This window comes from Pseudophryne corroboree, chromosome 9 (genome assembly GCF_028390025.1).
Source record: "Pseudophryne corroboree isolate aPseCor3 chromosome 9, aPseCor3.hap2, whole genome shotgun sequence".
NCBI classification, from domain to species: domain Eukaryota; kingdom Metazoa; phylum Chordata; class Amphibia; order Anura; family Myobatrachidae; genus Pseudophryne; species Pseudophryne corroboree.
This window is the reverse complement of record NC_086452.1, coordinates 325,266,217-325,842,932: the sequence shown is the minus strand read 5'-3', so window position 1 is coordinate 325,842,932 and position 576,716 is coordinate 325,266,217. Positions and strand designations below refer to the sequence as shown.

General features: G+C 46.5%; 1 protein-coding gene across 1 annotated transcript; it reads right to left on the bottom strand.

Annotated features, from left to right (window-relative positions):
• Positions 1–163,540: 163,540 nt before the first annotated feature.
• On the bottom strand, positions 163,541–412,775 carry TAB1 (TGF-beta activated kinase 1 (MAP3K7) binding protein 1). The gene is made up of 11 exons (XM_063940500.1): positions 412,610–412,775; positions 407,743–407,876; positions 314,061–314,214; positions 285,835–285,921; positions 222,286–222,424; positions 214,979–215,092; positions 185,514–185,625; positions 167,542–167,686; positions 167,217–167,439; positions 166,986–167,136; positions 163,541–165,651 (listed from the first exon to the last, which is right to left on the bottom strand). The coding sequence occupies exons 1-11, from the start codon at positions 412,640–412,642 to the stop codon at positions 165,441–165,443; spliced, it is 1,503 nt and encodes a 500-aa protein (XP_063796570.1). The 5' UTR covers positions 412,643–412,775; the 3' UTR covers positions 163,541–165,440.
• Positions 412,776–576,716: the final 163,941 nt, after the last annotated feature.

The window sequence follows — 576,716 nt, the reverse complement described above, 5'->3', positions numbered from 1 at the left end:
ATCACAGAGACTTGCTGCAGATGCAATGGCATACCCTCCAACTGTACCTTTTTGGCAGGTACAGTACCTTTTTTTATGGTCTATAACGATTTTTGGCTCTCAAACTTCCACTGAAAGTATAGGAAAAGAGGCGTGGCCACGCCACTTTACCCATGGCCATGCCCCCTTTTTAAATTTGTACCGATTTTTATGTGTAAATTGTTGGAGGTTATGTTGCTGCAGATGCAGTAGGCCTATTTAGGGTGTGGACCTGAAGCTGCAGCTCCATCAGCCCATACTTGCCTACCTTTGAAAAAGCATTTCAGGGAGATTGTGAAAGTAACACCTATCAGCGCGAATGCCGACTGCTACATTTGAGAGGCATGTCATGAAATTGGCATACATCCAAATATGAATGAGCCCCAAAAGTAGTAAGATCTACCTTTTGAAGAAAAGACACTAAAACTTTGTAGGATTTGTTTATGTATTGTGTTTTACACGAGCTTCCATATACTGTAAGTGGCCCCAAGAAACCTTATTTAAAATGCATGTAGCCATAGGGATCATTTGTAAAGAACACTCATGATCAGTTTGTAGTGAATCGGATGTCACTTGAGAACTTTGAAGATGTATTAACCTGGAGAAGGCATAAGGGGGGTAATTCCAAGTTGATCGCAGCAGGATTTTTGATAGCAATTGGGCAAAACCATGTGCACTGCAAGGGAGGCAGATATAACATGTGCAGAAAGAGTTAGATTTGGGTGGGTTACTTATTTTGTTTCTGTGCAGGGTAAATACTGGCTACTTTATTTTTACACTGCAAATTAGATTGCAGATTGAACACACCCCACAAAAATCTAACTCTCTCTGCACATGTTATATCTGCCTCCCCTGCAGTGCACATGGGGGGTAATTCCAAGTTGATCGCAGCAGGAAAGTTTTTAGCAGTTGGGCAAAACCATGTGCACTGCAGGGGAGGCAGATTTAACATGTGCAGAGAGAGTTAGATCAGGCTTGCCTACCCTCCCGCATTCAGCGGGAGGCTCCCGATTTTTTAAGGAGCCTCCCGCTGCCCCGTAAATCTTGCCAGCCCTCCCGGATTCTAGCATTACCTCCATGAAAACGCTGGGGGCGGGGCCTGCACAGGAGACGTCGCAGCCGCTCTGCTGGGCGGTAGAGCCTAGTAGTCTGAGCGGAGGCAGTGTCGGGGGAATGCCCAGCGGTGCAGCCCATACAGTGAAGCACAATGAGCCAGCAGGCAGAGCTCTGCTTCACTGTGGCTGGCCCCGCCCACCACACTCTGAGTGCACAGCATGTAACGGCCCAGCCTCCCTCTTCCTGATCCTAGATGGATGTGGCTGCCCTGACCTGCCTTCCCACACTGACCACACTGTCCCGGGGCAACAAAGCTACAGTAAGTGGGGGCGTGTGTGTGTACTGGGGTTAATATAGGGAAGGGGGGGCTTTGTATTAAGTACTTTAATGTGGTGATGTGGGTCAAATGAGGGGGTGGGGGGGGGGTTGTGTATAATCAATATGTGGTGTATAATATAATATGGTGCAGCATGTACTAGGTATAATATGAGGGGAAGAGTGGTAGTGTATAATACAATATATATTGTTGTGTGTACTGGATATATTATGGGGGAGGGGGGCTTGTGTTATGTAATATGGTGCTGGGTGCACTGGGTATAATATGAGAGGGGGTTGTGTATAAAACAATATATATGGTGCTATGTGTACTGTGTCTGTTATGGGGGAGGGGGGCTGTATGTGGTAGTGTGCACTGGGTGTGTGTGTGTGTGTGTACTGGTGCAATATATATGGTGCTATGTGTACTGAGTGTATTTTGGGCTAGGGAGGTGGGCTGTATATTATGGAATATGTGGAATATATATATTCAGTAAACAAATACAGGTGCACTTGTAAATCCAGTCCACAGGACACCAGTCCGGGCTCAAGCACATATGCTTAAAAACAGCAGCAAATCACTCCTTAAATAACTCCGAACTCCAAGAGTAAAATCTTTCTAAAAACAAGGATGAAGAGATATATTTTCTAAGCACTCCCTGAAAACGGTCAGTTGCCACCCAGAAACGCCCACTTCATGTCAATCTTCTTGCGTTCGGCTGTGCGACGGGAATCTTCGTTAGACTCTGTGCAAACCCACGATGCTCATTGTACCCGTACGACACACCTGCGCATTGTGGTGCATACGCATGCGCAGAAATGCTGATTTTTAGCCTGATCACTGCGCTGCAAACAACGGCAGCTAGCGATCAACTCGGAATGACCCCCATAGTGCAGATCAATTTTTATTAAGTAAAACAATATGACAGGACAGGTCAGACAATGATGGTAAGACTTGTACCCTGATCACTCACACTTTGGGCTGGTTACTATATGGTAGAATGTACTCCACAAGGCTAATGCTGCATACCGCCGTCCGCTACCCGGGACCATACACCGCGCCGCCGGCTGTGGATAACGTGTTGGGGCGTTGCCTGCCAGACGCTGTATTCTCAATTTGAATTGTTCATTCCGAAAGGTCCCGTGGCACGGTGTCCTGAAGGGTCACGGCTGTTATTCACAGCCGGAGGTGCGGTGTATGGTCCCGGGTAGCGGACGGTGGTATGCAGCATTAGCCTTGTGGAGTACATTCTACCATGTAGTAACCAGCCCACAGTGTGAGTGATCAGGGTACAAGTCATACCATCATTGTCTGACCTGTCCTGTCATATTGTTTTACTTAATAAAAATTGATCTGCACTATGAGCGCAATCTCTCTTCATCCTTGTTTTTAGAAATATATATATATATATATATATATATATATATACTGTATATAATATAAATTTACCCACGGTGCACGGCCAGTGTTGAAGGTGAGTGCCTGCACCTGGTCCCACTCTCCCCTCTGTGGCCCCACTCTCCTCCTTGTGGTCTCACTCTGCTCCTTGTGTCCCCCACTCTTCCCCCTGTTGCCTCCCTCCCCACTGTGTCCTCTACTCTCCCCTCTGTGGCCTCACTCTCCCACCTATGTCCCCTACTCTCCCCTCTGTGGTCCCACTCTCCCCACTGTGTCCCCCACTCTCCCCTCTGTGGTCCCACTATCCCCCCTGTGTCCCCTACTCTCCCCCCTGTTTCCTCTACTCTCCCCCCTGTGTCCCCTACTCTTCCCCGTTTTCCCCACTCCCCCCGTTTCCCCCACTCTTCCCCCTTGTGGCCTCACTCTTCCCCCTGTGTCCCCCACTCTGCTTCCTTTGTCCCCCACTCTCCCCCCTGTGACCCCACACTCCCCACTGTGTCCCCTACTCTTCCCCCTGTGGCCCTACTCTCCCTACTATGTCCCCTACTCTACCCTCTGTGGCCCCACTCTGCCCCCTGTGTCCCCTACTCTACCCCCTGTGTCCCCTACTCTACCCCCTGTGTCCCCTACTCTACCCCCTTTGTCTCCTACTCTCCCCACTGTGGCCTCACTCTCCCCCCTCATGTTCACACACCCCAGTTTTCCGTGGCCACGCCCCTTGCGTGCACACTATACCACCAAGAGTTGTTTTCTGCTTGCACCACTGCCTTAGTGGCAATAAATACGCCCAAACGTGGAGCTAGACACGCTCTTCGGGCGGAGTGTGGCACACCCTCAACAGCGCGCCGCGCAAAGCATTCTGGTACCACCTGAAATCTCCCTGAAACAAGCTTTCAAAAGTAGGCAAGTATGAGTTAGATTTGGGTGGGTTATTTTATTTCTGTGCAGGGTAAATACTGGCTGCTTTATTTTTACACTGCAAATTAGATTGCAGATTGAACACACCCCACCCAAATCTATCTCTCTCTGCACATGTTAAATCTGCCTCCCCTTCAGTGCACATGGTTTTGCCCAATTGCTAACTAAATTCCTGCTGCGATCAACTTGGAATTACCCCCATGGTTTTGCCCAATTGCTAACAAAAATCCTGCTGCGATCAACTTGGAATTACCCCCAAGGAACCAGTGATAAGTGCAAAGTTATAAATGCACCAGCCAATCAGCTCCAATATGCAAATTGACAGCTAGGACCTGATTGGCTGGTGCCTTTATCACTTCCTTATCTTCTCCAGGTTAATACATCTGCCCCATTGTGCCTTATACCAATGCAGGGAAATGGCACCGATGAGCCCATTTTAATGTATATATCTCTGATATTTTTTTTTTCTTCCAAAGAATATAACAGCTGTATAATGGGGATAAAGTGCAATCAGGGAGATTGATAGACTATTCAGGGAGTCAGGGAGATTGCTACTATTTCAGGGAGTCTCCTGCAGAATGAGGGAGGATAGGCAACTATATATCAGCCCCAATGTTAATCCTGCCCTGGAAACAGCAGCCAAAGGGCAGAGCCTCCCATTGGATGTAACCTGTGTGGGAGGGCGTTTCTCGCCCAATCAACTGTGGACTGGGTGTGATAGACCTGCTGCTAACCCAGTGAGCGCTCCTAGCCACGCCCAGCGTTATACACACAGACACAGAGTCACAGATCTGGGCTATTATATCGGAGATACTATATATATATTCAGCTGTTTTTAACAAGTGATCACTTTATAATGTGGGACACATTCAGGGTCATATGTTACCGGAGGTCAGGACCGTACTTAGGTGTGTGCTAGTGGTGCGTTGCACACAGCACATCTGCACTGCGGGCACATCCGCTGGCACACACATGTGACACAGGGCCGCACAAATAGTGCAGTGCCTGGCAACCTTATTAGCGGTGTGTCACATAGATTGGTTGCCGGGCACTGCAGCTAGTCGGCTGCAGGCTCAGTGGTAGCTGCACAGGGCTTCAGCCTGCGTTTGCTGCCCCTGCAGCGACCAGGTCTGAATTAGGCCCTAAAGGCCCATATAGACGTGCCGATGCAGGAGGGATGTGTGCTGAGCGAACCGCTCAGCACACATCTCTCCCGCCGCTCAGCACAGCGCGATCTGTGCTGAGCGTGCGGGGGGAGACGGGGGGGGCGCTCACTTCACCCAGCATGCAGGCCAATCTAGCACCAGCGATAGCGATGCACGGGGCTGCGCATCGCTATCGCTGTTAGGGCTACACTCGGAGCGATCTTGCTGAAAATCTAAGCAATCTAGTCAGATTGCTTAGATTATCGCTCCGTGTGTACCCCCCCTTAAGAGAGGAAGAGAGGATGGAAAATGTGAAAAAGTGAGGAAAACAATGGACTAACTACTAGAGATGAGCGCCTGAAATTTTTCGGGTTTTGTGTTTTGGTTTTGGGTTCGGTTCCGCGGCCGTGTTTTGGGTTCGAACGCGTTTTGGCAAAACCTCACCGAATTTTTTTTGTCGGATTCGGGTGTGTTTTGGATTCGGGTGTTTTTTTCAAAAAACACTAAAAAACAGCTTAAATCATAGAATTTGGGGGTCATTTTGATCCCAAAGTATTATTAACCTCAAAAACCATAATTTACACTCATTTTCAGTCTATTCTGAATACCTCACACCTCACAATATTATTTTTAGTCCTAAAATTTGCACCGAGGTCGCTGTGTGAGTAAGATAAGCGACCCTAGTGGCCGACACAAACACCGGGCCCATCTAGGAGTGGCACTGCAGTGTCACGCAGGATGTCCCTTCCAAAAAACCCTCCCCAAACAGCACATGACGCAAAGAAAAAAAGAGGCGCAATGAGGTAGCTGTGTGAGTAAGATTAGCGACCCTAGTGGCCGACACAAACACCGGGCCCATCTAGGAGTGGCACTGCAGTGTCACGCAGGATGGCCCTTCCAAAAAACCCTCCCCAAACAGCACATGACGCAAAGAAAAAAAGAGGCGCAATGAGGTAGCTGTGTGAGTAAGATTAGCGACCCTAGTGGCCGACACAAACACCGGGCCCATCTAGGAGTGGCACTGCAGTGTCACGCAGGATGGCCCTTCCAAAAAACCCTCCCCAAACAGCACATGACGCAAAGAAAAAAAGAGGCGCAATGAGGTAGCTGTGTGAGTAAGATTAGCGACCCTAGTGGCCGACACAAACACCGGGCCCATCTAGGAGTGGCACTGCAGTGTCACGCAGGATGGCCCTTCCAAAAAACCCTCCCCAAACAGCACATGACGCAAAGAAAAAAAGAGGCGCAATGAGGTAGCTGTGTGAGTAAGATTAGCGACCCTAGTGGCCGACACAAACACCGGGCCCATCTAGGAGTGGCACTGCAGTGTCACGCAGGATGTCCCTTCCAAAAAACCCTCCCCAAACAGCACATGACGCAAAGAAAAAAAGAGGCGCAATGAGGTAGCTGTGTGAGTAAGATTAGCGACCCTAGTGGCCGACACAAACACCGGGCCCATCTAGGAGTGGCACTGCAGTGTCACGCAGGATGTCCCTTCCAAAAAACCCTCCCCAAACAGCACATGACGCAAAGAAAAAAAGAGGCGCAATGAGGTAGCTGACTGTGTGAGTAAGATTAGCGACCCTAGTGGCCGACACAAACACCGGGCCCATCTAGGAGTGGCACTGCAGTGTCACGCAGGATGTCCCTTCCAAAAAAACCCTCCCCAATCAGCACATGATGCAAAGAAAAAGAAAAGAAAAAAGAGGTGCAAGATGGAATTGTCCTTGGGCCCTCCCACCCACCCTTATGTTGTATAAACAAAACAGGACATGCACACTTTAACCAACCCATCATTTCAGTGACAGGGTCTGCCACACGACTGTGACTGATATGACGGGTTGGTTTGGACCCCCCCCAAAAAAGAAGCAATTAATCTCTCCTTGCACAAACTGGCTCTACAGAGGCAAGATGTCCACCTCATCTTCACCCTCCGATATATCACCGTGTACATCCCCCTCCTCACAGATTATCAATTCGTCCCCACTGGAATCCACCATCTCAGCTCCCTGTGTACTTTGTGGAGGCAATTGCTGCTGGTCAATGTCTCCGCGGAGGAATTGATTATAATTCATTTTAATGAACATCATCTTCTCCACATTTTCTGGATGTAACCTCGTACGCCGATTGCTGACAAGGTGAGCGGCGGCACTAAACACTCTTTCGGAGTACACACTTGTGGGAGGGCAACTTAGGTAGAATAAAGCCAGTTTGTGCAAGGGCCTCCAAATTGCCTCTTTTTCCTGCCAGTATAAGTACGGACTGTGTGACGTGCCTACTTGGATGCGGTCACTCATATAATCCTCCACCATTCTATCAATGTTGAGAGAATCATATGCAGTGACAGTAGACGACATGTCCGTAATCGTTGTCAGGTCCTTCAGTCCGGACCAGATGTCAGCATCAGCAGTTGCTCCAGACTGCCCTGCATCACCGCCAGCGGGTGGGCTCGGAATTCTGAGCCTTTTCCTCGCACCCCCAGTTGCGGGAGAATGTGAAGGAGGAGATGTTGACAGGTCGCGTTCCGCTTGACTTGACAATTTTGTCACCAGCAGGTCTTTCAACCCCAGCAGACCTGTGTCTGCCGGAAAGAGAGATCCAAGGTAGGCTTTAAATCTAGGATCGAGCACGGTGGCCAAAATGTAGTGCTCTGATTTCAACAGATTGACCACCCGTGAATCCTTGTTAAGCGAATTAAGGGCTGCATCCACAAGTCCCACATGCCTAGCGGAATCGCTCCCTTTTAGCTCCTTCTTCAATGCCTCCAGCTTCTTCTGCAAAAGCCTGATGAGGGGAATGACCTGACTCAGGCTGGCAGTGTCTGAACTGACTTCACGTGTGGCAAGTTCAAAGGGCATCAGAACCTTGCACAACGTTGAAATCATTCTCCACTGCACTTGAGACAGGTGCATTCCATCTCCTATATCGTGCTCAATTGTATAGGCTTGAATGGCCTTTTGCTGCTCCTCCAACCTCTGAAGCATATAGAGGGTTGAATTCCACCTCGTTACCACTTCTTGCTTCAGATGATGGCAGGGCAGGTTCAGTAGTTTTTGGTGGTGCTCCAGTCTTCTGTACGTGGTGCCTGTACGCCGAAAGTGTCCCGCAATTTTTCTGGCCACCGACAGCATCTCTTGCACGCCCCTGTCGTTTTTTAAAAAATTCTGCACCACCAAATTCAAGGTATGTGCAAAACATGGGACGTGCTGGAATTTGCCCATATTTAATGCACACACAATATTGCTGGCGTTGTCCGATGCCACAAATCCACAGGAGAGTCCAATTGGGGTAAGCCATTCCGCGATGATCTTCCTCAGTTGCCGTAAGAGGTTTTCAGCTGTGTGCGTATTCTGGAAAGCGGTGATACAAAGCGTAGCCTGCCTAGGAAAGAGTTGGCGTTTGCGAGATGCTGCTACTGGTGCCGCCGCTGCTGTTCTTGCGGCGGGAGTCCATACATCTACCCAGTGGGCTGTCACAGTCATATAGTCCTGACCCTGCCCTGCTCCACTTGTCCACATGTCCGTGGTTAAGTGGACATTGGGTACAACTGCATTTTTTAGGAGACTGGTGAGTCTTTTTCTGACGTCCGTGTACATTCTCGGTATCGCCTGCCTAGAGAAGTGGAACCTAGATGGTATTTGGTAACGGGGGCACACTGCCTCAATAAATTGTCTAGTTCCCTGTGAACTAACGGCGGATACCGGACGCACGTCTAACACCAACATAGTTGTCAAGGACTCAGTTATCCGCTTTGCAGTAGGATGACTGCTGTGATAGTTCATCTTCCTCGCAAAGGACTGTTGAACAGTCAATTGCTTACTGGAAGTAGTACAAGTGGGCTTACGACTTCCCCTCTGGGATGACCATCGACTCCCAGCGGCAACAACAGCAGCGCCAGCAGCAGTAGGCGTTACACGCAAGGATGCATCGGAGGAATCCCAGGCAGGAGAGGACTCGTCAGACTTGCCAGTGACATGGCCTGCAGGACTATTGGCATTCCTGGGGAAGGAGGAAATTGACACTGAGGGAGTTGGTGGGGTGGTTTGCGTGAGCTTGGTTACAAGAGGAAGGGATTTACTGGTCAGTGGACTGCTTCCGCTGTCACCCAAAGTTTTTGAACTTGTCACTGACTTATTATGAATGCGCTGCAGGTGACGTATAAGGGAGGATGTTCCGAGGTGGTTAACGTCCTTACCCCTACTTATTACAGCTTGACAAAGGGAACACACGGCTTGACACCTGTTGTCCGCATTTCTGTTGAAATACCTCCACACCGAAGAGCTGATTTTTTTGGTATTTTCACCTGGCATGTCAACGGCCATATTCCTCCCACGGACAACAGGTGTCTCCCCGGGTGCCTGACTTAAACAAACCACCTCACCATCAGAATCCTCCTGGTCAATTTCCTCCCCAGCGCCAGCAACACCCATATCCTCCTCATCCTGGTGTACTTCAACACTGACATCTTCAATCTGACTATCAGGAACTGGACTGCGGGTGCTCCTTCCAGCACTTGCAGGGGGCGTGCAAATGGTGGAAGGCGCATGCTCTTCACGTCCAGTGTTGGGAAGGTCAGGCATCGCAACCGACACAATTGGACTCTCCTTGTGGATTTGGGATTTCAAAGAACGCACAGTTCTTTGCGGTGCTTTTGCCAGCTTGAGTCTTTTCAGTTTTCTAGCGAGAGGCTGAGTGCTTCCATCCTCATGTGAAGCTGAACCACTAGCCATGAACATAGGCCAGGGCCTCAGCCGTTCCTTGCCACTCCGTGTGGTAAATGGCATATTGGCAAGTTTACGCTTCTCCTCCGACAATTTTATTTTAGGTTTTGGAGTCCTTTTTTTACTGATATTTGGTGTTTTGGTTTTGACATGCTCTGTACTATGCCATTGGGCATCGGCCTTGGCAGACGACGTTGCTGGCATTTCATCGTCTCGGCCATGACTAGTGGCAGCAGCTTCAGCACGAGGTGGAAGTGGATCTTGATCTTTCCCTAATTTTGGAACCTCAACATTTTTGTTCTCCATATTTTAATAGGCACAACTAAAAGGCACCTCAGGTAAACAATGGAGATGGATGGATTGGATACTAGTATACAATTATGGACGGGCTGCCGAGTGCCGACACAGAGGTAGCCACAGCCGTGAACTACCGCACTGTACTGTGTCTGCTGCTAATATATAGACTGGTTGATAAAGAGATAGTATACTCGTAACTAGTATGTATGTATAAAGAAAGAAAAAAAAACCACGGTTAGGTGGTATATACAATTATGGACGGGCTGCCGAGTGCCGACACAGAGGTAGCCACAGCCGTGAACTACCGCACTGTACTGTGTCTGCTGCTAATATATAGACTGGTTGATAAAGAGATAGTATACTCGTAACTAGTATGTATGTATAAAGAAAGAAAAAAAAACCACGGTTAGGTGGTATATACAATTATGGACGGGCTGCCGAGTGCCGACACAGAGGTAGCCACAGCCGTGAACTACCGCACTGTACTGTGTCTGCTGCTAATATATAGACTGGTTGATAAAGAGATAGTATACTCGTAACTAGTATGTATGTATAAAGAAAGAAAAAAAAACCACGGTTAGGTGGTATATACAATTATGGACGGGCTGCCGAGTGCCGACACAGAGGTAGCCACAGCCGTGAACTACCGCACTGTACTGTGTCTGCTGCTAATATATAGACTGGTTGATAAAGAGATAGTATACTCGTAACTAGTATGTATGTATAAAGAAAGAAAAAAAAACCACGGTTAGGTGGTATATACAATTATGGACGGGCTGCCGAGTGCCGACACAGAGGTAGCCACAGCCGTGAACTACCGCACTGTACTGTGTCTGCTGCTAATATATAGACTGGTTGATAAAGAGATAGTATACTCGTAACTAGTATGTATGTATAAAGAAAGAAAAAAAAACCACGGTTAGGTGGTATATACAATTATGGACGGGCTGCCGAGTGCCGACACAGAGGTAGCCACAGCCGTGAACTACTGCACTGTACTGTGTCTGCTGCTAATATATAGACTGGTTGATAAAGAGATAGTATACTCGTAACTAGTATGTATGTATAAAGAAAGAAAAAAAAACCACGGTTAGGTGGTATATACAATTATGGACGGGCTGCCGAGTGCCGACACAGAGGTAGCCACAGCCGTGAACTACCGCACTGTACTGTGTCTGCTGCTAATATATAGACTGGTTGATAAAGAGATAGTATACTCGTAACTAGTATGTATGTATAAAGAAAGAAAAAAAAACCACGGTTAGGTGGTATATACAATTATGGACGGGCTGCCGAGTGCCGACACAGAGGTAGCCACAGCCGTGAACTACCGCACTGTACTGTGTCTGCTGCTAATATATAGACTGGTTGATAAAGAGATAGTATACTCGTAACTAGTATGTATGTATAAAGAAAGAAAAAAAAACCACGGTTAGGTGGTATATACAATTATGGACGGGCTGCCGAGTGCCGACACAGAGGTAGCCACAGCCGTGAACTACCGCACTGTACTGTGTCTGCTGCTAATATATAGACTGGTTGATAAAGAGATAGTATACTCGTAACTAGTATGTATGTATGTATAAAGAAAGAAAAAAAAACCACGGTTAGGTGGTATATACAATTATGGACGGGCTGCCGAGTGCCGACACAGAGGTAGCCACAGCCGTGAACTACCGCACTGTACTGTGTCTGCTGCTAATATATAGACTGGTTGATAAAGAGATAGTATACTCGTAACTAGTATGTATGTATAAAGAAAGAAAAAAAAACCACGGTTAGGTGGTATATACAATTATGGACGGGCTGCCGAGTGCCGACACAGAGGTAGCCACAGCCGTGAACTACCGCACTGTACTGTGTCTGCTGCTAATATATAGACTGGTTGATAAAGAGATAGTATACTCGTAACTAGTATGTATGTATAAAGAAAGAAAAAAAAACCACGGTTAGGTGGTATATACAATTATGGACGGGCTGCCGAGTGCCGACACAGAGGTAGCCACAGCCGTGAACTACCGCACTGTACTGTGTCTGCTGCTAATATAGACTGGTTGATAAAGAGATAGTATACTCGTAACTAGTATGTATGTATAAAGAAAGAAAAAAAAACCACGGTTAGGTGGTATATACAATTATGGACGGGCTGCCGAGTGCCGACACAGAGGTAGCCACAGCCGTGAACTACCGCACTGTACTGTGTCTGCTGCTAATATATAGACTGGTTGATAAAGAGATAGTATACTCGTAACTAGTATGTATGTATAAAGAAAGAAAAAAAAACCACGGTTAGGTGGTATATACAATTATGGACGGGCTGCCGAGTGCCGACACAGAGGTAGCCACAGCCGTGAACTACCGCACTGTACTGTGTCTGCTGCTAATATAGACTGGTTGATAAAGAGATAGTATACTACTAATATTATATACTGGTGGTCAGGTCACTGGTCACTAGTCACACTGGCAGTGGCACTCCTGCAGCAAAAGTGTGCACTGTTTAATTTTAATATAATATTATGTACTCCTGGCTCCTGCTATAACCTATAACTGGCACTGCAGTAGTGCTCCCCAGTCTCCCCCACAATTATAAGCTGTGTGAGCTGAGCAGTCAGACAGATATATAATATATATAGATGATGCAGCACACTGGCCTGAGCCTGAGCAGTGCACACAGATATGGTATGTGACTGACTGAGTCACTGTGTGTATCGCTTTTTTCAGGCAGAGAACGGATATATTAAATAAACTGCACTGTGTGTCTGGTGGTCACTCACTATATAATATATTATGTACTCCTGGCTCCTGCTATAACCTATAACTGGCACTGCAGTAGTGCTCCCCAGTCTCCCCCACAATTATAAGCTGTGTGAGCTGAGCAGTCAGACAGATATATAACATTATATATAGATAATAGATGATGCAGCACACTGGCCTGAGCCTGAGCAGTGCACACAGATATGGTATGTGACTGAGTCACTGTGTGCTGTGTATCGCTTTTTTCAGGCAGAGAACGGATTATAAATAAAAGTGGTGGTCACTGGTCACTATCAGCAAAACTCTGCACTGTACACTACTGAGTACTCCTAATGCTCCCCAAAATTAGTAAATCAAGTGTCTAAACGGAGAGGACGCCAGCCACGTCCTCTCCCTATCAATCTCAATGCACGTGTGAAAATGGCGGCGACGCGCGGCTCCTTATATAGAATCCGAGTCTCGCGATAGAATCCGAGCCTCGCGAGAATCCGACAGCGTCATGATGACGTTCGGGCGCGCTCGGGTTAACCGAGCAAGGCGGGAAGATCCGAGTCGCTCGGACCCGTGAAAAAAAACATGAAGTTCTGGCGGGTTCGGATTCAGAGAAACCGAACCCGCTCATCTCTACTAACTACAAAGAATGGCATTATCAAGCTATCACAAAACAAATGTGATTGAAACAGTGTTAAAAATGTTTGTCATGCTTGTCATTTGCCCCAAATAAAGCTCAGTGGCTTTAATCTGTTTGCAGATGCTAATACATTTATTTGGATTACAGGTATTTTGCAAGGCAGGATAGCAAGAATAATACATTATCAGAACTTTTGAAAATAATGAAAAAAGTTACAGGTTTGAAAACAAAAACAACTTTCTTTCCTCTTATATCAAAGGGAAATTATAGAGACCTTTTCAAAACTAGTACAGATGGATTTTAATATGCACAAGGATGCATCTAATTAACATAATAATTTACTAATATCCCTTTTCCACCAACTAATAACCCAGGTTATTGCCAGGGCAACCAGGTTATTGATTGGTTTAAAGGGGTCCAGTTACCTGGGAAACTGACCCCGGTAGCCTGCGGTGTAAACAGATGATGCTAAAAACCTATAGAGAGCCAACTCACCAGCGCTTAGAGATGATGTCATCTCCAAGAGCCGGCAGAGGGAAGACTCACCAATAACCTGTGCTCAGCCTTAGGTGTGAATGGGGTTTCAAGCTGCTGTAACACGGCTGGAAACTGTGTTCAATTATCCAAGTCAAACCTGGGTTTTTGGTGGAAAAGGGTTATAAGGGAAGAAAAGAAAGCAACTCAGGTGTGAGTAATCAGGAGTAATCAGGAGGGGGAGGGGCTGATTGAAGCAGCTGGGTGAGCCTATATAAGCAGTGACTAAACTCTTTGAGCCTGCTCTGTGGGGCTGGTCTCTTCCAAGTGCTGCTGGGATTTCTAAATGTGAGTTGGAAACAGTAAAAAGGTGAACTCTTATTAATCTCTGTCTATCCATATAGAGATAGTAATTTTGTGAGAGAAAGTAATCTGATTCTGATTGATTGTTTGTATCTATACTGTTTCTTTTTGTTTTAATATATCTGTACTGGGTTTTTTTGTTTGTTTTTTTCCTTTTGGAGGGAAAAAAATAAAAAAAACAAATAAAGTGTGAGGTGATAGCCAGAGGGGTTAACTCAGGTGTGAGTAATCAGGAGTAATCAGGAGGGGGAGGGGCTGATTGAAGCAGCTGGGTGAGCCTATATAAGCAGTGACTAGACTCTTTGAGCCTGCTCTGTGGGGCTGGTCTCTTCCAAGTGCTGCTGGGATTTCTAAGTGTGAGTTGGAAACAGTAAAAAGGGGAACTCTTATTAATCTCTGTCTATCCATATAGAGATAGTAATTTTGTGAGAGAAAGTAATCTGATTCTGATTGATTGTTTGTATCTATACTGTTTCTTTTTGTTTTAATATATCTGTACTGGGTTTTTTTTGTTTTTTTTTTCCTTTTGGAGGGAAAAAAATAAAAAAAACAAATAAAGTGTGAGGTGATAGCCAGAGGGGTTAACTCAGGTGTGAGTAATCAGGAGTAATCAGGAGGGGGAGGGGCTGATTGAAGCAGCTGGGTGAGCCTATATAAGCAGTGACTAGACTCTTTGAGCCTGCTCTGTGGGGCTGGTCTCTTCCAAGTGCTGCTGGGATTTCTAAGTGTGAGTTGGAAACAGTAAAAAGGTGAACTCTTATTAATCTCTGTCTATCCATATAGAGATAGTAATTTTGTGAGAGAAAGTAATCTGATTCTGATTGACTGTTTGTATCTATACTGTTTCTTTTTGTTTTAATATATCTGTACTGGGTTTTTTTTTTTTTTTTTTTTCCTTTTGGAGGGAAAAAAATAAAAAAAACAAATAAAGTGTGAGGTGATAGCCAGAGGGGTTAACTCAGGTGTGAGTAATCAGGAGTAATCAGGAGGGGGAGGGGCTGATTGAAGCAGCTGGGTGAGCCTATATAAGCAGTGACTAGACTCTTTGAGCCTGCTCTGTGGGGCTGGTCTCTTCCAAGTGCTGCTGGGATTTCTAAGTGTGAGTTGGAAACAGTAAAAAGGTGAACTCTTATTAATCTCTGTCTATCCATATAGAGATAGTAATTTTGTGAGAGAAAGTAATCTGATTCTGATTGATTGTTTGTATCTATACTGTTTCTTTTTGTTTTAATATATCTGTACTGGGTTTTTTTTGTTTTTGTTTTTCCTTTTGGAGGGAAAAAAATAAAAAAAACAAATAAAGTGTGAGGTGATAGCCAGAGGGGTTAACTCAGGTGTGAGTAATCAGGAGTAATCAGGAGGGGGAGGGGCTGATTGAAGCAGCTGGGTGAGCCTATATAAGCAGTGACTAGACTCTTTGAGCCTGCTCTGTGGGGCTGGTCTCTTCCAAGTGCTGCTGGGATTTCTAAGTGTGAGTTGGAAACAGTAAAAAGGTGAACTCTTATTAATCTCTGTCTATCCATATAGAGATAGTAATTTTGTGAGAGAAAGTAATCTGATTCTGATTGATTGTTTGTATCTATACTGTTTCTTTTTGTTTTAATATATCTGTACTGGGTTTTTTTTGTTTTTTTTTTCCTTTTGGAGGGAAAAAAATAAAAAAAACAAATAAAGTGTGAGGTGATAGCCAGAGGGGTTAACTCAGGTGTGAGTAATCAGGAGTAATCAGGAGGGGGAGGGGCTGATTGAAGCAGCTGGGTGAGCCTATATAAGCAGTGACTAGACTCTTTGAGCCTGCTCTGTGGGGCTGGTCTCTTCCAAGTGCTGCTGGGATTTCTAAGTGTGAGTTGGAAACAGTAAAAAGGTGAGTTAGAATACAGAAAAAGGTGAGTTTTATAATACACAATCAGGAACACACATTTGCAGTACCAGTAAACTTCTGGTGAGGCTGCAAGGGGCTGACCTTGTGAGTGAGTGAGAGGGTCTCTTACTTGGAGTAGCAGAGGGGCTGTGATTGTGCGGGTGTGAGGGGCATTTTTTTTTTTTTTTCTTAGCAGGAGCTGGAAGCTGAGTGAAAAGGAGGAGCAGTGAGCTGGAACAACTGCAACTGCTAAGTGGAGTATAGGTGCCGCAGGAGAGAGTACTACGGCTGCATAAAAGTGAAGGTCCAAGAACCGCACAAAGATAGATAAGTATAAGCCAGCTTAATTATTGTATAAGTGATATTGCTTGTCTTCTATTTTTTATTTTTGCTGCTTTTTCTTTGAGTGTAACAGGGAGTTAGACCTTGCAAACAATATGGGAGGGGCTGTGATTGAGGACCTCACTCAGTGCATGTCGTGCAAGATGTATGCACACCTGGAGCTACCGGCCCAGTGTGAATACATCTGCACGAGGTGTGTGCGAACGGTTGCCCTGGAAGCCCAGGTAACTGATCTAGAGCAAACCGTTACGCGACTGAGGGAGATTCACAATCTCGAGCGTAGTTTAGACAGAACGGTGGAGGAGTTGCGGGAGGGGTCACTGGTAGAAGAGGATGATGATCAGGTAGCCAGTTGGGTCACAGTTAGAAGGAAGAAAAAGAGGGGGAGGCACGACATCTCCGAACTCAAACCCGAACAAATTTGCCCGATTGGACGAAGAATCGGAGGATGATAGTGAAGAAATGACGGTGCCGGAGGAGACTGCTCCCTCTAGCATCCAGAGGTGCGGTCCCTCTGGCGCGGTTGGGATAAAAGATAGAGAGGTACCTAGTCAAATGGTGGTGGTAGGGGATTCTATCATCAGGAAGGCAGATAGGGCAATCTGCTACCGGGACCGTGATCGCCGTACAGTCTGTTGTCTCCCGGGTGCTCGGGTACGGCACATCGCGGACCGGGTAGATAGATTGTTGGGAGGGGCTGGCAAAGACCCGGCGGTCTTGGTGCACGTTGGCACCAATGACAAAGTTAGCGGAAGGTGGGATGTCCTTAAGAAAGACTATAGGGACTTAGGAAAGAAACTGAAGGCAAGGACATCTAAGGTAATATTCTCGGAATTATTACCCGTGCCACGCGCTAGTCCAGGGAGGCAGAGGGAGATTAGGGAGGTAAATGTGTGGCTTAGGGATTGGTGCAGGAAAGAGGGGTTTGTGTTCCTGGAACACTGGGCGGACATCTCAGTCAGGCGCCATCTCTTTTGTCGTGACGGATAGCACCTGACTGAGGAGGGGGCAGCGGTGCTGGGGGGAAGGATGGTTAGAAGGTTGGAGGAGATTTTAAACTAGGAGCCTGGGGGGAGGGTTTAGCTAGAAACTACGGGTCATGCAGTGAGAATAGTGGGGACGGCGGTAGTAAACGAAATGGGGGAGAAGTTGGGGGGAGGGTAAGAGCAGGCAGTAAGGTTACTAACATGGGTACTAAAAGGGATTTTACCAAAGCACTAACCAATGACGATTACAGGTCATCCTTGCCACATAAGGTGAAAGATGTCCCTAACGCAAGGGAAAATACTTATCTTAGTTGTATGTATGTAAACGCCAGAAGCATTACTGGTAAAAAGGGTGAACTAGAAATACTTGCAGCAAGCAAACAGTATGATATTATAGGCATTACTGAAACTTGGTGGGATGAATCTCATGATTGGACAGTCAATCTAGAGGGCTATACACTGTTTAGGAGAGACAGACTAAATAAAAAGGGTGGAGGGGTGTGTCTGTACGTAAAGCCGTTTTTAAAACCTAATATATGGGAAGATCTTCAGGAGGGGACTGTAGACACTGTTGAGACATTATGGGTAGAAATTGCATGCGGGGAAAAAGGAACAAAAAAGTTAGTATTGGGTGTATGCTATAGGCCGCCTGGTATCAACGCATCTGATGATGAATTGTTACTAAAGCAAATTGAAAAAGCAGCAGGAGTAGGAGACATAGTAGTGATGGGAGATTTTAACTATCCAGAGATAAACTGGAAAAACGATTCATGTGATACTGCTAGGGGCAGTATGTTTTTAAACACACTAAATGATAACTACCTAGTCCAACTAATTGAGGAACCAACTAGGTACAATGCAATCTTAGACCTGGTATTAACAAACAATCAGGATTTGGTATCGGGTATTATAGTAGGGGAACCCATAGGAAACAGCGACCACAATATGGTCACATTCAATATCAGTTTCTACAAACAGCCCTATACTGGCTCAACTAGGACTTTAAACTTTAGCAAAGCCAACTTTGAAATGATGAGGGTATTTTTCAGGGATATTGAATGGGAAGGTTTGTTTTTAGGAAAAAATACTACGGAGAAATGGGAGGTACTAAAATTCCTGCTAGCTAAATATACACTCAAATATATTCCTATGAGTAGCAAAAAAGGGAATAAAAATCATAAACCGATGTGGCTTAACAAAAAGATTAAGGAACTTATGGGCAAGAAAAGGCGAGCATTTAAAAAATACAAATCTGACGGGGATGCAGAGTCATTTCAGCACTATAAGGAATGTAACAAAAATTGCAAAAAGGAAATAAGAGCGGCTAAAGTAGAAACTGAAAAACTAGTAGCAAAGGAAAGCAAAGCGAATCCCAAAAAATTCTTTAAATACATTAATAGCAAGAGATTAAAAAAGGAGAGTATAGGCCCTTTGAAAGACAAGTTGGGAGTCTTAAGCAAAAATGATAATGACATAGCGGACACACTAAATGAGTTTTTTTCAACAGTATTCACTAGAGAGGACCCAATTCAGGGACTGACACACAATCTCAATAATGACAATATCACACTAATACGTACTTATTTAAGCGAGGAAGTAGTCTGTGACCGATTAAAACATTTAAAGATTAATAAATCACCAGGGCCCGATGGTATTCATCCAAGGGTTCTAATGGAGCTTCACTCTGAACTGGCAAAACCGCTATCTTTGATCTTTGAGGATTCAGTTATATCAGGTATGGTTCCCAAAGACTGGCGTATAGCGGAAGTAGTGCCTATATTCAAAAAGGGAAGTAAAGCTGAACCAGGTAATTATAGACCAGTTAGTCTTACATCTATAGTGGGGAAAGTATTGGAAGGTATTCTAAGAGATAGTATTCAGAAGTTCCTTGAAACCAATAAGGTCATTAAAAGGAATCAACATGGGTTTATGAAGGACAGATCAGAAACAGTAAGCGCAAACCTAGATCAGGATAAAGACGTGGATGTAATCTTTTTAGACTTTGCCAAAGCGTTCGATACTGTACCACACATGAGACTTATATACAAGCTACAAGAATCAGGGCTAGGAAGCACAATATGCACTTGGGTCAAAAACTGGTTAGATAATAGGAAGCAGCGCGTTGTGGTTAATGGATCTTTTTCAACTTGGACTGAGTGCACGGCTCAGTATTAGGACCGCTATTGTTCAATATTTTCATTAACGACCTAACAGAAGGTCTAGAGAGCATGGTGTCAATTTTTGCAGATGATACCAAATTATGTAAGGCTATAAATACAGAGGAGGATGCCGAGTCTCTTCAGAACGACTTAGTTAAATTAGAAGCATGGGCAGCCAAATGGAGAATGCGCTTCAACACAGACAAGTGTAAGGTAATGCACTGTGGTAACAAGAACAAAAATTACACCTACCTACTAAATGGGGTAAAATTAGGGGATTCTGTACTGGAAAAGGACTTAGGTGTCCTCATAGATAGCAAGCTAAGAAGTAGTATCCAAAGTAGGACTGCAGCAAAGAAGGCTAATAAGATATTAGCATGCATAAAACGGGGTATTGATGCTAGGGACGAGAGTATTATACTCCCGTTATATAAATCACTAGTGAGGCCACACCTTGAATACTGTGTACAGTTCTGGGCACCGTACTACAAAAAGGATATCCTGGAGCTTGAAAAGGTACAGAGGAGGGCGACCAAACTAATTAAGGGCATGGAGACGATGGAATACAAGGAAAGGCTTGAAAGACTAGGCATGTTTACATTGCAAAAGCGGAGACTAAGAGGGGATATGATCAACATCTACAAATATATAAGGGGACAATACACAGAGCTTGCGCGGGACCTGTTTTTGGTTAGATCAACACAGAGGACTCGTGGACACTCGCTCAGGTTAGAGGAGAGGAGATTCCGCACAATATGGCGTAAAGGCTTTTTCACGGTAAGGACAATACGTGTTTGGAATTCCCTGCCCGAGGGAGTTGTAATGGCGGAATCTGTCAACACCTTTAAGAATGGGTTAGATAAATTCCTATTGGAAAAGGATATCCAGGGGTATGGTGCATAGTCATGCATTATAGTTACTATAAATAGGGATAAAATGCAATGGCTGACAGCAGCATCAGTCAGAAATTTTAGTCAAATCATCATGCATAGGACACCACAAATAGGTTGAACTCGATGGACAATTGTCTTTTTTCAACCTCAGATACTATGTTACTATGTTACTATGTAACAGAAAATTTGGAAGAGAATTGCAATACAATTTCCAAAAGTGTAGCCAAGAGAGGAGGGATAATAATTATGAACAGAGATAAATATCTAAAATTAGCATTGCAGCTTCTATTGGATGAAGGTACAGTACATATACAAAACAAAATACAGATCTAACCATAAAGGTGGTAAATGATATTATTCGTGCAGTACTATACCTATTCATAATCCCATACCTCCCAACTGTCCCAATTTTTGCAGGACAGTCACATTTTTGGGGGGACTGTCCCGCTGTCCCACCCACATTCCGCAGTGTCCCAAGTTGGGGGGACAGTTGGGAAGATCCCTGTCACTTGCAGCTCTGAGATGAATAGATGCTCTGCGCATGCCCCCATAGCGACGGAAATCAGGGGCATGGCTCATGATGATGGCATTCCTGTGAAGCCACACCCCTTTTCAGTAGTGCGCAGAAGGCGCATGAGAAGTACTGACTCTCTGTTTGAAGATGTTGGGAGGTATGTATTCCCATTAACACTATATTGGGAAACTGTATACCCAACCATGAAAATAAGTAAAAGTAGAGTTTACATCAGGCATGTCAAAGTCAAAATCCCAACTGGGCTGAATAACCAAGGTTTAAATGTTGAGTGGGCTGCAAGAAAAAGAAAGAGTCTTATATGCAATTTTATTATTATTATTATTATTATTATCCTTTATTTATATGGGGCCACAAGGATTCCGCAGTGCCCAATTACAGAGTACATAAACAAATAATCAAAACAGGAAAACAGAGCCACCCTAATTCGAAGTCGAGTTCGAGGAGGTCTTCAGCTCCCCTGCTTTCTAGCGTGCTATCATGCTATCCACCTTGCTAGGATTGTCGAGTTGTCTAGACCACATATTGTGAAACATTGGCCGTTTATTGTAGACCACTCTGCTCCTGCCCCAACGGGTGTCCTCCCATGGATGTCCAGATGTCCTCGTCTCGCTCACCCCACCCTGGGCCCTACACTTCAATGTTGGAAAAAATATAAGAATCTTCCAGATTTTAAATCAGGAATTTCTTTATCCACGCCCCTGTTTAATAACCCGGATTTCCCTCCAGGTATGCCCCCATTTAGATTGCCCTCATGGTTGATTGCGGGTATAACTCACATCGGTCACTTAGTCTCGAACTCTAGAATTTGTTCCTTTGAGGACATCCAGCGGAAGTATGACCTTCCAGCTAACTCCTTTTGGTTTTATTTACAGGTTAGGCACTTTATATACTCTTTTGGGAAACACGCCTTGTCCTATATCCCCACTAAATTTGAATCTTTATGCCTGGCTGCCAACCCCCTAGATATTTAATTTCACAGCTGTATCGTTTATGCCTTACTGATATGACTGCTGGTCCTCCCTCTTATGTCTCGGCATGGCAGGGTGAGCTACGCAGAGATTTGACGGAGGATCAGTGGACCTGTATTTTTACTCATACTTTTGCAACCTCCTCTTCCCTCCAAGTGCTAGCTACTCAGTATAAACTTTTGGCCTGTTGGTATAGATGCCCAGTACAAGTCCACCAGATGCACTCCAACATACCCTCTACCTGTTGGTGATGTAACCAGGAATTGGGCACCTCTCTCCACATATGGTGGGGATGTCCGGTCCTGACGAGGTTTTGGCCTAAAATACGCGAGATATGTTCAAAGATTACTGGCCTTACACTACCCAACACACCTGAGTTTTGGTTGTTTAACCTGATGGAGATACCTATCTCAGTTTATAAAACCTCACTTCTTCAACATTTGATGAACACTGCAAAAGCAAGTATACCCTGTTATTGGAGAACGACCTTATGCCCTCCCATTTCTCGCTGGTTTCAGAGGCTTCATCATTATATGTTAATGGGTGATCTGATGTCCTTTATGAAATCCCCCTCCTTAAATTCTACTGCTACTTGGAGCGACTGGCTGGCTTTTAAAAGTACACCTGATTACCAGGCCCAGCTAATCTCCTCCCCTATCTGATGTTCTGTAAACGTCATTGTGAACTCTCCATCCCTCTCTTTTTGTCTTATGTCCTTCTATTTTTATCTTTTCTGTCTTATGTTGTTTTAATTTACCTTTATCAGTATTCTTATATGGTTGCGTTGCTGATGTCAGATTATATTATGGTTTTTATACTGACAGCTGTATTTCTGATTGTATAGTTATGGTCAATGGAATACTGATTCATTTTGTATTCATTTGTTTGCAGCCTTGACTGCTTTTGACTGTTTATTTGTTTTTGCTATACTAATAAAAAACCAGATTGTACTAAAATAGGAAAACGGCAACTTACAGTTGATGACAATATAAGACAAGTGCAGGGTAAATAAACATAGCTACATCAGCAGATGACACTGGAATAAGTATCAGGTGGCAGAAGACTACTGGATTTGGTGCAGTTGAAGATTATTAAAATAAGAAAAGGATAAGCACATGAGGGAAGAGGGCCCTACTCATGTGAGCTTACATTCTAAAGGGGAGGGGTAGAAAGATACGAGTGACACAGATGGGGTACATAGAGAGCGTGGAACAGAGAGTTAGGATGAGATTTGGCTGGGTTTGGTGAAGAAGTGGGTCTTGAGAGCCCGTTTGAAGTTTTGTAGAGAGGTGGAGAGTCCGAGGGGGAGAGGTAGGGAATTCCAGAGAAATGGAGCAGCACATGAAATATCTAGGAGGTAGGAGTGGGGGGAAGTAATCAGTAGGCAGGAGAGTCGGAGTGCATTAGCAGAGCGAAGAGGACGGGTGGGAGTGTAAAGGGAGATAAGGTCAGAGATGTAGATAGGAGAGGAGTGGGTGAGGGCTTTGTAAGTGAGTGTAAGAAGCTTGAAATGGATTCTGAAAGGGAAGGGGAGCCAGTGAAGGTCTTGTAAGAGAGGAGAGGTGTATGTAGTGCATTTGGTGAGGAAAATGAGCCGGGCAGCAGCACTGAGGATAGATTGGAGTGGAGAGAGGTATTTATCAGGAATGCCAGTCAGGAGGAGATTACAGTAGTCCAGTCTGGTAATGACCAGTGAGTGGATAAGAGTCATAGGGGGACATTTACTAAGCAGTGACAAAAGCGGAGAAGTGAGCCAGTGGAGAAGTTTCCCCATCAACCAATCAGCAGCTCTGTGTAATTCTATAGTATGCAAATTATAGATGTTACTTCAGTGCTGATTGGTTGCCATTGGCAACTTCTCCACTGGCTCACTTCTCTGCTCTTATCACTGCTTAGTAAATGTCCCCCTTAGTAGCATCCTGGGTCAGAAAATGTCTGATCCTGGAAATATTTTTTAGATGAAAACCGCAGGTTTGTGAGAGGTGCTGAATGTGTGGTTTGAAGAAGAGGGAGGAGTCCAGGATTACTCCAAGACAGCGCACTTGGGGGCTAGAGGAGATAGTAGTGCCATCTATAGATAATGAGATTGTAGGAGGTGAGGTTATGCGGGAGGGAGGGAAGATAATCAGCTCGGTCTTAGACATGTTAAGTTTAAGGAAGCACTGGGACATCCAAACAGAGTTAGCAGAGAGACAGTTGGAGATACGAGTGAGGAGAGCAGAGGTCTGGAGAGGAAAGGTAGATTTGAGTGTCATCAGCATAGAGATTATATTGGAAACCAAAAGAACTAATGAGCTTACCTAGTGAGGACGTATAGAGAGAGAAAAGAAGAGGACCAAGGACAGAACCTTGGGGTACATGTGCGGTCCCCTCTCCCCTATTAAATAAGAATACCATATTTCAGTGTGTGCCAGGAGCTGTTATTCCCTCTCATATATCACCACCGGCAGTGCCAGATACACATAATTGACCCCAGCAGTGCCAGATACACATAATTGCCTCCACAGTGCCAGATAACATATATTCCCCATGGTGCCAGATAACAAATATGCCCCCACAGTAAAAGATATACATATGCCCACATGGTGCCAGATAACAAATATGACCCCGCAGTAAAAGATACACATATGTCCCCTCAGTGCAGAATAACAAATATGTCCCCACAGTGAAAGCTACACATATGCCCCCTCTATGCCAGATAACAAATATGCCACCACAGTGAAAGATACACATATGCCCCCTCTATGCCAGAAAACAAATATGCCACCACAGTGAAAGATACACATATGCCCCCTCTATGCCAGATAACATATATGCCCCCACAGTGAAATTTACACATATGCCCCCTCTATGGCATATATCAAATATCCTCCCCACAGTGAAATTTACACATATGCCCCTGCCGGTCTGCGAGCTCTGATCGGCTGAAGAACGGGTGCATGATTTGAAATAGAAGGCTGCCTACGGTGTCCGGCGCGCAGCTTGCGGGCCGAAAAAGTAGACGGTAGGGGCCGCATGCGGCCTGTGGGACGCGAGTTTGACACGTCTGGTTTACATGGTTGAAAAACACATTTTTATTAATATGAAATTATAATCAACTAGGTTTTGAATAACACAAACAGTTTTCTACATTAGTCTATTGACTATCAGGGCATAAACACACTTTATGAGAATTGCAAATAAATCAGGGACATTTTTTGAACTTCACTGTTATGTTGTTTTTTTTTTTTTTTTTGTCAAATTTCCTTGGGCATACACAACGTCCTGCTCTAGCCGTGTTTTCATTGGAGACAGTTTGTGGTGGGTTAATGCATAAAGGAAGGTAAGTCAAATTCATATTATCAGTACTATTTTTAAAGGACTATTATCATTATTATTATTATTATTATTTTTTACTAACACAATAATCTAAACACAGTGTTACATCACCATAAGGAGCTTTATACTAACAAAAAACAGAGAGAAACTTAAAGAAATATTTAAAATTCTTACAGTAACACTATTCTGGGGTATGTGGTTCCCCAACATTGCTGCTAATGAATAACACAACCACTTCAAACAAGTTCAGACCTGCTACTGGATAGGGCTTTGCCTGCCAGAAGATTACCAGAAGAATAAATAACAAAGTGCTGCCATCTCATAGAAATAGCTCAAATAAAAATGAGCTAGGGAATGCAGTACCCCACTATTGTATTCCAGGGAAAGGACTGAAGAGTGGAGCCATCTGATATGGCTCACATCCAGAAGCCATTCTAAAGTCTGCAGAACTGACAAAATGCCATGGCTTGTAGTCAAACAGTACCTGTAATACAGCTGCAACTGGTGATAGATATGTAATAGTGAAACAAAATATTCATGGCTAACTAGAGATGAGCGGGTTCGGTTTCTCTGAATCCGAACCCGCACGAACTTCATGTTTTTTTTCACGGGTCCGAGCGACTCGGATCTTCCCGCCTTGCTCGGTTAACCCGAGCGCGCCCGAACGTCATCATGACGCTGTCGGATTCTCGCGAGACTCGGATTCTATATAAGGAGCCGCGCGTCGCCGCCATTTTCACACGTGCATTGAGATTGATAGGGAGAGGACGTGGCTGGCGTCCTCTCCATTTAGATTAGGAGAGAGAGAGAGAGATTGACCTGAGGCTGATACTGTAGAAGAGAGTGCAGAGTTTAGTGACTGACCACAGTGACCACCAGCAGTGCAGTTGTTTTATTTAATATATCCGTTCTCTGCCTGAAAAAAACGGTACACACAGTGACTCAGTCACATACCATATCTGTGTGCACTGCTCAGCCCAGTGTGCTGCATGCCTGCATCATCTATGTATATATTATATATCTGACTGTGCTCAGCTCACACAGCTTATAATTGTGGGGGAGACTGGGGAGCACTGCAGTGCCAGTTATAGGTTATAGCAGGAGCCAGGAGTACAAGACAGTCACATACCATATCTGTGTGCACTGCTCAGCCCAGTGTGCTGCATCATCTATGTATATATTATATATCTGACTGTGCTCAGCTCACACAGCTTATAATTGTGGGGGAGACTGGGGAGCACTGCAGTGCCAGTTATAGGTTATAGCAGGAGCCAGGAGTACATATTATATTAAAATTAAACAGTGCACACTTTTGCTGCAGGAGTGCCACTGCCAGTGTGACTGACCAGTGACCTGACCACACTGACCACCAGTATAGTTAGTAGTATACTATATTGTGATTGCCTGAAAAAGTTAAACACTCGTCGTGTGACTTCACTTGTGTGGTGTTTTTTTTTTATTCTATAAAAAACTCATTCTGCTGACAGACAGTGTCCAGCAGGTCCGTCATTATATAATATATATACCTGTCCGGCTGCAGTAGTGATATATATATATTTTTTATATCATTATTTATCATCCAGTCGCAGCAGGCACAGTACGGTAGTTCACGGCTGTAGCTACCTCTGTGTCGGCACTCGGCAGTCCATCCATAATTGTATACCACCTACCCGTGGTTTTTTTTTCTTTCTTCTTTATACATACATACTACTACATCTCTTTATCAACCAGTCTATATTAGCAGCAGACACAGTACAGTACGGTAGTTCACGGCTGTGGCTACCTCTGTGTCGGCACTCGGCAGTCCGTCCATAATTGTATACCACCTAACCGTGTTTTTTTTTTCTTTCTTCTTTATACATACATACTACGACATCTCTTTATCAACCAGTCTATATTAGCAGCAGACACAGTACAGTACGGTAGTTCACGGCTGTGGCTACCTCTGTGTCGGCACTCGGCAGTCCGTCCATAATTGTATACCACCTAACCGTGGTTTTTTTTTCTTTCTTCTTCATACATACATACTACGACATCTCTTTATCAACCAGTCTATATTAGCAGCAGACACAGTACAGTACGGTAGTTCACGGCTGTGGCTACCTCTGTGTCGGCACTCGGCAGTCCGTCCATAATTGTATACCACCTAACCGTGGTTTTTTTTTCTTTCTTCTTTATACATACATACTACGACATCTCTTTATCAACCAGTCTATATTAGCAGCAGACACAGTACAGTACGGTAGTTCACGGCTGTGGCTACCTCTGTGTCGGCACTCGGCAGTCCGTCCATAATTGTATACCACCTACCCGTGGTTTTTTTTTCTTTCTTCTTTATACATACATACTACTACATCTCTTTATCAACCAGTCTATATTAGCAGCAGACACAGTACAGTACGGTAGTTCACGGCTGTGGCTACCTCTTTGTCGGCACTCGGCAGTCCATCCATAATTGTATACCACCTAACCGTGGTTTTTTTTTCTTTCTTCTTTATACATACATACTACGACATCTCTTTATCAACCAGTCTATATTAGCAGCAGACACAGTACAGTACGGTAGTTCACGGCTGTGGCTACCTCTGTGTTGGCACTCGGCAGTCCGTCCATAATTGTATACCACCTACCCGTGGTTTTTTTTCTTTCTTCTTCATACATACATACTACGACATCTCTTTATCAACCAGTCTATATTAGCAGCAGACACAGTACAGTACGGTAGTTCACGGCTGTGGCTACCTCTGTGTCGGCACTCGGCAGTCCGTCCATAATTGTATACCACCTAACCGTGGTTTTTTTTTCTTTCTTCTTCATACATACATACTACGACATCTCTTTATCAACCAGTCTATATTAGCAGCAGACACAGTACAGTACGGTAGTTCACGGCTGTGGCTACCTCTGTGTCGGCACTCGGCAGTCCGTCCATAATTGTATACTAGTATCCATCCATCTCCATTGTTTACCTGAGGTGCCTTTTAGTTGTGCCTATTAAAATATGGAGAACAAAAATGTTGAGGTTCCAAAATTAGGGAAAGATCAAGATCCACTTCCACCTCGTGCTGAAGCTGCTGCCACTAGTCATGGCCGAGACGATGAAATGCCAGCAACGTCGTCTGCCAAGGCCGATGCCCAATGTCATAGTACAGAGCATGTCAAATCCAAAACACCAAATATCAGTAAAAAAAGGACTCCAAAACCTAAAATAAAATTGTCGGAGGAGAAGCGTAAACTTGCCAATATGCCATTTACCACACGGAGTGGCAAGGAACGGCTGAGGCCCTGGCCTATGTTCATGGCTAGTGGTTCAGCTTCACATGAGGATGGAAGCACTCAGCCTCTCGCTAGAAAAATGAAAAGACTCAAGCTGGCAAAAGCACAGCAAAGAACTGTGCATTCTTCGAAATCCCAAATCCACAAGGAGAGTCCAATTGTGTCGGTTGCGATGCCCGACCTTCCCAACACTGGACGTGAAGAGCATGCGCCTTCCACCATTTGCACGCCCCCTGCAAGTGCTGGAAGGAGCACCCGCAGTCCAGTTCCTGATAGTCAGATTGAAGATGTCAGTGTTGAAGTACACCAGGATGAGGAGGATATGGGTGTTGCTGGCGCTGGGGAGGAAATTGACCAGGAGGATTCTGATGGTGAGGTGGTTTGTTTAAGTCAGGCACCCGGGGAGACACCTGTTGTCGGTGGGAGGAATATGGCCGTTGACATGCCAGGTGAAAATACCAAAAAAATCAGCTCTTCGGTGTGGAGGTATTTCAACAGAAATGCGGACAACAGGTGTCAAGCCGTGTGTTCCCTTTGTCAAGCTGTAATAAGTAGGGGTAAGGACGTTAACCACCTCGGAACATCCTCCCTTATACGTCACCTGCAGCGCATTCATAATAAGACAGTGACAAGTTCAAAAACTTTGGGTGACAGCGGAAGCAGTCCACTGACCAGTAAATCCCTTCCTCTTGTAACCAAGCTCACGCAAACCACCCCACCAACTCCCTCAGTGTCAATTTCCTCCTTCCCCAGGAATGCCAATAGTCCTGCAGGCCATGTCACTGGCAATTCTGACGATTCCTCTCCTGCCTGGGATTCCTCCGATGCATCCTTGCGTGTAACGCCTACTGCTGCTGGCGCTGCTGTTGTTGCTGCTGGGAGTCGATGGTCATCCCAGAGGGGAAGTCGTAAGACCACTTTTACTACTTCCACCAAGCAATTGACTGTCCAACAGTCCTTTGCGAGGAAGATGAAATATCACAGCAGTCATCCTACTGCAAAGCGGATAACTGAGGCCTTGGCATCCTGGGTGGTGAGAACCGTGGTTCCGGTATCCATCATTACTGCAGAGCCAACTAGAGACTTGTTGGAGGTACTGTGTCCCCGGTACCAAATACCATCTAGGTTCCATTTCTCTAGGCAGGCGATACCGAAAATTTACACAGACCTCAGAAAAATGCAGCTGTACCCAATGTCCACTTAACCACGGACATGTGGACAAGTGGAGCAGGGCAGGGTCAGGACTATATGACTGTGACAGCCCACTGGGTAGATGTATGGACTCCCGCCGCAAAAACAGCAGCGGCGGCACCAGTAGCAGCATCTCGCAAACGCCAACTCTTTCCTAGGCAGGCTACGCTTTGTATCACCGCTTTCCAGAATACGTCCCATGTTTTGCACATACCTTGAATTTGGTGGTGCAGAATTATTTAAAAAACGACAGGGGCGTGCAAGAGATGCTGTCGGTGGCCAGAAAAATTGCGGGACACTTTCGGCGTACAGGCACCACGTACAGAAGACTGGAGCACCACCAAAAACTACTGAACCTGCCCTGCCATCATCTGAAGCAAGAAGTGGTAACGAGGTGGAATTCAACCCTCTATATGCTTCAGAGGTTGGAGGAGCAGCAAAAGGCCATTCAAGCCTATACAATTGAGCACGATATAGGAGGTGGAATGCACCTGTCTCAAGCGCAGTGGAGAATGATTTCAACGTTGTGCAAGGTTCTGATGCCCTTTGAACTTGCCACACGTGAAGTCAGTTCAGACACTGCCAGCCTGAGTCAGGTCATTCCCCTCATCAGGCTTTTGCAGAAGAAGCTGGAGACATTGAAGGAGGAGCTAACACGGAGCGATTCCGTTAGGCATGTGGGACTTGTGGATGGAGCCCTTAATTCGCTTAACAAGGATTCACGGGTGGTCAATCTGTTGAAATCAGAGCACTACATTTTGGCCACCGTGCTCGATCCTAGATTTAAAGCCTACCTTGGATCTCTCTTTCCGGCAGACACAAGTCTGCTGGGGTTGAAAGACCTGCTGGTGAGAAAATTGTCAAGTCAAGCGGAACGCGACCTGTCAACATCTCCTCCTTCACATTCTCCCGCAACTGGGGGTGCGAGGAAAAGGCTCAGAATTCCGAGCCCACCCGCTGGCGGTGATGCAGGGCAGTCTGGAGCGACTGCTGATGCTGACATCTGGTCCGGACTGAAGGACCTGACAACGATTACGGACATGTCGTCTACTGTCACTGCATATGATTCTCTCACCATTGAAAGAATGGTGGAGGATTATATGAGTGACCGCATCCAAGTAGGCACGTCACACAGTCCATACTTATACTGGCAGGAAAAAGAGGCAATTTGGAGGCCATTGCACAAACTGGCTTTATTCTACCTAAGTTGCCCTCCCACAAGTGTGTACTCCGAAAGAGTGTTTAGTGCCGCCGCTCACCTTGTCAGCAATCGGCGTACGAGGTTACATCCAGAAAATGTGGAGAAGATGATGTTCATTAAAATGAATTATAATCAATTCCTCCGCGGAGACATTGACCAGCAGCAATTGCCTCCACAAAGTACACAGGGAGCTGAGATGGTGGATTCCAGTGGGGACGAATTGATAATCTGTGAGGAGGGGGATGTACACGGTGATATATCGGAGGGTGATGATGAGGTGGACATCTTGCCTCTGTAGAGCCAGTTTGTGCAAGGAGAGATTAATTGCTTCTTTTTTGGGGGGGGTCCAAACCAACCCGTCATATCAGTCACAGTCGTGTGGCAGACCCTGTCACTGAAATGATGGGTTGGTTAAAGTGTGCATGTCCTGTTTTGTTTATACAACATAAGGGTGGGTGGGAGGGCCCAAGGACAATTCCATCTTGCACCTCTTTTTTCTTTTATTTTTCTTTGCGTCATGTGCTGTTTGGGGAGGGTTTTTTGGAAGGGACATCCTGCGTGACACTGCAGTGCCACTCCTAAATGGGCCCGGTGTTTGTGTCGGCCACTAGGGTCGCTAATCTTACTCACACAGTCAGCTACCTCATTGCGCCTCTTTTTTTCTTTGCGTCATGTGCTGATTGGGGAGGGTTTTTTGGAAGGGACATCCTGCGTGACACTGCAGTGCCACTCCTAAATGGGCCCGGTGTTTGTGTCGGCCACTAGGGTCGCTTATCTTACTCACACAGTCAGCTACCTCATTGCGCCTCTTTTTTTCTTTGCGTCATGTGCTGATTGGGGAGGGTTTTTTGGAAGGGACATCCTGCGTGACACTGCAGTGCCACTCCTAGATGGGCCCGGTGTTTGTGTCGGCCACTAGGGTCGCTAATCTTACTCACACAGTCAGCTACCTCATTGCGCCTCTTTTTTTCTTTGCGTCATGTGCTGATTGGGGAGGGTTTTTTGGAAGGGACATCCTGCGTGACACTGCAGTGCCACTCCTAAATGGGCCCGGTGTTTGTGTCGGCCACTAGGGTCGCTAATCTTACTCACACAGTCAGCTACCTCATTGCGCCTCTTTTTTTCTTTGCGTCATGTGCTGATTGGGGAGGGTTTTTTGGAAGGGACATCCTGCGTGACACTGCAGTGCCACTCCTAAATGGGCCCGGTGTTTGTGTCGGCCACTAGGGTCGCTAATCTTACTCACACAGTCAGCTACCTCATTGCGCCTCTTTTTTTCTTTGCGTCATGTGCTGATTGGGGAGGGTTTTTTGGAAGGGACATCCTGCGTGACACTGCAGTGCCACTCCTAAATGGGCCCGGTGTTTGTGTCGGCCACTAGGGTCGCTAATCTTACTCACACAGTCAGCTACCTCATTGCGCCTCTTTTTTTCTTTGCGTCATGTGCTGATTGGGGAGGGTTTTTTGGAAGGGACATCCTGCGTGACACTGCAGTGCCACTCCTAAATGGGCCCGGTGTTTGTGTCGGCCACTAGGGTCGCTTATCTTACTCACACAGTCAGCTACCTCATTGCGCCTCTTTTTTTCTTTGCGTCATGTGCTGATTGGGGAGGGTTTTTTGGAAGGGACATCCTGCGTGACACTGCAGTGCCACTCCTAGATGGGCCCGGTGTTTGTGTCGGCCACTAGGGTCGCTAATCTTACTCACACAGTCAGCTACCTCATTGCGCCTCTTTTTTCTTTGCGTCATGTGCTGATTGGGGAGGGTTTTTTGGAAGGGACATCCTGCGTGACACTGCAGTGCCACTCCTAAATGGGCCCGGTGTTTGTGTCGGCCACTAGGGTCGCTAATCTTACTCACACAGTCAGCTACCTCATTGCGCCTCTTTTTTTCTTTGCGTCATGTGCTGATTGGGGAGGGTTTTTTGGAAGGGACATCCTGCGTGACACTGCAGTGCCACTCCTAAATGGGCCCGGTGTTTGTGTCGGCCACTAGGGTCGCTAATCTTACTCACACAGTCAGCTACCTCATTGCGCCTCTTTTTTTCTTTGCGTCATGTGCTGATTGGGGAGGGTTTTTTGGAAGGGACATCCTGCGTGACACTGCAGTGCCACTCCTAAATGGGCCCGGTGTTTGTGTCGGCCACTAGGGTCGCTAATCTTACTCACACAGTCAGCTACCTCATTGCGCCTCTTTTTTTCTTTGCGTCATGTGCTGATTGGGGAGGGTTTTTTGGAAGGGACATCCTGCGTGACACTGCAGTGCCACTCCTAAATGGGCCCGGTGTTTGTGTCGGCCACTAGGGTCGCTTATCTTACTCACACAGTCAGCTACCTCATTGCGCCTCTTTTTTTCTTTGCGTCATGTGCTGATTGGGGAGGGTTTTTTGGAAGGGACATCCTGCGTGACACTGCAGTGCCACTCCTAGATGGGCCAGGTGTTTGTGTCGGCCACTAGTGTCGCTTAGCTTAGTCATCCAGCGACCTTGGTGCAAATTTTAGGACTAAAAATAATATTGTGAGGTGTGAGGTATTCAGAATAGACTGAAAATGAGTGGAAATTATGGTTTTTGAGGTTAATAATAATATGGGATCAAAATGACCCCCAAATTCTATGATTTAAGCTGTTTTTTAGTGTTTTTAAAAAAAAACACCCGAATCCAAAACACACCCGAATCCGACAAAAAAAATTCGGTGAGGTTTTGCCAAAACGCGGTCGAACCCAAAATACGGCCGCGGAACCGAACACAAAACCAAAACACAAAACCCGAAAAATTTCAGGCGCTCATCTCTATGGCTAACATGACGTTTTATGACCAGGATTATTTAAAATGCAAAAAAAAAAAAAGTATAAATAAGGATATCATGGGGTTTGTAGTGCTCTAAGGTACAGATAAATGGTTTTGCACATGATGTGCTTAGATCCACATGAAAAACACAAAAATGCCCCTGGAAACTGCTTTAGAATGGGGGTAATTCCAAGTTGATCGCAGCAGGAAACTTTTTAGCAGTTGGGCAAAACCATGGGGGTAATTCCAAGTTGATCGCAGCAGGATTTTTGATAGCAACTGGGCAAAACCATGTGCACTGCAGGGGAGGCAGATATAACATGTGCAGAGACAGTTAGATTTGGGTGGGGTGTGTTCAATCTGCAATCTAAATTGCAGTGTAAAAATAAAGCAGCCTGTATTTACCCTGCACAGAAACAAAATAACCCACCCAAATCTAACTCTTTCTGCACATTATATCTGCCTCCCCTGTAGTGCACATGGTTTTGCCCAATTGCTATAAAAAATCCTGCTGCGATCAACTTGGAATTACCCCCCCATGTGCACTGCAGGGGGGCAGATATAACACGTGCAGAGAGAGATAGATTTGGGTGGGGTGTGTTCAATCTGCAATCTAAATTGCAGTGTAAAAATAAAGCAGCCAGTATTTACCCTGCACAGAAACAAAATAACCCACCCAAATCTAACTCTCTCTGCAAATGTTATATCTGTCCCCCCTGCAGTGCACATGGTTTTGCCCAACTGCTAAAAAATTTCCTGCTGCGATCAACTCAGAATTACCCCCAATGTTGGCAACTATGCTATTAATGAGATCAACATGTTCTATTGTGCTAATACAGGAAGCTGCACTCTACAACCCATCAATGTGATTGTGGTTAAGAAGACGAGTATTTCATGCATAGCTTAGTGAGTGGCAGAAACTAGCAGAGCTAAGGGGGTATTTCAGATCTGATCGCTGCTGTGAGTTTTCACACAGCGGGTGATCAGATCTGAACTGCACAAGCGTATGCACTGCACTGCACCGGCGCGTTGCACGGCTGCAACGGGCATCGGCGCCCTGCGACGGAATCGTGCGAAAAATCCATTTACACGGGCAATCGCAAGGAGATTGACAGGAAGAGTCCGTTTGTGGGTGGCAACTGACCATTTTCTGGGAGTGTCAGGGAAAATACCCCTAAATCAAGATTCTGTAGGAATTTATAGTCTCTGAATAGTTACACTGTTACATACTGTATCCGTTACCAGTTGCAGCGGTATCACAGGTATTACAGGTCTTTGACTACGAGCTGTGTTTGTCAGTTCTGCAGAATTTGGAATAGTTTGTCACCTATCAGTGGTGCCAAGGCGGTGTGTCAGTGACGTGCGGTGTGGGTGAGGCAGAGCCTTACCTGTCATACTAACGTTTGTGCCAGAGTTTTTTCTGTGTAAAGTATACGAACAATAAAATACATTTTATAGCCAAAACTTTGACGTAAAAAGTCTATGGCAGGGGAGGCAGTGCCTCATCTGCCTATCTTTTCCATACATCTCTGATTAAAACTCACCAAATTTCCAGGAGTTTTTACTGCTGCACTTAGGTATAATGCCCACATGGTCCCTTTGGCTCATTTATTGTGTGTAAATCTAGCTCTGGTAATAGCCAGTGCCTCCTGAGCAATTTACTTCATCGCACGTCCCTGGGGTGTGTATGTGTGTGTGTGTGTGTGTGTGTGTGTGTGTGTGTGTGTAGGGTGGTAGGGTACTAATTACCTACCCGGGCCAGGTCTGATGGAGGGGCCAGGGGCCCCTTTCCCCCCCCCACTCCCTCTTACCCGGCAGCAGCAGCAGCTGAAGATCTTCTCCTCAGTCCAGCACACGCTGCTGGGTGCTGGGCTGCAGTGTGGCCAGGGAAGGGCTTAAAGTACAATTTCTTCTTCCTCAGGGTCCATAGGAGATGCACAGGGAAACATCGGGGTCTAGGTGGTTGGAGAGGACTGGGCACCAAAACCATTAAGCTTTTGCTCTACCAGGATTCTCCAGTCGCTCCCCACTATCTCCCATCCCCAGCATAGGCTATTCAGTTTTGCTTTGGTGTTGGCAGAAGCCAGAATCATCACTTAACTGACAATCTTTTCCACCCAAAACCGCTCAGAATTTTTTTTCTTATGCATGAATTAGATGAAGACCATGAATTTAACCTTATCCAAAATGATTTTAGTTAAAAAAAAAAAAAAACATTTTTGGGGGAAATTTTAAAAAATAATTTTTCTCAAACATCGGTCAGGAAGATTGGTAACATCAAAACATCGGTAACATTGCAACGTTACTTTTTACACCCAAGACAGCTGCCAGGTACACAGGGTGGGCTTAGGGGGGGGGGGGGGTTCACACTGTCCCAGTGGCTGCCATTGTCTGCAGCCGCTGGGTGGGGAGTCCTGCAATGCTGACCAATCAACAGTGATCTGCAGCATGGCAACACTGAGGGGAGGGTGCAGGGAGGCAGAGGGACCTGAAAGCAGCAGTGGAGGGACGTTTCCCTTCCCTGCCGCTGCTAACACTGTTTATCTGACTGGTCGCATCCTGTTCGACCGGATCAGATAAAACACTTGCTGGTGTGGTCACATCTGATGCGACTATGCCAGGCAAGTGGTTAATAGTGGGGCTGCTTAACCCCAAGCTTTTATTATATGATTTCTTTTTTCTAAGAACAGAGTAAGCAGGGGTAGGCTATCCTGGGGATGCCAGTGCTGCTGCTCCTACAACTCCCCGCGCTGCACCACCAGTAACTTGTCTGGCGATTCCGGCGGGCACCTCAGAGTTACAGCTAGCAGGCTCACTGGCAGTGGTGTCGGAACATGGGGGGGGGGGGGCAAAGGGGCAGCATGCCCTCCCCAAACATGAAAAAGGCGCAGGCACTGGGGAGGGGGAGCGCTTACCTCCGGATCCCCGCTGAGACTCCTACTGTACTTTAAGTCTGCCATCGGCGCCGCTACGTGCTGCCCCCTGTCCTGTCCATTTCTTCTCCACTGATGCATTACTGGGTTGGAGGCGGGGATGTGCCAGCAGGCCAGCATGGCCAACCAGGACAGGACATGTGGCAGCAGGATGCGACGCCGGCGGCAGCCTATTTGCAATGGGAGTCTCTGCAGGGAGGCAGAAGTAAGCGCTCCCCGCACGGAGGAGGGGGGGGAGCGCCAAAATGTATATTTTACTGTGCCCCCCCAACCACAAAACATTCCTGCTCCCCTGCTCACTATGGACCCATAGGCTGCAGTCGGAGACCGGGGAGACAGGTAGGGTGGGTCCCCACAATGCTTCTACATTGCTGTGTTTCCTCCGGTCCCGGAGATAGACTGGAGATGCTGATGTGGGCACGGTCCAACTGTGACCCCACTAGCCCACCAGGGCAATGTTATACTGGGGCTGGGGCATTTTGTGAGGCCAGTGGCCCCTGGAGGTTAACGTTAGCTCAGAGCGGGTCTCCACTGTGGCTTCCTGCCTCTGAGCTGCTCTTCCCTCACCCTCCTCCCACTCAGAGATGCTCAGCGCCCATTTTCAGACCAAGTCTTATGCTGCAGGTCTCCGGGAACACTGGGTTCAGTCTCCCTGTATACCTCTCTCAAGGGCCAGGTTATACAGCGCTAAATTCTACCAGCCACTACGGTCTGAGTAGTTGATCTTAGCAGTGGCACATCGAGGGGGGGAAAGGGTACTCTTTACTGGGGCCCGAGTCTGTTGGAGGGGCCCAGGTCCCACCTTCCCTGTTGTAGACAGCAGCCACTTGGGTGCAGGGATAAAAGAGGACTCACAGCTGTTGCAGCAGCTTCTCTCTCCAGCACAGCACATGGCACATGCTGCACAGGAGCAATTCCTAGGGAGGGGGGCTGACTATGCCTCCCTGCATTGACCACCCCTCCCTCCCCTCTCTATACCTGGGTCTGGCATGGCTGTCGGTGCCTCTGGATTTTAGTGCCCATTGCAATTGTATATTTTTTATATGCATTGTGTGTGACTAGTGGTAGCGCTGCTGCCTGATTTCCTCTATCAGTTATAACTATCTCTGCTGTTCCTATTGGTTGATGCCGCGTTACCGTTCCCATGAGTGGGAATAGTCCCTTCTAGTCGGCATGACAACTGTCTGTATTGTGAGTGTTCAGGATTCAGAGGAAGTGGGAATAGTCCCTTCTAGTCAGCATGATGACTGTCTGTATTGTGAGTGTTCAGGATTCAGAGGAAGTGGGAATAGTCTCTTCTAGTCAGCATGACGACTGTCTGTACTGTTCGGGATGTAGAGGGAGGTTATATGACCATCGGTCACACAACTACATCCCATTCCTATAACCATGTATACCGGTGTATAAGGGTTCTTGTTACTTCACATTTACACAGTATTTGTGAAGGGTGTCACATTGCTATATTTGCTACACACTTATAATTGTACTATAGTGTGTTATACTGTTTATGTTATTATGTCTTCAAAGATGCGCCAGTGCTGGTCTCATGCAAGTCCTGTTCAGCAGATTATCCTCTCAGGACACTGTACAGGATGGTTTGTGTGCATTTTGCTATATTCCACCTAACCAGCTTAGCCCACCGGCCCCTGTGCAGAACCCTCCATAGGTGTCATCTTTTTCACAGGTTTTGTCACAGATAGCAGATACCACTTAGCAGCTCCTGCCTTGCCTCCCCCTATGGGCAGGGCCAGATTACAGGTGGGGTGTATGGGGCGGTCGTCCAGGGGCCCCCACACATTGAGGGCCCCACACTGTGGCAAATATTGCTCTGCCCGACCCACTCTGCCCCTACCAAGCCAGCCAGCAACCAGAGCAGCGATTTGCAGGTGCCAAGGGGGCGGGGCCTAATGCCATGAATTGCCTGCCCACCTCAGAGACATGTGCTGATGCCTAGCCAGGCAGTGTCTCTCCAGTCCCTTTCTCCCTACCCCTCTCTGTCTCTCATCTCTTGCACTGATGTCTCTCTCCCTTTCTATGACTCACGCTCTTTCTGTCCCTGATTTACACTCTCTCTCTCCCTGGTGCGCTCTCTCGACCTGGTGCACTGTGTTCCACACTACTAATTGTGCTCCCGGTATGTCACTCTTTTTGCTGCAGTATCTGATGGTGGCACTGTATGGCCATCTCTTCACTGAAAAGCTGCAAACTTTCCTGAGCTGGTTAATCCCAGCTACTACAGTGACTGTTTATTGGCAATAGTGATATAATGGGTTCTGCTTGAGGTGTCCCCTTAACTATGCATTGCATACTGACATTGGCAGTTGTCTGCTCTCTCCTATTGCAACTCTCCTGTTGCAACACTAATGTGAATTTTCTGGAAAGTGAGTCATTTTTCCCCTTTGGATTATTGACTGTGTAGTGTGTCCCATTGACCATTTATACCATCATTGCCTTTGGTCATTGCTGTAGCCCAAACTTTGAGGAACAGTTCAGTTGAGTAAGTTATAACCGTTGCTATGCATTTTTTTAGTGCTGCTGCACTCAAGATACAGCAGCACACTTATACCACTATTATTGTGAAAGTCATTGTTATTCTTCCTTTCTTAGGGCAGATGTGGACTCTGCTGTGGGTGTGTTCCCATTGCTGGATTTTTAGCTACTCTGTGTTCATATCCCACCACCCTGCTGTCCCCCAACTCACTGCTCCTTCCTTTGTTTGTTCCTACTGTTCGCTGTTTTTCCCTCTCTCTCTCCCTGACATTTTCTCTCTCTGTGACATCCTCTTTCTCTGTCTATCTTTCTCTTCTTTCCTTTTCCCTGATACGGTCTCTTTCTCTCTCGTTCTCCCCTCTCTCGCTACCTTGCTTCCCATTTTCTCTCTCTCTCTGACGCCCTCTTTGTCTCTCACTCCCCTCACTCTCTCTCCTGCGCCCCTAATGGACAAAGTAGTGTCAGTGATAGGGTGCAGAGTAAATGTTTTTGGTGAGGGCCCCACACATTTGTTGCCCTGGGGCCCCCACTAGCCTTAATCCGGCCCTGCCTATGGGATTCCCACAGCAGTTACAAACTGCTTCACCTTTCCCTTCTATGCCTCCTCCCTGGGTGGATGAACTGGCTCACTCAGTTCAGAATCTGTCTCAAACTTCTGCCTCTTTTCAGCAGAGGTTACAGAATGACAGTCCCTTAGCCACCAAAGCACATAGGCGTACAGTTCCATCCTCACAATCTACTCAGCTTTCAGATTCTGACATATCCTCTGGGGAGCCAGATTTGGTGAACGTCTTTCTCCCTGAGTCTTCTTCAGTAGAGAAGGAGCACCATCCTGCAGTTGATGTTAATGTACAGGTGTGGGCAGTCAAATCTTTTCTGGGAATAGAGGAGGAGGAGCCAGCTCCTAAGCCAAAATCCCTGTTTTCAAACACCAGAAGGTTACTAAGGCTTAATTTGCTCAATCAGAACAGCTCACTGACCTTATGCATTGTGATGTTAGTGTATTAGAATGCTTAATATTTGTAGACACTCTCTTACTAATCTGTGTAAGCCTGAATCTTCAGTGATGGTCCCTAGGACCAGGGGGATGCTGGGAAGTGGGTGGTCCAGTGTGCAGTGTGTCTGGAGTTGGTGATGGAATAAACAGCACAGCAGTGAACTCACATGTCTCTGTGTCCTGATGACTGGATTTACAAACATATGAACAAAACATGGTGTCAGAAGAAGTTTAACTTGAACTGCTAGTGCTCTCAGAATGTGAAAGAATCCTGCAGCAGTCTGTAAGGCTGTGATAGTGTCTGCAAAGCCTGCCATGTGCTCCTCTCTTCAAACAGTGAGTAACCATGGATAAACTGGCTCCTCCAACCGGCATGCTGATGTCTGGTAACTTGTCTGAAAACTGGAAAAGATTTAAGCAAAGGTTTAATATATATCTTGCTGCATGTGGAGCTGATACAGAGGCTGAAAAAACTAAGGCATCCATTTTCCTCCATGTGATAGGAGAGGATGTGCTGGACATTTATAATAGTTTTCAGTTTGATGAGGGGCAGAATATGGTGCTATCTTCTATAATGCAAAAGTTTGAAGATTACTTTGTGCCAAGGAAAAATGTGACATATGAAAGATATAAGTTTTTCACATGTGATCACAAGTCTGTAGATGGATTTGATCAGTATGTTACAGAGCTGCAATCACTCAGTAAAACCTGTGAGTTTGGTGATTTAAAGGATTCACTGATTAGAGATCGTATTGTCTGTGGAATACCTGATAATGGACTCAGAGAGAGATTGCTGAGAGAGCAAGACCTAACACTAGAAAAGGCAGTGACTATGTGCAGATCTGCATAAATAACTAGATTTCAAGCCAAAACGTTACACAAGGAAGTTGATGCTGCTGTCCATGTAGTGTAGAACACAGAGCCAAGCAAACCTCCATTCTCAAGAATGAAGCAGTCTAAGCCACAGTCTAATAAGGAAATGTGTAGTAGATGTGGAAATGCTCACAATCCTAAAATGTGCCCTGCTTATGGTAAAACCTGCATGAAATGTGGTAGTCTTAATCACTTTGCCAAATGCTGTAAAATGAAAAGGGACATAACCACAGTGCATGCTGTTAAACAAACAGAAGAATTCTTTGTGGATTGCATTGAACTTTGCAGTGCCGATAAGAAAGAATGGATTGTCCCTTTAACTGTGAACGAGATTGTCATTCCCTTTAAGCTTGATACTGGCGCGCAGGTGAATTTAATATCGTTTCAAGACTATAAGACTTTTAGAGTAAAACCTAAAATTCATCAGCCATAGTGAACATGGAACATCCTAACAACAAAGACGACATCAGAAGATTCCTAGGAATGATTACTTACTTAGGAAAGTTTATTTCTCAACTCTCTGAACGAACAGCCTCTCTTAGATGGTTGTTTGACAAAGATAACGAGTGGATGTGGTCACATGAACAAGAAGAAAGTTGGCAAAACTTGAAACAGATCCTTACAGAGCAACCAGTGCTAAAATTCTTTAATCCTGCGAAAAGAATAAGAATTTCAGCAGATGCTTCGCAATTTGGCCTAGGCTCAGTGCTGTTACAAGAACATGAGGATACATGGCAACCAGTAATCTATGCATCAAGAGCACTGACAAGTGCTGAAACAAGGTATGCTCAGATAGAAAAAGAACTTCTAGTGATCACATATGCATGTGAGCGATTTCATCAGTTTGTGTATGGTCAAACATTTACAGTGGAAACTGACCACAAGCCATTGGTAGCTATCATGACTAAATCATTACATGACTGTCCCATGAGAATTCAACGAATGCTTATCAGACTACAGAAATATGATGTACACTTGCTGTACTGTCTCGGCAAATACATGTACATTGCTGATACACTTTCTCGTGCTGTGGACAAAAGTGAAGGTTCCAAAAGTCTGATGGATGAAGAGATAGAAGCCTATGTTAATTTGATCGTAGCTTCTCTACCAGTGTCTCTTGCAAGACAAGAACAGATTAGGAAAGAAACTGAGACAGATGACACAATGAAAGTGTTGAAAGATATCATTCTGAAAGGTTGGCCAGCAGAAAAACATGCGTGCCCGCTGTCTATCCATGATTATTGGATGAACCGCAGTGACCTTATGGTTGTTGATGGTGTTATTTACAAAGGCAATAGGTTTGTCATACCTGCACGACTAAGAAAAACTATGCTGTGCAAGATACATGAAGGCCACTTAGGAGAAGAAAAATGTAAGCGGAGAGCGCGTGAAGTTATGTATTGGCCAAGACTACAGCTACATGGGAATTATGTCTTACGTATAGACCGAAACAACAAGTCGAGCCACTGAATCCTCACGCAGTGCCAGAGAGACCGTACCAGAAAGTTGTCGCAGATTTGTTTGATTGTAATGGGAAAACGTACATTGTCGTGACTGATTATTACTCTAACTACCCTGAGGTGAAGACACTACATACAACTACTAGTAAAGCCGTAATCAATTGCATGAAGTCAATCTTTGCAAGGCATGGTGTTCCCATGGAAGTGTTCACTGACAATCATGAACACTTCCATAGGAAGTGCTGAATTTAGACAATTTGCTGATGAGTGGGAATTTGTCCATACTACGTCAAGTCCCCACTATCCACGCTCAAATGGGTTGGTGGAAAGTTCAGTAAAAACTGTAAAGAGTCTCATGAAAAAAGCTCAAGAAGGTAAAGAAGATTTCTACAAAAGTCTTTTAATCTACCGCAGTACACCTTTACAGAATGGACTTTCTCCTGCACAAATGCTGATGGGAAGGAGGATTAGAGCAAATCTCCCGATACATGATGAACTGCTTAATACACATAACTCAGCGTTGGTCAGACTGAGTAAGGAACATCAACAGGCGAAACAGAAACTGTTCCATGACAGGCGAGCAAAAAGCTTATCTGATCTAAAATCGGGTGACCAAGTCCGTATCAGAGATCACAAGAAAGGTATTTGGGTGCAGAAAGGTATTGTGCAAGCACAAGTAGCACCAAGATCTTATACTATACGTACAGAGCGTGGAACAAAAGTAAGAAGAAATCGGGTGGATTTAAGATCTCAACCTAACCATAATGAAGACAACATGACTGAAGAATACCCTTCATCTGACATGTATGATGATCCTGATAATGGTGAACCAACCACGATTCTAGAAAGGTCCAACATGGTCGATGAAACACAGACTGTGTATGAAAGACCCAAAAGGGAAATACACAGACCTGAGAGACTCATTGAAACGTGTTAGATGATGTTCTTAATATGACGTTGTTAATTGTTGCATTGAAGCATATAGGGCTTATCTTTAAAGAAAAGAGGATGTGATGTTAGTGTATTAGAATGCTTATTATTTGTAGACACTCCCTTACAAATCTGTGTAAGCCTGAATCTTCAGTGATGGTCCCTAGGACCAGGAGGATGCTGGGAAGTGGGTGGTCCAGTGTGCAGTGTGTCTGGAGTTGGTGATGGAATAAACAGCACAGCAGTGAACTCACATGTCTCTGTGTCCTGATGACTGGATTTACAAACATATGAACAAAACATGCATGCACCATGGAGTACCCCTAGTTTCAGATAGCAAAATGCTTAGCTTCTTTTTACCCTCTCCCGTCTGGAGAATGTGCTAAGTGGGAGGTTCCCCCTACTGTGGATTCTCATGTGGCATGCCTGGTTCTCGGCTCTACTTTACCTATCCCATCTGCATCTTCCATGAATGAGGCTACAGATAGAAAATTTTAAACTCGTCTTAAGTCTGACCAGCTATGGCTTCAGCCTGGGTGGCTAAGGCTATTAAGAGCTAGGCATAGGCTCTTGAGGAATGCCTTCCCTCTGATGTTACCAGGGAACAGCTGTTCCACATCTCCAATATCAGGGAGGCAGCTTCCTACTTAGGTGAAGCCGCTTTGGGTATGGGTCTCCTAGCTTTTAAGGCATCAGCTACAGCAGTGGTCACCTGCAGGGTTATCTGGCTTTACTCATGGAAAGCAGACAATGACTCCAAGTAGGCCCTTGAATCCCTGCCCTAAATGAGGGGATATTCTGTTTGCAGCAGAATTGGACAATATAATGACTACTTTAGCATCCTCTAAATCTGCTTTCCTGTCCTCAGACACTACCCCGAAACCTTGGACTTCCTCCATTCAGTCCTTTCGTCCTCAAGGTAAACCTAAAGGATAGTCCTTCCCTCAACAATCTACTTTCACTAAGGCCTCCAAGCCCCATGCTAAACAGGCTTAGGCAACAGACGCCAAGCTACCAAGGCTGACGACAAACCCTCTGACTGATGCGGCAGACCTCCTCCTGGAGGAAAACACAAATCAGAAAGAATTCAATGACACATGTGCTTGTAAAGTTTTAAAAATCACAAATTCAATTTATTAAAATAATATCATCATATACCCGACAGTCGACTGGACAGAAAACATATTAAAAACCTGCAACATATAAAATGCTATATACAATGAGCTTTTATATAACACACCACTCCCCATGGTGCTAATTCAAGGGTTTGTCCATATAGCAGCAAATATTAATCACTTTAATGCTGATTATGATGGTTCACTTGCGACTACAGCGCTGCAGTTTTATAACTCTGTGCACAGAGAGAATATTCAAACTGAAAATCTCACCGCGTTCTGATAATAAAGGCTCTTTATCTTGCAGTGTCCATAGGTGCTACGCATGGGATCCGGTCTGAAGATCGACAGTGTCTAGGTCGACAATGTTTAGGTCGACCACTATAGGTCGACAGTCACTAGGTCGACATGGATGGAAGGTTGACAGGGTTTCTAGGTCGACATGTGCTAGGTCGACAGGTCTAAAGGTTGATATGACTTTTTCACATTTTTTTTTTTTTGGATTTTTTCATACTTAACGATCCACGTGGACTACGATTGGAACGGTAAAGTGTGTCGAGCGAAGCGGTAGCGGAGCGAAGGCACCATGCCCGAAGCATGGCGAGCGAAGCGAGCCATGTGAGGGGACGCGGTGCACTAATTTGGGATCCCGGTCACTCTACGAAGAAAACGACACCAAAAAAAAATAAAAACCCTCATGTCGACCTTTAGACCTGTCGACCTAGCACATGTCGACATAGAAACCCTGTCGACCTTCCATCCATGTCGACCTAGTGACTGTCGACCTATAGTGGTCGACCTAAACATTGTCGACCTAGATACTGTCGATTAAAACGAACCACACCCGCTACGCATATACCTCTCCTTATTAGGATGCTCCCGACTGCTGGTTGAAATCTTTAAGCACAGCTCTGGCTTGGGGCTCCAGATAGAAATGAAGGGCAGAGACTGTTTCCTGCACATGCAGGTCGGCTCTGTCAGTAGTCCAGACACTGTAGGGGCCGTAATGTACAAACCCTCCGACTGATGGGGCAGGCCTCCTCCTGGAGGATCCCAGAGTTGGAGGCCGACTTCTTCAGTTCGCAGAGTCCTGGTGTCATACCACCACAGACGCCTGGGTGCAAGAAGTGGTCTTTCACATGTACGCTCTCACATTCCTGAGGTGAACTGCCCTCAGCAGTTCTTTTGTACAAGCCATCCTACACAGGGCCGGTTCAAGACCTTGTGGCACCAAGGGCGAAAGTTTCCGTTGCCCCCCCCCCCCAATCCCATATAGATATACAAAAAAAAATGCGTGTGCGCTCCCGGTAAGGGGCGTGGTCTTGTTAAAATGGGCGTGGCCTCGTCTGAAAAGACTGCCTTACACCCCAGTTTTTGACCCTGCACCAACAGATCACGGCCACCACAGGGAAAAAATATATAATTACCATATTAAGCCCCACACAGTAATGCCCTTGATACATTAAATCCCCATTTTACACATTACAGCAGGCAAGTGTCCCCATTTTACACATTATGGCAGGCAAGAGTCCCCATTTTACACATTACGGCAGGCAAGAGTCCCTGTTTTACACATTACTGCAGGCAAGTGTCCCCATTTTACACATTACAGCAGGCAAGAGTCCCCATTTTACACATTACAGCAGGCAAGTGTCCCCATTTTACACATTATGGCAGACAAGAGTCCCCATTTTACACATTATGGCAGGCAAGAGTCCCCGTTTTACACATTACGGCAGGCAAGTGTCCCCATTTTACAAATTACAGCAGGCAAGAGTCCCCATTTTACACATTACAGCAGGCAAGTGTCCCCATTTTACACATTTATGGCAGACAAGAGTCCCCATTTTACACATTATGGCAGGCAAGAGTCCCCGTTTTACACATTACGGCAGGCAAGTGTCCCCATTTTACAAATTACAGCAGGCAAGAGTCCCCATTTTACACATTACAGCAGGCAAGTGTCCCCATTTTACACATTACGACAGGCAAGAGTCCCCATTTTAAACATTACGGCAGGCAAGTGTCCCCATTTTACACATTCGACAGGCAGAGTCCCCTTCTACAAAGAAAGAGAGAGTGAGACAAAGTTCTACTTACATTTGCAGTGGTCCTCTTCCATCCTGCTTCCCACTCTTCGCCCGCCTCTCCTTCCTCCTGCTAGCTTGCTGGCTTCCAGGGCGGCTCCCCCTCCTCCCCATCGTCAGTACTCCACTTGGGGGTGGAGTTTCGTATGACGACACATTTGCGTCGTGATGTCACAAAGCAAATATGTAATTGCACAAAACTCCGCCCCCGAGTGGAGTAGTAATGACGGGAAGGAGGGGGGAGCATACAAACTGAGCCGGGAGGAGGGGATCCAGGACTCAGGCGGGTAGGCAGTGCAGCGGCGCCCTTCAGGATGCGGCGCCCCGGGCGAGAATCCTGTTTGCCCGCGGCAAGAGCCGCTCCTGATCCTACAGACCCACTCAAAGCCCGGGCCATCCAGATGGCCATTAAATCCCTGCTGCATTCAGGGGAAATAATCCCTGTCTCTTCAACACAATGAAGGAGAGGTTTTACTCTACCCTTTTCTTGGTTCAAAAACCCAATGGGCCTCACCAACCTATTCTCAATCTCAAGTCACTGAACAAATTTATCCGAGTGCCCAGGATTTCATATGGAAACCCTCTGCTCTATTATCCTAGCTATGGAGCATGGGGACATTATGGTGTCCCTAGACATTCACGATGCCCACCTGCATGTGCCAATAGCAGCCTGTCATCAACGGTTTCTCCAGTTTGCTGTCCTCCAGCAACATTTCCAATTTTGGGCACTGCCCTTTGGCCTTTCTGCAGCTCCTCCTTTACCAATATCACAGCCTCATCATCAGGGGGTCAGAATACTCCCATACCTAGATGACTTGCTGATTCTGGCACACTCTCCAGAAGTCTTTCACCGCCATCTTCAGATGACCATTGTCTTCCTGCAAACACATATTTGGCTCATAAACTGAAAAAAGTCCTCCCTGACTCCTTTCAAATGGATGTTGCATCTGGGAGCTCTCTTTGATTCTCAGGTACAGAGGATTTCCCTGCCAGCAGACAAAATGTCAGCACTGCAAATGAGAGTACTTCAGGGTCATCAAGTGTCCATTCACTCAGCAATGTATGGTCACCACCTTCAACATGGTGGAATATGCCCAATTCCACTCCAGGCTCTTTCAACATCTGATCCTCACCAGGTGGAATGGATGAAATCATCTGATCAGGTCCCAGATGATGGTCCTCTCTCCAGAAGTTCGCCTGTCCCTCTCCTGGTGGCTACAGATCCCACTTGGACAAGGCTTGCCCCTTGTGGATCCCAGATTGGTTGCTCCTCACCATGGTGCCTCTATGGGTGGGGCGCAGTACTCTTTTCAAGGATGTTGGACTCCCGCCGAGCGTTGCTTGCCAATCAACATTGTGAAACTTCATTCTGTCTACAAAGCACTTACTCTGGCTCAGGATATTCTCCAGGGCAGGCCTGTCCAAGTCCAGTCTGACAATGCCACTGCAGTGGCCTTCCTCAATCATCAGGGGGGCACTCGCAGTTTGTTGGCAATGCAGGAAGTGGCGAACCTTCTCAGATGGTACGAACGTCATCTTACGGCCATCTTCACAGAGTTCATCATGGGGATCCTCAACTGGGAGGCGGACATCCTCAGCCATCACGACATCCACGCAGGAGAGTGGGCTTTACACATGGACGTCTTCCAAACTTGATGGACAAGTGGGGTCTACCGGCCATGGACCTCATGGCTTCACAGCACAACCACAAAGTTCTCATGTGTGGATCCAGGACAAGAGACCCCGAAACAGCTTTCATGGATGCTCTGGCAGTGAAGTGGACCTTCAATCTGCCGTACTTCTTCCCTCTTGTCTCCCACCTTCACAGGGTTCTTCGCAAATTCAAACAAGAAGAAGGCGCCGTCCTGTTGATAGCACCAGTCTGGCCCAAGCGCCACTTGTTCACCAATCTCCAGTGTCTCTCCATAGACACTCCCTTTCCACTTCCTCTGTGACCAGACCTGTTGTCTCATGGTCCCTGTCTGCACCCGGACCTAGCTCATCTGTGCTCTCCTGTCGCTCCCTCTTTCTGATCTTTGATCCAGACACAGCTTTTCTCCAGACCCCGACTGGCTACCTCCCCAAGGTGGTATCTAGGTTCCACCTTAATGAAGAAGTTGTGGTGCCGGCCTTCCAAAATTCGCAGACCTCTCAATGGGGAAAACTTCCTTGGATGTGGTCCATTCTCTTCAGTTTACGTGGAACGTTCTAACTCTCTCAGGAAAACATTCTCTCTTTGTCCTGTTTGGATACCACAAGAGGGGCTTGATGGCCAGCTAACAAACAGACTCTGGCCAGATGGCTTTGCATAACTTTCTCACAGGCTTACATATGCAGGCTGACCACCCTGTGCCGGATACAGTCTCTGCCCATTCTACTCACTCTGTGGGTCCGTTGTGGGAGTCCGCCTTGTCACATCTGCTGAACAACTGTGCAAAGCGGCCACATAGTCTTCAGTCCACACCTTTCTTAGGTTCTATGCCTTTGATACCTTTGCCTCTGAGGATGCTTCCTTCGGGCGCTGAATTCTTCTCTCTTCTCAGGAGCGTCCCCTCCATTAAGAAAACTGCTTTGGGATATCCCAGATGCTTCCCTGAGGATCTCCTTTGGACCCTGAAGAAGAAAATAAGAGTTATGATAAACTATCCTTATTTAACTCTTTTTCTTTGAAGTACATAGGATCCACAGGGAGCCTGATGCACCTGGGTTGGTCACTGGTTCCCTCCTCTGACGTTAGAGGAGGGGCATAGCCAGAACTTTGTGGGCCCCATAGCAACATTTTGTGGGCCCCATAATAGTGCTCTAGTTCATTTTCTGAACATAGTAGTGGTTTAATGAATGATATGCCCCATTGTAGTGCTTTAGTTTATTTTATGAATCATAGTAGTGCCCTAGTTCACGTTATGCCCCACATTATAGGGCCACCAGTACACATTACACAATACAGTACCCAATACACATTAGGACATGCAGTGCCCCTAGTTTATATTATGCCACACTATAGTGCCTCCACTGTGCCCCAGCTCATATTATGTAACATTAGAATACCCTCCTGTTAATTTTATACCACATTACATTGAGCAGGTCCAGGGGCATAACTAGATATACTGTAGGTACCATGGCGAAAGTTTGTAAGGACCCTTATGCACTACCCAATGGTGAAAAATGTATATAACATATGTAACTTTGACAAGGGAGATGGGCACCGCTCAGCACTGGGCCCCATAGCAGCTGCACTCCCTGCACCTATGATAGCTATGCCCTTGCGTGAGAGTATTTCTTGTGTGTACCAGTCTTCCTTCTCTCCTATCCTGCTCCTGCCTTGAGCTTGTGCACAAAACTATATGATTTGCTATATTACTGAATATATTGCTGACAATAAAGCAGTGAAGGTCTTCACATTAACATACATAGAAACTAATGTCTAGATAAAAAGAAAAACCTGTAAAGATTATTCCACAGAATCTCTCTTCACTAGGGTAACACACATTACAACAGGAAGCAGTCAAATTAGAGCCTGTCGGGATCCCGGTGGGCAGGATACCGACGCTAAAATCTCGACACCAGCTGAAATACCGGCAGTCATAGTCCCAATCGCCGGCTGGTTACCCCTCTTGGATGGTGGTCCACACCACCCGGGCCCATAGCATGGCGAGCGCAGTGAGCCCGTGAGGGTACATGCTGCACTCACCACTGGGCTCCCAGCTGTTGGGCTCCCGGTGGCGGTCTCCTGACCACCGGGATCTCGTACTGATCCCATTACAACTTCTCAGGGGCAGTTTAAGAGAAGAGGGGACCCATGTGCACATTCTGTGCGGGCCTCTCCTCTCTGTGCATGCATAGGTCTCCGGAAACATGGTGCCCGCCATATTTCTGGCAAATAATCTCTATTGCGCTTGCACAGATCCTGGTGACAAATCTCTAATGTGCATGCGCAAATCACTGGAAAATGGGCAACCACGCCATTTTCTGAGTGATTTCTGCCGCTGCAGAATTGCTGACACGTGAATCCAGAGAGGTAAGTAACTGAACATGGGTGCAGGGTGTGCATTGTGGGCCCCCCTTGACCCAGGGGCCTATATGCTCCGCACACACAGCACCCATTATAGATACGCCTATGCAACTTACTACACTCTATCATGTAATATGTGTTTTGCTGGTTTCTGTTTTAAATCTGGGCAGTACTCTTGTGTTATCTCCTACAGAGACGAAAAACTGGAAGTAGAATCTGTTTCCTTTCACAATGTTTAAAAGAGAACATACAGTAGAAACCGGTAGAAAATTGCAAGTTTGTACTTCCACACACATTAGGTTTGAATCTGATTTGTGAATAAAGCAAAAAAGAGATTTATGGTAAGCACTTACCCTTGTTAAATCTCTTTCTGCGAGGTACACTGGATTCCACAGGGAATAACATGGGAGTGTAGCGTAGGATCTTGATCCAAGGCACCAACAGGCTAAAAGCTTTGACTGTTACCAGGATGCATAGCGCCGTCTCCTCTATATCCCCGCCACCAGGCACTGGAGCTCAGTTTTGTTAACCAGTCCAATGCAGTAGCATGTAAAAGATGACAATAGTTAGTAGATACAGACATCACACTCTCACAACAGGAGAAGGTATCAGCGTATAATGCCATACCAACCCAAAGAAGCTAAGTGCATCAGGGCAGGTGCCCTGTGGAATCCAGTGTACCCCGCAGAAAGAGATTTAACAACGGCAAATTCTTACCGTAAATCGCATTTTCTGCAGCGGGGTACACTGGTATTCCAGAGGGAATAACATCGGGGATGTCCTAAAGCAGTTCTTCAAGGGAGGGGACGCACTGTAGTGGGCACAAGAACCCGGTGTTCAAAGGAAGCATCCTGGGAGGCGGAAGTATCGAAGGCATAGAACCTTATGAACGTGTTCACTGAGGACCATGTAGCTGCCTTGCACAATTGCTCAAGGGTCGCACCACGGCGGGCCGCCCTAGAAGGTCCAACAGACCGAGAAGAATGGGCTTTGATGGTAGCAGGAGCTGGAAGTCACCATTCTAATCCACCTGGCCAGGGTCTGCTTATTCGCAGGCCAGCCACGTTTGTGAAAACCAAAAGTACAAAGAGACAATCAGACTTCCTAATGGAGGCTGTCCTCTACACATAGATATGGAGAGCCCGTACTACATCCAAAGACCGCTCTTTGGAGGACAAATCAGGAGATATAAGGGCCGGAACCACAATCTCTTGGTTAAGGTAGAAAGAAGACACCACCTTAGGTAGATAACCAGGGCACGTTCTAAGAACTGCCCGGTCACGGTGAAAAATCTGAAAGGGAGCCCTACAGTATAAGGCACCCAAGTCTGAAACCCGTCTAGCAGAGGCAATAGCCAGTAAAAACAAGAAAAAGAGTAAGCCATTTGAGATCCACAGACTCAAGAGGTTCAAACGGAGACTCTTGTAGGGCATTCAGAACAAACAACAAATCCCAAGGAGCCACAGGAGGAACAAAGGGAGGCTGAATCTGAAGAACACCCTGAGTGAATGTGTGAACATCAGGAAGAGTTGCAATTTTTCTCTGAAACCAAACCGACAAGGCAGAAACATGAACCTTGAGGGAGTCCAGACAAAGGCCTAAGTCCAGGCCCTGTTGCAGAAAAGCCAAAAGATTGGCAGTACTGAACTTGAAAGCATCACAATTCTTAGCGGCACACCAGGTGTAGTAAGAATTCCAGACCCTATGATAAATCCGGACAGAAGCCGGCTTACGGGCCTTCAACATAATTTGAATGACCGCCTCAGAAAAACCTTTGGCTCTCAGGACTGAAGCTTCAAGAGCCATGCCATCAAAGCCAGCCGGGACAAATCCTGGTAGACACGGGGCCCTGAACAAGGAGTTCTGGTCATTGCGGAAGCAGAAGGGGACGCTTTAATGAGAGACCCTGTAGGTCTGGGAACCAATGCCATCCGGGCAACGCTGGAGCAATCAGACGTAGTATTCCTCCTTCTTGCTTGAACTTCCTTATTACTCTGGGCAGGAGTGACACCGGAGGGAACACGTATGGCAGCCGAAAGATCCATGGAATTGCCAGTGCATCCACAAACACTGTTTGAGGATCCCTTGTCCTTGCTCCGAAGACCGGAACCTTGTGATTGTGTCGAGACGCTATCAGGTCTACATCTGGTAGGCCCCACTTGTCCATTAGGAGTTGAAATACTTCCGGATGAAGGCTCCACTCTCCAGCGTGTATGTCCTGACGGCTGAGGAAGTCCGCTTCCGAATTGAGGACTCCCAGAATGAACACTGCCGATATGGCTGGCAGATGGCGTTCCGCCCAGCGAAGAATCTTTGACACTTCCAACATTGCCATGCGGCTTCGAGTGCCACCTTGATGATTTCTGTACGCCACCGTGGTGGCATTGTCTGACTGTACTTGAACAGGCCTGTTCCGTATCAGAGGCAGGGCTCGTGTCAGCGCATTGAACACTGCCCGTCCACCGTCCCAGGTCCACCAACCCAGAAGAGAGTGTTGCTCCAACACCGCTCCTCAACCCCTCAGACTGGCATCCGTCATCGGAAGGACCCAGTTGGAGATCTAGAAGGGACTGCCCCTGCTCAACTGCTGGTCCTGTAGCCACCACGTTAGCGACAAACGGACCTCCGGAGACAATGAGATCATGTGAGACCTGATCCGGTGAGGCAGGCCGTCCAACTTGGCCAGAATCAGTTTCTGGAGAGGGCGGGAATGAAAGTGAGCATACTCTACCATGTCAAAAGCTGACACCATGAGGCCTAGTTCTTGCATCGCCGAGTGTATCGACACACGCGGGCGAGACAGGAAGCATCTTATTCTGTCCTGAAGGTTCAGGACCTTCTCCTGGGGCTAGAGATGAGCGCCTGAAATTTTTCGGGTTTTGTGTTTTGGTTTTGGGTTCGGTTCCGCGGCCGTGTTTTGGGTTCGAACGCGTTTTGGCAAAACCTCACCGAATTATTTTTGTCGGATTCGGGTGTGTTTTGGATTCGGGTGTTTTTTTCCAAAAACACTAAAAAACAGCTTAAATCATAGAATTTGGGGGTCATTTTGATCCCAAAGTATTATTAACCTCAAAAACCATAATTTACACTCATTTTCAGTCTATTCTGAATACCTCACACCTCACAATATTATTTTTAGTCCTAAAATTTGCACCGAGGTCGCTGTGTGAGTAAGATAAGCGACCCTAGTGGCCGACACAAACACCGGGCCCATCTAGGAGTGGCACTGCAGTGTCACGCAGGATGTCCCTTCCAAAAAACCCTCCCCAAACAGCACATGACGCAAAGAAAAAAAGAGGCGCAATGAGGTAGCTGTGTGAGTAAGATTAGCCACCCTAGTGGCCGACACAAACACCGGGCCCATCTAGGAGAGGCACTGCAGTGTCACGCAGGATGTCCCTTCCAAAAAACCCTCCCCAAACAGCACATGACGCAAAGAAAAAAAGAGGCTTTTTACTGATATTTGGTGTTTTGGATTTGACATGCTCTGTACTATGACATTGGGCATCGGCCTTGGCAGACGACGTTGCTGGCATTTCATCGTCTCGGCCATGACTAGTGGCAGCAGCTTCAGCACGAGGTGGAAGTGGATCTTGATCTTTCCCTAATTTTGGAACCTCAACTTTTTTGTTCTCCATATTTTATAGGCAGAACTAAAAGGCACCTCAGGTAAACAATGGAGATGGATGGATTGGATACTAGTATACAATTATGGACGGACTGCCACGGTTAGGTGGTATAAAAAAACCACGGTTAGGTGGTATATATTATAATAATAATACAATTATGGATGGACGGACTGCCTGCCGACTGCCGACACAGAGGTAGCCACAGCCGTGAACTACCGCACTGTACACTGGTTGATAAAGAGATAGTAGTATACTCGTAACAACTAGTATGACACTATGACGACGGTATAAAGAATGAAAAAAAAACCACGGTTAGGTGGTATATATTATAATAATAATACAATTATGGATGGACGGACTGCCTGCCGACTGCCGACACAGAGGTAGCCACAGCCGTGAACTACCGCACTGTACACTGGTTGATAAAGAGATAGTAGTATACTCGTAACAACTAGTATGACACTATGACGACGGTATAAAGAATGAAAAAAAAACCACGGTTAGGTGGTATATATTATAATAATAATACAATTATGGATGGACGGACTGCCTGCCGACTGCCGACACAGAGGTAGCCACAGCCGTGAACTACCGCACTGTACACTGGTTGATAAAGAGATAGTAGTATACTCGTAACAACTAGTATGACACTATGACGACGGTATAAAGAATGAAAAAAAAACCACGGTTAGGTGGTATATATTATAATAATAATACAATTATGGATGGACGGACTGCCTGCCGACTGCCGACACAGAGGTAGCCACAGCCGTGAACTACCGCACTGTACACTGGTTGATAAAGAGATAGTAGTATACTCGTAACAACTAGTATGACACTATGACGACGGTATAAAGAATGAAAAAAAAACCACGGTTAGGTGGTATATATTATAATAATAATACAATTATGGATGGACGGACTGCCTGCCGACTGCCGACACAGAGGTAGCCACAGCCGTGAACTACCGCACTGTACACTGGTTGATAAAGAGATAGTAGTATACTCGTAACAACTAGTATGACACTATGACGACGGTATAAAGAATGAAAAAAAAACCACGGTTAGGTGGTATATATTATAATAATAATACAATTATGGATGGACGGACTGCCTGCCGACTGCCGACACAGAGGTAGCCACAGCCGTGAACTACCGCACTGTACACTGGTTGATAAAGAGATAGTAGTATACTCGTAACAATTAGGATGACACTATGACGGTATAAAGAATGAAAAAAAAACCACGGTTAGGTGGTAGGTATATAATAATAAATAATACAATTCTGGTCGGACGGACTGCCTGCCGTGTGCCGACACAGAGGTAGCCACAGCCGTGAACTACCGCACTGTACACTGGTTGATAAAGAGATAGTAGTATACTCGTAACAATTAGGATGACACTATGACGGTATAAAGAATGAAAAAAAAACCACGGTTAGGTGGTAGGTATATAATAATAAATAATACAATTCTGGTCGGACGGACTGCCTGCCGTGTGCCGACACAGAGGTAGCCACAGCCGTGAACTACCGCACTGTACACTGGTTGATAAAGAGATAGTAGTATACTCGTAACAATTAGGATGACACTATGACGGTATAAAGAATGAAAAAAAAACCACGGTTAGGTGGTAGGTATATAATAATAAATAATACAATTCTGGTCGGACGGACTGCCTGCCGTGTGCCGACACAGAGGTAGCCACAGCCGTGAACTACCGCACTGTACACTGGTTGATAAAGAGATAGTAGTATACTCGTAACAATTAGGATGACACTATGACGGTATAAAGAATGAAAAAAAAAACACGGTTAGGTGGTAGGTATATAATAATAAATAATACAATTCTGGTCGGACGGACTGCCTGCCGTGTGCCGACACAGAGGTAGCCACAGCCGTGAACTACCGCACTGTACACTGGTTGATAAAGAGATAGTAGTATACTCGTAACAATTAGGATGACACTATGACGGTATAAAGAATGAAAAAAAAACCACGGTTAGGTTGTCGAAGTCAGAAAAATGTCTTAATGCACACTGCCATATTTGCACCGCACACTGGTCCGTGCTGCGCATGCGTACGCTCTCCCGTGGAAGCGCATACCCGCAATAGCGTGCACTCGCACGCGCAGTATGCGCATTTACGGTAGAGTTTATGTGATCGTAGCGTGCGACTCATTCGTTACAAAAGTTCACAATTAATGTCGTTTATAGATCATGTTCCCCTCAATAGTTTCTGTAAGTTTGGTTTAGATAGGATGTCCCTGAGCGGAGGAATCCCTCTTTGTATTGCACGAAGGGTCTAACAGGAGTCATACAGCAGTGTTTGATACCCATCGGAAGAGTATTTAATTAGCAATATTCCGGTGTTGGTTTGGAGCGTATTAATCGCTCGTGCGAATAGTTATGGACATAAGAAGTTTATGTCCATTTCTATGATTTGCACATACTCAGGTATGCGGCGGGAAACCCAGTTTCCCACCCACCTGAGCTGTTGGAAATCGTCACAGCCCACCTGTATGAATCACCCTATGACCTTTGGTTACAGTACAGGGTCGAATTCCTGTGTCCAATAAACTGAAGGATTGTAGGGACTAGGAGATTGCATTGTGTGTGGGGCATAAATAGGCAGGCCGACCACATCCAGCTCTCACTCTCTCATCAACGGTTATCTGCTGATAATCGGGAGCTGGATATCGAGGCGCAGGCGATCATACCCTTTGTGCGTAAGTTCTCTCCGTAATCATTGTCTTTCTGCGAGCCAATATCTCTCTTTCTCTCTCTCTCTCTATCTCTCTCTCTCTCCTCTTTTCTCTTAAATACTTCGTAGTATTATAGTATTGTATTGTATTGTGTTAGACCAGGATAGCATTGTAGTTTATCCCTTAGTTAGGTGTTTGGTTAGGAAGTCTTTGTTATATTGTAGTGTATCATTTGTACTGTGTTACTCTTTTACAAGTATACTAGATATAATACAGATAATAGGCTTTGGAACCCTAAACCAGTATCAGTGTATTTACTATAGTGTTAAGTGTTCACTTGAGCGTCGGTGACGCTCAAACAGCTTTGTAGGTAGTCAGGTTACACAAGGTTGCATTTACACCCTGTACTCACATTAAGGTATTCTGTGTGTTTCATCGGTATAAGGTTTAATATCAAGGTATAGTGTTGTGAGCGTCTGCATCGCTGGTGACCTCCTCGTGGTCTCGAGCGTATGCTACGCCATAGCGAATCTTTCCCCTAGACATAACCAATAACGTGTCCTGTGATCGCTGGGCCGTGAGCGAACGTGACGCTTGAGCGTCTCGCCTACGGCTGAGCGATCGCTACGCAGATAGCGTACCATTACGGTATTTCTTAAGTAAACAGCGTACAGTGTTCTTAGCTTCATAAGGGTTGTTTATACGACATAGGAATTTAGGATTGTCAATTGCGGGCTCGCCCGGTCCTTTTCACATCTGCACTAGGTAGATCAGCAGACTTTATCCCCCAGCAAAAGGGTGGGAGGTTGTCTCGCAGTTGCTGACGGGATAAGCGTCTGCTTCGCTTAGGTAAAGAGTGCTGAAGGAACCCGGTAACCGGAAGTAAGAACAAAACGCTTGTGTCTTTTTAAAACTGTTTATTTTTTTCTTTTGTCTTGCATACGCACGCATATATACCTGCATTTCTTTTCACTTGTGTATTTCATTTTTCGTATATCACTATTCCTGTTTGCCACATTTTTATAGTTGATAGAAAGGGCTAAAAGGAGATTTGCTGGTATTTAATAATAGAGGTAATAGTTAAAGTATAGAACAACACACGGCTTGTCCGAGAGACGAGGCAGCCAGTGTGCAGTGTGGATTGCGGTAGATGATCAGGGATCATCTACATTGATAAAATATATATTGTGTTACGGTGGATCCTTTGCATTGCGTACACGTGTCGCTAACAAAGACTAGCGTACGCAATCCAAAAGGCAGACGCACGCAGCGTACATTACGCAACGTAGCGTCTGGTTACGCCCACGTAGCTCAAGTTGTGATAAAGTTGGATTTTAGCGCAAAGCGATAATTAACGCACAGCGATAAATAACGCGAAGCGGTAAATAACGCAAATCTATTTTTGGAAAATCTGAAATTTAGTTTAACAGATCCTGCTCCTAATTGGTAACACACTTGGCCTGAAGACAATTTCTGCGCAGAAATAGATATAGAAACAAAAGTGTACATGTGTTGAGTGAGTGTGTTTTGTATACAAAAGTTTATACAATTTTAAAGGTGGAACCAAAAGGAAAGTCGGGTACTCGTAAAGGGACATACGTGTAAGTGACATATACGGTGGCTAGGGAGGCATCCCTGGTTAAATAATATTTGAGCATTAGAGTATAGCGGACCATAAGGTAACAAGACCAGGAGGTCATAAGGTAAAAAGGTCCGCTATAAAAGTCCAGTGGCACAACGCCTGGGGTGTTGGTGCAGAACCCATATAGGCCATACAAGCTCTGGTTGAAGGAATCGCAGCCGGAAACATCGATTCCATTAATCTTTCAGTACATGACAAATAGTGCTCGCGTACTGAACGATTGGACCGCACGTAATTGTGTGCAGTAGTTAGTAATCTGACCTCATACCATTAGAGAAAAGTGGTCACAAACGCTACTTGTACATTCTGACGTGATTTGTGTAATTTTTTATTTTTGGAAGGGAAGTTCGCTGGTCACTCAGGAACTATCTAACAACCCCAACTTTACTGGAAAGAGTAAGTGTCCTGCGGGTAACCCTCATATGTTCCAGTAAACTGAAGGTTCCATAGGGGCCCTGTATCGAGTACGCCAGCACCATATCGGTGTGATCAGGTCGTATTGGTCGAGGTGGGCGAGTGAGTGGGGTACTCGGTAAACCGCCACCGCCGGCCTACTGTGGAGTAATTTGGTTGTCTGTAAAGGCTTGCTGAAAACCTTGATACAGAAAATCCAAGGAGGACTAAGCAACACCTACAGACGATGGGGGCCAGTTGCTCAGGTAGGGGGCGATCAACCCAGGTTCAGGTTGATTCGGAGAACCGACCAGTCGGGTCGGCAAGATACATTATGTGTGAAAAATACGGTAGTCACACAGAGGTTTTATGTGATGAATGGGAGAGAATGACTGTACAAGACAGGGACAAGTTCCCAAGAATAGGTAGCTTCAGTCCAGATGTGTTACAAAATTTAAGGAGGAGGATATGTCTCGTAAAATCATCAAAGAGACGAATTCAGCATCATGATTACTTGCAGTTATGGCACCAGGAAGGTGAGATACAGAGAGGTTTGGCTCTGGCGGCGGGAACTGGGGCGGTCAGGAAGCTGATTGCCACAGCTCCTCCTCCACCATACATTGCAGGAGAGAAGTTGATTGCGGAGAGAAACGCACTGGGTTGTAAAACACAAACTCTTAGTAACCCTGTAAATGTAAATGATGTTAACCGAATAACTCATGCAAGTATTAACCCGTGCAAGCTGTACCCTGTTTTGAACCTTCCTCAGGAGTGTGAACAAGAAGACGATTCGGCAACAATTTCAGCTCTCTCTCTTGCGGCCACCATATCAGAGACCACAGTAGGCACAGCGACACCCACGAGATTAGTGAAAGCCCCTAGCGGAGGGATAGGTGAGGTCGTGTCAACGGGTAAGTACGGCACCATGCACTACACTGAAACCATTGTACCACAAGTTGTAGAATCTACACAGGAAGATGCTGTTAGAATTGCTCCTGTAAGGGTAATAGCAGTTCCCAATGGAAAAACAGATGTGTCTGGAGCCACTCCCCTAAGGAACATTGCCATGTACGCCCCATTTTCCAGAATGGAAATAAGAGCAATAGTGTCCGAATTTCCTGACCCCAGGAAAGACTTAGTTGCTAGCCAAAAATACATCAGGGATTTAGGTAACACTGTAGAGCCCAACAACAAGGATTGGCAGGTACTGCTAAGAGCTTGTTTACCTTCCAATGTCGACGCAACTCAGTTTTTAGCTGACTGTCAATTGGATAAAGATGTACCGCTTACAGACGTATACAATAAGGATAATGTAAAAAGGATAAATTTACAACTAAAGGAGTATTTCCCAGCCGTTGTTAAATGGAATAAAATATTTTCCATTAAGCAAAAAGAGTCCGAAACGGCAGCAGAATATTTCCACCGGGCACTAACAGAAATAGCAAAGTACACTGGTATAGAGGACATAAAGACCAACCCAAACCATCGGGAAGTAGCAGTGTCTGTACTGATGGATGGTTTGAAAGAAACATTAAAGACTAGGGTTCAGACCACGCAGCCATGCTGGCGAGGTCTGTCAGTGTCCACATTGAGAGAGGCTGCTGTTGATCATGACAAAAACATCACTAGGCACAGGGAGTCGCAAAGTGATAAGTTGATGTCAGTAAGTATACAGGCGCTGACCACAAGGCAGCCTGCGTATGTACCACCGAATCCTGTGGGTAAGGCAAGTATAATAACATGTTTTTCTTGTAACAAACCAGGACACTTTGCACGAGACTGTAGAGTAAGAAATGTACAAAGATCTTTTCAACCCCCTAGACAACAACACAACACACGACATTGGGAGCAGGGTCCACAGAGGCGGAGTTTTGAGCCACATACAGGGGAAACAAAAAGATATCCCCCGAACAGAGATTGGCATGCCTCTGGTAGTTCCCAGCTAACCCCCTCACAAATAGTTGCTGCCAATGGGATTCAGGGAGGTCAGCATACCCAATAGGGGTGTGGCCATACCTGTAATCTGCAACCAGTTAAATTGATTGCCAGTCTTGGAAGCGAACCAGAGATTGCAATCAATGTAGCCGGTAAAACTTTAAACTTTCTTGTAGACACAGGGGCGGCCAAGTCAGTGATCAATTCGACAGTGGGCATGAGAACCACTGGTAGGACAATTCCAGCCATGGGAGTAACAGGAGTAGTCCAGCACTACCCTGTTAGCAAGCCAGCCGAGATTACAATAGGGCCTTTGCACACCAAGCATTCCTTTTTGCTGGCTGCATCTGCACCAACCAATCTCCTGGGTAGAGACTTACTATGTAAAATGGGTTGCGTCATTTATTGTACTCCTGAAGGTGTATTCTTGGACATACCTGAGAATCACGCTCAAGAAGTACGAGACATGTTAGACTCCCCATCAAAATTAATGTCACACACCGTTATAACAAATAGGAACCCATCCCAGGTAGAAGAGATGACATCTCAGATACCAGAGTCACTTTGGACAAAAGATGGACAGGACACTGGATTAATGGCAAATGTAGCTCCAGTAGTAGTACAAGTAAAAGATGGTAGGATAGCTCCAAAAATCCCACAGTATCCTCTGAAGCCAGAGGTGGAGTTAGGAGTTTTTCCCGTAATAGAGCGCTTGCTACAACAGGGCATTCTAGTAAGAACGTCCAGCACAGCAAATAGTCCCATCTTCCCTGTTAAAAAGAGTGGGGGGAGGGGTTACAGGCTAGTGCAGGATCTAAGGGGGATTAACAAAATAGTCGAGAGTCAGTTCCCCGTAGTGCCTAATCCAGCTGTCATTCTAATGCAAATTCCCCCCACTGCCAAATTTTTCACTGTTATTGACCTCTGCTCCGCTTTCTTTTCGGTACCTCTGCACCCTGACAGTCAATATTTGTTTGCATTCACATACAGAGGAGTCCAATACACGTGGACTCGATTACCCCAAGGTTTCATAGATAGTCCAAGTATATTTTCTCAGGCTTTGCATGATTGTTTACAGTCTTTCCAACCGGAAAGTGGATCAGTGTTGATACAGTACGTGGATGATCTACTACTGTGTTCTGATTCATTGGAAGCTTCCCTGAAAGATACGAAACAGCTCCTGTTTCACCTTTCAGACACAGGTCACAAGGTTTCCAAAGACAAGTTGCAATTATGCCAGACTAAGGTAAAATATTTGGGACACTGTCTAACACAAGGACTGAGACACCTGACCGCTGATAGAATCCAAGCCATTAGAGACATGACACTGCCACAAACCCAGCAACAGATAAGGACGTTTTTAGGAATGTGTGGGTATTGCCGTAATTGGATCCCAGGGTTTTCCATATTGGCGTTACCTTTGCAGGAAATGGTCTCTTCAAACAAACCTGATCGGATTTCGCATACAGACGAATCCGAAACAGCATTTGAAAGACTCAAGCAATGCCTAACGCAGGCACCAGCACTAGGTATGCCAGACTATGGGAAACCCTTTGAACTATACGGAACAGAAAGTGCTGGGTGCGCAGCAGGTGTACTAACACAAAAACACGGTGATGCCAGCAGGCCAATTGCATACTACAGCGCGCAGCTAGATACGGTAGCGCGGTCCCTCCCCACATGCTTGCGTAGCGTTGCGGCGATAGCATTGCTAGTGACGAAAAGCGAAGATGTCGTGCTAGGCCACAACCTCACAATCCATACACCACATGCAGTATCTGCCTTATTAAATTCTGCCCAAACCAGACATGTCTCATCAGCAAGGTTTACGAGATGGGAATTGGCATTAATGGCCCCAGTAAACATCACCATAAGGAGATGCAGCGCATTAAACCCTGCAACATTTCTCCCAGGTGTGCCTGGACAGGCACAAAGGGTGGGAGGTGAGAGTGATGGGGAAGGAGGATTTAATACAAAGGAAGATGCACATGATTGTATGGAATATTTGACCCAAAATTTTACCGCAAGGCCTGACATCAGTGACAATCCACTAGAAGATGCAGAACTCACGTTCTACACGGACGGTAGTTGTCACAGACAGTCAGACTCGGGAGACTTGTGTACTGGATACGCAGTCGTAGATGACCAAGACACCATAGAAGCGGAACCGCTAGGCCCACCTCACTCAGCCCAGGTTGCTGAACTGGTCGCCCTAACCAGAGCATGTGAATTGGCTAAGGGTAAGTCTGCCAATATCTACACCGATTCTAGATACGCGTTCGGGGTAGTACATGATTTCGGAGCGCTATGGCGGCTCAGAAATTTCATGACGGCAGCTGGCACACCGATAGCGCATGCAGCGTATATAAAAAGGCTTCTAACAGCGATACAGGAACCCGACAGAGTGGCTGTTATCAAATGTAAAGCACATACATATAGCCAAGACCCAGTATCCCTTGGTAACAGCCGAGCAGACGAAGCTGCAAAGCTTGCAGCTGCTACCCCCATACGGACAGACACCACACAGTTGATGGTATTTAATACCATCAACACACAGAAGTTGTGTGAGATGCAGAATTTGTGTTCCACTCAAGAGAGAGCAGTCTGGAAGGCAAAGGGATATGGCCAGGAGCCCTCAGGGCTCTGGACGGATGGACATGGTAAACCAGTGGCCCCCAGGGCATACCTTCCATGTCTGGCTGAAGCAGCTCACGGGCTGACTCATCTAGGCAAGGAGGGGATGTGCAAATTGGTAAGAGCATACTGGTGCGCCCCAGGATTCTCCTCTCATGCTAGTAAAAGAGCAATGTCATGCCTTACCTGTCTGAGAAAGAATATTGGAAAGGCAATACCTACAGAACCCTCCCATATCCCACCTGCCGGCGGCCCTTTCCAAGTAATACAAATTGACTTCATCCAATTACCCCCATGTAGAAATTTGAAGTATGTACTTGTTTGTATAGATGTTTTCTCGAATTGGGTCGAAGCTTTTCCAGCAGCTACAAACACTGCTATGTTTACAGCTAAGAAAATTGTGCAGGAATTTGTATGTAGATATGGTATCCCTAGAATCATTGAAAGTGATAGGGGTACCCATTTTACAGGTGATGTCTTCCAAGGAATGTGTAAGTTGATGGGTATTGATAGTAAGCTGCACACTCCGTACCGTCCACAGGCGAGCGCGAAGGTCGAAAGAGTGAACAGCACTATTAAAAATAAATTGAGTAAAGTAATGGCAGAGACAGGTTTGACGTGGCCAGAAGCTTTACCCATTGTTTTGTATAGCATCAGAACCACTCCCAGGTCCCCTCTTAATCTGTCTCCTTTTGAAATTCTGTTTGGTCGACAACCGCACGTCATGATTAACCCTCAGGATGATTTGAAATGTAACAATGAAGTAACTGTAAAGTACTTAATTAACATGAGTAAGCAGTTGAGGAGTCAAAATGATAATCTGAAGTTGGTGATTCCTGATTTACCAGATAGTAATTGTCATGACATTGAACCTGGGGATTATGTAATGATACGAAATTTTCTACGCTCAGGTTGTCTTATTGATAGATGGGAAGGACCATACCAGGTCTTATTGACTAGCACCACAGCATTGAAGGTTGCTGAGAGAGAGACTTGGGTCCATTCATCCCACTGCAAAAAGGTTGCTGACCCAGAGAAGTCCCGTGATAAGGAACAGACGGTAGAGGTTGTATCACTGGAGTGTCTGTTTCAGGAGGACTGAGGCGGCACCTGAGCCTTGAAGATCGAAAGCAGCTGTCGACTCCCCACTCCCTTTTATTGTTTTTCTCCACTTCCCATCCCTTCTCCCTTGATATTTCTTTTTCCCCTTTCTCATTCTTCTCCATTTCCTCCTCAAAGATGGACTTGCCCCAAGAGACTGTAATCCGGATTTTGATGTTGACCATGATGTTGACCAGAGCAGTCTGTTCCGGCGAGAGTACCATAGAGGTCGAGAGAGGTTCTGGAATGGGTTCCGATTATGATGATGGAGGTGTAGTTTTCCAAGATCAACCAATCCAACAAGCAAAGGCGAGTATCAGAAAACGATCCGATAGAAGAAATTGTGATGGATTGTTAGCTGAAGAAAATTGTATCTGTAGGCTTTGTGATAATCTGGTTGAAGATGGATGCATAAAGAAATGCCAATCTAGTTTTAATATCCATATGGACCGGCATCCATTGAGTGACTATCACTCTCTAGTGGGTAACGTATTAAACAAGACCGATTGTTGGGTATGCTCTCAAGTACCTCAGGGTCACAGCAAATCAGGGCTAGTACCATTTCCTTTAACGTTAGGGGAGGTACTTGAGCTAAGTGGTGGGAGACCGGTGGACCGGAGGTTTAACATCTCCAGCCCTCCTAGTTTGAAGCTCCACCAATACCATGTGGATAGGTCCCTCATATGTTTTAACATCTCCAATCCTAGAAAACCGGGAAATTGGGAAGTGTCATGGAGCAACCTTACCATGACCTTTTCACACAGAGCAGATAGAATGCCTACAGATACAGAACTCGTACGCCACATAGCCAGTAGAGGAAAATCTTTTCGGTATCGATATACCTTAGGAAATAGGATTACTAAAGTTGGAGAGGTATCACCAGGATACTGTGCACATATCGTACAAACTGATACGTGCATTAGAAAGATGGAAGAATTAGGGTCAGGAGATTTCACCTGGAAGGTTTGTAACATGGTCATGTCCTTCTCCGTCCCTTATGTTCTCCCCGATGATGCATATTTCATATGCGGGAGAAAGGCGTACAAGTGGCTTGCCCCAAACTCTGAAGGATTGTGTTATATTGGAAAAGTATTGCCTGAAGTGATGACTGTAACACATGACAAAATGAAGGACATACACCGTGGTGCCCAAGCTCCTTATACTCACACTCACTACGAGCACCTTGTTAAAAGACAACTGTCAGAAAGGTTAGAGCATCCGGCCTCTGATCTTATCCATGAATCCACCGGGATTCAGGTTCTGGTAGCGTTAGATTTCACTCGTACCGCTCGAGGTGTGATGAATTATAGATACATTTCCGCACTCGCCAATTTGTTAGATAATATCACTGAAATGTATGATGACACGTTTAGATACACCGGAAGAGAACTCCAAGCTTACAAAACAGAACTAGTTCAGCATAGGATGATTCTTAATTACCTTACAGCAGTAACAGGCGGATATTGTGTTACATTGGCAACACAGTACGGTATAAAGTGTTGCACGTATATCACAAATAGCACCGAGGATCCGGTAGAGGTCATAGACCAAAAGATGGACGATATTCTGCAATTAAAGTGGGAATTTCGTCGAAAACACAATCTCACCCTTGTTGCTGTAGGTAATGAGCTGACTGGTTGGGTGTCATGGTTGAACCCGCGAAATTGGTTCTCCGGTTTGGGAGAGTGGGCTCAAGGAGTCATAATGGATGTTGGAAAGTTTCTACTGTGTATCTTGGGTGTCGTTATATCGATTGGATTGATATTTAGATGCGGGCAGGCTTTGACGAAGTGTAAACAAAGTACGAAAGTGATGAGCTTGAGGAGTGAGGAAACTGTAATTAACCTGGATTTGATTTATGACCCAATGCTAGAAACCATGACGTAATGATGTAATGAGTATACGGTCCGTCTTTCACCCATTTCTATGTTTTCCTCCGAGGTACAAAGACCCACGTAGACGAAGGATTTGATGAGCCAAGGGGCCGACAACGGAAAGATGGAAAGAGGAAGAGCAGACGACCTGATATACAAGATTTTGATGGACAATGCCATGGGTACCCCAGTTTCCCTAGGAACTTTAAAATCACGCTAGCCCAACATTTTTTTGTAAATCCATGGACGTTGATTGCTTTACTCACGATTTATGAGCAAAAGCACAAAGAAGAAGACTCCAAGCAAATGACACCAATCAAGACCTCAATCGACGAATGTACATTTCCCTGACATAGAATATCATTGCATTTTCCATAAGTGTTCTTTATCTTCATCTCTACAACCCTCAGGTAATGACACACATAGTCGATAGGGAATACAGGCACAGATATCAGCAACCACATACCTCCCCCATTCATGTATCATCAACTAAAATGTGCATCCCCATTTTGTTGCAACCACAGCCGAAATGAGCTCGGTAGAGTTTGACAGCCCATCCACAGACCCTTAGTACGGGATAAGAAGGAATTCAAATGTATACTTCGCAATACCTCGAAGCTTGATTTACCACACGTACGGCACGATGATACATGACCCCCCCAAACATGGACTCATACACACATGCTTCTACTTTCTCACTAGGTCATACCCTCTTCACACCTTCTCCTCTCTCCTCCCCTACCCAACCATGGAAATCAATTAACCCCTGACTTACATTTTTCTCCTTAAATGTTTTGTGGCAGTTATTATTGACTGCCAAAGGGTGGACTGTCGAAGTCAGAAAAATGTCTTAATGCACACTGCCATATTTGCACCGCACACTGGTCCGTGCTGCGCATGCGTACGCTCTCCCGTGGAAGCGCATACCCGCAATAGCGTGCACTCGCACGCGCAGTATGCGCATTTACGGTAGAGTTTATGTGATCGTAGCGTGCGACTCATTCGTTACAAAAGTTCACAATTAATGTCGTTTATAGATCATGTTCCCCTCAATAGTTTCTGTAAGTTTGGTTTAGATAGGATGTCCCTGAGCGGAGGAATCCCTCTTTGTATTGCACGAAGGGTCTAACAGGAGTCATACAGCAGTGTTTGATACCCATCGGAAGAGTATTTAATTAGCAATATTCCGGTGTTGGTTTGGAGCGTATTAATCGCTCGTGCGAATAGTTATGGACATAAGAAGTTTATGTCCATTTCTATGATTTGCACATACTCAGGTATGCGGCGGGAAACCCAGTTTCCCACCCACCTGAGCTGTTGGAAATCGTCACAGCCCACCTGTATGAATCACCCTATGACCTTTGGTTACAGTACAGGGTCGAATTCCTGTGTCCAATAAACTGAAGGATTGTAGGGACTAGGAGATTGCATTGTGTGTGGGGCATAAATAGGCAGGCCGACCACATCCAGCTCTCACTCTCTCATCAACGGTTATCTGCTGATAATCGGGAGCTGGATATCGAGGCGCAGGCGATCATACCCTTTGTGCGTAAGTTCTCTCCGTAATCATTGTCTTTCTGCGAGCCAATATCTCTCTTTCTCTCTCTCTCTCTATCTCTCTCTCTCTCCTCTTTTCTCTTAAATACTTCGTAGTATTATAGTATTGTATTGTATTGTGTTAGACCAGGATAGCATTGTAGTTTATCCCTTAGTTAGGTGTTTGGTTAGGAAGTCTTTGTTATATTGTAGTGTATCATTTGTACTGTGTTACTCTTTTACAAGTATACTAGATATAATACAGATAATAGGCTTTGGAACCCTAAACCAGTATCAGTGTATTTACTATAGTGTTAAGTGTTCACTTGAGCGTCGGTGACGCTCAAACAGCTTTGTAGGTAGTCAGGTTACACAAGGTTGCATTTACACCCTGTACTCACATTAAGGTATTCTGTGTGTTTCATCGGTATAAGGTTTAATATCAAGGTATAGTGTTGTGAGCGTCTGCATCGCTGGTGACCTCCTCGTGGTCTCGAGCGTATGCTACGCCATAGCGAATCTTTCCCCTAGACATAACCAATAACGTGTCCTGTGATCGCTGGGCCGTGAGCGAACGTGACGCTTGAGCGTCTCGCCTACGGCTGAGCGATCGCTACGCAGATAGCGTACCATTACGGTATTTCTTAAGTAAACAGCGTACAGTGTTCTTAGCTTCATAAGGGTTGTTTATACGACATAGGAATTTAGGATTGTCAAGGTGGTAGGTATATAATAATAAATAATACAATTCTGGTCGGACGGACTGCCTGCCGTGTGCCGACACAGAGGTAGCCACAGCCGTGAACTACCGCACTGTACTGTGTCTGCTGCTAATATAGACTGGTTGATATTTAAAGAGATATTAGTAGTATACAACAATACTATACTGGTGGTCAGGCACTGGTCACCACTCCTGCAGCAAAAGTGTGCACTGTTAATTAATATAATTGTACTCCTGGCTCCTGCTAACAACCTGCAGTGCTCCCCAGTCTCCCCCACAATTAATTATAAGCTTTTAATTTATACATTGATGACTGTGCAGCACACTGGGCTGAGCTGAGTGCACACAGACTGAGTCACACTGTGTGACTGACTGTGCTGTGTATCGTTTTTTTTTTCAGGCAGAGAACGGATATAGCAGAGAGAAGTGAACGGATATATTATATTAAATAAAAGTTAACTAGCAACTGCACTGGTCACTGACTGTGGTAAACTAACTCTGTCTGCGACTCTGCACAATCTCTCTCTATCTAATCTATCTATCTCTATTCTAATGGAGAGGACGCCAGACACGTCCTCTCCCTATCAATCTCAATGCACGAGTGAAAATGGCGGCGACGCGCGGCTCCTTATATAGAATCCGAGTCTCGCGATAGAATCCGAGCCTCGCGAGAATCCGACAGCGTCATGATGACGTTCGGGCGCGCTCGGGTTAACCGAGCAAGGCGGGAAGATCCGAGTCGCTCGGACCCGTGGAAAAAAAAGTGAAGTTCGTGCGGGTTCGGATTCAAAGAAACCGAACCCGCTCATCTCTACCTGGGACAAGAACAACCGCTGGTTGTGAGTGTCCAACAGTGCCCCCAGGTGCACCATGCTCTGAGCAGGGACCAGGGATGATTTCTTCCAGTTGATGAACCACCCGTGGATTTGCAGAAACTGGACCGTCAGATCCAGATGACTGTCACGAACCGGTCTCTCACCTTTGCGGGTTCTGGGGTTCGTCCGTTGCCAGTGCGGTTGCTTGCGGTGCTGTGCGCCCGTGTGGGGACGCGGCGTGATCAGTGGCACAGGTATGCAGAGTCTGGGAACTGGGAGTGCGGGGACCAAATGGCCTAAGACACTGCGGTGTGTCTGCTGTATAGGAGGTGGCCATGTTGGAGACCAAATAGGTAATACAGAGCAATTGTGAAAACACCTGTGGGCAGGTGTAAGCCAATCCCGTGCTTGTGCTGCCTTTAAGTAGGCTGGGATTATGTTACTCTGGGCCAGTGCTTTGTTGTATCAACGCTGTGCTCTAGCTCTGAGCTCTCTCCGTGCATTCCTGTGTGATTCCCGTGGTCCAGATATCGCCTCCGTTCCCAGAGGTCCGTCTGTAGCCTTCACTGCTAAAGATCCACCGGCTCTCCGCTGTGCTGTCAGTTAATTGCACACCTACTGGAAATAGTTGGATTCCCAGAGTCCTGCATGAGGTTACCTTGTCTGCCTGCCATCAACCATACAAAGCTTGGAGGATTCCACTACTCTCAGCTGTTCGTTTGTTCTACTCTGCATTTAACCCGTTCATCACCTTGTCATCTACTACAGTTTTCACAGTGATCTCCGGAACCCGCAAGTAATCCAATTCAGTACTTTTATTTTCTATGTTATCATAACAAGGATAATTCTTCACAGTCTCTCAGTTAACTCTCAAAACTTCATTGCAAATCCTTACAGTTATTTCTTCATGTCTGCATTACCCAGTTAAACACATTCTGCAGTTCAGCATCAAAGCTTGTTTGTATTTGGACAATTCAACATTTATTCATCAGCTTGTTTTATATGCAGTTCCATGAACATTTCTTTATTTGTCTTTGAGATTTATCCTGCATATTATTTCTGCCATTCCTGCAATACTTCAGTATAATATGATGATTAACAACTTGTCATTCAACTCTTTACTGCATTGTTATTTTTAATAAATATATGAAACGGAACTTTCTTCGTCCTCCCTGCTTTCTTCATACCCCAGCACCTACACCTGTGGTTGGTTCCGTGTTAACGGATTCACAAAAACACCCGGACCTGACAGTAAGCACTGGCCACATGGATCCGTCAAGTGACCAATTCGCAGGAGGCGGTGCTACGTCAGATATCTTTTCCCGTCTGGAAAACCAGGAGTCTATACAGACACAAATAGTGCAGTTTATGCAAACTATGGCAGACCGTTTAGAGACTCTTCATACGGCTATTAAAACGTCTCAAGTCCAGATTCCGCCTCCGGTTGTCCCAGTTACCACTACAGCTTCTCCTGTGACGCTGCCTACGTCCCGCTTGCAGTTACCCTCTCCGAGTAAGTTTGACGGAACTCCAAAACTTTGCAGAGGATTCCTGAATCAATGCGAGATCCAGTTCGAACTGTTGTCTGCCAGTTTCCCATCAGCTCGTTCTAAGGTTGCATATATTATTGCCCTCCTCTCCAGTCAGGCACTGGAGTGGGCATCACCATTATGGGAAAGAGGTGATCCTATCCTCTCTAATTACAAGGAGTTCGTATCATCCTTCCGGAGAATCTTTGACGAACCAGGCAGGACCACCTCAGCATCTTTGGAGATTCTCCATCTACGTCAAAGTTTACGTCCTGTCAGTCAATATATTATTCAGTTTCGCACGTTGTCTTCAGAGTTAAACTGGATGAATTGATTTCTCTCTGTAACAAACTTGACCTACGCTACAGGGAGCGAAGTTTAGAGAAATCCAGGGCAGAGCGATCCAGTCCACGTTATCATCCTAGGCCTCGACAAGATTCTTCATCACAGTCTCCGGTAACGACAGAAGAACCTATGCAGATTGGGCGCTCTCGCCTCACAGAGGAGGAACGACTTCGTCGTCGACAGGGTAACCTCTGCATGTACTGTGGGTCCTCCGAACATTTAGTTAAATTCTGCAAACTCCGACCGGGAAACTCTCGCTCCTAGCTTATTCAAGAGAGGTTAAGCTAGGAGTTACTTTAGAATCACGTTCTGGGAAAGAGCCGACCTTGTCTATTCAATTAGAAGTTCCAAGTTCTACAGTGAAAGTTTCAGCTCTCCTAGATTCCGGGGCAGCCGAGAACTTCATCTCCTCAGCCTTTGTCTTACGGTCTAAAGTTCAAACCATGCCTCTGGAAGCAGCAGTTGCTGTTACAGCAGTGGATGGAAGTCGAATTCCAGATGGTATAATTACTCATCGAACCGTATGTCTCAAGATGAAAGTTGGTGTGCTCCATTCCGATCACGTCTCCTTCTACGTGATTCCCAAAGCCTCTCAAGATGTGATACTTGGTTTACCTTGGCTGCAGAAACATACTGTAATCCTCAACTTAATTGGCAAACCATGGAAGTCCTTTCGTGTGGTAAATCTTGTACCAAGGACTGTTTAGCCTCAATTGTACCTCTCCGGTCAATTAGCCTTCCCGACCTACCTCCGGTGTATCAATCCTTTGCGGATGTTTTCAGTAAACAAGCAGCAGACTCTCTACCTCCTCCTCGCGAATGGGACTGCCCAATCGTCCTGGTTCCGGGTAAAACCCCTCCTAGGGGACGAATTTATCCGCTATCCATCCCAGAGACGCAAGCTATGTCTGATTATATACAGGAAAATCTAACCAAAGGATTTATCAGACCATCTTCTTCACCTGCAGGAGCCGGATTCTTTTTCGTTAAGAAGAAGGACGGTGGGTTACGACCATGCATAGATTACCGTGGACTCAATGAGATCACTGTGAAAAACAAGTACCCATTACCCTTAATTCCAGAATTATTTGATCGGGTAAAGGGAGCTACTGTGTTTACAAAATTGGATTTCCGGTGGGCCTACAATTTAATCCGCATCCGGGCAGGGGACGAGTGGAAGACTGCTTTTAATACCCGGGATGGGCATTACGAATACCTTGTAATGCCTTTTGGTCTTTGTAATGCACCTGCAGTTTTTCAAAGCTATGTGAATGAACTTTTTCGTGATCTTCTCTACAAGTGTCTAGTAGTGTACCTGGATGATATCCTAATATTCTCTAAGGATCTAAAGTCTCACCGTCACCAAGTTAAAGAGGTACTGACACGTCTGAGGGAAAATCAACTTTATTGTAAGTTAGAGAAGTGCACCTTTGAAGTATCTTCCATACCGTTCCTTGGTTACATCATTTCTGGATCCAAGCTATGTATGGATCCCGGTAAGGTACAAGCTATCCGAGATTGGTCCACTCCTACAACTCTCAAGGGGATTCAGCGATTTCTTGGCTTTGCTAATTTCTATAGGAGATTCATTAAGAATTATTCTTCGTTAGCTGCTCCCATCACAGCCCTAACTCGCAAGGGAGCAAATCCTACGAACTGGTCTTCTGAAGCAATCAAAGCCTTCTCTGATTTAAAGCAAGCCTTTGGGTCAGCACCCATTCTTCGACAGCCTGATTTGAATCGTCCCTTTCTACTAGAGGTGGATGCATCTACAGACGCAGTAGGAGCTGTGTTGTCACAAGTCTTTGAAGATAAAAAGGTCCATCCCTGCGGATATTTCTCCCGTAAGTTCCTCCCGGCAGAACGTAATTATGCAATCGGTGAGCAAGAATTACTTGCCATCAAGTTGGCATTTGAGGAGTGGAGATACCTTCTAGAAGGAGCACAACATCACATTACAGTTTATACTGATCATAAGAATCTTCTATATCTGCAGTCAGCTCAGTGCTTAAATCCACGACAAGCTAGATGGGCGCTTTTCTTCACACGATTCAATTTCAAGCTCACCTATCGACCAGGGTCTCAGAACAAAAAGGCAGATGCCCTTTCTCGGTTCTTTGCTTCTTCTGAATCAAATGATGCTACCACGAATCAAGCCATTGTGAATCCTACGTCCTTTTTAATGACTCGAACCTCTCCAGTTCCTCCGCCTGGCAAAACCTTTGTCGCCACAAATCTTCGTAAACGGCTGCTTACCTGGGCTCACTCCTCTTCCTTCATGGGTCATCCTGGGGTTCTAAAGACTCTCAAATTTATTCAACAGTCTTATTGGTGGCCACGTCTCAAAGCCGATGTCCAAGAGTTTATAGCAGCATGTCCTAAATGTGCCCAACATAAGAGTCCAAGAAGTTCTCCACCAGGTTTATTACATCCATTATCCATACCCAAACAACCATGGACTCATATCTCAATGGATTTCGTGACCGATCTACCTCCATCAAAAGGGCGAAATACCATTTGGGTGATAGTGGATCGATTTTCGAAAATGGCACATTTCATTCCATTAACTGGGTTACCATCAGCCCCTTTACTAGCCAGATTGTTCATCTCTGAAATCTTCAAGTTGCATGGCCTTCCTCGAGAGATCATCTCTGATCGGGGAACACAGTTTGTGGCCAAGTTTTGGAGGTCGCTTTGTTCATCTTTAAATGTCAAGTTGAATTTTTCTTCTGCATATCATCCTCAGACAGATGGACAAACTGAGAGAGTCAACCAAGACCTTGAAACATTTCTCCGGCTATATATATCGTCCTCACAGGATGACTGGGTTGACTACCTTCCATTGGCAGAATTTGCTCATAATAATCTCTTCCATTCATCTTCAGAATCTACGCCCTTTTATATTAACTTCGGCTTTCATCCTCGTGTGCCAGAGTTCCATCCATTGCCAGCCCTAGAGGTTCCAGCAGCAGATCAAGAACTTCAATGTCTATCTAGAATCTGGAGTTGTGTGCGTAAGTCGTTGGTCAAAACTTCCGCTCGTTATAAATCTTTTGCAGATAGAAAACGTAAAGCTGTACCGAATTACAAGGTGGGGGACCAAGTTTGGATTTCTACGCGCAATCTCAGGTTCAAAGTTCCTTCTAAGAAATTTGCTCCCAAGTTTATTGGTCCATTTCCCATTGTAAAGGTACTCAATCCTGTGTCATACAAAGTCAAGTTGCCACCATCTTTGAGAATTCCTAACGCCTTTCATACATCTTTATTGAAGCCTTTGATTCTCAATAAGTTTCGTACTACCCAGTCCAAATCTCCTAAAGTTGACTCTGTGCAAGATGAGGAATTTGAAGTTAAAGAGATTGTAGACTCACGTTCTCGATATGGACGTTTACAGTTTTTGGTCGACTGGAAGGGTTACGGTCCGGAGGAGAGATCCTGGGTTTTCTCTGAAGATGTTCATGCTCCAAGACTGGTACAGAAATACTTCTCCAAAAATCCTGATAAGGTTCAAAGGTGTTCGGAGACCACCCGTAGAAGAGGGGGTACTGTCACGAACCGGTCTCTCACCTTTGCGGGTTCTGGGGTTCGTCCGTTGCCAGTGCGGTTGCTTGCGGTGCTGTGCGCCCGTGTGGGGACGCGGCGTGATCAGTGGCACAGGTATGCAGAGTCTGGGAACTGGGAGTGCGGGGACCAAATGGCCTAAGACACTGCGGTGTGTCTGCTGTATAGGAGGTGGCCATGTTGGAGACCAAATAGGTAATACAGAGCAATTGTGAAAACACCTGTGGGCAGGTGTAAGCCAATCCCGTGCTTGTGCTGCCTTTAAGTAGGCTGGGATTATGTTACTCTGGGCCAGTGCTTTGTTGTATCAACGCTGTGCTCTAGCTCTGAGCTCTCTCCGTGCATTCCTGTGTGATTCCCGTGGTCCAGATATCGCCTCCGTTCCCAGAGGTCCGTCTGCAGCCTTCACTGCTAAAGATCCACCGGCTCTCCGCTGTGCTGTCAGTTAATTGCACACCTACTGGAAATAGTTGGATTCCCAGAGTCCTGCATGAGGTTACCTTGTCTGCCTGCCATCAACCATACAAAGCTTGGAGGATTCCACTACTCTCAGCTGTTCGTTTGTTCTACTCTGCATTTAACCCGTTCATCACCTTGTCATCTACTACAGTTTTCACAGTGATCTCCGGAACCCGCAAGTAATCCAATTCAGTACTTTTATTTTCTATGTTATCATAACAAGGATAATTCTTCACAGTCTCTCAGTTAACTCTCAAAACTTCATTGCAAATCCTTACAGTTATTTCTTCATGTCTGCATTACCCAGTTAAACACATTCTGCAGTTCAGCATCAAAGCTTGTTTGTATTTGGACAATTCAACATTTATTCATCAGCTTGTTTTATATACAGTTCCATGAACATTTCTTTATTTGTCTTTGAGATTTATCCTGCATATTATTTCTGCCATTCCTGCAATACTTCAGTATAATATGATGATTAACAACTTGTCATTCAACTCTTTACTGCATTGTTATTTTTAATAAATATATGAAACTGAACTTTCTTCGTCCTCCCTGCTTTCTTCATACCCCAGCACCTACACCTGGGGTAGGTTCCGGGTTAACGGATTCACAAAAACACCCGGACCTGACAATGACGGAGGAGAACTTCTGGTGAATTGGCCAGGATCAGCAAGTCGTCCAGATACGGCAGGATCCTGATACCCCGACGGTGGAGTAGAGCCGTCATCACTGCCATGACTTTGGTGAAGATTCGCGTAGCTGTTGTCGGTCCAAAAGGCAAGACCCAGAATTGAAAATGTAGGTTACCAATAGCAAATCGCAAGTACTGCTGGTGCGACATGGCAATAGGAATATGTAGGTAAGCATCCTGTATATCCAGGGATACCATATAGCCCCCAGGCTACAAAGCCAGAACAATAGAGCGAAGAGTCTCCATACAGGACTTGGATACTCGCACTAATTTGTTCAAAGACTTGAGGTTGAGACTGGGCCGTGAGGACCCATTCGGTTTCGGGACTAAGAAGAGCGTTAAATAGTACCCCCCGCCTCTCTGAGTCAGAGGCACCGGCACTACCACTCCTGTGTCCAGGAGGGATCGTACCACCTCCTGTAGAGCGTTTGCTTTCACCGGATCCGTGTCACAACTGAGGGCTGGTGCTGACCATGGGGAAGCCTCAATTGTAGGGGCTGAGGTATATGTGTACCTGGGAGGCAGTACAGGGTTCTTAGACATGCCGGGAACCTTTAGAACAAATGCCCGAAGGCGTGACCAAGACAACTTTGTAAAAAGTATAAAGAGTTTATTAAACACAGTTCAGAGGAATACTGATGACTTGGTATTGGTAATAGGAAAACACAGTTCAGAGGAATACTGATGATAGAAAACCGATGGTGACTTGAGATCGATGATAGGACACCAATGGTGATTTGGGATCGATGACGGAGCACCGATTTTGGAAGGTAAATACTGATAAGGAATTACCTGGATCGTGACAGCACCCCCTCCTTTAGGAGTGGCCCCAGGACACTTCTTATAAGTTCTTTACCTGAACAAACGGAAGGATCTAGATTGAATCCTGATGAACTTGAACTGGCTGGAACCGGAGGAGACTGTACCGGACCTATGGACAAGACCAGATTGAGCCCGGACAAACTTGAACCGACTGAGACCGGCGGAGACTTTGGACTGACGGATAGGACCGGATTAGATCCGCAGGTGCTGGAATCGGCTGGAACCGAAGGAGGCTGATCCGGACAGACGGATGGGACCGGATTGGTTCTGGAAAAGCTTGAACCGGCTGGGACCGGAGGAGTCTTTGGATTGACATTCGAATCAGCTGGAACTGAAGGAGTCTTTGGACGTACGGATGGAACCGGATTGGGTCAAGAGATATCGGAATCGGCTAGAACTGAAGGAATCTTCAGACAGACGGATGGAACCGGACTGAGTCTGGAGACAGTGGAATCAGCTGTAACTGAAGGAGTCTTTGGACCTACGGATGGAACCGGATTGGGTCCAGAGATATTGGAATCGGCTGGAACTGAAGGAATCTTCAGACAGATACATGGAACTGGATTGAGTCTGGAGACAGTTGAATCAGCTGTAACCGAAGGAGTCTTTGGACCTACGGATGGAACCGGATTGGGTCCAGAGATATCAGAATCGGCTGGAACCAAAGGAATCTTCAGACAGACGGATGGAACCGGATTGAGTCTGGAGACAGTTGAATCAGCTGGAACCGAAGGAGTCTTTGGACCTACGGATGGAACCGGATTGGGTCCAGAGATATCGGAATTGGCTGGAACCGAAGGAATCTTCAGACAGACGGATGGAACCGGATTAAGTCTGGAGACCGTTGAATCAGTTGGAACTGAAAGAGTCAGAATCCGGTTAGAATCGGTATGAATGGTATCTGAGTGTTCAGTTAGACCATCCTGGACCTGGTCCATTCTGGATGCCAACAGGGTGGTGCTCTCTGAAGACGGCAAACAGGAGTTCATAACTGCATCTGTAGCACAAAAATTTCCATCTGGGAACTTGGCTCTGGATACTTCCCTTGGGGCTGAAATTTTGGTGACCCCTCCTGGGGTTGACGAATCAGACACCTCTCTCAGGGTTGTTTTCTCCAGCACCCCTCCTGGGGTTGACTGATCAGAAACTCCTTTTTGAGAAGACTCATATGCCCCTACTAGAGCTTGAACATTGGATACCCCTCCTTGGGCTGTAGACACAGACACCCCTTCTTGGGCTGTAGACACAGATGCCCCTTCTTGGGCTGGGAAGATGGTCAGTGCTTACTGTCACAACTGAGGGCTGGTGCTGACCAGGGGGAAGCCTCAGTTGTAGGGGCTGAGGTATATATGTACCTGGGAGGCAGTACAGGGTTCTTAGACATGCAGGGAACCTTTAGAACAAATGCCCAAAGGCGTGACCAAGACAACTTTGTAAAAAGTATAAAGAGTTTATTAAACACAGTTCAGAGGAATACTGATGACTTGGTATTGGTAATAGGAAAACACAGTTCAGAGGAATACTGATGATAGAAAACCGATGGTGACTTGTGATCGATGATAGGACACCAATGGTGATTTGGGATCGATGACGGAGCACCGATTTTGGAAGGTAAATACTGATAAGGAATTACCTGGATCGTGACAGCCCGAAGGGATGTTTGTTGAGCAAAACTGATGAGGGGGATGCTTCTGGAAGGAGATGGCGTATCCGTGAGTGACGACTTCCCATACCCAGGTATCTGAAGGGGTCTGTAACCATGCCTGAGCAAACCCTAGAAGTCGATCCCCCAGAGGGAGGTCCGCCCCATCATGCAGCAGGCTTGTCAGATTTTGAAGCAGGCTGACAGGCAGCCCAGGCACTTTTAGGCTTGGGCTTACTGGACTTGGGAGTGCGTTACTGTTTCGGGTACCCCTGACCCTTTGCTTTACCTGGAGGTCAAAAGGAATGAAAGGAAGTACTCTTAGCATTCGAAGCTGAAGGAGCAGTACCAGGCAGACATGCAGTCTTAGCAGAGGCAAGATCAGCAACAATTTTGTTGAGGTCTTCCCCAAAAAGAATATTCCCCTTAAAAGGGAGAACCTCCAGAGTTTTCTTAGAGTCCAGATCCACAGACCAGGACAGTAACCACAGGATCCGGCGAGCCAGAATGGACGTAGTAGCTGCTTTGGCAGCCAGAACACCAGCATCAGAATCCACCTCCTGAATGTATTGTGAAGCCATAACAATATACGAGACATTGTTTAGCATTATCAGGAAAGTTAAACGGCAGTTCCGCTTCCACCTCCTGAACCCAACCCGTGATGGCTTCAGCATCCCAAGAGGCCACAATAGTAGGTCTATGCACAGCTCCAGCGAGAGTATAAATAGACTTCAAGCAACCCTCCACACGCTTATCTGTCGGTTCTTTCAGAGAAGTGACAGTAGTGACAGGCAGAGCAGAAGAAACCACCAGCCGTGCGACTTGTGAGTCCACTGGAGGCGGTGTTTCCCAATTTTTACTTAGATCTGTGGCAAAAGGATAGCGAGCTAGCATCTTCTTATGAGGTGGAAACTTTTTCCCCAGGACACTCCCAGGGTTCCTGACGTATATGTCAACCAAATGGTCAGAATGAGATAAAACAAGTTTAGCAACCTACTGACGTTTGAACCTATCAGGTTTCTTAGAGGCCTCTTGATGTTCTGTGTCATCGATTTGGAGAATCAGCCTGATACCCTCCAAGAGATCAGGAACATCTACCTGTGAAACAGATTCCCATTAGAAGTATCTGCATCAGTGTTTGAGGGGTCAGTATACACACCCTCTTCATCAGAAGAGGTATCCAGAACATGAGTGGATTGCGAGAAAGTAATATCCTGTTAGAGGACCCCTTGGCCTTAGACGGGCAAGGGCCAGGTATCTTCTTAGCCATTGTCTGATGGAATTGCTGTAACTGAGTGGACAGAGTATCTGCCCATGGTGGACTAACCGCAGGGACAAATTGTGGCTGTAAAGGCACAGGTGGTCCCATAGGGGGCGTGAGTCTAGTTACAAGCGTATTCAACAATGTAGAGAAAGTAGCCCAAGGTGGGTCTGAATGTGCCCCCTTTGCTACAACCTGACTGGGAGGTAAAGAGCCCCCAGCACTTGAGCCCTCAGCTGCAATGTTATCCTCTAAGGGGTCCATGACGTCACCACCGTGACTGGTGGGATCAGTCACGGAACCATCGCCCCTTGTAGCCGAAATGATAGGAAGGCTAATCCAAGGGCAACGCAGTACAATAAATGCGAAAATTTACCCAAACAAGAACCCCCTGTACAGTGTAATGCACAAACAGAGGATTCAAGTGGCAAATGGTGACTGAAAAGCACAGGGAAAAATATCCTGTGAAATACACCTATATTAACCAAAAGCCCTGACACACTGAGCCCCCTTCAGGATAGAGAATATAGGGTTAGCACTTATGAGATAGATACACGGAGTCAGCGCCGTAACTACGTGTGTGCCAAGGGGGCTTGGCACACAGCGCAGTTGCCCTGAGGGCGCAACGGCCAGCGGCATGTAATGAGTCAAATTGACTCATTACATGCCGCCTCTGTGTGCGCCGTGCGCGGCTGGAGGGAGAGGAGACCAGCGCCGGGTTCAAGGAGGAGGAGGGAGGGGGAGCAGGGAGCCGCAGCAGCGCTATTTGATTGGTAGTAAGCGCCGCTGCAGCATCCCCCTCTCCTTCTGTATTGGCTGCCCGGCGCTGCTATGGATGCTGGGATGCGGTTCCTTCATCCCAGCATCCATAGCAGCGCCGGGCAGCCAATACAGAAGGAGAGGGGGATGCTGCAGTGGCGCTTACTACCAATCAAATAGCGCTGCTGCGGCTCCCTGCTCCCCCTCCCTCCTCCTCCTTCTCATCTCACTGCCTGCACCAAGAGGGAGATCGATGCCAGCACGAGGAGCCTGTCAGCGGGGAGAAGGTAAGTATATCCCTCTCTCTCTTTCTTTCTCTCTCTCTTTCTCTCTCTCTCTCTCAGGGGGACACCGTCTGTAAAAAGGGGTCCTGGCTGCCGCAATGTATAAAAAGGGGGTCTGGCTGCCGCAATGTGTAAAAAGGGGGGGGGGGTCCTGGCTGCCGCAATGTGTAAAATGGGGTCCTGGCTGCCGCAATGTGTAAAAAGGGGACTGGCTGCCGCAATGTGTAAAAAGGGGGACTGGCTGCCGCAATGTGTAAAAAGGGGGCCTGGCTGCCGCAATGTGTAAAAAGGGGGCCTGGCTGCCGCAATGTGTAAAGAGGGGGCCTGGCTGCCGCAATGTGTAAAAAGGGGTCCTGGCTGCCGCAATGTGTAAAAAGGGGGCCTGGCTGTCGCAATGTGTAAAAAGGGGGACTGGCTGCCGTAATGTGTAAAAAGGGGGACGCTGTCTGCTGTAATGTATAAAAGGGGCTCTACCTGGTGTAGTGGCGCTACTGTGCAGCGTAATTTGAATAATGTAGACTACTGTGCACCGTAGTATGAATTGCTATTATTTTGTGGCCACGCCCCTTCCCCGTGAAGCCACGCCCCTATAAATTTTTCGCGCGACTACGGAGCGCACTGCCCCTATCTTACATGGGGGGGCGCCACTGTCGTTTCTTGCACACAGCGCTAAAATGCCTAGTTACGGCACTGCACGGAGTAGATATCACACAGCAGCTATATGCACACACACAGTCAGATATACAATGCAGAAGTTATGACAAGCAATAAAACTGCACTGGACTAGCAATACTAAGTAGTACTGAGTAAAGCTATATATGTCACTAGATATAGCAATGCACAGTAAAGACTGGATGTATATCACAGGGAACTTGTACCAGATTGCCCTGTCACAATGCACTATTTCTTAACTAACACTGCCAAAAGACTTGTAGAATACTTAAGCGTCCTGCAAATGCACAGCGCTGATTACAGAGGCGGCTTTGCAGAGGAGGTTTGCCCATGCAGTCCCAGAGTAGTGTGATGGTGCCAAACACTGTAACAGGGAATGAGGGAGAAGATATATTCAGCTCCAGGACATGAACATTTATATAAAATGGCGCCTCGGGCCCTTGTAAAACGGGTTAAGACCCGACCTGTGCCCTTGCCCTGGTGGTCTAGTGGGGTCCCTGTACCAACACAGTGTCCACGCCAGTGCGTGTGGCCCGCCTCCCACAGGCCGAGCCGGATCGCGGTTTGCGGAGGGTCCCGCCTGGGGGACCCTCTTACCTGCTCACTGATGCATCCACGCGATTCTGGAGAGCAGCGGTGGATGTGTGTGCTATGCGCCGGGAACCGGAGCCATCCGCTGTAAGTACCCGCCAACCAGGGACACGGGAGTATACAGCGCCGCCAGGGGAGGTGATGGAGCCGCAGCATTTAATGTCAGACTAACATCCAGCACTTGTCAGTGCTATGCTGCGGCCCTTGAAGTCTTCAATCTTCAGAAAAAAAGCTCTTTTCAGGGCTGCTAGGAGCAGCCCACCTGTTAGTGATCCTACCTGCTAGGCACCAACTTACAAACTGAGCTCCAGTGCCTGGAGGCGGGGATATAGAGGAGGCGGTGTTATGCATCCTGGGAACAGTCAAAGCTTTTAGCCTGTTTGTGCCTCGGATCAAGATCCTACTCTACACCCCAATGTTATTCCCTGTGGAATACAAGTGTACCCCGCTGCAGAAAGCGCAGTAACTTTGTACGTTGGAGAAACCAAGGGCCTAATAAAGACCTGATCGCAGCAGCAAAATTGTTCTCTAATGGGCAATAACATGGGGGTCATTCCGCCCTGATCGCACGCTAGCTATTTTTTGCAGCGCTGCGATCAGGTCAAAACTCAGCAAAACTGCGCATGCGTATGCACCGCAAGGCGCAGGTGCGTAGTACGGGTACAAAGAGGATCGTTGCTGGGCAATGGATTTAACGAAGAATCCATTCGCACAGCCGATCACAAGGAGATTGACAGGTAGAAGCATACTTACCAACAATCTGGCTGCCACCTCCGGGAGAAGGCAGCCAGGTCGGAGCAGCGGGGGCGTGGCAAGGACGGATGACGATGTTTAGGGGCGGGATTGGGGGGCGTAACCGCACGTTCGCGTCACCTTGGTCCCGCCCCCTGACTAGCAACGCCGATAATATTGGCACTGCAAGGCTGGGGGCGGGGCCGGGATGACGCGAATCGCGTCATCTGACCCGCGGACCTCCAACTTTGACTGCGACATAGGGACTTTGTCAGGGGATTCAGGAGGGTTGCGGGCGACGATTTTCGGGAGCCTCCCGGCCATTCCGGGAGAGTAGGCAAGTATGGGTAGAAGGTGTTTATGGGTGTCAACTGACCATTTTCAGGGAGTGGTTGGAAAAACGCAGGCGTGTCCAAGCATTTGCAGGGCGGCTGTCTGACGTCAATTCCGGGACCGGACAGGCTGAAGTGATCGCAGCGGCTGAGTAAATTCAGACCTACTCAGAAACTGCACATAGGCGGCCACTATCTGACCGCTGCTCTGCAAAAAATAGCTAGCGTGCGATCAGGTCGGAATGACCCCCCATGTGCACTGCAGGGGTTGGGGGGGGGGGGGCTGCAGATATAACATGTGCAGAGAGAGTTAGATTTGGGTGGGTTATATTGTTTATGCCTCCCAACATGAACCTCTCCAGGAGGGATACAACGCTCTGCTTATGGACTTTTTTCTTTATTTACGTTTGTCTGCACCTGTGTTCAACAGGTTAATGGATAAGAAAGGTGTTTCAGCACAGGTGATGGCAATCATAAATTAAGAGGGAAGTCCAGGAGCAGAGCATTCTGTCACTCCTGGAGAGGGTCATGTTGGGAGGTATGTATTGTTTATGTCAGTGTTTCCCAACCACGGTCCTCAAGGCACACTAACAGTCCTGGTTTTAGTGATATCCAGGCTTGAACACAGGTGACTTAATTAGTACCTCAGTTATTTTGATTTAACCATCTGTGCTGAAGCCTGGATATCACTAAAACCTGTACTGTTGGTGTGCCTTGAGGACCGCGGTTGGGAATGCCTGGTTTATGTGCAGGGTCTGCTTTATTTTTACACTGCAATTTAGGTTTCAGTTTGAAATGAATACACTGCACCCAAATCTAACTCTCTCTAAAGTGCACATGGTTTAGAGAACACTTTTGCTGCTGCGATCAGGTCTGAATTAGGCCCCAGGTTCACTGCAGGTGGGGCAGATTTAAAATGTGCAGATAAATTATCTGTAAATCTAGTAATGTATGAGAGCAAATGACAATCTACCATTTGCTCCCAAACACAGTAAAATGGATGAATGTGATTGTTCAGACAAACTGGTTAAATCAGTTTTTATCTGCTTTCCAGTGTTTAGGAACGAATGGTCGATTGTCATTTGCTCCCAAAGATTACCAGATTATTGTTACAACCAGCTGGCTGGTTGGACAGATAATCATAAAATGTATGGCCAGCGTTAGAAATGAGAGGGGCATGTCCAAACTCTCATATACTGTAAGTTGCTGTGTAAAAATAAAGCTGCCCAGTATTTGTTGGCTACATGCAAAATTAGCCAATGTTTACCCTGCATGCTACATACAGCAATAAAGTATTTGCTCCCCTTGCAGCGTGGTTTTTATATTTACACATTTAGTTGCTTTTTATGTTTAGCTCACAAGTCAGAATCAGACTATTAACAGGCACAGTATCATGTGACTGCAGCCTGCTGAGCTAACTGTCATGGCCGAGAGCCAGAGAGTAGGATAGGTATAAACTGTAAACCTGGAGGCTGGCAGCAGGGAGGGCGTATGTTTAGCACAATAGGCTGCACGTCCCCTCTCTCCCCTGTGGTGGGCCCTCCTTCTCACTCACAACGTAATGGACGATATATCAGCTGTTCAATTGAACGGCTGATATATTACGGGTGCATACCAGCGATATGTCTGTGAACGACGACCTTCACATACATATCACATCTGCTGTGCAGCACACCCAATGGGCGATATAGCTGCAGATACAGTGGCGTCACAAGGGGGGTGCGGGGGGTGCGGCCCGCAACCGGGTGTCACCCGCCGAGGGGTGACACCAAAATGCCGGCTCCTGCTCAGTGACAGGAGCCGAGTGCTGCACTGCTACATTATGTGCAGCATTCGGCTCCTGTCACTAAGTAGGAGTCCCCACTGCCAAAACAGCACTCTGCGGTAGGAAGAACGCAAATCCCGAACCCCCCAAGTGACGGAAAACGGAGTCAGAACGTGAAGCCCCGCCCCTCCCACAAAGCCACAACCACTCCCGGGAAGCCATGCCCCCTTTTTTGCCGGCGCCGCACCGGGTGTTCACAAGGTAAGTGACGCCCCTGTGCAGATATATAGGCACATCATGCTGCATGTACGGGCAGACGGCTGAACACCCATACACTTGCTACGGAGGCGCTGGTGACTGACATCACAACTGGGCAGACACAGTTGTGACGTCAGACACGACACATCGGGCCGACAATTGGTATGTGTGTGTGTATGCACTTACCAATTGTCCGATAGGTCAGCAGATCAGCTCGATGGCTGGTCCGTCGTTCTAGTGGGAACCCAGCATAATTGAGTTGTGGCTACAACAAGAGGAACAGATAAAATTACCAACAGGTAAGTGGGGTTAAGAATAAGGTGGTAGGCATTTATGCCTTATTAGGGTTAATTAAGATGAATTTATTTTTTATTTTTATGAGAATGATGGAAGTAATTACTGTGGGGTTAATGATGTACATGTATGGAATTATTTGAAGATGTTGGGGCTAATTAATAATGGAAAACATGAAGGTATGATTATTAGGAGGTTGATTATATTAATTATATTGAATGGTGTTGTTACGATGATGCTGAATTAGTAGTTTTTGAGGAAGGGTAATTCTTGGTGAGGGATATAATTTGTAAGGCGATCAAAAAAATTAATCTGTATCATATGGCAGTTACTGATCTCTGTATTATATGATGGTCACTGACACTCTGTATACAGTATATGACGGTGACTGATGCTCTTTGTATTATATCGTGGTCACTGATAGTCTCTCTGCTTTATACATTGGTGCTATCTGTATTATTCGGCAGTCACTGATGCTCTTAATATTGTATGGCGGTCACTGGTGCTTTCTGTATTATATGGTGGTTACTGATGCACTCTGCATTATAAGACGGTCACTAATGTTCTCTGCATTATATGGTAGTTACTAATGCTCAAGGGAGAATTTAGGGGTCAGTCCACCCCTTGCCACAACATTATCGGTCACTCACCATCATGTCACTGCCCCCTTCATGTTGGGGCATCCTACTGACAAAGCAGCACCAACCTACCCCCCCCCCCCTACAATTTACTGACCAGTACCCCCTTCTCCCTCACCAGTTACAGAATCACATGGCCTCACCTGGCCATTGGCCTAGCAGGGCTCTCATGCAAGTGAGCATGCTGTGTCACTACCCACCCCCAGGCGAGGGTCATCACTAAGCATGTGCCTCACATTCCTAGTTGGGAGTCCACCACTGCTGATGCTCTCTGCATTATACAGTGGTCATTGATGATCTCTGCATTATATGCATCACATAAAGCTCTGACAGCCTGTCTGCAGCTCATATTGGATCATCTCCTGGTAGTTGGCAGCAGTTGGACATGATTGAGGGCTGCCCTTATGCGGCCTCTGAGGTTGCGTCGACATAGTCATTCACAGTATTGAATTGTCCTACATGTCATAGCTTAGCTCTACCGGAGCCCTGTGTGACCAACGTGTGAGAATGATATGGAGGTTCTGGGAGAGAAGTGCATTCTAACTTTGTTTGCTATAGGGAATGAACCTTGCCTTACTGCCACTGGAACTGAGCTTGGTAAGGGTAGTGAAGCTGCAGAGGATACAAGCTCATTTATTGTTACTGCAGACTCCAGCCTACACGAGGACAATGTGTTCCAGCTCCCAGCGGAGCTACAGATATCCTCCACCGTTATTCTGTCTGTCATTCCTTCTGCCACTACCCTTCCTCAGCTATTATCTTTGTCCCTACTTATAATACTACCCCCACTCAGCTTCTACCATCACTATGAGCTATCATATGTCCCTACTGCTAACCCCACCCAGCTGTCACCTGTGCCCCTACTTCTAATACTACCACTCCCAGCTGTTATATATCCCTAATACAAATACTATGCCCACCTATAATTTTGCGCCCCTACTACTATTACTTAGCTATCATGTGTTGCTACTATTCCTACCAGGCGATCATATGTCGCTACTACCAGCCAATGGTCACCTGTGTCCCTTTTTGTTCTTCAACCACTGACTACCACCACCCATAATCCTGCATCCCTACTACTAACAACACAGCCCACCTGTCATGTGTCTATTCTACTGGCACTGCTACATCTCACCACGGCAATAAAAGATAACAATCATTAAAAATATATTACTTAAAGTATTTTTTATATTTAAAGGTTTATTTAAAACATTTATATTCTTAACTTTTATTTATTTTAATGGAACTTAAAGCCCAAATCTGTGCTTCCAGTTCTACTATGTATGTGAAACAAACTACATTGCAGGGAGCAGGGTGTGATGGTATGTGTGAACGGTCATATTTCTTCTTATTTTCTATTTTAACAATAGAAGTAGTTAGGCAGTTGGTTAGGGTCTAGTAACAATAGAAGTAGTCAGGCAGTTGGTTAGGGTCCAGTAACAATAGAAGTAGTCAGGCAGTTGGTTAGGGTCTAGTAACAATAGAAGTAGTCAGGCAGTTGGTTAGGGTCTAGTAACAATAGAAGTAGTCAGGCAGTTGGTTAGGGTCCAGTAACAATAGAAGTAGTCAGGCAGTTGGTTAGGGTCTAGTAACAATAGAAGTAGTCAGGCAGTTGGTTAGGGTCTAGTAACAATAGAAGTAGTCAGGCAGTTGGTTAGGGTCTAGTAACAATAGAAGTAGTCAGGCAGTTGGTTAGGGTCTAGTAACAATAGAAGTAGTCAGGCAGTTGGTTAGGGTCTAGTAACAATAGAAGTAGTCAGGCAGTTGGTTAGGGTCTAGTAACAATAGAAGTAGTCATTGGTTAGGGTCCAGTAACAATAGAAGTAGTCAGGCAGTTGGTTAGGGTCCAGTAACAATAGAAGTAGTCAGGCAGTTGGTTAGGGTCTAGTAACAATAGAAGTAGTCAGGCAGTTGGTTAGGGTCTAGTAACAATAGAAGTAGTCAGGCAGTTGGTTAGGGTCTAGTAACAATAGAAGTAGTCAGGCAGTTGGTTAGGGTCTAGTAACAATAGAAGTAGTCAGGCAGTTGGTTAGGGTCCAGTAACAATAGAAGTAGTCAGGCAGTTGGTTAGGGTCCAGTAACAATAGAAGTAGTCAGGAGGTTGGTTAGGGTCCAGTAACAATAGAAGTAGTCAGGCAGTTGGTTAGGGTCTAGTAACAATAGAAGTAGTCAGGCAGTTGGTTAGGGTCTAGTAACAATAGAAGTAGTCAGGCAGTTGGTTAGGGTCTAGTAACAATAGAAGTAGTCAGGCAGTTGGTTAGGGTCCAGTAACAATAGAAGTAGTCAGGCAGTTGGTTAGGGTCTAGTAACAATAGAAGTAGTCAGGCAGTTGGTTAGGGTCTAGTAACAATAGAAGTATTCAGGCAGTTGGTTAGGGTCTAGTAACAATAGAAGTAGTCAGGCAGTTGGTTAGGGTCCAGTAACAATAGAAGTAGTCAGGCAGTTGGTTAGGGTCCAGTAACAATAGAAGTAGTCAGGCAGTTGGTTAGGGTCCAGTAACAATAGAAGTAGTCAGGCAGTTGGTTAGGGTCTAGTAACAATAGAAGTAGTCAGGCAGTTGGTTAGGGTCTAGTAACAATAGAAGTAGTCAGGCAGTTGGTTAGGGTCCAGTAACAATAGAAGTAGTCAGGCAGTTGGTTAGGGTCTAGTAACAATAGAAGTAGTCAGGCAGTTGGTTAGGGTCTAGTAACAATAGAAGTAGTCAGGCAGTTGGTTAGGGTCTAGTAACAATAGAAGTAGTCAGGCAGTTGGTTAGGGTCTAGTAACAATAAAAGTAGTCAGGCAGTTGGTTAGGGTCTAGTAACAATAGAAGTAGTCAGGCAGTTGGTTAGGGTCCAGTAACAATAGAAGTAGTCAGGCAGTTGGTTAGGGTCCAGTAACAATAGAAGTAGTCAGGCAGTTGGTTAGGGTCTAGTAACAATAGAAGTAGTCAGGCAGTTGGTTAGGGTCTAGTAACAATAGAAGTAGTCAGGCAGTTGGTTAGGGTCCAGTAACAATAGAAGTAGTCAGGCAGTTGGTTAGGGTCTAGTAACAATAGAAGTAGTCAGGCAGTTGGTTAGGGTCTAGTAACAATAGAAGTAGTCAGGCAGTAGGTTAGGGTCTAGTAACAATAGAAGTAGTCAGGCAGTTGGTTAGGGTCTAGTAACAATAGAAGTAGTCAGGCAGTTGGTTAGGGTCTAGTAACAATAGAAGTAGTCAGGCAGTTGGTTAGGGTCTAGTAACAATAGAAGTAGTCAGGCAGTTGGTTAGGGTCTAGTAACAATAGAAGTAGTCAGGCAGTTGGTTAGGGTCTAGTAACAATAGAAGTAGTCAGGCAGTTGGTAAGGGTCTAGTAACAATAGAAGTAGTCAGGCAGTTGGTTAGGGTCTAGTAACAATAGAAGTAGTCAGGCAGTTGGTTAGGGTCCAGTAACAATAGAAGTAGTCAGGCAGTTGGTTAGGGTCCAGTAACAATAGAAGTAGTCAGGCAGTTGGTTAGGGTCCAGTAACAATAGAAGTAGTCAGGCAGTTGGTTAGGGTCTAGTAACAATAGAAGTAGTCAGGCAGTTGGTTAGGGTCTAGTAACAATAGAAGTAGTCAGGCAGTTGGTTAGGGTCTAGTAACAATAGAAGTAGTCAGGCAGTTGGTTAGGGTCTAGTAACAATAGAAGTAGTCAGGCAGTTGGTTAGGGTCTAGTAGTGTATTACAATGAGCATAGGAAGTTGCAAACTAACCAATAACAATCAAGGTGTGTTCTAGCAAATGTAACTAAGGTAGACCTGGACACAGATGCATATGCTACCCTGACAGGGGCAGTTTATTTTGCCAGTGCTCAACCCCTGGTGCAATATATGCATTGATAAAGAAGATGGAGATGATCAGCAACTGCATCTGATGGGCTAATTGCATCTGGATTAGAGATGAGCGGGTTCGGTTTCTTTGAATCCGAACCCGCACGAACTTCACTTTTTTTTCCACGGGTCCGAGCGACTCGGATCTTCCCGCCTTGCTCGGTTAACCCGAGCGCGCCCGAACGTCATCATGACGCTGTCGGATTCTCGCGAGGCTCGGATTCTATCGCGAGACTCGGATTCTATATAAGGAGCCGCGCGTCGCCGCCATTTTCACTCGTGCATTGAGATTGATAGGGAGAGGACGTGTCTGGCGTCCTCTCCATTAGAATAGAGATAGATAGATTAGATAGAGAGAGATTGTGCAGAGTCGCAGACAGAGTTAGTTTACCACAGTCAGTGACCAGTGCAGCAGCTAGTTAACTTTTATTTAATATAATATATCCGTTCACTTCTCTCTGCTATATCCGTTCTCTGCCTGAAAAAAAAAACGATACACAGCACAGTCAGTCACACAGTGTGACTCAGTCTGTGTGCACTCAGCTCAGCCCAGTGTGCTGCACAGTCATCAATGTATAAATTAAAAGCTTATAATTAATTGTGGGGGAGACTGGGGAGCACTGCAGGTTGTTAGCAGGAGCCAGGAGTACAATTATATTAATTAACAGTGCACACTTTTGCTGCAGGAGTGGTGACCAGTGCCTGACCACCAGTATAGTATTGTTGTATACTACTAATATCTCTTTAAATATCAACCAGTCTATATTAGCAGCAGACACAGTACAGTGCGGTAGTTCACGGCTGTGGCTACCTCTGTGTCGGCACACGGCAGGCAGTCCGTCCGACCAGAATTGTATTATTTATTATTATATACCTACCACCTAACCGTGGTTTTTTTTTCATTCTTTATACCGTCATAGTGTCATCCTAATTGTTACGAGTATACTACTATCTCTTTATCAACCAGTGTACAGTGCGGTAGTTCACGGCTGTGGCTACCTCTGTGTCGGCACACGGCAGGCAGTCCGTCCGACCAGAATTGTATTATTTATTATTATATACCTACCACCTAACCGTGGTTTTTTTTTCATTCTTTATACCGTCATAGTGTCATCCTAATTGTTACGAGTATACTACTATCTCTTTATCAACCAGTGTACAGTGCGGTAGTTCACGGCTGTGGCTACCTCTGTGTCGGCACACGGCAGGCAGTCCGTCCGACCAGAATTGTATTATTTATTATTATATACTTACCACCTAACCGTGGTTTTTTTTTCATTCTTTATACCGTCATAGTGTCATCCTAATTGTTACGAGTATACTACTATCTCTTTATCAACCAGTGTACAGTGCGGTAGTTCACGGCTGTGGCTACCTCTGTGTCGGCACACGGCAGGCAGTCCGTCCGACCAGAATTGTATTATTTATTATTATATACCTACCACCTAACCGTGGTTTTTTTTTCATTCTTTATACCGTCATAGTGTCATCCTAATTGTTACGAGTATACTACTATCTCTTTATCAACCAGTGTACAGTGCGGTAGTTCACGGCTGTGGCTACCTCTGTGTCGGCACACGGCAGGCAGTCCGTCCGACCAGAATTGTATTATTTATTATTATATACCTACCACCTAACCGTGGTTTTTTTTTCATTCTTTATACCGTCATAGTGTCATCCTAATTGTTACGAGTATACTACTATCTCTTTATCAACCAGTGTACAGTGCGGTAGTTCACGGCTGTGGCTACCTCTGTGTCGGCAGTCGGCAGGCAGTCCGTCCATCCATAATTGTATTATTATTATAATATATACCACCTAACCGTGGTTTTTTTTTCATTCTTTATACCGTCATAGTGTCATACTAGTTGTTACGAGTATACTACTATCTCTTTATCAACCAGTGTACAGTGCGGTAGTTCACGGCTGTGGCTACCTCTGTGTCGGCAGTCGGCAGGCAGTCCGTCCATCCATAATTGTATTATTATTATAATATATACCACCTAACCGTGGTTTTTTTTTCATTCTTTATACCGTCGTCATAGTGTCATACTAGTTGTTACGAGTATACTACTATCTCTTTATCAACCAGTGTACAGTGCGGTAGTTCACGGCTGTGGCTACCTCTGTGTCGGCAGTCGGCAGGCAGTCCGTCCATCCATAATTGTATTATTATTATAATATATACCACCTAACCGTGGTTTTTTTTTCATTCTTTATACCGTCGTCATAGTGTCATACTAGTTGTTACGAGTATACTACTATCTCTTTATCAACCAGTGTACAGTGCGGTAGTTCACGGCTGTGGCTACCTCTGTGTCGGCAGTCGGCAGGCAGTCCGTCCATCCATAATTGTATTATTATTATAATATATACCACCTAACCGTGGTTTTTTTTTCATTCTTTATACCGTCGTCATAGTGTCATACTAGTTGTTACGAGTATACTACTATCTCTTTATCAACCAGTGTACAGTGCGGTAGTTCACGGCTGTGGCTACCTCTGTGTCGGCAGTCGGCAGGCAGTCCGTCCATCCATAATTGTATTATTATTATAATATATACCACCTAACCGTGGTTTTTTTTTCATTCTTTATACCGTCGTCATAGTGTCATACTAGTTGTTACGAGTATACTACTATCTCTTTATCAACCAGTGTACAGTGCGGTAGTTCACGGCTGTGGCTACCTCTGTGTCGGCAGTCGGCAGGCAGTCCGTCCATCCATAATTGTATTATTATTATAATATATACCACCTAACCGTGGTTTTTTTTTCATTCTTTATACCGTCGTCATAGTGTCATACTAGTTGTTACGAGTATACTACTATCTCTTTATCAACCAGTGTACAGTGCGGTAGTTCACGGCTGTGGCTACCTCTGTGTCGGCAGTCGGCAGGCAGTCCGTCCATCCATAATTGTATTATTATTATAATATATACCACCTAACCGTGGTTTTTTTTTCATTCTTTATACCGTCGTCATAGTGTCATACTAGTTGTTACGAGTATACTACTATCTCTTTATCAACCAGTGTACAGTGCGGTAGTTCACGGCTGTGGCTACCTCTGTGTCGGCAGTCGGCAGGCAGTCCGTCCATCCATAATTGTATTATTATTATAATATATACCACCTAACCGTGGTTTTTTTTTCATTCTTTATACCGTCGTCATAGTGTCATACTAGTTGTTACGAGTATACTACTATCTCTTTATCAACCAGTGTACAGTGCGGTAGTTCACGGCTGTGGCTACCTCTGTGTCGGCAGTCGGCAGGCAGTCCGTCCATCCATAATTGTATTATTATTATAATATATACCACCTAACCGTGGTTTTTTTTTCATTCTTTATACCGTCGTCATAGTGTCATACTAGTTGTTACGAGTATACTACTATCTCTTTATCAACCAGTGTACAGTGCGGTAGTTCACGGCTGTGGCTACCTCTGTGTCGGCAGTCGGCAGGCAGTCCGTCCATCCATAATTGTATTATTATTATAATATATACCACCTAACCGTGGTTTTTTTTTCATTCTTTATACCGTCGTCATAGTGTCATACTAGTTGTTACGAGTATACTACTATCTCTTTATCAACCAGTGTACAGTGCGGTAGTTCACGGCTGTGGCTACCTCTGTGTCGGCAGTCGGCAGGCAGTCCGTCCATCCATAATTGTATTATTATTATAATATATACCACCTAACCGTGGTTTTTTTTTCATTCTTTATACCGTCGTCATAGTGTCATACTAGTTGTTACGAGTATACTACTATCTCTTTATCAACCAGTGTACAGTGCGGTAGTTCACGGCTGTGGCTACCTCTGTGTCGGCAGTCGGCAGGCAGTCCGTCCATCCATAATTGTATTATTATTATAATATATACCACCTAACCGTGGTTTTTTTTTCATTCTTTATACCGTCGTCATAGTGTCATACTAGTTGTTACGAGTATACTACTATCTCTTTATCAACCAGTGTACAGTGCGGTAGTTCACGGCTGTGGCTACCTCTGTGTCGGCAGTCGGCAGGCAGTCCGTCCATCCATAATTGTATTATTATTATAATATATACCACCTAACCGTGGTTTTTTTTTCATTCTTTATACCGTCGTCATAGTGTCATACTAGTTGTTACGAGTATACTACTATCTCTTTATCAACCAGTGTACAGTGCGGTAGTTCACGGCTGTGGCTACCTCTGTGTCGGCAGTCGGCAGGCAGTCCGTCCATCCATAATTGTATTATTATTATAATATATACCACCTAACCGTGGTTTTTTTATACCACCTAACCGTGGCAGTCCGTCCATAATTGTATACTAGTATCCAATCCATCCATCTCCATTGTTTACCTGAGGTGCCTTTTAGTTCTGCCTATAAAATATGGAGAACAAAAAAGTTGAGGTTCCAAAATTAGGGAAAGATCAAGATCCACTTCCACCTCGTGCTGAAGCTGCTGCCACTAGTCATGGCCGAGACGATGAAATGCCAGCAACGTCGTCTGCCAAGGCCGATGCCCAATGTCATAGTACAGAGCATGTCAAATCCAAAACACCAAATATCAGTAAAAAAAGGACTCCAAAACCTAAAATAAAATTGTCGGAGGAGAAGCGTAAACTTGCCAATATGCCATTTACCACACGGAGTGGCAAGGAACGGCTGAGGCCCTGGCCTATGTTCATGGCTAGTGGTTCAGCTTCACATGAGGATGGAAGCACTCAGCCTCTCGCTAGAAAACTGAAAAGACTCAAGCTGGCAAAAGCACCGCAAAGAACTGTGCGTTCTTTGAAATCCCAAATCCACAAGGAGAGTCCAATTGTGTCGTTTGCGATGCCTGACCTTCCCAACACTGGACGTGAAGAGCATGCGCCTTCCACTATTTGCATGCCCCCTGCAAGTGCTGGAAGGAGCACCCGCAGTCCAGTTCCTGATAGTCAGATTGAAGATGTCAGTGTTGAAGTACACCAGGATGAGGAGGATATGGGTGTTGCTGGCGCTGGGGAGGAAATTGACCAGGAGGATTCTGATGGTGAGGTGGTTTGTTTAAGTCAGGCACCCGGGGAGACACCTGTTGTCCGTGGGAGGAATATGGCCGTTGACATGCCAGGTGAAAATACCAAAAAAATCAGCTCTTCGGTGTGGAGGTATTTCACCAGAAATGCGGACAACAGGTGTCAAGCCGTGTGTTCCCTTTGTCAAGCTGTAATAAGTAGGGGTAAGGACGTTAACCACCTCGGAACATCCTCCCTTATACGTCACCTGCAGCGCATTCATAATAAGTCAGTGACAAGTTCAAAAACTTTGGGTGACAGCGGAAGCAGTCCACTGACCAGTAAATCCCTTCCTCTTGTAACCAAGCTCACGCAAACCACCCCACCAACTCCCTCAGTGTCAATTTCCTCCTTCCCCAGGAATGCCAATAGTCCTGCAGGCCATGTCACTGGCAAGTCTGACGAGTCCTCTCCTGCCTGGGATTCCTCCGATGCATCCTTGCGTGTAACGCCTACTGCTGCTGGCGCTGCTGTTGTTGCCGCTGGGAGTCGATGGTCATCCCAGAGGGGAAGTCGTAAGCCCACTTGTACTACTTCCAGTAAGCAATTGACTGTTCAACAGTCCTTTGCGAGGAAGATGAAATATCACAGCAGTCATCCTACTGCAAAGCGGATAACTGAGGCCTTGGCATCCTGGGTGGTGAGAAACGTGGTTCCGGTATCCATCATTACTGCAGAGCCAACTAGAGACTTGTTGGAGGTACTGTGTCCCCGGTACCAAATACCATCTAGGTTCCATTTCTCTAGGCAGGCGATACCGAAAATGTACACAGACCTCAGAAAAAGAGTCACCAGTGTCCTAAAAAATGCAGCTGTACCCAATGTCCACTTAACCACGGACATGTGGACAAGTGGAGCAGGGCAGGGTCAGGACTATATGACTGTGACAGCCCACTGGGTAGATGTATGGACTCCCGCCGCAAGAACAGCAGCGGCGGCACCAGTAGCAGCATCTCGCAAACGCCAACTCTTTCCTAGGCAGGCTACGCTTTGTATCACCGCTTTCCAGAATACGCACACAGCTGAAAACCTCTTACGGCAACTGAGGAAGATCATCGCGGAATGGCTTACCCCAATTGGACTCTCCTGTGGATTTGTGGCATCGGACAACGCCAGCAATATTGTGTGTGCATTAAATCTGGGCCAATTCCAGCACGTCCCATGTTTTGCACATACCTTGAATTTGGTGGTGCAGAATTTTTTAAAAAACGACAGGGGCGTGCAAGAGATGCTGTCGGTGGCCAGAAGAATTGCGGGACACTTTCGGCGTACAGGCACCACGTACAGAAAACTGGAGCACCACCAAAAACTACTGAACCTGCCCTGCCATCATCTGAAGCAAGAAGTGGTAACGAGGTGGAATTCAACCCTCTATATGCTTCAGAGGTTGGAGGAGCAGCAAAAGGCCATTCAAGCCTATACAATTGAGCACGATATAGTAGGTGGAATGCACCTGTCTCAAGTGCAGTGGAGAATGATTTCAACGTTGTGCAAGGTTCTGATGCCCTTTGAACTTGCCACACGTGAAGTCAGTTCAGACACTGCCAGCCTGAGTCAGGTCATTCCCCTCATCAGGCTTTTGCAGAAGAAGCTGGAGGCATTGAAGAAGGAGCTAACACGGAGCGATTCCGCTAGGCATGTGGGACTTGTGGATGCAGCCCTTAATTCGCTTAACAAGGATTCACGGGTGGTCAATCTGTTGAAATCAGAGCACTACATTTTGGCCACCGTGCTCGATCCTAGATTTAAAGCCTACCTTGGATCTCTCTTTCCGGCAGACACAGGTCTGCTGGGGTTGAAAGACCTGCTGGTGACAAAATTGTCAAGTCAAGCGGAACGCGACCTGTCAACATCTCCTCCTTCACATTCTCCCGCAACTGGGGGTGCGAGGAAAAGGCTCAGAATTCCGAGCCCACCCGCTGGCGGTGATGCAGGGCAGTCTGGAGCGACTGCTGATGCTGACATCTGGTCCGGACTGAAGGACCTGACAACGATTACGGACATGTCGTCTACTGTCACTGCATATGATTCTCTCAACATTGATAGAATGGTGGAGGATTATATGAGTGACCGCATCCAAGTAGGCACGTCACACAGTCCGTACTTATACTGGCAGGAAAAAGAGGCAATTTGGAGGCCCTTGCACAAACTGGCTTTATTCTACCTAAGTTGCCCTCCCACAAGTGTGTACTCCGAAAGAGTGTTTAGTGCCGCCGCTCACCTTGTCCGCAATCGGCGTACGAGGTTACATCCAGAAAATGTGGAGAAGATGATGTTCATTAAAATGAATTATAATCAATTCCTCCGCGGAGACATTGACCAGCAGCAATTGCCTCCACAAAGTACACAGGGAGCTGAGATGGTGGATTCCAGTGGGGACGAATTGATAATCTGTGAGGAGGGGGATGTACACGGTGATATATCGGAGGGTGAAGATGAGGTGGACATCTTGCCTCTGTAGAGCCAGTTTGTGCAAGGAGAGATTAATTGCTTCTTTTTTGGGGGGGGTCCAAACCAACCCGTCATATCAGTCACAGTCGTGTGGCAGACCCTGTCACTGAAATGATGGGTTGGTTAAAGTGTGCATGTCCTGTTTTGTTTATACAACATAAGGGTGGGTGGGAGGGCCCAAGGATAATTCCATCTTGCACCTCTTTTTTCTTTTCTTTTTCTTTGCATCATGTGCTGATTGGGGAGGGTTTTTTGGAAGGGACATCCTGCGTGACACTGCAGTGCCACTCCTAGATGGGCCCGGTGTTTGTGTCGGCCACTAGGGTCGCTAATCTTACTCACACAGCTACCTCATTGCGCCTCTTTTTTTCTTTGCGTCATGTGCTGTTTGGGGAGGGTTTTTTGGAAGGGACATCCTGCGTGACACTGCAGTGCCACTCCTAGATGTGCCCGGTGTTTGTGTCGGCCACTAGGGTCGCTAATCTTACTCACACAGTCAGCTACCTCATTGCGCCTCTTTTTTTCTTTGCGTCATGTGCTGTTTGGGGAGGGTTTTTTGGAAGGGCCATCCTGCGTGACACTGCAGTGCCACTCCTAGATGGGCCCGGTGTTTGTGTCGGCCACTAGGGTCGCTTATCTTACTCACACAGCGACCTCGGTGCAAATTTTAGGACTAAAAATAATATTGTGAGGTGTGATGTGTTCAGAATAGGCTGAAAATGAGTGTAAATTATGTTTTTTGAGGTTAATAATACTTTGGGATCAAAATTACCCCCAAATTCTATGATTTAAGCTGTTTTTTAGGGTTTTTTTAAAAAAACACCCGAATCCAAAACACACCCGAATCCGACAAAAAAAATTCGGTGAGGTTTTGCCAAAACGCGGTCGAACCCAAAACACGGCCGCGGAACCGAACCCAAAACCAAAACACAAAACCCGAAAAATTTCCGGCGCTCATCTCTAATCTGGATTCCTCCCACTGATAGTTTAAAAATGATCAGTGTAGCTGCTATATTAAATTATGTCACGTCCATCTATATCATATATTACTTAATATTTGCATTTGCACCATTATCCTATTTGATTTTTAAGGGAGACAATAGATGTTTATATTTATTTTTTCAGTATTGTTTTGCATTTGTGTCGGCATTTAATTGTATTTTACATGGCGCATGTAACGCATACTTGCCTACTCTCCCGAACCGGCCTGTAGGCTACCGATAATTGGGTGGGGCTTCCAGCCTCCCAAAAAGGTTGGCAAGTTATCCACATTCCTATCCAGCTGCCTGCACCCCGTGCCAACTGCTAGCACCCTGCGGTGGCTGCCCACTTACATAGCATAAGTGGGAGGTCTGATAGCCCTGCCCTGCTATACAATGCATGTTTTCTCTACACTGTATAGTGGGTAGGGGGTGGAGCCAAGATGATTTGATTGTGGTGTCACGCCCCCAGCACAGCACACCTTTCCTACTCCTGGCCTACATAAAAAGCATAGGCTACAGTTTTCTAATAGCATAAACCTGGCACATATCCCACTGGGGCAGGGCTGTACACATCATGAGATGCATAAGGCTCAGTATACTGTATACATTGAATCTTCTTTTTTTATGCATTGTAAGCCTGTGACTTTGTGATGAGCCCCCAATGTACAGAACATACCTCCCAACATGACCCTCTCCAGGAGGGACACAATGCTCTGCTCCTGGACTTTTCTCTTAATTTCTGATTACCTGCACTTGTGTTGAACAGGTTAATGGATAAGAAAGGTGTTTCAGCACAGGTGCTGGCAATCATAGTTTAAGAGGTAAGCCCAGGAGCAGAGCATTCTGTCCCTCCTGGAGAGGGTCATGTTGTGAGGTATATAGAATAAGAGTCACTAGCAATTCCTCACCTGCCTGGCCATGAAAGTCACAAACAACTATGCACAATGAAATTAAAATGGAAAAACATTGAATATTTAATGTGTCAATAGAGGCACAGCCACAAGTGAGAGGTTATTGTACATGAACATTTATAAATTATGTATTATAAATGCCATAAATATACACACACTGATGATTGTATACTAAATGTAGGAAACATACAGCTGCTTTTAGTAGTTACAAACTCTCCATAATTCCAGGCACAGGCATATCTGTAATGGGTGCAAGGTGTACAGGGGGCTCATACATCACACACCCTGCCCCCATTTAATTACACTTACCGCTCCCTTGGCCTGACGCTGGCTGCAGAAATCATGCGCAGCAGGGATATCCCCGGGAACAAGGCACAGCCATGGGCGAATTTAGGGATATGCCGGAAGCAGGGTGAATGCAGAGTCCCCTTGCACGCTGCAGGCTCAGTGGCTCTCTATGGGTGTCGTGGACATCTACGAGTGGGAATAGCCCCCGTGGGCCGGGATTCTAGCTGTCGGCATTGTCAGCTGTCAGGATTCTGGCGTCGGTATCCTAACCGCAGGGACCTGTGCCGCTGCTGACCTGCCTGTGAGGGTTGCCAAGTATGACACACCGTAAATGGTGTAGGGAGAGGTTACAGCCGCCCTTCTGTCCTGCAGCTGCTGCACTTCAGCAGAGGGAATGGAAGCAGAATGGCCGGAATAATCCGGACTCTGGAACGCCGTACCGGCTCCCTACAGTGACTTTTGCTGCTGTGAGGAGCTCTCTGTGCCTGTCTCAGTGTATGTGACAGCTGTCACACAGCAAATGGTCCCGGGAGACATGCACAGAGAGCTTCACAGCGGCCGAGGTCGCTGTTGGTAGCTGGTCTGGTCTGATCTGCTCCGGCTTTTCGGAGTCCTGACCAGGGACGGATCTAGACTTTTCTTTAGGGGGGGCGGTTTACTGTTTAATCTTGACTCTTCCCTCCAACTCCTCCCATCTGCAATTATAACTCCTCCTCTCTCAATTCTGACTGTACTTTTTGAGTGAGACTGAGATAGAGCTTTGTGATTGTTCTGTGTACATGTGACTGTGCTATGGGGTAATTGAATTTATTAGACCTAGTACCCACATACCAGCAAGTGAGGGGCAAATGCTCTGTAACCCTTGCTCTCCTGGCTCCTCTGTGCTGCTGTGGTATAAGCTGCAGCACATCATTCAGCCTCAGGCTCTCCCAGAGCTCTCTTCTGCACAAAAGTGGGCGTGGCTATGACTGTGTTAGGGGGGGCGGTCGCCCCCTTCGCCCCCCCCCTAGATCCGGCCCTGGTCCTGACTGTTCCGGCTTTCACCTAATCCCGGCACAATCTCATTTCAGTGTTCTGTAGAGGGGAGAACTAGGGTGCAACAATGCTGAGCTGATGAATTTGGTGCAACAAAACCTCAATTCTAAAATCTACAGTATATAGACAGAAAGATATAGAAAGATACAGTAGATGATATATATACAGTAGATAGATATAGATAGAAATAGATATGCAGTAGATCAGGGGTGTCACAGGGGGTAATTCCAAGTTGATCGCAGCAGGAAATTTTTTAGCAGTTGGGCAAAACCATGTGCACTGCAGGGGAGGCAGATATAACATGTGCAGAGAGAGTTAGATTTGGGTGGGTTATTTTGTTTCTGTGCAGGGTAAATACTGGCTGCTTTATTTTTACACTGCAAATTAGATTGCAGATTGAACACACCCCACCCAAATCTAACTCTCTCTGCACATGTTATATCTGCCTCCCCTGCAGTGCACATGGTTTTGCCCAATTGCTAACAGAATTCCTGCTGCGATCAACTTGGAATTACCCCCACAACGTTTTTAGGTTGGGGGGAAGATATCATCTAATTTTGGAGCCTCTAAATTGCTGAATCGCTAAAGGCCAAATCCACATGAAATACATTGAGAAGGCGAGATCCACAATGAGGGGGTTATTCAGATCTGACCGCTGCTGTCGTTTTCGCAAAGCAGGCGATCAGGTACTAACTGTGCAAGCGACAGGATGGTGCGAAAAATCAGTTCGCACAGGCGTTCGCAATGTGATTGATAGGAGGAAGCCTTTGTGGGTGGTAACTGACCGTTTACTGGGAGTGTCCGGAAAAAAGCAAGCGTGCCCAAGCGTTTTCAGGGAGGGTGTCTGACGTCAGCTACGGCCCCGATCAGCCTGATGTGATCGTACTGGAGGTGTAAGTCCTGGGCTGCGCAGAGACTGCACAAAGTGGATTTTAGCAGCTCGGCGTACACATGCAATCGCACACTTTCACGGCGACTATACACGCCCCTGGAAGTGGCGACTATCTGATCGCAGAACAGCAAAATTAGCAGTGAGGGCATGGATGCTGACAGGCAGTGAGAAGGAGTGTGAGGAGCACTGAGGGGGAAGCTACAGGGAGGGTGAGGGCAGGGATGCCGACCGGGAGTTACAGGGAGGGTGAGGGCAGGGACGCCGACGGGGAGTTACAGGGAGGGTGAGGGCAGGGACGCCGACGGGGAGTTACAGGGAGGGTGAGGGCAGGGATGCTGACGGGGAGCTACAGGGAGGGTGAGGGCAGGGACGCTGACTGCGAGCTACAGGGAGGGTGAGGGCAGGGACGCTGACGGGGAGCTACAGGGAGGGTGAGGGTAGGGACGCTGACGGCGAGCTACAGGGAGGGTGAGGGCAGGGACGCTGACAGGGAGCTACAGGGAGGGTGAGGGCAGGGACGCTGACGGCGAGCTACAGGGAGGGTGAGGGCAGGGACGCTGACGGGGAGCTACAGGGAGGGTGAGGGCAGGGATGCTGACGGGGAGCTACATGGAGGGTGAGGGCAGGGACGCTGACGGGGAGCTACAGGGAGGGTGAGGGCAGGGATGCTGACGGGGAGCTACATGGATGGTGAGGGCAGGGATGCTGACGGGGAGCGACAGGGTGGGTGAGGGTAGGGACACTGACGGGGAGCGACAGGGTGGGTGAGGGTAGGGACACTGATGGGGAGCTACAGGGAGGGTGAGGGCAGGGATGCTGATGTAGGAGTTAGAAGGAGGGTGATTGCATACTGAAGGGTGAGCTACATGGAGGGTGAGGGCAGGGACGCTGACGGGGAGCTACATGGAGGGTGAGGGCGGGGACGCTGAAGGGGAGCTACAGGGAGGGTGAGGGCAGGGACACTGACGGGGAGCTACATGGAGGGTGAGGGCAAGGACACTGACGGGGAGTTACAGGGAGGGTGAGGGCAGGGATGCTGAGTGGGGAGTTAGAAGGAGGGTGAGTGCACACTGAGGGGTGAGCTACATGGAGGGTGAGGGCATGGACGCTGATGGAGTGTTAAAGTGAGGGTGAAGGCACGGGCACTGAGGGTGGACTTGCAGGGAGAGTGAGGGAAAGGGCCTATAAAAATAGCTTTATTAAAATAAATAAAATACTCTAAATCCAAGTGTGGATTAAACATTTATACAAAGACTATAAACTACGAAGAGCCATCGATTACCATATATTTGAAGTATAAGTAGTACCTCCTTTCTTCTTTAGGAAAAGGCAGCTGTCTGTCACACGTGGGATTAGTCTGTGTGCTGCGGCTATCCCTTTGATTTAGAGGTGAGCAGCCCACAGTGGAGGGACTCGGAGCTGTGATAGTGTGGTCTTCCTGGGCAGGTGGGCGGCGCATGTCCATTTCTGCGGCACATCTCTTGATGTCACAGGCGCCGCTGCTGTCTGTGGTAAGTGTGATAGGCGCTGGCAGCAGTGGCAACAACAGACAGGACAGAGCGGCTCCGTCAGTTAATCGGTAGAGAGGGGGGGGCACTTTTCATGCTGCCAGCGCCGCTGCTGCCTGTTAGAGTGACAGGCGCTGGCAGCCGGCAGCAACGTTCACTGCACGGAGCGGAGGATGTAATGTGCGGTCTTTCACCTGACTGCACATCGCTACTCCTGTGCATGATCGGCGCCTCTCTATGTTTGGGGGTGCCGAGCTGCCCCCTTGCCCCCCCAGTTCCGACACCTCTGCAGTAGATAGATATGTAGTTATAGATAGAAATAGATATACAGTAGATACAGTAGATAGATAGATATGTAGTTATAGATAGAAATAGATATACAGTAGATCGATAGATAGATAGATATGTAGTTATAGATAGAAATAGATATACAGTAGATCGATATGTAGTTTTAGCTAGAAATAGATATACAGCAGATAGATAGATATAGACACACAAAATAGATAGGCAAAGATATACAGTATATATACATACTCGCTTTTTCTTTGCGGCCTTCGGTGGTAGGCTCCTCACTGCAGCTGCTGTGCAGACAGGTCTGCACCGCTTGAAGTTCCGCCGCTGGTTATGCCCCTTAGTAGGGCACTAGTTTACATTATGTCACATTGTAGGACTGCCAGTACACATTACGCAACACAGTACCTCCAATTCACATTTTGACATAGTGACCCCAGTTCATATTATGTCACACTATAGTGCCTCCATTTCATATTTTGCCACATTTCAGTGCCCCAGTTCTTATTATGCAACATTATAATGCTCTCCAGTTCATTATATACCAATACAATGAGCAGGTCTAGGGGCATAACTAGATATATTGTAGGCCCCCTTTGTATTTACCAGTGGTGAAAAATGTATACTGTATAACACATGTAACTTTGACAGTGATGATGGGCCCCTATCATCTCGGGGCCCCATAGCGGCTGCACTCCCTGCACCTATGGTAGCTACACCCATGAGTAGGAGTAGCATGGCAGGGGTCTGAACATACACTGTCTATCATCACATAGCCTCTTGAACGTGTAAAAAGAAAAATTGATCGCATTAGAGATCACCATACTTTTTACACAACGCAGGGACGAGCCCCTGTCCCTGCAAGGTTTTTTTTATGGTGAATTCCGATGATACTTAATTTTTTATTGCCACGATAATCCTCCTCCCCATGTCTATAGCATACTGATTACATTTTGTGGCTAAATGCCTAGTAGTTAGAGCTGCAGGCAGCTCTGAATAGGCTGGTGCTAGCGTGTTTGTTGCCCCACTGCAAACTATAAATTTGTGCCCTCCTACAAATGGAAGAGGCAGTGGGGGTAATTCTGAGTTGATCGCAGCAGCAAGAAAGTTAGCAATTGGGCAAAACCATGTGCACTGCAGGGGGGGCAGATATAACATTTGCAAAGAGAGTTAGATTTGGGTGGGTTATTTTATTTCTGTGCAGGGTAAATACTGGCTGCTTTATTTTTACACTGCAAATTAGATTGCAGATTGAACACACCCCACCCAAATCTAACTCTCTCTGCAAATGTTATATCTGCCACACCTACAGTGCAAATGGTTTTGCCCAACTGCTAAAAAATTTGATGCTGCGATCAACTTGGAATTACCCCCAGTGTCTGAACTGATCGCACTGGAAGAGTAAGTCTCGAGCTACTCAGAAACTGCAAAGAAATTTCTATTCGCAATTTTGAGAACCTTTCGTTCGCAATTTTGATAAGCTAAGATTCACTCCCAGTAGGCGGCGGCTTAGCGTGTGCAATGCTGCTAAAAGCAGCTTGCGAGCGAACAACTCGGAATCACCCCCAAAGGGGGTAATTCTGAGTTGATCGCAGCAGGATTTTTGTTAGCAGTTGTGCAAAACCGCGGGGGTAATTCCAAGTTGATCGCAGCTGGAATTTTGATAGCAAATGGGCAAAACCATGTGCACTGCAGGGGAGGCAGATATAACATGTGCAGAAAGAGTTAGATTTGGGCGGGTTATTTTGTTTCTGTGCAGGGTAAATACTGGCTGCTTTATTTTTACACTGCAAATTAGATTTCAGTTTGAACACACCCCACCCAAATCTAACTCTCTCTGCACATGTTATATCTGCCTCCCCTGCAGTGCACATGGTTTTGCCCATTTGCTATCAAAAATCCTGCTGCGATCAACTTGGAATTACCCCCGCGGTTTTGCACAACTGCTAACAAAAATCCTGCTGCGATCAACTCAGAATTACCCCCCATGTGCACTGCAGGGGGGGCAGATATAACATGCAGAGAGAGTTAGATTTGTGTGTGGTGTGTTCAATCTGCAATCTAAATTGCAATGTAAAAATAAAGCAGCCAGTATTTACTCTGCACAGAAACAAAATAACCCACCCAAATCTAACTATCTCTGCACATGTTATATCTGCCTCCCCTGCAGTGTACATTGGGGGTAATTCCAAGTTGATCGCAGCAGGAATTTAGTTAGCAATTGGGCAAAACCATGTGCACTGCAGGGGAGGCAGATTTAACATGTGCAGAGAGAGTTAGATTTGGGTGTGGTGTGTTCAATCTGCAATCTAATTTGCAGTGTAAAAATAAAGCAGCCAGTATTTACCCTGCACAGAAACAAAATAACCCACCCAAATCTAACTCTCTCTGCACATGTTACATATGCCTCCCCTGCAGTGCACATGGTTTTGCCCAATTGCTAACTAAATTCCTGCTGCGATCAACTTGTAATTACCCCCATGGTTTTGCCCAACTGCTAACAAAAATCCTGCTGCGATCAACTCAGAATTACCCACAAAGTGTAGTAAGGGACTCATGTTAAATATGTGCTTCAGGTAACATACTGTACTGGTTGATAGCACTGTCCAAAGGCAGTTCTTTTATCACATGTGGGGCGGGATATACCGACTTGTTGCGATACATCCCACCAACACTGGCCCTCATTCCGAGTTGTTCGCTCGGTAATTTTCTTCGCATCGCACCGATTTTCCGCTAATTGCGCATGCGCAATGTTCGCACTGCGACTGCGCCAAGTAAATTTGCTAAGAAGTTTGGTATTTTACTCACGGCATTACGAGGTTTTTTCTGCGTTCTGATGATCGGAGTGTGATTGACAGGAAGTGGGTGTTTCTGGGCGGAAACTGGCCGTTTTATGGGTGTGTGTGAAAAAAACGCTGCCGTTTCTGGGAAAAACGCGGGAGTGGCTGGAGAAACGGAGGAGTGTCTGGGCGAACGCTGGGTGTGTTTGTGACGTCAAACCAGGAACGACAAGCACTGAACTGATCGCACTTGAAGAGTAAGTCTCGAGCTACTCAGAAACTGCACAGAAAAATCTTTTCGCAATATTGCGAATACTTCGTTCGCAATTCTGCTAAGCTAAGATACACTCCCAGAGGGTGGCGGCTTAGCGTGTGTAATGCTGCGAATGAGGGCCACTAATCGCAAATATACTAAAATATGCGATTAGTGTTTGCTTAGGACAGCTCTTGCAAACTGTCATGCAGCTGCTGCACTTCCAGGTATAGGACCCAGGAGTGCATCTGCGTGCATGTGCAGACCAGCGACGCGACAGAACCCTCTCCACATCGCATTGCGGAAGAAGCCCCATAGGCTTCTACAGGGTAACCCAGGCAAACGCTGAGACTGAGAGGACGGAAGTAAGTACATACGAAAAATGCAGTAAAAACCCTGAAAACTGGGGCTTTGCTGCATTGTCCCTTTATACATGCAGCCCAGAGTATGGGGTGAATTGAATGAAGAGCGGGTATTTCCCACAGCCGCAGGGTTTTCATATTTAATTGGAGAGAAAATGAGACACAGTGATTTCTATAGACAGTGGGGTATATTTAATTGAAGTCGAAAACTGCCGTCTGTCGAAACGATGGCAGTTTTCGACTTTTTAAGGTCAAATCCTGATTCGACCTATTCAATATTTTGCAAAATTTTTCGACAAGTCGATAAATTCGACTTGTCGAAAAGCACGTGGATCGGCGGAATAGCTGCCGATCCACGTGTTTATGTCGAAAACGGCGCCAAATCTGACAGGTTTTGGCCCCCTTTTCGACCATCTCAGTACGACATCAAAATGATGTCGGACTGAGATGCGGACCCAGAAGAGGCGAGGGGGGGGGGGAGCCACAGGGAGATGTAGGGACAGCCGATGGGCAAACAGGGAGATCAGCGCTACAGTAGCGCTGCAGCTGGATGTCACTCACTCGCCCAACCTCACGGCAGCTACCACCCGGCTCCAGCACGCTGCTGGAGTCGGGTGGAAGCTGCCGTAAGGTCGGGCGGCTGAGTGACATCCTGCTGCAGCGCTACCCCGAAGCGCTAATCTCCCTGTATGCCCATCGGCTGTCCCCCCAAGGCTCGCCCCCTCCCCCCCCTTCTCCTCCTCTGCGTCCCATCTAAATTCGGCTTGAAAAAGTCAAATTAAGATGGGATTGAATAGGGGTTGTCGGATCCATTCTGACAATTACATGTAGGAATGGATCCGACTTTAATTGAATATACCCCAGTGTCTTTTTTCACGCACCTCCAGACCAGTCTGCTTTTACATAAAATTGTTATTTTTAGGAAAAATTAGAGGGACTTGAGGTATCCCAATTTAAGGAATAATTAAGCAATTGAAGTTTCCAATTAGCTTAATTAGTAATTACTCACCTTCTGAAGCGTCGGGATCTGGACTCCTGCAGCAGCAGTGTAACACAGTGATGTGCAGACAGGTGACGCAGAACCTCTCCTGTCATACTCCAGTATACTCCAGAGCTCTGACTATAAAAAGGATAAGAAAAATACAAATAAGATATAAATTTCTTATTTGTATTATTCTAATCATTTTTATAGTCAGAACTCGGGAGTATAGTGGTCCGTCCCACTCACAGCCGGTATACAGGACGTGTGCAAGACCATGCCCTCCTGACTCGTGACATGTCTCATGAGCTGTGGACGTGGCCCCGTTGTCTCATGCTCAGAGACATTCCAGGGCTGATTCGAGGCTTCAGTCCAACACTGCCCATGGGTAAGCAAACTTCACAAAAACTAGAGAAAGTGGCCAGAATAACTTGCTTAACCTTGAATATAAAAGATTTACACAAGTCACTAGTCATTTCCAAATCACCTGATCAGAAAATGTTTAATATGATTTTGATCTTGTAATGTTAATGGCAGATACTGAGAGGGCATTGAGTTGTGCAGTTCATAATTTGTACAATGGCAGTATTAAAGCAGATTCCATGTGTGAGGAAATGAGAGGTTTGTGACAATATAGTTATGCCTCATTTCCCACGTTAACAAAACCTGTTAAATGTGTACTTTTTATCCCCATATAACTCTATCTATCTACAGTATTTGTGTTTGTTCATTCCCCATAGCAAACATGGCTCACCCTCATACTGTGTTTGAATCAGTACTTAATATTATTAATATATGAGATTGTGGTAGGCTATCTGGTACACTATATGTGGGGGTATTCCTGTTAGCAATAGAGTGTCCTATTGTTTACTTAAGACAAGAGGATTTAAAGGCAGTACACACTGGGAGAGATGTGTGCTGAGCGATCTATCAATGACCACTCAGCACACATCTCTCCCCCACTCAGCACACCGGGATGTGTGCTGAGCGGGAGGGGGCCACTCATTTCACCCAGTGGGTGAAATGAGCGATGTGCTAGATTGTGCCTGCATGCAGCCCAATCTAGCACCGGTGATAGGTCCGCGCATCGCTATCGCTGTGGGGCATTATCACAAGAGATCCATGCTTAAAATCTAACCAATCTAGTCAGATTGCTTAGATTTTAAGAACGGCTCTCTCCATGTGTACCCCCCTTTAGTCTGTACTGTATATACACGGTTGATAGCCAGAGTAACCGCAATGTGCAGCACAGACAGCAGCTAGACGGGCTGAACTGCTGTTTTAGACACGCTAAACCTCCTAGCGGTTGATGGTAGCCCCGTGTACGCATCATAATATTTAAAAATCATACCTTATTAAAATAAAGACACAGAGACATATATTTGACAGAAATTGTTAGCTATTTATTAAAATGAACGATCTGCTTTAATAGCTGTAAGTATAAAAGTAAAGTATGGTGGTACAGAAAGAACGGCTAAAATCATCTGAAATCCCAAAGCACTAACACCTCAATCAAAACAATCCAAAACTATCTAAACACCACACAGGTATCCACTCCACCTTCTACCTTGACTACCCGAAAGAACAGCTAAAATCATCTGAAACCCCAAAACACTAACACCTCAATCAAAACAATCCAAAACTATCTAAACACCACACAGGGATCCACTCCACCTTCTTCCTTGACTACCCACCCGGTAGGGTGATGACGCTGCCCCTGGTAAGGAGGTCCAGCAGATATAAACAGTCAACGAAGTTGAATGCACCTGAACACCAAGAACCAATCAAAACTCCAAGTGAGATTCGCACCAAAAACAGGTAACCCGGAGTTCTTTCCCGCCAAAAGCAATGTTCTGCTTACAGAACCAAGCATCGCCACCATATCCCTAATGCACAGAAGCAGCCACTGAAAACAGATGCTCAAGCAAAATAACTAAACCAAATTTAACCAAGTGCACACCATCAGACCTAAATAAATAAGAATAACGAAACATAATTTGGGAATGCCTAACAACAGCACCACCATTGGCCAAAACCTACTTCGTCACTGCCGAATTAACCTTTTTCATGTCCGTATCAATCGCCCGACAATCAGTCACTCCCCGCCACACCAACTGTTGAACAACAAATGACCAAACAATTGTGCAGGATGGCCACGCCTCTAAAATAGCAGCTAAATCCACCACCATGGCACACCGCAATTCCAAAACTGCCCCTTTACCAAGGTCATTTCCCCCTAGATGCAGCACCAAAACTTCAGGTAGACCAAACGCCTTAGCCTGATCCAAAAGTTTGGCCTTAAGATCCTGCCACAACATACCTCTCACACCTAACCATCTAACCTCCTCAGATACTGGAAAAGATGGTGCCCCGTCCGAGACCATAAGCCTAGCCGCCCAATAAATATAAGAGTGACCGACTATCCAGACTTGACACTTATCACCTACCAAACCTATAAGTAAGGGAAAAAAGCAAAAGAAAAGTTACAATTGAGGAGTAAAACAAAAATTAGTGCTGTTAATACAAAATAAGGGAGGATCTGGCAAAAAGAAAAAAATCTGTATAATAACTTTACAGCAAACAAGCTTCAGGACAATTGAAGCAACATGAAGACACAATAGGATAAGAAAAATAAAAAAGAGAGGGAGGGAGGGGGGGGGGCACACAAGTGAACTCGGTCAGAGTTAAAACTTAAAACCTGCTGAGGGACATATAATGTAATGTATAATTGAAATCCAACTAGTTAAGTAAAGTATAATTAAGCTGAATTAAGTCCGTCAGACCAGGTAAAAAATTTATAAAACCCTCTGAACCCCCACCACCAACAGTGGTGAGTAGCTAATCCCCTAGTAGGGAGTACAGGGGAAGACGGACCAGACTAACGAAGACATTGACAAACAACTGAAAACAAACAATAAACTAATTCAAACACCCAGGCCGAATATAACACATGTAACTGTCCAATTTCCATCGACCCAACACCTGGATTTCCGCAACTGCAATCCTGCAGACGCAGCAGATGTGGCAGCACCGATTCTAAATGAATGAGTGCTGAAGTCCCCTGGCGATTGGCCCACACTGTAAAGACAGCACTGTAACATCCAGCTAAACTGGTATTTTGTCAATGATAGACCGCCATGAACCCTCCAAGGAAGGTCTAGCCCCCACATAATGATTGGCCAATGCCACTGGGCAAACCCTGTCACCCAAAGAAGGCACCAAGGATACCCATTTGCCCCTACCCAATTTATCAGCGTCCAAACGAATTGGGGTAGGAGCCCTACTTAGCTCTAGAATTCCCCGTGGGTTTGGTGGAAGCGCCATTCCCAGAATTGGACTCCTACTTACCTGATCGAAAGCAATTGGACATGTTGTGGAAACCGCTGAAACGCAAGCATAGGTTTAAAAAATTACACCGCTGTCCAAGGGGACACATAGAATTGTTAAAGGCAAAAGATTTGCCCTTAGAAGATGTCTGAAAAGACGATCGCCCGGACCCCCCAGATCTCCAGCCCGGAGGAGCATCATAAACAGTGCGCGGTGTACTGGGCCCCGCCTGCTGTGCTTCTGGCGCAACTCAAGGGTCCTCTTTACCCTTCTTAGGTGCCCGCGTGACGTCAAGCCAAACCTCAATGTCCTTGCAACCAAAATCGATAACTTGCAAGCAATCCCACTTGCCCCTAAATTTCTCATCATACACCCTCAAAGCCGTCCCCTTCAACTTGCACTGCATGTCGTGAATAAGGTGTATATAATGTATAACATTCAGATTCTCCTCCGGCTGATCCTCCAAATAGCAATCCGCGAAGATGCAAAAACCTGCCAACCAGTTGTCGTATGATTTAAACGTCTTCACCCCTATACCGCCTTTTGCTCTAGCTGCTTTAAAACCTTTCTTGGCCTCCTTAGTTAGCACAAACATATCCACATAGTCACATTTCTGTATCTTTTTTCTGCAACCCTCACGCAAGCAATGCAGCACTGCTGTATAGTCACAGCGGACAACCCCCGTCTCCTAGCCCTACGCAAGCTCTCAGCAACCTGTCGGCACTTAGCCTGCTTATTGCGCCGATACGTCTCCTGGCAAGCATATTTTGCAGCGCGCTTCTTTGCCCTGGCCGCGCTACTGGCAGAAGATGCAAGTGAAGAGGATGAAGAAGAAGAAGAGGAGGACCTGTAAGAGACCCCACTAGAAGAAGAGGAAGAACCCATGCCACCCTCATCTGAGACCCTAACTCCTTACCTGAAGTCCCAGGTTGATCAGCCTCCGATGCACCAGGTGAAGAAACAGCCTCCTCCTGGTCATCCTCTCCCAGATCTTCAAAAACTGGAACCTCTGAAATCTGCAATAATAACCCCTTTCTGAGATACATATTCACTTGGAAACATTACATAGATGATTTTTGGCCCAAAAGAATTGCTGGATGAATTCATCATAACCTACATTTATTTTTAACATTTCTTATATAGCGCAGCATATTCTATTGCACTTTACAATTGGAACATTAGTAGTAGAATACAACTGGGTAAAAACAAACAGACAGACATAGAGGTAGGAAGGCTCTGCTCACAGCTTACTGTACAATCTTAAGGGTAATAGGCATTGATACATAAGGATAGATGCTACCTATTGCAAAATGGTCCACCAGATTGCAAAGGTTCTAAATGGGCCTTATGATATGGTCACCCAGCAATCTTGGCCAAGAGTGAGGAGGGTGTGAAAGTGAAGAAAGGGGATGTAATTAGATAGAGGGGCATTGAAGGTTATGTGGGTGGGTATGTAATTTGATAAGCTTGCCTGAAGAGGTGACTTTTCAGGGATCATTTGAAGATTTGGAGACTACAGGTGAGTCAAATTGCGCGTGGGAGAGCATTCCAAAGAGTGGGCACAGCCCGGATAAAGTCCTGTAATTTTGAGTAGAAGCAACTACTATTAGTAAGCAAATGGTAATCTATCCGGATCTTGAAACATTCATATCCAATAATCACATCAACACAAGAACACATATTAAAAGTTAGCAGCAACAATGCACTTCTAGTTAGTTCCAATTATCATAAACCGTGGATACAAAATATACATGGTGGGCAATTTAGGAGACTGAAGAGAAACTGCACAGAAACCAAATCCCTATTGAACAAAGGCCCTCATTCCGAGTTGATCACTCGCTGGCTGCTTTAAGCAGCAGTGCAAACGCTAGGCCGCCGCCCTCTGGGAGTGTTAGCTTAGCAGAAGTGTGAATGAAAGGTTAGCAGAACTGCTCGAAAATCTTTTCATGCAGTTTCTGAGCAGCTCAAAACCTACTCCTATCTTGCGATCACCTCAATCAGTTTAGTTCCTGCTTTGACGTCACAAACACGCCCTGCGTTCGGCCAGCCACTCCCCCATTTCCCCAGGCACGCCTGCGTTTTTATCCGTGATGCCTGCGTTTTTCAGCACACTCCCCGAAATTGCTCAGTTACCGCCCAGAAACACCCACTTCCTGTCAATCACTCACCGATCAGCACTGCGACTGTCAAAGTCGAAAAATATTGCAATACACACATCACGTACAAACTACACACAGATGTCCTCCGTGCGTGTACTTGTTCTGCTGTGCGTGCGCATATTCGCAATTTGCGTATGGTCGCTCCCGCGGTCCTGCGCATTAGCGCGTGGTATGAGTATTTATGGTAGAGTTTGTGGACGCATGGAAAAGCTATCAAAACACATTACATATTTAATCCAAGTAGTGCAGAATGTACACATAGTCTCCTCGCATCACACCAGCAAGTTACAACAGTTTAAATGGTATCACAACAAAGGGATTCACCTTTACAGGATAGGAGGGGACAGAACAAGGTTATAAGGTGGTGTTTGGTATCCAGCTGTAGGGTATTTTAAGGGTAATATTCTGGTGTTGGTTTGCAGAAGATCGCACGTTCCTGCGAATAGTTATGTGCAGGAGCAGAATATAGCTATAAACTGTATTTACTGTACATTAGGTATGCGGCGGGAACCCAGAGGAGACCACCCACAAGTGCATCTTGAACAGACATCGCCCACCTTTTCAAACCATCCTATGACCTCTCCTGTACTGTAAATGACAATCCCTGTGTCCAATTGACAAAGAGATTACAGTATCCATTGTGTTAAGTTTTGGAAGATTGTATAAAAGGAGCCAGCTGAAGGCCTGGTCACACAAGACTCTCAAAGTTATCTATCTAGATGACCGAGGACCAGACTGGGTAGCGCGGTGAAATCCAAACAAGTATGTACCATTGACTGTAGCCATTATAATCTTGTATTGTATTGCTTTGTTATTGTAACCCCCTTTCAGTAATAATATGTTGTGGTGTCGGAACCCAGCAGTTTAAATACAATCTGGTGTCGTCTTTTTCTTTCCCTGCTAAGGTTTAAAGTGTATTACTATCGCATGCATAGCTGTTATGGGTTCACGGTGTATCTTTGGCTGTGTATGCGCTGCGTGTACTTTGTACAGTCAGCGCAGCGTTTGTACGCAAAGTCCAGACACGGTACGGGACTCTGTACGCTAATGGTGTAATAAGTATGTAGGTTGTGGATTAAGTATAGTGGCCGCAGCGGCTTCATTTAAAGTGTATGAAATGTCTTTTTAAAGTGTTGCTCTTTGTCCTGTATGTAAATCAGCGTTTACAATTGGGGGCATCGTCCGATTTCCACATACTCACAGTCTAACAGGTCATAGCAGACTTAATCATATAAGCAAAAGGGTGGACAGAAAGTATCCTACGTAACCTTTTCGTGGTCAATGGATACACTGAAAACCCTACTTGTGTGCTGATTAGATGACGTCTGCTCTGTATGGTTTGCAGAGGTGCTGGTAGAACCCGTAAAACAACAGGAAAAAAGCTATTTAAAAATCTGTGAAATTTTTTTGGCTCCAAAAAGCGTACACAAAAGACACCCATACTTTGCATACCCTCTCACATTGTTGCCATAAGACTAAAACTTTTGTTTAAGCTGTATTGCCTCTGGGGTAAAGCTTGCCTATCTGAATGAATTGGAATTTTCTGTACAGAAAAAACAAAGTGTATTTGAGTGAGCGAACGTAGGAGTGAGTGAATATTGAACCCAGGGAATTCGGGATCCTGTAGTGTGGTACACCAAGTGAGTGGAGGCTTGGTGGCGTGAGGCGGCTGACTCATGTTAATAGATTGAAATACGCAAATCGTAAGGAGATTTGCAGAGGAGCGCAATAAGGAATTGTGCATTGTGTAGTATTGAAGTAGAAAGGTTTTTTGTTACGCTCCGAGCTGAGGGTCACAGTTTGTACATTGACCCGTGGTTGTACGGCAGATAGGTAACAAGTACCTATACGCTGTGTGATTGTACCGCGCGTGGGTGCGATAGATAGCGCAACTTGATACCCTTTTTACGAGCTTTTACGTAGAATCGCGGTATCATTAGCGCTGTATAGAGCATACGCAAGCGTGATTTGTGTATAAAAAGTGTTTAGGGAGTTTTCGCTGGTCTCTCTCAGGAAAATCTCCAGCGGCAGATATTTACTGGAAAAGGTAAGTCACTCCTAACACTTCCAGTAAATAGAAACCAATAGGGCCTCACTGGGTACGCGGTGTTCACTATTGGAGTGAGTCGTGGTACTCAGCGGAGAAGGAGCGAGTGAAAGCGCTAGGTGTCTTTCACAGTCTATCTGCGGTGTGCATTGGGGATTGCGTTTATTGGCAAAAAGTCCGCGATGGGATCCAATTGCACAAGCAGTGGGCGTTTGGTAGCTAGGGTTCAGGCTGAAGAAGTGAGACCGAGAAGGTCAGAATTGCGACCAAGAGGGTCAGCAAGGTTTATTATGTGTGAAAAGTATGGTTCACACACAGAGGCTTTTTGCACTGAATGGTTACGTATGACTGACAAAGATAGGGTACCATTCCCTAAGGTGGGCAGCTTTGAACCGGAGGTATTGCAGAACTTAAGGATAAGGATATGTCTGATAAAATCCAGAAAACAAAGGATTCGACATACAGATTGTTTCAACTTATGGCAGCAAGAGGGGGATGTGCAAAGGGAATTAGCTTGCGCAGCAGGTTCCAAACCCAGTGGGAAAACAATGGCGACCGCACCACCACCACCATATATTGTTGGGGAGAAAGTGGCTACAAGCAATGGTGCATTGGTACAGGATAGGAATGTGATTGATAAATGTACAAACGCTAACCCTTGCCAGCTGTATCCCATTTTAAATTTCCCACAGGATTATGAGCAGGAAGATGATCCCAGCATGATATCGGCACTCTCTCTAGCAGCCACCATACAAGATACTCAAGTGGGCACGGCCCAACCATCAAGAGTTGTAGCAAGGCCCCCTAGCGGAGGGATAAGTGAGGTCATGTCTACAGGTAAGTACGGTACCATACACTATGCAGAAACAATAGCTCCCCACATTGTAGAATCAAACCAGAAGGATGTAATTGAACTAAATCCTGTCAGGGTGATTGCAGTTCCCAACGGGAGAACTGACGCTCAGGGAGTAACTCCCATCAGGAACATTGCCATGCATTGTCCCTGGTCCCGGGCAGAGTTAAGGTCAATTATGTCTGAATTTTCCGATCCCAGGAAAGATCTAGTCGGATGCCAGAGATTCATTAAAGAGTTAGGTAACGCCCATGGGCCTGCAAATAAAGATTGGCGAACAGTGCTACGAGTGTGTTTACCCTCAAATATTGACACCACGAAATTCATAGCAGACAGTAAGTTAGATGCAGATGTACCTCTCACTGATGAATACAATCAGGAGAATGTAAAGCAAATCAATCTGCAACTAGGAGTGTATTTCCCTACTGTTGTTGAATGGAATAAAATTTTCTCCATAAGACAAAAGGAAGGTGAAATGGCATCCGAATATTTCCATCGAGCACTGCAGGAAATGGCTAGATACACTGGGATCGAGGACATTAAAGATAATGCACATCACAGGGAGGTAGCTGTTACTGTATTAATGGACGGGTTGAAGGAGGCATTAAGAACAAGGGTACAAACCTCTCTACCTAACTGGAGAGGTATCTCGGTGGCTGCATTGAGAGAGTCCGCTATCGAGCACGACCGGAACATCAGTAAGCACTAAGCACAGGGAGTCTCAGGGGGATAAGCTGATGACAGAGAGTATAAATCCTCTTGCAACAAAACCACATCAGCCAAAACCCCAGACCCCTGATGGTAAGCCACGTGTAGTAAAATGTTATAATTGTCAGAAGGAAGGACATTTCGCTTGTAGGAATAAAGGTACACACAACGTATACCGACCCCCTAGACCAGAATACGAACCACACTACAATTCACATAATTGGGATCAGGGACCATATAGAAGAGATTATGAGCCACATAGAGGGGAAACAAGGAGGTACCCACCAAGGAGGGACTGGCAGGCCTCCGAAAAACCACAGCTACCCCCCTCACATATTGTAGCTGCCAATGCGCTGTGAGAGGGTACCCGTACACAATACTGGTTGGGCCACACCTGTAGTCTGTAGCCTGTGAAATTGATTGCTAGCCTTGGTAGTGAACCTGAGGTCATGGTTGATGTAGCTGGTGTACCATTACCATTTCTTGTAGATACAGGGGCGGCCAGGTCAGTGTTGAATTCCACATCAGGTATAAAAACCACGGGAAAAATGATTCGAGCAATGGGAGTAGCAGGAACGGTGCAACAATACCCTTTGAGTAGACCTGCAGAGATTACGATAGGGCCCTTGCAAACCAAACATTCTTTTCTGCTGGCTGCATCGGCTCCGACTAAACTACTTGGCAGAGATTTATTGTGTAAAATGCGGTGTGTCATATACTGTACTCCTGAGGGTGTCTTCTTCTATATACCTGAGAACCACGCTCAAGAAGTGCAAGATATATTAGACACCCCTCAAAGGCTAATGTTGCATTCTACTGTTATAGACAAGTGTCCATCAAAGGTAGAGGAAATGGTCTCACAAATACCGGGTTCCCTTTGGACCAAAGATGGACAAGACACTGGATTGATGGCGAATGTAACTCCAGTAGTAGTACAAGTAAAAGATGGTAGGATAGCTCCAAAAATCCCTCAGTATCCTCTGAAGCCAGATGTAGAATTAGGAGTGTACCCTGTCATAGAGCGGCTGCTACAGCAGGGCATCCTAGTCAGGACATCCAGCACCGCCAATAGTCCCATCTTCCCTGTGAAAAAGAGTGGGGGGAGGGGTTACAGACTAACGCAGGATCTAAGGGGGATAAACAAGATAGTTAAGAGCCAATTCCCCGTAGTGCCCAATCCAGCTGTCATCCTCATGCAAATTCCCTCTACTGCAAAATTCTTCACTGTCATTGACCTCTGTTCTGCTTTCTTTTCTGTCCCTCTTCACCCTGACAGCCAGTACCTTTTTGCCTTTATATACAGGGGAGTACAGTACACCTGGACTCGTCTTCCCCAAGGTTTCATTGACAGCCCAAGTATTTTCTCCCAGGCCTTGCTTGACTGTTTACAATCCTTTCAACCTGAGAGTGGATCAGTACTAATACAGTATGTTGATGACTTATTGTTGTGTTCTGACTCACTCAAATCGTCCTTGAAAGACACAAAACAGCTTCTGTTTCATCTTTCCCAAACGGGACACAAGGTTTCAAAGGATAAGTTGCAGCTGTGCCAGACCAGGGTCAAATATTTGGGACATTGCTTGACTCAAGGACTTAGACACCTCACTGCTGATAGAATACAGGCGATTCGCGACATGACTCTGCCACAAACGCAGCAACAGATCCGCACTATCCTTGGAATGTGTGGGTACTGTCGAAATTGGATTCCAGGGTTCTCTATACTGGCTTTACCTTTGCAAGAAATGGTCTCTTCGAACAAACCAGAATGGATCTCGCACACAGATGAGTCCGAACTGGCATTTGAGAGACTCAAACAGTGCCTATCACAGGCACCTGCATTAGGTGTGCCAGATTATGAGAAGCCCTTTGAATTGTACGGTACAGAAAGTGCAGGGTGCACGGCAGGCGTTTTAACTCAGAGACATGGTGATGCCAGCAGACCGGTAGCTTACTACAGTGCACAGTTGGACACTGTAGCGCAGTCTCTCTCCACTTGCTTGCGAAGTGTTGCAGCAATAGCTTTGCTGGTAAGTAAAAGTGAGGAAGTAGTGTTAGGACATGACCTGACCATTCATACACCTCATGCAGTATCAGCCTTAATAAACTCAGCCCAAACCAGACATGTCTCATCTGCTCGGTTTACAAAGTGGGAATTATCACTGATGGCGCCGGTAAACATCACCATTAAGAGATGCAGCTCACTAAATCCTGCAACTTACTTGCCAAGTGTGCCTGGACAGGCACAAAGGGTGGAGGAGGAGAATGTTGGTGAAGGAGGATTTAGTGCAGACACTGATACGCATGATTGTATGGAATACCTGAATCAGACTTTCACAGCGAGACCTGACATCAGTGACAACCCACTGGAAGGAGTAGACTTTACCTTCTACACTGACGGTAGTTGCCACAGACACAGAATCGGGAGACCTGTGCACTGTATATGCAGTTGTAGATGACGAAGGTATCATAGAAGCTGAACCCCTGGGCCCACCGCACTCAGCACAAGTTGCTGAGTTGGTCGCCCTAACCAGAGCGTGTGAATTGGCCAAAGGTAAGTCAGCTAATAAATACACAGATTCAAGGTACGCCTTTGGAGTAGGGCATGATTTCGGGGCCCTATGGCGCCTCAGAAATTTCATGACGGCAGCTGGCACACCTGTAGCGCATGCGTCCCACATCAAAAGGCTTTTGACAGCAATACAGGAACCATACAGAGTGGCTGTTATCAAGTGCAAAGCACACACTTACAATCAAGACCCAATTTCACTTGGTAACAGCCGGGCAGATGAAGCTGCTAAATCAGCAGCAAGCACCCCCATACAAACGAACATCACATCACTGATGACATTTACCACGATCAACACACAACAATTAATCGAAATGCTAAATTGTGTTCCCTACAGGAAAAGGCAGTCTGGAGGGCAAAGGGGTATGGCCAGGAGTCCTCAGGACTGTGGACAGATGGACACGGTAAGCCGGTGGCCCCCAGAGCATATCTTCCAAGCCTAGCTAAGGCAGCACACGGTCTGACTCATCTGGGCAAAGAGAGTATGTGCAAATTGGTAAGAGCCTACTGGTGTGCGCCAGGATTCTCTTCTCATGCAGGTAAGAGAGCAATGACATGCAGGTAAAGGAAGGGTAGATTAGAGGTAAAAAATAGAAACAAAGAGGGGAAGTTGATAAAGATGGAAGCCATACTTGTTCATAAGACTCCATTTTTAATTGACATCTGATAATCTGTTTCTAATTATTTTAGCTTAGTGCTGATACAGGAAAAAGTACCAGACATTGTAATTTGTTTGAACCCATATTGTGAAGTTATGACCTTTAGCTAAGATATATTTTACAGTAATTTCCTAGCAAAAATATTATGTCAGCAGCTAGACATATAAGCTTCAAAGGGTATTTATCAGTTTGCAGTATAGCAGGTGTGAAAATATAACCAGACATATGTAGGTTACGAGGTTAGCAAAAATCCCCAGATATTCTACTTAAAGAGCACATATAGGAATTTTAGACATTGGTAAACATGTAACGTAAAAAATAGGAGTTTATTAACCAATAGGATTAGAAAGTATGTTAACCAATGGAGTTAAAGCGATCATTAACCAATAGGATTAAGCTTTGTGTAAGGAAATTACGACACTGTATGCAAATATGTATTCCTTTATAATATGCTGTTTCCAGGAAATAAAACCTGCTCTGTTATTTCTTATCATACACACGTGGCTAGTTATTACAAAGGTTACTTTGTTTTCTGGTCACTGGCTGCAGCCATGAATGAACCTGAACCTGACCGGTTGAGTGTGTGCTTAAGCTTGGATCAGCAAGGGGTGCCCTGTCCTGGGGCTACCTTTATCAGTCTATACCCAATATAAACTGGCATAGGGATGTAGGCACAGTCATCATACATCTGTCTTATGCCTTACCAGTACAAGCAATGCTTGTTTTGATGGGACCTGAGTAGGTCATGCACGAATAGGTACCTATTACAACGGGAGTATCTGTCCCATATATCCGCTGTCACATCTCATCCTCTATTGTTTAGAGTGCTGTGTCAACACATATGCTTATCTCACTAATTGAAATATTTAATCAGCACATGAACCTTGGGGGGGGGGGGGGGGTGGGGGGGGTGCCTATGTATCACTGAAATTAACAGATTAATAATTTTTAATTCGATTCCTGCCTGAAGAAAATCAGGGTAGGCCAAAGTTAGAAGGAAGAAGCAGTGGTGATCCTGCTGTTGGTATTCAGTTTGGAAAGAACAACCTCAAATTACTACACTGGGTATTCTCTGAGGGTCACCACACAGATACTGACCCAGCCCATCACCGTTTTGCTTCCAAGATCGGACGAGATTGGGCTCTAGCGGTGAGGTATGATAGTAACACGTAAATGAGGTGTTCCACTCATCAATGAGAGTGCACCTAATCAGTAGATTTAAGAAAAAATGTGGATCTGCTGTCTATGTTAGACCCAGGATTACTCCTAGGAATCGTAGATGAGAGTCCACGAAATAGGGTAAGATATGAAAGAAAAAATTGAAGAAGGAGAAGATATGATAAATAAACACAATTTCACATGTAAATTGTATTCGATGTGGGTTCAAGGTATTCCTAAATAGATTCAATGTGAGTATACCCTTTCATAAGGGATGTTTTATCCGCATATGATCTCAGTTTATGCAGCATATAGAGCTATGTCAAACAGAAAATCCCAATCCAAATTGTATGCGGGAACATGTGAAAATCACAGTAACATATCAATCAATTTTTGCACAAATGTATCATAACTGGGCAAATGTGAACTCCTTCCCAAGTATGAGAATGATCGTACATCCTTTTTACACAGCAATCATCTCCAGTATTTAACATCACATGAGATAGTAATACACGGTAATTATACTGTTTTAAAAGGATCTTGTTTACACATGCAAAATTATCGCCATGATCTGAAGAAACATATTTCACATATATGACCCCTCCCATATGCCAGTGTGGGGGATCATTGCACAGTATATATCAATAAAGTAATCTAGGCATCATCCGGGAAACACTCAATTTTGGATAGTGTATTAGGATATGCACTGTGTTACCCGCATTCCCCAGGTGCTATACAAGCTTCCCTATCTGTTATTTGGAGTTCAAATAGCCTGACAAGGATTGGGAATAAGAAAAATGTCAAATTCGATACCGGATACCGCCCAGGTCCCTGGGTCAGTTAAGGAGACGATTTGTAGTAATGATATTCTCCCGAGATTAGGTCCTATTGCATGGCTTGCTCAAAGGTTCAAGGTCCTATTGCATATTCGGTAGGAAAACGCGTTTCACCCGTCTAGCGGGCTTGCTCACTTCCAATGCTGATAATCTGTTGCTGTACTGGGTTTAAAAACCCTGGTAGTTGCTAGTCAGCTAATGGCTGCTTCGTCTGTCTGATTAGTTACTCAGCCCCCGCTGGCGTCAGCGGAAGCCGTCTGTGTGTATGTGTCTGTAAAACAAGAATTAACAAGAAACTATGGGGGTCATTCCGAGTTGATCGCAGCTGTGCTAAGTTTAGCACAGCTACGATCGTTAACTCAGACATGCGGGGACGCCCAGCACAGGGCTAGCCCGCCCCGCATGTCAGTGCCGGCCCCCCCGCACACATACAAAAGCATCGCACAGAGGCGATGCCTTTGTATTTGTGGAGTAACTCCCGGCCAGCGCAGCAGCAAATTTGTTAGCAGTTGGGCAAAACCATGTGCACTGCAGGGGGGGGGGGGGGGGGGGGGCAGATATAACATGTGCAGAGACAGTTAGATTTGGGTGCATTATTTTGTTTCTGTGCAGGGTAAATACTGGCTGCTTTATTTTTACACTGCAATTTATATTTCAGTTTGAACACACCCCACCCAAATCTAACTCTCTCTGCACATGTTATATCCCCCCCCCGCTGCTGTTCACATGGTTTTGCCCAACTGTTAACAAATTTGCTGCTGCGATCAACTCTGAATTAGGCCCTTTGGTAGCCGACCATATTTTTTATATTAAAAAAGGGCTACTAATTCACAGCGTGTCTAAACACTTTTTAGAACAGCACCACAAAGATCCCACAGGTCTTCAATTTCATAAAATACAAAAAGTAAAAACAAACTGGAGAGGAGGTAACATCACTCACGCGAGAACTCAAGAAGACAGAATCAAAATGGATATTTTGTCTACAAACTCGCCAGCCATATGGATTAAATATAAACTCTGAGCTAAATGCCTTTTTTTAGGCTGTCACAATATAACTCTCTATGGGAAATTTGGGCTAATGATTTTTATAAACTATTTTTTATATAAACCATTTTTTGATCATTTTCTAATTAAGCTTGCCTCAAAAATTTACATTTTCACTCCTTATATTTTTTACATCATATAGTAACCATTCCAGGCATTACCTTTCTAACTAATTAAAATGGCACCCTACACCGTATTGACAGAAATGTGGTGCCCGCGTTTTAACAAAATTGTCAACTTCCATTTTGAATAAAGTTTTTCAAGAATAAAGGAGACACCCGCAACCCCTAGCACTATCCTTGACAAAGGGCTACGGATAGAAACGCGCTGGAACATGGATCTAGTGGCAACCAAGAAGTGCCGTCGCACAGGTGTCCAGGGCCGAATAGAACTGATCAGGAGACATTGAGGGAACCAAGCTGGACGGAGAAGCACACAGGAACATAAAAGGTAGGCAGCACTAGGGATAGTTAGCTAGCCAGCCTCTTCTTAAAGCAGCACTAAAACACCCGGCTATTATCGAAACCCAGGACTTTACAACTGGAGGCCGCAAAACTTTTCTAAAAGGAACTTAAACATATATAATTGTTTTGTTTAACCTTATTTACTCCCTACAGGTAATGCCTCTTTTATAAAATTACACATACTACATTGAACAAGCGCTCTGCTTTTAAATATAAATTATAACGTTTTCTGCAGTGGAGCAAAGACAACTTAAATAACCTTAAAATACATATAGAAAAATATGCAAGAATAGCAGTGTGCCTCTCTCTCTAGTCCTGAATACTCTCATCAAATAACAAGTTACTCAGGACCCAAAACACATTAATCTAGCCTGCTGTATGTGGGAAGGGGGGATCCCTGGGTCCAAAGGATGATTTACCACCAGGGGCGGATATAGGGGTAAGGTCGCTCCTAGGCATAACAGTAATGGCCCACCCCTCCGACCTAATTTTATTATTTTCATTGATTGGTTATAAGCCCTCTTTTGATGATAGCCAATTTAATAGAATAATAAAAAAAAAAACACTGATTTTTTTTTTTTTTTTAATTATGTATACGTATTTACTAAGTAGGACAGCTTACAGGAGCAGTATGTGCATGTCCTACACATTTATACTACATTCAAGATGGCATATGGTACAGTATAGTGGAAATATTTTGCAGTCACTGGTACATTTTGGGTTGACAGTACCAACACAAGCATCCAAGTGCTGCCCCCAAACAAGTGCCTAATGGGAAATTCACCACTGTTTACCACAAGGCAACCAAAGTGGCAGCTTAGGGCCCCGTTATGGTCAGGGGGCCCTGCTGGTCCCAGGGGGTTCACCTTCAAGGCTATATAAACGGCATTTCTGTTGGACCATGTGCTTCATCAAAAATTGTCCGAGAGCTGGGCTTGCTGAATACTCCCAGCAGGATGTCAGTGATTAGAAAGTTGTTAGGTGTTGGCTCCAGTGCAGGCCTGTGTCTCCAGTCCTGCAGTACTGTGCGTGTGACCAGTCATGACACACGTGTGTATGACGTCAGATGTTTAGAAGGAGCCGGGATGTGCACAGAAAAAAAACATGAGGTCTTCCAGTGTACTTTATTACAGAATTCTTTACATTTTATATAACGTCCACCAAATTCAAATTCCAATCAGTTAGGAGTGGGGGATGGTGGAAGGCGGGGGGGTGAATAGTGTTATTTTAAGTACAGTGTCTAACATCTGCCTGCTACAACCATGACTGGGGAGGAGACACACACTGATTGGTGATATATCACTATGCTATAATTGTCTATTTTAAGTACTACCATGTGCGTGAGATACCTGCTACAATCAACGAGGCACTGATATATAATCAATACAGTCACACTGACTGAGGGGTGTAATAATGTGTATTATATGGGATGGGTGACCTACTAGGCTGCTACAATCAGTAAGGGGGAGGGGATATAATGCAGTCAACACTAATGTGATTGGGTGTAATAATAAGTATTATAAGGTATGGGTGACTGCATTATATGTGAATGCCCCCCCTTCCTGATTGTAGTGCCTTTAGTGTGACTACATTGTACAAAGTCTGACAATAAAGTTAGCAAACTCACCACCGTGCAGTGGCAGTTTTACCACTAGGCAAGAAAAGCGACCGCAAGGGCTTGGCGGGTCCCAGTGACTAGATAGCTGCCAGGTTTGTGATTTTATGGGCAGCATGGATGGTGTAATGGTAGCATTACTCTCTTACAGCACTCAGGTCATGGGTTTGATTCCCACCATGGCTTTAACTGTGTGGAGTTTGTATAGTCTCCATGTACTCCCATGGGTTTCCTGTGGGTACTCTGGTTTCCTCCCACAATCCAAAAATATACTGATAGGTTAATTGGCTTCCAACAAAATTAACCCTAGCGTGAATGTGTACATGTGGTAGGGAATATAGATTGTAAGCTCCACTGGGGCAGGGACTGATGTGAATGGCCAAATGTTCTCTGTAAAGTGCTGCAGAATATGTGTGCGCTATATAAATATCTGGTAATAAATAATCACCAATACACTAGCACAACTACCATCCGCCTGCTATAATAGGCTGGGGGCAGATTGGGGAGCATACACTGACTGAGGGGCTACATAATGAGCAGGGGCCTGTCTGCCACAGTTGGGGGGGATGACACTGAGAATTGTTTGAGGAGGGGGGCCCCAAATCGGTGACTTGCTTAGGGCCCCCCGAGGTCTAAATCCGCCTCTTCCTGGGTCACTTACAGCTCTCTCCCTAATATCTCTCCTTTGGTCAGGAAGCTCTGTCGGCAGCTTTTAAAACTCGATATTCCTGTGTCTCTGCTTGCACTACACACTCGCCTGCTAGCATTCTAACTGCCTGGTTTTCCCGTCTGCTGTTGCACAAGAGGATGAAGTTGTGATGTCATTGTGCTGCGGCCAGGGGGCCCCAGTGTCCCCTGTGCTCCCCTTTAATCTGATTCTGTGGCTATGGGTTTAAACCTAGCGTTTATGATTTATGTATAAACAACCATCAGTCCTCCATGGAATTCTTTGATATGGCTGTATTCTGAGTTGAACTTAGTCTAGGTACCATCCTGTACCTCTGTCAAAGTCAAATTGCATATTTCGATATTTAGAATACACTATGGCATTTACTTATGGATGCGTCTACAATGCATGCATCAAATCCACATGCTATATATGGTAGGGTGCAAATTACTGTAACGGCAAGTTACTGTGCACATTACGGTAGAAGACGCATTTGTTAAAAAAAATCATACTGTAACACATTAGCAAATATTTCTTACTTACAGAAAATATACACTGAAATGTGTTACAGCCAGAAATAAAAATTTGTATAGGGTTCTAAAACATATCAGATTGTTTTGTCCAAACAGGCATTGTATCCATGGAAGATAGACCTTTGACTGATTGAATGTGTAAATACCGTTGTTTGCCTCAATTGTTAACATGAACAATTGAGGCTTGGTGATGATCCCATTGACCCTGGGCTGTCATTGTCTCTGAACTACAGTATAACAAACAAGAAGCAAGATACCATACCATTGCTAATGAAATGCAGATTCCTGATTTTGTGCCCTAATTCTGCATTCTTAAACATACCTCTGCACATACCAGAATTTTATGTGCATTTTAAGTGATATTCAATAAAATACAGACCAGATATTGATATTTGAATTAATAGTGATGTCATATGTATTCTGGCTTTATGGCTTACACAGTACTGCCCTGTCCCCTACACAATGAGTTACACATAGTCTTTGCACAGCTGGACAACTGAATGTATATATATATATAAAATATGTATTGTTTCATTAGATATCCAGCCATATGTGTAGTACAGAGACGGGACTGCATAAGGACACCGTGTGTGGGATCAAATTGTTCAGGGTCACATAAGTAATAATCTGGTATTTGCGGGGATATTGTCACATATTGCGGCAACAAGTTATTAGCGGATTCATGTATATTCTTGTATTATACTGTGGTCGGTTTAAACTGCTCTTTCGGCAGGAGCCCAGAGGTAAACAACTGTGACCACATCCCAAGATTAGGCATCGCCTAGTGTTCGAAATAACCAAAGACCCACGGTGTACTGAATGTCCCACCCTTAGTCCAATGGAAGATCTTACATTCCCCATTGTACTATTTTTTGGAACATTGTATAAAAGGACATGCACCTGGCCCAGGTTTCAGTCACCTTCTCTCAGAGGTCATCTTGCTAGACGACTGTCGAAGTCAAAAATATTACATACAGACAACATACAAACTCTAAACAGAGAGGTCTCTGTTCGTGCGCATACATGCAGCGTGCACAGGATATACGGTAACATACGCATCCACACAGACAAGCTACAAAGATATATTCAACACATATTTCATGCAACACATAAATTACACATAGACAAAACATGTCAAGCATCAGACATTATAATGTATTTATATAATAGAGTGTAACCTCAGATATATATGTATTATTGGAACGGAAAAAGTTAAATATATCATGCTTAGTGTCAAAATGATCAGGACAATGTGTGGATTCATTTGATAGCTATGGGTAGATTGTAACACATTGCAACGATTAGTTATGACCAAATGTATGAATACAAAGGACTTTCTGAGACTTGAAACTGGATTCACAGTCATGGCCCTGGGGGTAGACACATGCGTTTGACAAAAGCCCTCACACCGACCTATGAGCCATCGAGTTCTTGAGTGGTCTGACCTCTGGACCAATGGAAGAAGAAACTCACCATTGTATTTACTGTATAAAAAGAGGGACTCAGGATCAGGCAAGGGCGTTCTGATACAATCTCATTCACACACATTCTCACACATACATACACACACACACACACACACACACACACACACACACACCTTGTCAGAAGTCTCCTACCTGATGACTGGCTGCCTGGGACCAGTGAAACTAAGCGTATGTATATTGGCTGTAACTGATTCTTATGTAACTGCAATTGCTTCTTTTATAACTGTAACTCTGTAACCATACTTATACATGTTATACTTAATGATATACTGTACATATGTTATTTTGTATGCATACCCTTTTAATATCAAATATATGTAGCTCTGAGCGTTGAACCCCAGCTTACAATGTGTGCAACTGCTTGCTTTCTCTTAAGGGATATAGTGCTGTGATGTTCAGTGCACTTTTATCGTATATGGTAATAAGATGCGCCTTGCGTCTGCAGTGTATATTAACGCTGGCATTGAAATGTTTATTTCAAATAATTGGAAATTCACACGACTGAGGCCTGGAATCCAGTGGCGCAGTGTATGTATTTGGTCTGTTACCTATAAATCCTTATTGGTGTTATACTGTACTTTATTTTTCCCTTTTCTCTTTATTAAATGTTTTGCGGGTTGGAGTGCAGTACACTTGTAACGTGTTCATTTAAGGTATAGTGGCGCACTTCTCATCAGAGTTGCATCTGATTACATTAACAATTGCACTGGTTTTTAAATATTGTCAACTTTTACACCACAAACCCACTGATCGTTACACTGTATTGCATGCTTCTAGTAACTACCCACCACACTTAAACAGAGTTTACCAATTTCGCAATTCATGCATGTTCTTTTTAACAATTCAAAGGGTTGGTATTGAAATGCTGGTGTTCAGGATGCTGCTGGTCAGATTATCGACCATGGCATCCTGATGTTCAGAATCCCAACAGGGGAAGGTAAGTATACTTACCTTCCCCCAATGGACCCCTAACCCTATCTTTCGTCAGCCTAAACTCCCCCGAATCATCCTAACCCTCCCAGGGGGGTTCCTAAACCTGACTTTCCTCTCCCTGCAGCCTAAACCTAACCAGTCAGCCTAACCCACCCAGCATTCCGAGTAGTGTCGGGATTTCGGTGTTGGTACTTCGACTACTGGGAAGCCGACCACCAGGATCCTGACCGGACCCAAATTCAACACCTAAAGTAACAGATCTACTGATTGAAGTGGTTACTCCAATCGTGACTGTAAGGTGTCTAAAAAAAAACCAAACTTGCTACTCACATGTTACTTAAAAAACAGGGCAAAGGATGACCCCAGTAGGGTGATCTTCACTAATAGTTTTGACACTTTGGGGTCTATTCATAAAGCAAAGAAAAGCCCTGTTTTGTGTTAAACGGGGCTTTTCTCTGCTTACCGCAATTCAGTTCCTGACTTCTCCAGCGGCGCCCCGCTCCGTGCCTGGATCGCATCACCATACTTTAGTATAATGAGTGCGATTCATGAAGGAGCACAAAGCCCAGCATTCTGCTTCTCCATTGAGTTCAGGTTCGCCATTGCAGGATGGTGTAACATAGAAACATAGAATTTGTCGGCAGATAAGAACCACTTGGCCCATCTAGTCTGCCCCTTTTTTTTTTTTAATATTATTTTTATCTCTAACCTTATTTGATCCTTATTTCTTTGTAAGGATATCCTTATGTCTATCCCATGCATGTTTAAATTGCTCTACTGTCTTAGCCTCTACCACCTCTGATGGGAGGCTATTCCACTTGTCCACTACCCTTTCTGTGAAATAATTTTTCCGCAAATTTCCCCTGAACCTCCCCCCCTCCAGTCTCAGTGCATGTAACCTGAACAGCGGTGCGGTTACTGCACATAAGCTTAATGCTTCCCTGCTCTCTGTCCGGTACCCTGCGCTAGCTCTGCCCCGACCTCCCAGCAGCCACTGCAGTCTGCTGGAAGGTCAACAGGCGACACATGTGCAGAGAGACCAGCCTGCTGACCCCTGACATCGCAGGAGGGGACCGTCAGAGAAGACAGCGTCGCTGGAGCCCGGGACACTGCATCACTTCACCGGTGATGGGAGTATACGTGAATTGCTACTTATCCCAGCTAAACATCGCATCAAACCGATGCGATGTATGGTGATAAGTAACAATTCGCTATTCGTTTTCATTATGAATAGACCCCTTTGTCCCACAAAGCACATAAATCCTTTAAAAAATGCACTGGCCGATCATTACATCTGACCCTGCATTCATGGTGACTAATAAATAGCCACATTTTTGTGCATATGGTTGTGTGCCAAATCATCATCTATTAAGGCACCCAGTGCTGTGACCAGTAAGAATTTGTATTGGCTAAGGAGCCAGAAGCTTGGATGTTTTAAATGAGCCTATTGTGTGACCTGCTAGTCTCTGTTTACAAGATCAGAATTTCCTCACCCACACAGTGGAAACAATATCAGGATTAAAGACAAACTCCACTAAACTAAAACATTGATCTTCTTACTTACCCATGCGGGCTAAACTACATTGACGTGACCACCAGAAACATTCATGAATGAATGTCGAAGCATGAGTTCTGCATACATGTGGCTTATGGGCCTAATTCAAACCTGATCGCAAATTATCGATTGACTGCGCATACGTACGGATCGTAGTTCGCACACGTGAGGCCAAACTGTGAAAGAATCCAGCGGTTTTTTTTTATCACTAGGCATACGAAAGTTTATTGAAAGGAAGCGGACGTCTGGGGGTGGCAACTGCCTGTTTTCTGGGAGTGTCAGGAAAAACGCAGGCGTTCCCAAACGTTTTCATGGAGGGTGTGTGACATCAGCTCCGGTCCCAAACAACCCGTTTCTAGCGCCCTGTAGGATTAGGTCCTGGACTACGCACAGACTGGGAAAACGTTAGATGGTGAGTGTGATGAGAATGGATTTGCAGCTGACCGGCGTTTGCAAAGCTTTTCGCATGGCGTACGCAAACTTGCACGGGGCCGATATTCACTTTGTCTGGGCAGTGACTATCTGATTGCAAACCTCTGCGAACTGGCAGAGAAGCGATCAGGTCTGAATTAGGCAAGTTAGATGCCGGTTCGACCTCATGTATTAATGTGTGGAAAAGGACAGTGGCACTATCCACCCTTGTCATTATCATCGCTATCTTTAAGGTAGCGCTCCTATGTGCCACCCAGATGTATGAATGGTCAATGGCACCGACCGCTCCGACAACTGCAACTATTGATTTCGACAGCAGCTGTTCCCCTACCACCATAGCAGGGACAGTGCTGTCCCTGGCTAGAGCGGCTGTCGGGCTCTAGGCTGCATGGGAGATCCCGTGAGACCCCATACATTTGCACTGGTGCTAACCGGGTGGAGAGGCGTAGTGCACTAGGCTGATGCACTGTGGACTCTTGCGGAGATCACTGGAGGGGGAAGTTTTCACTCCCCAACTTCAGCAGAAAAGATGTTAGCAGACAATAGGGCAGATGTATTAAGCCTGGAGAAGTGATAAAGCAGTGATAAGTGGAAGGTGAAAATGCACCAGCCAATCAGCTCCTGTAATTTTTTAAACCCGTAATGATTGGCTAGTGCGTTATCACCTTCCACTTATCACTGCTCTATCACTTCTACAGACTTAATACATCTGCCTCAATATGTTAACACATCTTGACGGTACTGCATCCTGCTTCGGTAAAGAGGCGAAGCAGGAAGCTCTATAGCGGTATAATATGTGCCGCTATAATACATCTCCACCACAGTCCAGTTACTGCCCATTTCCCACTAACCTGTGTGATACCCCATGTAACTCCCTGTAATAATGTATATATGGGGCATCACAGTGTATATAGAAAAACATTTAAATTCATGTGGTTCTAAAATAAATAGATCTAAACTGATTTGCATGTAAGTGCCCCTTACAGAGGGGAGTTGGTGCAGGCTGGTCTGTTGGGTCTGCAGGATAAAACTGTCTAGGCTTGTGGCAGAGGATTTTCCCATGGGGCTCAGAAGGGAGGATTCCTGCCTGTACTTAACTCTATAGAGCAGCTGGGAGTGAGTAGCACAAAACTGCATGTTATAACAGAGAGCCACACTGACCATTTGGAGAAGCACTTTGGTGATTGGCACTAATGCGGAGTGTGCTGCCCGAGTGTCCTATGAAAGAGGTATAGCTTGCTGAGCAGGAGCTGGCTCTGCTGAGGAGACTGCTGTGGAGAGGCAGAGCTAGAGGCATATCCGGGCGGTACTGGGAACTAAGGGCCAGCCTCCCCTTTCTGCCTGACTGTGAGAGAGGACCTGCAGGCGCGGCTCCCCTGCTTGGGTATTGCAGTGGACTGAAGGACCCTCCCTCAAGGCGGGCAGTAGGCAGCACAGCTGGACCCCAGGTGCGGCTTTAGTGTGGAGGGCGGACCCAGCAATAGTACCGTGTCACGGACCAAGATAGTAGAGTAGAGCTGCAGGAGTGCAGAGGAACAGTGTGGGTGTAGCGGCAGCTGCAGACTCGGAGACGGTGGAAGCTGGGACAATGGAATCGGTTGCCCCCTTTTAGGGCTAGAGCCCGGTGGCAACCGACTCCATTGTCTCCGGTAGTTCGGCCTCGGGACCTATATGGCCCTAATTCATGTTTGTACGCTAATGCATTAGCAAGTGCAATTTTCTAGGCTACATAACTGCTAATGTTAGAAAGTAGTACTGTCACCCAGGAATGAAAAGAGATCACAATCTCATTCACAACTGTATACACAAGTGCAGCCTATACGCAAACACAGGAAACATAGAGACTAAGGGTTGCCTTATGGCTACGCAGATTGGATACAGACATAGCAGTAGGGACTACAATGGCCATGACACACCTGCGTTTCCCAACCATTAATACCCTCCAAATGGTCACTTCCTGTCAATCACTTTTCCATGAAATCCTCATTGCGAGATTGCAGTGGAACCTTGGCACATGCATATGGCGACCGCGGCACATGTGCAGTCTTCTGATAATCACCCCGTTGTGTTATAATCAGCCATTGTGTGCAAACATTAATTAGGCCTTATATGCGGACTATGGGTCTAATTCAGTAAGGATTGCAAATTCGGCTAAGTAGCAGAATTTGCAATCCTTTGGATCACATGCTGGGGACCGCCCATTGCAGGGCAAGGCCGCCCAGCATGCTACCGGCGCTTCCCCCCCTTGACCAAGCTGAAATTGCGGTCGCACCGCAATTTCAGCATGATCATAAAAAATGGGGTAGCCTCCTGCTGGCGCAGCCTGGCTGTGCCCGCAGGAGGCCCGCCACCATTTTTGTTATTGCAGCAGCTGCGTGTGACATCACACAGCCTCCACGTTCATGCCCCGTCATGTCCCCCGTTTCTTCATCGCCGCCTCCGTTTTGTAGCCGCGCCCCTGCAATGCTCCGTCTCCACCTTGGAAACAGAGTGTTGCCGCCCCCACTCCGCGAACGCCTCTGCCTGATCGACAGGCAGAGGCGATCACATTTTCTGCGGTGCACCGCAGAAAATGCAGGCGCATCCGCAGGATGGGCTCTGCACATGCGCTCGCATCCTCATCATAGTTTTTGCTGTTGAATCGCGTATTGCGATCCAACCTGAATTAGGCCCTGTATTTTTGAACTCTGCCACTGTTTTCTACTCCTTTTAACTACAACAATTAAGCCTTATATTTACAGATTATTTACTGTGGCCATTTGATTCTACTGTATATTCATGTATCCGGGATCTGACATCTTTCTCAGTGTTTCAGACGGTCCTGCCCTCCAGGTGGTGAGTTCTGTTGAAAAGTAATGTTATGGAGTCCATATTTTATAGCGGTATGTACCCCAGTAAAAGGTACAACCAATATTTGTCAGAAGGTTTCCTTTAAATATTTGTCATACTGTTAAATATGGTTGTTCCCAGAAGTCACCACTTGTTTAACTTGAATTCTTTAACACAAAACGATTATTTTCTCAGATTTTAGATTCTTAATACCCCAAAATGCAAAGAAAAGGGCAGGATGGTTTCCCATAGAAGTTTCTTTATTTGTAACCAAAGTATGGGATGGATTTTACGTGTGTAGCAAACTTTAGGTCACATGGGTGCTTTGGGTCCTCAATTTAAAATGATGAGCTCTCTATGGTTTTCCTGCATTCTCACACTCAGGCACTTAAATTATGATAAGAATTATCTAACATTATCCAGCACTTGTTTCCATTGATAGATCTTGTGGGGCATATTTACTGTACTAAAGTGCGGGTTTATAGTGGAGATGTTGCCCATCGCAACCAATCAGATTCAAGCTATTAATTTTTAGAAACTGCTAGATACAATATGTAGAATCCGATTGGTTGTTTTGGGCAACATCTACACTTCAAAAAACCAGAGCTTTACTAAATATACCCCTTGGCACATTCGCTATACAGATATATACAAATATAAACTCTATGGGCGGTATTCAAATGATATATCACGCCCAATCTCCATTCTAAAGTGATCCCAGTTATCGCACTCATAGAAATCAGGTTTAGTTGCGTAAAGGGTTAGGGCGCCTCGCTATCCCAGGGGTAGCGAGCTGAAAGGATGATACCACACCCGTCAGCAGAAACAGAACTGGTGTGGAAGGGGGTGAAAAGAATTGAATACCGCCCACAGTATGAATGTAACTCAGGTACTACATCCTCCCAAGTCTATACAATGGTAATATATATTTTTTGTTTTCCTGTAATTTATTTAAATGGAAGTTTACTAGAATGCTCAAACATTATGGCACTGATTCATAGCTGGGAGCAACGCATAAAAATAGGAGTAACTTTGCACCTTGGCATAACCATTCTGGTACAGATATCAAGGGCAAAATGTAATAGCCTGCGGGGTCCAGGCTGTTCGGAAATTTCTGTGAGTCTGCCCGAATTTTTCAAGTGGACATCAACCTACCTGGTTTGCTTTGCTCGCAATTTAGAATTTGCCCCTGTGTGTCACTGACACTGTAAGAGTGCTATTCTTCTATACCAGGAGTTCTTAACCGCCTGTATCCATAACCTTTGGGGGTATTGGTATCAAATAATGGGATTTTAATTACCTACCGGTAAATCCTTTTCTCGTAGTCCGTACAGGATGCTGGGGTCCACATTAGTACCATGGGGTATAGATGGGACCACCAGGAGCCATTGGCACTTTTAGAGTTTTAGAGTGTGGGCTGGCTCCACCCTCTTACCAGACTCAGTCTAGAAACTGTGCCCGAGGAGATGGACATCTTCGAGAGAAGGATTACACAGAGAGTGGCGAGATTCACACCAGCTCACACAACAAGGCAAACCAAGCTAACTAGCTTGAAACTCAGCAACAGCTGAAAAACATTACTCAACCAAGTAACAACGCAGTACAAAACTAAAAACAAAGTCGTATTGAATAAAGTAAACACTGCAGGATAACAAAGCGCTGGGCGGGTGCCCAGCATCCTCTACGGACTACGAGAAAAGGATTTACCGGTAGGTAATTAAAATCCTATTTTCTCTTACGTCCTAGAGGATGCTGGGGTCCACATTAGTACCATGGGGATGTACCAAAGCTCCCAGAATGGGAGGGAGAGCACGGAGGCTCCTGCAGAACTGATTGACCAAACTTTAGGTCCTCAGAGTTCCAAAGTATCGAACTTGTAGAACTTAGCAAACGTGTTCGACCCTGATCAAGTAGCCGCTTGGCAAAGTTGTAAAGCCGAGATACCCCGGGCAGACGCCAAGGAAGAACCCACCTTACGAGTAGAGTGGGCCTTAACCGTTTTGGACACGGCAATCCTGCCGTAGAATATGCATGCTGGATAGTGAACCTGATCCAGTGAGAAATCGTCTGCTTAGAAGCAGGACCCCCAAGTTTCTTGGGATCATACAGGACAAACAGAGAGTCCGATTTTCTGTGACGAGCAGTCCTCTTCACATAGATTTTCAAAGCCCTCACAACATCCAAGGACTTAGAAGCAATTGAGGAGTCAGTAGCCACTGGCACCACAATAGGTTGGTTGATATGAAAAGCCGACATAACCTTTGGAAGAAACTGCTGACGCGTCCTGAGCTCAGCTCTATCTTCATGGAAGATCAAGTAGGGGCTCTTACACGACAACGTCCTCAACTCCGACACACATCTAGCAGAAGCTAAGGCCAACAAAGTTACAGCCTTCCATGTGAGAAACTTGACCTCAACCTCCTGTAGAGGCTCGAACCAAGCCGATTGGATAAACTGCAACACCACATTAAGATCCCAGGGTGCCGTAGGTGGCACAAAGGGAGGCTGGATGTGCATGACCCCTTTCAAGAAAGTCTGAACCTCAGGGAGGGAAGCTAGCTGTTTCTGGAAAAAAATGGATAGGGCCGAAATCTGGACCTTTACGGATCCCAACCTCAGGCCCATATCCACACCTGCTTGCAGGAAGAGGAGAAACCGTCCCAGTTGAAACTCCACCGTAGGAAACTTCTTGGATTCACACCAAGAGACATACTTTTTCCAAATGCGATGGGAATGTTTAGACGTTACTCCTTTCCTAGCCTGTATCAGGGTAGGAATAACCTTGTTCGGAATGCCTTTCCGAGTTAATATCTGGCATTCAACCTCCATGCCGCCAAACGTAGCTGCGGTAAGTCTTGATAAGCGAACGGCCCTTGTTGCAGTAGGTCCTCCTGAAGAGGAAGAGGCCTCGGATCTTCCAGCAGAAGACCCAGAAGATCCGCGCACCATGCCCTCCTTGGCCAGTCCGGAGCAATGAGGATTGCCTGAACTCTTGTGCTCCTTATGAGTTTTAGAACTCTTTGAATGAGTGGAAGTGGAGGAAACACGTACACCGACTTGAACACCCATGGAGACACCAGGGTGTCCACTGCCATGGCTTGCGGGTCCCTTGACCTGGAACAATACCGCCGAAGCTTCTTGTTGAGACGGGAGGCCATCATGTCTATTTGAGGAACACCCCAAAGATCCGTCACCCGTCACCTCCGGATGGAGGCCCCACTCTCCTGGATGGAGATCGTGTCTGCTAAGGAACTCCGCTTCCCAGTTGTCTACACCCGGAATGAAGATTGCTGACAACGCCAACGCGTGTTTTTCTGCCCATAGGAGGATTCTTGTTACCTCTGACATTGCAGCTCTGCTCTTCATTCCGCCCTGTCGGTTTATGTAGGCCACCATCGTTACATTGTCCGACTGTACTTGAATGGCTCGATCTCGCAGATGAACCACTTGGAGAAGACTGCTGTAGACGGCTATTAGTTCCAGAATGTTTATCGGAAGACTGGATTCCAGGCTTGACCACCTTACTTGGAAGGTTACCCCCTGAGTGACAGCGCCCCAGCCCCTGAGACTTGCATCCATGGTTAGGAGGATCCAATCCTGAATCCCAAACCTGCGGCCCTCCAGAAGGTGAGGTAATTGCAGCCACCATAGTAGTGAAATCCTTGCTTTCAGCGACAGACGTATTCTCTGGTGCATGTGGAGATGAGAACCCGGCCACTTGTCCAGGAGATCCAGTTGGAAGGACCGAGCATGAAACCTTCCATACTGTAGAGCCTTCCCTAGAAGGCGAATTGATCCCCGGGTGGGCTTCAGGACGTCCCGGACCATTGTTTGAATCACAAATACTTTCTCCTCTGGTAGAAACACCCTCTGTACTTCCGTTTCGAGGATCATTCCCAGAAAAGACTTTCTCTTTGTCTGCTCCAAATGTGATTTTGGAAGGTTCAGGATCCAACCGTGTTCCCTGAGCAGATGAGTCGTATGAAAAATGGACTGCAACAACTTCTCCCTGGACGATGCCTTTATCAGCAGATCGTCCAGATATGGGATTATGTTCACCCCCTGCTTGTGGAGAACCATCAACTCTGCCATCACCTTGGTGAACACCCTTGGTGCTGTGGAGAGGCCGAATGGTAGTGCCTGGAACTGAAAGTGATTGTCTAACAGTGCGAATTGGAGATAAGCCTGATGCGGCGGCCAATTCGGAACGTGGAGGTACACTTCCTTGATATCCAGGGATACCAGGAACTCCCCCTCCTCCAGACCTGAGATCACCGCTCTCAGAGACTCCATTTTAAATTTTAACGCCCTCAGAAAGGGGTTTAGCGATTTCAAGTCCAAAATTGGCCTGACTGAACCATCTGGTTTCGGTACCACAAAATGTTTTTGAATAATGGGGGTCATTCCGAGTTGATCACTCGCTAGCTAGTTTTAGCAGCCGTACAAACGATATGCCGCCGCCCACTGGGGAGTGTATTTTAGCTTAGCAGAAGTGCGAACGCATGTGCAGCCGAGCTCTGCAAAAACAGTTTGTGCAGTTTCAGAGTAGCTCTAAACCTACTCAGTGCTTGCGATCACTTCCGCCTATTCGTGTCCGGATTTGACGTCATTCACCCGCCCAGCGAACGCCCAGCCACACCTGCGTTTTTTCAGACACGCCTGCGTTCTTGAAAACACTCCCTGAAAACAGTCAGTTGACACACAGAAACGCCCCCTTCCTGTCAATCTTCTTGCGGCCGTCAGTGCGACTGAAAACTTTGCTACAACCTGTGCACAACCACGACGGGCTTTGTACCCGTACGGCACGCGTGCGCATTGCGGCTCATACGCATGCGCAGAAATGCTGATTTTTAGCCTGATCACTGCGCTGCGAACAACGGCAGCTAGTGATCTACTTGGAATTACCCCCAATAACCTTTGTTTTGCATATGAGGTGGAACTGGGACAATGACCTGTGACTTTTCCAATTTTTGGATGACTTCCTGTAGGACAGCCCTGTCTGCCAATAAAGCTGGCAAGCCTGATTTGAAGAAACGGTGAGGCGGGAGTTCTGGAAACTCCAGTCCTGGGACACAATATCCTGTATCCAGGGATCCAGATCGGACGACACCCAGACGTGGGTGTGTCTCGCCCCCACAGCCCCTCCTCCAGGCTGTGCGGTCCACCGTCATGCTGAGGATTTTGATGTACCAGAAGCAGGCTTCTGTTCTTGGGAACCTGCAGTAGCCGTTTTTTTGGATTTTGCCTGACCTCCTCTAAAGAAGGTTTTAGAAGGATTGGTCCTCTTTGTTTTAGCCGTTCGAAAGGACGGCGATGTAGAAGAAGAAAAAGGTTTCTTCATAGCTGGCGAGGCTGAGGGAAGAAAAGGTGACTTACCCGCGGTTGCCGTGGAAATCCACGCATCCAACTCCTCCCCAAATAGAGCCTGACCTGTGTATGGTAGGTTCTCCACACTTCTCCTGGATTCCGCGTCGGCAGACCATTGGCGTAGCCATAGTCCCCTGCGAGCCGAGATAGACATGGAAGATATCCTTGCAGCCATCGAACCCAGGTCTTTCATGGATTCCACCAAAAATCCTGTATATTACGTAAAAACAATTCAACGTCACTTTTATCCATTGTTTCCAAGTCCTTAAGCAACGCGCCTGACCACTTTACTTTACTTTACTGACCGCTTTAGAAATCCATGCACAGGCAATAGTAGGTCGCAGTATCGCCCCTGAAGCCGTGTATATGGATTTGAGCGTAGTGTCAATTTTGCGATCTGCCGGTTCTTTTAACGCAGTAGATCCCGGGACAGGTAAAACCACCTTCTTTGACAGTCTGGAAACAGATGTGTCAACAATGGGTGGCTTTTCCAATTTCTTTCTATCCTCCTCAGGGAAGGGAAAAGCAATCAGAACCTTTCTTGGGATCTGGAATTTTAGACGCTGGGAAGGTTAGCAAGGCTTTCTTATTATCCGTGAAGTAAGCCTCCTCAACCTGCTCAGGTGTTGTGTCAGCAATATTCAATACATCTCTAATGGCCTCAATCATCAACTGTACTCCTTTTGCAAGAGATGTTGCCCCCTGCAGCACATCCCCATCACCGTCTGCCATGTCAGAATCGGTATCCGTGTCATCTTGTATGATCTGGCCAAGAGCACGTTTTTGAGGGTGTACGCTAGGGCCCCAGAAGGAACAGAACCAAACCAAACAGCCATAGAATTCTGTAAAACCTGAGTTGCAGTGTCAGTCTGTGCTACCCTAGTAGAAATCTGATAAATCATACCCTTAAGAGAGGCAAACCACTCAGGCTCCCTTACAGGGAGCCAACCCACACACAGCACTTTTTTAGATAGAGGGAAGCCACTACCCAGCGGCCTACTGTGCACCTTAATAGGCTACACAGCATTTACACAGCCTGCCCCCCCCCCCCCCCCCCTACAACCCCCTGGTACTGTATAGGATAGCTGGAGTTGATTTGGAGGGACAGCTCTCCCTGTCAGCATCTCCACAGTGATCTGCAGGCAAGAAAAATGGCGCTGAACGCTGCTGGGTCCGCTCTAAGGAGAAGCTCCGCCCCATTTCATGGCGCTGCTTCCCGCTACACTGTTCGTTTATACTGGTCTGAGGATTATGCTGGCATAGGAACCGGGGCCCGTGACAGACTTCAATATCAGTGTAGGGTACGGTGCTGGCTCAGGGCGCCCCTCACAGCACCGCACAAAGTACCGCTGAGCCTCCGGAGCGCAGTTAGTACTGCACTCCCACCCTGTTGCCGCCATCTTCACACCGGCTCCCTGCTTGCTAGGGGAGCCGGTGACTCACTCGCCACTTGAATCTTCTGGCTCTGTAAGGGGGTGGCGACATGCTGTGGGGGTGAGTGATCACCTGTGGCGGCGAATGATCATTCCCCTCAGGAGCTCAGTGTCCTGTCAGCGGAGATAGTGGCTCAGACCCCGCAGGGCAGACACTACTCCCCCCCCTTAGTCCCACGAAGCAGGGAGGCTGTTGCCAGCACATTTTCTAAACTGAGTCTGGTAGGAGGGAAGTAGAGGGAGGAGCCAGTCACACTCTCAAACTCTTAAAGTGCCAATGGCTCCTGGTGGACCCATCTATACCCCATTGTACTAATGTGGACCCCAGCATCCTCTAGGACGTAAGAGAAAATGGGTCTCCATCTCTGAACAATTCTTTTTAATTAAAAAGTTGTTAGAGTAGAATAAATTAGTTCTCATTGCATATGAGTGCAAACTGTAGAAAACAAGAGAGCGTTAAGTCTGCAACTCTCCCACAGGGCACGGCATACATTCTCACAGTAGCATCTACATCACTGTGTGTTCCAATTCTTCCCACAGTACTTTCTTTCACATGGTCTTCTGTTCAGTTGTCTTCGTCATTATACGAGACGTGGGTGTGTTACGCTAATGCTCCTTGAAAAGATAAGTTTCTGTATATTACTGAGCCTGAAATCAAAGTGGAAAAATTGACATGATGTATCAGGTGATATGCCAGTAACATTATCCTATATAATAAAAGGCTTATTCTGCTCCTCAAATCTACGGGGGTAATTCAAGTGCTTTGTGCGCCGGCAGCCACTAGATGGCGCCCAACGGAGCAATTCAATTGTCGCTTTGTTCGGGCGGGCACATTAGTGATGTTATTCCTTTACTGTGACGGGCTGATAACTAGTCTCACTAATTGTAGCTAGCTGTGATTTACACTTTTCTATGTATAAATTTGATAAAATTCTTCATTTTCTTTCAGCTGTTCTGTTTCTAGCTATCCATATGTAAAGTAAATCCATGCTATTTCTATCATACTTAATAGGACTGATGATGATTTTGACAGTCTGGCAAAGGGAGTATGGGGACTTTTTGGGCAACCACTGGGGGTCTGTAATCATATAGTATACAAAACAATTTCCATTTGTAACATTTCTGCAACTTCCCCAGGCCGTGCATACACCAACGCAGTGTTTATCCACTGTGGCCACAAGACCACATGAAAAACAAGAAGCATTTCTGCTGCGGGGTACACTGGGCTCCACAAAGATTGGACAATGGGGTGTAGAGTAGGATCTTGATCCGAGGCACCAACAGGCTCAAAGCTTTGACTGTTCCCAGAATGCACAGCGCCGCCTCCTCTATAACCCTGCCTCCCTGCACAGGAGCTCAGTTTTGTAAGTTGGTGCTGCAGTAAGCAGGCACTTAACAGAGGGGCTGCTCCAAGCAGCCCTAAGAAAAGCTTTTTATGAGGTAAAAAGTGAAGACTTCAAGGGCAGCAGCGGTGGTAAATGTCTTGTGACATTCACTGCTGCAGCTCCAGCTCTCCCCAGCGGCGCTGTACACTCCCGAGCCCTGGTTGCCGGGTACCTACAGCGGAGGCTCCGGTTTTCTTCACGTTAGACACACACGGCTGGGGCTCTCCAGGATCGCGTGGCCGCGCTTCGGGAGGTGGTAAGTGGGTCCCGCTTACGGGACCCGATCTTTATCGTGATCCGGCGCGGTCAGTGGGAGGCGGACCGCGCGCGTTGGCAGTGGACACTGTAGATACAGGCGATCCCACTAGATCACCAGGGCATGGGCGCAGGTTCTCTCTCTAAACCAATTCTTATATCGCCCACAGTACCCGGTGGTTTTGCCAGCAGAGGCAGGGCCGGTGCAAGGTTTCTCGGCACCCTAGGCAAAACTTCTGCCTACTGCCCCTTCCCCCTACCCGCCCTTCAGGTGAAAGACATGTTGCTGCTCTCCCCCACCCCCAGTCTGTTGCATGGCTGCTCTCTTCTCCCCATCTCCCCAGTCTGTGTGGGTGCCTGCCGCTCTCACCCCCTACTCTGTTAAATGTCTGCTGTTCTATCTCCTCCACATCTGTGTGCGTGCTGCTGCTCATACCCCTCCCCCAGACTGTGTGCATGCCTGCTGCCCCCCCTCCACAGACTGCTGCTCTCCCCCTCTTTCCTTATCAAATGCAGAGAGAGCACTGTGCAGCCACCTTACCTGCGGGATGCGATGCAGAGTTGGGACTGAGTAGACTGCGAAAGAGCCTGCAATGAAGAGCAGCGCCACATGTCACCCCCAGCCAGGACTCCAGGAGCTGTCAAAGAAACTTCTTGTGCCAGGTGGAGGCGGAGCTGGAGGCTGCAATACGGGAGCTTGCCAGTTGCGACTACTGTACGATACGAGTGCCGGGGGGATTGCGGCGACTGTGAGGTAGGACCATGCTACCTTTTTCAGGCAGCTGTAGCAGGCCGCCCCCTCAGGATCCAGCGCCCCTAGGCAGCTGCCTAAAGCTGCCTAGTGGAAGCTCCGGCCCTGAGCAGAGGGGATAAGGCTTAGACCTGAAGCCCCTCCCCCAGCCCACCATTTCTAGCAAGTGTTCCCGCCCTGGAGCTGCATATTTGTCTTTTCCTCACTCCCTGTTATCCCTCAGCTCACTGTTCCTGGGACTGCTTGGGCAAATCCTCCTATGTAAAGCCGCCTGGTTGTCAGTGCTGTGACTTTACATGACACTTAAGTATTCTACCTGCCTTTTTTAGTCAGTGTTAGTAAGAAAGAGTGCATTTAGTCAGGGTTTTCTAGTAAAATTACCCTGTGATATACATCCAGTTCTTACTGTGTACTGTTATATCATTTGTTATATAGCTGTGTAAGCTAGTCCAGTGCAGTATTATTGTCAGTAATAACCTCTGCATTGTACAAACTGTGACTATCTGTGTGTGCATTTGATAGCTGAGTGGTGTCCATTTCGTGTCTTTCACTCAACCCGCTATCCCTATATTCTATAGCCTGAGGGGGCTTGGTGCGTCAGGTTTTATCTAATATAGGATTTTCACAAAGATATACTGTATTATGTATTTTTCTCTGTGATTTAGTCACCATATCTCTCCTTTATCTCTGCTAGTGCTGACTACACTGCGCAGGGGTTTGGGTTTAGAGATATAGTGCTGCTGATAATTGTACTGTGTTACCTCATACTGAAAGTTATATCATGTCTGCTTCTGAGGGTAACGGTTCTGGGGCTGAACACACTGCCGGTGTTGCTGAAGCCACAGACCCATATGAGGAGAATATAGCAGCTGTGGGCTCTGGTTCTGGGGGCTCCTTGCCCCCCAGTGGGACTGTGGCAATGGAGGCACATACTGACTCACCATGGGCCGCTTTTTCCACGCTTCTGCATACGCTAGTTCAGAAACTAACACCCCCTATGGGACCCCCAATGCCGGTACAACCGTATGTGGTCCCCGCAGCTAACCCGCCGTGGGCGGACGATTTATCTGCTCAGTTAAAGAAGTTGAACCAGTCCCTGACTACTAAAAATTCTGACCATCGCTCGCCTAAGGCCAAGGGGTCCTCTAAGCGAGCGCTTGTTTCCTCACAATCCACTGCTGTCACTGATACCTCGTCTGATGAAGACGGCACGTATACTGACCCCACAGGTTCTGACTCAGATACGGCTGATGGGGAGGGTAGTTCACATGTGGATGTTCCTGATCTTTTGGAGGCTATTAAGTTAATTCTACAGATTATGGATGATCCCGAGCCATCCATCCCTCCTAAGAAACCAGATAGGTTCAAGCGTCAGAAGGTGGTTAAACAAGTTTTACCTCACTCTGACCACCTAGTGGATATACGTCAGGAACCCTGGGAAAACCCGGGTACGAAGTTTGTGCCTCACAAGAAGATGCTGGCTCGCTATCCCCTCGTGCCAGAGCTGTCTAAAAATTGGGAAACGCCTCCTCCAGTGGACTCACATGTGGCCAGGATGGTGGTTTCCTCAGCTCTGCCTGTCACTACCGTCACGTCTCTAAAAGAGCCTACGGATAAGCGTGTGGAGGGTTGTCTGAAAGCGATTTACACCCTCACGGGTGCTGCGCTAAGGCCCACTATTGCAGCTACATGGGCTGCCGAGGCTATTGAAGCGTGGGCCTTGGAGTTAGATAATGAAATCTCCTCTGACCATGCTAGCCAATGCTTGTCATATATTGTCACAGCTTCTCGCTATATTAAAGAGGCGGCTTCGGATGCTGGTATTCTAGCAGCCAAGGCCTCTACTACGTCAGTCCTGTCACGCCGGATATTGTGGCTGAGATCCTGGTCTGTGGATCTGGACTCTAGAAAAACCCTGGAGGTACTCCCTTTCAAGGGAGATATTCTGTTTGGGGAGGACTTAAATAAGATAGTGGCTGACTTGGCTACTGCCAAAACTGCCCGTCTACCACATACCGCTACTTCTGTGTCGAAGGCTAAAGGTACGTCCTTTCGCCCTTCAGGTAAAGCAAAAGGTCAGGTGTACCACAAGCAGGCCCGCACTTCCAAACCTGGTAAGCCGAAGCCCAACCTCAAGGCATTGAACAAGTTTGTGAAGGTTTCCAAGTTCCGTATGGAAACCCTTCGCTCTATAGTTCTGGCCTTGGAACCTGGGGACTACATGGTCTCCCTGGATATACAGGATGCTTACCTGCATATTCCTATAGCAGGATCACATCAGCAACACCTGAGGTTCGCTATTGGCAACCTTAATTACCAGTTTTGGGCATTACCTTTTGGTTTAACAACGGCTCCGCGAGTCTTTACAAAAGTCATGGCGGTGATGACGGTGGTACTCCGCCGTCAAGGGGTCAGGATACTGCCGTACCTAGACGACTTGTTAATCCTGGCAAATTCCCCAGAACTTCTCCTACGTCATCTGGATATGACAGTCCGGTTTCTACAAGCCCACGGGTGGCTCATCAACTGGAAGAAATCCTCCCTGGTCCCTGCTCAGAGCATGGTGCACCTGAGAGCGCTATTGGACACTCACAACCAGTGGTTGTTCTTGTCTCAGGAGAAAGTCCTGAAGCTTCAGGACAGGATTCGTTGCTTCCTTTCTTGTCTGCAAGTGTCGATACATTCGGCGACGCAGGTGCTGGGCCTCATGGTCTCAGCATTCGACATGGTGGAGTATGCTCAATTCCATTCTCGCCCCCTCCAGAGGTTGATTCTAGCCAAGTGGGACGGTCTGCCTCACCGGATCAGGTCTCACATGATATCAATGACTCCGGAGGTCCGTCTGTCGCTACTTTGGTGGCTCCGGGACCAACAGTTGTGCAGGGGCCATCCCTTCTGGATATCCAACTGGGTCCTGCTGACGACAGATGCCAGTCTAAGAGGTTGGGGCGCGGTGCTGGAGCAACACTCCCTTCAGGGTCGGTGGACCAAGGAGGACTCTCTCCTCTCGATCAACATTCTGGAATTGCGGGCGGTCTTCAATGCGTTGAACCTGGCCCAGCATTTAATTCAGAACCGTCCTGTTCAAATACAGTCGGACAACGCCACCACAGTGGCTTACATAAATAATCAAGGCGGCACTCGAAGCCGTTTGGCAATGAAGGAAGTCTCACGGATTCTACGTTGGGCGGAACGCCATCTACCGGTCATATCGGCAATATTCATTCCGGGAGTCCTGAATTGGGAAGCGGACTTTCTCAGGACGTGCATGCCAGCGAGTGGAGCCTCCATCCAGAAGTGTTTCAACTCCTAGTGGACAAGTGGGGGCTTCCATATGTAAATCTGATGGCGTCTCGACACAATCACAAGGTTCCGGTCTTCGGAGCAAGGACAAGGGATCCTCAAGCAGCATTCGTGGATGCGCTGGCGGTGCCGTGGAGGTTTTCGGCTGCCGTACGTGTTCCCTCCGGTGTCACTCCTGCCCAGGGTAATTCGGAAGTTCAAGCAAGAAAAAGGAAATCTGCTTCTCATAGCTCCGGCGTGGCCCAGACGGCCCTGGTTCTCAGACCTGCAAGGCCTATCGTCAGAGCGTCCACTTCTGCTTCCACAATGCCCAGACCTCCTCGTTCAGGGCCCCTGTGTCTACCAGGACCTAGCCTGGCTGTCTTTGACGGCGTGGCTCTTGAAGCTTCCGTCTTAAGGGCTAAGTGTTTTCTGAAGAGGTCATTAAAACTATGTTGCGGGCCCGGAAACCGGCTTCTGCTCGGATTTACTATAGGGTCTGGCATTCCTACTTTGTTTGGTGCGCATCTAATAATTATGACGCTTCCAAGTTTAGTATAGCCAAACTTTTGGCTTTTCTGCAGCAGGGCCTAGATTTAGGCCTGCGTCTGGCCTCCCTCAAGGTTCATATTTCGGCCTTGTCGTTGTGGTTTCAGAGAAAAATTGTGACTTTACCTGATGTTCATACTTTCACTCAGGGTGTGTTGCGTATCCAACCTCCCTATGTCCTGCCTGTGGCTCCTTGGGACTTGGTGGTTTTGGAGGCGTTGCAGGAGCCTCCGTTTGAACCCCTGGGTTCAGCTGACCTTAAGTGGCTTTCCCTTAAGGTGGGGTTCTTGCCGGCTATTGCCTCTGCTAGAAGAGTGTCGGATCTGGGTGCCTTGTCTTGTAGTTCCCCATATCTGATTTTTCACCGTGACCGGGCGGTTCTTAGGACTCGTCCCGGATATTTACCTAAGGTGGTTTCTTCGTTCCACCTTAATCAGGAGATTGTGGTTCCGGCCTTTGTCTCTCCAGATTTGTCTCCCAAAGAGCGGTCTTTGGATGTGATACGGGCTCTCCGTATCTACGTGAAGAGAACTGCTTCTATTCGAAAATCTGATTCTCTCTTTGTTTTGTTTGGATTTCACAAACGTGGTTGGCCTGCTCACAAGCAGACCCTGGCCAGATGGATTAGAATGGTGATTGCACATGCTTACGTGAAGGCTGATCTGTCAGCTCCTGCTCACATTACGGCCCATTCTACTCGGTCTGTTGGACCTTCTTGGGCGGCCCAACGTGGTGCGACCCTTGAACAATTGTGCAAGGCGGCTACGTGGTCCTCCGGGAACACATTCATAAGGTTCTATGCCTTCGATACTGCCGCTTCCCAGGATGCTTCCTTTGGACGCCGGGTTATTGTTCCCGCTACAGTGCGTCCCCTCCCATAAGGAACTGCTTTAGGACATCCCCATTGTCCAATCCTTGTGGAGCCCAGTGTACCCCGCAGCAGAAAACGAGATTTATGGTAAGAACTTACCTTTGTTAAATCTCTTTCTGCAAGGTACACTGGGCTCCACAAGGCGCCCACCCTGACGCACTTAGCTTCTTTGGGTTGGTATGGCATTAGCCGCTGACACTTCTCTTGTCGTGAGAGTGTGGTGTATGTGGCTACTAACAGTTGTCGTCTCTTTTACCTGCTACTGCATTCGGCTGGTTAACTAAAAACTGAGCTCCTGTGGCAGGGAGGCGGGGTTATAGAGGAGGCGGCGCTGTGCATTCTGGGAACAGTCAAAGCTTTAAACCTGTTGGTGCTTCGGATCAAGATCCTACTCTACACCCCATTGTCCAATCCTTGTGGAGCCCAGTGTACCTCGCAGAAAGATTTAACAAAGGTAAGTTCTTACCATAAATCCCGTTTTCTATGGCCCTACAACATCTAGGTGTCAACTTCTCCCAAACACACTATGGCGGTGGTTCCCAAACTTTCTTGCTTCATGGCATCCGTAGCGTCTCAAACTTTTTTCACGCTCTCCTAGGTGCCAGCGGGACTACCCTCTGAGAAGCCATGCTTTCCAGAGCTTGGTACATAGGGGTGAGACCGTAGTCCCCATTGATAATGGGGATGACGATCTGCAGCACTAATTTGCCTTCTGCAGGAGATTTTTGTGAACATTTCTGCATTAGGCTATTATCACATAGCAATAGTTCATAAAATTATGCTTACTTGTACTTACCTGCTATCCTCCGGTATCCCAGGGGGATAGCACATAGTTTAGCCTGGATTAGGGAACGAAGACAGCTATACAGTGATTTCGGAAGCTGGGGCAGAGCAGCATTGCAAGTCTGTAACACTGCAGAAGGAGCACAGTATGTGTAGAGGAGGAACTGTGCCCCCTATGGAAATGAAGACCAGGGTAACCATGGTTGTGTGTCCTGAGTGGGGGCACTTCCATTTCCCCTCTCCTCCTGAATTTTTTTCATTGTTCTGCGGCTGCGTTTGGGTAAGATGGGGGGACAGGCATGGCAATCCATCACTTCCGGTTGCTCTTCTCCACACTCCGTTTGCACTTACAACTTCCTCTCTGCCTACACCACACCCCCACCTGCAGGCACCGATCACCAAGCTGTTCATGTATACAAATTCTTTGGGTGATCACGTCCCTCCCCCACAGCCGCCAGGCAGATAGATAGCTCTACCCATAGAAACTATAGCGGTACGACTCGTAGATCGGATTTCCCGACCATGGCAGTGCATCAGTCTTTTAAGTGGGCTGCGGCACTCCAGGGTGCCGCGGCACTCCAGGGTGCCACGGCACAAAATTTGGGAACCACTGCCCTATGGGCTAGTTTCTCAAAGCTTGGAGAAAGATAAGGTACCAACCAAACAGCACCAACCTGTCAATTATCGAACACCGCCTCATACCTCCCAACTGTCCCGATTTTCCCAGGAGAGTGTGTTTTTCTGGGACCGTCCCACCCGCAGGCCGCAGTGTCCTGTGGTGGGGGGTGGCAGTTGGGAGACCTCCTTTCACATGCTACTCTGCTTGGCAGAGCAGCAGGGAACAGATGCTGCTCACATGCGCACAGCATCTATTCACCATGAGAGGGGCTGGCGGCACGGCCAGCAGCTCACAAAGTGCTGGCGATGCCCCAACAGTGATGAAAACAAGGGCTTGGCTTGTTATTGCGGCATTCCTGTGAAGCCACACCCCATTTCCAGGAGGGCATGCCCCCTTTTTGGGTGGAAGACTCTTCATGGGAACTAGGTGTTGGGAGGTATACAGCATGTAAAATAATAGTTTAGGGTTGATTGGATAGAGACAAAATACCAACCAATCTTTAATAAATCTAGCCTAACATTTTTTTTTTTTTTTTTTTAATGAAACAATTCCTGGGTTAATGCAAGAAAAGTGCATATAGTACAAGAATGGATGGCTTATGTGGCATTGATGCATTCAATAGAAGATGCACTCAAACATAAACAAAGCATATCACCTTTATATAAGCAAATCATGCAGTCAAATTTGCATTTATATTTGTGAAAAGTGGAAGTCCTTTAAGAAGCAATCTGACAGGAATCATACCTGGTGTTTCGGTATGTGGGTTATATTTAAAAGCATTTTTGATAACTACCTGTACAGTATTGGCCTTAGGACAAGGGTTCTCAAACTATTTTGCTCTGGACCCCATCGGTCATTAAAAAATATTACAGGACCCAGCAAGTTACAGCAGAATGGCTGCCACACACTACATAGATCTGCTCAGCTGCAATGCTGATAGTTTTTTTTCACAAAGTACAAGAGGTGAGCTTCAAATAGTTATTCTCAAGCTTAGAATTCTCTAGCTTTCCATGCAAGGGCAGATAGCTCAATGAATAGAGGGGGTCATTCCGAGTTGATCGCCCATAGCAACTTTTTGCTGCCCGTGCGATCAACTAGACGCCGCCTATGGGGGAGGTTTTTTTTTTGCATAGCATGGTTGCGAACGCTTGTGCAGTCGAGCTATGCAAAAACATTTTGTGCAGTTTCTGAGTAGCTCTGGAGTTACTTACCCGCTGCGATGTCTTCAGCCTGTCAGGTCCCGGAATTGACGTCAGACACCCGCAAACGCCTGGGCTCGCCGCACCACCCCCAGAAAACGGTCAGTTGACGCCTTGGAATGCTTTACTCATGTCAATCTTCTTGCGATTGCGGCAGCGATCGCTTTCTTCGTTCTTCTTGTCGTTGCCCAGCGACGGGCCGCCGCGCATGTGCAGAACCGACCCGTTCACACCGCTGCGAAAAACAGCAGCGTGCAAACAGGTCGGAATGACCCCAAGAGTGTCTGACTGCAATGCCACAGGCAATGGGTTTGAATCATGGGTATGTCAGCATCTTGAAATGTAATAAAGGACAGTGTGACTGAATAACAAAGAGCTATCAAGTTAAGTTCATGAATGTTGTATAGAAATTAGCGAAGGAAAGGGGTGAGGGTAGGAGACAGGGTCAGTCAGGAGTTGCTGGGCTTTAAAAAAGGGGGGAAGCTGCAAGTGAATAATTAAAACCCTATCTTGCAGCGCTATGTGCGGTGCACCCTCTGCACATACCCTGCCCCTCTCTTAGTTAACGGGGCCCCCCACTCTTTAACTTATAAAACAACAACACCAGCCACTCAATGCTGATTTTGTCTAACAATTATTTTACAAGTGTAATACCGAGGATTAGAGCCCATGACCTATTACACTGGAAGCAGGCACCTTACTGATGGAGCTATTTGCTCCTGTACAGGAAGCATGAGAAGTCTAGCTATATGAAGGTGTAATTGTCAGAGAGGTAACTTCATATAGTTAGAATTTTCATACTTCCTATACAGGAGCAAATTGCTCCATTAGTAAGGTGCCTGCTCCCAGTGTAATAGGTCGTGGGTTCTAATCCTGGGTCTGGCACTTTTAGAATGTGCATCTATAATACAGAGGCTGTGAATTATAAGGTGCAGGGACTAGTTGGGTAGAGGAGTCGGTCACGGAAGAGATATCGGCGACTGTACCCTCTCACAGTTACGCCTCTAGCTACAGTGTGTAACAGTTAAATATTATCGGGGTTGGCACGGTATAATCCAACTACTAGAGGCCATATGTAATGCTGGGGTGCGTGATGCCCGCCGATCACAGAGGTTTTCCTTAAAGCATCAATCATTTACAAGGCATGGTTTTGCCTTTTAAATGATTGCTGCTTTAAAAAAGCCAAAAAACCTCAAAACATCTGCCAGTATCCTGCACCTCCATCAAACTCGGACCCTATTACATATGCCCCTAGGATTTATAATTCAACTTGCACCTTAATACAGGTGATGGAAATTCTGGAGATATACAAGTAAAATTTTGTTCTTCTGTTCATCATAACAACGGTGTCACACGGACTACATAAATTGTCCTCTTTGTAAATTGATCCTATTGGATTTTGAGAATGTTTTGTCCTCCAGTATACTCAGAATAACAGAGTGCTTCCCATTTTACAATATGGTACTAAAGGCATAACAGCTTCCTAGGCAACCTGAATTATTAATGATAAGCTACGTTTGGTTGCTATGCAGGACAGTTGAACGAAAGCCTACTAAACATACAGTACAACAGCATTCAGTGACCACGGGACAAATAATAAAACAATATTTCCACCGTAAACTAAAATATTTTGCATAAGTCACTGAAAACTAAGACACTTTAGTTCTTTGTGTATGAAAACGCTTCAAAACATGTTATTTTCCTTCACATCACAGTAAAACATCTGTAATAACAATGATTCAGCTACACTTTAGCTCTATTTGACTTGTACAGTATGTAAGCTCCATGATAGTTGTCAGTGGGATTATCAACCACCTGCTGTTATTAGATATCTCCACCCACCACGCCATCATTTATCATTTCCAGCAACATACAGCAATGAACTGTGGAAAGATAACAATTAGGAACTAGGCAACTAATGCAGCTTTTAAAAATAAATAAATCTAATTATATTTTATACATACAGAAGCTAGAATATACACTCGTACGACACTAATGGCATATTGAGGCTTGGTGTATAAGGACACACACAATCACTATATATATATATATATATATATATATATATATATATATATATATATAGTTGTATGATTTTGAAACAATTTATTTGTATATTCTTGCAGAAAAATATTTGGACAATCAAAACGTTTAAAGGTGGGTACACACTGGCCGATATATCGGCCGTTCTCTTGAATGGCCGATATATCGCGGCTCCGTTGGCCAGTGTGTACGGGCGACTCCGTCGTTCACAGACGTATCGCGTCAGCCCCGCAGCACAGCCAACGGACAATATATCTACTGAAATATTAGCGCGTCGCTGTGTGTGTATGGGTGGTCGGCCGACCGCCTGTACACATGCTGCGGCAGCCGGCGGTGATTGACAGCTGAACTGGGCGGGCGTGTGTACATGCCCGCCCAGTTCATGACGTCAGTCCCCGACAGATCGGCCAGTGTTTATGCTCAACCAGGGCCGTTTCTAGACAATTTGGCTCCCAGTGCGAGATTTAAAAATGCGCCCCCCCCCCATTGCTATAAAAAAAATTGCGTCCCCCCCATATAGCTATAAAAAGAAAAAGTATGCGCGTGCCGGAGGCGCGCGCGCGCGCTCCCGACAAGGCGTGGCCTCATCTGATATCATCACGCCCACCACAGGGGGGGAAAAATTAAAAAAGTCCCCATTTTACACATTACAGCAGCCAAGTGTCCCCATTTTACACAGTGCGGCAGGCAGGTGTCCCCATTTTACAGAGCGCAGCAGGCAGGTATCCCCATTTTACACAGTGCGGCAGGCAGATATCCCCATTTTACACAGTATGCAGGCAGATATCCCCATTTTACACAGCGCGGCAGGCAGGTATCCCCATTTTACACAGCGCGGCAGGCAGGCGCCCATTTTACACAGTGCGGCAGGCAGGTGTCCCCATTTTACACAGTGCGGCAGGCAGGCGCCCATTTTACACAATGCGGCAGACAGGTGTCCCCATTTTACACAGTGCGGCAGGCAGGTGTCCCCATTTTACACAGTGCGGCAGACAGGTGTCCCCATTTTACACAGAGCGGCAGGCAGGTGCCCCCATTTTACACAGTGCAGCAGGCAGGTGTCCCCATTTTACACAGTGAGGCAGGTGTCCCCACTTTACACAGTGCGGCAGGCAGGCCCCCATTTTACACAGCGTGGCAGGCAGGTGTCCCCATTTTACACAGTGCAGCAGGCAGGTATCCCCAGTGTGGCAGGCAGGTGTCAAGTGGTGGGGGGGAAGGAAGGGGGAGAGAGATAGATATACTTACATGTTCCCGCTCTTCGGATCCCGCCGCCGGACGTCCCTCGCGCCGGCCGCCGCCTCCTTCCAGGCTTCTCTCCTCCCTCTCCCCGAGCGCTCCTGCTCGGGGGGCGGGGCTTCGTGGAATGACGCGTTTGCGTCATGACGTCACGACGCAAACGCGTCATTTCGCAAAACTCCGCCCCCTCGAGCAGGAGCGCTCGGGGAGAGGGGAGGAGAGGGGAAACAACACTTAAAGTGCCGCGGCGGGCGCTAGAAACGGCACTGTGCTCAACACACTGCCCGATCCGTCCTTAGATATATCTGCCGATCAATTGATCGGCAGATATATCTACCAGTGTGTACCCACCTTAACTCAATACTTTGTAATATAACCTCGGTTGGCAATTACAGAGGTCAAACGTTTCCTGTAGTTCCTGACCAGGTTTGCACACACGTAGCAGATATTATGGCCCACTGTTCCATGCAGATCTTCTCTAGATCTGTCATGTTTTGGGGCTGTCACCGGGCAACATGGACTTTCAACTCCCTCCACAGATTTTCTATTGGGTTGAGGTCTGGAGACTGGCTAGGCCACTCCAGGACCTTGAAATGCTTCTTACGGAGCCACTCCTTAGTTGCCCGGGCGGTGGATTTGGGGTCATTGTCATGCTGGAAGACCCAGCCACGTTCCATCTTCAATGCTCTTACTGAGGGAAGGAAGATTTTGCCCAACATCTCACGATATATGGCCCCATTCATCCTCTCCTTAATACGGATCAGTCGTCCTGTCCCCTTTGCAGAAAAGCAGCCCCAAAGCATGATGTTTCCACCCCCATGCTTCACAGTGGGTATGGTGTTCTTGGGATGCCATTCATGATTCTCCTCCCTCCAAAAACGGCGAGTGGAGTTTATACCAAAAAGTTTGATTTTGCTCTCATCTGACCACATTACATTCTCCCAATCCTCCTCTGGATCATCCAGATGGTCACTGGTAAACTTTAGACGGGCCTGTACATGTTCTGGCTTAAGCAGGGGGACCTTTCGGGTGCTGCAGGATTTCAATCCATGACGACGTAGTGTGTTACTAATGGTAACCTTTGTGACTGTGGTCCCAGCTCTCGAGGTCATTGACCAGGTCTCCTCGTGTAGTTCTGGGCTGATTCCTCACCGTTCTCAAGATCATTGATACCCCACGAGGTGAGATCTTGCATGGAGCCCCAGGTCGAGGGAGATTGTCAGTGATCTTGTATTTCTTCCATTTTTTAATAATTGCGCCAACAGTTGATCTCTTCTCACCAAGCTTCTTGCCTATTGTCAAGTAGATCATCCCAGCCTTGTGCAGCTCTACAATTTTGTCCTTGGTGTCCTTAGACAGCTCTCTGGTCTTGGCCATGGTGGAGAGGTAGCAGTCTGACTGTTTGAGGGTGTGGACAGGTGTCTTTTATACAGATAACCAGTTCAAACAGGTGCCATTAATACAGGTAATGAGTGGAGGATAGAAGAGCTTCTTAAAGAAGTAACAGGTCTGTGAGAGCCAGAAATCTTGCTGCTTGGTAGGTGTCCAAATATTTATTTTCCACAAGAATATACAAGTAAATTGTTAAAAAATCATACAATGTGATTTCCTGTGTTTTTTTTTTTTTTTTTTCAGATTCTGTCTCTCACAGTTGAAGTACCCCTATGATGGAAATTACAGACCTCTCATCTTTTAAAGTGGGTCAACTTGCACAATCGGTGGGTGTCCAAATACTTTTTTGCCTCACTGTATTTGTGTAGTATATATATATATATATATATATATAAATCACGGAGTGGGGTCAACGGCTGCTAAGGCGCATGGTGCGTAAAAGTCGCCAACGCTCTACTGATTCCATTGCTAAAGATTTGCGAACTTCCCCTGGCATTAATGTAAGCACAAAAACTGTGCAGCGGGAGCTTAATGGAATGGGATTCCATGGCCGAGCAGTTGCATGCAAGCTTTACATCATCAAGTCCAGCACCAAGCATTGGATGGAGTGGTGTAAGGCACACAGACACTGGACTGTGGAGCAGTTGAAATGTGTTCCGTGGAGTGATGAATCGCACTTCTGTGTTTGGCGGATGCCGGGAGACCATTACCTGCCTGCATTATGCCAACTATGAAGTTCAGTGGAGGAGGAATAATGGTATGGGGCTGTTTTTCAGGGTTTGGGCTAGGCCCTTTATCTCCAGTGAAGGGCAATCTTAATGATTCAGCATACCAAGATATGTTGAACAATGCTATGCTTCCAAATTTGTGGCAACAGTTTGGGGAAGGCCCTTTTCTATTCCAACATGACTGTGCCCTGATGCACAAAGCAAGGACTCTAAAGACATGGTTTGAGGAGTTTGGTGTGGAAGAACTGGACTGGCCTGCACAGAGCCCTGACCTCAACCCCATCGAGCGCCTTTGGGATGAACTGGAATGGAGATTGTGAACCAGGCCTACAAGTCCAACATCAGTGTCTGACCTCATATATGCTCTACAGAATGAATGGACACAAAATCCCACAGAAACATTTTAAAATCCTGTGGAAAGTATTGCAAGAAGAGTGAAAGCTGTTATAGCTGCAAAATGGGGACCAACTCCATATAAAAGTATGTGCATTTGAATACATCATCATTACAATCCCTATTGGTGTAATGGGCAGGTGTCCAAATACTTTTGTCTATATAGTGTGTGTGTGTGTGTATGTATATATATATATATATATATATATATATATATATATATATATATATATATATATATACATACACACACACACATATATATATATATATATATATATATATGGTATGCAGTTACAATACTGCCAGTCGGGATCCCGGACATCACATTGCCGCCGCCGGAATACCGACTAGCGGCAAAATACCGCCGCCGGAATCCCGACGCCACAGGCTTTTCTCCCTCTATGTGTGTCCATAACACCCATAGAGCGAGAATATAACCTGTGGTGAGCGCAACGAGCCACCGTGCCCACAGCGAGCCCGCAAGGGGCTTTCTAGTGCTCGCCCTGCTGCCGGTGGCCGGGATACCGCTGTTGGTATACTGACGGACGGGATCCCGGCCACCGTTTTTTCACGCTGATCCCATATATAAAGGTCTCTCTGCACCCCAGGCAGAGCTTCAGTCTAGCGCCACCATTAACCTGCAACCCCCCCCCCCCCCCCCCAACCCACCGGGCGGAGATGCAGGTGGTCACTAGGTGGACTGGGGTGAATTACATCATTATAGATAAGCTGAAAGAATGGACAGCACCATGGCCGGTGCTAGGTTGTTCAGCGCCCTTAACCCTGCATACTATACATTTCCACCCTCCTATGCGTTACAAAGGGACAGCGCGTACTAAAAAAAGGATGTGGTCTCACAAGGGGTGTGGCCACACAATAGTACCTCCATTTCAAATTATGCCATACAGCAGCACAATCTTATTCACATTACACCGCATGTAGTAGTGCTGCTTATATAGTTATGAGTAATGCTCACAGTAGTGCCACTTATACACATAATGCCCACAGTAGTAGTGCTGCTTATACAATGTCCACAGTAGTAGTGCTGCTTATACATATAATGTCCACAGTAGTAGTGTCGCTTATACACATAATGCCCACAGTAGTAGTGCCGCTTATACACATAATGCCCACAGTAGTGCCGCTTATACACATAATGGCCACAGTAGTAGTGCCGCTTATACACATAATGGCCACAGTAGAAGTGCCACTTATATACATAATGCCCACAGTAATAGTGCCACTTATACACATAATGCCCACAGTAGTAGTGCCGCTTATACAGATAATGCCCACAGTAGTAGTGCCACTAATACACATAATGCCCACAGTAATAGTGCTTCTTATACACATAATGCCAACAGTAGTATTGCCGCTTATACCCATAATGCCCACAGTAGTAGTGCCGCTTATACATAATATCCATAGTAATAGTGCCACTTATAAACACCATGCATTCTTTATAGCCCGGCTGGGTGGGCTGTCTTAACTCTTCTATGTGAGGGGAGAATTCCCAACAATCATCCCACTCCTTTTAACCCCTTTGTGGGTGGAATTTTGAAATATCCCTTCTTAAGGCCCGTACACACTGGTCGATATATCGGCCGTTCTCTTGAACGGCCGATACATCGCGGGACCGTCGGCCAGTGTGTACGGGCGATACGTCTGTGAACTCCGTCGTTCACAGACGTATCGCGTCGGCTGGCAGCACAGCCGACGGCCAATATATCTAACGATATATTGGCGTGTCGCTGTGTGTGTACGGGGCAGTCGTCCGACCGCCCATACACATGCTGCGGTGGCCGGTGATTGACAGGTGAACTGGGCGGGCGCCCGCCCAGTTCATGATGTCAGTCCCCCGACGGATCGGGCAGTGTGTATGCACAGCACACTGCCCGATCCGTACATAGATATATCTGCAGATCAATTGATCTGCAGATATATCTACTAGTGTGTACCCACCTTTAGTGGGTGCCTACATCACCAAAGAAAGCTACTGTTCAAGTTTCAAGTTCTTAGTCCTTATGGTTCAGGAGATTTTGTGATGAGTCAGTGGTATGTGCCTTTTATATATAGATTATTAGAGAAAGTAGAGTCTTCTTTACATCACTAGGTCATTTCAGGTAATTGAATCCTATACATTACTCCAGAACTCCATTTACAATAACTGGCACAATTTAGTTCCTATTTCTTATTTGGTATCCGGATGATAGGTCAACAACAATAGGTCAACAGGTTAAAATGGTCAACATCAGTTTTTTTTAATTAGTTTAATTTTTGTCAACTTTTTCATACTTCATCATCCACATGGACTATAATTTGGAAAGGTAACCTGTGCTGAACACAGCGGTAGAGGCATCTTGCCTGAAGCATGGCGAGCAGGTGATGCAGTACACTAACTGGGGTTCCACATGCTGTAAAGTAAAATTTGACACGAAAAAAAAAAAATAACAAAAAACACATGGTCAACCTTTCATGTGTTGATCTTTTGACCACGTCAACCTATTATACCATAAACTTTTTATACACCAGCTTTTATTGATTCACATTACTGTCATTAGTTGTATATAAGGAATTTTAAAGAATTGGAGAGATATAGATCTATTGTTTTTCTAATAAGATGTATTTAATAGCAGTAGTTATTTCTGATTTCTTGTTCCTCCACGAGGTAGCACAGGGATCACGATGGGTATAGCTTAGAGATTCTGGACAACAAATAGTTACTTATTTTTTTAATAGCAGGCCAAGACTCCCTATCCACTATACCCTGCCCTCAGCCACTGGCCCAGTAGTTTCAGTTTGTTGCCAACAGGAGCAGGCACCATTTTGTCGGACTGATTTTAAGTGGCCCCCGGTCTCTTTTAGTTTTTTTTAGTTTAACACAGAGAGGGCAATGAAAGGCAACCTATAGGACACCCTCACTGCCGCTCCAATAATCCACCGGCGACTTACCATTCACAGTACAACCCCATAAAGTAAGACGTAGGTGCTCTTGTGTTATATAGCTGTTGACCTGTACCGACGTACTTTCTCCTCAGGGTCCGAAATACGACAGAAGAGGAATCCCTATCACAGGCCTCTATGCCCAGTGTTTCACAGCTATGCTGCGTGAGGTTCCTTCGGCCATGGCTACTATTCAGAAACCAGCAGGGGCATCCACACTCTTACAGGTAATGTTGCAGTTTAGCTAACCAACTTGCAGCCCCTGGGCCAGCTCCCCCTGCTAGTATTTATTCAGGTTCGACCCAGATTTCTAGCGTATTTCCTACTCAGGGAGGTTTGCACTGAACTGCCTTAGGGCCACATGGATGCAGTCCTTCACTTAGTGCAGTGTGGGCACAATGATTAACACTGACAGATGTTCACCAGCGATTGCAGGGCTCAGGGCAGGCCTTCCAGGTGAGATAGGTCTACGCCCTGGCTGGCTGTTATTTGGCTTTGGCCTCAGAATAAGACTCTATTGTCTCTGTTCCCTCAGAATGTACAGGCACCGATAAGGGAAAATCAACAATTTTAAGCATGAATTCCGATCACCGGTATTTCACCTGAAACGGTGATGAATGTATCCCATTCTTTTGCGTACCGTGAGAATAGGGGCTGCGCCTCCTGGCAGAATCATGGACTCACCCTAGTAGGAGCTCCCAGGTATCTAAGCGCATTTTTTCACTTAATCCACTTTCAGCTGCATATTGGGCCGCATGGGAGTCCCCTCCTTCGATTGTTGCTCATCTGCCCGACTTGTTAAATCTTCTATCCTCCCCTTTCAGATTACTGCTTCACTGAAAGATCCAGTGGATGGGCAGCATGATAGTTTCCTCAAGACGATCTAAATCACGCAGCTGTGCAGTGCATCCGACTCAAAGCAAAGAAGGGAAAGGGGGGGGGGGGATATGATAGTAACTTTCAAATATATCAAGAGTTTTAAGAAGGTACAGGAGGGAGACATTCTTCAAAGCAAGAGATGTGTTAGAGCTCGAGGACATACACTGCTTTACAGAAAGGGCAGGGAACAAGTGGAAGAGCCTCCCATAAGAGGTGGCCCATCCCTTGCATTTGCTTGGGTAGCTAGGGCTAGGGGCTGCGGGGCAGATGCACTATGGGACAACCTTAGCTTGAGTACACACAAATAATCGTTATTGTCTCTAGTGGGGAAGGTGGATTCCTACCTTAATTGGTGAGGAGGCTATTGACACAAGTGTCTTAACCTCTTAGGTGCTGACATCTGCCATGGCGGTAAGGTCATCATCCTGGTCCCGTCTCAGGAGTTGTAGGCTACTGTGCCAACCGCTCACTGGACCAGACCGCTCATTCCAGACCATCCTCATTATCAGGTTGCTAGCAGATACCTGAAGATTCTCAGGTTCCTCTGGGAGTCGCTTCGCTCCATCATTCAGGCTCTTGAACCAGGGGATTTTATGGCATCCTGAGACTGTAGGGTGCCTATTTACATATTCCCATCTGAGTCAGATACTAGCGCTTTCTCGGGTATGCTGTACAGGAGGATCACTTCCAGCTTCCAGTGTTGTCATAAAGCATGTTAAACAGCTCCTTGTGTTTTTCATAATGTTCATTGCAGTCATGGCAGCCCCTCTCGACCTGCTTATTCTGGCTCATTCAGTGGATATCCTCTGGAACGCATCTATCTAGATCTTGTCTAGTCCCACAGATGGATCACCAATTGGAAGCTTTGCCTCTTGACTCTGTCTCAGGAGATTTTACATTTTGAGTGGAATTGCTGGATTCCAGAACTCGGCAGGGGTTCCTCCCTTTCGTCAAACTTTGGGTCATCAATTACTGTTTCCTCTATTCTTGCGTCTCCGCTAAGTTTTAATACACTCTTGCATGCAGATTCTTGGCTCTCTAATCTACTCCTTCGACAGGATGGAATATGCTCTGTTTCGTTCCCAGCCTTTTCACATTCGGGCCCGATGGCACAAATCCCATCTGTTACTACAAATGCAAATGATTGTCTCAGTCTTTTGGTGGCTCCAGGGGCCACACTTTGGGATTCAGGACAGGGTCAGCCTTACCGCTGACGCAGGTCTTCATGGCTGGAGGGCAGTAACCTGTCATCAGACCTTCAGTGCTGGTGGACATCTCAATGGAAACAGACCATTAACATTCTACAGCTCTAAGCGGTTCTCAGGGCTCTCCCGTCTTACTCTATAACTCCTCCAGCATCATCCAGTACAGGTACAGTCTGACAAAGCGACAGCTGTCGTCTAAATTAACTATCACCATTCAGTTGCGCTGCCATGACAAAGGTAAGTTGCTACCTCAGTTGGGCAATGTGTCATCTTCCAGTCTTCCTCCCGCAAGTCCACCATTGGAAAGAAGACTTCATAGGCCACAAGGACGTTCACTCAGGTGAGTGGATTCTACATCCAGATGCCTTTCTCCTACTAGTTCATCACTGGGGCATGACGGGCATCAATATTATAGCGTCTCGCACAACCACAGGTTACTGAGATATTGTTACTGCTCCAAGAAGCCCGGAGGTCTCCTAGTGGACGCTCTAGCGGTATAGTGGATGTTCCCGCTCATATAAGTCTTTACTCCACTCTCCATGCTCCCGCAGGTCACAGTTTGAGGGAAGCTTTGTGACCCTTGTGGCTTTGGATAGGCCATGGTACGCAGCAAATCTGTGCCTTTCTCCTTCGGTGCTTTACAGCGTCTTCCTCTGCTGCTGGACATTTGGTCTCAGCGCCGGTACTTCCATCATATTCTGGACTGCCTCGCTTTGACAGGGGACATACACCCTGAGAGCGGTGGGGGTGGTTATCTAGGAGCGTTATTCATACCATGCTTCATGCCCAGATGCAATCTTCGGTCACTAGTTCTCACAGAGTTTGGGGGAACATACATGATGGTTCAGCTAGAGGCTTCAGCTCGAGCTTGTTCAGACTCTTACAAGTCTTCGCTTTTCTGCAGAAAGGGCTATTTTTGGGGCTCTGGCTCTTTTCATTGAAGGTACAGGTCTCAGACCTGTCAGTCCTCATCCAACGGCAGCTTGCACTCTTACCAGATGTACGTATGTCATTTCAGGGCATCCTCTTGGTGCAACCGCCATTTGTTCCTCCGATGGCTCCAGTTGGCGCCTTTTAAGCCCTTGGATACAGTGTCTTCCTACTTGCCATCACATTGGCCTGGTGGGTGTCTGACTTGATCACCTTGTCCTGTTGCTCCCCCTTTCTGATCTTTCTGACCTGTGGACTCATTTGTTTTACTTACCCAAGGTTGGGTTTAGGGTCAACATCAAACAGAAGGTTGTGGCACTGGCTTAAGTGTTCTGGTCTCTTTGCCAGAGGAAGTCTCTCTGAATGTGATTAAAGCGCTCTGGAGTTTGTCTGTCAAGTATGATTTTCACAAGCAGGGCTGGCCGTCTTCTAAACAGATTGGCTCGGTGACTCTGCTTGACTATCCGTCACACCTACGCTGTGGGGGGATCTTATTGCCCCTGCTGTGGTGAGTGCTCATTCCCTGTCATTGGGAATTTATTGTGCAGCTTGACGTGGCATCTTTGCAGAGATTTGTAAGGCTTCCACGTGGTACCCTGAGACCACATTTTCATTCCTTTCTATCCTTTGATACCTTCAAGACTTCAGATGCCACATTCGGGAAAAGGATTCTCAGTGGAGCTCAGGAGCATCCTCTCCCATTGGGGGACAACTTTGGGACGTCCCATCATGCCTCCTAGTAGAGGGGAAAAAAAAGATTTCTGTTCTTACCTGGTTACATTTTTTCCTTCGACTCAGTAGGAGGTACAACTATTTGGTGCCCAGACTCTCCTCTCCAGGCTATACCCATTGTGATCATTGAACCCCCTATAGAGTGGAAGAAAAGGATTTAACCAGGGAAGAACACAAATCCTCTTTTTTTTAATATGTATTTGATCCATTATACCTGTGTATCAAATGTTTACGATTGTTAATTATGTGTCTTGATATATTTATTCTGCCACATTAATATACGGATTGTTTTTTATATATATATGTCTATTGCTGTAGTGAGTGGTCACACACCCTCATTTTGGTATGTGCAGCTTTGGTGTGTTAATGGGATGTAGTTAGGAGACCGCCGGTCACCTAACTGATGCGAACCCAACCCGTTTAACTTAATTCTCTAACAGATACATTCTTGGAGTGACTGACACTGTATATATTTCATTTCATAAATTAGAGCCTGTTAACCATTTTTTTCAGTGGTTTTACCATGTGCTCAGAATTTATGCCATGTAAAGCTCAGTGGAAAAGCAATGAGCTCCCAGTTGATCAGAGAACATTCCATGGTATCTTTGGGGTGAGAAACCCCATAGAGCTGCAAATGAGTCCTGTCTGAGATCTTCCAATCTGGCAACACTGATCACTCCAAAGAGTAGCTGGCATGTTTACACTGAATCTATCAGTACTTACAATAGGGGACATTTGGATCTGGCTCCCTTAGTTACAATATATCCATAGTTTTTACTACATTTACATGTGTAAAGCACTAATAACATATAACATTTATTATATTATGCTATTATCGGCCCCCAAAAAACTGTGTGAAACTAACACATAGAAGAAATGTGAAATACGATCTGATAAAGAACATACAAAATACTCCCTAACACAAAAAAGAGTTAAAGAACGTTCAACACATCAAACAAATATGCTGGTTTTATTCTGTGTTTACAGACATGAACAGAACAACATAAAAAAATTAAACAACCCCCCCCTACCCCCCAGAATACATTATATTTTATTGTATGTATGTATGTATGTATGTATGTATGTATATATATTTATATATATTCAAATGTCTCCATTTCTCTGCACATGTACTTAAGGGACATACATACTGTTTTGCATTGCATTTGCTTATAATTATGTTGTCTAAATTTAGGGCTTTATTCTTTGTCTGTTCAGTCATCCAGTATCCTGTTTACTATGAGCAAGCAAAAAAGAAGTGACATCTAATGTTTCATTATATCCAACATGTTAGACCTAGGTCATGGTAATATTAAACAGACATTTAATATAACTGTAGTGGTGCATGAGAATTACACATTTGCTGCCAAATGTGGAGAAATAGTTGAAAAGATTTCAAGAATGTCCATTCCAAGAGAAGCCTCTCAGTTCCCTGTAACCACACACTACTGCAGTAAAGTCATTCATGCTAAAACGAGCACTTGCGTTAGAAATTCTTATTCTGGTGGTGGAATAAAATGATTATACCTTTTCGCAATATAGGTTTGGCTTTGCTTATATTGGCCTTCAACGCTTCAATATTCAAGCCAAAAAACAACAATAAATGGTCATGATCTAATTTGAGCTCACTGGAATGTAACAATATTAACTAGTTCTTGACTGCCAACACGTACATAAACCATGGTTAGGCCTTGGGCTGAGATGTCATTTATACACAGAAACTCAAAGCAAAGGCTACATTGCTGCACTTCATAGCTTTATACCTGGAACTGGTCTACTGAAAACAGGCCTCTAAATCATTGCACATCACATTTAAAAATGAATGATATGTACAGGTCAGTGCCGGAGCTCACTGAGCAGCAAGAAAGGGAAAAAGAGGAAAAATCTCTATAGATAGATACATAATTAGGGAGGGATTTATCAAAGCTTTTGGGGGGGGGTGGGGGGGGGCATAAAGTGGGCAGTCCCGGTCATTTTTCAAACACAGGGCCTAATTTATGTTTGTATAAGGTACACTGGCCATTAAGGTGTTCTTCAGGAAAAGTTCTCAGTGATACAATATGTTTATTGCCACTATGTAAAGGTCAATGTCGGAAAAGATATTTGTGTCAGTGCTGGTTTTAGCTGATAATACTCAGGGCAAGCATGAGCAATCAGGAGGGAAATCTGGGAGATGATAATCACAAGACTGTTAAACCTACGGATTTTCTGGTGTCTCAATTCAAACAGCACCATGGTTTCAGAGGGGAGGTGCTTGTTAGACAGACAGTTAAAAGGTCGACAGTCAATATGTCGACACCATAGGGTCGACAGGGTCAAAAGGTCGATAGACATATGGTCGACGTGTGTTTTAGGGATTTTTCATATCTTTACAACTTTTGCTGTATTTACTATCCATGTCACAAACTATTACTTGTAGTAACCTTGTGGTGAACAACTTTTTTATGTCAACCTTTTTCAAGTTGACCTTTTGACTGACTACCCATTGAATGTCGACCTCTTATCTGTCTAATATACCACACCCGTTTCAGACAAGACATGAAATGTTAAAACACTTCTGCATTTATAGTATCTTTAACACTAACATATGGATTTGTGTGAAAGTTGATGGATCCATTATAATGTACTTCAGTGAAAGTTTGCAAGAGTAAAAGAGAACCAGTTCAGATATCCACATCCTCAAATGTACTGGCTTGCTGTCAGCAAAGTTTAAAAGAGCAGGTGATTACTTAGCCAAAATGATGAATAGTCATTGTTTGCCACTCAATGAAATGTTTTTCTCGCAGTTTCATTTAAAAAGACACAGTCAATGATGGATATAAGAGCACATGACCCAAATATACTACCCGGCTCACTGAGCAGGGACCAGAGCTGCAAGGTCACCGTTTTCCATGTTCCAGAGCCGATAGAATTCTGTGAAATCAACATAAGGTTCTACGCGGCCGTCCTCATCTGGTTGCAGGGACTGTGATGGGCGGGAGCGAAAGAGGCCACCATCTGAGCTGGAGCTACTGCTCTGAGTATGAGTGTTGGTGGACTGGAGAGTTGCACTAGGTGACTGCCTGGATATACAGGAAACAAAGTTGGAAGATATGATTAACAGAGATAGTGGTTAGAAGCAAAAAAAAACATGGGTAATACTCAATATTATAATGGGTGCATGCAGAGCTTAACCCAACCTGTGTACCTTGCAGGAAGGACTCAGGTTAAGGGGCAGTGGGAACGGGTGACCCAGGTCTTATTTACATCCTCTGGAGAGCCGGCTCACCAGTGCTTGGAGATGAATAATTCAGGTCGGAGCCGCAGTGTGGTCTGTCTAGTGTCTGATCACGACTGGAACCGGATTTTGTTGTGAAAGGGGTATTACTCAGGATGGCCGGGCTATCCACACTGCATTGGCCAGGAAATCTATATAAGAAGAAGCAGACCTTGGACTCTGCACAGCCAGAAAACAGAGCAACATGCCCGTTTTCAAGAATGCTGCTCAGCTCTGCCCACTTCCTGCACCCAAAGTCCCAAAATGTCCGTAGCCTGATTGACTGACTCACGGGGCACTGTGTGCGACTACGCCGGTAGCATTCTGCAGATGCACAAAATGCACCTCACCATCGGAAATGTACAAATCAGGTCCAATGATCTTCACATCATCCCCCCCTGGAATTAAACAAGGTCACAATGTTCTTCTGCATGGTAGCTTTCAACTTCTATGTAACGATCAGTCTCCCAAAACAAAATGATCTGCACCATTATACTTTCAGTGCATCATCACAGTGGTGCACGGTGCGAAGGTACAATGCATGTGGCCGTCACTGACAATCTGTCTTTCAAGAAGTCAGCTGCTGCTGTGATCAGGCTGCTTAATAGATGGTAGCGTGTGGTAGGCAGTTAAAAAGATGACGGGTGAATGTCTGCACGTAGAGCCTAGACCCATCAGCCCAGCAACACGCAGAGACAGCAGCCGGCGGGGGACGAACAACACACACAAAGAGGTAATAAGAGGGAGTGCAGAGTGCACACTCGCTATAAAAAGAAAATACACCCAGGCAAAGCTGGGTGCAACTACCAGTTTAGAATAATATATCACTATTCTTACTTAATAATAGGCCATTATAAATAGATTTCCTGCAGGGACTTACATAGGAAAAAGTCTTTGCCAGAAGGACATGTTCAAGTTTAGTGAGGAAAGGAAACCAATTAATATCCCATCGATAAGATCAGCACAATTTATTTAGTTCAAATTCCTATAAATGATGTATGAAGTTTCCATTTTTAAATATTAATTATTACTTCATGAAAAGATGGGATTTTGTTTTTTGTCTGTATCTGTGAGCTATCAAAACAAAGAATGTACAAGACGTGATTGTTCATTTTGGGGTTAAACGTGAGCGATACTTACATTGTTGGTGTCGTCCCATCTAGAGTTGAACTGCTATGAGTTCCATTCACCAATGTCCCCTGTGACGGCATCACCAGTGATAGGGTTACACTCGTCTTACTAGTGTTTTGTGCATTGGAATATGGCACAGACACAGGATATACTCGACCACCTGAAATATAGAAGTGTGTGAGCAAAAGAACACTGTGAAATCACAAATCGACCAACCATAATAAAAATAAAGTAACAAACCCTGGGTAGGTGTGAGTGTAGGCTGGTTAATCTCCTCCAAAGGGTACCCCAAGTTCCGGACAAGCAAGGTCATGTCCTCATGTTTAGAGCAGAACTTGGCCCGTTCGCCACCGCTGACAAAAGTGTCATGATGAATCCTCTTGACCCTTTCCACCACTGCCTGTGCCACATCATCCAAAGAACCCTGCTTGGCAAACTCTGTTGCAATCATTGCTGCTATCTCCTTTAGATTGAAATGATAAAATGATGGACAAGTCAATATACCTCAAACTGTTTAAGAAAGTGCAGTGTAGGAGTAAATGTAAAAGGAAACTATTAATAGCACCTGATTGGCTTGGCCAGGCCCATGTGCAGCTTCCAGCGCCTTGTAAAGCCCCTCAGACATAAGCACCAGAAAACCTGTAACTCCATCCAGTGGTTGGCATCCATGAATTTCTGGCTCTGCTGTGACTGGCTTAGATTTGGAAGCACTGCAGACCAAAGTACATCAATTATTGTATGAATTACACTGCACATTTGTGACAATTTTAATATTCAATGAACTACTGAGAAACCCATACAAAGTGAGAACAAATCTGCAGTTGTGAATGGTAGATAAAGTGCACAGCAGTCAAAGGGCCTATAGTGCAATAATAAGTGCACACAATGGGCTCATACATACATTTTAAAATCCTTTTTGTTATAGTTCATACAAGTTATGAGGATTTGTCAGTATAAATTAACATTTTATACAAATAAATATATCACATACCATGGTATCTATATACTAAACAGCTTTTGCATGTCCATTGTAGCTACTGTATTTACTTTATAAAATATTGCTTTTATCATTTATGTGATTGTTAGAGGAATTAAATATGTTTTATGCTTTAAGGTTTTGTATACCACAATGTTGCTCCTCTATACAGTGTACTTCTAATCTATTTTGGGGGAGCTCTGGGCAGGTGTAACAAAATCCCTGATACCCAGCCCCACAGCCCCCGGGACCAATTAGCCGTGGCAACATACCATGGCTAAATGAGTTCCCCCTTTATCTCTTTCCTCAGTTCTGCTTAATTGGCATAGAGATGTGTTCTCATACACTACTGCTGCAGTTGTGCCAAGCATCCCATGCAACTCGGCTTGCGCCAATAATATTTTTTGCATCTATTTTGAGGGTATGTCTTAGTCACAAGGCGACAAGAGAGACTGCCTGATTAATTTCATATACAACACTTGTACATCTCTGTGCTACTGAGTCTGAATTGGTATACGAAGTGTACAATGAAGCAGCCGCAGATTTTTTTTCACGCGACGTTCCATTGTAATTTGCATACAGATTTAAACTCTGATGCACACAGACATTTAAGGTTTGCATATCGAATGAATCAGTACTGTCTTATGAAGCATTGCATTGTAGTTTAGATGCTCATATGCTCACTTGTGCAGGTGTCTTGCGCCGCGTGGCATATTAAGGCTAGGTGTATAAGAACACAAGTGTAGATAAAATAAATGATGCACTCATATGTTAACAAAAGCAACACATATCTATATCTACCAGCTTTGTTTCCAACAGGGTTCTAAATAACCACTGAATAGCCTTGATCCCAAACGTGCATACATATATATGAAATAAGTGTGGCACCCCAACAGGAAAATTTGTTATTGTATAATGCATATAGTTAACATTTACTTAGTATTTACTGTATATAAGCACTGCTGCAGGGGTTAATTCTCTGATTCCCCACCTGCTACTGTGGTGGAGGGAGTCGGTAAGACCCAGAGGAAATGAACAGCTGGGGCCGCGCGCGCTGAGAGCGGTAGACATCCGGGACCCCAGACAAAGTTTTTAAAATAGAGGAGACACTGACTGTTGGAAAAGTGCTGAGGAGACAGCCATGGAAAGCGGAGCTGCGGCAGTTGTGCGCAGCATCTGGAGGCTGTGCGTGAGCCGCATTTAGAGAGCAGCAGCAACGGGCTACTGGGACTGGAGCACAGGAGGGTCCCAGCTGCATTGTGGAGGAGTGTGTGGCGGTAAACTTCCAGCCGGCAAGCAGAGCAATCCCCCCTGGAGGTGCAGCTGTAAGGAGGGGGACCCCGATGTACAGGAGGCGGCACCCTGAAAGGAGCGGAGCTGTGAAGTTTGCGATGGTGTAAAACCATCCGTAAGGGAACCATCAATTGTTTTACCCATCGATGGTCACCCCTGCATTACTGTAAAATGAACTGTGGGCCAATCAGGCTCAATGCCCTGACACTGAAAACAAATAAAATAAAAATTTGGTAGTACTGAACTATCTCATGGCGGGAAACCATCTGGTTCTCCCCATCAATGGTAAAAGTATTCAACATCAGTCAGACCATCGATGAGTTTGAAACATCGATGGCCATCCCAAGTGAGAAGAGGTAACTGTGCTGTATTTAGTACCTGCTTTCCCCAGCTCAGGTGATATGATCATTTCTGTGTGGAGGAGGTCTGTCCGGGCAGTGTGTAGCCTGGGGCAGCAGTGACCTCCCTCGTGCAATCTCTGGCAGCACCTGTTATAAAGACTGAGGCGCATGCAGCCTGGCAAGATACTGTAAGACAGCAACAATGGTCTTCAGGGCCGGGTCTGTTCCCTGGTGTGGTTCCCGGCACTGGGGTCTCTGAGTCAGCACTAGCATCCAGTACACAGCAGTGATGGGTTGGGGACAGTGCTTATCACCCGACACATTGTAGAGGGCTCTAGCTGTAAACCAGAAAGTGAAGCAGCTTTAGTGAGCAACGCCTGTGACAGCTATAGTGTCTGTAAGTGTAAAAGCAGCACTTCATACGCCTGACAGCACATCACATGCACTATTGTAGACTTTTAAAACTACATTCTATAGCAATACTAAATTCTGGTATTAATGTCAGCTAAAAGCTATAGGGCAGAAGAAATTGCAGAGATGAACACATACCTCTAAAGACTGCAGTGAGTGATGGTCATAGTAAATACAAACAAACCTGTTCTTCAACGAGACATTCAGACTAGGAAGTCAACATTAAAGCTGGGTACATCGGACCAACAGCGATATATATAGGAAACATATTAGCAGCAGCTAGTAACTAAACAAATGTAGCACAAATTGAAGGGTACTGACAAGCATAGTTTTACAGAGTAAGAGAGTTAATAGGCTCATACCACTGCCATCTGGAACTTACAACATTTGTATCTATCTACGCTTGTAACTAGAACTTTGTGGGCCCCAAAGCAGAATATTGGAAGACCCCAGCCCCCCCCCCCCCCCAACCTTTGTCACTACAATGCGAGAGAGAGTGTTAGGGAAAGAGAGTGAGCAGGAGAGACACTATTTGACTACAGCAGAGGACGGGGGTGGAGGCATAGACAGGCAGACGTACGGACAGACAGGGGAAGGGGGTATAGGCAGACAGATGAACGGAAAAAGCATCATATGGGGCATAGATGGACGATGGTGGCATTGGAATGCCTATGGGCACAAGTAGAAACTGCTGATTAAAATTATATGCAGCATGTCTATATTCTGTGTGTGACTGTATCTGCATACAAAACGCTATGTTACAGTGTATTCCTTGAAATCACTGTAACATAGCATTTCATATGCAGATACAGCCACAGTCTCACACAGCATGCTAATTATCATTTTAATCAGCAGAAGCTGCTTGTGCATCCTAGTCACAGAGCAATGAAAATAAGATGCATTTTCTGCAAAAAAAGGCACCCAATGTTAGCAGAGCTGGACGGGAGCTGCATCGCATATTGAGGCAAGATGTACGAGGACCATAGGTGTGTGCAGGACATTTTATTAGGGGGTGCACAATTAGAAGGGCGTGTTTAGCACCGCCTATTGGGCATGTCTAACACCACCTAATGGGCGTGTCTAGCACATATTGGCACTCAATGCAAACTAAATAATATAGAGAATTGATGCACAGATATAGATAGATAGATAGATAGATAAAATCTGTTTAATGTATGTTCAATTTGTATATTTTATTACCATAGATTATATCCTAATCTCTCGAAATATATATTGATATTGAATTTGAACTTGTCCTCCTCCAAGAGGAATGCTGTATTCTGTAGCGTTGGCACATGATGAGGAGAGAGAGAGTGTGGGTAGGAGGATGAGCGGGCATGCACGCGGCATGACATCATCACGACACATCCGGCAGGTTGGAGGAACTGGGAGTAGGATTACGTCAGTGATGCTGCACCATTAAAATGAATGACAGCCAGACTGAGCGGAGGGGGTGGCAGGCGCAATAGGCGGGAGGACAGAAATGAGCACACTCGGCGATTGCCGGTACTGCAGCAGCAGGTGTGTGTTGAGGGGGTTACAGACATTAGGGGGTGCCTGTGCGCACCAGGAACCCCCCCTGCGCACACCTATGACGAGGACACATCTGTATCCAAGCAGAGGTCAGTGTTAGCGGCTGTGTGAGTGCTGTGTGTGGGTAGGTTCGTTGTGCAATAGTGTTCGGCATATGTGTAAAGGGTATTATGTGTATAAATGCATTAATAATGTGCGACATGTGTAAGGGACATTATGTGTCATTATGTGTATAAGGGCATTAATAAAGGTTGGCATAATGTGTAAGGTGCACTATGTTTATTAGGACATTAATAATGTGTGCCATATGTGTAATGGGCATTACTGTGTGGTATTATGTGTATAAAGGCATTACTGTGTGGCATTATGTGTATAAGGTGCTTTCGTGTGCGGCGTAATGTATAGAAAAGGCATTACTGTGTGGTCTAATGTGAATAAAGAGCAATATGGTGTGGTGTAATGTGAATAAGGAGCAATTCAGTGTGATGTAATGTGAATAAGCAGCAGTACAGCAATTAATAATGTATATAATTTAAAGTGGTACTATTGTGTGGTGTAACGTAAAGAAGGGACACTATTGCATGATATAATGTGAATAAAGTTGCACTACTGTGCAGCGTAATTTGAATTGGGGGTATTATTGTGTGGCCATGCCCCTTCCCAAAAGAACATGCCCCTTTTTGGGTTGTGCACCGAATGTGTGCATTGTTCCTTTTTCTTCCTATAGAGGTAGCAGCATGGTGCTGAAGCTGATCAGCAAAGAGCCTAGGGGGCAGATGCAGTAAGCCTGGAGAAGGAATAAAGCAGTGATAAGTACAAGGTGATAACGCACCAGCCAATCATTACGGATTTGAAAGATGACAGGAGCTGATTGGCTGGTGCGTTATCACCTTGCACTTACCACTTTTTTATTCCTTCTCTAGGCTAAATACATCTAGTCACATAAGTGCCGAAACCTACCTGATACAGTCTGTATTGGGGTCTAGGGGAAGAGACGACTACCAAATTAGCATACTACTATTGTAGTGGCAATATAATCATTATGAATCCGAGCTCCAAAGACACATTTAGGGTGGGTACACACTAGAACGATCTCGGACCTATATGCAATTTCCAGCCAAATCAGAACAGCATAATGGCTGGATCGGTCAGGATGTACCTGCGATATGCACGCTCCCACATGATATCTATTGGTAGGCCGTGCTGCACGAATGCAGCATGGTATCCTACAGTGCACCGCAGTATCACTGTATTGTGAAAGTGTGCATGCCAGTGGTACTCAAACTGTGTGCTTGGGCACCCTGGGACACCTGCAGGGGTGCCTTGCATTAACGGTCCAGGACCACTTAAAATTATTTATGGTCAATGTAACAGGCAAAACCAGTACTGGTGGCTGTCAATCACAAAATCCTGTCCGTCGCCACAACTGAACCCAAGGATGACATAAATAATAAGATTTTAAAACTACCGGTAAATCTTTTTCTCGTAGTCCGCAGAGGATGCTGGGACTCCGTAAGGACCATGGGGATAGACGGGCTCCGCAGGAGACATGGGCACTTTAAGAAAGACTTTGGGTGTGCACTGGCTCCTCCCTCAATGCCCCTCCTCCAGACCTCAGTTAGAGAAACTGTGCCCAGAGGAGATGGACAGTACGAGGAAAGGATTTTTGTTAATCCAAGGGCAAGATTCATACCAGCCACACCAATCACACCGTATAACTTGTGATATACTACCTCAGTTAACAGTATGAAAAACAACATAGCATCAGTCCAAGACCGATGAAACTATAACATAATCCTTATGTAAGCAATAACTATATACAAGTCTTGTAGAAGTAGTCCGCACTTGGGACGGGCGCCCAGCATCCTCTACGGACTACGAGAAAAAGATTTACCGGTAGGTTTAAAATCTTATTTTCTCTAACGTCCTAGAGGATGCTGGGGACTCCGTAAGGACCCTGGGGATTATACCAAAGCTCCCAAACGGGCGGGAGAGTACGGATAACTCTGCAGCACCGATTGAGCAAACAGGAGGTCCTCCTCAGCCAGGGTATCAAACTTATAGAACTTTGCAAAGGTGTTTGACATCGACCAAGTAGCAGCTCGGCACAGCTGTAGTGCCGAGACCCCTCGGGCAGCCGCCCAAGAGTAGCCCACCTTCCTAGTGGAATGGGCCTTAACCAATTTTGGTAACGGCAATCCTGCCATAGAATGCGCCTGCTGAATCTTGTTACAGATCCAGCGAGCAATAGTCTGCTTTGAAGCGGGAGCGCCAACCTTGTTGGCTGCATACAGGACAAACAGTGCTTCTGTTTTCCTGACTCTAGCCGTTCTGGCCACATAAATTTTCAAAGCCCTGACCACATCAAGGGACTCGGAATCCTCCAAGTCACGCGTAGCCACAGGCACGACAATAGGTTGGGTTCATATGAAAAGATGAGACCACTTTAGGTAGGAATTGAGGACGAGTCCGCAATTCCGCCCTATCCACATGGAAAACCAGATAGGGGCTTTTATGTGATAAAGCCGCCAATTCCGAAACTCGCCTAGCCGAAGCCAAGGCTAACAACATGACCACCTTCCAAGTGAGATATTTCAACTCCACCGTTTTAAGTGGTTCAAACCAATGTGACTTAAGGAAACTTAACACCACGTTAAGGTCCCAAGGCGCCACCGGAGGTACAAAAGGAGGCTGAATATGCAGTACTCCCTTCACAAACGTCTGTACTTCTGGGAGAGAGGCCAATTCCTATTGAAAGAAAATGGATAAGGCCGAAATCTGAACCTTAATAGATCCTAATTTTAGGCCCAAATTCACTCCAGTTTGTAGGAAGTGAAGAAAACGGCCCAGATGGAATTCTTCCGTAGGAGCATTCCTGGCCTCACACCAAGAAACATATTTTCGCCATATACGGTGATAATGTTTAGATGTCACATCCTTCCTAGCCTTTATTAGCGTAGGAATGACCTCATCCGGAATACCTTTTCCCGCTTGGATCTGGCGTTCAACCGCCATGCCGTCAAACGCAGCCGCGGTAAGTCTTGGAACAGACAGGGCCCCTGTTGCAGCAGGTCCTGTCTTAGAGGAAGCGGCCACGGATCTTCTGTGAGCATCTCCTGCAGATCCGGATACCAGGTCCTTCGTGGCCAATCTGGAACAATGAGGATTGTTCTCACTCCTCTTTGTCTTATTATTCTCAACACCTTGGGTATGAGAGGAAGAGGAGGAAATACATAGACCGACCGGAACACCCACGGTGTCACCAGGGCGTCCATAGCTACCGCCTGAGGATCTCTTGACCTGGCGCAATACCTTTTTAGCTTTTTGTTGAGACGGGACGCCATCATGTCTATTTGAGGCAGTCCCCACTGACTTGCAATCTGCGCGAAGACTTCCTGATGAAGTGCCCACTCTCCCGAATGCAGATCGTGTCTGCTAAGGAAGTCTGCTTCCCAGTTGTCCACTCCCGGAATGAACGCTGCTGACAGTGCGCTTACATGATTCTCCGCCCAGTGAAGAATCCTGGTGGTTTCCGCCATTGCCACTCTGCTCCTTGTGCCGCCTTGGCGGTTTACATGAGCTACCGCGGTGACATTGTCTGACTGGATCAGAACTGGTTTGTCGCGAAGTAATGCCTCCGCTTGACGTAGGGCGTTGTATATGGCCCTCAACTCCAGGACGTTGACGTGGAGACAAGTCTCTAGGTTTGACCAAAGACCTTGGAAATTTCTTCCCTGTGTGACTGCTCCCCAACCTCGGAGGCTCGCGTCCGTGGTCACCAGGATCCAGTCCTGAATGCCGAACCTGCGTCCCTCTAGGAGGTGAGCACTCTGCAGCCACCACAGGAGAGATACCCTGGCCCTGGGGGACAGGGTGATCCGCTGATGAATTTGTAGATGTGACCAGGACCACTTGTCCAGTAGGTCCCATTGGAAGGTCCTCGCATGGAACCTGCCGAAGGGAATGGCTTCGTATGATGCCACCATCTTCCCCAGGACTCGAGTGCAGTGATGCACTGACACCTGTTTTGGCTTCAACAGGTTCCTGACCAGAGTCATGAGTTCCTGAGCTTTTTCCGTTGGAAGAAAAACCCTTTTCTGGTCTGTGTCCAGAATCATGCCCAAGAAGGTCAGACGAGTCGTAGGAACCAGCTGCGACTTCGGGATATTGAGAATCCAGCCGTGTTGCTGTAACACCTTCAATGAAAGTGACACGCTGTTCAGTAATTTCTCTCGAGATCTCGCTTTTATTAGGAGATCGTCCAAGTATGGGATAATTGTGACACCTTGCTTGCGCAGGAGCACCATCATTTCCGCCATTACCTTGGTGAAAATCCTCGGGGCCGTGAAAAGCCCAAACGGCAACGTCTGAAATTGGTAATGACAATCCTGTATTGCAAATCTCAGGTACGCCTGATGAGGTGGATATATTGGAACATAAAGGTATGCATCCTTTATATCCAGGGATACCATAAAATCCCCCCATTCCAGGCTGGCGATGACCGCCCTGAGTGATTCCATCTTGAACTTGAACCTTTTCAAGTATAGGTTCAGGGATTTTAAATTTAAAATGGGTCTGACCGAACCGTCCGGTTTCGGGACCACAAACAGGGTTGAGTAATATCCCCTCCCTTGTTGCAGTAGGGGAACCTTGACCACCACCTGTTGAAGATACAATTTTTGAATCGCATCTAATCTAACACTAACTTTCTCTCTGAAGGAGAAGCTGGCAGGGCCGATTTGAAAAACCGTCGAGGGGGCACCTCCTCGAATTCCAGCTTGTATCCCTGAGAAACAATTTCTATTGCCCAGGGATCCACCTGTGAGTGAACCCAGATGTGGCTTAAAAGTTGAAGATGTGCCCCCACTGGAGCGGACTCCCTCAGGGAAGCCCCAGCGTCATGCGGTGGATTTTGCAGAGGCCGGGGAGGACTTTTGTTACTGGGAGCTAGCTGTGTTGTGCAGCTTTTTTCCTCTGCCCTTACCCCTGGCAAGAAAGGACGATCCACGTACTTTTTTACTTTTATTTGAACGAAAAGGACTGCATTTGATAATGAGGCGCTTTCTTAGGCTGTGAGGGAACGTAAGGCAAAAAATTAGATTTACCTGCCGTAGCTGTGGAGACGAGGTCAGAGAGGTCTTCTCCAAATAATTCCTCGCCTTTGTAAGGTAACAATTCCATATGCTTCTTCGAGCCGGCATCACCCGTCCACTGTCGGGTCCATAAGACTCGCCTAGCAGAAACAGACATAGCGTTTATTCTGGAACTCAGTAAACAAATGTCTCTTTGAGCATACCTCATATATAACACAGCATCTTTTATATGCCCTTGGGTTATTAAAATGGTATCCTTATCAAGGGTCTCAATTTCCGCTAATAAGGAATCTGTCCATGCTGCAACAGCACTACAAACCCAGGCCGACGCAATTGCCGGTCTGAGTATTGCACCAGAATGTGTGTAAATGGACTTCATGGTAACCTCCTGCTTGCGGTCAGCAGGATCCTTGAGGGTAGCCATATCTTGGGATGGCAGCGCTATCTTTTTTGATAAGCGCGTCAATGCTTTGTCTACCCTAGGAGAGGATTCCCACCGTATTCTGTCCTTCTGCGGGAAAGGATACGCCATAAGAATCCTTCTGGGAACCTGCAGTCTTTTGTCTGGGGTTTCCCAAGCTTTTTCGCATAATTCGTTCAGCTCATGTGAGGGTGGAAAGGTGACCTCAGGCTTTTTCCCTTTATACATGTGCACCCTCGTGTCAGGGACAGGGGGTTCCTCAGTGATATGCAAAACGTCTTTTATTGCAATAATCATATATCGAATACATTTAGCCACTCTTGGCTGTAATTTTGCATCATCGTAGTCGACAATGGAGTCTGAATCCGTGTCGGTATCTGTGTCAACTATTTGGGATAGTGTGCGCTTCTGAGACCCCGAAGGTCCCGGCGACATTGGGACAGACATGGTTTGACTTCCTGACTGTTCAGTAGCCTCAGCTTTGTCTAATCTTTTGTGCAATAAATTTACATTAGCACTTAAGACATTCTACATATCCATACAGTCAGGTGTCGGCGCTGCCGACGGAAACCTTACATTCATACACTCCCCCTCCTCCTTAGGTGAGCCTTCAACCTCATACATGTCGACACACGCGTACCGACACACCCCACACACACAGGGAAGCTCTTTTCTGAAGACAGGTTCCCCACCAGGCCCTTTGGAGAGACAGAGAGAGAGTATGCCAGCAAACACCCCAGCGCTATATGACCCAGGAAAAAACACAGAATGTTTACCCAGTAGCGCTGTTATGAAAGTATATGCGCCAATTATGTGCCCCCCCCCCCCCCCCACCCGCTTGAAAAACCCACTGTCACCGTCAGTAAGCAGGGGAGAGTCCGGAGAGCTTCCTCTCAGCGCTGTGCTGTGGAGAAAATGGCGCTGGTGAGTGCTGAGGGAGAAGCCCCGCCCCCTCGGCGGCAGGCTTCTGTCCCGCTCAAAATTCCCCAAAACATGGCGGGGGCTCTTTATATACATGTACAGCTGTACATGTATATATGTACTTTTGCCATTAGAGAGGTTTTTATTGCTGCCCAGGGTGCCCCCCCTGCGCCCTGCACCCTTACAGTGACCACAGTGTGTGAGGTGAATGGGAGCAATGGCGCACAGCTTCACCGCTGTGCGTTACCTCTATGAAGATCAAGATGTCTTCTGCCGCCTCTGAAGTCTATTTTCTTCTCATACTCACCCGGCTTCTATCTTCCGGCTCTGCGAGGAGGACGGCGGCGCGGCTCTGGGACGGACGGCGAGGATGAGGCCTGCGTACCAATCCCTCTGGAGCTAATGGTGTCCAGTAGCCTAAGAAAACAGAGCCTTGAAACTCAGAGAAGTAGGTCTGTTTCTCTCTCCTCAGTCCCTCGATGCAGGGAGTCTGTTGCCAGCAGGCTCCCTGAAAATAAAAAACCTAACTAAAATACTTTCTTAACAGGAAACTCAAGAGAGCTCCCTGAAAGCACCCAGTCTCCACTGGGCACAGTATCAAACTGAGGTCTGGAGGAGGGGCATAGAGGGACGAGCCAGTGCACACCCAGATCCAAAGTCTTTCTTAAAGTACCCATGTCTCCTGCGGAGCCCGTCTATCCCCCCATGGTCCTTACGGAGTCCCCAGCATCCTCTAGGACGTTAGAGAAAATAAGATTTTAAACCTACTGGTAAATCTTTTTCTCGTAGTCCATAGAGGATGCTGGGGACTCCGTAAGGACCATGGGGATAGACGGGCTCCGCAGGAGACATGGGCACTTTAAGAAAGAACTTTAGGTATGGGTGTGCACTGGCTCCTCCCTCTATGCCCCTCCTCCAGACCTCAGTTACAGAAACTGTGCCCAGAGGAGACGGACAGTACGAGGAAAGGATTTTTGTTAATCCAAGGGCAAGATTCATACCAGCCCACACCATTCACACCGTATAACTTGAGATATACTAACCAGTTAACAGTATGAGAACATAATAGCATCAGTCCGAGACCGATGAAACTATAACATAACCCTTTAGTAAGCAAAACTATATACAAGCCTTGCAGGAGTAGTCCGCACTTGGGACTGGCGCCCAGCATCCTCTACGGACTACGAGAAAAAGATTTACCGGTAGGTTTAAAATCTTATTTTCTCTAACGTCCTAGAGGACGCTGGGGACTCCGTAAGGACCATGGGGATTATACCAAAGCTCCCAAATTGGCGGGAGAGTGCGGATGACTCTGCAGCACCGATTGAGCAAACAGGAGGTCCTCCTCAGCCAGGGTATCAAATTTATAGAATTTTGCAAAGGTGTTTGAACCCGACCAAGTAGCAGCTCGGCACAGCTGTAGTGCAGAGACCCCTCGGGCAGCCGCCCAAGAAGAGCCCACCTTCCTAGTGGAATGGGCCTTGACCGATTTTGGTAACGGCAATCCAGCCGTAGAATGAGCCTGCTGAATTGTGTTACAGATCTAGTGAGCAATAGTCTGCTTAGAAGCAGGAGCGCCAACCTTGTTGGCTGCATACAGGACAAACAGTGCTTCTGTTTTTCTGACTCTAGCCGTTCTGGCCACATAAATTTTCAAAGCCCTGACCACATCAAGGGACTCGGAATCCTCCAAGTCTCGCGTAGCCACAGGCACCACAATAGGTTGGTTCATATGAAAAGATGACACCACCTTAGGCAGAAATTGAGGACGGGTCCGCAATTCTGCTCTATCCATATGGAAAACCAGATAGGGGCTTTTATGAGACAAAGCCGCCAATTCCGACACTCGCCTAGCCGAAGCCAAGGCTAACAACATGACCACCTTCCAAGTGAGATATTTTAACTCCACCGTTTCAAGTGGTTTAAACCAGTGCGACTTAAGGAAACTCAACACCACATTAAGGTCCCAAGGCGCCACCGGAGGTACAAAAGGAGGCTGAATATGCAGCACTCCCTTCACAAAAGTCTGTACTTCTGGGAGAGAAGCTAATTCTTTCTGAAAGAAAATGGATAAGGCCGAAATCTGAACCTTAATGGAGCCTAATTTTAGGCCCATATTCACTCCAGTTTGTAGAAAGTGAAGGAAACGGCCCAGATGGAATCCTTCCGTAGGAGCCTTCCTGGCCTCACACTAAGAAACATACTTTTGCCATATACGGTGATAATGTTTAGCTGTCACGTCCTTCCTAGCCTTTATCAGAGTAGGAATGACCTCAACCGGAATGCCCTTTTCCGCTAGGATCCGGCGTTCAACCGCCATGCTGTCAAACGCAGCCGCGGTAAGTCTTGGAACAGACAGGGCCCCTGTAGCAACAGGTCCTGCCTTAGAGGAAGAGGCCACGGATCGTCTGTGAGCATCTCCTGCAGATCCGGATACCAGGCCCTTCGCGGCCAATCTGGAACAATGAGAATTGTCTGTACTCCTCTTTTTCTTATTATTCTCAACACCTTTGGGATGAGAGGAAGAGGAGGAAACACGTAAACCGACTGGAACACCCACGGTGTCACTAGGGCGTCCACAGCTACCGCCTGAGGGTCTCTTGACCTGGCGCAATACCTCTGCAGCTTTTTGTTGAGGCGGGACGCCATCATGTCTATCTGGGGCAGTCCCCACTGACTTGCAATCTGTGCGAAGACTTCCTGATGAAGTCCCCACTCTCCTGGATGCAGGTCGTGTCTGCTGAGGAAGTCTGCTTCCCAGTTGTCCACTCCCGGAATGAACACTGCTGACAGTGCGCTTACATGATTTTCCGCCCAGCGAAGAATCCTGGTGGCTTCTGCCATTGCCACTCTGCTCCTTGTTCCGCCTTGGCGGTTTACATGAGCCACTGCGGTGATGTTGTCTGACTGAATCAGAACTGGTAGGTCGCGAAGTAAGGTCTCCGCTTGACGAAGGGCGTTGTATATGGCCCTCAGCTCCAGGACGTTGATGTGAAGACAAGCCTCCTGACTTGTTCAAAGTCCTTGGAAGTTTCTTCCCTGTGTGACTGCTCCCCAACCTCGGAGGCTCGCGTCCGTGGTCACCAGAACCCAGTCCTGAATGCCGAACCTGCGGCCCTCTAGAAGGTGAGCACTCTGTAGCCACCACAGGAGAGATACCATGGACCTGGGGGACAGGGTGATCATCCGATGAATCTGTAGATGTGACCCGGACCACTTATCCAGTAGGTCCCATTGGAAGGTCCTCGCATGGAACCTGCCGAAGGGAATGGCCTCGTACGATGCCACCATCTTTCCCAGGACTCGAGTGCAGTGATGCACTGACACCTGTTTTGGCTTCAATAGGTTCCTGACCAGGGTCATGAGTTCCTGAGCCTTTTCTATCGGAAGATAAACCCTTTTCTAGTCCGTATCCAGAATCATGCCCAAGAAAGTCAGACGAGTCGTAGGAACCAACTGCGACTTCGGGATATTGATAATCCAGCCGTGTTGCTGTAACACTTTCAGTGAAAGTGACACGTTGCTCAGGAACTGCTCTCTTGATCTCACTTTTATGAGGAGATCATCCAAGTACGGGATAATTGTGACAGCCTGCTTGCGCAGGAGCACCATCATTTCCGCCATTACCTTGGTGAAAATCCTCGGGGCCGTGGAAAGCCCAAACGGCAATGTCTGAAATTGGTAATGACAATCCTGTACCGCAAATCTCAGGTACGCCTGATGAGTTGGATATATGGGAACATGAAGGAAAGCATCCTTTATGTCCAGGGATACCATAAACTCCCCCCCCTTCCAGGCTGGCGATGACCGCTCTGAGCGATTCCATCTTGAATTTGAACCTTTTCAAGTATAGGTTCAGAGATTTTAAATTTAAAATGGGTCTGACCGAACCGTTTGTTTTCGGGACTACAAACAGGGTTGAGTAATATCCCCTCCCTTGTTGAAGTAGGGGAACCTTGACCACCACCTGTTGAAGATACAATTTGTGAATTGCATTTAAAACTAACTCCCTTTCTGGGGGAGAAGCCGGCAGGGCCGATTTGAAAAACCGGCGAGGAGGCACCTCTTCGAATTCTAGCTTGTAACCCTGAGAAACAATTTCTATTGCCCAGGGATCCACCTGTGAGTGAACCCAGATGTGGCTGAAAAGTCTAAGACGTGCCCCCACTGGGGCGAACTCCCTTAGCGGAGCCCCAGCGTCATGTGGTGGATTTTGTAGAGGCCGGGGAGGACTTCTGTTCCTGGGAACTAGCTGTGTTGGGCAGCTTTTTCCCCCTGCCCTTACCTCTGGCCAGAAAGGACGCACCTGGTACTTTCTTGTTTCTCTGTGACCGAAAGGACTGCATTTGATAATGTGGCGCTTTCTTAGGCTGTGAGGGAATATAAGGCAAGTGTAGCTGTGGAGACCAGGTCCGAGAGGCCTTCTCCAAACAATTCCTCACCCTTGTAAGTTAAAACCTCCATATGTCGTTTTGAGTCGGCATCACCTGTCCATTGTCGGGTCCATAGGACTCGTCTAGCAGAAATCGACATGGCGTCTAGAACTCAGTAAACAAATGTCTCTTTGAGCATCTCTCATATATAAGACAGCATCTTTTATATGTCCTAGGGTCAATAAGATAGTATCCTTATACAGGGTCTCAATCTCCGCTGATAAGGTATCTGTCCACGCTGCTACAGCGCTACAAACCCAAGCCGACGCAATAGCCGGTCTGAGTAAAGTACCAGAATGTGTGTAAATGGACTTCAAAGTTACCTCCTGCTTGCGATCAGCAGGATCCCTTAGGGCAGCCGTATCTTGGGATGGCAGCGCTACCTTTTTGGATAAGCGTGTCAACACTTTGTCCACCCTAGGGGAGGATTCCCACCGTATCCTGTCCTTTGCCGGGAAAGGATACGCCATAAGAATCCTTTTGGGAATCTGCAGTTTTTTGTCTGGAGATTCCCACGCTTTTTCACACAACTCGTACAGCTCATGAGAAGGGGAAAAGGTTACCTCAGGTTTCTTTCCCTTATACATGTGTACCCTCGTGTCAGGGACCGCGGGTTCCTCTGTGATATGCAAAACATCTTTTATTGCAATAATCATATATCGAATACATTTAGCCACTTTTGGCTATAACTTTGCATCATCGTAGTCGACACTGGAGTCAGAATCTGTGTCGGTGTCAGTGTCTACTATTTGGGATAGTGGGTGCTTTTGAGCCCCCGAAGGTCTCTGCGACATAGGGACAGACATGGGTTGACTTCCCTGGCTGTTCCCTAGCCTCAGCTTTGTCTAATCTTTTGTGCAATAAATTCACATTAGCACTTAAAACATTCCACATATCCATCCAGTCAGGTGTCGGCGTTGTCGACGGAGACATCACATTCATTTGTTCCACCTCCTCCCTAGGAGAGCCTTCTACCTCAGACATGTCGACACACACCACACACACAGGGAATCCTCTTATCTGAAGACAGTTCCCCCACAAGGCCCTTTGGAGAGACAGAGAGAGAGTATGCCAGCACACACCCAGCGCTAATGACCCAGGAAAAAACACAATATGTTTACTCAGATAGCGCTGTAATCTGTATATTGCGCCAATTATGTACCCCCCCTCCTTCTTTAAAACCCTCTTTCACCGTGGATAAGCAGGGGAGAGTCCGGGGAGCTTCCTCTCAGCGCTGTGCTGTGGAGAAAATGGCGCTGGTGAGTGCTGAGGAAGAAGCCCCGCCCCCTCGGTCGCGGGCTTCTGTCCCACTCAAATATCGAAAAAAACCTGGCTGGGGCTCTTTATATATACAGTGCCCAGCTGTATATATATATATACATTTGCCAGAAAAGAGGTTTTATTGCTGCCCAGGGCGCCCCCCCTGCACCCTGAACCCTTACAGTGACTGCCGTTTGTGTGTGCTGTGCGGGAGTAAAGGCGCACAGCTTTACTGCTGTGCGTTACCTCAGTGAAGATCTGAAGTCTCCTGCCGCCTCTGAAGTCTTCTTTCTTCTCATACTCACTCGGCTTCTATCTTCCGGCTCTGCGAGGAGGACGGCGGCGCGGCTCTGGGACGGACGGCGAGGGTGAGACCTGCGTACCGATCCCTCTGGAGCTAATGGTGTCCAGTAGCCTAAGAAGCAGAGCCTTGAAACTCACAGAAGTAGGTCTGCTTCTCTCCCCTCAGTCCCTCGATGCAGGGAGTCTGTTGCCAGCAGGCTCCCTGAAAATAAAAAACCTAACAAATATACTTTCTTTCAGGAAACTCAGGAGAGCTCCCTGTAATGCACCCAGTCTCCTCTGGGCACAGTAGTAAACCGAGGTCTGGAGGAGGGGCATAGAGGGAGGAGCCAGTGCACACCCATACCTAAAGTTCTTTCTTAAAGTGCCCATGTCTCCTGCGGAGCCCGTCTATCCCCATGGTCTTTACGGAGTCCCCAGCATCCTCTAGGACGTAAGAGAAACACCGTTTACTTAAATGTAATATTTTTTTCTAAATTCCTCAATAAAAAACTTTTGGTCTAGGGGTGTCATGAAACAAATTCTGATAGGGTGCCGTGATTCAAAAAATTTGGGAATCACTGGTGTATGTACTTGCCGATGCAAAGTCCCGTCGCCTGTCGGATCAGCTGGCTACACACTATTCAGATGTGTAGCCAAAATACAGAGATTAGCAGCACTAAATTGAAGTGATTGGATAAATGTATTAATAACAATATCTCAATTTATTAGGTTAAAAATACTTAATTGAAAAAGCATCTTAAAAATAATTAAAACAATTATATAACAATTTTCTCCTCATACTGTATGTCAGGTATGATAGAATGAATACACCTTTTTCAGTTCTCATGTATATTTGTTTGCAGTTAGACCGATTGGTGTCTGTTTCTAATTAATACCCAGGAAAGTCCACTAGTCCCAAAGAGGATGCAAATAGTGTCAGCACAATTTGGCAGTAGAATTGTTACCGGTCACCGTAATTAGAGGTGGAAAGGCTTCCTCATTATAAAACGGTGGGTGGTGTAATTGTCCTCTTTAAGGTGCAATGCTGGGCTGATAGTGGATCCGGGGTTGGTCCAGACATTCAAACTTGGTCACAGGAACTGATAGGTGATGAAAAGGGTTCACTGACGCGTTTCGCTGCACCCCAAAAATTGCAGCTTTATATACATGAGAACTGAAAAAGGTGTATTCATTCTATCATACCTGACATATGAGGAGAAAATGGTTATATAATTGTTTTAATTATTTTTAAGATGCTTTTTCAATTAAGTATTTTTAACCTAATAAATTGAGATATTGTTATTAATACATTTATCCAATCACTTCAATTTAGCGCTGCTAATCTTTGTATTTTGTGCATTTCTCAGGCATGACCCTCCTGTTATTTCAGCAGCTGCTTGGTGCAGCGACTCCATAAAAAGCGCCCGTTTCTTCTTGATTAGAAGGTTTTTTTTGCAGATGTGTAGCCAGCCTGAGACTTGTAGAGTCACTATAGCACTATTTTGTGCCATCTCAGTATGAACTAAAACATGTGGAACATACTAGAACTCCATCTGGGATGCTTCCTCACCTCAACAATTCCATGTCACTGTAGTTATACTTGACCTTGTAATCCCCAATTCTGCGGGTGCTTGTTTGGCCTCCAATCAGACCCACCTGTTTTATCTTGGTTGTGTCTAAACCTGTGAAGATAAAGAAGTCACACCAATAGTTAATCCTACACAAACAAAGATGATCCTACTATATGTGGTTAGAAAGATATTAGCCATATGCCTACTTTTGCTATTGTCCAACATAAAAAGGTACTGCACCCTAACAAACATTCCTCAAATGTAATAGCCAGACTGAACCTGAATCTGTATAAGCAGTAGCACTCACAAGCACCCAATACATACAACTTTATTTACTTAATCTCACAGATTGTCCATATGTATAGTATATAAAATACAAGTCATAAGTACTGGTGTTATGTTATGTTTTTAGATATGTACGTGTGCATTCCCAAATGTACTCACTCATTGTCGGGTGAAATTGTATTATTACTGGATCACTTACGATTTGTTGTGATACATAAGCAGTTTACTTATGCTGATGCATACACCGTCAGACGTTTTATCTAACAGCATGACATAGCCTGTCCCTTTCTACATCATTTTAAGTGTTCTGAACAACCCGTCTGAGTTTGGTCAGCATCTTGCACCTCCAGCAAACTCAGACGTCATTACGTACCGCCGAATGAGTTTATTATATCAGTTTATTAATTCTGATATATTATGAAATGGTCAAAAGAGTATATTTAATTTAAAATTATAATATTAATATTGGAAATAAAGCCCCTATGCTTATAAACATAAAATCTGATTTGAAAATAAAGATTGTTATTGAAGTATAGGGACAAAGCACAATAAAAACATAATGTAGCATAAGTAAGATGTATATACTGCACTCACTCCAGAGTCACTTGAGACTCACAGATACAGACTACTGAAGTGCGCAAGAAAATGAAGGTGATAGATTTAAAGGAAATCACAAACAGATGGTAACAGTTTAGAGGTGAAGGCTGAACTTTAACTCGAACATATTTCACAACATTTGTCACTAAAGTGTACCTACGTTTTTATCCAAGCTCATATTTCAATTTTGTCTCTGTGAAAACACAGGACATTGTATTTTGGTGAACTGTACCCACTCCTGCAATTCCTATCAGAATGAACAGCTTGTTTGGAAGTGTAAGGGGGGGTACAGAAGGAGAGATCTGTGCTTAAATTCTAAATGGGGGTACACATGGAGAGATCTGTGTTTAAAATCGAAGCAATCTGACTAGATTGCTTCGATTTTAAGCACGGATCTGTCGTGTGCATGCCCACAGCGATAGCGATGCGCCGGTGTTACGCCGGTGCTACATAGAGCCTGGATGCAGGTCAATCTAGCGGGTTGCTCACTTCAGCGCTGTGTGAAGTGAGCGTCCCCATGTTCCTCCCTCAGCACACATTGCGCTGTGCTGAGCAGGGGGAGAGATGTGTGCTGAGCGTTCTGTATTAAGATCGCTCAGCACACATCTCTCCCGTCAGTACTGGCCTTTAGCAATCTGACTAGATTGCTTAGAAGTTAAGCATGGATCTCTCCTTGTGTATGCCCCCCAGCGATAGCGATGCACAGTCGCCGGTTCCAGATTGGCCTGCAATCTAGCAGGCACAATCTAGCAGGTCGCTCATTTCACTGCTGGGTGAAATGAGCGCCGTCCCTCCCCTCGCTCAGCACACATCGCGCTGTGTGCTGAGCGGGGGGAGAGATGTGTGCTAAGCGGTCTGTGCTAGATCACTCAGCACATATCTCTCCCCGTGTGTACTGGGCTTAAGTTAAAATGATCAACGACAATCACACCATGGGTTCAGTTTTATTAGGAGTAAGTTTGTGAGAGTTTCATGAAACTCACATACATTGCACAAATGTGCGTACTTGAGAAATGAGAGATTCAATTATAAATACCAATTAGCAGTACTTGCAGCATAGTAGTACGACTTTTATACAAAATGCAACCTGAGAGAAGTCCATGTAAAAGTGGGAAAAGAACCCAATAAAGTGCCAACTGAGATAGCATCTTAACATCAGCTGGTAGACTGCCATTTATACAGTGGGGATCGAAAGTTTGGGCACCCCAGGCAAAAATTAATTTTAATGTGCAAAAAGAAGCCAAGGAAAGATGGAAAAATCTCCAAAAGGCTTCAAATTACAGATTAGACATTCTTATAACATGTCAAAAAAAGTTTGATGTTATTTCTATCATTTACACTTTCAAAAGAACAGAAAATAAAAAATGGCGTCTGCAAAAGTTTGGCCACCCTGCAGAGTTAATAACTTGTACTGCCCCCTTTGGCAAGTATCACAGCTTGTAAACGCTTTTTGTAGCCAGCCAAGAGTCTTTCAATTCTTGTTTGAGGTATCTTTGCCCATTCTTCCTTACAAAAGTCTTCCAATTCTTTGAGATTCCTGGGCTGTCTGTGACGCACTGCTCTTTTAAGGTCTATCCATAGATTTTCAATTATGTTGAGGTCAGGAGATTGTGAAGGCCATGGCAAAACCTTCAGTTTACGCCTCTTGATGTAATCCACCGTGGATTTTGAGGTGTGTTTTGGATCATTATCCATTTGTAGAAGCCAGCCTCTCTTTAACTTCAGCTTTTTCACAGATGGCATCAAGTTAGCATCTAAAATTTGCTGGAATCTTATCGAATCCATTTTTCCTTCTACTCGTGAAATGTTCCCTGTGCCACTGGCTGCAATACAACCCTAAAGCATGATTGATCCACCCCCATGCATAACAGTTGGACAGAGGTTCTTTTCATTAAATTCTGTGCCCTTCCTTCTCCAAACGTACCTTTGCTCATTCCAGCCAAAAAGTTCTATTTTAACCTTATTGGTCCACAGAACTTTATTCCAAAATGCATCAGGCTTGTCTATATGTTCATTTGCAAACTTCAAACGTTGATTTTTGTGGTGAGGACGTAAAAGAGGTATTCTTCTGATGACTCTTCCATGAAGACCATATTTGTACAAGTATCTCTTTATAGTGGAATAGTGTACCACAACTCCAGTGTCTGCCAGATCTTCCTGGAGGGGTCGTGCAGTCAAACGTGGATTTTGACTTGCTATTCTCACAATCCTGCGAGCTGTTCTGTCTGATATTTTTCTTGGTCTTCCAGATCTTGCTTTAACTTCCACTGTTCCTGATGACTGCCATTTCTTAATTACATTCCAAACAGAGAATATGGGCATCTGATAACGCTTTGCTATCTTCTTATAGCCTTCTCCTGCTTTGTGAGCGTCAACTATTCTCAGTTTCAGTTTTCTACACAACTGCTTAGAGGAACCCATGGTGCTGACTGTTAGAGCAAGGTCAGATGAGTCTGGGCTTTTAAAACCTTTGAGATTGACATCACCTGGTCTTTCCAGACGATGATTGAGAACAATCCATGACACTGCCAGGTCTCAGCTGTCCAAAGGGGGCAGTACAAGGTATTAACTCTGCAGGGTGCCCAAACTTTTGCAGACGCCATTTTTTGTTTTCTGTTCTTTTGATAGTGTAAATAATGGAAATGAAATCAAACTTTTTTTGACATGTTATAAGAATGTCTAATCTGTAATTTGATGCCTTTTGGAGATTTTTCCATCTTTCCTTGGCTTCTTTTTGCACATTAAAATGAATTTTTGCCTGGGGTGCCCAAACTTTCGATCCCCACTGTACAGCCTGCTTTGACGAATGCCTGACATTGGCCCTCATTCCGAGTTGATCGCTCGCTAGCTGCTTTTAGCAGCAGTGCACACGCTAAGCCGCCGCCCTCTGGGAGTGTATCTTAGCTTAGCAGAAGTGCGAACGAAAGGTTAGCAGAATTGCTACTAAAAAATGTCATGCTGTTTCTGAGTAGCTCCAGACCTACTCCTATCTTGCGATCAATGCGGTCTGTTTAGTTCCTGGTTTGACGTCATAAACACGCCCTGCGTTCGGTCAGCCACTCCCCCGTTTCCCCAGCCACTCCTGCGTTTTCGTCTGACACGCCTGCTTTTTTTAGCACACTCCCGGAAAACGCTCAGTTACCACCCAGAAACACCCACTTCCTGTCAATCACTCACTGAAAAGCGTCGCTCGGCCGTGTGTAAAATTGCATAGTTTTGTGTGAAATTACTTAGCGCGTGCGCCCTGCGGCCCATACGCATGCGCAGAATTGCCGGTTTTTAGCCTGATCACAATTCTGCTAAAAACGGCAGCGAGCGAACAACTCAGAATGACCACTCTTGTTTTAATACTGTTATATGAGGATTTAAGTATAATTTAAATACTGTCTGCAATTGGTTTATATATAAGTCATTAACACCTTAAAGCTATGGTTCAATCATTTTCCCTTTCTTTGTGCACATTTTATTCTTGATGGAGGGAGAGGAATATGGGAATACTAGCAGCTTGTTTGCACACAGTTCACGTCATCACCCATTTGTTGCATCAAACTACTCATGCGTGAACCCAGTACATGCATGGGCCACTAACAGTGCAGAGTCAGAATCGGTAGTGTTAAGCCACCGATGCACAGAAGTAACAGGGATAAGGTTAGCGGGGACAGCTGATTTTCAGATCAGCAGTCCCCGCACTGGAGCACTTTGGGCCTTTTGAAAGGAAATGTAGTCTTCATGCTAGTCTGTTTTAGCAGAGTGCCGCACCCTGAGGGTCATTCCGAGTTGATCGTAGCTGTGCTAAATTTAGCACAGCTACGATCATTCACATGCGGGGAGACGCCCAGCACAGGGCTAGCTCGCCTTGCATGTCAGTGCCTGCCCCCTGCAGAAGTGCAAAGGCATCGCACAGCGGCGATGCCTTTGCACTTCAAGAGTAGCTCCCGGCCAGCGCAGCTTTAGTGAGCTGGCCAGGAGCTACTCATCGCTCCCCGGAACGCAGCGGCTGCGTGTGACGTCACGCAGTCGCTGCGGCCCGCCCCCCGTTCGGTCCGGCCACGCCTGTGTTGGCCAGACCACTCCCACGAAACGCCGGCCAAACGCCGCCGTTCCGCCCCCTCCCGCCCAGTGATCGTCACTGCCGGTCAATCAGGCAGAGGCGATCACAGCCCTGCTAAGGCCTTCGGCCTCTGGCATGCGCCGGCACAGAAGGGACCCGTTCACTCGGCTGCGTCTAAAAGCAGCGAGTGGGTCAGAATGAGCCCCCCCAGCCTGATTTTTAAAGGGCAAAATGTGCCCTGCCCTTTTACCGGCACCATGCTAAAACAGCCAGCCTTTGCCGTGCCGCCGGGTGAATCTACTCACATTACAGAATGAGCTTGGGGAAAGCCCCGCACCTCTGTAAGTGCAGGGCATGTCCCCATTATAGTGATGTTGACGGCCAGGTACACCTCCATTTGTAATGCTGATGGGGGCCGCAACACCCCTAAATAGTGTCAAGGCGGGGCTCTGCCCCCTCCCCAGACGACCACGTCCCCGCACCCATGTGCCATGCCCTACCCTCACCCTAGTGGGATCACTAGGAAATGCTTTCCATTTCATCAGCGCAGCACACTCAAACAATGAAAAAAAAACACACAGCCACACTACCCATATACAGCGCCTGATTAAGGCTCCAGGGGCGGTCACAACGGGGCCCCTACAAACAGAGGGGGCCCCCACACATAGCTGGTGCAGAAGGGTCGCCACGTGTACTAGCAACAGCAATCCGGGTCCCTATCTACCCACTACACACATATCTATCATGACACTCCAAATGTGTGTGTGTGGTTGGGGGGGGGGTAGTCTGCAGTACAAGTGTGTGTGTCTGATTATGTGTGGGGGAGAGAGAAGTCTGCAGTCCAATTATGCATGTGGGGGAGGGGGCAGTCTCGTCAGAATGTGTGTGTGGGGGAGGGGACAGTATGCAGTCACCAAATGTGTGTGGTGGACAGGGTAGTCTGCAGTCCTAGTGTGGGGTAAGGAGCAGCGTGTAATCCAAGTAAGTGCATGGGGGGAGGGAAGGGACCACAGACAGCCTGCAGTGTGTGTGTGTGTGTGTGTGTGTGTGTGTGTGTGTGTAATATGCTGTCCTAGTTTGTGTGTGTGTTTTGGAGGGGGGTGGAGGGTGCTGTGCCCCAAAAATCCAAACACATAGGGACAGGAAATATACAGGGAGTTTCAGCTTCTGAGTCCTGCCTCCTTCTCAAACGCTGTATGTCAGTCGGTGCGCTGCTGCCCCTGAGCCTCCTCCTCAGGTGGCCTGTACTACAGGTGTGACCCTGCAATTGCAGGGAATAGGTGCCAAGAGGCACCTGTTAAAAGACGGGGCTGCAGCGGATATTCTTCATGCAGAGTCAGTGCTGGGAGGAGTCGACCATGGGGTGAATACTCAGGGACAATGGGCGAGCCACTGTATATTATATAGGGGGGTACTGTTGGGTAAATGGAGGAAGATGGTGGCACAGTGTGGCATATTGTAGTGGCCACTGTGGGGCAAGGTATCAAATTTATTGGTTGGGAGCCGCACAATTCTTTATCCAGTCCTCTCCATATAATTCCAATAAAAGCTTTTCATTGCTAGGGAAGTGAACAGAGTAGATACTGACTAACAGCTTTGCAAAAATACACTGTGTGAATTTGGTGATTCACACACAGGGACAGTGCCAATGATATCATAGTAGATGACTGAAATCACTAGGACACTCAGAGGGACTTCAGCTGTCTGTAACAGAGAGGAAGATTTTTCCCAGCTCCTGTGTTACGTAAGGTTAACGGGATTATTGGGGGGGAGAGATAGGGCACGGATTACTGGAAAATGGGCGTGGCCTTGCAGGAAAATATTACCTTACACCATATTAAGCCCCAGACAGTAATGCCCCTAGCTATAAATAAAGCCCAACACAGTAATGCCCCTAGCTATAAATTAGGCCCCACACAGTAATGCCCCTAGCACAAAATTTTGCTCCACACAGTTATGCCTCTTGCACTTTATTTTGTCCCACACAATAATGGCCCTTACACCATATTAAGTCTCACACAGTAGTGCCTACTGCACCTTATGCCCCACACAGTAATGCCCTCTAGCACAGGCCTGGCCAACCTGTGGCTCTCCAGCTATTGTAAAACTACAAGTCCCATCATGCCTTGCCACAGTTTTACTATTAGGAAATGCTAAAACTGTGGCAGGACATGCTGAAATGTGTAATTTCACAACATCTGGAGAGCCGCAGGTTGGCCAGGCCTGCTCTAGCACCATGCCTCCCTGAAAATTGGCACTGTACTTGTTCATTGTCAAGGGGTTGTTTCATGCTGCAGGCCAGGCCTGCTCACTCCGCTGCCGCATCCCCGGCACTAATGTGTTGTTTTCTGCCTCCTCCTTCTCCCTCCGGGCTTTGTCTATGAGATGTCCTTCCCAAAATCCTTAAAAACTGTCCTCTCTCAGGCGGCGGACATTTTGAGAGGGACGTTTTCACATTATATGTAGTTGGCCAGGCCGCATAGAATACTGCAGAGTGTAACTCACAATGGCCGCGGGCCGGTGTCCCTTGCGATTGTACGGCTGGCCTGGCCCTTAAAATGGCACTGCATAGTGGAACATACAGTACAAAAACTCTTGCATCAGCCTAATCCAAACGTTAATATAGTTTGTCTTGACAACAACATCTGCTTTAGCTTTTGACCTGCTCATATTTGTATACTCTCACTGACCAGTTGGTTTCCATTACACAATAGTTTGCACAGAGGGAGATATTCAGTTGAGTGCTATACACATATCTGTCACAAGGGTGCACAATAGGTGGAATATTCATATTTACAGCTCTAATAGTAATTCTATAATTCCAATAAACAAACCAACCATACGAGAGTGTAGTAATGATACTACACACAAGTAGCTCTCTCTATATAATTCAATAAGCACTAAAAATTTTAAAAGTACCTGCCAGCATCATTTTAGTTCCATCTTCTGTGGAACAGGATATATAAAGGCCCCTCAATATGAAGAACACTTTACATAAACATTCTATTATACATGTCCATTGAGAATGACAATCTGTATATATAATTCTGCCAACTTATGCTGTGCTATATAGAAGTGATAGTAAGGAAACGTATCACATAAATCAACAAATTTCAAATATTTCTAGATAGATCTACATAGTTGTAACACACTATTTGGTCTGTTAGTTTAGTACAATAAAACAGGAGTAAGATGCAGTATCTTCGCAGTAAGATTTTTTTTCTTTTTATTTAGTTGAGAAACCTGCTTCATTCCAAATGGGATAAAACACTTTAAAGCCAGTTAAATGACTAAAATCTTATGCACATTTCCACACTTTATAAATAACATACAACATAGCAGAGCTGCAATAGCTTCCACCATCAACATATTACATGAAATAAGTTATTAGTTATCAGGATCTAATCCCAACCCTTTATAGGTACACCTGGATTCATTATGTCTCTGTTTTATGTTTGCTCTGATCTTGCACAATCCTACACTATAGAGCACTGTGGCATCTTATAAATCAACCACCGCAATAACAACAATCAGCGCATCATCAATGGGTTTGGTCCTTTTGAACTATGATGCTATGGTTTTAGAGTATTTCAAGAAAGAAGACAATACAATACATGTTGCTGAATACAGCGGTATGTGTGGCAAAGTTATGTCACTGAACATGTGGTAATGTTTTCTAGCATATGGAAATATCTTCTTTTAATAAACATAAATACTTCATTATAATTCTATGACATGTCCAAACCGCAAAATAGAGATGCTCGAATATTTCAGTAGTTGGATGGTCACATTTTCTCAGTACAACTGTCAAATAGCCCTAATTGTTGGTTTGTGTTGACTAGTGTTCTTAAAACAACAACATGGTTGGACACATTAGATGACATAATAGTGCATTATTTCCAAATGATCGCTCACATCCCAGCATATCCACACACGAGCTACTTCCAACTGTCACATTACAGTCTGTAAATAACACTAAGTCACAAGAAGCCAGAAACGCAACACATTGTTGCCTCAGTGGCAGCAATGCTACCCTCTCTCACTGTGCTGCCACATCTGGAAGTGTTTATATATAATATATACAGTATATGTATATATCATTTCTATAAATGTATTTGACTAAAACATTTTTTTTAACTCGAACCTTACCTACTGTGTTCGATGATCACTGTTCAAGATTTCACAGGTTCACAAATAAAAAAATAAAAAAACTGCCCTTAAAATGTATGCATAGTCAGTAAAAGACTAAGGGGGAATTCAATTACCGGAGAAAAATGCAAAATTACAGCAAATCGCAAAAAGATGCAAAATTACAGCAAATCGCTGTAAATTCACCAAATGCCTATTCAATTACTTTTTTTAAATTATTTTGCTGTAATTTTACAGCAAATTTCAATTTACCAACTCTGAGCAGGTGATAAAGGGGGTCATTCCGAGTTGATCGTAGCTGTGCTAAATTTAGCACAGCTACGATCTTCTTCCCTGACATGCTGGGGGACGCCCAGCACAGGGCTAGCCTGCCCCGCATGTCAGTGCCACCCCCCCTCTCAGAAGTGCAAAGGCATCGCACAGCTTAGATGCCTTTGCACTTCAAGAGTAGCTCCCGGCCAGCGTAGCTTTAGCGTGCTGGCCGGGAGCTACTCATCGCTCCCCGGCCCGCAGCGGCCGTGTGTGACGTCACGCAGTCGCTGCGGCCCGCCCCCCTTTCGTTCCGGCCACGCCTACATTGGCCTGACCGCTCTCACGAAACGGCGGCCGTGACGCCCCCTCCCGCCTAGTGATCGCCTCTGTCTGTCAATCAGGCAGTGGCAATCTCAGCCCTGCTAAGGCCTTCGGCCGTCTGGCATGCGCCGGTGCAGTAGGGACCCGTTCGCTCTGCTGCGCTAAAATGCAGCGAGCGAACGGGTCAGAATGACCCCCAAAATTGGGGGAAATCCCTATCTTAAGTTATAAAAGTCAGAATTTGGTTCTGAACCCCTGGGATAACCTGAATGACTAAATAAGCATTTAGAAGTTTGTACAGGCTGAGTATCCCTTATCCAAAATGCTTGGGACCAGAAGTATTTTGGATATCGGATTTTTCCGTATTTTGGAATAATTGCAAACCATAATGAGATATCATGGTGATGGGACTTAAGTCTAAGCACAGAATACATTTATGTTTCATATACACCTTATACACATAGCCTGAAGGTAAATAGCCAATAGTTTTAATAACTTTGTGCATTAAACAAAGTTTGTGTACTGTACATACACACAATTCATATTTGTTTCATACACACCTTAGGTCATTTAATACAATCTAATACTGAAGGTCATTTAATCATTTAGGTCATTTAATACTGAAGGTCATTTAATAGAATATTTTTAATAATTTTTTGTATTAAGCAAAGTTTGTGTACACTAAGCCATCACAAAACAAAGGTTTCACTATCTCAGTCTCACTCAAAAAAAAAATCTGTATTTCAGAATATTCCGTATTTTGGAATATTTAGTTATGGGATACTCAATCTGTAATTATTTTTAATTGTCCAATAATGACATGTCATTTTTGGTGTGAAAAAGTGCAAAATGATGGAAATTGGGGTACAAGGTATGCGACCGGTATATTGAGGTACTTTATGAGTGGGATAAGTGTTATTAGACTTGCAGATGGAAGTAATGGTCTGTTTCCACTTTTTTTGTTTAAAAAGTCCTCTAAAATGACCCAAATATATATTTATACCCATTTTTATGTACCCCAAGTTTAATTTTAGCACATATTTTGCTGAAAAAAAAGTTTTCTATAATTTTATTCCATAAAAAATAAAAATAATGCATGTAACCGCTATTTGACTCAAGTGAAATACTTTTAATATAACCAATAAAAACTTTTATACTGTTATCCGATGTTACTGTAGTTTAGCGTTTTTTGGGGGTAGACCGATTTACCAATTTTCTCACTTTCGGCACCAATTTTCACGGCAATTCTGTTTTCGCTAATTTGCATATGAATATGGCAAATCACAGAAGAGCACATACCCGCAAAAAGTCAGTTTTTGCTGTGAAAAAGAACCGAATATGGTGAAAGCGGCAATCGCGGTAAAATTGCAGTGAAATACCCCCCTAAGGGCGGTATCCAATTAGCTGCAATGAAATATCGGTTGCGGAAAATGGGAATTTTTCATGATTTTTCCAGATGTTTCACCTATATTTTCTACGGGATATTAAATTAGAACGCCCGTAAAAAAAATAATAGGATTTTAATACCTACCGGTAAATCCTATTCTCTTAGTCCATAGAGGATGCTGGGGACTCCGTAAGGACCATGGGGTATAGACAGGATCCGCAGGAGACATGGGCACACTATAAGACTTTGAATGGGTGTGAACTGGCTCCTCCCTCTATGCCCCTCCTCCAGACTCCAGTTAGAGAACTGTGCCCAGGGAGACGGACATTTCGAGGAAATAATTTATTGTTTAAACATGGTAGGTGTCATACCAGCTCACACCTCGAACATACCGTAGAGCGTGGCATTCAATAGAACATCAGCCAACGCCATGAAAAATACACAGCCACATGCTGAGAGAATATGTAACACAACCTGTGTGTCAACACAACCAATAATAAGACACCGCATGCCATGGCATGAACAACGTCAGCAACAGTCTGACAGAAAAGAAACACCACAAGAGTGTAACCATAACCAACAACTGCAGACACAGTACGCACTGGGACGGGCGCCCAGCATCCTCTATGGACTAAGAGAAAAGGATTTACCGGTAGGTATTAAAATCCTATTTTCTCTAACGTCCTAGAGGATGCTGGGGACTCCGTAAGAACCATGGGGTTTATAACAAAGCTCCAGACCTGGCGGGAGAGTGCGGACGACTCTGCAGCACCGATTGAGCACACATGAGGTCCCCATCAGCCAGCGTATCAAACTTGTAGAGCTTAGCAAAAGTGTTTGAACCCGACCAAGCAGGCGCTCGGCAAAGTTGAACCACCGAGACCCCTCGGGCATCCGCCCAAGAAGAGGCCATCAACCTAGTAGAATGGGTCTCCACCGACTTCGGTAACAGCAATCCAGCTGTAGAAAGAGCACGCCGAATCGTATCACAGATCCAGTGTGTAACAGACTGCATAGACGCAGGCGCCCCAATCATGCTGGGAGCATACCGGACAAACAGAGCCGCAGTTTCTCCAATCTGAGCCAAATTGGTGACCTAAATATTCAAAGCCCTGACTACATCGAGAGACTTTGAATCAGCCAATGCCTAAGTAATCACAGGCATCAAAATAGTCTGGTTTCTGTGAAACACAGAAACCACTTTTGGCAGAACTATTATCCGAGTTCTCAATTCCGCTCTATCCACATGGAAGATCAAACAGGGCTCTTGTGAGGCAAAGCCGCTACTTCCGACACCCGCCTTGCGGACGCCAAAGCCAATAGCATGACCACTTTCCAAGAGAGAAATTTTAACACAACCTTTCATAAAGGTTCCAATCAGTGTGGCACAAGAAAACGCAACACCACGTCAAGGTCCCACGGTGCCAATGGGGGCACAAATGGAGGTTGGATGTGCAGTACTCCTTTCACGAAAGTCTGAACTTCCGGAAAGGTGGCCAATTCTTTTTTTTTTTTGAAAGAAAATCTATAAGGCCAAAACTGCACTGAAATGGAGCCTAACTTTAGGCCTGCAACCACACCTGCTTGCAAAGAATGGAGAAGAATGACCCAGCTGAAAGTCTTCCGTAGGAGCCTTCTTGGATTCACACCAAGACACATATTTACGCCAAATATGATAAGGCTTTGCCTTTACTTCTTTTCTAGCCTGAAGAAGTGTGGAAATGACTTCACTGGGAATACCCTTTCAGGCTAGGATATAGCGTTCAACCTCCACGCCGTCAAACGCAGCCGCGGTAAGTCTTGATACACGCCCAGCTCTTGCTGTAACAGTTCCTCACGTAGAGGAAGAGGCCAGGGATCTTCTATAAGTAAATCTTGAAGAACTGGATACCAAGCCCTCCTTGGCTAGACCAGAACAATGAGGATTGCCTGAACCTTTGTTCTTCTTACGTTTATCACCTTCACAAAGAGTGAAAGCGGGGGGGACACAAAGACCAACTGAAAACCCAAGGTGTCACAAGGGCGTCCACTGCTATAGCTTGAGTGTCCCTTGACCTCGAACAATATCCCTGAGGTCTCTCGTTGAGGCGAGACGCCAACATGTCCAATTGAGGCACTCCTCAAAGACTTGTCACTTCTGTGAAAACTTCTCGATGACGACTGTATTTCTCCCGGGTGGAGATCGCGTCTGCAGAGGAAATCTATTTCTCCTTCATTTACATCTGGAACGAAGACTGCTAATATAGCGTTCACCTGTCTTTTCACCCAGCGGAAAACTTTTGCGGCTTCTGTCATTGCCGCTTTTCTCCTTGTTCCGGCCTAGCGGCTTACTTACGCCACTGCTGTCAAGTCATCCGACAGAATTAACACGGGCAGATCACGAAGAATATGTTCGTTGAAAATAGCTCTTAATGCAAGAAAGCTTACTGCAGACAAGCTTCCCAGCTTGACCTTTTCCTCTGGAAATACTTCCCTTGCAAAGACTGCTCCCCAGCCTCGGAGATCTGCATGCATGGACACCAGGATCTAATCCTGGATCGCGAACCTTCATCCCTCTAGGAGGTAAGAACTGTTGCGACACCACAGGAGCGATATCCTGGCCATTAGGATTATATTCCGGTGTATGTGTAGGTGAGACCTGGACCACATTTCCAACTCGTCCCGTGAAAACCACTCTGGCATTTGACCTGCTCACTGAAAAGGCCTCTTAGGCCACACCCATCTTCTTCATCAACGGAACATATTGATGGAATGTCACTGCAAATCTGATCCGACTCTGGATCCTCAGACCTCTTTCCACAGGAAACCACAGAACCTCAACCGTTCAGTATCTACTCTGATACCCACCACCGACATCTGCGTCGTTGGGAATAACAGCCTTCCCCTGTGTTGAAGAACAGTCAGAGAGAAAACAACGATTTGCACCACTTGTGTCTTGACTTCGCCTTAAACAGGAGAGTGTCCCAGTACAGAACAACAATGGCTCTCACTATTGAAAGAAAACCATCCCACTGCCTTCACTCCGGTGAAATAGCAAAGACTATCCCGGATATCCACCCAGGTAATCTGAATGCGGAGAACAATGCATCTAAACCTCTAGTCTTTCTTTTTTTTTTAAACAGGGACAGCAGGACAATGCCCTGAACCTGACGCACCTCTGGTATGGCGTCGCGTACTACCTCCCCTTCCACAGGGAAAACGGCAAGATCTATTAGAAAAATCAGTGAGGGGAAACATCTGTAACGCCAGAATGTCCCCCTTTGGATTTTATAATTAACTCACAGGTCCTAATCTATTCCCGGACCGACTGAAAAGTAGTAGACAAGTTCCCACCAGAGTGGGCTCCAGCCAGATAGACTCAGCGACATGTGGTGGATGTGGTAGAAATAGAAAACAACATCCGCTTCTGCGAACCTAACAAGGCTGCAGAACTCTTACCTTTTCACCTTCCACTGTCTGCACAGAAGAGGCAAAAAGAACGATATCGAACCGGTTAAAACGACTGCATCCCACAAAAGAATGCGTCATTAACCGTTGTGAGGGAACCTATCTCACGAAGGTAGACTTACCAGTGGTATCAGCCGAGAGCAACTTAACTAAGGCATCCCCAAACAGCGGTTACACCTACACAGGGAAAATACTCCATCATCTCACGGAGTCAGCCTCAGCATTCCCTTGGCCATACCTCCTGTAGTCGCACAGCAGCCTTCCGCAATGTTATAGAGAAGAACCAACATAAGGAACATCCCTTCTCTCTTTAGGGTAAATCTATCGGATGCCTTTCCGAATATAAACACTCCCTTATGTGCATGTAATGCAAATAAGCCCAAAGCATAGAAATAAAATATCACTTAGCTTCCTGTATACGATCCTTTGTGAGAGGGCCCCATGTCGACCAGGAGTTGACTTTCGCAGTATTCTATTCTTCGCGGGAAAAGAATAAACATTCGGACTCTTTGAGAGGATCTGAGACCAACTCGTCACAGCCGACCTAGAGCTTCATCAACAGAGCGACCAGCACATGAGAAGGAATATTACTACTTCAGCATTCATAATATGAATATACATAATGTAATACACAATTACCCACATATCCTAAATATAATTATATAACATACATATAAGCAGATTGTCCGGAACCTTCGGGTCCCTAGTGACATTAATGTGTTCTGAATGTGTATGACCATGTACTGAATGCCCCTGTAGTGGATCTACCAGGAAACATTATGGTCGACAGAAAACCTAGTTTTCGTCGACAAAAGGGAGTAGTAACCAGCCAAAATAACATTCTTGCAACCCCGAGGGGTCCGAGGGAAGTATACATAAATAAGTTTAATAACACTCCCCCACATATACTACCATGTCTGTGCTCGAGCTACAGTCCCATGGAACCGTACCTTACATATACATATAAATATATATACAGGTATAAGGCAGTTAAAGCATGTTAATTTACACCCAGTAATAACAGTTGGTGCTGACAGGGTCACCCACATAATACTGTGTCTCCCATACAGTGTTTACTTTTGACAAGCAGACAACTACCGACCTGTTGACTCTGCATCTACTATCTCAAGTACCAACAGGCGTCGGCGATGCGGACAGTGATCCCCATAGCTGTTTGTGACAGAGCACTCCCGCATGTCGACACATGTGGACTATAGTGGGCATATCTGACCGGGAACACACAGAGAAATATGCACAACAATGATTACATGTCCATTTCTAAAAATTAGTGCTATATTTCCCTCAATATACACAAAAAACACTGTGCCCCCCCTCGTTTGCATTGTACACATTTTTGGCGGGGACAGAGAGAAAATGGCGCTGAACACTGATGTGAGGGATAAGCCCCGCCCCTTTTAGGCACGCTTCAGCCCCATTATAATATAGCTTCTATATGCAGGCAGGGGACCGTATATAGTGTCTACGCACTATATACCTACTCAAACAATATGTATATTGCTGTCCAGGGCGCCCCCCCCCCCCCCCCCTGCTCCCAGCACCCATGTAAACCCGTTGGTGTGTGGGAGCAATGGCGCGCAGCGCGACCGCTGCTGTATACTGGCGGGGGTATCGTACACGGTGCCCGGGGCCCGAATATGCGTTCTTGCCAGTTAAAAGAGACCCTCAGTAACTGCTGCCCAGAGCGCTCCACCCCAGCGCCCTGCACCCTGTGAGTGCCGTTGGTGTGTGGGAGCATGGAGCGCAGCGCTACCGCTGCGCTTACCTCCGTTACTGAAGTCTTATGCCATCTGAAGCCTTCTGTTCTTCTAATACTCACCCGGCTTCTTTCTTCTGGCTTCTGTGAGGGGGGTGATGGCGCGGCTCCGGGAACAAGCAGCTAGGCGCACCAAGTGATCGAACCCTCTGGAGCTAATGGTGTCCAGTAGCCTTAGAAGCAGAGCCCTTGAACTAAGAAGTAGGTCTGACTTCTCTCCCCTCAGTCCCACGATGCAGGGAGCCTGTAGCCAGCAGGTCTCCCTGAAAATAAAAAACCTAACAATAAAGTCTTTAGAGAAACTCTGTAGAGCTCCCCTAGTGTGTGTCCAGTCACTCCTGGGCACAGAGTCTAACTGGAGTCTGGAGGAGGGGCATAGAGGGAGGAGCCAGTTCACACCCATTCAAAGTCTTATAGTGTGCCCATATCTCCTGTGGATCCCGTCTATACCCCATGGTCCTTACGGAGTCCCCAGCATCCTCTAGGACGTATGAGAAACACAGATTCAGTGAAACCTGTGTGTTTTGGGTGCTGCAGCCCCAAAAAGCCGGCATTTATCTGGGATTTTGTTTCATCTGTCTAAGGCAGGTGAAACAAAAATAAGAATTTACTTACCGATAATTCTATTTCTCGGAGTCCGTAGTGGATGCTGGGGTTCCTGAAAGGACCATGGGGAATAGCGGCTCCGCAGGAGACAGGGCACAAAAGTAAAGCTTTCCGATCAGGTGGTGTGCACTGGCTCCTCCCCCTATGACCCTCCTCCAAGCCAGTTAGGTACTGTGCCCGGACGAGCGTACACAATAAGGGAGGAATTTTGAATCCCGGGTAAGACTCATACCAGCCACACCAATCACACCGTACAACTTGTGATCAAAACCAGTTAACAGTATGATAACAGAGGAGCCTCTGAAAGATGGCTTCCTAACAATAACCCGAATTAGTTAACAATAACTATGTACAATTATTGCAGATAATCCGCACTTGGGATGGGCGCCCAGCATCCACTACGGACTCCGAGAAATAGAATTATCGGTAAGTAAATTCTTATTTTCTCTATCGTCCTAGTGGATGCTGGGGTTCCTGAAAGGACCATGGGGATTATACCAAAGCTCCCAAACGGGCGGGAGAGTGCGGATGACTCTGCAGCACCGAATGAGAGAACTCCAGGTCCTCCTTAGCCAGAGTATCAAATTTGTAAAATTTTACAAACGTGTTCTCCCCTGACCACGTAGCTGCTCGGCAAAGTTGTAATGCCGAGACCCCTCGGGCAGCCGCCCAAGATGAGCCCACCTTCCTTGTGGAGTGGGCCTTTACAGATTTAGGCTGTGGCAGGCCTGCCACAGAATGTGCAAGTTGGATTGTGCTACAGATCCAACGAGCAATCGTCTGCTTAGACGCAGGAGCACCCATCTTGTTGGGTGCATACAATATAAACAACGAGTCAGATTTTCTGACTCCAGCTGTCCTTGCAATATATATTTTTAATGCTCTGACAACGTCCAGTAACTTGGAGTCCTCCAAGTCACTTGTAGCCGCAGGCACTACAATAGGCTGGTTCAGATGAAATGCTGACACCACCTTAGGGAGAAAATGCGGACGAGTCCGCAGTTCTGCCCTGTCCGAATGGAAAATCAGATATGGGCTTTTGTAAGATAAAGCTGCCAGTTCTGACACTCTCCTGGCCGAAGCCAGGGCTAGTAACATGGTCACTTTCCATGTGAGATATTTTAAATCCACCTTTTTTAGTGGTTCAAACCAATGAGATTTTAGAAATTCCAAAACCACATTGAGATCCCACGGTGCCACTGGAGGCACCACAGGAGGCTGTATATGCAGCACTCCCTTAACAAAAGTCTGGACTTCAGGAACTGAAGCCAATTCTTTTTGAAAGAAAATCGACAGGGCCGAAATTTGAACCTTAATAGATCCCAATTTGAGACCCATAGACAATCCTGATTGCAGGAAATGTAGGAATCGACCCAGTTGAAATTCCTCCGTCGGAGCACTCCGATCCTCGCACCACGCAACATATCTTCGCCAAATGCGGTGATAGTGTTGCACGGTTACTTCCTTCCTTGCTTTAATCAAAGTAGGAATGACTTCTTCCGGCATGCCTTTTTCCTTTAGGATCCGGCGTTCAACCGCCATGCCGTCAAACGCAGCCGCGGTAAGTCTTGAAACAGACAGGGACCCTGCTGAAGCAAGTCCCTCCTTAGAGGTAGAGGCCACGGATCTTCCGTGATCATCTCTTGAAGTTCCGGGTACCAAGTCCTTCTTGGCCAATCCGGAACCACTAGTATCGTTCTTACGCCTCTTTGCCGTATAATTCTCAATACTTTTGGTATGAGAGGCAGAGGAGGAAACACATACACCGACTGGTACACCCAAGGCGTTACCAGCGCGTCCACAGCTATTGCCTGCGGATCTCTTGACCTGGCGCAATACCTGTCCAGTTTTTTGTTGAGGCGAGACGCCATCATGTCCACCATTGGTCTTTCCCAACGGGTTACCAGCATGTGGAAGACTTCCGGATGAAGTCCCCACTCTCCCGGGTGAAGGTCGTGTCTGCTGAGGAAGTCTGCTTCCCAGTTGTCCACTCCCGGGATGAACACTGCTGACAGTGCTATCACATGATTCTCTGCCCAGCGAAGAATCCTTGCAGCTTCTGCCATTGCACTCCTGCTTCTTGTGCCGCCCTGTCTGTTCACATGGGCGACTGCCGTGATGTTGTCCGACTGGATCAACACCGGTTTTCCTTGAAGCAGAGGTTCTGCCTGGCTTAGAGCATTGTAGATTGCTCTTAGTTCCAGAATGTTTATGTGAAGAGACGTTTCCAGGCTCGTCCACACTCCCTGGAAGTTTCTTCCTTGTGTGACTGCTCCCCAGCCTCTCAGGCTGGCGTCCGTGGTCACCAGGATCCAATCCTGTATGCCGAATCTGCGGCCCTCCAATAGATGAGCACTCTGCAACCACCACAGAAGAGATACCCTTGTCCTTGGAGACAGGGTTATCCGCTGGTGCATCTGAAGATGCGACCCTGACCATTTGTCTAACAGATCCCTCTGGAAAATTCGTGCATGGAATCTGCCGAATGGAATTGCTTCGTAAGAAGCCACCATTTTTCCCAGGACTCTTGTGCATTGATGTACAGACACCTTTCCTGGTTTTAGGAGGTTCCTGACAAGCTCGGACAACTCCTTGGCTTTTTCCTCCGGGAGAAAAACCTTTTTCTGAACCGTATCCAGAATCATCCCTAGGAACAGCAGACGAGTTGTCGGCATTAACTGGGATTTTGGAATATTCAGAATCCAGCCGTGCTGTTTTAGCACTTCTTGAGACAGTGCTAATCCCCTCTCTAGCTGTTCTCTGGACCTTGCCCTTATTAGGAGATCGTCCAAGTATGGGATAATTAATACGCCTTTTCTTCGAAGAAGAATCATCATCTCGGCCATTACCTTTGTAAAGACCCGAGGTGCCGTGGACAATCCGAACGGCAGCGTCTGAAACTGATAGTGACAGTTTTGTACAACGAACCTGAGGTACCCCTGGTGTGAGGGGTAAATTGGAACGTGGAGGTACGCATCCTTGATGTCCAAGGACACCATAAAGTCCCCTTCTTCCAGGTTCGCTATCACTGCTCTGAGTGACTCCATTTTGAACTTGAACTTCTTTATGTACAGGTTCAAGGACTTCAGATTTAGAATAAGTCTTACCGAGCCGTCCGGCTTCGGTACCACAAATAGAGTGGAATAATACCCCTTTCCCTGTTGTAGAAGAGGTACCTTGACTATCACCTGCTGAGAGTACAGCTTGTGAATGGCTTCCAAAACCGTCTCCCTTTCGGAGGGGGACGTTGGTAAAGCAGACTTCAGGAAACGGCGAGGCGGATCTGTCTCTAGTTCCAACCTGTACCCCTGAGATATTATCTGCAGGATCCAGGGATCTACCTGCGAGTGAGCCCACTGCGCGCTGAAATGCTTGAGACGACCGCCCACCGCCCCCGAGTCCGCTTGAGAAGCCCCAGCGTCATGCTGAGGCTTTTGTAGAAGCGGGGGAGGGCTTCTGTTCCTGGGAAGGAGCTGCCTGTTGGTGTCTCTTCCCCCTTCCTCTGCCTCGTGGCAGATATGAATATCCCTTTGCTCTCTTGTTTTTAAAGGAACGAAAGGACTGCGGTTGAAAAGTCGGTGTCTTTTTCTGTTGGGGAGTAGCTTGAGGTAAAAAGGTGGATTTCGCGGCTGTAGCCGTGGCCACCAAATCTGATAGACCGACTCCAAATAACTCCTCCCCTTTATACGGCAAAACTTCCATATGCCGTTTTGAGTCCGCATCGCCTGACCACTGTCGCGTCCATAAACTTCTTCTGGCCGAAATGGACATAGCACTTACCCGTGATGCCAGTGTGCAGATATCCCTCTGTGCATCACGCATATAAAGAAATGCATCCTTTATTTGCTCTAAAGACAGTAAAACATTGTCCCTATCCAGGGTATCAATATTTTCAATCAGGGACTCTGACCAAACTACTCCAGCACTGCACATCCAGGCTGACGCTATAGCTGGTCGTAGTATAACACCTGTATGTGTGTATATACTTTTTTGGATATTTTCCATCCTCCTATCTGTTGGATCTTTAAGTGCGGCCGTCTCAGGAGAGGGTAACGCCACTTGTTTAGATAAGCGTGTGAGCGCCTTATCCACCCTAGGAGGTGTTTCCCAGCGCGCCCTAACCTCTGACGGGAAAGGGTATAAAGCTAATAACTTCTTTGAAATTAGCATCTTTTTATCGGGGGCAACCCACGCTTCATCACATACATCATTTAGTTCTTCTGATTCAGGAAAAACTATAGGTAGTTTTTTCACACCCCACATAATACCCTGTTTAGTGGTACCAGTAGTATCAGCTAAATGTAACGCCTCCTTCATTGCCAAAATCATATAACGTGTGGCCCTACTGGAAAATACGGTTGATTCGTCACCGTCGCCACTGGAATCAGTGCCTGTGTCTGGGTCTGTGTCGACCGACTGAGGCAAAGGGCGTTTTACAGCCCCTGACGGTGTTTGAGGCGCCTGGACAGGCACTAACTGATTGTCCGGCCGTCTCATGTCGACAAACGACTGCTTTAGCGTGTTGACACTATCCCGTAATTCCATAAATAAAGGCATCCATTCTGGTGTCGACCCCCTAGGAGGTGACATCCCCATATTTGGCAATTGCTCCGCCTCCACACCAATATCGTCCTCATACATGTCGACACACACGTACCGACACACAGCAGACACACAGGGAATGCTCTTAACGAAGACAGGACCCCACTAGCCCTTTGGGGAGACAGAGGGAGAGTTTGCCAGCACACACCAAAAGCGCTATATATGACAGGGATAGCCTTATAATAAGTGCTCCCTGTATAGCTGCTTTTATAATATAATTTTTGCCACTATTTTGCCCCCCCCTCTCTTGTTTTACCCTGTTTCTGTAGTGCAGTGCAGGGGAGAGACCTGGGAGCCGTCCTGACCAGCGGAGCTGTGTAAGGAAAATGGCGCTGTGTGCTGAGGAGATAGGCCCCGCCCCTTTTCCGGCGGGCTCGTCTCCCGCTCTTTAGTGTATTCTGGCAGGGGTTAAATATCTCCATATAGCCCCGGAGGCTATATGTGAGGTATTTTTTAGCCAAATAGGTTTTCATTTGCCTCCCAGGGCGCTCCCCTCAGTGACTGCCGTGTGAAGTGTGCTGAGAGGAAAATGGCGCACAGCTGCAGTGCTGTGCGCTACCTTTAGAAGACTGAGGAGTCTTCTGCCGCCGATTCTGGACCTCTTCATGTTTCAGCATCTGCAAGGGGGCCGGCGGCGAGGCTCCGGTGACCATCCAGGCTGTACCTGTGATCGTCCCTCTGGAGCTGATGTCCAGTAGCCAAGAAGCCAATCCATCCTGCACGCAGGTGAGTTCACTTCTTCTCCCCTAAGTCCCTCGTTGCAGTGATCCTGTTGCCAGCAGGACTCACTGTAAAATAAAAAACCTAAGCTAAACTTTCTCTAAGCAGCTCTTTAGGAGAGCCACCTAGATTGCACCCTTCTCGGCCGGGCACAAAAATCTAACTGGCTTGGAGGAGGGTCATAGGGGGAGGAGCCAGTGCACACCACCTGATCGGAAAGCTTTACTTTTGTGCCCTGTCTCCTGCGGAGCCGCTATTCCCCATGGTCCTTTCAGGAACCCCAGCATCCACTAGGACGATAGAGAAATCCCTGATAAGCCGTGGCGACCCCTCCAGTCAGTGTCCCGCACCCACTGCAGCAGCTGGGGACTGCATGGAGGGCGCCCGGAAGCAGGCACTCAGCCCCGTGGACCCACGTCTCCCCCCTCTTCGTGTGTCCCGGCCAGGCGGGGGCGGACCTGTAACCAGCTTATCAGGGCAAATAGGATAACCCCAGGCAATATCATTACCCGCCGTAATGTACTACGGAAATTGGATATCCCCCTTAATATAGATGGACAATAAAAATGGCAAAAATAAACTAATAATTGTAATTTTATATTGGTTATGAATAAATATTTTAAGGGGTGAAAACTTGATTTTGTTACTCCAATAGGACACAGCAGTACAATTTTTTTCTGTTTATTGTATGTATTGCGGAGTAGGCAGTTGCCTCTTTACTACTGCGGCAGCTGTGCCCTGCTATATCAGGCGCTGGGTATTTCCTGTTTATGTCACAAGTAAAAACGCAAAATGTAAAATATTAGCTTTGCGTCTTCAAAACAAATATAGAAAGCCTTATCCATGGTTGAATAATTTAAAATGGTTAATAACTAACTTTATAATTAAGGCTAAGTTAGATCATCTCGAATACTAAATTTCTAAATCTTTGTCAATTTGCACAATATTGCATGTTTTTCCAGGACTTTGCCAATAACAACCATGTCTAAATCAATGGCATCATTACTGAACTTGTTGGTAAACTGGGTGGCATGATGACTGCTATAGGCCTTTGTGTGGTTATCTTGTAGGCGCAGCATCTACCTAGTTGTGCTGGAAATGGGCAGCCAAATCTTGCCTAATTTTGCCACCTATATGTGTGGTGCAGAATACAGGATGGCAGGATCAACTTATGTATGACTGGCTGGCTGTCGAAATGGCAATGCTATACGAATCTGTGGTGAAAATGTGTGCATATATGAGGGTGGTTCAATAAGTAAGGTAACAAGACCTCTCAAGTGTGTAATGTTCTCTATAGCATTCTAATTTCCCGCCAGGCCAGAACAGGTAGACCACTGCTTCCACTCACGGCCCATTAAACTGCGCCTCATATCAGTTATAGTTTCCAAACATCAGTTGTAAGATGGCCGGGCTGGAGGAAACATGGTAATTCATCGATGTGCGTAGTGCAATCAGACTTCTGCATCTAAAGGGCACATCAGCAGATGAAATCTATCACCAACTTGTCAAGGTGTATGGTCATGTCATGTCACGGAAACAGGTTTGGGCTTGGTGCACTGCCTTTGGTAATGGCAGGATAGATGTTTCCATTACGTTACGGCGCTACCATTGGGAGGTAGTGAACATCCTCCCTACAGCTTTGACCTGGCACCGAGTAATTTCCATTCTCTCTGGGCACCCAGCTCTTCTGTGCTTTCTGCACTAGATAGCAATGTGTTCTCCTGGCAGGTACATAAAGGAATCCCTTGGACGTACACTCAATAGTAAAATAAAAGATCTGAATTATTCCTATGAATGGCAAGAACTCATGTATAAAGTAGAGATGAGCGGTTCAGTTTTGTTGAAATCCAAACACACCCAAACTTTGGGGTTTCAGGTCCCGACTGTTCGATTTAGGGTTGGATCTCTGATCTAAACAACGAATCTCGTGTGTTTATGACATATAAGTCCCTCCTTTGTAATTGAAGGTGCCATTTTACACTGGAAATTAATGCTATTAATGTTAATAATACTGTGGGGACAACAGGTACAAAAATTACATAGTTTTAGCTGTTTTTATAAATTTTACAGGAAACCAAAACCAAACCAAACACAGGGGTCCATGCACATCTCTAGTATAAAGTGGAGTTGGATCGGGCAGACATTCACAGGAAGTTGTACATTCGCTAATGCCTTGCTGCCCCATGCAGCTTAAGCAAACCCCCTGATCACTATTAAGAATGCCTTGTCTCTATTAAAGAAATAGCATACAAGGTGTATGCCACTGGTATGGTTCGATGGACAAGCTGCATAACATGTTCCGAAGGGGTACCTTTATAGAAATTCTGGCCACAGGGAAACCTTTATGTTTGGTTTATAGATGTGTTCTCATACATCTAGCCTCAATATGCCAAGTAGCCTGAGACTCCTAGCGTGAGTGACCCGCAAGGTCATGTGCAACTCTGTCTTTTTTTGCCAAAAATGTGTCTTAGTTAGTGTGACGCTACTAGGTTGCAAATGGAGACTGTGCTGATTAATTTGATATAGGACACTTGTAATTTGTGTGTGACTGAGTCTGTATACGGAGTAGAACAGAACTTGCATTGGAAAAAAGCTACGGCTGCTACACTGTAGCACTTTGTGTACAGATTTAGAGACTCAGGGTTGGCATACACTGGCAGATAAAATTATCTGTCACAGTCAGACCAAAAAGCACCAGCTATCTTGGCCATACACTGACAGATTTTTATACTCCCAACCAACTAATTAGCTATTCACAATATCTGCAGTTTTATTCCATTCACAGGGGTGGGCAGGTCAACAGAAGTACACCGAAAGTACTCAGGTTTTAAGAAGAGCCATAGCTGAGGATTGAACTGAACTATTCAGCAGTACATATTAAGTGAATTGACTGACATGCTGAGATGTTTGGTGGGCAGCGACGGGGACTGTAGTGATAAAGCCCATTTCATATTGGACTGGGCATATTAACAATCGTATTGAGAACAGTATGGGTTATGAAAATGTATTTTTTCTATGTATCACCTTCCCATGTATATTCTGTATGGAAATGCTGTTTGTAAAACTGTATGCTAAAGTGCCATTCTTGAATGGGGAGGTGTGTTGTAAAACTAATTATGAAAATGCCATCTTTGTAAGTACAACCTTCTCAAGCTAGCCATACATCAGAACAACTTTTCTCCAACACTCCAAACTTCCAACCATCCAACTTGTCTGTTCAACTAAAACAGTGCCCCACACATCTCACCAACTTTTTACCAGTGCTCCACACATCTAACCAACTTTTCATCAGACCAACCAACCTTCCAACTTCTGTCCAACTTGTGATGTCACCGAAGTAGGCGGACAGTGCCTGCCTACAGTTCTTCAGTTTTGTTTTGTTTTTTCATTTCAAAACATGCAGAAGTGTCTTTTTTTCAGTGAAACTGGGCTTTTCTTTCACCACCATACATTTATTAGATTTACTTATTTTTATACTGAACTATGGATACCAGCATGCTTGGGCTGCCAAGGCAAATATATATATATATATATATATATATACCAGATGTAGATATTCGGCACTCCCAATGTAGTAAAATGTACAGCTTGCCTGGTGCCCTCCTGAGCTTCAAAAAGCAAACATATCACAAACGATAGGCGGCACTCTAGGACTTTTCAAAAATCAAGAACATACGTGACCCTGTTCTGACAGCTTAACGTTTCGGTTTCGGTCATTTTCAATCCGCCACAGTTTGCTGGCGGAATCTAATAAAAATTTTTAAAAACATGTTTTTTTTGGTGTTTTTTTTTTTTGGTAATAGCATATCTATTTATATTAGAAGGGATTAGGTACTTGGTTTGTCTTTTTTGGAGGCACAAGTATTATTTATATATTTTTAAAAAGATTATTATTTTTTTTTTTTTTTAAATGGAATGGGAAAAACCCGAAAAAAAATTGCGTTGGGTCCCCCCTCCAAAGCATAACCAGCCTCGGGCTCTTCGAGCCGGGCCTGGTTCTAAAAATCCGGGGAAAAAACGGACAGGGGATCCCCCGTATTTTTAAAACCAGCACCGGGCTCTGCGCCTGGTGCTGGTGCAAAAAATACGGGGGTACAAAAAGAGTAGGTGTCCCCCGTATTTTTTACACCAGCATCGGGCTCCACTAGCTGGAAAGATAATACCACAGCCGCGGGTCACTTTTATACAGCGCCCTGCGGCCGTGGCATTAAATATCCAACTAGTCACCCCTGGCCGGGGTACCCTGGGGGAGTGGGGACCCCTTCAATCAAGGGGTCCCCCCCCAGCCACCCAAGGGCCAGGGGTGAAGCCCGAGGCTGTCCCCCTCATCCAAAGGCTGCGGATGGGGGGCTGATAGCCTTGAGAAAATGGAAAGAATATTGTTTTTTCCAGTAGTACTACAAGTCCCAGCAAGCCTCCCCCGCAAGCTGGTACTTGGAGAACCACAAGTACCAGCATGCGGGAGAAAAACGGGCCCGCTGGTACCTGTAGTTCTAATGGAAAAAAAATACCCAAATAAAAACAGGAGACACACACCGTGACAGTAAAACTTTATTTCACACATGTCGACACACACATACTTACCTATGTTGACACGAAGCAGTCGGTCCTCTTCTCCAAGTAGAATCCACGGGTACCTGAAAATAAAAGATAATTATACTCACCTGACCGCGGGTGACCTCACTGCTGACCGGACAGTTCCCACCATTGAATATGTGTGTGTGTGTGTGTGTGTGTCAGTGTATGTGAGTGTGACAGTATGTGTGTATACCAGTGTATATGAGTGTGTCACAGTGTACATACATGTGTATTAAAGTGTATATGTGTGTGTATCAGTTATATATGTGTGTGACAGTATATGTGAGTGTGTCAGTGTATATAGGTGTGTCTCAGTGTGTGTGTGTGTGTGTGACAGTGTGTATATATGTATATGTCAGTATGTGTGTGTATCTCACAGTGTATGAGTGTGTCAGTGTCTATACAGTACGTGTCTATCACAGTGTATATGTGTGTGTCTATCACAGTGTATATATGTGTGTCTATCACACTGTATATATGTGTGTATCAGTGTACATATGTGTCAGTGTATATATATATATATATATATATATATATATGTGTGTGTATATCAGTGTACATATGTGTGTCAGTGTGTGTATATATATGTGTGTGTCAGTGTGTATATATGTGTGTGTGTGTCCGTCTGTCGGGCGGGCGGGGGTGAATTAGCGGTGCGGGAGCCGATGCGGGCGGAGGGAGGCTGGCGGGTGAATTAGCGGTGCGGGCGGGGGGAATTATCGGTATGGGAGCCGGTGCGCTGGCTGAGGGAGGCTGGCGGCTGTGATGGGAAGGAAGCTGGGCGGGTGAGGTGGCCGGAGGAATAAAGACTGTGCGGGATGGATGGGGCGGCCGGCGAAGGAAAGGGACTGGCGGGCGGAGGGGGGTTAATTTGCGGTGCGGGAGGCTGGCGGTGCGGGACAGAGATGGACGGTGCAGTGTGGCTGTGCGGTGGCTGGTCACTGCGGCTGGGGCGGTGAGGTGGCCGGAGGGGGATTGGTCAGAGAGGGTCCTCTGCAGCCCGAGACAAAAGTAGGCGGACACTAGCAGCCAGTGTCCGCCTACTTATCGTTCAGTTGGGGGGAAAGTTTTCCCCTACACCTGAACGATTGGTTGGGAAAATCAAACAGCTTTGATTTTCCCAACTAGTTGGTCAGACCGTTTCGGACCGTTTTTTAGCGTGTGGGAGCAAACGGCTGATAATCGTTTGCTCCCACACACTGCCAGATTATCTTTCCAACCAGCCAACTAGTTGGCTGGTTGGAAAGATATCGTCCTGGTGTATGGCTACCATTAGGAAACATGTCTGTGTTATACTATATGACAGATGGTCAGTCTGTAATTAACTGGCCAGTGTTTACTCTGAACCACCAGACATGGATCGGTTTGTGAAGAGGTCTGTTTACTATAAACAGCAGGGGGTCATGCCTATAGGCCAAAGACGCTCAGTCTAATAGCAGTGCCACACTGGACTACATAGTTCATTATATTTTCTTGAACTTCCTGGGCTCCTGGATGAACGATAATGAATAAGATAGAACGGACACACTGAGCGATTTCAAATTGAGCTGCAGGGACAGATGTGAGACTTTCTAGTTTACGACCCATGGGAGCGTGCATTGTTCATACCTGCCACACTGGGCAATATATTAAACTATGTCACTCAGAAGGGCCAAAATGAGTGATATAGTTTAAAATATCATCCAGTTGGCACTGCCTTAAGAAAGTGTTGAATCTCTTTCCAGACCAAAGACATAACACTTCATACCCTTAGGCTTCAAACAGACTGAAGTAGATAATTAAATAACCCCTGCTTACTTGGCCAGGAAGTCATTCAGATACCTCAGTACACACAATTCTATTTCTGGAAAGGTTAAAATCCACAAGTGTCATGAGTTGTACACACACCCATAAATGCACAGATAAATATGCATTTTTAAGTGAATCCAGTGTGTGCTATTTGTGGACAGCCATGTGTTGAGGGTGTCCCATACCTCTTACAGGTGAAACTCAGAAAATTAGAATTACACAGTTTTAGTTCACTGACGTTTTAGAACATTCCTTTATTGATTGTACAGCCCCAAAACATTTTCATTGTTTTTAGCTAGTCACAAAAAATAGGTATTGCAGCCTCATTGTTTATATGCAAAAGAACCTTTGACTCATTTTGCCCAACCTGCCAAAATCCAGATACGTGACATTCCACTTTGTTAAAAAGACATGGGTTGCACAACAACAGCACAATAGGAAACCAAAATACAGGTTGAGTATCCCATATCCAAATATTCTGAAATACTGAATTTTTTGAGTGAGACTGAAATAGTGACACCTTTGTTTTCTGATGGCTCAATGTACACAAACTTTGTTTAATACACAAAGTTATTAAAAATATTGTATTACAGTAAATGACCTTTAGGCTGTGTGTATAATGTGTATATAAAACATAAATGAATTGTGTGAATGTACACACACTTTGTTTAATGCACAAAGTTATTAAAAATATTGGCTAAAATTACCTTCAGGCTGTGTGTATAAGGTGTATATGAAACATAAATGCATTCTGTGCTTAGACTTACGTCCCATCGCCATGATATCTCATTATGGTATGCAATTATTCCAAAATACGGAAAAATCCGATATCCAAAATACTTCTGGTCCCAAGCATTTTGGATAAGGGATACTCAACCTGTATACTCTGAAATAAATACAAACATACCCAGCTGGGAGAGTCGGAATATCTCATCCTCATTTTCTGTTGTGTGATCAGCATTAAGCTGTGTGACCTGTAGTCCATCCACTGTGGACTTGCATAGTAGAGCTCTGTTGGTACCTGTAACAAAAATGACATTTTACTAATTGTACCTTTATTTCGGAAATTTTGGCTTCCAACACTATAAAGTCATTGCAGAATATTTCTACTGCATAATGTGAAAATGAAAGCGTTTTATTGTACATAATTACTTCAACCAAGTGGAACAATAACGTTTTCTGCATTGTTTTTGTCCCCAACACCTAAATAGCTCAAAAATAATTCTGGGTGGAGTTCAACATATGAAAAAACTTATAAATTTGAAAGGTTCTCAGTTCACCAGATCTGCATGGGTTTCAAATAACCAGTTTAAAACATTTAAGAAAGGTCTACTGCGTGGGATAGTTAGATCCATCAAGGATCCCAATGGACAGTTTATAGTCTACATTAAAAAGTCTTAACCAAAAAATATATTTCGGTTTTTCAGTGACATGATCTATCATGGTGTGCAAGGTGATCTGGATGGATTCAGCTTTTAGTACTTATAATGTAAAAGTAGTATATTTGAAACAGGAAATCATATATTGATAGAGAGTAGAAAGATAATGGGTGGTATCCAAGCACATGCGGTCATTGATCACGGGTAATTGGTTCGCCATGGGCTATCCTATTAGCCCCAATAGGTCGGCACGAGCTGCAGCTTATTGGGAGTTTTGTTTCACCTGCCTCAGACAGGCGAAGCAAAATCCCCGATAAGCAATGACTTTTTGGGGCTGTGGTAGCGAAAAACACACAGGTTTCACTGAACCCATGTGTTTTTTTTCTTTTCTTTACAGGAGATCTAATTGGATAACCCATAAAAAAAAAAATTCGGTGAAACATCAGGAAAAACTCCCATTTTGTCACTTCCGATGCTTTTATTGCTGGTAATTGGATACTGCCCCAAATCTCATTTTTTTTAAATAATTGGGTATTTTTTAGTTAGAGATATATGTGCGCCAGTGAACAATACTTTTTGCCATCTACAGTATATAAAAACCAAACATACAAAGGCTTTCGTACATTCTGACCATCTTGTATATAAACTGTATACACTGTAAATTTGCTAACTTTGTTATAACTTTGTTGTGTCATACTTTATTATCTAGCAATTGCAGGATGTGAAAATTGAAAGGAAAAAGGGCATGGGATGGAAACCTTCAAAAACATAACATTATTTTATTTCATTTGAGGGTGTTAGGGATGTAGTGATTCATCTGTGCTGTCTAACTACTAGCCAGATCAAGTCAATCAAACTTAGCTAGCTTTCCTTTGTTTATGTATATGCCGACATAAGGGGAAGTCGGTCATCCACCCAGATCAGATCCAGTCAGTTACCCTCAGCAAACACATCACATGGAATACCTAATTGTAACAAGTCGGTTGTATATCGAATTACGCCTACATCCTTTCCAGAATTCTTAAAAAGATGTAGAAGGATACAACCATCTTCCTCAGATTTAGGGCGTAGTGCCAGTTTTCTTATTCCGCTCTTGTACACGTATGCAAGATTCAGTTAAGCCCTATTTATCAATAGGGTCTGCGCAAATCTCTTATCTAGCTTTATATATATTAATCTAGGGAGCCTTTGTATTTGAAACTATTGTTCCCCGAGATTCCACATCTCTATTACAGTTCTTGGAATGACGATGATGTTATCAGTATAAAAGGATTTCACACATTGTGAATAAGTCTCCATAGCGGCTTCTAGGTTTTTAAGGTTAATTCTTTTTATTATCGTGTCATACAGGAGTGGGGGAGTCTGGGTAAAAAAATCTACAGTGTGTACAAACATAGAGCTGCTTAATGTGAGAAGAGCATGGTGAAAGTCTGAGGTCTTTAAAAATGAACCTACAACAAGCTCTACTGAATACTTAAGAAAAGTCTGACACATGCCCCCAACTACCAGATAGCAAAATATTGAATATGCGATGCTAAATAATGTCCGAATATTGGTCATTTTACCCATGGGGACAGAACATGTGACTCAACCCGTGGCAAACTGAATCTGCCCCTAATACTGATCGCTGTGGATTTACATGGTATGAAGCCTGCTCAGTCTTGTGGGCTGATTCTGAGTTGGACACAAAGTGGCTGCACTTGGGTGGGATCTAGATTAAGCTAATGTGAGATTCTGCTCAGCTAATGTGAGGGTTCGGGCACCTGCAAGCAGAAATCAATGCTGCCCACTGATTTTACGCCAACCGCCATCATTAGTACCAGTCCCATGCTAGCTGCAAGCCATATGTCAGAAACAGGCTTCCTTTTCCCGTACACACAACTCATACAGAGCATTAGATACATGCCCGCCCCCATCCCATGAGACTGTCCCACGTCAGGTCAGTTCTGTGCGTTGTCACTGTCCGTGCCCTTTCCTGCCACAAAATGCCCAATTTCACAGAAAGACAGATCAGGCCAAGTTCTGTCTGGCTCAGAATAGAACAATGTGTAAATATGAAGCTGCGCAGGTGCTATATGCTAAAATGCCACATTTACATCCATGCACAGAGATCCGTCCCCGTCTGAATCAGCCTCCCCAATTACATACAGCCTCAGCTATAGCTATGATTTTTGTATCCATGTTGATGAGATAGGACCACATTCAGTGTGCACTTTACCAGGTTAGACAAAGTCTAAGGTAAGTGCTTAAGGGTAATACCCATTGAAATGTATTTAGAAACTGTTGTGTTACACATACACTTTTTGTAAAGTTCTCTGGGACTACCATCTCCTTGAAGGCACTCACTGAATTGCCTATTTGGACATAAAAGGAGCTAAGCAATCTTCCACTGATAATCTAAGCAAGGTTACTGCATCTAAATACATGTACATCTATAATAAACTTGTAGTAGCACAATGGAACCCCTTGTACACACTGTCCATATCCACTGGAGTTACTATAAGATTGTGCCTTATATCTCTCATTGCACATACAGTATTGATATCATTACATTTTCTTTAGTCAGTATGTCTCGCCATTTGCTTGCATAATACCCATATATTAATAGTGCTTTGATTTGGCTTATAGATTTGATGTTCTGTGGCGTTTTTGATCAAAACACATACACACACACAAGTAGCGCACTGGGATCAGTCTTGGGATTTCTGTGCATATATTAGTATTCTTTGAGAACTCAAAAAGAGAAAACATGCAATAGTGTAATACTATCACAGTTTTTAGAGTTAGAAAATTTCCATTGAAAACGCGTACCCTTATATGAGTCTATCAGGTTACTGATAGACAAGATAAGCCAGAAGGAGCGGAGATATCTGTATGGAAGCTTGAAATAAGCAGACACCTTCCACCAGTTTCCTTTGTCAATGAGCGTTCCAATTCACAAGTAAACATAAAAAAATGACTTCCATAGTGTAAAAAATGACTTCCATAGTCTAAAAACTGTGATAGTATTACACTATTGTATGTTTTCTCTTTTTGAGTTCTCAAAGAGTACTAACATATGCACAGAAATCCCAAGAGTGATCCCAGTCATTCATTTTGTATAAGTATAACGTGTGTGCGCTACTTGTGTGTGGTGGTTTTTCTCTGTTTTTACATGGTATTGGAGTGTTGGTGACATTCCATCCACTTACCAATAGTAGCAGCCCCTTTGTCCGCACCCGTGATAGTCAATTTTGTTTTTTGGAGTTTTTGATCAAGTCTGTCACGATTTCCGCCTCCTCCTTTGTTTCTGTTGACTCTGCTTATTAAACGCACACTTTCTACCTCCCCTCTTTCCTATGGCATGAGATGGCCTTGGTTACACTACGTCTCATACTGGCTTTGGAAACATATATAGCGGATTTGGTATGATATACCAATGGACGGGATGCCGTTGGTCATAATACAGACAGCGGCATTCCGACCATCAAAATCCTGACAGCCCCCAGAAAGTACCCTAACCCTCCACTGACCCCCTACCCTAACCCTATCTCCCCCATTGTGGGTGCCTAACCATAATCCTCCCTTCCCCGCTGCCTAAACCTAACCCTCCCTGCTTGGTGCCTAACCCTAACCTCCCCTTGTAAGTGCCTAACCCCCCCCCTCCCCGGTACCTAACCATCCCCTTCCTGTCCCTGCACCCTAACCCCCCTTCTGATGCCTAAACCTAACCTTACACGTCCAGCTAACTGAACATTCGGGATTCCCGGTGTCGGTATTTTGACGCCTGGATCCCGAGCTCAGACGGGATTTTGATGCAGGCATTATGCAGCTGTTCGGGATCCCGGCAGCCGAAATACCAATGCCGGAATCCCAAATACATGTAGCTGCATTTTAACTACATCCCCATATAGCATGTTATCTTGCAGAATTCTTATTGTGCATTAAAAAGTATTAATGGATTAAAGATTTAGGTAAAAGGGATTAATTTTACTCGTTTGATTGAGGAGTTGCATAAAATCTAAACTTAATTTGCATTAGGGAATTCCTGCAAAATTACCCTAGATAAAAATAGGACACAGTCTAGGCATATGACAACAGGCCAAGCGTACACAATTCTTGAGAAACGTGAATAACCCTAACACCTCGGTATTACCTTCACCAAGTATCAGTCAACAACATTCCTCTAATTACCCTAATAAAGCTGTTAGTTATGCTCTTGTTCCATGAAGAGATTTGCAGATGCTCTGCCAAGAGAGGGTTCAGTTATAATATTATCTACCATCCATAACATCAGTGTGCGGGGAAATTATGCTGCAAACTCAGAGTATTGGGTAATTGACAGGAGTACAAAAAGATGGTGATATATGAATTCCAAACATTGCCAATGTCATGTCTTCTATTCTACAGTGTATACAGTGAAAAAATGGACTTTAAAAAAGTCTCCATTTATCTGTCAGTAGAATCCTTGAGAGAAGTTGCTGTGGGAATAGGTAATGTAGAACTACTTACCAAATGAGCCACATGTGCATCTACTGACGGGGATACCTAATACATTACATATTTGAAAGAGGGTAAAACCATTTAATCCTCTTTGGTATCTGGAACCGCTTGGTAGGCGTAATCCAGGCTTCCTGCATCAGTTCGGAATGATGATCTGATGGAGGAAATTATTTTTTTAACAACTTATTGTCGTTTAAGTAGTGGAGCTTTAGGCCCAAGTACCAGCTCCTCCACCTCAATTTGCAAAATAGTTTTTACTGCCCTCACTAGGGCAGGAACATCCATTTTAGAACTTTGATCCTCTTGAACAGAGGCAGACTCGGGATCTGAGTCATCTGTATCCATCTTCTGATCAGATAATTTCTCACAATCGGATGCGTGCGCAGACTGTGATAAATGATAAAGGGGCAGCACATCTATGTGCCTTAATCATGACCTGCGTCACCCTGTAACACTTGTTGAAAAGCGTAAGAGGTTTGGGCTGAATAGAGTGTGAAAAAGTCCATCCATGGAGGCTGTAACTGGGGGGCAGCAAATGCAGGTTGTAATTGCAGAGGAAAACCCATAGTAGGAGGCAGAACAGGAGTAGACAGACAATCTAATAGCTGACAACATTCTGAAGGGTGAAATCCAACTGGCATCGACGTCCGGTTTCAATTGATGATAAATATGCAGATTTTGCATTCGGAAACCAGCATTTACCGCTGTACCAGATGGGAACGGGACCATGGCCAACACTCAATTGATCTACTTGTGTTCACATGCAGTAAACACATATGAATAGAGCAGGAACTGTCAGAAAGACGTCACAACACTACTGCCTCTCAATCACACTTGTAAGTGATAGTGGGTATGAAGCCATTGGGACCAATAAGATACCTCTCATACATTATTATTATTATTATTATTATTATTATTCCTATAAATAGAACCTGTATTTTACATTGTGATTTACAATTGGTATTGCAGCACTGATGTAGGAGGTTAAATGCTACAAATTGCACACTCGTCCAGCCAGACTGCATGGTAATAGCTAGTGGGCTATATGATCCAGTCCCATGGAAATGTTGGCCTGGGGTCAGAGAATTATTTGAGCATGGAAAGACAACAAATGAACATTTTGTAAGCAGTGTATAGGTGTGGCAATTGGGATGAAGGTTAAGTGGGTGGTTCTGAAATTTGACAAGACTGCCTGAAGTTTTCAGCGTACTAGAAGGTTGGGAGGATAAAGTTTTATTGTATGGGCGGACATTGGGAAAGCCCTGTAACCATGGATGGAAGCAGGTAATGATGTTTTATGCCTGTTCTGGCAATAAAACCACTAGTAAAAGCACATTTTTTGTAACATAAGTTGGTAACTGGCCTCTATCATATTTGTGCAGCCAATTCGAACAAATGGTAAAACAACTACAATTGTAAACAAGTGAAATGTGCTGGTAATTACGTCGTCCTTTGCAGCTGTGTCCATAATAAACTAAAACATTTTATGCATTGAAAATAAACTGAAAGTTTCAACGCTTATGTGGAAGTTAATGCACAAATCAGTTCCAGAAACCATAAGGGGCTTCTGGTGGGCGGAGTTATAAGTATGGTCACATTTTGCAGAGCTACATCCACAAGGCTAAACCATTTCCGCCTGAGCTGGGTGGTGTGGGGACCATATCCGAGCCTGCTATATCTGTACCGAAACCAACCCTGTTATGCAATGCCCTGCATAAATGCTCTGATATTTACCCTAAGCTTGACTCAAAGCGTCACGTGGCCTAGCAGCCTTATTTGAGTCCCAACAGTGAAATATATTTAACATTTACTAACAACACTGCAAACCATCTTACATAAACAATTGCTGGATCAATTATACCCTTGTAGCTAATCAAAACATTGCCTGACGGTTGTGGTATCTTAATTTAACAAGCTCTTCACAACATCCTAATCACTATTAATAGTGTAAGAGGTTCAGTGGGAGGTTGACTGAGGGCACAGTACTTACACATTTCACTGTAGTAGAATACAACACACCTGAATTATAAAAAATATGCGTCAACACTGCAAATGAATAGTGTGATTGCAGATTGTGAGAGTTCTTTTATATCTGTCAATAGCAGTCTGCATTTAAGTAAATTAGTTGAGTATTGTTATTCACAGAACGTGTGGCCTGAACTTGGAAGCAAACATGTAGTGCTCAAAGATCAACACCTGTGTTTATATAAGAAAGCACATAAGTGTGTGCTCACCAGTGACAGTCTCACAATACAGAACACGTGAAGTGGACTGATGGTGTTTATGTATACTTTGTAGCATTCAGTTATATCGAACATGTCTACATTCTTAGTAAAATATATTAATTACATACCGACATTAGCGACATAAAGTTTGTTGTTCAGAACTAACACCACAATAACCATTGCGCCCCCATAAATTTCCTTCTCTAGAGTGTTTAGCCGCTCTACAATCTTCTGGTACTGGCTGGGGAGCTGCTGATGGACTGTACCCTACAACATATGGTAAAATCAAGTTAAAGACATGAATATATCAAACATCCTATAGAAATGAAAATATACATTTGTTTTTTCTTCATCAATAGTTTTTATTGCAAACACAAATTTCTATTTTTATAAAGGGATGGGATACAAAAAAAGAAGAAAGGGAGAGGGGGAACAGAACCAGGGGATGTGAAGCATACAAATAATAATCAAATATGTCAAACACGAATGCAACATTTCCAATAGACAAACAATTGAAAATGAAATACACCAGGAAAAAATGACCTAATTAATCAGACAGTCACAGGTCATACAACAAAGTATAACCATAAGTTAGAAATCCCATAAAAAGAGTGAGACACTAACGGTCAGCAATAGAGCAGATTAAGAACCAGAGCTAAGGGGGGGTGGAGAAGATTGCTTCTAACTTTGGGCTACTGCAGCCTTGGCAATACAGATATGGCCCAACAAGTACCTCTGGTGAGGCAAAACCTCAGCAGGTAACCGGGCTAAGTCCGGGGATGGGGACATTGACAAGTGCAGAACCTTATTTATCAGCTGAAATATCTTGAATCAGAAACTGTGAAGAGAGGAACATGTCAAGAAAATATGGAAGATGTGACCCACCTCTCCACAGTTAGGCCAACAATATTTTGAACAGGAGTGCCAATAATTGGATTTTAATACCTACCGGTAAATCCTTTTCTCGTAGTCCATAAGGGATATTGGGGGAAACTAGTACGATGGGGTATACACAGGGTCCAAAGGAGCCATTGCACTTTAAATGACTTTAACTGGGTGTGCTGGCTCCTCCCCTAGGTAGAAACATGCCCGAAGGAGAAAGGACATATGTGAGAGAAGGAACAGGATAACAGAAAGGGTGGTGAGATTTACACACCACTAACTTACAACAACCAGCAACGGCTGGTAACAACAGCTGAACAGGTAACTAAAGAACAAGAACTGGCAGAGAAGTCCACGCACTGAGGCGGGAGCCCAATATCCCTTATGGACTACAAGAAAAGATTTACCGGTGGGTATTAAAATCCTATTTTCTCTAGCATCCATAAGGGATATTGGGGGAAACTAGTACGATGGGGACGTCCCAAAGCTTCCAGAACGGCGGGAACGTGCAGAGACTGCTGCAGCACCGCCTGCCCAAACTGGGTATCCTCTTTGGCCAGGGTATCAAATTTGTAGAACTTCACAAAAGTGTTCTTCCCTGACCAGGTAGTATCTCGGCTAGTTGCAAGGCAGAGACTCCATGGGCAGCCCCCCAGGAAGAGCTCACTGATCTAGTAGAATGGACTTTTAGAGAATTACAGCAGGAACAGGTAAGGCTGTCGACACATAGGCCTGTTGGATAGTAAGCCTAATCCAACGAGTAATGGACTGTTTTGAAGCAGGGCAACCCTTCTGTGCATTGTAGAGCACGAACAAGGAATCCGTCTGTCTGACCTGAGCTGTACGGTAGACATATATCTTCAAGGCACGCACACCATCCAATGCCTCCGGAGGAGCAGAAGAATCAGAACTGGACGGAACCACAATAGGTTGATTCAGATGAAACACGGAGACAACCTTCGGCAGGAACTGCTGTCTAGTCCGGAGCTCTGCTCTGTCGTCGTAATAGACCAAGTAGGGACTTTTACATGATAAGGCCCCCAGTATTGAAACACGTCGAGCAGAAGCCAGGTCCAATAACATCCCCATCTTCCAGTGAGATACTTGTCTTCTACCGTCAACAGAGGTTCAAACCAGGAGGACTGTAGAAATTTCAACACTACATCCAGATCACAGGGTGCCGTAGGTGGCACAAAGGGAGGTTGTAAGTGGAGTACCCCTTGCAAGAAGGTCTGAACTTCTGGCAACACTGCCAATTTTTTCTGAAAGCAAATGGAAAGAGCTGAAATCTGGATCTTAATGGAACCCAGGCGTAAGCCCTTATCCACACCAGCCTGCAGGAAATGTCCCAAGTGAAACTCTACAGGTGGATATGTGCGTTCCTCGCACCAAGAGACATACTGTATCTCCTCCAGATATGATGATAGTGTTTTGACGTCACAGGTTTCCTGGCCTGAACCATGGTTGCAATAACCTTCTTGGAAAAGCCCTTGTGAGCTAGGATGTTCCGCTCAACCTCCATGCCATCAAATGAAGTCGCCGTAAGTCCGGGTAGACGAATGGTCCTTGTTGAAGAAAATCTCTTCTGAATGGTCGAGGCCAAGGGTCTTCGACGGACATGTCCAGAAGATCCTCGTACAACGCACTCGGAGGCCAATCCAGGTAATTAGAATTGCCTGTACACCTTGATTCCTGATTCGCTTTAGCAGTCCTGGGGGCAATGGGATCGGAGGAAACAACTAGACCAGCCGGTAGGGCCAAGGCGATATCAGTGCGTTCATGCCCTCGCCTGAGAGTCCCTGGTTCACGAGTAATACCAGGGAAGTTTCTTGTTGAGACGAGAAGCTATCATGTCTATTTGTGGGCAACTCCACCGTGCGATGATCTGCTGGAAAAACAGATGGTGGAGCCTCCACTCCCCCAGGTGGAGATCGTGATGACTTAGGAAGTCCGCCTCCCAGTTGTCCACACTCAGAATGAAGATTGCTGACCTGTAAAACATGAGCTGTTTGGGGTACTTGAGGACCGAGGTTGAGAACCTGTGCTCTAGAGGGAGCTTTAACACATCCCTTATAGCCAAAATGAGGGGTTCAATAACCTGAGTAGAATCGGGATCCCCACTAATGGGTTCCAGGTCATCCCAATCATCTTGAATATCATCATCTGAATCTAATAGCAGAGCAGGTAAACCACGCTTCTGTGGACCTGCATGAGAGAGGGGGGGCTGTGCATCTGCCCTAGCAGCTAAATCTGAAACAGCTTGTTGTAGTAGCTGAGTCTTCTGCACATTAGCAGTGAGTTGGGAAGACATATCAGACATCATAGTCTTATGAGACCCTAACCAGTGGGTCTCTGGACCGTCTCCCCCAGCCCCTTCACTGATTTGTGAAGATTGACTGCATTGTTCACATGAAACAGAATCATTAGATAATGGAGAGAATCTGGTGTGACTTATACTGTACAGCTTGTGTTTACTAGTGATGAGCGGGTTCGGTTCCTCGGGATCAGAACCCCCCCGAACTTCACCCTTTTTTGCACGGGTCCGAGCAGACTCAGATCCTCCCGCCTTGCTCGGTTAACCCGAGCGCGCCCGAACGTCATCATCCCGCGGTCGAGTTCTCGCGAGATTCGTATTCTATATAAGGAGCCGCGCGTCGCCGCAATTTTTCACTCGTGCATTGGAGATGATCGTGAGGGGACGTGGCTGGCGTCCTCTCAGTTTCTATGTTCAGTGTGCTGCAAATATCTGTGCTCAGTGTGCTGCAAATATCTGTGCTCAGTGCTGCAAATATCTGTGCTCAGTGTGCTGCAAATATCTACGTTCTCTGCCTGAAAAATGCTCCATATCTGTGCTCAGTGTGCTGCAAATATCTGTGCTCAGTGTGCTAATTGCTTTATTGTGGGGACTGGGGACCAGCAGTATTATATAGTAGGAGGACAGTGCAGAGTTTTGCTGACCAGTGACCACCAGTATTATACGTTCTCTGCCTGAAAAACGCTCCATATCTGTGCTGCATTGTAGTATATAGTAGGAGGACAGTGCAGAATTTTGCTGACCACCAGTATATATATAGCAGTACGGTACAGTAGTCCACTGCTCTACCTCTGTGTCGTCAAGTATACTATCCCATCCATACCTGTGGTGCATTTAAGTTTTGCACAGTATATATATAGAAGGAGGACAGTGCATAATTTTGCTGACCACCAGTATATAATATATAGCAGTACGGTACAGTAGGCCACTGCTCTACCTACCTCTGTGTCGTCAAGTATACTATCCCATCCATACCTGTGGTACATTTAAGTTTTGCACAGTATATATATAGTAGGACGACAGTGCATAATTTTGCTGACTACCAGTATATAATATATAGCATTACAGTACAGTAGTCCACTGCTCTACCTACCTCTGTGTCGTCAAGTATACTATCCATCCATACCTGTGGTGCATTTCAATTGTGCGCAGTATATATAGTAGTAGGCCATTGCTATTGATATATTACTGGCATATAATTCCACACATTAAAAAATGGAGAACAAAAATGTGGAGGGTAAAATAGGGAAAGATCAAGATCCACTTCCACCTCGTGCTGAAGCTGCTGCCACTAGTCATGGCCGAGACGATGAAATCCATCAACGTCGTCTGCCAAGGCCGATGCCCAATGTCATAGTAGAGAGCATGTAAAATCCAAAAAAATAAAGCTCAGTAAAATGACCCAGAAAATCTAAATCAAAATCGTCTGAGGAGAAGCGTAAACTTGCCAATGTGCTATTTACGACACAGAGTGGCAAGGAACGGCTGAGGGCCTGGCCTATGTTCATGGCAAGTGGTTCGGCTTCACATGAGGATGGAAGCACTCATCCTCCTGCTAGAAAACTTAACAGAGTTAAGATGGCAAAAGCACAGCAAAGAACTGTGCGTTCTTCTAAATCGCAAATCCCCAAGGAAAGTCCAATTGTGTCGGTTGCGATGCCTGACCTTCCCAACACTGGACGGGAAGAGCTTGCGCCTTCCACCATTTGCACACCCCCTGCAAGTGCTGGAAGGAGCACCCGCAGTCCAGTTCCTGATAGTCAAATTGAAGATGTCACTGTTGAAGTACACCAGGATGAGGATATGGGTGTTGCTGGCGCTGGGGAGCAAATTGACAAGGAGGATTCTGATGGTGAGGTGGTTTGTTTAAGTCAGGCACCCGGGGAGACACCTGTTGTCCGTGGGATGAATATGGCCATTGATATGCCTGATCAAAATACAAAAAATAAGATTTTACTTACCGGTAAATCTATTTCTCGTAGTCCGTAGAGGATGCTGAGGACTCCGTAAGGACCATGGGGAATAGACGGGCTACGCGGGAGATAGGGCACTTTAAGAAAGCTTTGGATTCTGGGTGTACACTGGCTCCTCCCTCTATGTCCCTCCTCCAGACCTCAGTTAGAGAAACTGTGCCCAGAAGAGATGAACAGTACGAGGAAAGGATTTTTGTAAATCTAAGGACAAGATTCATACCAGCCACACCAATCACACCGTATAACTTGTGATAAACTACCCAGTTACCAGTATGAACAATAACATAGCCTCGGTTCAAACCCGATCAACTATAACATAACCCTTATGTAAGCAATAACTATATACAAGTCTTGCAGAAGAAGTCCGCACTTGGGACGGGCGCCCAGCATCCTCTACGGACTACGAGAAATAGATTTACCGGTAAGTAAAATCTTATTTTCTCTAACGTCCTAAAGGATGCTGGGGACTCCGTAAGGACCATGGGGATTATACCAAAGCTCCCAAACGGGCGGGAGAGTGCGGATGACTCTGCAGCACCGATTGAGCAAACAGGAGGTCCTCCTCAGCCAGGGTATCAAACTTATAGAACTTTGCAAAGGTGTTTGACCCCGACCAAGTAGCAGCTCGGCACAGTTGTAGTGCCGAGACCCCCCGGGCAGCCGCCCAAGAGGAGCCCACCTTCCTAGTGGAATGAGCCTTAACCGATTTAGGCAATGGCAATCCTGCCGAAGAATGCGCCTGCTGAATCGTGTTACAGATCCAGCGAGCAATAGTCTGCTTTGAAGTAGGAGCGCCAACCTTGTTGGCTGCATACAGAACAAACAGAGCTTCGGTCTTCCTGATCCTAGCTGTTCTGGTCACATAAATCTTCAAAGCCCGGACCACATCCAGGGACTCGGAATCCTCCAAGTCCCGTGTAGCCATAGGCACGACAATAGGTTGGTTCATATGAAAAGATGAGACCACCTTGGGCAGAAATTGAGGACGAGTCCTCAACTCTGCCCTATCCACGTGAAAAATCAGGTATGGGCTTTTATATTATAAAGCCGCCAATTCCGAAACCCGCCTTGCAGAAGCTAAGGCCAACAACATGACCACTTTCCACGTGAGGTATTTCAACTCCATTGTTTTGCGTGGTTCAAACCAAGGTGACTTGAGGAAACTTAATACTACGTTTAGGTCCCAAGGCGCCACCGGGGGTACAAAGGGAGGCTGAATATGCAGCACGCCCTTCACAAAAGTCTGTACTTCAGGAAGAGAAGCCAATTCTCTTTGACAGAAAATGGATAAGGCCGAAATTTGAACCTTTATGGACCCTAATTTTAGGCCCAAATTCACTCCCGTTTGAAGGAAGTGAAGCAGACGGCCCAACTGGAACTCCTCCGTAGGAGCAGCTCTGGCCTCACACCAAGAAACATATTTTCGCCATATACGGTGATAATGTTTCGATGTCACGTCTTTCCTAGCCTTGATCAGGGTAGGAATGACCTCCTCCGGAATCCCCTTTTCCGCTAGGATCCGGCGTTCAACCGCCATGCCGTCAAACGCAGCCACAGTAAGTCTTGGAACAGACAGGACCCCTGCTGCAGCAGGTCCTGCCTTAGAGGAAGAGGCCACGGATCTTCTGTGAGCAACTCTTGCAGCTCCGGATACCAAGTCCTCCGTGGCCAATCTGGAACAATGAGGATTGTTCTGACCCTGCTTATTCTTATTATTCTCAACACCTTGGGTATGAGAGGAAGAGGAGGAAACACATAGACCGATCTGAACACCCAAGGTGTCACCAGAGCGTCTACCGCTACCGCCTGAGGGTCCCTTGACCTGGCGCAATACTGCTTTAGCTTTTTGTTGAGACGGGACGCCATCATGTCTATTTGAGGCAGCCCCCACCGACCCGTGATCTGTGCGAAGACTTCTTGATGAAGTCCCCACTCTCCCGGATGCAGGTTGTGCCTGCTGAGGAAATCCGCCTCCCAGTTGTCCACCCCCGGGATGAACACTGCTGATAGTGCGCTTACATGGCCTTCCGCCCAGCGTAGAATCCTGGTCGCTTCTGCCATGGCCACTCTGCTTCGCGTTCCGCCTTGGGGGTCTACATGAGCCACTGCCGTGACATTGTCTGACTGAATCAGAACCGGTTTTTCCCGAAGCAATTCCTCCGCTTGATGCAGGGTGTTGTATATGGCCCTCAACTCCAGGACGTTGTTGATGTGGAGACAAGTCTCTAGATTTGACCAGAGACCTTGGAAATTTCTTCCCAGTGTGACTGCTCCCCAGCCTCGGAGGCTTGCGTCCGTGGTCACCAGGACCCAGTCCTGAATGCCGAATCTGCGACCCTCTAGTAGGTGAGCACTGTGCAGCCACCACAGGAGAGATACCCTGGTCCTGGGAGACAGGGTGAGCCTTTGATGCATTTGTAAATGGGAACCTGACCACTTGTCCAAGAGGTCCCATTGAAAAGTCCTCGCATGGAACCTGCCGAAGGGGATGGCCTCGAATGAAGCTACCATCTTCCCCAGAACCCGTGTGCAATGATGCACTGAAACCTTTTTTGGCTTTAATAGGTTCCTGACCAGGGCTATGAGCTCCTGAACCTTTTTCGATCGGAAGAAAAACCTTTTTCTGGTCTGTCCAGAATCAGGCCCAAAAAAATCAGACGTGTTGTAGGGACTAGCTGGGACTTCGGTATATTGAGAATCCAGCCGTGTAACTGCAACGTCTTCATGGACAGAGACACGCTGTCCAGCAACTTCTCCAGAGATCTCGCCTTTATGAGGAGATCGTCCAAGTATGGGATAATTGTGACACCCTGCTTGCGCAGGAGCACCATCATTTCCGCCATTACCTTGGTGAAAATTCTCGGGGCCGTGGAAAGCCCAAACGGCAACGTCTGAAATTGGTAATGACAGTCCTGTACTGCAAATCTCAGGAACGCCTGGTGAGGAAGAAAAATCGGAACATGAAGGTAAGCATCCTTTATGTTCAGGGAAACCATCCAATCCCCCCCCTCCAGGATGGCGATGACCGCTCAGAGCGATTCCATCTTGAACTTGAACTTTTTCAAGTACAGGTTCAGGGATTTCAGATTCAAAATGCGTCTGACCGAACCGTCCGGTTTCGGAACCACAAACAGGGTTGAGTAATACCCCTTTCCTTGCTGGAGAAGAGGAACCTTGACTATCACCTGCTGCAGGTACAATTTTTGAATTGCAGTTAACACTAACTCCCTTTCTGACGGAGAAGCTGGCAAAGCCGATTTGAAAAACCGGCAAGGAGGCATCTCTTCGAATTCCAGCCTGTATCCCTGAGAAACAATCTCTATTTCCCAGGGATCCACCTGTGAGTGAACCCAGACGTGGCTGAAAAATCGAAGACGTGCCCCCACTTGATCTGGCCCCCCCAGGGAAGTCCCAGCGTCATGCGGGGGATTTTGCAAACGTAGGGGGGGGGGGGGGACTTCTGCTCCTGGGAACTAGCTGTGTGCAGCTTTTTTCCCTTGCCTTTACCTCGGGCAAGAAAGGACGATCCCCGTACCTTTTTGCTTTTATTTGAACGAAAGGACTGCATTTGGTAATGAGGTGCCTTCTTAGTATGTTGTGGGGGAACATAAGGTAAAAAATTTGATTTACCAGCCGTAGCAGTAGAGACAAGGAAGCCTTCTCCAAACAACTCCTCCCCCTTGTAAGGCAACGACTCCATATGCCGCTTTGAGTCGGCATCCCCCGTCCACTGTCGGGTCCACAAGAGTCGCCTAGCAGAAATAGACATAGCATTTATTCTGGAGCTTAGTAAACAAATGTCTCTTTGAGCATCCCTCATATATAACGCAGCATCCTTGATATGCTCTAGGGTCATTAGAATGGTATCCTTATCTAGGGTCTCAATCTCCGTAGACAAGGAATATGTCCATGCTGCGACAGCACTACAAACCCAGGCCGATGCCATAGCCGGCCTAACAATAGTACCAGAATGTGTGTAAATGTACTTCATGGTTACTTCCTGCTTACGATCCGCAGGATACTTGAGGGCAGCAGTATCCTGGGAAGGCAGTGCCACCTTCTTGGATAAGCGTGTCAACGCCTTGTCTACTTTAGGCGAAGATTCCCATCATATCCTGTCCTTTTGTGGGAAGGGATACGCCATAAGAATCCTTTTGGGAACTTGTCGTCTCCTGTCTGGAGATTCCCAAGCCTTTTCGCACAATTCGCTTAGCTCAAATGAGGATGGAAAGGAGATCTCAGGCTTTTTCTCTTTATACATGTGTACCCTCGTGTCAGGGACAGGGGGTTCCTCAGTAATATGCAAAACCTCTTTAATAGCAATGATCATGTAACGAATACCTTTAACCACTTTTGGCTGTAATTTTGCATCCTCATAGTCGACACTGGAATCTGAATCCGTGTCGGTATCTGTGTCAGTGATCTTGGATAATGTGCGTTTCTGAGACCCAGAAGGTCCCGGTGCCACTGGGACAGGCATGGTCTGACTACCTGACTGATCCCTAGCCTCAGTCTTGTCTAATCTCTTATGCAATAAAATAATAATTTACTTACCGATAATTCTATTTCTCGTAGTCCGTAGTGGATGCTGGGAACTCCGTTAGGACCATGGGGAATAGCGGCTCCGCAGGAGACTGGGCACATCTAAAGAAAGCTTTAGGACTATCTGGTGTGCACTGGCTCCTCCCCCTATGACCCTCCTCCAAGCCTCAGTTAGGATACTGTGCCCGGACGAGCGTACACAATAAGGAAGGATTTTGAATCCCGGGTAAGACTCATACCAGCCACACCAATCACACCGTACAACTTGTGATATGAAACCCAGTTAACAGCATGATAACAGAGGAGCCTCTGAATAGATGGCCCACAACAAGAACCCGATTAGTTAACAATAACTATGTACAAGTATTGCAGACAATCCGCACTTGGGATGGGCGCCCAGCATCCACTACGGACTACGAGAAATAGAATTATCGGTAAGTAAATTCTTATTTTCTCTGACGTCCTAGTGGATGCTGGGAACTCCGTAAGGACCATGGGGATTATACCAAAGCTCCCAAACGGGCGGGAGAGTGCGGATGACTCTGCAGCACCGAATGAGAGAACTCCAGGTCCTCCTCAGCCAGGGTATCAATTCGTAGAATTTTGCAAACGTGTTTGCCCTTGACCAAGTAGCTGCTCGGCAAAGTTGTAAAGCCGAGACCCCTCGGGCAGCCGCCCAAGATGAGCCCACCGTCCTTGTGGAATGGGCTTTTATTGATTTAGGCTGCGGTAAACCTACCGCAGAATGCGCCAGCTGAATAGTGCTACAAAACCAGCGCGCAATAGACTGCCTAGAAGCAGGAGCACCCAGCTTGTTGGGTGCCATCAGGATAAACAGCGAGTCAGTTTTCCTGACTCCAGCCGTCCTGGAAAAATAAAATTTACAGGGCTCTGACTACGTCCAGCAACTTGGAATCCTCCAAGTCCCCAGTAGCCGCAGGCACCACAATAGGTTGGTTCAAGTGAAAACCTGAGACCACCTTCGGGAGAAACTGAGGACGAGTCATCAACTCTGCCCTATCCATACAGAAAATCAGATAAGGCCTTTTACATGACAAAGCCGCCAATTCTGACACACGCCTGGCCAAGGCCAAGGCCAACAGCATGACCACTTTCCACGCGAGATACTGTAGCTCCATGGTTTTAAGTGGCTCAACCAATGCGACATTAGGAAATCCAACACCACGTTGAGATCCAAAAAGTGCCACAGGAGGCACAAAAGGAGGCTGAATATGTAGTACTCCTTTAACCAAAGTCTGAACTTCAGGCAGTGAAGCCAGTTTTTTCTGGAAGAAAATCGACAGAGCCGAAATCTGGACCTTGATGGACCCCAATTTGAGGCCCAAACGTCACCCCTGCTTGCAGGAAGTGCAGGAATCGACATAGTTGAAATTCCTCCGTCGGGGCCTTCATGGCCTCCCACCAAGCAACAAATTTTCGCCAAACGCGGCGATAATGTCTTGCGGTGACATCTTTCCTGGCTATGATCAGGGTAGGGATGACTTCCTTCGGAATACCCTTTTCCTTTAGGATCCGGTGTTCTACCGCCATGCCGTCAAACGCAGCCGCGGTAAGTCTTGGAACAGACAGGGTCCCTGCTGCAGTAGGTCTTGTCTGAGCGGCAGAGGCCAAGGGTCCTCTGCCAGCATCTCTTGAAGTTCCGGGTACCAAGCTCTTCATGGCCAATCCGGAACCCCGAGTATGGTTTTCAGTCCTCGCCTTCTTATTATTCTCAGTACCTTGGGTATGAGAGGTAGAGGAGGAGACACATAAACCGACTGGTACACCCACGGTGTCACTAGAGCGTCCCCAGCGATCGCCTGAGGGTCCCTTGACTTGGCGCAATATCTTTTCAACTTCTTGTTGAGGCGGGACGCCATCATGTCCACCCGTGGTCATTCCCAACGGTTTACCCGCATTTGGAAAACTTCTGGATGAAGTCCCCATTCTCCTGGGTGTAGGTCGCCCATCGGAGAATCCTTGTGGCTTCTGCCATCGCCATCCTGCTTCTTGTGCCGCCCTGTCTGTGTACATGGGCGACCGCCGTGATGTCGTCTGATTGGATCAGTACCGGCTGGTTCTGAAGCAGGGGCCTTGCTTGTCTTAGGGCATTGTAAATGGCCCTTAGCTGCAGAATATTTATGTGAAGCGAAATCTCCTTGGAAATTTCTTCCCTGTGTGACTGCACCCCAGCCCCGAAGGCTGGCATCCGTGGTCACCAGGACCCAGTCCTGTATTCCGAATCTGCGGCCCACTAGTAGATGAGCCCTCTGCAGCCACCACAGCAGCGACACCCTGTTTCTTGCTGACAGGGTTATCCGCTGTTGTATTGTACATGGGACCCGGACCATTAGTCCCACAGGTCCCACTGGAACGTCCTTGCGTGGAGTCTTCCGAATGGAATTATGCTTCGTACGAAGCTACCATTTTTCCCAGGACTCGTGTGCATTGATGTACCGACACCTGTCCTGGTTTTAGGATGTCTCTGACTAGAGATGACAACTCCTCGGCTTTTTCCACTGGAAGAAACACTCTTTTCTGGTCTGCGTTCAGAAACATTCCCAGGAACAGAAGACGTGTCGTCGGGACCAGCTGTGACTTTGGAATATTGAGAATCCAGTCGTGCTGTTGTAGCACTTCCCAAGAGAGTGCTACCCCCACTACCAACTGTTCTTTGGACCTCGCCTTTATCAGGAGATCGTCCAAGTACGGGATAATAAAAACTTCCTTCTTGTGAAGGAGTATCATCACTTCGGCCATTACCTAGGTAAAGACCTTCGGTGCCGTGGACAACTCCAACGGCCGCGTCTGGAACTGATAGTGACAGTCCTGTACCACATATCTGAGGTACTCCTGGTGAGGGGGGGGGGGGGGGGATGGGGACATGCAGGTACGCATCCTTGATGTCCAGGGAGACCCTGTAATCCCCCTCGTCCAGGCTCGTAATAAGCGCCCTGAGCGATTCCATCTTGAACTTGAATCTTCTGATATAAAAGTTCAAGTATTTTAATTTCAAGATGGGTCTCACCGAACCGTTGCGGTACCACAACCACTGTGGAATATTAACCCCTTCCTTGCTGAAGGAGGGGCACCTTGACAATCACTTGTTGTGATTATAGTGTTGAATATCCACCAACACCGTCTCCCTGGCAGAGGGAGGTGCCGGTAAGGCAGATTTTAGGAAACGGCGGGGGGAAGAACGTCTCGAACTCCAGCCTGTACCCCTGAGATACTACTTGAAGGACCCAGGGATCTATGTGAGAGAGCCCACTGTCCGCTGAAATATCTGAGATGGGCCCCCACCGTGCCCGGGTCCGCCTGAGCAGCCCCAGCACCATGCTGTGGACCTACCGGACGCAGGGAGGACTTCTGCTCTTGGGAACTAGCTGTGTGTTGCAGCTTTTTTCCTCTACCTTTGCCTCTCGGCAGAAAGGATGAGCCTCTAGCCCACTTGTTTTTCTGGGGCCGAAAGGACTGTACTTGATGATACGGTGCTTTCTTTTGTTGTGGGGTAGCCTGTGGTAAAAAAATTAATTTCCCAGCAGTAGCTGTGGAAACGAGGTCTGAAAAACTATCCCCAAACAGTTTTACCCCCTTATAGGGCAACTTCCATGTGCCGATTCGAGTCGGCATCGCCTGACCATTGCCAAGTCCATAACCCCCGTCTGGCGGCAATGGACCTAGCGCTTATTTTTGATGCCAGCCGGCAAATATCCCTCTGTGCATCACGCATGTATAAGACCACGTCTTTTATATGCTCTATTTTCAGCAAAATATTGTCCCTATCCATAGTTATTTTCCGACAGGGAATCTGACCACGCAGCGGGAGCACTGCCCATCCATGCCGAAGCAACGGCTGGTCGCAATATAATGCCCTAGTGTGTGACCATATCTTATAGGGTAACCTCCTGCTTTCTATCAGCAGGTTCCTTCAGGGCGGCCGTACCCGAAGACGGTAGTGCCACCTTTTCTGATAAGCGTGTAAGCGCTGTATCTACCCTATGGGGTGTTTCCCCACGTGACCTATCCTCTGGCGGGAAAGGGTACGCTGCCAATAACCGTTGTAGAAATTATCAATTTCTTACCGGGGGAAGACCACTCTTCCTCACACACCTCATTTAATTTCTCAGATGCAGGAAAAACTACTAATAGTTTTCTCTCACCAAACACAATACCCTTTTATGTGGTACCTGGGGTATAATCATAAATGTGTAATACATTTTTCATTGTCTCAATCCTGTAACGGGTGGACCTATTTGGAGGGTACACCAGTCTCATCGATGTCGACACTGGAGTCAGTATCCGTGTCGACATCTGTGTCTGTTATCTGAGGTAGCGGGCGATTTTAGAGCCCCCCATGACATTTGAGACGCTGGAACAGGCACAAGCTGAGTAGCCGGCTGTTCCGTGTCGTCGGCCTTTTATGTAAGGAGTTGACACTTTCACGTAATCCTTCCATAAGTTCAACCACACCGGTGTCGACCCCGCAGGGGGTGACAACATATTTACAGGCATTCGCTCCGCCTCCACCTCATTATCCTCCACATACCTGTCGACACAGCCGTACCGACACACAGCACACACACAGGGAATGCTCTGATAGAGGACAGGACCCCACAAAGCCCTTTGGGGAGACAGAGGGAGAGTATGCCAGCACACACCAGGGCGCTATATATCACAGGGATAGCACCTATAAAAAAGTGTTTTCCCTTATAGCTGCCTATATGTTGTATACTGCGCCTAAATTGTGCCCCCCCCCCTCTCTTTTTAACCCTTTCTGTAGTGTATTAACTGCAGGGGAGAGCCAGGGAGCTTCCCTCCAACGGAGCTGTGAGGGAAAAATGGCGCCAGTGTGCTGAGGAGATAGGCTCCGCCCCTTTTTCGCGGACTTTTCTCCCGCATTTTTATGGAATCTGGCAGGGGTTAATATACATCCATATAGCCCTGGGGGTTATATGTGATGTATTTTTGCCAGCCAAGGTGTTTATATTGCTGCTCAGGGCGCCCCCCCCCAGCGCCCTGCACCCTCAGTGACCGGAGTGTGTGGTGTGCATGAGGAGCAATGGCGCACAGCTGCAGTGCTGTGCGCTACCTTGGTGAAGACTGATGTCTTCTGCCGCCGATTTTCCGGACCTCTTCTTGCTTCTGGCTCTGTAAGGGGGCCGGCGGCGCGGCTCTGGGACCGGACTCCGAGGCTGGGCCTGTGTTCGGTCCCTCTGGAGCTAATGGTGTCCAGTAGCCTAAGAAGCCCAAGCTGGCTGCAAGCAGGCAGGTTCGCTTCTTCTCCCCTTAGTCCCTCGATGCAGTGAGCCTGTTGCCAGCAGGTCTCACTGAAAATAAAAAACCTAAAACTAACTTTTTCTAAGAAGCTCAGGAGAGCTCCTAGATTGCACCCTGCTCGGTCGGGCACAAAAATCTAACTGAGGCTTGGAGGAGGGTCATAGGGGGAGGAGCCAGTGCACACCAGATAGTCCTAAAGCTTTCTTTAGATGTGCACAGTCTCCTGCGGAGCCGCTATTCCCCATGGTCCTTACGGAGTTCCCAGCATCCACTAGGACGTCAGAGAAATTTACATTAGCAATCAAGACATTCCACATATCCATCCAGTCCGGTGTCGGCGTTGCCGACTCCGACCTGACAATCATGCACTCCCCCTCCTCCTTAGGCGAGCCTTCATCGTCAAACATGTCGACACACGCGTACCGACACACTCCACACACACAGGGAAACTCTTTTCTGAAGACAGGTTCCCCTTTAGGCCCTTTGGAGAGACAGAGAGAGAGTATGCCAGCACACACCCCAGCGCTATATGACCCCGGAGAAAAACACAGAATGTTTACCCAGTAGCGCTGCAGTAATGTATAATCGCCAATTATGTGCCCCCCCTCTACTTTAAAACCCTCTTTCACCGTGTGTCAAGCAGGGGAGAGTCCGGGGAGCTTCCTCTCAGCGGTGCTGTGGAGAGAAAACGGCGCTGGTGAGTGCTGAGGGAGAAGCCCCGCCCTGTCTGCGGCGGGCTTCTGTCCCGCTCAAACTTAATAAAATATGGCGGGGGCTCTTTTATATACATGTACAGTGCCCACCTGTACATGTATATAGTCATTTGCCATAGGAGAGGTATTCTATTGCTGCCCAGGGCGCCCCCCCTGCGCCCTGCACCCTTACAGTGACCGGAGTGTGTGAGGTGTATGGGAGCAATGACGCACAGCTGCAGTGCTGTGCGTTACCTCAGTGAAGCACCCAAAAGGCTTCTGCCGCTTCAAAGTCTTCTTTCTTCCGGCTCTGTGAGGAGAACGGCTGTGCGGCTCTGGGATGAACGCCCAGGACGAACCTGTGTTCCACTCCCTCTGGAGCTAATGGTGTCCAGTAGCCGAGAAGCAGAGACCATCATTTAAGTAGGTCTGCTCCTCTCTCCCTCGATGCAGGGAGTCTGTTGCCAGCAAAATAAGAAAAGAAAAAAACTAACAAAATGCTTTCTTAGCAGGAAACGCAGGAGAGCTCCCTGCAGTGCACCCATCTTCCTCTGGGCACAGTCTAAAAACTGAGGTCTGGAGGAGGGGCATGGAGGGAGGAGCCAGTGCACACCCAGAGTCTAAAGTCTTTCTTAAAGTGCCCATGTCTCCTGCGGAGCCAGTCTATTTCCCCAGGGTCCTTACGGAGTCCCAGCATCCTCTAGGACGTTAGAGAAATTGGCGATATTGGTGTACTGTAATCTACCTTGATGTGTGCAACCATACTTTGTGGTAGAATACTAAGGAGAGCTGAAGACAGCCTCTCATCTTGTACTCAGTTGTGCAAATCCTCTTTATAAGCCAATCAGAAAGAAATATTCAGCAGCAGATGAGGCAAATCAATCTTGTGGAAGGAGGAGGCCTGTAAACATGTGTGATTAGATTAGTAAGGACAGCACTGCATGTGACAGGGCATTTTCATATAGTGAGGAGGGGTATGAAAGCAATTGGTGCGACCCGGCAGAGACCCGTTTCAGACTTGGGGCAGGTTTGGTGACTTCACTGCACACATATGCAATGTCAGTGCATGAGATCATCTCCAAGCTCTGGAGATTCTTATTTGTGACCGGGTCCCATGGACTCTGGATACCCATTCACACTTCATCGCGACCCAGGTTGAACACGTGTTCAACTCTGGTCGCTAACTGGGTAGAAATGCTTGACCCAGGTATTTTTACAGGACCCTTTCCATCCCGGGTTGCTGCACGTTCATGTAGAATTACCAGGGATATTTTTGCTAGTCTGAAAGAGGAACGGCCTACAAGAAGTTCCTGTCACAGTGATGCACAACATTGTGATAACTGTCTCTATGTGACAATTTTATACATCCAAATTATTGGTAATGAGAAACTTAATTTAAAAGGGTTAACAAATGGTTTCAGGCAACAAAATTAGATTTATGGTAAGAACTTACCGTTAAGTCTCTTTCTGCGAGGTACACTGGGTTCCACAGGGATAACATTGGGGGTGTAGAGTAGGATATTGATCCGAGGCACCAACAGGCTAGCAGCTTTGACAGTTCCCAGGATGCTCAGCGCGGCCTAGTCTATAACCCCGCCTCCGTGCACAGGAGCTCAGTTTCGTTAACCAGTCCAATGCAGTAGCAGGCAAAAGAGATGACAACCGTTAGTAGCCAAGTACACCACATTCTCACGACAGGAGAAGGTACCAGCGGCTAATGCCATACAAACCCAAAGAAGCTAAGTGCGTAAGAGTGGGCGCCCTGTGGAACCCAGTGTACCTCGCAGAAAGAGATTTAACAACGGTAAGTTCTTACCATAAATCTCCGTTTCTGCAGCGGGATACACTGGGTTCCACAGGGAATAACATCGGGGATGTCCTAAAGCAGTTCCTCATGGGAGGGGAAGTACTGTAGCGGGCACAAGGACCCGGCGTCAAAAGGAAGCATCCTGGGAGGCGGAACTATCGAAGGCATAGAACCTAATGAACGTGTTCACTGAGGACCACGTAGCCGCCTACTGTTCAAGGGTCGCACCATGGCGGGCCGCCCAAGAAGGTCCAACCGACCGAGTAGAATGGGCTTTGATGGTAGCAGGAGCTGGAAGACGAGCCTGTACATAAGCTTGTGCAATGACCATTCTAATCCATCTGGTCAAGGTCTGCTTATTCGCAGGCCAGCCACATTTGTGAAAACCAAAAAGTACAAAGAGAGAATCAGACTTCCTAGCGGAGGCTGTCCTCTTTACATAGATATACGGAGAGCCCGTACCACATCCAAAGATCGCTCTTTGGAGGATAAATCAGGAGAGATAAAGGCCGGAACCACAATCTCTTGGTTAAGGTGGAAAGAAGACACCATCTTAGATAGATAACCAGGGCATGTCTGAAGAACCGCTCGGTCACGGTGAAAAATCAGAAAAGGTGACCGACAGGTTTCAGACTTGGGTGCCTTATTCTGTCTAGCAGAGGCAATAGCCAGCACAAACAAGACCTTAAGAGTAAGCCACTTAAGGTCCACAGAGTCAAGAGGTTCAAACGGAGACTCTTGCAAGGCCTCCAGAACCACCGACAAATCCCAAGGGGCCACTGGCGGGACATAGGGAGGTTGAATCTGTAACACACCCTGAGTGAATGTAGGATCATCAGGCAGAGTCGCAATTTTTCTCTGAAACCATACCGATAAGGCAGAAACATGAATCTTGATGGAGGCCAGACAAAGGCATTAGTCCTGGCCCCGTTGTAGGAAGGCCAAAAATTTTGGCCGTACTAAACTTGTAAGCGTCGTGATTGTTAGAAGCGCACCAAGCACAGTAATAAGTCCAGACCCTATGATAAAACTGGGCCGACGCTGGCTTACAGGCCTTCAACATGGTTTGAATGACCGCCTTAGAAAATCCTTTGGCCCTCAGAACTGAAGCTTCAAGAGCCACGCTGTCAAAGACAGCCGGGCCAAATCCTGGTAGACACAAGGGCCCTGAACGAGGAGGTCTGGGCGTTGCGGAAGTAGAAGAGGACGCTCTATCGAGAAACCCTACAGGTCTGAGAACCAATGCCGCCTGGGCCACGCTGGAGCAATAAGAAGTAGGATTCCTCCTTCTTGCTTGAACTTCCTTATCACCCTGGGCAGAAGTGACACTGGAGGGAACACGTATGACAGCCGAAAGTTCCGTGGAATTGCCAGTGCATCCACGAACGCTGCTTGAGGATCCCTTGTCCTTGCTCCGAAGACCGGAACCTTGTGATTGTGTCGAGATGCCAATACTACGTCTGGTAGGCCCAACTTGTCCACTAGGAGTTGAAATACTTCTGGATGGAGGCTTTACTCTCCGGCGTGTACGTCCTGACGACTGAGGAAGTCCGTTTCCATGTTGAGGATCCCCGGAATGAACACAGCCGATATGGCTGGCAGATGGCGTTCCGCCCACTGAAGAATCCTTGACACTTCCATCATTGCCATACGGCTTCGAGTGACGCCTTGATGATTTATGTACGCCACCATGGTGGCATTGTCTGACTGTACTTGAACAGGCCTGTTCTGTATGAGATGCTGGGCCAGGGTCAGAACATTGAACACCGCCCGCAATTCCAGGATCGGGAGGAGAGACTCTTCCCTGGTCCACCGACCCTGAAGAGAGTGTTGCTCCAACACCGCGCCCCCAACCCGCAGACTGGCATCCATCGTCAGAAGGACCCAGTTGGAGATCCAGAAGGGACGACCCCTGCTCAATCGATGGTCCTGTAGCCACCAGCTCAGTGACAGACGAACCTCCGGAGACAAGGAGACCTGATCCGGTGAGGCAGGCCGTCCCACTTGGCAAGAATCAGCTTCTGCAGAGGGCGGGAATGAAATTGAGTGTACTCTACCATGTCGAAAGCCGACACCATGAGGCATAGTACTTACATCGCCGAGTGTATCGACACTCGTGGGCGAGAGAGGACGTATCGAATCCTATCCTGAAGGTTCAGGACCTTCTCCAGAGACAAGAACAACCTCTGGTTGTGAGTGTCCAACAATGCCCCTAGGTGCACCATGCTCTGAGCAGGGACCAGGGAAGATTTCATCCAGGTAATGAGCCACCCGTGGGCTTGTAGAAACTAGACCGTCAGTTCCAGATGACGGAGGAGAATTTCTGGGGAATTCGCCAGGATCAGCAAGTCGTCCAGATATGGCAGGATCCTGACACTCTGACGGCGGAGTAGGGCCGTCATTACCGCCATGACCTTTGTGAATACTCGCGGAGCTGTGGTCAATCCAAAAGGTAAGGCCCGAAATTGATAATGGAGGTTGCCAATATCAAACCGCAGGTGTTGCTGATGCGACATGGCAATAGGAATATGGAGGTAAGCATCCTGTACGTCCAAATTATTGGTAATGAGATGCGACATGGCAATAGGAATATGGAGGTAAGCATCCTGTACATCCAAATTATTGGTAATGAGAAACTTAATTTAAAAGGGTTAACAAATGGTTTCAGGCAACAAAATTAGATTTATGGTAAGAACTTACCGTTAAGTCTCTTTCTGCGAGGTACACTGGGTTCCACAGGGATAACATTGGGGGTGTAGAGTAGGATATTGATCCGAGGCACCAACAGGCTAGCAGCTTTGACAGTTCCCAGGATGCTCAGCGCGGCCTAGTCTATAACCCCGCCTCCGTGCACAGGAGCTCAGTTTCGTTAACCAGTCCAATGCAGTAGCAGGCAAAAGAGATGACAACCGTTAGTAGCCAAGTACACCACATTCTCACGACAGGAGAAGGTACCAGCGGCTAATGCCATACAAACCCAAAGAAGCTAAGTGCGTAAGAGTGGGCGCCCTGTGGAACCCAGTGTACCTCGCAGAAAGAGATTTAACAACGGTAAGTTCTTACCATAAATCTCCGTTTCTGCAGCGGGATACACTGGGTTCCACAGGGAATAACATCGGGGATGTCCTAAAGCAGTTCCTCATGGGAGGGGAAGTACTGTAGCGGGCACAAGGACCCGGCGTCAAAAGGAAGCATCCTGGGAGGCGGAACTATCGAAGGCATAGAACCTAATGAACGTGTTCACTGAGGACCACGTAGCCGCCTACTGTTCAAGGGTCGCACCATGGCGGGCCGCCCAAGAAGGTCCAACCGACCGAGTAGAATGGGCTTTGATGGTAGCAGGAGCTGGAAGACGAGCCTGTACATAAGCTTGTGCAATGACCATTCTAATCCATCTGGTCAAGGTCTGCTTATTCGCAGGCCAGCCACATTTGTGAAAACCAAAAAGTACAAAGAGAGAATCAGACTTCCTAGCGGAGGCTGTCCTCTTTACATAGATATACGGAGAGCCCGTACCACATCCAAAGATCGCTCTTTGGAGGATAAATCAGGAGAGATAAAGGCCGGAACCACAATCTCTTGGTTAAGGTGGAAAGAAGACACCATCTTAGATAGATAACCAGGGCATGTCTGAAGAACCGCTCGGTCACGGTGAAAAATCAGAAAAGGTGACCGACAGGTTTCAGACTTGGGTGCCTTATTCTGTCTAGCAGAGGCAATAGCCAGCACAAACAAGACCTTAAGAGTAAGCCACTTAAGGTCCACAGAGTCAAGAGGTTCAAACGGAGACTCTTGCAAGGCCTCCAGAACCACCGACAAATCCCAAGGGGCCACTGGCGGGACATAGGGAGGTTGAATCTGTAACACACCCTGAGTGAATGTAGGATCATCAGGCAGAGTCGCAATTTTTCTCTGAAACCATACCGATAAGGCAGAAACATGAATCTTGATGGAGGCCAGACAAAGGCATTAGTCCTGGCCCCGTTGTAGGAAGGCCAAAAATTTTGGCCGTACTAAACTTGTAAGCGTCGTGATTGTTAGAAGCGCACCAAGCACAGTAATAAGTCCAGACCCTATGATAAAACTGGGCCGACGCTGGCTTACAGGCCTTCAACATGGTTTGAATGACCGCCTTAGAAAATCCTTTGGCCCTCAGAACTGAAGCTTCAAGAGCCACGCTGTCAAAGACAGCCGGGCCAAATCCTGGTAGACACAAGGGCCCTGAACGAGGAGGTCTGGGCGTTGCGGAAGTAGAAGAGGACGCTCTATCGAGAAACCCTACAGGTCTGAGAACCAATGCCGCCTGGGCCACGCTGGAGCAATAAGAAGTAGGATTCCTCCTTCTTGCTTGAACTTCCTTATCACCCTGGGCAGAAGTGACACTGGAGGGAACACGTATGACAGCCGAAAGTTCCGTGGAATTGCCAGTGCATCCACGAACGCTGCTTGAGGATCCCTTGTCCTTGCTCCGAAGACCGGAACCTTGTGATTGTGTCGAGATGCCAATACTACGTCTGGTAGGCCCAACTTGTCCACTAGGAGTTGAAATACTTCTGGATGGAGGCTTTACTCTCCGGCGTGTACGTCCTGACGACTGAGGAAGTCCGTTTCCATGTTGAGGATCCCCGGAATGAACACAGCCGATATGGCTGGCAGATGGCGTTCCGCCCACTGAAGAATCCTTGACACTTCCATCATTGCCATACGGCTTCGAGTGACGCCTTGATGATTTATGTACGCCACCATGGTGGCATTGTCTGACTGTACTTGAACAGGCCTGTTCTGTATGAGATGCTGGGCCAGGGTCAGAACATTGAACACCGCCCGCAATTCCAGGATCGGGAGGAGAGACTCTTCCCTGGTCCACCGACCCTGAAGAGAGTGTTGCTCCAACACCGCGCCCCCAACCCGCAGACTGGCATCCATCGTCAGAAGGACCCAGTTGGAGATCCAGAAGGGACGACCCCTGCTCAATCGATGGTCCTGTAGCCACCAGCTCAGTGACAGACGAACCTCCGGAGACAAGGAGACCTGATCCGGTGAGGCAGGCCGTCCCACTTGGCAAGAATCAGCTTCTGCAGAGGGCGGGAATGAAATTGAGTGTACTCTACCATGTCGAAAGCCGACACCATGAGGCATAGTACTTACATCGCCGAGTGTATCGACACTCGTGGGCGAGAGAGGACGTATCGAATCCTATCCTGAAGGTTCAGGACCTTCTCCAGAGACAAGAACAACCTCTGGTTGTGAGTGTCCAACAATGCCCCTAGGTGCACCATGCTCTGAGCAGGGACCAGGGAAGATTTCATCCAGGTAATGAGCCACCCGTGGGCTTGTAGAAACTAGACCGTCAGTTCCAGATGACGGAGGAGAATTTCTGGGGAATTCGCCAGGATCAGCAAGTCGTCCAGATATGGCAGGATCCTGACACTCTGACGGCGGAGTAGGGCAGTCATTACCGCCATGACCTTTGTGAATACTCGCGGAGCTGTGGTCAATCCAAAAGGTAAGGCCCGAAATTGATAATGGAGGTTGCCAATATCAAACCGCAGGTGTTGCTGATGCGACATGGCAATAGGAATATGGAGGTAAGCATCCTGTACGTCCAGGGAGACCATATAGTCCCCGGGCTCCAAAGCTAGAAAAATAGAGCGAAGAGTTTCCATGCGAAACTTGGAGACCTTCACAAATTTGTTCAAGGACTTGAGGTTGAGAATAGGCCTGGAGGAACCATTTGGTTTCGGGACTAGGAACAGCGGTGAATAGTACCCCTTGCCTCTCTGAGCCAGAGGCACTGGCACTACCACTTCTGTGTCCAGGAGGGACTGTACCACCAAATGAAGAGTTCTTGCCTTCACCTGATCCGAAGGGATGTCTGTCAGGCAAAATCGATGAGAGGGACATTTCTTGGCGTATCTGTGAGTGACAACTTCCTGTACCCAGGCGTCGTAAGTGGTCTTCAACCATTCCTGGGTAAACCTAAGATGTCGGACTCCCACCCAGGGATACCCCAGGGGGAGGCCCGTCCGTCATGCAGTAGGCTTGTCTGATTTGGAAGCAGGCTGACGGGCAGCCCAGGCACGTTTAGGTTTGGGCTTAGTGGCTTTGGAAGTGCGAGCCTGTTTCAGGTACGCCTGACCCGTTGCTTTACCTGGAGGATGAAAGGAAGTACTCTTAACCTTTGGGACCGAAGGAGCAGTACTAGGAAGACACGCCATCTTAGCAGAAGGTAAGTCAGCCACAATCTTGTTGAGATCCTCACCAAAAAGAATGTCTCCCTTAAAAGGGAGCACCTCCAGGGTTTTCTTAGAGTCCAGATCCACAGACCAGGACCGTAACCAGAGAATCCGGCGAGCCAAAATGGACGTAGTAGAAGCCTTGGCTTCCAGAATACCGGCATCAGAAGCCACCTCCTTAATGTAATGAGATTCTGTGACAATATACAAGAGACATTGTCTAGCATTATCAGAAAAATTAGACGGCAGCTCCGCTTCCACCTCCCGAGCCCACACGTCAATAGCTTCTGCAGCCCAAGTAGCTGCAATAGTGGGCCGATGCACAGCTCCTGCAAGGGTGTAAATTGCTTTTAAGCAACCCTCCACACGCTTATACGTCGGTTCTTTCAGAGAGGTGACGGTAGTTACAGGCAGAGCAGAGGACACCACCAGCCGCGCCACTTGCGAATCCACCTGCGGTGGTGTTTCCCAATTCTTACTTTGCTCCGCAGCGAGGGGATAGCGAGCCAGTATCTTCTTGTGAGGTGTGAATTTCTTTCCTGGATTTTCCCAGGATTCCTGACATATGTCAAATAAGTGGTCAGAATGAGGTAAAACTTGTTTAATAACCTTCTGTCGTTTAAATCTATCCGGTTTCTTAGAGGTAACAACAGGTTCTGGGTCCTCATCAATTTGAAGAATTAGCCTGATGGGTGGATTGTGAGGAAGTAATGGCCCGCTTAGAGGACCCCTTGGTCTTAGACGGGCGAGGGTTAGGTTTCTGTTTGTTCAATGGGTGATTCAATTGCTGTAACTGAGTGGACAGGAGATCTGCCCATGGCGGATTAACCGCAGGGACAAAATGTGGTTGTACTGGCACGTGAGGTCCCATAGGGGGCGTAAGTCTAGTTACCAGCATATTCAATAGAGTAGAGAAAGTAGCCCAAGGTGGACCCCCGTTGCCACGGCTCTACTGGGGGGTAGGGAACCACCAGAACCTGAACCCCCCACTGCTATGTTTTCCTCTAATGAGTCTGCGGCGTCACCACCACGCATTGTGGGATCAGCCACAGAACAGTCACCCCTTGAAGCTGACATATCTGAAAGCGTAAATCACGGGCAACACAGTACAATATCAGCAGTATAATACCTGACCAAGAACCCCCTGTGCAGTGTGATAGCACAAACAGAGGATTCAAGTGGTATACAGTGACTGAAAATCAAAGAGAAAAATACAAAATAAGTATATCCTGTGAAACACCTATATCAAATAATAACCCTGACACACTTATCCCCCCTCAGGGTACAGAATATAGGGATAGCAATCTGAGTGAGATACACGAAGTAGAAATCATGCAGCAGCTATATACACACACACACACACACACACACACACACACACACACACACACACACACACACACAGTCACATGTATAACGCAGAAATTATGACAAGCAATAAAACTGCACTGGACTTGCAATACTAAGAAATACTAAGTAAAGCTATATAGGGTAATAGATATCAATGCACAGTAAAGACTGGATGTCTATCACAGGGTACTTGTACTACATAACCCTGAAGTAATGCACCTTTTCTTAACTAACACTGTCATCAGACATGTAGAATACTTAAGTGTCCTATAAAATGCACAGCGCTGATAATGCAGGCAGCTTTACAGAGGAGGCTTTGCCCATACAGTCCCAGCTCAGCATGTGAAAATGGCGCCCAAATGCTGACAGGGAGTGAGGAGGAGAGAGAGATGCAGCTCCAGGGCGGGAACATTCACTCTAAATGGCACCCTGAGGCTGAAGAAGGGGCTACAGGTCAGAGCCTTATACCCTTGCGGGACTTCACCACCGGTTACTGTGGGCAGTAAGAAAATGGTTTGTAGGTAAACCGATCTGTGCCCCTGCCCTGGTGGTCTAGTGGGGTCCCTGTACTGACAGTGTCCATGCCAGCGCGCGGCCCACCTCCTAATGGCCGCGCTGGCTCACGATTTCCAACGGGTCCTGCCTCCTCTCTAGATGCGGCCACGCGATCCCAGAGAGCTTTGTTGAGTGTGGGTGCCTAACCTGCCGAACCGGAGTCTCCGCTGTACGTACCCGGCAACCAGGGACACGGGAGTATACAGCGCCGCTGGGGGAGGTGAGGGAGCTGCAGCAGGAGATATCAGAAGGACATCTAGCACTGACAGTGCCTCTGCTGCAGCCCTTGAAGTCTTCTATTTTCACTTTAAAAGCTCTTTTCAGGGCTGCCGGAGCAGCCCTGCCCGTTAGCTGCCTGCACTGCAGGCACCAACTTACAAACTGAGCTCCTGTGCACGGAGGCGTGGTTATAGAGGAGGCGGCACTGAGCATCTTGGGAACAGTCAAAGCTTTTAGGCTGTTGGTGCCTCGGATCAAGATCCTACTCTACACCCCGATGTTATCCCTGTGGAATCCAGTGTACCCCGTTGCAGAAAAATAATCACATAAAGTATTGGTTTTAATATATTTCTATCTGTTTTTGCAGCATCACAGCAGCTTTGAACACAACATTCTATTTACTATACGAAAAGCAAAACAAACAAATTCAACATGAAGTCCCTTCAGCTAAAGTCAACAGAGGTGTTAGTCATATCGGTCGGTGATACTGTACATTAGCTGAGAAACATGATCGATATATATGCATGTAAAAAGCTTAAATAGCTAACTGATGGTAAAAAATAAGAATTTACTTACCGATAATTCTATTTCTCGTAGTCCGTAGTGGATGCTGGGAACTCCGTAAGGACCATGGGGAATAGCGGCTCCGCAGGAGACTGGGCACAAAAGTAAAGCTTTAAGGTGCATACACACGGAGAGATTTTGGCTATGAGAGATTTTGACTAACTTTTCCCTTGAACTGGCAGTAGGAGATTTTGACTAACTTTACCAGAGATTTTGTCTAACTATGCAAGAGATTTTGGCTATGGGAGATTTTGGCTATGGGAGATTTTGACTATCTCATTTAAATAAGGGGATGAGTGTCATATATAGGACGATTTTACAGGGTGGCTGGTATTTAAATAGCTAAAAGTTAAAAAAATAATTTGCGTGGGGTCCCCCCTCCTATGTAAAACCAGCCTCGGGCTCTTTGAGCCAGTCCTGGTTGTTAAAATACAGAGGAAAAAATTAGTAGGGTTCCCCCATATTTAGACAACCAGCACCGGGCCCTGCGTCCGGTCCTGGTTTAAAAAATACGGGGGACAAAAGACATAGGGGTCCCCCGTATTTTTAAAACCAGCACCAGGCTCCACTAGCCAGGGAGATAATGCCACAGCCAGGGGACACTTTTATATTGGTCCCTGCGGCCGTGCCATTACCCCCCCCAACTAGTCACCCCTGGCCGGGGTACACTGGAGGAGTGAGGACCCCTTAAATCAAGGGGTCCCCCCCTCCAGCCACCCAAGGGCCAGGGGTGAAGCCCGAGGCTGTCCCCCCCATCCGTGGGCGGTGGATGGGAGGCTGATAGCCTTTCAATAGTAATATTGTTCTTTACAGGTGGCCTACAGGTCCCAGCAAGCCTGCCCCAGCATGCTGGCACTTGGAGAACCACAAGTTCCAGCATGCCCGGACATAAAGGGCCCACTGGCACCTGTACTCCACCTGTAAAGAAAATATTGGAAAAAAACCACGACACATTCTTTAAAAAATCCTTTATTAAACTGGGTCTTCACCTGGGAGGCGGCGGCCTTTAAGCTCTTTTGCATGGCCGCCGCCTTCCCAGGGCTTCCGGCGTCTTCACCTGGGGGGCGCCACCTCCCCAGGGCTTCTGGGGTCTTGCTCCGGCGTCTTCACCTGGTGGGCGGCAGCTGCTAAGCTCTTTTGCATAGCCGCCGCCCATCCAGGACTTCCACGACGTCTTCACCTGGGAGGCGGCGGCCTTTAAGCTCTTTTGCATGGCCGCCGCCTTCCCAGGACTTCCAGCATCTTCACCTGGTGGGCGGCGGCCACTAAGCTCTTTTGCATAGCCGCCGCCCATCCAGGACTTCCACGGCGTCTTCAGTCTTCAGGAGCTCTTCTCCGCTCCTCCTCCGCCGTCGGACTGAAAGCCGCTGCCTCGCGCTGACTTATATAAGTCAGCGGGAGGGGGCGGGGCGATGACGCGGCGAGCCGTGATTGGCTCGCGGCGGCCATCTTGAATTTCAAAAATGACGCTGAGGCGCCATTTTTGAAACTGGTACCGCTCCGCTGCCAAACTCTGCAAGATAAAGGTAAATTTCCCCCGCCCGCACCGCCGCCGCCCGCACCACCGCCTCAACCCGCCGCCGCCCACACTGCCACCCGCCGCCGCCCGCACCGCCGCCACCACCCGCCGCCGCCCGCACCACCGCCAACATCGCTATCGCTGGGAAAAATCGCTGGCCTCTAGCGATTTTAACTAACTTTCCCAGCGACATAGCCAAAATTGACTTGCCTGCACTGACTATTTTTCCCAGCGATAGCGACCTGGCGGGGACGCGCATCGCTATCGCTGCCTGTGTACACACGGAGCGATCTGCACTAACTTTCTGAGCGATTTTGACTATATAGTCAAAATCGCTCAGTTATATCGCTCCGTGTGTATGCACCTTTAGGACTACCTGGTGTGCACTGGCTCCTCCCCCTATGACCCTCCTCCAAGCCTCAGTTAGGATACTGTGCCCGGACGAGCGTACACAATAAGGAAGGATTTTGAATCCCGGGTAAGACTCATACCAGCCACACCAATCACACCGTACAACCTGTGATCTGAACCCAGTTAACAGCATGATAACAGAGGAGCCTCTGAAAAGATGGCTCACAACAATAATAACCCGATTTTTGTAACAATAACTATGTACAAGTATTGCAGACAATCCGCACTTGGGATGGGCGCCCAGCATCCACTACGGACTACGAGAAATAGAATTATCGGTAAGTAAATTCTTATTTTCTCTGACGTCCTAGTGGATGCTGGGAACTCCGTAAGGACCATGGGGATTATACCAAAGCTCCCAAACGGGCGGGAGAGTGCGGATGACTCTGCAGCACCGAATGAGAGAACTCCCGGTCCTCCTCAGCCAGGGTATCAAATTTGTAGAATTTAGCAAACGTGTTTGCCCCTGACCAAGTAGCTGCTCGGCAAAGTTGTAAAGCCGAGACCCCTCGGGCAGCCGCCCAAGATGAGCCCACCTTCCTTGTGGAATGGGCTTTTACAGATTTTGGCTGTGGCAGGCCTGCCACAGAATGTGCAAGCTGAATTGTACTACAAATCCAACGAGCAATAGTCTGCTTAGAAGCAGGAGCACCCAGCTTGTTGGGTGCATACAGGATAAACAGCGAGTCAGATTTTCTGACTCCAGCCGTCCTGGAAACATATATTTTCAGGGCCCTGACTACGTCCAGCAACTTGGAGTCCTCCAAGTCCCTAGTAGCCGCAGGTACCACAATAGGCTGGTTCAAGTGAAACGCTGAAACCACCTTAGGGAGAAATTGAGGACGAGTCCTCAATTCTGCCCTGTCCGTATGAAAATTTAGGTAAGGGCTTTTATAGGATAAAGCCGCCAATTCTGAGACACGCCTGGCTGAAGCCAGGGCCAACAGCATTACCACTTTCCATGTGAGATATTTTAAGTCCACAGTGGTGAGTGGTTCAACCAATGTGATTTTAGGAACCCCAAAACTACATTGAGATCCCAAGGTGCCACTGGAGGCACAAAAGGAGGCTGTATATGCAGTACCCCCTTGACAAACGTCTGAACTTCAGGAACTGAAGCCAGTTCTTTCTGGAAGAAAATCGACAGGGCCGAAATTTGAACCTTAATGGACCCCAATTTTAGGCCCATAGACACTCATGTTTACAGGAAATGCAGGAATCGACCTAGTTGAAATTCCTCCATCGGGGCCCTACTGGCCTCGCACCACGCAACATATTTTCGCCAAATGCGGTGATAATGCTTTGCGGTTACATCCTTCCTGGCTTGACCAGGGTAGGGATGACTTCATCCGGAATGCCTTTTTCCTTCAGGATCCGGCGTTCAAAGTCTTGGAATAGACAGGGTCCTTGCTGGAGCAGGTCCCTTCTTAGAGGTAGAGGCCACGGGTCCTCCGTGAGCATCTCTTGAAGTTCCGGGTACCAAGTCCTTCTTGGCCAATCCGGAGCCACGAGTATAGTTCTTACTCCCCTCCTTCTTATAATTCTCAGTACTTTTGGTATGAGAGGAAGAGGAGGGAACACATACACTGACTGGTACACCCACGGTGTTACCAGAACGTCCACAGCTATTGCCTGAGGGTCCCTTGACCTGGCGCAATACCTGTCCAATTTTTTGTTTAGGCGGGACGCCATCATGTCCACCTTTGGTTTTTCCCAATGGTTTACAATCATGTGGAAGACTTCTGGGTGAAGTCCCCACTCTCCCGGGTGGAGGTCGTGCCTGCTGAGGAAGTCTGCTTCCCAGTTGTCCACTCCTGGAATGAACACTGCTGACAGTGCTATCACATGATTTTCCGCCCAGCGAAAATATCACTGACCTGGTTTGGGAGTGTTGTGGACTCGGGGCTTCTTCCGATGACCGGGAAGAGGAACCGCCACTGGGTCGTAGTAGAGATGGCCGGATGTAGGTCTTCCTCATGCAGAACTAAGACGGCAGGCGGGAGGCCCAGAGGAATTCTTGTAGGTCTCCTGTAAGACAAGACTTGTAGAAATAATGAAGGCTGGGGTACTGAGATATTGGAGACACTGTGGTATTGAAGGCACTGAGGTACTGGGAGTACAGGGAGTGCTGGGAGACCCTTGGAGGCACGGAGGTGTTTGGAGGCACGGAGGTGCTTGGAGGCACGGAGGTGTTTGGAGACACCGAGGTGTTTGGAGGGACGAGGTGCTTGGAGGCACGAGGTGCTTGGAGACACGGAGGTAACTGGAGGCACGGAGGTGCTTTGAGGCGCGGAGGTGCTTGGAGGCACAGGGTGCTTGGAGGCACGGAGGTGCTTGGAGGCACGGAGGTAACTGGAGGCACGGAGGTAACTGGAGGCACGGAGGTAACTGGAGGCACGGAGGTGCTTGAGGCGCGGAGGTGCTTGGAGGCACGAGGTGCTTGGAGGCACGAGGTGCTTGGAGGCACGGAGGTGCTTGGAGGCACGGAGGTGCTTGGAGGCACGAGGTGCTTGGAGACACGGAGGTAACTGGAGGCACGGAGGTGCTTGTAGGCACAGGATGCTTGGAAGCACAGGTTGCTTGTAGGCACAGGATGCTTGGAAGCACAGGTTGCTTGTAGGCACAGGATGCTTGGAAGCACAGGATGCTTGCAGGGACAGGATGCTTGGAAGCACAGGATGCTTGCAGGGACAGGATGCTTGGAAGCACAGGATGCTTGCAGGGACAGGATGCTTGGAAGCACAGGATGCTTGCAGGGACGAGGGAGCTCTGGATCATAGCTTCCACAGGAGAAACGAAGATACTCAGGCATCGGATCTCTGCCTGGTATCTGATTTTAAATTCCCCGCCCTAGCCTGATTGGCGGAGCAGGCAGGTGACGTCAGACCTGCTCCGCCTCCTTGCCCTTGCTTGTGATGGCGGCGCCCTTGCTTCCGGGAAGCCGCCGGAGAGCAGCGCCGACCCGCCGCTGAAGCCGGAGACTGACAGGGGAAGAGAGGCGCCGGGCAGACCAGGCCACCCGCAGGGACAAGCGCGGTCGCCGCTGCCCGAGGTTCGTGACAGTACCCCCTCCTCCAGGAGTGGCCCCTGGACACTTCCCGGGCTTAGTCGGATGTCTGGAGTGGAAGATCCGAATCAGACGAGGAGCCGTTACTTCAGTAGCCCCAATCCAACTTCTCTCCTCAGGTCCATAACCCTTCCAGTCCACCAAGTACTGTAATTTTTTATGAAGATAACGAGAGTCCAGAATAGCTTTGATTTCAAACTCCGCTCTAGCTTCTGCCACTACGGACGTTGGCCTTGGGAGTGCTGAGTGGAATCGATTCAGTATGAGGGGACGGAGTAGAGAAACATGGAAGGCGTTAGGTATGCGAAGATGGGCAGGCAAACCCAGTTTACAGACCACAGGATTTAAGACTTGTAGCACAGGGTAAGGACCGATGAACCTTGGAGCGAATTTCATGGTGGGCACCTTCAACCGGAGATTCCGTGTGGACAGCCATACCCTGTCCCCAACTTTATATTGAGGTGCGGCTTGCCGTTTCTTATCTGCAAAGAACTTGTACCGAACAGAAACCTGCTTAAGATTAGCATGAACCTTTCTCCAAATTTGTCCAAAGTGTCGTAGAGTGGACGCTACAGCAGGAACCTCTATTATCGGAAGGCTTGGAAATTCCGGAACACGGGGATGGAACCCGTAGTTGACGAAAAATGGTGATTCCCCAGTGGAAGAATGAAACAAATGGTTATGGGCAAACTCCGCCCAAGGCAACAACTCCACCCAGTTGTCCTGTGAAGGAGAGAGATACAACCGAAGAAAAGTCTCTAGATCTTGATTGACTCGTTCCGTTTGTCCATTTGTTTGGGGATGATAAGCCGACGAAAACTTAAGTTTAATGTGTAGAGTTGAACAAAGGGCTTTCCAAAACCTGGCGGTGAACTGTACTCCACGGTCAGAAACAATCTCTTGTGGCAACCCATGCAAACGAAAATGTTCTCGGATAAACAATAGAGCCAGTTTCGGTGCTGTCGGAAGACCAGTCAAGGGCACAAAGTGTGCCATCTTCGAAAAACGGTCAACGATAACCCAAACGGTGTTGCAACCCTTGGAACAGGGCAAGTCAGTGATGAAGTCCATGGAAATGTGAGTCCAGGGTCTCACAGGGATAGGCAGAGGACGAAGTAACCCTGCAGGAGGCAGACGAGGAGATTTATGTTGTGTACATTGGGGACATGAATTAACGCAATCTTGTACATCCTTCCTCATGGTGTTCCACCAGTAAGACCTTTGCAGAAACTTGTACATCTTCTGAGCGCCGGGATGACCGGAAAACTTGGAGTTATGGACCCACCGTAGTATTCCTGGGCGGAATCTAGCTGGTACGGACATTCTTCCAGGAGGAGGAGCTGGAGTAGTTAAAGCAGCAGAGACAGAAACTGGATTCAGAATTAAACCCCGCTCCGGAGGTTCATCCTCGTCTGTGGGAACCTGTGAACGGGAAAGCGCATCTGCTTTAATATTGAGAGTCCCGGCACGGTACTTGATAATGAACGAGAATCGGGAAAAGAAAAGTGCCCATCTCGCCTGGCGAGGATTCAAACATTGTGCGGATTTGATGTACAGTAAATTCTTGTGATCCGTGTAGATGGTAAACACATGTTTAGCCCCTTCTAGAAGATATCTCCATTCTTCCAAGGCAGATTTGATTGCCAAGAGTTCCTGGTCTCCAATAGAGTAATTTCGTTCGGCTGGAGAGAATTTACGAGAGTGGAAGCCACACGGATGTAATTTCTTATCAGAGGAATGCTGGGAGAGGACGGCCCCCACCCCGACTGAAGATGCATCAACTTCTAAGAAGAAGGGTTCCTCGAAATTTGGTTGTTGGAGAACTGGAGCCGTCGTGAAAGCTAACTTTAAGCGAGAAAAAGCTACAATGGCTTCCGGAGGCCACAAACTAGGATTAGAACCCTTTCTCGTCAGGGCAGTAATGGGTGCAACAATGGTGGAGAAACCTTTAATGAATTTCCTGTAGTAGTTCGCAAAGCCCAGGAACCTTTGTATTGCTTTCAGGGAAAGAGGCTGAGTCCAATCACGAATGGCCGACAACTTTTCCGGATCCATGCGAAGCTCCGTCCCCGAGATGACATAACCGAGGAACGGAATAGATGTTACTTCAAAGGTACATTTGGAAAGCTTGGCGTAGAGATGATTCTCTTGTAAACGGTGTAGCACCTCTTTGACTTGAGTCCTGTGTTCGACAAGATTCTTGGAAAAAATCAGTATGTCGTCCAGATATACCACAACGCTCTGATACAGCATATCACGAAAGATTTCGTTGACGAATCCCTGGAAAACCGCGGGAGCATTACTAAGACCAAACGGCATCACCAAGTATTCGTAATGCCCATCTCGGGTATTAAAGGCAGTCTTCCATTCATCCCCCTCTCGGATGCGTATAAGATTATAAGCTCCTCTCAAGTCGAGTTTTGAAAAAATGCGGGCACCACGAACCCTATCAAATAACTCTGTGATTAGTGGCAAGGGGTATTTATTCTTAATAGTAATGTCGTTTAGGCCGCGGTAGTCGATGCATGGTCTCAACCCCCCGTCCTTTTTCTTCACGAAAAAGAAGCCTGCACCAGCAGGGGAGGAAGAGGGGCGAATGAATCCCTTGAGCATATTGGACTTAATATACTCCGACATGGCTTGAGTCTCGGGAAGAGACAGAGGATATGTGCGACCACGAGGTGGCGTCTTCCCTGGGACAAGGTCAATAGGGCAGTCCCAAGGCCTGTGAGGTGGTAACAGGTCAGCAGCTTGTTCCGAAAATACGTCCTTGTACCCTTGATATGCCTCCGGAATGTGCTCTTCATCCGTTTTGGAGGTAACACGGAGCGGACAAACAGGAGTAAGACAATTAGTGTGACAAAAGGAACTCCAGGACAGAATTTGTGACGACTTCCAATCGATGTGGGGGTTATGACTTTTCAGCCAAGGCATTCCAAGAACCAGATCATGGGGCATTTCTGGGATTACCAAGAGTTCCAAATCTTCCTGATGTAGAGCCCCGACCCGCAGCTTAACTGGCCCCGTGCGCCACATTATGAGACCTTTGGAAATTCTAGTCCCGTTGATAGCCGTCAGTGAAATTGGCCGCTCGATAGGCCGTAACTTTAAACCCAAACTTTGGGCACAGAAGGAAGAAACGAAGTTCCCTGCAGCTCCGGAATCCAATAGGGCTTCACAAGACCTGGAGACTGAATTGGAGACTAGAGTTACTGGAAGCAAGCAGTCCGAAGTTGGAGAAGCTTTTGTCGTAACTCCCAGCTTGACTCCTCCGGAACAAGCTAGGTCTGCCCGTTTCCCGGACGGACTTTACAAGATTTAAGAAAATGATCTGCGGCTCCACAGTAAAGGCAGAGTTTACCCTCACGACGACGCTGTCGTTCTTCCGGAGACAGTCGGGAGCGGTTAATTTGCATGGGCTCATCTGAGCTAGGTGAGGCCACCGGCCTAGGAGTAGGATTCCGGAACCTGGAACGATCCGAACGGTTACGTTCTCTTCCACGCTCCTGCATCCGAAGATCCACCTTGACGCAAAGGGAAATCAAATCTTCTAATGGATCCGGCAGATCTCTAGTAACCAGCTCGTCTTTCAGCCGGTCGGAAAGGCCGTTCCAGAAGGCAGCTCTCAGGGCATCATTATTCCAGCGTAGTTCGGAAGCAATGGTCTGGAAATGAACCACGTACTGGCCCACGGAACGGGCGCCCTGCCGAACACGGAGCAAATCGGAAGAAGCAGTGGTCATTCTGCCGGGCTCGTCGAAAATCCTTCGAAAGGACGAGATGAAGTTGGTGTAGTTGGAAACCATGGGATCAGATCGTTCCCATAATGGAGACACCCAATCCAAAGCAGAACCTTCCAACAGAGAAATAATATATGCTACCTTGGACCGGTCTGTAGGAAAGTTGTGTGCAAGTAGCTCGAAATGTACCTCGCACTGGTTCAAGAAACCACGACAATTTTTGGGATTCCCATTATAGCGGGACGGAGTAGGCAACTGAAGGCGTGGAGTGACACCGGCCGATGGTTGAACATTGCTGGCAACGGCAACTGGTGCGACTGCTGGAACAGGAGCCGGAATTACTGAGGCCAGAGACGCCTGAATCTGATCCAGACGCCCGGACAACTGCTGGAGGTACTGCATCACCTGACCTTGTGCTGCTTCCTGACTTTGCACTCGAGAAGCCAGGTTCTGGATGGCACTAGAGTCCGTGTTCCGATCCCCCGAGTCCATGAGGCCTGAGTATACTATCACTGACCTGGTTTGGGAGTGTTGTGGACTCGGGGCTTCTTCCGATGACCGGGAAGAGGAACCGCCACTGGGTCGTAGTAGAGATGGCCGGATGTAGGTCTTCCTCATGCAGAACTAAGACGGCAGGCGGGAGGCCCAGAGGAATTCTTGTAGGTCTCCTGTAAGACAAGACTTGTAGAAATAATGAAGGCTGGGGTACTGAGATATTGGAGACACTGTGGTATTGAAGGCACTGAGGTACTGGGAGTACAGGGAGTGCTGGGAGACCCTTGGAGGCACGGAGGTGTTTGGAGGCACGGAGGTGCTTGGAGGCACGGAGGTGTTTGGAGACACCGAGGTGTTTGGAGGGACGAGGTGCTTGGAGGCACGAGGTGCTTGGAGACACGGAGGTAACTGGAGGCACGGAGGTGCTTTGAGGCGCGGAGGTGCTTGGAGGCACAGGGTGCTTGGAGGCACGGAGGTGCTTGGAGGCACGGAGGTAACTGGAGGCACGGAGGTAACTGGAGGCACGGAGGTAACTGGAGGCACGGAGGTGCTTGAGGCGCGGAGGTGCTTGGAGGCACGAGGTGCTTGGAGGCACGAGGTGCTTGGAGGCACGGAGGTGCTTGGAGGCACGGAGGTGCTTGGAGGCACGAGGTGCTTGGAGACACGGAGGTAACTGGAGGCACGGAGGTGCTTGTAGGCACAGGATGCTTGGAAGCACAGGTTGCTTGTAGGCACAGGATGCTTGGAAGCACAGGTTGCTTGTAGGCACAGGATGCTTGGAAGCACAGGATGCTTGCAGGGACAGGATGCTTGGAAGCACAGGATGCTTGCAGGGACAGGATGCTTGGAAGCACAGGATGCTTGCAGGGACAGGATGCTTGGAAGCACAGGATGCTTGCAGGGACGAGGGAGCTCTGGATCATAGCTTCCACAGGAGAAACGAAGATACTCAGGCATCGGATCTCTGCCTGGTATCTGATTTTAAATTCCCCGCCCTAGCCTGATTGGCGGAGCAGGCAGGTGACGTCAGACCTGCTCCGCCTCCTTGCCCTTGCTTGTGATGGCGGCGCCCTTGCTTCCGGGAAGCCGCCGGAGAGCAGCGCCGACCCGCCGCTGAAGCCGGAGACTGACAGGGGAAGAGAGGCGCCGGGCAGACCAGGCCACCCGCAGGGACAAGCGCGGTCGCCGCTGCCCGAGGTTCGTGACAGAAAAATCCTTGCAGCTTCTGCCATTGCCCTCCTGCTTCTTGTGCCGCCCTGTCTGTTTACGTGGGCGACTGCCGTGATATTGTCCGACAGGATCAGCACCGGCTGACCTTGAAGCAGAGGTATTGCTTGGCTTAGGGCATTGTAAATGGCCCTTAGCTCCAAAATATTTATGTAAAGTGATGTCTCCAGGCTTGACCACAAGCCCTGGAAATTTTTTCCCTGTGTGACTGCTCCCCAGCCTCTCAGGCTGGCATCCGTGGTCACCAGGACCCAGTCCTGAATGCCGAATCTGCGGCCCTCTAGAAGATGAGCACTCTGCAACCACCACAGGAGAGACACCCTTGTCTTTGGTGACAGGGTTATCCGCTGATGCATCTGAAGATGCGATCCGGACCATTTGTCCAGCAGGTCCCACTGGAAAGTTCTTGCGTGGTATCTGCCGAATGGAATTTCTTCGTAGGAAGCCACCATTTTTCCCAGGACCCTTGTGCACCACTGACACTTGGCCTGGTTTTTGGAGGTTTCTGACTAGTTCGGATAACCCCCCTGGCTTTCTCCTCCGGGAGAAAACACCTTTTTCCGGACTGTGTCCAGGATCATCCCTAGGAATAGAAGGCGTGTCGTCGGGATCAGCTGCGATTTTGGAAATTTGAGAATCCAACCGTGCTGCCGCAGCACTATCTGAGATAGTGCTACCCCGACTTCCAACTGTTCCCTGGATCTTGCCCTTATCAGGAGATCGTCCAAGTAAGGGATAACTAAAACTCCCTTCTTTCGAAGGAGTATCATCATTTCGGCCATTACCTTGGTAAAGACCCGGGGTGCCGTGGACAATCCAATCGGCAGCGTCTGAAACTGATAGTGACAGTTCTGTACCACAAACCTGAGGTACCCTTGGAGAAGGGTAAATTGGGACATGTAGGTAAGCATCTTTGATGTCCATAGAGACCATATAGTCCCCTTCTTCCAGGTTTGCAATCACTGCTCTGAGTGACTCCATCTTGAATTTGAACCTTTGTATGTAAGTGTTCAAGGATTTTAGATTTAAAAATGGTCTTACCGAGCCGTCCGGCTTCGGTACCACAATAGTGTGGAATAGTACCCCTTTCCCTGTTGCAGGAGGGGTACCTTGATTATCACCTGCTGGGAATACAGCCTGTGAATTGCTTGCAATACTGTCTCCCTGTCTGAGGGAGACGTCGGTAAAGCAGACTTTATGAAACGGCGAGGGGGAGACGTCTCGAATTTCTTGAGACGGGCCCCCACCGTGCCTGAGACCGCTTGTAAAGCCCCAGCGTCATGCTGAGGACTTTGCGGAGGCGGGAGAGGGCTTTTTGGGAATTGGCTGTTTGCTGCAGCCTTTTTCCTCTCCCTCTGCCACGGGGCAGAAATGAGGCGCCTTTTGCCCGCTTGTCCTTATGGGGCCGAAAGGACTGCGCCTGATAATACGGCGTCTTCTTAGGTTGAGAAGCTACCTGGGGTAAAAATGTGGATTTTCCAGTGGCCACCAGGTCTGTTAGACCTACCCCAAATAACTCCTCCCTTTTATAAGGCGATACTTTCATATGCCTTTTGGAATCATCACCTCCTGACCACTGTCTTGTCCATAACCCTCTTCTGGCAGAAATGGACAGCGCACTTACTCTTGATGCCAGTCGGCAAATATCCCTCTGTGCATCACGCATATATAGAAATGCATCTTTTAAATGCTCTATAGTTAGTAATATACTGTCCCTATCTAGGGTATCAATATTGTCAGTCAGGGAATCCGACCAAGCCACCCCAGCACTGCACATCCAGGCTGAGGCGATTGCTGGTCGCAGTATCACACCCGTGTGAGTGTATATACATTTTAGGATATTTTACTGCTTTCTGTCAGCAGGTTCCTTAAGGGCGGCCGTATCCGGGGACGGTAGTGCCACCTGTTTAGACAAGCGTGTGAGCGCTTTATTCACCCTAAGGGGTGTTTCCCAACGTGCCCTATCCTCTGGCGGGAAGGGGTATGATGCTAATAACTTTTTAGGAATTAACAGTTTTTATCGGGGGAAACCCACGCATCATCACACACTTCATTTAATTCCTCAGATGCAGGAAAAACTACAGGCAGTTTTTTCTCACCCAACCTAATACCCTTTTTAGTGGTACTGGTATTATCAGAAATGTGTAAAAACATTTACCATAGCCTCAATCATGTAACGTGTGGCCCTACTGGAAGTCACATTCGTCTCTTAATCGTCGACACTGGAGTCAGTATCCGTGTCGGCGTCTGTATCTGCCATCTGCGGTAACGGGCGTTTTAGAGCCCCAGATGGCTTTTGAGACACCTGGACAGGCACAGGCTGAGTCGCCGGCTGTCTCATGTCATCAATCTTTTGTAAAGAGCTGACACTTTCACATAATTCCTTCCATAAGCTCATCCACTCAGGTGTCGACTCCCTAGGGGGTGACATCTCTGTTACAGGCAATTGCTCCGCCTCCACCTCATTTTCCTCATCATACATGTCGACACAACGTACCGACACACAGCACACACACAGGGAATGCTCTGATAGAGGACAGGACCCCACTAGCCCTTTGGGGAGACAGAGGGAGAGTATGCCAGCACACACCAGAGCGCTATATATATATATACAGGGATAACCTTATATAAGTGTTTTTCCCCTTATAGCTGCTGTATTGTTATACTGCGCCTAATTAGTGCCCCCCTCTCTTTTTTAACCCCTTTCTGTAGTGTAGTAACTGCAGGGGAGAGCCAGGGAGCTTCCCTCCAACGGAGCTGTGAGAGAAAATGGCGCCAGTGTGCTGAGGAGATAGGCTCCGCCCCCTTCTCGGCGGCCTTTTCTCCCGTTTTTCTGTGGAATCTGGCAGGGGTTAAAATTCATCCATATAGCCCTGGGGGCTATATGTGATGTATTTTCGCCAGCCAAGGTGTTTTTATTGCTGCTCAGGGCGCCCCCCCCTAGCGCCCTGCACCCTCAGTGACCGAAGTGTGCTGAGGAGCAATGGCGCACAGCTGCAGTGCTGTGCGCTACCTTGGTGAAGACAGGATGTCTTCTGCCGCCGATTTTTCCGGACCTCTTCTTGCTTCTGGCTCTGTAAGGGGGCCGGCGGCGCGGCTCTGGGACCGAGCTCCGAGGCTGGGCCTGTGTTCGGTCCCTCTGGAGCTAATGGTGTCCAGTAGCCTAAGAAGCCCAATCCACTCTGCACGCAGGTGAGTTCGCTTCTTCTCCCCTTAGTCCCTCGATGCAGTGAGCCTGTTGCCAGCAGGTCTCACTGAAAATAAAAAACCTAAAACTAAACTTTCACTAAGAAGCTCAGGAGAGCCCCTAGTGTGCACCCTTCTCGGCCGGGCACAAAAATCTAACTGAGGCTTGGAGGAGGGTCATAGGGGGAGGAGCCAGTGCACACCAGGTAGTCCTAAAGCTTTACTTTTGTGCCCAGTCTCCTGCGGAGCCGCTATTCCCCATGGTCCTTACGGAGTTCCCAGCATCCACTAGGACGTCAGAGAAATAAGATTTTACTCAGCGGTAAATCTATTTCTCGTAGTCCGTAGTGGATGCTGGGGACTCCGTAAGGACCATGGGGAATAGACGGGCTCCGCAGGAGACTGGGCACTCTAAGTAAGATTTAGTACTACTGGTGTGCACTGGCTCCTCCCTCTATGCCCCTCCTCCAGACCTCAGTTAAGGAAACTGTGCCCGGAAGAGCTGACATTACAAGGAAAGGATTTTGGAATCCAGGGTAAGACTCATACCAGCCACACCAATCACACCGTATAACTTGTGATAACATACCCAGTCAACAGTATGAACAACAACAGAGCATCAGACAAACCTGATGCAACTATAACATAACCCTTATTTAAGCAATAACTATATACAAGTATTGCAGAAAGTCCGCACTTGGGACGGGCGCCCAGCATCCACTACGGACTACGAGAAATAGATTTACCGGTGAGTAAAAATAAGAATTTACTTACCGATAATTCTATTTCTCGTAGTCCGTAGTGGATGCTGGGGACTCCGTAAGGACCATGGGGAATAGCGGCTCCGCAGGAGACTGGGCACAAAAGTAAAGCTTTAGAACTACCTGGTGTGCACTGGCTCCTCCCCCCATGACCCTCCTCCAAGCCTCAGTTAGGATACTGTGCCCGGACGAGCGTACACAATAAGGAAAGATTTTGAATCCCGGGTAAGACTCATACCAGCCACACCAATCACACCATATAACTTGTGATCTAAACCCAGTTAACAGCATGATAACAGAGGAGCCTCTAGAAAAGATGGCTCACTACAGCAATAACCCGATTTTTTTGGTAACAATAACTATGTACCAGTATTGCAGACAATCCGCACTTGGGATGGGCGCCCAGCATCCACTACGGACTACGAGAAATAGAATTATCGGTAAATAAATGCTTATTTTCTCTAACGTCCTAAGTGGATGCTGGGGACTCCGTAAGGACCATGGGGATTATACCAAAGCTCCCAAACGGGCGGGAGAGTGCGGATGACTCTGCAGCACCAAATGAGAGAACTCCAGGTCCTCCTCAGCCAGGGTATCAAATTTGTAGAATTTTACAAACGTATTTGCTCCTGACCAAGTAGCTGCTCGGCAAAGTTGTAAAGCCGAGACCCCTCGGGCAGCCGCCCAAGATGAGCCCACCTTCCTTGTGGAATGGGCTTTTACAGATTTTGGCTGTGGCAGGCCTGCCACAGAATGTGCAAGCTGAATTGTACTACAAATCCAACGAGCAATAGTCTGCTTAGAAGCAGGAGCACCCAGCTTGTTGGGTGCATACAGAATAAAACAACGAGTCAGATTTTCTGACTCCAGCCGTCCTGGAAACCTATATTTCCAGGGCTCTGACAACGTCTAGCAACTTGGAGTCCTCCAAGTCCCTAGTAGCCGCAGGCACCACAATAGGTTTATTCAGGTGAAACGCTGAAAACCACCTTAGGGAGAAACTGAGGACAAGTCCTCAATTCCGCCCTGTCCGAATGGAAAATCAGATGAGGGCTTTTACAGGATACAGCCGCCAATTCTGACACGCACCTGGCCCAGGCCAGGGCCAACAGCATGACCACTTTCCATGTGAGATATTTTAACTCCACATATTTAAGTGGTTCAAACCAATGTGACTTTTGGAACCCAAAAACTACATTTAGATCCCAAGGTGCCACTGGAGGCACAAAAGGAGGCTGTATATACAGTACCCCTTTCACAAACGTCTGAACTTCAGGGACTGAAGCTAGTTCTTTTTGGAAGAAAATTGACAGGGCCGAAATTTGAACCTTAATGGACCCCCATTTCAGGCCCATAGACACTCCTGTTTGCAGGAAATGTAGGAATCGACCTAGTTGAAAAATTCCTCCGTCGGGGCCTTACTGGCCTCGCACCACGCAACATATTTTCGCCAAATGCGGTGATAATGTTTTGCGGTTATATCTTTCCTGGCTTTGATCAGGATAGGAATGACTTCATCCGGAATGCCTTTCTCCTTCAGGATCCGGCGTTCAACCACCATGCCGTCAAACGCAGCCGCGGTAAGTCTTGGAACAGACAGGGTCCTTGCTGGAGCAGGTCCCTTCTTAGAGGTAGAGGCCACGGATCCTCCGTGAGCATCTCTTGAAGTTCCGGTTACCAAGTCCTTCTTGGCCAATCCGGAGCCACGAATATAGTGCTTACTCCTCTCCATCTTATAATTCTCAGTACCTTGGGTATGAGAGGCAGAGGAGGGAACACATACACTGACTGGTACACCCACTGTGTTACCAGAGCGTCCACAGCTATTGCCTGAGGGTCCCTTGACCTGGCGCAATACTTGTCGAGTTTTATAAACATGTGGAAGACTTCTGGGTGAAGTCCCCACTCTCCGGGGTGGAGGTCGTGTCTGCTGAGGAAGTCTGCTTCCCAGTTGTCCACTCCCGGAATGAATACTGCTGACAGTGCTATCACATGATTTTCCGCCCAGCGAAGAATCCTTGCAGCTTCTGCCATTGCCCCCCTGCTTCTTGTGTCACCCTGTCTGTTTACGTGGGCGACTGCCGTGATGTTGTCTGACTGGATCAGTACCGGCTGGTTTTGAAGCAGAGGCCTTGCCTGACTTAGGGCATTGTAAATGGCCCTTAGCTTCAGGATATTTATGTGAAGTGATGTCTCCAGGCTTGACCATAAGCTCTGGAAATTCCTTCCCTGTGCGACTGCTCCCCAGCCTCGCAGGCTGGCATCCGTGGTCACCAGGACCCAGTCCTGAATGTGCGGCCCTCTAGAAGATGAGCACTCTGCAACCACCACAGGAGAGACACCCTTGTACTTGGTGACAGGGTTATCCGCTGATGCATCTGAAGATGCGACCCGGACCATTTGTCCAGCAGGTCCCACTGGAAAGTTCTCACGTGGAATCTGCCGAATGGGATTGCTTCGTAGGAAGCCACCATTTTTCCCAGAACCATTTCATTGATGTACTGAGACTTGGCTCGGTTATAGGAGGTTCCCGACTAGCTCGGATAACTCCCTGACTTTCTCCTCCGGGAGAAACACCTTTTTCTGGACTGTGTCCAGGATCATCCCTAGGAACAGAAGACGAGTCGTCGGAATCAGCTGCGATTTTGGAATATTGAGAATCCAATCGTGCTGCCGCAACACTACCTGAGATAGTGCTACACCGACCTCCAACTGTTCCCTGGATCTTAACCTTATCAGGGAATCGTCCAAGTAAGGGATAACTAAAATTCCCTTCCTTCGAAGGAGTATCATCATTTCGGCCATTACCTTGGTAAAGACCCGGGGTGCCGTGGACCATCCATACGGCAGCGTCTGAAACTGATAGTGACAGTTCTGTACCATAAACCTGAGGTACCCTTGGTGAGAAGGGTAAATTGGGACATGAAGGTAAGCATCCTTGATGTCCCGAGACATCATGTAGTCCCCTTCTTCCAGGTTCGCAATCACTGCTCTGAGTGACTCAATCTTGAATTTGAACCTCCGTATGTAAGTGTTCAAGATTTTAGATTTAGAATCGGTCTCACCGAGCCGTCCGGCTTCGGTACCACAACAGTGTGGAATAATACCCCGTTCCCTGTTGCAGGAGGGGTACCTTGATTATCACCTGCTGGGAATACAGCTTGTGAATGGCTTCCAAAACTGCCTCCCTGTCAGAAGGAGACATCGGTAAAGCCGACTTTAGGAAACGGCGAGGGGGAGACGTCTCGAATTCCAATTTGTACCCCTGAGATATCACCTGAAGGATCCAGGGGTCTACTTGCGAGTGAGCCCACTGCGCGCTGAAATTCATTGAGACGGGCCCCCACCGTGCCTGATTCTGCTTGTAAAGCCCCAGCGTCATACTGAGGGCTTGGCAGAGGCGGGAGAGGGCTTCTGTTCCTGGGAACTGGCTGATTTCTGCAGCCTTTTTCCTCTCCCTCTGTCACGGGGCAGAAATGAGGAACCTTTTGCCCGCTTGCCCACGAAAAGACTGCGCCTGATAATACGGCGTCTTCTTATGTTGAGAGGCGACCTGGGGTATAAACGTGGATTTCCCAGCTGTTGCCGTGGCCACCAGGTCTGAAAGACCGACCCCAAATAACTCCTCCCCTTAATAAGGCAATACTTCCAAATGCCGTTTGGAATCCGCATCACCTGACCACTGTCGTGTCCATAACCCTCTACTGGCAGAAATGGACAACGCACTTAGACTTGATGCCAGTCGGCAAATATTCCGCTGTGCATCACGCATATATAGAAATGCATCTTTTAAATGCTCTATAGGCAATAATATACTGTCCCTATCTAGGGTATCAATATTTTCAGTCAGGGAATCCGACCACGCCAACCTAGCACTGCACATCCAGGCTGAGGCGATTGCTGGTCGCAGTATAACACCAGTATGTGTGTAAATACATTTTAGGATACCCTCCTGCTTTCTATCAGCAGGATCCTTAAGGGCGGCCATCTCAGGAGAGGGTAGAGCCCTTGTTCTTACAAGCGTGTGAGCGCTTTATCCACCCTAGGGGGTGTTTCCCAACGCACCCTAACCTCTGGCGGGAAAGGATATAATGCCAATAACATTTTAGAAATTATCAGTTGTTATCGGGGGAAACCCACGCATCATCACACACCTCATTTAATTTCTCAGATTCAGGAAAACTACAGGTAGTTTTTCCTCACCGAACATAATACCCCTTTTTGGTGGTACTCGTATTATCAGAAATGTGTAAAACATTTTTCATTGCCTCAATCATGTAACGTGTGGCCCTACTGGAAGTCACATTTGTCTCTTCACCGTCGACACTGGAGTCAGTATCCGTGTCGGCGTCTATATCTGCCATCTGAGGTAACGGGCGCTTTAGAGCCCCTGACGGCCTATGAGACGTCTGGACAGGCACAAGCTGAGTAGCCGGCTGTCTCATGTCAACCACTGTCTTTTATACAGAGCTGACACTGTCACGTAATTCCTTCCAACAGTTCATCCACTCAGGTGTCGACCCCCTAGGGGGTGACATCACTATTACAGGCAATCTGCTCCGTCTCCACATCATTTTTCTCCTCATACATGTCGACACAAACGTACCGACACACAGCACACACACAGGGAATGCTCTGATAGAGGACAGGACCCCACTAGCCCTTTGGGGAGACAGAGGTAGAGTTTGCCAGCACACACCAGAGCGCTATATATATACAGGGATAACCTTATATAAGTGTTTTTCCCCTTATAGCTGCTGTATTTTTAATACTGCGCGTAATTAGTGCCCCCCTCTCTTTTTTAACCCTTTCTGTAGTGTAGTGACTGCAGGGGAGAGCCAGGGAGCTTCCCTCCAACGGAGCTGTGAGGGAAAATGGCGCCAGTGTGCTGAGGAGATAGGCTCCGCCCCCTTCTCGGCGGCCTTATCTCCCGTTTTTCTGTGTATTCTGGCAGGGGTTAAATTCATCCATATAGCCCAGGAGCTATATGTGATGCATTTTTTTGCCATCCAAGGTGTTTTTATTGCATCTCAGGGCGCCCCCCCCCAGCGCCCTGCACCCTCAGTGACCGGAGTGTGAAGTGTGCTGAGAGCAATGGCGCACAGCTGCAGTGCTGTGCGCTACCTTGTTGAAGACAGGACGTCTTCTGCCGCCGATTTTCCGGACCTCTTCTGTCTTCTGGCTCTGTAAGGGGGCCGGCGGCGCGGCTCTGGGACCTATCCATGGCTGGGCCTGTGATCGGTCCCTCTGGAGCTAATGTCCAGTAGCCTAAGAAGCCCAATCCACTCTGCACGCAGGTGAGTTCGCTTCTTCTCCCCTTAGTCCCTCGATGCAGTGAGCCTGTTGCCAGCAGGTCTCACTGAACATAAAAAACCTAAAACTAAACTTTTCACTAAGCAGCTCAGGAGAGCCACCTAGTGTGCACCCTTCTCGTTCGGATACAAAAATCTAACTGAGGCTTGGAGGAGGGTCATGGGGGGAGGAGCCAGTGCACACCAGGTAATTCTAAAGCTTTACTTTTGTGCCCAGTCTCCTGCGGAGCCGCTATTCCCCATGGTCTTTATGGAGTCCCCAGCATCCACTTAGGACGTTAGAGAAATCTTATTTTCTCTAACGTCCTAGTGGATGCTGGGGACTCCGTAAGGACCATGGGGATTATACCAAAGCTCCCAAACGGGCGGGAGAGTGCGGATGACTCTGCAGCACCGAATGAGCAAACACAAGGTCCTCCTCAGCCAGGGTATCAAACCTGCAGAACTCTGCAAAAGTGTTTGAAGTAGCTGCTCGGCATCGCTGTAATGCCGAGACCCCTCGGGCAGCCGCCCAACATGAGCCCACCTTCCTTGTGGAATGGGCTTTTACTGATTTAGGATGCGGCAGTCCAGCCGCAGAATGCGCCTGCTGAATTGTGCTACAGATCCAGCGAGCAATAGTTTGCTTTGAAGCAGGAGCACCCAGCTTGTTGGATGCATACAGGATAAATAGCGAGTCAGTTTTCCTGACTCCAGCCATCCTGGAAACATAAATCTTCAAAGCCCTGACTACCTCTAGTAACTTGGAGTCCTCCAAGTCCGTAGTAGCCGCAGGCACCACGATAGGTTGTTTCAAGTGAAAAGCGGATACCACCTTAGGAAGAAACTGGGGACGAGTCCTCAATTCTGCCCTATCCATATGGAAAATCAGATAAGGGCTTTTACATGACAAGGCCGCCAATTCTGACACACGCCTGGCCGAAGCCAAGGCCAATAACATGACCACTTTCCACGTGAGATATTTTAGATCCACGGTCTTAAGTGGCTCAAACCAATGTGATTTTAAGAAACTCAACACCACGTTGAGATCCCAAGGTGCCACTGGAGGCACAAACGGGGGCTGAATATGCAGCACTCCCTTCACAAACGTCTGAACTTCAGGCAATGAAGCCAGTTCTTTATGAAAGAAAATCGACAGAGCCGAGATCTGTACCTTAATGGAGCCTAATTTCTGGCCCATAGTCACTCCTGTTTGTAGGAAATGCAGAAATCGACCTAGTTGAAATTCCTCTGTTGGGGCCTTTTCGGCCTCACACCAAGCAACATATTTCCGCCATATGCGGTGATAATGCTTTGCAGTTACATCTTTCCTGGCTTTAATCAGCGCAGGAATGACTTCCTCCGGAATGCCCTTTTCCTTCAGGATCCGGCGTTCAACCGCCATGCCGTCAAACGCAGCCGCGGTAAGTCTTGGAACAGACAGGGCCCCTGCTGCAGCAGGTCCTGTCTGAGCGGCAGAGGCCATGGGTCCTCTGAGATCATCTCTTGAAGTTCCGGGTACCACGCTCGCCTTGGCCAGTCCGGAACCACGAGTACTGTTCTTACTCCTCGTTTTCTTATTATTCTCAGTACCCTTGGTATGAGAGGCAGAGGAGGGAACACAAACTGACTGGTACACCCACGGTGTCACCAGAGCGTCCACAGCTATCGCCTGAGGGTCCCTTGACCTGGCGCAATATCTCTCTAGTTTTTTGTTTAGGCGGGACGCCATCATGTCCACTTGTGGACGTTCCCATCGATTTACAATCAGCGTGAAGACTTCTGGATGAAGTCCCCACTCTCCCGGGTGGAGGTCGTGCCTGCTGAGAAAGTCTGCTTCCCAGTTGTCCACTCCCGGAATGAACACTGCTGACAGTGCTAGTACGTGATTTTCCGCCCATCGGAGAATCCTTGTGGCTTCTGCCATTGCCATCCTGCTTCTCGTGCCGCCCTGTCGATTTACATGGGCGACTGCCGTGATGTTGTCTGACTGGATCAGTACCGGCTGGTTTTGAAGCAGAGGCCTTGCCTGACTTAGGGCATTGTAAATGGCCCTTAGTTCCAGAATATTTATGTGTAGGGAAGTCTCCTGACTCGACCATAGTCCTTGGAAGTTTCTTCCCTGTGTGACTGCCCCCCAGCCCCGAAGGCTGGCATCCGTGGTCACCAGGACCCAGTCCTGTATGCCGAATCTGCGGCCCTCTAGAAGATGGGCCCTCTGCAGTCACCACAGCAGAGACACCCTGGTTCTTGGAGACAGGGTTATCAGGCGATGTATCTGAAGATGCGATCCGGACCACTGGTCCAACAGGTCCCACTGAAAGATTCTGGCATGGAACCTGCCGAAAGGAATTGCTTCGTAAGAAGCCACCATCTTTCCCAGGACCCGCGTGCAGTGATGCACCAATACCTGTTTCGGTTTCAGGAGGTCTCTGACTAGAGATGACAGCTCCTTGGCTTTCTCCTCCGGGAAAAACACTTTTTTCTGGACTGTGTCCAGGATCATACCCAGGAACAGTAGACGTGTCGTCGGAACCAGCTGTGATTTTGGAATATTCAGAATCCAACCGTGCTGGTGTAGCACCTCCTGAGATAGTGCTACTCCCACCAACAACTGCTCCTTGGACCTCGCCTTTATTAGGAGATCGTCCAAGTACGGGATAATTAAAACTCCCTTTCTTCGAAGGAGTATCATCATTTCCGCCATTACTTTGGTAAACACCCTCGGTGCCGTGGAGAGTCCGAACGGCAGCGTCTGGAATTGGTAATGGCAATCCTGTACCACAAATCTGAGGTACTCCTGGTGAGGATAGTAAATGGGGACATGCAGGTAAGCATCCTTGATGTCCAGGGATACCATGTAATCGCCCTCGTCCAGGCTTGCAATAACCGCCCTGAGCGATTCCATCTTGAACTTGAATTTTTTTATGTATGTGTTCAAGGATTTCAAATTTAAAATGGGTCTCACCGAACCGTCCGGTTTCGGTACCACAAACAGTGTGGAATAGTAACCCCGTCCTTGTTGAAGTAGGGGCACCTTGACTATCACCTGCTGGGAATACAGCTTGTGAATTGCCTCTAGCACAGCCTCCCTGCCTGAGGGAGTTGTCGGTAAGGCAGATTTTAGGAACCGGTGGGGTGGAGACGCCTCGAATTCCAGTTTGTACCCTTGAGATACTATTTGCAGGATCCAGGGATCCACCTGTGAGCGAGCCCACTGATCGCTGAAATTTTTGAGGCGGCCCCCCACCGTACCTGGCTCCGTCTGTGGAGCCCCACCGTCATGCGGCGGACTTGGAAGAAGCGGGGGAGGACTTTTGCTCCTGGGAACCTGCTGTTTGTTGCAGCCTTTTTCCCCTACCTCTGCCTCTGGACAGAAAGGACCCGCCTTTTCCACGCCTGTTTTTCTGAGTCCGAAAGGACTGTACTTGATAAAACGGCGCCTTTTTAGGCTGCGAGGGAACATGGGGTAAAAATGCTGACTTCCCAGCAGTTGCTGTGGAAACTAGGTCCGAGAGACCATCCCCGAATAACTCCTCACCCTTATAAGGCAAAACTTCCATGTGCCTTTTTGAATCTGCATCCCCTGTCCACTGGCGAGTCCATAAGCCTCTCCTAGCAGAAATGGACAGTGCACTTATTTTAGATGCCAGCCGGCAGATCTCCCTCTGTACATCTCTCATGTATAAGACTGAGTCTTTAATATGCTCTATGGTTAGCAGAATAGTGTCCGTGTCTAGGGTGTCAATATTTTCTGACAGGGAATCTGACCACGCAGCGGCAGCACTGCACATCCACGCTGACGCAATAGCAGGTCTAAGTATAATGCCTGAGTGTGTATATACAGACTTCAGGATAGCCTCCTGCTTTCTATCAGCAGGCTCCTTGAGGGCGGCCGTATCCGGAGACGGTAGTGCCACCTTTTTAGACAAACGTGTGAGCGCTTTATCCACCCTAGGTGGCGTTTCCCAACGTGACCTATCCTCTGGCGGGAAAGGGAACGCCATAAGTAACTTCTTAGAGATTACCAATCTTTTATCAGGGAAAGCCCACGCTTCTTCACACACTTCATTTAATTCTTCTGATGGGGGAAAGACTACGGGTATTTTTTTCTCCCCAAACATAATACCCTTTTTAGTGGTACCTGGGTTTATATCAGAAATGTGTAACACCTCTTTCATTGCTTCAATCATGCAACAAATGGCCTTAGTGGACATTAGACTAGACTCATCGTCATCGACACTGGTGTCAGTATCCGTGTCGACATCCGCGTCTGCCATCTGAGGTAGCGGGCGTTTTAGAGCCCCCGATGGCCTTTGAGACGCCTGGACAGGCACGAGCGGAGAAGCCGGCTGTCCCGCATTTGGCATGTCGTCAAATTTTTTGTGTAAGGATTCGACGCGTGCACGCAATTCCTTCCATAAGTCCATCCACTCAGGTGTCTGCCCCGCAGGGGGTGACATCCCTTCTATATGCAACTGCTCCGCCTCCACCTCATTATCCTCATCAAACACGTCGACACAGCCGTACCGACACACCGCACACACACAGGGAATGCTCTAACAGAGGACAGGACCCACAAAAGCCCTTTGGGGAGACAGAGTGAGAGTATGCCAGCACACACCAGAGCGCTATATAATGCAGGGACTAACTGAATTATGTCCCCTATAGCTGCTGTTATATATACTGCGCCTAAATTTAGTGCCCCCCCCCTCTCTTTTTTACCCTTTTCTGTAGTGTAGACTGCAGGGGAGAGCCAGGGAGCTTCCTTCCAGCGGAGCTGTGAGGGAGAAATGGCACCAGTGTGCTGAAGGAGATAGCTCCGCCCCTTTTTCGTGGACTATTCTCCCGCTTTTTTCTGGATTCTGGCAGGGGTAATTATCACATATATAGCCTCTGGGGCTATATATTGTGGTATTTTTGCCAGCCAAGGTCTTTTTATTGCTGCTCAGGGCGCCCCCCCCTAGCGCCCTGCACCCTCAGTGACCGGAGTGTGAAGTGTGTATGAGGAGCAATGGCGCACAGCTGCAGTGCTGTGCGCTACCTTGGTGAAGACTGATGTCTTCTGCCGCCGATTTTCCGGACCTCTTCTTGCTTCTGGCTCTGTAAGGGGGACGGCGGCGCGATTCCGGGACCGAACACCAAGGCCAGTTCCATGCGGTCGGTCCCTCTGGAGCTAATGGTGTCCAGTAGCCTAAGAAGCCCAAGCTAGCTGCAAGCAGGTAGGTTCGCTTCTTCTCCCCTTAGTCCCTCGCTGCAGTGAGCCTGTTGCCAGCAGGTCTCACTGTAAAATAAAAAACCTAAATATATACTTTCTTTCTAGAAGCTCAGGAGAGCCCCTAGTGTGCATCCAACCTCGGCCGGGCACAAAATCTAACTGAGGCTTGGAGGAGGGTCATAGTGGGAGGAGCCAGTGCACACCAGGTGACCTAAAGCTTTCTTTAATTGTGCCCAGTCTCCTGCGGAGCCGCTATTCCCCATGGTCCTTACGGAGTTCCCAGCATCCACTAGGACGTCAGAGAAAAAATAATTTTCTACAGGGGGAGTGTTGGCCACGAGGAAGGGGAGCTGCCAGGCAGGGGAAACTGCAGGACCATCGAAATGGAGTCCAACAAGGTCCGGTACCAATAGGACTTAAAAAATGAATTAAGAGGGTCGTACCTTTCCCCCGCCGTGCAGGTGACAGTCCAAGTGAGCAAGAATCCTCCTCCCAGCCCTCCTTCTTACGTCCCAATTCCGGTTGGTCCAATGTCTGTCCCTCCTTGGCCTTTCTCCTAAAAAAGGTGATCCTGAGGGCTGGTAGACATCATCCGATACAGGGATATTTCTTCTCTGATGGTCCTGATCCTTTTCCACCTTGAAAAAAAACCCTTTAATTTGTGTTTTTCATACCATCACGTCTTATGATCCCACCGCTTTCTGGAGGAAAAACGTCCCTTCTTTAAGAATCAGGTTTTCTTAAAAAATCCCACAGGTTTTTTGATCTCACCGCTTTCTGGAGGAAAAACGTCTCCTCTTTAAGAATCAGGATTTCATCAAAAATCCCACAGATAAGTATTCATTTTTCCATCATTCCAATCCATAACCTCCCAACTGAATCATCAGTTCCATTCCCCCACCCCCTTTCCAGCGCCAACTCCTTTCACCCACACACCCCCTTTAGTTCTTTTTTCCTTGGATTATTCTTGGGATTAATCCAGTGGTGTAAAGGGGAGGCAGCAGGATTTTTCCATTTATCAGGAGCCCCTTTTTCATTCTACCAAACCCCTTCTCAAAACACTTGTCCAGTAAGTCCCATTGGAAGGTCCTCGTATGGAACCTGCCGAAGGGAATGGCCTCGTATGATGCCACCCTCCTTCCCAGGACTCGAGTGCAGTGATGCACTGACACCTGTTTTGGTTTTAATAGATTCCTGACCAGTGTCACGAGCTCCTGAGCTCTCTCTACCGGGAGATAAACCCTTTTCTGGTCTGTGTCTAGGATCATGCCTAGGAGAGGTAGATGAGCTGTAAGAACCCACTGCGACTTTGGAATATATACAGAATCCAGCCGTGTTGCCGTTACACTTCCAGAGAAAGTGATACGCTGTACAGCAACTGCTCTCTTGATCTCGCTTTTATGAGGAGATTGTCCAAGTACGTGATAATAGTGACACCTTGCTTCCGCAGGAGCACCATCATTTCAGCCATTACCTTGGTGAATATTCTCAAGGCCGTGGAGAGACCAAACGGCAACGTCTGAAATTGGTAATGACAATCCCGTACCGCAATTCTGAGGTACGCCTGATGAGGTGGATAAATGGGGACATGAAGGTATGCATCCTTTATGTCCCAAGTCACCATAAAATCTCCCCCTTTCAGGCTTGCAATGACCGCTCTTAGCGACTCCATCTTGAACTTGAACCTATTCAGGTATATGTTCAGGGATTTTAAATTCAATATGGGTCTGACCGAACCGTCTGGTTTCGGGACTACAACATTGTCGAATAATAACCCCCTCCTTGTTGAAGGAGGGGAACCTTGACCACCACCTGTTGAAGATACAATTTGTGAATTGCAGTTAACACTGTTTCCCTCTCGTGGGGGGAAGCCGGCAGGGCCATCGGTGAGGGGGCATCTTCTCAAAGTCCAGCTTGTATCCCTGAGACACAATATCTATTGCCCATGGATCTAACAGGGAGTGAACCCACTTGTGGCTGAACTCACGAAGGTGTGCCCCCACCGGGCCTAGCCCCGCCTGTGGAGCCCCAGCGACATGCGGTGGATTTTTGTAGAGGCCGGGGAGAACTTCTGTTCCTGGGAACTAGCTGTGTTGTGCAGCTTCTTTCCTCTGCCCCCGCCTCTGGCAAGAAAGGACGCACCTCAGACTTTCTTGTTTCTTTATTCGAAAGTCTGCATTTGATAATGTCGTGCTTTCTTAGGCTGTGCAGGAATATAAGGCAAAATATCAGAATTACCAGCTATAGCTGTGGAGACCAGGTCCGAGAACCCTTCTCCACACAATTCTCAGCCTTCCATATGCCTCTTAAGTCTGCATCATCTGTCCATTGCATATTCTACAGGAAACGTCAAGCAGAACTCGACATAGCTTAGACTCTAGGACCCAGTATACTCAGGTCTCTTTGGGCATGTTTTATATATACATATCTCTTAAGACAGCATCTTTAATATATATATATATATATATATCTATATGTATACTAGGGTCTCAATCTCTGCTGAAAAGGTACCTGTCCACGCTGCCACAGCGCTATAAACCCATGCCGACACAATCGCCGGTCTGAGTAGTGTACCAGAATGTGCACGCTATCTGCAGGATCCCTGAGAATAGCTAGGGCTACCTTCTGGGCAAACGTGACACCCTAGGGGAAGATTCCCATCACATCCTGGCCCTAGTGGGGAAAGGATACTGCCTGAGAATTCTTTGTGGGAAGCTGCAGTCTCTTGTCTGGAGATTCCCGCTCTTTTTTCCTCATGAGAGGAGGGAAATTTACATCAGCTTTCTTCCCCTTAACATGTGTACCCTTGTGTCAGGGACAAATGAGTCATCAGTGATATGCAAATCATCTTCTATTACAATAATCATATATTGAATACTTTTCTGCCATTTTGGCTGTAACTTTGCATTATCGTAGTCGACACTGGAGTCAAACTCCGTGTCGATATCAGTGTTTATTATTTTGGATAGTGAGCATTGTGAGACTCTGAAGGTCTCTGTGCCATAGGGACAGACATGGGTAGATTTCCTATCTGTTCTCTAATCTTTTGTGCAATAAATTCACCTTAGCACTTACACATATCCAAACAGGTGTCGGCGTTGTCGACAGAGACACCCTCTCACACACATATTTGCTCTATCTCCTCCTTAGGTGAGCCTTTTACCTCAGACATGTCGACACACACGTACTGACACCACACACACAGGGGATGCTCTATTTGAAGACAGTTCCCCCACAAGGCCCTTTGGAGAGACAGAGAGAGAGTATGCCAGCACACCCCCCAGCGCTATATGACCCAGGAATCACACAGTAACTTAGTGTTAACCCAGTAGCTGCTGTATATATTGTTTTTACGCCAATTTTATGTGGCCTCCCTCTCTATTTCACCCTCTCTATCGTGCTTCTGCAGGGGAGAGCCTGGGGAGCTTCCTCTCAGCGGAGCTGTGGAAAGAAAATGGCGCTGGTGAGTGCTGAGGAAGAAGGCCCCGCCCCCTCAGCGGCGGGCTTCTGTCCCGCGATTTTGTGTAAAATTAATGGCGGGGGCTCATGCATATAACAGTATCCAACTGTATATATGCTGCTTTTGCCAGGAGGTACTTAATTGCTGCCCAGGGCGCCCCCCCCCCTGCGCCCTGCACCCTACAGTGACCGGAGTGTGTGGGTTAGTGTGGGCGCAATGGCGCACAGCTGCAGTGCTGTGCGCTACCTCATATGAAGACAGGAGTCTTCTGCCGCCGATTTTGATGTCTTCTTGCTTCAACCCGCCGGCTTCTGTCTTCTGGCTCTGCGAGGGGGACGGCGGCGTGGCTCCGGGAACGGATGACAAGGTCAGGTCCTGTGTTCGATCCCTCTAGAGCAAATGGTGTCCAGTAGCCTAAGAAGCGCAACCTAGCCGCAGTTAGTAGGTTTGCTTCTCTCCCCTCAGTCCCACGTAGCAGAGAGTCTGTTGCCAGCAGAAGCTCTCTGAAAATAAAAAACCTAACTAAAATACTTTCTTATTAGCAAGCTCAGAGCTCACTAAAATGCACCCAGCTCTGTCCGGGCACAGATTCTAACTGAGGTCTGGAGGAGGGACATAGAGGGAGGAGCCAGTGCACACCAGTAGTACTTAATCTTTCTTAGAGTGCCCAGTCTCCTGCGGAGCCCGTCTATTCCCCATGGTCCTTATGGAGTCCCCAGCATCCACTAGGACGTTAGAGAAAAGCAATCGTGAATCCTGTTTATTCCATAAAGTATATCTCCTAGCCTAATGATCTGGAATCCTAAACCCATCAAGAGACCTGATAAACATAAGGGACATGTCATACAGGCAATTCCTGCAAGGTAAAAGTACAGATGTGTCCTTATGAGATGTGGTTAATAACCCGCCTGTCGGGATCCCAGTGTTCAGGATCTCAACGCTGGAATCCCGACAGCCGTGGAAATACTGGCACTCGGAATACCGAACCATTAGGCTCATATATTGTGTGTAAATTTGGCTCTGGTACTAGCCAATACCTCCTGAACAATTTTCCTAACCACACGTCCCTGCTCAATATGCCATGCAAGTGCAAGATGCCTTGGGTGCGTAACCTGCCAGGTCCCGTAGAACTTTGCGAACGTTGGGCATCTTTTTATGTCAAAAATGTGTCTGCGTTGCAACGCGATGCGAATAGGATGCATCTGGAGACACTGCTGATTAATTTTTTTTAATTTCTTTTTAACTTGTGTAATTTTTATTGATTTTATCACAACAAGAAAAAGACCTACAAAACAAAGACAAAGCACAGAGAAAAAAAAAGATGCAATGCACATGTCACAATGTCAGATAAACATCAGTAAAGAACACCATGTAGCATCAGTTTGTGGTCCTTAATTATGCATACATCAGAAAGGAGAAAAAAAAAAGAAAGAAAATAACCCCCACATTGTTATATAAAACATAAGGTGGAGATAAGCAGCGCAGAAAAAAACCCCATAAAGTACCCACCAATCAGATATAGGAAGGATAGAGAAGAGATACCTCACACTAACCCATCATACATTCAATTAATCAGAGAGTTGAGCTGAAGCCACCATATCTGTAGCAAGGCGGGAGGTATTCCACCTATCCCATTTGTTAAGATAATGAGGTAGGGTCCCCCAAGACCTATGTGTAAACCGCTCATGCCCAGATACCTCGTTAACCAAGGCCCTCCAGTTGTACAGATTAGGAGAGGAAGCCGCAAACCAGTTCCTAGCTATAATCACTTTTGCCAAGGTGGTCAGACATAAAATATATTTATAAAGTGCCGGGGAATAGTTTTCCTCTAAGTCTAAAGCTAAAATACACAATTTAGAAGAGAAGGGGGGTAACAATGGTTCAGTGAGTACTATGTCCGCCCACACTGCCTCCCAAAAAACATACACGGTTGGACACAGCCACAATAAGTACCAGAAGGTAGCTTCAGGGGCACCACAGCGCGGACAATTTGCATCAGGCCTCAATCCGGCTTTACATAGAGAAAATAGGATTTTCCTATTTTCTCTAGAATCCATTAGGGATACTGGGGGAATCTAGTACGATGGGGGTTTCCCAAAGCTTCCAGAACGGGCAGGAATGTGCAGCACCGCCTGTCCAAACTGGGAATCCTCTTTGGCCAGGGTATCAAACCTGTAAAATGCTACAAAAGTGTTCTTCCCCGACCAGGTAGCAGTTCGGCATAGTTGCAAGGCCGAGACTCCATGGACAGACGCCCAAGAAAAGCCCACCAATCTAGTAGAGTGGGCCTTTAGAGACTTAGGAACAGGTAAGGCTGCCAGCACATAGGCCTGTTGGATAGTAAGTCTAAGTCAACAAGCAATGGACTGCTTCGAAGCAGGACAACCCTTTATCTGCGCATGATAGAGCACGAACAAGAAATCAGTCTTTCTGATTCAAGCCGTTCTCTTGACATAGATCTTTAAGGCTCGCACCGCATCCAATGCCTCCGGAGTAGCAGAAGTGCCAGAACTTGACGGAACCACAATAGGCTGATTCAAGTGGAACGCAGAGACGACCTTTGTCAGAAACTGCTGCCTAGTCCTGAGCTCCGCTCTGTCCTCGTAAAAGATCAAGTAGGGGCTTTTACATAATAAGGCCCCCAATTCTGAGACACACCTAGCAAAAGCCAGGACCAACAACATCACAGTCTTCCACGTGAGGTATTTTATCTTCAACCGTTATCAGAGGTTCAAACCAGGAGGACTATAGAAATTTCAACACTACATTCAAATCCCAGGGTGCCGTGGGCAGCACAAAAGGAGGTTGAATGTGAAGCACCCATTGCAAGAAGGTCTGAACTTTTGGCAACACTGCCAATTTCTTCTGGAAGAAAAATTGAGAGAGCTGAAATGTGGACCTTAATGGAACCCAGACGCAAGCCCTTATCCACACCAGCCTGCAGGAAACGGAGGAACCATCCCAAGTGGAACTCCGCAGGCGGATACGTGCGTTCCTCGCACCAAGAGACATATCTTCTCCAGATATGATGATAGTGTTTTGACGTCACAGGCTTCCTGGCCTACACAATGGTAGCAATAACCTTTTTGGAAAGGCTCGTGAGCTAGGATGTTCCGCTTAACCTCCATGCTGTCAAACGAAGCCGCCATAAGACCTGATAGACGAACGGTCCTTGTTGAAGAAGATCTCTTCTCAGTGTCAGAGGCCAAAGGTCTCTGAAGGACATGTCCAGAAGATCCGCATACCAAGCCCTCCGAGGCCAATCCGGGGCAATCAGAATTGCCTGGACTCCTTGATTCCTGATTCGCTTAAACACCCTTGATTCGCACCCTGATTCGCTTGAGCAATGGAATCGGAGAAAACAGGTAGACCAGCCGGTAAGGCCAAGGTGACGTCAGTGCATCTACCGCTCATGCCTGAGGGTCCCTGGTTCGTGAGAAATACCAATAAAGTTGAGTCAAGAAGCCATCATGTCTATTTGTGGGCAGCCCCACCGGTCGCTGATCTGCTGAAACACCTGATTGTGAAACCCCCACTCTCCTGGGTGGAGATCGTGACGGCTCAGGAAGTCCGCTTCCCAATTGTGTACTCCCGGAATGAAGATTGCGGACATTGCTCTTGCATTTCTTTCTGCCCAGAGGAGTATCTTTGACACCTCTCGCAAGCAGGCCCTGCTTTTTGTCCCTCCTTGTTGATTGATGTACGCCATTGCCGTGGCATTGTCTGACTGTACCTGGATCGCGTGATCCCTGAGCAGAGGAGAGGCCCGAAGCAGAGCATTGTAGATCACCCGAAGTTCCAGAATGTTGATCGGAAGGAGGGCTTCGTGGGCTGACCACCTGCCCTGGAACTAAGCCCCCTTGGTGACAGCTCCCCATTCTCTCAGACTTGCATCTGTCGTGAGGAGGATCCAATCCTGAATCCCGCAACTTTGGCCTTCCACTAGGTTGGAGGAATGCAGCCACCACAGGAGAGAAATCCTGGCCTGAGGTGACAGCAGAATTATCCGGTGCATCTGAAGATGTGATCCGGACCACTAGCTCATGAGATACAATTGAAAAGTCCTGGCATGGAACCTTTCATACTGGATCACCTCATACAAGGCAACCATTTTCCTCAACAATCTTATGCAAAGATGGATGGATACCGGAGTAGGCCGGAGAACCATGCAGACCATCTCCTGAAGTGTTCTCGTCTTGTCCACTGGGAGGAACACTTTTTGGGCCACAGTATCCAGCAACATTCTCAGGAACAGGAGCCTCTGAGTTGGCACCAGGTGGGACTTCTGTAAATTGAGGATCCATGCATGGTGAGGTGGCCAAATTGGGATATGGAGATAGGTGTCTTTAATATCCAGGGAGACCATGAACTCCCGTTCTTCCAGGCCCGCAATCACTGCTCGCAAGGATTCCATCTTGAACTTGAAAACCTTTAGGTAAGGGTTCAAGGATTTTAGATTCAAGATGGGCCTTATCGAACGTCTGGTTTTGGTACCACAAACAGTTTGGAGTAGTAACACTTTCCCTGTTGTTGAAGCGGCACTGGAACAATGACTTGGGATTGGACCAATTTTAGGATGGCCTGTTGCAACGTAACATGTGTATCCTCCAAAGCTGGTAGGCTTGATTTGAAAAATCGTTTGGGAGGAGCACTGTCGAACTCCAGCTTGTAGCCCTGTGAAATGAGGTCCTTGACCCAGGTATCCTGGCAGGAACTTACCAAGATGTGGCTGAAGCGACGCAGCCGAGCTCCTACCTCGAGGTCCCCTCGGGGTGGGTGGGCACCGTCATGCTGAGGCCTTAGTGGAAGCTGCGCCGGTTCTCAGGAGAGCACCAGTGATCAGTTTCTTGTTTTACCTCTGGTGCCTCTAGCAGCATTGGAGGCACCTCTGGCCCTAGATTTAAATCTGTTAGACCGAAAGCACTGGCTAGATGGCCCCGGGTAGAAACATCTAGACGGCAGGGCCCCACAGGGGAGAAACATGGATTTCCACTACAGTAACTTTAGAAATCCACATATCCAATTCCACCCAGAACAGCCATTCCCCCGAAAAGGGGAGAGACTTGACACTGCGCTTAGATTCTATGTCCGCTATCCACTGACGCAACCACAAAGCCCTGCGCGCCGACACTGCCATAGCAGTGGTCCTAGCATTAATATTGCCTATCTCCTTGAGAGAGTCACACAGGACACGTGCAGTGTCCTGAATGTGTTTCAGGAGAGTCACTGTAGTGACCAGGGACATATCCCCCAGAGAGGCTCTCTTGAATCTGAGTAGCCCATGTATGAATGGCATGAGTCATCCAGCAACCTGCTATGACCGGTCTTTGTGACATACCCGCTGCTGTGTAGATAGACTTCAGTGTAGTCTCTATTTTCCCATCCCCACGGTCCTTTATGGTGAAGGAGCCCGAGGCTGGCAGTCCCGCCTTTTTAGACAGACGCGAGACTGATAAATCCACAGCTGGGGGTTCTTCCCAGAATTTTCTGCCTTCAGGAGCAAATGGGAAAGTGTGCAAAAACCGTTTTGACACTTGGTATTTCTTATCTGAATTTTTCCAGGCTAACTTAAATAGGTCATCTAACTCTGCAGAATCAGGGAAAGTGACATTGATTTTGTTTTGTGTGAAGAAAAACGACTGCTGTGTTGCAGCGTCCTCTAGACGGAGTTTTAACACGTCCCATATAGCTAAAACGAGGGGCACAATACCCTGTGCAGAAGGGGAATCCCCAGTAACGGTATCCAATTCCTCCCTCTCATGCTGTATTTCCTCATCAGAATCTGAGAGTAAAGCAGGTAACCCACGTTTTAGTGGTCCTGAGTTACTGGGGGGGTTGCTGTTGAACCTCTGCCCTAGCAGCTAGGTCTGCAACAGCTTGCTGCAGTTGTTGAGTTTTTGAGCATTAGCAGTAAACTGTGATGACATATCTGATATCATTGATTTTATAGCACCTAGCCAGGAAGGCTCTTGACCCCCCCCCCCCCCCTCCCCCCAGTCCTCTCACTGAGTTGCGAGGACTGACCACATTGTTCCGAAGATACTGAACCAGATGTAGAGGGAGAGAATCTGGTGTGACATACACTGCACAACTGGTGTTTTACCATGTTTATAGTAAACAACACTCATACACACTCATATACACACAGACAAGTAATACAATAGCAAGCCTGCCCTTACAGTATGTGAGAGGGAGACAGAGAGAAGGGACCAGCACACCCAAGCTATTCAGTCCCAGTAAGGCTGCAAGATGATATATAACGGTGAAACACCAGTGTTTTTGTCCTTTTCAGGACACAGATTGTGTACAATAGCGGCTCTCCCCCTATGCTATACCCCTGTACCAGTTTTCCTGCGTAACCTGAGTGTCGGGAGGAGCTGTGTGTGCCTTCAGCTGCAGCTGGAAGCAGAGGTAGGCGTCAAAAAGCTGCTGGTCCCGCTCTGAGGAAGATCCGCCCCCTGTAATGGTGCTGGAGTTTCAGTAATCTTGATACTGGCAAAAGTCTCCCTGAGAGTATAAAACATCACACAAGTGCTAGTTTTACCCACCACTGCCAGTGTACGCAGGGGGACTATAGTGGTTCCCCCCCCCAGGAGGGTCCCGTATGCCGCCCCTGCGTTTTGCCGCACCATGAACCGGGGCCCCCGGTTTGTACTCACCACTGCTGTCACCTTCAGGCTATCGTTAGGGGTGTGCGGCGTGCTGCGATTGTGACCACCAAGGCGCAGTGCCCCGCTGTACAACAGCCTCTCAGGACGGTGGTCCTGCAGTGGGGAAGCGGCTCTGACATCTCGCAAGGCAGGTGACCGCCCCCCCCCCTGTCCCCCTAACTCACGGTGTAGGTATGCTGTTGCCCAAACAGCATACTGAAAATAACAAAGATTTAAAAGAAATTGAAGAAAACTCTCTGGAGCTCCAGAATGTGCATCCTCTCCTGAGGGCACTTTTTTCTAGACTGCCTGTGGGAGGGGGCATAGAGGGGAGGACCCAGCACACCCAGTTGAAGAAATTTAAAGTGCACCGGCTCCTTTGGACCCTGTCTATACCCCATCGTACTAGATTCCCCCAATATCCCTTATGGATGCTAGAGAAATGATACAATTGTATGTGACTGAGTCTGCATACGGAGCACAATGGAACTTGCACTGAAAAAAAGTTTTGAATACAGATTCAGAGACTCATTCAAACAACGATCCAAAGAGGAGGAACAGACAGACAGGGGTGACACAGATAGGGTAGACTATGAGCATGGAGCCAGATGAGAGCTGGCTGGCTTTGATGAAGAAGTTGGTCTTGAGAAGTCCTTGGAAGGATTTAGGCTGGGTACACATTAAACAAATATGTCGGTGAGCCGGCCATCCGAGTAGGTGATCCAGGTAAGTATACACAATCACCGCTTAATGTGTCGGTCCAGCTGTGACGTCAGCCTCCGCAGCAAGCGAGTACCGCCTGCACACACAGACAGTTGCACCGATAAATCGGTAATCAGCTGTACTGCACAGTCGACACTATGTCTATGAACAACGTTGTTCACAGACATATTGGGTGTACACTCCCACCATCGGTCTCTCTATATATTGGCTGATATATCGCCTAATGTGTACCCAGCTTTAGACTCCACTTGCTACTTATAAGTATTCAAATTTATGTTTAAACTCTGCTGCAAGAATAGTCTAGCATGTCTGCGGGGATTAAAATAAGGTATCAAAAACTTTATTTGGAAAAGAATAATACAGGATATATATTTTCCATTATTCTGAAAGCATGATTTTCTTTTAAAGGAAAATAAACATGCTTGATTAACTTAGCACTTTATATATTTTACATTGCTCTAAAAAGCACTTGTATTTATAAACAGGGCAGGTGTCTCCTCTTAGGTGGCGCTGGTCTACTGAGAGGCCTCAGGAGTAATCCTTTATTTCTCTGCCAGTGTCCTGCTGCTGATTTAGGTCTCCTGTGTTCTTGTAGCTGGAAGGGGTGGCCTTCAGTATGCCGACTGACGGGATCCCGGCACACAGTATACCGGCGCCGGAATCCCGACAGCCCGCACACGACCCCCGTGGATGGAGAATAAAATAGCGTGGCGAGCGCAGCGTCCCCGCAAGGGGCTCCTTTGTGCTCGCCACACTGTCGGTAAGCCGGTGGTCGGGCTCCCGGCGCCGGTATGCTGGTCGCCGGGAGCCCGACTGCCGGCATACCATACTGAACCCGCTGGAAGATGTCAGGGACATACTGATTTAACATGAGGTACAAATATGGGCAAAATATTAACATTCGATCTGAGCTCCTCTCTTGCTACAAGAAGGCCAAGCCATCTTCTATTTGAAATCTGTGTTGTATATTCACTGATTTATACCAATTTTTCCGATGTAGTACATTTTCTGGTGAAGAGTGTATATTCTGTTCCCAAAAATGTTGTGTTTTGCACAAAAATAAAAATAATTGGCAAGAGAATTACATCAAATTGCAAATATGGTGCATGAGCAATAAGATACTTTGTCCCAGTACCCCTGTGACCACACACTGGCCACATCAATGTTACAGAGAGGGAGGGGAGTTAAACAATACTCCTAAACATCCAGATTGAGGGGATAGTCCCACAACAAGGATGTTCATGTAGATTTCTTATTTTTCTTTTGGAAGGGACTCTAGCCATGCCCGTGTTTGGGTGGGGGATATTACAATATTAAAAACTTTCCAATAATAGGCGTTATAATTAAACTATTATTACCTGCAATGGGCTGCAAGGCATTACTGGTTGTATCAGCACATGCTGATTGAAGATTCTGTTACTATAATTTAACATAATCTAGCAAGTTAAATTCCAAAGCTTTCACAATCGTTACTTAGGTATTTCGTCATTGTATATACAGTATCTCTACAGTTACCTCTGGCAGCTGGGACAGGAGGCTTGCTTTTTCTGCTAAAGAATCATCAATAGACTCAAGGAAACTTCGCTCCACCACATCAAATGCCTAAATGACAAACACAACACGCAGAAACATCACTTAAAGGTCACTGCAGAAAACAATGCAGCAACAAAGATTAAATACCAGGCTAGTCTATTAGCTGGTCAACTCATAGCATATTCTTATGTCCGGCACTCCTTGCCTCCCTCTTATAAACGACCTGGTGCCATACAAATTATAACAGGATTTTAATACCTACCGGTAAATTCTTTTCTCCTAGTCCGTAGAGGATGCTGGGGTCCACTTCAGTACCATGGGGTATAGACGGTTCCGCAGGAGCCATGGGCACTTGAAGACTTTTCAAGGGTGTGAACTGGCTCCTCCCTCTATGCCCCTCCTCCAGACCTCAGTATAGGAACTGTGCTCAGGGAGACGGACATTTCGAGGAAAGGATTTACTTTTAATTTTACGGTGAGATTCATACCAGCTCACACATCAACCATGCCGCACAACATGGCATTCAACAAAACACATGCCAACGGCATGAACAAACGCAGCAACATGCTGAAAATAATCGTAACACAACACTTGTGTAACTACAAAACTAATAACTGCAGGTAAAGTACGCACTGGGTCGGGTGCCCAGCATCCTCTACGGATTAGGAGAAAAGGATTTACCGGTAGGTATTAAAATCCTGTTTTCTCATACGTCCTAGAGGATGCTGGGGTCCACTTCAGTACCATGGGGTTATACCAATGCTCCATTACGGGCGGGAGAGTGCAGATGACCCTGCAGCACCGATTGACCAAACTTGAGGTCCTCATCGGCCACGGTGTCAAACGTTTTGCAAACGTGTTTGCCCCTGACCAAGTAGCTGCTCGGCAAAGTTGTAACGCCGAGACCCCCCCGGGCAGCTGCCCAGGATGAGCCCACCTTTCTAGTAGAATGGGCATTTACAGACTTCGGTATCGGCAATCCTGCCGTAGAATAAGCATGCTGAATCGTCCCTCTGATCCAGCGCGCAATGGTCTGCTTAGAAGCAGTACATCCAACCTTGTTGGGATCATACAGGACAAACAAAGCCTCTGATTTCCTTATCCGAGCTGTTCTTGCGACATAAACTTTCAAAGCTCTAACCACATCAAGAGACTTTGACGCAGTGAAGGTGTCAGTAGCTACTGGCACCACAATAGGTTGGTTTACATGGAAAGACGAAACCACCTTCGGAAGAAATTGTTGGCGAGTTCTCAACTCTGCCCTATCTTCATGGAAGATCAGGTAAGGGCTCTTGTGAGACAAGGCCCCCAACTCAGACACCCGCCTTGTGGATGCCAAGGCCAATAGCATGACCACTTTCCAAGTGAGAAACTTCAATTCTATCTCCTGTAGAGGTTCAAACCAATCTGACTGAAGGAATTGCAACACCACATTAAGGTCCCATGGTGCCACCGGAGGCACAAATGGAGGTTGGATGTGCAGCACCCCTTTCACGAACGTCTGAACTTCTGGAAGGAAGGCCAATTGTTTTTGAAAGAAAACCGATAAGGCCGAAATCTGGACCTTGATTGAACCCAACCTTAGGACCGCATCCACACCCGCCTGCAGAAAATGGAGAAAACGTCCCAAGTGAAACTCTTCCATAGGAGCCTTCTTGGATTCACACCAAGACACACATTTTCTCCAAATACGGTGGTAATGTCTAGACATTACTCCTTTCCTGGCCTGAATAAGAGTGGGGATGACTTCTTTGGGAATACCCTTTCAGGCTAGGATCCGGCGCTCAACAGCCATGCCGTCAAACGTAGCCGCGGTAAGTCTTGATACACGCACGGCCCCTGCTGCAGCAGGTCCTCGCGGAGAGGAAGAGGCCGAGAACCTTCTATGAGCAACTCCTGAAGATCTGGATACAAAGCCCTCCTTGGCCAGTCTGGGACAATGAGGATCACTCGAATCCTTGTTCTTCTTATGAGCTTGAGAACTTTTGGTATCAGTGGCAGTGGAGGGAAGACATACACCGAACGAAACACCCACTGTGACACCAGTGTATCCACTGCTATTGCTTGAGGGTCTCTCGAGCTGGAACAGTATCTCTGAAGCTTCTTGTTGAGACGAGATGCCATCATGCCTACTTGAGGAACTCCCCAAAGACTTGTCACCTCTGCAAAGACTTCTTGGTGGTGGCCACACTCTCCTGGATGAAGATCGTATCTGCTGAGGAAGTCTGCTTCCCAGTTGTCCACTCCCGGAATGAAAATTGCCGATAGAGCTCTTCTGCCATTGCCGCTCTGCTTTTCGTTCCGCCCTGACGGTTTATGTACGCGACTGCTGTTACATTGTCCGACTGGATCTGCACGAGTTGATCTTGAAGAAGATGCACCGCTTGTAGAAGGCCGTTGTAAATGGCTCTCAATTCCAGAACGTTTATGTGAAGACAGGATTCCTGACTTGACCATTTTCCTTGGAAGCTTCTTCCCTGTGTGACTGCTCCCCAGCCTCGGAGACTTGCATCCGTGGTTACTAGGACCCAGTCCTGAATCCCGAACCTGTGGCCCTCTAATAGGTGAGAACTGTGTAGCCACCAGAGGAGCGAAATCCTGGCTTTGGAGGACAGGATTATCTTCTGGTGCATGTGTAGGTGGGATCCAGACCACTTGTCCACCAGGTCCAACTGGAATACTCTGGCATGTAATCGGCCAAACTGTATGGCCTCGTAGGCCGCTACCATCTTTCAACAACCGAATGCATTAATGGATTGACACTCTTGTTGGTTTCAAAATTTGTTTGACCATTCTCTGGATTTCCAGAGCCTTTTCTACTGGAAGAAATACACTCTGTACTTCTGTGTCCAGTATCATACCCAGAAAGGACAATTTTGTCGTCGGTTCCAACTGCAACTTTGGAAAATTCATGATCCAACCGTGTTGTTGGAGTACTGACAGGGAGAGTGCAATGTTCTGCACTTTTATCAGGAGATCGTCCAGGTAAGGAATTATACTGACTCCTTATTGTCGAAGGAGGACCATCATCGGTGCGTGGAGAGTCCGAACTGCAACGTCTGGAACTGGAAATGGCAATCCTGTACTGCGAATCTCAGATAAGCTTGATGAGGAGGATAAATGGGAACATGTAAGTAAGCATCTTTTAGGTCTACAAACACCATGAAGTCCCCTTCCTCCAGACTGTAAATCACTGCCCTCAGAGATTCCATCTTGAACTTGAATCTTTTCAGGTAGAGATTCAGAGATTTCAGGTTTAAAATTGGTCTGACCGAGCCGTCCGGCTTCGGAACTACGAAGAGGCTTGGATAAAACCCTTCTCCCTGTTGAGACAAGGGTACCAGGACAATGACTTGATCCTGACATAATTTCTGAATTGCAGCTGTTACTACTCTGTCCGGAAGAGAAGCTGGCAAGGTCGATTTGAAAAATTGGCATGGGGGGGGACATCTTAAAACTCCAGTTTGTATCCATGGGACACTATTTGCAAGACCCATGGGTCCAGGCCAGATTGAACCCAGAGCTGACTGAAAAGTTTTAGACGTGCTCCCACCCGAGCAGACTCCCGCACAGGAGCCCCAGCGCCATGCTGCAGATTTGGCAGAAGCAGGGGTTGATTTCTGCTCCTGTGATCCTGGAGACGCTGGACTTTTTTCCTCTTCCCCTCCCTCTACCTGCAAAGAAAGAGGAACCTTTACCCTTTTTGTATTTGTTGGGCCGAAAGGACTGCATCTGAGAGTGATGTGTCTTCTTCGCCGGCGCAGGAGCATAAGGCAAGAATGTCGACTTACCTGCAGTAGCCGCAGAGACTAAAGCATCCAGCCCATCTCCAAACAAGGCCTCACCTTTATACGGGAGAGCCTCCATATTTCTTTTGGAATCTGCATCAGCATTCCATTGGCGAATCCACAACGCCCTCCGAGCTGAGACCGCCATGGTAGCGCCTTTTGAACCCAAGATCCCAATATCTTTCATGTCTTGTAGCATGTATGCAGCAGCGTCTTTAATATGACCTAACGTTAGGAGTATCTCGTCTCTATCTATCGTGTCAATTTCAGATGACAAGTTGTCTGACCATTTTTCGATAGCACTACTCACCCACGCACAAGCAATGGTGGGCCTGAGTAGCGTACCATTGGCCACATAAATAGATTTTAACGTAGTCTCCAACTTGCGGTCTGCCGGCTCCTTTAGTGAAGCCGTTCCAGGTGCAGGGAGAATCACCTTTTTAGTTAAACGTGACAGGGCACTGTCTAGAACGGGGGGTGACTCCCATCTTTTTCTGTCCTCTGCCGGGAAAGGATAAGCAACCTGAATTCTTTTGGAAATCTGAAATTTCTTTTCAGGGTTTGCCCAAACTCCCTCAAAGAGAGTATTTAGCTCGTGAGGAGGGAAAGTTACATTAATTTTCTTTTCCTTATAAAAATAAGCCTTCTCCTGAGGTAAAAGAGGGGCTTCCGTAACTTCCAAGACCTCCTTTATAGCAACAATCATGTATTGAATGATTTTTGCCAATTTAGGATCTATTCCTCTTGAATCACTAGTGTCGACACAGGAATCACAGTCCGTGTCGGTATCAGTTTGTACTATTTGTGCAAATGGTCTCTTATGTGACCCAGAGGGGTCTCCTGTGGATGAAAAGGCAGAACTATGAAAAATCACATCTTCCACTGATTTTCTCCAGTTTTCTGCATGAGACTCAGACTTATCTAATCTCTTACTGATATGATTCACACTATCACGTAATTCTTTCACCCATTCAGGCTCGTGGTGTGCCGGCAGCGCCACCACATTACAACTCTGTGTCCTTAAAATGGCTCCCTCAGGGGAAGAGCTCCCTGCCTCAGACATGTCACACACGTGCACAACCACACCACAGACACTCCGGGACTTATAGGGGACAGACCCACAGTAAAATCTGTCAGAAGGACACAGAAGGATTTGCCAGCTCACAACCCAGCGCCAGTGATAAAACCCTTGTGTAACACAAAAATGCCCACAGACCTGTAGCGCTTTTATAATGATAAATTCACAATACAGCACCAATTTTCACTGTGCCCCCCCGTTTTGCACCCTGATACTTGTTCAGAAGTGGAGGAGGACCAGCATTCTTCTCTGCAGCTTGCTTGGAGAGAAAATGGCAGTGAGCAGTGTGCTGGCTGACTGAGGAGGAAGCCCCGCCCCCGTAATGGCACATTTCCCCTCAGCAATTTCAATACTAATTTTTATACTGGCGAGGGTAGGACTGTGCCTCAGCAACTTATAGCCCCTTATTAGCCAGTTTTGATTAGGTTTCATGCTGCCCAAGGCGCCCCCCCCCCCCCACACACACGCCCTGCACCCTGCTGTGCCTGTGTTGAAGGGTAGTAGTGTTCACTCTAGGCTGTTTTAGCAGGGCGCCGCGCCCTGCCCGTTTTTTAACAGGCAAAACCCGCCCTGCTCCTTTTGCGGCGCCCTGCTAGAACAACCGCCCGCTCCCTGCCCTCCCGGCGTGTATAGATGACGTGCGCATGCGCGCGGCATCCATTCACGCATTGGGAGAGGGCTGGGGGAAGCCCAGCACCGACGGAGGTGCTGGGCACGCCCCCAACAGTGACGTCGCCGGCCACAGACGCTTTCTATAGTAGCGTCTGTGGGCCGCACCGCCCCCTAAAATGACGGAGGCGTGGCCACGCCCCCTAATTTGCGTGGCCGCACCCCCCATTTCGGGCGCACGCGCACATGTGCCCCCCTGAGTCCGGCGCCCTGCCCCTTTTCACTCCTAGAGTGAACACTAGGGTAGCATGGCGCGCAGCGTTCCCGCCTGCTGCGCGGTACATTTTAGCCGTCACAATGACTGAAGATCCTCTCTTCTGTACACTCACCTGTCTTCTGACTTCTGGCTTTGTAAGGGGGGGTGTGGGAGTGAGCACATAGCCGCAGCTAGTGTTCAGTACCCTTCAGGAGCCAATGGTGTCCTGTCAGTCAGAAGCAGAGTCATGAAACTATTCAGAAGTTGGTTCCTACTTCTGCCCCCTAAGTTCCACGAAGCAGGGAGACTGTTGCCAGCAGTCCTCCCTAAAAATAAAAAACCTAACAAAGTCTTTCAGAGATACTCAGTATAGCTCCCCTGGAGTGCATCCAGTCTTCCTGGGCACATTTTCTAAACTGAGGTCTGGAGGAGGGGCATAGAGGGAGGAGCCAGTTCACACCCTTGAAAAGTCTTAAAGTGCCCATGGCTTCTGCGGAACAGTCTATACCCCATGGTACGGAAGTGGACCCCAGCATCCTTTAGGACGTATGAGAAATTTGTTTAATTCCTTTTATTTTTTATTAATACTGTGGGTGTCCCTGTAGACTGAACAAAATGTGACTAAGATTGTATGAATGGGTATTGGTCGACTCAACTTAGGTCGACAGTCATTAGGTCGACATGTATTAGGCCGCCAGGGGTTATAGATCGACATGATCATTAGGTCGACATGTACTAGGCTGACAGGTCAAAAGGTTGTCACGGGTTTTTGGACTTTTTTTAGTGTTGTTTTCTTCGTAAAGTGACGGGGAACCCCAATTAGTGCACTGTGGGGGTAATTCCAAGTTGATCGCAGCAGGAAATTTTTTAGCAATTGGGCAAAACCATGTGCACTGCAGGGGGGGGGGAGGGGCAGATATAACATTTGCAGAGAGAATTAGATTTGGGTGGGTTATTTTGTTTCTGTGCAGGGTAAATACTGGCTGCTTTATTTTTACACTGCAATTTAGATTGCAGATTGAACTCACCACACCCAAATCTCTCTCTCTCTGCACATGTTATATCTGCCTCCCCTGCACTGCACATGGTTTTGCCCAACTGCTAAAAAATTTCCTGCTGCGATCAACTTGGAATTACCCCCTGTATCCCCTCACATGGCTCGCTTTGCAGGTTACCGTTCCCAATTGTAGTCAGGTTCCGGTATGAATGGTCGACAATGTTAAGGTCGACAGTCATTAGGTTGACCACTATTGGTCTACATTGACATGGTCAAATGGTCGACACATGAAAAGGGTCAACATTGATTTTTGGACTGTTTTCGGTGTAATTTTTTCGTAACATGACCAGGAACCCCAATTAGTGTACTGCGTCCCCTTGCATGGCTCGCGGCTGCGGGCGAGGTTACTGTTCCAAATCGTAGTCCACGTGGATGGTAAAGTATGAAAAAGTTAAAAATCTATTGTTGTTTTTTCTTAAAAAGACCATGTCGACCTTCTCACCATTAGTGAGACCATTAGTGGTCGACCTGAGTGTCGACCTTAACATTGTCGACCATCTGAATGGATACATTGTAGTCCACATGGATCGTCAAGTATGGAAAAGTCAAAAAAATGAACAGAAGCGTGAAAAACTCATGTCAACCTTTTGACATGTTGACCTAGTACATGTCGACCTAATGCATGTCAACATTCAGTGGTCGACCTAATGACTGTCGACCTAAGCTGTGTCGACCTAACGACCGCATCCCGTATGAATGTGCTTCCTTTAATGCTACCTGTATATAAACAGGCACTGTTTATATGTGTTTTTTTAATTAATGTACAATTGCTTTTGCACACACTGTACATTTGTTTTATTTTAGTTCTCTATTTCTTCTTTGTGTATACATTAAATACGTCTCATATCATGTAGACAGAACCCTGCATCCTAAATTGGGAGTCCGTCTGCATACCAAGCAGCCCATTCACATACAACTTGCTATAGTGGGAAACCAGTGAGGGCAACATGAGTCCTAAAGAAAAATAACCGAACCAGGGCCTAAATAACTGGCACATACTATACCCAAACATGTCTACTAAATCTTCCTTAAGACCAGTCCTATATACTCAAGATGATCTTCCCAAGTCTTACTTAAAATGGTGTTAAACCTGCACACTTTGCCTTCAAGCGTGCAATAGAGATTAGCACAATTTAATAAGAAATGACAATTCGCACTACTCTTGAAAATTTTGCCCAAATAATGAACTTGGAAAATAACATGAAAAAGTGGGGTAACATACCTAGATCCCCTAAAATGACATCTTTGCCAGCAGAATCATATAGAATAGTGTTAGTGGGCATAAGGAAAGGTACTGTAATGGTTGATTTGTGTTTTGTTTTTAAAGTAAATCAATGTAAAAATCATACGAATTTTGTTTAATTACAAAGGAAATTAATGAAAAATGCACAAAAAAGTAGAAATAAGGGTGACTTGTGGGTAATTTGAGGACACTTATAATTTTTTCCCCCCAAACATCTTAAAAAAAAAAAAAAATGTAAAAAGCAATTATTTTTCTTTATTTAAAATTTTTTTTTTTTTTATTAGGTAAACCATATAAAATAACAGACACCAATATAGTCATATCTCAAAATAACAGATAATAAACAGAGTGAGCGGAAGACCCGTACACACAAAGGCAAAAAAAAAAGGAGAATTATGGTAAGACTTACCATTTGTTAAATCTCTTTCTGCAAGGTACACTGGATTCCACAGGGAATAACATTGGGGCGTAGAGTTGGATCTTGATCCGAGGCACCAACAGGCTAAAGCTTTGACTGTTCCCAGGACGCACTGCACTGCCTCCTCTATATCCCTGCCTCCAGGCACTGGAGCTCAGTTTTGTTAACCTATCCAATGCAGTAGCAGGTAAAAGAGAAGATAGTAGTTAACCACAGAGAACCACATTCTCACGACAGGAGAAGGTACCAGCGGCTAATGCCATACAAACCCAAAAAAGCTAAGCGCGTCAGCATGGGCGCCCAGTGGAATCCAGTGTACCTCGCAGAAAGAGATTTAACAGTGGTAAGTCTTACCATAAATCTCCTTTTCTGCAGCGGGGTACACTGGTATTCCACAGGGAATAACATCGGGGATGTCCTAAAGCAGTTCCTCATGGGAGGGGACGCACTGTAGCGGGCAAAAGAACCCAGCGTCCATAGGAAGCATCCTGGGAGGCGGAAGAATCAAAGGCATAGAACCTAATGAACGTGTTCACTGAGGACCAAGTAGCCGTCTTGCACAATTGTTCTAGGGACGCGCCACGGCAGGCCGCCCAAGAAGGTCCAACAGACCGAGTAGAATGGGCATTGATAGCAGCAGGAACTGGGAGACCAGCCTGCGCATAAGCTTGTGCAATCACCATTCTAATCCATCTGACCAAAGTTTGCTTATTCGCAGGCCAGTCACGCTTCTGAAAACCAAAAAGGATAAAGAGAGAGAATCAGTTCTCTGAAGAGAGGCAGTTCTCTTCACATAGATACATAGAGCCCGTGCCACATCCAAAGACCGCTCTTTGGAGGACAAACCAGGAAAGAAAAAGGCCGGTACCACAATCTCTTGGTTAAGGTGGAAAGACACCACCTTAGGTAGATAACCAGGGTGAGTTCTAAGAACCGCACGGTCACAGTGAAAAATCAGAAAGGGTGACTGACAGGATAAGGCACCCAAGTCTGATACCCGTTGTGAAGAGGCAATAGCCAGCAAAAATAAGACCTTAAGCATAAGCCATTTAAGGTCCACAGACTCAAGAGGTTCAAATGTAGACTCATGTAGGGCATTCAGAACGACAGACAAATCCCAAGGAGCCACAGGAGGGACATAGGGAGGCTGAATGCCTAAAACACCCTGAGTGAAAGTATGAACGTCAGGCAGAGACACAATTTTTCTCTGAAACCACACTGACAAGGCTGAAATATGAACCTTGATGGAGGCCAGACGAAGGCCTAAGTCCAGGCCCTGTTGCAGAAAAGCAAAAAGTTTGACAGTACTGAACTTGTATGCATCATAATTCTTAGCAGCACACCAGGTAAAGTAAGAATTTCAGACCCTATAATAAATCTAAGCCGAAGCTGGTTTACGGGCTTTCAACATAGTTTGAATGACCGCCTCAGAAAATCCTTTGGCCATCAGGAGTGAAGCTTCAAGATCCACGCCGTCGAAGCCAGTCGGCCCAGATCCTGGTAGACACAAGGGGCCTGAACGAGGAGGTCTGGGCGTTGCGGAAGTAGAAGAGGACGCTCTATCGAGAGACCCTGCAGGTCTGAGAACCAATGCCGTTTGGGCCACGCTGGAGCGATAAGAAGTAGTATTCCTCCTTCTTGCTATCGCCCCTGTGCGTATAAGACCTCGTAAACCACAACGTCAAGCTCCATGGTTCGACAACAGTGTTAGTGAGCTCAAGAAAAGGGGGCGTAGACTGGAAAGACGATGGAGGAAGACTAACCTAGTGGATGACAAAATAAAACTAATAAAGCATAACGAAGAATATCAATCGACAATCACTCGTAAGAAATCACAGTTCCTGTCAAATGAGATCACAGCAGCAAACAAAAGGCCAAGCTCAACTTTTCCGCACAGTGGAGATGCTTTGCAAGCCAGCATGTCTGCAGACTGATGAAACCCTCTCCCAGGCAAGATGCAACGAGTTTGCAAATTTCTTTGCAGATAAAATATCCACATCCGAGCTGGAATTTCCACAGTGCCATCAAAGGAGTGCCAAACTACAAAGCCTGCCAATATAAGCTACCTGCCTTCATGGACCAGCTTTGACCCAGTGGATGTAAAGGACACTGCTGAAATTGCTCGGATTTTGCGTCCCACCACCTGTGATCTGGACCCTGCATCAACCAAGCTTCTAATAGGTTGTATGGATATAATTGGTCCTGTCTTTGCAAAAATTGTTCAATGCTCTTTGCAGACAGGCATTTTTCCTGGACCCCTAAAGGAAGCAATTGTTAGACCGCTTCTTAAAAAACCTAATTTAGATCCCGACTGCATGACCAACTACAGACCGGTATCAAACCTTCCTTTCCTAGGAAGGGTTATTGAGAAAGTGGTTGCAAATCAACTGGAAACCCGCCTGACAACACATGATATTTATGATCCATTCCAATCAGGATTCAGGAGAAGTCATAGCACTGAAACAGCCCTGGTGTGTGTGTTAAATGATCTACTGATGGCAAGAGACATAGGTGACTGTTCAATATTAATCCTTCTGCATCTCTCGGCAGCATTTGATACCGTGGACCATGGGGTTCTGATTGAGCGACTGATACATTTCTGTGGTCTGGATGGCACAGTCCTAAACTGGTTCAAATCATTTCTCACAGGCAGGTCACAGAGAGTATCGTCTGGATTATACTCATCACCACCAGTGCCATTGCCATGTGGTGTCCCACAAGGTTCAATACTATCCCCCATGCTTTTTGCAGTATACATGCTCCCATTGGGCGAAATAATCAGGCGCCATGGCCTGGTCTACCACTGCTATGCAGATGATACACAACTGTACTTGTCCTTTGCTCCGGGCACTGATAACCCAATAGCAACCCTAAATGGCTGTCTAGCTGAGCTACAGGAGTGGATGAGCGCCAGTTGGCTGCGACTGAACCCGGATAAAACAGAGGTCCTTATGATACGACCGCAACATCAAAGGACAAGACTGCAGCATAGCCAACCAACTGGACTTACACTCTGGGATTCAGAATTACAGACCAGTGATCGTGTGCGGAATCTTGGCGTTGTCCTGGATGGTGGCTTGACACTTAAACATCAGATATCAGCCACAATCAAATCCTCATTCTTTCACCTGAGAAACATAGCCAGAATCAAGCACTTAATTCCCTCAGATGATCTGCCAAAAGTCATACATGCATTTCTATAATCTCGATTAGACTACTGTAATGCCATCTACCATGGTCTCCCAGCAAAAGAATTGCAACGCTTGCAGCTGGTGCAAAACACAGCTGCCAGGCTGTTAACCAACCAGCCCTGTTCTAGCCACATAATACCCATCCTCTAATCCCTTCACTGGCTTACTGAGTTTCAAAGCACTATATGACCAGGGCCCAAGGTACCTGAAGCAGCTTCTGACCCCATACTGCCCCACTCGATCACTGCGATCTGTAGATGAAGGACTCCCGTAATTCATCTGGGGGGGGTCGAGCTTTTAGTCATGCGGCTCCGACTCTATGGAACTCACTTCCCCGCACAGTGCGAGAGGCCCCAACTATAGAATCCTTCAAAAGTAGACTCAAGACTTTCCTGTTAACTCAAGCATTTCCATAATGTCCCTTTTAGTATCTTCATGCTTCTGTATTTTATGAAAATGTACTTCATTATTTTCTATACTATATTATGCTATGTATCTGTTAAGCGCCTTGAGTCCTATTGGAGAAAGAGCGCTATATAAATAAAATTATTATTATTATTATTGCTTGAACTTCCTTATTACCCTGGGCAGGAGTGACACTGGAGGGAACACGTACTGCAGCCGAAAGTTACATCAAATTGCCAGTGTGTACACAAACGCTGCTTGAGGATCCTTTGTCCTTGCTCCGAAGACCGGAACCTTGTGATTGTGTCGAGACGCCATCAGGTCTACATCTGGTAGGCCCCATTTGTCCACTAGGAGTTGAAAGACTTCTGGATGAAGGCTCCACTCTCCGGCGTGTATGTCCTGACAACTGAGGAAGTCCACATCCAGTTGAGGACCCCCGGAATGAACACTGCTGATATGGCTGGCAGATGGCATTCCGCCAATTGAAGAATCTTTGACACTTCCAACATTGCCATGCGGCTTCGAGTGCCGTCTTGATGCTTTATGTACGCCACCATGGTGGCATTGTCCAACTGTACTTGAACAGGCCTGTTCTGTACCAGAGGCAGGGCAAGCTTCGGAGCATTGAACACTGCCCACAATTCCAGAATATTTATCGGGAGGAGAGATTGCTCCCTGGTCCACCGACCCTGAAGAGAGTGTTGCTCCAACACTGTGCCCCAATCCCGCAGACTGGCATCCGTCGTTAGGAGGATCCAGTTGGAGATCCAGAAGGGACGACCCCTGCTCAATTGTTGGTCCTGTAGCCACCAGCTCAGTGACAGACGAACCTCCGGAGTCAAGGATATCATGTGAGAACTGATTCGGTGAGGCAGGCCATTCCACTTGGAAAGGATAAACCTCTGCAGAGGGTGGGAATGAAATTGAGCGTACTCCACCATTTCGAAAACCGACACCATGAGGCCTAGTACTTGCATCGCCGAGTGTATAGACTCTCTTGGGCGAGAGAGAAAGCATCGTATCCTGTCCTAGAGTTTCAGGACCTTCTCTGGAGACAAGAACAAACGTTGGTTGTGTGTGTCCAGGAATGCCCCCAGGTGCACCATGTTCTGAGCATGGACCAGTGAGGATTTCTTCCAATTGATGAGCCACCCATAGTCTTGTAGGAATTGGACCGTCAGTTCTAGATGACGGATAAGAACCTCTGGGGAGTTCACCAGGAACAGCAAGTCGTCCAGATACGGCAGGATCCTGATGCCTTGATGACGGGGAACGGCAGTCATGACTGCCATGACCTTGGCGAAGATCCGAGGAGCTGTGGTCAGTCCAAAAGGCAAGGCTTGGAATTGATAATGTAGGTTGCCAATAGCAAACCGCAGATACCGCCGATGCGACACAGCAATAGGTATGTGCAGGTAAGCATCCTGTATGTTCAGGGATACCATATAGTCCCCGGGCTCCAAAGCCAGAACAATAGAGCGAAGAGTTTCCATACGAAATTTGGATACCTTCACAAATTTGTTCAAAGACTTGAGGTTGAGAATGGGCCGGGAGAGTTTCCATTCGGCTTTGGAACTGGGAACAGCGTTGAATAGTACCCCCTGCCCCTGTGAGACAGAAGCACTGGCACTAACACTCCTGTGTCCAGGAGGGATTGTACCACCAAATGTAGAGTTTTTGCTTTTAACGGATCCAAAGGGATAATTGTCGAGCAAAACTGGTGAGGGGTACATGTTTTGAAAGAGATGGCGTATACGTGAGTGATGACTTCCCTCACCCAGGCGTCTGAAGTGGTCTGTAACCATACCTGGGCGAACCGCAGAAGTTGGCCTCCCACCCTGGGGTCCCCCAGGGGGAGGCCCGCTCTGTCATGCAGCAGGCTTGTCTGGTTTGGAAGCAGGCTGACGGGAGGCCCAAGAAGGTTTAGGTTTGGGCCTAAAGGTTTTGGAAGTGCGAGCCTGTTTCGGGTACGCCTGACCCTTTGCTTTACTTGGAGGTCAAAAGGAACGAAAGGAGGTACTTTTAGCCTTCGGAGCCGAAGGATTAGTACTTGGCAGACATGCAGACGCTAAGTCAGCAACAACCTTGTTCAAATCTTCCCCAAACAGTATGTCTCCCTTAAAAGGGATCACCTCCAAGGGGTTTTTAGAGTCCAGGTCCACCGACCAGGACCGCAACCACAGAATCCGGCTAGCCAGAATGGATGTAGTAGACACTTCGGCCGCCAAAACACAGGCATCAGAGGCTGTGGTAATATATGAAAGACACTGTCTGGCATTATCAGAAAAATTCGGATGTACCTCTGCCTCAACAGCTTGAACCCAGGCTTCAATACCTTTTGCAGCCCAAGAAGCTGCTATAGTGGGTCTATGTATGGCACCCGCAAGAGTGTAAATAGACTTCAAGCAACCCTCTACACGCTTATCCGTCGGTTCCTTCAGAGAGGTGATGGTAGTGACAGGCAGAGTAGAAGACACCACAAGACGACCTACATGCGAGTCCACTGGTGGTGGGGTTTGCCAATTTTTACTTAACTCTGCAGAGACGGGCTAACGAGCTAGCATCTTTTTAGACAGGGAGAATTTCTTTCCTGGAGACTCCCCGGATTCCTGACGTATGTCAACTAAATGGTCAGAATGTGGCAAAACTAATTTAGTAACCTTCTGACGTTTGAACTTATCAGGTTTCTTAGACGTATCTGGAGGGTCTGTTTCGTCATCTGAAGAATCAGTTTGATAGCCTCCAGTAGGTCAGGATAGGTAGATTCCTCATCAGAAGCATCTGCATCAGTGTCTGATGGATCAGTATATACCCCATCTTCATCGGATGAAGTATCCGAAACATGAGTGGATTGTGAGGAAGAAATGGCCTGCTTAGATGACCCTTTGGTTCTAGGAGGGCGAGGGTCAGGCTTTTGGGTAACCAAAGACTGATTTAACTGCTGTAACTTAGTCGACAGAGCATCCGCCCATGGCGGATTTACGACAGGGACAATATGTGATTGTAATGGCACAGGAGGTCCCACAGGGGGCGTAAGTCTCATTACTAGCGTAGTCAGTAAATTAGAAAAAGCAGCCCAAGGTGGGTCTTGGTGTGCCACCGGTGCTGCAGACTGACTGAGGGGTACAGAAACCTCGGTACCTGGACCCTCAGCTGGAATATTTTCCTCAGATAAATCCGTAGCGTCAGCACTGCATAATGCAGGATCAGCCACGGATCTCCCACCCTGTGTATCAGACATTATTTGAAAACGTAGCCTTAGGGCGTAACAGTACAATATAGCCAGACACAGTACCTGACAAAAAAAACCCTGTGGAGTGTGACTGCAAATGCAGAACACAGAGGATTAAAGTGGTATATGGTGACTGAAATACACAGAGAAAAATACAAAATAGTATATCCTGTGAAACACATATGTATATATGGCACTTACCATTCTGCACGTCAGGGTACAGAATATAGGGATAGCAATATGTGTGAGATACACGGAATAGGAACCACACAGCAGCCATAGGCAAACACAGTCACATGTACAATGCAGAGATTATTACACACAACAATAAAACTGCACTGGACTAGTAATACTACATAAAATTATGTATGTATACAGATATACATCCAGTGTTAACTGTGCATTGTTATATCACAGAATACTTGTACTAAATATTCCTGTAGTTATGCACTTGTTCTTAACTAACACTGTCTAAACGACATGTAAGTGTCCTGTAAATGCAGAGCGCTGATGAGGCAGGCGGCTTTACAGAGGAGACAGTGACCAGCAGTCCCAGAATCAGCTCAGCTCTGTGTAATGGCGCCCAAACGCTGACAGGGAGTGAGGGAGAGAAAGAGCTGCAGCACCATCTACAGCAGATGTTCCAGGCGGGAGCATCTGCTGTAGATGGCGCCTGGGGGAGGGGCTACAGGTGAGCGCCTCATCCCCTCTGCTGGACTTCACCACCGGGTACTATGGAGCCTCTAATAAACAGATTTTAGTAAATCCGACCTGTGCTCCTTGCCCTGGTGGATATAGTGGGGACCCTGAATGGCCAGTGTCCACACCAGCGGCGAGGTCCGTTTCCGCCTGGGGGACCCTCTTACCTCCTCCCTATCATGCGGCAACGCGATCCCAGAGAGCAGCGGCAGTGTGTGTGCCTGAAGTACCCGGCAACCAGGGCGCGGGAGTATACAGCGCCGCTGGGGGAGGTGAGGTAGCAGCAGCATGATATGTCAGTATGACATATAGCATCAAGTGCCTATGCCGCGGCCCTTAAAGTCTTCTTTCTTCTCAGAAAAGCTCTTTTCAGGGCTGCCTAACGCAGCCCTCCCTGTTAGCTGCCTGCACTGCAGGCACCAACTTACAAACTGAGCTCCAGTGCCTGGAGGCGGGGATATAGAGGAGGCGGAGCAGTGCATCCTGGGAACAGTCAAAGCTTTAGCCTGTTGGTGCCTCGGATAAAGATCCAACTCTACACCCCAATGTTATTTCCCTGTGGAATACCAGTGTACCTCGCTGCAGAAAAGTATTTTAATACCTGCCGGTAAATCCTTTTCTCGTAGTCCATAACGGATATTGGGGGAAAACTCGTACGATGGGGTATAGACGGGGGTCCAAAGGAGCCAGAGCACTTTAAATTTTTTCAACTGAGTGTGCTGGCTCCTGCCCTCTATGCCCCCTCCGCACAGGCAGTTATAGGTAAAAACGTGCCCGAAGGAGAAAGGACATATATGAGAGAAGGAACAGGATAACAAAAGGTGGTGAAATTTACATACCAGCACCCCACTAACATAGGACAACAAGCAACGGCTGGCAACAACAACAGCAACAGCTGAACAGGTAACTATAGAACAAGAACCTGCCGCACTGAGGCGGGCGCCCAATATCCCTTATGGACTATGAGAAAAGGATTTACCGGTAGGTATTAAATTCCTATTTTCTCTAGCATCCATAAGGGATATTGGGTAAAACTAGTACGATGGGGACGTCCCAAAGCTTCCAGAACAGGTGGGAACGTGCGGAGACTGCTGCAGCACCGCCTGGCCAAACTGGGTATCCTCTTTGGCCAGGGTATCAAACTTGTAAAACTTCACAAAGGTGTTCTTCCCCGACAAGGTAGCAGCTCGGCATAGTTGCAAGGCCAAAAAAGCGGGTAGTCAGCCCACAATTATAGAATATACAAAAACAGAAAGGGAAGGCTGCGCTCTTAGTTAAATAATATAACAAAGTTTACATTAATCATAAAAGATGTTAAATATAGCAAGCTTTTGAGAAAACAATATCATTGGTATCAGATATATTTGTGTCCTATTATAAGTCAGGATATGAGAAGTCTCTCACTAGAGATTTTGCTTTGGAGGAGTCCATCCTTATAATTCCCCTGTATTGTTAGGTAAGTATGTGTCCAATTGGTGACAGTTCCTTTTCAGGAGATGAAGAATATCCAGGAGGTGGTATATTAGCCAATTCACCGTTAGAGGCAGTATTATGATATATTTCAGTATATGCAATACGGTGTATAAAGTCCTCCATAGATCAGTAATAACCGGATTCTTCTCCAAGCCGATATGCACCGCACAGACCAGGGGATGGTTTGGTTCCTTTGCTTGAGATCCTGACTTGGACTAGCACCACACCTAACGTATTTCGCTGCCCAGCACTGCAGCTTTCTCAAATGTCTATCCACACCAGCCTGCAGGAAACATAAGAAACGTCCCAAATGGAACTCTGCAGGTGGATATGTGCGTTCCCCGCACCGAGAGACATATCTCCTCCAGATATGATTATAGTGTTTTGACGTCACAGGTTTCCTGGCCTGAACCATGGTAGCAATAACCTTCTTGGAAAAGCCCTTGTGAGCTAGGATATTCCGCTCAACCTCCATGCCGTCAAACGAAGTCGCCGTAAGTTCGGGTAGACGAACGGTCCTTGTTGAAGAAGATCTCTTTTGAATGGTAGAGGCCAAGGGTCTTTGACGGACATGTCCAGGAGATCTGCGTACCACGCCTTTCGAGGCCAATCCGGGGCAATCAGAATTGCCTGGACACCTTGATTCCTGATTCACTTGAGCACCCTTGGGAGCAATGGGATCGGAGGAAACATGTAGACCAGCCGGTAAGACCAAGGTGACGCCAGTGCGTCCAATGCCCTCACCTGATGGTCCCTGGTTCGCAAGCAATACCAGGGAAGTTTCTTGTTGAGATGAGAAGCCATCATGTCTATTTGTGGACAACCCCACCGGTCGATGATATGCTGGAACACCAGGATCATGACGACTCAGGAAGTCCGCCTCCCAGTTGTCCACACCCGGAAAGAAGATTGCTGACATTGCTCTTGCATTTCTTTCCGCCCAGAGTAGTATCATTGACACCTCTCGCAAGCAGGCTCTGCTTTTTGTACCTCCTTGTCGATTGATATATGCCACCGCCATGGCGTTGTCCGACTGTACCTGGATTGCATGATCCTTAAGCAGAGGAGAGGCTTGAAGTAGAGCATTGAAGATCACCCAAAGTTCCAGAATGTTGAGTGGAAGAAGGCTTTCATGGGCTGACCACCTGCCCTGGAACTGCGCCCCTTGGGTGACAGCTCCCCATCCTCTCAGACTCGCATCCGTCGTGAAGAGGGTCCAATCCTGAATCCCGAAACTCTGGCCTTCCAGGAGAGTGGAGGACTGTAGCCACCACAGGAGGGAAATCCTGGCCTGAGGTGACAGCTGAATCATCCAGTGCATCTGTAGATGTGAGCCGGACCACTTGCTCAGAAGATCCAACTGAAATGTTCTGGCATGGAACCTCCCATCTTTCCTAACAATCTTATGCAAAGATGTACGGACACTCTAGTAGGTCGAAGAACCATGCGGACCATCTCCTGAAGTGTTTTTGCCTTGTCCTCTGGTAGAAACACTTTCTGGGCCACAGTATCCAGCAATATCCCCAGGAACAGGAGCCTTTGAGTTGGCTCCAGGTGGGACTTCTGTAAGTTCAGGATCCACCCATGGTCTGACAGAAGATGGATGGTGCGGTCCATATGGAGCAACAAAAGCTCCCTGGATCTTGCCTTTATCAGAAGATCGTCCAGATAAGGGACCACATTGACCCCCTGGACCCGGAGTTGAAGCATCACCTCCGCCATCACCTTTGTGAATACCCTCGGGACTGTAGACAGGCTGAAGGGCAGTGCCTGGAATTGGAAGTGATCGTCCAGAAGGGCAAACCGCAGGTATGCCTGATGAGGCGGCTAAATCAGAATATGGAGATAGGCGTCCTTGATATCCAAGGAGACCATAAATTCCTGTTCTTCCAGGCCCGCAATCACTGCTCGCAGGGGGAGTACTGTCGAACTCCAGCTTGTAGCCCTGAGAAACGATCTCTCTGACCCAGGTATCCTGGCAGGAAGTCTCCCAGACGCGGCTGAAGTGACGCAGTTGAGCTCCCACCTCGAGAACCCCTCAGGGTGAGTGGGCACCGTCATGCTGAGGCCTTTGTGGAAGCAGCACCGGTGGACTGTTCCTGAGAACTGGTACTTGCAGGTTTTCTGGACAGACGGCCCCGGATAGGAGCGTCTCGCAGGCGGGGCCCCTGAGGGGAGAAACGTGGATTTTCCAGCAGTAACTTTGGAAATCAAGGTATCCAATTCAACCCCAAAAAGCCATTCCCCCAAAAAGGGGAGGTATTCCACACTACGTTTGGATTCCACGTCCGCAATCCACTGACGCAACCACAAGGCCCTGCGTGCCGACACTACCATGGCAGAAGTCCGAGCATTAAAGTTCCCCAGCTCCTTGAGGTAATCACAGAGGACACGGGTAGTGTCCTGAAAGTGCTTCAGGAGGGTAACCATAGTAACTAAGGGCATATCCCCCTGAGAGGCCACCCTGAATTTGAGTGGCCCAAGAATGAATTGCATGGGTCATCCAACAACCCGCAATGACCGGTCTTTGTGATATACCGGCTGCCGTGTATATAGATTTTGGGGTAGTCTCTATTTTCCCATCCCCAGGATCCTTCATGATAAAGGAGCCCGGGGCGGGCAGCACCGCCTTTTTAGACAGGCGAGAGACTGAGACATCCACCCCAGGGGGTTCCTCCCAAAATGTTCTGCCTTCAGGAGCAAATGGGAAAGGGCGCAAAAAATAGGATTTTAATACCTACAGGTAAATCCTTTTCTCTTAGTCCGTAGAGGATGCTGGGGACTCCAAAAGGACCATGGGATATAGACGGGATCCGCAGGAGACATGGGCACACTAAAAAGACTTTGACTGGGTGTGAACTGGCTCCTCCCTCTATGCCCCTCCTCCAGACCTCAGTTATAGGAACTGTGCCCAGGGGAGACGGACATTTCGAGGAAAGGATTTTTGTTAAACTAAGGGCGAGAGACATACCAGCTCACACCACAAACACACCGTACAACTGGATCAGCAGGAAACCCAGATAACAGTATGAACTAACAACAGCAACAAGCTGAATATAACCGATACACAAACTTCGTGTAACCGAAAATAACTAGTATCAATACAACTGCAAGGAACAGTCCCCAGCATCCTCTACGGGCTAGGAGAAAAGGATTTACCAGTAGGTATTAAAATCCTATTTTCTCTTGCGTCCTAGAGGATGCTGGGGACTCCAAAAGGACCATGGGGTCTATACCAAAGCTCCAGACCGGGCGGGAGAGTGCGGACGACTCTGCAGCACCGATTGAGCAAACATGAGGTCCTCATCAGCCAGGGTATCAAACTTATAGAACTTAGCAAAAGTGTTTGAACCCGACCACGTAGCTGCTCGGCAAAGTTGAAGTGCCGAGACCCCTCAGGCAGCCGCCCAAGAAGAGCCTACCTTCCTGGTAGAATGGGCCTTTACTGACTTCGGCAACGGCAGCCCAGCCGAAGAATGAGCGTGCTGAATCGTATTACAAATCCAGCGTGCAATACTCTGCTTGGAAGCAGGATTTCCAATCTTGTTGGAAGCATACAGGAAAACAGAGCCTCTGTTTTCCTAGTAAGAGCCGTTCTGGGGACATAAATTTTCAAAGCTCTTACGACATCAAGAGATTTTGGGACTGCCACAGCATCCGTAGCCACAGGTTGATTTATGTGAAACGAAGAAACCACCTTCGGCAGAAAGTGTTGACGAGTCCTCAATTCCGCTCTATCCACATGAAAAATCAAATATGGGCTCTTGTGAGACAAAGCCGCCAATTCGGACACTCGTCTGGCAGACACCAAAGCCAAAAGCATGACCACTTTCCAAGTGAGAAACTTTAACTCAACCCTTACGCAAAGGTTCAAACCAGTGAGACATAAGAAACTGCAACACCACTTCAAGATCCCACGGTGCCAAGGGTGGCACAAATGGAGGATGGATATGCAGCACTCCCTTCATGAAAGTCTGAACCTCAGGAAGGACGGCCAATCCTTTTTGAAAGAAAATAGATAAAGCCGAAATCTGCACTTTGATGGAACCCAATTTTAGGCCTGCATCCACGCCTGCCTGCAAAAAATGGAGGAACCGACCCAAGTGAAACTCCTCCGCAGGAGCTGCTTTGGTTTCACACCACGACACATACTTTCTCCAAATACGGTGATAATGTTTTGCCGTGACCTCCTTCCTAGACTTAAGGAGAGTGGGGATGACCTCCCCAGGAATACCTTTCAGAGCTAGGATTTGGCGTTCAACTTCCATGCTGTCAAACGAAGCCGTGGTAAGTCCGGAAACACGCAGGGCCCCTGCAGTAACAGGTCCTCTCTTAGAGGAAGCGGCCAAGGATCTTCTACTAGTAATTCCTGAAGATCCAGATAACAGGCCCTCCGTGGCCAATCTGGAATGACGAGTATTGCCTGAACGCTTGCTCGTCTTATGATCCTCAACACCTTTGGAATGAGAGGAAGCGGAGGGAACACATACACTGACTGAAACACCCACGGAGTTACCAGGGCGTCCACTGCACAGGCTTGGGAGTCCCTCGACCTGGAACAATACATCGGAAGCTTCTTGTTGAGGCGAGACGCCATCATGTCTATCTGAGGAATTCCCCAACGCCTTGTCACTTCTGCAAACACCTCTTGATGAAGAGCCCACTCTCCTGGATGGAGATCGTGTCTGCTGAAGAAGTCTGCTTCCCAGTTGTCCACGCCCGGGAGGAAGACTGCTGACAGAGCGCTCACGTGCTGTTCCGCCCAGCGGAGAATTCTTGTGGCCTCCGCCATTGTCGCCCTGCTCCTTGTTCCGCCTTGGCGGTTTACGTACGCCACCGCTGTTATGTTGTCGGACTGGATCAGGACAAGGAGACCCTGAAGAACGTTCTTCGCTTGCAGGAGGCCATTGTAAATGGCTCTTAACTCGAGAACATTTATGTGAGACGAGATTCCTGGCTTGACCATTTTCCCTGGAAACTTCTTCCTTGTGTGACTGCGCCCCAGCCTCGAAGACTTGCATCTGTGGTCAGCAGGACCCAGTCCTGGATTCCAAATCGGCGTCCCTCTAGAAGGTGAGAACCTTGCAGCCACCACAGGAGAGAAATCCTGGCCCTGGAAGATAGACTTATTTTCCGGGGCATGTGCAGGTGAGACCCGGACCATTTGTTCAGCAGATCCCACTGAAACACCCGGGCATGAAACCTGCCAAACGGAATGGCTTCGTAAGCCGCAACCATCTTCCCTAGCACTCGAGTGCATTGATGAATTGACACTCTTGTCGGCCTCAGAAGCTCCTTGACCATGGTCTGTATTTACAGAGCTTTGTCCGCCGGAAGAAACACTCCCTGAAGCTCTGTGTCTAGGATCATGCCCAGGAAGGGCAGCCGAGTTGTCGGGATCAACTGAGACTTTGGCAAATTTAGAATCCAACCGTGATGTCGCAGAACAGACAGGGAGAGTTCCACATTTCTTAACAACTGTTCCTTTGATCTCGCCTTTATCTGGAGATCGTCCAAGTACGGGATAATTGTGACCCCTTGCTTGCGAAGGAGTACCATCATTTCCGCCATTACCTTGGTGAAAACCCTCGGGGCCGTGGACAGCCCAAACGGCAACGTCTGAAATTGGTAATGACAATCCTGCACCGCAAATCTCAGGAAGGCCTGATGAGGAGGATATATCGGGACGTGTAAGTAGGCATCCTTTATGTTGATTGACGCCATAAAATCCCCCCCTTCTAGGCTGGAGATCACAGCTCGAAGAGATTCCATCTTGAACTTGAAAGTTTTCAAGTATGGATTGAGGGATTTTAGGTTCAGAATCGGTCTGACCGAGCCGTCCGGCTTCGGCACGACAAAGAGGCTCGAATAGAACCCTTCCCCCCGTTGGGACAATGACCCTCTGTTGACACAGCTTTTGTATTGCAGCATTTACTACTACTCTTTCTGGAAGAGAAACTGGTAGGGCCGACTTCAAAAAGCGGCGGGGGGTAACTCCTGAAACTCCAGTTTGTACCCTTGGGACACTATGTCTAAGACCCAAAGATCCAGGGCCGATTGAAACCAGACCTGACTGAAGAATCGGAGACGGCCCCCCACCGGCACGGACTCCCGCAGGGGAGCCCCTGCGTCATGCGGTGGACTCGGTAGAGACGGGTGAGGACTTTTGGTCCTGGGTGCCTGATACGGCAGGCGACCTCTTTCCCCTTCCTCTACCCTTATTAGGCCGAAAGGACTGCATCTGATGATGGGGCGCCTTTTTCTGTTGTGTGGGAACATAAGGAAGAAAAGATGACTTACCTGCAGTACCGGTAGACACCAGGTCAGCAAGGCCGTCACCAAACAAGACACTACCTTTAAAAGGGAGAGCTTCCATATTTTTCTTGAAGTCGACATCAGCATTCCATTGATGAATCCACAGCGCCCTCCTGGCCGAGACCGCCATGGCATTGGCTCTTGATCCCAAGAGGCCAACATCCCTCGCCGCATCCTTTAGTTAATCTGCAGCGTCCTTGATATAACCAAGAGTCAAAAGAATGTTATCCTTATCAAGGGTATCCATATCAGAAGCCAAATTAACAGCCCACTTAGCAATAGCACTACTCACCCATACCGACGCCACAGCAGGTCTGAGCAATGCACCAGTATTCACGAAAATGGCCTTCAATGTCGTCTCCAGCTTGCGATCCGCCGGATCCTTGAGAGCAGCCGTGTCAGGAGACGGAAGCGCCACCTTCTTGGACAATCGGGATAGAGCCTTGTCCACATTGGGAGACGACTCCCATTTTTCCCTGTCGTCAGAGGGGAAAGGATATGCCATAAAAATTCTCTTGGGAATCTGCCACCTTTTGTCAGGCGACTCCCAAGCCTTTTCACAAAGAGCGTTCAGTTAATGAGAGGGGGAAACTTCACCCCAGGCCTTTTCCCTTTAAATAAGCAAACCCTTGTGTCAGGAACAGCAGGTTCCTCAGAGATATGTAAAACATCTTTAATAGCCAAAATCATGTACTGAATACTCCTAACTACCCTTGGATGCAAAGTAGCCTCATTGAAATCGACATCGGAATCAGAGTCTGTGTCGGTATCTGTATCTGCCATCTGGGTAAATGAAAGACTTTGTGACCCTGAGGGGGTTTGTACCTGAGACAAAGCATTCTCCATGGATTTCCTCCCTGTTTGTGTCTGAGAATCAGATTTATCCAGCCTCTTAGACAATAAAGCCACATTTGCATTCAGTGTACTCAACATATTCACCCAATCAGCAGTCGGCTGTGCCGACAGAGTCATTCCCAAATCCTTTTCTGCGCCCCCAGTAACGTCCTCCGGGGAGGAACACTCAGCCTCAGACATTTCGACACGTAGTACCGACACACCCACCATCACACCGGCCAAATCAAGGGGACAGACCCACAGGGAAGCCTGTAGAGAGAAACACGGAGGGAGTACGCCAGCTCACACCCCAGCGCCCATATACTACAAATAAATAATATACGTGGTTTGCGCTGTAATATAAACATAAAAAGCACCAAATTGCATGCCCCCCCCCTCCCCCCCCATTTTGCTCCCTTGTTACTTGTAAGGAGCTTCGGGGCCAGCGTCTCTGCAGCGGCTGTGGAGAGAGAAAATGGCGCTGGTGAGCTGTGCGGCTAAGCCCCGCCCCTTCCCGGCGCACTGTAGTCCCGCTCAAATTTGAATTTTTTTAGACTGGCGGGGTAATGTATACGGTGCCCGAATCTGCCTATGCCAGTGCACACAAAGCCTTCAGTAACTGCTGCCCAGGGCGCTCCCCCCCCAGCGCCCTGCACCATGTATCGTTGGTGTGTGTGTGGGAGCATGTAGCGCAGCTCTACCGCTGCGCTGTACCTCCGTCACTGAAGTCTTCTGCCGTCTGAAGCCTTCTGTTCTTCTAATACTTACCCGGCATCTTTCTTCTGGCTTCTGTGAGGGGGGTGACGGCACGGCTCCGGGAACAAGCAGCTAGGCGCACCAAGTGATCGAACCCTCTGGAGCTAATGGGGTCCAGTAGCCTAAGAAGCAGAGCCTTTGAACTAAGAAGAAGTAGGTCTGACTTCTCTCCCCTCTGTCCCACGATGCAGGAAGCCTGTAGCCAGCAGGTCTCCCTGAAAATAAAAAACCTAACAAAAGTCTTTCCAGAGAAACTCTGTAGAGCTCTCCTAGAGTGTGTCCAGTCACTCCTGGGCACAGAATCTAACGAAGGTCTGGAGGAGGGGCATAGAGGGAGGAGCCAGTTCACACCCAGTCAAAGTCTTTTTAGTGTGCCCATGTCTCCTGCAGATCCCGTCTATACCCCATGGTCCTTTTGGAGTCGCCAGCATCCTCTAGGACGTAAGAGAAACTTTTTGTACACTTGGGGGTAAATTTACTAAGGTGGGAGATTTTTAGAACTGGTGATGTTGCCCATGGCAACCAATCAGATTCTACTTACCATTTATCTAGCTGCTTCTAGCAGATAATAGATATAATCTGATTGGTTGCTATGGGCAACATCACTAGTTCTAAAAATCTCCCACCTTAGTAAATTTCCCCCTTGGTATTTTTTGTCTGGATTTTTCCAGGCCTGTTTGAATAAGTCATCTAACTCTGTAGAATCAGGGAAAGGGACATTAGGCTTGTTTTGTACAAAGAAAAACGACTGCTAGAGGGAGCTTTAACACATCCCTTATAGCAAAAATGAGAGGTTCAATACCTGGAGCAGCATCGGGATCCCCACTAACGGGATCCAGGTCATCCCCATCATCCTGTATATCATCATCTGTATCCGATAGCATAGCAGGTAAACAGCGCTTCTGAGGACCTGCATGAGAGAGGGGGGCTGTGCATCTGCCCTAGCAGCTAAATCTGCAACAGCTTGTTGTAGAAGCTGAGTTTTCTGCACATTAGCAGTGAGCTGGGATGACATATCAGACATCATAGTCTTAAGAGACCCTAACCAATGGGCTCTGGACCCTCTCTCCCTCTCTGAGTTGTGAAGATTGACTACATTGTTCACAGGAAGAGAGTCAGTAGATAATGGAGAGAATCTGGTGTGACTTATACTGCACAGCTGGTGTTTACCCATAGTTCACAATAAGCACAATAACATACACACACAGACAGTTACAATGCAGGCCTACTGTATGTGAGAGGAGACACAGATGAGAGAGAACACCAGCACACCCTGAGCTGCACAGCCCTAATAAGGCTGTCTGCTCCCTAAAACACAGTAAACACTAACAATTTTAGTCCTAAATAGGATCAGGGTAGTGTACACAAGCGGCTCTCCCCCTTTGCTACACACTGTACCAGATATCCAGCGTGGCTGAGGAGTCAGGAAGCGCTGTGTGTGCTGTATATGGCTGCAGTAAGCCGAGGAAGGCGCAAAAACGCCTCAGGTCCCGCTCTGAGGTAGCTCCGCCCCCTCCAATGGCGCCGGAGTTACATACATATAGTATACTGGCAAAAGTCTCCTTTTTAGCTTAAAACATGACACAAGCACTAGTCAAGCCCTTCTGTGCCAGTTCTACATGGGGGATCTTAATGGGTCCCCCCGGGAGGGTCCCGAAAGCCGCACCCGTGGTTAGCCGCACTTTGAACCGGGGGACCCACCTAGCGGGGCCCCCGGTTTGTACTCACCACTGATGTCACCTTCAGGCAGCGTTAGGGGTGTGCGGCGTGCTGCGGCTGTGACAACCAAGGCGCAGTGCCCCGCTGAACAACAACCCCTCAGGACGGTGGTCCTGCAGCGGGGAAGCGACTCTGCACCTCGTAAGGGCGGTGACCGTCCCCCGTCTAACTCCCACAGTGCAGGTATGCTGTTGCCCAGACAGCATACCGAAAATAAAAGTTTCAAAGAAAATGAAGAGAGCTCACTGGAGCTGCAGAGATGTGCATCCTCTCCTGAGGGCACCTTTTTCTAAAATTGCCTGTGGGAAGGGGCATAGAGGGGAGAAGCTAGCATACCCAGTTGAAGAAATTTAAAGTGCACCAGCTCCTTTGGACCCCGTCTATACCCCATCGTACTAGTTTTACCCAATATCCCTTATGGATGCTAGAGAAAATATTAATTTTTAAAGCTGTGATTCAAGTACAGAAAAAATAAAGAGTAATGGCCTAAGCAATTATTTTTCATTTAAATACTTTCATTAAATTTGGGGTGTATAAACTAATGAAAAAGTTGATTTTGGGGTACTTTGAGGTCACTTTTTTTTTTCACCCCAAAAATTACATGTAATTGGTCCAATTAGGCTAATTGAAAACTTCCAAATGCCTGACCAGTCATTAGAGGGTGTCCAATGGGTTCTGATGCAAGTCCTGACATTTTCCCTACCTCTGCACCTGCTCGGGGAAGAAGGGGGATGGGGGGCACACAATCATTATTTGCAGATGCCACATATTTTAGGTGGGGATATGTTTAAATAAAGGAAGGTTGTAGAGAATGAGTTTTTAAAGAAGAGTTTATGGATGGCATACATAATTCTGTTGGATAAGTGGCTTTTGTTTGCCTATTATCTAGAAAAAAGGTTACTGCAAAGGCTAACATGGTGCTGGCTTTATTCATAAAGAATGGTATCAACTCATAATTATGTCTGTGGGAAAATACTGAATTCATAGGTCATGCCTGCAACATGGGTTACACCTTTTACAGGTGAACAATCATAGTGAATAAGTAGCAAAATGTCAACATCAGGAAAGAAAAAGGCCACTATATCAGACAATCTGTACTTTTTGTCAGCTAACTTATTAACCTTTCACTCACCTGTAACAATACTCTCTGGACCTCTGCATCAGTAACGTCAGAGTGCAACTGCCCCAATAGTAGTTCTGCTGACAACCGCTGACCCACAAAGTTAGTGGCTCTGGTACCATCATATCCATTGAACACGCCGTATAGATAAATATTATTCTCTCCCCTGCAGAGCAAGATAGGAAACCATTACAATGCATCTTTCAAAACAAAGGGTAGCACGGATAGTGTGATGGTTAGCATTACTGCCTCACAACACTGAGGTCATGGGTTCAATTCCCACCACGGCCTGAGTGGAGTTTATATATTTTCCCTGTTCTTGCATGTGTTTCCTCCGTGTACTCCGGTTAACTCCCAAAATAAAAAAAATAAATTGGTAGGTTAATTGGCTCCTGACAATAATTATCCCTAGTGTGTATGAGTGTGTGTGATAGGGAATATGATTGTTAGCTCCACTGTGACAGGGACTGATGTGAATGGCCAAATATTCTATGTAAAGCGCTGCAGAATATGTGTGCATAAATTACTGGTAAAAAATAATAAATAAAGTCAGATGGCACAGCACTCCAGAGAACATACTTCAAAAGTCTACACAGGTATATCCATAATGAACCATTTGTAACAGTAGTACGGAGGCCATCATATACAATGATAATAAATCATACTACAATGATGAGAAAGGAAAGGAAAGAGGAAAAATAAAAAAGGACCCCCCCCCCCCCCCCCAAAGCCGAATCATTATGAATAGCTCATTCGCACAGAGCTTGACGGACGTTCTTTATTTTAAGAGATATGAATGCATTGTAATACTCATGATACCGGTCATCCAGCTTCATGAAATAAGTGTTACAGATATGTCCTGCTATAACGTTGCTGCGTACCGCATAGCGGGCGCCATGCAACTCGCGCCAGCTCCTTGCGCTATAACTCCCGTTATAAGATGCGTTGTAAATGTGACGTCACGTTATAATTGTAACATGCATTCTACTTTCTGTCCACCAGATGTCGTTTTTCCTAAACTCTATGGCGAATGCCTCAAATAGCCAACGGACTCTTCGTAGCGCTACCTGCTGATTGGCTGACGGGTTCGAATCCTAGCGGGACCAGAATTATTTATTTTTTGGGGAAAAGTCAGAAAAAAAAATGCGTGGGGTCCCTCCTCCAAAGCATAACCAGCCTCGGGCTCTTCGAGCCGGTCCTGGTTCTAAAAATCCGGGGGAAAAACGGACAGGGGATCCCCCGTATTTTTAAAACCAGCACCGGGCTCTGCGCCTGGTGCAAAAAATACGGGGGACAAAAAGAGTAGGGGTCCCCCGTATTTTTTACACCAGCATCGGGCTCCACTAGCTGGACAGATAATGCCACAGCCGGGGGTCACTTTTATACAGTGCCCTGCGGCCGTGGCATTAAATATCCAACTAGTCACCCCTGGCCGGGGTACCCTGGGGGAGTGGGGACCCCTTCAATCAAGGGGTCCCCCCCCCAGCCACCCGAGGGCCAGGGGTGAAGCCCGAGGCTGTCCCCCCCATCCAAGGGCTGCGGATGGGAGGCTGATAGCCTTGAGAAAAATTACAGAATATTGTTTTTTTCCAGTAGTACTACAAGTCCCAGCAAGCCTCCCCCGCAAGCTGGTACTTGGAGAACCATAAGTACCAGCATGCGGGAGAAAAACGGGCCCGCTGGTACCTGTAGTTCTACTGGAAAAAAAATATCCAAATAAAAACAGGAGACACACACCGTGACAGTAAAACTTTATTTCACACATGTCGACACACATACATACTTACCTATGTTGACCCGCCGACCGGCACGTCTCGTCTCCGACGATCCGGGGTACCTGTGAAAAAAATTAGGCTCACCTGATCCAGGGTCCGGGAGATAATCCACGTACTTGGCAAAAAAATAAAACGACAAACCCGTGCCAGCGGACTGAAAGGGGTCCCATGTTGACACATGGGACCCCTTTCTCCGAATGCCGGGACCCCACGTGACTCCTGTCACTGAGGTCCCTTCAGCCAATCAGGAAGCGCTACTTCGTGGCGCTCACCTGATTGGCTGTCTCGCGTCTGAGGTCAGACAGCGCATCGCAAAGCCTCTCCATTACTTTCAATGGTGAGAACTTTCCGGGCAGCGGTGAGGTCACCCGCGGTCAGCGGCTGACCGCGGGTAACCCCACCGCTGACCGGAAAGTTCCCACCATTGAAACTAATGGAGGGAGTTGTGCGATGCGCTTCTGTCACTTCAGAGGCGCATACAGCCAATCAGCAGAGTGCAAGGACGTTGCGCTCGCTGATTGGCTGAAGAGACACTACTGTGACAGCAGTCATGGGGGTGTCTTTGCATTCGAGGAAAGGGGTCCCATGTGTAAACATGGGACCCCTTTCAGTCCGCTGGCACGGGTAATTGCGGTTTTTTGTTTTTTTACAAGTCCGTGGATTATACTCTGGACCCTGGATCAGGTGAGTATAATTTTATTCACAGGTACCCCGGATTCTACAGTGACGAGGGAGACGTGGCAGTCGGCGGGTCAACATAGGTAAGTATGTATGTGTCGGCAGGTGTGAAATAAAGTTTTACTGTCACGGTGTGTGTCTCCTGTTTTTATTTGGGCATTTTTTTTCCAGTAGAACTACAGGTACCAGCGGGCCCGTTTTTCTCCCGCATGCTGGTACTTGTGGTTCTCCAAGTACCAGCTTGCGGGGGAGGCTTGCTGGGACTTGTTGTACTACTGGGAAAAAAAACAATATTCTGTCATTTTTCTCAAGGCTATCAGCCTCCCATCCACAGCCCTTGGATGGGGGGGGACAGCCTCGGGCTTCACCCCTGGCCCTTGGGGGGCTGGGGGGGGGTACCCCTTGATTGAAGCGGGTCCCCACTCCCCCAGGGTACCCCGGCCAGAGGTGACTAGTTGGATATTTAATGCCACGGCCGCAGGGCACTGTATAAAAGTGACCCCCGGCTGTGGCATTATCTGTCCAGCTAGTGGAGCCCGATGCTGGTGTAAAAAATACGGGGGACCCCTACTCTTTTTGTCCCCCGTATTTTTTGCACCAGCACCAGGCGCAGAGCCCGGTGCTGGTTTTAAAAATACGGGGGATCCCCTGTCCGTTTCCCCCCCGGATTTTTAGAACCAGGACCGGCTCGAAGAGCCCGAGGCTGGTTATGCTTTGGAGGGGGGACCCCACACCATTTTTTTTCGGGTTTTTCCCATTCCATTTAAAAATAAATAAAAAAAAATATTTTTTTTTAAATATAGAAATAATACTTGTGCCTCCAAAAAAGACAAACCAAGTACCTAATCCCTTCTAATATGAATATGGTTTGTACACAGACACCGGACAAAATCCGTTAATAGTACACCACATCAAAACACATCATATATTTACCTGGAGTACCAACTCATAACATGGTCAGCAGTGGCATAATGGTTACAGTGTCTGCTTGCAATGCGTGTATCCCGTGTTCGAATCCTGTTGAGACCGGAATTTTTTTTTTTTTCTGGTGAATTTATTTTTATATATTTTTTTTTTAATAAATACACTTGTTTGGTCTGTTTTTTCTTTCCAGCTGGGCTCCATTATGTTTTGTACACAGACACCGGATAAAATCCGTTATGGGTATACCACATTGCAGGCGGTGGGGAAGCAAATTCAGTTTGCACGCATTGTGGGCTACAGATTCAATCCACGGTTTGTGGACTGCATCCGGCGTCTTACTGTACATCAGGCAAAAATGGCAGGGAGACGCTACGTTAGAGGGGAGCTTCTGATCCTGCTTAGGTCGCGGGACCGGCCATTTACTACGAACTCGGAGAAGCGGCGGGCTTACAATAAAGCCCGCCTTGAGATCCGAGCAAAATATGGCCAGTCCTGCAGCCTCAGGTCACTCCAGAGGAAGTGGAGTGATCTGGTCACCAGGGAGCCCAGGAAACTGGAATTACTGCGGCTGTCCCTGAGGAGTAAGTACAGTCCAGTACTGCACATTATTACTACTGTATTTAAGTAATGTACATTTCTCTAATGTCCTAGAGGATGCTGGGGTCCATTTAGTACCATGGGGTATAGACAGGTCTGTAGGAGCCATCGGCACTAAATGAGTTTAAACGTGTGGGCTGGCCCCTCCCTCTATGCCCCTCCTCCAGACGTCAGTTTAGAAATTGTGCCCGGAGGAATCTGTTTGGATGGGCGACCATGTTAAGGTCGACAGTCATTAGGTCATTAGGTCGACCACTATTGGTCGACAGTGACATGGTCGACATGGACTCATGGTTGACACATGAAAATGGTCGACATGACAGGTCAGCATATGAAAGGTCTCCAGTGATGAATACTCACCACTCTTCTGACTTCTGGCTCTGTTAGGGGGTGGCGGCAGTGCTGCGGGAGTGAGCACTGGCCAGGCTTGGGCTATGTTCAGTACCCTCAGGAGCTAATGGTGTCCTGTCAGCGGAAGCAGAGCCATGGAACTTAATGAGAAGTTGGTTCCAACTTCATACCTCCCAACTTTCTTATGTTCTAAGGAGGGACACATGCGTGGCGAACCCGCGTGCTCCCGAAAAGGGGATAGGGCCTATGAAAAGGGGCGTGGCTTCGCGGATGCCCCGCAATTGCTAGCCACGCTAAGCAGGGCAGCGAGATCTAGCATGCAGGCCAATTTAGCACCAGCGATAGCGCTGCGCATCGCTATCGCAGTGGGAGGTACACACGGAGCGATCATCCGTGAGTACCCCCCTTAAGTCCCACAAAGCAGGGAGACTTGCCAGCAGCATCCTCTAGGATGTTAGAGAAATACAGGTGTTCCGAAACATACAGTATCTGAGTGAGCCTAATAATGAGTATACTGTGAGATACTGTATGACATACTGTACAGTATGCTGTATCCGAAGTGGTGCATTCATGAACAAACTCCATATGCAGTAACCTTTTTGGTTGCTTTAAGAAATATCCTTCACAATATGGCTATCCCTGCCCCCCAGTCAAAACCTGTTTCTGTAGACACTAGTGTTCAATTAGCAGCAATTGAATGTGTATTCAGATTAAAGTGGATTAACTAGTGTCTAAGAAATGGTGTTTGACTGGGGGGAGGGACAGCCATACAATACTGTATAGCAGTGATTTTCAACATTTTTTTAGTCACGGCACACCGAATAATATTTTAAAATTCCCAGGGCACACCATCAGTTCCCCACAGAAAAAAAACAAAAAACACACATTGGCCCTCACTGTAAAGAAAAATCCACACATACATTGGCCTACACAGTTGCTCCCCACATAAATCATGTTGCTCACACATAAATCAATCACATTTCTCCCCACACAAATCGTATTGCTCCCCACATTAATTATTCACATTGTTCCCCCCATAAATCCATATAAATCCTTATTCTCCCCACATAAATCTTATTGTTCCCCACAGGAGAAATAAAAATAAGAATTTACTTACCGATAATTCTATTTCTCGGAGTCCGTAGTGGATGCTGGGGTTCCTGAAAGGACCATGGGGAATAGCGGCTCCGCAGGAGACAGGGCACAAAAAAGTAAAGCTTTACTAGGTCAGGTGGTGTGCACTGGCTCCTCCCCCTATGACCCTCCTCCAGACTCCAGTTAGGTACTGTGCCCGGACGAGCATACACAATAAGGGAGGCATTTTGAATCCCGGGTAAGACTCATACCAGCCACACCAATCACACCGTACAACTTGTGATCTAAACCCAGTTAACAGTATGACAACAGAAAGGGCCTCTTAAAGATGGCTCCTTAACAATAACCCGAATTAGTTAACAATAACTATGTACAAGTATTGCAGATAATCCGCACTTGGGATGGGCGCCCAGCATCCACTACGGACTCCGAGAAATAGAATTATCGGTAAGTAAATTCTTATTTTCTCTATCGTCCTAAGTGGATGCTGGGGTTCCTGAAAGGACCATGGGGATTATACCAAAGCTCCCAAACGGGCGGGAGAGTGCGGATGACTCTGCAGCACCGAATGAGAGAACTCCAGGTCCTCCTTTGCCAGGGTATCAAATTTGTAAAATTTTACAAACGTGTTCTCCCCCGACCACGTAGCTGCTCGGCAGAGTTGTAATGCCGAGACCCCTCGGGCAGCCGCCCAAGATGAGCCCACCTTCCTTGTGGAGTGGGCTTTTACAGTTTTAGGCTGTGGCAGGCCTGCCACAGAATGTGCAAGTTGAATTGTGTTACAAATCCAACGAGCAATCGACTGCTTAGAAGCAGGTGCGCCCAACTTGTTGGGTGCATACAATATAAACAGCGAGTCAGATTTTCTGACTCCAGCCGTCCTTGCAATGTATATTTTTAAGGCTCTGACAACGTCCAACAACTTGGAGTCCTCCAAGTCGCTAGTGGCCGCAGGCACCACAATAGGTTGGTTCAGATGAAATGCTGATACCACTTTAGGGAGAAAATGCGGACGAGTCCGCAGTTCTGCCCTATCCGAATGGAAGATTAGATAAGGACTTTTATAAGATAAAGCCGCCAATTCAGATACTCTCCTGGCAGAGGCCAGGGCTAGTAACATAGTCACTTTCAATGTGAGATATTTCAAATCCACCTTTTTCAATGGTTCAAACCAATGGGATTTGAGGAAATCTAAAACTACATTTAGATCCCACGGTGCCACCGGAGGCACCACAGGAGGCTGTATATGCAGTACTCCCTTGACAAAAGTCTGGACCTCAGGGACAGAGGCCAATTCTTTTTGGAAGAATATTGACAGGGCCGAAATTTGAACCTTAATGGATCCCAATTTGAGACCCATAGATAATCCTGATTGCAGGAAATGTAGGAAACGACCCAGTTGGAATTCCTCCGTCGGAACCCTCCGATCCTCGCACCACGCTACATATTTTCGCCAAATGCGGTGATAATGTTTCACGGTGACTTCCTTCCGTGCCTTAATCAAGGTAGGAATGACTTCTTCTGGAATGCCTTTCCCTTTTAGGATCTGGCGTTCAACCGCCATGCCGTCAAACGCAGCCGCGGTAAGTCTTGAAAAAGACAGGGACCCTGCTGTAGCAGGTCCCTTCTCAGAGGTAGAGGCCACGGTTCGTCCGTGAGCATCTCTTGAAGTTCCGGATACCAAGTCCTTCTCGGCCAATCCGGAACCACTAGTATTGTTCTTACTCTTCTTTGCCGTATGATCTTCAATACCTTTGGTATGAGCGGCAGAGGAGGAAACACATACACTGACTGGTACACCCAAGGAGTTACCAGTGCGTCCACAGCTATTGCCTGTGGATCTCTTGACCTGGCGCAATATTTGTCCAGTTTCTTGTTGAGGCGAGACGCCATCATGTCTACAATTGGTCTTTCCCAACGGTCTATTAACATGTTGAAGACTTCTGGATGTAGACCCCACTCTCCCGGATGAAGATCGTGTCTGCTGAGGAAGTCTGCTTCCCAGTTGTCCACGCCCGGGATGAACACTGCTGACAGTGCTATCACGTGATTCTCCGCCCAGCGAAGAATCTTGGCAGCTTCTGCCATTGCACTCCTGCTTCTTGTGCCGCCCTGCCTGTTTACATGGGCGACCGCCGTGATGTTGTCCGACTGAATCAACACCGGCTTTCCTTGCAGGAGAAGTTCCGCCTGGCTTAGAGCATTGTAGATTGCTCTTAGTTCCAGAATGTTTATGTGAAGAGACTTTTCCAGACTCGTCCATACTCCCTGGAAGTTTCTTCCTTGTGTGACTGCTCCCCAGCCTCTCAGGCTGGCGTCCGTGGTCACCAGGATCCAATCCTGAATGCCGAATCTGCGGCCTTCTAATAGGTGAGCCTTCTGCAACCACCACAGAAGTGACACCCTTGTCTTTGGTGACAGGGTTATTCGCAGGTGCATCTGCAGATGCGACCCTGACCATTTGTCCAACAGATCCCTTTGGAATATTCTTGCATGGAATCTGCCGAATGGAATTGCTTCGTAAGAAGCCACCATTTTTCCCAGGACTCTTGTGCATTGATGTACTGACACTTTTCCTGGTTTTAGGAGGTTCCTGACCAGATCGGATAACTCCTTGGCTTTTTCCTCTGGAAGGAAAACCTTTTTCTGAACCGTGTCCAGAATCATTCCTAGGAACAGCAGACGAGTTGTCGGGATTAAATGGGATTTTGGAATATTCAGAATCCACCCGTGTTGTCTTAGCACCTCTTGAGATAGTGCTAAAGCTGTCTCCAGCTGTTCTCTGGACCTTGCCCTTATTAGGAGATCGTCCAAGTATGGGATAACTAATACGCCTTTTCTTCGAAGAAGAATCATCATCTCGGCCATTACCTTGGTAAAGACCCGAGGCGCCGTGGACAATCCGAACGGCAGCGTCTGAAACTGATAGTGACAGTTTTGAACAATGAACCTGAGGTACCCCTGGTGTGCGGGGTAAATCGGAACGTGTAGATACGCATCCTTGATGTCCAAGGATACCATAAAGTCCCCTTCTTCCAGGTTCGCTATCACTGCTCTGAGTGACTCCATCTTGAACTTGAACTTTTTTATGTAGAGGTTCAAGGACTTCAGATTTAGAATAGGCCTTACCGAGCCATCCGGCTTCGGTACCACAAATAGAGTGGAATAATACCCCTTTCCTTGTTGTAATAGGGGTACTTTGACTATCACCTGCTGAGCGTACAGCTTGTGAATGGCTTCCAACACCCTCTCCCTTTCGGAAGAGACGGTTGGTAAGGCAGACTTCAGGAAACGATGAGGAGGATCCGTCTCTAATTCCAACCTGTACCCCTGAGATATTATCTGCAGGATCCAGGGGTCTACCTGCGAGTGAGCCCACTGCGCGCTGTAATTTTTGAGACGGCCCCCCACTGTCCCCGAGTCCGCTTGAGAGGCCCCAGCGTCATGCTGAGGTTTTTGCAGGAGCCGGGGAGGGCTTCTGTTCCTGGGAAGGAGCTGCCTGTTGGTGTCTCTTCCCTCTTCCTCTGCCTCGTGGCAGGTACGACAAGCCCTTTGCTCTCTTATTTTTGTAGGAGCGAAAAGGCTGCGGTTGAAAGGTCGGTGCCTTTCTCTGTTGGGGAGTGACTTGAGGTAAAAAAGTGGATTTCCCGGCAGTAGCCGTGGCCACCAAGTCTGATAGACCAACTCCAAATAACTCCTCCCCTTTATACGGCAAAACCTCCATGTGACGTTTTGAATCCGCATCGCCTGTCCACTGTCGTGTCCATAAGGCTCTTCTGGCTGAAATGGACATAGCACTCACCCGAGATGCCAGTGTGCAAATATCCCTCTGTGCATCACGCATATAGATAAATGCATCCTTTATTTGTTCTAACGACAGTAAAACATTGTCCCTATCTAGGGTATCAATATTTTCAATCAGGGATTCTGACCAAACTACTCCAGCACTGCACATCCAGGCAGTTGCTATAGCTGGTCGTAGTATAACACCTGCATGTGTGTATATATTCTTTTGAATAACTTCCATCTTACTATCTGATGGATCCTTAAGTGCGGCCGTCTCAGGAGAGGGTAACGCCACTTGTTTGGATAAGCGTGTGAGCGCCTTGTCCACCTTAGGGGGTGTTTCCCAGCGCGCCCTAACCTCTGGCGGGAAAGGGTATAATGCCAATAACTTTTTTGAAATTATCAACTTTTTATCAGGAGCAACCCACGCTTCATCACACACGTCATTTAATTCTTCTGATTCAGGAAAAACTGTTTGTAGTTTTTTCACACCATACATAATACCCTGTTTTACGGTATCTGTAGTATCAGCTAAATGTAACGTCTCCTTTATTGCCAAAATCATATAACGTGTGGCCCTACTGGAAAATACGTTTGAATTTCTACCGTCGTCACTGGAATCAGTGCCCGTGTCTGGGTCTGTGTCGACCGACTGAGGCAAAGGGCGTTTTACAGCCCCTGACGGTGTTTGAGGCGCCTGGACAGGCATTAATTGATTGTCCGGCCGCCTCATGTCCTCAACTGACTGTTTAAGGGAAGATAAACCATCACGTAATTCCACAAATAAAGGCATCCATTCTGGTGTCGACCCCCTGGGGGGTGACATCTGCATATTTGGCAATTGCTCCGCCTCCACACCAATATCGTCCTCATACATGTCGACACCACGTACCGACACACACCGCAAACTCACAGGGAATGCTCTAATGAAGACAGGACCCACTAGCCCTTTTGGGGAGACAGAGGGAGAGTCTGCCAGCACACACCACAAAGCGCTATATATACAAGGGATATCCTTATATTAAGTGCTCCCTTATAGCTGCTTTAATATATATATATATATAGCCATTAATGTGCCCCCCCTCTCTGTTTTACCCTGTTTCTGTAGTGCAGTGCAGGGGAGAGACCTGGGAGCCGTTCTGACCAGCGGAGCTGTGACAGAAAATGGCGCCGTGTGCTGAGGAGATAGGCCCCGCCCCTTTTTCGGCGGGTTCTTCTCCCGCTATTTTTCCAGTCAGGCAGGGGTTAAATATCTCCATATAGCCCCTATGGGCTATATGTGAGGTATTTTTAGCCTTGTATAAGGTTTATATTTGCCTCTCAGAGCGCCCCCCCCCAGCGCTCTGCACCCTCAGTGACTGCCCAGTGAAGTGTGCTGAGAGGAAAATGGCGCACAGCTGCAGTGCTGTGCGCTACCTTATGAAGACTGAGGAGTCTTCAGCCGCCGGTTTCCGGACCTCTTCACGCTTCAGCATCTGCAAGGGGGTCGGCGGCGCGGCTCCGGGACCGGACTCCACGGCTGGGCCTGTGTTCGATCCCTCTGGAGCTAATGGTGTCCAGTAGCCAAGCAGCAAATCCACTCTGCATGCAGGTGAGTTTACTACTTTCCCCCTAAGTCCCACGTTGCAGTGATCCTGTTGCCAGCAGGACTCACTGTAAAGAAAAAAAACCTAAACTAAACTTTCTCTAAGCAGCTCTTTAGGAGAGCCACCTAGATTGCACCCTTCTCGTTCGGGCACAAAATCTAACTGGAGTCTGGAGGAGGGTCATAGGGGGAGGAGCCAGTGCACACCACCTGACCTAGTAAAGCTTTACTTTTTTGTGCCCTGTCTCCTGCGGAGCCGCTATTCCCCATGGTCCTTTCAGGAACCCCAGCATCCACTTAGGACGATAGAGAAATAACAAATATTAGCCCCTACCGGTCAGCTGTCCTCCTCCCTGTCCCTCGGTTGCGGGCGTTCATAGTGGAGTGCTGCAAATACTGAGCAGGGGGCGGTTGGGCAGGTGTGGATGTGGGTTGGCAAGGAAAGCTGTGTATGCAGGCGGGAACTGGAAGATGTGTAAGCAGGCAAGTGGGCTGGCTGGGTGGTAGACGCGGCAGCAGTGACCTATGATATCACACCGCCGCGTCTTCAAGTCATAGGTCACGGCCGGAGCATGACTGATCCTCTAAAAAGAGCCCGGGCCAACAGTTCACTCTGAAGGTGCAGGACACTGCTCTGGCTCCGCGGCACACCTTGCAACTGGTCGCGGCACACTAGTGTGCCACGGCACACTGGTTGAAAAAGCCTGCTGTATAGTATACTGTAAATGACATTTCTTAGCAAACAGAAAGCCCTCCTTGTGATACATTTCTCTGTGAGTGAAAAATTGCACCAGCAAATCAGCTCATACAGTAACTGTCAATTTTCAAAAACAGTCTGTACCATGACAGTTAGGAGCTGATTGGCAATGGCTGAAACATTACTTACCGAGTAACAATGCAGTGGTACTGATCATCAGGGCAGCGGGCGGCAGTGGAGCATAAACCGAGAGGAGCAGCTGCAGCAGTTTATCACTGCTGCTGGGCTGCCCCTGTCACCCCAGGATCAGAGTTGGCAGCAGGTGTTGTGGCAGCCTGGATGGTGTGCATGGCTTATTACACCTGCATTAAAATAAATGTTAACAGCATGAGGGGTATCAAATGCAAAAAGGGTATACAGCATATTCTCTTGCATACTGTATATCAGTGTGCCTAAGTTCACGGCTCCCTTATATTATAAATTATCATATGTCACTTCAAATGCTGCCATAATATCTAAAAGGGGGAGCTCTGCCTGCCGTAATATCTAAAAGGGGACTCCACCTGCCGTAATGTCTAAAAGGGGGCTCCGCCTGCCATACTGTGTAAAAGGGGGCTCCACCTACATACTGTACTGCAGGGGTGTCCCTTATTCATGTTATGACACACATTAGTGCCCCTCATACACAAAGCCCACAGCAGTAGCACCCCTAATACACATAATGCCCACAGCAGTACCGCCCCTTATACAATGCCCACAGTAGTATTGCCCCTTATGCTATGGCCACTGTACTGTTAGTGCCCCTTATGTACAGTAGAGCCCATAAAAGAAATGCCCCCAGTAGTAGTGCCCTTTATGTCCCCAGGAGTGCCCCTTATGTCCCGCTTATAAAGGGACTCCTATGCAATGCCCGTAAATCTCAAAAATAAAAATAGACGCTTGCAGGGGTGATCAAATATTTATTGTCACTGTAATAGGCACTGGAACTTGGCCGGTACCTGTTTTATGGGAAAAAAAATAAATGACTGTAAATACTGTACTGTACCAGGCCCCCAAGGAACCCTATAAAGCACAGTTTACGTGACATCATGATGGTCCACAGCAGAGACATGGGGAGGCTCAGCCACAGGAGCAGGGAAAGGCTAAAGGGGAAGCTGAGGCACAGTGGGAGGTGTAGGATAAGAGGCACAGGGTGGGGAATAAGGTTTAGAAACAGTGGTGAAATGAGCCTTAACTTAACAAAAATGTCTTACCAGTACGAGGCGGGTCCGCAAATGCCGGCGGCGGAGGAATTGGTCCAGGGGTGCCTGTATTAAACACATTGGCCACAGCATTACCATTGTCCCCAGCAGTAATCAAACAAAAGCATTCATACCCTCATGGTTTACTGTACATTTCACAAGGTGCAAATCGCACCTGGGGCCTAATTCAGATCAGATCGTAGATGTGCTAAATTTAGCACATCTATGATCAGTTTCACAGACACTGGTAAATCTCAAAAATAAAAATAGACGCTTGCAGGGGTGATCAAGAACCAATTCAAATATTTATTGTCACTGTAATAGGCAAAATCAGTGCTGGGGTCTTCCAATCATAAATTACAGTACAGTATTTACTGTTACAGCATTCAGTATGTGCAGTAATGTACTGTACCCAGGGCGTCAGCAGCGGATAAGATGGCGAAGGGCCCAGCAGCAGATAAGGTGGCGAAGGGCTCGGCACCACTCTTTCACTGCCATAGCAGTACAGTATTTGGGCAATCAGAAGTGAATCCTGTCCCTCACCACATACAGTAATTGAACCTTAAGGGTGACATAGAGTACTGTACAAGCACATTTTACTTTTGTTTATTTATTTGTTTCTAAATTTCTCAATAAGAAACTTTTGGCCTAGGGGTGCCGTGACTCAAAAACGTTTGGGAACCACTGGTATAAAGAGTACCCAATAAAGAGAGTACAAGACTTACTGCTTGTGGCGCTGGTCCCCGCTATGGCAGTGAAAGAGTGGTGCCGAGCCCTTCGCCACCTTATCTGCTGCTGGGCCCTTCGCCATCTTATCCGCTGCTGACGCCCTGGGTACAGTACATTACTGCACATACTGAATGCTGTAACAGTAAATACTGTACTGTAATTTATGATTGGAAGACCCCAGCACTGATTTTGCCTATTACAGTGACAATAAATATTTGAATTGGTTCTTGATCACCCCTGCAAGCGTCTATTTTTATTTTTGAGATTTACCAGTGTCTGTGATACTGATCATAGATGTGCTAAATTTAGCACATCTACGATCTGATCTGAATTAGGCCCCAGGTGCGATTTGCACCTTGTGAAATGTACAGTAAACCATGAGGGTATGAATGCTTTTGTTTGATTACTGCTGGGGACAATGGTAATGCTGTGGCCAATGTGTTTAATACAGGCACCCCTGGACCAATTCCTCCGCCGCCGGCATTTGCGGACCCGCCTCGTACTGGTAAGACATTTTTGTTAAGTTAAGGCTCATTTCACCACTGTTTCTAAACCTTATTCCCCACCCTGTGCCTCTTATCCTACACCTCCCACTGTGCCTCAGCTTCCCCTTTAGCCTTTCCCTGCTCCTGTGGCTGAGCCTCCCCATGTCTCTGCTGTGGACCATCATGATGTCACGTAAACTGTGCTTTATAGGGTTCCTTGGGGGCCTGGTACAGTACAGTATTTACAGTCATTTATTTTTTTTTCCATAAAATAGGTACCGGCCAAGTTCCAGTGCCTATTACAGTGACAATAAATATTTGATCACCCCTGCAAGCGTTTTATTTTTGAGATTTACGGGCATTGCATAGGAGTCACTTTATAAGCGGGACATAAGGGGCACTCCTGGGGACATAAAGGGCACTACTACTGGGGGCATTTCTTTTATGGGCTCTACTGTACATAAGGGGCACTAACAGTACAGTGGCCATAGCATAAGGGGCAATACTACTGTGGGCATTGTATAAGGGGCGGTACTGCTGTGGGCATTATGTGTATTAGGGGTGCTACTGCTGTGGGCTTTGTGTATGAGGGGCACTAATGTGTGTCATAACATGAATAAGGGACACCCCTGCAGTACAGTATGTAGGTGGAGCCCCCTTTTACATAGTATGGCAGGCGGAGCCCCCTTTTAGACATTACGGCAGGTGGAGTCCCCTTTTAGATATTACGGCAGGCAGAGCTCCCCCTTTTAGATATTATGGCAGCATTTAAAGTGACATATGATAATGTATAATATAAGGGAGCCGTGAACTTAGGCACACTGATATACAGTATGCAAGAGAATATGCTGTATATCCTTTTTGCATTTGATACCCCTCATGCTGGCAACATTTATTTTAATGCAGGTGTAATAAGCCATGCACACCATCCAGGCTGCCACAACACCTGCTGCCAACTCTGATCCTGGGGTGACAGGGGCAGCCCAGCAGCAGTGATAAACTGCTGCAGCTGCTCCTCTCGGTTTATGCTCCACTGCCGCCCGCTGCCCTGATGATCAGTACCACTGCATTGTTACTCGGTAAGTAATGTTTCAGCCATTGCCAATCAGCTCCTAACTGTCATGGTACAGACTGTTTTTGAAAATTGACAGTTACTGTATGAGCTGATTTGCTGGTGCAATTTTTCACTCACAGAGAAATGTATCACAAGGAGGGCTTTCTGTTTGCTAAGAAATGTCATTTACAGTATACTATACAGCAGGCTTTTTCAACCAGTGTGCCGTGGCACACTAGTGTGCCGCGACCAGTTGCAAGGTGTGCCGCGGAGCCAGAGCAGTGTCCTGCACCTTCAGAGTGAACTGTTGGCCCGGGCTCTTTTTAGAGGATCAGTCATGCTCCGGCCGTGACCTATGACTTGAAGACGCGGCGGTGTGATATCATAGGTCACTGCTGCCGCGTCTACCACCCAGCCAGCCCACTTGCCTGCTTACACATCTTCCAGTTCCCGCCTGCATACACAGCTTTCCTTGCCAACCCACATCCACACCTGCCCAACCGCCCCCTGCTCAGTATTTGCAGCACTCCACTATGAACGCCCGCAACCGAGGGACAGGGAGGAGGACAGCAGACCGGTAGGGGCTAATATTTGTTATTTTATTTCTCCTGTGGGGAACAATAAGATTTATGTGGGGAGAATAAGGATTTATATGGATTTATGGGGGGAACAATGTGAATAATTAATGTGGGGAGCAATACGATTTATGTGGGGAGAAATGTGATTGATTTATGTGTGAGCAACATGATTTATGTGGGGAGCAACTGTGTAGGCCAATGTATGTGTGGATTTTTCTTTACTGTGAGGGCCAATGTGTGTTTTTTGTTTTTTTTCTGTGGGGAACTGATGGTGTGCCCTGGGAATTTTAAAATATTATTCGGTGTGCCGTGACAAAAAAAAGGTTGAAAATCACTGCTATACAGTATTGTATGGCTGTCCCTCCCCCCAGTCAAACACCATTTCTGCAGACACTAGTTAATCCACTTTAATCTGAATACACATTCAATTGCTGCTAATTGAACACTAGTGTCTACAGAAACAGGTTTTGACTGGGGGGCAGGGATAGCCATATTGTGAAGGATATTTCTTAAAGCAACCAAAAAGGTTACTGCATATGGAGTTTGTTCATGAATGCACCACTTCGGATACAGCATACTGTACAGTATGTCATACAGTATCTCACAGTATACTCATTATTAGGCTCACTCAGATACTGTATGTTTCGGAACGCCTGTATTTCTCTAACATCCTAGAGGATGCTGCTGGCAAGTCTCCCTGCTTTGTGGGACTTAAGGGGGGTACTCACGGAGCGATCACTTAGATTTGACTAGATTGCTTAGATTTTACGCATGATCGCTCCGTGTGTACCTCCCACTGCGATAGCGATGCGCAGCGCTATCGCTGGTGCTAGATTGGCCTGCATGCTAGATCTCGCTGCCCTGCTTAGCGTGGCTAGCAATTGCGGGGCATCCGCGAAGCCACGCCCCTTTTCATAGGCCCTATCCCCTTTTCGGGAGCACGCGGGTTCGCCACGCATGTGTCCCTCCTTAGAACATAAGAAAGTTGGGAGGTATGAAGTAGGAACCAACTTCTCATTAAGTTCCATGGCTCTGCTTCCGCTGACAGGACACCATTAGCTCCTGAGGGTACTGAACATAGCCCAAGCCTGGCCAGTGCTCACTCCCGCAGCACTGCCGCCACCCCCTAACAGAGCCAGAAGTCAGAAGAGTGGTGAGTATTCATCACTGGAGACCTTTCATATGCTGACCTGTCATGTCGACCATTTTCATGTGTCAACCATGAGTCCATGTCGACCATGTCACTGTCGACCAATAGTGGTCGACCTAATGACCTAATGACTGTCGACCTTAACATGGTCGCCCATCCAAACAGATTCCTCCGGGCACAATTTCTAAACTGACGTCTGGAGGAGGGGCATAGAGGGAGGGGCCAGCCCACACGTTTAAACTCATTTAGTGCCGATGGCTCCTACAGACCTGTCTATACCCCATGGTACTAAATGGACCCCAGCATCCTCTAGGACATTAGAGAAATGTACATTACTTAAATACAGTAGTAATAATGTGCAGTACTGGACTGTACTTACTCCTCAGGGACAGCCGCAGTAATTCCAGTTTCCTGGGCTCCCTGGTGACCAGATCACTCCACTTCCTCTGGAGTGACCTGAGGCTGCAGGACTGGCCATATTTTGTTCGGATCTCAAGGCGGGCTTTATTGTAAGCCCGCCGCTTCTCCGAGTTCGTAGTAAATGGCCGGTCCCGCCACCTAAGCAGGATCAGAAGCTCCCCTCTAACGTAGCGTCTCCCTGCCATTTTTGCCTGATGTACAGTAAGACGCCGGATGCAGTTCACAAACCGTGGATTGAATCTGTAGCCCACAATGCGTGCAAACTGAATTTGCTTCCCCACCGCCTGCAATGTGGTATACCCATAACGGATTTTATCCGGTGTCTGTGTACAAAACATAATGGAGCCCAGCGGGAAAGAAAAAACAGACCAAACAAGTGTATTTATTTTAAAAAAAAAATATATAAAAATAAATTCACCAGAAAAAAAAAAAATTCCGGTCTCAACAGGATTCGAACACGGGATACACGCATTGCAAGCAGACACTGTAACCATTATGCCACTGCTGACCATGTTATGAGTTGGTACTCCAGGTAAATATATGATGTGTTTTGATGTGGTGTACTATTAACGGATTTTGTCCGGTGTCTGTGTACAAACCATATTTATATTAGAAGGGATTAGGTACTTGGTTTGTCTTCTTTGGAGGCACAAGTATTATTTATATATTTTTAAAAAGATTATTATTATTTTTTTTTTTAAATGGAATGGGAAAAACACGAAAAAAAATGGCGTGGGGTCCCCCCTCCAAAGCATAACCAGCCTCGGGCTCTTCGAGCCGGTCCTGGTTCTAAAAATCCGGGGGGAAAACGGACAGGGGATCCCCCGTATTTTTAAAACCAGCACCGGGCTCTGCGCCTGGTGCAAAAAATACGGGGGACAAAAAGAGTAGGGGTCCCCCGTATTTTTTACACCAGCATCGGGCTCCACTAGCTGGACAGATAATGCCACAGCCGGGGGTCACTTTTATACAGTGCCCTGCGGCCGTGGCATTAAATATCCAACTAGTCACCCCTGGCCGGTGTACCCTGGGGGAGTGGGGACCCCTTCAATCAAGGGGTGTCCCCCCCCCAGCCACCCGAGGGCCAGGGGTGAAGCCCGAGGCTGTCCCCCCCATCCAAGGGCTGCGGATGGGAGGCTGATAGCCTTGAGAAAAATGACAGAATATTGTTTTTCCCAGTAGTACTACAAGTCCCAGCAAGCCTCCCCCGCAAGCTGGTACTTGGAGAACCACAAGTACCAGCATGCAGGAGAAAAACGGGCCCGCTGGTACCTGTAGTTCTACTGGAAAAAAAATACCCAAATAAAAACAGGAGACACACACCGTGACAGTAAAACTTTATTTCACACCTGCCGACACATACATACTTACCTATGTTGACCCGCCGACTGCCACGTCTCCCTCGTCACTGTAGAATCTGGGGTACCTGTGAATAAAATTATACTCACCTGATCCAGGGTCCAGAGTATAATCCACGGACTTGTAAAAAAAAAAAAAAAAATAAGAATTTACTCACCGGTAATTCTATTTCTCGTAGTCCGTAGTGGATGCTGGGAACTCCGTAAGGACCATGGGGAATAGCGGGCTCCGAAGGAGGCTGGGCACTCTAGAAAGATCTTAGACTACCTGGTGTGCACTGGCTCCTCCCACTATGACCCTCCTCCAAGCCTCAGTTAGGTACTGTGCCCGGACGAGCGTACACAATAAGGAAGGATTTTGAATCCCGGGTAAGACTCATACCAGCCACACCAATCACACCGTACAACTCGTGATATGAAACACAGTTAACAGTATGAAACAATAGAGCCTCTCAACAGATGGCTCAACAGTAACCCGATTTAGTTAACAATAACTATGTACAAGTATTGCAGATAAACCGCACTTGGGATGGGCGCCCAGCATCCACTACGGACTACGAGAAATAGAATTACCGGTGAGTAAATTCTTATTTTCTCTAACGTCCTAGTGGATGCTGGGAACTCCGTAAGGACCATGGGGATTATACCAAGGCTCCCAAACGGGCGGGAGAGTGCGGATGACTCTGCAGCACCGAATGAGAGAACTCCAGGTCCTCCTCAGCCAGGGTATCAAATTTGTAGAATTTTGCAAACGTGTTTGCCCCTGACCAAGTAGCTGCTCGGCAAAGTTGTAAAGCCGAGACCCCTCGGGCAGCCGCCCAAGATGAGCCCACCTTCCTTGTGGAATGGGCATTGACAGATTTTGGCTGTGGCAGGCCTGCCACAGTATGTGCAAGCTGAATTGTACTACAAATCCAACGAGCAATAGTCTGCTTAGTAGCAGGAGCACCCAGCTTGTTGGGTGCATACAGGATAAACAGCGAGTCAGATTTTCTGACTCCAGCCGTCCTGGAAACATATATTTTCAGGGCCCTGACAACGTCTAGCAACTTGGAGTCCTCCAAATCCTTAGTAGCCGCAGGCACCACAATAGGCTGGTTCAGGTGAAACGCTGACACCACCTTAGGGAGAAACTGGGGACGAGTCCTCAATTCTGCCCTATCCATATGGAAAATCAGATAAGGGCTTTTACATGATAAAGCCGCCAACTCTGACACTCGCCTGGCTGAAGCCAAGGCCAATAACATGACCACTTTCCACGTGAGATATTTCAGATCCACGGTTTTTAGTGGCTCAAACCAATGTGATTTTAAGAAACTCAACATCACGTTGAGATCCCAAGGTGCCACAGGAGGCACAAAATAAGATTTTACTTACCGATAAATCTATTTCTCGTAGTCCGTAGTGGATGCTGGGACTCCGTAAGGACCATGGGGGAATAGCGGCTCCGCAGGAGACAGGGCACAAAATAAAAGCTTAAGGATCAGGTGGTGTGCACTGGCTCCTCCCCCTATGACCCTCCTCCAAGCCTCAGTTAGGATACTGTGCCCGGACGAGCGTACATAATAAGGAAGGATATTGAATCCCGGGTAAGACTCATACCAGCCACACCAATCACACCGTACAACTTGTGATCTGAACCCAGTTAACAGTATGATAAACGCAAAGGAGCCTCTGAAAAGATGGCTCACAACAATAATAACCCGAATTTTTGTAACAATAACTATATACAAGTATTGCAGACAATCCGCACTAGGGATGGGCGCCCAGCATCCACTACGGACTACGAGAAATAGATTTATCGGTAAGTAAAATCTTATTTTCTCTGACGTCCTAGTGGATGCTGGGACTCCGTAAGGACCATGGGGATTATACCAAAGCTCCCAAACGGGCGGGAGAGTGCGGATGACTCTGCAGCACCGAATGAGAGAACTCCAGGTCCTCCTCAGCCAGGGTATCAAATTTGTAGAATTTAGCAAACGTGTTTGCCCCTGACCAAGTAGCTGCTCGGCAAAGTTGTAAAGCCGAGACCCCTCGGGCAGCCGCCCAAGATGAGCCCACTTTCCTTGTGGAATGGGCTTTTACTGATTTTGGCTGTGGCAATCCTGCCACAGAATGTGCAAGCTGAATTGTACTACAAATCCAACGAGCAATCGTCTGCTTAGAAGCAGGAGCACCCAGCTTGTTGGGTGCATACAGGATAAACAGCGAGTCAGATTTTCTGACTCCAGCCGTCCTGGAAACATATATTTTCAAGGCCCTGACAACGTCAAGCAACTTAGAGTCCTCTAAGTCCCTGGTAGCCGCAGGTACCACAATAGGTTGGTTCATGTGAAATGCAGAAACCACCTTAGGTAGAAATTGAGGACGAGTCCTCAATTCCGCCCTGTCAGAATGAAAAATTAAGTAAGGGCTTTTATATGATAAAGCCGCCAATTCTGACACACGCCTGGCTGAAGCCAAGGCTAACAGCATCGACACCTTCCATGTGAGATATTTTAAGTCCACAGTGGAAAGTGGTTCAAACCAATGTGACTTTAGAAAACTCAACACCACATTGAGATCCCAAGGTGCCACTGGAGGCACAAAAGGAGGCTGTATGTGCAGCACCCCTTTTACAAATGTCTGAACTTCAGGTACTGAAGCCAGTTCTTTCTGGAAGAAAATCGACAGGGCCGAAATTTGAACCTTAATGGACCCTAATTTTAGGCCCATAGACAGTCCTGTTTGCAGGAAATGAAGGAAACGACCCAGTTGAAATTCCTCTGTAGGGGCCTTCTTGGCCTCACACCACGCAACATATTTACGCCAAATGCGGTGATAATGTTTTGCGGTTACGTCCTTCCTGGCTTTGACCAGAGTAGGGATGACTTCTTCTGAAATGCCTTTTTCCCTCAGGATCCGGCGTTCAACCGCCATGCCGTCAAACGCAGCCGCGGTAAGTCTTGGAACAGACAAGGCCCCTGCAGTAGCAGGTCCTTTCTTAGAGGTAGAGGCCACGGTTCGTCCGTGAGCATCTCTTGAAGTTCCGGGTACCAAGTCCTTCTTGGCCAATCCGGAACCACGAGTATAGTTCTTACTCCTCACCTTCTTATGATTCTCAGTACTTTTGGTATGAGAGGCAGAGGAGGGAACACATACACTGACTGGTACACCCACGGCGTTACCAGAGCGTCCACTGCTATTGCCTGAGGGTCCCTTGACCTGGCGCAATATCTGTCCAGTTTTTTGTTTAGACGTGACGCCATCATGTCCACCTTTGGTTTTTCCCAACGGTTTACAATCAGGTGGAAGACTTCTGGGTGAAGTCCCCACTCTCCCGGGTGAAGGTCGTGTCTGCAGAGGAAGTCTGCTTCCCAGTTGTCCACTCCCGGAATGAACACTGCTGACAGTGCTATCACATGATTTTCCGCCCAGCGAAGAATCCTTGCAGCTTCTGCCATTGCCCTCCTGCTTCTCGTGCCGCCCTGTCAGTTTACGTGGGCGACTGACGTGATGTTGTCCGATTGGATCAACACCGCCTGACCCTGAAGCAGAGGTTTTGCTTGACTTAGGGCATTGTAAATGGCCCTTAGTTCCAGAATGTTTATATGAAGAGATGTTTCCATGCTTGACCACAAGCCCTGGAAATTCCTTCCCTGTGTGACTGCTCCCCAGCCTCTCAGGCTGGCATCCGTGGTTACCAGGATCCAATCCTGAATGCCAAATCTGCGGCCCTCTAGTAGATGAGCACTCTGCAGCCACAACAGGAGAGACACCCTTGTCCTTGGCGACAGGGTTATCCGCTGATGCATCTGCAGATGCGATCCGGACCATTTGTCCAGTAGATCCCACTGAAACGTTCTTGCATGGAATCTTCCGAATGGAATCGCTTCGTAAGAAGCCACCATTTTTCCCAGGACCCTCGTGCACTGATGCACTGAGACCTGGCCTGGTTTTAGGAGGTTCCTGACTAGCTCGGATAACTCCCTGGCCTTCTCCTCCGGGAGAAACACCTTCTTCTGGACTGTGTCCAGAATCATTCCTAGGAACAGTAGACGTGTCGTTGGAATCAGCTGCGATTTTGGAATATTTAGAATCCACCCGTGCTGACGTAACACTACCTGAGATAGTGCTACTCCGACTTCTAACTGTTCCCTGGATCTTGCCCTTATCAGGAGATCGTCCAAGTAAGGGATAATTAAAATGCCTTTTCTTCGTAGAAGAATCATCATTTCGGCCATTACCTTGGTAAAGACCCGAGGTGCCGTGGACAATCCAAACGGCAGCGTCTGAAACTGATAATGACAGTTTTGTACTACAAACCTGAGGTACCCTTGGGGAGAAGGGTATATTGGGACGTGGAGATAAGCATCTTTGATGTCCAGAGACACCATATAGTCCCCTTCTTCCAGGTTCGCTATCACTGCTCTGAGTGACTCCATCTTGAATTTGAACCTTTTTATGTAAGTGTTCAAGGATTTCAGATTTAAAATTGGTCTCACCGAGCCGTCCGGCTTCGGTACCACAAACAGCGTGGAATAATACCCCTTTCCTTGTTGCAGGAGGGGTACCTTGATTATCACCTGCTGGGAATACAGCTTGTGAATGGCTTCCAAAACTGCCTCCCTGTCGGAGGGAGACTTTGGTAAAGCAGACTTCAGGAACCGACGAGGGGGAAACGCCTCGAATTCCAGTTTGTACCCCTGCGATACTACCTGTAGAATCCAGGGATCCACTTGCGAGTGAGCCCACTGCGCGTTGAAATTCTTGAGACGGGCCCCCACCATATCTGAGTCTGCTTGTAAAGCCCCAGCGTCATGCTGAAGACTTGGCAGAAGCAGGGGAGGGCTTCTGCTCCTGGGAAGCGGCTGCATGGTGCAGTCTTTTTCCTCTTCCTCTGCCCCGGGGCAGAAAGGAGTGGCCTTTTGCTCGCTTGTACTTATGGGAACGAAAGGACTGAGTTTGAAAAGACGGTGTCTTTTTCTGCTGATGTGAAGTGACCTGGGGTAAAAAGGTGGATTTTCCAGCCGTTGCCGTGGCCACCAGGTCCGATAGACCAGCCCCAAATAACTCCTCCCCTTTATACGGCAATACTTCCATGTGCCGTTTGGAATCCGCATCCCCTGACCACTGTCGCGTCCATAACGCTCTTCTGGCAGAGATGGACATAGCACTTACTCTTGATGCTAGGGTGCAAATATCCCTCTGTGCATCACGCATATATAGTAATGCATCCTTTAAATGTTCTATAGTTAACAAAATATTGTCCCTATCCAGGGTATCAATATTCTCAGTCAGGGAATCCGACCATGCGACTCCAGCACTGCACATCCAGGCTGAGGCGATTGCTGGTCGCAGTATAACACCAGTATGTGTGTATATACTTTTTAGGATATTTTCCAGCCTTCTATCAGCTGGTTCTTTGAGGGTGGCCGTATCAGGAGACGGTAACGCTACTTGTTTAGATAAACGTGTGAGCGCCTTATCTACCCTAGGGGGTGTTTCCCAACGCGCCCTAACCTCTGGCGGGAAGGGATATAATGCTAATAATTTTTTAGAAATTAGCTGTTTTTTATCGGGGGAAACCCACGCTTTATCACACACCTCATTTATTTCCTCTGACTCAGGAAAAACTATTGGTAGTTTTTTCACACCCCACATAATACCCTTCTTTGTGGTACTTGTAGTGTCAGAAAGGTTCAATGCCTCTTTCATTGCCGTGATCATGTAACGTGTGGCCCTACTGGACATTACGTTTGTCTCGTCACCGTCGACACTAGACTCAGTATCTGTGTCAGGGTCTGTGTCGACCCACTGAGGTAACGGGCGTTTTAGCGCCCCTGACGGTGTCTGAGACGCCTGGACAGGCACTAATTGATTTGCCGGCTGTCTCATGTCGTCAACAGTTTTTTGCAAATTGCTGACATTATCACTTAATTGTTTAAATACAATCATCCAGTCAGGTGTCGACTCCCTAGGGGGTGACATCACCAACACAGGCAACTGCTCCGCCTCCACATCATTTTCCTCCTCATACATGTCGACACACGCGTACCGACACACAGCACACACACCGGGAATGCTCTGATAGAGGACAGGACCCCACTTAGCCCTTTGGAGAGACAGAGGGAGAGTCTGCCAGCACACACCCAGCGCTATATATATATACAGGGATAACCTTATATAAGTGTTATTCCCTTATAGCTGCTGTTATTATCGTTATTTGCTGCCAAAAATGCCCCCCCTTCTCTTTTTTACCCTGATTCTGAAGCAGGACTGCAGGGGAGAGTCAGGGAGCCGTCCTTCCAGCGGAGCTGTGAGGGAAAATGGCGCTTGTGTGTTGAGGAGATAGGCTCCGTCCCTTCACGACGTCCTTATCTCCCGCTTTTTTGTGTAAAAATGGCAGGGGTTAAAATACATCCATATAGCCCAGGAGCTATATGTGATGTATTCTTTTTGCCACCTAAGGTATATACTGTTATATTGCGTCTCAGGGCGCTCCCCCCCAGCGCCCTGCACCCTCAGTGACCGGAGTGTGAAGTGTGCTGAGAGCAATGGCGCACAGCTGCGGTGCTGTGCGCTACCTTAGTCTGAAGACAGGATGTCTTCTGCCGCCGATTTCACCGGACCTCTTCGTCTCTTCTGGCTCTGTAAGGGGGACGGCGGCGCGGCTCTGGTGACCCATCCAGGCTGAACCTGTGATCGTCCCTCTGGAGCTAATGTCCAGTAGCCTAAGAAACCCGATCCACTCTGCACTCAGGTGAGTCCGTTTCTTCTCCCCTTAGTCCCACGATGCAGTGAGCCTGTTGCCAGCAGGACTCACTGAAAATAAAAAAACCTAAACTAAACTTTTATTCTAAGCAGCTCAGGAGAGCCACCTAGATTGCACCCTTCTCGGCCGGGCACAAAAATCTAACTGAGGCTTGGAGGAGGGGCATAGGGGGAGGAGCCAGTGCACACCACCTGATCCTTAAGCTTTTATTTTGTGCCCTGTCTCCTGCGGAGCCGCTATTCCCCCATGGTCCTTACGGAGTCCCAGCATCCACTAGGACGTCAGAGAAATGGGGGCTGAATATGCAGCACTCCTTTCACAAATGTCTGAACTTCAGGTACTGAAGCTAGTTCTTTTTGAAAGAAAATCGACAGAGCCGAGATCTGTACCTTAATGGAGCCCAGTTTTAGGCCCATATTCACTCCTGCTTGCAGGAAATGCAGAAATCGACCTAGTTGAAATTCCTCTGTTGGGGCCTTTTTGGCCTCGCACCATGCAACATATTTCCGCCATATGCGGTGATAATGCTTTGCCGTAACATCTTTCCTGGCTTTAATAAGCGTAGGAATGACTTCCTCCGGAATGCCCTTTTCCTTTAGGATCCGGCGTTCAACCGCCATGCCGTCAAACGCAGCCGCGGTAAGTCTTGGAACAGACAGGGGCCCTGCTGCAGCAGGTCCTGTCTGAGCGGCAGAGACCACGGGTCCTCTGAGATCATCTCTTGAAGTTCCGGGTACCACGCTCTTCTCGGCCAATCCGGAACCACGAGAATTGTGTTTACTCCTCGCTTTCTTATTATTCTCAATACCTTTGGTATGAGAGGTAGAGGAGGGAACACATAAACTGACCGGTACACCCACGGTGTCACTAGAGCGTCCACAGCTATCGCCTGAGGGTCTCTTGACCTGGCGCAATACTTCTCTAGTTTTTTGTTTAGGCGGGACGCCATCATGTCCACCTGTGGACGACCCCATTGATTTACAATCATTTGGAAGACTTCTGGATGAAGTCCCCACTCTCCCGGGTGGAGGTCGTGCCTGCTGAGAAAGTCTGCTTCCCAGTTGTCCACTCCCGGGATGAACACTGCTGACAGTGCTAGTACATGATTCTCCGCCCATCGGAGAATTTTTGTGGCTTCTGCCATCGCCGTCCTGCTTCTTGTGCCGCCCTGTCGATTCACATGGGCGACTGCCGTGATGTTGTCTGACTGGATCAGCACCGGCTGGTGTAGGAGCAGGGATTTTGCTTGACTTAGGGCATTGTAAATGGCCCTTAGTTCCAGAATATTTATGTGAAGGGCAGTCTCCTGACTTGACCATAGTCCTTGGAAATTTCTTCCCTTTGTGACTGCCCCCCAGCCTCGTAGGCTGGCATCCGTGGTCACCAGGACCCAGTCCTGTATGCCGAATCTGCGGCCCTCCAGAAGATGAGCACTGTGCAGCCACCACAGAAGAGACACCCTGGTTCTTGGAGACAGGGTTATTAAACGATGCATCTGAAGATGCGATCCGGACCACTTGTCCAACAGGTCCCACTGAAAAATCCTGGCATGGAACCTGCCGAATGGAATTGCTTCGTAAGAAGCTACCATCTTTCCCAGGACCCGCGTGCAGTGATGCACCGATACCTGTTTTGGTTTTAGGAGGTCTCTGACTAGAGAAGACAACTCCCTGGCTTTCTCCTCCGGGAGAAACACTTTTTTCTGGGCCGTGTCCAGAATCATACCCAGGAACATTAGACATGTCGTGGGGACCAGCTGTGACTTTGGGATATTCAGAATCCAGCCGTGCTGGCTCAGCACTTCCTGAGATAGTGCTACTCCCACTAACAACTGTTCCTTGGATCGTGCCTTTATTAGGAGATCGTCCAAGTATGGGATAATTAAAACTCCCTTTTTTCGAAGGAGTATCATCATTTCCGCCATAACCTTGGTAAATACCCTCGGTGCCGTGGAGAGTCCAAACGGCAGCGTCTGGAATTGGTAATGGCAGTCCTGTACCACAAATCTGAGGTACTCCTGGTGAGAATTGTAAATGGGGACATGCAGGTAAGCATCCTTGATGTCCAGGGATACCATGTAATCCCCCTCGTCCAGGCTTGCAATAACCGCCCTGAGCGATTCCATCTTGAACTTGAATTTTTTTATGTATGTGTTCAAGGATTTCAAATTTAAAATGGGTCTCACCGAACCGTCCGGTTTCGGCACCACAAATAGTGTGGAATAGTAACCCCGGCCTTGTTGAAGTAGGGGTACCTTGATTATCACCTGCTGGGAATACAGCTTGTGAATCGCTGCTAGCACCGCCTCCCTGTCTGAGGGAGCAATCGGCAAGGCGGATTTTAGGAAACGGCGGGGTGGAGTCGCCTCGAATTCCAGTCTGTATCCCTGAGATACTATTTGAAGGATCCAGGGATCCACCTGTGAGCGGGCCCACTGATCGCTGAAATTCCTGAGGCGGGCCCCCACCGTACCTGGCTCCGCTTGTGAAGCCCCACCGTCATGCGGCGGACTTGGAAGAGGAAGCGGGGGAGGACTTTTGTTCCTGGGAACCTGCTGTTTGCTGCAGCCTTTTTCCCCTGCCTCTTGACAGAAAAGACCCTCCTTTTCCCCGCTTGTTTTTCTGGGACCGAAAGGACTGAACCTGATAAAATGGCGCCTTCTTAGGCCGTGAGGGGACATGGGGTAAAAATGCTGACTTCCCAGACGTTGCTGTGGAAACTAGGTCGGAGAGACCATCCCCAAATAATTCCTCCCCCTTATAAGGCAAGACTTCCATGTTTTGGAATCTGCATCTCCAGTCCACTGGCGAGTCCATAAGCATCTCCTAGCAGAGATAGATAATGCACTTATTTTAGATGCCAGCCGGCAGATTTCCCTCTGTGCATCTCTCATGTATAAGACTGAGTCTTTTATATGGTCAATTGTTAGCAGGATCGTGTCTCTGTCTAACGTGTCAATATTTTCTGACAGTTTATCTGACCACGCAGCGGCAGCACTGCACATCCATGCTGACGCAATAGCTGGTCTGAGTATAATGCCTGAGTGTGTATATACAGACTTCAGGATCGCCTCCTGCTTTCTATCAGCAGGTTCCTTAAGGGCGGCCGTATCCTGGGACGGTAGTGCCACCTTTTTAGACAAACGTGTGAGCGCTTTATCCACCCTCGGGGGTGTTTCCCAACGTAACCTATCCTCTGGCGGGAAAGGGAACGCCATTAGTAGCTTCTTAGGAATTACCAATTTCTTATCAGGGGAAGCCCACGCTTCTTCACACACTTCATTTAATTCATCTGACGGGGGAAAAACTACAGGTAGTTTTTTCTCCCCAAACATAATACCCTTTTTTGTGGTACCTGGATGTAAATCAGAAATATTTAACACCTCTTTCATTGCCTCAATCATGCAGTGAATGGCCTTAACGGGCATTAAATTTGACTCATCGTCGTCGACACTGGTGTCAGTATCCGTGTCGACATCTACTTGTGCCACCTGAGATAACGGGCGTTTCAGAGCCCCTGATGACTTTTGAGACACCTGGACAGGCACGAGCTGAAGACTCGGCTGTCCCACAGTCGGCATGTCGTCAAATTTTTTATGTAAGGAGTCTATACGTGCACTCATTTCCTGCCATAATACCATCCACTCAGGTGTCTGACCCCCAGGGGGTGACATCCTTGCTAAAGGCATCTGCTCCCCCTCCACATCATTATCCTCCTCAAACATGTCGACACAGCCGTACCGACACACTCCACACACACAGGGAATGCTCAAATAGAGGACAGAACCCACAAAAGCCCTTTGGGGGGACAGAGTAAGAGTATGCCAGCACACACCAGAGCGCTATATATATACAGGGACTAACTGAGTTATGTCCCTAATAGCTGCTTTTTATATAATATACTGTATACAGTGCCAATTTTAATGCCCCCCCTCTCTTTTCCCTCTTACTGTACTGTAGAATTGCAGGGAAGAGCCAGGGAGCTTCCTTCCAGCCGAGCTGTGAGGGAAAAATGGCGCCAGTGTGCTGAGGAGATAGGCTCCGCCCCTTTTTCGCGGCCTATTCTCCCGCTTTTTATGGGATTCTGGCAGGGGTATTTACCTCATATATAGCCCCAGGGGCTATATATTGAGGTATTTTAGCCAGCCAAGGTGTTTTTATTGCTGCCTCAGGGCGCCCCCCCCCAGCGCCCTGCACCCTCAGGTGAAGTGTGTGAGAGGAGCAATGGCGCACAGCTGCAGTGCTGTGCGCTACCTTGGTGAAGACAGGATGTCTTCATGCCGCCGATTTTCCGGACCATCTTCTTGCTTCTGGCTCTGTAAGGGGGACGGCGGCGCGGCTCCGGGACCGAACATCAAGGCTGGGCCTGCGGTCGATCCCTCTGGAGCTAATGGTGTCCAGTAGCCTAAGAAGCCCAATCCGGCTGCAAGCAGGCGAGTTCGCTTCTTCTCCCCTTAGTCCCTCGCTGCAGTGAGCCTGTTGCCAGCAGGTCTCACTGAAAATAACAAATTCTAAGACTATAACTTTCTAAGAGCTCAGGAGAGCCCCTAGTGTGCATCCAACCTCGGCCGGGCACGAAATCTAACTGAGGCTTGGAGGAGGGTCATAGTGGGAGGAGCCAGTGCACACCAGGTAGTCTAAGATCTTTCTAGAGTGCCCAGCCTCCTTCGGAGCCCGCTATTCCCCATGGTCCTTACGGAGTTCCCAGCATCCACTAGGACGTTAGAGAAAACGCAATTACCCGTGGCAGCGGACTGAAAGGGGTCCCATGTTTACACATGGGACCCCTTTCCTCGAATGCAAAGACACCCCCATGACTGCTGTCACAGAAGTGTCTCTTCAGCCAATCAGCGAGCGCAACGTCCTTGCACTTTGCTGATTGGCTGTATGCGCCTCTGAAGTGACAGAAGCGCATCGCACAACTCCCTCCATTAGTTTCAATGGTGGGAACTTTCCGGTCAGCGGTGGGGTTACCCGCGGTCAGCCGCTGACCGCGGGTGACCTCACCGCTGCTCGGAAAGTTCCCACCATTGAAAGTAATGGAGAGGCTTTGCGATGCGCTGTCTGACCTCAGACGCGAGACAGCCAATCAGGTGAGCGCCACGAAGTAGCGCTTCCTGATTGGCTGAAGGGACCTCAGTGACAGGAGTCACGTGGGGTCCCGGCATTCAGAGAAAGGGGTCCCATGTGTCAACATGGGACCCCTTTCAATCCGCTGGCACGGGTTTGTCGTTTTATTTTTTTGCCAAGTACGTGGATTATCTCCCGGACCCTGGATCAGGTGAGCCTAATTTTTTTCACAGGTACCCCGGATCGTCGGAGACGAGACGTGCCGGTCGGCGGGTCAACATAGGTAAGTATGTATGTGTGTCGACATGTGTGAAATAAAGTTTTACTGTCACGGTGTGTGTCTCCTGTTTTTATTTGGATATTTTTTTTCCAGTAGAACTACAGGTACCAGCGGGCCCGTTTTTCTCCCGCATGCTGGTACTTGTGGTTCTCCAAGTACCAGCTTGCGGGGGAGGCTTGCTGGGACTTGTAGTACTACTGGAAAAAACAATATTCTGTCATTTTTCTCAAGGCTATCAGCCTCCCATCCGCAGCCCTTGGATGGGGTGGGACAGCCTCGGGCTTCACCCCTGGCCCTTGGGTGGCTGGGGGGGGGACCCCTTGATTGAAGGGGTCCCCACTCCCCCAGGGTACCCCGGCCAGGGGTGACTAGTTGGATATTTAATGCCACGGCCGCAGGGCACTGTATAAAAGTGACCCCCGGCTGTGGCATTATCTGTCCAGCTAGTGGAGCCCGATGCTGGTGTAAAAAATACGGGGGACCCCTACTCTTTTTGTCCCCTGTATTTTTTGCACCAGCACCAGGCGCAGAGCCCGGTGCTGGTTTTAAAAATACGGACAGGATCCCCTGTCCGTTTTTCCCCCGGATTTTTAGAACCAGGACCGGCTCGAAGAGCCCGAGGCTGGTTATGCTTTGGAGGGGGGACCCCACGCATTTTTTTTTCCAATAAAAAATGACATTAAATAAATTCACACAAAAAAAAAAAAATTCCGGTCTCAACAGGATTCGAACACGGGATGCACGCATTGCAAGCCGACACTGTAACCATTATGCCACTGCTGACGACGATATGAGCTGGCTCTCCAGGTAAATATATGATGTGTTCTACTCTTAGTGAATGCGCGGCACCGTGCTTAACATGGAGCATTCGCCACCTAGCGGTGAAAATGTGTATTACATGGCATGGGACACAACGCACGCCATAACGTTATTACAACTCGCGATTCAGGACCCTAAATAGCGCGCTATGAGCAACGGTGTATGAGGATACATCTGTATCTCCCTTCTTACTCATGGATTAGGGTGGGCATTGATGAATAAGCCTGATGTAATGGTCTCTTTTTATAACATATATACGATAATCTATTACAGGTTGAGTATCCCTTATCCAAAATGCTTGGGACCGGAGGTATTTTGGATATCGGATTTTTCCGTATTTTGGAATAATTGCATACCATAATGAGATCTTATGATGATGGGACCTAAATCTAAGCACAGAATGCATTTATGTTACATATACACCCTAAACACACAGCCTGAAGGTAATTTTAGCCAATATTTTTTATAACTTTGTGCATTAAACAAAGTGTGTCTACATTCACACATTTCATTTATGTTTCATATACACCTTATATACACAGCCTGAAGGTCATTTAATACAATATTATTAATAACTTTGTGTATTAAACAAAGTTTGTGTACATTGAGCCATCAAAAAACAAAGGTTTCACTATCTCACTCTCACTCAAAAAAGTCCGTATTTCGGAATATTCCGTATTTTGGAATATTTGGATATGGGATACTCAACCTGTATTATTATTTCAAACCTTCAGCCTACTCAAGAAGCTCACTTTATGTTTTCTGAGCAATTGTGCTCAGTGTAGCAGGGATGAGCGCTCTGCAGTGCACATCTGCGGGACTTTACCAGTTTTGGCCAATTTCATCTTTTTGAAAGACGGAAAAATGTGGTCAGATATCCAGAGTCTGCGCTGCCTTCCCCAAACTCATAGGTGTGCTTCAGTTTTTATTATTTTACTATATTTTGTGTGCATTTTTTTCTTAAATTTAATTTGTTGCATAAGAAAAACTTACTGTTCCTGAATAAACTATTTCATATTGAGGGCAATCACATCATCCATACAGTAATTGCACAACCATTAAAGTATTTCATCGGTTTTCTCCTCAACCCTAAGGAGTGTTGGAATCAATTTACTTTTTTCAAGTAAGTGCACTTAAGGGTGTTTAATAGCTTAATGGTATCACACTAGTATGTCTTCTTTGTTTCCGGTCTGACAAGTCAGACTCCCAAGTGTATTAATTAATTGAGAATTAATAAATAATATTTTGGATGAAGCCAGTAATACTGTGAAAAAAAATAGGATTTTGGTACTTACCGATAAATCCTTTTCTCTTAGTCCGTAGAGGATGCTGGGGACTCCAAAAGGACCATGGGGTATAGACGGGATCCGCAGGAGCTTGGGCACACTGAAAAGACTTAATCTGGGTGTGAACTGGCTCCTCCCTCTATGCCCCTCCTCCAGACCCCAGTTATAGAAACAGTGCCCAGGAGACGGACATTTCGAGGAAAGATTTTTGTTTAAACTAAGGGCTACCAACATACCAGCCCACACCACAAACATACCGTACAACCAGAGCAACATTAAACCAGATAACAGTATGAATTAACAACAGCAATAAGCTGAAACAAGAAATACACAACCCGTGTATAAACTAATTTAACTAGCAAGAAAACACTGCAAGTAACAGTCCGCACTGGGATGGGCGCCCAGCATCCTCTACGGACTAGGAGAAAATAAGATTTTACTCACCGGTAAATCTTTTTCTCGTAGTCCGTAGTGGATGCTGGGGACTCCGTAAGGACCATGGGGAATAGACGAGCTCCGCAGGAGACTGGGCACTCTAAAGAAAGATTTAGTACTACCTGGTGTGCACTGGCTCCTCCCTCTATGCCCCTGCTCCAGACCTCAGTTAAGGAAACTGTGCCCGGAAGAGCTGACATTACAAGGAAAGGATTTTGGAATCCAGGGTAAGACTCATACCAGCCACACCAATCACACCGTATAACTTGTGATAACCTTACCCAGTTAACAGTATGAACAAACAACATAGCATCAACCAAAGGATGCCAATATAACATAACCCTTTATTAAGCAATAACTATATACACGTATTGCAGAAAGTCCGCACTGGGGACGGGCGCCCAGCATCCACTACGGACTACGAGAAAAAGATTTACCGGTGAGTAAAATCTTATTTTCTCTAACGTCCTAGTGGATGCTGGGGACTCCGTAAGGACCATGGGGATTATACCAAAGCCTCCAAACGAGCGGGAGAGTGCGGATGACTCTGCAGCACCGAATGGGCAAACACAAGGTCCTCCTCAGCCAGGGTATCAAACTTGTAGAATTTTGCAAAAGTGTTTGAACCCGACCAAGTAGCAGCTCGGCAAAGCTGTAATGCCGAGACCCCTCGGGCAGCCGCCCAAGAAGAGCCCACCTTCCTTGTGGAGTGGGCTTTCACTGATTTTGGATGCGGCAATCCTGCCGCAGAATGAGCCTGCTGAATCGTGTTACAGATCCAGCGCGCAATAGTTTGCTTTGAAGCAGGAGCACCCAGCTTGTTTGATGCATACAGGATAAACAGCGAGTCAGTCTTCCTGACTCCAGCCGTCCTGTTAACATAAGTCTTCAAAGCCCGGACCACGTCCAGCAACTTGGAATCCTCCAAGTCACGAGTAGCCGCAGGCACCACAATAGGTTGGTTCAAATGAAACGAAGACACAACCTTTGGTAGAAATTGCGGACGAGTCCGCAATTCTGCCCTGTCCATATGAAAAACCAGATAGGGGCTTTTACATGACAAAGCCGCCAATTCTGACACACGCCTAGCCGACGCTAAGGCCAACAGCATGACCACTTTCCATGTGAGATACTTTTGCTCCACGGTCTTAAGTGGCTCAAACCAGTGGGATTTCAGGAACCCCAAGACCACGTTAAGATCCCAAGGTGCCACTGGTGGCACAAAAGGGGGCTGAATATGCAGCACTCCCTTAACAAACGTCTGAACCTCAGGCAGTGAAGCCAGTTCCTTTTGAAAGAAAATGGATAGGGCCGAAATCTGGACCTTTATGGACCCTAATTTTAGGCCCATAGTCACTCCTGACTGCAGGAAGTGCAGGAATTGACCCAGCTGGAATTCCTCTGTAGGGGCCTTCCTGGCCTCACACCAAGCAACATATTTTCGCCATATACGGTGATAATGTTTTGCAGTCACGTCTTTCCTAGCCTTTATCAGCGTAGGAATAACTTCATCCGGAATGCCCTTTTCCGCTAGGATCCGGCGTTCAACCGCCATGCCGTCAAACGCAGCCGCGGTAAGTCTTGGAACAGACAGGGCCCTTGTTGTAACAGGTCCTGTCTGAGAGGCAGAGGCCATGGGTCCTCTGTGAGCATTTCTTGCAGTTCCGGGTACCAAGTCCTTCTTGGCCAATCCGGAGCAATGAATATTGTTCTCACCCCTCTTTTTCTTACAATTCTCAGCACCTTGGGTATGAGAGGAAGAGGAGGAAACACATAGACCGACTGGAACACCCATGGTGTTACTAGTGCGTCCACAGCTATCGCCTGAGGGTCCCTTGACCTGGCGCAATACCTGTTTAGCTTTTTGTTGAGGCGTGACGCCATCATGTCCACCTGTGGGAGTTCCCATCGATTTGCAATCAGCGAGAAGACTTCTTGATGAAGTCCCCACTCTCCCGGGTGGAGGTCGTGTCTGCTGAGGAAGTCTGCTTCCCAGTTGTCGACCCCCGGAATGAACACTGCTGACAGTACCTGTACGTGATTCTCCGCCCAACGAAGAATCCTGGTGGCTTCTGCCATCGCCACCCTGCTTCTTGTGCCGCCCTGTCGGTTGACATGGGCCACTGCAGTGATGTTGTCTGACTGAATCAGCACTGGTTGGTCTCGAAGCAGAGGCTCCGCTTGGCTTAGGGCGTTGTATATGGCCCTTAGTTCTAGGATATTTATGTGCAGACAAGTCTCCTGACTTGACCACAGCCCTTGGAAGTTTCTTCCCTGAGTGACTGCCCCCCAACCTCGGAGGCTTGCATCCGTGGTCACCAGGACCCAGTCCTGTATGCCGAACCTGCGGCCCTCGAGGAGGTGAGCCCTCTGCAGCCCCCACAGAAGAGACACCCTGGCCCTGGGGGCCAGGGTGATCAGCCGATGCATCTGAAGATGCGATCCGGACCACTTGTCCAACAGATCCCACTGAAAAATCCTGGCATGGAACCTGCCGAAGGGAATGGCTTCGTATGACGCCACCTTTTTTCCCAGGACTCGCGTGCAGTGATGCACCGACACCTGTTTGGCTTCAGGAGGTCCCTGACCAGAGTCACGAGCTCCTGAGCCTTCTCCTCCGGGAGAAATACCTTCTTCTGGCCTGTATCCAGAATCATGCCCAGGAAGGGCAGACGCTTCGTAGGGATCAGCTGCGACTTTGGAATCCAGCCGTGCTGCCGCAACACTTCCTGAGAGTGTGCTACGCTGATCAGTAATTGCTCCCTGGACCTCGCCTTTATGAGGAGATCGTCCAAGTATGGGATAAATGTAACTCCTTGCTTCCGAAGGAGCACCATCATCTCCGCCATCACCTTGGTAAATATTCTCGGTGCCGTGGACAGGCCAAACGGCAGCGTCTGGAATTGGTAATGACAGTCCTGTACCACAAACCTGAGGTACTCTTGATGAGGCGGATAAATGGGGACATGCAAGTAAGCATCCTTGATGTCCAGAGACACCATGAAATCCCCCTCTTCCAGACTTGCAATGACCGCTCTGAGCGATTCCATTTTGAACTTGAATTTTCTCAGATAAATATTCAGGGATTTTAAATTCAAGATGGGCCTGACCGAACTGTCCGGTTTCGGTACCACAAACATAGTGGAATAGTAACCCCTTCCCTGTTGAAGGAGGGGAACCTTTACTACCACCTGCTGGAGGTAAAGCTTGTGAACTGCCGCCAGCACTACCTCCCTTTCCATGGGGGAAGCTGGCAAGGCCGATTTTAGGTAACGGTGAGGGGGCGTCACCTCGAACTCCAGCTTGTATCCCTGAGACACAATTTGTATAGCCCAAGGATCCACCTGTGAGCGAACCCACTGGTGGCTGAAATTTCAGAGACGCGCCCCCACCGCTCCTGGATCCGCCTGTGGAGCCCCAGCATCATGCGGTGGATTTAGTGGACGCCGGGGAGGACTTTTGTTCCTGGGAACTAGCTGCATGGTGCAGCTTTTTTCCTCTACCCCTGCCTCTGGCAAGAGAAGATGCCCCTCTGACTTTCTTGCTCTTTTGCGAACGAAAGGACTGCATTTGGTAATATGGTGCTTTCTTCGGCTGTGAGGGAACGTAAGGCAAGAAATTTGACTTCCCTGCTGTAGCAGTGGAAACTAGGTCCGAGAGACCGTCCCCAAATAATTCTTCACCCTTATAAGGCAAAACCTCCATGTGTTTTTTTTAGAGTCGGCATCCCTTGTCCATTGCCGAGTCCATAAGACCCTTCTGGCAGAAATGGACATTGCGTTTATTCTAGAGCCCAGCAGGCAAATGTCCCTCTGGGCATCGCGCATATATAGGACAGCGTCCTTGATATGTCCCAGGGTCAGTAGAACAGTGTCCCTGTCCAGGGTATCTATTTCCTCCGAGAGATTATCAGTCCAAGCTGCTACAGCACTACACATCCAGGCCGAAGCAATTGCTGGCCTCAGTAGAGTACCAGAATGTGTATAAACAGACTTCAGGATAGCTTCCTGCTTTCTATCCGCAGGATCCTTTAGGGCGGCCGTATCCTGAGACGGCAGGGCCACCCTCTTAGATAAGTGTGTCAACGCCTTGTCTACCCTCGGGGAGGATTCCCAGCGTAACCTGTCCGTTGGCGGAAAAGGATACGCCATCAGTAATCTCTTGGAAATTACTACTTTCCTATCAGGGGAATCCCACGCTTTTACACATAATTCATTTAATTCATGTGAAGGGGGAAAAGTCACTTCTTGCTTTTTCTCCCCATACATATAAACCCTCTTGTCAGGGACAGGGTTTTCCTCTGATATGTGCAATATATCCTTTATTGCTATAATCATGTAGCGGATGGCTTTAGTCATTTTAGGCTGCAACTTTGCATCATCGTCATCGACACTGGAGTCAGACTCCGTGTTGGCATCTGTGTCAACCATCTGGGATAGTGGGCGCTTGTGAGACCCTGACGGCCTCTGCATTATAGGATCAGGCATGGGTTGAGACCCTGACTGTCCCAAGGCTACAGCTTTATCCAACCTGTTATGTAAGGAGCTTACATTATCATTTAACACCTTCCACATATCCATCCAATCAGGTGTCGGCACCGTCGGCGGTGACACCTCATTCACCTGCACTTGTTCTGCCTCCACATATCCTTCCTCATCAAACATGTCGACACTGACGTACCGACACACCGCGCACACACACAGGGAATGCTCTGACTGAGGACAGGACCCCACAAAGGCTTTTGGTGAGACAGAGAGAGAGTATGCCAGCACACACCCCAGCGCTATATAACCCAGGGATTACACTGTACCTTAGTGATTACCCAGTAGCTGCTGTTTGTGATCGTTTTGCGCCTAAATTTATGTGCCCCCCCCTCTCTTTTTACCCTTTTTGCACCTGGATACTGCAGGGGAGAGCCTGGGGAGCGTCTTTCCAGCGGAGCTGTGAAGAGAAAATGGCGCTGGTGTGCTGAGGAAGAAGGCCCCGCCCCCTCAGCGGCGGGCTTCTGTCCCGCTTCTATGTGTAAAAAATGGCGGGGGCTCGAACATATATCCAGTGCCTGACTGGATATATGTGTTATTTTGCCAAAAGGTACCTTAATTGCTGCCCAGGGCGCCCCCCCCCCCCCCCCCCCCCTGCGCCCTGCACACTACAGTGACCGGAGTGTGCGGGTGTGCTGCGGGAGCAATGGCGCACAGCTGCAGTGCTGTGCACTACCTTAAGTGAAGACAGGAGTCTTCTGCCGCCGTTTTCGATGTCTTCATGCTTCTGTACTTCTGGCTCTGCGAGGGGGACGGCGGCGCGGCTCCGGGAACGGACGATCAAGGTTAGGTACCGGTGTTCGATCCCTCTGGAGCTAATGGTGTCCAGTAGCCTAAGAAGCGCAACCTAGCCGCAGTTAGTAGGTTTGCTTCTCTCCCCTCAGTCCCACGTAGCAGTGAGTCTGTTGCCAGCAGAAACTCTCCGAAAATAAAAAAAACCTAAAACTAAAATACTTTCTTCTTAGCAAGCTCAGGAGAGCCCACTAAAAGCACCCAGCTCTGGCCGGGCACAGATTCTAACTGTGGTCTGGAGTAGGGGCATAGAGGGAGGAGCCAGTGCACACCAGGTAGTACTAAATCTTTCTTTAGAGTGCCCAGTCTCCTGCGGAGCCCGTCTATTCCCCATGGTCCTTACGGAGTCCCCAGCATCCACTAGTACGTTAGAGAAAAGGATTTATCGGTAAGTACCAAAATCCTATTTTCTCTTACATCCTAGAGGATGCTGGGGACTCCAAAAGGACCATGGGGTTTATACCAAAGCTCCAGAACGGGCGGGAGAGTGCGGACGACTCTGCAGCACCGACTGAGCAAACGCAAGGTCCTCATCAGCCAGGGTATCAAACTTATAGAACTTAGCAAAAGTGTTTGAACCCGACCAAGTAGCTGCTCGGCAAAGCTGTAACGCTGAGACGCCTCGGGCAGCCGCCCAAGATGAGCCCACTTTTCTGGTAGAATCGGCTTTACTGACTTCGGCACTGGGAGTCCGGCCGAAGAACGAGCCTGCTGAATCGTACTACAAATCCAGCGTGCAACAGTCTGTTTTGAAGCAGGATGACCAATTTTGTTGTAAGCATACAAGACAAAAAGCGCCTCAGTTTTTCTGGCAACAGCTGTCCTAGTGACGTAGATCTTCAACGCTCTTACAACATCCAGAGATTTTGGAATCGCCACAGCCTCTGTAGCCACCGGGATCACAATAGGTTGGTTAATGTGAAATGAAGAAACCACCTTCGGCAGAAATTGTTGACGAGTCCTCAATTCTGCCCTATCCAAATGAAAAATCAAGTACGGGCTCTTATGAGATAAGGCCGTCAACTCTGACACCCGCCTGGCAGACGCCAGCGCCAACAGCATAACTACCTTCCAAGTGAGAAATTTCAATTCAACCTTACGCAAAGGTTCAAACAAGACATGAGAAACCGTAAGACCATATCCAGCTCCCATGGAGCTACAGGAGGCACAAACGGAGGATTGATATGCATTACTCCTTTCACAAAAGTCTGAACCTCTGGGAGGACAGCTAATTCTTTTTGAAAGAAAATAGACAAAGCCGAAATCTGCACTTTGATGGAACCTAATTTCAGGCCTGCGTCTACTCCCGCCTGTAAAAAGTGGAGAAAGCGCCCCAAGTGAAAATCTTCCGCAGGAGCCATTTTAGACTCACACCAGGAAACATACTTTCTCCAAATACGATGATAATGTTTCACCGTAACCTCCTTCCTAGCCTTAATGAGAGTTGGAATGACCTCCATGGGGATACCCTTACGAGCTAAGATCTGGCGCTCAACCTCCATGCCGTCAAACACAGCCGCGGTAAGTCTGGAAACACGCATGGACCCTGCAACAACAGGTCCTCTCTTAGAGGAAGCGGCCAAGGATCTTCCACTAGCAATTCCTGAAGTTCCGGATACCAGGCCCTTCTTGGCCAATCTGGAACGACGAGAATCGCCTGAACCCTTGCTCGTCGAATGATCCCCAGTACCTTTGGAATGAGAGGAAGTGGAGGGAACACATACACCGACTGGAACACCCACGGAGACACCAGGGCGTCCACTGCACTGGCTTGGGGGTCCCTTGACCTGGAACAATACCTCGGGAGCTTCTTGTTGAGACGAGACACCATCATGTCGATCAACGGAATTTCCCAACGTTTTGTCACCTCTGCAAATACCTCTTGGTGAAGAGCCCACTCTCCCGGATGGAGATCGTGTCTGCTGAGGAAATCTGCTTCCCAGTTGTCCACTCCCGGTAGGAAGACTGCTGACAGGGCGCTCACGTGTTGTTCCGCCCAGCGAAGGATTCTTGTGGCCTCCGCCATTGCCGCTCTGCTCCTTGTTCCGCCTTGACAGTTTATATGTGCCACCGCTGTGATGTTGTCTGACTGTACCAGGACAGGTCGACCCTGAAGAAGGCTTCTTGCTTGCAGCAGGCCGTTTTAAATGGCTCTTAACTCGAGAACATTTATGTGGAGACAAGCTTCCTGGAGCGACCATTTCCCCTGGAAGTTCCTTCCTTGGGTGACTGCGCCCCAGCCCCGGAAACTTGCATCTGTTGTCAGAAGTACCCAATCCTGGATACCGAACCGGCGTCCCCCTAGGAGGTGAGGACTTTGTAGCCACCACAGGAGAGAAATTCTGGCTCTGGGAGATAGACTTATCTTCCGGTGCATGTGCAGGTGAGACCCGTACCATTTGCTCAGCAAGTCCCACTGAAACACCCGAGCATGAAACCTGCCAAATGGAATGGCTTCGTACGCCGCAACCATTTTCCCCAGAACCCGAGTACAGTGATGGATCGACACACTCGTCGGCCTCAGAAGTTCCCGGACCATCGTCTGCAGTTCCAGAGCTTTTTCTTCTGGAAGAAATACTTTCTGTAAATCCGTGTCCAGAATCATGCCCAGAAAAGGCAGCCGAGTGGTCGGAATCAACTGAGATTTTGGCAAATTGAGTACCCAACCGTGCTGTCGCAGAACCGACAGTGACAAATTTACACTTCTCAGCAACCGTTCCTTGGACCTCGCCTTTATGAGAAGATCGTCCAAGTACGGGATAATTGTAACCCCTTGTTTGCGAAGGAGAACCATAATTTCCGCCATGACTTTGGTGAAAATCCTCGGAGCCGTGGAAAGCCCAAACGGCAACGTCTGAAATTGGTAATGAGAATCCTGTATCGCAAACCTGAGGAAGGCCTGATGTGAAGGACATATCGGGACATGTAAGTAGACAGCCTTTATGTCGACTGACGCCATAAAATCCCCCCCTTCCAGGCTGGCAATTACCGCTCGAAGAGATTCCATCTTGAACTTGAAAACTTTCAAGTATGGATTGAGGGATTTTAGATTTAGAATTGGTCTGACCGAACCGTCCGGTTTCGGCACAACAAAGAGGCTCGAGTAGAACCCCTCCCCCCGTTGGGACGAGGGAACGGGAACAATGACCCTCTGTAGACACAATTTTTGTATCGCTGCCAGCACCACCTCCCTGTCCGGAAGAGCTACTGGTAACGCCGAAATGAAGAACCGGTGAGGGGGTATCTCGCGAAACTCCAGCTTGTATCCCTGAGACACAATCTCTAGGACCCAAGGATCCAGGTCTGATTGAATCCAGACCTGACTGAATATTTGTAGACGGCCCCCCACCGGTCCGGACTCCCCCAGGGAAGCCCCAGCGTCATGCGGTGGACTTGGTAGAAGCAGGGGAGGACTTTTGGTCCTGGGCGCCTGACACTGCAGGTGGTTTCCTTCCCCTTCCTCTACCTTTTGAAGCGAGGAAGGACGAACCTTTTCCACGCCTGTATTTATTGTGACGAAAGGACTGCATCTGCTGATGTGGTGCCTTTTTCTGTTGTGTGGGAACATAAGGAAGAAAAGAGGACTTACCCGCGGTCGAGACCAGGTCAGCCAAGCCGTCCCCAAACAAGACAGTATCTTTGAAGGGTAACGCTTCCATAGCCCTCTTGGAGTCGGCATCAGCATTCCATTGATGGATCCACAACGCCCTCCTCGCTGATATCGACAAGGCATTGGCTCTTGATTCCAAGAGACAGACATCCCTCGCCGCATCCTTCAGGTAATCTGCAGCGTCCTTGATATAACCAAGAGTCAAAAGAACATTATCTTTATCAAGGGTATCAATATCATTAGCTAAATTCTCAGCCCATTTAGCAATAGCACTACTCACCCATACCGACGCCACAGCAGGTCTGAGCAATGCACCCGAATTAGCGAAAATGGACTTCAGAGACGTCCCCAGCTTGCGATCCGCCGGATCTTTGAGAGCTGCCGTGTCAGGAGACGGAAGCGCCACTTTCTTAGACAAGCGAGATAGAGCTTTGTCAACATTTGGAGACGCCTCCCATTTTTCCCTGTCATCAGAGGGGAACGGATATGCCATGTAAATCCTCTTGGGAATCTGCCACCTCTTATCCGGCGACTCCCAAGCCTTTTCACAAAGAGTATTCATTTCATGAGAGGGGGGAAACTTCACCTCAGGTTTTTTTCCCTTAAACAAGCAAATCCTTGTTTCCTGTACGCAGGTTCATCAGAAATGTGTAAAACATCTTTTATAGCCACAATCATGTACTGAATACTCTTAACTAATCGTGGACGTAAAGCAGCCTCAGTGAAATCGACCTCGGAATCAGAGTCCGTGTCGGTATCCGTATCTACCACTTGAGTAAATGGCCGCTTTTGCGACCCAGATGGGGTCTGTACCTGAGACAAAGCCTCTTCCATGGACTTTTTCCACACCTGTGTCTGTGACTTAGACTTATCCAACCTCTTTGATAAAGAAGCTACATTCGAATTTATCGTACTGAGCAAGGCGAGTAAATCAGGTGTCGGCTGCGTCGACAGTCCCAAATCTAGCCCCGCATCCGCTCCCCCAATAACCTCCTCTGGTGAATAACATTCAGCCTCAGACATGCCGACACGTAGTACCGACACACAGATACACACAGAACGTCCCAGCTAGGTGACAGGCCCACAATGAAGCCCAGATAGACGACACAGAGGGAGTATGCCAGCTCACACCCCAGCGCCCATATATGTACCCAGCGCTGCTTAATTTATAATAAGAAGCACCACACTGCGGCCCCCCCCCCCCCTTCTGAATATCTCCCCGTTACTTGTGAGAGGAATGTGGAGGTCCCGGCAGCGTCTCCTTCAGCCGCGTGTTGAAGGAGATGATGGCGCCTGTGAGCCGCGGGACGAAGCTCCGCCCCCTTCCCGGCGCGCTTCGGCCCGCCAAATTTGAAAATGAAAAAGATGCCGGCGGGGGTTTAAGAAACGGTGCCGAGGCACCGAAAACCTTCTGCCGGTCCCCGACCTCAGTAACATGCTGCCCAGGGCGCCCCCCCCAGCGCCCTGCACCCTGTAACTACCGTTGGTGGTGTGTGTGGGAGCATGGAGCACAGCATTACCGCTGTGCTGTACCTTCCGTTACTGAAGTCGTCTGCCGTCCTGAAGTCTTCTGATCTTGTCATATCTTCTGGCTTCTGTGAGGGGGTGACGGCGTGGCTCCGGGAACAAGCAGCTAGGCGCACCAAGTGATCGAACCCTCTGGAGCTAATGGTGTCCAGTAGCCGAGAAGCAGAGCCCTTAACTAAGAAGAAGTAGGTCTGCTTCTCTCCTCTCACTCCCACGCTGCAGGGAGCCTGTAGCCAGCAGGTCTCCCTGAAAATAAAAAACCTAACAAAAAGTATTTTCCAGAGAAACTCAGGAGAGCTCCCCTGTGAGTGTCCAGTCAGTCTCTGCCTTGTCGGTTTGGTTTCAGAGAAAGATCGCTACCCTACCTGATGTCCATACTTTCACTCAGGGTGTGTTGAGGATTCAGCCTCCTTATGTGCCACCTGTGGCCCCTTGGGATTTGTTGGTGGTCTTGGAGGCCTTACAAGAGTCTCCGTTTGAGCCTCTTACCTTTGCTGACCTTAAGTGGCTTTCCCTTAAGGTGTTGTTTTTCCTGGCTATTGCTTCAGCTGGAAGGGTCTCGGACTTGGGTGCCTTGTCCTATAAGTTTCCCTATTTTATTTTTCACCGTGACCGGGCGGTGCTTCGAACACGCCCAGGTTATTTACCCAAGGTGGTGTCTTCCTTCCACCTTAACCAGGAGATTGTGGTTCCGGCCTTTAATTCTCCTGAGTTGTCTTCCAAAGTGCGATCTTTGGATATGGTACGGGCTCTCCGTATCTATGTGAAGAGAATTTCCTCCATTAGGAAATCCGATTCTCTTTTTGTGTTGTTTGGTTTTCACAAACGTGGCTGGCCTGCTTCCAAGCAGACTCTGGCCAGATGGATTAGAATGGTGATTGCACATGCTTATGTACAGGCTGGTCGTCCGGTTCCTGCTACAACCAAAGCCCATTCTACTCAGTCGGTTGGACGCTTCCAAGTTTAGTATAGCCAAGTTGTTGGCCTTTCTTCAGCAGGGCCTGGACTTAGGCCTGCGTCTGGCCTCCCTCAAGGTTCAAGTATCTGCCTTGTCGGTGTGGTTTCAGAGAAAGATTGCGACCTTACCTGATGTGCATACCTTTACTCAGGGTATGTTGCGTATCCAACCTCCCTATGTCCCGCCTGTGGCTCCTTGGGACTTGTTGGTGGTTTTGGAGGCGTTACAAGAGTCTCCGTTTGAACCTCTTGGTTCAGCTGATCTTAAGTGGCTTTCCCTTAAAGTGGTGTTTCTGCTGGCTATTGCTTCAGCTAGAAGAGTGTCGGATTTGGGTGCCTTGTCTTGTAGTTCCCCATATCTGATATTTCACCGTGACCGGGCGGTTCTTAGGACTCGTCCTGGATATTTACCTAAGGTGGTTTCTTCGTTCCACCTTAACCAGGAGATTTTGGTTCTGGCACTTGTTTCTCCTGATCTGTCTCCCAAAGAGTGGTCTTTGGATGTGGTACGGGCTCTCCGTATCTATGTGAAGAGAACTGCTTCTATTAGGAAACCTGATTCTCCCTTTGTGCTGTTTGGATTTCACAAATAGGGCTGGCCTTTTGTAGTCCCTAGCATCCTCTAGGACGTAAGAGAAACTGCAAATAATGTTGTTGCAAAAAGAACATAATAATGCTACACCACTTGATACTAACATTTATTTTTCTATTTGTTTTTCGTAATTAGATTTTTAAAAATTATAATGAATAAATGTATTTAAGCTGGGTCTGTACTAAAGCTGGTTGTCCATAGTATTCTGCACAGGACAATTAGCCAATTAAAGACTGCTGAAAAAAAAAATTCTTGAGGGCCAACATGAAATGGAGGACACAAAGTATGTGGCTTTTGAATATCACCAAATGGAAGACACAGGACAGAAATAGCACAACAAGCAAAGATAACGCGTTTTATGGTAAGAACTTACCTTTGTTAAAACTTTTTCTGCGAGGTACACTGGGCTCCACAAGGATAGACATTGGGGTGTAGAGTAGGATCTTGATCCGAAGCACCAACAGGCTCAAAAGCTTTGACCTTCTTCCCAAGATGCATAGCGCCGCCTCCTATATCACCCCGCCTCCGTGCACAGGAGCTCAGTTTTGTTAACCAGCCCAATGCAGTAGCAAGTAAAAGAGACGACAACTGCAAGTTGCCACAAACACCACACTCTCCCGACAGGAGAAAGTGTCAGTGGCTATAGCCACACCAACCCAAAGAAGCTAAGTGCGTCAGGGTGGGCTTAGTGCGTCAGTGTACCTCGCAGAAAGAGTTTTAACAAAGGTAAGTTCTTACCATAAAACTCGTTTTCTGCTGTGGGGTACACTGGGCTCCACAAGGATAGACATTGGGGATGTCCTAAAGCAGTTCCTTATGGGAGGGGACGCACTGAAGCGGGCACAAGAACCCAGCGTCCAAAGGAAGCATCCTGGGAAGCGGCAGTATCGAAGGCATAGAACCTTATGAACGTGTTCACTGAGGACCACGTAGCCGCCATGCACAATTGTTCAAGGGTCGCACCACGGCGGGCCGCCCAAGAAGGTCCAACAGACCGAGTAGAATGGGCCGTAATATGAGCAGGAGCTGACAGACCAGCCCTCACAGAAGCATGTGCAATCACCATTCTAATCCATCTGGCCAAAGTCTGCTTGTGAGCAGGCCAGCCCCGTTTGTGAAACCCAAACAGAATAAAGAGAGAGAATCAGATTTCCTAACAGAAGCAGTTCTCTTCACATAGATACGGAGAGCCCGTACCACATCCAAAGACCGCTCTTTGGGAGACAGATCAGGAGAGACAAAGGCCGGTACCACAACCTCCTGATTAAGGTGGAACGAAGAAACCACCTTAGGCAAATAACCGGGACGAGTCCTAAGAACCGCCCGGTCACGGTGAAATATCAGATATGGGGAACTACAAGACAAGGCACCCAAATCCGACATCTTCTAGCTGAAGCAATAGCCAGCAGAAACACCACCTTAAGGGAAAGCCACTTAAGATCAGCAGAACCAAGAGGTTCAAACGGAGACTCTTGTAACGCCTCCAAAACCACCGACAAGTCCCAAGGAGCCACAGGCGGGACATAGGGAGGCTGGATACGCAATACACCCTGAGTAAAGGTATGCACATCAGGTAAGGTCGCAATCTTTCTCTGAAACCACAACCACAAGGAAGATATTTGAACCTTGAGGGAGGCCAGACACAGGCCTAAGTCCAGGCCCTGCACTAACTTGGCTGCACTAAACTTGGAAGCGTCATAATTGTTAGATGCGCACCAAACAAAGTACGAATGCCAGACCCTTTGGTAAATCCGAGCAGAAGCCGGTTTCCGGGCCAGCAACATAGTTTGAATGACAGCCTCAGAAAACCCTTTAGCCCTCAAGACGGAAGCTTCAAAAGCCACGCCGTCAAAGACAGCCGGGCTAGGTCCTGGTAGACACAAGGGCCCTGAACGAGGAGGTCTGGGCATTGTGGAAGTAGAATTGGACGCTCTGACGATAGGCCCTGCAGGTCTGAGAACCAGTGCCGTCTGGGCCACGCTGGAGCTATGAGAAGCAGAATTCCTCTTTCTAGCTTGAACTTCCGAATTACCCTGGGCAGGAGTGACACCGGAGGGAACACGTACGGCAGCCGAAACCTCCATGGCACCGCCAGCGCATCCACGAATGCTGCTTGAGGATCCCTTGTCCTTGCTCCGAAGACCGTAGCCTTGTATTGTGTCGAGACGCCATCAGATCTACATCTGGAAAGCATCATTTTTCCACTAGGAGTTGAAACACTGCTGGATGGAGGCCCCACTCTCCGGCGTGAACGTCCTGACGACTGAGAAAGTCCGCTTCCCAATTCAGGACTCCCGGAATGAATATTGCCGATATGGTCGGTAGATGGCGTTCCGCCCATTGCAGAATCCGTGAGACTTCCTTCATTGCCAAATGGCTTCGAGTGCCGCCTTGATGATTTATGTAAGCCACTGTGGTGGCGTCGTCCGACTGTACTTGAACAGGATGGTTCTGAATTAAATGCTGGGCCAGGTTCAACGAATTGAAGACCGCCCGCAATTCCAGAATGTTGATGGAGAGGAGATCCACCAGCCCTGAAGGGAGTGTTGCTCCAGCACCGCGCCCCAACCTCTTAGACTGGCATCTGTCGTCAACAGGACCCAGTCGGATATCCAGAAGGGACGGCCCCTGCACAATCGTTGGCCCTGGAGCCACCAGTGCAGCGACAGACGGACCTCCGGAGTCAATGAGATCATGTGAGACCTGATCCGGTGAGGCAGGCCGTCCCACTTGGCTAGAATCAGCCTTTGGAGGGGGCGAGAATGGAATTGAGCATACTCCACCATGTCGAATGCTGACACCATGAGGCCCAGCACCTGCATCGCCGAATGTATCGACACTTGCGGACGAGAAAGGAAGCAACGAATCCTGTCCTGAAGCTTCAGGACTTTCTCCTGAGACAAGAACAACCGCTGGTTGTGAGTGTCCAATATCGCTCCCAGATGCACCATGCTCTGAGCAGGGACCAGGGAGGATTTCTTCCAGTTGATGAGCCACCCGTGGGCTTGTAGAAACCGGACAGTCATATCCAGATGACGTAGGAGAAGTTCTGGGGAATTTGCCAGGATTAACAAGTCGTCCAGATACGGCAGGATCCTGACCCCTTGACGGCGGAGTACCACCGTCATCACCGCCATAACTTTGGTGAAGACTCGCGGAGCCGTAGTTAAACCAAAAAGTAACGCCCGAAACTGGTAATGGGAGGTTGCCAATCGCAAACCTCAGGTATTGCTGATGCGATACTGCTATAGGAATATGCAGGTAAGCATCCTGTACATCCAGGGAGACCATATAATCCCCGGGTTCCAAGGCCAGAACTATAGAGCGAAGTGTTTCCATACGGAACTTGGAAACTTTCACAAACTTGTTCAATGCATTGAGATTGAGAATGGGCCGAGAGGACCCATTCGGTTTCGGGACTAGAAACAGTGGAGAATAGTACCCCCAGCCCCTCTGAGCAAAAGGCACCTGTACTACGACTCCTGTATCCAGGAGGGTCTGTACCACCGAAAGTAAAGTGTTTGCCTTTGTCTGGTCCAATGGGACGTCTGTCAGGCAAAATCGATGAGGGGGACGGTTTTTGAAGGCTATGGCGTAACCTCGAGTGACGACTTCCCGTACCCAGGCATCTGAAGTGGTCCTCAACCATTCCTGGGTATACCCTAGAAGCCGGCCCCCCACCCTGGGATCCCCCAGGGGGAAGCCGGCGCCGTCATGCGGCAGGCTTATCCGTCTTGGAAGCTGGCTGACGAATTCGGCTTACCAGGTTTGGAAGTGCGGGCCTGCTTGTTGTACGCCTGACCTTTTGCTTTACCTGAAGAATGAAAGGGGCGAAAGGAAGTACCTTTAGCCTTCGACACAGAAGGAGCGGTACTTGGCAGACAGGCAGTTTTGGCAGTAGCCACGTCAGCCACTATCTTATTTAAGTCCTCCCCAAACAGAAAATCTCCCTTGAAAGGGAGCACCTCCAGGGTTTTTCTAGAGACCAGATCCACAGACCAGGATCTCAGCCACAATATCCGGCGAGCCAGGACTGACGTAGTAGAGGCCTTGGCTGCTAGAATACCGGCATCAGAAGTCGCCTCTTTAATATAGTGAGAAGCTGTGACAATATATGACAAGCATTGTCTAGCATGGTCAGATTTCAGCTTCCAACTCTAGTGCCCATGCTTCAATAGCCTCTGCAGCCCATGTTGCTGCAATAGTGGACCTTTGTGCAGCACCCGTGAGGGAGTAAATCGCTTTCAGACAACCCTCCACACGTTTATCCGTAGGCTCTTTTAGAGACGTGACGGTAGTGACAGGTAGAGCTGAGGAAACCACCATCCTAGCCACATGTGAGTCTACTGCAGGAGGCGTTTCCCAATTTTTAGACAGCTCTGGCGTAAGGGGATAGCGAGCCAGCATCTTCTTTTGAGGCACAAACTTCTTTCCCGGGCTTTCCCAGGGTTCCTGACATATATCCACTAGGTGGTCAGAGTGAGGTAAAACTTGTTTAACCACCTTCTGACGCTTGAACCTATCTGGTTTCTTATGAGGGACAGATGGCTCGGGATCATCCGTAATCTGTAAATTCAACTTAATAGCCTCCAAAAGATCAGGAACATCCACATGTGAACTACCCTCCCCATCAGCAGTATCTGTGTCAGAATAAGCACCATCTTCATCAGACGAGGTGTCAGTGACGGCAGTGGATTGTGAGGAGATAAGAGCTCGCTTAGAGGACCCCTTGGTCTTAGGCGAGCGAGGGTCAGACTTTTTAGTAGTCGAGGACTGGTTCAACTTCTTCAATTGAGCAGCCAAAATTATCCGCCCACGGCGGGTTAGCTGCGGGGAACACATACGGTTGCACCGGCATATAGTTTAGTAACTAGCGTATGTAGAAGCGTGGAGAAAGCAGTCCACGGTGGGTCATTATGTACCCCCGTTGCCACAGTCCCACTGGGGGGCAAAGAGCCCCCAGAACCAGAGCCCGCATTTGCTATAGTCTCCTCATAGGGATCTGTGGCTTCAGCAACACCGGCAGTGTGTTCAGCCCCAGAACCATTACCTTCAGAAGCAGACATGATATAACTTGCAATATCAGGTAACACAGTACAATTGTCAGCAGCACAATACCTCATGCCCAAACCCCTACGCAGTGTAGTCAGCACAAGCAGAGATACAGGAGAGATATGGTGACTAAAATCACAGAGAAAAATACGTATTAAAGTATATCTTGTGAATATCCTATATAATTATAAAACCTGACGCACCAAGCCCCCTCAGGTTATAGAATATAGGGATAGCAAGATGAGTGAGAGACACGCAATGGAAATCACTCAGCAAGCTAATGCACACACATATAGTCACAGTTATACAATGCAGAGGTTATTACAAACAATAATACTGCACTGGACCAGCTTTTTTTTTATATATATATATATATATATATATATATATATATATATATATATATATATAAATAATCAAGAGATATAACACTGCACAGTAAGAACTGGATGTATATCACAGGGTACTTGTACCAGAGAACCCTGACTAAATGCACTCTCTTAACTAACACTGTCTAATTGACATGTAGAATACTTAAGTGTCATGTAAAGTCACAGCGCTGACAACCAGGCGGCTTTACAAAGGAGGATTTGCCCAAGCAGTCCCAGGAACAGTGGAGCTGGGGAAATGGCGCCCAAACACTGACAGGGAGTGAAGGAGAGACAGATATGCAGCTCCAGGGCGGGAACATTTACTGGAAATGGCGCCCTGGGGCTGGGGGAGGGGCTCCAGGTCTAAGCTTTATCCCCTCTGCTGGCAAAACCACCGGGTACTGCGGGCTACTTGTAAATAAGAATTTACTTACCGATAATTCTATTTCTCGTAGTCCGTAGTGGATGCTGGGGACTCCGTCAGGACCATGGGGAATAGCGGCTCCGCAGGAGACAGGGCACAAAAATAAAGCTTTAGGATTAGGTGGTGTGTACTGGCTCCTCCCCCTATGACCCTCCTCCAAGCCTCAGTTAGGATACTGTGCCCGGACGAGCGTACACAATAAGGAAGGATATTGAACCCCGGGTAAGACTCATACCAGCCACACCAATCACACCGTATAACTTGTGATCTGAACCCAGTTAACAGTATGACAAACGTAGGAGCCTCTGAACAGACGGCTCACAACAAATAACAACCCGATTTTTTTGTAACAATAACTATGTACAAGTATTGCAGACAATCCGCACTTGGGATGGGCGCCCAGCATCCACTACGGACTAGAGATGAGCGGGTTCGGTTTCTTTGAATCCGAACCCGCACGAACTTCACTTTTTTTTTCACGGGTCCGAGCGACTCGGATCTTCCCGCCTTGCTCGGTTAACCCGAGCGCGCCCGAACGTCATCATGACGCTGTCGGATTCTCGCGAGACTCGGATTCTATATAAGGAGCCGCGCGTCGCCGCCATTTTCACACGTGCATTGAGATTGATAGGGAGAGGACGTGGCTGGCGTCCTCTCCATTTAGATTAGATTTAGAAGAGAGAGAGAGAGAGAGATTGCTGTGATACTGTAGATTAGAAGAGAGTGCAGAGTGCAGACAGAGTTTAGTGACTGACGACCACAGTGACCAGTGACCACCAGAGACAGTGCAGTTGTTTGTTTTATTTAATATATCCGTTCTCTGCCTGAAAAAAACGATACACAGTCACACAGTGACTCAGTCTGTGTGCACTGCTCAGCCCAGTGTGCTGCACATCAATGTATTGTATATAAAGCTTATAATTGTGGGGGAGACTGGGGAGCACTGCAGGTTGTTATAGCAGGAGCCAGGAGTACATGATAAATAATATTATATTAAAATTAAACAGTGCACACTTTTGCTGCAGGAGTGCCACTGCCAGTGTGACTAGTGGTGACCAGTGCCTGACCACCAGTATATTAGTAGTATTGTATACTATCTCTTTATCAACCAGTCTATATTAGCAGCAGACACAGTACAGTGCGGTAGTTCACGGCTGTGGCTACCTCTGTGTCGGCACTCGGCAGGCAGTCCGTCCATCCATAATTGTATTATATACCACCTAACCGTGGTTTTTTTTTTCTTTCTTTATACCGTCGTCATAGTCATACTAGTTGTTACGAGTATACTACTATCTCTTTATCAACCAGTGTACAGTGCGGTAGTTCACGGCTGTGGCTACCTCTGTGTCGGAACTCGGCAGGCAGTCCGTCCATCCATAATTGTATTATAATATATACCACCTAACCGTGGTTTTTTTTTCGTTCTTTATACCGTCGTCATACTAGTTGTTACGAGTATACTACTATCTCTTTATCAACCAGTGTACAGTGCGGTAGTTCACGGCTGTGGCTACCTCTGTGTCGGAACTCGGCAGGCAGTCCGTCCATCCATAATTGTATTATAATATATACCACCTAACCGTGGTTTTTTTTTCGTTCTTTATACCGTCGTCATACTAGTTGTTACGAGTATACTACTATCTCTTTATCAACCAGTGTACAGTGCGGTAGTTCACGGCTGTGGCTACCTCTGTGTCGGCACTCGGCAGGCAGTCCGTCTAACCATAATTGTATTATATACCACCTAACCGTGGTTTTTTTTTCATTCTTTATACCGTCGTCATACTAGTTGTTACGAGTATACTACTATCTCTTTATCAACCAGTGTACAGTGCGGTAGTTCACGGCTGTGGCTACCTCTGTGTCGGCACTCGGCAGGCAGTCCGTCCAACCATAATTGTATTATATACCACCTAACCGTGGTTTTTTTTTCATTCTTTATACCGTCGTCATACTAGTTGTTACGAGTATACTACTATCTCTTTATCAACCAGTGTACAGTGCGGTAGTTCACGGCTGTGGCTACCTCTGTGTCGGCACTCGGCAGCCCGTCCATAATTGTATATACCAGTGACCTAACCGTGGTTTTTTTTTCTTTCTTTATACATACATACTAGTTACGAGTATACTATCTCTTTATCAACCAGTCTATATATTAGCAGCAGACACAGTACAGTGCGGTAGTTCACGGCTGTGGCTACCTCTGTGTCGGCACTCGGCAGCCCGTCCATAATTGTATATACCACCTAACCGTGGTTTTTTTTTCTTTCTTTATACATACATACTAGTTACGAGTATACTATCTCTTTATCAACCAGTCTATATATTAGCAGCAGACACAGTACAGTGCGGTAGTTCACGGCTGTGGCTACCTCTGTGTCGGCACTCCGCAGCCCGTCCATAATTGTATATACCAGTGACCTAACCGTGGTTTTTATTTCTTTCTTTATACATACATACTAGTTACGAGTATACTATCTCTTTATCAACCAGTCTATATATTAGCAGCAGACACAGTACAGTGCGGTAGTTCACGGCTGTGGCTACCTCTGTGTCGGCACTCCGCAGCCCGTCCATAATTGTATATACCAGTGACCTAACCGTGGTTTTTTTTTCTTTCTTTATACATACATACTAGTTACGAGTATACTATCTCTTTATCAACCAGTCTATATATTAGCAGCAGACACAGTACAGTGCGGTAGTTCACGGCTGTGGCTACCTCTGTGTCGGCACTCGGCAGCCCGTCCATAATTGTATATACCAGTGACCTAACCATGGTTTTTTTTTCTTTCTTTATACATACATACTAGTTACGAGTATACTATCTCTTTATCAACCAGTCTATATATTAGCAGCAGACACAGTACAGTGCGGTAGTTCACGGCTGTGGCTACCTCTGTGTCGGCACTCGGCAGCCCGTCCATAATTGTATACTAGTATCCAATCCATCCATCTGCATTGTTTACCTGAGGTGCCTTTTAGTTGTGCCTATTAAAATATGGAGAACAAAAATGTTGAGGTTCCAAAATTAGGGAAAGATCAAGATCCACTTCCACCTCGTGCTGAAGCTGCTGCCACTAGTCATGGCCGAGACGATGAAATGCCAGCAACGTCGTCTGCCAAGGCCGATGCCCAATGGCATAGTACAGAGCATGTCAAAACCAAAACACCAAATATCAGTAAAAAAAGGACTCCAAAACCTAAAATAAAATTGTCGGAGGAGAAGCGTAAACTTGCCAATATGCCATTTACCACACGGAGTGGCAAGGAACGGCTGAGGCCCTGGCCTATGTTCATGGCTAGTGGTTCAGCTTCACATGAGGATGGAAGCACTCAGCCTCTCGCTAGAAAACTGAAAAGACTCAAGCTGGCAAAAGCACCGCAAAGAACTGTGCGTTCTTTGAAATCCCAAATCCACAAGGAGAGTCCAATTGTGTCGGTTGCGATGCCTGACCTTCCCAACACTGGACGTGAAGAGCATGCGCCTTCCACCATTTGCACGCCCCCTGCAAGTGCTGGAAGGAGCACCCGCAGTCCAGTTCCTGATAGTCAGATTGAAGATGTCAGTGTTGAAGTACACCAGGATGAGGAGGATATGGGTGTTGCTGGCGCTGGGGAGGAAATTGACCAGGAGGATTCTGATGGTGAGGTGGTTTGTTTAAGTCAGGCACCCGGGGAGACACCTGTTGTCCGTGGGAGGAATATGGCCGTTGACATGCCAGGTGAAAATACCAAAAAAATCAGCTCTTTGGTGTGGAGGTATTTCACCAGAAATGCGGACAACAGGTGTCAAGCCGTGTGTTCCCTTTGTCAAGCTGTAATAAGTAGGGGTAAGGACGTTAACCACCTCGGAACATCCTCCCTTATACGTCACCTGCAGCGCATTCATAATAAGTCAGTGACAAGTTCAAAAACTTTGGGTGACAGCGGAAGCAGTCCACTGACCAGTAAATCCCTTCCTCTTGTAACCAAGCTCACGCAAACCACCCCACCAACTCCCTCAGTGTCAATTTCCTCCTTCCCCAGGAATGCCAATAGTCCTGCAGGCCATGTCACTGGCAAGTCTGACGAGTCCTCTCCTGCCTGGGATTCCTCCGATGCATCCTTGCGTGTAACGCCTACTGCTGCTGGCGCTGCTGTTGTTGCCGCTGGGAGTCGATGGTCATCCCAGAGGGGAAGTCGTAAGCCCACTTGTACTACTTCCAGTAAGCAATTGACTGTTCAACAGTCCTTTGCGAGGAAGATGAAATATCACAGCAGTCATCCTACTGCAAAGCGGATAACTGAGTCCTTGACAACTATGTTGGTGTTAGACGTGCGTCCGGTATCCGCCGTTAGTTCACAGGGAACTAGACAATTTATTGAGGCAGTGTGCCCCCGTTACCAAATACCATCTAGGTTCCACTTCTCTAGGCAGGCGATACCGAGAATGTACACGGACGTCAGAAAAAGACTCACCAGTCTCCTAAAAAATGCAGTTGTACCCAATGTCCACTTAACCACGGACATGTGGACAAGTGGAGCAGGGCAGGGTCAGGACTATATGACTGTGACAGCCCACTGGGTAGATGTATGGACTCCCGCCGCAAGAACAGCAGCGGCGGCACCAGTAGCAGCATCTCGCAAACGCCAACTCTTTCCTAGGCAGGCTACGCTTTGTATCACCGCTTTCCAGAATACGCACACAGCTGAAAACCTCTTACGGCAACTGAGGAAGATCATCGCGGAATGGCTTACCCCAATTGGACTCTCCTGTGGATTTGTGGCATCGGACAACGCCAGCAATATTGTGTGTGCATTAAATATGGGCAAATTCCAGCACGTCCCATGTTTTGCACATACCTTGAATTTGGTGGTGCAGAATTTTTTAAAAAACGACAGGGGCGTGCAAGAGATGCTGTCGGTGGCCAGAAAAATTGCGGGACACTTTCGGCGTACAGGCACCACGTACAGAAGACTGGAGCACCACCAAAAACTACTGAACCTGCCCTGCCATCATCTGAAGCAAGAAGTGGTAACGAGGTGGAATTCAACCCTCTATATGCTTCAGAGGTTGGAGGAGCAGCAAAAGGCCATTCAAGCCTATACAATTGAGCACGATATAGGAGATGGAATGCACCTGTCTCAAGTGCAGTGGAGAATGATTTCAACGTTGTGCAAGGTTCTGATGCCCTTTGAACTTGCCACACGTGAAGTCAGTTCAGACACTGCCAGCCTGAGACAGGTCATTCCCCTCATCAGGCTTTTGCAGAAGAAGCTGGAGGCATTGAAGAAGGAGCTAAAAGGGAGCGATTCCGCTAGGCATGTGGGACTTGTGGATGCAGCCCTTAATTCGCTTAACAAGGATTCACGGGTGGTCAATCTGTTGAAATCAGAGCACTACATTTTGGCCACCGTGCTCGATCCTAGATTTAAAGCCTACCTTGGATCTCTCTTTCCGGCAGACACAGGTCTGCTGGGGTTGAAAGACCTGCTGGTGACAAAATTGTCAAGTCAAGCGGAACGCGACCTGTCAACATCTCCTCCTTCACATTCTCCCGCAACTGGGGGTGCGAGGAAAAGGCTCAGAATTCCGAGCCCACCCGCTGGCGGTGATGCAGGGCAGTCTGGAGCGACTGCTGATGCTGACATCTGGTCCGGACTGAAGGACCTGACAACGATTACGGACATGTCGTCTACTGTCACTGCATATGATTCTCTCAACATTGATAGAATGGTGGAGGATTATATGAGTGACCGCATCCAAGTAGGCACGTCACACAGTCCGTACTTATACTGGCAGGAAAAAGAGGCAATTTGGAGGCCCTTGCACAAACTGGCTTTATTCTACCTAAGTTGCCCTCCCACAAGTGTGTACTCCGAAAGAGTGTTTAGTGCCGCCGCTCACCTTGTCAGCAATCGGCGTACGAGGTTACATCCAGAAAATGTGGAGAAGATGATGTTCATTAAAATGAATTATAATCAATTCCTCCGCGGAGACATTGACCAGCAGCAATTGCCTCCACAAAGTACACAGGGAGCTGAGATGGTGGATTCCAGTGGGGACGAATTGATAATCTGTGAGGAGGGGGATGTACACGGTGATATATCGGAGGGTGAAGATGAGGTGGACATCTTGCCTCTGTAGAGCCAGTTTGTGCAAGGAGAGATTAATTGCTTCTTTTTTGGGGGGGGTCCAAACCAACCCGTCATATCAGTCACAGTCGTGTGGCAGACCCTGTCACTGAAATGATGGGTTGGTTAAAGTGTGCATGTCCTGTTTTGTTTATACAACATAAGGGTGGGTGGGAGGGCCCAAGGATAATTCCATCTTGCACCTCTGTTTTCTTTTCTTTTTCTTTGCATCATGTGCTGATTGGGGAGGGTTTTTGGAAGGGACATCCTGCGTGACACTGCAGTGCCACTCCTAAATGGGCCCGGTGTTTGTGTCGGCCACTAGGGTCGCTAATCTTACTCACACAGTCAGCTACCTCATTGCGCCTCTTTTTTTCTTTGCGTCATGTGCTGTTTGGGGAGGGTTTTTTGGAAGGGACATCCTGCGTGACACTGCAGTGCCACTCCTAGATGGGCCCGGTGTTTGTGTCGGCCACTAGGGTCGCTAATCTTACTCACACAGCTACCTCATTGCGCCTCTTTTTTTCTTTGCGTCATGTGCTGTTTGGGGAGGGTTTTTTGGAAGGGACATCCTGCGTGACACTGCAGTGCCACTCCTAGATGGGCCCGGTGTTTGTGTCGGCCACTAGGGTCGCTTATCTTACTCACACAGCGACCTCGGTGCAAATTTTAGGACTAAAAATAATATTGTGAGGTGTGAGGTATTCAGAATAGACTGAAAATGAGTGTAAATTATGGTTTTTGAGGTTAATAATACTTTGGGATCAAAATGACCCCCAAATTCTATGATTTAAGCTGTTTTTTAGTGTTTTTGGAAAAAAACACCCGAATCCAAAACACACCCGAATCCGACAAAAATAATTCGGTGAGGTTTTGCCAAAACGCGTTCGAACCCAAAACACGGCCGCGGAACCGAACCCAAAACCAAAACCCGAAAAATTTCAGGCGCTCATCTCTACTACGGACTACGAGAAATAGAATTATCGGTAAGTAAATTCTTATTTTCTCTAACGTCCTAAGTGGATGCTGGGGACTCCGTCAGGACCATGGGGATTATACCAAAGCTCCCAAACGGGCGGGAGAGTGCGGATGACTCTGCAGCACCGAATGAGAGAACTCAAGGTCCTCCTCAGCCAGGGTATCAAATTTGTAGAATTTTGCAAACGTGTTTGCCCCTGACCAAGTAGCAGCTCGGCAGAGTTGTAATGCCGAGACTCCCCGGGCAGCCGCCCAGGATGAGCCCACTTTCCTTGTGGAATGGGCCTTGACAGATTTAGGTTGTGGCAAGCCTGCCACAGAATGTGCAAGTTGAATTGTGCTACAAATCCAACGAGCAATCGTCTGCTTAGAAGCAGGAGCACCCATCTTGTTGGGTGCATACAATATAAGCAGTGAGTCAGACTTTCTGACTCCCGCCGTTCTTGAAATATATATTTTCAATGCCCGGACCACGTCCAACAACTTGGAATCCTCCAACTCGTTAGTAGCCGCAGGCACCACAATAGGCTGGTTCAGGTGAAACGCTGACACCACCTTAGGCAGAAAATGAGGACGCGTCCGCAGTTCTGCCCTGTCCGTATGGAAAATCAGATATGGGCTCTTATATGATAAAGCCGCCAATTCTGATACTCTCCTGGCTGAAGCCAGGGCCAGTAGCATGGTTACTTTCCATGTGAGATACTTCAGCTCCACCGATTTGAGCGGCTCAAACCAATGGGATTTGAGAAAATCCAAGACTACATTAAGATCCCACGGTGCCACTGGGGGCACAACCGGGGGCTGTATATGTAGTACTCCTTTTACAAAAGTCTGGACTTCAGGAACTGAAGCCAATTCTTTCTGGAAGAAAATCGACAGGGCCGAAATTTGAACCTTAATGGACCCCAATTTGAGGCCCATAGACAATCCTGTTTGCAGGAAATGTAGGAATCGACCCAGTTGAAATTCCTCCGTGGGAGCCTTCCTGGCCTCACACCACGCAACATATTTTCTCCAAATGCGGTGATAATGTTGTGCAGTCACCTCCTTCCTGGCTTTTACCAGTGTAGGAATGACCTCTTCCGGAATGCCTTTTTCCTTTAGAATTCGGCGTTCAACCGCCATGCCGTCAAACGCAGCCGCGGTAAGTCTTGGAATAGACACGGTCCCTGCTGAAGCAGGTCCCGTCTTAGAGGTAGAGGCCACGGATCCTCCGTGAGCATCTCTTGAAGTTCCGGGTACCAAGTTCTTCTTGGCCAATCCGGAGCCACTAGTATCGTTCTTACTCCCTTCTGCCGTATAATTCTCAGTACTTTTGGTATGAGAGGCAGAGGAGGGAACACATACACTGACTGGAACACCCACGGTGTTACCAGAGCGTCCACAGCTATTGCCTGAGGATCTCTTGACCTGGCGCAATACCTGTCCAGTTTTTTGTTGAGGTGGGACGCCATCATATCCACCATTGGTTTTTCCCAACGGTTCACAATCATGTGGAAGACTTCTGGATGAAGTCCCCACTCTCCCGGGTGTAGATCGTGTCTGCTGAGGAAGTCTGCTTCCCAGTTGTCCACTCCCGGAATGAATACTGCTGACAGTGCTATCACATGATCTTCCGCCCAGCGAAGAATCCTTGCAGCTTCTGCCATTGCTGTCCTGCTTCTTGTGCCGCCCTGTCTGTTTACGTGGGCGACTGCCGTGATGTTGTCCGACTGGATCAACACCGGCTGACCCTGAAGCAGGGGTTTTGCCAGACTTAGAGCATTGTAAATCGCTCTTAGCTCCAGTATATTTATGTGAAGAGACATCTCCAGGCTTGACCATACTCCCTGGAAGTTTCTTCCTTGTGTGACCGCTCCCCAGCCTCTCAGACTGGCATCCGTGGTCACCAGGACCCAGTCCTGTATGCCGAATCTGCGGCCCTCTAACAGATGAGCACTCTGCAACCACCACAGAAGAGACACCCTTGTCCGTGGCGATAAGGTTATCCGCTGATGCATCTGCAGATGCGATCCGGACCATTTGTCCAGCAGATCCCACTGAAAAGTTTGTGCGTGGAATCTGCCGAATGTAATCGCTTCGTAAGAAGCCACCATCTTTCCCAGGACTCTTGTGCATTGATGCACAGACACTGTCCCTGGTTTTAGGAGGTTCCTGACAAGTTCGGATAACTCCATGGCTTTCTCCTCCGGAAGAAACACCTTTTTCTGAACCGTGTCCAGAATCATTCCCAGGAACAGCAGACGTGTTGTCGGGGTCAACTGAGATTTTGGAAAATTCAGAATCCACCCGTGTTGTTGCAGCACTACTTGGGTTAGTGCTACTCCGTCCTCCAGCTGTTCTCTGGACCTTGCCCTTATCAGGAGATCGTCCAAGTAAGGGATAATTAATACGCCTCTTCTTCGCAGAAGAATCATCATTTCGGCCATTACCTTGGTAAAGACCCGAGGTGCCGTGGACAATCCAAACGGCAGCGTCTGAAACTGATAATGACAGTTTTGCACCACGAACCTGAGGTACCCTTGATGTGAAGGGCAAATTGGGACATGCAGGTAAGCATCCTTTATGTCCAGGGACACCATAAAGTCCCCTTCTTCCAGATTCGCTATCACTGCTCTGAGTGACTCCATCTTGAACTTGAATTTTTGTATGTACAGGTTCAAAGATTTCAGATTTAGAATAGGTCTTACCGAGCCGTCCGGCTTCGGTACCACAAATAGCGTGGAGTAATACCCCTTTCCCTGTTGTAGGAGGGGTACCTTGACTATCACCTGCTGAGCAAACAGCTTGTGAATGGCCTCCAATACCGTCGCCCTGTCTGAGGGAGACGTTGGCAAAGCAGACTTTAGGAACCGGCGAGGGGGAGACTTCTCGAATTCCAACCTCTAACCCTGAGATACTACCTGCAGAATCCAGGGGTCCACCTGTGAGCAAGCCCACTGTGCGCTGAAATTCTTGAGTCGACCCCCCACCGTTCCTGAGTCCGCTTGTAAGGCCCCAGCGTCATGCTGAGGGCTTTGCAGAACCCTGGGAGGGCTTCTGTTCCTGGGCAGGGGCTGCTTGCTGCCCTCTCTTACCCCTTCCTCTGCCCCGAGGCAGATATGACTGTCCTTTTGTCCGCTTGTTCTTATAGGACCGAAAGGACTGCGGCTGAAAAGACGGTGTCTTTTTCTGTTGGGAGGGGGTCTGAGGTAAAAAGGTGGATTTTCCGGCAGTTGCCGTGGCCACCAGATCCGATAGACCGACGCCAAATAATTCCTCCCCTTTATACGGCAATACTTCCATATGTCGTTTGGAATCCGCATCACCTGACCACTGTCGCGTCCATAAACTCCTTCTGGCAGATATGGACATCGCATTTACTCTCGATGCCAGAGTGCAAATATCTCTCTGCGCATCTCGCATATAAAGGAAAGCATCCTTTAATTGCTCTATAGTCAATAAAATACTGTCCCTATCCAGGGTATCAATATTTTCAGTCAGGGACTCCAACCAGACGACCCCAGCACTGCACATCCAGGCTGAGGCGATGGTCGGTCGCAGTATAACACCAGTATGTGTGTATATACTTTTTAGGGTAGTTTCCAGTCTCCTATCTGCTGGATCCTTGAGGGCGGCCGTATCAGGAGACGGTAACGCCACTTGTTTTGATAAGCGTGTGAGCGCCTTATCCACCCTAGGGGGTGTTTCCCAGCGCGCCCTAACCTCTGGCGGGAAAGGGTATAATGCTAATAACTTTTTTGAAATTAGCATTTTTCTATCTGGGTTAACCCACGCTTCATCACATACATCATTTAATTCCTCTGATTCAGGAAAAACTACAGGTAGTTTTTTCACCCCCCACATAATACCCCTTTTTGTGGTACTTGCAGTATCAGAGATATGCAAAGCCTCCTTCATTGCCGTGATCATATAACGTGTGGCCCTACTTGAAAATACGTTTGTTTCATCACCGTCGACACTAGATTCAGTGTCTGTGTCTGGGTCGACCGACTGAGGTAAAGGGCGCTTTACAGCCCCTGACGGTGTCTGAGACGCCTGGGCAGGTACTAACTGGTTTGCCGGCCGTCTCATGTCGTCAACTGATTTTTGTAATGTGCTGACATTATCACGTAATTCCATAAACAAAGCCATCCATTCCGGTGTCGACTCCCTGGGGGGTGACATCACCATTATCGGCAATTGCTCTGCCTCCACGCCAACATCGTCCTCATACATGTCGACACACACGTACCGACACACAGCAGACACACAGGGAATGCTCTTATCGAAGACAGGACCCCACTAGCCCTTTGGGGAGACAGAGGGAGAGTTTGCCAGCACACACCCAAGCGCTATAATATATATGGGAACAACCTTATATAAGTGTTGTTCCTTATAGCAACTTAAATATATCCAATATATCGCCAAAAAATGCCCCCCCTCTCTGTTTTACCCTGTTTCTGTAGTGCAGTGCAGGGGAGAGTCCTGGGAGCCTTCCTCACAGCGGAGCTGAGCAGGAAAATGGCGCTGTGTGCTGAGGAGAATAAGCCCCGCCCCCTATTTCGGCGGGCTTTCCTCCCGTAGATTTAGATAACTGGCATGGGTTAAATACATACATATAGCCTTAATGGCTATATGTGATGTATTCTTTTGCCTTAAGGTATTAAAATATTGCTGCCCAGGGCGCCCCCAGCAGCGCCCTGCACCCTCCGTGACCGCTTGGTGTGAAGTGTGTGACAACAATGGCGCACAGCTGCAGTGCTGTGCGCTACCTTCATGAAGACTGAAGAGCCTTCTGCCGCCTGTTTCCGGACCTTCAATCTTCAGCATCTGTAAGGGGGGTCGGCGGCGCGGCTCCGGGACGAACCCCAGGGTGAGACCTGTGTTCCGACTCCCTCTGGAGCTAATGGTGTCCAGTAGCCTAAGAATCCAATCCATCCTGCACGCAGGTGAGTTGAAATTCTCTCCCCTAAGTCCCTCGATGCAGTGAGCCTGTTGCCAGCAGGACTCACTGAAAATAAAAAACCTAAAAAACTTTTCTAAGCAGCTCTTTAAGAGAGCCACCTAGATTGCACCCTGCTCGGACGGGCACAAAAACCTAACTGAGGCTTGGAGGAGGGTCATAGGGGGAGGAGCCAGTACACACCACCTAATCCTAAAGCTTTATTTTTGTGCCCTGTCTCCTGCGGAGCCGCTATTCCCCATGGTCCTGACGGAGTCCCTAGCATCCACTTAGGACGTTAGAGAAAAAAGGTTTAGAGAGAAAACCTGACCTGCACCCATGCCCTGGTGATCTAGTGGGATCGCCTGTACTGCCACAGTGTCCACCGCCAGCGCGCACGGCCCGCCTCCCACCGGCCGCGCCGGATCGCGATAAAGTGCGGGCCCTGCGAGCGGGACCCACTTACCTCCTCCCGGAGTGCGGCCACGCGATACCGGAAAGCCACAGCCGTGTGTGACTGACTTGGAAGAAAACCGGAGCCTCCTGCTGTAGGTACCCGGCAACCAGGGCGCGGGAGAGTACAGCGCCGCTGGGGGAGAGATGGACTGCAGCAGGGAATGTCTACTGACATCTAACACAATCTGTGCCTCTGCTGCAGCCCTTGTAGTCTTCTTTTTTCCTCAGAAAAAGCTTTTTCTAGAGCTGCTGTGAGCAGCTCTTCCTGTTACATGCTTGCACTGCAAGCACCAACTACAAAACTGAGCTTCTGTGCATGGAGGCGTGGTGATATAGGAGGCGGCGCTATGCATCTTGGGAAGAAGGTCAAAGCTTTTGAGCCTGTTGGTGCTTCGGATCAAGATCCTACTCTACACCCCAATGTCTATCCTTGTGGAGCCCAGTGTACCCCGCAGCAGAAAAAATAAGATTTTACTTACCGGTAAATCTATTTCTCGTAGTCCGTAGAGGATGCTGGGGACTCCGTAAGGACCATGGGGAAAAAAAAGGGCTCCGCAGGAGATAGGGCACTTTAAGAAAGCTTTGGATTCTGGGTGTGCACTGGCTCCTCCCTCTATGTCCCTCCTCCAGACCTAAGTTAGAGAAACTGTGCCCAGAGGAGATGAACAGTACAAGGAAAGGATATTTGTAAATCTAAGGGCAAGATTCATACCAGCCACACCAATCACACCGTATAACTTGTGATAAACTACCCAGTTAACAGTATGAACAATAACATAGCCTCGGTTCAAACCCGATCAACTATAACATAACCCTTATGTATGCAATAACTATATACAAGTCTTGCAGAAGAAGTCCGCACTTGGGACGGGCGCCCAGCATCCTCTACGGACTACGAGAAAATAAGAATTTACTCACCGGTAATTCTATTTCTCATAGTCCGTAGTGGATGCTGGGGACTCCGTAAGGACCATGGGGAATAGACGGCTCCGCAGGAGACTGGGCACATCTAAGAAAGATTTAGGACTATCTGGTGTGCACTGGCTCCTCCCCCTATGACCCTCCTCCAAGCCTCAGTTAGGAACTGTGCCCGGAAGAGCTGACACAATAAGGAAGGATTTTTGAATCCCGGGTAAGACTCATACCAGCCACACCAATCACACCATATAACACGTGATAGGAACCCGGTTAACAGTATGATAACAAAAATGGAGCCTCTGAAGAGATGGCTCACAACAAAACCCGATTTTTGTAACAATAACTATGTACAGGTATTGCAGACAATCCGCACTTGGGATGGGCGCCCAGCATCCACTACGGACTACGAGAAATAGAATTACCGGTGAGTAAATTCTTATTTTCTCTGACGTCCTAGTGGATGCTGGGGACTCCGTAAGGACCATGGGGATTATACCAAAGCTCCCAAACGGGCGGGAGAGTGCGGATGACTCTGCAGCACCGAATGAGAGAACTCCAGGTCCTCCTCAGCCAGGGTATCAAATTTGTAGAATTTTGCAAACGTGTTTGCCCCTGACCAAGTAGCAGCTCGGCAAAGTTGTAAAGCCGAGACCCCTCGGGCAGCCGCCCAAGATGAGCCCACCTTCCGTGTGGAATGGGCTTTTACAGGTTTAGGCTGCGGTAAGCCTACCGCAGAATGCGCCAGCTGAATAGTGCTACAAATCCAGCGCGCAATAGACTGCTTAGAAGCAGGAGCACCCAGCTTGGTGGGTGCATACAGGATAAACAGCGAGTCAGTCTTTCTGACTCCAGCCGTCCTGGAAATATAAATTTTCAGGGCCCTGACTACGTCCAGCAACTTGGAATCCTCCAAGTCCCTAGTAGCCGCAGGCACCACAATAGGTTGGTTCAAGTGAAAAGCTGAGACCACCTTTGGGAGAAACTGAGGACGAGTCCTCAATTCTGCCCTATCCATATGGAAAATCAGATAAGGGCTTTTACAAGACAAAGCCGCCAATTCTGAAACCCGCCTGGCCGACGCCAAGGCCAACAGCATGACCACTTTCCACGTGAGATATTTTAAATCCAGTCTTAAGTGGTTCGAACCAATGTGATTTCAGGAATGCCAGAACCACATTGAGATCCCAAGGTGCCACTGGGGGCACAAAAGGAGGCTGAATATGCAGTACTCCTTTGACAAAAGTCTGAACTTCGGGCAGTGAAGCCAGTTCTTTTTGGAAGAAAATCGACAGAGCCGAAATCTGGACCTTTATGGACCCCAATTTGAGGCCCAACGTCACCCCTGCTTGCAGGAAGTGCAGGAATCGACCAAGTTGAAATTCCTCCGTCGGGGCCTTCATGGCCTCACACCAAGCAACATATTTTCGCCAAATGCGGTGATAATGTCTTGCGGTGACATCCTTCCTGGCTTTGATCAGGGTAGGGATGACTTCCTCCAGAATACCCTTTTCCTTCAGGATCCGGTGTTCAACCGCCATGCCGTCAAACGCAGCCGCGGTAAGTCTTGGAACAGACAGGGTCCCTGCTGCAGCAGGTCTTGTCTGAGCGGCAGAGGCCAAGGGTCCTCTGTAAGCATCTCTTGAAGTTCCGGGTACCAAGCTCTTCTTGGCCAATCCGGAACCACGAGTATGGTTTTCACTCCTCGCCTTCTTATTATTCTCAGTACCTTGGGTATGAGAGGTAGAGGAGGAAACACATAAACCGACTGGTACACCCATGGTGTCACTAGAGCGTCCACCGCTATCGCCTGAGGGTCTCTTGACCGGGCGCAATATCTTTTCAACTTCTTGTTGAGGCGGGACGCCATCATGTCTACCTGTGGTTTTTCCCACCGGTTGACTAGCATTTGGAAGACTTCTGGATGAAGTCCCCATTCTCCCGGGTGGAGGTCGTGCCTGCTGAGGAAGTCTGCTTCCCAGTTGTCCACTCCCGGAATGAACACTGCCGTCAGTGCTAACACATGATTCTCTGCCCATCTGAGAATCCTTGTGGCTTCTGCCATCGCCATCCTGCTTCTCGTGCCGCCCTGTCTGTTTACATGGGTGACCGCCGTGATGTTGTCTGACTGGATCAGTACCGGCTGGTTTTGAAGCAGGGGTCTTGCCTGGCTTAGGGCATTGTAAATGGCCCTTAGCTCCAGGATATTTATGTGAAGAGAAATCTCCTGATTTGACCACAGTCCTTGGAAATTTCTTCCCTTTGTGACTGCCCCCCAGCCCCGAAGGCTGGCATCCGTGGTCACCAGGACCCAGTCCTGTATTCCGAATCTGCGGCCCTCTAGTAGATGAGCCCTCTGCAGCCACCACAGCAGCGACACCCTGGTTCTGGCCGATAGGGTTATCCGCTGTTGCATCTGGAGATGGGACCCGGACCATTTGTCCAACAGGTCCCACTGGAACGTCCTTGCGTGGAACCTTCCGAATGGAATTGCTTCGTACGAAGCTACCTTTTTTCCCAGGACTCGTGTGCATTGATGTACCGACACTTTTCCTGGTTTTAGAATGTCTCTGACCAGAGATGACAATTCCTCGGCTTTTTCCAGTGGAAGAAACACTCTTTTCTGGTCTGTGTCCAGAATCATTCCCAGGAACAGAAGACGTGTCGTCGGGACCAGCTGTGACTTTGGAATGTTTAGAATCCAGCCGTGCTGTTGTAGCACTTCCTGAGAAAGTGCCACCCCCACTATCAACTGTTCTTTGGACCTCGCCTTTATCAGGAGATCGTCCAAGTACGGGATAATTAAAACTCCCTTCTTGCGAAGGAGTATCATCATTTCGGCCATTACCTTGGTAAAGACCCTCGGTGCCGTGGATAACCCGAACGGCAGCGTCTGGAACTGATAGTGACAGTCCTGTACCACAAATCTGAGGTACTCCTGGTGCGGAGGGTAAATGGGGACATGCAGGTACGCATCCTTGATGTCCAGGGATACCATGTAATCCCCCTCCTCCAGGCTCGCAATAACCGCCCTGAGCGATTCCATCTTGAACTTGAACCTTTTGATATAAGTGTTCAAGGTTTTTAAATTTAAGATGGGTCTCACCGAACCGTCCGGTTTCGGTACCACAAACATTATGGAGTAGTAACCCTTTCCTTGCTGAAGGAGGGGTACCTTGACGATCACTTTCTGTGAATACAGTTTTTGAATAGCCACCAACACTGCCTCCCTGGCAGAGGGAGTTGCCAGCAAGGCAGATTTTAGGAAACGGCGGGGGGGAGACGTCTCGAATTCCAGCCTGTACCCCTGAGATACTACTTGAAGGACCCAGGGATCCACTTGTGAGAGAGCCCACTGTGTGCTGAAAAACCTGAGACGTGCCCCCACCGTTCCCGATTCCGCCTGAGCAGCCCCAGCGTCATGCTGTGGACTTACCGGACGCAGGGGAGGACTTCTGCTTCTGGGAACTAGCTGTGTGCTGCAGCTTTTTCCCCCTTCCTCTGCCCCTCGGCAGAAAGGATGAGCCTCTAGCCCGCTTATTTTTCTGGGGCCGAAAGGACTGTACCTGATAATACGGTGCTTTCTTTTGCTGTGGGGTAGCCTGAGGCAAAAAAGTCGATTTCCCAGCAGTAGCTGTGGAAACGAGGTCTGAAAGACCTTCCCCAAAAAGTTCCGCCCCTTTATAGGGTAAAACTTCCATGTGCCGCTTGGAGCCGGCATCACCTGACCATTGCCTAGTCCATAACCCCCGTCTGGCGGCAATGGACATAGCGCTTATTTTTGATGCCAGCCGGAAAATATCCCTCTGTGCATCACGCATGTATAAGACCGCGTCTTTTATATGGTCAATCGTTAGCAAAATATTGTCCCTATCCATGGTATCAATGTTTTCCGACAGGGAGTCGGACCACGCAGCAGCAGCACTGCACATCCAAGCTGATGCAATAGCGGGTCTCAATATAATGCCAGTGTGTGTGTATATAGCTTTTAGGGTACTTTCCAGCTTTCTATCAGCAGGTTTTTTTTAGGGCGGCCGTATCCGGAGACGGTAGTGCCACCTTCTTTGATAAGCGTGTCAATGCTTTATCTACCCTAGGGGGTGTTTCCCAGCGTGACCTATCCTCTGGCCGGAAAGGGTACGCAGCCATTAACCGTTTAGAAATGATCAATTTCTTATCTGGGGAAGTCCACGCTTCCTCACACACCTCATTTAATTCGTCAGATGCAGGAAAAACTACTGGTAGCTTTTTCTCACCAAACATAATACCCTTTTTTGTGGTACCTGGGGTATCATCAGAAATGTGTAAAACATTTTTCATAGCCTCAATCATATAACGGGTGGATCTATTGGAGGGTACACTCGTCTCATCATCGTCGACACTGGAGTCGGTATCCGTGTCGACATCTGTATCTGTCATCTGAGGTAGCGGGCGTTTTACAGCCCCTGATGACATTTGAGACGCTTGGACAGGCACAAGCTGAGTAGCCGGCTGTCCTATGTCGTCAAACCTTTTATGTAAGGAGCTGACACTGTCACGTAATTCCTTCCATAAGTCCATCCACACTGGTGTCGACCCCGCAGGGAGTGACATCACATTCACAGGCATTTGCTCCGCCTCCACATCATTATCCTCCTCATACATGTCGACACAGCAGTACCGACACACAGCAGACACACAGGGAATGCTCTTACAGAGGACAGGACCCCACAAAGCCCTTTGGGGAGACAGAGGGAGAGTATGCCAGCACACACCAGGGCGCTATATAACACAGGGATATCGCTATACAGAGTGTTTTCCCCTATAGCTGCCTATAATATATATATATTGCGCCTAAATTGTGCCCCCCCTCTCTTTTTTACCCTTTCTGTAGTGCAGGACTGCAGGGGAGAGCCAGGGAGCTTCCTTCCAGCGAAGCTGTGAGGGAATAATGGCGCCAGTGTGCTGAGGGAGTTGGCTCCGCCCCTTTTTCGGCGGGATTTCTCCCACTATTTTATCGATTCTGGCAGGGGTTAATATACACCTATATAGCCTCTGGGGCTATATATGGTGTTAGTTTTGCCAGCCAAGGTGTTATTATTGCTGCTCAGGGCGCCCCCCCCCAGCGCCCTGCACCCATCAGTGACCGCAGTGTGTTGTGTGCATGAGGAGCAATGGCGCACAGCTGCAGTGCTGTGCGCTACCTTGGAGAAGACAGAAGTCTTCAGCCGCCGATTTTCCGGACCACCTTCTTGTTTCTGGCTCTGTAAGGGGGACGGCGGCGCGGCTCCGGGAACGGACGACGAGGTCGGGTCCTGTGTTCGATCCCTCTGGAGCTAATGGTGTCCAGTAGCCTAAGAAGCCCAAGCTACCACCACTTAGGTAGGTTCGCTTCTTCTCCCCTTAGTCCCTCGTTGCAGTGAGCCTGTTGCCAGCAGGTCTCACTGAAAATAAAAAACCTAAACTATACTTTCTTCTAGGAGCTCAGGAGAGCCCCTAGTGTGCATCCAGCTCAGCCGGGCACAGAAATCTAACTGAGGCTTGGAGGAGGGTCATAGGGGGAGGAGCCAGTGCACACCAGATAGTCCTAAATCTTTCTTAGATGTGCCCAGTCTCCTGCGGAGCCGTCTATTCCCCATGGTCCTTACGGAGTCCCCAGCATCCACTAGGACGTCAGAGAAATAGATTTACCGGTAAGAAAAATCTTATTTTCTCTAACGTCCTAGAGGATGCTGGGGACTCCGTAAGGACCATGGGGATTATACCAAAGCTCCCAAACGGGCGGGAGAGTGCGGATGACTCTGCAGCACCGATTGAGCAAACAGGAGGTCCTCCTCAGCCAGGGTATCAAACTTATAGAACTTTGCAAAGGTGTTTGACCCCGACCAAGTAGCAGCTCGGCACAGTTGTAGTGCCGAGACCCCCCGGGCAGCCGCCCAAGAGGAGCCCACCTTCCTAGTGGAATGGGCCTTAACCGATTTAGGCAATGGCAATCCTGCCGAAGAATGCGCGTGCTGAATCGTGTTACAGATCCAGCGAGCAATAGTCTGCTTTGAAGCAGGAGCGCCAACCTTGTCGGCCGCATACAGAACAAACAAAGCTTCGGTCTTCCTGATCCTAGCTGTTCTGGTCACATAAATCTTCAAAGCCCAGACCACATCCAGGGACTCGGAATCCTCCAAGTCCCGTGTAGCCACAGGCACGACAATAGGTTGGTTCATATGAAAAGATGAGACCACCTTGGGCAGAAATTGAGGACGAGTCCTCAACTCTGCCCTATCCACGTGAAAAATCAGGTATGGGCTTTTATATGATAAAGCCGCCAATTCCGAAACCCGCCTTGCAGAAGCTAAGGCCAACAACATGACCACTTTCCAAGTGAGGTATTTCAACTCCACTGTTTTAAGTTGGTTCAAACCAAGGTGACTTGAGGAAACTTAATACCACGTTTAGGTCCCAAGGCGCCACCGGAGGTACAAAGGGAGGCTGAATATGCAGCACGCCCTTCACAAAAGTCTGTACTTCAGGAAGAGAAGCCAATTATCTTTGAAAGAAAATGGATAAGGCCGAAATTTAAACCTTTATGGACCCTAATTTTAGGCCCAAATTCACTCCCGTTTGAAGGAAGTGAAGCAGACAGCCTCACACCAAGAAACATATTTTCGCCATATACGGTGATAATGTTTCGACGTCACGTCTTTCCTAGCCTTGATCAGGGTAGGAATGACCTCCTCCGGAATCCCTTTTTCCGCTAGGATCCGGCGTCCAACCGCCATGCCGTCAAACGCAGCCACGGTAAGTCTTGGAACAGACAGGGCCCCTGCTGCAGCAGGCCCTGCCTTAGAGGAAGAGGCCACGGATCTTCTGTGAGCAACTCTTGCAGCTCCGGATACCAAGTCCTCCGTGGCCAATCTGGAACAGAGGATTGTTCTGACCCTGCTTATTCTTATTATTCTCAACACCTTGGGTATGAGAGGAAGAGGAGGAAACACATAGACCGATCTGAACTACCGCCTGTGGGTCCCTTGACCTGGCGCAATATCGCTTTAGCTTTTTGTTGAGACGGGACGCCATTATGTCTATTTGAGGCAGCCCCCACCGACCCGTGATCTGTGCGAAGACTTCTTGATGAAGTCCCCACTCTCCCGGATGCAGGTCGTGCCTGCTGAGGAAATCCGCCTCCCAGTTGTCCACCCCCGGGATGAACACTGCTGATAGTGCGCTTACATGGCCTTCCGCCCATCGTAGAATCCTGGTCGCTTCTGCCATGGCCACTCTGCTTCGCGTTCCGCCTTGGCGGTTTACATGAGCCACTGCCGTGACATTGTCTGACTGAATCAGAACCGTTTTTTTTCCGAAGCAATTCCTCCGCTTGACGCAGGGCGTTGTATATGGCCCTCAACTCCAGGACGTTGATGTGGAGACAAGTCTCTAGATTTGACCAGAGACCTTGGAAATGTCTTCCCAGTGTGACTGCTCCCCAGCCTCGGAGGCTTGCGTCCGTGGTCACCAGGACCCAGTCCTGAATGCCGAATCTGCGACCCTCTAGTAGGTGAGCACTGCGCAGCCACCACAGGAGAGATACCCTGGTCCTGGGAGACAGGGTGATCCTTTGATGCATTTGTAAATGGGACCCTGACCACTTGTCCAAGAGGTCCCATTGAAAAGTCCTCGCATGGAACCTGCCGAAGGGGATGGCCTCGTATGAAGCTACCATCTTCCCCAGAACCCGTGTGCAATGATGCACTGAAACCTTTTTTGGCTTTAATAGGTTCCTGACCAGGGCTATGAGCTCCTGAACCTTTTCGATCGGAAGAAAAACCTTTTTCTGGTCTGTGTCCAGAATCAGGCCCAAAAAGGTCAGACGTGTTGTAGGGACTAGCTGGGACTTTGGTATATTGAGAATCCAGCCGTGTAACTGCAACGTCTTCATGGACAGAGACACGCTATCCAGCAACTTCTCCCGAGATCTCGCCTTTATGAGGAGATCGTCCAAGTATGGGATAATTGTGACACCCTGCCTGCGCAGGAGCACCATCATTTCTGCCATTACCTTGGTGAAAATTCTCGGGGCCGTGGAAAGCCCAAACGGCAACGTCTGAAATTGGTAAGGACAGTCCTGCACTGCAAATCTCAGGAACGCCTGGTGAGGGGGGAATATCGTAACATGAAGGTAAGCATCCTTTATGTCCAGGGACACCATCCAATCCCCCCCCTCCAGGCTGGCGATGACCGCCCTGAGTGATTCCATTTTGAACTTGAACCTCTTCAAGTACAGGTTCAGGGATTTTAGATTTAAAATGGGTCTGACCGAACCGTCTGGTTTCGGGACCACAAAGAGGGTTGAGTAATATCCCTCTCCTTGCTGGAGATGAGGAACTGTGATAATCACCTGTTGAATATACAATTTTTGGATTGCTGCCAACACTAGCTCCCTCTCTGACGGGGAAGCCGGCAGAGCCGATTTGAAAAACCGGCGTGGAGGCAAGTCTTCGAATTCCAGCCTGTATCCCTGAGAAACAATCTCTAATGCCCAGGGATCCACCTGCGAGCGAACCCAGACGTGGCTGAAAAACCGAAGACGAGCCCCCACTAGATCTGCCTCCCCCCGGGAAGCCCCAGCGTCATGCGGTGGACTTTGCAGATGCAGGGGAGGACTTCTGCTCCTGGGAACTAGCTTTGTGCAGCCTTTTTCCCTTGCCTTTTCCTCTGGCAACAAAGGACGATCCCCGTACCTTCTTGCTCTTATTGGAACGAAAGGACTGCATGTGATAATGAGGTGCCTTTTTTGTATGCTGCGGGGGGACATAAGGTAAGAAATTTGACTTACCAGCCGTGGCAGTAGAGACAAGGTCCGAGAGGCCGTCTCCAAACAACTCCACCCCCTTGTAAGGCAAGGACTCCATATGCCGCTTTGAATCGGCGTCTCCCGTCCACTGTCGGGTCCACAAGAGCCGCCTAGCAGAAATAGACATAGCGTTTATTCTGGAGCTTAGTAAACAAATGTCTCTTTGAGCATCTCTCATATACAAGGCAGCCTCCCTGATATGCTCTATGGTCATTAAAATGGCATCCCTATCTAAGGTGTCAAGCTCCGTAGATAAGGAATCTGCCCATGCCACGACAGCACTACAAACCCAGGCCGACGCCATAGCCGGTCTAACAATAGTACCGGAATGAGTGTAAATGTGCTTCATGGTAATTTCCTGTCTGCGATCAGCAGGATCCTTGAGGGAAGCCGTATCCTGCAAAGGCAGTGCCACCTTTTTGGATAACAGTGTCAGCGCCTTGTCGACTTTAGGCGAAGATTCCCATCGTATCCTATCCGTTTGTGGAAAAGGATACGCCATAAGAATCCTTTTGGGAACTTGTGGTCTACTATCTGGAGATTCCCAAGCCTTTTCGCACAATTCGCTCAGCTCAAATGAGGACGGAAAGGTGACCTCAGGCTTTTTCCCTTTATACATGTGTACCCGCGTGTCAGGGACAGGGGGTTCCTCAGTAATATGCAAAACCTCTTTAATATCAATGATCATGTACCGAATACCTTTTGCCACCTTCGGCTGTAATTTTGCATCTTCATAGTCGTCATTAGAGTCAGTATCCGTGTCGGTATCTGTGTCATCGATCTGGGATATGGTGCGCTTCTGAGGCCCCGAAGGTCCTGGCGCCACAGGGACAGGCATGGTCTGGCTACCTGACTGATCCCTAGCTTCAGCCTTGTCTAACCTTTTATGCAATAGATTGACATTTGCATTTAAGACGTTCAGCATATCCATCCATTCCTGTGTCGGCACTGCCGACGGCGATATGACATTCAAGCACTCCCCCTCCACATTAAGCGAGCCTTCCTCGTCAAACATGTCGACACACGCGTACTGACACACTTCACACACACACAGGGAAACTCTTTTCTGAAGACAGTATCCCCTTTAAGGGCCTTTGGAGAGACAGAGAGAGAGTATGCCAGCACACACCCCAGCGCAATGACCCTGGAGACCAACACAAAATGTTTTTCCCCAGCCGCACTGTATAATATGTTATCCGCCAATTATGTGCCCCCCCCCCTTCTCTTTTAAACACCCCTTCACCGTGTGTAAGCAGGGTAGAGTCCGGGGAGCTTCCTCTCAGCGGTGCTGTGGAGAGAAAATGGCGCTGGCGAGTGCTGAGGGAGAAGCTTCAGTCCCGCTCAAAGTTATTAAAAAATGGCGGGGGCTCTTTTATATACATGTACAGTGCCCACCTGTATATGTATATTGTCTTTTGCCATAAGAGAGGTGTTATATTGCTGCCCAGGGCGCCCCCCCTGCGCCCTGCACCCTTACAGTGACCGGAGTATGTGAGGTGTATGGGAGCAATGACGCACAGCTGCGGTGCTATGCGTTACCTCAGTGAAGCTCTGAAGGCTTCTGCCGCCTGAGACGTCTTCTGACTTCCTTTCTTCTGGCTCTGTGAGGAGAACGGCTGCGCGGCTCTGGGGGAGGACGCCCAGTAAGAACCTGCGTTCACCCCCTCTGGAGCTAATGGTGTCCAGTAGCCGAGGAAGTAGAGCCTATCAATTGAGAAGGTCTGCCCCTCTCTCCTCAGTCCCTCGATGCAGGGAGCCTGTTGCCAGCAGTGCTCCCTGTAAAAATGTAGAAAAAATCCAAACAAAAATGCTTCCTAGGCAGAGAACTCCAGGGAGCTCCCTGCAGTGCACCCATCTCGCTCTGGGCACGGTGTAAAACTGAGGTCTGGAGGAGGGACATAGAGGGAGGAGCCAGTGCACACCCAGAATCCAAAGCTTTCTTAAAGTGCCCTATCTCCTGCGGAGCCCATCTATTCCCCATGGTCCTTACGGAGTCCCCAGCATCCTCTAGGACGTTAGAGAAATATATATTGTCGAAGTCGAAAATATTATAGCCACACGCATCACATACAAACACCACACAGATGGCCTCCGTGTGGGTGCTTGTTCTGCCGTGCGCATACTCGCACGTTACGTATATTGGCTCACGCGGTCCTGCATATTAACACGTGGTATGAGTAAATACGGTAGCATACGCATGGAAAAGCCACAAAGACATATCTCATATTTAATCCACATAGTACATCATTTACACATAGCCCACTTGCACCACACCAGCGAGTTACATTTGCTTTAAAGGTATAACAACAGAGGGATTCAACTTTACAGGATATGAGGGGACAGAATTAGGTTAGGAGGTGGTGTTTGGTATCTAATTGTACAGTATTTCAAGGGCAATACTCCGATGGCAGTTTGCAGAAAGTATTAACTGTATTTACTGTACTCTTGATATTCAAGTGCACTGTACTCTTGATATTCAAGTGCACCTGGACCAGGCATCGCCCACCTATTCAAACCGACCTATGACCCCTCCTGTACTGTAAATGACCAGCCCTTTGACCTATAGGTGAAGAGATTACAGTTTCCATTGTTTCATGATTTAGACTAATGTATAAAAGCCAAGCCTCCTGGCTGGTCAGACACACTCTCTGAAGGTCATCTATCCAGATTGACTGAGCACCGGAACCGGGGGGCGCAGGCGAACAAACGTATGTATCCAGCCTTTTCTCTTATGTGATTGTATTTCTTGTTGTACCCCCTTTTGAGCAAATATTTGTTGCTGGGTTGGACCTCAACATTAAATTACAATTGGTGTCGCATTCCTTTCCTGTTAGGGGTTATAAAGTGTATTCCGACGCACGTGTAGCTACTTTGTGCTTACAGCGTGACGGCGTGTGCATGCAACGTGTACGCATTTGATAAGGGTTACACACACACACGCTTAACAGTCGCAGCTGCCTGAACATTTGTGTATTTAAAGTATTGCTCTTTTCCTGAAAGTTAATTGAACTTAACAATTGGGGGCTCCTCCGGTTCATCTCACACTCACAGACCATAACAGACTTTGGTCTACCAACAAAGGGTGGAGACGCATCTTAAGTAACCTTGCTTTGTTACTTGGCGTTTCAAAACTCTTTTGTGTTGTTAGACCACGTCTGTACTGTAGTCTTAGAGGTGCTGGTGTGTAACCCGAAGGACACAGGGAAAAAGACATTTATTATCTGAGTGTAATTTTGGCATGAAAGCGTACACAAAGCGTACCTATACTTTGCATGCATTCTCACATATTGTTGCCATAGGTTTGCAGTCATTATAGATCTGTTTGAAATCGGATACATTTGTTTGCTATATAGATATCTGAAATAAGTGTGTTAAGGGTGTAATTGTAAAACACGAAACGCAGTTCCGGCCTAAACGTTTAGGTTTATACTCAAAAGAGGATTGCCCGCGTGGGTGACTTCCGGCGAGCGTACGGAACAATTGTGTGTTGTGTTAGTGAGCGATAGTAGTTTTATTGCTCACAACAGATCGAGATAGTGTGGTTTATTGAATTGCGAACGCACGTTTGTACACGTGGTACGGTACAGCATACAGAAGCGCGCACGTGGCGTAGAGACATGCACGGTCGCATCTTTACACAAGGTTGCGTAGAGTTGCGAGCGCAAGTTATAACCGCACAATAGCAGTTCAATTTAAGGCGGGACAGTATACATTTAATACAATAGCACATAACTATCCGATTTCAAAAAGCAGAATATTGTAACACTTTGTTTAAACTGTACTACCTCTGGGATAAGAGTACTAGCCAAAGGGAGTGATAGTTTTCTGTACAGAAAAACACTGTGTATTTGTGTGAGCTGAAAGTGCATCATTTACAGTTATTTATAATGAACTCACAGCAGTTCCTTCCACACTGAAGCTAACAATCAGTATTACCTGCCACATGTATGCGTACACGTGTATACACTAGGCTTACTTTATTTATCAGAATACAACTAACCTAGCAGCATTTTTAGGATTATGGGAGGAAACCGGAGCACCCAGAGGAAACTCACGCATTTGTGGGAGAACATACAAACTTTAGACCAATGGGCCAAGGTGAAACACAAACCCAAGACTTAAGTGCCGTGAAACAGTAATGCTAACCACTATGCAATCTTGTTGCCTATGGTAAGCCGTGACAAATTGTGTTATGTGCAAGTCAATGACCCTTCTCACAAGTAGCTTGGTTAGTTGCATGGAACATACAGTACATGTGCAATCACGTATGCCAATGGGTAACTGACCTGTAATACAATGATGGAAAGCACAGTGTTTATACATAACTGCTCTGTACAGAAAAGCAGATTTGATTACGCACTGGTTATCAATAATTTATATAATTAGTATGAACCAATATTTGTAAATTAATGTGCCATGCATCCCTACATTTCCACTGTTAGTGGTGCACCAAGAAGTCAGTAATTGCTTGTTTACAAGTATCAGAGAAAAGAAAGAAGACTCCTTTTTTGGCGCTCTCTTGAAAAAAGGAGTCTTCTTTCTTCTTTTCTCTGATACATAACTGCTCTTGCCTGCAAGGACTTCAGTGAGCACCTTGTAATAATATTATGGCTAAGTATTACTGCTGAATACTGTAGCACCCTTTTGAAGATTATATGAACGCCAGTTTAGTTTGCCTTGTGTGACAAATCTTTCTTAGCAAACAAAAATGTGTGTCATATGCTTATATGAAAGATATCAGCACTTTATTATATCCTGTGCCTGTACCTTTATTTGTTGGTGTACACTTGATCTGATCCGTCCTGTTATCCGCATACTGTATAGAATATATATAGCACCTCAGAACACAAAATAACATTGCATACTGCAATATTCTGTACTTTCAGACAATGTCAGCACAAAAAATGTGCCTATTTCTGGGGTAAATGTATGAAAAGTCTTTATGGGGGGGGGAGTGGTATCAGCATACCTTATGTGCATCACCCCCCGTGTATGACAGCCTTAGTGTGTGCCCAGTCATTATCGGCGCTGCTATCATAAAGATAGCGTGACGATATGCAAGGGCAATGTAAGAACGGTCAGCAGTGCTGCCCGTTCTGACAGCTGTTGATTTCGACAGCTGCAGGTGTCATTGCCCATACACCACAGCAAGGTGTTTTCACTCCCAGTCTCTGGCAGCCGAGATGTTAATACATCTTAGTGCTAGTGCTTCCTGCTTCACCCTGATAAAGAGGCGAAGCAGGAAGAGTGATACCGGCACGATATGTGCCGGTATCATACATCTACCCCTCTGTTCTTTATGCTAGTGGTTCCCAAACTCGGTCCTCAAGGCACTCCAACAGTCTAGGTTTTAAAGATATCCATACTTAAGCACTGGTGGCTTAATTTGTACCTCAGTCACTTCAATTTAACCATATGTGCACAAACATGGATATCCATAAAACCTGGACTGTGAGGTTGCCTTGAGGACAGAGTTTGAGAACCACTGCTTATGCAATCTTTTTACTGAAAATAAATAATCAGTTTAAAGCAGTGGTTCTCTGCTCCTGTCCTCAAGTACCACCAGCAGCTCATGTTTTGTGGATTTCTTAAATCATGAACAGGTGAAATAATTTATATTTGCTGGGTTAAAAATTGATCCACCTACTTCTATAGACAGAAATCCTTAAAGTATGAACTATTGTGTAAACTTGAGGGTTTAGAAACTGGTTTACAGTGATCAAACACTCCAAAACAGTGACCCAGGGTGAAACAAGATCGAGCGATGGTGCTACCGAAAAGTTTTTGCATAGTTGCTTCATTTAAGAAAAATAAAAAAAACATTACAATGAGAGGATGGGAAAGGGGGACAGGGAGGGTGAGGGAGATTCAGGAAGGTAAGGTGGAAGAAAGAGAAAATGAAGGATGAGATGGGGGGAGAAAGAATATTACCCAAGAAGGCTTTTTTGTATATGTAGAAAAGACTATGGGTGTTATTTCAGAGGTGGACGCAAAGCCTGTCGCCACCGTGTCTTTTGCAATTGCTGCAACTGCTAATATTTGTATGGAGACAATTTCTCAGATCCGTCGCTTGTGTGCAAAGACGCTCCCTATAGTTGCTCAGAATGCCTGTCGCAACTAAGATGTAGGGGTCAGAACCACTGCATACAAGGGACACAGTCGTTGGCTCCAGCACGTTTCCGAAACATGCGTTTTAGAACCCATCTGTTTCCTCACACAAACAGTAACTGCCAATCCCTCTGCGTCCTAATCAAACACGACTGCCGTCACAAGAAATTCATGGCATATGCACAGTGCAACGCTGATGCATGCGCAGTAGAAGAAGACCTCGTCGGTCTTTAGGCCCATACACACGGTGAGATTCGGGCTATGCCCGATTCTCACTATGCGACAGGGGCCAGGTCGGCACATAGTCAGTATCGCAAGCACATAATGAATGTGCTTGCGATACTGACTATGTGCGAATTTGGCTAAGTGTCAATTTTGACTATCTCCTCTATAGAGATAGTCAAAATTGACTTGCTTGCACAGTCTATCTATTGTTGCGATGCCGACTGCGCAGGACCGCGCATTGGCTCAGGATCGCAAGGTGACTTTCACCTTGCGATTTGCACTAACTTTTCTTATGATTCTGACTATATAGTCAAAATCATAAGAAAAAATATCACCGTGTGTACACACCATTACTTACCCTTTCAAACCCCCTTCTCTCTCTCCCAAATATTTTTAAAACTATACAGGAATCCGGTGTCATTTCTAATGTTAAGGTCAACGCTGCTAAGACGGAGGTTTTAGACTTCCACCTTCTAGCCCCATTAAAAGATTCCTTAGTAAGCAACTTCAAATTTGAAAAGAAAACAATATACTATACTTATATATATAAAATACTTAGGCAGATATCTAACCAGACAATATTCTCAGCTTTATATTGCCAATTATCCTGGGTTAATTCATATTGTAACTAATGATCTTCTTAAATGGTTTGGACAATTCATTTCATGGTCAGGTTGCGCCAATGCCTTGAAAATGAACGTCCTATCTCGCCTATTATACCTCTTTCAAGCTCTCCCAGTACGGATTACCTCGCATATATTTTTAGATTTGCAGAAGAAATTCTCACACTTTTTATGGTCAGGCAAAAGACCTCATGTACGACTCAAAACTCTCTATAATGGGACCAACGAAGGTTGACTTGGAATTCCAAATATCAAATTATACTTTTATGCAGCCCATCTTTCCCAGGCTTTCCGAACTTGTTCATATGCATTCCATCTCCACTCTTCTTTGGATCCCTCGCTCTCACGGGTCCCCAGATTGTGTTACTTTCCCATCCATAGCATTCACCATTTCGCTCTGGGACAGGCTTACTAAGACCTTCTCTTTACCGTCCTCCCCTATGGGATAACCTACTATTCCCACGGAGGTATGGATAAACATGTCTTTAAACATTGGTTAGCTAATGACCTTTTTATCAATGATATAGCATTATTACGTTCCTTTCCACCATTTTCAGATTTACAGAATAGATATGGACTTCCACCACAGTGTTTCTTCCAGTACCTGCAATTACGAAGTTTTTATTTAGCTTCTCTTCAATCGCATACTTCTTTGAATAGATCCCCTATAGAATCATTGTGCTTCCTCCGTTCCCCCTCTAAGGGCCTTTTATCAACAATATATCGCCTCATGCTTACTTGTAATCTACCCACATTGGCCCCACACGAGGCGACATGGGAAAATGATTTGCAAGACCACATGGGTCCTGACACTTGGAAACAGATTAGACAGAACTTAGTTTCTTCGGCGACCTCTATTAGACATAGGGAAAAATAAGAATTTACTCACCGGTAATTCTATTTCTCGTAGTCCGTAGTGGATGCTGGGAACTCCGTAAGGACCATGGGGAATAGCGGGCTTCGAAGGAGGCTGGGCACTCTAGAAAGATTCATGACTACCTGGTGTGCACTGGCTCCTCCCACTATGACCCTCCTCCAAGCCTCAGTTAGGACACCGTGCCCGGACGAGCAGACATAATAAGGAAGGATTTAGAATCCCGGGTAAGACTCTTACCAGCCACACCAATCACACCGTATAACTCGTGATACTATATCCAGTTTGACAGTATGAAAACAACTGAGCCTCTCAACAGATGGCTCAACAATAACCCTTTAGTTAACAATAACTATTTACAAGTATTGCAGACAATCCGCACTTGGGATGGGCGCCCAGCATCCACTACGGACTACGAGAAATAGAATTACCGGTGAGTAAATTCTTATTTTCTCTAACGTCCTAGTGGATGCTGGGAACTCCGTAAGGACCATGGGGATTATACCAAAGCTCCCAAACGGGCGGGAGAGTGCGGATGACTCTGTAGCACCGAATGAGAGAACTCCAGGTCCTCCTCAGCCAGGGTATCAAATTTGTAGAATTTTGCAAATGTGTTTGCCCCTGACCAAGTAGCTGCTCGGCAAAGTTGTAAAGCCGAGACCCCTCGGGCAGCCGCCCAAGATGAGCCCCCTTCCTTGTGGAATGGGCATTTACAGATTTTGGCTGTGGTATGCCTGCCACAGAATGTGCAAGCTGAATTGTACTACAAATCCAGCGAGCAATAGACTGCTTAGAAGCAGGAGCACCCAGCTTGTTGGGTGCATACAGGATAAACAGCGAGTCAGATTTTCTGACTCCAGCCGTCCTGGAAACATATATTTTCAGGGCCCTGACAACGTCTAGCAACTTGGAGTCCTCCAATTCACTAGTAGCCGCCGGCACCACAATAGGCTGGTTCAGGTGAAACGCTGACACCACCTTAGGGAGAAATTGGGGACGAGTCCTCAACTCTGCCCTATCCATATGGAAAATCAGATAAGGGCTTTTACATGATAAAGCCGCCAATTCTGACACTCGCCTGGCTGAAGCCAAGGCTAATAACATGACCACTTTCCACGTGAGATATTTCAGATCCACGGTTTTTAGTGGCTCAAACCAATGTGATTTTAAGAAACTCAACATCACGTTGAGATCCCAAGGTGCCACCGGAGGCACAAACGGGGGCTGAATATGCAGCACTCCTTTTACAAAAGTCTGAACTTCAGGTACTGAAGCTAGTTCTTTTTGAAAGAAAATCGACAGAGCCGAGATCTGTACTTTAATGGAGCCTAGTTTTAGGCCCATATCCACTCCTGCTTGCAGGAAATGCAGAAATCGACCTAGTTGAAATTCCTCTGTTGGGGCCTTATTGGCCTCGCACCATGCAACATATTTTCGCCATATGCAGTGATAATGCGTTGCCGTAACATCTTTCCTGGCCTTAATAAGCGTAGGAATGACTTCTTCCGGAATACCCTTTTCCTTTAGGATCCGGTGTTCAACCGCCATGCCGTCAAACGCAGCCGCGGTAAGTCTTGGAACAGACAGGGCCCCTGCTGTATCAGGTCCAGTCTGAGCGGTAGAGGCCACGGGTCCTCTGAGAGCATCTCTTAAAGTTCCGGGTACCACGCTCGTCTTGGCCAATCCGGAACCACGAGAATTGTGTTTACTCCTCGCTTTCTTATTATTCTCAATACCTTTGGAATGAGAGGCAGAGGAGGGAACACATATACCGACTGGTACACCCACGGTGTCACTAGAGCGTCCACAGCTATCGCCTGAGGGTCCCTTGACCTGGCGCAATATCTTTTTAACTTTTTGTTGAGACGGGACGCCATCATGTCCACCTGTGGTTTTTCCCAACGGTTTACCAGCATCTGGAAGACTTCTGGGTGAAGTCCCCACTCCCCCGGGTGGAGGTCGTGTCTGCTGAGGAAGTCTGCTTCCCAGTTGTCCACTCCCGGAATGAACACTGCTGACAGTGCTAGTACATGATTCTCCGCCCATCGGAGAATTTTTGTGGCTTCTGCCATCGCCATCCTGCTTCTTGTGCCGCCCTGTCGATTTACATGGGCGACTGCCGTGATGTTGTCTGACTGGATCAGCACCGGCTGGTGTAGGAGCAGGGCTTTTGCTCGACTTAGGGCATTGTAGATGGCCCTTAGTTCCAGAATATTTATGTGAAGGGAAGTCTCCTGACTCGACCATAGTCCTTGGAAGTTTCTTCCCTGTATGACTGCCCCCCAGCCTCGAAGGCTGGCATCCGTGGTCACCAGGACCCAGTCCTGTATTCCGAACCTGCGGCCCTCTAGAAGATGGGCACTCTGCAGCCACCACAGTAGAGACACCCTGGTTCTTGGAGACAGGGTTATTAAGCGATGCATCTGAAGATGCGATCCGGACCACTGGTCCAACAGGTCCCACTGAAAGATTCTGGCATGGAACCTGCCGAAGGGAATTGCTTCGTAAGAAGCTACCATCTTTCCCAGGACCCGTGTGCAGCGATGCACTGATACCGGTTTTGGTTTCAGGAGGTCTCTGACTAGAGATGACAACTCCCTGGCTTTCTCCTCCGGGACAAACACTTTCTTCTGGACTGTATCCAGAATCATACCCAGGACCAGTAGCCGTGTCGTCGGAACCAGCTGTGACTTTGGGATATTCAGAATCCAGCCGTGCTGGTGCAGCACCTCCTGAGATAGTGCTACTCCCACCAACAACTGTTCCTTGGACCTCGCTTTTATTAAGAGATTGTCCAAGTACGGGATAATTAAAACTCCCTTTCTTCGAAGGAGTATCATCATTTCCGCCATAACCTTGGTAAATACCCTCGGTGCCGTGGACAGTCCAAACGGCAGCGTCTGGAATTGGTAATGGCAATCCTGTACCACAAATCTGAGGTACTCCAGGTGAGGATGGTAAATGGGGACATGCAAGTAAGCATCCTTGATGTCCAGGGATACCATGTAATCCCCCTCGTCCAGGCTTGCAATAACCGCCCTGAGCGATTCCATCTTGAACTTGAATTTCTTTATGTACGTGTTCAAGGATTTCAAATTTAGAATGGGTCTCACCGAACCGTCCGGTTTCGGTACCACAAATAATGTGGAATAGTAACCCCGGCCTTGTTGAAGTAGGGGTACCTTGATTATCACCTGCTGGGAATACAGCTTGTGAATTGCCGCTAGCACCGCCTCCCTGTCTGAGGGAGCAATCGGCAAGGCAGATTTTAGGAACCGGTGGGGTGGGGACGCCTCGAATTCCAGCTTGTACCCCTGAGATACTTTTTGCAGGATCCAGGGATCCACCTGTGAGCGAACCCACTGATCGCTGAAATTTTTGAGGCGACCCCCCACCGTACCTGGCTCCGCCTGTGGAGCCCCACCGTCATGCGGCGGACTTGGAAGAAGAAGCGGGGGAGGACTTTTGCTCCTGGGAACCTGCTGTTTGTTGCAGCCTTTTTCCCCTACCTCTGCCTCTGGACAGAAAGGACCCGCCTTTTCCACGCCTGTTTTTCTGGGTCCGAAAGGACTGAACCTGATAAAACGGCGCCTTCTTAGGCTGTGAGGGGACATGGGGTAAAAATGCTGACTTCCCAGACGTTGCTGTGGAAACTAGGTCCGAGAGACCATCCCCAAATAATTCCTCACCCTTATATGGTAACACTTCCATGTGCTTTTTTGAATCTGCATCTCCTGTCCACTGGCGAGTCCATAAGCCTCTCCTAGCAGAAATGGACAATGCACTTACTTTAGATGCCAGTCGGCAGATTTCCCTCTGTGCATCTCTCATATATAAGACTGAGTCTTTTATATGGTCTATGGTTAACAGGATCGTGTCTCTGTCTAATGTGTCAATATTTTCTGACAGTTTATCTGACCACGCAGCGGCAGCACTGCACATCCAAGTTGACGCAATAGCTGGCCTAAGTATAATGCCTGTGTGTGTATATACAGACTTCAGGATCGCCTCCTGCTTTCTATCAGTAGGTTCCTTGAGGGCGGCCGTATCCGGAGACGGTAGTGCCACCTTTTTAGACAAACGTGTGAGCGCTTTATCCACCCTAGGAGGCGTTTCCCAACGTGACCTATCCTCTGGCGGGAAAGGGAACGCCATTAGTACCTTCTTAGGAATTACCAATTTTTTATCAGGGAAAGCCCACGCTTCTTCACACACTTCATTTAATTCATCTGATGGGGGAAAAACTACGGGTAGTTTTTTCTCCCCAAACATAATACCCTTTTTAGTGGTACCTGTATTTATATCAGAAATGTGTAACACCTCTTTCATTGCCTCAATCATGCAGTGAATGGCCTTAGTGGGCATCAGGTTAGACTCATCGTCGTCGACACTGGTGTCAGTATCAGTGTCGACATCTGGGTCTGCTTGAGGTAGCGGGCGTTTTAGAGCCCCTGACGACCCATGCGACGCCTGGGCAGGCACGAGCTGAGAAGTCGGCTGTCCCACATTTGGCATGTCGTCGATTTTTTTATATAAGGAGTCTATACGTGCACTCATTACTTTCCATAAGCCCATCCACTCAGGTGTCTGCCCCGCAGGGGGTGACATCCCTTCTAAAGGCATCTGCTCCGCCTCCACATCATTATCCTCATCAAACATGTCGACACAGCCGTACCGACACACCGCACACACACAAGGAATGCTCCGAATGAGGACAGGACCCACAAAAGCCCTTTGGGGGGACAGAGTGAGAGTATGCCAGCACACACCAGAGCGCTATATAATGCAGGGACTAACTGAGTTATGTCCCCTATAGCTGCTTTTTATATATATATATATATATATATATATATATATATATATATATATATATATATATATATATATATATATATATATATATATATATAGTGCCTAAATTTAGTGCCCCCCCTCTCTGTTTTTACCCTGTTCTGCTGTAGACTGCAGGGGAGAGCCAGGGAGCTTCCTTCCAGCGGATCTGTGAAGGAGAAATGGCGCCAGTGTGTCTGAGGGAGATAGCTCCGCCCCTATTCCGCGGCCTATTCTCCCGCTTTTTTCTGGATTCTGGCAGGGGTATTTTCCACATAAATAGCCTCTGGGACTATATATTGTGGAATTTTTGCCAGCCAAGGTGTTATTATTGCTTCTCAGGGCGCCCCCCCCAGCGCCCTGCACCCTCAGTGACCGGAGTATGAAGTGTGTATGAGGAGCAATGGCGCACAGCTGCAGTGCTGTGCGCTACCTTGGTGAAGACTGATGTCTTCTGCCGCCGTTTTTCCGGACCTCTTCTTGCTTCTGGCTCTGTAAGGGGGACGGCGGCGCGGCTCCGGGACCGAACACCAAGGACTGGGCCTGCGGTCGATCCCTCTGGAGCTAATGGTGTCCAGTAGCCTAAGAAGCCCAATCCGGCTGCAAGCAGGCGAGTTCGCTTTTTCTCCCCTTAGTCCCTCGCTGCAGTGAGCCTGTTGCCAGCAGGTCTCACTGAAAATAAAAAACCTAAACTATACTTTCTTTCTAAGGGCTCAGGAGAGCCCCTAGTGTGCATCCAACCTCGGCCGGGCACGAAATCTAACTGAGGCTTGGAGGAGGGTCATAGGGGGAGGAGCCAGTGCACACCAGGTAGTCATGAATCTTTCTAGAGTGCCCAGCCTCCTTCGGAGCCCGCTATTCCCCATGGTCCTTACGGAGTTCCCAGCATCCACTAGGACGTTAGAGAAATTCATTTAAACTATATGTCCGATGGTACTTAATTCCGACACGATTAAGTAGAATATTTCCCTCCGCATCAGACGTGTGTTAGAGAGGATGCGGGTTGAAGGGTACCTTGCTCCATATATTTTGGGACTGTCCCAGGGTAATTTCGGTTTGGAAAACTATCCGGAGATTGGTTTTACAAATTACTGGAGTAGACATGCCCTTTTCCTCCTCTTTCCTCAGACCATTCCTGGGACACCAAAACCTTTACGGAAGATCATTTGGCATATCACGACCGCAATGAAATGTAAAATTGGCTATCATTGGAAATCGCACACAGTTCCCCATATCGCAGCTGTTACTGCGGCCATTTGGGATACTTACTATATGGAATTCCTCTCCAGTGTGGTTGATAACAATGCGTTATCCTTTATTGATACATGGTCTCCTTGGTTAGCTTACTATAAAGCCCCCCTCCTTAGACTTACGGTTTTGACATAACTAATTTTGTATTCCTTGCCTTGATACTTGGGATTCCTACTTATCTGTATATTTAATAACATATATGTGCATTGCTGTACTCTTCCCCCATTTTTTTATTATTTTTATTTATTCCTTCCTTTTTTTTTTCCTTTGGTCTTCCCTCTCCCCTACCGACTGTTCATTGTCTATTGTATGTTGACAAAATTCTTCAAAAAGTATTTCCCAAGTATTTGGGGGGGGGAGAAAAAAAAAAACAACCGATGATGACTTTGGTCAACTGCGCAGACATTGGCATTGCGTCCGTGTCTGAATAAGGCCCTATATGATAAATAAAGAGGGGCTTAGGAGACCAAGGTGAGAAGGACCACCAGAGTCCCTAAGAGGTAGCAAACACTGAGGGAGAGACATTACTGGAAATCTGTCAAGGTCTGCATATTTCTATGGACAGGAAGCACAAAATACATGGCTGAAAAGTGAACACATCTAAGGTCTAATACACACAGAGGGAAGGACTAAAAAGACAAATTGGTCTGAATATAGACGAGTCTAGAACAAAGTTGCTGAATTCTTAAAATCACTGAAAACAGGATTATAATACCTACCGGTAAATCCTTTTCTCCTAGTCCATAGAGGATGCTGGGGTCCATTTCATGACCATGGGGTATAGACAGTTCCGCAGGAGCCATGGGCACTTTAAGACTTTTCAAGGGTGTGAACTGGCTCCTCCCTCTATGCCCCTCCTCCTCCAGACCTCAGTATAGGAACTGTGCCCAGGGAGTCGGACATTTCGAGGAAAGGATTTACATTTATACTAACGGTGAGAATCATACCAGCTCACACCTCAACCATGCCGCACAACATGGCATTCAACATAACACACACCAACAGGCATGAACCATTTACAGCAACATGCTGAAAACAAATGTAACACAACTTGTGTAACTAACTGAACAAAACTGCAGGTAAAGTACGCACTGGGTCGGGCGCCCAGCATCCTCTACGGACTAGGAGAAAAGGATTTACCGGTAGGTATTAAAATCCTGTTTTCTCATACGTCCTAGAGGATGCTAGGGTTCCATTTCATGACCATGGGGTTTATACCAAAGCTCCAGTATGGGCGGGAGAGTGCGGATGACCCTGCAGCACCGATTGACCAAACTTGGAGGTCCTCATCGGCCAAAGTGTCAAACTTATAAAATTTAGCAAAAGTGTTTGACCCTGACCAAGTAGCTGCTCGGCAAAGTTGTAATGCCGAGACCCCCCGGGCAGCCACCCAGGACGAGCCCACCTTCCTAGTAGAATGGGCCTTCACCGACTTTGTCAACAGCAAACCAGCCGAAGAATGAGCGTGCTGAATCGTACCTCAGATCCAGCGCGCAATGGTCTGCTTGGAAGCAGGACACCCAATCTTGTTGGGAGCATACAGGACAAACAGAGCCTCTTTTTCCCTTATCCGAGCTGTTCTAGCGACATAAATCTTCAAAGCCCTAACCACATCTAGAGACTTTGACTCAGTGAACGTGTCAGTAGCCACTGGCACCACAATAGGTTGGTTTATGTGGAAAGATGAAACCACCTTCGGAAGAAAAATGTTGGCAAGTTCTCAACTCCGCCCTATCTTCATGGAAGATCAGGTAAGGGCTCTTGTGAGACAAGGCCCCCCAACTCAGACAACCACCTTGCGGATGCCAAGGCTAAAAGCATCATCACTTTCCAAGTGAGAAACTTCAACTCTATCTCATGTAGAGGTTCAAACCAACTCGATTGAAGGAACTGCAACATCACATTAAGGTCCCATGGTGCCACTGGAGGCACAAATGGAGGCTGGATGTGCAAAACCCCTTTCGCGAAGGTCTGAACTTCTGGAAGAGAAGCCAATTGTTTTTGAAAGAAAACTGATAAGGCCGAAATCTGGACCTTGGTTGACCCCAATCGAAGGCCCGCATCCACACCAGCCTGCAGAAAATGGAGAAAACGTCCCAACTCAAACGCTTCCATAGGAGCCTTCTTGGATTCATACCAAGACACATATTTTCTCCAAATACGGTAGTAATGTTTAGACGCTACTCCTTTCCTGGCCCGAATAAGAGTGGGGATGACTTCCTTGGGAATACCCTTTCAGACTAGGATCAGACTCTCAACAGCCGTAGCCGCGGTAAGTCTTGATACACACACGGCCCCTGCTGTAGTAGGTCCTCTCGAGGAGGAAGAGGATCTTCTATGAGCAACTCCTGAAGATCTGGAGACCAAGCCCTCCTTGGCCAGTCTGGGACAATGACGATTGCTCAAACTCTTTTTCTTCTTATTATTTTGAGAACTTTTGGAATCAGTGGAAGTGGAGGGAAAACATATACCGACCGAAACACCCACTGGGTCACCAGTGCATCCACTGCTAATGCTTGAGGGTCTCTCGACCTGGAACAATATCTCTGAAGCTTCTTGTTTAGACGAGATGCCATCATGTCTACTTGAGGAACTCCCCAAAGACTTGTCACCTCTGCGAAGACTTCTTGGTGGAGGCCCCACTCTCCTGAATGGAGATCGTGTCTGCTGAGGAAGTCTGCTTCCCAGTTATCCACTCCTGGAATGAAAATTGCTGACAGAGCTCTAACACGTCTTTCTGCCCAGAGGAGAATCCTTGTCACCTCTGCCATTGCCGCTCTGCTTTTCATTCCGCCTTGCCTGTTTATGTACACGACTGCTGTTACATTGTCCGACTGGATCTGCACGGGATGATCTTGAAGAAGATGTACCGCTTGTAGAAGGCCGTTGTAAATGGCTCTCAATTCCAGAACGTTTATGTGCGTCCCTCTAATAGGTGAGAACTGTGTAGCCACCACAGGAGCGAAATCCTGGCTTTGGGGGACAGGATTATTTTCCGGTGTATGTGTAGGTGGGATCCGGACCACTTGTCCAACAGGTCCCACTGGAATACCCTGGCATGAAATCGGCCAAACTGTATGGCCTCGTAGGCCGCTACCATTTCCCCCAATAACCGAATGCATTGATGGATCGACACGCTTGTTGGTTTCAATATTTGTTTGACCATTTTCTGGATTTCCAGAGCCTTTTCCACTGGAAGAAATACTCTCCGTACTTCTGTGTACAGAATCATCCCTAAAAAGGACAATCTTGTCGTCGGTTCCAACTGCGACTTGGGAAAATTCATGATCCAACCGTGTTGTTGGAGTATTGACAGGGAGAGTGTGATGTTCTGCACCAACTGTTCCCTGGATCTCGCTTTTATCAGGAGATCATCCAGATAAGGAATTATATTGACTCCTATTTGACAAAGGAGGACCATCACCTCCGCCATCACCTTGGTGAATACCCTTGGTGCCGTGGAGAGTCCGAACGGCAACGTCTGGAACTGGTAATGGCAATCCTGTACTGCGAATCTCAAATAAGCTTGGCGAGGAGGATAAATGGGAACATGCAAGTAGGCATCCTTTATGTCTACTGACACCATGAAGTCCCCCTCCTCCAGACTGGAAATCACTACCCTCAGGTATTCCATCTTGAACTTGAACCTTTTCAGGTAGAGATTCAGATTTTTCAGGTTTACAATCGGTCTGACCGAGCCGTCCGGCTTCGGAACTACGAAGAGGCTTGAATAAAAACCTTCTCCTTGCTGTGACAAGGGTACCAGGACAATGACCTGATCCTGACATCATTTTTGAATTGCCGTTATTACTGCCTCTCTTCCTGGAGGAGAAGCTGGCAAGGTCGATTTGAAAAATCGGCATGGGGGGACGTCTTGAAACTCTAGTTTGTACCCATGGGACACTATTTGTAAGACCCATGGGTCCAGGCCAGATTGAATCCAGATTTGGCTGAAAAGTTTCAGACGTGCACCCACCCGAGCGGACTCCCACAAGGGAGCCCCAGCATCATGCTGCAGATTTGGCAGGAGCAGGGGTTGACTTCTGCTCCTGGGATCCTGGAGACGCTGCGGACTTCTTTCCTTTTCCCCTACCTGCAAAGAAGGGGGAACCTTTGACCTTTTTGTATTTGTTGGGCCGAAAGGACTGCATGTGAGAGTGATGTCTATTTTACTGGTGCAGGAGCAGAAGGCAAGAATGTCGACTTACCTGCGGTAGCCGCCGTGACTAACGCATCCAGCCCATCACCAAACAAGGCCTCACCTTTATACGGGAGAGCCTCTATATTTCTTTTGGAATCTGCATCAGCATTCCACTGGCGAATCCACAACACCCTCCGAGCCAATACTGCCATGGTAGCGGTTCTTGATCCCAAGAGACCAATATATTTCATGGTTTCTAGTACGTACGCAGCAGCGTCTTTGATATGACCTAACGTTAGGAGTATCTCGTCTCCATCTATTGTGTCAATGTCTAATGACAAGTTTTCTGACCACTTTTCAATAGCACTACTCACCCACGCACAGACAATGGTAGGCCTGAGTAGTGTCCCATTGGCCACATCAATAGATCACCTCACTCACTTGCGGTCTGTCGGCTCCTTAAGTAAAGCCATTCCAGGCGCAGAGAGAAACACCTTTTCTCTTTTATGACAGAGCCCTGTCTAAAATGCGGGGTGACTTTTGGAAAAAGGTAAGATGCCTGAATTCCTTTTGGGAATCTGAAATTTCTTTTCAGGTTAAATCAGATTCCCTCCAAGAGACTGTTCAACTCCTGAGGTGGAGGGAAAATTACATTACTTCTTTACTAAAGTAAACCCTCTCCTTGTGGTAAAAGAGGGGGCTTCGTAACTTCTAACACCTCCTTTATAGCTAAAACATGTTTTAAATGCTTTTTGCTAACTTAGGACCTATTCCCCTGGAATCACTAGTGTCGACACAGGAATCCGTGTCGGTATCAGTTTGTACTACTTGCGCAAATTTGTATGTGACCCAGAGGGGTCCCTGTGGATGAAAGGCAGAACTATTAAAAATCACATCTTCAACAGATTATATTCAGTTTTCTGTATGAGATTCAGTAGTGATTCACACTATCATGTAACCTTTCACCCAGTCAGGCTCTTGGTGTCATATTACACCTCTGTGTCCCTAACATGTCTCCCACAGAGGAAGAGATTCCCTGCCACAGACATGTCACACACGTGCACAACCACACCACAGACACGCCGGGACTTATAGGGGACAGACCCACAGTAAAATCTGTCGGACGGACACAGATAGGATTTGCCAGTTCTCAACCCAGCGCCAGTAACACAATGTCTGTGAACACAAAATGCCCACTGACATGCAGCACTTTTATAATGCTAATTATATAGCACCAAATTCACTGTGGCCCTCCTGTTTTGCCCCCTGATACTTGTTCAGTTGTGGAGGAGGACCAGCGTTGTCTCTGCAGCCTGAGGAGAGAGAGAAAATGGCGCTGAGCAGTGTGCTGGCTGACTGAGGAGGAAGCTCCACTCTTCAATGGCGTGTTTCTCCACAGCTTTTATGAGGCAATTTTTTATACTGGCGGGGGTAGGATTGTGCCTCAGCAACTTGTGCCCCTTATTTATGCCAGTTTCCATAGGTTTCTTGCTGCCCAGGGCGCCCCCCCCCCCCCCCCCCCGTGCCCTGCACCCTGCAGTGCCTGTGTATGTGTGGGCAACATGGCGCTCTGCGCTCCCGCCAGCCGCGCTTTACCTTTAGCCGTCACTTTCTTGATTGAAGATCTGTCTTCTAACACTCACCTGTCTTCTGACTTCTGGCTCTGTGAGGGGGGTGACGGCATGCTGTGGGAGTGAGCATCTAAGCACGGCTAGCGTTCAGTTCCCTTCAGGAGCTAATGGTGTCCTGTCAGCCTGAAGCAGAGCCATGAAACTCTTCAGGAAGTCGGTTCCTACTTCTGCCCCGTCAGTCCCACGAAGCAGGGAGACTGTTGCCAGCAGTTCTCCCTGAAAATAAAAAACCTAACATAAGTCTTTTCAGGGAAACTCAGTATAGCTCATCTGAGTGCATCCAGTCTGCCTGGGCACATTTCTAAAACTGAGGTCTGGAGGAGGGGCATAGAGGGAGGAGCCAGTTCACACCCTTCAAAAGTCTTAAAGTGCCCATGGCTCCTGCGGAACCGTCTATACCCAATGGTCATGAAATGGACCCCAGCATCCTCTAGGACGTATGAGAAAATATTGTGACTTTTTTTTTTTAGCATTTTGCCAGAAACTTGCGACTGTTACCGAGCTACACAGTGTACTGTACTTTCACTGAAAGCCGCATTCCCTGGTCAGTAACAAACAAATATACTCAGGGGTCTTCTAGGAAAAGAGAATGGCAGCAAACATACAAATATACTCACTGAAATATATTAATCTGGATCAATCGTAAAACCTGGCCTGTAAATTTCTCTCGGTAATTGGGCTTCTGAAGTCTACCGCCTTGCACATAAATGGTCAAATTTTACTCTCAAAAATGTTTATCCACTTTGAAACAATAGTTTCCTGTAAAGCACCACAAAACCAACCTGAACTTCAACCAGTTGTCTTCACAGGGGTGTTCCTCCTTCCCCAACCCTTCAGAGTTATAGGTTCGGTTTGTAGCTGATCCCACTCCAGACAGGTGGCAGAGGGGGAGGTCATCTGTCCAACTCAGCTGCTCCTGTTAAAATGCATTGGCCGCACAGATTAAGGAGTGAAACAAATGAGCTAGGCAATATAAATTCTTATATACATAAATAGGTGTTCCATTTTCCTCTTTCACATGGTCCAAATACAAAGTGACAAATGTCAAAGAAAAATACAAAAAGTGTATATTGTACACTATAAGGAGGATATTCAATTACCACAGGTAATGATATCGCGTATTATCCTATTAGCCCCAATAAGCCGCAGCTAATCAGGGCCTCCATTACCTACATCAGTGCATCGGCCATCGGCTCCCACGGCTGCTCCTGTGCTCTGGCATTTTTGCCCCATGACCCCTGCCTGGCCGGTGCACCCGCAGCGGGGGAAGAAGGAAAGTCCTTCGTCCATGAAGCTGGCTTCCGGGTGCCATCACTGCAGTCCCCGGCTGCTGCAGTGGGCACGGGACACTTTCTGGAGGGGTTACCAGTGCTTATCTGGGATTTTATTTCACCTGCCTCTGCAGGCAAAGCAAAATCCCTCATAAGTGCCGGCTTTTCGGGGCTGTGGCAGCGAAAAGACACAAGTCTCACTTAACCTTTGTGTTTTCAGGTAAAAAAATATTTTTTTTCACGGGAGATCATACACAGCCAGATCTGTGTTAATTTCTGCACGTGCTGGGGGCTGCCCAGCACAGGGCAAGGCCGCCCTCTGATGCATCTGCAATTAGATTGCAGATGCTTTGGATCTAAGGTTGACCCTTGGCAGCGCAGCCTGGCTTTGCTGTTAGGTAATCAGCGGCCATCTTTTTTTCCGGAGTGGCTGTGTCTGACGTCATACAGCCAGCTCGAAAACATTCCCGGCCCACCCCTGTTCGCATCACCCCCACAACGCTGCGTTGTCGCCCCATGTACGCCCGCCACTGTCAATCACATTGTGGCCACCGCAATGTATTAGTCCGCTGCACGCAGCAAAAGCGGCGGGGTCGCAATGGCCCCCATAGTGCCTATATATGAAGTTTGCATATTCTTCCAGTGCTAGCGTGGGTTTCCCCCGGGTACTCCGCTTTCCTCCCACAACCCAAATTTATACTGATTAGGTTAATTGGCTTCCAACAAAATTAACCCTTGCACGGATGTACATGCGTGTGTGTATACATAGGGAATATAGATTGTAAGCTCCACTGGGGCAGGGACTGATGTGAATGGCTAAATATTCTCTGTAAAACGTTGCGCAATATGTGTGCTCTATATAAATAACTGGTAATAAAATAAAATAATAAATATATTACAAAGCACTTTAGAGTATATTCAATTATTCACATCAGTCCCTGCCACAGTGGAGGTTACAATCATTATTCCCTACCACACAAAGTCACACAAATTTTGTCAGAGGCCAATTACCATGTTTTTGTATGGGTATGGATCATAGGTCGACCCTAAAAGGTTGACAAACAACACGTCAACATGTAAAAAAGGTTGGCATGGTAAAATGGTCGACACAGAAAAGGTCAACATGAGTTTTGGTGGGTGGGGGAGTTTGGTGTCGTTTACTCTGTAAACTCACCAGCAGAGCCGGCCATAGGCATAGGCAAACTAGGCAATTGCCTAGGGCATTTGATATGCCTAGGGGCATCAGCAGCTTCTGCTGATTAAAATGATATGCGGCATGCCTATATTCTGTGTGTAGCATTTCATATGCAGATACAGCCACAGTCTCACACAGTATATAGGCATGCTGCATATCATTTTAATCAGTAAAAGCTGCTTGTGCATCCTAGCCACATAGCAATGCAAATAAGATGCATTTTCATTAAAAAAAATATGCCCAACGTTAGCACTGAGGCAAGATTTATGAGGACACATCTGTATCCAAGCAGAGGCAGAGGTCACAGTGTTAGTGGCAGTGTGATTGCTGTGTGCATGTGAGTGGGTTGGTTGTGCAGTAGTGTTCGGAATATGTGTAAGGAGCATTATGTGTGTCATGTAAAAATGCATTAATAATGTGCAACATATGTGTAAGGGGCACTATGTGTGTCATTATGTGTATAAGGGCATTAATAATGTGCGGCATATGTGTAACAGGGTACTACTGTATGTGTGTCATTATGTGTATAGGGGCACTAATAATGTGCATCATATGTATAAGGGACATTATGTGTAAAAGGGCATTAATAAAGGTTGTCATAATGTGTAAGGCGCATTATGTTTATAAGGACATTAATAATGTGTCTCATATGTGTAAGGAGCATTACTGTGTGGCATTATGTGTTTAAGGTGCTCTACTATGTGGCATTGTTTATAGAAAGGGCACTACTGTGTCGTCTAATGTGAATAAAGAGCAATCGGGTGTGGTGTAATGTGAATAAGGAGCAATTCAATGTGATGTAATGTGAATAAGGGGCTCTACTGTGAGGAGTAACGTTTATAAGGTAAAGTGATACTACTGTGGGATGTAATATGAATTATGGACACTATCGCGTGATCAAATGTGAATAAAGTTGCAGTACTGTGTGGCGTAATTGGAATTGGGGTTACTATTGTGTGTCCATGCCCCTTGCCAGCAAAAACACACCCCTTTTTGGGCTGTGCGTCAAATGTGCGAACTGTTCCTATTTAAAATATAGGGGGTACAAACACCTGGGAAAGAGGTGCAAGGTCAGAGGTGGAACCAGCAGTGGTGCTAGGGGGCACCAGCCAAAATCTTGCCTAGGGCATCATATTGGTTAGGGCCGGCTCTGCTCACCAGAAACCCCAATTAGTGCACCGCGTTCACTTGCATGGCTCGCTTTGCTTGCAATGCTGCAGGCCAGGTGGCTCGCTGCGCTCGGCACAGGTTACTATTCTCAATCGTAGTCCACATGGATGGTAAAGTATGAAAAAGTTCAACATTTATTTTTTGGAAGAAAACCTCATGTCAACCTTTTCCTGTGTCGACAATTGCCAGGTTGGCCTTTTTACAATGTTGACCATTTGTCCATGCCAACCTAATGCATGTCGACCTTAGTAGTGTACCAGATACCTTTTTGTACTGTGAGAGAACCCCATGTAAACACAGGTAACATACAAACGTCACACAGATAGTGTCATGGCTTCAATTGTATACATGGGCCCAGAACTGTGAAGCAGCACAGCACAAACATTGTGCCACATATAAATATGGGCCTTGCTGCACAATTTCTATACAGTACCCAGTGACTGGAGAACACACGTCTGTATCTGGCCAAATACTTCTACACTACACTAAATTAAATGATCTCAGATAGTAACAAAGTCAATAAAATACACCTGTAATTACTGTTAGAACATTTGTCCTAATTTTGTTCTTTAAAATAAAAAACCTAACAAAAATAAAAAAAATGTTCCCTTTCACCGTATATAAATAACGTCATTCATTATGTGAGACTATACAGTACCGTATACGCGAGACTCTCCAGTACCGTATATAATTAATGTGAAACTCTCCAGTACCGTAAATAATTAATGTCATTCCTATGTGAGACTCTCCAGTACCATATATAATTATTGTGAAACTCTCCAGTACCATATATAAGTAATGTCATTCATGCGCAAGACTCTCCAGTACCATAAATAATTGATGTCATTCCTATGTGAGACTCTCCAGTACCATATATAATTAGTGTGGAACTCTACAGTACCGTAAATAATTAATGTCATTCATATGCGAGACTCTCCAGTACCGTATAAATTTAATGTGAGACTCTTCAGTACCATATATAATTAATGTCATTCATACGTGAGACTCTCCAGTACCATATATAATTAATGTCATCCATACGCGAGACTCTCCAGTACTGTATATAATTAATGTCATTCATATGTGAGAATCTCAAGTACCGCATATAATTAATGTCATTCACATGTGGGACTCCCCAGTACCGTTAAGATTATCATGAAGTTTAGGGTCCGATTTTACAGCTGTAGACTTCATCATTAGCACATTTTGGGCGAGATGCAAGTGTTTTTTTGCTCCCGATCTCCCGTCTAAAGTGACGGGAGATTGCAGGGCGATATTCTATTGTCCCCCGTTATCGCGCTGATCGTGCCCATAAGAGACATTTTAGCAGCTAAATCTGACTAAAGTCATGGGGCGCGATTGCAAAAAGTCCCGTCTGGGCGTCCAAACGGGTCACTTTTTGCGCATTCCAGCTCACTACCTCTGGGGGTTGCTAGTTGGAATGCGGATATTGCGCCCATCGGCAGCAACATTTGAATACTGCCGGAAGGCATGAGGGGGGCGGGAGGGGAGGACGGAACATTTGAATCTCGCCCTTTGTATGTATTTTTTCTAAGCATTTTATCTCAAATTAATAACATTTAAAATAGTTGAATGCACTTTAATATAAACAGAGTGATGATGGTTTGAGCAATATACACAAGGACCCACAGTACATAACATAGGAATAATAAGAATACTAATAATTACTGTATGTACAACAATGAGTTTATGAACAAGCAGGCAGCTATTAGTCCCTTAGAAGACTCTATGTCTAACACAGGGAAGGCTGGGAGGTAAGAATATGGGCAATGACACTGGACATAACAACCGATCTTGAATGTTGCAGGAAAAATGATAAAGACAGCTTACTCCTGCCTGCATCACACAGAGATGATACTATTACAGGGAGCTGTGAGTGAATGGTACAGAAACTGTCATATACAGCAAATATACTCAGAGGCACATCAGAGTCTTGTGCCGCCTTTCCTATCACAGTTTTTGAACCCCCCCTCTCTCTTCAAACCTTCTTACACTTTGCAGCAGACTCCCCCTCAGCGCGGCCATCTTGGACCAGAAGTGACGAGCGGCTGCTTGGGATCACGTGAAAGTTGGAATCGCCGCACAATTGGTATCACTGCGACATCTAGTGGCCAGAATAGGCAGTTACAGCTTGCTGGGTTTTCCAAACAGGCACACCTGCAATTCAAATGTGTAAGCCACAGGTTCTCAAACTCGGTCCTCAGGACCCCACACAGTGCATGTTTTGCAGGTCTCCTCACAGAATCAAAAGTAAAATAATTAGCTCCACCTGCGGACCTTTTAAAATGTGTCAGTGAGTAATTAATACACCTGTGCACCTGCTGGGTTACCTGCAAAACATGCACTGTGTGGGGTCCTGAGGACCGAGTTTGAGAACCTCTGGTGTAAGCATATCGTTAGTTATTTATTCATTCATTAAAAGTTAATTAATTAATTAATTTATTTATTTATTTGGCAGTTTAAATATATATATTTTATTGTATTTATCGGGATTCATGGCTTATCCAGGGGTAAAGATTTATCAAATATGCAAGAGCATTAAAGCATACCCTCCAACAATTTAGACATATAAATCGGTACAAATTCGAAAAGGTCACGCCCCTTTTCCTATACTTTCAATGGAAGTTTGAACAGCCAAAAATCGTTACAGACCATAAAAAAAAGATACTGTACCTGCCAAAAAGGTACAGTTGGAGGTATGTTAACGTGAAGCTGATTTTTAGAAGATTTTTTGTTATGAGTAACTATTTCTCACAAATATTTGATAAATCTCTGCCATGTCGGAATTTAGATAAAGATGATATGGGCGAGAGTCAAATGTTTTATTGCGCCCAATCTCCCGTCTAAAGTGATGGGTGATATTCTATTGTTCCCCCTTATCGCGCTGGACGCGCCCATAAGAGAGGGGTTAAGCTGCGTAAAGCAGCTAAACCCGACTAAAGTCATGGGCGTGATCGCGAAAAGTCCCGTTTGGGAGTCCAAATGGTTCACTTTTCGCACATTTCAGCTCACCACCCCTGGGGGTGGTGAGCTGAAATGCTGATATCGCGCCCATTGGCAGCAACATTTGAATACTGCTGGCGGGCGCAATGGGGGCAGGACGGAACATTTGAATCTCGCCCTAAATGTCTATGTATAGTTCTTCTTTTTTTAATGGTGGTAAGGTGCAATACATACAGAGGGAGAGCGCACAATAAGAAAATAAAAAATAGAAATTACTGTGGAACAGTAGCATGAGACAAGGTGTGTTTACTGGGGATGTAGTTACGTGACCGGCCGTCAGGAGACCGCTGGTCACAATACCTCCCCTACATCCCACCACCTCTCAATCCCAACGGTCAGCATGCTGACCAACAGGGACTATTCCCGCTTGTGGGTGTCCACGACACCCATAGAGTGGGAACAGTACCCGTGGTGAACGCAGGCTGCCACCGAACCCGCAAGGGGCTTGTTGCGCTCGCCCCCCAGCCGGCATTCTGCTGCCGGGATACAGGCAATGGTATGCTGACCGCCGGTCATGCATACCCCACCCGTTTATTGTGCTACTGCAGTTAGCAATATGTCAAGCACAAATTGCTCTTTCTCAAGCTGTAGTAGACTGAGAAATAACACTATCACTTAACAATGTTAGTAAAATAAATGTTGAGACTTTGCAGTAAATTCCAATGAGCTGACTTAGGGCCTGCACGTTTGTAAGTAAAGCAAATTAAGCAACTGTATGTTTTGGCATCCTTATGAAATATATCATGTTCCACTACACTCAGGGCCTGATTAAGAGTTCCAGCAGCCCTAGGCTAATACAGAAGTGCCCCTCCCTATCCCACCAACACATTTTTGGCTCATATTTAGCTAAAAATCTGTAATTATGTGTCAAAATTTACAGCAGATTCAATTGTTGTATGCTGATACAAATTGTATTTCTTCTTACTTCTTTAGGTCTTCACAGCCGGCAGCATAAGCGATACTCAGGGCCGCCATCAAGGGGGTGCCCTGTGTACACTTGTCACGGGGTTCAGTATGGTATGCCGGCGGTCGGGCTCCCGGCGACCAGCATACCGGCACCGGGAGGCCGACCGCCGGCTTACCGACAGGGTGCCAAGCGCAAATGAGCCCCTTGCGGGCTCGCTGCGCTCTCCACGCTACGGGCACGGTGGCGCGCAACACTATTTTATTCTCCCTCCAGGGGGGTCGTGGACCCCCACAAGGGAGAATAAGTGTCGGTGTGCCGGCTGTCGGGATTACGGCGCCGGTAAACTGTGCGCCGGGATCCCGTCAATCGGCATACTGAAGACCACCCCTTGTCCCGGGCCCGGCCACTCTGACAGAGTGGAGGGCCCGGGCTGCGCTACACTGGGACTGACCACGGCTGCTGAGAAAGTCATCGGCGGGTGGGCTGCGGCCTGCTACCCTCCACCTGCCGCCGGCGATCATAAAAAGCAAGTTGGAGCCTCATGCGGCGCGGCATCATGACGTCACGCAGCGCCAAACAGATAAGAGAAGAGGAGCCGCCGCTGGGACACTGGAACTGACCGCGGCTGCTGAGGCTGTCATCGGAGGGCCGCGGGCTGCTCCCCTCCGCACGCTGCAGACCCGCGCCAACGATCAAAATAAGCAAGTTAAGCCAGATGCCGCGCCTGTCAGTGGAGAGGAGCCACTGCATTGGACTCCGGACAGAGGAGAGATCAGGACAGGAGCAGACAAAGTAGAAGAGAGGACGCTCAGGAGGACGGATATGTAAGTATGTAATGTAAGGGTTTGTGACTTTGTATGATTGTTGTTGTTGTTTTTGTGACTCTGAAAAGGGGGCCCGGGGCTGGCTGACTGTCATGTTCTGTCAAGAAAAGGGGGAGAAATGGGAAAGAGGGAAGGTCCATTGCACAGGAAATGAATTATCCCTATCATAGAGAGTTAATACTTGGTTAGTTTAAGAGAACCACACAAAAAAGCAGTGTAAAGATGCAAAGACAAAGTGAGTACTGAAGAAAGAAATGAATAAAAGGGGGGGCCTGCCTGTTTTGTCAGTCCCGAGCCACACAATTTCTGGTGGCAGCCCTGGCGATACTGTTAGCTGCAGGTGCAGTCTGTGTGCTTAGCCTGATCTCGCGAGATGTGGTAATCTCACAAAATCAAGCTGACAGTAAGTACCACACTAGGGAAGCTAACAGCATGAGATTTGCTGTTAGCTGCCTGCATATCTTAGCCTGGGTGTTAGTGACAGATGGGGCCCGCCCCCTTGAAACCAGGGGTGGCCCTGATGACAGCTTAGGGCAGATGAGCGGCGATGGCAGAAATGAGCTGTGCCATTGCCGCTTAGAGGTAAAAAAAGAAATATAAAAGGACACTTAATTAATCTATTGTGCCGGCGCTGTTCCCCCCCCAGCACCCAGTGCCAGCGCACCAGGCTGCAGCCTGATCAGGGTTGATCAGGCCATGACTACACTGAATTACACTGCTACTGCAGTTACTGTTTCCAGACAACATCCAACCTTGTTCCAGACCTAACACTCCTCCAAACATGCTTCAGCACCAGGGCCATAAGTAGGGGTGTGCCGGCGGTCCCTTGCACACAGCGCATATGCGCTGAGGGCGGAGGATCGTCCGGTAGCACCTGCAGGGCCACACTGCTGTCCCATCCTGTTCCAGCCCTGCTACGGCTGCCCCACCGCCACCACTGCTAGCAGCGCCCGCTCCTATGTGCACCGCACTATATAAATTACATACAGTTATCCGGGCAGTGCTGCAGCTGCCCGCCAGCGCTCTCTGCCCCCACCTGCTCCCCCCTTTCCAGCCGCAGCGTCTCTGTGAGGTTCACATATCAGCACATGTAGATTAGCGGGACGGAGAGTGACTGGCGCTGCTGCAGGCAGCAGGTCAGTTAACACAAAACATAGTTGTGCTGCGCTCAATGGGGGCGGGGGATAGGAATGATATAAAGAATAAGATACATAACAGCAGATAGAAAGGGAAAAACTGGAGGGGGGGAGAAGGTAGCAGAAGAAAGCAGAAATATGTAAAGTGCAGTATGTGATAATATACAGGGCAGCTTAGAGAAGGGGGAAACTGGAGGGGGGGGGGGGTTGGTAACAGAAGTAAGCACAAGGAACAAAGGGGGTCATTCCGAGTTGATCGCTCGCTACCAGTTTTTAGCAGCCGTGCAAACGCTAAGCCACCGCCCTCTGGGAGTGTATCATGGCTGTCACGATCCGGGTATCTGGATGCCATTTCTTACCCATCAGATGCCTCCTAAGGCTGGCTCAGCGCTCCAGGACCGGATCCCATCTGTTATCCTAATGTTCACATTCCTGCATCCTCTCCTGTCTCTCAGAGACGCTGTCACAGTAATGCCATATTACATCTGGCATGGCGTCTCCCGCGGCCTCCGCCGCCGTCCCTGAGCTTCTGCATGCAGAGTGTCAGAGTGGCGATTACGTCAGCCGCGGCCTCCGCTGTGTCCGCGTGGTTGGATGTGCACTTGTCAGCCTGGCGTCTCCTGTCTCCAGTGGCCGGCGCCGCCATTACTGTTTTCATTACCACATGGATTACAAACCAAACTTCCCTCCAAGTGTCTGCATGGGCGCAGCCATCTTGGATTCTGTCAGCTGATCATTTCCTCCAATCTGTTGTCAGTATTGTTAATCTGCATAATTGCCTAGCCAATCCCTTCCTTGCTGCAGGTATAAATACACTGTGCCTGAGCAAGGAAGGCGTCAGTGCTTTGGTTGTCAAACCTAGTTCCTGTTTGTCTCTCTCCTGTGATTGTCTTCCAGGTTCCAGCTCCTGTCTCAAGACTTCCACCATAGAGACCCGCACCAGCATTCCACCTGCGGTGTAGCCTGACTCTCTGATCCATTGTGGATTCATCTGTTTCCAGCTTCAACATTACCTGCTTCCAGCCCAGCTTCCAGCAGAGTACAGCTTCTCTTAAAGGGCCGGTGTCCTTTCTACACTTTACCACTCTCCACCGGTATTATTATTTCTCCGCTCTCAAACTCTACATTTTACTCATATTGCATCGCTCTCAAGCTTCATTTATTATTTAACTGGTTCCAGCCAGTATCCACTCCGTGCTAACAACAGTCTGGTTCCAGCCAGTATCCACAGCAGCTGTTTTATCTTCAGCAACCCAGCTTTTCCTGGAACACCAGCTGGTACAATCCTGGGTTATCTCCATTGCTACAGTCGGGCCTGGTAAGGACTTTCCATCTAGAAGATTATAAGAACTATCTCACACTACCAGTGCCCTGTGGCTCCTGCCACCCTGTAGTACCCAGGAACTGTATTTATTCTTTGCTGACTTTTATGTTTTCTTTTACTGCTGCTGTGTTGCGGAGTTGTCATAATAAACATCATTGACTTTTATCCAAGTTGTCGTGGTCACGCCTTCGGGCAGTTATTATTCATGTTACTTACATGTCCAGGGGTCTGATACAACCTCCCAGGTTCCGGTACATCTCAGCCCCTACAACTGAGGCTGCCTCCCGTCAGCTCAGGCCCTCAGTTGTGACAGTAAGCACTGACCTAATGAATCCAGCCGGAGACCAGGATCAAGCGGCCAGGCCGATGCAAGAACTGGCAGCCCGACTAGAACATCAGGAGGCTGCACAGGGCCACATCATCCGCTGTCTCCAGGATTTCTTTACTCGGCTGGATGGGATTCAGACAACTCTCTGTGGATCAGGCGCGTCTGGTGCGTCAACCACAGTGACTCCAGCTATAACCCCACCCACCTTACCCTTTTCTGCTCCACGTCTTCATCTTCCAACGCCAGCAAAATTTGACGGATCTCCAAGATTCTGCAGGGGATTTCTCAACCAGTGTGAGATTCAGTTTGAGCTACAACCTGGCAATTTTCCCAGTGACCGTACAAAAATTGCCTACATTATTTCTCTTCTCAGTGGCTCAGCCCTTGATTGGGCATCACCGTTATGGGAGAGGTCCGACACCCTGCTATCTTCCTACACTGCCTTCGTGTCAACATTCAGGCGCATCTTCGACGAGCCAGGCCGGGTAACCTCAGCTTCATCCGAGATTCTCCGTTTACGCCAGGGGTCACGTACTGTAGGACAATATCTGATACAGTTCCAGATCCTGGCATCCGAACTGGCATGGAACGACGAGGCCCTGTATGCTGCATTCTGGCATGGCTTATCTGAGCGTATTAAAGATGAGTTAGCTACCAGAGACTTACCCTCTAAGTTAGATGAGCTAATCTCACTCTGCACGAAAGTTGATTTACGTTTCAGAGAGAGAGCAATTGAGCGTGGAAGATCATCTGCTCCAAAATTTTCTGCTCCTCCTCCTCGCCAACTGTCACCAACTAAAGATGAGCCCATGCAAATTGGCCGTTCCCGTTTAACTCCTGCTGAGCGCCGAAGACGTCTTTCCAAGTCTCTCTGTCTTTTTTGTGCAGCTCCGTCTCACACCATTAATGCCTGTCCCAAACGTCCAGGACTCCAGACCCTAGCTCGCCAAGGAGAGGGCCGGCTAGGAGTAATGATCTCCTCTCCATCTCCTCAAGATTGTAATCTCCCAGTCTCGCTTCAAGTTGCTCAACGTTATCGGAACGTCATTGCCCTCCTTGATTCCGGAGCAGCTGGGAACTTTATTACCGAAGCCTATGTTAAACGGTGGTCCCTACCCACCGAGAGACTTCCTGCGTCCATCTCCTTAACTGCCGTGGATGGCAGCAAGATCTTTGAGGCAGTTATTTCTTTAAGGACTCTACCAGTTCGTCTGAGAGTGGGAGTTCTTCATACCGAACTTATTTCTTTTTTAGTGATTCCAAGAGCCACACATCCTGTGGTCCTGGGCCTTCCATGGCTCCGTCTTCACAATCCTACAATTGATTGGACGACTACGCAAATCCTGGCATGGGGTTCCTCCTGTGCTGAGACATGTTTGTTTAAAGTATTGCCTGTCTGTTCTTCCTCCCCCAGGTCGTCTGATGTTCCACCTCCTCCATATCAAGATTTCACGGATGTGTTCAGTAAAGCTTCTGCTGATATCCTTCCTCCTCATAGAGAATGGGACTGCCCGATTGATCTCGTTCCAGGGAAGGTTCCACCTCGAGGCCGAACTTACCCGTTGTCTCTGCCTGAGACGCATTCTATGGAGGAATACATTAAAGAGAACCTAGCAAAGGGGTTCATTCGACCTTCTTCTTCTCCAGCCGGCGCAGGCTTCTTTTTTGTAAAAAAGAAAGATGGTGGTCTGCGGCCGTGCATCGACTACAGAGGTTTGAACGACATTACCATCAAGAACCGTTATCCTTTACCCCTGATTACTGAGCTCTTTGACAGAGTTAGCGGAGCTACCATCTTTACAAAGCTGGACTTGAGAGGTGCATACAATCTCATCCGGATCCGTGAGGGTGACGAGTGGAAGACCGCCTTTAACACCCGTGACCACATTATGAGTACCTCGTCATGCCCTTCGGATTGAGCAATGCCCCAGCTGTCTTCCAGCATTTTGTCAATGAGATCTTCAGAGACATTCTATACCGTCATGTCGTGGTCTATCTAGACGATATCCTAATTTTTGCCAACGATTTAGAGGAACATCGTTTTTGGGTTAAAGAGGTTCTGTCCCGTCTCCGTGTCAATCATCTCTATTGCAAATTAGAGAAATGCGTCTTTGAAGTCAAGTCCATTCCGTTTCTAGGGTACATTGTGTCCGGTTCCGGACTAGAGATGGATCCTGAGAAACTACAAGCAATCCAAAATTGGCCGGTACCCTTAACCCTCAAAGGGGTCCAGAGGTTCTTAGGGTTCGCCAACTATTACCGAAAGTTTATACGAGACTTTTCCACCATTGTGGCGCCTATTACTGCTTTCACTAAGAAGGGTGCTAACCCGTCCAAGTGGTCTGAAGAAGCCATGCAAGCATTTCATCTTTTAAAACAAAGGTTCATCTCTGCGCCTGTTCTGAAACAGCCTGACATCGACTCTCCTTTCATCTTAGAGGTGGATGCCTCCTCCGTTGGAGTAGGAGCGGTGTTATCTCAGAGGGCTAAAGATGGCCATTTACACCCTTGCAGTTTCTTCTCCCGGAAGTTCTCCCCAGCTGAGCGCAACTATGCCATTGGCGACCAGGAGTTGCTAGCCATCAAGCTCGCTCTAGAAGAGTGGAGGTATCTGTTGGAGGGAGCTTCTCATTCAATCACCATACTTACAGACCACAAGAACCTTTTATATCTGAAAGGCGCACAATGTCTCAACCCTCGTCAGGCCAGATGGGCACTTTTCTTTTCCAGGTTCGACTTTAAACTCCAGTTCTGTCCGGGCTCTCAGAATCGCAAGGCCGATGCCCTTTCCCGCTCATGGGAGCAAGAAAATGAGTCAGAGTCTTCAGACAAGCATCCTATTATAAATCCGTTGGCATTCTCCACGGTAGGGATGGACTCTACGCCCCCATCAGGGAAAAGTTTTGTGAAACCGATGCTAAGGAAGAAGCTCATGCATTGGGCCCATGCTTCCCGTTTTGCCGGACATACAGGTATCCAAAAAACCCTGGAGTTTATCTCTAGGTCCTATTGGTGGCCAACTCTGAAAAAGGACGTCTTGGAGTTTATTGCATCTTGCCCAGAGTGTGCTCAACATAAGGTATCCCGCCAGTCGCCTGCGGGGCAACTGGTTCCACTATCTGTTCCCCGTCGACCTTGGACCCATTTGTCGATGGATTTTATTACAGAGTTACCCATGTGCAACAAGTTCAATACCATCTGGGTGGTAGTTGACCGGTTCACCAAGATGGCACACTTCATTCCTCTCACCGGTCTTCCGTCAGCTTCCAAGTTGGCTCAAGTATTCATACAAGAGATCTTCCGACTCCACGGTCTTCCTGAAGAAATTATCTCAGATCGAGGAGTTCAATTCACAGCCAAATTCTGGCGAAGTTTATGTCAAGTCCTCCAAGTCAAGCTAAAGTTTTCCACGGCTTACCATCCTCAGACCAATGGTCAAACCGAGAGGGTGAATCAGGACTTGGAGGCCTTCCTCCGCATCTATGTGTCCTCCTCTCAAGATGACTGGGTTCAATTACTTCCCTGGGCCGAGTTCTGTCATAACAACCAGTATCATTCTTCATCTGCTTCAACACCATTCTTCACTAACTTTGGATTCCACCCTAAAGTCCCTGAGTTCCAACTGCTTCCAGCAACTTCTGTTCCCGCAGTGGATATCACCTTGCATCAGTTTGCCAATATCTGGAAGAGCGTACGATCAGCTCTGCTCAAGGCATCGTTCAGGTACAAGAAGTTTGCGGATAAGAAGCGTCGAGCAGTTCCTGCTCTCAAGGTGGGTGATCGGGTATGGTTATCCACGAAGAATTTGAGGTTAAGAGTTCCCAGTATGAAGTTTGCACCTCGCTATATCGGTCCTTTCAAGATCGAACAAGTCATCAATCCTGTTGCTTACAGACTTCAGTTGCCTCCCTTCTTAAAAATACCCAGGACATTCCATGTTTCCCTGTTGAAACCGCTGATCTTGAATCGGTTTCATTCCTCACTTCCTCCAACTCCGAAAGTCCAAACTCAACGAGGCGTTGAGTATGAAGTAGCCAAGATCCTGGACTCACGTCACCGTTACGGTCAACTACAATATCTTATTGACTGGAAAGGTTATGGCCCTGAGGAACGTTCATGGACCAATGCTTCTGATGTCCATGCTCCTGCCTTGGTCCGGAGATTCCATTCCAAGTTTCCTCAAAAGCCAAAGAAGTGTCCTGGGGCCACTCCTAAAGGGGGGGGTGCTGTCACGATCCGGGTATCTGGACGCCATTTCTTACCCATCAGATGCCTCCTAAGGCTGGCTCAGCGCTCCAGGACCGGATCCCATCTGTTATCCTAATGTTCACATTCCTGCATCCTCTCCTGTCTCTCAGAGACGCTGTCACAGTAACGCCATATTACATCTGGCATGGCGTCTCCCGCGGCCTCCGCCGCCGTCCCTGAGCTTCTGCATGCAGAGTGTCAGAGTGGCGATTACGTCAGCCGCGGCCTCCGCTGTGTCCGCGTGGTTGGATGTGCACTTGTCAGCCTGGCGTCTCCTGTCTCCAGTGGCCGGCGCCGCCATTACTGTTTTCATTACCACATGGATTACAAACCAAACTTCCCTCCAAGTGTCTGCATGGGCGCAGCCATCTTGGATTCTGTCAGCTGATCATTTCCTCCAATCTGTTGTCAGTATTGTTAATCTGCATAATTGCCTAGCCAATCCCTTCCTTGCTGCAGGTATAAATACACTGTGCCTGAGCAAGGAAGGCGTCAGTGCTTTGGTTGTCAAACCTAGTTCCTGTTTGTCTCTCTCCTGTGATTGTCTTCCAGGTTCCAGCTCCTGTCTCAAGACTTCCACCATAGAGACCCGCACCAGCATTCCACCTGCGGTGTAGCCTGACTCTCTGATCCATTGTGGATTCATCTGTTTCCAGCTTTAACATTACCTGCTTCCAGCCCAGCTTCCAGCAGAGTACAGCTTCTCTTAAAGGGCCGGTGTCCTTTCTACACTTTACCACTCTCCACCGGTATTATTATTTCTCCGCTCTCAAACTCTACATTTTACTCATATTGCATCGCTCTCAAGCTTCATTTATTATTTAACTGGTTCCAGACAGTATACACTCCGTGCTAACAACAGTCTGGTTCCAGCCAGTATCCACAGCAGCTGTTTTATCTTCAGCAACCCAGCTTTTCCTGGAACACCAGCTGGTACAATCCTGGGTTATCTCCATTGCTACAGTCGGGCCTGGTAAGGACTTTCCATCTAGAAGATTATAAGAACTATCTCACACTACCAGTGCCCTGTGGCTCCTGCCACCCTGTAGTACCCAGGAACTGTATTTATTCTTTGCTGACTTTTATGTTTTCTTTTACTGCTGCTGTGTTGCGGAGTTGTCATAATAAACATCATTGACTTTTATCCAAGTTGTCGTGGTCACGCCTTCGGGCAGTTATTATTCATGTTACTTACATGTCCAGGGGTCTGATACAACCTCCCAGGTTCCGGTACATCTCAGCCCCTACAACTGAGGCTGCCTCCCGTCAGCTCAGGCCCTCAGTTGTGACAATGGCTTAGCAGAAGTGCGAACGAAAGGATCGCAGAGCGGCTACAAAAAAATATTGTGCAGTTTCTGAGTAGCTCCAGACGTACTCAGCGCTTGCGATCACAGTTTTGGATTTGACATCACAAACACGCCCTTCGTTCAGCCAGCCACGCCTGCATTTTTCCTGGCATGCCTGCATTTCTCCGAACACTCCCTGAAAACGGTCAGTTGACACCCAAAAACGCCCACTTCAAGTCAATCACTCTGCAGTCAGCAGTGTGACTGAAAAGCTTCGCTAGACCTTGTGTGAAAATACATCGGCCGTTGTGAAAGTACGTCGCGCGTGCGCACTGCGCCGCATATGCATGCGCAGAAGTACCAGTTTTTCCCTTAATCGCAGCGCAGCGAACATATACAGCTAACAATCAACTCGGAATGACCCCCAAAATGTATAGAGGGTGAAGAAAAGGAGAGAGGGAAGACAGAGGGAGGGGATGGGAGGATGGGTACGAGTGTGAAAATGTATGTGTATTGGATAGGTGTGTAAATGATTTACACAATGAATTACACACCTATCCAATACACATAGCATTTTTCATTTTCACACTCACTAATACCTGTCCCAAGCCACTCACATATAGACCCTCCTTTCCCATGTCCCCTCACTAATACTTGTCCCCAGCCACTCACATATACAACCCCTTCTCCTGTCCCCTCACTAATACCTGTCCCCAGCCACTCACATTTACACTAGTGATGAGCGGGTTCGGTTCCTCGGAAACCAAACCCCCCCAAACTTCACCCATTTTACACGGGTCCGAGGCATACTTGGATTCTCCCGTATGGCTCGGTTAATCCGAGCGCGCCCGAACGTCATCATCCCGCTGTCGGATTCTCGCGAGATTCGGATTCTATATAAGCAGCCGCGCGTCGCCGCCATTTTCACTCGTGCATTGGAAATGTTAGGGAGAGGACGTTGCTGGCTTCAGAATATCCATGGACATCACCTATAGTATAGTTGGAAAACTGTGGGCTGCTACTTGTTTTTATAGCTGTCAATCAGCTACTGCACCTGCACTTTTTGTCTATTTGCACAGCTCAATTGTTTTGCACAAAAAATTTTTTGTCTGGTTAAAGATACTTGTGGGGTTGGTTTAATGCAACAACCCTAACCAGGAATTAACAATTCATAGTTCTTTGGTGGAAGTCTATGATCATGGCTGAATCTATTGCGGACCCGGGGGGATGCCCACAGTTTTCCAACTATACTATAGGTGATGTCCATGGATATTCTGAAGCGGAAGCTGAAGGGATACTATATAGTGAACTTATGGATGCGCAGGAGGAGGCTAATACACCTGAAAGCTCCTACCGTGAGTTACTCCGATTACACCGCAAAGAGATTGATTACTACTACCACTGCATCTCACTATCAGACTATTATAGAGCCAAAAAGATCCCCCGTGGGCTACGGGTTAGGAACTCACCCACTATTGGCCGCAACGATCTGGGCTTTTGCAAAAAGTGGGTGGGTATCCTCAATAAATGTTCCTTGGATCTAATGCTTCTAATAATAGAGCAATCCACCAAAGAAATGAATTCCATTAAAGCGAAAATTGCACAATTTGAGACCGTACATAAACCTATCTTGCAGGCAGACACCAATACAAATTTTCTATGAGAAACTTAATGGACAGCTGCAAATACATAAGCGTGACCTAATTAAATTTAAGGCACAAAAACGCACAAAAGTTGACGGAGATTATGACAATCATAATGTTTATAAATGGACTGATTCGTCTACCCAACACGATCAAAGGAAACCATTTTTCCGGCGTAGACGGTATCATCAGAGAGATCTGGAATCCTCCAATGAACATACTGTATCTACCAGTGAATCGGATTCTGCCAGCCAGCAGTACACTGGTAACCGCCCTTTAGGGGTAGCCCCTCAAATCCAGCTACCAGACAAAAGAAGAGCAGGCGGCCCTACACCAGACGGGGCCAACAGTGGCAGAGGCAGGAACAGAGTAGGAAGACCTCCGAAAAATCAGAGACGCTAGTAGTAAACCTGTCTGATTATGAGTTGACCACCATAGAACAACAAGTATTGTCTAGGGGCCTATCATTTGTTCCGACCTCCTCTAAATATGATCCATTCAATTGGCAGGTAGAAAAATATCGCCTGCAGCGACAACTCAAACTCAAATAGCACTTTAACAAACAAGCTTCCACAGCGGTGAACACTGAAATACCACCGAAGTTACAGAAGATTTTACCCTGATCTAAATTTGAACCTCAATCCCAAAACTCCTCCATTAGGACGTTTGGTCGACTGTTGGATGAACAGACCAATGAACTCTTGGCTGCTATGCCACGACAGCGCTTTAACTTATCTAAAGTAGAGAATGAAGCCCTCCAACATCTCGCAGCCCAGAGCAACCTTATCTTTCGCCCCGCTGATAAAGGTGGGGCGCTGGTGATCCAGAATAAACAGGACTATAAAGACGAGATCCAGCGACAACTTCAAGATTCCGACACATATTGTCGACTTAATAAAGATCCCACTAATGAATTTAGACAACAGCTTATTATATTGTTGGATAGGGCTGTACAGGAGGGTAAAATTTCTAGTACTATACGTAACGCGCTAATTCCAGCAAACCCGGTCATCCCAGTATTGTATACGACACCTAAAATCCATAAATCCCTTAATAATCCACCAGGACGCCCTATTATTTCTGCCAGATTTTCTTTATTTCAACCTGTTGCTTTATACTTGGACTCTATACTGCAGCCATGTATACAAATACACCCTCGGTTCCTGCTTGATACAACCTCGTTATTGCATAAATTACAACAGTTGCCGAGATTTGAGTCTAATGTCTGGTTATGCAGTATAGACGTCCAAAACCTATATACAGTCATTCCCCATGAAATGGGTTTGGGGGCAGTGGAGCAATATTTAAACAGTTGTGAGGAGTTTCAGGGCACAGATTTACAATTATGTTTACAACTATTGCAAATGACATTGCAAAAAAATTTCTTTCTATATGATGGCCAGATTTTCTTGCAACTGAAGGGGTGTGCCATGGGGTCCCCAGTGGCCCCGGCATACGCTAATATATTTATGTTTTTGGTGGAGCAACAGTTATTTTTTGCAGATCCCGATGTAGCGGGCAATATACTTTTTTATTGCCGCTACATCGACGACCTGCTATTAATTTGGCAGGGACCTAGGGACAAACTTGAAGAGGTGATACAGGCCCACAATATGCTTCAGCATCCCATTAAATTAACCTATACAATTAGTGATGAGGTCATTAATTACTTAGATGTACAAATTTCTCTCCAGCAGGGCCAATTAACAACTTCCCTATATTCCAAGTCAACTGACAGGAATAATGTGTTACACTATAAGAGTTTCCACCCCCAACCACTTAAAAGGGGTTTGCCATTTTCCCAGCTCTTGAGGGTCAGACGTATTACCTCTGATCCAGTGACCGCTAATGTCCAAATGGATGTGATGATAGATCAGTTTGCCAAAAGGGGTTACCCAATGCAGCTGTTAAAAGGTGTTGAGCATAGACCGAGACACACTTATTAGCTCCCCTAAAATCCATACTGCAGGTAACCCTATGATCCCCTGGGTAGTTCAATACCATGCTGCCAGCACAGGTATTAATCAAATCTCTAAGAAATTGTGGCCAATAATCCAGGGTGACCCAGAATTAGGATTGCAAAACACCAAATTGATGTCTTGTTACAAAAGGAATAAAAACCTTAGAGACATCTTAGTTAAAACTGATGTCACTCAATATACTCCTCCTCAACTTCTGTATAAAAAGGGTTGCATCCGCTGTACATGTACTACATGTCAGTTCATGATCCCTGGGGACACATTTCAACATCCCCAGTCGGGTAAAACCACGTTTATTTACCACACACTCACATGTTCCTCATGATTTGTGATGTACCAGCTCATGTGTCCCTGTGGGCTGTCATATATTGGCAAAACTGAACGTATGTTCAAGGAACGTATGGCAGCCCACAGGTCTGCAATCAAACAGGCCATCATGAAGGGAACGGGGGAACAGCCTGTAGCGAGGCACTTCGCCCTTAATCGCCACCCATTGACAACTTTGAAATACCGCATGATTGACCATGTACCGGCATCCATTAGGGGTGGTGATCGTGGTGGAAAACTCCTGAGGTTGGAAGCACGGTGGATTTACCGATTGGGCACCTTACACCCGCGGGGTCTCAATGAGTCCCAGGGGTTTAATAGTTTCTTATGAATTCTTCTAAATTTTGTTAAATAACGATATTCCCGTATGACTGGTATGGTAATTTAGGTCTGTAGGGTAATTCCAGCTCTAGATACTATCAGATTGCCATATCCAGCTTAGCTTGCGTTTGTAGGATGTATGCACTTGTTACAATGTAGCTGCTACTGTCTATCTGGTACGTGTTTTGTTGTATTGTTTTGGGATGTGTATGAGGTTGTCACAGTGCACAGCGGTGTTGTTACATGATTACTTATTGGATATTTACATTTTATCCTGCTTAGATCCTGATACTTTCACATAAAGATTACGAGTAGTATGTCTAAACCTGGGGTTTAGGTTATTGGTTGATATATACCCTGTTTGGGCATTAACTGATGCATTTGGTATATGATAACAGGATGGTTGTATATTATTTTGATATGGCCAGGACATAAAGCTCAAGCATATAGATACACCTGATATTTACTGATATTAACTATAGCATCTATAGTGACATGTAAGAGCTGCTAGGCGGCTCAATAAGGTTACTGCTCATCACAGTTGTACATAGCTACGTCTGTGGTAGAGTTAATTGGTGCCCGTATGTGCATTTTGTACAACCTCTCATTTTCACATCCACAGCTGCCCGCAAGTATGTTATATGTTTCCATGGTGATGGGGAGCACTTGGGGGAGGTGACGTATCATGACGTCACTCCCGCTGCGCCGGACGGAGCAGACGGCGTCTTGCCACACACGTGTGGCTCGAGCACAGGGTGATTTACAACCTTTAAAGGTAAGCTCACATTGTATGTTTTTTATACCTGAGGAAAATGCCTTAATAAATTCGGCATTGAAACGTTGTTATCTCAATTGCCTGCCTACGAGTTTTGTTATACAAGTCACCAGGAGTGCCACGTCGTTTGGATGTGTATGCGAGTTATTGCGGAGGCACCCGGTGCAGCAAGTCCTTTAATGGAGAGCCGGATTCCATAGACTGTATATATATATATATATATATACACTGTATGTGTGTATATATATATATATATATATATATATAAAAATAAATAAGTCCCCTGCCACTCCTGACCTAGGACATATAACAAACAGTACAAACACTAAGGTGGCACCTATAGTGTTGTAAGTCTTGTATCCTTCATTGGTCAAAATTGGAATATAATGGGAGTCATTCAGTTGAGGTCGGAGTTGCTGTTGCTGCTGCTTACATAGAAGCAAGGAAAGGTAGTCACAAACAGGTCAGAACTGCGGCTGCATGGCGCCCACAATGCGCACGCGCGTCGTTGCCTGGCAACGGTGGTCTCCGGGCAGCGACGCCGCCAGTGCAGAAAGTGATCGCAGCGGCAATCGCATGAAGACTGACAGGTGGGAGGCGTTCCGGGGTGTCAAGTGACCGTTTTCAAGGCGTGGTGAGGCGGATCCAGGCAGATCCAGGCGTTTGGAGGGTGGATGTCTGACGTCAATTCGTCGCTGGATCCGTCGCACAGGGTAAATAACTCTTACCCTGGTCATGTTTTGCAGGAAAAATTTTTAGCATAACAGGGCTGCGATCGCTATGCTAAAATACACTCCCCCATAGGCGGCGTCAAGTTGATCGCACGAGCAGCAAAAAGTCACTAAATGTGACCAACTCGAAATGAGGGCCCTTGTCGGTATTTTGACCGTCGGTTAATGGTTGTTGGTGTTTTGACCATCAGGATTTTTACTGTAGGTAAATTGACCACATCCCGATTATACATTTGAATAGCTTTTATTTTATATATCTCACAGCAGTAAGTAGCAAACCAAAATGGAGCCCACCAAGACATTCCTACATTGATCTTGGTGGGATCAGCCTTACCAAGAATGACTATAGTTATTTTATCGACACAGAACTAGAACAAACATGAAATAAACTTAAAACATACATTATGCAACCCAGGGCCGACACTAGGATTTTTGTCATCTGGGTCAAGGTAATGATTTTGCCCATGTCTCTGCAGCATCCTGTGGTTTCCCCCCTTTTCTGGTGTCTCTATAGCAGAATGTGCCCACTTCTTCTGCCTCCTTTTCATGCTTCTGTCAGATACACAGAAATAATTAAGAGCATAATAAGCATTACAGTGTTTGGTGCAAATATTTTGTGTAATAACTTCCAGGGGTTGTCCATTCCACCTCCAGAAGGTACCAGATGAGGCAGCGGTCTTGGCCGCACTAAAACAGGATTACCCTGGGTGGAATAGGTAACATCTAGAATAGATGACACAAACTGGGTGATTGCAGCATACTATTGCTGGGAGTAGGGTCCCAACATAACTGACAGGTCCATGTACAGATGGAGCCATGCTAGTCATGGCTCCGACTGTGACTAGGCGCGACTGCCCAGGCACGTCTATTGCCGACTGCGTCTCTGTCCGTCCAGGCTCGTCCGCCCGTGATGGAGACGTGCTCCATTCACTTGAATGGAGAGCATCTACGTTCACGTGCCCGGACAGAGAGACGCTCGGAATGAAAGCGTCTCTGTGCACTCCCGGCGTGACTAGGCGAATGGATCGCCTAGTCACGCGGGAGTGCATGTTTGCGATGGAGCCACCTAGGATGAGCGCGGCTCCATCTTTATTTTTCATCCCATCCACAAGCTCATTAGGTCAGGCAGCCATGTTGGGCGCACTACAAGTTTATGCAGGGAAAGCAGCTAGGTGAGGGCAATGAGTGGCAAGATGGTGGCCTCTCAGCACAACAGAAGGGCAGCATGATGGCGGCAAGATGGCGGCTGCCACCCATTCCCAGTGCTCTCCCCCCTTAAGCCCCAGCACACCTGGAGGTTGTGATGCTGCAGCTTGACCCAGGCCAACTGCACCTGATTTCCGAGTCCAGCCTCCCAAATACTGAATAGTCATTCAGGCAGCAGCGATGTGGAGTGCAGCCGGTGGAAGCAGCGATAGTGTAGCAGAGTGTCAGCAGGTCCACTTCTGAGGCCCAGCAGACAGGAATCCCTAGATATATAAAGCCCTGTGTGCCCATCTTGGCACCCCCTCAAATTCGGTGGCCGGGACACGTGTCTCCCTAAAGCGGCAAAAGAAAAACCCAGTTGCGGCATTGTGCATGCATAGATATACAGAGCAATATAAAAGAAATAACCAGGGATGAACAGGTCCGGCCAGGCTTAACCTGTATTTACAGACTTTGTGCAAAATGAGGTTCATCCATGGTGTGGTGAAGTTAACCAATTGTTTTGTTAGAGATGTCTGCTCAAACCAAGACATACGCCAAATTATTACCTAGTTATAAACCTGTATACCAGTCACCTCAATAAATGACCTAAAAAATAAATAACAAACAACCTCCCATTCCCAGAATCTGATAAAAATGACAAGTGACTGGTCCAGATTAACACTCCTATCAAAGGAATTGCTGTCATCAAAATTCAAATTAGACAAAACAGTCAGGGGCAGACCTACCGGCCGTACAGCCAGTGCACTGTGCTGCGCCCTGCAGCTGGATGGTCTTCGCTGCATTGCCATAGGGAGGACAGCAGGGCAGCTGCCACCCCGCCTATGATCCCTGTCCCCAGCTCCCCTGATTGCCATCCTCTTTCTCCTGTCACCTGGTGGCAGTACCATACTGCTGGTCACTGCCAGTTATACCATTGTACCATTCCTCCTAGCCAAGTCACGGCTGCACAGTGGGCCAAGATACCTTCGCAATACCGCTCATAGGCCCTCATTCCGAGTTGTTCGCTCGTTATTTTCCTTCGCATCGGTGCGATTTTCCGCTAACTGCGCATGCGCAATGTTCGCACTGCGGCTGCGCCAAGTAAATTTGCTAAGAAGTTTGGTATTTTACTCACGGCATTACGAGGTTTTTTCTTCGTTCTGCTGATCGTAGTGTGATTGACAGGAAGTGGGTGTTTCTGGGCGGAAACTGGCCGTTTTATGGGAGTGTGTGAAAAAACGCTGCCGTTTCTGGGAAAAACGCGGGAGTGGCTGGAGAAACGGGGGAGTGTCTGAGCGAACGCTGGGTGTGTTTGTGACGTCAAACCAGGAACGACAAGCACTGAACTGATCGCACTGGAAGAGTAAGTCTCGAGTTACTCAGAAACTGCAAAGAAAAATCTTTTCGCAATATTGCGAATACTTCGTTCGCAATTCTGCTAAGCTAAGATTCACTCCCAGAGGGCGGCGGCTTAGCGTGTGCACTGCTGCAAAAAGCGGCTAGCGAGCGAACAACTCGGAATGATGGCCATAGTGAGGAATCAGTTGCAGAGTAATTGACAGGAAGAGGGGAGGTAACGGGAAGTGTCTGCAAAATTGCAGGTATGTCGTGACATTGTTTGGGGCGTGTCTCGTTGTGCATCTGCAATCTCGTATGCATAATACATGGCACAGGCGTCGCAGCTCCCGTGGCTATTCAGTGCAGCCATGGAGGCACTCTGGGAGTCAGTGTTCCTCGCATCTACATTGCGGTTGTGACAGAGTACGCAGTTGCTGAGCATGCTGTGATGGTTTCGATGGGTGTCTCTTCACCTATGGGCGGCGTTTACACTTGCAATGCCTCACAGTTCTGTCATTGATAAGGATCACTGCTGCGTCAGCATTTGCGACTGCATCTTAATCAGGTCCAATGTTAGCCTGGAGGAAAAGCCAGAGAAGAACATGAGAAGAAGTTAAAAACTTGGTGGGGGGCTGTGAAGAGCACATCACTTGAAATTAGAGATGAGCAGGTTCGGTTCTCAGAGAACCGAACCCCTCCAAACATCACGTTCCAAGCCAGAATCCGAGTCCAGTTTGGGACTTCCCGCCAGACTTGGAAACCATAACGAGGCAAAACGTCATCATCCTGCTGTCGGATTCTCGTCGGTTTTGGATTCCATATAAGGAGCTGCACGTCACCGCCATTTTCACTCCAGACTTGGAGAGTGAGGGAGACAGACCTCTGTCTCTCTCTATGGGTGATGGCATCGTGTGGGGTCAGTTTGTGCTCTATAAGGGTGCTGTTCCTGTCACTGTGGTGTTCCTGTGCTGTTAGGGGTCATGTCCTGGCTGTCACTGGTGTTTCATGTGCTGTTAGGGGTGCTGCAGTTGTACATGGGCAGAGGCGTCACTAGGGTTGGTGTCACCCGGTGTGGTAACTCATGGTGTCACCCCCCCATGGACCTCCTCCCATATCACACCACACACATCCTTAGTAATGTTTTTGTACTAGTTTTACTTGTAAATCATAATTCCTGTATATCACTGAATGCGATGGCAATAGTAGTGACATAGGACCCTAATCAGGTTGGTTTGCATATTCTGCTAAAAAGCAGTATCTGCAATCGTTTCTGCAGCATGCTGGGGGCTGTCCAGCATGCTAATTGGCATCCAGCGATGCGATCGCAAAATAATTGAGATCCCATCGCTGAAGCAGAAACTAAGGATGACCCCCTGCAGACGTAGCTAGGCTGCGTATTCAGGCGATGAACCGGCAATTTTTGGGTTGTAGTGGGCGCGTGTGATGTCACGTAGCTGCCCCAAAAAAGCTCTGACCCCCTTTTGCAGCTACGCCTGCCCCCAATGCCCGCCGCCAGTGGCGTAATTAGACATTTTAGTGCTGTGTGCAAAATAGGGCATTGGTGCCAACCTGCACGCAAAAAATATAGGGGCGTGGCTTCATGGGAAGGGGTGTGGCCACAAAATAATAACGATTCATATTACACGGCACAGTAGTCTCCATTATTCAAATTACGCCGCACAGTAGCGCCACTACACCAGGTAGAGCCCCTTTTTACACATTACGGCAGACAGCATCCCCTTTTTACACATTACGGCAGACAGCGTCCCCCTTTTTACACATTACGGCAGACAGCATCCCCCTTTTTACACATTACGGCAGACAGAGTCCTCTTTTTACACATTACGGCAGACAGAATAGATTATACTTACCATTTCTCCGCTGGCTCAGTCAGGCTCCTCGTTGCTGGCAGCTCCGGGTGCAGGGGAGAAGGAAGAGGAGGGAGGGGGAGGAGGGAGGGAGCCGCAGCAGTGCACTGTAATTGCTGGCGGTGCCGCTGCAGCTGTCCATATCCTTCCGCATTGGCTGGCCGCCACTGCTGTGCATGCTGGGATGAGGGAAGCGCATCCCAACATTCACAGCAGCGGCAGCCAGCCTATGTGGAATGAGAGGGACAGCTGCAGCAGCGCTGCCACCAATTACATAGCGCTGCTGCGGCTCCTTCCCTCCACCCCCTCCCTCCTCTTCCTTCTCCGCTGCTCCCGCTGCTGCTCCTCTCCTCCTCAGGCACAGGCGGCTTGTAATGAGTCAACTTGACTCATTACAAGCTGCTGACTTTAGGGAATCGGGGCCGTTGCGCCCTCAGGGCGACTGCGCTGTGTGCCAGGCATACCTGACACACACATAGTTACGGCACTGCCCGCCGCTGTCAATGAAAGTGCAGTCGCATCCTTCAGGGATGCAAACGCGCTTTGATTGCATGCACACTGTTACCGTGGCATATTTTTGCAAAAATCACTCTATTGCGATTATTGCTAAAATGAAATGCGACCAGAATTAGGTCCATAAACAGCTAATGGGCCCTACACATTAGGCGATATAACTGCACGATATGAACGTTCTCGTACGTAGGCACCAGCGATGAACGATGTGCGGCCCCGCACTCGTTCATCATTGGTGCTGGGTCACTTATGCATGCAGGCCAATATGGACAATCTCGTCCATATTAGCATGCACTGCTATGGAGCCGGGTGACGTTATACCACACAGTATGAGCCGAAAATCACATGATAGCACACGGTATGAGCAGAAATTCACATTATAGCACACAGAATTAGCCGAAAATCACATGATGGCACACAGAATGAGCCGAAATTCATATTATAGCACACGGTATGAGCAGAAATTCACATTATAGCACACAGAATGAGCCGAAAATCACATGATAGCACACAGAATGAGCCGAAATTCACATTATAGCACACGGTATGAGCAGAAATTCACATTATAGCACACAGAATGAGCCGAAAATCACATGATGGCACACAGAATGAGCCAAAATCACATGATAGCACACAGAATGAGCCGAAATTCACATTATAGCACACAGAATGAGCAGAAATTCACATTATAGCACACAGAATGAGCAGAAATTCACATTATAGCACACAGTATGAGCCGAAATTCACATTATACAACATACAGTAGATTTAGACAAAATTCACATATGCCACACAGTATGATCCACAACTCAGGGCCAGGGAGATTGGCAGCAGGGACAGTGACAGGGAGAGGGACACAGGGAAGCAGGGTAAGAGTACCTAAGATGAGCAGCGGAGGACGTGGGCGGTGGCAGTGTGCAAAATGTGGCTGGCGCGGGTGAGGAGAATAGCAAGCCGCAAGAGCATCCTCACACTTCTCCCTCCTAGAATCCCGGCGGCGTGATGACGTTCAGACCCGGCCGCGGCGGAGTCCTCCTCTTCCAGCAGGGGGGAGGGGGGGGGGGGGTATTGGGATGCGATCAAAACTGAGCCGCGGCGGAGTCTTCTTGTTGCAGGCGGGGGTATATGATTTTGAGTCGGCGGGGGTGCGATCGTAATGCAAATAGAGCACTGCAGTTACGATCGCACCCTCGCCGAATCAAAATCATATACCCCCGCCTGCAACAAAAAGACTCCGCCGCGGCTCAGTTTTGATCACATCCCCCCCTAGCAGGTGCGAGTGCGGCTCTTGTTTGGTGTCACCCCATTGAAGGGTGACAGCGGGGTGCGGGCGGCACCCCCCGCACCCGCCACTGCCGGTAGCAGAGGTACAGATGGGGAAAGGAGCAGAGACAGACAGGCACACATGGAGGGGGAGAGGAGCACACGGCGCATGGGGGCAGAGTCACAGAGGGGGGAAAGGGGGGGGGAGTATCAGAGACACAGATGGGGAAAGTACCAAAGATATACAGACTGTACAGATATAGGAAAGTGAGCGAGGCACTTATGGGAAAGGGAACTGCGGCATAGAAGGGTTGAGGGGCAGAGGCACAGACGGAGGGGTGACAAAAACACAGCTGATATAGGTGAAAGGTTCACTTGGGTAAGTAGGAGCAGAGGCACACATGGGGATATAGGGAAAGAGTAACACATGGGTATACAGGGGAAGGAGGCACACATGGGGATACAGGGGAAAGAGGCACACATGGAGATACAGGGGAAAGAGGCACACATGGAGATACAGGGGAACACCTGGGGATTCAGGGGAAAGAGGCACACCTGGGGATACAGGGGAAAGAGGCACACCTGGGGATACAGGGGAAAGAGGCACACATGTGGATACAGGGGAAAGAGGTACACCTGGGGATACAGGGGAAAGAGGCACACCTGGGAATGTAGGGGAAGGAAGCATACCTGGGAAACTTGTGAGAGCTAGAAGAAGCAGGAGAAGGAGGAGAACAGAGGAGCAGCAGGAGACCTGGGGGCGGGGCAACATGCAGTGCAGTAAATATAACTGAAGAGAGGAAGGAAACTACTGAGCTAGTCGGGACTCGGGAGAGATTTAAGTGAATGCCCTGAGAGGCTGCTGCGACTGGAGAGCGGGGGAGGGGGGCACACAACCCCCATGCTGGTAACTACAACCTGCATGATCATCAGCACAAGCATGGCCCCTGTACACAGTGACACTGTACTTCCCCCACACTTCTCAGCTGTACCTGCCGCCGGCCACTTCAATCAATCCTGCCCCTCAGCAATGCCAGCATTCGCCAGCTTGTAAATAGCTGCCCTCCGCCTTGCCCCACATAGCGCTGATGGGAGCCGCGCCTCTGAGGGGAGGGGACTCGGAGTGAAGAGTCTGAAGATCCGGCCAGGGGGATCGTGCTGACAGTCAGTGCCCCGTCCTGTGCTGTCATCTAGCTTGCCCCTGCCTGTCAGCTGTTGACAGGCGCAGAAAGCAGCGGAGCGCGGGGTGAGCTCCTATTGAGCCTGCAGCGCTTAGTGCCGGGGAAGAGGAGGTGTGGACGTCGCTGCTGACATGTCTATGTCAGTTCTTTTGATGGGATTAGGGTGCGGCTGGGAGTGCAGGGCTCTATTTGGTGTCACCCTATTGAAGGGTTACACCCGGGTGCGGGCCGCACCCCCCGCACCCCCCTCATGACGCCACTGTACATGGGTGTTGCTGTCCTGGCTGCCACTGTGTTGTACAGGGTGCAGGGGCACTGTCCTCCTGTATGCTGTGAAAATACAGGGGTGCTGGATGTAAAAATTCAGGGGTGCAGTAAAAATAAATGTACACTGGCCCTGTCTTGTATGCTGTAAAAATACAGGGGTGCTGCTGTGAACAAAAAATGTACACTGATCTGTATGCTGTAAAAATACAGGGGTGCTGCTGTTATAATAAAAGTACATTGGTCCTATATGCTGTAAAAATAAGGGGTGCTGCTGTTAAAATAAAAGTACACTGGTCCTGTATGCTGTAAAAATTCAGGGGTGCTGCTGTAAAAAATAAATGTACACTGGTCCTGTATGCTGTAAAAATACAGGGGTGCTGCTGTTAAAATAAAATTACACTGGTCCTGTATGCTGTAAAAATACATGGGTTCTGATGTTAAAATAAAAGTACACTGGCCCTGTATGCTGTAAAATACAGGGGTGCAGTGAAAATAAATGAACACTGGCCTTGTCTTGTATGCTGTAAAAATTACAGGTGTGTTGTGAAAATACAGGGGTGCTGGCACTGTCCGCAGTTGCGATGTCTAGGTCTGACCTTCACAACACTGTATGGTAAGAGAAGGCTCCCACCAACATTTGCACACCCTCTGCAAGTGCTGGGAGTAGCACCGCCAGTCCAGTTGCTGATATTGAGATTGAGGATGTCACTGTAGAAGTACACCAGGAGGAGGATATGGGTGTAGCTGGTACTGAGGAGGAAGTTGGCGATGAGGATTCTGATGGTGATGTGTTTTGTTTGAATAAGGCACCAGTGGAGACAGTTGTTGGCCATGGGATGAAAAAGCCCATTGTCATGCCTTGGCAAAATACCAAAAAAGCTACCTCTTCGGTGTGGAATTATTTCTCTACAAATCTGGACAACAGGTGTGAAGCCATCTCTTGCCTTTGTCAATCCAGAATAATTAGGGGTAAAGACGTTAACCACTTAGGAATCCTCCCTTGTACGTCATCTGCAGTGCATTCATCATAAGTCATTGTCAAGTTCAGAAACTTTGGGTAATAGTTTAAAAAGTCCACTGACACCTAAATGATGTGGTTTGTTTAAATATTATTTCCCTGTGAGGATGAGGATGTAAACACTGAAGGGGGGGGGGGGATCATAGGACAAGGACGACATCTTGCCACTGTAGAGCCAGTTTGTGTAAGGAGAAATTAATTTCTTATTTTTTGGTGGGGGCCCAAACAAACCAATCGTTTTAGCCGCAGTCGTGTGGCAGACCCTGTCGCTGAAATGATTGGTTTGTTATAGTGTTCATGTCCTGTTTATACAACATAAGGGTGGGTGGTAGGGCCTAAGGACAATTCCATCTTGCATTTCTTTTCCACATCATTCCAGGGGTGCTACCCTATATGGGGTTCTGCCCCTCTGCCCTATCAGTCCGTGTGCTGCCCCACTGCTGTTTAAGTTCAGGGGTGCTGTTGCCTCTCTGCTATGCTGTATAATTCTCCAAGGGTGCTGCTTATGCTGTATAAATCCAGGGGTGCTGCTGAACTTGAAACTTAAATTAAAGCCTAGAGCAAATATGAAACAAGCTTCAACATCACAAACAGATTTGTGAAAACATAGCTGCAAAGGTGGAAATGGAAAGTGTTTTCCAATGAGACCACATTTGTGGCCAAAGTTAGTGTGACTCAAAAGAGACTGAATCATAATCCAGCGCAACTGCCGGAGAGGAAAAAAGTGAGATTTACTGCCGTAGCATTAGAGAGAAGTTCTTCGAAAATTATTTCATGTTAGGGACTCACTCAAATGAATGGCTCCAATTAGTCAACCTTAATTTAGATTTATTATTGATATTCCACATTTATTTATTTACAAGATGCACATTTGTTGTACAGGGTTCTTTTCCTAAGGGCTGCATAGGGTTATCGCAAGACCCCGTGGTGTTAGAAGAACAGAGTTTCAGTGATCTTGCATTGCATCAGCTTTCCATTGCACTGCAGCACAAGATGGGCCAGGAGCTCCTGTGAGGCACAAACAGTTACTGAATAAGGCCCAGTATGGAGTCTCATGGTGGCTTACAGTCAGGAAGATGTCTGGCTTGCCAGGCTGAGGCATGCTGTGGGCACAGAGGTTAGCATTGCTTCAACCCACAGTCCTACTTATAGTATGAAATGATTTTCGACTGTAGAGTGGTAAGTTCCACTAGGACAGGGGCTCAATTACAAAAAATTCACTGCACAGTCCTACTTAGTACTGTACCAAACCCACCTGAACTCAACTTGCCCCATCTGGGGGCTGCTAAAACATCTAAGGGGCTGATTTATTTAAAAATTAAATATGAAAAAAAATAACCAAGACACACAGGTATGCTGACATGCGTGTAACTGGGAGCTGTGAAAAACAAAATTAAGGCATCTGCCACAAAATATGTAAATAAAAATGGAATAAAAAAAATGGAAAAAACCCATGAGATTTTCAAAAAATAAGTCTCCAGATTTATGGGAAAATATTCAATCTTGATCCTGTGTTATACACCAGTTTATTTGCCTCCCAGCATTAAATCTGAGATTATCTTAATTCATGAAAATGGAGAAGGGGGTACAAATTATGGAGGCTTTGGCCCCTAGTTTTTCAGTTTGTCCTGTAATGTGGTAATTAATTATAAATTTGCTTGGTTGAAGTCCTTTCCGTTTCACACCAATATAGGAGTGGAAGTGAAAGCCTGTGTGTTCTTTCTGATTGCATGTGCCTCTCTAATTTTTAATCACCTTCTTGACACTGTACTCTTACTCTTGCTTCTTTTCATAATGTGAAAAGTCATCAAAGAAGGAGGTGGCATGTTTGTAGCTAGTTATGATTCGGAGAACTTGGCGAGCTATTTCAGGGGGACCACCTGTCGCTGAAATGATGGGTTAATTAAACTGCATGTCCTGTTTAAACAGCATAAGGGTGGGTGGGAAGGCCTCTTTTTGCACCTCTTTTTTTTCTTTGCATTATGTGCTCTTTGGGGCCAAGTTTTTAAAACTGCCATCCTGTCTGCCACTGCAGTACCACTCCTGGATGGGTCAGGTGTTTGGGCCGTCTACTTGTGTCGCTTAGCTTAGTCATCCAGCGACCTCGGTGGAACCTTTTGGCCTATAAACAATACTGTGAGTGTTCAGAATAGACTGGAAATGAGTGGAAATTAATGTTATTGAGGTTAATAATACCATAGGATCAAAATTACCCCCAAATTCTGTATTTTAGCTGTTTTTATATTTTTTTCAAAAAACATCCAGATCCAAAATCAAAACCAAAACCCTAAAGGGTGGTTTTGGCAAAATCAATCCAGATCCAAAACACGAGCGGAGATCCAGATCCAAAACCAAAACCTGAAAAGTGTCTGCCGCACATATGTACTTGAAATACAGATGAGGTTAGGTGTGAAGTACAATCATTGACAAATAGAGGAAGTGAGGCTGTTAATGTGCTCCCAACACTTCCGCTATTTGTACAGTACTGGGCAAGGCCGCAAATAGGGCAGTCTAGGGGGGCATGTGACCCAGGCACCGGATTTGAGGAAGCACTGAGACCTTTGCTCAGCTCCCTCCACCTTCCGCTCCCTTGACCCCTAAGTGCTGCCATCCCACATGTGTGCTTTATTTCAGACATTTCTGGGGGGTTCTCCTTGGAGTCCAGCATGCATTGCCCCGCCACTCACCCGCCGCCATCTATTCCAGTTAGCTCCTTTGCTGCCGGTTCCTCTACTGCATGCTGGGATCTCCCACTGGACCTGACCAGCTGCCATTTCTGGACTCTTTACATCCATCATGCTGCAGTTGCTTCTGGAGGATGGGTTCCAGAAGATCCCATCCACAGCTCCAAGGCTCGTGACTCCTCACCTACCACTTGCATCCCAGGGACACCATTTCACCTGTCTTCTCTCTCCCTCTCCTTTATTTCTCTCTTCCCTCCCCCTCTATCTTTCCATCCTCTCTCTCTATTTCCCCCTCTCTCTCCTCTATCTTTCCATCCTCTCTCTCTTATCTCCCCACTGAATCTCTCTACCCCCCTCTCTCTCTCTCTGTTTTTCCTCTCCCTCCCTTTCTTTGTCTCTGATTTATTTTTATTTTTTGGAGGGTTGGGTAATGGCAAAACAGGATGTGAAGAAAAAGCACATTAATGGCAATACAGAAGAGAGTGAAGCACAATGATGGTCATAAAAAGGGGGAGGGCACAAAGGTCATTAAGAATAAAAAGATGAAGCACAATACAAAACATACAGATGGGGGAGTACAATACAGAACATACAGATGGAGGAGCACAATACAGAACATACAGATGGAGGAGCACAATACAGAACATACAGATGGAGGAGTACAATACAGAACATACCGATGGAGGAGCATAATACAAAACATACAGATGGAGGAGTACAATACAGAACATACAGATGGAGGAGCACAATACAGAACATACAGATGGAGGAGCACAATACAGAACATACAGAAGGAAGAGCACAATACAGAACATACAGATGGAGGAGTACAATACAGAACATACAGATGGAGGAGCATAATACAAAACATACAGATGGAGGAGTACAATACAGAACATACAGATGGAGGAGCACAATACAGGACATACAGATTGGGGAGTACAATACAGAACATACAGATGGGGGAGCACAATGCAGAACATACAGATGGGGGAGCACAATATAGAACATACAGTTGGGGAAGCACAATACAGAACATACAGATGGAGGAGTACAATACAGAACATACAGATGGAGGAGCACAATACAGAACATACCGATGGGGGAACACAATACAGAACATACAGTTGGGGAAGCACAATACAGAACATACAGATGGAGGAGTACAATACAGAACATACAGATGGAGGAGCACAATACAGAACATACCGATGGAGGAGCATAATACAAAACATACAGATGGAGGAGTACAATACAGAACATACAGATGGAGGAGCACAATACAGAACATACAGATGGAGGAGCACAATACAGTACATATAGATGGAAGAGCACAATACAGAACATACAGATGGAGGAGTACAATACAGAACATACCGATGGAGGAGCATAATACAAAACATACAGATGGAGGAGTACAATACAGAACATACAGATGGAGGAGCACAATACAGAACATACAGATGCGGGAGTACAATACAGAACATACAGATGGAGGAGCACAATACAGAACATACAGTTGGGGAAGCACAATACAGAACATACAGATGGAGGAGTACAATACAGAACATACAGATGGAGGAGCACAATACAGAACATACAGATGGGGGAGCACAATATAGAACATACAGTTGGGGAAGCACAATACAGAACATACAGATGGAGGAGTACAATACAGAACATACAGATGGAGGAGCACAATACAGAACATACAGATGGAGGAGCACAATACAGAACATACAGATGGAAGAGCACAATACAGAACATACAGATGGAGGAGCACAATACAGAACATACCGATGGAGGAGCATAATACAAAACATACAGATGGAGGAGTACAATACAGAACATACAGATGGAGGAGTACAATACAGAACATACAGTTGGGGAAGCACAATACAGAACATACAGATGGAGGAGCACAATACAGAACATACAGATGGAGGAGCACAATACAGAACATACAGATGGAAGAGCACAATACAGAACATACAGATGGAGGAGCACAATACAGTACATACCGATGGAGGAGCATAATACAAAACATACAGATGGAGGAGTACAATACAGAACATACAGATGGAGGAGTACAATACAGAACATACAGTTGGGGAAGCACAATACAGAACATACAGATGGAGGAGCACAATACAGAACATACAGATGGAGGAGCACAATACAGAACATACAGATGGAAGAGCACAATACAGAACATACAGATGGAGGAGCACAATACAGTACATACCGATGGAGGAGCATAATACAAAACATACAGATGGAGGAGTACAATACAGAACATACAGATGGAGGAGTACAATACAGAACATACAGATGGAGGAGCACAATACAGAACATACAGTTGGGGAAGCACAATACAGAACATACAGATGGAGGAGTACAATACAGAACATACAGATGGAGGAGCAAAATACAGAACATACCGATGGAGGAGCATAATACAAAACATACAGATGGAGGAGTACAATACAGAACATACAGATGGAGGAGCACAATACAGAACATACAGATGGAGGAGCACAATACAGAACATACAGATGGAAGAGCACAATACAGAACATACAGATGGAGGAGTACAATACAGAACATACCGATGGAGGAGCATAATACAAAACATACAGATGGAGGAGTACACTACAGAACATACAGATGGAGGAGCACAATACAGAACATACAGATGGGGGAGTACAATACAGAACATACAGATGGAGGAGCACAATACAGAACATACAGATGGGGGAGCACAATATAGAACATACAGTTGGGGAAGCACAATACAGAACATACAGATGGAGGAGTACAATACAGAACATACAGATGGAGGAGCACAATACAGAACATACAGATGGAGGAGCACAATACAGAACATACAGATGGAAGAGCACAATACAGAACATACAGATGGAGGAGCACAATACAGAACATACCGATGGAGGAGCATAATACAAAACATACAGATGGAGGAGTACAATACAGAACATACAGATGGAGGAGTACAATACAGAACATACAGTTGGGGAAGCACAATACAGAACATACAGATGGAGGAGCACAATACAGAACATACAGATGGAGGAGCACAATACAGAACATACAGATGGAAGAGCACAATACAGAACATACAGATGGAGGAGCACAATACAGAACATACCGATGGAGGAGCATAATACAAAACATACAGATGGAGGAGTACAATACAGAACATACAGATGGAGGAGTACAATACAGAACATACAGATGGAGGAGCACAATACAGAACATACAGATGGAGGAGCATAATACAGAACATACCGATGGGGGAGCACAATACAGAACATACAGTTGGGGAAGCACAATACAGAACATACAGATGGGGGAGCACAATATAGAACATACAGTTGGGGAAGCACAATACAGAACATACAGATGGAGGAGCACAATACAAAACATACAGATGGAGGAGTACAATACAGAACATACAGTTGGGGAAGCACAATACAGAACATACAGATGGGGGAGCACAATATAGAACATACAGTTGGGGAAGCACAATACAGAACATACAGATGGAGGAGTACAATACAGAACATACAGATGGAGGAGCACAATACAGAACATACAGATGGAGGAGCACAATACAGAACATACAGATGGAAGAGCACAATACAGAACATACAGATGGAGGAGCACAATACAGAACATACCGATGGAGGAGCATAATACAAAACATACAGATGGAGGAGTACAATACAGAACATACAGATGGAGGAGTACAATACAGAACATACAGTTGGGGAAGCACAATACAGAACATACAGATGGAGGAGCACAATACAGAACATACAGATGGAGGAGCACAATACAGAACATACAGATGGGGGAGTACAATACAGAACATACAGATGGAGGAGCACAATACAGAACATACAGATGGGGGAGCACAATATAGAACATACAGTTGGGGAAGCACAATACAGAACATACAGATGGAGGAGTACAATACAGAACATACAGATGGGGGAGCACAATACAGAACATACAGATGGGGGAGTACAATACAGAACATACAGATGGGGGAGTACAATACAGAACATACAGATGGGGGAGCACAATATAGAACATACAGTTGGGGAAGCACAATACAGAACATACAGATGGAGGAGTACAATACAGAACATACAGATGGAGGAGCACAATACAGAACATACCGATGGGGGAGCACAATACAGAACATACAGTTGGGGAAGCACAATACAGAACATACAGATGGAGGAGTACAATACAGAACATACAGATGGAGGAGCACAATACAAAACATACAGATGGAGGAGTACAATACAGAACATACAGATGGGGGAGTACAATACAGAACATACAGATGGAAGAGCACAATACAGAACATACAGATGGAGGAGCACAATACAGAACATACAGATGGGGGAGCACAATACAGAACATACAGTTGGGGAAGCACAGGGCCGGCGCTACCACTAGGCAGCTTTAGGCAGCTGCCTAGGGCGGCGACCACTGGAGGGCGGCACCGCAAAGTGAAAGTGAAAGAACAGACACACTCCTCCCGCTCCTATTCTTTAAGAGGAGCAGCTCGTTGGCGCCTGGCCCACCACGTCTGACTGTCTGCAGTGCAGTGCCACTGCCTTCAAACGTGAGTGTGCCGCCCTAGCTACTTCAGTTCATGAAGGAGAGTCCTGCTGTCACCCGCTGCCCTGGTCGCTGGTCCGCTCCGCTGCTGCATCAGGCGCCGCCTCTCCGGGAGATCGAGAAAATTGTTATCCGCGCCCCCCCCCCTCCCATGCAATCCCGGTGCGTCCCACATTATGACCTGACACTCAGTCACAGTCCTGACTACCCGCCGCTCCGGCGCTCCCCGGGCCCCACGCGATGGTCTCCGTCTCCCGCGGCAGGCGTCCCCCCCCCTTCACCCCTGCTTTTCGGCACAGTGACTGACTGTCACAGTGACACAGGTCAGACTCAGGGCAGCACATGAAGGAGTCACCCGCTGCACTGGTCCGCTCCGCTGCCGCATCGGGCGCCGCATCTCCGGGAGATCAAGCAAATTGTTATCCGTCCCCCCCTTCCCCCCCGCAATCCCGCGGCCGCATCTCATCAGTACCTACCTGCAGTACTGGAGGCAGTGCCGGGGTATGGTCCATGGAGGGGGCAAGGATAGATAGAAGTTTGGGCAATACTGGGGGGTAAAGGAGGGGGTTTGGGGCAGGCAATACTAGGTGCAGTGATAGGGGTAGGGAGGGGGGTAAAGGTGAATAGCAGTTGGGATGGTGTTATTGGCACTGTGTGGCCACCACTGAGGTCTGGCCACAAGCAGTAGTAGCGGGTGCACCACAGGTAGCAGCAGTGCCTGCACAATAGCTTCATGTTGTATTCTCATAGATCCTTAGCTTGGTCTAGTTGTGAGTGGCACTGGGAATATCAGGGCAGCGCCACACTCACAACTAGACCAAGCTAAGGCTCTATGAGAATACAACATGAAGCTATAACGGTGTGCTCTACCTGGTGCAATGTGTATAATGGTGTGCTCTACCTGGTGCAATGTGTATAACGGTGTGCTCTACCTGGTGCTATGTGTATAACGGTGTGCTCTACCTGGCGCTATGTGTATAACTGTGTGCTCTACCTGGTGCTATGTGTATAACGGTGTGCTCTACCTGGTGCTATGTGTATAACGGTGTGCTCTACCTGGTGCTATTTGTATAACGGTGTGCTCTACCTGGTGCTATGTGTATAACGGTGTGCTCTACCTGGTGCTATGTGTATAACGGTGTGCTCTACCTGGTGCAATGTGTATAATGGCGTGCTCTACCTGGTGCAATGTGTATAATGGTGTGCTCTACCTGGTGCAATGTGTATAATGGTGTGCTCTACCTGGTGCTATGTGTATAACGGTGTGCTCTACCTGGTGCAATGTGTATAATGGTGTGCTCTACCTGGTGCTATGTGTATAACGGTGTGCTCTACCTGGTGCTATGTGTATAACGGTGTGCTCTACCTATTGCTATGTGTATAATGGTGTGCTCTACCTGGTGCAATGTGTATAATGGTGTGCTCTACCTGGTGCAATGTGTATAACGGTGTGCTCTACCTGGTGCTATGTGTATAACGGTGTGCTCTACCTGGTGCTATTTATATAACGGTGTGCTCTACCTGGTGCTATGTGTATAACGGTGTGCTCTACCTGGTGCTATGTGTATAATGGTGTGCTCTACCTGGTGCAATGTGTATAATGGTGTGCTCTACCTGGTGCAATGTGTATAATGGTGTGCTCTACCTGGTGAAATGTGTATAATGGTGTGCTCTACCTGGTGCAATGTGTATAACGGTGTGCTCTACCTGGTGCTATGTGTATAACGGTGTGCTCTACCTGGTGCTATGTGTATAACGGTGTGCTCTACCTGGAGCTTGTTCACTATGGTATGCCGGCGGTCGGGCTCCCTGCGACCAGCATACCGGCGCCGGGAGCCCGACGGCCGGCTTACCGACAGTGTGGCAAGCGCAAATGAGCCCCTTGCGGGCTCGCTGCGCTCGCCACGCTACGTGCACGGTGGTACGCTACGCAAGACACGCTATTTTATTCTCCCTCCAGGGGGTTGTGGACCCCCACGAGGGAGAATAAGTGTCGGTATGCTGGCTGTCGGGATCCTGGCGCTGGTATACTGTGCGCCGGGATCCCGTCAGTCGGCATACTGAAACCCACCCCCTGGTGCAATGTGTATAACGGTGTGCTCTACCTGGTGCAATGTGTATAACGGTGTGCTCTACCTGGTGCAATGTGTATAACGGTGTGCTCTACCTGGTGCAATGTGTATAACGGTGTGCTCTACCTGGTGCAATGTGTATAACGGTGTGCTCTACCTGGTGCAATGTGTATAACGGTGTGCTCTACCTGGTGCAATGTGTATAACAGTGTGCTCTACCTGGTGTGTGCTCTACCTGGTTTCAATGTGTATGATGGGCTGGAGAATGGGTACTGGTGTGTGCTTTTGGTCGCTGGGGGGTTACGAGCAGGCTGAAGTTTTGCCTAGGGTGACGAGAAACCTTGCACCGGCCCTGGGGAAGCACAATACAGAACATACAGATGGAGGAGTACAATACAGAACATACCGATGGAGGAGCACAATAAAAAACATACAGATGGAGGAGCACAATACAGAACATACAGTTGGGGAAGCACAATACAGAACATACAGATGGGGGAGTACAATACAGAACATACAGATGGAGGAGCACAATACAGAACATACAGATGGGGGAGCACAATATAGAACATACAGTTGGGGAAGCACAATACAGAACATACAGATGGAGGAATACAATACAGAACATACAGATGGAGGAGCACAATACAAAACATACAGATTGTCACGGCGCCGCGGTCTTCGTACTTACCTCTCCGGGCGCGCTGGGTCTCCGTGCGGCCATCCTCGCTGGCGGGTCCCGGCGTCCGGCGCTCCGTCTAGCCGGCCTCCACATCCGACGTCCTCGGGAGCTGCGGGTGACGTCATCGGCCCGTCCTCCAATCAGGCCCTGGCGGGAAGTTTAAATTCAGACGCCGGGCAGTGCTCCGGCGCCTGAGTATCATCGTGCTACTGTACCTGTGATCTCCAGTGCTCCGTGCCTCCAGCACCTCCGTGCCTCCAAGCACCTCTGTGCCTCCAAGCACCTCCGTGCCTCCAGCACCTCTGTGCCTCCAAGCACCTCCGTGCCTCCAGCACCTCCGTGCCTCCAAGCACCTCTGTGCCTCCAAGCACCTCCGTGCCTCCAGCACCTCCGTGCCTCCAGCATCTCAGTGCCTCCAAGCACCTCCGTGCTTCCAGCACCTCCGTGCCTCCAGCACCTCCATGCCTCCAGCACCTAGTATTTTCTGTGATTCACCAGCACCTGTCAAGTTCTCTCTTTCAGGAGACCTTCAGCGTCCGCACGTGCCTCCTGTCCGTCGATCTGATCCTGCATGAGGAAGACTTACATCCGGCCATCTCTGCTGCGGCCCAGTTGCGGTTCCACTTCCCGGTCAGGCCACATGGACCCGGGGAATCGGAACACGGACTCAAGTGCCATCCAGGACCTGGCTTCCCGTGTACAAAGTCAGGAAGCGGCACAAGGTCAGGTGATGCAGTACCTCCAGGAGTTGTCCGGACGTCTGGATCAGATTCAGGTGTCTCTAGCTTCAGTAATTCCGGCACCAGTTCCGGTAGCTGCACCACTTGCCACCTCCAGCAATGTCCAACCATCGGCCGGTGCCACTCCGCGCCTTCAGCTGCCTACGCCATCCCGTTATAATGGGAATCCTAAGAATAGTCGTGGTTTCTTAAACCAATGCGAGGTACATTTCGAGCTACTAGCTCACAACTTTCCTACAGACCGGTCCAAGGTAGCATATATTATTTCTCTGCTGGAAGGATCTGCCTTGGATTGGGTGTCTCCATTATGGGAACGTTCTGATTCACTGGTTTCCAATTACTCCGAATTCATCACGTCTTTTCGACAAATTTTTGACGAGCCCGGCAGGATGACCTCGGCCTCTTCTGACTTATTCCGCATCCGTCAAGGCTCCCGATCCGTGGGTCAGTATGTGGTTCATTTTCAAACCATTGCCTCTGAACTTCGTTGGAATAATGAGGCTCTGAGAGCTGCTTTCTGGAACGGTCTTTCTGATCGCCTGAAGGACGAGTTGGTCACTCGAGAGCTTCCGGATTCTTTAGAGGAATTGATCTCTCTCTGTGTCAAGGTAGATCTCCGGATGCAGGAATGTGGAGGAGAACGTAGTCGATCGGATCGTTCTAGGTTCCGGCTTCCTCCTGCAAGGCAAGCGGTGGTTCCAAGTCCGGACGAACCCATGCAGATTAACCGATCCTGATTGTCCCCGGAGGAGTGGCAGCGGCGTCATGAGGGTAAGATCTGCCTGTACTGCGGAGCTGCCGGTCACTTCATCAAGTCCTGCAAATCCCGTCCGGGAAACGAGAAGGCCTAGCTTGTTCCGGAGGAGACAAGTTGGGGGTTACGACCAAATCTTCTCCCACTTCGGACTGTTTGCTTCCTGTAACGTTAATCACCAAGGCTACTTCCAAGTCTTTTGAAGGCCCTGTTGGACTCTGGAGCTGCGGGGAATTTCGTTTCTTCCCTCTGTGTCCAAAGCCTGAATTTGGAAGTACGGTCCATCGAACGGCCTATTTCCTCGACAGCCATCAATGGTACTAGGATATCCAAGGGTATCATAACAGAATGTACGGTTCCAGTTAAACTACAGGTCGGGGCTCTACATCAAGAATATTTGGAGTTCCTGGTGATCCCGGAAATGCATCACGATCTGGTTCTCGGAATACCTTGGCTCAAAAGTCACAATCCCCATATCGATTGGAAGACCGCACAGATTCGGTCTTGGGGTTCTTTTTGTCACGCTAACTGTCTCACCCCTGTCTGTCCGCTTCGTGTTTCTTCTAAGGCGGAGGAGGAACCTAATCCAGAGGCGTACCAAGAATTTAGAGATGTGTTTTCGGAACAAGCAGCCGACCAGTTACCACCCCATAGGGCTTGGGACTGCCCCATTGACCTTATCCCTGGGAAAATGCCGCCTCGGGGTCGCATTTATCCTCTGTCCCTCCCAGAGACACAGGCTGTGTCTGACTATATCAAAACCAATCTTCACAAGGGATTCATCCGCCCCTCTACTTCCCCGGCTGGAGCGGGCTTTTTCTTCGTGAAAAAAAAGGACGGAGGGTTAAGACCTTGGGGTAAATTTACTAAGGTCCCGATTTTGACCGAGATGCCGTTTTTTCATCAAAGTGTCATCTCGGTAATTTACTAAACTCAAATCACGGCAGTGATGAGGGCATTCGTAATATTTGGAAGTCCTAGGAAAAAAAATCACGAATGAATACACCATCGGTCAAAACGCGGCTGTTTAAGTATGAATCTCGGTCATTTACTAAGAAGTGCAAAGCAAAAAAAAACAAAACACTGCCGTGAAAAATTACAACTCGTAAAAAAGTGCTTAAAAAAAACAGACCTGCTTTTTTTATTCGTGATTGGATAGGCATGCACGGATCCATGAGATCCGTGCATGTATATCAGTGGGAAGGGGTGGGAAAGTGATTATTTTTTCAAAAAAAATTGCGTGGGGTCCCCCCTCCTAAGCATAACCAGCCTCGGGCTCTTTGAGCCGATCCTGGTTGCAGAAATATGGGAAAAAAATTGACAGGGGTTCCCCCATATTTAAGCAACCAGCATCGGGCTCTGCGCCTGGTCCTGGTTCCAAAAATACGGGGGACAAAAAGAGTAGGGGTCCCCCGTATTTCTAAAACCAGCACCGGGCTCCACTAGCTGGACAGATAATGCCACAGCCGGGGGTCACTTTTATATAGTGCCCTGCGGCCGTGGCATAAAAAATCCAACTAGTCACCCCTGGCCGGGGTACCCTGGGGGAGTGGGGACCCCTTCAATCAAGGGGTCCCCCCCCCAGCCACCCAAGGGCCAGGGGTGAAGCCCGAGGCTGTCCCCCCCATCCAATGGGCTGCGGATGGGGTGGCTGATAGCCTTTTGTGATAATTAAAAGATATTGTTTTTAGTAGCAGTACTACAAGGCCCAGCAAGCCTCCCCCGCATGCTGGTACTTGGAGAACCACAAGGCCCTTGGGTGGCTGGGTGGGGGACCCCTTGATTGAAGGGGTCCCCACTCCCCCAGGGTACCCCGGCCAGGGGTGACTAGTTGGATTTTTGATGCCACGGCCGCAGGGCACTATATAAAAGTGACCCCCGGCTGTGGCATTTTTTGGGGGGATTTTACTGTGTTTAATTTAAAAAAAAAAAAAATTAACCCCAGCACGGATCACACAGATCCGGCCGAGATTCATTGTAAAAAAGTCGGCAGTGTTTTGCTAATCACTGCCGTAAAAATAAAAAAATAAAACACGAATGACATCGACATCGGAACAAAAGAAAAACCCGAATACGACAGCTTAGTAAATTAGTCGTAATAAATTCAAAAAGTTGCAGTTTTACACTTTCGATGTCATTCGTGATTGAACTTTGACCTGAAACGGGAAAATACGAAAGTTAGTAAATTTACCCCCATGTATCGACTACCGCGGCTTAAATGATATTACCATCAAAAATAAATACCCCTTGCCTCTAATCACAGAGCTGTTTGATAGAGTTCGTGGTGCCCATGTTTTTTCCAAGCTCGATTTGAGGGGGGCCTATAACCTTATACGCATCAGAGAGGGAGATGAATGGAAGACCGCCTTCAATACCCGGGATGGGCATTATGAGTATCTGGTGATGCCGTTCGGTCTTAGCAATGCTCCTGCTGTCTTCCAGGGATTCGTCAACAAAATCTTCCGAGACATGTTATACCTAAGTGTCGTGGTGTATTTGGATGACATCCTGATTTTTTCAAAAGACCTTGCTGAACACAGAATACAAGTCAAAGAGGTACTCCGCCGTCTACGTGAGAATCATCTCTATGCCAAGATGTCCAAGTGTACCTTCGAAGTAACATCAATACCGTTCCTCGGTTATATTATCTTGGGGAAGGAGCTTCGCATGGATCCGGAGAAACTCTCTGCCGTTCGGGACTGGGCACAGCCACTCTCCTTGAAAGCAATACAAAGGTTCCTGGGTTTTGTGAACTATTATAGAAAGTTCATTAGAGGTTTCTCCACCATTGTTGCACCCATTACCGCCCTAACGAGAAAGGGTTCCAACCCGGGGTTGTGGTCTCCCGAAGCCATAGAGGTCTTTTTCCACTTGAAATCAGCTTTTATGTCCGCTCCAGTACTCCAACAACCAAATTTCGAGGAACCTTTCTTCCTAGAAGTCGACGCATCCTCGATCGGAGTTGGGGCCGTTCTCTCTCAGTATGCCTCAGATAAGAAATTACATCCGTGCGGCTTTCACTCTCGTAAATTCTCTCCGGCTGAACGGAATTACACTATTGGAGACCAGGAACTCTTGGCGATTAAATCTGCCTTGGAAGAGTGGAGATATCTCTTAGAGGGGGCCAAACATGTGACTACCATTTACACTGATCACAAAAATTTGTTGTATATCAAAACCGCACAGTGCTTGAATCCTCGCCAAGCTAGATGGGCACTCTTCTTCACTCGATTTTCTTTTGTTATCAAGTACCGAGCCGGGACTTTCAATACCAAAGCGGATGCACTGTCCCGTTCACAAACTCCCACAGATGATGAGGATTCCTTTGAACGGAGTTTAATTCTAAATCCAATTTCTGTCTCTGCTGCCTCGACTACTCCAGGCCCTCTTCCTGGAAGAATGTCCGTACCGGTCAAATTCCGGTCGAGGATACTTCAGTGGGCCCATATCTCCAAATTCTCCGGTCATCCCGGCGCCCAGAAGATGTACAAGTTTCTGCAAAGATCTTACTGGTGGGACTCCATGAGGAAGGATGTACAGGATTACGTTAATTCCTGTCCCCAGTGTACACAGCATAAATCTCCCCGTTTACCCCCTGCTGGGTTGCTTCGTCCTCTGTCCATTCCTATGAAACCCTGGACTCATATTTCCATGGACTTCATCACTGACTTGCCCCATTCCAAGGGTTGCAACACCGTTTGGGTAATGGTCGACCGTTTTTCGAAGATGGCACACTTCGTTCCTTTGACTGGTCTACCGACAGCCCCGAGACTAGCTCTACTGTTCATCCAAGAACATTTTCGGTTGCATGGGTTGCCACAGGAAATAGTCTCTGATCGTGGGGTACAGTTCACCGCAAGGTTTTGGAAAGCCCTCTGTTCGACTCTACAGATTAGACTTAAGTTTTCGTCCGCTTATCATCCCCAAACGAATGGACAAACGGAACGAGTCAATCAAGATCTAGAGACTTTCCTCCGTCTTTATCTCTCCCCTTCACAGGACAACTGGGTGGAGTTGTTACCTTGGGCGGAGTTTGCCCATAATCATTCGTTTCATTCTTCCACTGGTGAATCTCCATTTTTCATCAACTATGGGTTCCATCCACGTGTTCCAGAATTACCAATCCTTCCGATGGAAGAGGTTCCAGCCGTAACGTCCACTCTACTACACTTCAGACAAATTTGGAGTAAGGTTCATGCTAATCTTAAGAAGGTTTCAGTCCGGTACAAGTTCTTTGCGGATAAGAAACGGCGAGGCGCTCCACAATACAAGGTTGGCGACAGGGTATGGCTGTCCACACGTAATCTCCGGTTGAAGGTGCCCACCATGAAGTTTGCTCCAAGATTCATCGGTCCTTACCCTGTGCTACAAGTCCTGAATCCTGTGGTCTGCAAGCTGGGTTTACCTTCGCACCTACGTATACCTAACGCCTTCCATGTTTCTCTTCTTCGTCCTCTCGTCCTTAATGGTTTCCTTTCAAAGACCTCTAGCCCCACCTCAGTGGAGACTGAAACAGGAACAAACTTCGAGATCAGAAATATTCTAGACTCGCGTTACCTTCACAAGAATCTGCAATATCTGATGGAAAGGAAAGGATATGGTCCTGAGGAGAGAAGTTGGATAAAGGCTTCTGAGGTCTCGGCTCCTCGACTAGTCCGGATCTTCCATGCTAGACATCCTACGAAGCCAGGAAAGTGTCCAGGGGCCACTCCTAGAGGAGGGGGTACTGTCACGGCACCGCGGTCTTCGTACTTACCTCTCCGGGCGCGCTGGGTCTCCGTGCGGCCATCCTCGCTGGCGGGTCCCGGCGTCCGGCGCTCCGTCTAGCCGGCCTCCACGTCCGACGTCCTCGGGAGCTGCGGGTGACGTCATCGGCCCGTCCTCCAATCAGGCCCTGGCGGGAAGTTTAAATTCAGACGCCGGGCAGTGCTCCGGCGCCTGAGTATCATCGTGCTACTGTACCTGTGATCTCCAGTGCTCCGTGCCTCCAGCACCTCCGTGCCTCCAAGCACCTCCGTGCCTCCAGCACCTCCGTGCCTCCAAGCACCTCCGTGCCTCCAGCACCTCAGTGCCTCCAAGCACCTCTGTGCCTCCAGCACCTCCGTGCCTCCAAGCACCTCCGTGCCTCCAAGCACCTCCGTGCCTCCAGCACCTCTGTGCCTCCAGCACCTAGTATTTTCTGTGATTCACCAGCACCTGTCAAGTTCTCTCTTTCAGGAGACCTTCAGCGTCCGCACGTGCCTCCTGTCCGCCGATCTGATCCTGCATGAGGAAGACTTACATCCGGCCATCTCTGTTGCGGCCCAGTTGCGGTTCCACTTCCCGGTCATAGGAAGAAACCCCGAGTCCACAACCTCCTCAAACCAGGTCAGTGATACAGATGGAGGAGTACAATACAGAACATACAGATGGGGGAGCATAATACAAAACATACAGATGGAGGAGTACAATACAGAACATACAGATGGAGGAGCACAATACAAAATATACAGATGGAGGAGCACAATACAGAACATACAGTTGGGGAAGCACAATACAGAACATACAGATGGGGGAGTACAATACAGAACATACAGATGGAGGAGCACAATACAGAACATACAGATGGGGGAGCACAATATAGAACATACAGTTGGGGAAGCACAATACAGAACATACAGATGGAGGAGTACAATACAGAACATACAGATGGAGGAGCACAATACAAAACATACAGATGGAGGAGTACAATACAGAACATACAGATGGGGGAGCATAATACAGAACATACCGATGGAGGAGCACAATACAGAACATACCGATGGGGGAGTACAATACAGAACATACAGATGGGGGAGTACAATACAGAACATACAGATGGGGGAGTACAATACAGAACATACAGATGGGGGAGCACAATACAGGACATACAGATGGTAGAGACAGTACAGGATATAGACCTTATGGGGCCCTAAGCAAGACACTGATTTGGGACCGCCCTTCCTCAAACAATCCTCAGTGCACCCCCCCAGACAGGCCCCCAGTCATTGTGCTTCCCCCAGTCAGTGTGTGCTCCGCAATCTGCCCCTCGCCTGATTATAGCAGGTAGATGTGCTAGTGTACTTAAAATGACACTGTAGGCAGGGCCGGTGCTAGGGTGTTCGGCGCCCCCCTGCAAACTATAAATTTGCTCCCTCCCGTATTCAACAAAGGGTCAGCACGTGCCTTTGGTGCGTGCCGGGAAAAGGGATGTGGTCTCACAAGGGGCATGGCCACACAATAGTACCCCCATTTAAAATTACGCCACACAGTAGCACAATCTTATTAATCTTATATGTAATTTCCCACCCGCAGTAGTAGCGTCCTTATATGTAATGCACCCCAGTAGTAGTAGCATCCTTATACATAATGCACCTAAAGTAGTAGTAGCGTCCTTATACGTAGTGCACCCCCAGTAGTAGAAGCGTCCTTATACGTAATCCCCCCCAGTAGTAGTAGCAGCAGTGTCCTAATACGTAGTGCACCCCCAGTAGCAGAAGCGTCCTTATAAGTAATTCCCCCCTAGTAGTAGTAGTGTCCTTATACGTAATGCCCCCCCAGTAGTTAGTTGCGTTCTTATACGTAATGCCCCCAAGTAGTAGTAGCTTCCTTATACGTAATGCCCCCCAGTAAAAGTAGCGTCCTTATACGTAATGCCCCCCCAGTAGTAGTAGTGTCCTTATACGTAATGCCCACCAGTAGTAGCGTCCTTATATGTAGTGCACCCCAGTAGCAGAAGCGTCCTTATAAGTAATTCCCCCCTAGTAGTGGTAGCATCCTTATACGTAATGCAACCCCCAGTAGCAGAAGCATCCTTATAAGTAATTCCCCCCTAGTAGTAGTAGTGTCTTATATGTAATGCCCCCCAAGTAGTAGTAGCGTCCTTATACGTAAAACCCACCAGTAGTAGTAGCTTCTTTATACATAATGCCCCCTCCCAGTAGTAGTAGCATCGTTATACATAATGCCCCCCCAGCAGTAGTAGCATCCTTATACATAATGCCCCCTAGCAGTAGTAGCATACTGTCAAAGTCGAAAAATATTGCAGTACACACATCACATACGAACTATACACAGATGGCCTCCGCACGTGTACTTGTTATGCTGTGCGTGCACATATTCGCAATTTGCGTATGGTTGCTCCCGCGGTCGTGCGCATCAGTGCGTGGTATGGGTATTTACGGTAGAGTTTGTGAACGCATGGAGAGCTATCAAAACACATTACATATTTAATCCAAATAGTGCACAATGTACACATAGTCCCCCTGCACCACACCAGATAATAACAACAGTTTAAATGGTTTCAGAACAAAGGGATTCACCTTTACAGAATAGGAGGGGACAGAACAAGGTCATAAGGTGGTGTTTGGTATCCAGCTGTAGGGTATTTTAAGGGAAACATTCCGGTGTTGGTTTGAGGAAGATCGCATGTTCCTGCGGATAGTTATGTGCAGGAGCAGAATATAGATATAAACTGTATTTACTGTACATTATGTATGCGGCAGGAATCCTGAGGAGACCACCCACAAGAGCAGTGAAAATAGACATCGCCTACCTATTCAAACAGACCTATGACCTCTCCTGTACTGTAAAAGTGCATTCCTGTGTCCAATGGACAAAAGGGATTACAGTATCTATTGTATTGCTTTTGGAAGAAGTGTATAAAGAGAGCCTGCTTCTAGCCTGGTGAGACACAAGGCTCACAACGTTATCTATCAGATGGCGGAGGACCGGACCGGGTAGCGCAAGCGAATCCACTCACATATGTAACATTGACTGTAGCCATTTACTCTGTTATATTGTATTGTATTGTATATATTGTAACCCCCTTTCAGCAATAATCCACTGTGGTGTCGGAACCCAGTGGTTTAACTACAGGCTGGTGTCGTGTATTTCTTTCCCTGCTAAGGTTTAAAGTGTAATAGCATCACACTGCATTGCTGCATAAGGTTTAAAGTGTAATAGCATCACACTGCATTGCTGCATAAGGTTTAAAGTGTAATAGCATTGCATTGCATTACTGTAAAGGTTTAAAGTGTATCTCTGGGTGTGTGCGCGCTCTGTGTACTTTGTACCCCCAGCGCGGCGTTTGTACGCTAAGTCCGTACAGTGATACGGGACTTCGTATGCAAACAGTGTATAAAGTACGTAGCGTGTGTACTAGGTTTAGCGGCCGCAGTGGCTCCATGGTAAAGTGTATTCTAAGTTAGTATAAGGTATAGCTTTTCGTTCCTGTATATAAATCAGCATTATCAATTGGGGGCTCTCCGGTTTTCCACATACTTACTACCTAACAGGTCACAGCAGACGTAATCTATCAGCAAAGGGTGGGAAGTTATCCTACGTATCCTTTTCTTGGTCGATGGATGCACTGAAAACCCTACTTAATTGCTGATTAGATGGCATCTGCTCTGTATGGTTTGTAGAGATGCTGGTAGAACTCGTAAGGTACACAGGAAAAAAGCTATTTAAAATCTGTGATTTTTTTGGGCGCAAAAAAGCGTACACAGCACCCATACTCTTTGCATACTCTCTCACATTGTTGCAAAACAAGGTTCAAATAAGTCATATTGTGTTTGATTCAGACTGGATTGCTTATCTGTTAAGTAGGGTTAAAAGTACATTTAAAAGTTGCTGCATAGCATTGATATAGTTTTTATGTTTAACTCAGGCCTAAAATAACTTCAGGGGCTTGTATGATGTGTGATTTCTTTGTGACAAAGAAAGCAGCATGGTCTGTCCTCCATTTTGGACTAACCACATGGCCTGTCCACCATTTTGTGTAACCCTCATGGATGTGGAAGGGGGAGGAGCAGCGGCCATTTTGGGAAGGTCATTTTTCTAAATGGCTGATTTTCACTGCCCAGAATAATCAGCTCTCCTTGGTAACATCAATCACCATTTATGAGTTACCAATGCATTTATTTAACCCATGCCATAGTCAATTACAAATAGTTTCAGCTGGGCCTAGTGAAAGTTAATAGTAAGATGAATACTTGATGTAAGAATTACACACAGATATAAACAAAGTTGTTTTTTTCTTTTACCTCTAGGATTTAGTTAGAATCTGCTTGCTATAAGATAGCCATTGAAATTCAAATTAACCTGTGTAACTGCTTTTTCTTAGCAATGAAAAACCACTTTTACAGGCAGGCAAAAGCACATAGCTTTCATATGCAAATTAGAAGCACTGAATGGGTAAAGGAGTCCCAGGAGACCAGTGAATGGTACATATATATAATTATTATAATTATGTGTATATTTATATCAGTGTATGTTCTGCAAGATAGCTATCCAATCTGAATCATATAATTTTAATTATTGATTATTGCTAGAGTCATTATAGATCTGTGTGAAATAGGATACATTTGTTGCTATATAGGTAAGTATATAGGTAAATTTGAAATAACAGTATTTTAAGGAAGTAAGCGTAAAGACACAAACGCAGTTCTGCATAAAGGTTTATACAGAAAGAAACTGTGTGGCGTGTTAAGTGAGCGATTATAGTTAATATTGCTCACATTTATAGAAATTGTGTGAGTTGTTTTATTGCGTACACACATTGGTACACGTGTCTCGGACAAAGTAAGGGACACGCACGGTCGCGTGTTTGCGCAAAATGCGTAAGAATGCAGGCGCTGAGTACAAATTATACAATAGTGTTGTTTAGTTCAAAGGTGGGACAGTAGCCACGCTACAATAGCACAAAATTGCCCAGTTTCCAAAGTTTAGTATAAAACTCTTGTTTACTGTATTGCCTCTGGGAGTAGAGCTGCTTATCTGAATGAATGATAATTTTCTGTACAGAAAAACCAAGTATACCTGAGTGAGCGAACGTAGGAGTGAGTGAAATTTGAAACCCCGGAATCCGGGATCTCGTCGTGCGGTACATCAAGTGAGTGGAGACTTGGTGGCGTAAGGCGGCTGACTCACGTTAGTATAAGGTTTAAAACGCAAATCGTGAGGTGATTTGTAAAGGAGCGTGATAGTGCATTGTATTGTGAAGTATTGAAGTTAAAAGGTTTTTGATATTACGCTCCAGACTGAGGGTCCCAGTTTGTACAACGACCCGTGATCGTACGGCAGATAGGTAACAAGTACCTATAAGCTGTGCGATTGGACCGCGCATTTGTGGATGCGATATATATATCGCAACTGGATACCCCCTTTACGTGCTTTGCGTAAAATTGCGGTACCATTAGCACTGTATAGAGCATACGCAAGTGTGATTTGTGTATAAGGTTATAGGGAGTTTTCGCTGGTCTCTCTCAGGAAAATCTCCAGCGGTGTATATTCACTGGAAATAGGTAAGTCATTCCTAAACACTTCCAGTGAATAGAAATCAGATAGGGACCTCACTGGGTACGCGGTGGTCATTCTTGGAGTGAGTCGTGGTACCCGGCGGAGAAGGAGTGGGTGAAAGCGCTTTAAGAACTTTCACCGTCTATTCGTATTGTGCATTGGGGATTGCGTAATAAGGAAAAAGTCCGCGATGGGATCCAATTGCACAAGCGGTGGACGTTTAACCAGGGTTCAGGTCGAGGTGCCGCGGCCTAAGGGGTCAGCGAGGTTTGTTATGTGTGGTAAATATGGATCACACACTGAAGACTTTTTGTCTGAATGGGTACGTATGACTGACAAAGATAGGGAACCATTCCCTAAGGTGAGCAGCTTTGAACCAGAGGTATTACAGAACTTAAGGTTAAAGATATGTCTGATTAAATCCAGAAAACAAAGGATTAGACATAATGATTGTTTAAAATTATGGCAGCAAGAGGGGGATATGCAAAGGGAATTAGCTCGTGCAGCAGGTTCCAAACCTAGCGGGAAAATAATGGCGACCGCACCACCACCACTACCGTATATTGCGGGGGAGAAGATGGCTACAGTCAATGGTATATCCGTAAAATATAGTAGTATGTAAACCCATCAGTATAACACAAGCAGAGATAGAATTCAATTCAGTCCTAAGAAAAGAGAGAGCCCATATCAAGATCAATCAAGGGCCAAAAGATCACAATATCAGGACACATATATTGAAAAAAGTGGGAGGGATTCCTACGATCAAATAGGAGCCAGGCCTAAATACAATAGTAAAAGACCTTCTGAAAATAATGATGGGGTCAGAACATTAGATCGATCAGCTAGAGGCTATCAACAGCGACACCATTTTTTAGGGGTGAATCAGAGCAGAGAACAATCCAATCAATTCAAGATATTATACCCAAATTCACCAAAAAGAGTAAGATCAGAAGAACCCGAGGCTGTAGAGGAGGAACTAGGACACAACACAAAAAAATCTAAGAGTAAAATAAGACAAAGAGGAATTTATAATCTATCAAAAAAACTGTTGACTGAACATGAAAAATCTGTATTAGCTAAAGGTCTAAAATTTGCACCTACTAAAAACCCTGAAATTTTTGATTTGTTTGTTTCTTTAAATAAGTTTACTAGGGACCTATGTCGAAAGAGATATTTTGCTACCAAATCTCTTAAAAAACATAAAATAGAAGGGACCCCAATTATCATAAATAGGGAAGATCTAAGTGGCATTGAAATGCTGTCATCATTAGAGAGTGAAAATAATGACGAATACTTAAGATCCAAGTTAGAAGAAGCTAAGATTTTTGAAATCTCGAATAATCAAACATCATTGAATACTGATAATAGACTATTTAGAAAGAAGTCGGATTTTTATCCTCTTCAACACAGAAGTGCTTATATCGAAGCCTTTTATTCTTCAACTTTAGAGGACCTACGTAAACTCTGTGACCTGAATAATAAATCTCACAAAAGAGATAACCTTAGTATCAATGAACGTAGAGCATTGAAGTCTTTGGAAAAGGATACTTCAATTATCATAAAAAATGCGGATAAGGGTGGTGGGTTAGTGGTTCAAGATAAAGAGATCTATTTAGAAGAAGCTAATAGACAATTAAATGATACAAAATTTTATAAAAAAACTTACCCACAACCCCACTGCTCTTTATCTGCAAGAATTCAAATCCATGTTACTTGCAGCACTGACAGTGGGGACAATATCGAAAGAAGAATTTCTTTTTCTGTTTAATGCTTACCATGCTTACCCTGTTATCCCCACGTATTATCACCTCCCCAAAATTCACAAATCTTTAACAGCACCCCCTGGTCGCCCTATAATTTCTGGTGTCGGTTCCCTCACCTCCAATCTTTCCTATTTTGTGGATTCCTATTTACAACCACATGCGAGTAAATTGAAATCTCATGTGAGAGATACTACTCATTTCTTGAACTTGATCAAAGATATAGAATGGCAACAATCATATGTACTCCTCACCTGTGATGTTGAGTCGCTTTACACCAATATACCCCATCAACAGGGAGTTGAGGCATGCCGCTATTTCTTAGAAATGGATAATGATTTGACTATGGTCCGCTGTGAGTTTATTTTGGAATCCATAAAATTTATTTTATCCCACAATTATTTTTTATTTAATTCACAGTTTTTCTTACAGCTGCACGGTACTGCCATGGGCACCAGGTTCGCCCCTAGTTTTGCGAATTTATATATGGGCCTCTTCGAAGAAAAATTTATTTGGGAGGGGCCCTATGTGACGAACCTGGTGCTCTATGGCAGATACATTGATGATCTGTTTATTATTTGGGATGGGTCTGATCTGGTTTCTCCTTTTCTGTCACATCTTAATTCCAATACATTTGGTCTTAAGTTCAGTCACGTTTGTCACCCTACACACATTAACTTCCTCGATATTGCCCTCACTGTCAGGGAGAGTACATTAGCTACAAGTACATATAGAAAGGAGGTTGACTGTGGCAACTATCTTAATTATAGAAGCTGCCACCATCCAAACTGGAAGAAGAACATACCCAAGGGGCAATACCTTAGAATAAAACGTAACTGTTCAGATGATAAGATGTTTGCTAAACAAGCGAATGAACTAACTGAAGCACTTCGAGATCAAGGGTATCCAGATATATTATTAAACAAATCATTGATGGAAGTTGGATTAAGAGATAGAAGTTCACTCCTTGTACATTCTAAGCATAGTAACTCTAAGCACAATAACAATAAGGATGATGAAATACTTCCATTTATTAGTAAATATAATGTATGTGCTACTGAGATAAAGAAAATACTTAATAAAAATTTTGAAATATTAAAGCTTGATAAAATATTGAAACCATGTCTAGGGGATAATCCGAGAATAGTTTTCCAAAAGGCTAAAAATCTGAAAAATCATTTGTCACCTAGTTTCTTTCGAGACTCACAAGAAAAAACTGATCCTTTAAATAAAACCTCCTGGCTCTCTACAACTAATGGGAATTTTAGATGTGGCAAAACTAGATGCATATCTTGTAACTTTATTTGCCATAGAAGTACTTCATTTCAATCCTTCAGAACTGGTAAAAGCTTCAAGATAGAATCATTTATTAATTGTCAAAATGTATATATTATCTACCTTTTAAGTTGTGTATGTGGAATGCAATATGTAGGCAGGACTACACGCAGCCTGAATACACGATTTTTAGAACATAGAAGAAATATTATTAATCGGAATATGAGTCATAGTGTATCAAGGCATGTTCTACAAGTCCATGAGGGGAATGCCAGCGTTATTAGAGTACAAGGAATTGAATCGATTGCTCCGACCCCGAGAGGAGGAGATAGATTTGGCCGACTCTGTACCAGAGAGGCATTCTGGATCTTCACCCTGGACACATTGGTCCCCGATGGGCTCAATGAAAATATAGAACTAAATAACATCAGATAAAAAGGTTTTAATTATTTGACTTTTATTATTTATAATATGAATTACTGTTAGTTATGAATAACATTATTTCATTGGTGCTATATAAAAATAAAAATAATAGAAATATATCTATCTATTAAGAATGGTTCGAACTCTGTATATATAACAGTTGATATACTCCATAGATAACTGGTTTTCTTTTAATAGGATACTAGAAATACACAGATACTAGTAAAATACATAAGTTGTATTTTAATAATTATTTAAAATATTCACGGCCAATAATTTTAGATATAACTGGGTGAAAGAGCAAAATATGGCTTATATCTGTGTTTAGTTTTATTTTCTCATAAGAGAGATATATATAGTTTCTATGTGAAACACCAGGCTTGGATTTGATCCTAGGTCTTGAGGTGTGGTAGTTGGATTCTCTAACCATTATGCTATGAATCCAATTGATGATTCTGTATGCTTCTATTTGCTAATTAACTATCTAAAACATGTGTATAAAAATTGTTTTATTATAATGGCCCTCATTCCGAGTTGTTCGCTCGGTATTTTTCATCGCATCGCAGTGATAATCCGCTTAGTACGCATGCGCAATGTTCGCACTGCGACTGCGCCAAGTAACTTTACTATGATGAAAGTATTTTTACTCACGGCTTTTTCTTCGCTCCGGCGATCGTAATGTGATTGACAGGAAATGGGTGTTACTGGGCGGAAACACGGCGTTTCAGGGGCGTGTGGCTGAAAACGCTACCGTTTCCGGAAAAAACGCAGGAGTGGCCGGTGAAACGGTGGGAGTGCCTGGGCGAACGCTGGGTGTGTTTGTGACGTCAACCAGGAACGACAAGCACTGAAATGATCGCACAGGCAGAGTAAGTCTGGAGCTACTCAGAAACTGCTAACTCGTTTGTAATCGCAATATTGCGCGTACGTCGGTCGCAATTTTAAGAAGCTAAGATTCACTCCCAGTAGGCGGCGGCTTAGCGTGTGTAACTCTGCTACATTCGCCTTGCGAGCGAACAACTCGGAATGAGGGCCAATATACTGTGTGATTAGATTTATTAATTATAATTCATCGTTCTGCCCGTGTGTCTGAAAAATATATACAAAGAGTAATTTCTAATGTTCTCTCTGTATTTTTAAACCGTTATGTGTTATGAAGGTAGACATATGATTTTCTTTAAGTGTGGTTAATACCGCAGGTGTTTGCGCTAATTAAAGATTCATGATTGGTGCATATGGGTTTAAATAGAAAGCCAGAATGGCTGAGAGCATATCCTCTGACGAAACCGCCGTGAGAAAGGGGCGGAGAAACGCGTAAGGACCCTTTTACACAGACCCATTCATCAACAGTGTCTCTACGGCTGGACTTTCAACTCGGGAGTCTGCTGCTAAAATCTTGACGGCATATGTGACAGGCTCAAATCAGACTTCTATCTACTACTGCACGATACCTCCACGGACAACACCAAGCCGCGACTGACACAGGAGTTTGCTGTTTAAACAATCAACGGCACACATGTCACGTCCAAGTCCGGTAAGAGGTATCCTCCTCGATTCTGCTTAAATTGCTTTTGGAAACTGTCAGCTGAGGACAGACGGAGGTGCAGCATAGCGCCGGGATCCCATCAGATCGGCGTCCTCCCTCCATCTGTTCCTTCAATTGTGCTTGCAAATAACTCACGGAGGTAATACTGCATGTTGGCGTGCCTGCCACTATATCCTCGTGTTGCTACAAGACTGACATAATATAAGGAGATAAGTGCATTAAGAGCTAATTACATCAAGACTCCCTAATCAATACTAATAGTTTTTGAGTTACCATCAAACGGATGAATATATTCATAGAGACACAGATGAGATAATTATTTTATTAATTATATGTCTACACTTTTGATATATGAATTGTATATTATTGATTTTTAAATAAATTAAATGTTTTTTGATTATAGCGCTTCCTGATATTATTATATCCTTTTTATATGTCAATTCTCGTTTGGTATTCCAGCAGTACCAATTTTGGGAGCAGCTATAATCATATCACATAAAAAACGAGCAGAACGATTGAATTTACAAGCGCCAGGAGTTTGTATATATTGTTTCTAGTATGTAAAAACAATGTATTAACCCTAATTATTTTTTACAAGATGTATCCTGTTTTTGAAGTCTTTTCAAGGTTATAGGTCACAAGAAGATGATGGACTTGCTGGCAGATCAGTTCCTGTATTTATTTACAGAGAGAGAGACATAAGATGCATTGGAGGGAATGGTAATTGTATCACTGGCCTGTAACTGTAATTGTATGTAACTGTATGTTTTAACTGCTTACTGTATGAGTTGTAACTATAGGTATACTGTACTTTGTAATATACACTGCTCAAAAAAATAAAGGGAACACTAAAATAACACATCCTAGATCTGAATGAATGAAATATTCTTATCAAATACTTTGTTCTTTACATAGTTGAATGTGCTGACAACAAAATCACACAAAAATTATCAATGGAAATCAAATTTATTAACCCATGGAGGTCTGGATTTGGAGTCACACTCAAAATTAAAGTGGAAAAACACACGACAGGCTGATCCAACTTTGATGTAATGTCCTTGAAACAAGTCAAAATGAGGCTCAGTAGTGTGTGTGGCCTCCACGTGCCTGTATAACTTCCCTACAACCCACACAAGTGGCTCAGGTAGTGCAGCTCATCCAATATGGCACATCAATGCGAGCTGTGGCAAGAAGGTTTGCTGTGTCTGTCAGCGTAGTGTCCAGAGCATGGAGGCGCTACCAGGAGACAGGCCAGTACATCAGGAGACATGGAGGAGGCCGTAGGAGGGCAACAACCCAGCAGCAGGACCGCTACCTCCGCCTTTGTGCAAGGAGGAACAGGAGGAGCACTGCCAGAGCCCTGCAAAATTACCTCCAGCAAGCCACAAATGTGCATGTGTCTACTCAAACTATCATAAACAGACTCCATGAGGGTGGTATGAGGGCCCGACGTCCACAGGTGGGGGTTGTGCTTACAGCCCAACACCGTGCAGGACGTTTGGCAATTGCCAGAGAAGACCAAGATTGGCAAATTCGCCACTGGAGCCCTGTGCTCTTCAAAGATGAAAGCAGGTTCTCACTGAGCACATGTGACAGACGTGACAGAGTCTGGAGACGCCAAGGAGAACGTTCTGCTGCCTACAACATCCTCCAGCATGACCGGTTTGGCAGTGGGTCAGTAATGGTGTGGGGTGGCATTTCTTAGGGGAGCCATACAGCCCTCCATGTGCTCGCCTGACTGCCATTAGGTACCGAGCAGAGATGCTCAGACCCCTTGTGAGACCATATGCTGGTGCGGTTGGCCCTGGGTTCCTCCTAATGCAAGACAATGCTAGACCTCATGTGGCTGCAGTGTATCAGCAGTTCTTGCAAGACGAAGGCATTGATGCTATGAACTGGCCCGCCCGTTCCCCAGACCTGAATCCAATTGAGCACATCTGGGACATCATGTCTCGCTCCATCCACCAATGCTACGTTGCACCACAGACTGTCCAGGAGTTGGCGGATGCTTTAGTCCAGGTCTGGGAGGAGATCCCTCAGGAGACCATCCACCACCTCATCAGGAGCATGCCCAGGCATTGTAGGGAGGTCATTCAGGCACGTGGAGGCCACACACACTACTGAGCCTCATTTTGACTTGTTTTAAGGACATTACATCAAAGTTGGATCAGCCTGTAGTATGTTTTTCCACTTTAATTTTGAGTGTGACTCCAAATCCAGACCTCCATGGGTTAATAAATTTGATTTCCATTGATAATTTGTGTGTGATTTTGTTGTCAGCACATTCAACTATGTAAAGAACAAAGTATTTAATAAGAATATTTCATTCATTCAGATCTAGGATGTGTTATTTTAGTGTTCCCTTTATTTTTTTGAGCAGTGTATATATTGAATCTATATCTTTTTTTAAATAACAAATATATCCAGCCAAATCGCAGCTCTCCTCCAAGCAGTCACCTTGCTGCAGGAAACTCAGGTGGGGCCTGTCCGACCAGGTAGAGCAGTAACAATATTCCCCAATGAAAGAACTGGTGAGGTCACAGCTACCGGTAAGTGTGAGACAGATCATTGCACAGAGACAACAACACCTCACAGTAAACAGATTAGGAACGGAATGGTAGGATTACACCCTGTCTTGAAAATAGTAACCCCCAATGGGGGAACCGATAGTCAGGGAATAATCCTCACCAGGAATAATGCAATGTATTGCCCGTGGCCCAGAGATGAGCTGCGATCAATCATTTCAGAATTCCCCGACCCTCGGAAGCATTTAGCCAGATGTCAGAAATTTTTCAGAGATCTGGGTAATGCGTATGAACCGACAAACAAACACTGGCGGATATTTTTGAAAGCGTGCCTACCTCCTAATATTGACACCCAAAAATGTATCACTGATTGTAGATTAGAGTCGGATAGTCTTATGACTGACAAAACACAATCAGGAGAACTTAGAGCAAATTAACATGCAACTAGAGTTGTATTTCCCCACAACTGTTAAGTGGAGAAAAATTTTCTCCATAAAACAGAGGGAAAATTAAATGACATCTGAATACTCCCATCAGGACCTGCAAATAATAGATAGATACATGGGGGTATCAGATACAGGGAACGATGCGAATTACAGGAAGGTAGCTGTTTCTGTATTAATGGACGGACTCAATCAGACAGTAAGGGACAGGGTACAAACATTTTTTTTCCTGATTGGAGAGGGGCGCAGTAGCTTGTCGTAGAGAGTGCGCGATTGAACACCATAAGAATATTGCTAGGCGTAGAGAACTGCAGGAGGAGAGGCTGGGGATTGAAAGTATACAGGCTCTTACACCAGAGTCTCATCAGCCTAAACCCCAAAAACCCTGGTGGTAAGAAAAGACCGAGAAATTGTTACATTTGTAAAAAAAAAATAAAGGACATTTTGCTAGATATTGCAAAAGTAGTAGAGCACATAGCCAATATAGACCCCTAGACAGAGAAAACAAGCCACGTTATTAAACACATAGACGGGATCAAGGGACATATAGTAAGGAGTCACGAGCCATATAGAAAACACAGATTCGGTTAATGGGAAGAATGGAATAAATGCAACTTTACCCTTTTGACAGAACTTACTGGGGTTAGGAGGAGGTCTCTAAACTTCTGCTTCTTTCTCTAGCAGAAGTTTTGTTAGAGATGGTATACATATAGCGTGCTCCCGCCCAGGAAGTACGAATTATGTTGGATACCCACGAAGACTAAGGTTGCATTTCACTGTTCTAGATACATGTCCATCACAGGTAGAGGAAATTATCTCGGGTTCCCTATGAATTTAGAATGGACAGGACACTGGATTGATGGCTGGGATAGTCCCAGTAGAGATATAACACACATAGATTTTTTTTTTGGGGGGGAGCAGACCGAGTAGAGAATCATTCCCCTTAGTGCCCAATCCAGATGTCAAACTTTGTAAAATCTTCTTTGCCTCTACCAACTTATCTGTTACTAAACTCTATGTGATTTGTCTTCAAAGCTTCCTCTTCATCTCTTATGTCCACCGACAGGGTTGCAGTTCAGATGCCACAGGCCTACTCGGTCTTTCAGAGTTCTGCCCAAATCCAGTATATCTCACCAGCATAGGGACACCAGTATTAACGCAGTGTGCCTGGTCATGCACAAAGGGTGGAGAATGAGAATACCGGTGAAGGGAGACTGTGCATGGACACTGATATGCATGATGGCGTGACAGCCTGATGGTGAACGCAAATCTGAAAAATGTTATTTTTATTATTTCCTTTCTCTTTTCACTTTCCACAGATGGTTTACTTCACACAACTGATAATACACAACAGTAAAACACATTGAAATGCAAGATTTATGTTCCCTACAGAAAGGCCGCTGACCCGGAGAGAACTCGTGACAAAGAGCAGAGTGTAGAGAACCTCGTATCACTGGAGTGTCTGTTCCGGGAAGGTTGAGAGGCAGGACTGTTGAAGGGCATCCGAGCACAGATCTAGAACGGTTGTAGTATCATTCTTTGTTATCACCTCCCCTGCATTTTCCTGTCTTTTCCCCTTCTTATTTTCCTCCTTTCCCTAAACGAAATGGATCGATCACAAGAGACTGCGTTTAGGGTTCTATAATGCTGCATTCAGATCGCAAATGCCGGATCCTACCCGGTAAGAGAAACGTGTACTTACCGGGTGGGATCCGGCATTTGCGCTCCGTTGCTGGCTTTCCGACCCGGCAATGTACCGGGTCGGTTGCCATAGCAGTGGAGGGCGCAGCAGCAGCAGGGGCGGGGGTGGAGGCGGCGCAGGGAGATGAGCTCATCTCCTGCGCCGCCTCTGCCTATGCTGTGAATGGGAGCCGTGTCGCATCGGAACGGCTCCCATTCACACTGCACTTGACCCGGTAATCAACCCGGTAATAATAATAACCCTTCTTTTTTACTGGGTTGAATTACCGGGTCAGGCGACCCGCTAATTCACCAAAGGACCTTTCACATCGCACACGGACCCGTTTCGACACGGCAATATGCCGTGTCGATACCGGGTTTTTAGTGCGATGTGAAAGGGGTATTAGTAATTCTGGTTTTGATCAAGACAGTTTGTTTTGGTGAGGGTCCCAGAGAGGTCGAGCAGGGATCTGGAATGGGTTCTGATGGCAAGTATGGATTTGTAGGATCTCAGGATCAGCACATGTGTTATATTGGGAGAGTACTGCCAGAGGTCATGACCAGGGGTGGATTGGGAACAAAAAGCGGCCCTGGAAAAATTTGTACTATTGGCCCCACATGGCCAGCACCAGAGGTGTAAGGTCTAGCCATGGGCCATGGCAGCAGCACCCTCCCCTCAAGACTTTCCAGATAGTGGGGATGTCCAGCATCAAGGGGGAAGTTAAAAAGAAATAGAATTAAATGTTATGAGCACATTATATGATACACCTTCAGAATTTAGGAAACTATATCATTCTTTAGAAAGATATATTTTCATGCTTATTACACCAACCGTATCCCAATCACTATTCACTCAATCTTATATGTCAGCCAAGCAGGCAGACAGAGCATACACTAGATCATCTGCAATCACAGGCTAAGTGGCAAAGTAATTTTCATATATGCAAATTATTTTACATCTTATTCATTATGTCTATAAAAAGGACCACATGTCCTCAAACAAAATAGGCCCCACAGGTACGTCGGCCCACCGGGAATCTTCCCTGTAAACCCTATGTCCAATCCGCCTCTGGTCATGACCCTAACCCATGAATTCATGACCCTTCCATAGAGACAGTGATATGATAAGGATTGCAAATTAATTTCATGGCCTGTTTCGTTCACCTGTTTTTCTTTTGTCTCCCCCTCTGCCCAGATACATCCATCCGGAGAAGACATCAGCCCTACCCAAAATGTTTATGTGAATGTATTTTATTTATATGTCTTATCTTCATCTCTGCAACCTTCAGTTAATGGCACACATAGTCGACAGGTGATATCCACATATACTAGCACTCACTTATGTTTCCCCCTCCATGTATCATCAACTAAATGTGCACCCCATTTGTTGGAACAAGAAGCCGAAAAGAGCTCGGCAGTGTTTGTTGGCCCTTTTACAGACCCTTAATACGGGATGAGAAGGATTTAATGTATACTTCGCAATACCTCAAAGCTTATTTAGAACATATACGACACGATGATACATGCCCCTCAGATATGGATTCATACATACATGCTTTTTACTATCCCACTATGTCATACATTTCCTACCTACCACTCTCCCCCAACCATCCAAAACTTCTGTAGATATTGTGTAGATATTTTTCTGTTTAGTGATTAGATAGTGGCAGTTATTGTTGACTGCCAAAGGATGGACTGTCAAAGTCGAAAAATATTGCAGTACACACATCACGTACGAACTACACACAGATGGCCTCCGCGCGTGTACTTGTTCTGCTGTGCGTGCACATATTCGCAATTTGCGTATGGTCGCTCCCACGGTCGTGCGCATCAGTGCGTGGTATGGGTATTTACGGTAGAGTTTGTGAACGCATGGAGAGCTATCAAAACACATTACATATTTAATCCAAACAGTGCACAATGTACACATAGTCCCCCTGCACCACACCAGAAAATAACAACAGTTTAAATGGTTTCAGAACAAAGGGATTCACCTTTACAGAATAGGAGGGGACAGAACAAGGTCATAAGGTGGTGTTTGGTATCCAGCTGTAGGGTATTTTAAGGGAAACATTCCGGTGTTGGTTTGAGGAAGATCGCATGTTCCTGCGGATAGTTATGTGCAGGAGCAGAATATAGATATAAACTGTATTTACTGTACATTATGTATGCGGCGGGAATCCAGAGGAGACCACCCACATGAGCAGTGAAAATAGACATCGCCTACCTATTCAAACAGACCTATGACCTCTCCTGTACTGTAAAAGTGCATTCCTGTGTCCAATGGACAAAGGGATTACAGTATCTATTGTATTGCTTTTGGAAGAAGTGTATAAAGAGAGCCTGCTTCTAGCCTGGTCAGACACAAGGCTCACAACGTTATCTATCAGATGGCGGAGGACCGGACCGGGTAGCGCAAGCGAATCCACTCACGTATGTAACATTGACTGTAGCCATTTACTCTGTTATATTGTATTGTATTGTATATATTGTAACCCCCTTTCAGCAATAATCCACTGTTGTGTCGGAACCCAGTGGTTTAACTACAGACTGGTGTCGTGTATTTCTTTCCCTGCTAAGGTTTAAAGTGTAATAGCATCACACTGCATTGCTGCATAAGGTTTAAAGTGTAATAGCATTGCATTGCTGTAAAGGTTTAAAGTGTATCTCTGGGTGTGTGCGCGCTGTGTGTACTTTGTACCCCCAGCGCGGCGTTTGTACGTTAAGTCCGTACAGTGATACGGGACTCCGTACGCAAACAGTGTATAAAGTACGTAGCGTGTGTACTAGGTTTAGCGGCCGCAGCGGCTTCATGGTAAAGTGTATTCTAAGTTAGTATAAGGTATAGCTTTTCGTTCCTGTATATAAATCAGCATTATCAATACTTACATGTAATGCCCCCCAGTAGTAGTAGCGTCCTTACATGTAATGGCCCCCCCCAGTAGTAGTAGCGTCCTTACATGTAATGGCCCCCCTGTAGTACCGTCCATAATGCGTGCACACACAGACATACCTCACACATACAATTCACACATATATACACACATACACACAAACCATACACACACACATACATTTCTCTCTCACCCTCCACTTGCCTAAGTCTGGCTGTCCCTCTCTCTACAGCAGCCTGGTCCATTTAGCTCCGCCCCTTCCGTCCCATGTAACTCTGCCCCCTCCTCTGATCCTACACAGCCGCTGTTACAGGTGATTGGGGGGGGGGGGTAGGAGGAGGCTTTTCATGCTGCCAGCGCTGCTGCCTGTCATACAGTGACAGGCACAGCAGCTGGCAGCAGCAGCAGGGGGGACACGATGGCGCAGCAGGGAAGGGATGCAGAGCAGGGGGAGCGCCTCTCCATCCCAGCGCCTCCCTGCACTGCATACCTTCGCTGAGCGGGTAGCACCGGGCCTGACTGTAGGCACTGCGCACAGGCGGGTACAGGCAGCTGGCACCTGGCAGCTATTTAGTCACTGACAACCTGCCGGGAGTATACAGCCAGCCCAGTACTCGAACATTCTTGGTGGAAATCAGAAATGACCTCCCGACTCCATGATCTGTTGTCGAGCCCCCTGGGATCCGCCAGGCCCTTGCGGCTGCTTTGGTTGTGGTAAATCTGCTACTGTAGGTGGCGAGTTCGCTAACTTAATTGCCAAGACCTAGCATAATGGAGTCACGCTAAAGGCACTGACTGAAGGGTGCAATAATGGATATTATAAGGGATGGGGAACTTGCTACAATCAGTGGGGGCACTTGTTGGTGTTTGGCGATGGATTTAACCATAGGTGTGCAGTGGAGTTCTCATACATAAAAGATCATCACAGGAATTACTTTACAATCAGACAGGATGAGTCTTGTAAAGGTGTTACTTCTTTATATAACACTGAGTAACAGGATCAATGTAAATGTGACAAAATAGGATTTTGGTACCTACTGGTAAATCCTTTTCTCGTAGTCCGTAGAGGATGCTGGGGTCCACATTAGTACCATGGGGTATAGATGGGTCCAACAGGAGCCATTGGCATTTTAAGAGTTTGAGAAAGTGCCCCTCCTACCAGACTCAGCCTAGAAACTGTGCCCGAGGAGACAACATACTTCGAGAGATAGTGGTGAAATTCATACCAGCTCGCACATACAAGGTACATCAAGCCAACTAGCTTGAACTACTCAGCAACAGCTGAAACATTACTTACCAAGTAACAATGCAGTACTCAACTAAAACGAAGTTGTACTGAACCAAATAACATTTGCAGGAAAATGAAGCACTGGGCAGACGCCCAGCATCCTCTACGGACTACGAGAAAAGGATTTACCGGTAGGTACCAAAATCCTATTTTCTTTTACGTCCTAGAGCAGAGGTTCTCAAACTCGGTCTTCGGGAGCCCACACAGTGCATGTTTTGCAGGTAACCCAGCAGGTGCACAGGTGTATTAATTACTCCCTGACACATTTTAAAAGGTCCACAGGTGGAGCTAATTATTTCACTTGCGATTCTGTGAGGAGACCTGCAAAACATGCACTGTGTGGGCCCCCGAGGACCGAGTTTGAGAACCTCTGTCCTAGAGGATGCTGGTGTCCACATTAGTACCATGGGGATGTACCAAAGCTCCCAGAACAGGAGGGAGAGCGCGGAGGCTCCTGCAGAACGGATTGACTGAACTTCAGATCATCAGAGGCCAAAGTATCGAACTTGTAAAACTTTGCAAACGTGTTCGACCCAGACCAAGTTGCAGCTCGGCAAAGTTGCACTGCTGAGACACCCCGGGCAGCCGCCCAGGAAGACCCCACCTTACGAGTAGAGTGGGCCTTAACAGATATTGGACACGGCAGTCCTGCCATAGATTAAGCGTGCTGGATAGTGAACCTGATCCAGCGAGAAATCGTCTGCTTAGAAGCAGGACACCCAATCTTCTTGGGATCATATAGGACAAACAGAGAGTCCGACTTTCTTTGACGAGAATTTCTCTTCACATATATCTTCAGAGCCCTTAAGACATCTAAGGACTTTGATGTAATTAAGGAGTCAGCAGCCACTGGCACCACAATAGGTTGGTTAATATGAAATGCCAACACAACCTTCAGAAGAAACTGCTGACATGTCCAGAGCTCAGCTCTATCTTTGTGGAAGATCAAGTATTGGCTTTTACAGGATAAAGCTCCCAGCTCGGACACACATCTAGCAGAAGCTAAGGCCAACAACGTGACCGCCTCCCATGTAAGAAATTTGACCTCTACCTCCTGTAGAGGTACAAACAAATAAGACTGGAGGAACTGCAACACCGCGTTAAGGTCCCAAGGCGTTGTAGGTGGTACAAAGGGAGGTTGGATATGCAGGACTCCCTTCAAAAAGGTCTGATCCTCAGAGAGGGCAGCCAATTGTTTCTGAAAGAAAATGGATAGGGCTGAAATCTAGACCTTCACAGGACCCAAGCTCAGGCCCATATCCACTCCTGCTTGCAGGAAGAGGAGGGAACGTTCCAGTTGAAACTCCACCGTAGGAAACTTCTTGGACTCACACCAAGAGACATATTTCTTCCAAATACGATGGTAATGTTTAGAAGTTACCCCTTTCCTAGCCTGTATGAGGGTAGGAATAACCTTCTTCGGAATGCCCTTCCGAGCAAGAATCAGGCGCTCAACTTCCATGCCGTCATACGTAGCCGCGGTAAGTCTTGATAGGCGAATGGCCCCTGCTGCAGCAGGTCCTCCCGAAGAGGAAGAGGCCACAGCTCTTCTTGCAGTAGATTCAGAAGGTCCGCGTACCAAGCCCTTCTTGGCCAGTCTGGGGCAATGAGGATCGCGGGAACTCTTGATCTCCTTATGAGCTTTAGGATTCTTGGGATGAGTGGAAGCGGTGGAAACACGTACACTGACTGGAACACCCACGGAGACACCAGGGCATCCACTGCCACTGCCGAAGCCTCTTGTTGAGACGAGAGGCCATCATATCTATTTGGGGTAATCCCCAAAGATCTGTTATTTCCTTGAACACCTCTGGATGGAGACCCCACTCCCCTGGATGGAGATCATGTCTGCTGAGGAAGTCTGCTTCCCAGTTGTCTACTCCCGGAATGAAGATGGCTGGCGGCGCTAACGCATGCTTTTCTGTCCAGAGGAGTATTCTTTTCACCTCTGACATCGCCGCTCTGCTCTTCGATCCGCCTTGTCAGTTTATGTAAGCCGCTGTTGTTACGTTGTACGACTGCACTTGAATGGCCCGATTTCTTAGAAGAGGGGCCGCCTGAAGAAGACCGTTGTAGATGGCTCTTAGTTCCAGGATGTTGATGGGCAGGCCAGCTTCCAGACTTGACCACCGTCCCTGGAAGGTTACTCCCTGAGTGACTGTGCCCCAGCCCCAGGGGCTCGCATCCGTGGTTAGAAGGACCCAGTCCTGAATCCCGAACCTGCGGCCCTCCAGGAGGTGAGGCAATTGGAGCCACCAGAGGAGTGAAATCCTGGCCTTTGGCGACAGATGAATTCTCTGGTGCATGTGGAGGTGAGATCCCGACCACTTTTCCAGGAGATCCAGTTGGAAGGTCCGAGCATGGAACCTCCCGTACTGGAGAGCCTCGTAAGAGGCCACCATCTTTCCCAATAGGCGAATGCATTGCTGAACCGACACCCGGGGGGGCTTCAGGACATCCAGGACCATAGCTTGTATCACCAACGCCTTTTCCTGTGGAAGAAACACCTTCTGTACTTCCGTATCCAGGATCATTCCCAGAAATGACAACCTCTGGGTTGGTTCCAAATGTGACTTTGGAAGGTTCAGAATCCAACCGTGACTCTGGAGCAGTCGTGTTGTGAGAACAATGGACTGCAGCAGCTTCTCCTTGGATAATGCCTTTATCAGCAGATCGTCCAGATATGGAATTATGTTCACACCCTGCTTGCGGAGATGAATCATCATTTCCGCCATCACCTTGGTAAACACCCTTGGTGCTGTGGAGAGGCCGAATGGCAGGGCCTGGAACTGGAAATGACAGTCCAGCAATGCGAAACGGAGATAGATGCAGCAGCCAGATCGGAATGTGGAGGTACGCATCCTTGATATCCAGTGATACCAGGAATTCCCCCTCTTCCAGACCTGATATCACCGCCCTGAGAGACTCCATCTTGAACTTGAACTCCTTTAGAAAGGGGTTCAATGATTTTAGGTTCAGAATGGGCCTGACCAAACCATCCAGTTTCGGTACCACGAATAGGTTAGAATAGTAACCTTTGTTCAGCATGTGAGGTGGTACTGGCACAATGACCTGCGCCTCCACTAGTTTTTGGACAGCGTCCTGTAGTACAGTGCTGTCCTCCAACAGAGTTGACAAAGATAAGATAGAAAGGATTGTCTCTTTGTTGGCGCACTATGAAAGAGAAAAAATTAATTTGTCTAAAATATAGCTTTTAATGTTAGTCAATTAAAAAATGATGTGAAATATATATGGAAATATACGACAAGTAAAAGATACTGTATCAATTAAAAAGTGTATTCACTGTGTTTCATTTACTGTATTCTAGTATCACTTGTGATTGTGTTCATGTATTATAAGACCAGACCCTTTGAGTGATGATCTCACAATCCCACTCTTGGTATATTGACTAGCACAGGTAATACCACCTATACAATTTTAGGTCCAACACATTACTGTAGGATGTGTCACAATATTGAAAATGTTATTCTGACTTTTCAATATATTTTTGGTCCCTTACAATATGCCTGTGATCATTGTTATATCACCTGTAATTGTGTTCATGTATTATAAGTCCAGACCCTTTGAGTGATGATCTCATAATCCCACTCTTAGTATATTGACTAACACAAGTAATGCCACCTATATAATTTTGGGTCCAACAAATTATTATAGGATCCCAGGTGGAGGCTAGCATGTGTGGGGGCACAAGCCGTCCCCATAGCTGTGCCTCTAACCTGGAGATAGTACCGTTCATTACATGTAAAGTAATTTTTGGTCAATATGAACTCGAGTAGGGAGAGGAGGAATGTATTCAACTCATGTTGTATGTTCATATCAAGGAAAAATGTAATTGCTTTGATACCTTTTGTGTGGTCAATACTGGTATAAAGACTTTCGATATCATATGTCGCCAACCAAGTGCCTGGGGTCACAGTGATGTTCTGAATTCGATTCAGAACATCCATAGTATCCCTGATGTAGGAAGGTAAGGCCAGAACAAAGTGTCGTAGGTATTGATCAAAGTAGATACTGGCCTTTTCAGTCAAACTTCCAACGCCAGAGACTATTGGTCTCCCTGGTGGAGTGGTCTCATTCTTAAGGACTTTTGGGAGTAAGTACAGGGTTGGAACTATCGGTTTGTCGGTCTTCAAAAAATCTAAATCTCTTCTAGAGATAGTCCTCTGAGTCATTGCCTGTGTAATGGTGTTATTGTACTGGGTTTGAAAATCAGAAGTTGGATTAAAAATTAAGGGTTTGTAACATGAACGATCTCTCAGCTGCTGTTAGGTGCCGCGGTCCGCGGCGCCGCTCGGTCTGCTTCCGAGCGACGCTCACGGCCGCCGCACCTCCCTTCCTGCCCGCCAGGCGCCTAGCAACGCCAGGACGCCGTGCGCGCTGAGCCGCCGGGTCCCTGGCAACGCCAGGACGCCGTGCGCGCTGAGCCGCCGGGTCCCTGGCAACGCTGGGACGCCGCGCGCGCTTAGCCGCCAGACCCTTAGCAACGGGGACGCCACAGACGAACTGCGTTCCCCGTTGCTTCCTATCAATCAATACACCTGTTAGCTCTGGTCGTGCAGCAGGGCAGCTGCACGACATTACTAATAAGCTTCGCTGCAGCTATTGGAGGGCTCCCTGTTATATTCTCCCTCACTACCTGGCACAGACGCCGGTGATAGCTTCCTGTATGCTGTTCCTGCCTTGTAACGTCTGTTCCTGGTCAGCAGTATCTGGTCGATCCTGCTCCCTGTGCTCCTGAGTCCTGGAGTTCTGAAGCCGGTCCTGGGAATCCTTCCTGTTCAAGTGAACCTGTTGCAGTCATCTGGGGGTTCTCGTTTGTTGGGGTTCTCTCCCGGTTTTGTGAGTAGCGGCTTCTGCCGCGTGTTGCGGCCTAGGCCGCTTAGTCCTTTTGGTACTTTTTTGTATTGGTGGTTTTTGCGGAGGTTTCCGCTTTTCACTGTCCTCCCCGGAACTCGGCGGTGCCGTGTGGGGGAGTGGACAGTGATATCTTTTGTTGTTCTTTTCCTTTGGCGGCGTGCCGCACATATATTTAGTTTTAGGGTAGTTAGTAGCCCCTAGCTACTGTTTGCTTTAGTTAGAGGTCCCCTTGTTATTATTCTGTCTCGGTTCACGCTTTGTCTCACTCTAAGACCTGGGGGCATCGGAGTTGGGCAGACCTAATCCGCCCTTCAAACGCGGCTGCCGTGGGCCCAAGAAACCATAGTCACTCAGATGTGAACTGACCACACGGGTAAAACAACGGAGGTAGGGTGATAGGGGCTATTCCCGTTCCCTCCCTATTTCAGCGTCACGTCCTGGTGCTCTGGACTCACTTCGCAACATCTTTCTAGTTCTGAGCATCAGGAACGTAACAGCTGCTTATTCAGTTCTTTTATGTAAAGGGTTCTTGGCCATAGGACCACATTACCCCCCTTGTCCGAGGGATTAATGATGGTATCATGCCATTGAGAAATATCCTTAAGGGCAGACCTTTCATCCCTTGTAAGGTTATCATTATACATTTGATGAAAATTATGCCCCTTAAACAATTTCAGCGTCACGTCCTGGTACTCTGGACTCACTTCGCAACATCTTTCTAGTTCTGAGCATCAGGAACGTAACATTATCACCGGCCAAAAAAAAAAAACACAAAAAAAAAAAGTTATTTGTATTTGGTGGGCTTTGAAATTCGGCCTCATGAATCCCAGCCAGCTTTTGGCCAACCAGATTCAGGAACTAACTCAGATGGTTCAGGATCTTACTCTTCGGGTGAGATCGCAGGAAGATCTTTTGCGAGCCTCCCCGAGTATGATTCCAGAACCAAAGATGCATCTACCTGACCGTTTTTCTGGTAACCGAAAGGATTTTTTTAATTTCAAGGAAGCTTGTAAGCTTTATTTTCGTTTAAGGCCCCGATCCTCCGGTACTGAGTCACAACGGGTCGGGATTGTGATGTCATTACTACAAGGCGATCCACAAACCTGGGCTTTTGGGCTAAAAGCCGATGATGTTGCCTTGCTATCTGTAGATGCCTTTTTTAAGTCCTTAGGCCTTTTGTATGATGACCCTGATAGAGAAGCGTCGGCTGAGAGCCACCTGCGTGCACTTAAGCAAGGGAAAAATCCAGCAGAGGCGTATTGTACCAAGTTTCGCCGTTGGTCGAACAACTGTGGCTGGAATGACCCGGCCCTGCGCAGTCAGTTTCGCCTCGGTTTGTCTGAAGTTATTAAAGACAGTCTCCTTCAGTACCCCGCTCCAGAGACTCTAGACAAACTCATGGAGCTTGCTATTAAACTTGATCGTCGTCTCCGGGAGCGGAGGGCTGAAAGAGGAGCTAGTTTCAGGCCTAGTCCATGTGTGTATACTTTCCCTGAGGACGTCGAGGAGCCCATGCAAATGGGTCTCTCCCGGCTGTCCCCAGAGGAAAGAACCAGAAGGCTAAATTCTGGTCTTTGCTTATATTGTGGTGGCAAGGGACATATCGCACGTACTTGCCCGAATAAGCAGGGAAACGCTCTGACCAAGTGAATAGTGAGGGGGTTCACTTGGGTCTGCAGTTAATCTCCTCTAATAATTCCTTATTAGTTCCTGTAAAAATTTCCTTTGGTAGCCTTAGTTCGTTGGTGTCGGCCTTCGTCGACAGTGGAGCTGCGGGAAATTTCATGGATCTTGGTTGGGCTCAGGCTTTGGGCGTTCCACAGATACCTATGGATAAACGTATCACCATGCCGGCTTGGATGGTGGTCCGCTTTCTAATGGGGTAATCACTCACCGCACACCTCCAGTACAACTGACAGTGGGGGCCCTACATTCAGAGAAAATCGAATTTTACCTTACCCATTGTCCGGCTGTCCCCATAGTTCTGGGTCACCCCTGGCTTGCCTTTTATAATCCCACCATAGATTGGCAGTCTGGGGAGATTTCCCGATGGGGTCCCTTTTGTGTTAAGGAATGTATTTCCCGTCCAGTCCGGGTTGCGGCAGTCACCCCAGAATTTATTCCTTTGGAATATCAGGACTTTGCCGACGTTTTCTCCAAGGGTAATGCGGATATTCTGCCTCCTCATCGGTCCTATGACTGCGCTATTGACTTAGTTCCCGGTGCCTCTTTACCTAAGGGGAGACTATATGCCCTGTCTGGGCCGGAAACTACGGCAATGAATGATTATGTACAGGAGAGTCTAAAAAAAGGCTTCATTAGGCCCTCGAAATCTCCATTGAGTGCAGGGTTCTTTTTTGTTGAGAAAAAAGATGGGTCGCTCAGACCATGTATTGATTTTTGGGCTTTGAATAAAATCTCTGTTAAAAACACCTACCCCTTGCCACTGATTTCAGTACTATTTGATCAGCTCCGGACTGCCGTTATCTTTTCCCAGATCGATCTTAGAGGGGCTTACAATCTCATCCGAATTAAATCTGGGGATGAGTGGAAGACGGCTTTCAGCACACAGTCGGGACATTATGAATACCTGGTGATGCCGTTTGGGCTGTCAAATGCTCCTGCTGTATTTCAAGATCTCATTAACGACGTCCTTCGCGACTTTCTAGGAAAGTTCGTGGTCGTTTATTTAGACGACATTTTGATTTACTCCGAGTCTTTAGAACAACATATTACCCATGTGCGACTGGTCCTTCAGAAGTTACGGGAAAATCATTTATACGCCAAACTGGAGAAATGTGATTTCCACATCACAGAAGTGTCCTTCCTGGGGTATATTATTTCTCCTAAGGGGTTTTTCATGGAACCAAAAAAACTCCAGGCCATCCTAAATTGGGCACAACCCACAAACTTAAAAGCAATTCAGCGCTTTTTAGGGTTTGCAAATTACTATAGGCGTTTTATTCATACCTTCTCTGATTTGGTTGCTCCTATAGTAGCATTGACTAAAAAAGGAGCGGACCCTTCCAATTGGTCGCCTGAAGCCAAGTCTGCCTTTCTGGCCTTAAAGCAGGCCTTTGTCTCAGCTCCAGTGCTCAGACACCCTAACCCGGAGCTCCCCTTTATTGTCGAGGTAGATGCCTCAGAGGTTGGAGTGGGGGCTATCCTTTCTCAGGAAGACCCGGAGTCTCAGGAATTACACCCATGTGCCTTCATGTCCAGGAAATTCTCCTCCGCAGAATCCAACTATGATGTTGGTAATCGAGAATTGTTGGCAGTTAAATGGGCTTTCGAGGAGTGGAGGCATTGGCTGGAAGGAGCTAGGCATACCATTACGGTGTTTACTGACCACAAGAACCTGCAGTATATTGAGTCAGCTAAACGGCTTAATGCTCGACAGGCACGTTGGGCGTTGTTTTTTACTCGTTTCAGGTTTATTATCACCTTCAGGACCGGTTCCAAGAATACAAAAGCCGATGCCCTGTCACGTTGTTTTCTTCCGGTTCACAACAACCACCCGGCTACTACCCCCATAGTTCCATCGTCTGTCATCCGGGCTGGCCTCACACAGGATTTATTTACACAGCTAGTCCAGCTTCAGCAGCAGGCTCCCAAAGTCACTCCTGCAGATCGTCTCTTCGTCCCTGAATTTCTGAGAGGCACTGTTCTAGCCGAGTTTCATGATAATAAGGTTTCTGGTCATCCGGGTATCACTAAGACCTTGGAGTTAAACTCTCGCTCAGTGTGGTGGCCTAATATTTCTAAAGATGTAAGGGAATTTGTCCGTTCCTGTCAGGTTTGTGCTCAGTACAAGGTATCTCGATCGTTGCCGGTCGGGCAACTCATACCTTTAGCCATTCCTCTCAGGCCATGGTCACATATATCCATGGATTTTGTGGTGGACCTTCCTCTGTCAGCTGGATTTCAAGTCATTTGGGTGGTAGTAGACCGTTTTAGTAAGATGGCCCACTTCATTGCTCTCCCCCGATTACCCTCTGCTCAAGGGTTGGCAGTTTTATTTCTCCGCCATGTGTTCAGGCTCCATGGTTTACCCAGGGATATTGTCTCTGATCGGGGACCGCAATTCATCGCCCGTTTCTGGAAACGTTTTTGTGCCTCATTAAATATGAAACTCTCTTTAACATCTGGGTACCATCCACAGTCTAACGGACAAACTGAACGTGTTAATCAGTCGTTAAAACAGTATTTACGGCTATATTCGGCCAAACTTCAGAATGATTGGTCTGAATTTCTTCCTTTGGCCGAGTTTGCCTATAATAACTCTTGTCATTCTTCCACCAAGGAGTCCCCATTCTTTTCGGTCTTGGACTTTCATCCTAGAGCCAATTCTTTTTACCCTAATTTTCCAGTCTCCTCGTTGACCTTATCTTCCCGTCTCAGAATGATTTGGAAAAAGGTGCACCTTGCCCTTAAGAAGGCTGCCTTCTGAGAAAAAAAAATTTCTGATAGGTTCCGACACCCATGCACTTTTAAGGTGGGAGATAAGGTGTGGTTGTCAACCCGCAACATCAAGCTCCGACAACCCTCGGCTAGATTGGGATCTAAATTTATTGGACCGTTCCTTATCATTAAGAAGGTCAACCCAGTTGCTTTTCGGCTACGCTTGCCTAAATCACTCAAAATTGACAATACTTTTCACTGTTCCCTTCTGAAGCAGTATTTTTCTTCCAGGAGATTCCCTCGGAAGACTTCCCAGGGTAGACCTCCGGTGGATGTTCAGGGGCAACAAGAGTTCTTGGTGGAGAAGGTTTTAGATTCCAAAGTTTCTCGGGGCCGGCTTTATTTTTTGGTTCACTGGAAAGGCTATGGCCCGGAAGAAAGGTCTTCGGTCCTGGATAAGGATCTACATGCCCCTAAATTTAAGAGATTATTCTTTCAGGAATTTCCTCAGAAACCCGGCTTTAGGGGTTCTTTAACCCCTCCTCAAGGGGGGGGGGGGTACTGTTAGGTGCCGCGGTCCGTGGCGCCGCTCGGTCTGCTTCCGAGCGACGCTCACGGACGCCGCACCTCCCTTCCTGCCCGTCCTGCGCCTAGCAACGCCAGGACACCGTGCGCGCTGAGCAACCGGGTCCCTGGCAACGCCAGGACGCCGTGCGCGCTGAGCAGCCAGGTCCCTGGCAACGCTGGGACGCCGTGCGCGCTGAGCCGCCGGACCCTTAGCAACGGGGACGCCACAGACGAACTGCGTTCCCCGTTGCTTCCTATCAATCAATACACCTGTTAGCTCTGGTCGTGCAGCTGCAGCTATTGGAGGGCTCCCTGTTATATTCTCCCTCACTACCTGGCACAGACGCCGGTGATAGCTTCCTGTATGCTGTTCCTGCCTTGTAACGTCTGTTCCTGGTCAGCTGTATCTGGTCGATCCTGCTCCCTGTGCTCCTGAGTCCTGGAGTTCTGAAGCCGGTCCTGGGAATCCTTCCTGTTCAAGTGAACCTGTTGCAGTCATCTGGGGGTTCTCGTTTGTTGGGGTTCTCTCCCGGTTTCGTGAGTAGCGGCTTCTGCCGCGTGTTGCGGCCTAGGCCGCTTAGTCCTTTTGGTACTTTTTTGTATTGGTGGTTTTGTGGAGGTTTCCGCTTTTCACTGTCCTCCCCGGAAATCGGCGGTGCCGTGTGGGGGAGTGGACAGTGATATCTTTTGTTGTTCTTTTCCTTTGGTGGCGTGCCGCACATATATTTAGTTTTAGGGTAGTTAGTAGCCCCTAGCTTCTGTTTGCTTTAGTTAGAGGTCCCCTTGTTATTATCCTCTCTCGGTTCACGCTTTGTCTCACTCTAAGACCTGGGGGCATCGGAGTTGGGCAGACCTAATCCGCCCTTCAAACGTGGCTGCCGTGGGCCCAAGAAACCATAGTCACTCAGACGTGAACTGACCACATGGGTAAAACAACGGAGGTAGGGTGCTAGGGGCTATTCCCGTTCCCTCCCTATTTCAGCGTCACGTCCTGGTGCTCTGGACTCACTTCGCAACATCTTTCTAGTTCTGAGCATCAGGAACGTAACAGCTGCTTATTCAGTTCTTTTATGTAAAGGGTTCTTGGCCATAGGACCACATTACCCCCCTTGTCCGAGGGATTAATGATGGTATCATGCCATTGAGAAATATCCTTAAGGGCAGACCTTTCATCCCTTGTAAGGTTATCATTATACATTTGATGACAATTATGCCCCTTAAACAAATTGTCCAGATCCCTGGATACTAAGTCCAGAAAGACTTTAACCGATGCACAGATTTTAACATCAGGGAAAAAAAGTTGATTTCTTTTTAATTTTGGATGCATCAAATGGTTGTAATTCATGAAAACTTATTTAATTTTCAGTGTCAAGTTCTTCTAGCATCCTTAATATGGATTGATCCTCTGTTCTCTGGGTTATTCACTCCAGTCGCGCATATCTCGCTTCCTTCTTTCTCCCCTTCCCCCTCCTGATCTTATACTTTCTCGACCTATGCCCTCTCCGAGCTCCTTCGGAGTTCTCTCTAAAAAATGCATGCCACGTTCTCTATTAAACATACTAATAGGACCATCACCTTCCGAGGAGTCAATATCCGAGGTTGTATAATTGGAGATGCAATGTGTTCTCTCTCTTACTGCGTAGGATTTCCATCTATATGCTCTATTCTGTGCAAAATCTGTTCTATCCCTGTGTAGTTTCCTACGTTTTCTCTCAATGACAGTCTTCTCAATTTTCCTCGTTCTCTTTTTTATATTTGTTATGTTATTTGAAATTTGTCCAATGTTTCAAATTTCTTAAGTTTGTCTCCCAACACTGTAATCTCTTGTGTATATTTATTGAGAAGTATTTCATCATGTTTGATGAGAATCTTAATCAAATCTTTTGAACATTGTGTTAAGGTGGTCTACCTTTTTTGTGAAGAGTGAATATATATTAGGAGATAACATGATTTTGATGCATACCATCATGTGATCTATTGTGTACCTGGGATTTTCCCGTTTGAGAAATTGATTTCTTACCTGTTATGTTCGTTCACAAACTTAATTGATGGTACCCTGGGATCCAAAAGATTAAATGAAAATAATAGCTACTCACCTTTTTTGTGATGGGGGAATCATGATTCCGATGTACACTATCATATGATTTACTGTTCGAATGTTTTCCCAGGATCTCCTCATCTGAGAAATTGATCACTTACCTGATGTGCCCACATATAATATCTATATTGACAAAGAAGTATTCAATTCTAGATTAGATCTATATAGAAGAAGCATACAGTAACATATGAATTACCAGACGTGGTGTTTTAGGGAAGAATCTTGGATATACTTTATTATAAATCTATCCACTTATGTAGGGAATTCATAAGAACATAATTAATTTGAGGCCAACATTTAATTGAGTCCACACAATCGGTTCAAATACTTTAATATATATATATATATAATATTATCCTTATATTCACCCTTTTAGTGCACGTTTATTCTGTATAGTTTTTATTTTATTTTGCTCACGTTAATTTGGTTTATTTGTTTTTTTTTCACAATTTTTTCACATTTGCATATATATATATAATAATTTTCGTACAATAATAATCACTATTAAAATTAATTTTAGTGAATAATGAATTTAACTGACATATAATAATATACACACCACAAGGTCAGTGACCAATATTTTGTTCCACACTCATCATGTATATATATCTCACAAATAAATCACAATTACTCACCTATACACATATAAGTATTAAACCGCAGGACTATGAGTATATCTATGCTCAATATCAGCTAACAAATTTCAACACTAGAATTACCAGACTGGGATTTCCATCAATGTATAATACCTCACCTTCCTCAATTTATTTCATGATAAAGAGAGATATCATTCGATTAATACGCAACTAAGCGCTTAGTAATATATGTGGCTATATTGAAAAAAAGTCCCCCCGCTCATGTAGTATAAATTCTTTAAGATTCGATTATATATAGATCTTCATCTGCTTGTTATATAATCACGTTATTTAACCTCTTCCCCTATTAATTTATGCTGATGCCCTGGTCCTAAAATGGTCTGAGAATCGTCTGACAGGATTGGATATTTTAAACACATGATATGTTTGAGACAATCAGCGTTGCAGAAGCAATAAGAGCCCTGATGAGGATGATGTAATGCGTGATCACATGCTCATGCTCCCGTCCATGACTGGCTCCCTTCTCTCTTATAGTCGTTCTAGGTAGGGCAATCGGGTTTGCCCTGACGAAGCTGGTGTGAAACATGCACGTCGGGTGGCGTTTCAAAGTGGCATTAACACGCCTGCTTATTTCACTGTGTAAAAATGTTTAATTTAATCTAATGATGCAAAGAATTGTGTAATAATGTGACCAGAAATACCCAAATGAGTGACAATCAATCTAGTTTATTATATGGGATGTATAGAGAGACAGTACCTGAGGATAGGTCAGCACATATGCGCCTCAGTTACAATAGATATTTATTAAATTTAAATTCCATGTTGTGCAATGCCTGAACGGAATCATAACTAACACAGCACAATGTATATGCGGTTTAGCGGCTCTTTGAGAACATTTCCTATGATAGGCTCTCTCAAAAATACGGAGTCTCACATATGAGCTTAATTGAATTAATGTAATACGTGATATACATGTGTTAGCTGGCTTATGTGTATGAGACTTAATGGGAGTACTCACGGAGAGATCCATGCTTAAAATCTAAGCAATCTGACTAGATTGCTTAGTATTTAAGCACAGATCACTCGTGTGTAGCCCCCTCAGCGATAGCGATGCGCGGCCCTGCACATCGCTATCGCCGCTGCTAGATTGAGCCTGCATGCAGGCCAATCTAGCGGGTCGCTCACTTTTACCCGCTGGGTGAAGTGAGCAGCCCCCATCCTCCCCCCGCATCGCTCAGCACACACCACGCTGTGCTGACCGGCGGGAGATATGTGTGCTGAGCGGTTCGCTCAGCACATATCTCTCCCGTGTATACCACCCTTTAACTAATATGGGATCAGTACTAAATGCCGCCGGCCGGAATCCCGGCGGTCGAAATACCGACGCCGGAATCCCGACCACACAATCCCGACAGGGGTGGCAAGCGGAACGCAGCCCCTTGCGGGCTCGCTTCGCTCGCTACGCTCGGCACACTATTATATTCTCTCTCTATGGGTGTCGTGGACACCCACGGAGGGAGAATATGTCGGGATTGTGGCGGTCGGGATTGTGGCGGTCGGGATTCCGGTGTCGGTATTTCGACCGCCGGGATTCCGACCGGCGGCATCTTGACCGCATCCCACTAATATATGTCTCAGTGCCTCTTTTATCAATATCTTATATGACAGAACTCAATGACTATACAGTGTTAGACATATAAGTAAAATTGCATGCGATATAGCATACTATATAGGACACATATCATATGGGGATGTGATTGCATCTACATACATTAATTACCCTGTGTGAACACTCCTGCAGCATTACTCAACTACGTGTCTCAGTGGCTCTGTATTAACACTTTTTAGGATAGGATCCGTACACGGAGCTTATTATACCCATTTAATCAAGACACTGTGTTACACATGACACACATAGAGAATACAAATGTGAATGGGACAGTGTACTTGCTTATTCTCCATGATAGGATCCCATAATTATATGCAGCTGAGTATTTGAGTACATTATTAACATCTGAAGCAGAAACTGATGTGGTTCAATTATAGGGTACAGAATGGGATACAATTTCTCTGCTAAATAATATATTAAAATACCTGTACAAACACACCACATCTACCATTCCTTTAGGGGTGATTAAATTAATTTTGCTTTATTACGAGCTCTTCTGAAAAGGGAAGAGACCGAGCCGCACAAACTATAACAGTGTGGCAGCATCTGATAACATAGCAACATTGTATGATAAAATAAGTTACAGCACGGCTCCCTTGAATTAGCCTTTAACTACAGGCTTTATATGGAATGTGTTCCTGCCATCGTGCTTACACTGTATCATCACAGTACGGCTAGTAGGAGAATTGCATAGTAACATTTTAACAAATTTGTTACACTGCTGGCTGCCCTGTCTTTTCATAAATCCTTTGTAAAGGGAAGGGATTAAGCTGTAAAAGCTACACTAATGTCATCGTATTTGGCAACAGAATAAGCAACAATGTATAATTAAATCTGTTACAGTGAGGTGTTTTCCAATCAACCATTCAACAACAGGCTTTACAAGACATGTGCTTTTATTACCTTACTTACATTTAAATTACCCTATAAGTGCCTTTATGATTTGAGTCATCCTCAAATGAAATGTTGTGCTTCGTTAAGAATGATATATGAGCTGTTTATTAACATCTAACAGTTTAGACCAGAGGTTCTCAAACTCGGTCCTCGGGAGCCCACACAGTGCATGTTTTGCAGGTAACCCAGCAGGTGCACAGGTGTATTAATTACTCACTGACACATTTTAAAAGGTCCACAGGTGGAGCTAATTATTTCACTTGTGATTCTGTGAGGAGACCTGCAAAACATGCACTGTGTGGGCCCCCGAGGACCGAGTTTGAGAACCTCTGGTTTAGACAACTGATCAGGTTGAGAATCCTATAATGATAAATGGTAGCCTACACCAATGTTAGGTGAGTATAGATAACTCCACAGCTGGATTAATCATCCATAACTGTAAAACACCATACATGAGTATGATGGTCACCCCATGGTATTAAAAATGATCACAGGTATATTGCAAGGGACCAATGAGGTATTATAATCTAGGCTTAAGGGAAAAGTCAGAACAATAATCTTAATATTGTGATACATCCTATAATAATTTGTTGGACCCAAAATTATATAGGTGGCATTACTTGTGTTAGTCAATATATTAAGAGTGGGATTATGAGATCATCACTCAAAGGGTCTGGACTTATAATACATGAACACAGTTACAGGTGATATAACAATGATCACAGGCATATTGTAAGGGACCAAAGATATATTGAAAAGTCTGAATAACATTTTCAATAATGTGACACATCCTACAGTAATGTGTTGGACCTAAAATTGTATAGGTGGTATTACCTATGCTAGTCAATATACCAAGAGTGGGATTGTGAGATCATCACTCAAAGGGTCTGGTCTTATAATACATGAACACAATCACAAGTGATACTAGAATACAGTAAATGAAACACAGTGAATACACTTTTTAATTGATACAGTATCTTTTATTTGTCGTATTTTTCCATATATATTTCACATAATTTTTTAATTGATTAACATTAAAACCTATATTTTAGACAAATTATTTTTTTCTCTTTCATAGTGCGCCAACAAAGAGACAATCCTCTCTATCTTATCTTTGCCTCCAATCCTATTGTCTATGGCAGCACCCCCAACATAAGATTGTGAATCAAACCACAATACATGTATTAATGGGGTATTTACTACATCCAAAGGATTGCTAATAGATTTTGACTTGTGCAGAAGATATCCACCCTTTCCCTTTTCCCTTATTGATTACCTCCAACAGAGTTGGTAAACCTGACTTGAAAAAGTGATGAGGAGGGAGACTTTGAAATTCCAGCCTGTATCCCTGTGACACAATATCTACCACCCAGGGATCCAGGCCGGATGATACCCAGACATGACTGAAGTGTCAGTCTCACTCCCACTGGCCCCACCTCCGGGGCGTGCAGACCACCGTTATGCGGAGGACTTTGGCGTACCCGAAGCAGGCTTTTGTTCCTGGGAACCTGCAGCGGCAGGTTTCTTGGACTTAACCCGACCTCCCCTAAAGAAGGTGTTGGATGTTCTGGCCTTTCTAGGCTTGTTAGGCCGAAAGGACTGCGTTGCAGAGGAAGAGAAAGATTTCTTCGGAGCAGGTGCTGCTGAGGGAAGAAACAGAGACTTACCCGCTGTAGCCGTGGATATCTATGCGTCTAGAGCTTCCCCAAAGAGAGCTTGACCTGTATAGGGTAGGGACTCCACACTTCTTCTGGATTCCGCATTGGCCAACCACTGGCGCAGCCACAGTCCCCGACGAGCTGAAACAGATATGGAAGATATTCCCACAGCCATGGAACGCAGGTCTTTCATGGATTCTACCATAAAACCTGCTGAATCATGTATGTTGCATAAATACAATGCAACATCATCCCTATCCATCGTATACAAATCTTCAAGTAAGGTAGCCGACCACTTTACTATAGCCTTTGCAATCCATGCAGCAGCAATAGTGGGACATAATATGGCCCCTGAAGCAGTGTACATTGATTTAAGCGTGTTATCAATTTTCCTATCAGCCGGCTCCTTTAAGGCAGTAGATCCTGGAACAGGCAAAACCACCTCCTTTGAGCGTCTGGACACAGATGCGTCAACAATCGGCAGGTTTTCCCATTTTTTCCTATCCTCCTCAGGGAAAGGAAATGCCACCTGGACCCTTTTAGGGACCTGGAATTTTTTCTCAGGGTTTTCCCATGCTTTTTCAAATATAGCATTCAATTCCTTTGACGCAGGGAAGGTTAGCGAGGCTTTTTTATTTTCAGTGAAAAAAGCCTCAACCTGCTCAGGTGTGGTATCATTAACATTTAACACATCCCTGATAGCCTCTATCAACAATTGCACCCCCCCTTGCAAGAGATGCGGACCCCCACAACACATCCCCATCTGTAGTGTCAGAATCTGTATCTGTGTCATCTTGTGTGACATGCACAAGTGCACGTTTGTGGAGGTATATAGCGGGGTGTCCTGAGGTACCAGAAACCGGCCATACTGCCATAGAGCTTTGTAATGCCTGGGTTGCAGATTCATTACTTGCAACCCTGTCAGAAATCTGAGAAATCCCAGATTTGATAGAGAAAAACCACTCAGGTTCCATTGCAGGTATCTGTGCTAAACCAGTGCTATCCTGATTACATGGAATGGGATCATCCTGGGATGATAAATCCTCTGCAGCATATGACACAGAGTCCCTGGACATAGCTAAAGGAGACCACCAAACACTCCACACACACACAGGTGGGGGCAGACAGAGTTTCCCCCCCAAGAATGGCAAGAGAGACACAGAGATTGGAGCCAACCCACACACAGCGCTTTCAGCAAAGGGAGACTCCTTGTCAGCGCAGACTGTGTCCCTTAATAGGAGACACAGTCATTTTACAGCCTCCCCTCCCTTCTACAACCCACTGGTACCGTGTACAGATAGCTGGAGTTGCTGTGGAGGGACCTGTTCTTTCTCTCAGCGCTGTGGAGGCAGGAAAATGGCGCTGGAACGCTGCTGGGTCCGATCTGAGAAGCTCCGCCCCTTTAATGGCGCTGTCTTCCCGCTCTTCAAGGATTATACTGGCCTGAGGAAAATATGCTGGCTGAGATCTGTGGACCCCGACAGACTTCTGGACCAGTGTGGGGGTAAGCGCTGGCCAAGGGCGCCCCACACAGTGCCGCACCATGTGCCTCTGAGCCTTACCAGGAGCTTGCCAGGGGGGTCAGTGTCTCACCCACCACAGCTCTGTAAGGGGTTGAGGCGAGCGGTCCCATGGCGGAGAACGATCCGACCCCTCTGGAGCTCAGTGTCCAGTCAGCGGAGACAGTGGCTCAGACCCCACAGGGCAGACACTGCTTTCCCCCTTAGTCCCTCGCTGCAGGTAGGCTGTTGCCAGCAGCCTCCTGTAAAAAAATAAACTTTAAAAATAAACTTTCCTAGAAAAGCTCTGTAGAGCTCCCCTAGCTGTGACCGGCTCCTCCGGGCACATTTTCTAAACTGAGTCTGGTAGGAGGGGCATAGAGGGAGGAGCCAGCCCACACTCTCATACTCTTAAAGTGTTACTTGCTCCTGGTGAACCCGTCTATACCCCATGGTACTAATGTGGACCCCAGCATCCTCTCGGACATAAGAGAAACATCAGTGTTTCAGTAACAGCTTCTCAAACAAACATGTCTGCTATCATGAGCTCAGTTCTCTCTCTAGAAGACACATGGGAAAGAAAAACAAACAAGTACTTGAATATACAGCAGACAAATAATACACATGCATTTATATATATATCGCCATCTGCTGTCCCTCCAAGGTAAGTACATGCATATGAATAAACCTTCAGTCTGATGCATATTTTAACAGCACTGATCTATAATGCAGGCACCCATACCTTATAATACTTATTATTACATTAGTGTTGGCTGCATTATATATCAGTGCCCCCCCCCCCCCCCCTTCCCCTTAATGATTGCAGCAGCCTAGCAGGTACCGCATCCCTCAGGGCCGGCCCTAACCAATATGATGCCCTAGGCAAGATTTTGGCTGGTGCCCCCTAGCACCACCACTGGTTGCACCTCTTTCCCAGCACCATCACCCCTCACCATAGCAGTCCTTAATTTGGTGTTTGTACCCCCTATATTTTAAATAGGAACAGTTCGTACATTTGGCGCACAGCCCAAAAAGGGTGTGTTTTTTGCTGGCAAGGGGCATGGCCACACAATAGTAACCCCAATTCCAATTACGCCACACAGTACTGCAACTTTATTCACATTTGATCATGCGATAGTGTCCATAATTCATATTACATCCCACAGTAGTATTACTTTACCTTATAAACATTACTCCTCACAGTAGAGCCCCTTATTCACATAACATCACATTGAATTGCTCCTTATTCACATTACACCACATCGTATTGCTCTTTATTCATATTAGATGACACAGTAGTGCCCTTTCTATACGCAACGCCACATAGTAGAGCACCCTATACACATAATGCCACACATTAGTAATGCATTTATACACATAATTCCACACAGTAATGCCCCTTACACATTATTAATGTCCTTATAAACATAATGTGCCTTACACATTATGACAATCTTTATTAATGCCCTTTTACACATAATGTCCCTTACATATATGCCGCACATTATTAATGCCCTTATACACATAATGACATACATAGTGCTCCCTACACATTTGCTGCACATTATTAGTGCCCCTATACACATAATGACACACACAGTAGTACCCTGTTACACATATGCCACACATTATTAATGCCCTTATACACATAATGACACACATAGTGCCCCTTACACATGTGTTGCACATTATTAATGCATTTTTACATGACACACATAATGCTCCTTACACATATTCCGAACACTACTGCACAACCAACCCACTCACATGCACACAGCACTCACACTTCCACTAACACTGTGACCTCTGCCTCTGCTTGGATACAGATGTGTCCTCATAAATCTTGCCTCAATGCTAACGTCGGGCACCTTTTTTTATGAAAATGCATCTTATTTGCATTGCTATGTGGCTAGGATGCACAAGCAGATTCTGCTGATTAAAATGATATGCAGAATGCCTATATACTGTGTGAGACTGTGGCTGTATCTGCATATGAAATGCTATATAGAATATAGGCATGCCGCATATCATTTTAATCAGCAGAAGCTGCAGATGCCCCTAGGCATATCAAATGCCCTAGGCAATTGCCTAGTTTGCCTATAGCTATGGCCGGCTCTGGCATCCCTTATAATACCCAGTGGTGCATGTAGAAATATTTTCATAGTGGCACTCAGTGCCGAAAAATGGGTGTGGCCATGTGTTGTGAGGGGGTGTGGCACATGCCACTAGTGGGAGTGGCTACATGACACTCCAGCATGGTCACATGACACAGCCCCTTTTCTGTGCACTATGGAGGCAAGGCTAGAAATACATAGTAATGCCTCCAGTATAATAGAAATATATAGTGATACCCACAGTGTAATAGAAATATATAATAATGACCTCAGTATAATAAATATATATAGTAAATGAATGCCCCCAATTTAATAACAATATATATGAATGCCTCCATTATAACAGGAAAATATACTGTAGTAGTGCCCCTGGTATAATAGAAATATATAGTAACACCCCCATAATAATAGAAATATATAGTAGTGTCCACATTATATTAGAAATTAATTATCCCACACAGTGAAGCCAGAGACATATCCAGCTTGTGAAGAGCAAAAGCCCCATCACACGAGCTGAGTGAATGGAAACAGCTGCACTGCTGATCCCAGCAAGGGACGCTGTGTGAAAGTGTAGTTAGGCTCCTCTCTTCATGCCAGCCACGGCCACCAGAGGAGGAAGCGTGATGTGACGTCCGTAACCCTGACAAAGTGGGAGGCTCCGTCATGCTGTCAAGCACCATGGTCTTGTTGCTTTGTGGCGCATTATAATTGTAGTAATGGTGGTCACAGTTGCAATGTGTGTGGCAGGTGGTACTGCGTACCCGCTGTCAAAATCTTAAGGGTACTCAGTACCTGAGCATACCTGCATACTTGCACCACTGATAATACCCATTATCACACTCCTCAATCAGTGTGACTATACTGATTATATACAGACTTGCCTACTTTTGAAAAAGTATTTCAGGGAAGTAACACCTATCAGTGCGGACGTGTACTGCTACATCTGAGAGGCGTGTCATAAAAATAACTTACATCCAAATGTAAATGAGCCCCAAAGTTAGTACGATCTACTTGTTGAAGAAAGACTGATATTTTTCAGTATTTGTTTGTGTATTGTGTTTTACAAGAGGTTCCATATACTGTAAGTGCCCACGATAAACCTTATTTAAAATGCATGTAGGCTAGACTGACCATATTATCCCTTTAACCTGGGACACTCATTAATTACACAGGTTCTGTGGCTGCTTAAAACCAGGTGAAATGCAGGCTTGTAGTCAGCCAGCCACAGAACCTTTGTAATTCATGAGTGTCCCAGGATAAAGGGAGAATATGGTCAGCCTAATAGCAATAAGGACCATTGTGCCTTATAACCAATGCAGAGAAATGGCACTGATGAGTATCTCTGATTTCTCATTTTCCCCAAGAATGTAAAAGCTGCATAATGGGGATATGGTGTAATCAGGGAGATTGATGGACTAATCAGGGAGTCAGGGAGATTGCTGCTATTTCAGGGAGTCTCCTGCAGAAGTAGGCAACTATGATTATATATCAGTGCCCCCAGTGGCGTAAGTTTGTCCCAGTTGCCCGGAGGCAAGAAAAATATTGGTGCCCCCCATATATATAATACAGTACACATATTTGCTCCTGCATAGCAAGCCTGCAGATTCTAACTATATGAAGCTACTACAAAACCATTACAACTAGGCAGATATATGTAGGGGTCCAGCCACACACTACACAATGCTGATTATTTCTCTGACAATTAATTTGCAAGTGTCATATCCAGGATTAGAATGCACAACCTATTACACTGGAAACATGCACCTTACTGGTGGAGATATCTGCTCTTGCATAGGAAGTATGAGAATTCTAACTACAGTATATGAAGTTACTTGTAATTGTCTGAGAAATAACTTCATATAGTTAGAATTCTCATGCTTCCTTTATAGGGGCAAATAGCATCATCAGTAAGGTATCTGCTTCCAGTGTATCTATAATAAAGAGGGTGTGATTTGTAAGGTGTAGTGACTAGTGGGGAAGTCGGCTACGGAAGAGATACCGGCTGCTGTCATTTAACTTCATTGATTAATGTAGCTGAACACATGGAACAGGAGGAGAGGTGCCCCCCTTCAGAGCAGGAGCCCGGCGGCAGCTGACTCCGTTGCCTCCCAGAGTTCTGCCTCTGAGTGCCCCACTGATTGAACCAGACATCTCCTACACACAGTAGTACTTCAAATAGAGTATAATAGCATATTGCTATATCATCAGTCAGGGTGTTCCTCCACCCAGCCAGAACCAGCCCTATAATTATGCACACTATGCAGCTGTGTAAGGCGCCGCACATAGAGGGAGCTCTGGTCGCGATAGAGCTGACAGCCTGTGTCACTTCTATATAACTAACTACTCACTGGTCAGTGCTGCTGCGGACACAGCTCCTCTTTTTATAGTGCATATGTAATGAGGAACGGGGCGTCATGACGTCACTCCGCTCATTACAATAGGCGCAAACTGTGCTGGGGCAGGACGACTGCTGCATGGAGCCTGGAGTTGTGGAGACCTGTTTGAGCGGGTTGGATGCAGCCTGCTCTGACCACCCCCTCCCCTCCACTGCTGCCATCTCAAGTTACCAGAGGCTGCCCAGTTGTTTAGGTATGTTATATAGATAAGCCCCTGGTGCCCAAATACAAAGATTAAATACATAGAGAGAATTAGGGTTGCCACCTCATGCATCATCAATTCCTTGAGATCTACCCCCCCCCCACCCCCCCCAATCCCAATGTTTTGTTTGGAAATTTGACTTTCAATTCTAGTGTCGCACACCTAACGGTTTCTATACAACATCAAAAAGTGAGTATCATACTGTATATAAGTGCGCAATAGTGGCGCTGCCCCAGTATTAAATGTGATACAGGGTTTGGGAAGCATCCTATACTTAACATTTAGTAGTGGGGCAGCGTGGCAGCGCCACTATTGCGTACTTATATAGACATTCTCATTGTTATTCTATTGCATTAACCCTGTGTTAGTCAGGATTCTTATCTAGACTACGCCAGCGCTGGCACCGACAGAGACATGCTGCTGCCTGCAGCTGCTCCCAGTCACTGTCCGCCGCAAGTCTGCCCAGCTGCTACTCGTCTGGACGTCTCCCTCGGCCCTCCCCTGCTTCCCTTCACTCACTGGTTGGTGGGCTGGTGGAGGCGGAGTCCATTAATTCTGGGAGAATCACGGAATCTGGGAGAGGGGAAAAGCCTCCTGGAGGGTTGCCACCACATCCTGGAGAATACAGGAAATCAGGGAGAGGTGGCAACCCTAGAGAGAATATATGTTATAGGACTCTGGTTACAATAAAATCAAAGTTTAAACAATAAGATATTGATACACCTATTTAGAATCTACAAAGTCTATTGTAATATATGTATATAATAGGTGACCGTTAAATAGAACAAAATGGAACCTGTTAAAGCATGAATGATTCAATACAATAAGCAGTCCATACGTGCACGTATATTGATAAACAGTGAATGCTGTGTTGGGTACCTTGCTGGAAATCCTCTTGCTGCACTGGTTCAGTGAGGTGAACAGCCCTTCTTTGCAAAGCTGTAGGTGGGTGTTTTGCAAGCAGAGCTTAGAGCTTTAGGTATGTGTTGCTTGGCAAAGTTGGCTGACAGGTATTATGATGAACAAAATGGAAAGATGCTCAATCAGATTGTAATGTCATTCAGGTGCTAAAAGGGAGGGGTAATTCTGTGTAGGAAAAAACTATGTGTTCCCTTGATGAACTTTGCCTACCGCACTGCATGAGGAGCTCACCATCTACTATCTTGGAGCAACATACCCTCTAGCGGTAAAGTTACACTATTGGACACTTGCATACCTCCTATAAATCTCTTTATGCTGCCATTTTTAATTTATCATCAAAAGTCTTGTCTGACTCAGAGATTGCACTCCTAAACAAGTTCTTAAGTTTTCTCCAACAGCACCCCCGAATATATTCACCCTATTTGTTGAGCTCAATCGATACATAAGAACGTTATGCCGCAAAAGATTCTTTGCTAAACAACATGTTAAACGTAACAGTGAAGAGGCCATCCCAATAGTACTTGACCAAGGAGACCAATTGGCTCTCCATATATTGGAGGAACTTAGTGGTGACACTTTGACAAATGTACAAACGGAAAAATGATTTGCTATTTCTAGGAAGAATTTCAAACAGAAATCAGAGTTCTTTCCCATCAAATCAAAAGGCACTAGTCTAGAAACCTTTTATAAAGTTACTTTGGACGACTTTAAAAGAATGTGCATAGATATAGATACTAATCCAAAGAACGGAAAATCCAATCTTTCGAGACAGGAGAAGAGAGCCTTGAAAAATTTAACTAAAGATAAAACAATTATCATTAAGGAGGCAGATAAGGGGGGTGGGCTCGTTATACAAAATAAAACTGATTACATATCAGAAGCAATGAGACAATTAGATGATCATAACTTTTACATCAAACTGACTAGGGATCCTACCCAAAGTTTCCTTCGGGAACTTGCGATTCTTCTGGGGGAAGGTGTAGACGCTGAAATTATATCCAAAGAGGAATACCATTTTCTTTATTTACCATATCTGGTCACTCCTGTTTATTATCACCTACCTAAAATACACAAATCCCTCACTTCACCTCCTGGGCGTCCCATAATTTCCGGTATTCACTCCCTCACTTCCAACTTATCTTTTTACGTTGATTCATTTTTACAACCCCGGATATCCACACTCAGGTCCCATATTAAAGACACGACTCATTTCCTATCCCCTATTAAGGATGTAAAATGGAAGGATACGTATGCATTTCTCACTTTAGACGTGCAAAGTCTATATTCAAATATACCTTATGAAAAAGGCATACAAACAATATCTAATCGACTGAACCGGGATGGAGACCTGAGTGTGGCACATCGAAAATTTATCACAGATGCCATTTCTTATATTCTTTGTCCCAATTATTTTTTGTTTCTTGATTCACACTATCTTCAAGTCAGGGGTACTGCCATGGGGACCAGGTTCGTGCCCAGTTATGCCAACCTCTACATGGGGGAGTTGGAGAACCATCTGATTTGGGGGGGGAGACTGGGGCGCGAGCCTGGTCCTGTATAGCAGATACATTGATGATTTATTCATTAATTTTGATGGGGATGCACTTTCAGCACAATTTTTTGTTGACACTCTCAATCACAACACTGATGATTTGGTTTTTACTCACCAATATCATTCACACTGTATGAATTTTCTGGATGTATCCTTACATGTCTTCAACGGTAAAATATGCACCACGAATTATATTAAAGAGGTTGGTACTAACGCATACCTACACTATTCCAGCGCACACTACCCCCCCCTGGAAGAAGAGTATTCCCCGGGGACAGCTCATATGTCTTAGACATAATTGCTCTGATTTGGAATCCTTTAAAGTCCAAGCACTGGAGATGCTTGCGACCTTCGAACAGAGAGGTTATCCGGAAGCCCTCCTAAAAAAAGCATTTGAGGACACCAAAAGAATGGATAGGGACATATTGTTATCCCAGAAGAAAGAGAGAAACAACGAACTAGGGGAAAGTAGACAATTAGCCTTTATCTCCACTTACACTAACCATTGCTCTCAAATCAGATTATAAAGAAAAATCATAAAATTTTAAAATAAGACCATTTATTAGCGCCTCTATTACCAGTGGAACCAGTATTCGTTTTCCGAAAGAATAAATCCCTTAAGAACACACTCGCACCTAGTTTTTTGAAGCCAGAATTAAAAATACTACCTCATAATCACTCATGGCTTCAAACAGAAACTAGAGGATTCTTTAAATGTGGAGCAAGTAGATGTATTACTTGCAACCACATCGATAATAAAATCAAATATGTCAAAATAGAGAGTAATGAGGAGTCATATGAAATTAAACATTCCATCAATTGTAATTCTACTTATGTTATTTATATTCTCATTTGTGAATGTGGCCTTAAATATGTGGGACGCACAACAAGGAAATTAAAAGTTAGGTTCCTTGAACATCGCAGGAACATTATTAAGAGGCTTGAGTCACACATTGTCTCTCAGCACTTTCATGCTATCCATAATGGCAATTCTCAAAACCTTAGAATCATTGGGGTGGAACATATCCCACTGACCAGTAGAGGGGGTGATAGATATAAGAAACTTTGCCAACAAGAAGCCTATTGGATGTTTAAGATGGGTACAATTTACCCAGGAGGCCTAAATGAGGCTGTCGAACTGAATACTATAATTTAATAAATTATTTTTTTGATGCCATATCCTTCCTCTCCCCTCCTTCCTTCCCTTTCCTCTTTTTTTATTATATACTAATTTAGTATTGTAAGTTAGTCGCCATAGCTAAAGAATGAAATCTGTTTATGATTATTGAATACACTGCTAATATCTGATCTAGATTCACATTTAATATAGAGTATTGTTATTATGACAATGTACTGTATTTATTATGTGTTTCCATGCTGTTTCATAACGTTGGCCATATAGATTTTCTATCCTTTTCCCTATTCAATATAGGAGTACTATATATATCCCTAATGTGATTCTCTTGGCTGAAGTATGGTCTTATTTTGAACTCCTAAACCAATCTTATGGAGCACCGCAGTTAGATGCGGTCAGGTGATCCTCCTTTTTACTTAATATACATTGACTACACAGTGTTGGGCCCATGCCATCGGAGTTCTGGCAGTGAGGGCGGAAGCGCTATGGTAACACCGCCCCCAGCTCTCCTCTTCTTATGACTGCTGAGGGTGGAAGTGACGTCGCATTGAGGGCGGAAGTAATCTCCCTGGCGGCTGTCCCTCGATACAGTGACGAATACTGTTGGAGTCCCGATCACTTGATATGACGGAAGTCACGTGATTGGGTCCCCCGGCACTCATGCGCTATTGGTGGATGTGGTCTGAGCTCCGGCCGCATGGAAAGATGGCGGTCACGTGACCAGGTCTCTGAACACATACCATCTATAGGAAAAACCATGTGTCTCCCCAAATCCTGTCCCCATCCAATGAGAGTATACATAGAAGTGTCTCTATAGCGACACGTGCCACAACAAACTCCTTGATTGGCTGCTAACTTACTCATACTTCCTGGTTCCTCCAGCTGTTATAATCTAATACATTTTATAAGTTTACATTCTGTGATTAAAAATGTAATTATGTCCACACCTTTCCCATCACAAGAGAAGTAGGTCTGTCTTCTATATAAACATGCTTTATTTATTTGCTTATTGTCTGGTAATTATGCAACACCAGTTCCAGGTGGTAATTAGCCACCATATTGAAATGGGTATATAAACCCCACATGCTCTATTCATGGATACCTTTGAAAAAGCTGCTACCTGAGTGCAGCAAAACGCGTCAGGTTACAGGGACCCGTGCAAGGAATCTTCATTTGAAAGTCCGGACCATCCCCTATTGCAATCCAGAACAATATCTACTTTGGAGGACTCTGCACTTAAGCTGAATTGATGAACTTTGCCTACCGCACTGCATGAGGAGCTCACCATCTACTATCTTGGAGCAACATACCCTCTAGCGGTAAAGTTACACTATTGGACACTTGCATACCTCCTATAAATCTGTTTATGCTGGACTTATCTACTATTGGGGAAAAAATTTGGAACGGACTTCCTATATCCAATTAATATCTGCACTCCTGGCACATTGGGTAACCCTGGTTTTATTCATTGTACTATGTGTACCTTTTAACGTTTTATTATTGGTGCATGCTATTTATGGTGTATATATTTCTATACTCTAGCGCATTTATTTCTAATGTTAAATTTTGAATTACCAGATATTATTGTTGTCATATGTAACAGTTTAGCGCAGCCTCATTCTGTTTTTTGTTTATACTTTGTGGGAGTGACTTCCCGTATTTTCAAGGCTGCTGCTTGGCATAGCACCCCATACCTAAGTGCCCGAGAACCTTGGGTAACCCTTCTTTCTACGCATATTGCGCCAGGCCTGCAAGGGCACCTTTGCCCACCGCCGGCCTGATCATATGCAGTGCTGCTACCGTGCCCCACTGACCATATGAAGGAGCAGTGCCTCTCCAGGGACACCCACAGAGCAAAGGTACTTTTCGTTGCCCCTGTCTCCCCAGTCACTTACTCTATCCTTGTCACCTTTGCCTCCCTAGTCAACCACTATCTCCATGTCACCCCTTCCTCCCCAGTCACCCACTATCTCCATGCCACTCCTGCCTCCCCAGTCACCCACTATTCCCCTGTCACTCACTATCTGTCTGTCAACCACTATCTCCCCAGTCACCACTAACTCCCTGTCACCTACTATCCCCTGTCACCTACTATCTCCCTGTACCCTTGGGGTGGGGGTACTATTTTGTGGCTACGCCCATTCCTTGTAAGACCACACCCCTATTCTTCAGTGCATACTGTCCCTTTAAGTTTTTGATCCCACCAAGGGGCGCTAAAATCTAAATTAGCTTACCAAAAAAAAATAAGCTCAGTCTGGCCCTGCCCCCAGCCATGATTGTATCAGGCGGATGTTAGACACTGTGCTTGAAATAACAATGTCCACCCCCTATCTCCCACTCCTGCCTGATTGGAATTTGAAGTAAGTGGATGTTTTAATTTTTTTTACAAATATTGTAATAAAGTACACTGGAAGACCTCATGTTTTTATCTGTGCACAATCTGCTCCTCTCTCTAAGCATCTGACATCATACACATGTGTGTCATGACTGGTCACATGCACAGTACTGCAGGACTAGAGATACAAGCATGCGCTGGAGCCGGCACCCAACAGCTGTCTAATCACTGACAGCCTGCCTGGAGTATTCAGCCAGCCCAGCTCTCAGATAATTTTGGTCCGCCGGAAATGCCCATTATACATCCTTGTCGACAGGGACCCCTGGAACCAACAGGGCCCTAAGCAAACGCCTTGGTTCCCTGCACAATACATGATAATAAGAGGAAGTGTGGAAACACAATACAGAACATATAGGTGGGGGATGTCATAATGCAGAACATATAGACAAGATCTAAATAGCAAAACATCTGAGAGAGAAGGTAAATATACCAGTTTTGCTTTTTTTTTTAAACCTCTGCAGAATGGCCTACCAGGCCTGTGTTGGAATACAGCAACAGCCTCATAGTGTCAAGAAGCTTCTGAGTAATACATCTGGCACAAGTAGGAATGAATCGCAACAGGTCCAATGAGAGGTAGGGCAATTTCATTTAAGAAATTAAAATGTTATACTATTTACTTTTTGGCAGATTTTGTAAAGGTCAGTTATGTGCTACCAGGGGCAGATTGGGCCACCGGAAGCTGGACCCGGCCCTATGCACCCCTAAGAGGCTTGCTATAACCCGTCTGCCCCCCACAATGTCATATGACTGTGTTCTATAGCTGGAGAATCCAGTGGTAGAATTGGCAGTGGTGCAGCCGGTGCATTGCATGAGGGTCCACCGTTATTTAGGGGTCCACAGCTAGAGGCTTTGTAATGAGTCAAACTGACTTAATATTAGCTTCCTGCTTAGCACTACCACAAGTGTTATAGCAGTGATTGCCAGATGATGGGTGGCTTAGTTAAACATTAGGGGTATTAACCAGATGGCTACATGACAATAGGGGCATGGCTACATTATGCCACACACTGTAATGCCCCTTACACATTGTGCCAAACTCCGTAATGCCCATTACACATTATGCCACATACCGTAATGCTTATTACAAATGCCACACACTGTAATGCTCATTACACATTATGCCAGACACCATAACGCCCATTACACATTATGCCACACAACGTAATGCCTTACATATTATACCACACACCATAATGCCTATTACATATTATGCCACACACATTTATGCCATTGATACCATTTTATGTCCCACACACAAAAAATAAGATTTTAAACCTACCGGTAAATCTTTTTCTCCTAGTCCGTAGAGGATGCTGGGGACTCCGTAAGGACCATGGGGTACAGACGGGCTCCGCAGGAGACATGGGCACTCTAAAAACTTTAGAATGGGTGTGCACTGGCTCCTCCCTCTATGCCTCTCCTCCAGACCTCAGTTAGAGAAACTGTGCCCAGAGGAGACGGACAGTACGAGGAAAGGATTTTTGTTAATCTAAGGGCAAGATTCATACCAGCCCACACCATCCACACCGTATAACCTGGAATATACGCAACCAGTTAACAGCATGAACAAAACAGCATCAGCCAAAGACTGATCTTAACTGTAACATAACCCTTATGTAAGCAACAACTATATACAAGCCTTGCAGAAATATGTCCGCACTGGGACGGGCGCCCAGCATCCTCTACGGACTAGGAGAAAAAGATTTACCGGTAGGTTTAAAATCTTATTTTCTCTTACGTCCTAGAGGATGCTAGGGACTCCGTAAGGACCATGGGGATTATACCAAAGCTCCAAACCGGGCGGGAGAGTGCGGATGACTCTGCAGCAACCGATTGAGCAAACATGAGGTCCTCATCAGCCAGGGTATCAAACTTGTAGAATTTTGCAAAGGTGTTTGAACCCGACCAAGTAGCTGCTCGGCAAAGCTGTAAAGCCGAGACGCCTCGGGCAGCCGCCCAAGAAGAGCCCACCTTCCTAGTGGAATGGGCCTTTACCGAATTTGGTAACGGCAATCCAGCCGTAGAATGAGCCTGCTGAATCGTGTTACAGATCCAGCGAGCAATAGTCTGCTTAGAAGCAGGAGCGCCAACCTTGTTGGCTGCATACAGGACAAACAGTGCCTCTGTTTTCCTAACCCGAACCGTCCTGGCTACGTAAATTTTTAAGGCCCTGACTACATCAAGGGACTTGGAATCCTCCAAGTCTCCCATAGCCACAGGCACCACAATAGGCTGGTTCATATGAAACGATGAAACCACCGTAGGCAAAAATTGAGGACGAGTCCTCAACTCTGCTCTATCCACATGGAAAATCAGATAGGGGCTTTTGTGAGACAAAGCCGCCAATTCGGACACCCGCCTTGCAGATGCCAAGGCCGACAACATGACCACCTTCCAAGTGAGAAATTTGAATTCAACTGTTTGAAGAGGCTCAAACCAGTGAGATTTTAGGAACTGTAACACCACGTTAAGGTCCCATGGTGCCACTGGGGGCACAAAAGGAGGCTGGATGTGTAGCACTCCCTTTACAAAAGTCTGGACTTCTGGGAGAGAAGCCAATTCCTTCTGAAAGAATATAGATAGGGCCGAAATCTGTACCTTAATGGAGCCTAACTTAAGGCCCATATCCACTCCTGTCTGTAGAACAAGGAGAAAACAGCCCAGGTGGAAATCTTCCGTAGGAGCATTCTTGGCTTCACACCAAGATACATACTTCCTCCAGATACGGTGATAATGTTTCGCCGTCACCTCCTTCCTAGCCTTTATCAGAGTAGGGATGACTTCCTCCGGAATACCTTTCCCAGCTAGGATTCGGTGTTCAACCGCCATGCCGTCAAACGTAGCTGCGGTAAGTCTTGGAACACGCACGACCCCTGCTGCAACAGGTCCCCCCTTAGAGGAAGAGGCCGCGGATCTTCTTTGAGCATCTCCTGAAGATCTGAATACCAGGCCCTTCGAGGCCAATTTGGAACAATGAGTATTGTCTGCACCCTTTTTCATCTTATGATTCTCAATATTTTTGAGATGAGAGGAAGAGGAGGGAACACATAGACCGTCTGAAAGACCCATGGTGTCACCAGGGCGTCTACCGCTACTGCCTGAGGGTCCCTTGACCTGGCACAATACCTCCGAAGCTTCTTGTTGAGGCGTGACATCATCATGTCTATTTGAGGAAGTCCCCAAAGACTTGTTATCTCCGTGAAAACTTCTTGATGAAGTCCCCACTCTCCTGGATGGAGATCGTGCCTGCTGAGGAAGTCTGCTTCCCAGTTGTCCACTCCCGGAATGAAGACTGCTGACAGAGCGCTTACGTGATTTTCCGCCCAGCGAAGAATCCTGGTGGCTTCCGCCATTGCCACTCTGCTCCTTGTCCCGCCTTGGCGGTTTACATGAGCCACGGCTGTGACGTTGTCTGATTGAATCAGAACCGGTAGGTCGCGAAGAAGATTCTCCGCTTGTCGTATGCCGTTGTATATGGCCCTTAATTCCAGTATGTTTATGTGTAGACAAGCCTCCTGGCTTGACCATAGTCCCTGAAAATTTCTTCCTTGTGTGACTGCTCCCCATCCTCGGAGGCTCACGTCCGTGGTCACCAGAACCCAGTCTTGAATGCCGAACCTGCGACCCTCTAGAAGGTGAGCACTCTGCAGCCACCACAGGAGAGACACCCTGGCCCTGGGGGACAGGCTTATTTTCTGATGAATTTGAAGATGGGACCTGGACCACTTGTCCAGAAGGTCCCCGCTGAAATGTCCTTGTGTTATGAGCCACAGCTGTGGCTCATTCCTGTTTTCCATTTTGGTTATGTATTTTATGTTATACTTCTGTTTATGTTCCCCGTGGGTGTCATGGGGTGTTCGGAGCTCACCCTTAAGGAGAGGGTACTGTTATGAACCACAGGTAGTGGTTCATTCCTATTCTATGTTTATAGTTGTTTTGCAGGCCAGGATTTCCCGTTGCTCTGGTTTGAGAAGACTCTTGTTTGCTGCCGGTGGTGAGTCTGTGTGATTGCAGCTTGTTCCCATGTGTTCAGCCTCACCTGTCTGTTGATTGCACCTCTCAGTTGTGCTGCAGGGCAGCTGCACGACATAATTAATTAAGACTCTCTGTTATATTCTGGCTCAGTGCAATTCACAGAGGCTGGTGATATTTCCAGAGTTCCAGAGTTCTTGAGTTCTGAGCTAGTCCCTGCCAGTTCCTGAGCTTCTATCTAGCAGTGTCTGTCTAGCTGCTTCCAGTGCCGGTTCCTGTGTCGGTTCCTGTGTCGGTTCCTGTGTCAGTTTCTGTGTTGGTTCCTGTGTCGGTTCCAGTGTCTGATCCCGTGTCCTGCCGTGAAGCGTTCCTGTCCAAAAGTCTTGTGGCTTTGTCTGTGCCTGGTCGAGTATCTGGCTTCTTGGTGTCCACCGGTCTGTCGTTTGGGATTCTGCCTGTCCTCCGGTTCTGAGAGTCTGTGTCTGCTACATTGGGGGTTCCTGTCCGTTTGCCAGTATTTGTACCAGTTCCGTGAGTAGCGGCTTTGCCGCGTCCGTCGGCCTAGGCCGCAGTATTCTTTGGTTATATTTTGTTACTGGTGTTTTGCAGAGGGTTCTGCTTATGCTGTCACCGCCGGTACACAACAGTATTGTGTCGGCGTGTGGACAGCATTTCCTTTGTTGTTCTTTTCCTTTGGCGGCGTGACGCACATATATTTAGTTTTAGGGTTGTTAGTAGCCCCTAGCCTTCTGTTTGCTTTAGTTAGAGGTCCCCTTGTTATTATCCTGTCTCGGTTCACGCCTTGTCTCACTCTAAGACCTGGGGGCATCGGAGTTGGGCAGACCTAATCTGCCCTTCAAACGTGGCTGCCGTGGGCCCAAGAAACCATAGTCACTCAGGCGTGAACTGACCACACGGGTGAAACAATGGAGGTAGGGTGCTAGGGGCTATTTCCACACCACACCTTATTTCAGCGTCACGTTCTGGTGCTCTGGACTCACTACGCAACATCTCCCTTGTTCTGAGCACCAGGAACCTAACACCTTGCATGAAACCTGCCGAAGGGGATGGCCTCGTAGGTCGCCACCATTTTTCCCAGTACTCGAGTGCATTGATGAACTGACACTCTGTTCGGTTTTAACAGGTCTCTGACCATGTTCTGGAGTTCCTGGGCTTTTTCCATTGGGAGAAAAACCCTCTTTTGTTCCGTGTCCAGAATCATGCCTAAGAATGATAGCCGAGTCGTTGGAACCAACTGTGACTTTGGTAGATTTAGAATCCAGCCATGCTGCTGCAGCACTCTCAGGGAGAGTGACATGCTTATCAGCAACTGATCTCTCGATCTCGCTTTTATCAGGAGATCATCCAAGTACGGGATAATTGTGACTCCCTGCCTGCGCAGGAGTACCATCATTTCCGCCATTAACTTGGTGAAAATCCTCGGGGCCGTGGAAAGCCCAAATGGCAACGTCTTAAACTGGTAATGACAGTCCTGTACAGCAAATCTCAGGTACGCCTGATGAGGGAGATATATGGGGACATGAAGGTATGCATCCTTTATGTCCAGTGACACCATAAAATCCCCCCCTTCCAGGCTGGAGATAACTGCCCGGAGCGATTCCATCTTGAATTTGAATTTTTTCAAGTACAGGTTTAGGGATTGTAGATTTAGAATGGGTCTGACCGAGCCATCCGGTTTCGGAACCACAAACAGGGTTGAATAGTACCCCTTCCCCTTTTGAACTAGGGGAACCTTGACAATCACTTGCTGTTGACACAGCTTTTGAATTGCAGCTAAAACTATCTCCCTCTCTGGGGGAGAAGCTGGTAAAACCGATTTGAAAAATCGGCGCGGAGGCACCTCTTCGAATTCCAGCTTGTAGCCTTGGGATACAATTTCCAACGCCCAAGGATCCACGTCTGACTGAACCCAGACGTGGCTGAAGAGTCGAAGATGTGCCCCCACCGGCGCGGACTCCCTCAGTGGAGCCCCAGCGTCATGCGGTGGATTTAGTAGAAGCCGGGGAGGACTTCTGCTCCTGGGAACTAGCCGTGGCAGGCATTCTTTTCCCTCTACCCTTACCTCTGGCGAGGAAGGAAGAGCCCCGACCTCTTCTGGACTTATGCGACCGAAAGGACTGCATCTGATATTGTGGTGTTTTCTTTTGCTGTGGGGGAACATAAGGCAAAAAAGTAGATTTACCCGCGGTAGCTGTGGAAACCAGGTCCGCGAGACCTTCCCCAAATAAAACCTCACCCTTGTAAGGCAAAACTTCCATATGTCTCTTTGAGTCGGCATCACCCGTCCATTGACGGGTCCACAGGGCTTGCCTAGCAGAAATCGCCATGGCGTTGGCTCTCGAACCTAGCAGTCCAACGTCTCTCTGAGTGTCTCTCATATATAAGACTGCGTCTTTAATGTGACCTAAGGTCAATAAAATGGTATCCCTATCTAGGGTATCAATGTCAGCTGACAAGGTATCTGTCCAAGCTGCTACCGCGCTACAAACCCAAGCCGATGCTATTGCCGGTCTGAGCAAAGCACCCGTATGTGTATAAATTGATTTTAAGGTAGTTTCCTGTCTGCGATCAGCAGGATCCTTGAGGGCTGCCGTGTCTGGAGACGGTAGCGCCACCTTCTTGGACAAGCACGTTAAAGCCTTGTCCACCCTGGGCACAGGGCCGGTGCAAGGTTTCTTGGCAACCTAGGCAAAATGTCTGCCTACTGCCCCCCAACGTCATCATTTACTCACTTTCCCAGTCACTAAGGTGAAAGTTCATATGTGGCATCTTATACATTTCCCAGCCGTCTGACTGCATTATCTCTCAAAGATATCATTAATTATTTCATAGCTACACTCAGTGGCACCACCTTCCCAGATCCTGGCACCCTACCCAGCTGCCTATCTCTTTCTATTTCATTCATCATACATACATATCCATACACTGCCTCTCTCATATATACATTCATACTCTCTCATTCCTTCACAACTCTCTACTTTTTCTCTGTCTTTCTCATTCTCGCTCTCTTCTGCATACATATTATCTCCCTTTATTTCTGCCACACACACACACATCTCTCTTTCTATTTTATTCTGTCTCTTATACATATATACATACGTACATACATATTCACTGACTCTCTCATACATACACTGCCTCTCTCATACATACATACATACATACATACATACACTGCCTCTCTCATACATACACTGCCTCTCTCATACATACATACATACATACACTGCCTCTCTCATACATACATACATACATACATACATACATACATACATTGCCTCTCTCATATATACATTCATACATACATACACTGCCTCTCTCATACATACACTGCCTCCCTCATACATACACTGCCTCTCTTATACATACATACATACATACATACATACATACACTGCCTCTCTCATACATACACTGCCTCTCTCATACATACATACATACATACATACACTGCCTCTCTCATACATACACTGCCTCTCTCATACATACATACATACATACACTGCCTCCCTCATACATACATACATACATACATACATACACTGCCTCTCTCATACATACATACATACATACATACTGTCACAACTGAGGGCCTGAGCTGACGGGAGGCAGCCTCAGTTGTAGGGGCTGAGATGTACCGGAACCTGGGAGGTTGTATCAGACCCCTGGACATGTAAGTAACATGAATAATAACTGCCCGAAGGCGTGACCACGACAACTTAGATAAAAGTCAATGATGTTTATTATGACAACTCCGCATCACAGCAGCAATAAAAGAAAACGTAAAAGTCAGCAAAGAATAAATACAGTTCCTGAGTACTACAGCATGGCAGGAGCCACAGGGCACTGGTAGTGTGAGATAGTTCTTATGATCTTCTAGATGGAAAGTCCTTACCAGGCCCGGCTGTAGCAATGGAGATAACCCAGGATTGTACCAGCTGGTGTTCCAGGAAGAGCTGGGTTGCTGAAGGTAAAACAGCTGCTGTGGATACTGGCTGGAACCAGACTGTTGTTAGCACGGAGTGGATACTGGCTGGAACCAGTTAAATAATAAATGAACTTTGGGAGCGATGAAATGTGAACTGAAATGTAGAACTTGAGAGCGGAGAAATAATAATTCCGGTGGAGAGTGGTAAAGTGTAGAAAGGACACCGGCCCTTTAAGGGAAGCTGTACTCTGCTGGAAGCTGAGGCTGGAAGCAGGTAGTGTTGTAGCTGGAAACAGATGAATCCACAATGGATTGGAGAGTCAGGCTACACCGCAGGTGGAATGCTGGTGCGGGTCTCTATGGTGGAAGTCTTGAGACAGGAGCTGGAACCTGGAAGACAATCATAGAAGAGAGACAAACAGGAACTAGGTTTGACAACCAAAGCACTGACGTCTTCCTTGCTCAGGTACAGCTTACTTATACCTGCAGCAAGGAAGGGGTTGGCTAGGCAATTATGCAAATCAACAACACAGACAGCAGATTGGTGGAAATGATCAGATGACAGAATCCAAGATGGCTGCGCCCATGCAGACACTTGGAGGGAAGTTTGGTTTGTAATCCATGTGGTCTGGGAAACAGTAATGGCGGCGCCGGCCACCGGAGACAGGAGACGCCAGGCTGATAGATGCACATTTAACCACGCGGGCACAGCGGAGGCCGCGGCTGATGAAAAGACCACTCTGCATGTGGAAACTCAGGAACAGCGGAATCCGGTCCTGGAACGCTGAGCCCGCCTTAGGAGGCATCTGAAGGGTAAGTAATGGCGTCCAGATACCCGGATCGTGACACATACATACATACACTGCCTCTCTCATATATACATTCATACATATATACACTGCCTCTCTCATACATACACTGCCTCCCTCATACATATATACATACACTGCCTCTCTCATACATACATACATACATACATACATACATACATACACTGCCTCTCTAATACATATACTGCCTCTCATACATACATACATACATACATACATACATACATACATACACTGCCTCTATACATACACACAGGGTTGATATCGGGTGACCGGCGGTTGGGAGACCACCGGTCACCATACTAAAGCAGGGATCCCGTCTGTCAGATGGCCGCCGGGGGGAGGGGGGGGGGGACATCCATACACTGCCTCCATACATGTATAAACATACACTGTCTCTATACATCCATACACAGCCTCCATACATACATATATACATCCAAACACTGCCTCCATACATACACACACATATATACATCCATACACTGCCTCCATACACATATACAGTACATCCATACACTGCCTCCTTACATATATACAATACGTCCATACACTGCCTCCATACATACATGTATACAGTACATCCATACCCTGCCTCCATACATATATACAGTACATCCATACACTGCATCCACACATACATACATACATACATACATACATACATACACTGCCTCCATACATACACACATAGTGTTCACTCTAGGATTTCTTTAGGGCAGGGTGCTGATCACGGGTAGGGCACATTTTTCATTCGGGAGGGCACATTTTTCAGTTAGAAGGGCAAAATTCGGTACATACTATAATGCTTGGTCCTCCCACTCCCACATGACAAAGAATGGACAGTGCGCGCCGAAGGCGCGCTGCAAAAATTTAGGGGCGTTGTTTTTCGTGGGGAAGGGGCATGGCCACATTATAGTGGCAATTCACATTACACCACACAGTAGTGCAGCTAATACACACTGCACCAGGTAGAACCTCCTATACACACTGCGACAGGTAGAGCACGTTATACATATTGCGCCAGGCAGAGCACATTCTACACTTTGCGCCAGGCAGAGCACGTCATACACATTGCACCAGGTAGAGAGCACTGAGAAACATTGCACCAGGTAGAGAGCACTGAGAAACATTGCACCAGGTAGAGAGCACTGAGAAACATTGCACCAGGTAGGGAGCACTGAGAAGCATTGCACCAGGTAGAGAGCACTGAGAAGCATTGCACCAGGTAGAGAGCACTGAGAAACATTGCACCAGGTAGAGAGCACTGAGAAACATTGCACCAGGTAGAGAGCACTGAGAAACATTGCACCAGGTAGAGAGCACTGAGAAACATTGCACCAGGTAGAGAGCACTGAAAAACATTGCACCAGGTAGAGAGCACTGAGAAACATTGCACCAGGTAGAGAGCACTGAGAAACATTGCACCAGGTAGAGAACATTTTTGATCTCCGCTTTTTTTTGCCAAGTTTACTTACTGGGGGCTGATGCTGCGGGAGTTGATCGTGCTGGTCCCCCCTCACACACCGCAGAGCTGGTTGGAAATGGCCACCACACTGATCCATGATGTACACAGAGGCGGGCGGGACGGGCCGCGGAGGTCTCTGTCTCTCATGCAGGGAGACAGTGTGTTAATGTGTCCGGCGGGCAGCAAAGTGCAGGACTGGAGGGCGCACACAAACGGGCAGGGCGGCATTTAGGTGTCTAAAAAAGGGGCAGGGCGCAGCGCCCTGTGAAAGACACCTAGAGTGAACACTACACACATATATACATCCATACACTGCCTCCATACATACACACACATATATACATCCATACACTGCCTCCATACATACACACACATATATACATCCATACACTGCCTCCATACATATATACAATACATCCATACACTGCCTCCATACACATATACATTCATATACATTCATACATGCACACATATATACAGCCATACACTACCTTCATACATACATACACTACCTTCATACATACACACATATATACAATACAGCGATACACTGCCTCCATACGTACATACATATATACATTCATACACACACTGCACCGTACGTACATATATACATCCATACACTGCCTCCATACATACACACATATATACATACATCCATACACTACCTCCATACATACACACATATATACAATACAGCGATACACTGCCTCCATACGTACATACATATATACATTCATACACACACTGCACCGTACGTACATATATACATCCATACACTGCCTCCATACATACACACATATATACATACATCCATACACTACCTCCATACATACACACATATATACAATACAGCGATACACTGCCTCCATACGTACATACATATATACATTCATACACACACTGCACCGTACGTACGTATATACATCCATACACTGCCTCCATACATACACACATATATACAGCCATACACTACCTCCATACATATATACCGTACATCCATACACTGCCTCCGTACGTACGTACGTACGTACGTACGTACATACATACATACGTACATACATACACACATATATACAATACATCAGTACACTGCCTCCATACGTACATACCTACATATATACATTCATACACGGCCTATGTACGTACACAGCCTCCATACATACCTCCATACACTGCCTCCATATGTACATACATATATACATACACTGCCTCCATACATACATACATACATACATACATACATACACTGTCTCCATACATACATACATCCATCCACTGCCTCCATACATACATCCATACACTGCCTCCATATGTACATACATATATACACTGTCTCCATACATCTATATACACATAATGTCTTCATACATACTGTGCATAAATCCAACCCCCTCCCCCCTTCAGTGCACACTTTTGCAACTACCACTTTCCTGTGGTGTGACTCCAGGCAGCCACTACTCCGGGTGCCCCACCATCGCACCAAGGGGGCGACATCTTACCGCTGGCCAGGAAGCTGTACTGTTCCCCGCTGCTGCCATCATTTTCCGGCTCACTGCTGCTGTTGCTGCCGGCGGCTCCATAGTGCACAGCAGCAGGTGAGGGGCGGCCGGCCGGCTGCTGCTGGCGGGGAGGCACTGTTCCTGGTGCTGCTGCCGGCTCCGAGTGCACAGTGCGCTGCAGATAGCGCGAGGTGGGCGGCTGCTTCTGTCGGGGGGGCGGGCGCCTGCTGCCTGCCTGATGCCGCACTTGTCCTCAATCCCCTCCGGAACCCACAGAACTATATTTAAAAAAAAAAACAAACGATGCCGTAGGTTGCGGGGGAAAGTGGAGGCCGCTCACTCCTAGTTGTGCTGCTAAGTGCCGCCCTCCAGCGGCCGGCGCTCTAGGCAGCTGCCTAAAGCTGCCTAGTGGTAGCGCCGGCCCTGCCTGGGCGAGGATTCCCACGTTACCCTGTCCTGTGCAGGGAAAGGATACGCCATAAGAATCCTCTTGGGAGTCTGCAGTTTTTTGTCTGGAGTTTCCCAAGCTTTTTCAAATAACGTGTTCAGCTCATGAGATGGGGGAAAGGTTACCCCAGGTTTCTTTTCCTTAAATATGCATACCCTCGTGTCAGAGACAGAGGGGTCATCTGTGATATGCCAAACATCTTTTATTGCAATAATCATATAATGAATAGTTTTGGCCACCCATGGGTGTAACCTCGCATCATCGTAATCGTCACTGGAGTCAGAATCCGTGTTGGTATCAGTGTCTGCTACTTGGGACAGGGCACGTTTTTGAGACCCTGAAGGGCCCTGTGACACAGTCAAAGCCATTGATTGACTCCCTGTATTATCCCTTGACTCTGCTTTGTCAAATCTCTTATGTAATAAAGCCACATTTGCATTTAAAACATTCCACATATCCAACCAATCAGGTGTCGGCGTTGCCGACGGAGACACCACAATCATCTGCTCCACCTCCTCCTTAGATAAGCCTTCCGCTTCAGACATGCCGACACACACGTACCGACAACCCCACACACTCAGGGATATATCTATATAGAGACAGTCCCCCAATAAGGCCCTTTGGAGAGACAGAGAGAGAGTATGCCAGCACACACCCAGCGCCACCGGACGCTGGAATAAAATCCCAGTTAGTACAGCGCTTTCATATAAATATATAAATACACTCACTGCACCAATTAAATGTGCCCCCCCTCCCTCTTTTTTGCCCTCTGTAACCGTGTTCAGCAGGGGAGAGCAGGGGAGAGTCCGTGGAGCCAGCTTCTCTGCAGTGTGCTGTGGAGAAAATGGCGCTGGTTAGTGCTGGAGGATCAAGCTCCGCCCCCTCACCGGCGGACTTCGGTCCCGCTCAAATTATTTATACTGGCGGGGGTTTTATTAATATACCGCCTCTGTCATATCTAATCCATCTGCCAGTGTCCCTTTGAGGTTAATATTGCTGCCCAGAGCGCCCCCCCTGCGCCCTGCACCCTTATAGTGCCCGCTGTGTGTGTACATGTGGGAGAAATGGCGCGCAGCGTTACCGCCGCACGTTACCTCAGTGAAGATCTGAAGTCTTCTGCCGCCTTTGAAGTCTTCTTTCTTCTTAATACTCACCCGGCTTCTATCTTCCGGCTCTGTGAGGAGGACGGCGGCGCGGCTCAGGGACGAACGGCGAGGGTGAGACCTGCGTTCCAACCCTCTGGAGCTAATGGTGTCCAGTAGCCTAAGAAGCAGAGCCTATCATTTAAGTAGGTCTGCTTCTCTCCCCTCAGTCCCTCGAAGCAGGGAGCCTGTTGCCAGCAGTGCTCCCTGAAAATAAAAAACCTAACAAAAGTATTTTTCAGAGAAACTCAGGAGAGCTCTCTGCAGTGCACCCAGTCTCCTCTGGGCACAGGATCTAACTGAGGTCTGGAGGAGGAGCATAGAGGGAGGAGCCAGTGCACACCTATTCTAAAGTCTTTAGAGTGCCCATGTCTCCTGCGGAGCCCGTCTATACCCCATGGTCCTTACGGAGTCCCCAGCATCCTCTAGGACGTAAGAGAAATGCCCCTTATAAATTATGCCCCAGCAGTGGACTGGTGATACTGTGTACCACATTTCTTAATGGTACTCCGAACCACCCTACTTTCAGCAGTGGGCAAGGATCCTACTCCCTCATCTATCACAGGCTACTCTTGTCTACTTTCTGAGTGACTGGAACTGGCTGAGGGGAAGGTGAGATGGTGCCACCAGGGATTATGTTTCGATCTTGGCAGAGCAAATAGGAGGAGCAGCCCTGCCCCTGCCGGCAGCGAGTGCCAGCCCATTTCACCGACTGAGCCAGCCACGCTGCTCTGGTGTGGGTACAGGCCCTGGTCCCAGCAGTCCGTAAACCTATGCGTGTGTCTGCCTGTAACCACGTCAAAATGGATGGAGCACTGGGATGATTCTGCCCTCTTCTGGGAAACATCTAAAGCTGCAATGAGAGTCCATATTATCGCCTATTTGGCTGGTAAGATATGGTAATATCATAGTAAATATAACACTTTACATGGGGCCATGGATGCTGCATATGAATCTTATGAGGCCAACCCTCTGATGAAAACTACAAACACCATTGCCAGCTCCTTGAGAGTTTCTTGCTTGCCAGTGGACAAACCCAGCTGGATTTTGTGAAGAATTGCTACTATAGATGGGGTAATAGATCTGGTTGTCTGTTGGTCAATATGACCAAATAACAGCACCCACGTCACTTTATTATGGCTTTACGTAATCCTGATATATTTGTGCGGGTTTTGTCTTCCCCAGATATTGTTTCCATTTTTCAGGGTTATTACGAGACTTTGTATACGGCTTTTCATGAACTTTCCCACCTACATTATACTCTATTAGATGAGGCACAACTTCCGGAACTCTCCTCCTCACAACGTAAAGCAAACAGATATAACTGGAGAGGAGGTGTCTGAAGTCATCTTGCATCGCCGCAATAATAAATCTTTGATCCCCGATGGCTTTTCGAGGGAGTATTATAAACTACTGTATTATGGGCACAGGTAGTGCCATTACTCACTACTCTATTTCAAGGTATCCATTACCCGAGTTTTAATCACATTTAATCCAATTATTTTGCTTAAACCTTCCTGAGGCTCAGAATTTGTGACTTCATACAGGCCATAGGGGTGTGCCTTGTGTGCACAGGCATACCATATTGTAGAGAGCTGGCGCAGCCACCAGTGGTGCAAGTATGCAGGTACCACCCGCAGCACACTTTTCACCCAATGACCCACCATACCACCATCTCCCACCTTGCCAGGGCTGCAGGGAGAAGGGAGTGTGGCACTGGCCTTATATCACGGCCCTGCTCCTTGAGTCCCTGCCATGTCTGATGCCTGCCTGGCAACACTAGTGACTTCTGGCTCACTGTCATATGGGTGAGGGTTGCTACCATTGAACGGAGGGGGTAGGCAGAGGTGGGGGAGGCTGAGAGACAAGGGAGGTGAAGGCTGAAAGACACAGAGTGAAGGGTTCGGCATGCTGATAGACAGAGTGAAGGGTGAAGCTGAGAGGCACAGACTGAAGGGGGAGACTACGAGGCACAGTGAAACGGGGGGGACAGCTGAGATACACAGAGTAAGGGGGTTCAGGCTGAGAGACACAGACTGAAGGGGGGCCGATAGGCAGAGAGTGAAGGGAGGCTGAGAGGTACAGACCGAAGGGGGGGTCTGAGTGGCAAAGAGTGAAGGGTGGTAGGCTGGGAGGCAAAGAGTATGGACTGGGAGGCTAAGAGGCACAGAGTGGAGGGGCAGGCTAAGAGGCAGTGTGAACGGGGGAGGCTGAGAGGCACAGAGTGAAGAGGGGGCATGCTGAGAGACACATAGGTGGGAGGCTGAGAGGCACAGAGTAAAGGGTGGGGGCTGAGAGGCACAGAGTGAAGGGGGAGCAGGCTGAGAGACACAGAGTGAAGGGGGAGCCTGAGAGGCGCAGACTGAAGAGGGTGGCTAAGAAGAACAGAGTGAAGGGGGCTGAGAGACACAGAGTGAATGGGGAGCAGGCTGAGAGGCACATTATGAAGGGGGAGGCCGAGAGGCACGGACTGAAGTGGAGGCTTAGAGGCACAGGGTGAAGTGTGGAAGGCTGACAGACACAGGTGGGAGGCTGAGAGGCACAGAGTGAAGGGTAAGAGGCTGAGAGACACAGAGTTAAGGGTGGGTAAGAGGCACAGAGTGAAAGGGGGAGGCTGTGAGGTTCAGAGTGAAGGGGGTAGGCTGAGAGGCACACAGTGAAGGGTGGGAGGCTGAGAGGCACAGAGTGAAAGGGAAAGGCTGAGAGACACAAAGTGGGGGGTGGTGGTGAGAGATGCAGATAGGAGACTATGGCATGGCAGAGAAATATAGGTGGATATTTATTTATTAACAGTTTCTTATATAGCGCAGCTTTACAATTTACAATTATAAAGCACTTTACAATTAAAACAACAGTATTAGAACAAACTGGGCAAAAACAGACAGACATAGAGGTAGGAGTGCCCTGCTCTCAAGCTTACAATCTGTAGGGAAATAGGCATTGATACATAATGATAGATGCTACCTATTGCATAATGATCCACCAGATTGCTAGGTTCTTAATAAGTTTTATGATATGATTACCCAGCAATGTTGGCCAAGGGTTAGGATGGTGTGAGAGCAAATAAAGACAAAATATGCGAGGTTATGTGTTCTGTACAAAGTGGATGTAATTAGATAGGAAAGCATGGAAGGTTATGTGGGTAGGTCTGAAATTTGATAGGCTTGTCTGAAGAGGTGAGTTTTCATGGAACAGTTAAAAGTTTGGAGACTAGGGGTGAGTGTTATTGTGTGTGGGAGGGCATTCCACAGGATGGGTGAAGCCCAGATAAAGTGTTGTAATTTTGAGTGGGAACAAGTAGTAATAATTATGGATGAGAGATGCAGGTCTTGTGCAGAGTGGAGAGGTCGGGAAGGGAGATATTTTGAGATGAGTGAAGATATGTATGTTGGTGCAGTTTGGTTAACAGCCTTGTATGTAAGTAAAAGTATTTTATATTTAATACAGTAGAATACCGGTAACCAATGAAGGGACTGACAGAGTGGATCTGCAGACGATGATCGTCTAGGGAGGAAGATTAGCCTCGCCGCTGCATTTAGAATGGATTGTAGTGGTGAGAGCCTATGTTTCGGAAGACCAGCCAGGAGACTATTACAATAATCAATGCAGGAGATAATGAGAGCATGGATTAGAGTTTTTGCTGTGTCTTGTGTAAGATATGGTCGTATTTTGGATATGTTTCTTAGATGTATGTAACATGATTTTGAGATAGATTGAATGTGGGGAACAAAGGACAGTTCAGAGTCAATAATGACACCTAGGCAGCGAGCTTGTGGGGTAGGGATATTTGCTGAGTTATCAACAGTGATAGAGATATCAGGTTGGTAACTACTATTGGCCGGTGAAAATATAATTAATTCTGTTTTGGAAATAATAAGTTTGAGGTGGCGAGATGTTATCCAAGATGAAATAACAGAAAGGCATTCAGTGACACGGCCCAATACAGATGGTGACAAATATGGGGAGGATAGGTAGATTTGAGTATCATCCGCATACAGATGATACTGAAATCCAAAAGAGCTGATTAGTTTGCCAAGAGATGTGGTATAGATTGAGGAAAGCAGAGGACCTAAGACTGAGCCTTTCGGTACTCCAACTGAGAGAGGTAGCGAAGAAGAGGTGGAATCAGAGAAACGAACACTGAGCGATTAGATAAGTAGGATGAGAACAGGGCCGGTTCAAGGGCGCTCTGCGCCCCGGGCAGGAAATGGGGCATGGCCTAATACAGGGGGCGTGGTCAATTACGCCCCCTGTACATTAAAAGCGCCGCTTGAATGCTGAGCGGTGCGCGATGACTTCATCGCGCACCGCACAGCAAAAGGTCCTCTCCACGAAGGGAAACTAGACGCTATGAGTCTAGTTCCCTTCGTAGAGAGGACCTTTGCTGTGCGGTGCGCGATGACGTCATCGCGCACCGCTCAGCAAAGTTACTCTCCAGGAAGGGAAACTAGACGCATAGCGTCTAGTTCCCTTCAGGAGGCGGACGTGGACGGGGATCGGGACGGGGACGGCAGCGGAGGCGGACAGGGACACAGCGGGCAGCAGTGGCGGATCTTGCCACGGTGCGGCGCCCTCCGGATGGCGCCAGCGCCCTCCGGAAGGCGGCGCCCCGGGCAAAAGTCCTGCTTGCCCGTGGCAAGATCCGCCACTGGATGAGAACCAAGGAAGGGCTGTTTCCCGAAGACCTAGGGATTGTAGTGTTTGTAGAAGAGAGTGGTCAACAGTGTCAAAAGCAGCAGAGAGTTCAATGAGTATAAGTAGTTTAGAGTTAGCAGTGAGCAGATCATTCACTAGCTTCGTCAGCACTGTCTCTATGGAGTGTTGGGCACGAAATTCTGACTGAAGTGTTGGGGTGATTCAGAGCTGATCGCAGATGTGCTAAACTTAGCACATCTATGATCAGTTTCTCTGACATGAGGGGGGACGCCCAGCACAGGGCTAGTCCGCCCCACATGTCAGGCCCTGCCCTCCCCCCCGCACGGGTGTGAAAACATTGCATGGCGATGATGCTTTCGCACCCACCAAGTAGCTCCCTGCCTGCACAGCCTAGCTGTACCATCAATCGGCTACCCGCAGTGTTCTGGGTTGCAGTGGCTGTGAGCACCATCATGCAGCCCCCACGGCCCGCCCCCACAATGGTCCGACACACCTACATTGTCCGGACCACGCCGCACCACGCCATTGGCATGCCCCCTCTCGCCCAGTGACCACCTCTGCCTGTCAATCAGACAGAGGCGATCGTAGCCCTGAGATGCTTTTAGCATCTTATTGGGCCTACCGGGGTGTGCATGCGCTATTCCCAAAGGGCTTCCGGACAGTGATCCAGTCTGAATTAAGCCCTGGGTTTAGTAAATTGTGTGAGTTAAGGAAGTGTGTGAGGCGAGTGTAGGCAAATCTCTCAAGTAGCTTGGAGGGGTATGGGAGCTGAGAAATGGGACGGTAATTTGAGAGAGTTAGGGTCAGAGTTTTGTTTTTTCAGAATTGGAGTAATTGCTGCATGCTCGTACAGCGAAGGAAAGATACTAGTACACAGAGATAGATTACAGGTTTTAGTTAGGGTATGGGATGAGCACATTAGACAGAGCTTTACTAATTTGTGAGGGTATAGAATCAAGAAGAGAGGTAGTAGAATAGGCAGATGAGAAGAGTGCAGATACTTCATCTTCATTTGTGGGATCAAATGAAGAGAAGGTGTTAGAGGGTTCAGGAAGGGAATTGAGCAGGTCACTAGCTGTGGAAGACATACCATTTCATTTTGGATCTTATCAATCTTGTCCTTGAAATAGGAAGTTAGATCTTGTGCACTGATAGTGGCTTGTGAGATTGGTGAGGGAGGGATAAGAAGTGATTTAAATGTATTAAAAAGTCGCTTGGGGTTAGAGTCTTGAGCGAAAGATTGGAAATATGTTTGGCAGTGTCCAGAGCATTATGATAAGAGTGGTAAATGGTCTTATATGTGAGAAAGTCACTTGAACTACGAGATTTATGCCACTGACGTTCTACTTTACGTGAAAGTTTTTTGTAGGTGTCTTGTGAATTTAGAGTGTCACGGTTGACATCTAAGTTAACGTGGAGTGTGATGGGTAGCCGGAGCCACTTCATCGAGTGCTGTTTCTAGAGTTTGGTTAAGGTGTGATACAGCAGTCTCAGGAGAGGTGAATGTAGAAATTGGTGCTGCAGGGCAGGCTGTATATGATTGTTTGAGCCATGTTTCTGTTCTAGCTAGAATATTGAAGTTTTTTTAAATGAAAAGGTCATGGATAAGTGTTCAGTTGTTTCAAACAGAGCGTGAATTCAATAAAGCACATTTTAGTGATGGAGAGAGATGGGAGACATGTAATGTTTATAAACTTTGTTGGATTTATATTCCATTGTGAATCAGCTGAATGCAAGTTGGGTATGTTGATGGGACCTGGATTTGGGGATGTCACCAGCTAGTAGAAGCAGATGGAGAAAGAGATAGATATATTATGACAGGTTTACATCAACTACATATCTCCCAACATTTAGAATAATCTAAGCGGGACCTTTCTGTGCTGCAAAGTAGCACCCACCCAAAAAGGGGGCATGGCCTTGGGAAAAGGGGCGTGGCTTTGCGGCAATGCCACACCTGCCTGCCACGCTTCCCATTTTCATCACAGGGGAGGGATGGCCAGCCCACTGTGATCTGCTGGCCATGCCCTCAGTCCCTCTGTCTTATGCACACAGCGTCTATTCACCGCTGCTCTGCTAAGCAGGTCAGCGAGTACAAGAGCCTCTCAACTGCCCCCTCCATTGCAGGACAATGCAGCCCACGGTTGGGACAGCAAGACAGTCCCAAAAAAATGGGACTGTCCCACGAAAACCGGGACAGTTGGGAGGTATGGAACTATAAGCAAGTACTGATATTATACAAATACATCTAAATACACTGTTAAATTATACATTAAAATCACATATATTTTCTACACAGCAGAGGTTTGTGGGTTAATGCACAGTTCTAGGGATCATCAGTGAAAAATCACATACATTGTCTACAGATGATGGTGTGGATACGAGACGATGCAGGTGGGACATGATGGTGTGGTTGAGAGATGACACAGGGAGATGATGGTGTGGCTAAGAGATGCGGGGAGGAGCTGATGCTGTGGCTGAGACACAGGGAGAAGATGATGGTGTGGCTTAGAGATGCAGGCGGGAGATGATGGTGCGGCTGAGAGACATGGAAAAGATAATGGTGTGGCTGAGACGCAGGCGGGAGATGATGTTGTGGCTGAGAGGTGCAGGGATGGTGGTATGGCTGAAAGACAGAGAGGGCAGGAGGTGACACGAGTCTGGTTGAACCTCTGTTGTATGATGATGACATTGGTTGTATTCCTACACAAACAGGTATCTTCCGGATCATGTGATATCCAGCATGAATAGTGAATAACGACTGAAGGATACTTAGAAAGGATACATTTCTTCAGAGGTTACCCCATTATGAGAAACCACCATATATAGTGCATCCGGAAAGTATTCACAGCATTTCACTTTTCCCACATTTTGTTACAGCCTTATTCCAAAATGGAATAAATTAATTTTTTCTCTCAAAATTCTATACACAATACCCCATAATGACAATGTGAAAAAAGTTTTTTTGAGATTTTTAAAATTAAAAAACTAAGAAATCACATGTACATAAGTATTCACAGCATACAAGTACAATGATAAATGTCCCAAGGCACAACCTGTGCAGCCTTCTGTAAATGAGGAAAACCAAATCCTACTTATAGATAATACAGAGATGAATTACAGAATGGGCGCTCAGTCCTGTTTCAAAAAGACAAAAAATAATAGAATACTTAACAAATGATAAGTCCGTTAAAGATCCTTCTGTTTGCACAAATGTCCTTATATAGATGAACACTCTCTTTTTGTATGCATTAATTCACTTCCACAGTATCCTCAGAAAGGGAAATAAAACGACAACAAAAGGCACCATAGTGTAGTATTTTAAAATATTATCCAAAGTTCCAAACTAAAGAAAAGATGTCTTTTTAACTCTAAAAGGCACCTTGCAATTTGTGATGGGGGTTACAGACGTACCGTACTCACACAATACACAGAAGAGTCTCCCACATAAAGGTATCTTTATAAGGAACACCTTGTGTTACTAGAGAAATCACCATCTCATCACCATGAGAGTAACACAACAACTAGGTACATAACGTACCATACTCACACAGACACGTGTAGTTTAAATCACGTAGCGGTTTCTTTGGGTCAATCCTTCTGGGTGTGGTCATGGGCAAAGTGATTCACTGAACTGAGTTGAGACACATGACTCAGTTCAGTGAAGTGTCTCGAGTCAGTGTCTCGGCACATGAGTCATGACTCATTTGTACTGGAATGTGTTGCAGAGACAGTGCACATGAATCAGTGAGTTGCCAGTGCTGGAGGATCAGTGCTGGACTCATGGAGTTATTCAGCTGCAGTGATTGTGCAGTGTATCTGGGGGAGGCAGCTGCTTATGCACTGATTGTTAATAATATATTAACATAGATTCACTGTTATGTTGATATATTGGCCCTCATTCCGAGTTGTTCGCTCGGTATTTTTCATCGCATCGCAATGAAAATCCACTTAGTACGCATGCGCAATGTTCGCACTGCGACTGCGCCAAGTAACTTTGCTATGTAGAAAGTAATTTTACTCACGGCTTTTTCATCGCTCCGGCGAACGTAATGTGATTGACAGGAAATGGGTGTTACTGGGCGGAAACACGGCGTTTCAGGGGCGTGTGGCTGAAAACGCTACCGTTTCCGGAAAAAACGCAGGAGTGGCCGGAGAAACGGTGGGAGTGCCTGGGCGAACGCTGGGTGTGTTTGTGACGTCAACCAGGAACGACAAGCACTGAACTGATCGCACAGGCAGAGTAAGTCTGAAGCTACTCTGAAACTGCTAAGTAGTTAGTAATCGCAATATTGCGAATACATCGGTCGCAATTTTAAGAAGCTAAGATTCACTCCCAGTAGGCGGCGGCTTAGCGTGTGTAACTCTGCTAAATTCGCCTTGCGACCGATCAACTCGGAATGAGGGCCATTATTAATAACCACTTATTGCATACTAGTTACAGAATATGCACATTACTTCTGGCTGAGGAGAGAAAGCTTAACAGCCATGAAACACATCATTCAATCTGTAACTAAACCAAATAAAAACATTTTTTATTTTATTTTGCATACTTTGCTAATTGGATGATTTTAGGTGGGCTTTTTTTTAGATGGACTTGGATTTATTATATTATCCACTATCTAGCCTCCAGGGAGTTTGCCACCCACAATCACATTGAGCAGGAACAGTGAGTTGAGAGCCCTGTACTACAGGGGCTCCACCTCCTGCAGGCTTATGCTGCATGAATCAGATCCATCCACTGAGTCACTGAGTCTACACAGTGTACAACTGTCTCAACTCACTGGCAGACTCAGGATGAATCATGATTCATGAAATGGATCAGGCAGAGCAGCACAGCACTCACTGACTGGTGAGTCGTGACTGCTCCCTCCCCCCTCCCACTGGGTGTCACCTGGTATAGCCTCTGGCCAATCACAGCTAAAGACACTCAGCAGAACACACTGACTGAGTTTCCTCCCTCTGGCTGAGAGAGGCTACTGCTGCAGCTGTCTCGACTCATTAAACAGTGAGTGACTCGAATCATTCACACTTCCTGATGATTCGAGTCACTGTGTTGAGACAGTGAGTCAGTAGCCATCTCTAGTGATAGTTCCCCATACCCAATGACACGTTTAACCCTAATGGCACGCTGCTCGGAGTAGATCTTACACACTCTTTAAATATTCTTCAATGAAATCCAAGACGGCAAGCCTGTGTTCTTTTACTTGAGAGGAAATGGTCTCCAGGAGAAAATCCTTCAGTTTTCCGATGTTGCTGATCATGTCCCAAGAATTCCCCTTGGGCAGGGCGGCTTCTCCTCAGTATGTCAGTCTTCGGCAGGGACACCCCGAGCACCTTGTTCTGAGTCTTCACGGTTTTCACGCTGGCTCTGAAGAGCAGGTGATGTCAGCCCCAGCATCGGAAAACGGAAGGATTTTCTCCTGGAGCACAGAAAGGATTACATAAATGCTTGCAGTCAATTGTCAAAATACTCCCATATGACGGATACAGAGCGGGATCAAAACGACCAGGATGCGCAGACCTTTATGAGGACATGTGTCAAGTCTATTCAGCAGCTCAAAACAGAAGCATGTAAGGAGACCATTTCCTATCAAGAAAAAGAACACAGGCTTGCCGTCTTGGATTTCATTGAAGAATATTTAAAGAGTGTGTAAGATCTACTCCGAGCAGGGTGCCAGAAGGGTTAAACGTGTCGTTGACAAGAAAAGATTCATGATTATTTCGAGGGTGTGGGGAACTATCACACCCAGAAGGATTGAACCAAATAAACCGCTACAGGATTTAAACTACACGTGTCTGTGTGAGTATGGTACTTTATGTATCTAATTGCTGTGTTACTCTCATGGTGATGAGATGGTGATTTCTCTATCAACCCTTCACACGAGGTGTTCCTTATAAAGATACCTTTATGTGGGAAACTCTTCTGTGTATTGTGTGAGTACGGTACGTCTGTACCCCCATCACAAATTGCGTGGTGCTTTTTAGAGTTTAAAAGACACCTTTTCTTTAGTTTGGGACTTTGGATGATATTTTAAAATACTACACTATGGTCCCTTTTGTTATAATTTTGGATATGGTGAAAGTGAATTCATGCCGACAAAAAGAGACTGTTCATTTATATAAGGACATTTGTACAAAGGATCTTTAATGGACTTATCATTTGTTAAGTATTCTCTTAGTTTTTTTTTTTTGAAACAGGACTGAGCGCCCATTCTGTAATTAATCTATGTATAAGTCTTCACAGCCTTTGCTATGAAGCTCAAAATGGAGCTCAGGTGCATCCTATTTCCACTGATCATCCTTGAGATGTTCCTATAGTTTAATTGGAGGCCACCTGTGGTAAATATTTGGAAAGGCACACACCTGTCTATATAAGGTCCCACACTTGACAGTGCATGTCTGAGCACAAACCAAGCATGAGTGTCAAAGGAATTGTCAGTAGACCTCCGAGACAGGATTGTCTCGAGGCACAAAGCTGGGAAAGGATACAGAAAAATATCTGCTGTAGTCAGATAGTCCTTAACAGTAATCAGTCCGATTACTGTTCGATTACTGTTAAGGACTAGCTGACTTCACAGGCAGCCTAGACATAACACAACAGTGCCGTAACTAGACATTTTAGCGCTGTGTGCAAGAAACAGCATTGGCGCCCCCCCCCCCACCCATACATAAAATAGGGCAAGTGCGCATGACAAAATTATATGGGTGTGGATTCATGGGGAAGGAGCATGGCCACAGAGCTCCCTTTTATACATTACGGCAGGCGAAGCTCCCTTTTACACAACACGGCAGGCAGAGTCCCCTTTTACAAAGAACGGCAGGTAGAGTCCCCATTTACACATTAGGCAGGTAGAGGGAATGTAGTTCATATCCCAGTGGTTGTGATCCCGGCGTTCAGCATGCCGGTGCTGAAATCCCAACCGCTCAGATTGCTGACCCAAAAGGCCTATTTCCACTCGTGGGTGTCCTGTGGTGAGCGCAGTCACCCTTTTTACACATTATGGCACCAGAGTCCCCGTTTTTACACATTAGGCAGGCCGAGTCCCCTTTTTACACATTAGGCAGGCAGAGAGAGAGAAAGTATTATGCGAAGTTGCGAAGTCCCTCGAAAGACACTGTAAGAGCGGAGGCGCCGAACAGGGCGGGGAGGGGGGGGGGGTACAGAGAGCATAGGAACCACACACTTTCTTTCTGCCTGCTGCTGTAAGGGACTGAGTGGGTGGAGCTATGGAAGCCACCTGACAGTGCACACTGAGCCGGCCCTAGCCAATTTGGTCCCCTTGGAGAGATTTTGGCTGGTTCCCCTACCAAATCAACTCTGTACCCCTCCCCCCTCCTCCTTCCCCCGTCACTACCTACAATGCTACTTAGGGGAGCAAGAGAGAGTGTGAGGGGAAAGAAACAAAGAATGTATCAGGGACAAAGGGAGGAGTGAGAGAGAAGGTGTTTCATAGAAAAAGAGGGAATGAGAGAAAGAGGGGAGAGTGAGAGAGGGGGGTGTCGGGGAGAGAGAGGCTGTCAGGAAAGACAGAGGGCAACAGGAAAAGAGAGAGAGGGCGTCGAAGAGAGAGGATGGATCAAGCAGGAGTGAGAGAATGTCAGGAAAGGAGGGAGACAGAAAGACAGAAGCGAGAGAGAGAGAGTCATCAGGGGGAGAGAGACACTGTCGGTAGAGAGAGAAATAGTGTCACGGAGAGAGAGAGGGTGTCAAAGCAAGAAAGAGGGTTTGTATGGAAAAAAGAGGGAATGAGAGAAAGAGAGGAGAGAGAAGATGCCAGTGTAACCCTACCCTCAATACCTTGAACGAGAGCTGTCTATGTATTCTATTAAGGGATGGTTACCTAATAGCTGTGCCTCCACTCAAGCTATGTGTAGTATTTAACTACCGTTAAGGCTTGCTTGAGTAAGCCTGATCTCTATCCTTAGGGGATGATTCCCTTATATCATAGATATATTATCTAATATACCTGTCTCTTTCTTCCAGGATCTTCAGATCAACTTCCAGACGGACCAGACACACATGGAAAGTATAACACTTTAATGACCAGTACCAAATGGATTAAGTATACATTAACATTTCATCAATTACACATTCCCCTTTAAGTCATTAATCCATGCTAACCCCCTGTCAATTAGGCCTATACACAGTACCTGCATGCAATACAACAAATCCTTTTTCTTTTCAAGACACCCTTAGGTGTTAGAGTGACCCGGGTACTCTTAATATGATAGTGCACTATAAGGGCCCATAAACTTCCTAAAAATAACAGCAGTTAATACAGAATATCTGACACTATGTTTTAGTATCAACTATCAGTTCTCCCTTCAGTTAAAGAGAAAGATGTTTGGCTCAGTCTACTTATGGTAGCGATTACTTTCTCCTATAAGGTTACTTATAGTTCCTCATTGGCAGATAACAGAAAGTATCTATTTAGCTCATAGATAGTAACATCAACAGTTGATTACCAAGGAATCTGTATCCTTTCCTCAGTAAAAATGTTACCGTAGTTGTCCAGTATTAAACTAAACTCCTAAGAAGCTGGTATGATAAACCTTTGTTATGCTGCGTCCTTGTGTCCATTTGAAGTAGCTGATGCTTTCTATATTTCAGAGCATATATAGCTTTTCGATTCCTGTATGCCTCAAATTATTGTTGTCTCTTAGGATGAGTCTATATTAAATATATCTGCAAGAAATGGTTTCTCTTATCATAGTCACAGCGAGCTCAAATCCTTTAACTTTAAAACTAATAGTCTCTTACGTGTCAGTCCTTCTTACGGGTTCACGAATATACATATAACACAGTTGTATTAAAGTGCCACAAGCTAGTCCTTGAATCGGGATGATATTCTAATCCTTTGTGGCTAAGAGGCTTTAACATCCATCCAATGTCACTGTAGTATGGCTACCTTTTAATGTCCTTGACTCTAATTCTGCTAATTCAGGGCATAAATACACACATTAGGTGGCAGCTTTTGGGTGTTACTTTCTATTTAGCGCTGCGGAACAATGTCTTTGGCTCTCCTTTGACTGATGTGATGCTGATATATGGGGGAGCTTTAAAACTATTTATGAAGCGTTAAACAGTTCAAGTTTCACTCCACTCCTCCTGTTACATATATATATCCAGTGCTTTCTACCTTCTCCTTAGCACTATGATTAAGCCATACATGGAACTGTAATTATAGGTCACTCTGACTACTGTGACCCATTACTATCCTCCTGCTTAATAGCCATTATTGCGGCCTAGCCCTGGAGTTCTTAGTCCCAATATGAAATTGACTATGTATCATAGTCACCTATGGCTTGCTGTGCTTAGTGTAGGGGTAATATAAATGGCTGGATTATACACTCACACTTCTACCATCTAGTGATGCTGCTGCAGGCTGCTCCCCCGACTCCTCCCTTACACTTACAGCCACACAGAATGGAGCCTCTGCTGCTGGTCCTGGCTTCTTTGTTGTGGCTGTCAGAGTCTGTGCCGGTAATAGGTAGGAAGGAACTCTCTCTGTCTCCCTGTCATAGGTGCGCCCTTCCAATACTGCTGGGTGAGTTGACTAGCGCTGATGCCGGGTTCTATGAACAGTGCTGAGTCTCAATGCTGCTGTCACCACCTTTACAGTAAGGAAGCCCTGTTCTGGCTACACACCCTAAGCCCCCTCCGGCCGCCGCAATGTATACCGCTCAGCTCTAATGTGGGCGACGGCCGGAGCAGCAAAAAACTATGTCCTCTCACCAAGGGATATGCAGTCTCTCCCTCAGCTACATTCACAGCCCCTCTCCACCCCTCTCTAGTAGTCACATGACCCACTCTGAGGTGATGCCCCGCCCACTGGCAATCACCCCACTAGGTGATTGACAGTTATGAGCACAAGGACATTAACCCTTTAGATACACTGTGAAACCATAAAATAAGCCTTAATTGTATTCACCACTACATTTACATCAATGTACATACAATTACATATATGTGAACTGTATTATTTACCTCAAAACATGCATACAGTATTACAACATCCATTAACTTTTATATGAATAATATATAGGCTTATACTCCATTTTAGTCACCATATTATAACTACCTCAGTATAAGTGTTGTTTAAACCCTAAATCAGGGTTACACCAGGAGAGAGAGAGAGAGAGAGAGAGAGAGAGAGAGAGAGAGAGAGGAACAAGAGAGAGTGTGTGCAACAGAGCACAGTATATATATATATATATATATATATATATTAACTTGGAGGCTAAGAGGAAAAGGGTGCAATATAGGGAGCACCCCACCCTACCATACAGTAACAGTAAGTACCCACCACCGTGCACAGCGGCCATTTTACTCCCCCCCCTTGTTAGTATACAGTAGCTGCGGCCAGACCGATCCCCCACTCACGCACCCCCAGTAGAGAGCAGCCATTCAAACCCCCTCTCCCCAGCTCCACACACACAGCACCAATCCGCAGTCCCCCTATCCCCCACTGACACATAGAACATTGGCTGGCACATCCCTTCTCGCCCCGGGCAGACATAACACAGCCGTCGCCTGCTTCACAGTAGTGGTATTCTCCCTTACCCGTAGCACACATATCGGCACCGTCTCTTCCTCCTTCCCTGCAGGGGACTGGTGGCGCGGCGACTGTGTCCCACTCTTCTCCCCACAGCACAGCAGCAATCAATTGCATCCCCGCCGCACCTCTTTAACAGTAGTGGCGGCGGTTGCCACCTGTCTCCCCCTACCCGGTAGCATCCTTTCTCTCCAGCGTGCAGAGCTCCTTCATGTCCAGCGTGTGCTGTGCTTTGGAGGCAGGGCAGAGATCCTTGGTTTGCGGCCAGCGCAGGAGGGAACTGGAGACAACCCTGTGGTCCTCATCCACACAAGTGACTAGGTGTACCGACTCCGAGGCTCACCGCAGGTAGCTCTACAGCTAGCGGCGGTGGTCGCGGCCCTGCAGGTTCTGCCGGCGGTCCTGCGCCCACAGCGCTTTTGCGCTATGTGCCAGGCACCGCTGGCCCATAGCTAGTTACGGCACTGTAACACAAAATATAGCTGCATGCACAGATACTGGTTAAGGAGACACTATAACACAGAGGGCCAGATGCATCATCGTTTGGAAAGTGATAAAGTGGAGAGTGAAAAAGCACCAGCCAATTAGCTCCTAACTGCCATTTTTCAAACACAGCCTGTGACATGGTAGTTAGGACCTGATTGGCTGGCACTTTTTCACTCTTCATTTTATCACTTTCTAAGCGATGATGCATCTAGCCCAGAAGCTTGATCAAATTCTCTATGGTATAATACTAACAACTGTAATATGAATGTGTTTACTGCAATAAATAGCTCACTCACTGAAGTTATAACTGAAATAAAGTGAGTTTACAGCACATTCCATATCATCAATAGCAGCTCTACTAATACAGAATAGTATACGGATATATAGCGCTCAACCCCTATATTTAATGCACTGATATAGTCATAAATCAACAACGAGGATAGAGATGAAACTAATATACAGTAATCACTGCTGTCTTTACTGATAAAAAGTACAAATCACAATGTATCCGAAACTGTTCGTTTTTCAGAATAAACGGATGACACATAGCAGTTCAATTACGGTCTTGCAGTGCCATACTGCAGCTAAATAAAGTCTCTTAAATTCTCGATATGGTTATACGTTTCTTAAAAGGTTTGTATAAACCTGTTGCTGAGTTTGAGAATGGTTAAAACATAAATGTCTGTTAACAGGTAGCGGTGTCCCACTCAACTGTTGTGCCCTGGGTGCCTTTAGTTGTGGCCAGTTGTTCACCCGAGGATGTTAGGTTAATTACTTCTGGCGGGAGGATAGGTATGGGGCTTGCAGGGAACCCAGGGGCTCTGGTCCGGCCCTACCCAATTACAGCACGAGAGCCTGTTGTGTTTCCCATTAGGGACATCCACTGGCGCCGCTTGCTGTAGTGGGTGGGTGATGGTCTGGGAGGCAGGATAGTCCTGACAGAGCTGGTTGCCGTGGTCCTCTTCCCTTACAGAACTTACTTGGATGCTCAAGCTTTGGCACTCTCTCCTTTACCGCCGATGTACTCAGTCAGCTTCGGTGTTCGCGGGTGCTTCTGGTCACGTGACCACATCGCGGCTAGTGTGCAAAGCTGTTTGCCGTGGTCCTGGTCAAAGCTGTTTTTAGATTGAAAAAATGTTGTAGTGTTCTTCAACGCGTTTCAGCCTCTGGGGGTCATTCCGAGTTGTTCGCTCGTTGCCGATTTTCGCAATGGAGCGATTAGGGCAAAAATGCGCATGCGCATGGTTCGCAGTGCGCATGCGGTTAGTATTTTAACACAAAACTTAGTAGATTTACTCACGCCCGAACAAAGATTTTTCATCGTTGAAGTGATCGGAGTGTGATTGACAGGAAGTGGGTGTTTCTGGGCGGAAACTGGCCGTTTTCTGGGAGTGTGTGGTAAAACGCAGGCGTGTCGGGGAAAAACGCGGGAGTGTCTGGAGAAACGGGGGAGTGGCTGGCCAAACGCTGGGCGTGTGTGTGACGTCAAACCAGGAACGAAACTGACTGAACTGATCGCTATGTGTAAGTCTCGAGCTACTCAGAAACTGCTAAGAAATTTCTATTCGCAATTCTGCTAATCTTTCATTCGCAATTCTGCTAATCTTTCATTCGCAATTCTGCTAAGCTAAGATACACTCCCAGAGGGCGGCGGCTTAGAGTGTGCAATGCTGCTAAAAGCAGCTAGCGAGCGAACAACTCGGAATCACCCCCCCTGTCGGGCCTTCTTCTGGGAGGGTGATATATGTCTATCAGCAAGGCGTACAATCTTACTTCATATAAGCAGCGCAGCACTTCCCGTACCGTTAGCAGCACCACAGTGCGCAGTTGTTATCACAACTCTCGCATACATTGCTACTAATACAGAAGTCTAATGAAGTTCTCTAAGGTATAACACTGAAGGCTGTAATCAGAATGTATAGACTGTAATAATTAAAAACAGCTGACTGGTATATACTCACTCACTGGAGTTGTTACTGAAATAAAGTGGGCTCATAGTATACTAAATATCATCAAATAGCAGCAATATTAACTGACGGTGATTACAGATACTCCCACTAAAAGCCACCCAAATAGCATATAATGATATCAGACATTAGTGTGTGATAACAGAACACTTTAGATACTGTAATGGTGCCCACACACAGTGAGATTTGTGCTAGGTGCATTTTAAGCCTATACAGAGGGGTAAATTTATTAAGATGGGAGTTCTATTTAAGATGGGATGTTGCCCATAGCAACCAATCAGATTCCATGTATTATCTTCTAGAAGGTGCTAGATAAATGAGAAGTAGAATCTGATTGGTTGCTATAGGCAACATTCCATCTTAAACAGTACTCCCATCTTAGTACATTTACCCCAATGTGTGCTATGCCATTTGGACTAAGTAGTATGCAATTTGGAGTTTACATACGGTGCAATTTGAACTGCACACGATTTTGACTACACTACAATATAAATTAAAATAGTGGGCTGGTTGCGATGTAGTACAAAAATACCTGCATGCACATACTATTTTGCCTTGCGATATTGATTACGCGGGAGCGTTAATTATATCGCAAGGGAAAATAAACACGTTACGATTTGAACTAGACACGATGTCGGCACCTTTAGAGTTTGTGTATGAATCTGTCCCACCAGAACCAACTGCAACAATTATTACCCCTTATGCAAACTGAAGAACACTATTAGGCATGTGGCCTTAGTGGAATATAAGAGCAATGAGATAATTTGTGAAAGATACTGTAATAGCCACTTTGCTCGCATTGAATTGATTGAAAAATCGAGAAACAGACATCAGTTAATGTTGGATAATTTTATTGTACACACTGTCTTCACTTTTTCACTATCCTTTATTTTATATTTCAACATTTTAACAATTAAATAATGAGATATTTTAATACATACCAATAAAGTGATAAACTTTTTTAATAATGTCTTTTTATTGAACAGTCGAACAATACCAATGTTCAAGATACAGACAATTCTCAAAACACAGAAAATATACATAGAAAACGGTAATGTATCTTATTTGTAGCATTCAAAAGGTGATATGATAATGACTGTAACTTTTCTTTAACAAATATTAAAAGAAAATAATGAAATAATGCCTGAGTGTCATCATTAATACAACTGTAACATTATCTAAAATGGTAAAGGGAAAGAAGAGAAGTAAAAAAAAAAAGAGAAAAGAGGAGAACTGTAGAAATGAAGAAGAGAAAAAAGAAACAAAAAGTTAAAAGAAGTGAAGGAGAGGGAAGGAAGGAAAGGGACTGGGAGAATATGTATTTAAAGAGGTCAAGCCTCTCTCAACACATTAAATAGCATCTTACAGGCCTATGTTCATTAAGAGATCTTAATGTCTTACAGGGTGTGAGTCTCCATTCCAATCTTTGGAAAGACGGTATAGCATATACCATAAAATATTATCAAAGACCTTCCAAACTCGGTCTTGGGTTAGCGTTGGCAGGCACCCCACTTCTTAGGAAAAAGCTTAACTCCTTTTTCAAAATTGAAGGTGGCCATACGGCGCTCATGAAAAAGTACTTCTAAAAGTTCATGTTCCCATTCCGTTATAGTTGGGTCTGTCAGATGAATCCAATGAGATAGAATAATTTGTTTAGCTACGGTAACCATCACTGTCAATATAGAAAAGTAGAAAAATCTGCAAATAACATTGGTCTAATTGATATGGATAGGTCAAGATTAAATACTTTATTTAGATACCTAAGAAATTTACACCAAAACTTATTTATTTTCCCATATAACCAAAAGTTATGTAAGATTGGCGCAAGAACTGAACATTTGGGACAAACACCCAGCTCCGAGGAATTAAAGTGTCATCTTTGCAAAGGCGAAACGTACATACTACTCAATACTGTAAGATGTATTTCCTGAAGCCTAGTTGATCTTAAGTATTTAAGGGTCAAAGCATTATATTCCAGAATTTCGGTGATTTCAGGATAGTCTGGGATTTTTATTTTCCAGATAAAATGGCAACCAGTATGGCGCACTAGCTTCTATTAGATCATTGTAAAGGTATCTGATTCTGAACGAATGAATACAGCAGAAAGTAAGTGTGTTATATATTATAGGAGGAGATAATAATTTGCCAAGAGGGTCTACCAGGGAGTTGATGTAATGTCTGACCTGAAGGTACATGAAAAATTGTGTATGAGGACTAGAGAATTTTTCCTGCAATTGAGTGAAGGTGAGGAGCTGTCCACCAGGGTCAAAGATGTCCTTAATAGCGTGTATCCCCTGGCAATGCCAGGTGTAAAATGTTTTGTTTTCTAAGGATGGAAGAAATTTGGGGTTACCCCAAATAGGTATATATGGGGTTGAAAACGGATCACTCTTAAGGTTCTTGTGTGTAGCCAACCACTCTCTATACGTATTATTAAACAAGATGTTGGTCCTGATTTCTTTTGGTATATCAGTTAACGGGGTATGTAGGAGCACTGCCGGGGAGTAAGGGTGAAATAAGGCTTCTTCTAGAGGTAAGTTGGTAAAAGTGTCTTGGTGCAAGAGCCAATCGAAGGCAAAACTAAATAAAGCTGCTTTGGCGAATATCACAATGTTAGGTACACTCAGGCCCCCTTTCTGTTTATTAAGATAGGTGCGTGCCTTGGGCATACGGGGCTTCTCACCATTCCAGATAAATCTAGAAAAAAACATTCTAGAACACACAAGAGCATAATTTTTTAAAATTGTGATAGGAAGAATCTGGCGTAAGTACGCTAACTTAGGGAAGATCACCACTGCAATCCTACCCATTATAGAAAGTTTAAGATCCATCGAGTTTTCAATTTCTGTATAATTGGGGTATAATTGATCGAATATAGTAGTGTTATTTGAGAGGGGATGAATATACCCAGATATTTCAATTTCGTTATAGACAAAGTAAATTGAGAGAAAAGACCAGTAAGTAATGGGGAGTCTCTCGGACAATTTAGAGGTAATAGCTCCGATTTATGTATATTAATTCGATATCCGGCAAATGAGCCAAACTCATGAACCATCTCAAAAATAGCTGGGATAGAAGTAAGGGGATTTTGTATAAAGAGAAGCACATCATCTGTGAATAAACTTAATTTAGATTCAATACCATTTATCGATATGCCTGTAAGCCGAAAGCTGCCTTAGGGCGATGATAAGTGGCTTTAAGGCAATTGCAAAAAGCAGCAGGGATAAAGAACAACCCTGTCTAGTTCCTCTTTGGGTTAAGAAAGAAGCGGAAAGGAATTTGTTTACAAATATCTGGGTGGAAGGATTGCGATATATTAGTTGTAAAGTGTTTACAAATACACGAGGAAAACCAAATCTTCGGAGTGTCTTGAACAGGTGATCCCACGTTACTATGTCGAATGCTTTTTCAGCATCTAAGGATAGTAAAAATGCAGGATCACCTACTCGAGACGACTCCAAAGACTGAAGAATGGTCAGGATTTTCCTTTTATTGGTCACAGAATGCCTTCCCCATATAAAGCCGGACTGGTCTTTGTAGATTATTTCAGGCGATACCATCTTCATTCTATCTGCCAGAAATTTGGAAAACAATTTATAGTCCACATTAAGTAATGCAATAGGCCTGTATGAGGAAGGCAATACAGGATCTTTCCCTGGTTTGGGTAAAACCCGGACCATTGCTGAATTAAAAGTAATGGGGAATAGAATGAGAAGTAATGATAGTATTATAAAAAGCTGTTAAAGGTTCAACAATTTTATGGGAAAGGAGCTTAAAGAATTCACCTGATAGGCCGTCTGGGCCCAGAGTCTTTACATTTTTAAGAGCTTATATGGCGTCTGATACTTCTTGGGTAGTAAATGGAGCTGGAAGAGAATCTGAGTGTTCTGAAGAGATTTGCAGTAAATAAACCTTCTGCCAAAATGATTGTTTAGCTTCAGTGTTAATAGGTTCTTGGGAATATAGGCTACTATAATATGTATGGAAAATATCCTATATTACCCTTCCATCAAAGTGTGTAACATCATTCTTATTCTGTAATGTAAACAAGAGAAACATAATCATCCAACCTTTTGTTCTTATTAATGAGTGCGCAAGACAAGGGTCTTATCTTTCTTTTCTCTTGTTCACAATTGGACCTAACAGTAGGTTACTACTGATACCCTTGGTGCACCGACAACAGAATCGTAATTTTGACAATATAGTAAAAAATGGCTCCTGCTGCTATTATAATTATTCACAACCCTGCCGATTTTACAATGTTTCCTTTCAGCAGTCACCAGTACCTCTTCAATCAACTCATATTAAATGCTTATTGTTGAAATAAATTGTAACCGGTGTATTATTTTAATAAAACTAAATTGTTTATGAAAACATATGTCTGTACTGTAGTCTTTATCAATATAATAGAAAGCACTCAATTTATTCCACACGTTCATTAACACTTGTTGTCTTTATTCTTATCTTATCAGTGTATCTGCATGGTTGATTCCACTTATGATAACAATCAATATGCAGGAATGTTTATTCATTACATTAATGTCAGATGCCCGTAATAACCTGGCTCAATAGTGACCATGAATATGTTTATGAATAAACCAATGTTGTTATGATAATCGTTTAATGTCTATAAGTTCATATAGTGGTTCCAGGTATTAATCATGTGTGGCCAGTTAATTGTCTCAGCCTACATTTATAGACACCTGTTTCAAAACCACAACTATATTCCAATCAGACGTTTCCAATTAATTTAAAACTGTAGCTAGTATATAATCATATCATTCCTTTAGTTTGATCGTTATGCTCATATAGTAAATTGGACAATTTCAATAGTGCTCACAATATATTTGAATTTACCCTTTCTGGTACATACACCTATGCATATACTCTCTTAAATAGTGGGACCCTCATCAAGAAAGGATACCGAGCTGCAGCAAATAAAAACAGAAATTCCCTCATTTGCCCTAAAATTAAGAACAAGGAAGTGGATCCTACGATAAGGTTTATTGGCACATTCTGTAATGAATGGGGAGAAATACTGCAGATTCTCCAAAAACACTGGAACATCCTCACCAATGATAAGGAAATGGCTAAGACAATAGGAGGAAGGGTTAATGCCAGTTGTAGAAAGTCTCCCAGTCTTAGAGACAAATTGGTGCATAGCCATTATGCGAACCAAAGAAGGAAGGAGGGGACAACAACAGGTTGTTTCCAGTGTGGAAATTGTAAGACATGCAGATATGTGGAACAAACCAAGGAAGTGCAGGACAGATATGGAAAAATACACCCCATAAGAGATTTCATCACCTGCAGGACCATAGGGGTCATATACTGTCTGCACTGTGGATGCGGTCTAAAATATGTTGGATTAACAAGTAGACAACTGAGAATGAGACTGGTTGAACATATCAGGAATATCAAGAATGCTGCACAAGATCGGTCCAGAATGAAAAACTTAACAAGCGTAGCAAGACATTTCCTCCGTAAACATGGTGGCAATCCTGAGAGTTTGAGGATAAAAGGTTTGGAAAGAATACAGCTAGAAATCCGAGGAGGGGATGTGAAGAGAGAGCTTCAGAAAAAAGAGACTAAGTAGATCTTCCTGATGAACAGTGTTGACCCGGAGGGTCTAAATGAATACAATCAGTTTTCCACTTTCTTGGATTAAACATACCAATTTCAGAACGGAAGCTATTGGAACCTATTATCCTTTCAGAAGTCTATTACATGTAGGAGAGATTTTGGGAGAGAAAGATAAGACTCATTTGAAATATTTTTTTTAATATATATAAGAGAAGAAAAAGAAGAGGGGACAAAAGATATGCAGTTATACACTAGTGACTGATCAAAAGAACATAATGAAAATATTAATCATGTACGATTACACATGAGAAAAGATTATAGTTATACTTACCTTTGGGAAATGGTGGAGTGGATATAGTAGGGTTTGGAAATCAGATGGTTTAGGGGGTTGGGTATTCTGCTCCGAAAAAAAACGATTCATTTAGAAAATATGTTCAAGAAATAGGGGTTGGATGAGATAGTAGGTGGCAATCGAGCCAGTATGACTTAATATGTGATAAACATATGAATTTGAACAAAAGATTGAAAAGAAATGTATAGGGGGGGACAAACTGTTGGGTAGGGAGCACAGTTTTTATTCACCACATTTATTATAGTGGTTTGGCACTTAGTTGATCACATTGGTTAAGGTAGGATTAATATAATAATGTAATTAATTAATTAGGTATGGTCACTTGCAGATTATCTGCATCACATTTATTATTATGATAATTACACTATAGAATTAACAATGATTATAATAATTATTGATAATACTTGTAGATATATTATCTACTCTTTATATAAATAGTTTTTTTCACAAAACATACACAATGCTTAATGAGTTAAGGATTAAACAGCACTTTAATGAGAAAGAATCTTATATATAATTTATTCACAGGCAGTATCCACTCTATTAAATAGATGACAAATATATTCAATAAATCATATACCCCAGAAAAAAGGAATAATGTAAATATACGAGTAAGGATTAGAAATGGTGTTTTAATTAATATACTAGTAAGGTGCTTTCCTGCAGATAAGAAAAATACACTTATAGATATAAAAGAAAGGGAAGAGCAGAGCACCCATCTACACAAACCACTGAATTGGATAAAAATAAATAAATTATGATATAACTGTAAAAATATATACAGTAATTTTCATAAAATATATGTGAATCAATCAATAGAAATTAATGCTAATGTTTGGTTAAAATATGAGTGGTTCAAAATTATTGTGGCTCATGCAACTGAAATGGAATCTCCTCTATATATAAGAGAAATAATGAATATATGGCTCGGAGGGAAAGGGCTTCAATATGTTCTCATTGATAGATGTAACAACAGGCACATGATGACCAATAGGAAGGAGGGGAGGGGTATATAAACCTATAAGGAATAATAATTAGGTTGATGCCCTGACGAAGCAGCCTCTGTGAAACGTGCGTTGGCGTTTTTCAGCGACTGCTGCTTTGCTGTGATATTCTGCTGCTTAATAATGGAAACATAATGTCATTTAATAATTGCATACTGTAGAGAATCAATTGGTCCAAATATAGTGTAGCCGGGGGAAAGGAGAACGTACTGCCTCATGATACCCGACACTGAGCGGCTAGATTAGGAGCGGGTGCAGGGATGTGCAGACGGAGGGGAAGAGTTAGCCGCACGCAACGGCTGTCCGGAGCCGCAGCACGCGGCTGAGATTAAGATAGTAATAATACTGTTCAAATTAATTGGAAACGTCTGATTGGAATATAGTTGTGGTATTGAAACAGGTGTCTATAAATGTAGGCTGAGACAATTAACTGGCCACACATGATTAATACCTGGAACCACTATATGAACTTATAGACATTAAACGATTATCATAACAACATTGGTTTATTCATAAACATATTCATGGTCACTATTGAGCCAGGTTATTACGGGCATCTGACATTAATGTAATGAATAAACATTCCTGCATATTGATTGTTATCATAAGTGTAATCAACCACGCAGACACACTGATAAAATAAGAATAAAGACAACAAGTGTTAATGAACGTGTGGAATAAATTGAGTGCTTTCTATTATATTGATAAAGACTACAGTACAGACATATGTTTTCATAAACAATTTCGTTTTATTGAAATAATACACCGGTTACAATTTATTTCAACAATAAGCATTTAATATGAGTTGATTAAAGAGGTACTGGTGACCGCTGAAAGGAAACGTTGTAAAATCGGCAGGGTTGTGAATAATTATAATAGCAGCAGGGGCCATTGAGCCTTTATTGAAAGATACATTTCTATCACAGCAGCAGCAGTCTTTGTGGAGAATAATAGATTTTTAATCTCACTATTTCTAACTTTATTTTCACTTTAACTTTATTTTATATTTCATGTGGCTAAAAATTCATTTTAATGATAACAATAAAAGTTATATATTAATTGATAATGTATCTGAATCTTGGTGCACCCCAAGAAAGGCTTCTTTCTCTGTGTGTTTGTGTTATAGTCTTTTAAGCCAGGGGTAGCACTCCCGGACAGTAATAAGTGTGAAGTCACACTATAAATTAGTCATAAGGGAAAGAAAGTAATTGTTTGGATAAATCTTGGCTGGTGCGGGAATATTCTTTACTCTATACATTACGTGTAGCTGGTGTCTTGCCAGCATCCTTATTTCCCAGCACGGCACTTGAATAACATCTGTTCATAACAGTAGATAAAAGGTAATACGATTATTGAAAGAATATATCCTTTCCAAGAATTTTATTAGAATGGCATCATTTAATTTAAGTCAGGATCTCCTTAATAGACAAGAGAAATGGAAAATTGAAAAAGGAAATATTTTTGGTGAAAAGCAGGTTGGTGCAGTTGGAGGAATACAAACCAACTGGAATACCAACTTGATAGATCTAAGAAATGTCCTCATGAAACAGGCAAAAATATTTTGGAACAAGGCCATGTTTGAGAGTTATCAGCAGAACAAAATGACACAGAGGGCACTTCGTCCCAAGGTCTTCCCGGCCTTTGAATTGGAGGAAACATTAAAAAAGGAATGGGAGGAGGCCTTATTAAAGTGTTCACATGAACTTATAAACATATTAATCAAACATGATGATACAAGAATGGGGCAATGTACAGAGGAGATTACTGACTTAAGTGCTAAACTGAAGGAATATGAAAATCTAGAACCATTCCAGAAAGCCTATCAAAAATACAAGACTGAAATAGAAAACTTTGAGAAGAATCTGATAGAGAGAAAACAATAAAAATTCTTACGAGATAAGAATGACTACATCAATAACACTGTGTTCAGATGGAATAAAAAGAGGAACCCTAGGGGGGATAGGAGACCCGGTGAGATGAATTCCACATCGGAAATGGAGACAACAGATGGTGAGCTCTCAGATGGCTCTTCAGAAAATAGGAGAAATCCAGTAAAAAGACAACATCATTTTTTAGGAACTGGTCAAATGGACCCAAGAGGTTCTATAAGAGAACAAGGAGGGGACACAACAATAAGAAATCAAAGAAAGAGAGAGAGAGGAGATTGGGGACCGAATCCCCAGAGGAAATACAACACTTACAGGAAATGAAAGAACATGATTCATTGAAAGTTATCAATCTCTCTGAGAGACAGCTTACAGAATGCCATCTAAGTGTCCTATCCAAAGGTCTCACATTCTCTCCTACACAATCCATGAACAGGTTTGAGATAGAGAAAGATCTTTATCTCTTCGTGAGGAAGATCCTACTTAAAAAATTATTTCTACTAAGAGAAGCTAGTAAAAATGATGAATATAACAGTTCTGTATTAGATGAAACTGATGAGGAAGCTCTCAGGATGTTAGAGGAATTATCTACTGGACAAGGAAGTCTTGAAACACTCAGGGATACAACGCTGAGAAAAAAATCCACTTTCTTTCCCAATTTTAGTATTTTTCCAGAAGCAAAAATCTATTTAGATTTAGTTTCTAAGGATTTGGATAAATTATACTGTGGTAGAAGCAGCCTTAGTAAACACAATCTCACTAGAGATGAGAACGAAGCCTTGCGTGAGATTCAAAATTGGAGTGAAATCGAAATTAAACTTTCAGACAAAGGGGGAAATGTTGTCCTTTGGAAAAAAGATATGTACCTAGAAGAAGTCATGAGACAATTGAACAACCAGGAATGTTACCAGAAATTGATATTTAATCCAACAGCCAACTTCTTAAAACAATATAAGAATTTAGTTGAGGGTGGGTTCTATGCAGGAACCATCAATAAAAGAGAAAAATAATTTTTGGAAGTTACTAATTCTAAAATACCTACCTTTTATGCACTTCCCAAAGTCCACAAAAACCTGAGAAAACCACCAGGGAGGCCAATAGTCTCAGGAATTGAAGGACTCACAGAGAAAGCAAGCATATTTGTAGACAAATATTTGAGAGGATTTGTGATGGAACTACCCTCCTACATGAGAGATACAATGGATGTACTCAAGAAGTTGGACAATTTGGTAGTCACTCCTGGAACATGGCTATGTACGTGTGACGTTGAGTCCCTATACACAAGTATAGAACATGAAAGAGGGATTCAAGTAGTGGAGTACTTTTTAGGTACAAAAGGAAGGAATACATTTGATGATTTCATTATCAAGTTACAACGGTTCATTCTCACAAAGAATTATTTTGTGTTCAACGAAAGGTTCCACCTACAGACCCGGGGTACAGCGATGGGCAGTACGTGTGCGCCAACATATGCCAACCTGTACCTCAGGTGGTGGGAAAAACAGTATGTCTTCTCACCAGAAAATGACCAGTATACGGATCATGTCTTGAATTGGTCAAGATACATAGATGACGTGCTAATTATTTGGGAGGGAGAAGTGGAACTTCTGAAAGAATTTTTAGGAAAACTTAATGAGAATTCTTTGAACCTGAAATTGACAATGGAGATGAGTCAAAAGAAAATTACATTCCTGGATCTCTCCATAGAGATTGATGGAGATGGAAGGGTATCATCTGATATGTTCAGGAAAGAAACAGCCAGTAATAGCATTTTGCATGCGTAAAGCTCGCATCTTCCAGCTACGATTAAGGGTGTTTCAAAAGGAGAATTCTTGCGTACACGAAGAAACTGCTCCAGTGATGACCAATTCAAATTAAGGGCAAAAGAATTTGGGAACAGATTAGAACAAAGGGGTTACAGCAGGACGCTCATCAAGAAAGGATACCGAGCTGCAGCAAATAAAAACAGAAATTCCCTCATTTGCCCTAAAATTAAGAACCAGGAAGTGGATCCTACGATAAGGTTTATTGGCACATTCTGTAATGAATGGGGAGAAATACGGCAGATTCTCCAAAAACACTGGAACATCCTCACAAATGATAAGGAAATGGCTAAGACAATAGGAGGAAGGGTTAATGCCAGTTGGAGAAAGTCTCCCAGTCTTAGAAACAAATTGGTGCATAGCCATTATGCGAACCAAAGGAGGAAGGAGGGGACAGCAACAGGTTGTTTCCAGTGTGGAAATTGTAAGACATGCAGATATGTGGAACAAACCAAGGAAGTGCAGGACAGATATGGAAAAATACACCCCATAAGAGATTTCATCAACTGCAGGACCATAGGGGTCATATACTGTCTACACTGTGGATGCGGTCTAAAATATGTTGGATTAACAAGTAGACAACTGAGAATGAGACTGGTTGAACATATCAGGAATATCAAGAATGCTGCACAAGATCGGTCCAGAATGAAAAACCTAACAAGCGTAGCAAGACATTTCCTCCGTAAACATGGTGGCAATCCTGAGAGTTTGAGGATAAAAGGTTTGGAAAGAATACAGCTAGGAATCCGAGGAGGGGATGTGAAGAGAGAGCTTCTGAAGAAAGAGACTAAGTGGATCTTCCTGATGAACAGTGTTGACCCGGAGGGTCTAAATGAATACAATCAGTTTTCCACTTTCTTGGATTAAACATACCAATTTCAGAACAGAAGCTATTGGAACCTATTATCCTTTCAGAAGTCTATTACATATAGGAGAGATTTTGGGAGAGAAAGATAAGACTCATTTGAAATATTTTTTTAATATATATAAGAGAAGAAAAAGAAGAGGGGACAAAAGATATACAGTTATACACTAGTGACTGATTAAAAGAACATAATGAAAATATTAATCATGTACGATTACACATGAGAAAAGATTATAGTTATACTTACCTTTGGGAAATGGTGGAGTGGATATAGTAGGGTTTGGAAATCAGATGGTTTAGGGGGTTGGGTATTCTGCTCCGAAAAAAGGATTCATTTAGAAAATATGTTCAAGAAATAGGGGTTGGATGAGATAGTAGGTGGCAATCGAGCCAGTATGACTTAATATGTGATAAACATATGAATTTGAACAAAAGATTGAAAAGAAATGTATAGGGGGGGACAAACTGTTGGGTAGGGAGCACAGTTTTTATTCACCACATTTAATATAGTGGTTTGGCACTTAGTTGATCACATTGGTTAAGGTTGGATTAATATAATAATGTAATTAATTAATTAGGTATGGTCACCTGCAGATTATCTGCATCACATTTATTATTATGATAATTACACTATAGAATTAACAATGATTATAATAATTATTGATAACACTTGTAGATATATTATCTAGTCTTTATAAAAATAGTTTTTCATAAAACATACACAATGCTTAATGAGTTAAGGATTAAACAGCACTTTAATGAGAAAGAATCTTATATATAATTTATTCACAGGCAGTATCCGCTCTATTAAATAGATGACAAATATATTCAATAAATCATATACCCCAGAAAAAAAGGAATAATGTAAATATACGAGTAAGGATTAGAAATGGTGTTTTAATTAATATACTAGTAAGGTGCTTTCCTGCAGATAAGAAAAATACACGTATAGATATAAAAGAAAGGCAAGAGCAGAGCACCCATCTACACAAACCACTGAATTGGATAAAAATAAATAAATTATGATATAACTGTAAAAATATATAATTTTCATAAAATATATGCGAGTCAATCAATAGAAATTAATGCTAATGTTTAGTTAGAATATGAGTGGTTCAAAATTATTGTGGCTCATACAACTGAAATGGAATCTCCTCTATATATAAGAGAAATAATGAATATATGGCTCGGAGGGAAAGGGCTTCAATATGTTCTCATTGATAGATGTAACAACAGGCACATGATGACCAATAGGAAGGAGGGGAGGGGTATATAAACCTATAAGGAATAACAATCAGGTTGATGCCCTGATGAAGCAGCCTCTGTGAAACGTGCGTTGGCGTTTTTCAGAGACTGCTGCTTTGCTGTGATATTCTGCTGCTTAATAATGGAAACATAATGTCATTTAATAATTGCATACTGTAGAGAATCAATTGGGGCCAAATATAGTGTAGCCGGGGGAAAGGAGAATGTACTGCCTCATGATACCAGACACTGAGCGGCTAGATTAGGAGCGGGTGCAGGGACGTGCAGACCGAGGGGAAGGGTCAGCCGCACGCAGCGGCTGTCCGGAGCCACAGCACGCGGCTGAGATTTAAGATAGTAATAATACTGTTAAATGTTAGCCAGACTACTTAAACATACCGCGGAAACACTGAACTAATGAGGAAGCATATGTGGTTATATGGAGAGTTTGTAGTATGGTCAGGCAACATTAATTAGTCTAACACCCGGCTCTAAGGAATAGATTAGCACTGCTGGCTCCCACTATTTAAGAGAGTATATGCATAGGTGTATGTACCGGAAAGGGTAAATTCAAATATATTGTGAGCACTATTGAAATTGTACAATTTACTATATGAGCATAACGATCAAACTAAAGGAATGATATGATTATATACTAGCTACAGTTTTCAAATTAATTGGAAACGTCTGATTGGAATATAGTTGTGGTTTTGAAACAGGTGTCTATAAATGTAGGCTGAGACAATTAACTGGCCACACATGATTAATACCTGGAACCACTATATGAACTTATAGACATTAAACGATTATCATAACAACATTGGTTTATTCATAAACATATTCATGGTCACTATTGAGCCAGGTTATTACGGGCATCTGACATTAATGTAATGAATAAACATTCCTGCATATTGATTGTTATCATAAGTGGAATCAACCACGCAGACACACTGATAAGATAAGAATAAAGACAACAAGTGTTAATGAACGTGTGGAATAAATTGAGTGCTTTCTATTATATTGATAAAGACTACAGTACAGACATATGTTTTCATAAACAATTTCGTTTTATTGAAATAATACACCGGTTACAATTTATTTCAACAATAAGCATTTAATATGAGTTGATTGAAGAGGTACTGGTGACTACTGAAAGGAAACATTGTAAAATCGGCAGGGTTGTGAATAATTATAATAGCAGCAGGGGCCATTGAGCCTTTATTGAAAGAGAAATTTCTATCACAGCAGCAGCAGTCTCTGTGGAGAATAATAGATTTTTAATCTCACTATTTCTAACTTTATTTTCACTTTAACTTTATTTTATATTTCATGTGGCTAAAAATTCATTTTAATGATAACAATAAAAGTTATATATTAATTGATAATGTATCTGAATCTCGGTGCACCCCAAGAAAGGCTACTTTCTCTGTGTGTTTGTGTTATAGTCTTTTAAGCCAGGGGTAGCACTCCCGGACAGTAATAAAGTGTGAAGTCACACTATAAATTAGTCATAAGGGAAAGAGAGTAATTGTTTGGATAAATCTTGGCTGGTGCGGGAATATTCTTTACTCTATATAGTAAAAAATGGGTAATGTTGGTTAAAAAAATCTTTTTCAAAATAACATATTTCTGAGGTCAGTGCGGAAACATCCCTCTATCAAGACATTCATTCTGTAATGTAGCAATATGATGAGGACCACCATTCACTCTAAGAAGGTTGGATAATACGTGGCTAGATTTGTTACCAAATTTAAATAAGTTGTGTTTGTCTGCAGTAAAAAAACTGTTATCAATGTGTGATAGGACCTGGTCAAAGTGTTGTTTTGCCTCTCTATACTTATTTTTATTCTCAGGAGTGGGAGATATTTTAAAAGTTTGAGAAGAAGAGGTGAGCGTAGATTGAGTCTCACGATGTACTGCGTCTTGTTCTTTTGTAAATTTAGCTGTGAAAGCAATAATGTCTCCCCTTAGGACTGCCTTAGCAGTCTGCCAAAATAAACTAGGATCAGACACATGATCCGAGTTATTAAATTGGTATGAATCCCAGGAAGCTGTTAACATGGTTTGGAATTTTTGAGACGCTACTATTTTGACCGGAAATCTCCAATGAGAGCAGGAACCCAGTGTGAACTTGGTTTGTAAAGTCAACAAATTAGGCGCATGGTCTGATATTAAGCTAGGCTCAATGTCTGAGTCAATGACCCCGGTGGACAGGTTATCAGATATGAAAAAATAGTCTAAGCGTGAGAAGGAATTAAACGTAGAAGAATAACAAGTATATCCCAATTCAATGGGATTACGTATTCTCCATATATCTATAAGGCCCAATTTAGTCGTCACATAATTTAAATTTACCTTTGGGAGGTGGTATTTCTGAGTGGAAACGCTTTTCCTGTCTAAGACTATAGACGAGACTAGGTTCATATCACCTCCCATGATAATCGGAGTATTTGTATATATGGTCTACGAAGATTAGTAATCTTTAAATAAAATGATTTGTCATATATCGTGGGAGCATAGACATTACACAAAATATATCTAGAACCATCAAGAGATATATCCAAAATAACATATCTACCCGCATCATCAATAATTTGATGGTAAATGTCACACGGAAGACCTTTTCGAATAAAAATGGCCACTCCTCTTGCGTTTGAGGTAAAAGAGGACGAAGTTATGCGTTGGTGACGAAGCATAGTAAGCTTTGAGTGCTCATCAGGATTTAAATGAGTTTTTTGTTACAGAGTGACATCTGCTTTCATTTTATTTAAATAAGTAAGGATACGCCGACGTTTAATAGGGGAAATTATGCCTCTCACATTCCAAGAATATAGTTTAATTTGGGAAGCCATAAATAGAATAGTGGTTTGGTTTGCGTATTTCCCTAATATTCACCATCCAACAAAAACAAGAAGACAGTTTAGCATTTTCAAGATAGACAGCAGACTTGACAGAAACATTTTGAGAAATAGACTTTCCTCCCAGTCCCTTAGTGGAAATGTAGTAAAGAAAAGAGAAAGAAGAAATAAGAAGTATGAAGAGGAGCATAAGACAAAAATAGAAAGAACAAATTGAAAGTGGAATCAACCACACTACAATTACGTATAGCAACTGTGGATTAAACCAATTTATGGGGGTAAGAAAACTTGAGGACCTATCAACGCTGGAAAACAAAGATTAGTGTTCCATTCGTGGAAAAATAATAATAAAATATATTTTTATATATATATATATATATATATATATATATATAAATACCCATGTTGTGGCCGGCACTCGGAAGGCCTCCGTGGGCTTTCTGGCTCAGGTGCCATCCTATGAGGTTTCCACCTCCATCAATAACCCATGTAAAGAAGGCGGCACTCAAAGGCTTGAAAGTGCAAAAAACTTTTAGTAAACAAACTGCAGAATTACATCAACGTTTCGGGGCCCGTAGCCCCTTCATCAGGATCCTGATGAAGGGGCTAAGGGCCCCGAAACGTTGATGTCATTCTGCAGTTTGTTTACTAAAAGTTTTTTGCACCTTCAAGCCTTTGAGTGCCGCCTTCTTTACATGGGTTATTGATGGAGGTGGATATATATATAAGTACAACCACACCATGAGGCTCCAGCTGGGGCTATGTTGCAGAAGAAACCAGCGCTCCTTAAATATCCAAACGTTTTTATGCCATTTCAAGCAATAAGACAAACTTTTTAGTGCAAAATCAGCAGCTTGGAAACAGAATTCCATCAATGATGCAAGTCTCACATGTCCTGAGATCCAACCCAGCAGGGTCTCCCAACAGCCGTTTCGGCTACCGCCGTCTTCAGGGGAGTAGTTCAAACCATTATGCCAAGCTCATACTATTTATACCCACTAAATGAACAAAGTGTGCTCACCTGTCCTAATTGTTTACCTGAGCTCCGCCAGGTGTTGTTAGGAGGCGTGTGTATGAAGCTACCAGGACGCCTGGATGCCCGCCTGTGACGTCATCCAGCATCGCCACGCTCTCCACGAGCGTCTCCCGGTCTCCCGTTTGTTACCATTGTAGCATCGGTCCCGCCTCCTCACGCCACGTGACCGTGACATGTGTACAGCGTCCCACACCCTCCAGGCAAACAGCGGCTCGCCGATTTGGCCTGCTCGTCCAAGCGATCCGCCTGCTTGACATGACATACCTCTTTTGGCTTCCCTGTCTCCTGGCAACCCAGCCACGTCACCTCCACTCACCTATAGCGGCAGAATCGGGGAAACATAAGTGCACAAAACTACTACACCTAAAACAAGATAAAATAAAATAACATCTATGCATATACAATGTGCCACAATTTCCGCCAGGGACCTATTACATCACTTATATAGATGACTATCATTATACACAGAGCCCCCCTCTGACTTAACTAATCGATAAACTTATAACACTGATTTAATCGGTGCAGACATATCACCGGGGCTAACCATATATTGGTCATATCGTGATGATACTACACTTGGCTGACACATCTACTTGGCACTAGATATATATGCATATAAACAACATACCCAAAAAACATATACAAAAAATAAATAATAAACAAGAACTGGAGCATCTGTGTGGAGAAGGCATCCACTATAAGACTACAATAAACTAAGAACAGCAGGCCTGGTTCAAAACTCTCTATTTTCTATAGGAAACAGGAAAAGATTAGTTCCCTATTAAGCCCTAATGGGGCCATAGCATTTAGTAAATATATCCATCGGCTTTTTTGCTTTAATAACTGCTTGTTGTGATCGCCACCTCTCCTAAGCGGCGGCACATGATCCAAAGGCATGCATTTGAAGTCCCTTATTCTGTGACCACAGTTTGCGAAATGTCTGGCCACCGGTGGTGTACTAGGTTCCACTATCTGTAATGCTTTTTTAATTGATGAACGGTGCATAGATATTCTTTCTTTTAGCATCCGGATCGTTTTGCCCACGTATACTTTTTTACAGGGACATACAATGATGTAAGTCACGTACCGGGTGTCACAAGTAATTCTGTGTCTCAACGTGTATTTGTCTCCCAACGTGGGGTGCACAAATTCTTTACCAGTCAGCATAAACGTACAATTGGCACAGCCACCACATTTGAAGGCTCCCCTCTGTAGACTAAGCCAATTTGTATTCGACATCACTCCAGGACTAATATCAGATTGTGAGATCCGTTCTTTAAGATTCTTGCTCCTCTTATAGCTAAAGAGGGGTGTATTAGCGCAGAATCTGCTTAATGCTGGATCCGTCTGGACAATATGCCAATGCTTCAGTATTGACTTTTTGATTAAACCCGACGTGATAGAGTAGGTACTCGTAAATACCAAACGTTCTGTTTCCGCACTTTTCATCTTTGGAACCAAAATGTCCTCACGTTTTAACCCCAGGCATTTTGTTGTCGCTTTTTTCACTTCCAATGGATCATAGCCCCGGTCAATGAACTTCTGCCCCATGTTAGCTAGAGCCTCTGGCAGTTTAGTGTGGTCTGAGGTTATTCGCGTCACCCTTACCAATTGAGAGTAAGGAAGTCCCTTCTTTAAAGGTTGTGGGTGAAAGCTTGATACAAGAAGAAGCATATTTTTGTCTGTTGGTTTTCTAAAAATGCTAGTTGTGAAACATCCTTCCTCAATTCCTACCAACACATCTAAAAAGTCCATCTTCACCCTATTGTATCGATAGGTGAATCTAATGGAACCAGGCCTGTTGTTCAATCTATCAACAAATTGGACCAATGCCTGTTCACCACCAGTCCACAGCATGAAAAGGTCGTCAATGAATCTGACGTAGAACGATATGAATTTAGCAAAATCCAAATCGTTCATAATGTTATTCTGTTCGAAATCATACATAAATAAATTGGCGTATGATAGGGCCATGTTAGACCCCATCGCCGTCCCGTGAAGTTGTAGAAAAAAAGAATTGTTAAATAAAAAATAATTTTTATGTAAAATTATCTCAATAAGTAATAATAAAAAGTCAACTGGTGGACCCTCATAGTGTGGACTAGTGGTGATAGCCTTCCTGACTGATTCAATACCCTCCATATGGTCAATGCTAGTGTATAAACTAGAAACGTCTAATGTCACTAAAAGACAATCACTTGGTGGCTGTCCAAATTGTTCTAATTTATTAATAAAATCCGATGTATCCTTAATAAAATAAGGGGTGTGTTGGACTACCGATTGTAGGTGGTAATCAACATACTGAGACAAAGGTTGCCCCAATGAGCCTCTGGAGGAAATATATACCACGGAGAGTTGAAACGGCCGTCGGGCTGTAGTACTAGGATCATGCCCAGATGTTTTTTCTGTAAGGAATAAACCCCTTTTTTTCTTTTCATCATCAAAACGTGAGTGCTGGTCTTTTTTCTTTTCTTTTGCAAAAGTGAGTGTCTGTATATATATATATATATATATATATATATATATATATAGTTCCGTATAGTCCACACTCTAACCTTGATAATAAGAGCCTGGGTAGCATCCATATATGGATAGAAGTCACCAGGAAACATCCACTCCAATATAATACCAATATTATCAGGAGCACTCACCAGTCTTCTTAAGTCTTTTTATTTGTATCATTACATCAGATAATCAGCAAAGCGGTATCAACGTTTTGGTCCCGTGTGGGCACCTTTGTCAAGATCACAAGCCAAAACAGATTGCTCACAGTTATACCCATATAGCCCTCCCCCTTATTAACCAACAAGGAGCACCTGATGTCATATTGAAAACATGAAAAACGTGATATAAGCATCTATAGACATACAACATACAGTGCAAAATGACATTTATTACAAATACCCACATCAAATGTTTAAAATGTGTAGAATCCACAGCGGTTTGTGTGTCCAGTAGCTGAGATGCGGCGTGCGTTCAACTTCACGCTGCACTTCCGGTATTTGTAACGCATCTTCCGGTCAACTGACCGGAAGCACGCGTTCTAGCACAGTAAATATCACTACCAGTGTCTGCATAGCAACCGCATTGGCCACAAATCACCATCACACGCACTCCAACTGTGCTGAGGCATCTAGTTATTGAAAGATCCACATTATCAATATCATATATTGTAGTATACACTGGCTGTGCATTAATTGATTTATGTATCACAGCACTTCAATCACATTAATCCGCTGTAGAATCACACATAATGGAGTCTACTATATTAAGCAAACTGTTTGTGTGCCCAAAAACAGTCATAAAGTTAAATCAGTGAAAATGAATAGTTTGAGGGACTAGGATACAGACCGTTAGTCAGACCACAGACCAAAAAATGATCTACAAAAAATAAAATAAAAATAGCAGTAACAAATATGAAGTCCAGTTGTTCTCTGGAAAGAGGATCTCAATTATTCAATCCAAAAAAATACCATAATGAATGCCTTCATTTAAGCCCTGAGGGCGTACCGTATCCAATCGATGGATCCACGGAGCAATAATGCTCCACTGTCGCCACTCCTCCTTAAAAGAGCGACACGATCAATTATCATACACTTTAATGATGCCAACGTGTGGCGTGCCTCATAGAAGTGCCTGGCCACAGGTTTATCAGAGTGTCCGTCAGTCAAAGCTGTTCTAATGGACAAACGATGGTTTGCCATTCTCTCACGAAATGAGCGGATAGTCCTGCCCAAATATACTAAGGAGCATGGGCATGTAAGCATATATATTACAAAATCAGAGGTACAGCTTACGCTATGGCGGATTTACATTTTTTGTCTGGTATGCGGATGATAGAAGTATTCACCTGAGGTCATGCTTCTACAGGTGGTACAGTTCACACATCGGAAGCATCCTGTTTTCTGTGGCATCAGCCATGATTCAAGTCCCAATTATAGCTGTCTGTCTGGCTGCATAAGGATGACCTTTAAATTCCGTCCCCATTTAAAACTGATCAAAGGCTTATCTGGTAAGTGTTTGTAGAGTATTAGAACACTTTTCACCACCGGCCAGAGATCCCTAACCGCTTGCTGTATCGTGGAACCAGCAGTATCAAAAGTCGTTGTCACAACGAATGGGTTTTGCAACATTTGTTTTTTCTTCATATTGCCTTTAGTGAAAATATTCAAGGCTTTGTGTAAACAATTATTGATCGTCTGTTCATTGTAACCCCGTGTGGAGAATCACGTATTTATTTCCTCCAGTTGTATGTGTGCCTTCTCGGTCTAAGAGTTATTCCGGAGTACTCAGGTGACCGGAAGATGCGTTCCAAATACCGGAAGTGCGGCGTGAAGTGGAACACACGCCGCATCTCATCTACTGGACACATAAACCGCTGTGGATTCTACACATTTTAAACATTTGATGTGGGTATTTGTAATAAATGTCATTTTGCACTGTATGTTGTATGTCTATAGACGCTTATATCGAGTTTTTAATCTTTTCAATATGACATCAGGTGCTACTTGTTGGTTAATAAGGGGGAGGGCTATATGGGTATAAATGTGAGCAATCCGTTTTGGCTTGTGATCTTGACAAAGGTCCCCACATGGGACCGAAACGTTGATACCCCTTTGCTGATGATCTGATGTAAAGATACAAATAAAAAGGCTTAAGAAGACTGGTGAGTGTCCTGCTAATATTGGTATTTTATATATATATATATATTTATTTATTAGAGATTAGCGGGTTCGGTTCTCAGAGAACTGAACCCTACCGGACTTTACCATCCGAGCCCGGATCAGAGTCAGGCTCGGGTTTTCCCGCCTGTCTCGGAAACCAGAACGAGGCAAAACGTCATCATCCCGCTGTCGGATTCTCGCGGGGATTGGATTAAATATAAGGACCGGCGCATTGCCGCCATTTTCACTACGGCATTGGTGAGTGTAGAGAGAGGATGCGTCTCCGTTCTCTCAGTGTCCGTGTCTTGTGCTGCATCTGTCCAGTCACAGTGGTTGTGTCCTCTGCTGCCATATGTCCAGTGCTGTCCAGTGGTGCTGTATTGTGCTGCATCAGTTCAGTGGTGGTGTGTTGTGTGCTTCAGTCCAGTCACAGTGGTATCCTCTGCTGCCATATGTCCAGTGCTGCTGTATAATAAGTCCCTTACAGTGTTGCTGTGTTGTCCTGCATCAGACCAGTGATAGTGTCCTGTGCATCAGTCAGTTCAGTGACCAGTCACAGTGGTGTCTTCTGCTGCCATATGTCCAGTGCTGCTGTATAGGGTGCTGTGTTGTGCTGCATCAGTTCAGTGGGGGTGTATTGTGCTGCATCAGTCCAGTCACAGTGGTGGTGTCCTCTGCTGCCATATGTCCAGTGCTCCTGCATAGTAAGTCCCTTACAGTGTTGCTGTGTTGTCCTGCATCAAACCAGTGGTAGTGTCCTGTGCATCAGTCAGTCCAGTGACCAGTCACAGTGGTGTCCTCTGCTGCCATATAATTACAGTAATCCTGCCGTATAATTACAGAGATCCTGCCATATAATTCCAGTAATCCTGCCGTATAATTACAGTGGTACTGGCGTATAATTCCAGCAATCCGGCCGTATAATACCAGTAATCCTGCCGTATAATTACAGTGGTACTGCCGTATAATTACAGTGGTACTGCCGTATAATTACAGTAATCCTGCCGTATAATTCCAGTAATCCTGACATATAATTCCAGTGATCCTGCCATATAATTCCAGTAATCCTGTCGTATAATTCCAGTAATCCTGCCGTATAATTCCAGTGATCCTGCCGTATAATTTCAGTGATACTGCCGTATAATTCCAGTGATACTGCCGTATAATTCCAGTAATCCTGCCCTATAATTCCAGTAATCCTGCCGTATAATTCCAGTGATCCTGCCATATAATTACAGTAATCCTGCCGTATAATTCCAGTAATCCTGCCGTATAATTCCAGTGATCCTGCCGTAAATTCCAGTGATCCTGCCGTATAATTCGAGTGATCCTGCCGTATAATTCGAGTGATCCTGCCGTATAATTCCAGTAATCCTGCCATATAATTCCAGTGATCCTGTCGTATATTTCCATATATTTCCATATAAATCCAGTCCAGTGGAGCTGCCATATAACTTCAGTGGTGCTGTCCTGTGCTGTATATTATTTACTCCAAATAAAGGGGTTATTAATATTTAATCCAAATAATTTTTACAGGGTTTGCCCTGTGAGGTGTAGGAGTACGCTCTCCTGTGCCGCATATTGTGTTATATAGCTCCAGAAAAATAATGGAGAACCAAAATTTGGAGGACAAAATAGGGAAAGATCAAGAACCACTTCCTCCTAGTGCTGAAGCTGCTGCCACTAGTCATGACATAGATGATGAAATGCCATCAACGTCGTCTGCCAACCCCGATTCCCAATATAATAGTAGAGGGCATGTAAAATCCACAAAGTCAAACTTCAGTAAAAAGACCCAAAAAAAGAAATTAAAATCGTCTGAGGAGAAACGTAAACTTGCCAATATGCCATTTACGACACGGAGTAGCAAGGAATGACTAAGGCCCTGGCCTATGTTCATGACTAGTGGTTCAGATTCACATACAGATGGAAGCCCTCATCCTCCCGCTAGAAAAATGAAAAGAGTTAAGAAGGAAAATGCACAGAAAAGAACTGTGCGTTTTAAGATGATATCACAAATCCCCAAGGAAAGTCCAAGTGTTTCAGCGTTGCGATGCCTGACTTTCCCAACACTGGATGGGAAGAGGTGGCTCCTTCCACCATTTGCATGCCCCCTGCAAGTGCTGGAAGGAGCACCCACAGTTCAGTTTCTGATATTCAAATTGAAGATGTCACTGTTGAAGTACACCAGGATGAGGATATGGCTGTTGCTGGCGCTGATGAGGAAGTTGATGATGAGGATTCTGATGGTGATGTGGTTTGTTTAAATGAGGCACCGGGGGACACACCTGTTGTCCGTGGGATGAAGAAGCCCATTGTGATGCCTGGGCAAAATACCAAAAAAGCCACCTCTTCGGTGTGGAATTATTTCTCTACAAATCTGGACAACAGGTGTCAAGCTGTGTGTTGCCTCTGTCAATCTGTAATAAGTAGGGGTAAGGATGTTAACCACCTAGGAACATCCTCCCTTGTACATCACCTGAGGTGCATTCATCAGAAGTCAGTGTCAAGTTGTGAAACTTTGGGTAAGAGCGTTAGTAGTCCACTGACACCTAAATCCCTTCTTCCTCTTGTACCCAAGCTCCTGCAAGCCACACCACCAACTCCCTCAACGTCAACTTACTCCTCAGTGAGGAATGTCAGTAGTCCTGCAGGCCATGTCACTGTCAAGACTAAGGAGTCCTCTCCTAAACGAGATTCCTCCGGAGGATCCTTGAGTGGTACGCCTGCTGTTGCTGCTGCTGCTGTTGTTGCTGCTGGGAGTCAATCGTCATCCCAGAGGGGAAGTCAGAAGACCACTTGTACTACATTAACTAAGCAATTGACTGTCCAACAGTCTTTTGTGAGGAAGATGAAATATCACAGCAGTCATCCTTTTTCAAAGTGGATAATTGAGGCCTTGACTGCTATATTGGTGTTAGACATGCAACCAGTATATGCCATTAGTTCAGTGGGACTTAAAGAATGTTTGAGGTACTGTGTCCCCGGTATCAAATCCCATCTAGGTTCCACTTCTCTAGGCAGGTGATACCGAGAATGTACAGAGACGTCAGAAAAAGTGTCCTCAGTGTCCTACAAAATGCAGTTGTACCCACTGTCCACTTAACCACGGACACGTGGACAAGTGGAACAGGGAAGAATAAAGACTATATGACTGACAGCCCACTGGGTAGATGTATGGCCTCCCGCAGCAGCAACAACAGCAGTGGCACCAGTAGCAGCATCTTGCAAACGCCAACTCGTTCCTAGGCAGGCTACGCTATGTATCACCGCTTTCCGTAAGAGCCACACAGCTGACGACCTCTTAAGTAAACTGAGGGACATCATTGCACAATGGCTTACCCCAATTAGACTCTCCTGGGGATTTGTCATATCGGACAACGCCACCAATATTGTGCGTGCATTAAATCTGGGCAAATTCCAGCACGTCTCATGTTTTGCACATACAATTAATTTGGTGGTGCAGAATTTTTTGAAAAATGACAGGGGCCTGCAGGAGATGCTGTCGGTGGACCGAAAAAATTGCGGGCTACATTCGGCATTCAGCCACCGTGTGCCGAAGACTGGAGCGACATCAAACATGCCTGAACCTGCCCTGCCATCACCTGAAGCAAGAGGTGGTAACGAGGTGGAATTCAACACTCTGTATGCTTCAGAGGATGGAGGAGCAGCAAAAGGCCATTCAAGCCTATACATCCACCTACGATATAGGCAAAGGAGGGGGAATGCACCTGAATCAAGCGCAGTGGAGAATGATTTCCATCTTGTGCAAGGTTCTCCAACCCTTCACACTTGCCACACGTGAAGTCAGTTCAGACACTGCCAGCTTGAGTCAGGTCATTCCCCTCATCAGGCTTTTGCAGAAGCAGCTGGAGAAATTGAAGGAGGAGCTAAGACGGAGCAATTCCGCAAAGTATGTGGGAATTGTGGATGGAGCCCTTCATTCGCATTGCCAGGATTCAAGGGTGGTCAATCTGTTGAAATCAGAGCACTACATTTTGGCCACCGTGCTCGATCCTAGGGTTAAAGCCTATGGGGGTAATTCCAAGTTGATCGCAGCAGGAATTTTGTTAGCAGTTGGACAAAACCATGGGGGTAATTCCAAGTTGATCGCAGCAGGAAATTTTTTAACAGTTGGGCAAAACCATGTGCACTGCAGGGGAGGCAGATATAACATGTGCAGAGAGAGTTAGATTTGGGTGTGGTGTGTTAAATCTGCAATCTAAATTGCAGTGTAAAAATAAAGCAGCCAGTATTTACCCTGCACAGAAACAAAATAACCCACCCAAATCTAACTCTCTCTGCAAATGTTATATCTGCCTCCCCTGCAGTGCACATGGTTTTGCCCAACTGCTAAAAAATTTCCTGCTGTGATCAACTTGGAATTACCCCCCATTGTACACTGCAGGGGAGGCAGATTTAACATGTGCAGAGAGAGTTAGATTTGGGTGTGGTGTGTTCAAGCTGCACATAGTTTTGCCCAACTGCTAAAACATTTCCTGCTGTGATCAACTTGGAATTACCCCCTATGTTGTATCTCTCTTTCCGGCAGACACAAGACTGCAGAGGTTCAAAGACCTGCTGGTGAGAAAATTGTCAAATTAAGTGGAACGTGACCCATCAACAGCTCCTCCGTCACTTTCTCCCGCAACTGAGGCTGCGAGGAAAAGGATAAGATTTCCGAGCCCACACGCTGGCGGTAATGCAGAAGAAATACCCCTCCCTTTCGAGCATCTGAATGATATCACTAAGCTAATTGAGCATCTACCAATATATATGTCGGTAATGCAGGGCAGTCAGGAGCTAGTGCTAACATCTGGTCCGGACTGAAGGACCTGCCAACGATTACTGACATGTCGTCTACTGTCACTGCATATGATTCTGTCACCATTGAAAGAATGGATGATTATATGAGTGACAGCATCCAAGTAGGCATGTCAGACAGCCCGTACGTATACTGGCATGAAAAAGAGTCAATTTGGATGCCCTTGCACAAACTGGCTTTATTTTACCTAAGTTGCCCCCCTTCTAGTGTGCACTCTGAAAGAGTGTTCAGTGCAGCCGGTAACCTTGTCAGCGATCGGCGTAGGTGGTTACTTACTCAAAATGTGAAGAAGATGATGTTCATCAAAATGAATTATAAATTCCTCCGGGAAGACCTTTACTAGTAATTGCCTACAGAAAGCACACAAGGACCTGTGATGGTGGATTCCAGTGGGGACGAATTAATACTCTGCGAGGAGGATGTACACAGTGAAAGGGGTGAGGAATCGGAGGATGAGGTCGACATCTTGCCTGTGTAGAGCCAGTTTGTGCAAGGAGAGATTGATCGCTTCTTTTTTGGTGGGGGCCCAAACAAACCAGTCATTTAAGCCACAGTGTTGCATTGTATATTATGTATATATATATATATATATAGAGATGCAGCAGCTCCGGCACTCCAATTGACACTATTCCTAAGATCCACAAGGACGCTCAGAGACCCCCTGGCAGACCCATTGTGTCTGCCCGTGGGTCTCTGTGCGAACCCTTGGCGGTATTTTTGGACGCTTACCTACAGCCGTGTATTCAACAGACATTTACTCACTTAAGAGACTCTAATATGTTATTGAATAAGTTCCTGACTATTGACTCTGTCCCTGATGATCTTGTTCTGGCCACACTTGACGTGGCCAGTTTACACACCTGTATCCCCCATGAGGTTGGGATACAAGCAGTTAAAAGGTTGCTGGTTGGGAATACATTGTATGCAGGACCAGATGTGGATTTCTTTTAACGTTACTTGAGTTCACGTTAACACACAATTATTTCTTATTTGATGGGAGATATTATAGACAACTAACTGGCTGTGCGATGGGGTCCTCAGTGGCCCCGTCATTTGCTAATTCTTTTATGTGGGATGTGGAACGGTGTTTATTTTTTGAAAGACTGGAGGTGGCACAACAGGTCTTCCTTTATTACAGATACATTGATGACTTGTTTATCATGTGGAGGGGCCCTGAAGAACAACTGAGAGAATTGGTTAGGGTACACAATATGTCACCCAGTCCGATTAAATTTACTCTCTCCATCAGCAAAGAGGAAATCTGCTTTCTTGACATCCAGATCAGGGTAGTGGAAGGGCAGATCACTACTAAGCTATACGCCAAACCCACTGACCGCAACACCTTGCTACGTCATGATAGTTTCCACCCGGTACCTACTAGGAAGGGCCTGCCCTACTCACAGTTTCTAAGAGTGTGTAGGGTGAACAGTGGGAACAGTGACAGAGATAAACAGCTAGACGAGATGGAAGAAAAATTTAGAAAGCGAGGGTATCCCCCACAACTGTTACAGAATGCCAGAAAGAAGGCCATGTCACAGGATAGAAATCAATTGCTGAAGTCTAGCGTTGGACAGAAGTCCAGAGATGCAGTTACAGCTGTCACATGGGTCAATGAATTTAATTCGGAGAGCTCAAGGACGAGCAAAGCTGCTAAAAAATTATGGCCCATTGTGTCAACCGACACAGATCTCCCGAAATTATTCCATAAGAAGCTTATGCCCAGCTACACCAGGGGGCGGAATATTCGGGATATTGTGGTTAAAACCGACATCTCGAATATGAAAACCCCAGCTCCACATTTCCTTACAAGGAAGAATGGGTGCTACAAGTGCCTGGGGTGCACTACGTGTACCTACATGTCACCTGGGAATAATATTACGCATCCCTTTTCAGGCAAAAAATTTCCAATTAAATGGCCTTTGACCTGCAGCACTAAGTTTGTCATTTATGTAATTATGTGTCCATGTGGCACTTATTATATAGGAAAGACAGAGTGTCAATTCAAAATCCGCATGGCACAACATAGACAAGCTATACGTAATGCATTAAACACGGGGATAGCTGAACAACCAGTAGCCAGGCACTTCTTGGATTTTAAACACAATATGGCTATGCTGAGACACAGGATCATAGATCATGTTCCCGAGTCAAACAGAGGAGGGGACAGGGGCAGGAAGCTCCTACAACTTGAGTCCCGGTGGATTTTTAAATTACAAACACTGCGGCCTAAAGGTCTGAATGAATCCCTTGGTCTGATAAATTTTTTGTGAAAAAATTTTTTTTTGAAGGATTTTTTTGTGAAACAATTGTTGGTGAAATGAGTGTGTGACAGTTTATGTGATGGTTGTCTCACTCTAGTAGCTTGTATTTTCACCTGTCATAGTAGGAGGAGTGATCCATCATTAGATCTGATCGACCTGTGGGCAAGTGTATAGTGTCATATTAGGAGGTAGGGTGTGTATAATAACAATGATGATGTAATTAAGGATTTATGTATACATATGGGTTTTGATTCTGCCCTCCCCCTGTACAGTGGTCAGACTATATATATTTTTTTTTTAATATAACATTTTTAATATAATATTGTCACATTAAGATGTAGTGTTCAAAGCACATTTAATCTAAATTATTTCATACACTATACACTTCATGATTGTACTTTAGTGATATGTCACTATCTGAAACATATTGTCACGTATACGTTGTTTTATCTTGGTTTATTTTGTTTCCACAGCGTCCCCATGGCAACTAGCCGAAGTCCGGAACATCACTTCCGCCCGGGGGTGGGAAGTCGGAGACGGCGCGATAGCTTGGCTGTGGCAATGGGTTGCCATGGTCACTAGGCCAGGCTCTGTGACGTCATCTCCGCCCCGTCGCCGGAGGCCGGAAGGAGGCCGGAGTATGCAGGCAACGTGACGGGGGACGCCCGCTGGTGAGGGAGGCCCATGGGGGTAAGTGGGTATTTATTGTTTGATTGTCACAGTGTGTAATTGTTCTGAGGAAGGGGAGCACGTCCCCGAAACGTTAACAGTCTTTTCAATACAAGTTTTGTCTTTTTGCTGACTCCGAGTGCCGCCTCTTTCTTTACCTATATATATATATATATATATATAAAATGTCCAGTACGGCCCGGCAAAATGGGGGTGTTAACACGTGAGGTAATCTTGGCATCAATTGACGTGACAAGCCTGTATACCTGTATTCCGCATGGGTCAGGTATACAGGCCATTGAACATCTCATCACCAATAACCCCTTATATACAGGCCCCAATATTAAGTTCTTCTTAACACTTCTGGAGTTCACGTTGACACACAACTACTTCTTACATGATGGTAACTTTTACATACAGCGCACTGGCTGTGCCATGGGGTCGGCAGTGGCCCCGGCATTCGCCAACACCTTCATGTGGGAAGTAGAACGAGAGATATTTCTACAAGATAATTCCATTTCCTCCCAATTGTGCCTTTACCAGCGTTACATAGATGACGTGCTAATTTTTTGGGCAGGTTCAAAATCACTACTGGTAGACATTATAGACCTGCACAATGCCACCTCTAGCCCCATCAAGTTCACTATTGAGGTGAATGAGGCACAGATTAATTTTCTTGATGTATGTATCACAGTTCATGAAGGTGTGATTTATACTAAAATGTTCTCTAAAGCCACTGATAGGAATAATTTATTAAAATTTTATAGTTTTCACCCCAAGTCCACCATTCGGGGTCTCCCCTATTCACAGTTTTTGCACGTGTGCAGAATAACAAACACAGAGAACGAGAGAGATAGGCAACTGGATGCAATGACCATCCGATTCAGGGATAGGGGTTACCCATCAGACCTGCTTAAACAGGCCAGACTTAAAGCCCTGAGCCTATCACGACAGGAGCTATTGATACCCAAGGATAAAAAAACTCTCAAGGGGAGGTTCCCGTGGGTGACACAATACAACAGTGGTAGTGCCAACAGGGTTAAACGAACGAGACGGTTGTGGCCTATAGTATCATCTGATGAGGATCTAGGAGATGCACACCATTCTAGATTGTTACCTAGTTATTCCAGGGGTCGCAATATTCGCGACTATGTGGTTAAGACAGACATCTCGAAGTTTGTTAAAGAACGCACATCTAGGAATTTTCTACAGAGAAAAAATGGGTGCTTTAGATGTAGTGGCTGTACTACTTGTAGTTACCTTGTTCAGGGTGATACTTTCCAACATCCCCATACGGGTAAGAAGTACACCATTAGGTACCCACTGTCATGTGATTCCAAATTTGTTATTTACCTGTTGACATGTCCATGCGGATTAGCTTATGTGGGCAAAACTGACTGTGCCTTTAAAACTAGGATGGCACAGCATCGTTATGCCATACGGGAGGCCATCAAAACTGGCAGCAGTGATCAACCGGTGGCTCGCCATTTCATGTTAGCCAAGCATGGGATGGATACTCTGAGATATAAGATAATAGATCAGGTCCCGTTCTCACTACGTGGGGGGGACCGTTCTAGAAGGTTATTACAGGTTGAAGCTAAATGGATTTTTACTTTAAATACGCAATTCCCTAGGGGTTTAAACGAAGCTTTGAGCCTCAAATGCTATCTCTAGATAGGTGTTCTTCTATCATTTTGCTTGACTGTTGCATTGGCTCTCACCACTTGATCACTTTATTTATGCAGCAAAGGTAGTTAACACCTACACAATTAGTGTAGGTGTATATGATAGTAATATTATCTCTATGCGTTGCTCTCACTGGTCTAGCTGTACTAATTTGCTAAGGTTGTTTCTCTGTATGTTTATATTGTTGATAGGTATATTGTATTTATCAGTTCACAGGTAATCCAGTGGTCACTTTTATTACAGTTTGTAACAACATTGCCAAAGATCGCTGCATCTGGTTAGAACAAGGGTTTTCTTGTTATTGTTTTTGATCATCACCATGGTTACCTACCCACAGAGCCTCAGAGCGCCGGCCAGACGGACCGGAGCCACGTAATTTCCAGTGGGCGGAGTGACGCCAGGACCGGAAACCGGGCAGCGCGACTGGAGGCGGCGGGATGGGCCTCACTGTATATAGGTATTTAAGTTTGTCTTTTCACATTACTCTGTATGCTGACGAAGGGGCTGCGACCCCGAAACGTTGCTATTTGAATAAAAGCACTTACTTCTTTCACCGCCATTGTGAAGTCTCCCAGTGCCGCCCTTATTCGCTGTGTATATATATATATATATATATATATTGTTTTGGTCTTCATTAAAATGGCGCTGTGGTGCGCAGACAGGAACTCCACACCACTTACAGGAAGCACGAATGGGAGCTGCAAGGACGGGCGACATTGTGACCGGCTCTGTCCGCACATGCGCTATGGGCTTGCTTGACACTGAGTGGGCTGAGGGCAAAAGTGCTGCTCGGCATGCTCGCGACTTCTGGCGATCGCGGGCTGCGTGAGCAGGTCCGCCCGCTAGCAATGTGGTGATCGTGGTGCCGCATCACGATAGCGCCATTCTAAAGATGATTAAATATGATAGATACAATTGTTTTAGAATAGATTATTTAGTAAGCATCATGTGGTAGTCAGGGTTACGTTCCGGACAGGAAGTGACATCACTTCCGGTAATATGGTCAATTAACACATTTTCCCAATTGAGAGGGGTATAAATATATGTCCAGTGGGCTAATATGAACACACTCCTGAGGAAGTCCAGCAGAAAGCAATGGATGAAACGCATTGAGTGACAGACCGATGGACTGAGATACTTGTTTCAGATAAGCTGTTTTTATTTTTTATATGGTATGGGCAACTATTTACTTCTTGTTTTATGTCGAATAAATGTTTTTAAATTTGTTACACTATGGTCCTTTCGCTTTCATCTCTTACATCTTGGTGATTATGCGAATCATGGTTAAGGATACCCGAGTGTTTTGAGCGTCCCAGAAATAATACCAGAACCGCGATGATTTGGATCATTATACTCTGCATAAAGGTGGTTTGAAGACCACCTACAATGGTACACCTCCAACTTTTAGGGTGTTACACACTGGTGGAGGTCACCCATTATCATAACATTGCACTAGGAGACGCCTGTTTTCACTTGTTTTTTCAGAGATTATATATACAGGTTGAGTATCCCTTATCCAGAATTCAAAAATCACACCTGTATATATATATATATATATATATATATATACCAATAATAAGCCATGCTGGTATGAGACATTCAATACAAATTTCTAAAAGGACCTCTCGTCTCAATTAGGAATTTAAACTAGTTACGAATAAGGAATAACAGGACACAAAATAACAGTAACATTCAATAGTCTGTTAGTATAACTTGCTCTTTTAGTCGTTTCGATCCATGGAGTCTGAACTCGAAGCTTCTGTGTTTTCTTTAAGGAAGGCTCTTGCATCCTCTATATTTGTAAAGTCTTTAGGACTTGTGCTGAGAATATGCGTAGTCGTGCAGGGTAAAGGAGGGCAAATTTGACCACAGATTTTACCAGTTGGGAACAAACAGTAGACATCTTGTGTCGGGCTCTGGAGACTTCCGCAGAGTAGTCCTGAAAGACAGAGTCTTTGACTATCCCATTGAAGAGTACCTTTTGCTTTAGCTGCCGACCATATCATTTCTTTGTGATGAAAGTTCAAACACTTGAATATAACCGGTCGTGGGCGAGAGTGGTTGGAGTCTCGCGGGGGTCCCAACCTATGTGCTCTTTCAATTTCCATTGAAGATAATTCCTCTGGTATTCCAAGCAAGTCAGGCAAGTCAGACAACAGGAACTTAAAAAGATCTGGACCTTTTATAGATTCCTTTAGACCCACAATCCTCAGACCCAGACCCATATCCTCCGATATTTTCAAGGTAGTCTACTTTAGACAACATGCTGACGAGAAGACGACAATGAGGCTACTTGCTGTTTCAGATCTTCTATTCCTTGGAAGTTAGAACCAATTCAGTTTTCATTGATCAATATCCGACGGGAAATGGAACCGAGCTCCGACAATTTATGTTACTGCCGACATGAGTTTATCCGCTTGAGCTTGTAACAGTAGTTCAACAGTCTCCTTAATAGCTTTAACAATTTCCGCATAAGTGTGAGGTGCAGGAAGAGCTTTTGGAGGCATTGCGTCCGCAATCTCAGGTCCCAAATCAGATGTGTCTGTGAACAACAATGAAGGCGTTTGAATAACTGGCAAAACAGCACGTTTACCCCCGTTTTAGTATGTTGAGGTTTAGGTGCAGCCAAGTTGTGTTATTTGTCCATAACACCTTTGATGGATAGAAAAGGGAACATGTACTTAAATCAATATTTGTCCAACGTTGAGATCAACATATCCAGGTATCAGAGTTGCTATTTAATGTGCTTTACATCACAAACATTGCATTAAGTTGGGGAAAAAAAGGTATGAGTGACTTTGGCAGTTGTAAAATAGACGTTATGGTAAGAACTTACCGTTGATAACGTAATTTCTCTTATGTCCACAGGTATCCACAGGATAACATTGGGATATGCCGGAGCGACAGCGGAAATGGCACCAAACGGTCACGAGCTTTCCGGCTTCCCAGGATGCATCGGGGCTTCACCATATAATCCCACCCACTGACTCAGTCAAATCAGTTCTTTGCACAGCGATTAGGCAGGAGCATCAGGTAGAAACCTATTTAGGCGATAAGAACACACATGCACACCCTTCCATACAAGAGGGAAGAGGTTTAGTGATTGTCAAGATCCTCAAATCAGGTGCGTCAGGGTGGGACCCCTGTGGATACCTGTGGACATAAGAGAAATTACGTTATCAACGGTAAGTTCTTACCATAACGTCTATTTCTCTGGCTGGGTCCACATGATAACATTGGGATTCCCAAAGACAGTTTTAGTGGTGGCGACGCTCCTGATTACACAGGAGGACCTTTCGCCCTAAGTCTGCGTCATGAGAGGCAAAAGTATCCAAGGCATAATGTCTGATGAATGTGTTTATGGAAGACCATGTGGCTGCCTTACAAATCTGTTCTGCTGAAGCACCCTGTTGTACTGCCCATGAAGGACCTACCTTACGTGTAGATTGAGCAGAGACATTAGCAGGAGTAGGGAGATCTGCATGAGAATAAGCTTCTGATATTACCATTCGGAGCCATCTTGCGAGTGTCTGTTTACTAGCAGGCCATCCTCTTCTATGAAATCTGTAGAGGATGAAGAGAGAATCTGTTTTTCTGATGGCACTAGTACGATCTATGTAGATTCTTAATGCTCGGACTACGTCCAGCGACACTTCTCCCGCAGAAAGTCCCGATACCTGAAAAGCTGGGACTACAATCTCTTCATTAAGGTGAAACTTTTAAACCACCTTCGGAAGATAACCAGATCTAGTTCTGAGAACTGCTCTGTCTGGAAAAAAAACTTAGGAAAGGAGATTTACACGATAACGCTCATAAATCTGACCCTCTTCTGGCTGACGCCATTGCCAGTAGAAAAAGTACCGTAGCCATTAACCATTTAAGATCTGCTCTCTTAAGTGGTTCAAACGAAGGTCCCTGGAGGAACTTAAGAACTAAATTCAAATCCCAGGGAGCTGCAGGAGGAACAAATGGAGGTTGAATATGTACAACTCCCTGAAAGAAAGTACGTACATCCTGTAAATCAGCAATCTTTCGCTGAAACCATACAGTTAACACTGATACTTGAACTCTCAAGGAAGCTACTTTCAAACCTTTATCCAATCCTGCTTGAAGGAAATCCAAAATCCTGGATACTTTGAAAGATCTTGGATTCAAACTTTTTTCAGTACACCAATGAATATAGGCTTGCCATATTCTATGATACACACGAGCTGAAGAAGGCTTTCTTGCCCTAAGCATAGTTTGGATTACTTGTTTTGAAAATCCTCTATCTTTTAAGATAGAGGTTTCAACAGCCACGCCGTCAAAGACAGACGATTCAGATGACTGTGCCAACAAGGACCCTGCATTAGCAGATCTGGACGTTGAGGGAGCAGTATCTGTGCTTCCACGGACATTCTCAGTAGATCTGTGTACCAATGCCTTCTTGGCCAAGCTGGAGCTATTAGAATTAATCCATAAAATACCAAAGTGAGAACTCGTGGCGCTACCGTAACCACAATCACATTCAGAAAAGGGTGGTCTAATATTCACAGGAACCAAGATAAAATTCAGTTCTCCTTCACTTACACAAATTAAAACTGGATTCTAAAACAACAAAAGAGATAAACACAATAGTGTAATAAAGAATGATAAAAATCCAAATCTTGCTTTTATTGGTTCCACTCACATAGCCGAGATTGATCTGTGCATATTATCCTCATAAGAGGTATATCCAGGAATCACCAGTAGTGTAATAGCTGAGATTAATCTTTACATATCATCCTCATGAGAGGAATATCCAGGAATCACCAGCAGGGTACTGGAAACTTAAAAGAACGAATATAGGGGGTAATTCCAAGTTGATCGCAGCAGGATATTTTTTATCAGTTGGGCAAAACCATGTGCACTGCAGGGGGGGCAGATATAACATTTGCAGAGAGAGTTAGATTTGGGTGGGTTATTTTTTTTCTGTGCAGGGTGTCACAACTGAGGGCCTGAGCTGACGGGAGGCAGCCTCAGTTGTAGGGGCTGAGATGTAACGGAACCTGGGAGGTTGTATCAGACCCCTAGACATGTAAGTAACATGTAGAATAACTGCCCGAAGGCGTGACCACGGCAACCAGGATAAAAGTCAATGATGTTTATTATGACAAACTCCGTAACACAGCAGCAGTAAAAGGAAACATAAAAGTCAACAGAGGATAAATACAATTCCTGGGTACTACAGGGTGGCAAGGGCCACAGGCACTGGTAGTGTGAGACAGTTCTTATAATCTTCTAGTTGGAAAGTCCTTACCAGGCCTGACTGTAGCAATGGAGAGAACCCAGGATCGTACCAGCTGATGTTCCAGGAAAGGCTGGGCTGCTGAAGGTAAAACGGCTGCTGTGGATACTGGCTGGAACCAGACTGTTGTTGGTACGGAGTGGATACTGGCTGGAACCAGTTAAATAATAAACGAACTTGAGAGCGATGAAATAATAATGAAGTTTGGAGTTTGAGAGCGGTGAAATAATAATACCGGTGGAGAGTGGTAAACTGCAGAAAAGGACACCGGCCCTTTAAGAGAAGCTGTACACTGCTGGAAGCTGGGCTGGAAGCAGGTGATTGTTGTAGCTGGAAACAGGTGAGTCCAGAATGGATCGGAGAGTCAGGCTACACCGCAGATGGAATGCTGGTGCGGGTCTCTATAGCAGAAGTCTGGAGACAGGAGCTGGAACCTGGAAGACAACCACAGGAGAGAGACAAACTGGAACTAGGTTAGACAACCAAAGCACTGACGCCTTCCTTGCTCAGGCACAGCATACTTATACCTGCAGCAAGGAAGGGGTTGGCTAGGCAATTATGCAAATCAACAATACAGACAGCAGATTGGTGGAAATAATCAGATGACAAAATCCAAGATGGCTGCGCCCATGCAGACACTTGGAGGGAAGTTTGGTTTGTAATCCATGTGAGAATTGAAACAGTAATGGCGACGCCGGCCACAGGAGACAGGAGACGCCAGACTGACAAGCGCACATTTAACCACGCGGGCACAGCGGAGGCCGCGGCTGATGAAATCACCACTCTGACATTCTGCATGTGGAAACTCAGGAACAGCGGGATCCGGTCCTGGAATGCTGAGCCAGCCTTAGGAGGCATCTGAAGGGTAAGTAATGGCGTCCAGATACCCGGATCGTGACAGCACCCCCCCCTTTAGGAGTGGCCCCAGGACACTTCTTAGGCTTTAAAGGAAACTTTGCGTGGAAATTTCGGACCAAGGCAGGAGCATGGACGTCTGAGGCATTGGTCCAAGAGCGTTCTTCAGGACCATAGCCCTTCCAGTCAATGAGGTATTGTAACTGACCGTAACGGAAACGTGAGTCCAAAATCTTGGCCACCTCGTACTCGACTCCCCGTTGAGTCTGAACTTTGGGAGCTGGAGGAAGTGCGGAGTGAAACCGATTCAGGATCAGCGGTTTCAACAAAGAAACATGAAATGTCCTGGGTATTTTCAAGAAGGATGGTAACTGTAACCTGTAGGCAACAGGATTGATGACTTGTTCAATCTTGAAGGGTCCGATGTAGCGAGGTGCAAATTTCATGCTGGGAACTCTCAACCTCAAATTCTTCGTGGACAGCCACACACGATCACCCACCTTGAGAGCAGGAACCGCTCTACGCTTCCTATCGGCAAACTTCTTATACCTGAATGAGGCTTTAAGCAGGGCTGCGCGGACGTTCCTCCAGTTATTTGAAAACTGACGCAAGGTGACATCCACTGCTGGAACAGAAGTTGCGGGAAGCGGTTGGAATTCTGGGACTTTAGGGTGGAATCCATAATTAATGAAGAATGGTGTAGAAGAAGATGAGGAATGGTATTGATTGTTGTGGCTGAACTCGGCCCAAGGAAGGAGTTGAACCCAGTCATCTTGAGAGGAAGACACATATATACGGAGGAAGGCCTCCAAGTCCTGATTCACCCTCTCGGTTTGACCATTGGTCTGAGGATGGTAAGCCGTGGAAAACTTTAACTTGACTTGGAGGGCTTGACACAAACTTCGCCAAAATTTGGCTACAAATTGTACTCCACGATCCGAGATGATCTCTTCAGGAAGACCGTGAAGTCGGAAGATCTCTTGTATAAACACTTGAGCCAACTTGGAAGCTGACGGAAGACCGGTGAGAGGGATGAAATGTGCCATCTTGGTGAACCGGTCAACTACCACCCAGATGGTATTAAACTTGTTGCAGATAGGTAGATCGGAAACAAAGTCCATCGACAAATGGCTGTCACGATCCGGGTATCTGGACGCCATTACTTACCCTTCAGATACCTCCTAAGGCTGGCTCAGCGTTCCAGGACCGGATCCCGCTGTTCCTGAGTTTCCACATGCAGAATGTCAGAGTGGTGATTTCATCAGCCGCGGCCTCCGCTGTGCCCGCGTGGTTAAATGTGCGCTTGTCAGTCTGGCGTCTCCTGTCTCCTGTGGCCGGCGTCGCCATTACTGTTTCAATTCTCACATGGATTACAAACCAAACTTCCCACCAAGTGTCTGCATGGGCGCAGCCATCTTGGATTTTGTCATCTGATTATTTCCACCAATCTGCTGTCTGTATTGTTGATTTGCATAATTGCCTAGCCAACCCCTTCCTTGCTGCAGGTATAAGTATGCTGTGCCTGAGCAAGGAAGGCGTCAGTGCTTTGGTTGTCTAACCTAGTTCCAGTTTGTCTCTCTCCTGTGGTTGTCTTCCAGGTTCCAGCTCCTGTCTCCAGACTTCTGCTATAGAGACCCGCACCAGCATTCCATCTGCGGTGTAGCCTGACTCTCCGATCCATTCTGGACTCACCTGTTTCCAGCTACAACAATCACCTGCTTCCAGCCCAGCTTCCAGCAGTGTACAGCTTCTCTTAAAGGGCCGGTGTCCTTTTCTGCAGTTTACCACTCTCCACCGGTATTATTATTTCACCGCTCTCAAACTCCAAACTTCATTATTATTTCATCGCTCTCAAGTTCGTTTATTATTTAACTGGTTCCAGCCAGTATCCACTCCGTACCAACAACAGTCTGGTTCCAGCCAGTATCCACAGCAGCCGTTTTACCTTCAGCAGCACAGCCTTTCCTGGAACATCAGCTGGTACGATCCTGGGTTCTCTCCATTGCTACAGTCAGGCCTGGTAAGGACTTTCCAACTAGAAGATTATAAGAACTGTCTCACACTACCAGTGCCTGTGGCCCTTGCCACCCTGTAGTACCCAGGAATTGTATTTATCCTCTGTTGACTTTTATGTTTCCTTTTACTGCTGCTGTGTTACGGAGTTTGTCATAATAAACATCATTGACTTTTATCCTGGTTGTCGTGGTCACGCCTTCGGGCAGTTATTCTACATGTTACTTACATGTCTAGGGGTCTGATACAACCTCCCAGGTTCCGTTACATCTCAGCCCCTACAACTGAGGCTGCCTCCCGTCAGCTCAGGCCCTCAGTTGTGACAGTAAGCACTGACCTAATGAATCCAGCCGGAGACCAGGATCAAGCGGCCAGGCCGATGCAAGAACTGGCAGCCCGACTTGAACATCAGGAGGCTGCACAGGGCCACATCATCCGCTGTCTCCAGGATCTCTCTACACGGCTGGATGGGATTCAAACGACCCTCCGTGGACCTGGCACGTCCGGTGCGTCCACTACAGTGACACCAGCTGTAACCCCACCCACCTTACCCATTTCCAGTCCACATCTTCATCTTCCAACGCCAGCAAAATTTGATGGATCTCCAAGGTTCTGCAGGGGATTTCTCAATCAATGTGAAATCCACTTTGAGCTTCTACCTGGCAATTTCTTCAGTGACCGTACCAAAATTGCCTATATCATCTCCCTTCTCTGTGGCTCAGCCCTTGACTGGGCATCACCTTTATGGGAGAAGTCTGATCCCCTGCTATCCTCCTATACTGACTTTGTAGCTACATTCAGGCGCATCTTCGACGAGCCAGGCCGGATAACATCTGCTTCATCTGAGATTCTCCGTTTACGCCAGGGAACACGTACTGTGGGACAGTATCTTATACAGTTTAAAATCCTGGCATCCGAACTGGCATGGAACGACGAGGCCCTGTATGCTGCATTCTGGCATGGCTTATCAGAACGCATCAAGGATGAGTTAGCTACCAGAGACTTGCCCTCTAAGTTGGATGAGCTAATTTCTCTTTGCACGAAGGTTGATCTACGTTTCAGAGAGAGAGCAACCGAGCGAGGAAGATCATCTACTCCTAAATCTTCTGCTCCTCCTCCTCGTCAACCATCTCCATCCAAGGATGAGCCTATGCAAATTAGTCGTTCCCGTCTATCTCCCGCTGAGCGCCGAAGACGTCTCTCTGAGTCTCTCTGTCTCTACTGTGCAGCTCCGTCGCACACTATCAATGCCTGTCCCAAACGTCCGGGAAACTCCAGATCCTAGCTCGCCAAGGAGAGGGCCGGCTAGGAGTAATGATCTCCTCTCCATCTCCTCATGACTGTAACCTCCCAGTGTCGCTCCAAATTGCTCAACGTTACAGGAACGTCATTGCCCTCCTTGATTCCGGAGCAGCTGGGAATTTCATAACCGAAGCTTATGTTAAACGGTGGTCCCTACCCACCGAGAGACTGTCCTCGTCCATCTCTTTGACTGCCGTGGATGGCAGCAAGATTTTTGACGCAGTCATTTCCTTAAGGACTCTTCCAGTTCGTCTGAGAGTGGGAGTTCTTCATTCTGAGTATATTTCTTTTTTAGTGATTCCAAGAGCCACACATCCAGTGGTTTTAGGCCTTCCATGGCTCCGTCTCCACAACCCATCAATTGACTGGACGACTACGCAAATACTGGCATGGGGTCCCTCCTGTGCTGAGACTTGTTTAGCCAAAGTTCTTCCTGTTTGTTCTTCCTTCCCCAGGTCATCTGATGTTCTGCCTCCTCCATATCAAGACTTCACGGACGTGTTCAGTAAAGCCTCTGCTGATATCCTTCCTCCTCATAGAGAATGGGACTGCCCAATCGACCTCATTCCAGGGAAGGTTCCACCGCGAGGTCGAACTTATCCGTTGTCTCTGCCTGAGACACACTCCATGGAAGAGTACATCAAAGAGAACCTGGCGAAGGGTTTCATCCGACCATCTTCTTCTCCAGCCGGCGCAGGCTTCTTCTTCGTTAAGAAGAAAGACGGTGGTCTGCGTCCGTGCATCGACTACAGAGGTCTGAACGACATTACCGTCAAGAACCGATACCCTTTACCCCTGATTACCGAGCTCTTTGATAGAGTTAGTGGTGCAACTATTTTCACAAAGCTGGACTTGAGGGGTGCCTACAATCTCATCCGAATCCGTGAGGGTGACGAGTGGAAGACCGCCTTTAACACCCGTGACGGACATTATGAGTACCTCGTCATGCCCTTCGGATTGAGCAATGCTCCAGCAGTCTTCCAGCATTTCGTGAATGAGATTTTCAGGGACATCTTGTACCGCCATGTCGTGGTTTATCTAGACGACATCCTCATCTTTGCTAATAATCTCGAAGATCATCGTTTCTGGGTAAAAGAGGTTCTTTCCCGTCTCCGTGTCAATCACCTCTATTGTAAATTGGAAAAGTGTGTGTTTGAAGTTAAAACCATTCCGTTTCTAGGTTACATTGTGTCCGGTTCCGGACTAGAGATGGATCCTGAGAAACTCCAAGCAATCCAGAATTGGCCTATACCCTTAAGCCTCAAAGGGGTCCAGAGGTTCTTAGGGTTCGCCAATTATTATAGAAAATTTATACGAGACTTTTCCACCATTGTGGCGCCTATCACTGCATTAACCAAGAAAGGTGCTAATCCGTCCAAGTGGTCCGAGGAAGCTACACAGGCCTTTCACCTTCTGAAGCAACGGTTCATCTCTGCACCAGTTCTGAAACAGCCCGACACCGACTCTCCTTTTATCTTAGAGGTAGATGCCTCCTCCGTTGGAGTAGGAGCAGTGTTATCCCAGAGGGCCAAAGATGGACATCTACATCCTTGCAGTTTCTTCTCCCGGAAGTTCTCCCCAGCTGAGCGCAACTATGCCATTGGCGATCAGGAGTTGCTAGCCATCAAGCTCGCTCTGGAGGAGTGGAGATACCTGTTGGAGGGAGCTTCCCACTCAATCACCATACTTACCGACCACAAAAATCTTTTATATCTCAAAGGCGCACAATGTCTGAATCCTCGTCAGGCCAGATGGGCACTTTTCTTCTCTAGGTTTGACTTTAAACTCCAGTTCTGTCCGGGTTCTCCATGGTAGGGATGGACTCTACGCCTCCACCAGGGAAAAGTTTTGTTAAGCCAGTTCTAAGGAAGAAGCTCATGCATTGGGCCCATGCTTCCCGTTTTGCTGGACATACAGGCATTCAGAAAACCCTTGAATTTATTTCTAGGTCCTACTGGTGGCCAACTCTGAAGAAGGACGTTATGGAATTTATTGCCTCCTGCCCAAAGTGTGCCCAACACAAAGTCTCCCGCCAGTCGCCTGCGGGGCAATTGGTTCCATTATCTGTTCCCCGTCGACCTTGGACCCATTGTCACAACTGAGGGCCTGAGCTGACGGGAGGCAGCCTCAGTTGTAGGGGCTGAGATGTAACGGAACCTGGGAGGTTGTATCAGACCCCTAGACATGTAAGTAACATGTAGAATAACTGCCCGAAGGCGTGACCACGACAACCAGGATAAAAGTCAATGATGTTTATTATGACAAACTCCGTAACACAGCAGCAGTAAAAGGAAACATAAAAGTCAACAGAGGATAAATACAATTCCTGGGTACTACAGGGTGGCAAGGGCCACAGGCACTGGTAGTGTGAGACAGTTCTTATAATCTTCTAGTTGGAAAGTCCTTACCAGGCCTGACTGTAGCAATGGAGAGAACCCAGGATCGTACCAGCTGATGTTCCAGGAAAGGCTGGGCTGCTGAAGGTAAAACGGCTGCTGTGGATACTGGCTGGAACCAGACTGTTGTTGGTACGGAGTGGATACTGGCTGGAACCAGTTAAATAATAAACGAACTTGAGAGCGATGAAATAATAATGAAGTTTGGAGTTTGAGAGCGGTGAAATAATAATACCGGTGGAGAGTGGTAAACTGCAGAAAAGGACACCGGCCCTTTAAGAGAAGCTGTACACTGCTGGAAGCTGGGCTGGAAGCAGGTGATTGTTGTAGCTGGAAACAGGTGAGTCCA

Excerpts from the sequence above, each read along its gene's own strand:
- TAB1 (XM_063940500.1), bottom strand. The coding sequence starts at position 412,642 with ATGGCCGCGCTGAGGGGGAGTCTGCTGCAAAGT. Across the intron at positions 314,215-407,742 it reads GACAACTGGTTGAAGTTCAG|GGGAGAGAATAATATTTATC; the intron begins GTTGGTTTTGTG and ends CTTGCTCTGCAG. Across the intron at positions 167,440-167,541 it reads GGCCTGGCCAAGCCAATCAG|GAGATAGCAGCAATGATTGC; the intron begins GTGCTATTAATA and ends TTCAATCTAAAG.